Genomic DNA, 576,716 nt, shown 5'->3' with positions numbered 1-576,716 from the left:
TTAAAAAAAAAAGATTTGTTCCCTAACCCCTCATTTAAACTTTCACCGCTTCATGTCTGTAACATCTTGGTGAATACAAGATCTTTGATTACGGAGATCACGTTAATGACGTAATGCATGTGTGCATGTTACGCGCCAGTTGAATAAAGATGGACACTCGGAATGTCACAAGTAGTCCGCTTCATCTGTTTATGTAGACACTTATATGTCCATAGAACAGAATATTACATGGTGTCAGAATTAGTTCAGTTATCATCGACCTGACGACGGAAGATGGAGAACACAGGCGTTCCAACACCACGAATGGACTGGGACTCGTCTAATCTGCCGGACGCATGGAGAAAATTTCGGCAGCATGTGCAGCTAATGTTTTCAGGCCCGCTACATGCTAAAGACGAGGAGGAAAAATGTAGCTATCTACTCCTATGGATTGGGGAAAAAGGCAGAGACGTCTTTAACACATGGACTCTCACAGAAGACCAGAGTAAGGTACTAAAAACGTACTATGACGGTTATGAAGCTTATGTAACTCCGAAAGCAAATCCCATATTTGCACGCTATAAATTTCATGAAAAAATCCAAGGAGACAGTGAGAGTTTCGACCAGTTTGTAACGGAGCTAAAATTGCTAAGTAAAGACTGCAACTACCCAAACAGTGAGGAAATGATTAGAGACAGGATTGTCTTTGCTACAAACTCACAAAGAGTGCGTGAAAAACTGCTATGTCACGGTCCAGACTTGACGCTAGAGAAAGCCATTGACATTGCACGTTCACATGAGCTATCACAGCAGCAGCTAAAGACAATGCTAACCCCCGCTGCTAGCCACGACAGTCGCTCTGCTCACGCAGTTAGCAGAAAACCTTTTAGAGCAGACCAAGCATCCCGTGGGCACAAGACGACATGGAATGATCGTAACAGCGCCGTGAGGAGCAAGGAATGTGGAGCATGCGGGAGGGAGCACAGTCGCACTGAGGAATGTCCAGCAAAGGGTCGCCAATGCAGCAAATGCAATAAACCCAACCACTTTGCTAAAGTGTGTAGGTCACAAACACAGCAGCCACAGACGAGATATAATCCCAGAAAATTGCATACCATCTCAAACAGTGCCGAACAGTCACTAGAAGAACCAGAACTCTATATTGATGCTATCATAAAAGAGCATGAAAACACAGATAGAGAACAGGCATATGCAGAAGTAGAAATAGGAAAAGCGAGGCACAAACTGAAGTTTAAAATGGACACTGGTGCTCAGACTAGTATTATACCAGCAGACACATTCCGCGAGATATATGGAAGTGTAATACTAGGCCCCCCATCAAGCAAACTCTCAGATTATGGTGGGCACAGGATAAAAGCAGAAGGAACATGTAGACTGACATGTAAACACGGTGAGAAAACAGCCATGATAGGTTTTGACATAGTCCATACAAATGCTCCACCTCTGTTAGGCTTAAGAGCATGTCTAGATTTAAACCTAGTCAAAATGATACATGTAGTTGATGCAAAGCCGATAACACACACAACCATGATGGAAGAGTTTGCTGATGTGTTTGAAGGCATCGGACTGTTTCCTGGAGAATGCAGTTTCCAACTCAAACCCTCTGTACCACCAGTGGTATGTCCACCTCGTCGCATCCCATATGCTCTGCGTGACCGGCTCAAGAATGAGTTGGACGACATGGAAAAACTGGACGTTATCCAAAAAGTCACAGAGCCAACTGAATGGGTTAATGCACTAGTAGTGTTGGAAAAGCCGAAAACAAATAGGCTGAGAATATGCCTAGACCCCCGCGCCCTGAACAAAGCCATCCAAAGACCCCACTATCCACTCCCTACTCTAGATGACGTCACACCAAAACTGGCTGGAGCACAGTATTTCAGTGTACTAGACGCCAGATCTGGATACTGGAATATAAAACTCACACACGACTCATCTATGCTAACCACGTTCAACACGATCTACGGCAGGTACCGTTTCAAGAGACTGCCTTTTGGAATCATATCTGCACAGGATGAGTTCCAGAGGAGAGTGGATGAGGCCTATGAGGGGCTTCCAGGCGTTGCCGCCATCGTAGATGACATCATAGTCTACGGCCGCACCAAAGAGGAGCACGACGCTAGCCTGCGTGCCATGCTGGAGAGAACCAGAGAAAAAGGCATAAAGCTGAATCAGGACAAGTGCAAAATCTGTGTGCCTGAGGTAAGCTATTTTGGGCACAAGCTGACACGAGAAGGCATCCGCCCTGACCCGAACAAGATTAAGGCCATCAAAGAAATGCCTAACCCACAAAGTAAGGCAGAGTTGGAGACCATACTGGGCATGGTCACTTACCTTTCCAGGTTCGCCCCGAGAATGTCAGAGGCAACAGCTCCACTCCGGCAACTGATAAAGGAAAACAGTGAGTTTGTGTGGGACTCAAATCATGATGCAGCCTTCCAACGAGTAAAAGACATCCTAACACAGGAGCCTGGCCCAGTACTCACCTACTTCGATCACACAAAGGATATGAAGTTACAAGTCGATGCTTCCAAACACGGCTTAGGAGCTGTCCTGCTCCAGGAAGAGAAACCAGTCGCATACGCATCAAAGACACTGACTGAAACTGAAGAGAACTATGCTCAAATCGAAAAGGAGCTATACGCAGTGCTCTTTGGATGTAGGCGGTTTCATCAATACCTGTATGGACGACAGGTGATCGTCGAGTCAGATCATAAGCCACTTGAGTCAATCATGCGTAAGCCCTTAGCAGCTGCACCACCGCGTCTGCAACGCATGATACTGCAGCTACAGAGATATGACATCACTATCGAGCACAAACCAGGAAAACAAATCCCCGTCGCAGACACTCTGTCCAGAAAGCCACTTGAGTGTTACGACCGCTCCATGAGTGAGGGCATGGACTACCAAATACACACTGTGATCAGCAACGCTCCGGTAAGCGACCGCAAAATGGCAGAGATCAGAGCCGCTACAGCCAAAGATGAGCAGCTCTCAGTGCTGAGACAGGTGATCCAAGCAGGGTGGCCCGAGAAAAACAAAAAATGTCCACCTGCAGTCTCAGAGTATTGGAATCATAGGGATGAGATATCAGAGACAGATGGCATCCTACTGAAAGGAGAGAAAATCATCGTGCCGCACTCACTCAGGGCTGAAATGCTTTCACGCATTCACACTGGACACTTAGGGATGGAAAAGTGCAAACAACGTGCAAGAGATGTGCTGTTCTGGCCAAGGATGGGTAAGCAGATAGAGACATTAGTAGGGACCTGCAGTACCTGCCTTGAGCGACGCAGCTCACTCCCAAAAGAGCCTATGATGTCACACCCAATCCCAGAACAACCTTGGCAAGTAATAGCCACTGATCTGTTCACATGGAACAGTACTGACTATGTAGTTGTAGTTGACTATTATAGTAGGTTCTTTGAGGTAGAAAAAATCACCAGCCTCACCTCCTCAGTAGTCATCCAAAAGCTGAAGGCCATGTTCGCTCGATTTGGAATACCGCAGACACTAGTCAGCGATAATGGACCTTGCTACAGTTCACAAGAGTTTAAAACTGTTGCTCATGCATGGGACTTCAAGCATGTCACAAGCAGTCCTCTGTATCCACAGAGCAACGGGCTAGCAGAAAAAACAGTTCAGACTGCCAAAGCTCTCATGGACAAAGCACACGCTCAGAGAACTGACCTGTACCTCAGCTTGTTGGAGTATAGAAACACACCAGTGGATGGTTTGAAATCGCCAGCGCAGCTACTCATGAGCAAGCGTCTGCGTTCCATCCTTCCCACCACTGAAAAGCATCTACAACCAGAGCTTGCCTGTCACAGCACCGTTCACAGCAGGAGAAAACAGTGTCAAACACGACAAAAACAATATTATGACAGGAATGCCAGATCACTGCCTGCACTACCAGTGGGAGCCACGATCCGCTTCCAGCTTCCAACAGGGACATGGAAACCTGCAACAGTAGTCGAGCCAGCAGGTACCCAGAGATCCTACAACATCTGCACGGACGGAGGTCACAAGTTTCGGCGCAACAGGCGTCACCTTCTACAAACGTGTGAGAGTGACACAGATCAGGAGACTCCATCAGATGAGCAGTTGGAGCCTGAGAACACTGAGACTTTGCAGCAGGACACTGAGAAACAAACAGGCCCCAGAGAGCAATCACACATTGTTTACAATAAAATCACAAGATCAGGCCGCATAGTGAAGCCAAGAGATGTGTTAGACCTATGAAAAAAGAAAGGAGAGGGAAATGCAATACTGACAGTGCACTTTGAGTGAATCTGTTTATAATGCAACACTGACAATGCACTGTGATTTTTGTTTGTTTAGAAATTTAAAAACAGTTTTGTTTCAGAAGCAGTACGACATGCTCTATTAGAATTATTTCTGGGCAACTGTTCAAAAAAAGATAAGTTAAAACTGCAGAAGTGTTTACTAAATGTTGATGTACCAGCCTTATAATATTCCCTCAGTGATAGAGTAATCACTATTAGTAGATATAGTGCCTTAAGACGCACATTCATTTTAAATGCTTTAAATGCATATGGTTATAATTTGTTATGGCAGCTATACTGTTCTTTTCTAAAGAAGGGGGATGTAACATCTTGGTGAATACAAGATCTTTGATTACGGAGATCACGTTAATGACGTAATGCATGTGTGCATGTTACGCGCCAGTTGAATAAAGATGGACACTCGGAATGTCACAAGTAGTCCGCTTCATCTGTTTATGTAGACACTTATATGTCCATAGAACAGAATATTACAATGTCTAGAAAAGAAAATGCCCCTAATGCTAACCTCAATACATTTTGCACAAAACCATGAGTATCAGCATCATAGCGACGCTAAAGAAAAGTCAAGGATAATTACATCATTAGAATACATCGTCTAGGGAACATGCCTGTATGTACCAAATGTTGTGATAATCCATGTTGTATAGGCTGAGATATGACTGGATAATTTCGATCTGCTGGTGGCGCTTGATATATTATTAGACTTGGGAATCAACAAAACTATTAAGAGTTATCTTCTGGACACCATTAAAATAAGTTCTAAATGTCATGGCAGTTCATCCAATGGCTGTTAAGTATATATATATCAGCGACGTGCAGTCAGGGGAGGCAGGGGAGGCAGAGCCTCACCTGTCATACTCCAATGTAACGGAAAAACAACTAAAGAAAAACGAAATAGTAATAATAATAAAATGTCTCCACTGATCTGTGTTGTAAGTGTGATTTATGTATGATTCCAATTGCTTTTTATAGTCAAAATCAGCCAATTTGCCGAGCTCCGCTACAACTACGGGGAGCGATGAGAAGTGAGGCAGGGACGTGCACGTGCTCTGCCTCTCGTAAGCCCACAGTAACTTGCTGGAGCACGGGCACTAATTTAGCGCGGGCACTTATTTTGTGAGCGCGCTCAAGCCAGTTACTGTGGGGTGAGGTGAGGCACAGATGAGCTCTGCCTCACCTCAGAATGCGTCACCCCACAGAAACTGGCTGGAAAGCGGGCACTAAGCGCATGCCTGTTACCATCTCACTGTAGGTCACCAATGTAATGTTTGTAGTAGATCCCTTTATTACATGTGTCCTCGCCATCCATAGTCTCTAAATAACTTATTTCACATAGATATGATATTTAGGCTCGCTGGTCTCATCATACAACGGCAATGAAAAAAGCACCAGGGGAGGCAGCCATAACCTCTGCCGCACTGAAGGGGGCGCACGTGAGCCCACAGGTTCTTGTTGCTACTGTTATTCTACGCAGAGACGCAAACAACAAACTAGACTTTTGAAACTACAGGACGATAAGGAGGACTTTTACAAAAAAGTAATAGAGATTGTTGTCCAGAAGGATAGCATGGACTTCATCTTCAAGTCAAGGTAAGACCACAATTGTAATGAAAATGGGATCTTACTAAGAAAGAACAATCCAATATTTAGATTTTGGGTATCCTTTTGTTGAACGGTCTGTTTAAAATGAATCGAAGCATCAGACTAAAAAAGCTTTTGAAAATAACCGACTATTTCGATTAAGGTCAAAATATAATATTTGTAAATCTGACTCTGAAAGAGTCAGTGCCTCACCAGCCATGAACCTCACCGCACGTCACTGATATATATATATGTATTTGAGTCTATACCAAGTGGTACACTTACGACAAACACATGAACAGTTTCAACACTTCGCAACAGCTGAAAACTCAGCTAAAGAGCTAACGTGCTAACATCATTAGTACAGTGTAACAGTTTGGTGCTCTGTTTGGTGAATGAAAATATGTGACATCACCTTTTCCCTACTGAGCCCCGCCCACTTTAAACCAGAAATGTTGGACATTAGGATTCTTTCATGTGGAATAACAACAGGTGTTCTTTGTGACACTCCATTGCTCATACTAAGAAGCTTATTGAAGTTCCTTTAATATTCTTAACATTTTCCCATATGCCTTACAATCAAGAGTACAACTAGCAACACGTTCTCCAAATATGGCGCCACTTATTTAGGACACAAACATTACCTTGAACCATTCCAGTCGCCCTTGAACCACTTGAATTCTTATTTATAGACTTGGGAAGCATAAACTAAAGGCTAGTAAAATTAGAAATATTTATAAACACACAAATAAACATACATATTTACACAGTCGGCCTCTAGAAGGCATGGTGAACCAAAGGTCAGTTGTTTATAAAAACCTAGGAACTTATAACCATCTTTATTTTATTAATGAGAACATTTATGTTTTTTAAAAGCTATGTGGATGTACCACTAACTCAAGAAGATTAATGACTTAGGGGTTAGCTGGAATTTTCTTGAAATAGCCTACAAAAATGGAAAGCTTCTTAACGTGGTCGCTTGTAAGGACACTTGAATGTCAAATGTAATGGGGAAACTCTCAAGAGTGGTTAACACAGGTCAAATTGTAGGTAAACAACAGATGCAGCAAAGCAGCAGACATGTCTTGAACACCAAAAAGAAAGCTCTTGACATAACAAGGGACCTGAGGCCTGTACTACGAAGCCGGAGTTTCGCTTAGCCGGCTGACTTCAGGGAAAACTCGGGCTTTCCGGTCCTACGACGCTGGTTCTCTTTTTAGCGGGCTAGATCTCCATGGTAACTTATGCTGAGCGGCTAACCTCCTCGGGAGGAGGTTAGGTTGCAGGCTAAGAGATCAACTCAGTGAAAGCACCGCCTGCTGACCAATCAGAGCTCCGTGTGCGGAGTTTAAAGCAATCAAGTCATATTACAGGATAGAGGAAATACAGAAAAACTGCCTATGCAGGAAAGACGGCCGGCAAAAATCAACTGACTGTGTGAACGTGAAAATTAATAGAATATCCCCTCCCATCTTCAGACCAATCTGACTATTATAACATTAGCGTTAAGAAAGCTTACTTAAATATCTGCCACGACATAAGTAACCGGATCAGAGTAACATTAAGTACAGTCCGCGGCACTGTGAGTGCAGACGTCGATGTGTCCCATTATCATTCATATCATATCACATCATAATGTATCATATATTTCCTTATTTGAGTCAGCTTCTTGAGCCGTATCTGGCCGTGCAACACTCACAGTGTCACATACTGTATGCAGAAGTATTATTTTAAGCAACACATTAAGTTGACGAAACACTCGAGTCAAATGTAATTAAAGTCAGATCCACTCGTGTCTTGGACGGGGCAGTGATATCATAAACCTGTTAATGTACGCATTCAAACGCTTTTTCTTTTACCAGCTGTATTCACCTTGCAGGTGCAGCTATGTGGCTTTTATCCTGGATAAAGTGTTTAAGTCATGGATGTTTAAAGTTTAACTTCTTCATATTTGACTAATATTAAAGTTCACTTTTCATTCTGGAAGTATGACGCTGCGCTGTCAGTACGCTTGTCCATGTTTGAGATTGGTCGAATGCTCCAAATACCACCCCTTTCATGTGAACGCGCACCTAACTAGATAGGACACGGCTGGCTTGAGCGATCCACTTGATAACCAGCGTCGTAGTACAGCTTAGCGAGAGCGCGTATGTTTTGGATTGGGCCAACCGGCTAACTCAAACATATCCAGGTTAGGTTGAACCAGCTTCGTAGTACAGGCCTCTGGTCTATCCATTGTACCCATGTAATTGCTTGATTTAGGAAGGCACTTTAGACTGACCACCAATGCCCGACTACAGTTGGATTATTAAATAAATAGTAAACTGTATAGGGAACTGTACAGAATTTGCAAATTGTTCCTTTAATATAATAGGCCTACAGAACTGTATTTGATTGCGTATGATTGAAATGAAGTTCTTATGACTTGTTTACTCAGAGTTATTATCCTACTTGTAATCCATATTGTTTTTGGTCAGGTCAACAACAATTACCCCCCATTGCGGACAATAAAGTTTCTTACTCAGTAACTTAATTGGAGATCCTGGGTTGTAGAAATAGTTTAGGATAAGAGGACATCTTTAGAACAGTTCTTTAGCTGGTGCTGCATTATGTAGGTTGGATACAGGTTGTTTATATATCATTTACATTGAAAATTGTCACGACCTTAACACAAACTGGAGAACCCAAATGCACGACCCAGAGACAGTCTTGAATGTAGCAAAAAATGTATTTTTAATTTCAAGAAAACAGAAAATCCCTCTTAACAGAGTAGGTACTGGATTTAACAAAAAGCGCTCACAAGGAGGAAAAAACAAGCGTAACAAAAAGAGAATTTAAGATTAACTTAAAGTGGACCTATCATGCTATATTTAAATGATATATTGTAGGGCCATACCTATATAAGGTATATTTATACGTTTCTGTTTTCAAAATACCAAACAGATCATGCATTTTAGCCATGCCTCATTTCGCTCTATGTGCTGTTTGCTGTCTACGGGTCTGATTCTGCTGACCACGCCCCCCTGCAGGAGAGGTGAGCCGTGCTCTGATCAGCTGTTGGGCTGTCAGAAGAGGGGGAGAAAAGAGATCTCCGTCCTCCGTGTTTTATTATATAGAGTCGTTATTCATTTCGTTTTAAAGCTCAATAAATAACAAAGAAGACCTTTGACCGGCACTTTTCTAATTTTGTCCGGAAGATTTAAACTTTAACGGACATCTTGACCGGCGAAAGAAACTGAAACAGCCGCACGGTCCCCTCGTTCCTTGGAAGAGGCGGAGAGGTGGGTGTTTGTCATCTGCTGGTGGACTAACCGGAGAGAATTACAGTGCTTGCCTCGACGGGGAGGGATTGCATTGAATTAAAGCAGCGGGAGCAAACGCTTGCCTCGGGGAGGGAGAAAAAAAGCCACAGCGGAGAATAAACAGAAGGGTAACCATGGTAACTATGGGCGGGAAGTCTTCTTCGCTGCTTTTGTGGCAGACTACAGCGCCACTTACAGGCCTGGCATATGTACTACAGCGTCTCCAGCGCTTTCGAGCGGCAATGGCCGGCCGTGGCCCAACCCCACATTCCCCTGATAGGTGGAGAGTTGGCCCAATAGCCGTAGCGCCACTTCTGTGACGACATAGAAGTGTTCAAATCTGGATCAGTCTGTATCAGATCCGTTGCAGCCCCTTTTTTAGAGATTTGGGTATGGAGGAAAATAGAGAGGGTTGTGTTTTCTGACACTTGATGAGTTCCCTGGAACACCGGGGACACATATTCATGTATAAAAGACGTACAAAAGTGCATTTTGCATGATAGGTCCCCTTTAAGTTTACAAAAATAACAAAATAACAAAACCTGACTAGACTGGAAATTATCCTCTCTTTGTTGAAGCCTGGCACGACCATCCATTGAAACAAACAAGATGAACTGACACAGGACAGGGGGAGACAGGACTATTTAAACATGAGGTGAGTGGGAACAGGTGGAAACAATCAGGGGCGGGGCAGGCGCTGACGAGGGCGGGAAAACCAAGCCCCCAGGAAGTGCGCCGGACTCAGATGAAAATATTCGTGCTGGCCAAACGGCGGTACTACACTTCCTTTTGGTTGCCAGGCCCGGAAACACTTTTTCCCATTGACTTACATGGGGAAAGAGTGGTCTGTAAATCGTTGGATAATTTTTTTTAAACTAAATAAACTACCCAGTATGAACACTTGTATAGCCCTTATTAAAAACATTCGTTCCTCAAGTTGTAAAAATGTGCTAATAACGTTATTCTGAGAGTTATTTCCCTCTGCATTATGAACGCGCATCTAACCCACGGGACCGCGCCGCCCGGCACGTTCATGTTACGTGTTCAGCAGATCTTTACCCATGGATGTACAATAAGAACGGACCCATATCACCTTACTGCCAGCCCACGGAGCTGTAATAATGGATATATTGCACATGTTTGCTGTAATTCATCATTTGTAAAATATTATACTACATGGGCTGTATGATTAAATCTTGTACCGTAAATGTTGTATTAAATAAAGTTAATATTACCAACGTAGATTAACGTCCCTGTAGCTTCTTATTGCACTAAGAAGCTTATTGCACTGTATATATATACATATATATATATATATATATATATATATATATATATATATATATATATATACAGTGCAATAATTCTTTCATGCTAAATGAAGCTCTGTTGCTTGGATATCACTAGATCCTGTTACAGCGTAATATAAAAGTACATAACGATTGATGTGTAAATTAGCATAATTACTAGCTAACCGCTAGCTGCTAACTGCCGCCTCGTTAATATCAAATCTATCATAATAACAAACCATTACCATGCTGTCATGAACGTGCGGTGCTGTTACGTGTACGCAAATTGAAGTGCTTGATGTGAACGAGAATTTTGGGGGGCATGGATAAAGTTGCGCATGCGCTATGAGCGCACATACGGGTACTTCTCAGGCATGCCGTGTAATCTGTGACGTTTCGCTCTCTCAAAAGTTGGGCCATTTTATCATCATGCGCGAATGAGCAACTCTCATAGGAATGAATGAGGCCCCGCCTCCCACGCTGTATCCAGTTCTTATTATACATCCATGGGGAAAACACACAAAGGGAAGAAGTAACAGGGCCTGAAATGAGAGACAAGAGGTAAGTACAAAATAAAACAGGAAATGGAAAACGAGACACACGGGGGACTTGACTAGAGATGGAATGACATAAATAGACAGACCTGACATAACGTGAAATAACATGAAAAGACAGACATAACACATAAACATAACTAACACATGTGACGAGACACAACAAAAATAGTTAAATGTGGTGGTTCTGCTAGTGGTTTTTGTGACCTGGTTAAAGTTTTCCAATATTCTGACTGGTCATGAAATATACAGAAAAGCTGCCAAAATGTAAATGAGTTGCAAGTCAACCCAGGGCAACTTGGGTGTATTATTGATTTTAGATGTGTGTGTGTTGTGTGCTAGCATGTTTTTATACACAGGGGCAGTGATTCCGTGGCACCAGTTGTCTCTCACAGGGCCTGAATGAAAGTGAAATCACACATAATTATTTTCTAAAGCAAGTCAGTTGCTTCACTTTGAGACAGGGGCAATTCCCTTGTCATTCATCTCAGTGGGTGTGAGCCCAGAGAATATGACCTTGTTAATGCTCTAATGATATCATCTCTGAGCATAATGAACTAATGTGCCAAGGGTATGTCTGTCCTATCTGCCAATCTGCTTTCATCAAGTGAAGTGGTTGGTAGGTGGTATGTTGGTTATCTTTATAGCTATCTTTATAGCTCCCATAATTCCCCTGTTACACTTCTTTTCACAGCGATTCCAAACATGCTGACAGCAGCAGTCGGCTGCTGAGTAGCAACTGGTGTACTCATTATTTCACAATCAGGAGTCTTTTATTTACCTCCGTCTCCACTCACAGTCTCCATGGGAGCTAATGGAGACGTTTTTCTTATTAAAATGAGACAAGGGGAGTATGAGCTGCCCAGCAGTAAGCTCACCACATGTTGGGACCATTGGCTAACCACACATATAACATAACCCTGCATTGGTTAAACATACACAAAATGCCACTCTGTTTCGCCGTTGGGAAGTGACATTTGTGCAAAAAACACATTTCATTCTTTTTAAATGTATGCTTATGTTTCAATTATTTTTATATTTTACATTGACTATTGTCTTAACAACTATTTCATAGAAGTATGGAAGTGCATTCCTCTAATTAATTAACAGTGTTGGAAGCATTGTTAGTTTTAAAATATAATTGTGTAAAATGAGTTCCTTATTAGACTTATTCTATGACATTTCTAATGTCTTATTACTTATTCTATGTGTGGAACATGCTATATCTGGTAACTTGCATTATCCATCTATTAGATGTGATTTGAGCTTTACTTAAAGTCACATTTTGTAGAAGTTTTACAAGATTAGAATATATTACAAATTAGTCTGATGGCAAATTCAGCATATACTTTTCACTAATGGAAGTGTTGGCAACCTCCGATAGTGCCAGCTCAGTTGAAAAGTAGAAAGAAGAAATCAATGAAGAAAAAAATAAAGGAATAATGATCGCCCTTCAGCCTCATGTGTGCAAAATGCTTTTACTCTGTTGTAGAAATATTTTTCTGGATGAAAAACAAATACATTTAGAAAAGTGCCGGGGGTTTTGAAAACAAATATTTAATATTAAACCATACGCATGCGAAACAGAGTGAAAAAAAAAATTAAATTAAGAAACATCTGAGAAAAAGAATGAAACATGGACTTGAATTTGAATCAGTCAGATCAAATCAACACAGATTATTGCATCAGTTAAAAAATAACTATGAAAAGAAAACCTGTTTAAAATATTTAAAGAGTTTCTGAACCAATTTCGTTATCCATGCAGATCCATAACAGCAAAAATCCCCCCTCACATGACTCAGAGTTTGATCTACTCAACATTTTTTAAAGGGATCATTTGCAGCCTACTTTTTTTTAACAAACCTGGAAGAATAAAAGATGGCTTCTTCGATGAATAATACGTGCAACCTAAAAAAGAAACCTGTACAATCCTGGCAAGAAAAATAGGTCCTTGTAACATTTAATTATCTGGAAATTGCTGAGTAGAAAAGTTTTGTAATAATAGCCCTTCAGAGGAATACATAAGCATTTATCCTGTAAGGGATAAGGCCTGAGGTTGTTTGCTTTCTAATTAAGGACGCCACAGCTCCTGCAGCTCCGCCTCCTCCTCCTCTCCTCTCCTCTTGTCGGCAGCAGCGCTCAGTGTAATCTCTGCTCCTAATAAACACACGCACACATGCAGATACATGCGTGCACACACGCTCCCTGACACACACATTTTCTGTGTGAAATCCCTTTAGCTGGAAGAGCATGGCGTCTTAGCGTTGCAGGCCTTCACCACGCGCAGCAGCGTCTATATATAGAAGTCATCATAGTCGGCTTTCAGGCCCCCTCATCTATTTTCTCTCTCTTCTTCTTTTCTGTATTAACCGCACCAGTGGTTTTCTTTTCCTAAAGTGCTTTCCAGCCGGACGGCCCATCCTCACTGCTGTCCTTGAAAAGGTTACGCACATGTTTCATTCTTCTCCATTTTGTCTGTGTCCTGCAGAGAGGATGGAGGGGAGGGGGGAGAGAGGAAGAGAGAGAGAGAGAGAAACAATCCCTCCTGATTGAGAATGATTAAAAGCAGCGGGTTGTCACACCCTGCTGGTACTGATGACACGACAAAATTACAGCGTGTTAAAGACAGTAGGCGAAGGGGGAGGAAGGGAGACAACACAGGGTAAGGAATTGTAATCCAAAACCTGTTTCGACAAAATGATGTTGAGTAGAGCCTGAAATCCCTCGTGTCTTGCTGCCCCCCTCCACCCCACATCAGTTGCCTCATTATACACCGAATGACCTCATTATTTCCTAGAGAAACAGGCGTTTCCCTGTCCGACCATCATCCTTGATATGTAGGGCCCCTAGGATCCCATTAAAGCGACGCTCTGGTTGAAGACCACTCAGAGAGCCACAGTGCTTCTACTGATCCACGCCTGGTAATGTACCAACTGTTGTAGCGCAGTAGCTGCTTGCAGGGATGTTGGTAAAGCAACATTTTATTATAGGCCATTTCCTTAGATCTATATCTCCAGGTGTTAAAGATCATTTGAGGTGTTATCCAGTTTTTCCACCTAGGTGAGAATGTTAAAAAAGGGTAATTACTTTCAAACACATGAACAGATTGAAATGTGAAATCACTTTAACTCTAATTAAAAAAGAGGGGCAACACAATGATTAAAACGTTTTAGATGTGCAGGACAAGGTGCAAACCATAAGTGACATTTCCGTTTAAAGTTAAAAACTTTAATTTGTTGCAAAAGTGCTCTTTTTCCCAGCAAAGATGTAATACATCTCATACAACCAGAAGGGTACCTAAGTGAAAAATATTTTGTGTATTCGCCCTGTGATTTCGCATCTGCTCCCGAATATAATCGGTTCCTTATAGGCCCGTGCTTTACCAACCACCAAGTTTCATGAAAATTGGGCTGGTAATTTTTTCCTTAATCATGCTGACAAACACACTTAAAAACCACATTTGACAAAACCTTGGCGGAGGTAATTATAACCACATTAAAAACATTCCTACAAAGTCAACACCTCAAATGTCCCTCTTAATGAAACAGCTCATGACTTCAGTACCACATGATAAAAATGTGGAGCATTTGCAGCTAAATAGTGATTTTGCTCAGAAGTCGGTGGAGACCAAAATAGAGCTAAAATGAATATTTGACTTTTATTTATCATGGGACACAAAAATTATTCAAAATGAATGCTAAACCTTTATAACTGTTGGATGTGCAAGCATGCAATGTGTACAGTTTGCAATGTAATATTAACCTTATAGGGTGATTATATGTATATATCATAGTGCAGGTTTACAAACCTTATGTTGATACAAACCAATCAGAACTTATTTTCTGTGGAAATTAAAAGTCCAGTGGTTTTTTCAGAGAATATTTTAGTTGGGTTTGTTTGTGATCTATGTAGGCTCATTGCCATTGGCTTATTTGTGTACATCCTGCATCCTGCAAGGGTGTTTCTTTTAATTACCACAATCCTTTGATTTTTAATTATGATTACTCAAACAATCTTGCCAGACGTCATTTCAATTCTCTATTAGTGTACATGGGCAGAAAAACCATGCATGATAGACAATAGGAATCTTATTCAAAGCCCATGGGGAGGAATGGGTTTTTCTGTTTAAGAGATGCCATGTTTACTTTCGTATCCTGCCAGTGCTACCGGTTCCATGTTAACATTTAAATTGCTACCTCGCTGCGGGCCTAGAGATGAGCAGAAATGTCACTGTGTGATGACAAACAAACAATGCCTCTACCCTATCTTGATTCTTCTCTTTATTGGACAAAAAAGTAGAAAGGTCCATTTGCATTTTAGAAAAAAAAACGTGGGCTTGAAAACCTCCGGCACACATAAAGAACTGCTGGTTTGACGCTTGAAAATGTGACATCGTGCCACGAAATAAAAGTCAATCCCTCAAAGGCTACACACTTTTTCGCTCTCTGTGAACAGTCTCGCGCACACACACACACACACACACACACACACACACACACACACACACACACACACAAGCCCAGCGGCCATTCGTTGTTTGAGCAGCATGTACCCATCAAATCCTACCTTCCCTTCCATACCCACAACTCTCTCTGTGCGAGTGTATATCACAGTGCTGACAGACAGCGCTGGGGCCACATTGCTCCCTCAGCTGTGGAGGTCTGCTCTAGTGAGTAATACTGATCTGTGTGCCATCAGCCACCGTGGGCTTCACTTCCACGCTGTCTTGAATGAAACCCGTTTTACTTCAAAGGTCGAGAAACAATTTCTTTCCTACCCTTTGAAACACCAAAGCTAGCACAGAATAAAGCTAGCTGACCCAATGATACACATCTGTGAGAGTTTCACATAACACCACAGGAAATGTTTTTTCTAGGTTTTAATCCAGTTAAAATTGCCTTTGGACAAATCAAGCAGACTGTTACAGTAAAGCCAACAACATCTCATATAACTTCATTATAGGTAACTACTATTCCAAGACTCTTACTTTTTCATTCTTTTTGTTTCACAAAACAACAGCGATCAGATGCAAAACTGTGAGGCATATGTAGAAAAGCTAATCCAGGAATGTTTATTAGTTTAGCAATTGTACTTTTATGAGCTTTTAACAGCACCCATAACTACACTACTGCATCCACTGCTCTCTACGCAGGACTGGTCCTAAATGTGCGCTGTCTGAATTGCAGCGATTCATTTAGCGTGTCTGGGAAGATAATGTTTAATCTGTAAAAGAAAAGATGTTAATCTGTTATTTATGTTGATGGCTGGCAGTCCCAGCTGGATCTGCTTTGCTATTCATAGAGTTGAGACTGAGTCTCCTCGCCTCAGCCGGTTCCACAGGCCGTTAAGGGAGTGATTTACATTCACAAGCCATTGGACTGCGCAGATACAGAGTGTGTGTGTGAGTCTGTGCGGGCATGCATGTCGATGTATCGGAGAAAGCGAGGTTGTGTGCATGACTAGAAGCTCTTTATGTGTCTAGTGTGGAGGTGGCTTTCATCACATAGGGATATGCTTTCTTCACACAAAGATTCAACATTTTCCATTTTCACCTGAACCACTGGGGCCTGATTCATAAATATGTCTTAGTATAAAGAGTTGCTCCAAGTAATGAACTTCTAAGAAAATGCTCAGATTCATGATGTTTTCTAAGAATTTCCCCTGACAGTTAACACTATACCCTGATCCAGTTAAGAGTTATTCACAAAGCAGCCCTAAGGAAATCCTCAGGTGAAAAACAGGTTGAAATAAGATGGAGGATTTTTAGTAGGCTTTAGAGTTTCTTAGGCAGAACGGAGAATGGGGAAAGGACAAAAAAGTCAATTTAGCTAAACATTGTTTATCCATCTAGGCTATTTCGCCAATCCATTATTCAAACTAAGCGTATTGATTCAACAAATCTAATACGACTACATTTAATATGTTTGTAAGCACAAGACCTTACAGTGGCAGATGTATTTCTGTACATATCATGGTGTTACTCTGGCACCAGCAGGAAAAGGACTCAAATGCACGACCCAGGGCAGGCAGCTGTCATCCTGGAGTTCAATGTGTGGAGTGCAAACAGACTGAGGACGGGGTGATAGGTGACCCTGACGAGTGTGTGCTGGACTGTCTCGATAGCAGAGAGAGAACCGGTGATGAGTCTGCAGTGATTTTCGGTCTGAGGCAGTGCTGTTGACTTACCAGACTGTAATGCATTTGAGAGGATGCTCTCAATGGTGCAGCGGTTGAAGTTCACCAGAATGTTAGGAGACACAGGGGCTTTCCTCAGTCTCCTGAGGAAGAAGAGACGCTGGGGAGCCTTCTTACCAGGGTTCCTGCAGGTTTCGCCAACTCAAATTTAAGACTTTTTAAGACCTTTTTAAGACCACTTTGAATAGAATTTAAGACCTATTTCACGGCAAGAAAGTATGAAGGAAAATTGCTATGAAAGAAGAAATACGTCCCATAAATGTATTCATGTTCAACATAAGAACAATGACTGAACATAACAGCATAACAGTACAGAACTGTGTTAGCGTGTTAGACAAAAAGTGTGTATGTGTGTGTGTCTCTGTGTGCTTGTGTGTGTGTGTGTGTGTGTGGGCTGTGCAATTAATCATATTTTAATCGCAATTACGAAACAACATAATCGATTATTTTGCTTTGCTAGGTTGTGACAGTGCACTACAACATATTTGATTAATTAATTTTAGTCTAATTTATTTTTATTTATCATATGTGTGGAAGTGCGCTCCAAAATATTTGTTGATCTTGTTTATTGGTATTTATTATTTTTGATATTATTTATTTAAATGTATAATTTATTTAATTTATTTTTTCAGTTGAATTATACGTTCAGGGTAATCAACAGTTAAAAAGATACTGTCCAAATTATTATTTGTTTTAAAGTTCAATAAATGGATGTTTTCAAAGTCAATTAATAATTGTATTTAATAATTGTGATATCAATTATTGACCAAAATAATCGTGATTATGATGTTTGCCATAATCGAGCAGCCCTAGTGTGTGTGTGTGTGTGTGTGTGTGTGTGTGTGTGTGTGTGTGTGTGTGTGTGTGTGTGTGTGTGTGTGTGTGTGTGTGTGTGTGTGTGAGAGAGAGAGTGACAAGAGCTATATTCAGAGATCTGCTGCCTTGGCTACAATCTTTCATCGTTGCTGTTGTATGATTGGTGTTTAACTACGGTATTTAGCGTCTACAGCACCTCCGCTTTTAGGGTTGACGTAGACCCAAACGTTGCCCGGAGGTCCCAATGTGTTGTTGCGGGAGCTGCTGCACTAGCTAACGCTGCACTAGCTAACGCTACATTAGCCAAACAAACGCTAATTTATTTTGCAAAAGGTGCAGCGGGCTTTAAACACGTTCCCCTCCCCTGGTTTCAACCAAGCACTAAATTCGATGTTTTCCAACCAATAACGGTTGAACTTACACTTCCCCATATTTATTCGAAGATACATGAGTTTCTGTCTGCCGCTAGCTGAAGCTTGGTTGCTAGGTTACTAGCTGGGTGTTCTCCAATAAGGGGCCGGCGGAAACAAAGTTAGTGATTACTGGTTCCATGTTGATTTATTTCAATACAAATTGTTGGGGGGAACTGAAAGGCTATTACCGTACTGGTTACGTTGCAGCCCGGACATTTCCCCCAAAACACATTTAGACGCTATCGCAACACAGAAGTACCTTTCAAATCCGATCATTTTTAAGACCTTCTAAATCATATTTAAGACCTTTCTTATTTTTTTGGCCATATTTAAGACCTTTTTAAGGCCTTAAATTCATATTATCAAATTTAAGACTTTTTAAGACTTTTTAAGACCCCGCGGGAACCCTGTCTTACCCGGGACCGAAGTGCAGTAGCGTGGCGTGGGGAAAAAATTAGGGGAAGCCAATAATACGTCCTTTTTTTGGGGTCGGGGGGGGGGGGGGTTACAGCGCCCGGTATCATTTTACACACATTTGTATGTATTTTGCCGGACTTACACACGCCTGCTTTCTAACCGACAGGTCCGCACGCACTCTCCAGCCGAAACTCTAATAAGCATTCATTCACAAACTAAATTAGGAGACCTAACGTTTTACGTCCGATTCGCTCCTTTTTTCCTCGCTGTACACAGCTCCAGTTTGGGCATTGGCCTGTCATCAGATTTAATTTTAATTGCTGCTGTAGCGGAAGTTTAGTACAATTATTTTTGATTAAATACTCCAAATCTCCATCCTCCATAATTGCACTTGTTTCAGTTGCTTGCTACTTTCTAACGGCGGTGAGAGTGGTGCAGTGACGCTATCTAGTATCTATCGATTAGATTTATGATTCGAAAATTATAAAAGTAGAGTAGACATGTGGATATTATCCGGCTGAACAAAACGTGCATTTATCTAACAGGTTCGTTTTCCACAGACCTTATTTCCAGCTCTTTTCCAAAATCCTATGGAGAAATCCCATTGCTTTTTTGTCGAGGGAACGCGAGCGCAGCTTACTTCCGGGTTTTAGGACGCGCCACTGCACCACTAAGTTGATGCGATTTGATTGGATTGTGAGGCAAGGGCCTGGCTCTGACTAATCACAGGTTGGCAGGGGCATGACGTGAGCCTTGTCTGATTGGTCAATCCCTCCATTTTTTTTCACCAAGGGAAGCCAATTTCGGCTGGCCTCCTCTCGCAACAGAGAGTGCAATCTACTGTTTCACCATAACATCTAGAGGGGCGCTGTTTCACTCTTTGTAAAATACTCAATGAGAATGGGGGTGAGATGAGCCGGCAGCAACACACAGCAAAGAAGAATTTCCGAAACTAAACTAAGTGTTTTTATTTATTTATTAAAATTATAACTACAATCCGAAAAAACAGGTGAAGCCTGGCTTCCCTTGGCCTCCAGGAGAAAACGCCACTGCCGAAGTGTTGAGCGCCCAAGAGAGGTCCTAGGTGATACCCAGAAACTTAAAGCCAGAAGAACATACTGAACCTCTGTCATGTTAAAGCTCCCATGTCATGCTTTTCCGGTTATTACCCGTCCCCTTGTGTGTTATGAAGGTTTTTATGCATGTAAACGGTGTGCAGAGTCAAAACCCTCAAAGTACACCCTGTAGCGAGTAAAACTCTAACACAGAAAATACCTCCCCAAAACGCCTCGTTGGAGATACGTCACTGCCCATTTGAGTCTTCCATTTAGTTCCGGGTACCGCCTGATGTCATGCGGTACCCGGAACGAAATGGACCAATCCCGAAGAGCTATGGCCACACCAGCAGCAGCGTGTTCCTCCTCCAGAGGTTTGAAGAACCGGCATTTCACAGACGAAAGCTTCCAAAACATTGCCCAGTTTGAGGCCGGATATGCACAGCTTGTTTGGACCGTTTGGAGCAGGGGAAGATCTGGGTATACAACCTGTAAGTTTGCATTGTTATTTGTGTATTTATCAAACAAGACTGTTTAAATGTGTAAACTGTGTTGGACTGCTAAGCCATTGACACAGTGCTAACTGTGCTAACTAAGTTGCTAGAGTTTCCATATATCAACTCTAATATCAGCAGATGGCCTTGCATACATGTATCTCATAGCAGGAGAATGTCTGCATTCACACACAAAATACCTATTGACAGTATACTCCGGGTGATTTGCCGGTCAGTCGCGAAACTTAATTACATTATAGCTGGCGTAGCGATCTAACACACGGAGCTAGAGCTAGTTTTGGTCAGAAAAACATTTTTGTGATGCTACGTTGCTAGCGTTTAAATATATCAACTACAATGTCAGCAGATGGCCTTACATGTTTGTCATGGCAGGAGAATGTCTGCAGTCACACACACGGAATACTCATACAGTATACTGTACTGTGATTTACCGTACATTGTGACCGTACATATACTGCATGTAGCTAACGAGGCTAGCTGTATGCTAGCGCAAAACAATGTATTCATGCAAGTTACATTGTATGGTAGCAGAATACCCGTATACGATTGCAATTATAAACACGTTATTGCTAGCCTAATATGAACCACTAGCTTTTGTTCATAGTAGTTTTATTACACTGCATTATAGTTGCCTTTCCTCCAAGCTAACGTTCATATCGTGTTAGCTACCAAGGTAAACAAAGCTAGGTTAGCATATTAGCAGGCAAGCTGTTCATTACACAACTACTACTAACGAATCTAAAACAACTAAGTTTCTCTAATATTTTGTGATTTGCATTTGATTTCGTCCAGCCAGATCCTGGCGGACAATCCATGACGGGGAAGGGACTTCGACTACTACTGAGGGCTCGTGCTAAAAGGCACCGCACCGACTGTGCGTGGGCAAGATGCGAGGAGGAGGAATGAATGATATACCGTGTGTATATATGTATATTTATGTTCATTTTGTACATTTCTAAAAATAAAGTTTAATGGAAATACTTAGTAGGCCTATCCTTTCTTCCCTGAATTCATATATAGCAAACCATGATTTGATTTCTCATCAAACAGTAGTAGTTTATAACGGGTAAAAATAACTTACTCTTTGTTATGAGCCACAACGGAAAGACAAGGAGACATACACGAGTTTACAAAACCACGGCACATTTATTGTGGTAAATGCAGAGATAGGTGGTTGAGAGGATCGCAGAGTTAGTCTTCCTGCAGCCGCTTTGGAGAGAGACTGTGTCCGGAGGTGTCCGTGATCGTGCTGATTAGCCTCTTCAGCTCCACCCCATCGTAAGACAAAGGCCCTGGGGCCGTCACACTCTTCTATAACAACAGTTAAAAATATATATGTATATAAAATATACCGCTGTACCGACGCCATGATAAGACTGATGTTACGCTGAGAGCAGCCGGGAAAAGCACTGACATGGGCGCAGCCTCTCTGGTGGTTGACTAATCAGAACGAGTGGCCGAGCTGACCAATCGGAGCACACTAGGCTCACAGGGAGGGGGGGGCAAGAGCTCCAACGAGTCGTTTAGTGGAGAAAGTGAATACTGCTGAATACACATGCTTGACAGAGATGCTGTATGCGAAACCAATGTGAGTTTGGAAAATTGCACAGTATAAATCTATTTTAGTATACCTCAACAATGTAATTATGATCAGTGGAAATGGCCATGACATGGGCCCTTTAATGCTGATGGGTGTGTGTTTGCTGCCTTTTGACCTTCTGAAGCAGGCATGGGCAAACTAAGGCCATATACGGCCCGTTGGGCTTTTGAATCCGGCCCGCCGAATATTGGTACAAAATTGTCCAAATTATAGTAAAGACCGCATTCATTTTGCCTTTTTCCTGCAATACCCGGCATTTCAGTTGATCCCACTAGATGGCGCACTCTAGACACAATTTACCTTTGCTGGAGTCTGGTCTATTCTCTCAGCTGGCCCCACTCGGCAACCTGGCAAGATCAGAGAACCAAATACGTCACGCTTACATTGGAGGGGGTCGAGATTAACCTGAGCAATAACAGTTCATGGCGAGTACAGCGAATACACGTTGTAACAAGCAGTAGCGCTGAGCAAAGTGACTAGAACGCGACCACACACTTATAAAAAACACTTATATAAAGTCAGGCAACACTAACCAGGCTTAGTGTGATTCTGTTTATTTTACCTTACTTTAATGACCATCCGTTCACTGTTATTGACCATTGTGAAGAGGCCGACGTTTTCCTTTTGTTTTATATTATTGCATCTATCGGATGGAATCAATACATGGGCTACATGTGGCCATCACAAGTAAAATCATAACGAAAACTACGCCGGTAAAATATGCGTGTAGAAAACGACTTGTGCCCCAATATGATAGCAACAAGTAGTCAAGATAGTCTGATTAGCTTCGGTTGCTATGCTAACATCACCTGTAGAATGCCAGAGAAACTTTCATAACAGCGTTGTGATGCCAAACAGCGTTCAGACTAAAACACATTCACTGATGGGGATGGGGGATATTTATCAGCTGCTTTTGTGACAGTCAGACAGTGAATACTTTACAGCGGCCGCTGCCGCAAGTTAACGGGAGAATAAACTCCGGTAGACGAGCAGCACTGCAGCAGGCAGTAATGCAGCTGAACCACATTAATAAACAATGCTCCACGGCACTCTGGAGAATGGTACAAGGTTGGAGAAGTAGTTCTTGAATTTAATCTGGCTTCGTATGATTAAAAACTACCCGACGCAGTCCTCTATTGATGTTGTTGTGAGCGGTGTTGCGGAGAAAATCAGCGACGTAAAACGCTGTGTGGGTCATAAGAAGGCACGTAAATGTTTACGTCATGACGCAAACGATGACGCAATGACGCAATAATTCACCTTTGAACCCGCATCTGTAACAATGAGTGGACCAAAGAAAAGAAAAGTCAACATTGAGTGCCGAGTGTATAATGAGGAGTGGACAGCTAAATATTTTTTTATCGATCTGCTTACTGGCCCGGCCCGTCTGTCAAATTTAAAACTCATCGTGGCCCCCGAGCCAAAAAGTTTGCCCACCCCTGTTCTGAAGTCTACAATCTGCTCCTTAGTCTTCTTGGTGTTGCAGTCCAGTCAGCGCACCAGGCCACCAGGTGCTGGACCAACTCCCTGCAGTCCTACTCGATGTTGATGGTGATGAGGCCAACCACCGTTGTATCATCTGCAAACTGTACAATTATGGTATTCGAGCCATGCACAGGAGTGCAGTCATGTGTGAAGGGCAATTATAGGATGGGACTCAGCACACAGCCCTGTGGGACACCGGTGTTCAGGATGAGTGTTGAAGAGGTGGGGTTGAAACATTAGGCGCGTTCACACCAAGTACTTTGCCGTATTTAGTGCCGGCACTTAGTGCCCCGGCACTTATTACCCCAGGGCATTTAGTACAGATCGCGTTCACACCGGAATAAATTCCCTGAGGGAAGATTACGCAAATGAGCCTCTGACGTCACTTCGTCTTCTTCTGCTTTGGGTTTACTGGCAGGCCGCAAACAACTTCACGGCGTATACTGCCATCCGGAGTCCCCGGCCGGAAGTCCCCGGAGTTGGGGACTGGCTTCAGTAGAAGCTGCTGGGACTCCCAGCAGCTTCTACTGAAGCCTTCAGAGTAAATCGGCAGAACGCCGACACCTCCTCATCTCCACCGCTCCCATGTTTTATTTTGTGTTGCCATAAGTTAGTCTCTCTGCGTTTGTGCGCTGGGCGAATGCTAATGCTAATAATGCTAATGCGAGGATAATAAAATGGCGGCTCTACAAAACATTTCAGAGTTGTACGGGGCGTGGTTTGCAATTCGCCCAGCCAATCAGAACTGGGGCACTTTTTTCCCCCAGGAAAGTACCATCTCTCAGCAGGCACTAAAAATGGGGGTAAAAGTTCCCGAGATTAAGTGCTCTTTTTGGTGTGAACGCGACATAAGGGGTACTAACGGAACTAAACGCGAAAAGTACGGTGAAAAGTACTCCGGTGTGAACGCGGCTATTGACCATGACGAAAACATTTCAGTAACATAAAAAAACCCTTGTCATCTCTATGCTCACAGGGTCTTGTTTTCTCAGGGTCCTCATTGTAAAAAATTGGTAAGGGCTATTTTTCGCATTACTATCTTAAAGAACAGTTTGAATGGTTAAAATCCACATAGCCTATATCAGTGTCTAAAGTCAATAACAAATCTTCTCTGCACATATTAGGCCATATGTTTGGAGGAGTAAAAAACAGTATGTTGTAGACTGAAGTAGTGCGACCGAGAGAAACATATGTTGTTTATGAACTAGAGAAAAAAACCATATAAAGCTCTTTGAAGGTCTTGTTTATGTGTCTTATTAAGAGGATATTGAGAGGGAAATATGACCCTGAGAAGATACAAACCTGGGGACATACACTCCCTGTACATGCAGGCATAAGCATCAACAGACTCAATTATCTAGGGAATGCTCACACACACACACACACACACACACACACACACACACACACACACACACACACACACACACACACACACACACACACAGGTCATATATAGTCGGTTATCGTACATAAAAAGCATCTATTTCATGCTTTACCTGGAAACCTTCTTCCCACTGGGCAATGATGGAAGATTTCCTGATATTTCACCAGGTCCTGCGCTAACTTGGAAAAAACCATTAAAAAATAGCCCGACCATGTATAGCAGGGGTATTCAACTAAAATTCAACGAGGTCCAGTTAGAGAAAATCTCCCCATGCAAAGATCCGGAACATCAAAATGTCTAACTTGCTTTATGAATTAGTGTGATATATATTGAAGTAACTGTAGCTTTATCAACGTCTGCATGTAATCAACAACTGACTGCCAATCAAATAAAGAAAGTACAATTAAAAAAACAACAATATTTATTGTCAATTAACATTGAACTATACAGATATACAGTAAATACTGTGGATATGTGTAATGTTCCTCTCGGGGCTGCATTTAAAAATAAAATAGAGAAAATAAATAAAATAGCTTTTGAAAATGTGTGCATCTTAAAAGTGCTTAATTTTAGATAAATAAAATAAAGTGTAGCAGCAGCTTGCGTTTCCCTTTTTCTTTGTTAACCGTTTCACATCATGACTTAACAGTTTCAGCCGATTATAGAACAATATCAGTCTTTACACATCATAACAATTGAACAGTTTTAAAGTTTCTCTTTCTTTCACTCTTATATTGCAGTCCCTCACTCACTTTTTATTAATTCAGTGCGAGAATTGAGCTTGAGCTTGTCCTGCCAGGAGTTTAAATCTGGGCTGAAATGGTGTCAGGGCCATTCTCATACACACATGCAGGTGCTCATTGGTTAGCCTCGGTTAGCCTGCCCTGGAACGATATTTAGTTTTAATTTTTATCCTGGTGGACTGATCATATTGGGCTCTGAGACTGCTTATTTTTTGTGACCTCAGTCCTGACTTGAGAGGGAATGTTTGGTCAAACACTTTGTGTTTTGTCTCATAGTGGCGTTTTGGCACTTTTAATGAGCGCCACGGTCTCTGAACAAATGAGACACACTGGCTCTGTGCTCCCAGTGGGCAGGATGAACATGAATGAGTCTACTCAGGGTTAAAAGCTCTGTTCTCACTTTCCTCTTCTTGGAGAGCGCCATGTGTAATTATTTGTCTCTCCCTGTCTGCCGCTAACACGCCTGTTCACTCTCCTCTCCGTCTTCTCTCCCTGTATTCATTTCATTTCAAACCTTTATTTATCCAGGTTGTATCCCATTGAGATCATTGATCTCTTTTTCAAGGGAGACCTGCTCTGTATCGCTAATTATTCTCTTCACTCACTTTCCTCTCCGCTTCTCTCTGCCGCGCTCTCATCTCTTCTTCTGTGTTTCTCTCCCTGTATCGCTCACTCGTCTCTTTCGCCCCCTTGTCGGCGGCAGTTAAAATAGAATCGCCACGTCAAAATTGAAATCCCCTATTAATGTATTGATTATAGGTCCGGGTCCGTATAGGTCGGCGTCTGGGTCCGGATCCGGACCGCGGTCCGCCTGTTGCCGACCCCTGATGTATAGGATAAATAGTATGAGAGAAGGAAGCTTAAATGGTTCCCTGCTTAGGCTAACTGGATATGAATTCCAACCCGATACCTGCTGATCTCTCGACATGACAATATAATTTAAATGTATTATTTTTTGCTCTGAAGATAATAATCAATTTCACAGAACTCATGCATTCACTTTTATATTATGCCTGAGAAGTCTGTCAGATTTACTTATTACCTCCAGATAGCAGGTAATGTAAGGCTCAGTTTGTGTGCGACACTGTCTGTCCCTATATCTTATCCGTACATCCGACCGTTAGTCCTTAAATTCATTTATTTGATCAACTGATGGTGGTAAATTGTGTTTTTACCGTTCAAAATTAAAGGGGCCCTATTATGCTCATTTTCAGGTTTCCTAATTATATTTTGATATCTCTAAGGCAGTGGTTCTCAAACTTTTTCTGTCATTCCCCACTTTGAACAGGTGGGCCTTTTCAAGCCCCACCTGTTCCTCATCGCTCCAATCAAATGGTAGGCCAAGCTTGAAATTGTCAAATTTAATTAGTTGCACAAGCCAAAAAAACTTTATGACATCACAAAGTGGCCAAAATCTGATCAGCTCATTTTCAGACAGGTTTTTATATAAATGGATCAGGACAAAAAGAGAGTGAATATTTTTTCCTGAAACGTTCAGAATCTCTTTACACAGAGGGGTAAGACATAAAAGACATGAAAAAGTGGATTTTGCATAATAGGTGACCTTTAATGTCCTGTGCTGCAGCACCTCTTTTCACCCTCTGTCTGAAACCAGAGCCCAGTCTGCTCTGATTGGTTAGCTGGTTGGCTCTGTTGTGAATGTCGTTTAGAGATGTCCCGCCCTTTAACCTATCACGTACAAAGTGTTGGAGCGCAAGCCAATAGAAGCGTGAGAGTTATATAGTGATGTCACACACATAAAGCTTGAAACTTTTTTACTTACAAAATAATGTATTCATGTTTTCAGTTTTAACAACTTCCCTGTATAATTACACTAATTAACAATGAACTGCACTTTGTATGAGCTGAATGTTAGCGAGTTCTCATTACCAGAACACCAATCTGAGTGAGAGAATACCCGACTGCTCGTGTTGAGTTCAATACACCTACTGTACGTTGATTAATCACCTTATATACAATTTACAGCTGTACACTGAACCGCACACACGCAGACGAACACACAGCATTCATTAAGTGGTGTGTCGGATATCCAGCCATGAAATCAACCGCTGAATATGGAGTGCTTCCGTTCGGGGAAAGAGAGATCCATTGATCGCTGTCTCCCGACATAAAAGAGAGTATTGATGCCTTACCCCACCAGGATTGGTGTTAGACGTGTAGATGGAGAGGAATCGCACTATGCAGAGGAATCTGACCCCGGTGACATGCTTTTAACTCCATTGGGGGGGGCGTTGATTTTTCTCCCCATGTCAAACTTCACGGTACAATTGAGTTCCCTGGGATGGCCGTCGCTCATTTCTTCCCCAAAGTCTAACAAAAGAAAGATGTTAATAGGCTTCCTAAAAACAATACATCACATCATCCATCATATTTTTACATCCAGTACCTCCCCTGTCCCATATCCAATAGAACATTCTTCATACTTTGTTTCTTCTTTCTGCTAAGGGACAAGAAACCTGAACTGAATGAACCGCGTTAGTGATTATAAGCAGTATGATAATGGCCATGCTCAACTCTGACCGTTAGCTCCTCATTCACATTCCGTGTGATGATGAGATTGAATTCCTTCCAGCCCTGGACCTGGAAAATGAGTGAATACCCACGGTCATTAACGCAGCCCTGATACAGTGGAGACCCATGAGAAAAAGGACCTATTTTAGTCAGAAGTAATAACCTCAAAAGAACCCCAGTGTCAAATTATTATGCTATATGATCAAAAATATTTTATCCATCAGCTGACATGCTGTAGATTCCTTACATGTTCTTGTTCTAAGTAGGTAACCCAAATCTATTTTTAATACACCTACAATGTGGGCTTCTAACCTGAATTTGTTAGTGTGGCGTCGGAAAAAAATGACTTGCTAAATATTTTGCCCGCAAGCAAAGGATGTGACTCAGTTTTCATGTTACACGTCCCCAGTGGAATATTGGTTTATAGTGCTCCTCCATAAAATGTCTGCTGTTTTGCCGTTTTGGCTGCCCCAGGGCAAAAACTGGAGCTGGGTAGTTTGATCTCCTCAGATATTTACATTTTTGTTTTGTAAGACAGGAAAAGTTCCCTGTGAAATATGTTTAAATGAGGCGTATAAGCATGAATCATCTAACTAACTTGGTAACTCTTCGGTTGGCTGGTTTCTTTGATATTTCTGCTTTAGATTTAAAGTCAGATTTAACAGCTTGTCCACTTTGAAACTACCACCGCAACATATGTTCTTTAACATATTCGGACACTTTCAAGCAGACAAGCTGTGATGGCAGCAGAAGCACCGTTGTTTTTTAAATGTTTTATCCGAATACTGCCATATTTTGTGACAATTTTACACACACAGACGTCTTGTGTTACTTCACGAAGTGGGTGCTAGATAGCTGTCCTTCTGTCTGCCTGTGTGAACGCACATCAAAGCCTCCTGTCAGAGAACTTATGATGGAGTTGGAACAGTGACATATTTCAAAGCTATAATCAGTCACCATATGACAGATTAATTACCACCTTCCCTCAAGAGCAATCAGTCAGCTCCACAGCCAATCAGCTCATCTGGCGCTCACACAAATAGACGTGTCAAACGAAAAAACCTACCCTGTAACACAACAAGCTTTAAGTAACAACTGAGGATGCTTAAGACGTCAAATCCTTCAGCAAAACATCTGCGCTTGCCTCATAAGTGCACACACTCATCAGTAGCATTATTAACTTCTCCCATTTGAATCCATATGATTTGTTGAATAACTTTAACTGTCCACAAGCCATATATTTTCACGGTTTATCTCGCTGAATACAGCCGGCCGGTCGCTCCCAGTCAGTGTTAAATGATCATGTTCCAGTCTCATGGTCTGACTGAGATGTATAACCAAGATGCCCGAAGAGACGAGGCTCCATTTGAGCAGAAAGATAAGAAGGCCTCCTACTGGTGTGCCATTGCTAGGGGAGCGCAGCAGGGGTGGGAGAGGTTGAGGACGGAGATTTAGGGTTGGATGCAGGAGGCGGAGTGTGCGAGGGGGGATGTTTTCTGCCGCTTCCTCTGTTATCTGACCAAAGCAAGGAGAGGGAATGCAAGGTGAGGCGAGGTGAGTATTTGTAAAGTGAATGTGTCACACTGGCAGGCCCCTGGGAAGACCCTGTAAACACTGCTCAGACACAGCTCTGATTACAGAGGCAGAGAGGGAGGGGGGGAGGGATGGAAACACTGCGAGGATGAGGGTGTGACAACAGGGGAGTATATGGGATGAAAACAAGAGTACTGAAATGGACATGGAAAAGAATAGCGGGGGGGGGGGGGGGGTTGCTAAGTGGTAGGAACACGACCTTGAAATGGCTGATGAAAGAGCCGATAACGGAGGAAGAAATACACTTTGGAAGTCTTATTTTTGTTTGGATTGCTTTTTTTCCCACAGACTGAAGTTCCTGCTTCAATTGGAAATCATCCAGTCGAGAAGCTTTGTGCTGCTGTGTTCTCAATCAGAAAGTCAAGACATGGATTAGCCTTCGAGAGTCAATACTGCAGCTACACTGAACTCAATTCCATTTGCATTGCGTCACCGCCAGGCTGCGCGCTCCCCTCTGTGCTATTGATCTATATAGCCTTTGCAAAATGAGGATTTGAAATGATGGAGAAGATATAATTTTCATCTGAGCAGTGACACCTAATTATGTGCTTACGAAGAGGCAGGAAATTACCCCTGCTTTCTGCATTAATCAGTGTTCCTTGATACAGAGCTATGAAATTGGAAATACTAATTATTTTTCACATTATAGATTATTACAGTCACTGATGATAAGCACAAAGAATGAGCATCACGACAGAGAATGGACCGAAAAAAAGGGGAGAAACACATTGGGCCAATCAGGAGGCCATACACACTCTGTGTCGGAGTAAAGCCAAAGAGACGCACAGTGAGGGAGATTGAGACTGAGTAATGAGAATCAGTGTTCCTCTGTCTTTGGACTCAAGGTTGTTTCTGGTCCTGATAGCCATCTGCATTCAGTGACGTAGGACAGATGGATTAGTTTAATATTGAATTAGAGCTGTCTTTTTAGAATGCCTCTCCATGTTTGCAGTTAGCTTGTAAAATGGCTCATGTCATTCATCTGGAGCGGCCTTCCCCTTAGCTTCTTCAAGGCAGAAAGACAAGGAGAGTGGAGAGGCAAGTTAGGTACGTGCAGACCTTTATTTTCATATACTGTAGTACAGGAATATGGAAGTCCACTGCAGCCAATATTAAAATATGAATACATTAAAGAAGACATATTATGCTCATTTTCAGGTGCATATTTGTATTTTGTGCCTCTACCGTGACAGGTTTACATGATTTGTGCTGCAACACCTCTTTTCAAACTCTGAACCAGGAGCCCAGTCTGCTCTGATTGGTTAGCTCGCCGGGTCTGTAGTGATTTGTCAACCGAAAAGAGATGTTCCTTCCCTTAGCATATCACGTACGATGTGTTGGAGCGCTTGCCAATAGAAGCTTGAGTGTGATGTCACTGAAATAAACAAAAAATGCCAATGGAGCGTTTTCAGGCACTAAGAGACACCTTCTCGAGGAAACTTTAACCTCAAGTTAACCTCTTCAGACCATTTACTTGGACACAAAAGCCTCTATAACTCACTAATGGCGCGTTTCCACTACAGCGCGGAGCACGGTTTAAGAGGGCTGTGACGTCAGCGGCCCGTCTTTGGTTGCGTTTCCCCTCGGCCTAGTACCGGCCGGCGGGTCCTAATTCACAGTTTTTCTGGCCTCATAAAATCGCGGGTCTAGGGCCAGAGACAACGAGGCTGAGTCGGGCTGAGTATGCTAAACTAGAGAGAGCATCGCTGGCAAGGGGGCTACAACTACAACAAGATGGACATATTTGACCGTGATTTAATTGTAATACACGTTTCAAAATGATGCCGAAGTAACAACATACTGATACCGGTTAGTAAAAACCATGAATTAATGCTTTGTCAAGTCTGCAGACAGACGGCAGGCGAAAAACCTTTTAAAATGCGTGTTTTCTGAATGGAGATCGGCTAAGCTAACGCAGTATATGCTCCGACCGTCCACACTCACAACAACGGCCTATACAGACATAAATAAAGCAGCGACTGTATTCGCCATGACACAGGCAGTCTGTGGTTTGTACTTGTTTAACTTTTGTCTAGTTTCTGAACATATATGAGGAGCTGTGAGCTCTGAGTGCTAACAGCTAACGGCTGTGTTGTTTTTCTGGGGTTCTCATTGAAGATGACGTCACGGCTCCGCCTACACTGCGTTACTATAGATACTACCCCAGTTCCTAAACTGTAATGGAAATGCGCCATAAAGTGAGCCAGTCCTAACGAGGCCTAGCCATACCGAGCGAGGCCGAGCGAGGCCGTGTAGTGGAAACGCGCCATTAGGGAACCCCCCCCCCAAAAAAAGCCTAATAGGGCCCCTTTTAATCAAATGTGTGTGATCAAGATATATCATATTGGTTATTTCGAGAAAAGTATAGTATATGAATGTATATGGATATATGTATCAATATTTCTTACATTGAGTACACATACAATATATACTGTATCTCCGTCTGTATCAAGTAACCTCTCTGCGGAACTTCATTCCAGCATGTCCACATTTGGAATAGTTGCTTAATATCTAGGAAGTTCGAAAACATGATAAGATACCAGCTGCAAAAAGCAAAACAGTTAAGTTATAACCTTTGTTCAACTTCTGAGAAATTAGAGGACACATTGTTTAAGGAGTCGATAAGAGTTATGCTTTATCTGTGTCTTTTTGAAGTTTTAGGAAATGTGTTATTCTGGTTTTAATGCAAACACGTTGTAAACACGTTGATCTCAGAAACTCTTGTTTGCAGTGTTCTTAAGTTGTCCAGAATTCAACATCAGAAGACACAACAAAAGCAAATACAGCATTGCTCATAGATACCTTCTGATTAGTTACTTTTAACCATTCAGATGGTATTATATCCAACCCAGTGGTTTTGAGGGTTGACTGACAAAGAGAGATGCCTACACTCTAAAAACAAATGCTTTGGCTCAACAAAGAAAATCAACGAAACAGTTTGCATCAATGTTTATTGAGTTGAGACAACTTCTAATGAAAATGTGTTAAACCAACAAACTTATTTGAGTTATGGGAGAAGGCTTTTCCTCTACAATCAGAGGTGTTTTTAATTGCCACTTACTTAATAATTGGTAGCATAAACACAAGTTTTTAAGTTGATTACTCCAAAAATTAAGTTGTTCCAACTAGTTTTACCACATTATTTAAAAGGAATTTTAAGTGCCATCATTGTGAACACAATGATGGTACTTAGCTTTTTCATGTTTTTGCCTTTAAAGAAAGACATTAATTAATTCCACAACAAAAATTAGGCAATTCACTTTTTTATTTTGAACTGCAATTGTTTATTTTTGAACACATGATATTTCAATCAGGAGAGACTTCATTTTGTTTGAACATTTATTGACACATGCCATATGATAAATGTTAAATCTAGATCTAGGTCTAGACACTGGTGATGATGCTGAAGATCTGGATTTGATGAGGAGATGGGATGAAGAGGGGATGTGATGAGGTCTTTGGATTAGCTCTCCATGGCACTGGATATGATGAAAGGAGGTGGATGGGGAGGAGGCGGGCGGCAGCATGAAAACCTGAAATCACAGCTGACTGCAGGAGAGAGGAGAACCATTTTAAAGTTTGGCTGCAGCACAGTGATTGGCTGCTGGAGAATAAGGTGAAATGTAATAGGTTAAAGAGAACGCCTGTGATGAGCTGATTATATGCAGCTGCGGAGTGAATGTATATACACCCAGTCTTCCTGAAAGAAGTTGCGCTGAGCTTCATTTAAATCTTGAGAAAAAAAAGATAAATAACACAAAATTAAATTGCCCCACAAATAATAAATAAACACATTAGCCATATTACCATGGGAAATGGGGACACAGCAAATACATGCTGCCATCACATCGAAGTTAGAGGCCTTTGCATATTTAAAACCAGTGCCAAATATGTAAAATCTGTAAAGTTTTTTTAAAACTACAGTAACAAATTTCAATGGCCACCAATCTGCAGATCACACACATCAATTTTACAAAAGATGTAACAAAGATGTTTACACTGCCGACAGTCATTATTTTAAACAGTATGAACAAATTTAACGCAGAATGCTTGCTCATTCATTTGTTTCCCTCGACCACGATGGTTGCCATCGTATGGTCAGATCCTGGGGTGGACCGGTCACTGATGATGGCGATATTCATGTCCTTTTGAAGCACATTAAATAATAGGTTAGCGCATAAGAGATAATGAATTAGGTAATTGCATACTTTTTAAACTGTCACTCTTAGCGAATTCAGAGCCATTATAACCAGCTGCTAAAGCAACGCTGGTATTGTTTTCACCTATTGAGTCTGCATGTGTGTGTCATCATGGCAATGTGGTCCTGAAGACACACAGAGGTGGTTTTGAGTACTTTGCCTAGTGTTTAAATGCATGTGGACAGATTTTGTCAATCACAACCGTGCAAGTTTTAGTGTACCTTCTCATCTTTTTTGCAGGTTCCATACAATATTTGAACTGGTTAAGTGAAGAGCAGAAGCCACTTTTCAAATTTTACACAATCCTTTTCATTGCTGTCAACATCTATGCTGAACGTTGCTAAGATATTATTGATTGGGGTGTGGCCAAAAGTACAATATGTTTCAAAATGTAACTGACAGAGAGCAGTGCTTTTGTCCTGTGTCCACTGGATTTTATTTTATTTCAAGATTTTTAATTACTTCGCTAAACTCCTTGAAAAGGTCCTCTTCCTTTTCTCCAAGGTACACGACAAGGCAGCGGATGGCTATAGTTCTCTGCGTACTTCAATTGTATTGTGCTCTTTTTGAAAAAGGAAAAAAAGAGAAATTACCTAAATTAATATATTCTGAATGGTAACCAAAGTATTTTTACACTCACAGTAGCCTCTACTACTTTGTACCCTCTGACAACTATTCACAGTTCAAAGGCTGCTAATTTTGGTCAAACAGCAATTTGCCTATACAGTGCTACTACAAGGCTATCTGCTGTATTTGAATGACAAAAGATGACACTCACCTTAAAAATGTCCTTTGTATAGTATTTCTATTTATCTTAACTGTCGTAACTTGTCCAGGCATGTTAAGTGGGAGTGGACTTGAAATCCTTAACTCAAGGTGTAGAACAATTAAGTTATCAAGCCAATTGTATTACTTACTACAACTTGAATTTAGTTTTAAGTCAATTAACGCAGAAATCCGAGTTTAAATTACACACAATATTAAGTTGATGTAACAACTTATAAATTAATGTTTGCAACTTAAAATGTTTATCTAAATCAATTCATTCAAATGTGTATCTTGCAACCATGCATTTAATTAAGTGGTGGTAAAAGGTCCCCATAATGACTTTTTAGAGTGTAGAAGAAACTACCCTGACATGCCAGAAGGAGTCTTTTTTTTCTCCCAACCTGCTCCACCTTAATACTTTTCCACTCACCCTGCCTCCACCCCACCCACCGGTCACCCAATCCACCTCATCAGCTCACCTTGGCTCCAATCTCTTCTCCAATCAAGCCAGTAATTAAGCGTCTCATGCTCAGCCACTCATAGCTAGATTTTTCTTCGCCACATTCAAGACTCTCTAGCACTTTGTTCCAGACGGATTTCCTGTTGTCAATGCCGCCTGCCTCTGACCTGCCTTCCTTGTCTGATACCTGGTAAGCCCCCCAGCCTACTGCTCCCCACCTTGAGATCTGCTTCTGCCTTCTTGGTTCCTGGTTAACTTTGGCTTTTTGGTGTTTCCATTCAACGACCAAGCACCTACCCACTGACTTCCTGATCCTCTGCCTAACCTTGGCCTACCTTCTGTTGGTCCATATGGTTTATCAGCTTGGATTGAGTACTTACTTGTGTTGAGCACCTGCCTTGCCCTGTACCTGCTGAGTGTTGGCTTTGAACGTTATTGGCAACTGTTCCTGGTTTCATGTGTGCATTTGGGGTCAAACTCAACTTGAGGTTTGTTACACTGAACCATCTGAATAGCCATCATTGAAAACAGTTCGGAAAAAGGGGAGGCAAAAAAAGAGTTGGTGGGGGATTGGATGACCCATCTGACTCTGACCATCTATCACACACTAACTTTATCCAGTCAGTTCAATGGCTATAGATATATGCCATTATTCCTTGCTCATAGAAAGCTGTTTGGACTGATCCAGTGGCGGACTGGTGGGCTGGTACCGAAGTGGGCCGGTCGGATAAGGCACTAGCACCCCCACCCCCCGTTGACAATTTACTAGCGGTACCGAAGTGGGCCGGTCGGATAAGTCACTGTCACTAGCAACCCCCCCCCCCCCCCCCCCCCCCCCCCCCCCGTTGACAATTTACTAGTGGTACCGAAGTGGGCCGGTCGAGTTGCCCGGGCGGATTTTTTGTCCCAGTCCGCCCCTGGTCTGATCCACTGGTGGTTCGGACACAAGCGCTTGAGGTATATGAGAATCCTGCCATCATGACCAAATGACCATAAAAAAGCAATTTCCTGTTCTATTTATTAAGATTAAGGTAATACCAGGACATTAATCCAGATTGTAATTTTAATATCAAGATAATGTTGCTCATTGTCTGCCAAACAGTTTAAATCGAATGACATTATAACGTTGGCAGTGGGAGGCTTTGGGGTGCGCTGAACATTGTATCCTTAATTATGCTTCATTTGAAAAGAGTTGGCAACAATGGACTGGGTTTTCTTGATTTATAATTTTCAAAATCTAGCATTTGCAGGGTTCTAAAATGTAATTTACCTATTTTTTTATATTTGCATCATTTGGTGTTTCATACAGATTGTCCTTTGTTTATCAGATTTCTCTTGACTTTCTGACTTAATTCACATGCATTAATTGTGCCATATCGACTTATTGGACTGATAGTGATTTCCTTTACCTACTGTTTGTGCAGGTTTTTGATGCAAATGTCATGCAAATAAATCTCTAACAAACTACAAGTTAAAAGAGAGCGATACCTTGTCTCTCCACAGAAGCAAATAGACAGCCACACACATCAAACAAAAGAATAAGTGAAAAGCTGAAAAGTGGATCATATAAAAACAAACTGGATTGCAAGAGCTAGAGAGGGCACTATTGCTGGGGATCAACACTTTCCATACACTGAACAAACACTCTCTCAGTCCCTCATTGGATTTCAAAATGAAATGACCTCAGTCAAATCCAGTTAACTAAAGCAACAAACTGCAGTGTCCTTGCAACATAATTAAAATATACTGAAAAACGTCCCTATAGATGGGCAAAGAATATTAAAAAAACTTTCCTCGAAAAGCAATCAAATGCTTCAAGTCTATGTCACACCCCCACAACAGGGAAAGCTTTAAACAAACTGTGTTGGAAATGTAAAAATATGAAAAGCTGCTGCGTCATGGCCCAAATAAGTCAGTCAATGAAAAATAGTTTGATGCAGACGGCAGATGTTTGAGAAAACTTCTAAGAATTTTATTAATTCAAAACATAGGCAACCTCTGTCTCTCTCCGTGCATCTTCACACACACACACACACACGCACGCACGCACGCACACACACACACACACACACACACGCACGCACGCACGCACGCACGCACGCATGCACACACACACACACCTTTTACATTTCCATCATTCCGTATTCCCTGCTCTGACTCTACTAGAATGACAGACTGGATGATTCCTCCTGTCAGGCTGCCTTAAGTGGGCATTGCCACACCATAGCTGTCTCTCTTTCTCTCCCTCCACCTCAGCACTCCCCCCCTCTGATCTTGCCCTCAACTTCAATGTAGCAGACTCTCTCCTGAAACCTCCTCCTCCTCCTCCTTACATCTTCATCTATCCTTCCTGCAGACACATTTGGTCTCAAATCAAACCCTAACTTTTTTTCTTTACTCTACCCTCCAACACAAAATCCAGATGAGAGATGGGAGTATAATAATTGGCATTCAGGAGAAGCTCATGCACCCATGGTCGATCTGCAGGGGTAGCTGTTGTGCACATGCTAGTTTCGCCAAGTCAGCAGTGGCCTCAGGTCAGTTTTTCAGTGTTCTCCACATCTGACAACCAGAGAGTTAAATAATTGTAGCAGTTAAAGTGACCCATAGAATAAGAAGTGTCTGTGACTATCACACAGGACACTGCAGGGACGGTTTGTAGAACATAACTTAGGTTTGAACTCCTTAAATGTCAGGATGGGGCCTGAGAATAGTCGAAGTGGGACATGCCGGTTGTAAATGCAGCATATAACTGCAATAGGCTGTGAGTAAGCATGTCCTGAAACTTTTATTTGTAATCCTTCATATTCTGTTAAAATGTTCAACATTGCCATTAAGGCTGCCATGTGTATTATTTTCAAACAAGAAAGCATACTTTCTTTAAATTGCAGGGCAAAATACACTGTTAAAAGTTTAAATATCTTCAAATATATGCTATTTGAGACATAGTTGCAGTTGCAGTTTAAAGGGGACCTATCATGCAAAATGCACTTTTGTACGTCTTTTATACATGAATATGTGTCCCCGGTGTTCCAGGGAACTCACCAAGTGTCAGAAAACACAACCCTCTCTATTTTCCTCCATACCCAAATCTCTAAAAAAGGGGCTGCAACGGATCTGATAAAAACTGATCCAGATTTGAACACTGTCCTGACGTCAGGACGGTGGCACTACGGCTATTGGGCCAACTCCACCAATCAGGAGGAGACAGCCACGGCCATTGCCGTTCGAAAGCGCTGGAGACGCTGTAGTACATATGCCAGGCCTGTAGGTGGTGCTGTTCTCACAGAATCTGCCCTTGCTAAAACAGGGGTAAAAAAGTACAAATTGAGCGAAATGAGGCATGGCTGAAATGCATGATCTGTTTGGTATTTAAAAAAAAAAAAAAGTATAAATATGCCTTATATAGGTATGGTCCTACACTATATTATTCAAATATAGCATGATAGGTCCACTTTAAGTTAAATGCAGTTGCATAGTTTTAGTGACAGTAGAGTTAAGGCTCAAATTGTAGTTAATTAATTAGAAGAAGTTTAACAAGAAAGAGATGAAAGCTTGCAACATTTTCAGTGGCACCACATTGGATTCATGTTAGATGTTAGGCAGTAGTCTTCATTGCTGTCTTCTACAGTGTCTTTTTGATATTATTACTGGGGGTGAAAGTCGGAAAATGTTTATTTAACTGTTTTGCATTGGATTTGAGCGTGGGAATTTCCAATTGACTTCAATATAGTTTCTTTGAGATATAATTTAGTGGCCAGTTAAGGGCCTGCATACATACTTACCCATTAGATTAACAGTATTCACATTTAAACCACAGTATGTTTGGGCATTTCAGACATCCCCCAAACACCTGCATTTGAACCAATTACTTATTCTTCGTCTTTACAGCTAGTGGTTTCATTAAAGCTCAGACAACCACGAACCAATGACCAAACAATATTTTGTACACGTGTACATATGTTGAACTAAACACAGCTAATCTATGTCACATCCCGTTCCCGTGTCTAACTGCTTCCCTTTCTGTCTAAGTGTTTCCTACCTCTGTGATTACCGGCCTCATCCTGATTCATTTCACCTTTCCCTAATCACCCCCTTTCTCCCTTGTATATTTAGTCTGCCCTGCATCCTTTGTGTTTGCCAGTTTGTCTTGTCTGTTCACAGTAAGCCTCCTTTGTATTCCCAGTGGTATTCTCTAGTGTTTGCAAAGTGCTTTGCCCCTACAACTTTGTTAGGCGAGTGTTTGTTTTGACACTTGGTTCTGTCTGCTTTTTTGGCAGTTGACTGTAAACATTATAACTAAAGCCTGTGTCTGTAAACGTTTTGTCTGTGGTGTTGCATTTGAGGCCATTTCCTGTTGGGGTAACACCGTGATAATATAGACCTCATGAAGGATCACCAATGTTGACCGGCATGTTAAGGTGGCCCCAGGACCGTTTTTTCACTCTTTACCACACCTAAATTCAAAAGCAGCTTTCACAGTGTTCACGTCAGAGGGAAAGCTTGTTCATTTTCTCAAGATCCATAATTTTCACAATCATGTTACAGACATTTCTGCTATCTTTTCGCATAACATAACATAAACATAACATCTAACTTAAAGACACACTTCTTACAGAACCTCTTACTCCGTCTAGATTATGAAACACCAGTATTTAAGGACATATTATTCAGTTTTCTCTTGGGACTGAATCAATATCACTGGCGTCAAACATTTCTAAACTATAATTTGTTTGATGGCTTGTATGCAAGCAGGTGACACAGGCAAATGTTGTGCAACAACAGCCAGAATGATGGGCAGATATAAAGAAATTAGAAACAAGAGAGCAGAGAAGATAAAGAATGGGACAAATTGTTTTGCAGCAGTGGAGATGCCTGCAATCATAATGAGACAGACAGCCGGATAGATGTGGGGAAAACCACAGCTAGCACTCTAACCGGATTCCGATCCCTTACTGGAAATGTTTTCGAGAACCTGGGCAATTGTGGCTGCTTGATACAGAAGCGGTGGTTCTCTTTTTTTTAATCTGAAAAGTTAGAAACCAACAAAGAAATAGAACACACACAGAGAAATGAATACAGCCTTATAGCTTGCGGATTTTTCCGCAAAGTGACAACACTAAACTAAAAGACTTTCGGGAGGTTTCCTTTTGATTCAGTGCAGCGCCAGGGTAAGAAAGTGTCACAGCACTCTATAGGGCCTTAATATCCACTTCCAGTTGTAAGGAAGACAGAGACTATGGCTATTCATCCTTATCGCAGCCGTTTTTATCAATTTGTCATATCATCGATCGGAGAGGGAAGCTGAGGCTCTGCAGTACACGAGCAGAGGTGAAAGTCGAATAGAGATGGTACCTCTGGAGTTTGACTGTCACACCACATAGGTCAGGACTGCTGTGTGTGTGTGTGTGTGTGTGTGTGTGTGTGTGTGTGTGTGTGTGTGTGTGTGTGTGTGGTGTGTGTGTGTGTGTGTGTGTGTGTGTGTGTGTGTGTGTGTGTGTGTGTGTGTGTGTGTGTGTGTGTGTGTGTGTGTGTGTGTGTGTGTGTGTGTGTCCGATATGTATGGCTGAGCACTTTTGTGGTTAGCCCCTGATACACCCACGGTATACCAGAAGAGATGGATGGGGCACAACAACAATAAAGCCTCTGACCCGGATACTAATGGATCTTCCCCGGCTTGCTTTCACTTGGGGCTCATGCACATACACACATACATTCATTGATACACACACAGGGATGTCTGTAAAGCATCAAGTATTTATTACACAGTGTACAAGTTTGTAAGAAGAAAAAGTGAGCAGTACTGAAAATGAAAGAAGTTGTCATGTAGTTCTTTTCCTTTTGAACGTATACACCAAAGCCTTCTTCCAGGACATTGTTTTTCTTCCCTTGCACAGCACCTCGAAACATACGCCTTGGTGCTCACATTACCTCGTGTTGTTGTCAGAGTAGGTGTTCGCACATCTATTTGTCTGCATGTGTTGACAGGCACTCGCAGAGAGACTATGTTTGCCATTATTAAAAATTAAAAGTGGGAGTGTTTGCTTTGTCTGATAGACCAGCTACTGCTAATGGCACTGTGCGAGAGTGTGTGTATCAGTCGTGAAATCAGGCACTTAAAGGCAGGAGCTGCTTCTCAACTTCTCTATGCAGGGAAAGCGACATTCAGTATTTCAGCCAGGGTGTCTTACCTCTGAATTATCTGGCTTGACTCGGCCTGTAGGCTGTCTCAGCGCTTCAGCTATCTGTCTTTCTGCTCAGGTCTTTTTTAGGATTCACTGCCTGCACCGAGGCATCACTGGGAGGGTTTAGTGAATTAATTCCCAGAAGTACTTGGGAAGGTATGATTGAATATGAATTTGAGTTTGGACTATATCTGTATGCCCAGCAGTATGTTGTGTATATGCTCATATCCACCACTGACCTGTCTTAACAATGGGTTGGTTAATTACTTTGTTATATGATTGGGTACACTGAGAATCATCTGACTCTGCGGTCCCATTAGCTCATGTAATTTCTTTGTATTTTGAGAGCCCTTAACTTTACTTTCTTTTTTGTTTAGTCCAGAAGTGTCCAAACAAATTTCACTGAGGGCCACATACAGTACTAGAGGTGAGGTATTTTTTCCTCATAAATTAAGTGATACGTTAGCAAAATCAATCAAATCTAGGTACATATTGAAAATCCGCCTTCATCGCAGCTTTCCATAGGGTTTCATTTATTTTGTGACAAAAAGTGTTGGCAGCTCATTCCTTAGAACAGAAGCCTCAGATTGCTTAGAATAAGGAGAAATAAGAAGGGTATATTCCAAGCTTGTTATGCAAATAAGTTATTTTTTCATCAACTTTAACTGACTGAATCTATTTGAATAGTAGGATTATAAACACATGAATACTGTTGATATATTTATAGACATATACATTTAAGAAGTGCAATATAAGACAAGCACAAGTTTCATGTGTGGGCCATATTCCAATATAGTTTTAGAATTTGCTGTGGGCCAACTCAAAATGGACCACAGGCTGCAGTTTGTACACCCCTGGTTTAGTCTTACCCCTCTCAATAACCCTAATTCTGCATCAGTAAGCAGTTTTAATAAGAAATGAAAGCTCTGATAAACCTAACTTTGGCTAAAAATACTTTGTTTAGCAGTAGTTCATGGTTAGGTTGCTCTTCTAGACGGCATTCAATATAAAACGTTTACAGGGAACAAAGACAGCCTCGGGATGTAAGTGCAATACTAACTGTAAAATAATTTGTGTAAGTATGTTAAACCCCATCCCCCCGCCACCGGGGGGAAAAACGCGCCATCTGCAGGAAACAGCGTCTGAGGGCATCTTAATATTTAATAAACTATGAATGTTTTATATCCATGTAACGGGAAGAAACTCAGCTAACTGATGATATGAACCATTTTTAGCAAAAAAAACCTCAAGACTAACGCTGAGCCTCTGAATCGGCCCTGAGCGAAAAAATCTTAATGCCGTTATTACAGAACTCTAGCTATACCGATCGTTATACTTATTGGATCTGCACAAACAAGCTTAGATAACATCCTGAGATTGCAGATTATAGAAATATAAGGATCATCACTGAGTGATCAGAACTTGTGACAGGGGAAGCAAATACAGACAACACACGATGTAGCTTTAGGTAGCAAAACACGGAGATATGCTCACCTTAGCTATTCTGATCAAAAGTCGTGTTCAATGGCATTAAAACGAGAAAAAACGCGGCTGAACGTTAATCCATAGGTTAATACTATGTGTCTGTCACTTTGAAAAAATTATTGATAATCCATAATTCAATTTGTATGCAAAAATCGGAGAATAAAAATTAGCTGCTAATGGTAGCCACCAGAGGTTAGCGCAGCTTCCAGTTTTTCTACGCGTCACTCTCACTCCTTATTTGGTAACCTGTGTGTGTATGTGGAACTTTCCCTCAATTCCATTGGCTCTGACGGTTAGAAAGTGATGTTAATCATCAAAATCGACCAAGGGGGGCCAGAGATATGGAAAATCCACCCAAATGACCCCAGAAGTGTTTTTTTTTGTTGCTAAACCTCTCTTAAAAGGTCAAATGTCACTTGTTTTGCATCAATCTTGATACAGGGTACTTATTATATGTTGTACTTTGGATTCCTAAAACTTTTAGTCTACCATCCCATCATTCAAGGGTGGTTTTCACTATAAGTAAAAAAGAATTTTTGGACGGACACTATAATTTACAGTTTTTTACTATGTTCAATCTGAATGTTCTTTAAAATAAAAAAACATCTATATTGATTCTGACTTTTCTACATCCAACTCACAGGTTTATCATTACTTTGAGAAAAAAGATGATTAATTTTCCCCTTTTAGAAGTGTAGTTATGGTCATCGAGCCTGAGACCTGAAAAACAGGGATGGGGTTTAACAGGTTTTAAGTTGCTCTTTGCCTGTTGGATAAGTAAATAAATAACTGTCTGCCAATGTGTCAATGTTGTGGTAAGAAAGACAAAATAAGACTTTTCCAGTTGACATATTCGTTCTTTCATTCAGCCCAGCGCTTGCATAAAGGACAAGTTCACCATGTCAAGTACATCTAAATGGATGGTTTCCATTGCCATCCTTGAAAAACCCATTGGGTTCAGGTGCTTTGCACACAGGTATCCAAAGCAGAGAAGAGCATTGGCAGCATTGCTAGCTCAGTAGCACCTGCAACCATTGTTGATTGTTGAATTGAGTTTAGGATTAAGGTTACACCACGGAGGATGGCGACTGTCAGTCTGATGACAAATGTGAAAATGAGTATTGCTAATGAAAACGTCACTGTCTTGTTAGGACCTACAATTCCAAGACAAAGCTTATACTGCATCTCAAGTTCCTTTCATACAGTACCTTCTGTGACCACATCCATTGTACTTTCTTTCTAGACTGCTGCCTATTAAATCATTATTTCACTCTATCTGCATCAGTCTGCGTCACACGCCATAACCTAGGGAAAACTTTTATAGATTTACTAGGAATTAGATCACAGCCTTGCATGGGAGTAGGGCCTCTTCTAAACATATACATTATGGTTTCACTAATAATATGGACCTTGTTTTTTGTTGTTGTAGATCACAGGCGGAAAGGATCGTGTCTTGGGAACTGAGTTTAAAGCCTTGATGCTTGCAAAACAATGATGTGTTCCCATCTCTGCATTAAAGTGTTGTTTAGTACAACTGAAAGCTAAGAATACTTCTTGCCAGACCAAAATGTGACAGTTGACTTCTTTGAACTGAGGTTCTAAGAAGAAAGCAAGACAGAAACAAGTTCAAGGCTATTTAAATGTTCACAGTGCAATAGATAAGCAATGCTAAGCCTCTATCCTGATGGTCAGGTTGCTTTTTCATCGACTTATTCATCACAAGGTGGCCTCGCCCAGAAGAATACCCTGCTTTTGGTCTATTTTACTCCAAAAGGGACCATCTTTTCATTATGCTTTAATGAAAAAGACGTAAAACTAGCGATTCAGACCATAAACTTGTCAGTAAAACGTTTACTGAGGTAATAAATCAAGTGACAAGTAGGGCTCCTTGGTCTAGGGGGAAGTTTTGTCAAACCACATAGAGCAGTAGCTGTTGAAAGGACTGCTCATCTCCTACAAGGGAAGGACAAGAGGGACAATCCAGTGGTGACATTTAGCTGAGGAGCAGTGCCCTTTAACAAAAGTCAATTTAACAGGAACACAGAAAGGTCAGTGTGTTTAGGCGGGGCTTTCACAATGAGCTACAGCATTAACTGCAGCACTTCGGTGACACACTGACAACATCCAGTTGTACAGCATTGGTTTTCTCACACCTTTCACTTACTGTTACTCTGCCTTGCCAACAACAGCATACATGTCCTTCCATGTCACAATAAAAGCTTCAATAAAAAACTAAATGATTCGCATTATATGTTTTATTCATTTCATAAGCCAAAGCAAAAGCAATTCATCAAGTGGTAAGAATTCATTTAATTTTGATCAAGTTTGAATGTTCAAAGCATTTCCCAACAGACTGCTACAATGAGTAGGCATGGATCACTTATCCACTTATCAACCCTACATTATGCTCTTGCAAAATATCATGTTTCAAACAGCATTAAAATACATTTCAGAGGCAAATTGCTGTCAAACTGTTGTTTCGTCTTCAGCTTTTTTTAAGCAAGTTTGTCTTCATTTTAACCCTTGTTTCCACTGCATGGTACAACATAACTTAACTCAACTCAAGTCACTTTTTTTTGCATTTTCATTAGCATAAATTGTTATAGCACCTGGTACCTTTTGGAATCAAATCAGTCGAATTATCGAGCAAAGCCAATACTAGAGGAGTGAGTTAAAACACTGCAGACCAGTGATTTGTAATAGAGAAATCCAAACCTGCCATTTTAGAAAAGCTGCCGTCATTCGCAATGGCACAAAAAACTACCAAGGTTCCTCACTTTGGTTGTTGATGAGAGGACTCATCAGTTACAGATGTTTCACAACCGTTTTATGCATCAATCCACCTACACTGAGTGAGTACTCTCTGCAGTGGAAAACAAGCTAAAGAAAAAGCACCTGGTATGAAAAGTAGGTTAAGTCAAACCAAACCATAGAGTGGAAGTGAAGCTTAAAGCTACTGTCAATGCTCACTATCTTTCTGTAAAGGGACCAGAAGGTCGAGGCTGTATAACTGCTCATTTATTATTTTGCATGAATAATCAACATTGATTAGATCTTCAATTCTATAGGCAAATGTGCTGATCTGATTGGTTCTAACCTCTAGCACATTGTGCACTTCTTACAAAGACAGTGCATTGTCAACATCTGCAGTGAAAAGAAAGCCCCATTGTCTTCCACTGCCGGATTCTACCTGAGGAGAGACAGGCGAATCCAAGACAGTTAAACCACTGTGAATCAGGAGAATAGACTTCAAAGATAAGCTGATTTATACACAACTTTCACCTCAGGAATGCTGATATGGGGATGTTAGCATTCGGTGAGACAGGAATGTTGAAGCCAGCTCAGCTCTCTGTGATGTACTGCACAGAGGGGCCGTGTATTGTTTCATCTGTCTCCAAGCTTTCTATCTTCTCTGCTCTCTCATGTCGTTTTCAAGGGAAGGGTTTTATGTTGTATTCACTGCTCCTTTTTCAAATACTGATAAACATGATTTGAGTGAGCATACATTAAACAAACAGACAGACACAGCAGAGAGAAATGTAATCTGTGCAGTAGTTGAGCTTTTGAGAGCGGTTTTAATTAACCCCGTATTACATTCACACACTCGTATTGATGAGGGAACTGGCATATTCGAGAAAATGTAATCTAAATGTAAAGTTTGTTAGAATTAATTAATTCAATACTGTAGGATATTCATAAATTGGAAATAGCGGGCAGTTTTGTCATCAATTTCCAATATGAAAACATACATTTCTTTAAAATAACGTGATACCTCAGAAGTGTTATTATTTTATCTTCTGGGCATTATATATCTAAGTTCAAACATAACTTAAATGGAAAAATAACTAGTTCTATTGTGAAAAGCAAATTGAACATCAGATAAAAGCACAACTTTTATTGCATAAAGAAATGTGCTTTTCATTCCCACAGAGAAAGACATCAAAGATTCATCAAATGAGAATTTTTCAAAGATGTCTTGAGGTGCTTAACAGTCAAACAAGACGGTATTTCCAAGTACGCAAGTAGAATAAGAGTCGAGACCTCAGGTAAATGTAAATAATGCCTGTACTTCAATAGGATAGATTTTCACCTTTTATTCCTCCGGCCCTGGATACACCTTCCCCAGTGGTATTCATTATCACCCTCCACACCATGCAAGCCTCTGTGGATTTCAAAAGTTCGACTCAGTCCCTGTGTTTTCTTAGCCTCTGCTCACCTCTATCATCCGACTCCCACCCCCTTCCCTCCCCTCCGCCCCATCTCTCCCCAGTCTTCCTTTTCATATTTCTCCTCTTCTTGCCATTCTTGCTGGTGATGAGAAGCATTATTTCTCAGAGCTTTTTACACCCGGGAGGCCACTGCCTGGCTTTTGGCAGACGTTGATAAGGGATGATGCTGCGGTTGCCAAGCCATACAAATTATTTCAGGAATAAAGAGATCAATAGCATCTTTTAGCAAATCCTCCTTTCCCAGACCACCGTTCATTTCGAGTTTATTTTTCACTGGCACAATAAAAGTTAGGGGAAACAAAGAAAAATCTGAGAGAGGCAGGTTTTGAACTGTGTTGTGCACCAGAGGTCATTCATAAGAAACACGGAAACACAAATGTCAGCTTTTCTGTTTGCTGAAGTTGTCATTTTCCAGATCAAAGCTACAACTATCCTTTGTGCGTTTGTGTATGTATGTGTCTGTGAGACTAATGTGAGTGACTGTGCGAAATGCATTTTCACCCCGCGTCTTGCTTTTAAACTTTAAATGACCATTTTGATTTGTTTTATTTGTTTTCTTACCAAGTAGCAGGGACCTAGCAGTGAGGCAATAGGGACACAGAAATTGTTTATAAAAACTGACCGACATATGTGGGAACAATATATGGTGGCTTGGCCAAACAAAATGACAGACAAGGGGAAACTTCTTCTTCTTCTTCTTTGGTTTATTGGTGGTTGTCAACAACGATTAAGTCCATTAGCACTACTGGACTGGAGCGTGGAGCCGCAGATTGGCAGAAAATAGAATACTTTTTTTTTTATCAAATCAACATTCATTAAACAAAAAACAAACCTAATTCTACTAGAGAATTCTCCTCCTTCAAAAACAAGGGCGCCGTTTACACGAGGGCGCCGTTTACACGAGGACAAAACAGCTTGTATCTGCATAGTTTCGCGTGCGTATAGCCCTATTATTTACACGAGGCCGATAGAAACGGACCCCACAAACGATAACGGGTCCCAAGGTGGATAGATTTGCAAACGAAACGCTCTGGGGGGTCAAACGAGTCCGTGTAATCACCTCTATACGAATATTTCCTGAAAAAATAACGATAGCCCCACCTCTCCCCACCTCTCCTGCTCACTGCTATCTGTAACGATCAACTATCAAAAATAGCTGTGTTAATTAAACGCACAAGGGGTTCTTGAATGAAATAATATTATAAAAGGCAAACCAGAATTGTTGACGCCCAATATACTCCTTAAACAAAATAAACAGAGTCAGATTTCATGCATTGATCCATTATATTGACAATTTTCACAAACACAAACAAAATTAAACAGTCCGCTCTGCGATACACCAAAATTGTCTTTACTGCCTAATCCAGGCCATTATTGTTCACGAGGACCGGCGTGTCCCAGAGGAGCGATCTCACCCGGTGTTTGTAGAGAATATCTCTCTTTCTGAGCGCGTCCTCTCCACGGAGACGTGCTTCTTGGTCGGTCGATGCAATATCCACAGATTCGGTTTCTTTCAGTTAACTTCCCCGTTGCATTTATCCATATATTTACATGCTGAGGAAATGACTATATCCCGCTGAATACCAGCAATCGCCACACACACTTCCTCCTGTCAGTAGCTACTGCTAGTGCTACTGCTACTGACCATGCTACAGATATTAGTGCAAAAATCTACAGCTCCTCTACCACAACCATCAGCAACAAGTGGAAATGGAGAATTACATGAACTACATGTTGCTAAATCCACCGCGGGGCATAAACAGAAGGGTAGTCATGGCAACATTGCTGCGGGGCTGCTTCGGAGTCTTCTTCGCTGCTTTTGGTGTATTTTGTGGCGGAAGTTACAGCGCCACTTACAGTCCCGGCATATGTACTACAGCGTTTCCAGCGGTCTCGTTTGAACAGACACGTTAAATGAAACGAATGCATGTGAACGGAAGACTTTTTTGAATACGCATACTGTGCATAAACGCAAACGTTCCCGTGTGCACAACGCCTAAGATGGATGCACAATACAAAGCAAACTGACTAAGCATAAATCCCCCATTGTCATGGAAGCACATGGTTTGGCCCAATAGACTCAACCCTAAGCCACCCCAACAACCATGGTAACCCAAAAATAAAGAACTAATTATTAATATAATGTCAGGTTAAAAGCAAATGAACAGTTCACAATATAAAACAACTGAGTGGTGTGGTTATTGGTGGGGTGACAGTAACAGAAATGAATCTGTGTAGGTAGAAACTAATGTAGGCGTGTGTGCATTGTGACAACGTTACCATGTGTGGCTGCAGCCATCACACCAAGTGAGATGAGATGTTTTGAAATAAAACTATGTCCTGTCTATTGCTTAAGTAGATATCTGAAGCTAGGACAAAGTTAGCTTAGTTTAGCGTAAAGACTTGAAGCAGGGCTAACAGCTAGCTTAGCTCTGTCCAAAGTGATAAAATAGGCCTACAAACTACACCTAAACTCCAATTATCACATGTTTATCCCAACACAGTCTCACGGCCATACTTGCCAACCTTGAGACCTCAGAAAACTGGAGCATTTCCAAAACCACCACGCGGGGGGGGGGGGGGGGGGGGGGGTGCTAGTGGATCGCCGGAGCTGTATTAGATTAACATTAACATGCTTATTGTAGTTGTAAGTGCACTGCCTTGCGGCCTGTAGCACCATATGTGTGGGCTGGTACAGGAAAGGAGTGAGCAGGGGGTAGAATTGTCGATTCTTGTTCTGTTTGCTGTGACTATCTTCCTCACCCTCCCAAACAATGGTGTAGCTGTATTAAAGTCCGAGTGGAAACAGTCCTGGGTAAATCTGATTTTGTCAGAAATCGGGAGAAATGCGGGAGAAATATGACCCCGGGAGGAAACCGGGAGAGGGCAATGAAATCGGGAGTCTCCCGCGGAAATCGGGATGGTTGACATGTATGCTCACGGCATTTCGTGTTATAGTCACGAAATGAATCTATTGATTCGTGTTCACCAACACGATTTCGCCATTTTTTTCGTGTCACACAGAACGATTTTAAAAGCAATGTAAATAATAACAAATTAGAAGGAAAAAGACATTTAAAAAAATGCAGATTTAAGTATTCTGACACAGAACGATTTTAGAAGCAATGTATTTATATTGGTAGTATGTTTCGTGCCTGCACCAAATAATAACAAATTAGAAGGAAAAAAAGATGACATAAAATACAGATGTCAGTATTCTGAGGCTCTGAGCCATTTCTTTTCCTCACTGACGGCAAAAAAACTCAGACATTATACAATTTAAAATAAAAGGGATAGGGTTAGGCTTAGGGTAAGATATTGAGTAAGAACATGTTTTTATGAACCACACAGCTTCTGGTCTTCCAAGACCCGATCGGACAAAAAGACGTGTTGCAGGCACGAAACATACTACCAATAGAAATACATTGCATTTAAAATCGTTCTGTGTGACACGAAAAAAATGTGAAAATCGTGTTGGTGAACACGAATCAATAGATTAAATTAATTTCGTGACTATAACACGAAATGCCGTGAGACTGGGTTGGTTTATCCATACCCAAACATGTCGAAATTGTACAAGTAGTAGTTTTACAGGAAGGTTTAGCTATTTAGCAGCTAACAGCAAGGAGCAGTCTAAAAGTTCTGTCATCAAAACAGACATGCTATCATGTAACAGCTTCAAAAGCATCACAGTAATTAATAACCTTAATTGCTGAATTCCCTTCAGGTGTGTCTGCTGCTGGCTCTGTGTGGGTAGCTCACTGCCTGAGACACTTCAATGGACAATTCAGCAGAACCATGTTACTAGGTAGCCTATGCTAGCTCGGCTATTTTTGCTATTTAATGTCAAACAAATACGTGTTTTTAAATATCCTGTTTTCTTTCTTGTTTTTAAGCCAGTTTGCTGTTTGGAATAAGCCACAGAGACTCTTTTGAACAAGGTAAGACAAGTGTGTGTGTGTGTGTGTGTGTGTGTGTGTGTGTGTGTGTGTGTGTGTGTGTGTGTGTGTGTGTGTGTGTGTGTGTGTGTGTGTGTGTGTGTGTGTGTGTGTGTGTGTTCTCCAATTTGTTACTATTGAAAATGTGTTGTACTTAAGTATTTCTTAATGAGTTTTACTAAGCAGTGAATGGTTTTATAGGACCTTGGTGGGAGCTGCATTAAAATGTAACATGACTATACAGCTTTTTCTTATTTCAAATTCATAATAAGCCGAACAGAGTAAATTCTATATCCTACAGAGGTTTTACATGATTATTTTTACACCATGTACTGTACTGTGCTCAATAATAGAACAATCTTATACTTCTGATAGATTTAACATGTGAACGTGAATTTTCAAAACATTAGCTTTATAATAAGCCAACATGCTGTTTCTAATGAGAAAAACATAGGTTGTTTTACAAAAGAATATCTCATAAAATGTAATTGGCTCTTACAGGTTTTTTTCCCCCTTTTCTGCAAAACACAGAAAACAGAAGATTTCATCCAGCTCTTCCTTACGGTTTATTAAGTCATTGCAATACGAGTGTCTGGTCAGTAGCACAATATCTCCAGATATACCCTGCTTATGCTGCGTGCATAATGATCTACAGTATCTGCCATAGATCTGTTAGTGTAGATGAAAGGAGCGGCTGGACATAATGGGGTTTCTGCAGACCCAAATGAGACGTGGATATGAATGATGGAGCATTACAATGGTAGTCTTTGTCATTTCGGCCATGCTGCAGCTTCATATCAATGTGCTGAATGGCCCATTACTCATCATTGGAGATCAGTGCATGTGTGCGTATGTAAACTGCAAGTATGTGCATACAGGGAGATTGAGAGGCAAAGAGAAGGATAGTTCCTCGTCTTCTGCGTGTCTGTGTGTATAGGCAGGCCTTTTGTTAGGAAATACTGTATGTGAACTCATCACATCAACCCACTGCCGTTATTTAGACTGTGGTTATATCTTTTTTAAGGTAATAGAGGGGTCACAGCAGACAGATCTCAACATGGTTTTTCTAATAAAAATAGACCTTTTAAGATCAGTGAAATTAAAAATACGTCTAACCTCTTTCTTTCTTCTTACTTTGAGTCAGTTGTCACAACACATTTTATATCCATGTCTGCTTGGCAGTTGTGCTAATGTCTACGTTATTATCTGCAATTATGTTGCAGCCCAAAAGAGCAGCTTCTGTCAAGATGTCCTTGAAAATGGCAATTAACCCCTGAGTGCTTCAGTGGAGCTGCTCAGTGTGCACTGCGCCTGCACAGAGCTGCCACTGTAGGAGTGAAGTGTTTGTGAAAAAGATGAAGTCGGACCTGGAATACCTAGAGGTTAGGGAATGTGACTGAAGGGTTGCCAGTTTGGGTTGAGAAAATAAATGAAAATGGCTCACTGCTCCCTCTGCAACTGCTACTGAGTTGTCCTTGAGCCGGGAGGAAAACCCTAGAGGAACTGCTCAGCTAATGGTAGAAGATTAGTGAGTTTAGTTGGCTTCCAGATGTGTATTTAACTGTGTTTGTGTGTGTGTTGTGTGCAAAAACTGCAAGCTAAATTAAATTCTTAACGTATTCAAGCAGCTGATGTAGGCTACTTGAATGCTATCATCATTAAAAACGACTAGATCCTACAGTAGATCATCAATAATCGTTAAACAGCATTATGTTGATTCAATTCAAGATTCAAAGGCTTTATTGTCATATGCATATCTACAGTTTTGATATGGCAATACAAAACTTAAGTCCCATCAAGTTGAAGAACTTTAAGACAGTAAATGTCTATCTAATTTTCCTAAAATAGCCTTTCTTAAAAGAAAATTAAGCATACTACCAAATTAAAAACTAAAGAACCAGATGTGATGAGGTAAGGCAGTGAGATTTATTTATTTTTTGCTTATTAGCCTAGCTTAGCATTACATCTGTCAAATCTAAATTCAAAATATGTTTCTACACTTCTGTTTTTATGTTTAACAATGGAGATATAATGTGGTAGTGTTGGTTTTCTTTAGACAATTTAGTTCCATTCTTTGGACAGAGCTAGGCTGTGTTCAACCAGTTTCCATTTGTTATGCTAAGCTAAGCTAAATGGCGACTAGATACAACTAGTTATAAATATGTTTATTCTTCACTATCGGGTCACTCATTACTGGATCAGCGAGCTGCTTGAGATACTGACGGGCTGTCAGGAGAGAGAGAGAGGGAGAGAGAGGGGGAGAGAGGAAAAGAGAGCGCTTCCGCTCATTTCTCCCGTGTTATTATCCAAAGTTAATGAAAACTTGAATAATGTACTTCATTTGAATGTAATAATTATGTTGGTTGTTGTTTGTGGAAGCGCCAGTGAATGAGCCCCATTAACTGAGTTTTAAACATCACTTTAAATGGAAGGTCCCCATAGCCCCCACCCACTCGATCGGATCGGCAATCGGTATCGGCGATCGCCCCCAAAATTGGCGATCGGAGCATCCCTAACGTTAACCATTGCAGAGCAAAACGTTACCTTTTTCCATCATTTGAGGCGTAAAGCCTACTTGTCAGAGTAGATGAACCTGTGACCTTTTGTATGATTGAAACCAGTCGTGGTATGGCACATCATATTATTTGATGTCCTCGCCTTGATCGGTACAATCAGTCAAGCATTAAACGTCTACTTTATAGCTTTTCTGAATGTCATTCTCTCTCCTTCATCTCTTTAAAAAAGGAATGTCTTTCGCTTTGAGTGAGCAAAACCGCTATGCTCTGCACATCTCAATCACACCTGTTCAATACAATCTTTCAGAACAAGCAGAGCCATTAATAGTAGACTATAACTCACCTAAAGTTTTCATAAAGAGGACAAAACACTTTGCATAACGCATAAGAGGAGCTATATTTAGTTCAAAGTCTATCCTTGTTACACAAAGGTTATTTTTGTCTTTGAAGCATTGTCACCCATTTTGTAGTGTCAGCCCAAATCTTTGCTGTTTCTTAACTTTTGACTTCTGCCAAATCAAAAGAGGTTTAGTGGCCCTTTTTTATTAAATGTATTCTTCACGAGATGTCCAGATGTTGATATCATGAAATGGCTAATGCTGGGAACTTTAAAGCGGGTCTCACAGAAAGGAATGCTTTATAAACAGGGATAAAGTACATTAAAAGACAGTATCAAGCTTTGTCATCAAGGTCATCAGAGAGATAAAGTGCCTCTATCGTGTTGGACAACAAGCCAAGAAGGTAGTAAGAGCCAGGACATAGGCACACAAAGGATGTTGATACTGTCTAGCCAGAGCAGAACAAAAAACAGCACAGTGCAAACACACGGACTACTTTATATACAGAGAAGCACCTTCAAGTCACATTTGGCATTCATTGGTAGCTTGTGTAAAGCAGACAGGATAAGTACCTTTTTTTCACAACTGTGACAGCAGCATTTTAGATGCCCTTAAGACATGTAGTTTGGAGAGGAGGACGAAGCAGAAATAAAACACGACCATATTGGTTTTGGATGTTTTTAAATCTCTTGCCTTAAATTGCGTATACTTGCAGTATGTAGCCATTCTCATAGCCCTGTTTTGGGGGAAATATGCAGTTTTATGGGCATACATTTAGCTTGCATTCATGTTGGCCACAAACACAACTCCAATTTATTGCTAGAGTTGTTCCCTGTCCAGTGAGAGTGTAATTGTATGCTAAAAGGTTAACCATATCAACGTATAAGACATGTTATATGGGGATACATTAAGATATGTCGCTATTTAGAATTGTGTTGTCAATACATTTCACTTTCTCTGTTGCCAAGTCACAGTTGACTTAGATAATGGGCTGCGCACACCTTTTCCAAATCTTTCAAACCTACAATTTCTAATAAGTGAACATTTGAGACATTGGTAACTTGTATTCTGCCAGGGAAAAGCGTACAAATCTAAGTGCTGTGACTCAACTTGTTACTGTCAAAACTCAGGGACCAAAAACCCAAATCGCATGAAAAAGTCCTTACTTACAAAAAAGGTACAAGGACACAACCATCCAGGAAAGCAAACAACGTAGTAAAGGCTTGAAAAAATAAGAAATACAAAGGTCCAAACACGGGATGAAGGTATGTACTGGCTGGCTATGGTTTAAAGCTTGAAAGCTAAACTGGTGGAAGCGAAATGGTAATTATACTGGGGAGCTGATAATGGAATGGGGATCAAAAAAAGAAGACGATAAGAACAATTATTATAAACAGGCAACTCAAAAGAATGCTTTGTTTTCTAGACGGTAAAATCTGTTTTTTTGCAGGAATCTTAAACACTTCAAGGTTACAACCCTATACTGAATATTAATGAACTTTTCCACTGTAGCTTATGCAAATGTAGAACAACAGGTCTGCAGTACATGAAGCGTTTTTGTTTATTTTATCGACAGACTAACACCTACTCTATGTCCATCTGGCAAACCATAATACTTATTATTCCTTCTTTACAGCTAAACCATGGTAACTATAATGATCATGTTAAGGACACAGCTGTTGCAGGGCAAAATGAGCTCAATGCCTGAACTGATGCTGCCTCAAACCTCTTTGTGGGCAGAGAGTAGGTGGTTACAATGATCGCTTATTCACCCACTGAAACCCTAATTATAACAATAGCTGACACCAATGTTCTCCTCTAAACTGGTCTTTGAACTTGCACACACCTGCTGCGATGAATTAGGTTTGAAAGAGCAATTAGAAGTGTGAAGTTGACTCGCGCCAAATTTTCACTCTTAATTTGCTTTTGTTTTTCATCATCTTTCTCATTTACTGACATCTGTGCACTTTAATTGGCCTCTCTCTGAACTTCATTCATGCATTTCCACTCAAAGGAAACTGAGAGCGGGTTAGAGTGAGACAGAAAGGCGCAGAGAGAAATGGCGTAAGAAAAAGCCACGGTGAGAAAAGAAATAGTGAGAAAGCAGAAGGGTAGGAAGTGTTGTTTAGCTTCAGAAGCAGCAGAATCTTTCAGCTTCAGTGATTGATGTTGATAGAGGAACAGGAACAGCCGGGCTCCCCTACAGAGAAAGGGACCAGCACAGCGAGATGAAATGGCTCTTTCAAAACGCCCTGATCACGCATTACAGCAAATTGCTTCCCATCACACAGAAAAAAGAAATAATAAATAAAAGAAATCAGTGTGCATTTTCAGTGAACCATGGAACTACAGTCTGTGTGGATGCGCACAGCCTGCCATGATTTGTACTATACAAATGAGATCCGGAAAATGTTAGTAATTATAAAGTAAAACTGCATCCATGAACATTTTTAGACGGGGATTCAAATAAAAGTTGTATTTAATAGATGCATCTAGTGCTCTTACATCTCGAGATACACTTCATGTATTCATTAGGCCTGATCCATATAGCTAATTAACTTCCCCTGTGCGGGTCTTATCTTAAATTGCCTGGCACAGATGTTCAAGAAGCCTCTTTAAAAAAAACTCTGGCTCTTCTAATAAACTGAATCCCTGTTAAAACACATCCTGCCTCAGGGACTTATTTTAAACGTCATGCGGTGACTTACATGAAAAGTTGGATGAAAGCAGTGAATGTCAACAGCTCTGAAGTTATGAGTGGGAATTATGTTTGCGTCAACACCTCTGTGAGTGGCAATTCAGGAAGCCCAAACAGGAAGACAGAATATACATCTGCTTGTTACGTTCCCCCTATAGTGCTCAGCCCTTGGTTTAGCCGTATATAGCAGAATAGTGTTTTTACTTAAAGTGGACCTATCATGCTATATTTGAATAATATAGTGTAGGACCATACCTAAGGCATATTTATACTTTTTTTTTTTCAAAATACCAAACAGATCATGCATTTTAGCCATGCCTCATTTTGCTCAATTTGACATTTTTTAGCTCTGTTTTTGTAAGGGCAGATTATGTGAGAACAGCACCATCTACAGGCCTGGCATATGTACTACAGCGTCTCCAGCGCTTTCGAACGGCAATGGCCGTGGCTGTCTCCTCCTGATTGGTGGAGTTGGCCCAATAGCCGTAGCGCCACTGTCCTGACGTCAGGACAGTGTTCAAATCTGGATCAGTTTTTATCAGATCCGTTGCAGCCCCTTTTTTAGAGATTTGGGTATGGAGGAAAATAGAGAGGGTTGTGTTTTCTGACACTTGGTGAGTTCCCTGGAACACCGGGGACACATATTCATGTATAAAAGACGTACAAAAGTGCATTTTGCATGATAGGTCCCCTTTAATATAGGTGTTACATGGAGCAACAATGAGGAAGAGTTCACGTAAGTAACGTCCTTCTCTATGTTTTGTTCTAGAACCAACATGACAAAAAACTCCAAATCCTTTGAGTACGTCAAAGGGAAACTGGTGCATGCCGGAAGAAACATGCATTAATTGCAAATTTGGAAAGTCTGGGTGTAGGAGAGGAGGTAAAGGTTGGATATCTTCATTTAGATTGCAATATTAATTTCAGTGCCCAAAGCCCAACTTAGAGTAGATTTGGAACTTTAAAGAATTGTATTGTTATTATATGGTTTAGCAATATGTTTGGTACTACATTGAAGGCTGCTAACATTGTTCAGTACATTTACATACAAATCTTTATCAACAAATAACTGTTACGGTTAAGGGGCTGATTCATAGCACTGTATCTACGTTTTCCTTGGAGTTAACTGTTTAAATGAAAAATAAACTCACCCGAATGATCATAAACAGCCCCAAACCGGTTCTACCTGCATGTTATGTTAAATAAATATTAGCCCGAATAGGTAACAAAGAGCAGCTGTCTCATATGAATGGATCCAATGCGGGTGAAATGCACCTGATTATGTGCTATGAAATATCAGAGTTATGTAACGAGGACATCATTCCTTAATATCAAAACGTTTTTCATAACATCGATCCTTCATGCTCCGATAAAAGCACAAACTCTTCCCTTGAGAGCCTTCATGGTTGGAAAAACAGCTTTGAGGTGACAGTGAGGAAAGTAGCTTTTTCGTTGTTGTTTTTCACATTAGCTGATTCAGACTGTATCTATTGAAAGCATGAATGTGTAAATATGGATGTATAGCATTTTAATAAGAAACTCGGTTATTAAAGCTCTTCTAATGTTTAAATGTATGCTATGGTAAAATGACTTGCATGTGAGACTCCTGTCAAGCAGGTTAATGTCATCCCGAAGGGAAAGGCCCACTGCAAATACCAATTGATTTCCGAGCATTGACACATGACCTTTTCCGAATGCAAAACAGCATCTATCAAACCTCGATTAGGCCTTGCCTGCACTTAGCTCTGCAAATCTCCTCCAGTCACTGTGAGTTCTTCTGAAGGCGAACTGTTGGATCCCAAGAGACTGACCTCGAGGCTCTACAAACCTTAACGTTAGCACTTCACACTATACACAGCTTCTTTTAAGGTGTTTGTTCCTGCTGAAGTGAGAACACTTTAAACCAGCAAGGCAAAACAGATGGCTGCAACAGATTTGAGCCAGCAGCTGGGCATCACATGCCATTAGCTTTAAGCTGCCCTCTCTTGCCAAAGCACTGATCATATTGTCTCACCCCATCTTGTACATGCAGCTGTCTTCCTACTTTACCGAGAACACGTAGACTCTGGGTTTATCTTCTGCTCGTGTTTATAGCACGGCTTGTTGCTATTGTGCTGTCTTGCTAACATCTATGTGTGTGTTCCTATGTGCACATCTGATCTGCATGCACCCACATGGCTGATGATTAATGGTTGCAGTTTAGGCTCAACAAGCCTGTGTTACACGTACAATGCTTTGTCTTCAAACACTCTTGTGGCACCAGCTCCTCTGCCGGAGAACATATATTGTCTTGCTGCCAGAAATTGCTGTAGTGGGGCTCAACAGTACAACAAAAGAATCAGAATGTGAGCCGGACACTGTTTTTTTACTTGTATTTCATTTAGTCCTAACACTTCCTGTTCATTAAATGAACAGATTGCTATTGTGCGCACAAGCTGGTGGCCAAAATACAAAATGTATCAAATCAAATCAAATCAGGTTTTATTTATAAAGCACATTTTAAAAGCGATTTTTGGTCGAGCCAAAGTGCTGTACATGTAATAAAAAACACATTACTACAAAACACAATAAACAACAATAAATTACAACAGATATAACTATAACAGATATAAAACACACGGAAAAGTCAGGAGTCATGCTCCGCTCTAATTAGAAGGCCAGAGAGAAGAAGTGTGTTTTTAATGTGGATTTAAAAACCCCTAGGGTCTGGGCCGACCTCACATGGAGGGGCAAAGTGTTCAAGAGCCTGGGGCCAGCTGCTGCGAAGGCTCGGTGCCCTCGGGTTTTTAGCCTGGTCTTGGGCACTACCAGCAGCAGCTGGTCAGCAGACCTTAAAGCTCTGGCTGGGGTGTAGCGCTGGAGCAGTTCAGTTATATAGGCCGGAGCCAGCCCATTTAGGGCTTTAATGTACCCTCCTACTGTAAAATGTACCCTCAAACACAAACTTTTTAGAGACAACATTAAAACATTTTCTAAAATACTTTCTGTATTTTAACTTTTTGCCACCTTGGGACCTCACCAACATAATGCATTGTAAAAAATGTATGTGCATCATTAGGGAAATATGCCAACTTTTTCTAAACCCAGACTCCCTTTTTAACAAAAGACAGAAAAAAAAAGATTTGGCATCTATATTAGACCCATGGGGATTTCGTTATTCTGAGACTGTAGGAACATTTTATTCTAATAAGGGACTTGGGGTCACATAATGGGAGTTGGGATAGACATCAGCCCTGGAAGAAGTGGAGTACTGTATATGTAAAGCAGCACCTCATGGAGGAATGCATTTGAAAGCTATCTTGTGTTCTGGCAAATCCATCTACTTGTCTGACAAAAAGCCAAAAGATACAAGTCAGTGTACACCTAAAAGAGGGGGTTGTCCGGTTCACTAGATGCTCCTCAAAGATGAATAAAACCGGGGACAAACAGTCCGGTATTTCTAAAAGTGATTACTGGAAAAAACAACATTAAGAGGAATAACATGGCAAACTCAATTTGTGTGCTAATCTAAACTCAATCTGAATAGAAACTTCTCTCGCAAATACAATCTGGTATAAAAACTAAATTCAAAAATGAGATTGTGAGATTCAACATTTTAAATAAAAAGTCAAATTATGAAGACTTTATGAAATTTAAGAGACAATATGAGAAAAATAGCGAGTCATGGATGATAACATTGAAAATATGGTAAAACAGTATAAGAATATTATGAGGGACTAATAAGATTATATCATCGTAAATCTGAAATATAAGAAACTCTATCATGGCCATGTCCACTCTTTTTAACACCTGTAACTTATCAACATTTTTCCCCTTTTTAAATAAAATAAATGGGCTAAAAAAGAGTCTTTGGACCCTGAGAATACATTGGGTTGATGAAGCTGTGGTTATCCCAGGTCTGTAGTTACAAACTACAGCATTGTCTACATTATTCATGCTCTATCACATAGGAAATAGCCCTATATTAAGATGTTTTTGGGTAGTTTAGCTTCACATGGAGAACTATGCATTCGGAATGAATGGTTCTGATCGTCCAGCTCATGTATCTGAGTACTTGCTGCTCCAGGGAACTTTATTTCCAGCATCTGCAGACAGTCAACATAGTGGATGAATTCCCCTGTCTCATATTATTTGTCAGGACCTCCTCCTTCTGAAATGTGTCACCTTTTTAAATTGATTTGTTATGCGTTGTGATAACATTGCCCGCAGCCCAAATTTTAACTTTTGCATATTTAAAATTCCATCAGTTCTCATTTAACATTCCTTTAATATTTCATTCCATCATGCTTTGTTCTTAGGATGAGATGAAGTCCAATCCAAATGTTTTGCTAGCATGAAACCAGTCTAAAAGAAAACTGCTTTTGAATAAGTATTACAAATGCTGTTTTATATTTGCTGCTCTTGCATCGTTACCAGTCTTTCCAATTTTTTATTGGGCATGTATGAAGAAAGACAATTTGATACACTGCACATAAACTTGCATTGACATTGCATTGCTCTGAACTTTACAAACAGTTACTGTCAAAACAGAACTGTGGTTTGAACACTTGAGACATTCTGGAGGAAAAAGCAAAGGAAAGCGAGGCGAGGCACCACCATCGATTGATCCGCCGTTGTGTTGCTATCAGGAACGCTGCAGGGACATGAAGGCTCCGAGATAGTGCAGATCTAGGATCCCATTAGGACACACACAGTCTAGTTTCCCAACATCGCTCCCTCAGATCTGCTGTTTCAGACCATCACAACAATATCGGGCCCCCTCGGCCGTCTCTCTCTCTCTCCGCCCCACCTCACCCCTCCCTGTGATCCATCACTAAAGCAACCTGCCTCCGGGTCCCTGCTGGCTCTCTGATCAGGTTAGCCACCTCACTAAGGCTGTGAGACTGAAGGAATTTCTTACCTTCATTCTTTAAAAAAACATATATTCAGGTGGGTACATTGTCACATTTTGCCCTACGGACTTTGCTAACGGCTCTGAGTTTCCTGGAATTTAAAGATCTGTAAAAAACCTTTATTAAGTCTGTAGCATATCGACAACGGACACAAAAACACACATCCAGACACACACGTTTCGACAACTGGCGAACTCTACAATACTATATTTCGAGCAGTGAGGTTGAAGATGGCCCACCCTAATGTAATGTAAAAACATAACCCCCTCCTCAGACCCAGTGTTTGTTTTGTCCGTTCGAGGCTAATCTAGAAACATGTTGGCTCTTTCAATGTTGGTTTGAAGCTAACATTCTAAGCTAACGAAAACACAACAATTGATAGTTTACCGTGATTATACACTAATTAAAACATTTTAATCAAAATTATATTATTCTTCTGCAAATAGATCCCCCCTCTTTTAATTAGAAAGCTAGCTACAGCTAATAAATCCTTCCAATTACGATCGTCATTCATGCTGCAGAATATACAGCTGCTGGCTAGAAGTGTCAACCTTGCTTCTGCATACTTCGTCTGCAATCAAACACCTATTGTTTACAAAATGTATTTTGAGCGGTATATCTGCCACTCACATTATTGTAAACAGTGCTGTGAGAGAATGAAAACACAGACAAGCTTTGCAACAGTAATAAGGTCGGGGGAAGCTTAACTAACAGTCAATTATGAACTTACACTTCCGACTAAAACTCTTCCACGGACTTCTTGGTAGGCTGCACATCACTCGTAAACGTTCTAGTTTGAATTTAGAATAATGGGCTGCACTTTGTGTTTAGATAACTCTGAAGTTGCAGCACGGGGTGCAGGAGACAATTAGAGTTCAAGAACTCATTGTTCCACTTGACTGAGGACAAACAGACTGCAACCAAACACCATGCAAATGAGTCCAATTAACTGCAATATCAGCGCACAGGGTCTGTCTCTCAAGCAATCAAGTAAGCAGGGTGTTTAATGGGCTTTGAGCTCTTATGAAAGCAGTATGAAACAAGGCACTTTATTTTTGCTATTATTTACGACCACACAAGAGGACTCCTAGGTATCGACATTGTTTCCTTGCATTGCTACTGTGGTCATGGGAAATGTCGTTCTCTACCTGGAATAGTTCTTACTGTTGTTCTTGCAAAACCTGTTTTGTTTGCCAGCGCTCTCGACAGCACAAGGTAATAGCTCTCTATTTCTGAAGTAAAGGGGAGGAGAAATAAACAATGGGGAACGCAGGGAGCGAATATCAAGACTAGTAATGCTATGTGACGCAAGTGAAAAGGTGAGAAAGGATGCCAAGGGTGAGAAAAAGGAAAAGTTGGCGGGGTGCAAAATAGTTCTGAGAGGGGATATACATAGAAGTGTGTGTACTGCTGGCTTTTGAAGTGGGTTATGAAAGTAGGCCTTGAGTCCCTTGGAGTGTGTTCTTATACTACTGAACTTAACAATAGGGGGGCTCAACACCTCTCCTGCCAGGGAAAACACACTCTGAGGTGCTTCAGAACATCATAAACTACAACTTAAACACTTTTGTGTGAGAGTTTGTCTCGGTTTGCCTTTGGCAGTGTGTACAAGTGTGCGTACATTTCTGTTTGTGTGCGTTTCCATCAATATCCGTCTGCTTCGCTGTCTTTTGACTTTCGAACGTCCTTGTTTTTCAGCTTGATTGCACTATGCGTGTGAGAGAATTCGCATCGAGCCTCAAACTCAAAGCGTCAAACATAAACGCTTAAATGAGCTTTTCCGAAAAGTAAGGTAAAGAGACAAAACGTCCATCTTTGCAGTGCCAAAACTGTTTTTCTCTAATCCTCAAACTGTCATCCAAGAATAACTACAATTCTTTGGGTTTATTTTTTCACTCCACGTGGGAATACTTCACCGTATGTGTCAGCATTTTTTACTTAACGCCCTGCCAGCCAACGGATACTTGCGTGTAATTATCCCCAAATTCTGTGGGAAAAAGCTTCTCTGTGTTGCGGTTTGTTTCCCAAAAGCCCATTGGATCGACTTGCCAAGCTGGCTGAACTACACAATAACACTAAATCAAACTGTATTTAGCTGGGAAACTTTCCAAATCGCTCTCCACCCACCTTTTGTCTCTCACACCTATTTTCCACGATTTCCTTTGTTCATTTTTATGCAATCTGTCTGCATCTTTCCTGGTCATGGTCTTTTTTCCCCATCCATATCCCTTCCATTTATATTCACTTCCCCCATAGCTTTCTCTGTGTGTGTGTGTGTGTGTGTGTGTGTGTGTGTGTGTGTGTGTGTGTGTGTGTGTGTGTGTGTGTGTGTGTGTGTGTGTGTGTGTGTGTGTGTGTGTGTGTGTGTGTGTGTGTGTGTGTGTGTGTGTGTGTGTGTGTGTGTGTGTGTGTGTGTGTGTGTGTGTGTGTGTGTGTGTGTGTGTGTGTGTGTGTGTGTGTGTGTGTGTGTGTGTGTGTGTGTGTGTGTGTGTGTGTGTGTGTGTGTACCTTATGTATGAATCTCATTCTCGCTTAATTATATTCTCTCCCTTTTCATTATTCTTTACAGTTTCTTCCCACAGGCTGTTAAGATAAGGAACTTGTTATTGTTCACTTATTCTAATTTCTTCAGGGAAGTGTCTTTTTTTCGATGGCTTATGGATTCATTGTTGAGCTCCAAATTGATTCCTCTTCCTTGACTACATGTACGGTTCTGTCAAGTTATAAACTATATCTCTTTGCTTTAACCATGCAAACATTAACATGTACCCTGCACCTTCACATATTCTTTAGTTTAGATACTTCCCACTCGTTTAGGAAGAACTATCTGTTCACCACACTTACACATCCTCTTTCTATCTTACTGTATGATAACTTATCATTATTTTACCTTTCATTTTTCCAAAGACTGGTTTAACTCTGATAGGTTTTCTAACCTTGGTTTAGGTGTTTGAGACGACACGATGAGATCTAGCTAATTTAAAACAAAATTGGCGGCGCCTAAAGAGGTTAGCTTAGATAGCCTCTGTTATATCAGATTTGAAAATGATTCCTTCACTGAAAGAAGAGCAAAAAACAGCAGTTATTATATCATTTTGTGTTACAAATCATCTGGCATGTCTTTAAGCAATGTTCTTTACTTTTACCAGTCCAAATACTATAACCAACACTGTTACCAGGCAACATGCTAATAAATAACACTGGACAAATAGCTGTTGTTGGTTTATTCTAATCAAAAATGTAATAGATGTATTGACCATTAGTGCCTTGTAATTGGAAACACTTATAGTAGCCAGACATCTGCTTATGCTCACAATAAAGGCTTTTGGTTCCAGGTCATACACACATCCTATCTTTGTTTTGTTTTTTTAAATTCAAAACTGTTTCATTTGCATTCAAAACCAATTTTTAAGACGGTATTTTATCTTTTTTTCAATATACTTATCACCTCTCTAAATTAAATTAAATTACAGCTACTTGTACATTTTAATATCGATTTTATAGCACATTTGGGGTCTGCCCCAGATCATTTCACTTAGTAACCCATTGCAGCCTGAGATCCTCCAACAGAGATCTGTTAATAATTCTTATTGTAGGCGAAAAAACAAGATGCCAAGTTTTGAGTAAAAGCCCAATAACTATGGAATAACCTGCTGGAGGAGATCAGGTAGCTTTGTTTCCTCAGAACTGCTTTCTTTGAGGAAGTTGCCCTTGTATGATGACATCATCTTAACATGTGAATATCAACTTCTTTCTTGGTCACATTTTTTGAAATATAATCTTTTTTTGTGAAAATGTCTGAAGCAATAGGTCAATACCCTGCCTCACCACATGTATTAACTCCTCTCCCTAAGTGTCATTAACAACACGTTCCTTAATTTGCTGTGCACACATACATTTGCTGTTAGCCCCATGTTTGACAGCAGTTTCATTTTGTCTCCGATATATTGAAACCTTAAGGCACTAATAAACAAACTCTCACACACTTAATCATATTAATACAACACACACATCACTGATGAGTGTAAATTGCTTTGCGGCTCATGTCATCAGAGATGAATTATAGTGGCATCAGCTGCCTGAGGCGAATACCTTTTGATACATGAAAACCTGTATGTGTGTGAGCAAGGGGTGGTAAGTGTGTGTGTGTGTGTGTGTGTGTGTGTGTGTGTGTGTGTGTGTGTGTGTGTGTGTGTGTGTGTGTGTGTGTGTGTGTGTGTGTGTGTGTGTGTGTGTGTGTGTGTGTGTGTGTGTGTGTGTGTGTGTGTGTGTGTGTGTGTGTGTGTGTGTGTGTGTGTGTGTGTGTGTGTGTGTGTGTGTGTGTGTGTGTGTGTGTGTGTGTGTTTAACTTGTGTTCACTGTGTCGGCCACACAATGGTACACCATAGCAACCGAGCTAAATACTTACCCCCTCCCATCTTGTCACCCTCCCCATCCTCCCCATTCAGACGTTCACCTCCTCAGTCTCTCACCCAAAAAGTCCTAAATTAGCTCTGACATTTTAATGAAAAGAGGAAACAACACAGTGACTTATTACGGTTGCGGGGCTGTAAGCCTGTGAAATAGCATGCTGTTATTTACCAGCCCCCCAGTGGCAATTTTGAGGCGCACCCTGGAAGGCTTTCCACCGCCTCTCCAGATAGCAGGTGGTCCTTTTAGATACAATTGACACACATGACAATGAAGTAAACAACCGCTATTCAGCAGCTCGTGCACTGATGTAAATGGCACCGGCAGTGCTCAGAACGATAAGAACATGGTGGTGGGAGGGAGGGAGGGAGGGGGGGTTTATTTCACTTCCTGTGCTGATAAGGATTCCTAATATACGTAACCGTTTTAGAAACACATTTATAGAACATGTTTATTGTTCTGACACAGGATTTTAAAGGATTCTTAAGTATTGGTGTTCTGTGCAATTACACCAATAAAAGCTGGACCTATAAGACAATCAGTAAAGTCATTTAGCAAGCCTGATGCCAATTTCATTTTTGGTTACGGCTTCACAAATGTGAGGACATTTCGTTCTGTCTGTTTGGACGTAATTATGCAAAATATATTTATGTTTCAGTTGGTTGAACAAAACAAGCAATTTTAAATCATCACCATTAGGAAAACCAAATGAAGGCATTTCATTATCATACAAATAGTTAGAGGCCAATTATTTTTGATCCAACTGGACCAATCAGCGTTTCTGGTGTGATGTACATGTGTAAGACCACCCATACATTCAATTACATAACATTTTATTAAGCTAACACTTTTGTCCAAAGGGACTAACAATAAGTGCATTGATTCAGCCATGAAGAATCAAACTTTAAAAAAGCAAGAATCTTGCAAGTACATTAATAAGTCAAACCATTGTAATTGTATTGATAGGGATGTGCCTAAGGGAAGGGACATCACTGACCAGCGAACCAATCAGAGCAGACTGTGCTCTGGTTTCAGACAGGCACATTAAGCACTTTTTGAACATTAAAACATGTAAACATGTCACAGTAGAGGCACAAAATACAGATATGAACATTAGCATAATAGGGCGCCCTTAAAACTAAATCCTGTTTTGTATAGACCTACAGATCGAAAAATCTGCTGCTTTGTTTGAATTGTGTTGAGTCATAATGAAATTACAAATGACAATCATGGACTTTGACATCCATTTTCACTTGCTTTTTCATAAATCTTATTGAGTCAGTTATTGAATTCAGTGTGTTTTAGATCAACCCAATTAAATGGGACTTGAACTTGTTTGTTTTCACCCGTCTCATGTTCACATAAACGCTGGGCTTTAGTCATTGTTGTGAACTGACTCCTTGCTCTTTCCCAGCCTTGGTGCCCTTTCTCTGCTCGCACATACTTAACCGCCTCCTCTTGCAAATTCTCAGAGGCCTCTTTGACGAGCACTTCCAACACTACTCACGTGGTCCTGGTCAATACTGAAGAGAGTTTTGATCATTTTAATTGCCCTTTGACTGTTCTTGATGGTACTCTTGCTTTGAAGAACAAAAGCCCTGCCACTTAAAGACACTCCAGCGAGTCTTGCTCACTTGTCTCCTGCAAAATAAAAGCCTGTCTTCCAGCTGTTACGTTATTCAAGGTTTTTGAAAGGATTTGATATATGGTTTATAAGTGAAAATCAATGTTGGGAAGTCTTACATTCTCTCACAGCCCTTGACAGCACAAAAACTACTCTCCCTAGATTTACCAAGGACCTTTCATGAGCAGCAGGTCCCATTTGAGGATCTCACGGCCGCTCTTGGCAATGTAGACTTTACTAAAAGAAATTGCTCGGAAACAGATTTCGTCTCAGGGCCATGGAAATAGCTCCACGGTTTGCAGCAGATTATTCTAAGTTGTAATAAAAAACTCCAAGCAGACATTACACATGGGGTCCTGTGTGTGAATTTAGGCCTTATAATTTATTTACATTGTTTTTTTACTCCACAGTTATGCAGCAGATCCAGCTATCTACTGCAGTGGCTCCAGAAAGAACCCACTTTGTGTTTGGCAAAGAATCCCCAGTGGGCCGAATGAATAAATAATAGCACCGGTGTCCGCAGGGTTGACAATTCCTCAAATTGAATTGAGAAAGAGTTCTACACCTTTACCCTCTGTCCCTTTTATTTCTCTGTAGATGACTGTATGCACATTTATCATTATCTCTATGATTGATAAGACCAACTGCAAGAAAATATTGCAGCTGTACCTCAGTGCATATTGTGGTATGATTCTCTAAATTGACTTTTGATTGGTTACCTGCTCCTCACCTCTGCCTGCAACATGGAAATAGTTTATTATTTGTCTATTGGGTCCAACATATTACTGCATTGCTACGAAAATGTTGTATATATCCTCTTTCAAACAAAGTGCGGGTGCTAGTGGAGCCTCGCAGATGGGGGTGCTGCAGCCCCCTCAGCACCCCCACCTTCCCGCGTCCATTCGCGATGTCTCGCTATCTCGCTGTCTCGCAGCAAGCAGGAAATGACACCAGTAACCCAGCTCACACTGTCCGCTCCTCACAGCAGCGAGCCACGCAACGTCCCGCCAACATGGCACCCAGACCCCGTGCAGCATTCTCATCTGTTTGTCATTACTGGTGTCATTTTCTGGTTGCTAACGCCATTGTAACACATAATCACTGATGTTCCCCTGTAACGGTGGTGGACTCATCAAAACAAGCGAGCTGACCAATCAGAGCACAGTGGGCTCATAGGGAGGAGGGGCAGGAGCTCCAACAAGGCGTTTAGGACAGAGAGTGAATACACATGCTATACAGAGATGCTGTATGAGAAACCAATGTGAGTTTGGAACATTGCACAATATAAATCTATTCTAGTAGACCTCAACAATGGGCGGCTGTGGCTCAGTGAATAGAGTGCTGGACTTCGAATCAGGGGGTAGCAAGTTCGAGTCCCACTGCAGTCAGCATGTCGTTGTGTCCCTGGGCAAGACACTTCACCCCAAATTGCTCCTGTGTGGATTGTCCACAGTACTGAATGTATGTAAGTCGCTTTGGATAAAAGCGTCTAACAAATGACATGTAATGTAATGTAATATTTGTAATAACAATGGAATCATGATCAGTAGAAATGGCCATGACATGGGACCTTTAATGTTTCCTGCTATTATTACTCTGGGTTTTACCACAGATTTTTCCAGCATTTTTAGTTGAAACTGTTATTTATTTTTTAACCTATCAAATACAATCTTATTATCTTATAAAGCTGTTAAGAAAATTAACATCATAGGCAGGGTTGGGAAACAAAAAATATCTGAAAAAAAGACATAAAATATGTGAAACGCCTTTAATCCCTACAATCAAAGCCAGTTCCTTTTTCTCCTAGTTTATCTGTAAAGCACAACGTACATAGTGTCAATCCTAAAACAAATGTCCTATTCTACTGTAGTTTTTCTCTCCAATTGCAATCAGAAAGTTATTTTTAACTAAAAAAGTTTTCTGTCAGCCTACAAGTACATCTCTCAAATGCATACAATAAACATTATTATAGAATTCCTATTTTAAAAACGAGTGGACTACGGCGGTCCTTGCATTTCATAGACTGGAAATAGGAAGTGGAGAGATTGCCTATTACTATGGAATCCACATTGAGTTTTTCCCCTCTGGCAATATCTGTCTCTATCAAAGGCAATATTGTTCATCTGAATTGCTTCCAAGCGGTTACAGTGAACCGCATGAAGGGAAGTGTCCTTGCTGCTCAACTTTATGGAGGTTATATAGCCATTTCAGGTAATGTAATGCCACACCAACACCATGACCTCTCGACCCATACCGCAGGGAATTTGTCCTTTTATTGGTAAAGGCTCATTCCCAGGGGTTGGAGAGAAGCCTCACTGACCTATCAGATGATTCAGCCCTGTAGTGATTGAGCCAAGCGAGAATATGCCAGAGCAAACAAAATGAATACATTTCACCCCAATATATCTTTTTTTTCTCCATCTCCCTTATCACTAATTTAGATCGCCTACTAGCTGAAAATACAGAGGGGTTTTCTAACCTCCAGAGCCGACAATATTACAATGTGAAGAACTGCTGGCAAGACCAAAAGACTAGCGTGGTAGTAGGGACCATAATGTTCCTGAACATGTGCCGAGCCCACACATAAGACAAGAAGCGATTTCTTGAAAAATTGGTAATTGATTAATTTAAAATCGGACAAAAGCAGAACATCGCCATTTCTTCTCCATTGTAAAGCCATTCAAAGTGGGTATTAATTGAATTCTAAGGTGGTTTGATTACTTATAACCCCAAGTTCAAACTAGGCAGCTTCAGAGACAGAGCCTTTTCTGTTCCCAAGCTCCAGAATTCCCTCCCCCAAGATCTCCGCGATTCCGAGTCCCTCACACTATTCAAGTCCCACCTTAAACTCATCTCTTCTTCTCTGTCTCCTCATAACCCCCCCCCCCCCCCCCCTCAATCAATGCCCGTTGATTGTCGTTCTTTGTCCTAAACCCTCTACCCCAACCCTCCCTTTATATTGTAAAGCAACTTTGAGCCCTTGAAATGCGCTATAAAAATATAATTTATAATGATTACTTCTGTTATTATAATGAAAATATAAAATATCCTTACAGTATGTCTCTATGTAGAGCTTGTCGATGTGCTTGTTCAGAGAAGCCCCTGATTCATGCACACTGCTGGCAGATGTGTCGAATCCCGAAGCTATTCATGTTCTTTCCTTTGTCAAACATTTTTTCTGTACATCGTCCAGGCAGAGACCACAAAGTAAAGGATTGCATTTTCTTTGTACTTACACATGCAATTGTTTGATGCGCAACTTATTTTGCATAATGGATATTGCCCAAACACAGTTTCACGGCATTTCGTGTTATAGTCACGAAATTAATCTATTGATTCGTGTTCACCAACACGATTTCGCCATTTTTTTTCGTGTCACACAGAACGATTTTAAAAGCAATGTAAATAATAACAAATTAGAAGGAAAAAGACATTAAAAAAAATACAGATTTAAGTATTCTGACACAGAACGATTTTAGAAGCAATGTATTTATATTGGTAGTATGTTTCGTGCCTGCACCAAATAATAACAAATTAGAAGGAAAAAAAGATGACATAAAATACAGATTTCAGTATTCTGAGGCTCTGAGCCATTTATTTTCCTCACTGACGGCAAAAAAAACTCAGACATTATACAATTTAAAATAAAAGGGATAGGGTTAGGCTTAGGGTAAGATATTGAGTAAGAACATGTTTTTATGAACCACACAGCTTCTGGTCTTCCAAGACCCGACCGGACAAAAAGACGTGTTGCAGGCACGAAACATACTACCAATAGAAATACATTGCATTTAAAATCGTTCTGTGTGACACGAAGAAAAGGTGAAAATCGTGTTGGTGAACACGAATCAATAGATTAAATTAATTTCGTGACTAATAACACGAAATGCCGTGAGACTGGGTTGTATTGCCAGCAAAATCGTTTTATGACTTGAGTCTATGGTCAGACAAAAAAAGGTATCCGTATTGAAACCAGACTAATCACAATTTAATATAGTTTTAATCCCTTGGTGACATAAGAAAGTGGCGCTGTGAGTTTCATGTGTTGGTAATTAAGGTGGTTCTAGGAGCTCGTTGACACGGGTAAGTCTTGCATGGCTGGTTAGTCAAATGTTGGCTAGTGAGCTAACTGCTAACACACTAGCCACCTGATGATATGCGAGCTCTACTTTGGCAATAACACCTTCAGCTTCTTTCTCTCTTCTCTTTATTAAGACGTGATTACTCAATGGCAATTTGATCTCTAAATTGTACACCGTCAAATTATTATAAGAGTAATAGGACAACGTGGTCAGAACCAGCAGGTTAGCTATGTAATTAGCAAGCTTTTTGAGCTAATTTGCAAAGGCTATTTGTAATGTGTATTTAAAGTTTTCTCTATTTTATTCTTGTGCCAGCATCTGCAACTGAAAGTGTGCATTAAGGGTTACTGAGATGTTGTTCACATCCTGGTTATTAATTATTCATGACAGTTTGGCTGAGCTTTAAAAGGCCAAACCATGCACAGTATAGCATTTGTCAATGTTTATGGGTCACTAAGCCAAGTTTCTTCAGCCTGTTGCCTTTAAATCTCAAGTCGAGTCTCACGGGAGATGAGTCCTTGTTGAGTCACATATCCTCATGTTTGAGTCTGGATTTCTGCCAAGTATTAAGTCTGTTCTGCAGTTTATGCTTTGGCCGAGAAGGGTAAACTGTGGAATTGCTAAATAGCTAATTTGCTTCCTCCATTTTGGACTCAACTGACTTTGTTCGCTCAAAGTTCAGTACTGTCATGTCTTGTAGTAGTTGAACAGCTCAAACAATATAATTAAAAATGGACTAGAAAAATCCACTGATATGAGATTAATTAGCATCCAACAGCGTATGATCACCACACAGTAGATGTATTGTCTCCAACTGCCTACTGGAGCGCTCACTGGAACGCAGTGACATCCATCTGCCTGACGGCTTGTTTTTAATCTCCTCAGGCAGCGAGAGAGTCAGGGAAGTGGCAGCTCTCACAGCATGGTGGTTCAGCTTCATACAACAGGAGAGACAATGTGGAGGGAGCCATGCATCTAGTGTCAGGCTGTGAATCACAAACTTCCAACAAGCGAAAGTTCCTTTTTCCATCCATTATTGAGTCTAATTTAAGCAATATGATATGGCTTTAGCAATCTTGGATTTAATTATTCGTTTCCTCTTTTCTTTGAATTACCTTTCCTTTCCTGTTTTGCATTGAAGCAACCAATTAGCATTGTGAGTGAATGCATGCCATGCTATGCAGGCTGGTATACCATCCTTCAGGTTTGACATATCCCTGCCAACTGACAGGCGAGCTTCTCTCCCAGGATAGGAGTTATGAGTCGTCCTAAGGTTGATTTATGTGTTAGCTAGTTTTATATAATTGAATAACTGCACCTGTGTGTATCACTTTTGAGATAATACAGTTCGTGCAGGTGTATTTTTAAGAAGAATAGCTCCCTAATTTTCATTAGTGGTTGTATCATGTTCTTCACCTGCATTAAGAATTCAGTTGGACTTTCTTACTACAGTAAATGTCCGTAATTGTACCATTAAACTGGTTTCAGACTGGCCTGAATTCCAATAAACAGTGTCTATCGTCCAAATTATGTAAAATTGTAAACAATGGCAACAAACAAAAAATTATATTTTTGTTTCACTCTTCAAAATGCTGGACAGCTAACCCATTGTTGAATTTGAGCTTCATTGTTTAGTTCAGATTTAATGTGCAGGAATGTTAAACCGGAAGATTAAAAGGTCCTGCAGCGTCACTGTTCTGCACATTTAGAAATAAAATATGAGTTAACCCATTAAGATTTGGACAGTGTTTTAGAACAGACAAGTCTGCACATACATGTATTTACTTGTGCTGTTTGTGCTGTCTGACATTGACAGACAGCTTGCTCGCTAGCGTTAGCTACCCAGCAGGGAAGAACAGACTGAACAGAGTAGAAACTGCGTACAGTCAGCTCCTGTGGCGTTACTTCTTGTAACCAGAGATGATACCTTGTCAACAAACACAAAACGAGGTCGCGGGTGTGTTGTGTGGAGAAACCAAGAGTCACATCAGTCCTGAAACATCAACAGTTCCTCAAATACAGCAGCATGACTCAGATAACGTGACTCAAATTATATTTTAAGCCAGTTATTATCTATGCTTCTTATTGACTAAATGTAACTATTTTGTGAACATTATAATACCTTTTCACAATGCTGACCTTTTTCCCACTGGTTAATTTCTACAATTGGATTTCTGCATATGAATCGAGCATCTGTATAGGCATCAAAACGCGACAGTATCCGAAGCGTTTGTAGTCTGAGTAATATTGACCGGTCATGTTTTAGCGGGTTTTGGTTGCATGTAGGTATAAATACTGTGAAGAGCACTAGAGTTTGAGCACTTTTGCAGGAAATGCAATATTGGAGCCAACTGGCAACAGCTAACGATGTAGCTCTCTGTTAGCTTTTAGGCTTCTTAAAATGTTTGTACAGATTAGCCTTAATGTCATCTGAACTGCACTGTAAGCAACTGCCGTACAGGAAATACATGTTTGGCCTTTGCCCCTCGAGTCCAAATTGGTTCTAAAATGGCTGTGTGTGTGTGTGTGTGTGTGTGTGGGTGTGTGTGTGTGTGTGTGTGTGTGTGTGTGTGTGTGTGTGTGTGTGTGTGTGTGTGTGTGTGTGTGTGTGTGTGTGTGTGTGTGTGTGTGTGTGTGTGTGTGTGTGTGTGTGTGTGTGTGTGTGTGTGTGTGTGTGTGTGTGTGTGTGTGTGTGTGTGTGTGTGTGTGTGTGTGTGGGATTCTTTTGGAGCAAAGGTAATTGGCTACGAAGGGAATATTCCCTGAACTTGTTACTTTGTAAGACTACATTTACATCCACTTTACAGGCTCTAATGGCGGTCTAGTGCACTTGGCATCAATTTGTTGTAAAACGTTCTCTGCACTGTAAATTCCAATCTATGCAAAACATATTTAAGCTTAATTTGCTTGTATTATGCTGCACAGAAACACACAAGGTATGAGTATAAAAAATGAACACACCTGCAAAAACTACTGGCTGACATGCGTGCCACTACCCATCACCCTACGTCCCCGATATTACATACCAACACTACATTTTCAAGCAAACAAATGCATCTACTTAATATGCAAAGTATGTACTGCAGTGAAACACTGGGTTGAGCTAATCAAATGGTAATGATTTTTCTGCAGCACAACTAATTATGAATTCCTAAACTCCAGTCATTCAATAACACAGCCATTAAATCATAATAGCAGAGGCAGAGTCATATTGATATTGTCCTCACATAAGAAGCAACATGTTCTCGTGCAAAAGATGAAGCTTTGAAGCTGGTCTTTGAGGTCGGACTTCAAAGAAGGGACACAGAATAAATGATGAAGGTGTTGAGCACATACACAGTAGGACACTGATACAAACATGCTTGGAACAAAAAACACTCATGTATCTTATATACAGTACAAATAGATAAAGTGCACAACACAGGCATTCAAGTACTTTGTTATTCACCGACAAAAAGGCAACAAAATTAATTATTTCATACATTTCTAGTGCTGTTAATCAGCTACCATTTAATATTTGCACGGTAGAAGCAATGTGCAGTTTAACCATGTACGTATTTTAAACTTATATGCCAAGTAAATGCAATTAAAGTCATCCACTTCATTGAGTCACTGCATATTGTTTTATATGGGATTTCTATTATGTAAAAGAATAAAAGGAATGAGAAAAATAAACAGGGCCTATGGAGAGTTTGTTTTCACAGTGAATTCAACAGAAGCATTTTTATATATGTATATTTTAAAGCAGGAGTGATTCCATGTATGCACTCCTTCGCAATTCTTTTCAACTGGAAATAATGAACAGTCTAGTTAATTGTAACACATCCCCAAAATGCAATACTTGGCATCTTTTTGAGTTTTTGAAGAGATTTTTAACAATGTACTTATGATGAAAAGGCATAATGCTGTGTCAGACAGCACATCAAATACTTTTCTGCTAATACTATATTTGTTGTTTAGTACTTTCTTTAAATATGTCTATAGTCAAATATAAACGACAAGAGTCCCGGAACTTTCTCAAAACACATTTACACCTTCCCAAATGAACTGTAAACTGTCCCAAAATCAAGATTGTACTTAATCATCTAGAGTTGTTCGTTATAGTTGCATATGAAAAAAATAAATGCAGTTTATAAAAAAATGTTGTATCTAATACTAAAGATAAAAGGTCACACTAGGATACATTTTATAATAACCCTGATTCCAGATTAAGCAAAGCACAACCCTTCATTTCGAAACTACACGAATGCAGCACAAATGCTCAGCTCAAGATCTTGCAATTTCAACAAAGGTGAAGCAACATTTCTTCCTGAACCATGATTCTGATTTGCTCCAAAATATATTGTCTTCTTCTCTGGCCTTTGCTTCAACCTTCCACCAAATGTAATTAAAATCAGGCCAGTAGTTATTTCATTATCCTGCTGATAGAAAGTAGAACACTACAAACTGAACCCAAAACATGGCAGAGGTAATTACAGAGGAGGTAAAAACAAGGTAACAAATCTATGTTGGACAAAGCTAAAAATTGCACTTTATGGATTAAATTGCCCACATTTTATTCACTGGTTTGGTATTGACCTTTGAAATAGTAATTTATTTTCTATGTTAATCAAAACCACAGCTCTGAACACCAGAGACTGTACCGCAAATACAGAATCTCCCTTGGGTTAAAAAATGCTTTGCTTACTGTTTGCTTACCAGAGCTCTCCAAAGTCGTCAATTTATACATGAAGCTGAGAGAAAAAGCAGAGGGTATGTAATAGAGGGGGGGGGGAGTGGCTGGGGGACAGCTCACCATTGGTGCCTTTTGAGGAGGAAACTTGAATGAGATACTTATGTTGCTCTTCCAAACACCCCTTCCCACTTGGTTTCACACCAATTCGCCCCTTGATTCATGTGCTTCTTACAACTACCGATGCACTCCCAGTGTGATATCATGGTGTGAAAAACCCATAGAGATCTTGCCAGGGACTCCCAGCATGGTAGAAGAAAGTCTGTATTGCAAGAGATGCAATATACTACCAAAATCCAGTGGAACATTTTAATAAATTGGCTGAAGCTAGAAAGACAGCTGTTTTGACATTGTACCAGTTGCGTCAAGAGACATTTTCATTTCAGTGTGTTCAATTGATGGTCTGCTATAGAGTTTGATCACAAGAAAGACACGTGGGGGGGGGGGGGGGGGGGGGGGGGATAGACCTATTCTAAGATCTATCTCAATCATCAACTGGAGTTTGAAGTGGTACTGGAGTTGAATACATGTATTGCGGCAGTAATATTCCAAACAAAGTTCCGCGAGGGACTAAACAAGTGAAAAACATTGTGGACGCGCAAAAACTCAGTCTTTCCACCAGTATGCGTTTGACCTTTTATTTCCAAAGCAAACATTCAATAGTCCATATCCATATGCGTATATTCTTTTATGCGTGCATGCGTGCGGTCAACAAAAATGGTCCTTCTCCAGCTCACTTCCCCTCCATCTATCACAAAGTGCGCAGGTAAAAGCAACCGGATATAACCGCAAACGTCACCACACAAATCCAAAGACACGCCCACCACCTATAGTGACTCAAAAAACATCTAACGTAACAAACACAGAAAGATACTTCATATGTGGCTCCTACAACATGGATGTGTATGTTGATGTCATTGAAGTACGTTTATCTATGTAGCCTCATCTATGATCAACAGGTAAATAAGATTATGTTCAAACAAAAGAAAATATGGCATCCAGAAAAAGTCAATTTTAATATTCCAAACTTATTTTTTCAGCCATACTTAAACCAATAATGAAGATAATAGTCATTTATCTGTACAGATGGAGTTTAAGCACAATTTTTGCTAAATCATGCAATCAACCCATGAATGTGTTTGTGTCTTTATTGAACAATGGCCTCTCAAAGAGAGAAAAGATGCTATATGCTGGATTCTAGTTTAAAGCACATTTTCCAGTACTGGCCTAATCCAAATAAAGGGGGCATTTTATTAAAATCAGCATCAGGGGTAAAAATTGCCCATTTGAATCTTTGTAATGATGTAGCATTTAGGGGCTTTTGTTGGGGACGCCTCAGTGTCCAAAAAGCATATCAGAATGGTTTTCCTTTCTTTCTTAAGGGTAGGGTAGGTAAGTTTGAGAAACCGGCTCGAGATCGCTAGAATTTGAAAATACACAACCGGAGAAAATCTGCCACTTCCTTATAGAGCCCCTCCTCCAACACACACGAACGCGCACATGACCAATGAGGGCACGAGATAAGTTTGTGCACAGATGGAAGGCTGACAGGCAGGTAGGCCATCCAATCATTTTAGCCGGGCCGGCTAAAATGATTGGTCGTGCTTTTTACAGTACTACGGCTTCCACAGATGACATTTTTTAATGGATTTTTTGTCAAAGCACTTAAGATATTCATTGCTATCGGGATGTTAAGAGCATTCCATGGAATATAACAAAAAGTGTATCTCGAGCCGGTTTCTCAAACTTACCTACCCCACCTTTAAGCATAGCCTGCTGCAATGAAGAACTGTAATCATGTTGAAGCAAAAGATGATTGCTGTTATATTTTCTTTTAGTGAACATTTAGCATTTTGACAAACAAACCTGTGGAAAAAATGACACATTCTTCACACAAGTTTACTGTTTTTTAAGTTTTTTTTATGTTAACTTCCATTGTTAGCACAGGCACATTGCCTACGTATGTATGCAATTTCAAGCATTGCAAATGAGCCAATCTTCTCATTCTTTAAAAACCCATAACTAGCTTACGATAAGTGTTCCATTATCATCTAAATGGCACCCTTCATCTGATCTATTCTGATCATGTCAGGCAATGAAAAGTGTCCTGTTTATTTCCACACATTAACTTGCATGTCACAGCCGAACAGCCATTCATTGTTCTCGTCTCTGTGCAGTCTAACACACCACTTGACCTTATAAGATCAAGCATTGTTCGAGGGAAGATGTAGCAATCATCTCTCCTTATCCTCATAGCTTGTTTCTTGCTGATGTCTTGAGTTTCCGAGGTGTTATTTCCCTCCTCCGAACGAAGAAATCAATGCGTGTACCGGCCTCCATAATGCTATCGAAACCATTTAAATTGGTCTCAAGCAGATAGGGATGGTTAAACACGTTTCTCTGGGGTATCCATGGGTTTTCATTCTTATTTTTCATTGGTTCCTTTCCTCCTTTCCTCGACGGTTTGTATTTGCATCCTGGATGAATTTATTCTCACCCAGTGCCATTTGTATGTGTGTTCTTGATTCCTACTTCGCGCATTTGTGTAATTTCACAGTCGGTGCTTCCCCGAGCCTAGTTTGCACCTCACGCCCCCACAGCTTCTCGCTGCTCACCTGCTTTTCACACATTTTAGCTTGGCCTTGTGAACCTGTTGGGTCTGTTTAATATAACTAGTGCATGACAGCAGCACGATCCAGTGCCAAAAACAGAAATATCAAGAGAAAAAAGCCGGTTGAGGCTGGAATAAATACATCACAAGCAAGCCTACAGGGTTTTTACTCACAGCACCTGCAGTCTGTCACTATACAATATAAGCTTCGACAGTAGCTGGACTTGAAAAGAACTGTGCAAGCAAAGTCAAAGTACAACAAAAAAATCCATCTGGTTTTCCTCCAGTTGAGCTTGATTGCATGAATACACAATTGGAAGTCAAGGCTCCTTTGCCATCTGTACCGCGGCACACTAAGAAAATAATCAATTTAATTTCCCTAGTGACCGCAGGTGATATCATTTATCTCATCCAGAGAGAACTCTAAAGTAGATAAACGCACTTCTTAGAATGAGATATATCTGCCTTACCATATGTGCCCCGCCGCGCTGCCTTATGGGAAAGAGAGGGGGATTTGGTGGTTGTGTTTCCTCCGCTATTTAATACTGTTTGCCCAACCAAATTTCATTTGAACAGTTTCAGATGGAGAGTGTTACCTGCATGCGAGTTTAGAAGTCTTTCCCTTGCACAGAGTAACAAAATAAATAGAAAACAGTGTAGTACTGTGATATGTTTGAAAGAACATCACATCATGTTAATGTTTTACAGCTATATTTGTTCTCAAGGCGCTAATAACCGTATACGTAGTCCATCTACACGATGCAAATGAAGCACTGCACAGCTAACGCAACTTGACAACTTCCTGCATGTGTGTTCGTGCAAATATGTTTGCATGTGTGTGATTCAGCAGCAATCCTGCCCTGCGCTGTGTGCACACCCCCTGGTGTTTCTCCCGCACAGAGTTGCCATTTTAATCCATGCTTGCGTGACTATACTTAGGACTCTGTCTGTTAGCGCCTCATCGTCGTTTGTTTCTCTTCTGTTTACTCCTTCTTGATTCCTCCCTTTTTCACCACTCCTCACTCGGATATCCTGTTTCCCACTCCTCCCACGAGGACTCACATACGCATGCGGCCTACATCTATCTGTAACATTATCTACCTGGACTTGATGCTCTGTGACCTCTAACCCCTGGGGACTTGGACACACTGTATAACCAATCAAGAGCCTCGTTGGGTGGCCACAGATGCTGAGGACAGTTCTAGCCTACAAGCCGGAGCAGAATATGAGCCTCTGCATAATTCATTGAGTCAAGTCATATGGCCTTGAGCGATGCTGCTGAGAAAGTTAAGTGTATAAAGCAGCCGAGCAGGAGGAGGTCTGTGTGCGGCTGCCAGCGCAACAGTTTGCTCGTCATAAGATTTGATCGGGGAGCTAATTGAAGTTGATGTGAGCCGAGAAAAAAAGTGCATCATGGTGTGCACTGAGAAGCAGCAGGGATACTCTGAGTTTAAAAAGACCTGCTCTAAGGGATCTCTGGAAGGGTCTCCAGGTGTGTGTCTGGAACTAGATTTGGCGGTCAAGCATATCAGAGTCTGACATATATATTGTTTTAATTGTTTAATCAAATGATTTGTATATTGGTTATCAATATTCAAATGCAATAATAACCCCTCTTTAAGTTTAGCTAATTATCCTCTTATCTTCCTCTCTTCTAATGTTCGTTTAACTTGGCACAGCGTAACAATGTGCCTGAAAATAAATCATTGGACAATTGGAAGATGGTCAATTCTTATTGGCTGTTTTGTCTCCAATGAGATCTCTGGTACACATATAGTATCTACAGCAGGGCTATTCAATTGGCGGCCCGCGGGCCAAATCCGGCCCCGGGGTGATATTTACTGGCCCTTTGAGTATAATGTTAAAAAGTAATCAATTTTTTTTTTTTAAGATTTTTTTTTTTTTTTTTTTTTTGTGCCATAATGCCTTTATTCCAGAGAGGGTGTTACATTGAGAGATAGAGGGGTAGACAATGCCTGAAAACTTCGACGGGCTCGGGTTTCGAACCCACCTACTATACTGTAGTGACAACTCCTGTCATTGATTGCATCTCTGCGTGAATGATTAGATCATTTCACCTAAATGAAATCAAATGAAACATGTAGGCCTACTGAGTTCTGAACTTGCCATTTAGATCTATAAAGGCCTTGGGGCTATGTTGTTTGATTGAATTAAACACAATATATGCACTCCACTATGCTGTTGTAGTATTTACTGTATCTGAAGCTCTTAAATATGATTGCTCATATTTCAAGCCATCTTTTTCCCGGCCCCTTGCTTTGGATCATTTTCATCAACCGGCCCCCATTCCAAACTAATTGAATAGCCCTGATCTACAGTATCCCAGGATCATAAAAAAAAAACGATAATTCAAGTTATTTGGACAATAACTACATTCAAAATACATTTCTTTATGTTTGACTTATCAAAACCATTTTCACCATTTGAGTTCCATCTCCCGCGGCTAGAAACCCAAAATCCCCTTCGTCTTCTATGTCCAACACATGCAGATAGCACAGCTGTGCTTTTGACCCAAACCTATGGTCAACACAATGTGAAAAATATTGTAAAAAATCCAAGGACCAGAAATAGGTTGTGCAAAATGTGGAAATAAAAATAATAATAATAGTACAATAAATAATTGGATGGAGTGAGCTCCAGCCATGGTGCCATGCTTTTGTACATCTCAGAAACCAGTGGGCAGAAGTAGTGGGGTGAGAAGGAGAAGAAATTATTAAAATGCTCCACGGCCACAAAGTGCTCTTGGAGTAATTAAGTCGACAGCAGTTTGGCTCCAGCAGCTCCATTTTGAGTGTGTAATGTATTTCAATAATGACAGTGCGCGGCAGCAAACTGGCTTGTTGTCACGCTCTCTCCCCCGGCTAATCCTGTTACTGCTGACCACTCTGACGGGGCGTGAGGCCAGCCCTGCCTGCCTGCCTGCCACTTTTCTGGGGAACAAGGCATGGACAGAGAGAAAACAACTGAGAGAATATCCTGTCCGTTTTCCTGTGTATCTTCCTCCATGTTTGCGTGTATAGTGCGTTACATACTCCTATTACTTTATCCTCAGATTAAGTCTGAAATTGTTCTTCTCTAACTATTAAGAGGACGCTTTATTAATCCCTGTTATTATATACATGGTACATATACACCCGTGCACAGAACCTAAACGCATTAGGTCTGAATCAGCATTTCCGGACAAATGGGAAATATTGCGTTCAAATATTATCTGTATTAATTATTCAACTAGATCACAATTGATAAAAAGGGATTCATCAAGAAGGACATCAAGGCATGTAGATGTATATGTATATTGACATTTTAGTTGAGAAATGCAAGCCTGTATAACCGCGGAGCGCTGTTAGCAGTGTAGTGCAATTTGTACGGAAGTGCACCTGTGACGCACAGACTGTGGCTCGCTTTGAAGGAGATTTTACCGCTGTCAATTCACACCCTCCAGCCAGAACCGGCACAACAGGAAAGCTGGAAAACGTCCAGTCACTAGGGCGCATCGACTTGTTTTGAAGTGCAATCGCTATTGTAAAGTTAAACTATGTGACCATGTCCGAGAGATAAACAGTTAATATTCATAAAATACTGTAAATTCTGTAAATTTAAAGTTTTTCTCCAAACCAATATCCTTAATTTGATTGACACAACAGTAACATTTTGATGTTAAATCATCCTTCATCTGTCATTGTGGTGATCAGTTTCATCTCAGTATCCGGGTCAAGAGGCTGTCAGGTTTTCAGGAGTTTGGTGCCTTGCTCAAAGACACCCCGAAGGTGAACTGGCACCTCTCTGGCTACCATTCCATACTCTGTATATTTGGTCAGATTGGGACTTGAAACTGACTGAGCTACTGCCGCCCCTAAAGTACAAAGACATTCAACATAACATTACTATCACTGAAGACAATATACTCTTTCACTTTGTATTTAATTTGAGGATTTACTGACAAAATAGTGCTTCAATCTAACATTATAGAAACGTAGGTAACAATTCATTTTTGCTGTTCAGAACATGGTTAGAGTCAGAAACAATTTTGTTGAGCAGCCTTATAATATCATGGTAGGCTGATTCTTAGAGTGCATGCATACATACAGTGTTGATTTCAAGTGCTTGCCTGTGTGGTTAGCCCGGCCTTCGGGTGCATATCTACCGTAAATGTTTATTCAGTCAGCAGTGAATACACTCCAGCCCCTTCCTGCTTACTGAGGGGTTTTTTTCAGCTCCATCTCAGGCTCTGAGCCCATCCACTCTGCTCCGCCACAATGGCTAATCCTGACACAGGCAGCAGCGGCGAGCAATCAGCACTCACAGCCCAGAACATAATGGAAGCCTGCCTGTCTGTCTGGCCGACTGTCTGTTTGGATGACTGGCAGGCCGGCATCTCATCTGGATGCTTTCCCTTTGTGTCTCTGTGGCTGATTTGATGGCACGGGAGACAGCGTGTGTTAGGCCGCAGGTTATGTAAAGTGTATCTGAAGTAAAAGCGGAAAACGGAAGGGAGCTGCTGTTCACGGACTCTAAGAAAGACAGAAAAGAGGGGAAGGCATGGGCTGAAACCATGTCTAATGAACTTGTTTAATACAAAATTATCTTAACTTCTTACATTTTTTCTTTTTCCTTATGTAGGCTATGTTTTTCTGGTGCCTGCTTACTGTGAGTGTCTGCAGGACCGAACTGCTGATGCAGGAAAACCGGTCAGTATTCTTAGTTAGTTCAGCATCCCTAGAGATAATTCATGCTTATACTCTCTTTAAGGGAAAAGACCATGTTGTAACAGATTATTAAAGTCTGGATATATTTTCTTACACTTAATAGTTTTTAAAGGCATGCTAGCAAGGTAAAACAAGGGATAGGTATTTTCTTCAGATTACGACCATAGTTAACACGTAGGTAATGTTGTAAATAGAAAGAACAAAACGGAATTGTACTTGGTTGGGGTTATTTAAATTAAGGGTTAGTTAAAAATCAGTTAAAGTAATTTGTTTGTTGGGTTTTAGTTTCACACAAGACATGAACACACTTAATTTCTGCGGACTTTCACTAGAATGTGTAAATGGTATTTATAAAATCTCTTATTTCTTACAGTTGTTCTAACAATGACTTCTGTTATTGTCTTGTATGTATAATTGAGTAAAACACTAGGAATGCTTTCAGGGAAAGATTGTCCTCTTATTGTTCGGAACAACTAAAACTCTATTGCTGTCAAGAACAAAATGCCTGCTGTGAAAAAGCTGTTATGTGGCTTTGTAGTTATTTTATGACAACATTTGTTTTTCTTCTGTAGTCTCCATCTAATCAAGGACCATTCCAGTGACAGACTTTTTCTTCACTGACCTCTGTACCCGAGGCATATTGTTCACAGTCAGTTTGTTGACAGGCAATTTTACCTCCCAGAACCAAACACATTCGGTATGTGTAACCAACACATAACCCTTTTTATTTCAAACACAAAATCCCAAGTTATATTGCCATTAACTTGTGTTTAGTCTCAAACACTGTGAATTTCGTTTGACCAGAAAGCTGAGCTGTATTACAGTATATGTTGTTCCTGCAGTACCTTTCAAACATTGTATCACAGCAAATAGTCTTTAATGGGAGGAAATAGGTCTGTCCCTGGGGCTTGTTGCACAGAGGCAGCCCCCGTGCCTCAGACCTCTCCCTTTCTTGCTCATTCACTTCCTCTCATTTCCCCCCTCTCTCCATTATGATGCTGTTTGATGCTTACACTCCACTACAGTTTGTGAGCATGCACCAATGTGCACGCTAAAGCTTTCCCATAATGAGGCCAGAGGTTGTCGGAGGGAGGGGCCGGGTGTGGATGTGATAAATGGAAAGATGTGAGATATTCCGGAAGAGGTGGATGAAAGGCAGGAGAGCAACAGCAGTGTCGGGGGAGGGAAGAGATTTGCTGCATGTCCAAGGTCTGCTGTCACTGCTTGGCTACAGGCCAAGGCAGTGGTCATTGTGGTAGAACACACAGGGCACTAGCTTACACCTGGTACAAAGAGACTCACTTTTGCTTATTTTATACCAGCGCTCTTTTCATTTCATATGCCAGCACTCGCGTTGTGTAAGCACCTGCATCCATCTGTTTGCCATGGGAGTGTTGGTCATAGAATGAGGTGTGGTCAGGTGCATTGTTGTTGCATTGCTAGCTTAAGGCAAAAGAAAGCCACTGCGCCATTGACCAACAAACAATTGATCCAAAGTCAATGGCGCTGTATTTCAATGCTTTTTATTATACGGCTTAAGTGTACTTAAGTACTCGATTCTGATTGGTCAATTTGGACATTGCAGATGTTTTCTAATTCTCTCTAATGGCGCAGTTCCACTGCAGCGCGGAGCTCGCTTTAAGCGTGCCGTGTCGTGCCGTCCCCTTTTTTGGTTGTGCTTCCACTAGGCCAATTACCGGCGCGGCACGGCGCGGGGCCACTTTTTCACCTCTTTTCTGGCCCTAGAAAATTGTGGTTCTATCGGGGCCAACAAACAGGGCTGAGTCGGGCTGAGTATGCTAAACTAGAGAGAGGAGCGCTGGCAAGAGGGCTAGAACTACAACAAGATGGACATATTTGACCGTGATTTAATTGTAATACACGTTTCAAAATGATGCCGAAGTAACAACATACTGATACCGGTTAGTAAAAACCATGAATTAATGCTTTGTCAAGTCTGCAGACAGACGGCAGGCGAAAAACCTTTTAAAATTCGTGTTTTTCTAGATGGAGATTGGCTAAGCTAACGCAGTATATGCCCCGACCGTCCACACTCACAACAACGGCCTATACAGACATAAATAAAGCAGCGACTGTATTCACCATGACACAGGCAGTCTGTGGTGTGTACTTGTTTAACTTTTGTCTAGTTTCTGAACATATATAAGGAGCTGTGAGCTCTGAGTGCTAACAGCTAACGGCTGTGTTGTGTTTCTGGAGTTCTCATTGAAGATGACGTCACGGCTCCGCCTACACTGCGTTACTATAGTAACTACCCCAGTTCCTAAACTGTAATGGAAGCGCAGCATGAAGTGAGTCGGTCCTGTTAAGGCCCAACGCGGCCAAGCCGTACCGAGCCGTACCGAGCGTGGCCGAGGCCGACCGTGTAGTGGAAATGCGGCATAACAGACTGCTGCTGAAGAGAATCAAGGGTCTATAAGCAGTCATATCATATCAAGGACAGTCGTGGACAACAACCATCAGAAAACACTGTGGAATATTTCTTGGAATATTAATTGTTGTATTTGTGGTGAAACTTTGGATTCATGATGGATAAACTTTCCCCAGTAAAAAAAACTAAAACAGTGCAGGAGAAGGGAAGAACGCTTGATGTCAGATACATCGATATAAGAAGACAGGAAATACAGGAACACGGTATTGGTTTTGGCAGTGTTTAAAGACTGGTTAATGGAAAATAAAATGGGAACAGACATGGACAGCTCTGCTTCAGGATGTCTGAGCCCATCATTTTTCATTATGTATCAATACATGTCTATCATAAATTATGTTTGGTATAAAATAATGAATTGAGAGGACAGGAAGCACAAAAGCTCATTTGGACCCGATGAGCGTCCCTGGCCAAGGCCACAAATATCTGTTTTATCCTATTTGCCAGATCCGGCCTATGAAAAGCAATGCAGGCACACCTGGCTTTTAAAGGCAATAGGAAATGGCAATCTGAAACACATCTAGGATTAATGAAGAGAGTAAATGCACCCCCATTGCCCTTTGAGCCCAAATTGTGCACCCAGCACAAGTGGAGTTGGACACACCCTTAATGCACTTGCGCCATGCACTTTAGCTTTGGATCATTTCAAAGGAGCCCTTAGAGGTCACCAAATCCTATTACCTTGTGTCAAACAGAAAGTGACATACAGTTCAAGGTTTGCACTGTGACATCCACATTCTAAGGGAATGAAGACGGTTGTGTAACTTCAAACATGAGGCCTGTAAACAACAAAGCCCAGGGACAGAAGCCTTCTTGCCCGAGCCACAAACAAAGATAAAGTCCTTTCATGCCAATGATCTCTATTTCTGTCTTTTTTCGCTCAAAGGTTTGTGAGAGAGATATTTTGCATAATCCAGTCACATCCGTGCGGAGAGCAGCCAGAGATAAAGAGTGAGTAAACAGGATTCCCTCCAGATGCTGCTTTCACCTGCTCACGGTGGACTGAAGAACCAAGGCCACGTTTGTACAGCCAAAGGCTTTTCATGCGAAGGACGGCGTTCAGATGAAAAACATTACAGGGCCAATGAATTAAATATGACTGGATGAAGACCATTTCACTCTTTGTGCAAAGGCTGCAAAATATTTATGAAGGGAAAAAATGCAATCATCACACTTTTTAGTTAATTTAAAGTGGACCTATCATGCTATATTTGAATAATATAGTGTAGGACCATACCTATATAAGGCATATTTATACTTTTTTTTTTTCAAAATACCAAACAGATCATGCATTTTAGCCATGCCTCATTTCGCTCAATTTGAAAAATGTTAGCTCTGTTTTTGCAAGGGCAGATTCTGTGAGAACAGCACCATCTACAGGCCTGGCATATGTACTACAACGTCTCCAGCACTTTCGAACGGCAATGCCGTGGTTGTCTCCTCCTGATTGGTGGAGTTGGCCCAATAGCCGTAGCGCCACCGTCCTGACGTCAGGACAGTGTTCAAATCTGGATCAGTTTTTATCAGATCCGTTGCAGCCCCTTTTTTAGAGATTTGGGTATGGAGGAAAATAGAGAGGGTTGTGTTTTCTGACACTTGGTGAGTTCCCTGGAACACCGGGGACACATATTCATGTATAAAAGACGTACAAAAGTGCATTTTGCATGATAGGTCTCCTTAAAGGACTTTCAGTCAGTTGGGCTTGATGTGGATGGGTTGATTCTGATTCCTGTCAGACAATGTGTGCAACAGCTTATTTTGTGGATTTGAAATGATGGCTTGCACTTGTTGTTTCTCTGTTAATTAATGCATTCATTGATGAACCTTCTCTGTAACTGTCTTATCCACCCATGAAACTTGTTCTTGAAACCGTGTCTAATCTATTCTTCCCAACGCGCTGTCTTCAATTATTTATAGGCAATATGTGCACAGTTTGGACATTCAGTGATTTTGTCTTCTTTTCTTCAGCTCAGTTTATTCATGTATTTACACCCTAGCAAGCTCTTTTTCTCCAGCTGACCACCTCTCATCTATACCAATCTGCAACAAAAGGCCATCTACAGCACCCAGAGGGCTTCAACATGCAATATTGAAGATTTCCATTAGTGCTGAATTGTTTAGGGGATCCGTGAAGAGTGTTTGTGCATCAGGAAACAGACACGAACCAACATCATCACAGCAAAGAAAAGACTAGGAGCCGAGAGTAGAAGGGGGGGGAATGCGAGGGAGGGGATAAGAGAAAACAGATCAAAACAGAATAAAACAGAATTCAATATAAAGGTACATGGAGTTATCAGCATGTGTTGCTCCCGCTTCACGTTTCCTGTCAGGTCTGAAGCAACTCGACTTCCCATGAGAGTGTTACAGAGGGAATTTCCTGCACAGCCGGAACTCGACTCATCCTCTGTATATTTCAATAACACACAAAGAATCAAACACAAAGACATAGCCTTGATTGATCTACACTCCATATCTAAGTTTGTACAGCAAACTGGTTACTGTATGTACATAATGTTTCTCTGTTCATGCTTTTGGTAACTACAGCTCTACTCTCTTTTTGGGACAAAAACAGCATGTTTACTGTTGTTGCCACATGTGTGCAGAGAATAAGCTCTAGCCACAACATTGGCATAAAATCACCTTAAAACATTGTTAGCCAACAGCTGCTCATTTACACATCCATTAGATAAGGAGCAAGATGATCATTTATTTGTCTGACCACCCCAAGTCTAATACTCACTTTATTTCTAAGTCGTTTTTGTCTCTTGAGGGTAATCTGGCTTTTTAGCAGCTAAATGCTAACAAAACCAGCTAATTGCTCACAGTTTCTGCCAGTTGGTGCTGGGTAGTTACGTACAGTCTGTTTATCAAAGCTTTTGTGGCTGCTGCGGATTTAATTTAGGTTGTGAAGCCATAAGAACTAAACAAAATAATGCTAGGGTTTTAGCTCAAATGTATAAAAGCTCATTTATAACAAGAGGTAAAGATGGATGGGGAGGTCAATGTATATGTAGATGCAAACACAGTTTTTTTGATGAAAAGAAACGGCAGGCAACTCTATTGGCCTAAGCTCTTACATGGAATCTAATTGTACAAACAAAAAAAGAGTACAGTGTAGAGACAACACCTACGACAAGTTAAAAGTTTAACACTGTTTTTCACACTTGATCTCAACATTTCAGATGCAGAGTGGGCTGAAAGATGGTTCTTGCAGAACTTATTCCATCAAAGGCTCTGGACTCAGTTATCTTAGAAAATCAGCAATTAACTGCAAAGAAGCAGAGACAATTCAGTGAATAAAGCAACCTAATTAACTTTCGCCATGTGAATGTTTTTCTGGGAAAACACTTCCGATAGCAGAGCAGACACTTTTAGACTGTGTGTGTGCCGTGGAGGTATACGCGGTGGTTTGTGTGTTCACTGTTTTTCTATTTTCACACATAAGAGCTCTCTGCCGTCCTCTGCCCAGCTGTGAAAATAGAAGCTTACAGCCTCCAGGTACATCGATGCACCGTTAATTCTGTGGCTTAATGCTCCATTTCAGCTAGTAGGTACTAGCATTACGAGCTCTGGAGAGCGGCTTTCCATCAGTGTCTCCGGTAAAGTGGGGCTTTGCGTTTAGTTTGTAACTGGCACACTTGCCTGGCTGTACCCATGGATAATCTCGTACGTTTATGATTCCGTGCAATTAATGTGATGATGACACAGAAGAGAAATGTCCGTAGGTCACAGAGTATTGATCACCAGTCGGCTCACGCAGTTCTCTTTGCTTACATTCACACACACTTCACAGTAGTCCCACCTTTTGCTCTGGCCCATGAGGAGGAGACCCATCTCAGCAGGTGACAGCTATCAATCCAGCCCCAGGGTCGATGGAGGGATGGAAGAAAACCCCTTTCATCTTCCCGCTGACTTTCACTCAATCTCTGTCTCTCGCTGTGCACACTCCCCCTTCTTCTTATTTTTTCAACTGCACCTTCCCGTGTCTACAAAATTCTCTCACTCTTGTCCGAGACAGTTCTTCAAGCCCTGTTTTTACAGCCTACACACTGGCACATCTTTTGTTTCCCACTCCCTCACAACTTTTCTCCCGTCACCTTTCATTCACGCGGATCAGTGTGAATGCGCTGTATTACACCGCTGGGCGAGGGAGTTAATCGACAGCACAAGATGGACTTAGGCCTGAGAGGGGCGCAGGTTTTGGCACCTTGCTCTCTGGAACAAATTTCACGACAACTCTCCAGTGATGCTAATTCTCCTCCTACGAGTACTTGTTGAATGTTTTGGCTGCGAACATAAGCAATCACACAAAGCCACTTTCAGCTGGGGCTTAGCTGGAGTCTATTTATGGTTGGCCTGCCCAGAAAATAATTCAGTTAAAAGGGATATTTCAAGTATTCTTGTGGGCGGTCTGTCCAATCAATATTTGGAAACATGAGCAAGTCTATCTCAAATCTTAAAATGAGATAGCTTCAAGCACATGGTTTTATGTCAGATTTCATTTGTACTGTCTTTTACACATTTAGAGGAAGTTTCAGATATTGTTAAAGCAAAAAGAAGTGCTTCACATCAACATGATTTCCATCCATCTCTCATCACCCGGACGACGTAACTATCAAAGTGTTTTTTTCCTCTCTCAAGCCCCCTGGGGATCTACTCCCCCCCCCCCCCCCCCCCCTCCACTCCATCACCTCATCATCATCCATCTGGGAGGTAGGATAAGCACTGCACGGGACATTAGGCCCATTACCCAATCACGACAAGCTACCAGCCCCAGCCCACTGACTCTCCCCTTGCTCTCACGCCGCGCTCCAATTTACTGGAAAGGACACTGTTAACACATGTTGCAAAGGGAGCGTTGGGCTGTATCGATCTTCCATGGGTCCCGCTGGTGACACTGAATTGTGTTGAATATTACCGCAAAGTCAGATACATTTTCCACCTCCTCTCTTCAAGCCATCATACCCTTACAGATATGGAGTTATGTTCTGTCTTTTGTGTATTTCAATTTGTAATGGTTAGCTAGACTGTGAGTGAAGGTTCGGGTGGAGGGTGGAGGGTGAGGAGAAAGGAGACGATGAGAAGGGGGGGGGGGGGGGGGTTGTGGGGTCAGCTGGTAGTAGAGATTTGGGGATAAAGGATAAGGATTGCCTTGAAATTAAGAAGGAAGGGATTTGGGGGTAGAACCACTTTTATAAGGTTTAAAGCTGATTTCTTTTTTTTCCAAAGAAAGAGCCTTTTAAAATAATTTTAAATACACTTGATGGTTACATATGTGATACTCTGCAAAAGGATAGAAGATACAGACACTACAGCCCTTACCTTTTAAATAAACAGCAACAAATGATTAAAATGTTGTTTAACGCTATACACCTGCTTTGTTAGCTTTACAGACCTGTCATGCTTAGATACGGTTGCTACCTATAATTCGACAATTACTGTTCAAGGATTTAGCAGTCAGTTGAAAAAGACAATTTAGGTTGATATGCAATTGCTCATTTCAAGTGATTGTATCCAGCTCAAACCTTTGACGCAAATCCTTCTTTATAACTAAACATGTACAAAAAATGGTGTAAAACATTGACATTTCCGCTTTTATTATACTCCTACTAACGTAATCTCTTACACAATCCTGTTAGCATTCTCACTTTTGTGGTTTCAGAATGAGCCTTAACTTCAACATTGATTTCATAACCAAGGACTTGACATTCGTCAGACACCATTCTTCCACCATTAAAACCATATTGTGCAGATGTCATTCAAATGGACATACAGATAGAGACCTGACATTAATCAGACATAATACCTATAATACATCCTGCATTCAGACCTTGGCTGAGGTTAGTGAACAGAACACCTATCTGAGGCTCGAAGAGGACTGTTTTCCTCATTATCTCATTGAAATGATCTTCCTCACACAGCTCAAAATACTACATTTGATTTTGTAGAAACAAATATTTGGTATTAAAACCTTACTGTATGGAAGAAAAAAATAGTACTTGAGTTCTTGTTTCTTGATGTGTGTGTGTTGCTCTCAATATTTTCCTGTGTGTGTTTGAGGGGGTGGGGATCTGAGTGCCACTCTTCGGGAGTGTAGCCTGGATCTAGCAGGGATTTATTGGTTTTGATCCACAGTGTGAGTGACCATCGGGCACACAGGCAGGACACAGGGTCTATCCAGCCTCAAACCCCCAACTAATCTACTCACAGATCCATCTCCTGCTAAAGGAGCTTACTGAGCCAATGTGTACCCCAAGGGGTACCGCAGATGTACAGTACCCTCCACACACACATATATGGACAAACACAGTGATGTATTTTACTCTTGAAATTGTATATCATAATATCAGTTCCCAACTTGACAAAAAAATATGTTTTTTAAGGGCAACAACTACAAAACTATTTTGCAGTACAACATTAGATTTTATTCCCTGTCCCAGAAAAGAACAAAACCTGACATGAAGCACCATGGGAAATCTCCAGAAGTTCCGCTTATCCTCTGTAAATGCATTATCTCATGGAGATATTGTAAAGTTATTCCAACAATCCCTCTGCCTCTTACATCCAACCCTCTCCCCAGTGTTGGATATCTAATACATTGTAGACAGTTGATCCCTAAATAAATATGCTGCCCCACTTTGCATGCTGGGATGGTGGTAATGCAATAAGCCTGTGTAAGCAGAGGCCACACCAACAGAGTACTGATCCCTGTTGTGATTGTAGAGTATGTTAACAGGCTGGCCAGCTCGGGCTAAAAGACCACGGACAGGCATGAATAAAAATTCAATCTAAATGTTTTGTCTCACTGATAATTAATAATATTCTCTGTCATTAGTCATGACACGGTCTAGTGATGACGGTGTTGGTTTGTCAATCCACCGCTTTGCTCAAATCTGCAATACCTCAACAATATTTTGATGGCTTGCCATTAACAGTTTCTACAGATATTCGTGTTCCCACGTGAGTTTCCTCTTTGTTTTTAGCATTTAGCTCAAAGCAACCCTGTGCATATGTTCAGCCTCACAGATCAAAAATAATGATTGGATTACCTTCAAAGGAAGTTTTTTTCATAAAGTGATTACAACATTTTTCATTCAGTATTCTTTTGCTGAGGATTTCCGTCAGAAATTGTAGTTAAAAATACCCCCAATGAGATCAAATTGCAAGAATTGAAACAAAGCAGGTGACTTTTACATGAAGTAAGTCAAACAGCCTTACATAGTGCATTCAATCAACCAAACCACACTAATGATTGGACCCATTATTTAGGACAATTCATACTTCCCAAAATGAGTACAATTATGTTGGTGCTCCCATAACTTCTTTCATGGCACCATCATCAAATAAAACATTTTCAGCTTTAGTTTACGACTTTGTAAGGAGGAGACCACAATGAAGGTTAGTATTGCTGTAAGCATCCTCTTGTTAGCATTTAGCTCAAAGCACCGCTGTGTGTAAGTGCAGCCCCACAGAGTGGCTAGCATGAGGTTGCTATCTTAGAAAGCATCTTATTGTTCTTTGTACATTACCCACCCACTGGTGCTAAATGATTCACTGTGGCATCCACAACTTGTCTTAGATTTTGAGCAAAATCTTTTCTGACTGCCTTCTCCTCTCCCTTTGATACATGATTCATTATTATTTAATTTCAATTTCGTGTACATGTCATATTTTGAAGGGAAAAGCCGTCTTTCTGCCCAAAATCATAAAAACCGTCTAAAAACAGGAATTTCTCTGACAACCCACCCCCAAAACCTAAATAAATTAAAATTGGCAACCTTACAGTTTCATTACTATGAAATGTGCATCTGTTGTTGTGTTTTCTAACTGGCATCCTGTGCCGGTGTCCTGCTGTTTTCACACTCTGACTCAACCAACAGGCCAAGGTTTTGATAGGAGCCTCGTTGACGTATGAAAGCATAAGGAGATGAGAGCACGTGGGAGGCTTTTAGATCCAACATGAGCTGTTTATGGGTGTTTTCTGGCTTTTTTCGCTGAGTCTTCACTCCCACCCTTTTGAGGTGAGAGCCAATAATTGGGAGAGAAATAAAGAGAGAAGAAGAAGCCAGGCGGGGATGACTCTCTTACATAACGTCTGCTGCTGCTGCTGCTGCATGACACGTTTGGTCACGCTCCCAATCACTACTCCTCAGTCCACCACGAGAGGTGTGTTTGAGTGCGAAAAATAGAGAGAGATGGTGCCTTAGAGGGTGGTCTGCAGTCCTGCCCACAGGCGGGCAGGGGGGGATTTGATTGATTGAGCAACTGTCGCTTTTAATTATCTCTCCATCCGATCAATGCAAAAGGCGGCAGGAGCCAGAGTGACATTTCTCTACTTCGATTACTCATGTTTGCTCTATGGCTCAACTGTCCTTTGCTTTCACCCATCTGCATTCATGTTGCATCAAATCTCCTTCCCAGTCTGAACATATGGATGGATTCATTTAGGGAAGCACAATGGCACAGTGGATGTTCCAATACTTTTATCCTTTGGAAACAAAGTTTAGTCAGATGCAAAGATTTACATGTATCATTCACTTTCTTTATAGACATGATAGATGACTGGTACTGATTTGGACTGGCATTGAACTAACCCTGAATCATCAGTGAAAAACTTGTACAACTGTGTCAGAAAAGATCTAATTCTTTGATAGAAAGTCAAAGGTACTGTATAAGCTTGCGGAAATAAAAGAGACGAGTTAATCACAATTCTTTAAAGTCTATTTTTTATTTTTTAGTGAGCATCAAAACCCTAACCCTAAGCCTAACCAAAAGCAAGTCAGTTCACTTTCTTAGTCTAGGCCAAAGTTAAAATCCTTTGGATGTAAAGTAAAATGTGAATATGTATTTTACGTTCTCAAGGTAACTTTGAGTGCCATATGGTTCGAAGCCGTTATTGGAGACAGTTTGGAAGAAGGACAGGCCCTTTCAGAAAATACTTGGCAGGTGATTGGATGATCCATCTGTCAATTCAATTCAATGGATAGTGGCGGTCCTGGCACAAACTCTGTACTGACTTATATACTTTCTGATTTACGCCAGCAATGAGTCAGAATTCAACGATGGAAACTGTACTGAACACTCTACACATACTGTAGGTCTTTCTGCAAACTTCTTTTGTCATTTTGAAACCTGTCAAATAAAGAGTTATCAAGTTTTCAAATCGAAAATACTTTGGACCAGCAACTACCCCCCCCCCCCCACTTTGCAGCTCTTTTAGATCAATGCCTTTGTGGTGCTTCTTTCTTGAGTAAGGCTGCCTAGACAATGTTTAATTTATATATAACTAAATCAACTCTGATCAGCATTATAGGAAACATCCGTGTGAATGGACAGAACCTTGTCTGCTACAGTCATTGACTTTGTACAAGTCGAGCTCATTCTATACTCCATCTCTCACTGTCTGCTGTGTAAGCAGTGAGCAGACTGTACTCCAAGTTTGCTGGAATCAATTTGTGCATGCACAAACAGAAGGCCTGTCAAGGTAATCTCTACGGAAGAATCAGGGCTTAATGTGTGTATGTAGATACTGTGTCCTCTGAATGGCAGAATGAAATGTACCCCTGCAAGCTAGAACACATTTAACGAAGGAGGATTCGCAGTGGCAGTATGTTTGTAATTGTGACTTTCAATGTTTACCCTATTAAAATTGAACGCTGTGCTAAATCAAATGTTCCTGTGAATAATAAAGCTGGGGACTGATGAAGTGGGCACTGCTGAATTAAGCAGGCAGTAATTGAGGTTGTGGTGGGTCTGAGCTAACAATGGAAACAGTACGATGCACTACAGTCCATCAAGATTAATGGCATCTCTTGTTGATTCATTCCAGGTCAAAGAATAACACGAGCAAAGCTCTGTGCTCAACAAAAAGGTATTTCATTCTCAATCTCTTTTCATTTCTATTTCATATACTCCTTTTTACATTCCATCCCTCCAAGTTGATCTCCCTTCCTTTCTATTCTCTGAGTGATTGAGGTTTAGAGGTACCGAGTTTGAAATACATAATTGGATCCTTGAATTCTTTATGGGAACAGCATTTGCCTCTGACTCAGTGCATTTCCACATTACCTCTGCACAATTTCGAAGAGCTTTAATATATGCGCTTTTTAATTCCCACAATGGTTAAAACGCATCACAGCTGTTGGCATCCCAAGTGGTTTCATTACCTTTCCTGGCAATATACATTTGCAGTCCAATTTATCACTCAAGGTATAGTCCAAATTAGCGGAAGCAGTCCTCTGTGTACAAACAGGATAGACATCTTGTCGAGCAAGTCTAAAACACACTTCTTAGCACAAAGTATCCCATTGAGCAAGGCAATTCCATTTGTCTTCTTTAATACAGTGAAAAACAAGCTGGTGAGTGATCCAGCTACATATTTAAACATGAGGAACTGTGAGAAGAGCCCTATTCCCAGTGTAACCATTTTGTTCTTTGGGATCACACCAGGACAATCATGGCTTACTGACCTTCATCCGTTTCCATGGGGACAGAAAAGCCATTTCTGCCATTACTGAGATTATAGTCTTATCTGCTTTTGTTCTATTTTAGAATAGCTCACACAGACTATCTGGAGGCCTGCTGCTACTACTCCCAACAGCTGTTATCACAATATCTTCCTCCCATATCACAACCTATAAAACTAATGTTAAACAGTGCTGCTTCACATTGTGCCAGTGCTTTGTCTGGAGGTTGGCTTCTAGACTGCAACACCAAGTTAGTTTTGCCAGTGTTCAAGTGTTGCTCCAAAGAATATTAAATATGAAGTATAGTCCAGCTTTATCTTACCCACTGTTGTGTGGGGAGTCTGCATTTCAATTTGTCACTTCTCATGGGTGGAGAAGTGACCACAATTACATTTTGGCAACACTACACTAAGGCTGAAACCAACACTACAAATCCATTCTGAAAACCAATTTTCCACATCAGTATCTTTGGTGAGTGCATTCCTCCAGTGCATATGTGCTTTTAATTTAAAGCCCATACCAGCGGAATATGAAGTGTTTTGATTGAAGGTCACATTGTAATATTTTACATCAAGACTACAAATATTGTTTCCTCTCTGCAGAGAGAAATGGAAAACTATGAAGTGCATATTCAATTCTCATTGTAGAATTGGAACACTGGTACTGAAAGAAACAAATGTAGGGAGGTGAACTCTGTTTTCAAAGACAGAATAAGATGATCAGCGGTGTCAACAAGTTTGTTGGACCGAGTTGTCCATGTGGTGGTTACAGGATTGTTTACGTTTTCTTTTTATTGTCCAAAGATTGGGAATTGGAACTTGCCCTTAGATGTGAATGTGTTGGTCAATGTGATATACTAGCTACCTGTTCAGGGTGACCCTGCTAATCGCCCAATTTGTTCTGGGCCCCAGTTACCTTGACCAGGATAAGTTGGTGTAAAGATCATATCACAACAATCCTATCACCAGTGGAGTGTTAGCCCTTTAGAGGTGAAGTATTTGTTTGTGTCAAATAATATCTGTGTTTGGATTTAGGTTAGTCTCATCAGAAATGGTCTAGATTGCTTGAACTTCTGTATGAATTGTCTACTGAAGTTAACTGTATACTTCTCATACATATATGTGTAACTCCTTACAAAATATAAAATAAATAACATTGTATTTTAACCATGTACCTAAAACAATCAAATAAGGATGTGTTTGTATCTCAACCCCAGCTTCATAAAGAAAACTAAAGTTAGAAGAAGTTGATTCGGTGGAAATGAAAAGAACAGAATCTTATAACAGTGGGGAAATAGATGAAATAGTCAGAATTACTTCAGTCCTTGCTGCATATATGTTTTTAAAATAAACAAAAGTGGAGTAGATCCAGAGGAATATAAAGTTGCTCTGAATTGTCCACAATGAATATTTCAGCAAAATTGTCAATGCAGTTTGAATCAAATAATGGGTATAAAAGAAATAGTATATTTGCTAACATCCGCTGCCTCGAACAGGGGTGACATCTTTAGGAAGGCCAATCAGATTTCAGGTCCGTGTCAAGCGGCCACCTTAGGTCCAGAATAAACATCTGTTTCCAATCGAAAATGTAACTCAAGGGTCGCATTCAGGATTTACTATTTGTATTATCACAACTAATGCCATAATGTAAAGCTGCTGGTCTACTCAACCTCTTTTGGAAGACTCCTAAAAAACGTTTTCTGATCATCTGTTGGTTTGCTACTTAAATCAGATGACGAGTCCTCTACAAACATTCATGATCTTCCCTTCTTTGACAGAACTGGCCCACTCTAACCACAACCACACACCCAAGTTAGATTATAGCTCATGTTGTATGGATAGTACAGGCTCAACTGAGGTCAAAAAATGGATCTACACTGACGCTATGAATGTATACTTCACTTAAAAACCCTTACTGTATAATATGATCAAGACATCAAGCAATCCGATTACTTTGCACCACTACGGTAAAAGCATGTACAGCCTGGTGTTTGCTTTCTCTTCCTCAACAGTAAGTGTGGGTCTGCAGTATTGGCAATATCTTATTTCCGTGCTCCATTATCCACCGTGGCAGCCTAAACATGTGTTTTAGTAAAAGAAAAGGGCTTGTTTATCAAACCAGCAGGACATCTAATGATCGCCATTCATGGAAATGTGACATATGGGTAAGAGTTGAATGTGTGTAATTAAGAATTCTATAAATGGGTGTTCTAGTTGGTCATGTGCTGCCCTATTTTAATACCCATTGTCCTACTAAAACAGCTCAAAATGACCTCCTCCTCACTCCTCTCTGCTTCCTCCTTCCCGTGCTTTGTAGACCGAGCCCCCACAATCCCCCAGGGGAACCAGGAGAGAGTCTGCGTGCTCCGTGTGATGATCAGCGAGTCTTGGAGAGATCCTGACAGCCAATCATCTGTCTTCTAATGGCGTCCTGCATGGCTTCACATTTCAGGAGGGTGCCATTCCTTATATTCCTGCCCGGAGAGCTGTTTCATGTTAGGAATGGACTGGTGGTTTCTCTTTGCCTTGACACGTTGCTGCGGAAAAGTGACTCTGATAGATCTGTGCTGCATTTATTAGGACGGAAATCTGCACAGCTTTGTTTCCCGACATCTAGCAACCCTCAAGTGTGCACAACACGTCACCCTGCTTCCAAAATCAGCCCAGATTAGTTACAGACTAAAAAGCATTTTCTCGTGCCTTCCCCCCGTCTCCTTCACCAGTCTTAAAAGGGAAAAGTTTCTTATTAAAAATGTTCCCAGACCCGGCTCGGTTAGTGTGGAGAAAATACATGAGGGTAGTTAATGTGATTTTGGCTGAGCAGATTAGAAATGTCTTTCATGGTCACATTCCAATATTAGTCCAGAGCTAAGCCGTAATATGTGTTTCTTTTGTGCTTAACCTCATAATGTCAAGAGACCCATAGTCACTTCTGGCGTGGATATTCTCCTCCGCTGCGGAGTTAGCTGCTCCGCTCATCTAAAGCCGTGTGGAAAAGGAGGGGTTCGGGGAGTAACATTTAGCGAGGAAGAACACTATTGTGCAAACGGACATTGGATGGACATTTTGCACACTTGGAAGAGTCTTTTCCGCTCTGTTTGACCCAAGCATATGGTGCGAAAAACCACCAGTGATGGAATTGTCACAGAGCCAACGTGTGTACAAACAGACTGCAATCGATGGCATCACTGATGATCTGACCAAACAGACTGGGAGTGCTGGCTGTCAGCGGGAGCCAAATCCTCAGAGTAAACATGAGCACAGACTGATCCACATTCAATTTAAATGACCTCCGCGCTGCCGCCGGGTCTCATATGGGGGGATTCAAATGCCTCAATCACCCTGCACTCTCTCTCTAACTCAATCCGGGAGGGATTAAGCAACCAAATCAATTAGGAGCCGCTGCTAAGAAGCAGAAGTCTCCAGCTATATCTTCCTCCCCTTCTCACTTCCTCTTTCTGTCCACAAAACAAGAGGTTCTGATAAAGTCATAAAGTAGGAGTGGTCTCTGGCTTGTAATTAGATCTAATAACAGCTAGATAATTGGAACCACTTTGCTGCTATTTTTGCTCTTCAAATGAAGCACATGTGACGCACAACCAAAGGTGTATTTCATTCTAAAAGCATCACATTAAACTCCGAGGTAGACAGTATGGCAGACGCTCTAATCCCTGACTTTATACCCTTTCTCTTCATCCCCGTTTCCCCTCTTTCTCCACTAAATCTTCATCTATATGCAGAGGATGCTCTTGCCTCTCCTTACGCCTTACCCCCTCCTCCTTGCGTTCACCACATCTCTCCGGCCCTGGGAAGAATACATAAGTTCTCAGGGAAACAAGTGTGCTCCAGAGGCAGGATGAGAGAATCCTCCCTTTTCCCTCTCTCACAGTCTGTCTCTATGTCTGTCTCCTCCTAGTCCGAGAGAATCAAAGGAGATCAGCTGCCTTACAGCCCTGTCTTAGAAGGGTTTGACTACAGAGGAAGGAGAGTGAGGAAGTGTGGGGGGGATACTCATCTGATAGAAGTAACTCAGAGGGCAACACGGAAAACACCAGATGAATAATGAAACATTTTCGTATAGAAACCCAATGTATAGGAAGTTATATTGTATGAGTAAAAAGGTTTATTGTACCAGGAGTTCATTTGAAATCTACTGAAAATAAAGCAGCCTCCTCCTGACTTCATTGACTCAAGATACAGATTCATTCTTGTCTAAGTACATTGAAGTTAGGAAAAATCATCTTATTCCGCACTGTCTGACAGAATAATACAAATATATATATGCTGTATCTATATATTGAAGTTATAAGATGTTTACAAGGAGTGAAATACTCACATTTCAGACTTTCTTTACAGTTGCGCAGTTCAATCGAAGGGAAATATTCTAGATGTCTAGTCCTTTCCAAACATATTTGGAACTCTTTGAAACTTGGAGATCTCCACCAGAATTTAAACTAAAGTCCTGTGGGTTTGAACAAAGTTTAGCAGCTCAGCGGGAGTTGTTTTGGCTGACCTGCCATCGGGGCAAAGATGATTTCTTGTGTCTAAGATAGTCATCTTGTACACCACTGCTTGTTACACTTGTTACACTGCTTGTACACCACACAACTTACAGCCTCGAGCTACAATGGCAATTTGGTGAGGCTGCACCTGAGTTAAATGCTAACAGTAGCTAGCTAATATGCTCAAATGACAATGCTAACATAGCAACATTAAAGGTGGGGTATGTCATTTATTTCAGAAACACTTTTTGTTATATTCCATGGAATGCTCTTAACATCCCGATAGCAATGAATATATGAAATGCTTTGACAATCAATACATTAAAAAAATTCATCTGTGGAAGCCGTAGTACTGTAAAAAGCACGCCCGGCCCGGCTAAAATAACTGGATGGCCTACCTGCCTGTCAGCCTTCCATCTGTGCACAAACTTATCTCGTGCCTTCATTGGTCATGTGCGCGTTCGTGTGTGTTGGAGGAGGGGCTCTGTAAGGAAGTGGCAGATTTTTTCCGGTTGTGTATTTTCAAATTCTAGCGATCTCGAGCTGGTTTCTCCAAAATTACCTACCCCACCTTTAATCAGAAAAAGTATAATGTTTAGTTTACTTAAATACAATTTCATTTCTTTACCAATTGTTGTTTTTAGTTACTAGGTGAATTATCTTGTTAATTGTTTATAATCTGTTTTAGTTATCATATTAATACACAGATAGCTATTTCATTGTCGTGTTGCTGGAATAGTGTGGGTCTGCATCATTACCATTGTAAAATGGAAATTAGAACAGACAAAAAGCAAATGCGCGCACACTGATGCACACACACTATGCTGCAGTCATTAATAAATAATCATATTCAATGAAACTAAGTTATGTATGTTCTGCCTGATGTGCTTATCAGAGAGACGTGCTACTCACTACCGTCAAATGGTCAAAATAAAAGGTCAAAACAATTTTTGCTGTGGCCCTTTTTTTAACAGCCAAGGAAAATCCACTCAATACTTTAATTTAAATGATGATTACAAAATAAAAAGGCATCGTACCGTTTTATAATAAAGAAAATAATTCTGCCTATTTTAAAGGGGACCTATCATGCAAAATGCACTTTTGTATGTCTTTTATACATGAATATGTGTCCCCGGTGTTCCAGGGAACTCACCAAGTGTCAGAAAACACAACCCTCTCTATTTTCCTCCATACCCAAATCTCTAAAAAAGGGGCTGCAACGGATCTGATAAAAACTGATCCAGATTTGAACACTGTCCTGACGTCAGGACGGTGGCGCTACGGCTATTGGGCCAACTCCACCAATCAGGAGGAGACAGCTACGGCCATTGCCGTTCGAAAGCGCTGGAGACGCTGTAGTACATATGCCAGGCCTGTAGATAGTGCTGTTCTCACAGAATCAGCCCTTGCAAAAACAGGGCTAAAAAAGTGCAACTTGAGCGAAATTAGGCATGGCTAAAATGCATGATCTGTTTGGTATTTTGAAAAAAAAAAAGTAAATATGCCTTATATACTGTAGGTATGGTCCTACACTATATTATTAAAATATAGCATGATAGGTCCACTTTAAGTATTTCTTTGAATATGTTTCCATTCATCAGCTACATCTTCATTGACAGATTTTGTATTGTCAATGAATGCAACTCCAATGACAAAAAGGTCAAATACAGTGCTCTTTTTTACACATTTGGCCATTAATGCAATATTGTAGTTGAGAATAGGAGTTTAATCATGTTATATTTACTGAAAGGAGTAATCTCAGTCAACATTTGAATAAGATTTTCCTCTGATTGTTCCATCGTTTATACATATGCATTGACTCACACTGACTGTATGTTTATTCCTCTCTTTGTCACTGTTTGGGTCCATCTGTCTGTCCATCTGCCTGCATGAGTAATCAATAGTTTCTTCATTAGACAAATGGAAGGAGATGGGAGGAAGCTACATCAGAAAGCCAATCAGATAGCATAAGTGGGAGGGAAGGACATTTCAGATCCAAATCAGTTGCAATGAATCACAAGGACACAGCTGAATCATAGGGCACAGCTTGATTTAGGGCTAATAGGTGTGATTCAACAACAAACTGGCTGCACCAAATTGCACCTCGGTTTTATAACTGAGCCATGCCAGTGCCTCTGACATTTACTAATGGCTACCAACTTCAGTGTTATTCACGTTATCACGCTTTCATCGCACATGGGACCACACATACTCACGTGTACTTTCTCAGAGTACATGTCTGACATGTACTGACTCCCACTTGCATCAAAGTCTTTCCAAATTGTGAACTAATACTGCTTACTAATACCATTTCAACTTACTATCTGATCTCTACTTTACCGTTTTAGATTTGTATGCATGGCTTTTGAATATATACTTCGAAATCTACAGCAATCTACTTTCTTGCGTTTGACAACACGATTGACCACTATCATATCAATATGAAAAATGAAGCTAAGAGAGGGTTAGCTTAGCTTGGCTTAGCTAACCATAACGAAGGTAAACAGCTAGCCAACTCTTACATTACCTATTGCCTTATTGTGTTGCTGTTAGACTATGCATTTACTTTAAGCTACTGTACTGGTCTGATAATCTTAATGATAACATCCTTTGTCTTTTCCTTACCACTTTTCCTTGACCTTGATTAAAAAACGTATTAGTTCAAGTAAGGATCTTAAGGTAAAGACAATCCAACTGCACTTAAACGAGGTGATGTGATTAGGCATTATTGATCCTATTTACGTGGGTCTGCCATTACTTTAAATGTTGCTGCTGCAAGGAATTGTGGGCCTCCATTATCTCCTTTCCTTTCTTAATGGATTGTCAAGTTTATCCAATGCTAAAGAAGTTAAGAAAGGAAGCACATTTTCTTAGCTAGTGTAGAATTCAACCAACTTGTATCATGGCTATCTTAGATACTTCCAGGTTATCTCATTTAATGAGGAAGCTTCCTTCGCAAAAAAAGATTGAAACAGCTTTAAAGCAGGTATTTAGAGTTGTTTTTTTTAAATACTACTTATACAGTTCTTGCATCTCCTATGTACGTTTTGGTAAACACCCACTTACCTTTTTGTTTGCCAAGAGTTAAATGGTCTGATTTCCACAACTCTATTTTATACCTTTCTGTTCAATATGAAAAATTCAGCCAAGAGATGGTTAGCCTAGCATTATCTTAGCATAAAGACTAAGTCAATCAATCAATGTTTATTTATATAGCCCAATATCACAAATGTTACATTTGTCTCAGTGGACTTCACAGTTTGTACAGAATATCAGTATGACAATACGACACCCTCTGTCCTTAGACCCTCACATCGTACAAGGAAAAACGTCCCAAAAAAAAACACAGTTTAAAGGGGAACATGGGAGAAACCTCAGGGAGAGCAACAGAGGAGGGATCCCTCTCCCAGGACGGACAGACGTGCAATAGATGCCGTGTGTAAATCGAAGAGATAATACATTTACAACATAGGTAGACCAAATGTTTGGAAATGCATGTGTCTATAATAAGAAGATGAATCCTCGAGGATGTCAACAATCCTGTGGGAGTCATCAGGGAAGTAGTATGATGAGAGTCAGGCAGGACCACAGTGACAGGTTCAGCCACGACTCGAAGTCCAGGGCTCAGATCCAGAACTCAGGACCACAGCAACAGGATCAGCCACGACTCAGTATCCAGGCGTAGATATAGACACCAAAAAGAAATTTGGGGGAAGCTGGGTTATTCGGAACATGAGAGTACACAGGTACAGACAGACAGAAGGAAGAAGTAAGGTGTCCCCCGACAGTCTAAGCCTATAGCAGCTAAACGAACGTCTCTATATACATGCACTCCTTTAGGATAGATTGAGGGAAAGGGGTAGCAAGTAAGAAGTAAGGAACAGAGGTGGAGAGGCACAACGTGTCTACGTACATGCACTCCCTTAGGATTGCATATCTGAAGGAAACTAAGTCAGTTTACTCTTGTGTTGCCGTTAGACTATGTATTTAGTTTAGACAATTTAATTGAATATATAATATATATAATATATAATAGACTTAAATAATCTAAGTCATATATAATCTTTTTTTCTCACCACTTTTACCTCAATAGAAAAACAAGAAATATCTGAAGGAAACGACAATCCAACTGCATCAACATTAGGATATGTAATTAGGCATTAGTGATCTAATTTAGTTAGGAAGCTTCCTAAGCAAACAAATATTTGACCTCAGCCCAGCTTTAAAGGAGATATTCAGCGTTTTGTTTCTTGCCCCCCATATGTACATTGGAATAGTGTTTGTTCCCTGTAGTCACTCCTCCTGACCATATTGGCCCTGAAAGAATTCCTTTGTAGAAAATCTCAAGCCTTCATTTTGTGCAATAATGTATTTGAAAGTCGGCTTCTGGGCCATGGCAGTTATGTAGGTTTATTGCCGGTGCTGTGTTCGAGCAATGACTACTGGGAAATATCCCTTTACTGCAGCAGCACCAATGTCACAGGAAACAACAAAAAGGACGTTCTTTTGTTCTAGAAACATGTCTTGATTGCATTGCAAGGCGTATAACAATTTGTATTTATCCCCCATCTTCAAAAATGCAGTACAATAGGTAGATCCTGCCTCATGGCAAGTTCATTCAGAAAGGAGGAATGATAAGAGTGGCGAATAACTCTTTAACATAAACAGGGCGTCTGAGAAATGTATACAAAGAAAGTCATAAATCATAACTCTTTAATTCATTTTCTCAGGATAACAAAACCATATTTCTTTCTATCTTCTGTCTCCTTTTCATTTAAATGCTTATGAGTCAGCAAGCGTTACTGAATAAGAGAGATCACGGCACATCAAATACCAAAGGAGGTGAACCCTAAGCCCTTGTTGGGGCAGTTATACACGGTCTATGAAAAATGGCTGCCTTGCAGACTACATCACTTGTTCTCACTGCAGTCTCCGTGGCTTACTGAAGCGCTTCATTCTGAACAGTTCCATTTTGAAAGTCACTGCCTGGTTCCATATTCATAACCACTCCTGTACGAATGTCCAATTCCATTTCAGCCCATTGACGAATCACCTGCTTGTACCCAGAACGCTAACCCTGTTCTCTTTGCATTGATTGATCTGTCTCCTATCTCCCCGCAGCAGCTTTATTTCAAATCTGAAAGCAAACATTAGCAGCCTGAACATTACCCTTCTCCCTTATATTCTATCTCTTTCTCTCTCTAAACATTACGTCTCTCTCGCTCCCCCTCTTGCTATCGTATCCAGGAATCATCCGTCAACGCAATGAGGGAATAATGGGAGCTCCCTCTCGCTAGGTCGAAAGTGACTGCTGTACCTTCCATTACGAGTGAGACATGAGTGATTGCCTTGTAGATGCAAGGTAGGGAATATGAAGGAACTGATATTAGTGAGACAGAGGGCTGGGGGTTTTGGTTTTAATGGTAGTACGCCTTTGTTTAAGACTGGGAGCAGTGGGATTCCTACCTCGCCGATGCAGTAAACCTCCAAGAAAGAGCTCCTATTTCCTATTTGATACAAGACATGTCTCTCCTACTGTAATACACATTGGCTTCATCCTCCAAAACTTAAATGAAAGGGTTTGAGTAGCTATAGGGTTAGGGTTAGGGTCCTTTTTATGTTCTCCTTCTCTTGGATAGCATCAAAGCTCTTTTCCAAGGCCCCCTTAAAACAAATGAAAGCATATGGCAGTGGTGCGTGTGTGTTGAAAATAAAGACATGTCCACATGATTAATGCGCCATATGATTTCCAGTACAATTGCAGGAAGAAGAGGAATAATGACTTCAGCGTTGCATTGTACATTGCTTTGATAAGCAAGGCGTTCTCCCTGCCAAATGAAAGAAATGTGTCATCTTTCCTCAAACATTCTCCACGCTTCCATCACTTTGTTTGTCCCTCTGTGACGGCTTTTGTTTCTCCCACTGCTTCTGAAGTCGTTTTTTCAAGGCAGAGGGCTTCATTGTATCTTTCTGTGTCTTTATTTATTTGTTAAATTCCTAATCAATCAATCAATCAATGTTTATTTATATAGCCCAATATCACAAATGTTACATTTGTCTCAGTGGACTTCACAGTTTGTACAGAATATCAGTATGACAATACGACACCCTCTGTCCTTAGACCCTCACATCGTACAAGGAAAAACTTCCAGAGAAAAACCCCACAGTTTAAAGGGGAACATGGGAGAAACCTCAGGGAGAGCAACAGAGGAGGGATCCCTCTCCCAGGACGGACAGACGTGCAATAGATGCTGTGTGTAAATTGAAAAGATAATACATTTACAACATAGGTAAACCAAATGTTTGGAAATGCGTGTGTCTATAATAAGAAGATGAATCCACGAGGATATCCATCCAGGACTCATGATCCAGGACCACAGCAGCAGGCACAGCCACGACTCAAGATCCAGGGCTCGCGATCCAGGACTCAGGACCACAGCAACAGGATCAGCCACGACTCAGGGTCCCGGCGTAGATAGACACCAAAAAGACATTTGGGGGAAGCTGGGTTATTCTGAACATGAGAGTACAGACAGAGAGAAGGAAGAAGTAAGGTGTCCCCCGACAATCTAAGCCTATAGCAGCTAAACTAGGGGCTGAATCTAATCAGCCCTAACTATAAGCTTTATCAAAAAGGAAGGTCTTAAGCGCACTCTTAATACTCCTAATCTTACTGGAGCTTGGCCTCTGTCTCCCTTCCTACACAAGAAGTTTGAGTAACCAATACAAACCATTATTCTTTCTACAAGCTTCTCTACAAGAAGGTAGGTAGAGGAAATATGGGTTGGTCACATCTACTGTAACCTTTTCTGGGCTTGAGCCTCGTTCCAGTACCGACATATATCAAAGTTATAGTGTAGTTAGGAAGCTCGGTATATTTTATTGACAATGATATATATGGGAAGCTAGTAAATATAAAAAATCTATACCTCATGAAACCTTTATAGTTTAATACATTATCTTCCCCTATACATTACATTTCAAGCTGACAAATATTCAACGTCATGTCTATGTTAGAAGTCTGTCACACTTCACAGCGCATGCAGGAACTCGAGCACCGTCCATTTGTATGCATGTGTTTGAGACTGTAGATCTGCACTGCATCTGGCTTCCATCAATTATTTGTGCGAGGCAACTGTATGCCAACCCGCATGTGTCTGCAAGTACGCGATTGTCTACGGGTGTGATCTCTCTTCTCGCAACCATCTGGCCGTAGTCTGAAACATTTAGCTATCACACAGCCGGCCCTGCCAGGTGTCGGGGTGTCCGGATGCCCAGGTGGCGGGTGTGTCTTGCCAAGACCTTTGCCCGTCTGCATCCGAAGCGTCTGCTCTTAAAGCAACATTTCCCTTTGATATAAAGGTTCGCCTTGCCATGACTAGATGAACAGTCGACCTTTGCCATTGACAGGTCGTGCATGTTTGTAGCCTTTTGAAAGGGGTCCACTTTAAACGTGCACATCATGAAAAAGCATGCTTGCTCATTCACCGTCCCTTGCTTTATTCAGAAACAGAAGATGAATGACAGACATGAGATAAAGGAGATTTGCTGGTCATTTTTAGAAGCCATTTTCAAATCATCTGATCTACTTCACACTTGGTGGATGTATTGCTCAAAACCCAAGGAAGCGTTGTGTGAAATTGGATGAGTTCTCAAGAAAGCTGCAATTGCATATGGCATAATGTCCTACAACACCACATGGTTACTGTCATCTTATAAGAGAGTTCACAAGTCAAAGCTATCCATTTGAGTAATCATACTTATTTCTGATCTTTTTCTCGGTTCTTTTTGGATTCTTTTTGGCCTTTCAGCAATATAACTGGCTCCGGAGATAGCAGACAGGAAATAGGACCTGCAAGGAAATGGATTCAAGACAATTGATAGCATTACAGAAGCTATAATCATTTCAGCATAGTTGATCTATCTCTCTCTCGTTTTTTAAATGCTACTAAAGTCTGTTGTCGGGATGATAAAAATCAGTCTGCCAGGAGTCTTAGAGTCTGAAAACATTGATTTCCTGTGAGTGTGTAAGCAGCAGTATATTTCAGGGTCAACTCCAGGGTCTCATTTTGTTTCACAGATGTACTGTAGTGACATTAACAGATGTCATAAAACATGTTTCAAAAGGTATTTGACCACAGCAGCTTATTTGTTTAGCATACTTCAACACATATCCTCATACAATGTTTTGTATGATAGCTTGTGAAGGGTATTCTGCGTTTTTTTATGAATACCCAGAAACGATACGTGCACCAGCTTTAGCCCAGGTGCAGAATCTGTTTAGGACAACAAAAGTACTTTTTAAGATTTAGGAAAAAGATTGTGTTTAGTGTAAACAATTACATTTGTTATATATGTACAATTAGTTAAGTACGTAATGAAAGTATGACATTTGGTTTGAAATGGGGCATTATCAGAACGGTCCCTTCTTTTTTGGATCGATCCATCCGTCCATCAACCCACCTTTGCTCTTTTTACTACATCACATGATTTCCTTAGATGTAAACCTGTATGGCTCAAAGTTACGTTGCATTTATATACTAATATAAGAGGAAAAATGGTAAAGAAAGTTGTAGCGGCCTGTGGTCTGAGGTTAATGGGCATGTATGTGATTTCACAGCTGGGTAACTCAGATGACAGGCTGCAAGGAAGGTTGTGAAAGTGGTTACTGAGAGAGGGAGACACCTATAGAACAGTAGCAATCAACAGTTTAACATTCACTGGGGTCATCCACCCTACAAATATACCACTCAAAAGTCCTACAAATAAAACTCACATCAAGTGCTTTTGAATGAAAGCACTCGCCAAAGGGGAAATACCCTGTGTTATGTGTTCTAATGCGTGTCATGTGTGGCGTATTCCTAACCTGCGCACTTGGTAGAGTGATGGATCTCATCTCCGAGCGGCAGTTTTTCCTGGTGAAGGTGGTGATTGATGCAGTGTTACTGGCGCAGGCACCTCTCTGCCAATTGTCTATTCAAGCTCCGAGGTATGTGGTTACAAAAGAAAATGCAGGTACCCTGCAGTGCAGTGAGTGTGCTCTACGTCTCCGTGCCTCTCTTTCTCCCGTCAGATATATGTAGGTGTTAGGACTAGAGTCCATGTGTCAAGATAAGCAAGCCTGACAGGTGCTTCTACTCATTATTCAAATAGATTCTTGCCAGTGTGAGAGCAATAGAAGAAGTTCCTTTATGTGTCATACTCTATAGGTTGCTGCATGTACAGTATACATCCTCATATAGTGTGTATGCACAGTCCCTCACCCTGGGCATTGATGGTTACATTACACTGACATTTACTATGAAATATCACCCCCTTATCATCCGTATACCATCACATTTTTCCCCATAAGCCGGACCTATTGATCTAAATATCACATCCATCCTGCTAAGCACCAAAGCTGCGGACTTCGCACGCAACAGCTCACAAACACCAGGAGATAAATGAAGGTCCATTAGGGAGGTTAGCTGGGCCCAACCTGGCCAAATTGGATTCTAATAGATGTCCTTGATAGTGTAATCACTTTGACCCACTAACGGCCTCTTCAGTGATTCAGGCAGCTGGGATCTGAGGTAAAATAAGTACAATTAGGATCAATCTGCGTCATCGTGTGTGTGTGTGTGTGTGTGTGTGTGTGTGTGTGTGTGTGCGTGCGTGCGTGCGTGCGTGCATGCGTGCGTGCGTGCGTGCGTGCGTGCGTGCGTGCGTGCGTGCGTGCGTGCGTGTGTGGAGGTGGTAAACCATGATACAGCATTATTAGGACCCTCATGGATTATTGATAACACCGCAGCAGGTGGTGCCCGCTGGCAGCAGGCTGGTTGAAATGTAGTGTTTGGGCATACAGGAGTGAGAATCACACACACATTTATCAAATCATTCTCACCCTTGGGGGAGTTGGAGGGGGGGAGTTCTAGCATTCTATAATTTGGGGCCACCAAAATGGAAGTCAGGCTGCCCTTAGCATGATCATTTGACTTTAACTTAAAACACTGTAAATCTGTTATATTTTAAAAACTGTGAAGTATAGAGCTACAGCAAGATGATGGTAACCTAAGTTTAGCATACACGTTGAAAGCAGGAGAAAAACGCTAGCTTAGCATTCCACAAAGATACAACAAATTAGCCTTCCAACATGTACAAATATATAACGTGTAAATGAGCAAGCTTAGTTTATAAGAGGGCAACATGTACTACCTTTATACACTCATAGCTGACACCCTGCTTCCAGTCCTTGTGCTAAGCTAGGCTAGGCTAAGCTAACGGTCTCCTGGCTTTACTTTTTATTTAACTTTCTAATAAGGCATTTTGAATTGAATAGCCATGAATATCCTTGCAACTGTTTTCTTCATTATTTCTATACTGCTCCATATTTGTACATCTCTGTATGATTCATAAGCGACCCACTACCCTATTCATATCACAGTACACTCAGTATGTATGGCTTCATCATCATAAACTCACAGCGGCTGCAAGATGGATCTGTTTGAACTTGCAAAGCCATATTGGATCAACTTGGCCTATGTCAATAATGTATCCTATTTTGCCAGCGTCAACATTATTATCAGTGGATTTGACTTCATGCCTGCTCTACCAGGTAACAGGGATCTGCTTGGAACATGGAAAACAGCCATTTCCTATTTTTGCACCCTAGTCATGAAAAAACAATCTGTCGCTTATTGAACTTCCCTTTGAGAGCAGGTTCAAAGACTTAATCAAAAGATGTAACTGAAAAGAAAAATGGCTTCTGATAGGCTTTATTTTTGTATTTTGTGTGTGTCCGCTGTATTTTGTGTGTGTCCTCAAGACTGCATCTCTCACAAAAACATTATGATGAGCCACTGTGATTAATTGAGTGATAATGGAGACAATCAGAGGAGATAATTGACATTTGCAGTACACATAGTAAGCAAACACATGTATGGACGATGGTGTCATCTATCTGTGCTTTAGTATAAGCCTTGTTCAAACTGTAGGCTTATACATGTATGTGAGAAGCTCATTTGCTCTGTCTGTGCTAAGTGGAGGCTTAGCACACACCTTTGTAAAGGACTGCAGTTAGTATCATGCAGAGAAGAGAGTCAGCTACAGATCAAACTCCTCTCCGAACCACTCTCTATCTGGGCAGACAGGGGAGCCACGAGGCCACTGATCTTTCAAAAAGTGTTGGACAGTAAAAGCCCTTTACCTGAAGAGTCCACGCTTTCTTTAGAAATGAGTGAGTGTGGGTGAATGTGTTGGAGGAGTGGATCTTCAAAATGAACTAAGGAGAGAGTAAAGCAATTGCTAAGGGAAAAAAAGAGGGCAGGTTCACAGAAAGGTGGAGTAACCCGTCAACTTACTAAGCCTTAAGCTCTATGTTCTTGGACAGCACACATTCAGTTGACTTCAGTTGAAACCTTGGGTAAAATGACAACTGTTGGTGGAATAGTTAATCAGCTGCCGCTTGCTAGCTTAATAAAATGACATTAGCTTCTTGAATTGTAGATTATTTGCTGCGAGTAGCCACTTTTAAAATGTGACACTAATAACAAACTTTTCTTTTTTTCTTTGTCTATTTGTTAGTAGAAATATATCGCTCATAGAAACATGAAAAAGGGAAAGGATAAGCTAGACAATTTGATTCTAACCTTACCCTGTTTATCTGCTTCGCATACTTACAAAATGTACTTACTGGAATGTTAACCCCAACTTCTGAACAGAGCGGCTAAAGTTGGCACTGATAGCATTCATGGATAGTGCCAATGGAGGAAATGAGGCTTTTTGAAGATACAACCACAACTCCACAAGGCAATATTCTCAGTTATTGACATTGGCCTTGGCCTTAGTAGTAAACTTAGCAACAAGAAAGCCAGGAAAACTACTTTTTAATCCATTCTCTATGTTTGGTCTTGTATTTTGAATAAAAGATAACTCCAAAGTCTTTTAATTGCCAATAATCATTCCACTTTCACATGTAGCAATGGTTGAGAAGTTGTAATTTGATTGCTGTCAGAAGGACTTAGCAATTTGTAAGTCTGCAAACCGAGAAAAAGGATGTGACAACTAAGTATACAGAGGATATAAAGAAATGATTATACAAAGAAATCATGAGCAGGGAAAAAGTCATACTGTGATGGAGAGGAAGAACCCAGTGAGAGCTCAAACCAAAGAGCAAGAGAAGTCATTTCACTAGTGAGAAACCCCGGCTGGACTGCATGGTCGACCTGTCAGGTCTCGGATGTTAGAGCGCACTCACATGTCACAACGCTGTACCACACAACCGCTGCACACAATTGCTCAGCATGATGACTCGGAACGGTATGAATCCACTCTCCGTGAAATAAGAATATGATTCATACATGATTCATACATCTTTTTCAACATGGCGTAAAAAATACATTGTAAATATTACAGCAGTTGTTGTGGCAGCTGGATATTCATTTACATCGTTACGGAACAAGTAGCTGGGGCGTTATTAAAGTCAACCAGAAGCTTGTGTGGAATTCAGTTTGAAGACGTTATCAAAGGGAAATTATTCATTCATTATGCCTTTTAGTAGAGAGGAAAGGAGGGTATTGTGTGAGAAAGGGAGCGTGCTTGAGGCATCATTGTCTTTGACTTAGAGTAAGTGATCTATTTGTAGAAGCAATCCTCTTGTTTGTCATGGTGTGTATGCACGTTTGTCAGGGTTGTTGAGGTCAAACATACTTTGTTAAGTGGGTTATGCATGTTTGTTTGCATGTTTTAAAAAAAATATCTCTAGAGATGGAGCTGTCCCACTCTTCCTGTATACCGTCTGTCTCTATGTGCCATTGCTCATTAGAGAGCTGCTGATCTTCTCATCACACTTGTGTTTAATTAGCTCCTAAGACCTTGTTCAAATGTCACTGGATTAGCTTGAATATCAAACACATGCATGGGCCAGATGAGGCGTTGATAAATAGTCAGCGTGAAACATACACAATAGTTTGAAACTGCCATCAAAAACATGGTTCATGTTGTTCAGGTAATAGGCAGTACAACTCATAGTAGAGCTTTAATGTATAGCACTTTTATAAACAATATTTTTTGAGGCACACATTAACCTCATTGATAGAGTAATCTGACTCGACAAACAAAAAAAGTAGACAGACAAGATGATATTTGCATCAATATAATGTTCATATCAGCTATGGGAGCTTCTGTAGTACCACATGGCCATGTTTTAGGCCCATCCCATTTGTTCTCTCTGCATATTTGTGGGTTTTGAGTCACATATGTTTTTATTTAGCTGAATGATAAGACCTCAGGGGAGATAAGGATGTCCATTGCATAGGATTGAATCAATACAATATGCATACAAATAGGTCACACTAAACTGCTCGCATAGATATTTTTTAATTGGGGGAGGAAAGTCTGGATTTGATCTACGTTCTAACAGTTTTGCATGTTATTTGACATTTCCGTCACACTTGTAAATAACCCTTTTTTGTTTCTGCTTTACCACCATAATTCTCCAGATCTCAGCTGTCTGTTCATGTTTTATTCCTCACAGAACACGAGCAGGTCATTGATGCTTCTCTTCTCATCTCCCTCCGGTCCTGTCTCAGTCAAAAGTCACTCTCGCCTCGAGGTATTTATCAATGCATCAGCTAGGATTTTGAATTTGTGCCAAAGAAAAAGTCAGTGTATCTCCAGAATTAGCAACAAGCCGTATGTTTCAAGCACTTATGATGTTTAAACGTGGTCTGATGCCCAGATTTATGAAGACCTATTGGGTCAACATAAGTTGGAGATCAGGTCAATACCCTCAGGCATAACCCTACTTACTGACCTTAAGTCAAGTCCCAGACTAAGTTCCATAGCACTCATTTAATACACTGGCTGTAGTGCTTAGTTATGGGTTTTTGTTATGATGTTTTTAATCCTGAGATTTCTCAACCCACTTGTTTTCACACTATTGTATTTTTACCAATCTATTTATTCTGCTGATTATTCTTTCTCCTGCCTTTTATCTTCTCATTATGCATGAGGTTTTTCTTGTTATGTATTTTCTTTTTGTAGCACTTTGTGAAAACTGTATTTTGATTAGTGTTATGCAACAGCAAGAACACTTATCCTCAGTGGCGGCAGAAGGATACCTGTAGAAGAAGTGGTGGGATACAAATAACGCCATGTGATGGACAATGATATAGAGTTGGCATGAAAGAGGACACATATCAGCTAATGCAAAAACATTCATGTTAATGTGTGCTACAACCCAGTATCAACATGATCATATAAGCCTTTGTTCAGTTGTTGATATACAGAAATGAAACAACCTATAACAGGAAATGTCACAGAACAGTTTCAAGTGTCATGGTACTATGTAGGGAACAGCACAGCACATATTCCTCTCCTCTCTACATACAATCCTCCTGGCCTCTTTCACGCCTGACAGGGTTCAGCACCTTGGACAGCTCCCTGACATTCGAACTTCAGGGGGAACATGTAAAATACCCGGATGGTGTCCAAGGTGCTGAACCCTGGACAGAGCTTGAACCCTGGCATGTGCCCCAAAAATCGAAGTAACTGTCCAGGGTGCTGATCTACTGATGCCTGCTCAAAGCGGACATATGGGGGACTAAAACAACACATATTCACACTGTTTTCCTCATTTTGGGTTCATACTGTTCTAAAATAACATTGTTTAACATTTCAGCGATACAAAATTGTCTATTGTATGACAATTAAATATATACATGCTCTGTCATGCAGTTTGTGAGCATGTGATCAACATTTACTACGAATAAACAGTATATTTACCGCATACTTCATATAAAAGCCTGTCTAAGAATAGAGAATAAACAATTTGAACTAGTGGTAATTTGTCCACTGCAGCCGCTATTTTCTTCTTTCTCTCTCTCACATGTGAATACCTCGTTCCCCACCGTGCAGAGCACTGTTTGGAAGGCGGGTCAGCGCGTCAGTGTGGGAGAAATCCAGGGGCCCATCATCAGTTGCGCGAGTCGAGCTGAGAGATGCGCGTTCACTGAGCCAGTGGAAGGAGGACCGCTGCCTTTCCCTCCACCGCGCCTCACTTATAATAACCTCATCATCACCAGCGTCAGCATCTCACCGACACGACTATCATTTAGAAATACTCCGGCTTCTGGGTGGAATTTCCCTTTGGATGGTTATTATTTACTATTTTTATCCATAGATTTCATCCGTCCGGAATCATTTCTCTGCGCTAAAAGGTAAGAGCAGATTAAACTAAGGTATTCGATAGTTTGTCTTTATATCCATCATACATTAGGTGATCTGTGAAGGTAGGCTACTTGAGTTGTTTGATTCAGAAGTTTTTCATCAAAAATATTCCTTTTATGTGAATCAGATGATGAGTTTGGGCTGAAATGTGGATTTACGCGCAATGGGATGGTGTCGGTGATTAGTTTTAAAGCTCGCAACCGCAGTTTAACCACATGACAGCGGGGTTATTTGTAAGGAAACCACATCTCAAGAGACCACGACTTATCGGTGCTGAAATGGTGACAAATATATTTGTGGTGAAAGAGCGTTGAGACGGAAAGTTTCAGGTCGCTGAATTGCGTCTCTCAGTGGGGACAGCTGCGTGTATTAAACCTTAAACACGAACGCATAAACTGCCAGAACTTCTTTAAGATTCATAAATGATTTCATGGCAATATTAAACAGACTCCTGATCAAATTCTGCTTAGTAATTTTTGGAGTAAGGGTTTATAAACCCCTGAGCAACAGTCAGACTGCCACCGTGCGAGGATCAGAGGGAAAGCTGGAAAATGTTGTCCGCTGTTTAATTCATCCGTGCAGGGCTGCGGCTCGGATTTCTACTCGGTTTGAGCGCTTTACTCTTAGATCAAGATTATAAATAATCCACAAACTGGTCAACATGATGATTAGTGCTATCCCAACATTGGTTATTGCACTCATTTTGTGAAAACATAAATATTTGGGGTTGACAGATCCGACGAGGCTCTCAATAGAAACTATAACATCACTATAATTTAATATTCCGGCAGAACTTCTGTCCTTCTGCTTACTGCAGAGTTGAAAGTGACTTCGTGCCCAGTTTAATGTGTATTTAACGATTGCTGCTATATTAAGAAGAACGTTTATGGCATCATTTCGCTGGCTATATTGCTCATTTATAACGTTAGGTTAAATGCCTGTTTCTTTAGTAGTAAAATGTTGATGCTCATTAGGTGACAGAAAGAAAAGAACGATTCTCACGTATCAATTCATTCTATGACGACGAAGAGCCGGTGTCGTGCAGCTTGGGTGTAGTTAAAATTACCTTGAAAGAACTATCAATCATGCGTAGAACCCCACCCCAAATTAGTTTCATTCATCCCTTGTAACCATCTGATTTCGATTTGGTAGTTAAATGTATTAATGATGACATATATTGACATAACAAGTGATAAATAAGCACACCCTGAAAATAAAGTTTTATTGGCTAGTAAATTGTTCACTTTTTGCTTGCTGACCGCTTGGTGCCCTCATAAAGACCCCCAGGTGGTCCCTGAACCTCACTTTGTAACCAGCAGGTCTGAACACACTCCCTAATGCAGGATCTTGTCTGCTGTGACTGATGTCGGATTAAATCGGTCCTCCGGGCTGAAGCTTGTGATGGACAGGGAGCAGAGTTGGGGACAGGGGGGTCCAGTGCGTGATGGGGGCTAGTTTATTACAAAACATGTCAATAACTCTTCAACACTGAGCCTGAATGCATCATTTATGGCCAAGCAGTGACGGTATCCCGTGCAGGTCATCTCATATCCTGCTCTGTTTAATAATTCAACGCATATTTATATCCGGGAAATATGCTTATTGTAGCATAGGCTACTTATTGTCTATCAAGAACATGAGCTAGCTAACGTTGCTGCTGAGGGTCCAGGACGCCGAGGTAGATATGCCTTTCCACTCTCAAATGCTTGGCCTTTTTTTTTAACCACTAGAGAAAAACAAGTGTATGGTAATTAAACACAAATGTTACCAACAGTAGCCAAAAATAGCTTCTTCATTAGCCTTTTTAGCCCTCCAGAGTGTGGACTGCTAAAGGTGCTATCAAGCGTGGGTTAGCTAAAGGGCATGTTTCATAACTAGCCTGTGTGAAATTTCACTTTTAGTTTTTACCAGATTAGCTGCATTTAGTTTAGCCTGCAGGCCAGCTAGCTGGTGGACAGTTTTGACAGGAGGCTAAGTTGGAGGGTAAGGTCATTAACAGGGTTTTCAGCTTGTCCAAAGTCTTGTCAAGTTAATGAATATAAAACAGCGCTATTTTTTAATTAATATGTTGTTTTACGGTAAATTACGTGACGTGTTTATCACTCTTACACTGTAGGAAAGAAGTCCTCTTGAGTGCTTTAGTTAACTAATCGAGAACATGTTAGCATTGTTAGCATTCTCTGTCACATGAATGGCTCACAGGGACACCTGATGCCCCAGTTAGGCAATACACACAATAACTCGTGTTAATTGAATAGAGGCCAGGGCCAATGTTCATACGACACTGGAGTCTCGGGTTACACGGGCAGATCAAGCTTTGCTTATTGAAGGGGCACACACACAAGACACATCTCTATTTGGTGAGTTGATTGACACAGCTGAGTTCAGGGTTATTTCCACCACACAGAACCTTTTAACCTCTCTGCTGTCTCACTGAGTCACTTTTAAGACAAAGACAATTATCCAGCCAGGCAACCCTGTGTTGTCAGAGAGACACACATGCACACTCCTGCACAGGGACACACATGCGTGCACACACAGTTTATTAGCATAGGTATCAGTTACTAGAATTCAATAGCTCGCCTGCTGCAGCAAGATTAACTATTCAGGGCAGGTGGTTAAAGGCCCTATTGTGTTGCATGGTTCTGTGCTACTGTCATGATTGGACAATGCATTTGTCTGGTGGGCAGCCCGCTGCCAAAACAATTGCAAGGGCAAAGGCTTGGAAGAGTACACACACATATAAGGTTTCGCCATGTGAATCATTTCTAGCTCTGCTGAGCAAATTTAAACAGAACTGAGTGAGAACAGGTGTAGCAAGCAAGGGCCAGAGAGCTAGTTAATATTCCATACCAGTGTCATCCCTGTTTCAATAATTTGAATTCACTGGAAGAACCTTTTAAAAATGTTAATAGTGATAGCATGTGAAGCGGTAAGATCCTAACATCTTTTTCAATAGCTGTTTATGATTGTAATACCCCAAAGACATGCAAATGAGAGAGAAAGTGGCGGTGGATAATTAGTCATATTTATCAGGATCCCAGCAGACCTTTACTGATAGCAGGCTAACGTTTGGGGGAGGCTTAACACATGTTCTGGCTCACCTCAATGGATTTTCACTCCTCACAGTTGACTTTCTTTCCTCTGCTAAATTTGTGTGTTGTGCTACCACTTATATGATCATTTAATTGGTATAAATAGACCCCTGCTTTAAATGCTCGTAATACTTTAATTGGGGTTATTGGTGGTTATTTTGTTGTATTTATGGCCACATGGAGAGCCAAATCTACATTGAGTGGTGTTCTCAATACCCTCTTAGTGATGATGTGCACTCACAGTCATGATTTTGCCCATCTGTAAAGCACTACTGTATGTTTTAATTACTAGCATAATACTGATTTCTCTTAATTTAAAGAGCATATTTAATTGGTACTGACTTAATTTCACTCAAATATCCTAATATTATGTAAGAAAAATACAAAATGCTGCCTAAGTATGACAATTTGTTTGCATAGCTACAGTACTGTAATAAATAGCATTATATCGATTTGGGATTGATTTGTAAGCAAACCACATATTTAGTTTAGCTGCTGGTGGCACCTTTTCATGCCAACTGACATTGATTGCTTAAAGGGGACCTATCATGCAAAATGCACTCTTTGATGTCTTTTATACATAAAGTGTCCCCGGTGCGTCGGGGAACTCACGCAACGTCAGAAAATAAAACCCTTTCTCTTTTCCTCCGTACCCAAATCTTTTAAAAAACGGGGGTACAACGAGCTGATACAGATTTGCTGCCGATATGACGTCAAATCGGCGGTGGACCCACAGAAAGTTGCTATCAGAAACAATGCCTGACGTGTTTTGGACGTAATCTCGTCTTTGTTTACATTAGCAAGCCTTGCTAACACTCAGAGCTAACCTGTACTGTAGAGCACATGTGTTTAAAAAGCAGGAACTCACCTTGTAAAAGAGAAAAAGCATTTGAGCTCCATACTGTTTCAGAAATAATCCTTGATGTGGTTTAGAACAGGATGGCGTTTTATCACAGCAGAATTTAACTTTATCTCCGGTAGAATTCTGGTCAGGCATTAGCTCCGCCTCCTCTTTTTTTTTTTCAAGCTAAGGACCCAAAATCTGCGTTTCTGTAACAGGCCTGCAAAAGAGGGGTATAAGCAGTATGAGGCATGGCTACAATGGGTGAACTGTTTGGTATTTTAAGCTAAAAACTTCACATACATGTTTTGTATAGGTATGGCCCTACAATATATTTTTCCAATATATCATAATAGGTCCACTTTAAATAATTCTTTTGTTTGTTTGAATGTTTTTCATTTTTGTAAAGCACTTGCACTTGCCTTGTCTTACCTTAAATTGATCTGTCTTTTTCTGCATTTTTGTCAAAGGTGTCTCCGAAGCTGGAGGTCAAACCATGGGGCACGGAACCGGACCAACGATGAAGGTCATGTGCTTCAATCCAGGTAGTCGCCTGAAAGAAAAATCCCAAGATGCAGCTCTGAATCACTGACAAAGCTCCTTAAGGATCACCTTCATCCTTGCACTTTCACCTGTCCACTTTGTGTGGAAATTGGATATATTTCCAAATCTCTGAATCGACTTGGCTGAGAAAATTACATTCCGTCCATTATCAACCTTAGATCTGCCTCATAAATTAAAAAAAAAACGGATATTGCATTTCTCCGCTTAACTGTAAAATTATCTATGTGGAATATAACATTCAGCGGATAAACCCTGGAGCTCAGCCAGATGTTATTATCACTTTGAGGATCTATCCCCAGTTTAAACGTCTTAAATCCTGTTACTCTCTACGATGAATCCCAACAGCCTGCCTGGTCATGTCCTCCTGCTGCTAAGTACCGTGCTGGGCCTGAGTGTAGGCTTGGAGTTTACTGGCTCTGAAGGTCAGTGGGCTCGCTACCTGCGCTGGGACGCCAGCTCCAGAAGTGACCTGACATTTCAGTTCAAGACTTCCGAACCAGAAGGCCTCATGATGTACTTCGACGACGGCGGCTACTGCGACTTCCTAGTTCTCGCCGTATCCGAGGGTAAGCTACAGCTTGGTATCAGCATTGACTGCGCGGAGACCACCATCACCTCGGACAAGATGGTCAACGACAGCCGCTGGCACTTCGCCGCCATCAACAGGCACAATTTGAGGACTGGCTTGGCCGTGGATGGCCACAGCAAGACGGAAGACGTGCGGCCCCAGAGACGCTTCATGAAGATCGTTAGCGACCTCTTCCTGGGAGGGCTACCAGCGGACATCCGCACATCTGCCATCACCCTGCCCTCTGTCCGTGAGCTGCCACCGTTCAAGGGAATTATCACAGACCTTGTTTATGGAAGTAAGCTGCCAACGCTCATCAATAGTCAGAAAGTACGCTTGGAGATGATGGGCCTTTGCACGGAGAACCCCTGCGAGAATGGCGGGATCTGCTCTCTGGCAGATGGAGAAACCTACTGTGACTGCTCCAGAACGGGATATGTGGGTCGATACTGCACAGAAGGTAAGAGGGGCTGGCTCCAGAGCTTTCTGTGTCAAGCGCTGAATATGGATTTCCATCTGTAAAAAAGAATTCACAGGGGTTCCTTACAAATATAAAACTGACCCGATGGCAGGTTTTGACGAATGCCTCCAGGTAAAGACGTACAAAATATATTTTAACACCTCATATTTGCTTTTTTCACTAGATGTTAAAAGGTAAAAATAATAATTTTAAACTTTAAACATAATGTTTTTTGCTCCATCAGAAATCTCAAAACAGATTGCTGAATGAGATTTCCAAACTTTATTTATGAAACGCTTGCAAAACGTGCGTCGATTGCTATGTAGCATTTACTCACGTTTACATGAAGCACAGGCAGCTATACTCACATGTATTTGAATGTTGTCATGCCACATACACAGGATATATAATCTGTATAGGCTGTTGCTCTCACAGCTTCTTTTGGAAAGTATTTCATGCAGGAGTTAAATTGGCGTTGATGTGCTCAGCGTTTCCTCTGCCTTCACAGTTATTACTTTTGATGAGAATACGGTGGATTAGCTGATATGACTAAAATTACAGCACTCGGTTCTCTTTTTCTCCATCAAATGTATTCAGCTCCTTCAAGGTGGTGCAGGGACCTGAAGGTACACACAGTGTTTGGATGAGAAATAACTTCATCTATTTTTCCTCTGTTTCTGTGCCAAGGTCATCTCTTTTTTTGGGGAGTGCAGCTCTTTCGACAATGTTCCTTTCTTCTCCACACCTTTAAAGACATAGGGATGCTAGTTTTTTAAGCTAATATGTATGTATACTAAGAGGGACATTATGCAGAGTAAAAGTTTAATTTGCTTCCTTACTGTACATCTCCAGGAAATACATTGTTTTCCAAATACTTTTTTTTTTTGCTGCTGGTCAAGGCCTACTTAATTTGAAAGCCTACATCTTTCAGAACATGCCATTGCTTATAGCCTTGGGCTTGATTTGACCAAGAGAATAACCCCAGTACTGCTTCTAGAAAACCAAAGAATACCCATTTTCACTTTGATCTTACACGCCTTTTCTTCATGTGTTTGGACTGTACAGAATAACCTTTTGTGTGAACAGACCCATGTCAAATTTCCTCCACTGCTGACCCACTTCCTGCCAAGTACACTGACATGGCTAAGGGATGACTCCATTTTGCCAAAGATCAGGGGAATGCTCACTGAATCCTATAGCGCTGTTTGCGAGCTATTTTAAACTGTGTCTGATACCCTTACGTGCTATGATATATCATGCATTTAGAAATAAGCATCTTCAGATTTCCATGCAGCGGTTTTGCTCTATTTAGTATCGTAACGTGCCTCATGATTTGCTGCTCAAACGAAGCTGTTTGGAGCTTAAATCCCATGCTAGCCTGTGGCATTGTTCAGGACAGCACGCGATGTGCTGGTTGCAGAGCAGTCAAGCGGACGGACTGGACATGCCCCCTTTTCGCTTCATCCCTTTTGCTCATTGCCTCTGTCGATGAAGGAGGAGGAGGAGGAGGAGGAGGAGGAGGAGGAGGAGGAGGAGGAGGAGGAGGAGGGGGAGGAGGAGGTCTATTTGTCTCAGAGCTTCCTGAGAGCTGACAGGGGAGCTATGACATCCTCGTGTTAAAACAACCACGATTCTAGGAGTGCCATTGCTACTCAGCCAGACAGCTTGGACAGTGCAAGACACGGTCTCATCTCAGCCTGGGGCAAAGCAAGTGTGACGAGTGCCTTCACCACAGGCCTGTTGTAACCTTAATTTGTACCCAGGAGGAAGAACCGACCCCCTGCCCACCTCCTTTCCCTCTCACACACACATCTATAGAGTGGTGCAGGAATGAGTCATAAAACCCAGAAATGAGTTTGCATTTTAGCACGATCCTTTCAAATTCAGTGTTTTTTAAAAGTGCTTTTGGTCAGACACTTGAAATAAAGTCAGTGGATAACCAAGCTGAAGAAATGTTTTTGTTCTAAGAACTTGTGAATTTCTAAAGTTTCTATCTTACTTAAAATGGCGGTTGCTAACACAAACTAAATGAGAATACTAAATGTCATCACCGCAAACACAAGTGCAACTGTGATGTATGTTCATAGGCTAACGTTAGCTTTTTACTTCTGGCAATAGCATTTACACTTAAAAATACAGTGGTGCTAATATGTGGAGTTTATTCTGCTGAAACAAACGTTATCATAAACGAGTTTGCCACAGATTAGATTTTCTGCAATATTTAAAAATCCAATGGAAAAATCCCATAGCTTTTTGTCGAGGAGCGCTTTTGATGCTAACTTCAGGGTTGGCCTACAGAAATAAGTCATCACCGCACCACTCTATCTGCACATCCATTTTCTTCTGTTCGCAAGCTATAAAAGAGCATCCCAGGAAGTCATATTAGCTTCCCAGCTGATCAGTCTGCTCTTCTCTGCCTCCCCATTAACTGATGTGGCTGATGTTGATTATGCCACAGAGACACTGAACCATAATTAGGAGGATAATGAGAGCAGAGATGGCTCATTTGCCCAGAAAACGCCTGCACAAACAGTACTGAGACTGTCTATCGGCAAACTATCGCAGTTTCCTTTTTTAATTGTTATGTCCACATGTCTGCAAGTGTCATAATACTTGTTGTTCAAGCGACCCTCTAGCACTTAATGTTTTCAGGGGATGTTCTCAATGATCTCTATTTGGTTGCAGTTAGGCGAACAGTTGCTCAGCACACCTGTGTTGTCGGCATACTGTAGATAAAGAGGTTTATTAATGAGCAATGAAAGCGATCCGTCAAACCTGTGAATATTCATACGTTACATTATCGTGTTGCATGGCCGCAGCAGCACATGCACACTAACATTTAGAGACACACACACACAGACACAGAGCAACAAGCCCCGGAGCTGCTCGTTAAAACGGGCAGATGGCTGACTGACTGAGTGGACTGGGCCTTGGAAGCATTTCGCCAGCCGTGTTGCTAATGGTAGCCTGCTAGCCTACTGGCCTAGAAGGGAAATATGAGGAGTCGGCAGAATGAACATGTGAGATGAGGAAATGGGATGTGGATGCAGGCTGGAGCATGTTTGTGCTAAAGGACATCCATCCCTACACTGGTTGCACATTTATATTGTGTATGTGTTACATCACGGCATAGCTAGTTGCTGTGACATCATCAATTCAGTCCTGTCCCTCTTTTTCTAACCGTTATTTTTATACATTTACCACATAGATACACAAAAATTCAACAAAAAACGTACATGACAAAATTGTGAAAGCAAATAATTAAATACAAAATACAAAGACATACACATCATAGAAATAATAATTAAAAAAATGAATATATTAAAGAATATAGTGACAATAATAATAATAATAATAAATAATAATATCAAATACAAAAATATGTTCACAAAAATAAAGGGTACTTCTTTTGTTATTCATTGCTTCAGACATATCATCAATAATAATTTTCTTTTAGAATATATATGATTTTCTCCAAAGACAGGCAGGGAGTCATTTCCCTGAGCCAATGGCCCGAGCTCGGCCTCATTACATGTTTTCCAACAAGACGCTTAGCATGCGGAGGCACATTGGACGATAGGCAGAGTTGCATACATTCCTAATATAAACAATTTAGGTTGTAGTGGTAGTTTTATGCCTATCATCCTGTCGACTCTCCAGTCCTGTCTCTTTAAGAGCCTCTTCCCAAACCCTCCATCTCGGATAGCAGCTTATAGCACCACAAACAGTCGGCCATAAAACACATGTTCAGCCTCCCCTCCCTGGTGGATCAGGATGTATCAGTGTGACTAACTGTGTCAGGGCAATGAGCTGAAATTAGACACCACTCACCACTCGCTCTCCACACGTGTCCGCCATAGCAGGCAAACTGTTAAACTATACGTCTTTCTGCGGAGTCATCTTTATTATCAACTTGATTCGGACCCTGTTATTAACTGTGCAAATATCAGTTTATTTTATGGTAATGATCTGGATACCCTCATTCGATTCAATTAAATGAACTGGGGTGACATTATGAAGTCTCCCGAATACCTTTGGGTTTTCTACTTACAATGAGTTATGCATAAGGTCAAGGTTATTAAGAGGATTGTTTAATGAATATGTAAAAGAATCTCCCGTTTCCACATCCTGCATTCCTAATGAACACTTGAAGGCCCCATCTGCTAAAAACATATTCACTGGTTTGATGGAAGGCTAGTAATTGAAGGCTAGGGCAAGCAAACTGTTAAGCAAGTGCTAAAATGGTGCCTTCAGGCTTAGCTTTGGGGATTAATAAACAGACATGGAAAAAAATGACAGTTACAATAATCTTACTATAAAAAGTAGGTCAGGGGGAAAAAAAATGGAAAAAAATGGTGCAGGGACTTGCCTGATTCCAGTGCAGAGGGCATGTGTGTCAAGTGCCCAAGCTGAAGATGATGTTTGGATTTGAGTGGTGAAGCTGCTGGTAAAATAGAGCAGGGGATTACGCTCGGACCACATGTCCACAGCGGCACATTGGCTTGTTCTGGGCGCTGCCGCATCAAGGGAAAGGGCTTTATCTACATGGGGAAACTGAGCGTTTAACACGCAGACAGGCACACTTATAGAGCATTTGCACAGTCAGAAAAAAACACTTGATCATTAGAGGGCATACATTGAGGGGTACTCATGCGTTCTCGAGTGCTGGAGCTGCGCCGCTGTCCATCAGCTGGCTACTACGTCCCCTTCCCCCCCCTCTTCCATGCTTCGTCCTTCCCTTGCCTCTCCCAATGTCATCCTATTCTTATGGGAGAAGTAGCAGCCATTTTAGACTCCCCAAAGGAGACCTTGCCTCTCCTTCACCGACTCCTTCTGCAGTATTGTCTCGCCTCCTCTCAAATGATATTTATGTCCTCGGTTGAGTTAATCCTAAAATGTTCCAAAAGACTAAATGCTTTTGGAGAGGAAAACCATTCATATCCAGTGGTGGAATACAGGCCAAGCCTCTTTGAAGCCTGCAGAGATCAAAACAGTCCAATAATATCAGATATTCTGTATTAAAACAGACAATTGAATGATCTAACGTAGTCCATATTGATTAAGATATCTTTTTTAAATGTGTCGGTCCTCAATGTTTTAGAGTAAAAATATTATTATTTGTTAAATATTGTGGTATAGCCTACAACCTGTATTCTAAAGACTGAAAACCTTAAAAAAATAATTAAATAAATCCTTGTTTTGAACAGATGCTCTTCCCACCAAGCATCCCACCGTGATCATTTTTAACATATTCATAACAAATAATGTGAATATTGTTTCCAAAAAATATCATTCCCTCATACAACACTGCAAATCAAAAAGCAATATATTTAATACAACTGGAAAGTCATTTTTTTGCAAAATCGTGAAGCCCTAGCCTCTATTAAATCACAATATATTAATATTCATTTCAGGCTACAGCGCCAGGTTTGAAACTAAGGCAGGATGCTGGGTAAAAACTCCTAACTACCACTGAGTCAGAGTGCACACAGTGATCTTTGATGTGTGCCTAAATCAGACATGTTTGATAACCACAAGGTGTCATCCACGGGTGAGATCCTGCTGAGCATGTTTGCCGCGAGGGATGAAATGTAATGTGTGGCTTATTTTATTTTTTCACACTATGGCCATTTTTGTGTTGCCACGCCATACTGTGATCTGCAGAAATCCAACAGTGAGCATTCCCCTGAGAAACCCCATGTGGAATTTGGGTCAGCAGTGCAAAAAAGATGGAGGAGAAGGATATGGGTCTGTTTGAAGGAGCATCCACAAACCTCACAACACCATAAATCCTCCTGGATTCATGTCTTCCTTTTTAATGTGTGTGAGGCACTCTGTGTGATACAAGTAGCAGAATATTATGTCAATAACAATATTCGAAAATGTGAAAGAGTGGAATATGTCAATCTGATTCCCTGAGAGGACGGGACAGATGCAATTTGTACGTGTTTCTCTCCACAGGGATTAAGTGGTTGTCTCTGATCAGGCATGTCAAGGGGCACCTCTTTGGTCCTTACATGTAGCACAATGCTTAGAAGTGTGTTTTGCATGATAGATCCACATGCAAACGAAGCTGGTGTGTGTTGCTAATTTAGGACTTTTTCTCTTCTTTCTCTCTTTTCCTGATTCACAGCAGTCCAGAGAAAACCAGGTGAGTCTCAAGAAAGAGTAGTGATGTGAAATGGTACCAAATGTTGTTCATTTCTTTTATAAGTGTCATCTAAAATATATTTATGCATTAAAGGCAGGCAGAAATGTACAAGTAATCCAGTTGTGTAATTTCTAATTGACATGTATTCAGTTAACAACCTGCAGAGCTACTTGATATTCACATACTGTGCTGCTCTCTTTATTAGTCATTTGTCTGTTTCTAGAGAAAGCTTTTTACATGCACTTGGGAAAGCTTTGACTTTTAGTGTGATGATTTAGCCATGGTTTGCCATTACAGCAAAGCATGCATAATGACAATACAACTGCAGTATTGGTGTGTTATTCTGAACATTTTCTCTCTGTGCCTCTCTGAAATTCTCTCCTCAAGGCCTCGCACACCTGAAGGCAGAGCAAGGTATTCTGTCCTTATGGTTGTTTTTGTTTTTGTTGACTCGCTGCCTGGCTTGGTCTTGTGGCTTTATTTGACGCTATGTGCCTTCGCTACCTGTCCGTGTGCATTTGTGTGTTGCAATACTCCCATTGTTGCTGCAGAGAAGTGGGAGGGTTTGTGTGCGTTGCATGGCATGTTCCTCACCTCACCTTCGTCTCTCTTTAGGCGTCTCCTCACCCTCGTTTCACCCAGGTTTCTGTGTATTACATAATTTTGTACTGTTCCACAGCTAACATGCAGTGACACACTCCACTGTTCCAGCTCGACCTCTGCAGCGACAGAGTAGGGGAGGGGGGGGGAGGATGAGAAGCAGGAGGGAGGATAAGGAAATCACTGCAATGAGGGGAGACAGCTTAGAGGAAGAATAATGGGAGATATAGAGGAACAAAAAGTGTCACAGTACGGTAAGGTATATGTGGACAGCTTAGTATCCCTAGGAGTTATATCATATTGGGCAATATTTACACCCTGTGCCAACATACACAAGCAGTGTTGTAAAGGATGAAGTAGGGCTGCTTGATTATGGCACAAATCATAATCTCGATTATTTGGGTCAATAATTGATATCACGATTATTAAAAACAATTATCCATTTACTTTGAAAACATCCATTTATTGAAAAAAGAAATTTGAACAGTATGTTTTTAACAGTTGATTACCCTGAACTTTTAGTGTAATTCAACTGAAAAACCAATAAAAAAAATAATAAAAAAAAATAATAATAAAAGAAAAAAGAAAATAAATAAATAATCGTTTTATTTCGATTACGTTGTTTTCGTAATCGTTGCAAGCCAAAATCGTAATTGAGATCAAAATACGATTAATTGAGCAGCCCTAGGATGAAGGCATTTAGAAGGTTTGAGGGATTGATGCAAGCCCCCAAGAAGTGATGTTGGGCCTAAAAAGACCCTCCTATTGAGTAACATTAGGTAGGCGACGTCTGTAAGCCAGCCTATCAACTTCATATTACAAACACTTGCCTTTATTAAAAAAATTCTAAAAGTGATCAAATGTGCTAGAAGCCAAATCTAGAGATCACTGGCTTTGACAGAGCAAATTGGAGGCGGGGCTTAAGGAAAATGCAAGAACTCATGCTCTATTGGCCAAGATTTTTTGTACGCAAAACTGAGCAACTTTCATTGGAATGAACCCGGGCCCCCCCTCCACCTCTGGATGCACTTATATTTATTAATCCAGGTATAGATAGACACAACAGCATTTATTTTATATCGTTACCATTTTGCCCGGTAATTGTTCAATTTGTTTAATTTTCGAACTTGACTAACCTTAAACCGTCTTGACAGTGCTGACCTCTTGATTAGGGTTCCACATTTTAGAAAGCTATTTTATTAGCTTTGGTTTAAACCTTTTTCCTCATGACCTTATATTGCCTCCTCTGAATACCAAGCAAGGTCAAATGAGCCTTTCTCTTAGTGCCAACAAAACTAGCCACGACCAATAGTGGCCTCACTTTCAAAGACTCACCAAGCATCACATCCCTCTCCTCTTAAAGGTGGTGCTTTGCCTCTTTCTGGTGTGACCTTAGATAAAGATGAGGAAATGAGCTGTAAACTGTCAATTGTAAGTTGTGTGCTGCTTGCTTACTCTTCTTCCATTTCTCTACCATTTGCATGATTGTCAACATTTTGCATGAAAGTGTCATTTAGCAGTGTCTGGTAGTATAACAATAGCTTATCCCCACTTTTTGCTGTCTTTCTCTTGGTGCTCTGCGCGGGATGACACTTCCCTCTTTTACCCTCCTCGGATCCTTTCACCTCTCCGAAAACCTGTAGGTAGAAACAAAGGTACAGCAATCCCTATTTCCCCCTTTCTGTTCTCTTACCTGCGCTGCAGGAGCAGTGTGTGTGTGTGTATGTGTGTTAAACTTGCGCTTGTGCTGCCACTGGTTAATCATTCATTATGTGTGTTCATTAAATGTGTGCATATGCTCGTCTGCGTGTTCGAGAGGGAAAGCTGAAATGAGGGGGACTCGGGTGCTTTCCAGCTAGCGCCCACACGTACTGTTGCATGAAGGATGAGCGATTGAGCGGAGATGAAAAATAAATACGGTGTCATAGCTGGAGACTAAGTGATTATCGCTTGATTATCAGTGTTATTTGTTTAACACAAAGAAATGAGAGTGAAGTGGATAGATTATTCATCGTCTCTGCAAACTGTGAATATGAATGTGAAGATACATGGTGTTGTGTGTACACATACAAGCATATGTGTGTGTGTGTGTGTCCAAGTGCTTAATTGGATGTGACGGTTCTGTGTCTGCTGAAAAGGAGCTGATTGGTGAATTTGACCCGACATTTGGCTTCATTTGAATGAGGTCATAGCAGTGGCCTTTGTGTATTGCAATCGTGCAGAGAATGGCCTCATTATTCATTTATCAAAGCCATGCGATACAGTGTGTAGTAGTTGTGTGTGTGGTCATGCTGGTTGTATGTGTGTCAGCTGGATGGAGGAAAAATGTGAATTATGATCACCCGTTTTGATTGGTATCAGTTTAATTGACTGAAACGTGAACACAATGTGACTTGGTGTGTGTGTGTGTGTGTGTGTGTTGCCTGCGTTAACTGATGGGACTGTTTTCTTAGCCCCGCCCCCTTCGTTAATGTTCTATGTAAAAAATAATGCTGTTTTCAATGACAAGAAGGCAGATTTACTACTCAAAATTGTAGGAGGTTTTGTTTTTGGTTCGGGTATTTGTTGTCTCACTATTTTGGAAAACGACTGGCTTGATTTTATGAAATTTGGCGTTAGACTCTAGCATGGTGCAAAAAATAACCCATTATATATTGGAGCGGTCAGAATCACAGGGCGCATACACATATTATTTGTTGTGATAGGGCATTTGGCGTTGTCAGGAGGTTTCTGCTCTCTTAGTGCCCTTCTGGTTTTAAATAAGCAATCGTTCATTTTACTCTCTGAAATGACAACTGTTCTTGGCAGATTTTATCAGCGCAAGTTAATTAAGCATTAAACATTAGCTGCTGCATATGAGTGAAAAACTGTCTCTGGCTCAGATTTTTATGTTTGCAAATGACTAGTCCTTTTTCAAATGAGTCGTGTAACTGGGGACTTAATTATGTACTTGATGGCTTCATACATGGTATGACTGAAGAGAAAGCTGTTTCAGACACAAACTGACGTAGTTTCATGTGATCCATTCACTTGGAAGTCATTCTGGGTTACCATGGTAGGTTGTAAGATAGTAAGCCGGACATGCTAACGTGCCCTCCAAATCATCCCTCATGAACCCCAACTCTTCACGTGAGGAAACCCAAAGCTTGACAGGTTTGCCTTATTGAGGTTTCTGAAACTGTTATTGGACAATTTCTCAGCGACTTTTGACTTAAATGTGATGTGAGTTACCTGTCTTCAATACTCTGAACAATTGGCTCTGTAAAAGACCTTGCACTGTATAAAGCATGTGAATGGGGTTAAATCAAAAACAGAATCCCCTTGCTCTTCATCTGCATATGAGGTAGTAGGCCGATCAGTGTGTAGTCAGCAGTCCCAGGGTGACGCCATAGAGTGGTGCAGTGACGAGTCCTAAAACCCGGAAGTGAGTTAGCATTTTACCACTACCAGTTCCCTCGTCTCAGAGTCGATGGGATTTCTCCATAGGATTTTGGAAAATAGCTGGAAATAAGGTCTGTGGTTGACACTAATTTAAGAGACAGATCACGTTTTGTTCTACGACATTAAATACATCAGCAGTGACCCCACTGGTGATTTTTGAAGAGTTTACGTGTCTGAAAAACGATGGTTGTTAACAAGTGGCTGAATAGGACTACAGAAGTTGTCGAGGCCGTTGTACGTCATTACACCGAACACGTAAACACTCCTGCTAAGTTTCCCCTGTTCTGCTTGAAAGCAAGTACCTGCACTCTTGCAAACTGTTAAAACAAAAGTTGGGTAGACGTGACAAAACGTGCTTTTATCAAACAGCTTCGTTTTCCACAGACCTTATTTCGAGCTATTTTCCAAAATCCTATGGAGAAATCCAATTGCTTTTTTGTCGAGGGAACCCATACACAGCTTACTTCCGGGTAAATACGTCATCCCTGCACCACTCTATTGTTTGCACTGTTGCATAAGCACAGCTCTGTCCTTTTTTGTGTAGAGTCCATTGGGGTTTCCTCTGGGTGTTCCAGTTTCCTCTAACTGTCCAAGGACAAGCAAATCAGAGGACTGGGGACACCTATGGGGAATACCCATTAGTGTAAGTGTGAATGATTGTCTCTATACCTGTATTAAAACACGACGATCATCCCTGAGAAGGGACAATTGCTTTATTGCTGAGCTACAGCCAGCCTTATTGGCTGTGGCTCAACAATAAAGCAATTAACAGTCTTTTACCAATATTATAAATTCTCGTCGGGTCAGTGGTTCGATCTTCAGCCACTAGCATCACCTTGGTCAAGATACTGAACTCCCAAAGACATGTCCAGTTAAAGAGTGATTCTAAAAGACAAATTCATGTAACCACTAAGGCAATATTCAGGTTTCATACATTTGAACATGACTTTTGTATTGAGGAACACTTTCAATCATGATGTTTCAAATAAGATTGCCTTCAGCAGGTCCCTTTGCTATTAGATTCATGTCTGTGTCTATTTTCTGTAAATGGCACGGTGGTCAGAGGGCACAGGAAGTGGAACAGACTTGAGAATAGACCTGAGAAGAGAGACTGAATAGAGTTGAGGACGGGGCTGAAGGCAAAATAGAGAGAGACAGGCAGAAGAAGAAGGATACATTGCTGCAGATGTAGGGTTACTGTTGCGAGGTCATGTATATCTGATGAGAAATATGGAGCACATTGTCACTCCTGTACTCAAATCTGGGGCTGATGCCCGCACGAGCCCACAGGCATTAGTCGAGAAAGTTTCAGTCCCTCGCAGTCGGCCAGGCCCCCCGATTGTTCTTGGCTCAGAGAGGCTACTTTTTTTGATGCATAGCTTTGATGAAAAGTAGCAAACTTTTTATACACCATGGCAGTGGACCGAGGACTGTGGTCTAGATAGCAACATTGCTCCAGTTGGAAACTTTCTACATCTAAACCTGCAGATATGTACAGTTTATTAGACCCTTTTATTAGACGTATTTTCGTGATAACTTGTTCAGATAGTTGCAAATTGAGCAATTTTATTAACTGAATATTGCCTATTCTTTGCTTTGGGGAAGAATAATACAGCAACAGATGACAAGGCAGTCTTTATGTGAAGTAAATGTAGTGAGACAATACAAAAAAAAAACATTTACAGATGACAATGTGATCATCTGTGTAATCCTGATAATTAGATCTGATCACAGAGGCTTGTAATTATGTGTACTATCATTGTGTTAAGAATTGATGTACGCATATAGTTCCGTGAAAGCAGTGGAAGACATGAGCTGTTGAATGAACCCCATCCAGACGTGATGTATTGTGTGGATCATATTCCAGGTTTCCAGTATCACGTTGAAAACAAGGCTCATTTTCTTCTCTGCGTTGAACTATGCAATATAAACACATTCCCAGTATTCCCTTGTTGGTACAGTAAGTGTGGTAGTGTGGGTGGTTATTAGCATATTCAAAATTACCTTTGTACAAATATTTTATTCAAAGCAATTAACTAAGCTTTCCACGACTACGACTGTCTTCCACAGCAATTCCATTTGTTGTTAGCGTTGGTCAAACAAAGAAGTAAAACAATGTCTTACCACGATGCACAAATCATAAAAAGCCCATGTTGCTCACTGACTGTGACATCATTACTTTCTCCCAAATGTCCAATCATTGATGTGCTTCCCTTGGACAGCTGGATCAGGGAAGGACAATTTAGCCCAAGGTCAAAGATGATCGTTTCAATCTACAGCCTCTGGGTCTTGCTGCCAGCATCACCAAGTAGCTTTAATCTGAGCACACAAACATCCAAGACAAAGAGTCGACATATTGGTTGTACCATGTCCAATAATGAAAGTCAGTACCATACAAGAATGCTTCCGTCCCTATATTAGCACGTTACCCTAGGTACCCAAAGTGTTTCTCTATTCTAACGAAACAGCTTGGACTCCGGGGTTGACAGAGAAACAGAAATGCAGTTACTTTGGACATAACTTGGCATTGGGGGGTGAGTCCACTTTAGAGAGCAGTTAGAGTGTGAGGGAGGGAGGACATGAGGGAGGGGAGTGAGGAGTTCTGCCTGAGTCTAATCCCCCCTGCATGAAGGCTTAGGACTGAGAACTTACTCTCTACTTCTGGAGTCACTCTCCCTAATTATCCCCTCAAAGTGCTGCAGCAAAGTTCACAGAGAGAATTTGTGTTGCTTTCTGCCTCGGTCACACTCTTTCTGTCCCCCCCCCCCCCCCCCCCCCCCCCCCCTTTCTCTCACTATATATACACTGTATATTCTCCCCTATTCTCTCTCAGTGGCCCGTCCTGCCTTTGTCGAACCCTATTCATCTCTGTCTGCCTCAGTATTCCAGTTTTTCTTACTTTCTCCCCATTTCTCTTTCTTGTGTTTCTTCAGTTCTGTGGACATCGTGAGCCTCACATCACAGTCAGGCTCATGCTGGTGCTTACTGCCTGTCCACAGATACTGCCAGGCTTCAGCGGGATTTATGTGCAGCTTCGTCCATCCTCCTCTGAGTCTTTCCCTTAGATCGCTGGACATTGCCAGTACTAAAGAAGAGTTATTGCAATGACTTTTTAGCACTTTTCATTGTGTTTACACAAGTTGAAGACTGTTGTCTCCTCTCTGTAATAGTGATTGCTCATATATTATTTAGACTTAATAACAGAAAGTTTTATTCGCAAGAAAGATACAAGTTCCAACAGAACAAATACACCGCAGTTTGTTTTTAAGAGCGTAAAGTAGTGACACATTATTTGGGGAGCAATTTAATTAAACTGGCTCCTTTCAATAGAGCTGTTATGTGTCAAAAGTTGGAAATCAGCTAATGGCATATAATGATGAGTTCCAACCCCTTATGACGCCTGTTTTGAAGAAAGTCTGAATTGCACTTTGGTGACTCATTGAATCATTTGCATTCTTTTGATGACTGTTTGAACAAAAGAAGATTGCAATTATTGCTATTTGTCATTTATTTGACTCAGTGGTGCATGTGCAACAACGAAAGTGAACACCACCAATTGTATTCATCAACGTCTGCTAATAGGTCTTTGGGGCGTATAACTGACATTTGAAAACACTTTTTGATTAAGTCTGATGAATGTCCTCAAATGAGATACATAGGGTCATTGCTTGCTGGAGAGGAAGACAATAAGTCTGTCGTTTTGGAGAAAGACGAAAGCTAAGAAGACCACTGACTCATCTTGGATTTAGGCTACCAGATGAATGCTAGGTTAGCCCCTGCTAGCATAAGAAACCCAACATCTATAACCAATCTGTTATTGGTCTAGTTGCATGGTGGGTAACGAAGAGTGCAGGTTTTGAATAGAGAGAGGAGAATGCATTGAATACAAAATATTTGTCTCTGTAGCATCGGTCTTTAATTAATTGTTCCCACATAGTCTTAGGTCGCATTCACACCAGCCTTTTATAGTCCGGTTGAATCGAACCCTGGTGCGTTTAGCCGCTTGGTGCGGTTCGTTTGGGTCGGTGTGAACACAGTCCGAGACCTCTTAAAGTGGACCTATCATGCTATATTTGAATAATATAGTGTAGGACCATAACTATATAAGGCATATTTATACTTTAAAAAAAAAAAATACCAAACAGATCATGCATTTTAGCCATGCCTCATTTTGCTCAATTTGACATTTTTTAGCTCTGTTTTTGTAAGGGCAGATTCAGTGAGAACAGCACCACCTACAGGCCTGGCATATGTACTACAGCGTCTCCAGCGCTTTCGAACGGCAATGGCCGTGGCTGTCTCCTCCTGATTGGTGGAGTTGGCCCAATAGCCGTAGCGCCACTTTCCTGACGTCAGGACAGTGTTCAAATCTGGATCAGTTTTTATCAGATCCGTTGCAGCCCCTTTTTTAGAGATTTGGGTATGGAGGAAAATAGAGAGGGTTGTGTTTTCTGACACTTGGTGAGTTCCCTGGAACACCGGGGACACATATTCATGTATAAAAGACGTACAAAAAGTGCATTTTGCATGATAGGTCCCCTTTAAGTGAACTAAACAACCGGACTCTGGTCCGCTAAAATAGGTGGTCTCGGACCGCTGGCTAGTGAACTCTGGAGCGGTTCATCGCTGGTGTTTAAAGTTTATAGTCTGTTTGAATTTTGCCTGTGAACGCAAACCGAACCTTCTGAAAAATGAAACAATGTAACAAACTGTGGTCTGGTGCGCACCAGAGAAGCGGACTATTAGGTGTGAATGCACCCTTACTATCCAAGTGCCCTACATATTTATTTTTAGCTTATCAATTCTGTCCAGATTTAGCTTTTTACAAGAAAATAAATGTTCTCCACCTGGTAGAGTATTTCAATTTCAATCAGCCCACATTCATTGTAATAGCTATATTCCATAGTCTATTGCTGACAGTTGTAAAGAATATTGATGCTAATGGGAACACTTCTGGGGGTATCCCAAAATGTTTTTTTTGTCTACATAAGTGAATTGTTTTCTGACAAAATTCACAGTTAATGTACTTCGCAAAAGAATAGAATAATACTCAAATGTCTCACCATCACTTCAAGCATCTCCAGTATGTAGTTATTACCCTACTGACCCATGACTGCATGTTGCGAAATGAAGCATTTGTCCTTCATTATCTTTTTTTGTAAAGCATGCCATAGGGCCAGGCAGTGGGTGTCATCAGGGGTTAGGATTGTTTTTTCTCGATGCGTTGTTACAGGGAGGGGAATGGGGGATGGAAACGGGTTTTCCTGTTACGCCTCAGACATTGGATTTCAGAGCACCAGCTGGCACTTTCTGGCCTTGGCACGCGTCGGTGGTGTTGTTGATAAACGACTATTAATGGCCAGACGCTCACCCTGGAATCGAGTTTAACTTTGCCTCTCCTCATTACTCCGTCTGAAACTACAACACAATGCTGGAGGTGGATTTCAAAGTTGCTAAAAGATTGAGGTCAAATTGAATTCGGCCGTGACCGGCTGCTACACAAGCAGGCAGAGCTGTGAATACCTCACCTGTGGGGTTCCCAATTGTTTCTGAAAGTATGCTCATTGGCTGGGGTAACAAAGAAATCTATGGCTGCCAGGGCCTAAATTGTTCAGAATTGTAACAAGCAATTGTGCCTGTGGTTCAAAGCTGAATTATTATTAAGGAATGAAGTAGATTTTGCCTTTGGTTTATTGAGTCCGAGGGAGGTATCGATTGTTTCTTCTCTATTCATTTCTGTAGCATGTTGATTTCTCTGCTTGGATCTATCTCTTTGCTGTGTCATTTCCTCCATTTAGATCACATAATTGACTGTCATGATACATTCTGCTCTACCTTCCTCCGATGGGCTGAGATTTACACAGCATTGTTGGCTACAATTCTCAATTCTCACACAAACAAACCGATGCCAACCTGCTTGTTGCTTATCTTTTCCTTCTTCTCTCTCTCTCTCTTGGCCTTGTGCTCTCCTCTCCCTCTGCTCTCTCTATCTCTCTGCCGCTGACCTCTGGGATCAACCGAGCAAAACTGATTCCCACTTTTTCACGGATCATGAGTGCGTCAGCGGTTACGCAACAGGGAGAGGGAAGGAGAGAGAGGGAGGGAACATGTGAATATGTAACCGGCATATTTGTCCATCTTTATTTGCATTGCTGCTGATGACCAAAAGTAAAACGCATTCAGTCATGCCATTTCCTCGACAAAATACTTATTATGTTTGCATGAAATATTCATCAAATTATCTTTATTGGATTTGTTGCAGAAAGGGATGCAAACTTAAACATTCCTACCTCCACGCTTTGTTGGAATTAAATGTGAATCATTTTATGGCTAACGAGTCAGGACACCTGCCGCAAATGAGCCCCATTTCAAGTAGAATCAGTCAAAATTAGACATCACAATCCAATCAGATGATTCACACGAGGAGTAGTATACTGAGAGACCACAGAAGGCTGAAAACTCAGGAACGCCGTGTATTGTTTGCGGAGTGCCTGAGACCTTATGAGTAGGATTTATGCAAAGAACTAGGTTAAGATGTGGCTTGAAGGGCTGTATTGTGAGAGTCTAAGTATGAGCGCAAGAAGGCTTAGGAATAAGTGGGAGTGTCTGTGTTTGTGTGTGTGTGTGTGTGTGTGTGTGTGTGTGTGTGTGTGTGTGTGTGTGTGTTTTTGCAGAGGGGTGACATGTGTAGATGTGATGGCTGCAGCCATGCAGAGATGTTCACACCAGGGAGAGAGTAAACAAACATGGCAGCAGAATGGTAAGAAATGCAGCCAGCACTGTTGGAGCACACTCTCTTGGCCTTTCTCTCTCCTAGTTTCTCCCTCCATTTGTTACCTCTGTCATTGAGATTCATTTTTTTAAGTTCTGTTTTTTTGCCTGTGGTCTGGTAGAACATTTTTCTCCAGTAAGACATATGAGAATACCGCTACATTGTTTTTGATGTCAGCTTTTAACTGCAAAGTACAGACGCACTTTTGGTTTCCTTTGATCCTTTCATTTATCCTCCTTGATCTAATAGCTACAACGGTGAAGTGATACAAATGTTTTTAAGGCCGACCCAGGATTTAGCATTGCTTCCTCAACAAAAAGCAATGGGATTTTTTTGTCTGTGGATTTCAGAGAATTGCAAAAAATAAGATCTTTAACAAACAAGCATTTATGATTCTAACATGTTTTGTTCAACATTTCCACATTTGTGCGTTTTCTTTCAGCGTAACTAAAATCGCCAAAAATAACAAGCTAACCTAAGGCTATAAACAAACTGTCACGGTCACATCAACGTTGCTAAGCTAAAGGTGGCTTATGTTTGGCGACGTTAATAAGATTAATTTAGTCATTGTTAACAACCTCTGATTTTATGAAGAAACAATATTATTTAAGGCATTTAAACAAAAATAGATAAATACAAATGTGACTTCTAGATGAGAAAACTGGTAAAAGTGGTAAAATGTTAACTCACTTCTGGGTTTTTGTATTCATTCCTTCACCTGTGTAGGCCATGGTTGCCAAAAATGTTCTCTTTACTATCATATTATGTCCTTGAAATGTCTTTTTAAATTGTTATTTTTCACTTTAAATTTCCCTGCAAATGTTCGCACAATCCCTTGAGGTGTGTCAATAGTGTGGTGTTATACATTCACAAAAAGACCATCCCCTGCCGAGGCAATTTATCCCTGATGTCGTTTTTGCTCCTTTGCTCGTATAAGCCAAACAAAATGAAAACAAGCTTAAAACGTATTAGTATTTTGTTCAAATGGTTTGTGGTTGCTATGTTATGAAAATCTTTTTGAACATTTGACATATGGTTGTGGCTTTTACATTTCTAAATTCTAGTAAGTAGTTTCTACAGCTCTTTTCTAGTCTTAGCGACCACTCAAAGTGCTTTACTACTCAATCCAGCAATCTGCCAAATGTACAAACACATTCACACACAGGTGGCAGAAGATAAAAGGTGCCACCTGCTCCTGAGTAGTGATAAACATTCACACTCACACTAATGCCTTTTTCCGCCCCCCCATCAATGGCATGGAAACCTTTAAAAAGCTTTCACATCCATGGAGTCCGACATCACTTAGCAACATATATTCCAGCATTATTTCCACCTTGTGAACACTTATGTGTTTAGTAGTATGACAACTACTCCAACATTCGGTCGCAAAAAGGTATTTCATCTTAGTTCTTTCCCCTGTGAACTATGATGAAGGCAGAGAGTACTTATGAACACAAAATAATCCGAGTTTATGGAAAATGGCCATGACTTCTGAGTTATAGAGTAAGTGATATAAAATGTTCAAAAAGGTGAAAGTAAGAGTCATTCTTCAAACACTTTTGTGAGGTGAGAATGAAAACCTTTCAGGGCGCCCCATTTGAGGGAAATAAATATTCTAGGAGCCTTGATAATAATACATGGCTTTTCATCCTGAGAACGGGAAGAAATATAAGTATGGTGAGGACCTTTTGTCTTTTTAATGCGAGTTAGAACAATACATATTGATCATTTCCTAATCAGATCTTATTTGGGTTCATCTTGGATTTTTCCTCATATTTATACAAGTTTTTTAACCAAATATCCCCAGGCGTTGCGTAAAAGAGGAACGTAGTGGATGCTAAAATAGAAATATTCAGGCAATTAGCATTCCCTGTGCAAACATCCATGTTCGTACTTTAATTTGCCGCAGAAAGGACTATAATTGGGAGTATCAGCGAGGTAACTCCAGTGATGTGCACAAAAGAGACATCGTGCCCTCAATTAACCAGCGAGTTGAGATGTCTAACGCAGTCACGTGACTTAAAGGAGACCCGGCATATGGTTAGTTCTAATCAAAATGAAAGAGAGTCTCTGACCCTGACCCCTGCGCCTCACAGTGAGACATGGTTGGAGCTACGTAGCAGGCGAACGCCCTTGCTTTGGCTCAGCCATTATGCAGATGATATGCTAATGAAGTCATCCGCTTTGGTTCTGCTCAGGGTGCGCTGCACTGAGGGAAGATAATCAAGCGCTGATCAGCACCCACTGCTACACTCGCTGTGTGTGTGTGTGTGTGTTTGTGTGTGTTGCACATATCCAGCCATGTGTGCAATCGTGTGCTGGTTGGCTTCCGGAAAGAGAATGTTTAGCTGCACATGGATGTTCATGTGGCGGTCTGTAATTATGTTTGGTTATTTTATGCGCTTGACTAGGGCTGCACAGTGAATAGACGTTTTAACAAAATGAGTTTGGTACAGATACTCTTAGATAATCATTTTAATATGTTGTTCAATGATCAATCCCTTGAACATCGTGAATCACATCGCAATTGCAAAATCAGTCAAAAAGAATTGCAATTTGTTTTTACCAGATGGATTAAAAGGAGGATTAGAATGAGCAATGGAACCAAGGACTTAAATTTTTTCAAATATTGTTCTTTTTTATTTATACATGATGTGCTCATGCAGTCAAACTTGACAACTAGATAAACAGTTTGTGACTAAATCAAACTATACCATACTAATCCTGTCTCTTATATTCCTATATTATATCTTATAATCTGCTAAATGTATAACATTCCTAATAGCCGTAGCCTTTTAGTGCTAATTATCAAGCTAACATGCTAACATGCTGAAAAAGGACTGTTAACATTTTCATTTTGAGTGTGTCAGCATGCTCTCGTTAGCATTTAGCTTGAAGTTAAATTGTTTTTAAAGTCACAGAGCTTAATATATCTCGCAGCAATGTTTTCCATTATAGCTTCCTGAGAGAACCAATAACACGTTTTACAGCATCAGGACATTAAGATATATAGGACTGAATCATACTATACTACTCATGTCTCTTTTATGTTAGCTAGCAGTGACTTTCATTATTCTAATGATTTCTGTACTTCCTGATGTAGCTTTCTTCTGTTTCTCCTTCCTCTGCTAGCATCACCTTTACATTTCTCCCCATCTGTCCTCTCTTTCATCCCCCTGTCCTTTGTGTCCCGCTCATTCTCTTGTCCCTCCTCACCCTTACCAATTAGTCACACGGTTACCTCCCCCGTTAGCCTTTATTATTTGGATTTGATCAGACAGTCATCAGTTCGCTTTGAGCCTCCCCATCCTTCCCTCCCTCCCTCCCTCTCTCCATCTTTTGTAGATGTAATGTAAATCATGATTAAATCATCTGTCCCTCCTTTTTTCACTCTCTTTCTTGATCTCCTACTCCCACTTTCAATTCCCCCCCAGTTCAGTTGAAGTTCAGAGCTGTTTAGTAACACTCCTCCCCCGCCCTCCATATGCACTACCTGTCCTTTTCCCAATCCAATGTAGTCCTAGCCCTGACCCTGCCTCAAGCCCTAGGTAAACAAAACAGAATTTCCGTCTTTTATCTCTTTTTTTATTTGATATCTAAATTCAAACGTATCAGAGCAGATTATTGAATGAACTTTCCTCTCAAAGCATCGCAGCACATCCATTAACCCCCCTTGCCTCCGCGCCTGACTTGGGATCCTCTGAGAAACTCACAGAAGCATTTCAAAGTGTTTGATCCTCTTCTTACCATTCATTGTGTGTTGCTCAAATGAACACATGCCCCGCTCTTGCACACTCTGACAGGTCTGCATGCGACAATAATTAGTCGTGTAATTGGCTGATCATTTGCCTGGGAAATATGCTGAGCTATCCCCGTTTTTTTAGTAGATCCTGACAGGTGCAAAGTCTTTGTGTGCGTCTTTTCATTTCCAAAGATGACACGCTGTGGGAATTCTCAGTGATTACAAACTTAATGTCTGATCACAGACCATTAGATTCATTAAAGCACACTTGGAGGGATTGATTCAATTTAAATCCGTAATTATTTTTGCCTCTTTGCAAGAAGGTTGCATGTTACAATTACAGCTGCGTGGTTTTCTTTTCCTGATCAAGAGTGAGCTGTGTCGTTATTGTATGTGTTTGCTGGTGTGTTTTTTGCTCGAGGATAAGAACAAAAATTAAAGTGGTTTCAGAACCCTCTTATCCACCAAATATCGATTTTCATACTCGTCATGGGGTAAAATGCCTAGCACCACTTGAGTTCTAATTGAAGAAGGTAAACAATTGTTCTAGCAATATCCCTTAAAATGAAGATCTGGGGAGTTTGTCAGATTTTTCTATCTTGAGCACCACCTTGAGATTTATATTTTTGGATGGAGTGCAATATCCTATCAGCCAAAACACAACATTAGCATTAGCCACCTGCCAAGTGCTGGTGCAATGTGCAAGTGGTACATTTCACTCAGCAGCCAGAAAAGGATAATAATCTTCTATTGAATGGCTGGTTAAAAACAATTAGCAATCACTAGCCGTAAGGCTGGCGCAGTAAAAACTTAATTTTGCACTTTTGTTGACAGATATTAGATTGATTATAACGACTTTCGATACACTATCTTTCACCTTTTATGATGAATTAAATTCACTTTGTTAATCCCTTAACACACATTGGAGTGCCATATTCAGATATCATTTTGAAAGCTGTTTATGACCAAATACCCACAAAACTAATAACATTCCCATAAGCATCAGTTTGCTTAATGCAAGTGTTAGCATGCTTAATGCTAAATTAAGATTGTAAACATGGTCAATCTGCAAAATTTGACCAGTTGGACAGTTTTGTTGTGAGGATCGTAGCATACTCGCGTTAGCATTTACCTCAAAGTTCCCTCGTTCTTTAAATCACAGTGCTTAACATTCCCATCTGCATCGGCAGCACTTTGCTTAATGCTAATAAGCAAATGTTAGCATGCTAACATGCTAAATTACAATGGTAAACATGGTCAGTCTGCTAACTAGCTGCAATTTCACAGTTTCGTTGTGAGGGTCTTAACATGTTGTGTTAGCATTAAGCTCAAAGCTGCATCATTTTTAAATCCACAGCACTAACCTTCTTTAACAGCAATGTTTTCCACTATTACTCCCCTTTAAACACAGCCAATAAAGCCATGACTCTTATTACTGTTGTCACCTCTAGCTGGTACAGATTCCTTCTCTACCCTCCTGAATGGTTCACTGCCCATACATGCAACATTGACCATTTAGAGGTCTTACGTATATGAGTGTAAACCACAGCCACTGAGGGCTCATTCTTTTGAGTAATCAATATCTCCTTCAAGCATGACACCACCACTATGCACCCAAGCATCAAGTGGGGCAGTGGAGAGGGATGATGGCCGCCGCGGGCTTGTGATTTTGTAAAGAGGGTAAGCCGCGTGTGTCCGGAGAAAAATGAGAGGCTAAAAGTAGTCGATGGAGTCGTGCAGGGAATACTTTCCTCTTGCAGCCCCCACTGGTTGAAACATTTGAGAGCGGTTCTGACCTTCTGCCGACCTGCGCCGCGCTACCAGCTAATGACGCATCCGTGCGCGCAGGCGTGTGGACTTGTCAAAGTACGATCACCCGTGTCCTTGAACATGTTTGGCAGGGCGACGTATTTCTCTGCGCATGTCCCTGTGTGATTGAGTGAATGCCTTCCTGAATTATAGAGCATGTTTGCTTTTGAACAGATCAGCAGAAGAGGTGATGCCACAGTCAATGTCACAGCCTTCATGCATAATTGCTCCACTTTGTCATTGCCAAAGGCTGGGGAGAGCCACATCTGATTGCGTCCCCCATCTTTCTCCCCGTCCTCCGCTGTCTTTTCCTCACTCCCCCCTTTCAGTCTTTATTCTCATTAGACTCATTAACTTATCCCGCGGAGACAGATAGAGCGAGACAGACGAAGAGAGAGCATATTGAATGTACTGGAGGCAAATGGAGCGGTGAAACGAAGATTTGTGTTAGAGCTTTTTCCCACATTGATGAGCCTCGGATAGAGATATATCTCAGTGTAAAACCAAGAGTAGATTCTTCAAGCTTAACATGGCTTCCCGTAAAGGGTCACGTCTGACACCATATCTGGAAAACAGACCTGTCGTATAACTGCACCACTATTTGGATGCCCTACCTGTTGATGTGTGTGTGAGTGTGACTGATGGAGGAAAGAAGACACTGAGCAGTAGACAGCTTACCCTATCCGTGTTGCAGAGAGGTCAGTCCGTTAGCCGCTGACTCACCGTCGGAGGCTGGTTAAAAATTCATTGGAAAATACAGTTTGGAGAGCAGTGCAACTTTTTGGACAGAAATTGGAATGACGTTTTTTGGCAGGTGCTTCTATTTGTAGCTATATATATAATTTTGCTCACATCAAGTATAACTTATCTCAGAATATTATTTTTGTATTGACTAAACGTTGAGCATTTCATCTTATATTTGTGATTTTGCTGATGCAAAACCAACCCAATATGACCCAATGGTCATTTGAGCAGTTGGTTACTACTATAACTATTTATGCTGCTACTATTTCAGCAGTATTTTCAGTTGACAAATTACATTAACAACATCTGCAGTAATTATTTTTCACCATGCACTAATTCTCACTTTCCTGTTGATCTTAAATTAAATGTGGGCTTGTGTGTGTGCGCAGCTTTATTGGTTGTGTGCCTGCTGCCCCGGTGCTGAAAGGCCGACAGTGAGTGAAGTTGCGGTGTCTCATGGTTAAATGATGGGCCTTTTTCGGGCACTCGGAGGGCTTTGAAACACTAAGTAATTGGTTTTCCTGGCAGAATGGGGCCACGGCTGTAGCTCAGGGCCAGAGTGAGCTCTTCTGTAGCTCAGGTCTTGTCAGGGACACTAGCTTGCTAAACCTTGGGTAGAGGCTTTCAAACTATAGGCATAGGAAATGGAAATGTTCTGCACACATATTACTCTTGAATATTTGGACAAATCTGTTTAATGAGAAGTACTGAATGCTTGCATGTTTTTATTTAAACCAATGTGGGCATAATGGCTTTGAATCACATTTGACATCTACAGTTTTACCTTCCAATAGAACTTAAGCATCAAGATCAGTTACCAAACTCCAATTCAACTTTACAATCAAGACAATCATGTTTGTCCTTCTCACTTTTAAAGTTTCATTTTGATTCAAATATCTCAAAATAGTGTAATATGCGTGTCCAGCATCCAACGGAATATTGATGTATACAACTTGGTCAGCTAGAGGAATATCTATTAAAAACAATCAAATGAACTAAGGAAGTTCCACCAAGTTTATTGAGACCTTTTGCCCCAGGTTTTTGCCTCTCAGTCAAAAAGATAGTTGGGCCCATTACAATACCCTTCATTTGATGACCTTGTGCCCAAAAGTACTTTTTCCCTTTGACTTACGTCAGGAAAGAGGCATCTGTAAATCAGCGGATAATTGTACATCAACTTCCCAGAAGGAACACTTCAAGTCATTGTTTGAATCGCTATATCCTAAAAGTGGTCAAATCCATTAAAAGCCATATTCAGAGTGATATCCCTTGAAGACTCCTCATCCCAATGGATGGGAAAGATTTGGGTAATTTAAACCTGGCACTCAAACTATTGTGCTTTTTTCTCCTCTGAGCAACTTTCAAACTAACTAACGGGGGGCCCTGCTTCCAACACTGAATCCACTATTCTATTTTTACTTAAACTCCACATGCGACCTGAAATGACATAACTAGAAAATCCAACAAATCCATTGGATCACAATTGTCGCTTTAGCTTGTCTAGAAGTGCTCTAAATAAGATGCTTCAAAGTAAGGCTGTTTTCTGAAACGCTGGATTGCGCAACCCCAAATGAACTTTACTGTATTCAAAATGCTGTCGCCAACACATTTCTTAACATAGTGTATATGATATTCAACTGTAAATCAGACGAATCCATTGATATTGATCTCAAGATAGCTTGCCTGGAAGAAAAAAAAAAGTTGATTAAAAGGAAATGGAAAATCCAACAAATCAGTTGCTTCACAAATTGTCCCCCTAGCTCGTCTAGAACCTGCAGACACCTCTCAGGGCTTAAGGAAAATAAGAACACCTCATTTGCATGTTAATTGGTTTAAAGGAAATAATATATTATTTGTATCCAAAAGAAGCTTTGGTTGAATATTTTTACATTTTTCATTGTAAACTAAATTAAAGTGCTTTTATTTATTTCAACATGTATTTTTAAGCTTGATTAAATCATTAAATCATGATCTCTTATGTTACATGTAAAATCAGTCAGTGCACTATGGGCCTTAGTATAGCAAGGGAATTACACAGTAACGTCATAAATGTGATTGTGTGTGTGTGTGTGGAGAATATCATTTATGTGCAGGGAACATGAATTCCCACGCATGTACACAGTCTGCCCATTCACTCATTGTTTGGCCCTGAAAAGTCTCCGTCCAGCTTTCTCCTCTATATTTCACTGTAATAAACACACACTGTACTCACACAGGTCTCTTGGCATATCAATAACCCCATATTTGTGTGTGTGTGTACACATGCATGTTATATGTGCTTGTTTTTGTTCGGCCACAGAGGAACTGGCTGGTTGCTGCCAATGTTCTGCTGGCCTCAGGCTCAGGAAGGCTTTATATATGTTGGCCTACATGCCACTTACTCTTCTGGGAGACTGTCGAGAGCTCATTTTTAAGATGTGGCTGTGACTGGGGAATAAACTGTATCACTTCTCATTCCTTGAATATAATCATCTTGATTGTTTTTCCTGTCCTTATGTCTCCTCTCCTCCCACATCTCTGCTTTTCCTTTTTTGTAATGAATCCCCTCTCATTTCTTTTAGCCATACTCAATAGTCATATTGTGCATGAGGTCTCCATAATCCACCAAATGTGCTGCAAAACGCGCTCTCGTGTTTTATTTCTGAACAAAAGTTCACTGTTCACTATAAAATATAATATGTGAGGTTGTTGTTTCCAAGCAGTTTCATTTGACATTTGAAATTGATAAAACTCAGGCATCACACAAACAATTCAAACAAAATACCAAAAGTTCCAAATAACTAAATATTGTTGTGAATGTGTTAAAGGGGCCCAGTTTTGCTAATTTCAGGTTCATATTTGTATTTTGTGGCATGTAATGTTCAAAAAGCTCTTTCTTTTTCTCATACTGCCTGTGCTGCAGCACGTCTTTTCACCCTCTGTCTGAAACCTGAGCCCAGTCTGCTCTGATTGGTTAGCTGGCCAGCTCTGTTGTGATTGGTCAACCGCTTAGAGATATACCGCCCCTTAGCCCCAAGGACAATGGGTGTTTCTCAATGTCGAGGAAGGCTGCTCCAAAGCCACTATTTCAAGGATACTACGTCATCGAGTGCCGCCGAAGGACTGTTCCAATGTCCAGCATACTTGCAATTCTACCGAGCCCGGCGTACTTCGTTGCGGGAAATTTCGAGGCTGCACATGTGTTGCGCACGGACCAATTTCCAAAATGTTTGGTGGAAAATGTAAGGCGGGGCCTCTCATATGGCGCACACCTGCACACTTGCTAGCCTGTTCCATTCTTCGTTTTCCGAGGCTAGGAGGTATTCTTGCCTCGCTTCTTAAGGAACTCACTCGGAGGTACGAGCAAGCCTCCTCGACATTGAGAAACACCCAATGTGTTGGAGTGCTAGCCAATCGAAGTGCAAGTCTTTCTAATGCGGCTTTCACACCAGCGCTTTTCCCTTTCTAGCTCCTAGCGAGAGCTTTTCTGGTTGAGCTCCGGTTTCCCTTTTCAGCTCCCGCTCTGTTCACACTGCCCAGAGCTGCCGCTGCTGCGTCATGACGTCACAGTTTACGTCGCTGATTTTCTCCCACAACAACAACGGGCCGGGGACTGCGTCGGGTCGATGATCGTGTTGCTTTTAATCATACGAAGCCAGATTAAATTAAATAACGACTTCTCCAACCTTATACTTTTCTCCAGAGTGCCGTGGTTCATTGTTTATTAATGTGTTTCAGCGGCATTTACCGACCGCTGCAGTGCTGCCTGCTCTTCCACGGGAGTTTATTCTCCCGTTAGCTCCGGGTTAGCTCACACGGCTCTAAAGTATTCACTGTCTGACTGTCACACAAGCAGCTGATACATATCCCCAGTTCCCCTTAAGTGAATGTGTGTCAGTCTGAATTGACGCTGTTTGGCATCACAACGCTGTTATGAAAGTTTCTCTGGTATAACATGGGTGATGTTAGCATAGCAACCGAAGCTAAACTGACTACTTGCTAAGCCGTTTTCTACAGGCCCATTTTACCGGCGTATTTTTCATTATGATTCTACTTGTGATAGTCGGACATGACAACCTGTACAGCCCATGTATCTCCACAATGATCAATAACAGCGAACGGATGGTCAAAGTAAGGTTTCCTGCACGCCTCGACGTAAGAGACGTAAGCGACGCTGCGTCATAGCTCCGAAGCTCTTGCCTCTGGACCGACAATTTTTTGGAGCTGGAAGTGAACCGCATTCCGGAGCTATGACGCGCCGCCGCTGCGGTGTGAACAGGAAAAACCGGCGCTTTTCCAGCTCCAGCTCCGAGCAGGAGCTGGAGCTGGAAAAGCGCCGGTGTGAAAGGGGCAATAGTGATCTCACTATGTTACGGAAGTAAACAAGGGAGTTTCAGGCATGCAGGGAGTGTGTGGGAGAGAAACTCCCTCTGGAGGGAACTTTGGGATGTTAGCCTTTGCAGACCACAAAAACCTACAGGAGAGGGAAAACCCCAAAAAGCATAATAAGGCCTCTTTAACTATTCAAAAGATATCAATAGTTCAATAATTTATGAACACATTGCAGGGATTATAATGTCTTAGAAAATAACAGACTATTTTACAGTTAAGAATGAATATAATTAAAGTAGTCCGGATCCAAAAGAGTATAGTTTTATCGTGATTTAAATACACAATGTGATTTGGCACACTAGTCCCTTGAGACAGATGATTGCTGTGCATTTACCATCAATGTGTGGCAAAAAGGTTCCTAATGAAGCTGAATATTCAATAACGTTGACATTAATTCATGTTCTATATATTAATTCAGCAGACATATTTCATATATTTACTTAGTGGGCCAGATTTCAGAGTAGAATTGAACAGAAAGGAAGTCCTCCTGTTGCTGCAAGTCACCTTCAAATCTGTGACAGAGCGGCGAGCCGTGAGGACTGACCTCCGTGACCTCGGTTACCTCTGGCACACAAAACTAGATGTGACTACTTTCTCAACCAAGTGTTTGTGTATTCTCCTCCAGAACTTAAAAAAAAAGTTTCTTTGATCGGTTTAAGGGCTTGTGTGCTGATGGGATCGCTGTGAGGATGCCTGTTGATGCAGCCTTTTGCATCAGTGAAAGGACTTGCAGAAATCGCATGGGATCAGAAAGCTAGAGATTCTTAGTACTGAGTGTCATTTAAGTACTTTATTACATGACATATTCTCTTCATTTTCACTGTTAGTGTCTAGTTTTAAGGTTTCAAAACGTGCATTCCAACTTGTCTATGAAGGAGTGTTGATATATGTTTAAGGCATTGGCGGGGGACATACTGAGAATGCATAACAGGATATAAATGATGACGAGAATCTGCAGTATGAACTGGTCCAAGGCAGTTTAGAGCTTTACATTTACAGTGCATCCGGAAAGTATTCATACCCCTTCACTTTTCCACATTTTGTTATGTTACAGCCATATTTCAAAATTGATTAAATGAATTTGTTTTCTCAACATTCTAGACACAATACCCCATAATGAAATGTGCATTTTTTTTAAAATAATTTTTGCAACTGAATTAAAGCTCACATATCACATGTGCATAAGTATTCACACCCTTTACTCAATACATTGTTGAAGCACCTTTGGCAGCAATTACAGCCTCAAGTCTTCTGAGTATGATGCTACACTCTTGGCACACCTATCTTTGGGCAGTTTCTCCCATTCTTCTTTGCAGATCGTCTCAAGCTCCATCAGGTTGGATGGGGAGCGTCGGTGCACAGCCATTTTCAGATCTCTCCAGAGATGTTCAATCGGGGTCAAGTCTGGGCTCTGGCTGGGCCACTCAAGGACATTCACAGACTTGTCCTAAAACCACTCCTTTGTTATCGTGGCTGTGTGCTTAGGGTCGTTGTCCTGTTGAAAGGTGAACCTTCGCCCCAGTCTGAGGTCCAGAGCGCTCTGGAGCAGGTTTTCATCACAGATCTCCCTGTACATTGCTGCATTCATCTTTCCCTTTATCCTGACTAGTCTCCCAGTTCCTGCCGCTGAAAAACCTCTCCACAGCATGATGCTGCACCACCATGCTTCACTGTAGGGATGGTGTTGGCCAGGTCTGGTTTCCTCCAGACATGATGCTTGGCATTCAGGCCAAAGAGATCTATTTTGGTTTCATCAGACCAGACTATTTGTTTTTCTCATGGTCTGAGAGTCCTCTAGGTGCTCCATGTGGGCTTTCATGTGCCTTTTACTGAGGAGTGGCTTCCTTCTGGCCACTCTACCATAAAGGCCTGATTGGTGGAGTGCTGCAGAGATGGTTGTCCTTCTGGAAGGTTCTCCCATCTCCACAGAGGAACACTGGAGCTCTATCAGAGTGACCATCGGGTTCTTGGTCAACTCTCTGACTAAGGCCCTTCTCCCCCGATGCACAGTTTGGTTTGGGCGGCTAGCTCTAGAAAGAGCCCTGGTGGTTTCAAACATCTTCCATTTGCAAATGATGGAGACCACTGTGCTCGTTGGGACCTTCAATGCTGCAGACATTTTTCTGTACCCTTCCCCAGATCTCTGCCTTGATACAATCCTGCCTCTGAGGTCTACAGTCAACTCCTTGGACCTCATGACTTGGTTTGTGCTCTGATATGCACTGTCAACTGTGTGACCTCATATAGACAGGTGTGTTCCTTTCCAAGTCATGTCCAATCTATTTAATTTACCACAGGTGGACTCCAGTCAAGTTATAGAAACATTTCAAGGATGATCAGTGGAAACAGGATGCACTTGAGCTCAATGTTCAGTGTCATAGCAAAGGGTGTTAATGCTTATGTGATATTTCATTTGACTATTTTTAACACCTTTGCAAATAATTCTTTAAAAACGTTGTCATTATGGGGTATTGTGTGTGGAATATTGAGAAACAAAATGAATTTAATCAATTTTGAAATAAGGCTGTAACATAACAAAATGTGAAAAAAGTGAAGGGGTATGAATACTTTGCATATACGGATGCACTGTATATGAAGGCATGTGAATAATGTATCACAGTAGTCTGTTTGATATAAACTAGGTCCCTGCGTCGTTCCGGGTCAGTATATGTTTCTTAAATGGAAGCAAAACCAAAGGGTTTCCTCATGAGCTCGACATACTTCAGTTTTTCTTCAAAGTGCAACATAACATGCTTTCAAGTACAATTCTGCTGAAATGTGTCCTGCATTGCCAAGCATTGATGTCATGAATCTGTTTGACCACAGATCAACAGCCAATTCAATTTCCCGAGCACTTTGATACTGCCTCCCGGGATGATTTTGTGGAGTTTGCTGGGACAGGGCTTGGGACATCTTCTATTTGGAGTGTTCAGTAGCTCTCTGCCAGGCTCTGGATTTTGTGAAACTTTTCACAGTGGAAAGAGAAATAGGAGGCCCCTGGCGATGTATGGGACCATGCTGTCAGTTTAGCTTGACGCCTGTCAGATGGCACACATTTAGAGGACAGTGTGGTGGGTGGAGTTTCTACCAAAAGCTGCCTGCTTTACTCCTGACCATAAACCAAACAGCCATTTCAATACCAATGCATACATACTGTATTAGCCGGAACAGAAATTCTAATTAAATTCAAAGTGGCTATTTGCAATATGCATCATAATGTGTCTGTGTGCCTTTAAATTCCCATGGGACAGCTAGTGTCAAAGTAATAGATACAATCTATGATTACAAAATAAATAAAACGTTTAAATAAATATCAAAAATAAATTCTAAGAAAATGGTACCATGTTCATTTGTTTAAGATTTTTGAAATACTTAATGGAAGCCTTAAATATAATGCATGTAAAGTCATATTGACTTGTTTGTTGACATATTAATTATATTATATATGCATATGATTGTATAATTAGCTGTTTTAATACAATTCAACTCTTTTCCCCAGTATTTGTTATTCAAATTAAAATAATGACTTCCAAAAAGTTATTTATGTTTATTAATTGAAAAAAAGGCAAAAATGCCTATTAAAAATAATGCATTTAAAGTGTTTTTGGATTTTGAAATGTGTTTTGACGTATTTACTTCGTTTAACATCAGAGGACATTTGTTTTCCCATTTGAATGCAGGTCAAAAATGTAATTGTTATTTTGTGGCCTTCATTTCAAAGCTGAATTGAGCACGATCCAATAACGTTGTTTGCAGGTTATTCTCAGCGGTGCAGCACAGCATGTACATAATCAAATGTTGCCGTTTTACAAATGCTAAATTTGTATTTTTCTTTATACCCTTCCAATTTCTCTCTGTCTGGTTTTCCCTCCATACCTACCCTTTTTATTTCCAGTTCCCCACTGTGTGCCTGGTTGTAATTGAGTCATTTTCTCTGTGTTGGCGCACTGTCTCCGGCAGGCAGCTGTATCAAGGTGACCTCACGCTATTGTCTGGGCCTCTGTGTTTTGTCTCGCTAGCTCGCCAACATAATCACTGCCTTTCAAGCTATGTAATGGGTCATCTGTGGCAGTGAGACATCATTTCTGACCCTGGTTACCTTACTTCACAGTTGGAAATGTGAGCGAAAAAGGCATGAAGGGACGGCAACAAATGTAGCGATGTAATACTGCAATACCTTTCCCTTTCTGACCTTTCTTCATTCTTACATCCCTCTCCCTCAGCGCTCACTCTGTCTGATACTGGATTGTTTCTGCTGTTCATTTCCCTCCTGGAAAAACAGCCGAATGGGGGGGGGGGATTTGGAGGTCCATTGGGAGTTGGATATCCTCTCCTTTCTTTTCTCTCTTTGGAGCGTGGTCTCCAAAAGGAATGACTTCTCTGTCGATTTAAAACATGAATCCATCCGTCAATTCCTGTCTATTCAACGTAGCATTAGTGTCTTGTTGGCAGGCTGAATAATTGCATTGATTTCACTGCTTTTTAATGTTTTATTTAGCCACTCTAGAACACATTTTCAATGAAAAAATGTCACGTTTTAAATGGACTGGACTGAACGGGAGTTATGATGCTTTTAGAGCTTTCATTTTGACATAAACAGCAGTGACTAAGTATTCCTAGGCTACTCATCCCCAATGTCAAACCAGTCTTTCTTGGTAGCAAAAACGTGTCAAGACTAAAGAGAAACCTATTGACTATTGTAAGGTTGCAGATTAGGAGGGGGCTTGTGAGAGGGACGGATGTTTATCCTTTAAATCCTGAGAGATCTAGTTGATAAAGTGTCAATCACTACGATCTTAAGAAGCTTGGAGATCAAGCTGTGACAGCTGACATGTCAAACCAAAGGGGAAGAGGGACAGGATCTTGTGTTACACTCTTTACAGTGTACATGATACAGTGTCACTCATGTGAGCTTGTTGTGATTAAGTCAGAATCTTTTAGTTTGTCATCGTATCAAACACAACTTTGATACTGTTTATAACACATGTGTCAAACTCAAGGCCCGGGGGCCAAATCAGGCCCTTGGTGGATTTAATTTCGGCCCGCAGGATAATTTTTAATTACTATTAGATCTGGCCCGCCGGTATATAGCACGCGCACCTTCACTCAATCCTGAGGATTTCCTCAGCTCAGAGCCTGAGCCCAAACATTGATGATCTTGCACCCAAGATGAGATGCCAAGTATCTGGCTTGAACTAGCATCACAGAGCAGCACACTGAGTTTCAATGGATGTTTCCTTTTTGCACTTTTTTTCTTGCGACAACAGGGCATGTTTGTTTTTTCTTTGAAGCTGTTGTTGGCCTGTGGAAAAATGTAATCATAAGAAATGACTCGGGAAAAGCTGCAGATAGAGCCATAAGAAATGAATGCAACTGATTATTTAATGTTTAATGTTGTTTTTATAGGCAATCATTTAAGCTTTGTTAGTTCCAGGTTTAATATGTGCAATAAGTTCATTTCAATAAGTTTTGCAATAAACATTGAACCAGTCCGGCCCTCGACTAGTACCCATTTTTTTATTTTGGCCCACTGTGTATTTGAGTTTGACACTCCTGGTTTATAAGATGGCATTTATTCTCCAAAAAAAATGAGATGATTTGTTTTTCCCAAAGACTCAAAACATTGTAGAATGTTCCTTTTTAAATGTTTTCTTCATTATGTTTAAAATTTGAATGTTACTTGAAAAGCGCAGACCTCTGCCAAGTTCAATGGTTTATCCGCTTGTTCCTCAAATAGTCCCATTTCCTAAGTTGAAAAGTCGTATTCGGACTTTAATGTGTTCATGAGCTTCAAGTTGTATTGGAAAACCTAGAAGAAACAGATAATATGTGTTGTGTTTAAACAACATGGGTTTTTCTGTTTTTAAAGTTCTTGATACGACTTGATGGGGCATTCATTTTCCACTAGAACTAGTTTTCAGTTATTGCGATACTACAAGAATGTACACACAACACCTTGCAATGTTGACAAAAGTGAAACATAGTTGTATATCTTGCCCTTGATTTTGATCCTCTTCTTTTAATTGAATCTTCATTGGCGAATTTTAGAACCTCCTACCAAGTTTTATGAACATCGGGCCAGTAGTATTTACCGTTAACCTGCTGACAAACAAACAGAGGCAATGTTAGCTTTAGTATTATCTTGTGTTTTGCTAGTAGTTTGCATTGTTAATGAAGTACACCATTCCCGCCCATGATTCCAATGGCGTTCTCAGACATATTGAAAAGCAAACATATTATAAAAATAGGTAGAGCTACAGTGATTGTACTCATTCATTATGCCTGATTAACTGTTACTGATTCAAAATTCAGGGATTTATTGTTAAGATGTTATTAATATAACTAGCAGTAACTTGATTTCGCCAAATGAGCCAGAACTAATCATAATAAGGGTAGAAACTCAGAAATTGGTAGTTTCTGCACCTGACCTTTCCCATAGCAACATTATTTTCAAAAAGTTTCATAGCCAGTTTAATAAGGCTCTTTTCTGTGTTCCAATTCCTAAAGTCACGCTAAATTGACCCCAATTCTGCCTAAGTGCTGGAAGCCTCCGAATAGTGCGGTAATCATTTTACATAACTGAAGCTTGTTTAAAGCTTGGCCTACGTGATTAATTGGTCGGCAGATCATTTGTATGCACATAATTGCACTTTGTGTTGGATATGAACAGTCCCAGCAGGCCTGACCTGCAGTATGGGTTTGCGCTCTGATCAGAAATGACACAACCTCCATTTTTCTGTCTCAGAGCTGTCGGCGACATCAAATTAGCTTCAATAAAACAATCTGTTGGGATCGCAGAGAGAGCACACACAACGACCCCCTGGCTATGAATGCATGGTTTTGTCCTGGAAAGTCATTCTTAGCTCTTGGCTTTGAAAAGAGCTTTCAGGTTAAGAGACAGAGTAAGCAGTGGAGTATATGTGTATATACAGTGTATGTATATATATATGGTTCTCACATGGCATATGTGTCACTCACTGTTGACAAAACACATGACTTGTAGTGTGACAGAGAGGAAGACGTGCATGTGTGTCCCAGTTGTAATGGTACACTATTTATCATGACATCGCACAATATCATAGATTGGTGCAGTGATGATGTTTCTTTGTAGGCCAGTCCAGATGTCAGCATTGCAAGTACTCCCTAGACAAAAAGCAATGTGGTTTTTCCATTGGATTTTGGAATATAGTAGAAAATAAGATCTGCGACAAACACACGTTTATCATACTGTAATGACATGTTTTGCTCAGCAGGATAATCTCCACATGTACACCAACTTAATGATTTTCACACTCACATACAATGACCAGAAGAAAATAACTGAGAAGAAGAAGAATAAGCTAGTTTGGCATTGAACAAACAACATCATGGTTGCATGGCCGATCGTCAGCACCGCTAAGCTAAAGGCGGCTAATGTTGGGCTTGATAAACTTTAGTGCTAATTGTTTCACTTGTTAGCAACAGCTGTTTATATGACACATAGAAACTTCAGACAACTTCGGAGTAACCAAAAACTCATTATTTGACTTTGAGACGAGGGGGAACCCGGAGGAGCTAAACTGCTAACTAATTCCCCGGTTTTATGACTCATTCCTGCACCACTCTATTAACCAAGGACCCAAACCAAGATGCTTGTATAACATTAAAAACAACTATGTTGTAAACAAAGTGAGTGACTTGTTGGTTTCAAACAAGTACGTTTTTTCTTCAATCGGAGACTACGAGACGCATCTCATAGAAAGGGGCTTCAACGTGATGACGTTTAGTAATGTCATTTACTGACTGGTTAACATCCACAGTTTTTATGACATAGAGAATCTTTGGACATTTGGAATAGGGTATTTACTGACTTATGAGACTACGAGATGTTTTTCATAGCAAGGTGAGCAAAAGTCAGGTGTCATTGGAAAGAGTTTGAGGGATGCATTGCGAGTGAAGCCGAGCTGCGGGTGGCTGTAAGAGCGGCGTTTACGGGCTTTAAGGATGAGAGGCACTTGTCTCATTCCGTCAATGCTTCCATTTCTATTCCTCCCCTCTCTCCCCTCTTTCTCGGGCTCGTGACTGATTTGGCTCATTAAGATCGGGAGAAGGAGAATAAATTATTGTCATTAAATGAAGCACGCTGCCCCCCCCTTCTCCCCAGCACTCCAGCGGCAGGGCAGTGAAGTGTGGGCAGCGGGTGAGGGAAGGAGGATGGAAGAGAGGGTTGGGGGAAAGGAAATGAGGGGTAGAAATATGTGGCAAGGTGGAAAGATGTAACATAGGGTTAAAGGAATGGTAGGAATTGAGGAACACAGAGGATTTAAGACCATACCAAGACAAGATGAAATAGATGGATGCCTTTTAGATAAAGAGAAAATGAAAAGTGACCCGAAAAGCAGACCCGAAAGTGTGAGATGGAGGGAGGAAAAAGAGAGGGAAAAGGGCGGGCACACAGAGAGGAGGGGCATGAGCTGGATTTCAGTTTTTTGGTAGGGCTACATGCTAATACGCTGGAGCGTATTGTTCAGCTCAGGGAGCTGAAAGAATGTATAATCCAGGTCAGAGGGATGGAGAAAGGGGGGAGGGGGGAGAGGGACAGAGTGGGAGAAAGGGATGAAGGCAGAGCACACACAAAAAAGAAGAGGTCAGGGATTGAGGCATTAAGAGACTGCAGGCAGGAGAAAAAGCAAGAACATCATCACCTCCATAATTATTCACATCACCATGGCTACAGTGTCTGCTTTGCTGTGTATACATTAAAATATCAAAAAATGAACAAAATAGGAGAGGTCGGTTTCTTGCTCGCGTATTACCTATTTTTTACACATGTAGCCTGCAGTGGCTAGTGCACCGCCTGTGTGTGTGTGTGTGTGTGTGTGTGTGTGTGTGTGTGTGTGTGTGTGTGTGTGTGTGTGTGTGTGTGTGTGTGTGTGTGTGTGTGTGTGTGTGTGTGTGTGTGTGTGTGTGTGTGTGTGTGTGTGTGTGTGTGTGTGTGTGTGTGTGTGTGTGTGTGTGTGTGTGTGTGTGTGTGTGTGTGGTTGTGTGTGTGTGTGTGTGTGTGTGTGTGTGTGTGTGTGTGTGTGTGTGTGTTTTAGAATGAATATTATTGACTGTTGAGGAGGAAGCTTGACTGCACAAGGCCTAAGGGCAAAGCCACTCAAGAATACCCCGTGCAAATTCAAGTGACCTGCTTTTCTGACGCCAGCTCTTTCCCATTACCCAGAGTGGCATTTTAATTTGGCGTCCGTCATTCATCTTACTTTCTCAAGATGGGATTGAGACCTTGTGTTGCTGACACACCTCGTCCCTCTGTTGTCTTCTATTCCGATGTCACTTATTTTTTGCTTTAGTGTTGTAAGTTGTTACTTCCCAAAAGAAAAGTATTGCTATGGGCGCGCATATGCTGTCAAATGTGTTATGCCAGCGACTGTGCACCTACGAGGGAGTGATATTTGAGGTTGGGTTCCATTGAATGCTGCAGTTAATATGACTCAGCTGACAAATATCCCTAAGCGCTGAGCTCGGCTGCCCTTAAAACTGTTTGTGCTTCAGGACCAACTGATGTTGACAGACATACATTCAGACAGCTTATTTGGTTGAAACACTTGCTGTGACAGAATGTTTTGTCTTTGTTTTTTGCTGTGCTCTGCCTGAGCCACACACTGGTGAGATAGTACAAAGCGTTTAAAATGTAAAGCACTACATCAGTGGAGAGAAGCTTTGCTGTTTTTTAGATAAATAACGAGATAACAAGGTGATGTCATTGAATTCGAGCCAGCATCATCGGATTACACACCCGCAGTGCCAGCAGTTCAGAACTGGAAATGGAGACATGCTAATATATGCTACAGCTACAGTATACTGTATACAGACATGCAAAGTTAAAGCGATTTTGACACTACTGCCACCTGAAGGCAAACATACTTACATGGTAGATTTTACTTGTACAGTAGTTAGCTGTTAGCTGTTGTTTGATTGGGAGGCCAATTTCTTACTTTGTTAAAGACTGACTGATTCTTTACAGATGATAGTGGCGCCTAGCAGTGAATCCTATTAACTTGAGTGATCCCCGACTTTTCTGCTAGTGCTACCAGCAGATAAACATTTTACTTTGTCCAATATTTTGATGTGCGACTACATTTCAGCTAAATTAATGAAATTCCTATCAACTTCGGCTATATGTTCTGTTAGCCAATGCCAGTATTGCTATAGTGCAGGGGTGGGGAACCTTTTTCCTCTCAAGGGCCATTTCAATTTTTACAACATCCTCGGAGGGCCGTACAAATTATTGAACTCAACCTCTGCAAAAAAAAACTACAATCACAGCCCATTAATTTCCCCTTTCTTTCATGCTGTGCAAAGAAGGACCAAAATGCAGACACTCACTATGACTCGCGCATGCATGCAAAACAGAAAGATATGGACACAAGATGTGTGCAAATGTATTTAGTATCCTATCTATGTGAACATGATATAAGTGGGGGGTGGACCTAACCTCCTCTAGGGGGGTCCGGGGGGCATGCTCCCCCGGGAAGATATATATTTTGTAATATTGAAGTTAAAACCATCAATCTGGTACAAAAGAGAGCAAAATGAAGAGATCTGGATAAATCTCTCAACATCCATATGAAACAGAACTGTAAACAGATTTTCTTTTTTTTATGGATATTTTACAAATCACTCCCTTTTTAAACTGTAATCTTGTTTATTAATAACAACTTTATTTTACTGTCATATAGTATGTTATACCTGTTTTTCATCTATTCTCTTATTTTTTTATAACTATAATGATCATAAAGGTGTGCCTTTACCTCACTGAGCTGAGGTTATTTGAGCCTCTCAGTCTGTCAGGAGAGAGCTCTCTTCCGCCTGGTTGTAGAAAAAGCTCCTTATATTTGTTAGCATAGCTAGCTAACCAGATGCTAATAACAACAATCCCTGGTACGGTACCGCTCTCTCTCTCTCTCTCTCTCTCGCTCACACAAAATGCGCTCGTGCCACACACACAGAGCCGAGCTTGAGTGACACACAAAGACCCAGAAGTAGTTGTACTGTAATGTAGCATATTATTTTTGATGGCGTATGATCAGTATGTCAAATGAAAAGATCGCCACTGGGCTTATAACTAAAGACAAAGCTACGCAAAAACTGCGGCATGTGTACCGCTCCTTATGTGTACTGCAATTATTGAAGTGCTGGAGCGGCGTTCCGGTGCGTTCCGGCAGCACTACACCATGTGATGACACGTTACGCTCGTCTTGTGTTCAAGGAACCTGTCCTTGGCCAGGAAAAACAGGCAGTCGCGTGTTTATTTCTATTGCGGTCTAGATTTCTTTAATTTTCATTTCATTTTTGCGTGTGTTTGTAAATTACCTCGAGGTCCGTATGAAATGATCCCGCGGACCATATACGGCCCGGAGGCCGGAGGTTCCCCACCCCTGCTATAGAGCTACACTAAAACGATTATTATGGCAACCATTACATAATTAGCATTACCATGCCAACAGTGTAATCACTGTTAGCCTCGCCATGGTTCCCAACAAAAGAGCCACTGGGATTTTAATCCATTTGATTTTTAATTATTGCAGAAATAAGCTTTTTGGGTGAATAAAAGTTTATGATACTAAGATGTTTGTCCAGAAAGATCATCTTCACAAATAAACAACATTTTTTACAATGTATGACTTGTTAATGCAGTCACCAGAAGTGAAAGGCTAATGTTAAGCTGTTAACAAAGTAAACCACTGTCTGATTAGTGTTCTTATATCGTTTGATGTTCCTACTACCTCTGTTGTCTTATTCAGCCTTTTTAAGGAAACATATTAAAGCTTTAACATTCACTAAGGTGGTATTTATGTATTTAGTTTCATAGTAAAACATCTCTTAGGCTTGGGTTAACCACACAGATCTTTAATATAATATACTAATTTCCCATTTCCAGGATTTAGGAGTCTTTTACCTTTTTGGATTAAGTCTTCTAGATAGCTTCTCTGTCTGTATTGGTATTAACCTATGGCAAGCCATTTGAGTATTTATTCCATATCCTTGATATCAGACAGCAGCTGCCTACACTAGTTGGCTCTTTGATTTCACTTGCTAGATATATGGTCACACTAGTTTGTCACTCTGCTTTACTAGTTCAATAAAACATTGTACTACTCACTCTTTTTAAGCAACTAGTGGCACTTTTGTCCGACTAGTTACCACATAAGCCTTACTAGTGACGCCAGGAGCAAAGTACCAACATGTAAGCTTTTTGATGAACTAGTGGCCCTCTGACCGTACTAGTGACACTAAAAGTCTTACAAGTTAACTAGTGCGCTGCAAAAGCTCTGACATGTTAATTAGTTACAAAAAATAAGCAGAACTAGTTAACTAGTGGCATACATATTTCTGCACTAGTTAACTGGTAGCACCCAGAATCACTCACTAGTTAACTAGTAAAGGCAAAATGTTCACTAGTTAACTAGTTGACGCCTCTTTTTACCTTACTAGTTAACTAGTGGGGCTCAACATGTCTACACGTTAACTAGTGAACCCTTTACTAATGAACTAGTGAGATACATTGACATTCAACTAGTGAACTAGTGAGGCTTAAAATGTTCACTAGTAGTACTAGTGGGTCCTAAATGCACACTAGTCACACTAGTTGCACAGAATGCTAATGAGGAGGAGGGGAAAGAATGCATCGAGGTCTCCTATTGGCCCTAAGCTAGAGCGCCACCCAGCCCAAATACTTTATTTAAGAGCTTAAATACATTGTGTTTTAAAATACAGTCATATGACCATATTTACTTCCATAAATATTAGTCTAAGGCACATATGGATAGGTTGTTTATCTTCATAGGATCTATCGTTACCCTGATTATAAGATCTGTCTAGTGTTTCAGCTTTATTCATTTCATGAGCACCGCTGATAAAATGTCCCACGATCATATCCGCTGCTTTTGTGTCTCGAGTGCCGGTGTTCTCACACACAAGCATACGCACATTCGCACCAACAAAAACACATACACAAAGCGGAACAAAGCAGAAACAGAAACATGTATTTTTCTAGTCAAAACACACACTGTCTGACTTCCCACGGACAATATGTTAACAGGAGGCACTAAATACCCGACTGATGCACCTCACGTCTTCGAGACGTTGCTAAAAACATTGCTAAGGCTCTCCCTCACAGAGCTGAACTGACCAATCAGAATCTGGGTCCCGCCTGCTTCATTTGCATATGGCTCACTAGTGAACGTGTAGGCCATATGAACTCCAACTAATTAACTAGTGGATACATATTAAAGCTTACACGTTAACTAGTGAAGGCAAAATGTTCACTAGTTAACTAGTTGCCGCCTCTTTTGACCTTACTAGTTAACTAGTGAGGCTCAAAATGTCTACACGTTAACTAGTGAGGTCCAAAGTGTCCACTAGATACACTAGTACAATTGTTTTTACCTTACTAGTTAACTAGTTACACACACTTTATCTCACTAGTTAACACTAGAACCGCCAGAGGTTTTTGTATACCTAAAACCGCCACCTGGGTCAAATTGACCCGCGATTAGAATGCATTGATTTTCAAGGTAAAATGTTCTTTTATTGAACAATGAGTTTTGACCTGTACTTTAACCTGTACTGGGGATACAGGAAGTGTGTGTGGATATTATCCAAGCATCTATGCAGGGCAGTGCTTACTACTATACTAAGTATTTCACCCATGCTTCGACACAAACTGTAGTTCTGCTGCTGCACAAAGCTAAAACAAACTTCATACACTTTTAACTGTCGGGCTCTTAGAAAGTGTAACTTATTATGCAGCTTGCTTAATGTTTGCGTTTTAGGCTGTATAGATTTTGTGACTAATGGAAGAAATAAAAGTATAGGGAGGTTTTTCTTTTTCTTTTTTTTGCCGAGAGGAGGTGACTCTAGAGCTATAAAGATATATGAAAACATCAGCAGCTGGGCTGAACATATACAGCGTGCAATTCTTTCCATACCTATTATTCCAAATCATCATTGTGTAGAAGAAATATCAACAGTTTCCACACCATTACACCGCAATAAACCATAACCATCTTATTTCCTTTCAATGGCGAGCCATTAATGTTTTATATGTTGTGTATTCATCTGAAATATCACAGTCAAACATCTTCTCATCCCTCATTAGTAGTCCTCTCAGCCATTATTCTGTGCAGTCGATACACGCTTTCTGGCACAACTTCCTTCAAACTTCAAACATTGACTCATCATTGAACAGTAACAAAAGTCAATATTTAGTTCTCGCTTTCAGGCTCCCCCTCCGCTCCACTCCTATCTATCTTCCTGTCGCCCTTTTCTTTTTAGTTATTTAAAAACGGCAGCACTTTTACCGCGTGGCTTTTTGCAACACAGTCACCGCAGGTGTCTCTTGAACCAGGGCAGAGGAACAAGATGGATTTAGAGGAAGTCAGCTAGAAAGGGAAAGTAAGACCGAAACAGCAAATTGACGGAAGCATTGAGCGGGAAAAATATTAACGGGAAGCGTAAGAGTGAAAGCAAACAGGGGGAGTGAAGATCAAGAGAAAAGAAGCATGGCAGGGAGCTAGAGAGAAGATATGAGTTGCATTTTAGTAGCTCCGGGTCTTTGTTTGCTTTGTAGATGCTCATATACAGTACAAAGGTGCGTTCAAAGTCATGCTAATAAACGGAGTGTATAAGGAGGAAACCGGGGGATAAGAAACACTCGTAGCTTCGGATAAACATATGCCAACATCTGTGAGAGAGGCGGATATGAATTCAAATCACCTCTGAAGAGGATGCCGAGTTGTCTGAAGTGTCACGAGATTGTGTTTCTTTTGAGGGCAGAATATCATGATAGAAGGACACACACTTTCCGGCAGCAACACACATCCTACCTATCAGCACGACATCTCTTCCCCTTTCCTCCACATATACATGAACAGATAAAATAACTGTTTCCCCCACCACACACACACACTCCGGGGTGGAACTTAATGGAGTGTGATGTGGTCTGACATCTCGGCGTCGCGCCCCTCATCTGCATTCAGGCAGTATTTACCAGCAGTCCACGGCTCATAATAATAATAAATCCAGACTGAGGAATGGGCACACCTAATCTGACAGGCCTTTATGGATACTCTCATTCATGTAGGACCGGCGCCACACTGTATTATAGTCCCCTAACTCTCTCATAAACCCTGCACGTCGGCCATTGTTACAAAAAGAAGATTAATGATTTGAGGGAACGTTATATTTCTCTGCGATTGTATAAATCATCTTTGACACGTACAGATCACACGGTGAGATAGGGGGCAGGAGGGGACACAAAATGGGGAGAAAATGGGACACAGGGACCAAGAGAAAATGAAGAATTGATGAGAACATTATTCGATCAAACTAAATCCCAAGAAAGGGTGGCATTGTATTTTACTTTACACAATGATGTTCAACATAGGAGGAATTTGAATGAAGACAGAAGTCTGTGTGAACGGGAAAATTACACTTTTGAATTGAATTTATAAACGCCCTAACTGCAAGGGCACTTAGCAGGAATCTGCATTTCTTAAAGATATTGAGCTCTCTGCTAAGTAATCCAATTTATCTTTAAATATTTATTTATAAGAATACATTAAGAGCAAATGATGTCTGGGCTGAAGCATTAGAGCTGGTTTTAAATGAAGAAACACTCAGCAGTTAACATCATTTAGTATTTCCGCTGCTTCAATTTTCTTCTAGTATTAATTTAAATGAAATGTGTTTATACTTTTAAGTCATTATTTTACAGTACATTCAGATTCTTGGGCTTTTCCAACATGATTTTCAGATAACTGCATCCATGCGATCATTACAATTGACAACTGTGTTCAAACACCCTGTTAATCCTCTTGTTTACTCCACAACTGCTTTCTGTTATCAATTTGTCTTTAAATCCAAGCAGGAGATTACACTGATGACATCACTGGGACATAATCCCAGTTAATGTGTGAGACTTGACATGTATTCATTGAATACTCTATTCTGATTGGTCAATTTGGACATTCCAAAAGGTTTTTGTATTTCGTTAACCATCCGCTGCTAAGGAGAACAGACTGTTGTTAAGGAGAATCAGGGGACTATGTGCAGTCAATCCGCAGAAAGTAGTCCGGTCAATGTGACGTCAGCTGTGGACAACACACATTATTTTTTCCCTCAGAAAACATCACGGAATAATGTTTGAATATTCATTTTTATATTTGTTTAGATCAGGGGTCACCAACCTTTTTTAGGATGAGAGCTACTTTTAAAAAATAAAACAAGTCGTGAGCTACTTTTACTCCTCTTTTTTTATTTTTGTGCAGTGTATATATTTAGCACATTTTAACATTATGATATGCTGACCTTTAACCTTTGTGTGCTGTTTGGGTCTGTGGGACCCGTTTTCAGTGTTTACTAAAAGAACATGTATGCAATTTAATTATTTTAACCTGCTTTATTTGGGGGTGGACGGGCCTCACCTCCTCTAGGGGGGTCCTCACCTCCTCTAGGGGGGACATCACATACTCTAGGGGGGTCGGGGGGTATGCACCCCCGGGAAGATTGTTTTTAAATGTTGAAGTTAAATGCATCAATCTGGAGCACTTTGAGCACAACATGAATTGATGGATACAGCTCTCAACACTCATGAAAGGGAGCTGTATACTTTTCAATAATCCAAACATCTTTATATATGATCTATGATCACAACCAATAACAAATCATTTAAACTTGTTTATTCTTATCTTATGTTACCTAGTTAGCATTCTTTCTTTTTATGTATGCTTATTTTACTAATCACTCCCCTTTTAAACCGTTTTTTGTTTTTTTTACTGTCCTATACACATTGGAATGATTTCTTACTTTATCTATATTAAAGGGGACCTATCATGCAAAATGCACTTTTGTACGTCTTTTATACATGAATATGTGTCCCCGGTGTTCCAGGGAACTCACCAAGTGTCAGAAAACACAACCCTCTCTAAAAAAAAAGTATAAATATGCCTTATATAGGTATGGTCCTACACTATATTATTCAAATATAGCATGATAGGTCCACTTTAAATAGATAAAGGTATGCTCTCTCGCTCTCTCTCTCCCCCTCTCTCTCCCCCTCTCCCTCCCTCCCTAGCTCTCTCGCTCGCTCTCTCTCTCTCCCTCTGTCTCGCTCGCTCACAGAGGCTGTGTGCTCCTCCGTGGCGATCGACGGCTTGCGTTAAAAAAAAATAATAAACATATTTGTAAAGTGGGGGGACACAAACGGGATTTCGAAAAGAGCGGGGGACATTTCCCCCCTGTCCCAGGTGGAAATTACGCCATGCGTGTGTGTGCGTCAAGTGCAATAAATATATATGCAAGTTGCAACACACACAGAGTAAAACTCTGTCCCTCATGTGTTGTATAGGCTGGCATGATAGGCTGTTCAATGGGGCTGATGTGTTGTGTAGATTCTGCCAGAAGGAAAATCAGCGGGGAGGTGCCACATTGCTTTTCTTCCCGACTGCAACGCTGGTTCCGCAAATCAAGCAAGAACGTGATTGGTCGATATTCATTGTGGGGGTGGGGGGAGGAGGGGTGTTAGATAGATATAGAGTTGTAGTAAGTAGATAGAGTTCGCTATGATTTAGGTTTCGTTTATGCATAGGGTAGATTCTTTTAATTACCTTAAATTTCCTTTTTTGTTTTGTGTATTTTATACATTTTGGATTTGCTTGGCGAGCTATTTTTAGAACATGCCCCGCGGGCGACTCACGTTTCCCCTGCGGGCGACCAAGTGCCCGCGGGCACCGTGTTGGCTACCCCTGGTTTAGATCATGAAACGTTGGATTCATGTAGCTAAACTGTAAAGAAAAGAAAAATGGCAAGAGAAGGAAAGCGCCCTCTTTTTTTGTCGGGTCCTGATTGGTTACTTTTCTCATTAATGACCGCCTCCCTTCACATTATCCCTTACTCACCAACACAACACAGGAAGTCAAAAGTGTTCCAAATGTGTGCTTCTTTTGTCATAACCTCACAAATCTCTCTTCCATAATATATGTTCATGGCAATATATCCAACATGTCTGACATTGCCATCCCTCGGGGTCATGCTGCGATGGCTAAAACCATTAATCATGCTTTAGGTAAGCGGATATTGTTGTGCGAGAGTGGAGGGGAAATACATTAAATATGGTTAGCAGATAGTCATTAAAAACCATTATCAACAATTACTCATTGTGTTATTCTAAAAAACAGCTAAATTAGCAGTGCGTAGCATCATTTATTGGGGCTTTTCCCACTCCTTAATATTAATATTATATGTGACAAGTACAGTAAGCTTTAATGTAACACCTGGATGCTGCCGTGTTGGATACTAGTATGTATGGGTAATGATATATGAAACATCTTTCTATATGTATGCCTTGTCGCAGCGCTCGCTTAGTTTCCTTTTTAGTTTCTGGCCATTGACTCGATATGATCATGTTCTGTTGAGATATACGCAGTGTAAAGCAATAAAAGAATATGAGCGTCGGCCATCATCTATCATCGTTGTCCCTGTCGTCTTCATCATTATCAATCCCGCTCCCTTTTTTAAAAACCCTGGGGACGAGCTGTGACCTTGGAGCCATCTCCACTCGCTCTGTTTGATTTCATAAGGAAGTGTCTCCGCAACAGGCCCGGCGCTTAATGAACTTCCCCCAGATGTTAGGGGGAGTCGCAGCCTCCCAGCAGCCAACACTCCCTCTCCAATCTCATCTCCCATTCTTCGTTTGAAGCTGTCTTCGCTTCCTCGATCTCTTTCAGTCTGGATCTGGTTGTCATTTTGATTATAAATGATGTCCATTAACCCTTCTCCCTTTTTCCTCATAAATGGTGCTCTTTCTTCGTGTGTGAAAGGGACGAGATGCCTCCTGCATGTATCCATATGTGCGTTGTCATCGTGCTTTAATGAGGACCTCAGCATATGTTTGTATTTTAGGGGGGTTGCGGGTAAAACATTAAAAGGATTTTGTAGTGCCTCGAGCGTGTAAAGAACAAAGCCATTTATCTCTCCCCATCTTCGCAATCACCACCAGCAGCCAAACATCAATGCGTTTGCACTTGCCTCGTCTCCCCCCCCCCCACTCCCCTTAGCAAAAAATAGCTTAGCTGCCGTGAAGAGGGGAGGGCTGTAAAACGTTTGTTGTTGGAATTTTTCCCACACACTAAAGCAGAAAATGGATTCATCTTCTCTTTAGCACAGAGGAGCAAGACGGGGGGGAAAAAAAGCAAATAAACAAACAGACACGCCAGAGAGGGCCAACTAAAAAAAAAAAAAAAAAACAGGATGACAAATGGCTCTTCTGAAAGCTGCATAATTCTCCCGTCCCTCTTTGCCTGGGAGCTATTATGTCACTCATATAAAACATCTTCCAGCACCTTGACCCTTGTGCATAATGGACTCTAAATGCCCATGGCGACATCAATAATGGAGAAATGGTGATGGCCTGGAGTTTAGGAGAAGGTGTAGGTACATTTTCTCTTTGTGTACAACCTGCTTTTTCTCTGAGCTGACATGTACACATTATAGTCATTAACTCATTTGTCAGAGGCGAAATGCGCAACCTTCAAGAAAACATCATTGCCTCAAGGTCATGTAATTGTGACTCAAATCTTGTGTGAGTGAGTCACAATTCCAAAGCCTGTAATGGCATTTCCAACGCGACTCTTTGACTTATTAAACGCGGCATGCACTTTAGCACTTTATTTCCAATCTGTTGAAGCGATCTGACTTCTACGAGGCCAAATCGTGTGTTTATTTGTACTGACCTCATCCAACACCCGCCAAATCCGTTCCCCTTTTAACGCACGTGACTGCTCTCGTGCTGTGCTAATTAATATCCTCCTGCTCTCTTGCTGTTTTGGATATGCAGGAGAGTGTATCTGCTGAGAAACATTGCCAGGGACATGAAGTGTTGGCTTATTGAAAAAGGGAATCGGAGAGCCTCTCTGGTGTCCTATTTGTATTCCAGTGTTTATCTCAGTTTCTTTGTGACTTTTTGGCTGTGTACATACATGCAGTACATGTGAGTACACAGGCATGTCCCCGCACCTCCCCTGTGTACAGATCTGTAGGTACAGGCACAGATGGACCTGGAATGCACCATCCATTCCGTTCCAGGGTGTTAGCGTGGCGCCCGCCCACCGCAGATGGCCTTGATCATCGGCCATTTTGAGCGTGACGCGGCATTCAGAGGGTAGTTTCTGGGGAAATCAACGAGCGCAGCCACATGGGGATGGCACCAATGATTTGAGTTTCGAAGATACACGTGAAGATTGTTAAAAAAACGGAAAGATTCTTCGTCGTTCCCACTATTAAAAATGCCGTTTACCCTGTTTTATATATGTTCAAGGGCAGTCAGGTTAGCAAGTGGAGTGGGATCAGAGCGTTTACATAATTGACCATTGAGCCAGGAATGCTTCATCGTTGGCAGGCCTTCAGAGAGAAGATGAGACCTTCTCTCTGGGGGCAGTCCGCCAGCACTCACCTCTTTAGACCACACACACTGGCTGCCAGGGAAAAGAAAACGTTGTCTGTACTGTATGACATAAGTACATACGTATGTGCAGATACATTTATCCTCTTGCTTTAAGGCTCACTTTTTGCCCCCTTTATCTACAAGCTTTTAGTCATTGCAAGGCTTATATTGTTGCAAGTAGGGCTATTCACCTCTTACTACATATTCTAGGATTTCTTTCATGAACATAATATAAGCTTGCTGCAAATTCTTGAACATGAATGATTGTTTTATGCTTATTTTCTTGGTACTCTCTGGTAGTTGGTTAGGTTGGCAAACATGGTTTATGGCACTATGGACGGAAATGTTGGTTTCGTCCACCACAAAATATCTCAAACCTTATTTGATGGATTGTGATTGAGGACATTCATGGTCCCCAGAGGATGAAGCCTACTAATGCTGGGGATTCATTGATTTGTTCTCTAGCACCATTGGTGCTTTTGATTATAATGTCTCAAAAACGATGCAAGTAGTTGATACATTTGATTAACTTAGGTGATCTCCATCAAACGCCATCTGCAGGTTAAATTGTTATGGTCGATTATGCAGATCTATGATCAGATAACTACAACAATAATGGCATTCTCCTCAGCCTTAGCTTTCATTTGTGCCAATGGCATACGATAACATTTGAACAAGACTTGAATAAGTCCTAAATGGTCCAGGAACAGGCTGATGGAGGACCTGTCCATGGTGCTGAAAGTCTTGACAGAGCTCAGTGAGAGAGCATTAAAGGGCCGGTACACTCTGTTAGAAGTGCATTCTATATTATACAACATACTGGGATGCTAAACAACAGGTTACAATCCAAATATCTGAATATATCGAATCCAAATGACTTTGCTAATGTTTGGTTTGATTTAGAAAGAAAAAAAACGAAAAAAGTAAGACCTAAAGTAACGAAAAACCTTTTCAACTAGAAACTAGAAGGAAAGAAAGACAACAATTAAATGAAATCATTGCACAGCAGGAGACTCATATCAATATTATTTATTTTTTAGAGATGCAGTTTATTTTTTATTAATGACAGATTTTGTAAATGTTTCAAGTTGGCCATATTGTAGTAATGATCACTGATACATTTTTGAAATGTTGTTTTAAAGGTGGCCTATTTGTCTCTTGCTGTTCACAGCAGCTCAGAGTATGTTAACATATGTCTCTTACCGTGGGAAATGTGCTGGTGGGAAAAACAGGAATGAAACAAATCAAAGAACATGTCACATTCTGTCACAAGCAACAAGCAGCAGCGCGGAAGGTACACATCATGTAAACTGTAAAAGCAGCTTTGATCCTTTCAGATTTTTCACTTTGCGTTAATGTAAAACGTACATACATTTTACTGCGGGCTAATAATCATGCTGGTGAAAATCAAATGTCAGACGGAAGCCTTCAGCTCTCCTGAGGTACTGTTCAGCGTTAGCTAACATTTCTAGGACGTATAGCGCTTCATTCCCCCCCCCCCCCCCCGCCCCCCACACACAAACGCTTATGTCTGTCCCCAGTGCTTGTTTTTGCAACTTACATACAGTACACAGCCTTTGCCCTCCCGTCTAGAAATCCCCTCACAGCTTTCCGCCACAATCGCCCTTTACAATTTATCTTGACACACTCTCATCGCCCTTTCTTGTAGAATCCCCTGCACTTAATGTAAACTGTCTCTTCTGTCCATTCCCTCTCCGCAGTAGTTTACTATGTGGAGTAAAAGAGGCAGATAGACCGTGGGCCCTTAAATGATCCCTGCTCCACATTGCCTCTGTAGCAGTGTGGGTGGACTGATTTTATGAGTGCGATGATGGTTTGACGTGCCGTAATCCTCTTTCACTGATCTCCCCTCGTCCATCTGCTCCATCTACATCCCTCTCTTGCCGCTGTATCCCAGCCATCCACACACACACACACACACACACACACACACACACACACACACACACACACACACACACACACACACACACACACACACACACACACACACACACACACACACACACACACACACACACACACACACAAATAAATGCATGTTACAAAAGCACACGGAAATATACAGAAACACACGTACTGTACATATGCGCAGCAGATTAGGTTTAAATGTTTGCTGCGGTGGCGCGCGGGTCAGCAGCAGATTTTCATCCCCTCCATCATGGCCCCCTGTATCTTCACGTCTCCCCTATTTCTATTTTCAAATGTGTCTCAGTTTTTTTTTTAAACATCTGCACAGCTATTGTATCACTTTGCCTTTTTCTTTTTTGGGGGCATAATCCTACCCACTGCTGAACAACACAAGAGTTCTCAGAAAAAGACCAGTACAGCGGGAACATGTAATCTGTCTGACAAGTGGAACACACTGGTGGTGTGGCAGCGACTTGTTCTTAATAAAAAGCAGAGCAGCTCCAGTTTTACCCCGCTTAGAATGGACCCAAGATGCCTTACATGTATGTCAACTAAGCACCACGTGGCCCGAGATTATTCTTTTATAGCTCAAAGTTATTTTTCAGTACCGCAATTGATAACATTTGTACAAAATCTGAATATAGACTAATGCGATATCCAAATTGCAGTGATTGTGCAATATTTAGTAAAGGATAATATGTGCAAATATCCAAATTAAGTATAATATTGCTTCAGAGAAGTTCCGGCCTGCGACATGTCCAAAAAAGGTCTTCATTTCTCTCATGCTGCCTGTGCTGCAGCACGTATGTTCACTCTGTGTCTGGTCTGCTCTGATTGGTTAGCTGCCCGTCGTCTCCATTGTGATTGGTCAACCGCTTGGACAAAAATGTGCGGTATTTAATAGAAGGGTGATTGTTACATAGTGATGTCACTATGTTAAGGAAGTGAACACAGGAGTACAATGAAGGTTTTTCAGGCAGGGGGGGGGGGGGGGGGGGGGAGTGTGGGAGATAAACTCCATCTGGAGGTAACTTTGGGATTTTTGCTTCTGCAGACCATTGACATGCAAACAAACCTATATAACAAACTACAGAAAAGGGTGAATCCCAAATACATGAAAGGGCCCCTTCAATAAAGAAATCATTTTTGATCACATTTCTCCTAATAAATCACACCATGATCAGTTTAATATATTTGTCAATAGAATATTCAGTCATGTTCCAAAAATGATAATTCCCTCTAATATCAGGAGTCGCATCACAATATCAGTCAAAGTCATTGCAATTAGACATATTTTTATAATTTCATATTATTCTTCTGTTATCACAGACGTATCTACATTGATGACACTAAGCATTCCATGCACCTTCAGTCTTCTGATTTCTCCTTGCATTTGAAATGACACAAGTACATTTGTGTCAGATGCTTTGAACTCACCCGACTTTGCTCCCCTGCTCTCTTTTTCACACACTTGCTCACCTTTGATGGCTCCTTTCGCAATTGTCCCCCCTTTGTCTCTCATCTCATCCTTTCTCCTAATCTTTTTTCCTTTCCTCATCGCTTTTATCTTGGCTCTGTTTCTCTTCATCTTTCTTTCTCTTAGCCTCCCTTCTCAACATTTCCACTCCGCACTCTCCCCTCCTCTCCCCCCTCTCCCTCTCTCTCTTGCCATAGCAGTGGGTGTACTAAGCAGGGATTAGGCGTGATTGAAGTGCTGACGTGAGAGTTCTTCCGCCGGGGCCTCTTATCCTCTGCAGTCCCCCAGAGAGACCTCTCAATGCTGGGCTTCACTAGCAGGTTGGGCCTGGCCTCTCCAAAGGCTCCCTGTGGAAATAGCCTCTCTTCATGCCTCCATGCCTTATCCCCAATAGCCTTAGTGCCTTTCGCTGATAGAAGTGTGGCTTGGCTCTGATAGAGCTCTCTGCCTGCCAGACTAAAGCCTGGACTTTTTTTTATATATTTTTCATTATCGTTTTTTTTTTTTTAAGAGAGAGGTCCTTCCTGCTACTGTATATCAAAGCCTGGGCTCTTTCCGAGAGTTCTTGGTCTCTTTCTCCATCTTTCCTTCCCTCTCCCAGGTGTCACCTGCTTTACTTTATGATTCTGTTGGGACCCTGCCCTCAGCCCACAGAGTTATAGAGTGGTGCAGGAATGAGTCTTAAGCAGGGAAATGAATTAGCATTTCCGTCTATGTGTTTTTAGTTAGATACCTGAAATAAGGTCAGTAGTTTCACAAACTTTCAAATTTCATTTTTTTTCAATTACATATAATACAGTAAACACCCCACTGCTGAACATCTGAAGCTTTTACCTGTCTTAACAAACGATTGCTAACAAAATTGCTAAATGAGACTAGTTAAAGTGGACCTATCATGCTATATTTGAATAATATAGTGTAGGACCATACCTATATAAGGCATATTTATACTTTTTTTTTTTCAAAATACCAAACAGATCATGCATTTTAGCCATGCCTCATTTCGCTCAATTTGACATTTTTTAGATCTGTTTTAGCAAGGGCAGATTCAGTGAGAACAGCACCACCTACAGGCCTGGCATATGTACTACAGCGTCTCCAGCGCTTTCGAACAGCAATGGCCGTGGCTGTCTCCTCCTGATTGGTGGAGTTGGCCCAATAGCCGTAGCGCCACCGTCCTGACGTCAGGACAAGGTTCAAATCTGGATCAGTTTTTATCAGATCCGTTGCAGCCCCTTTTTTAGAGATTTGGGTATGGAGGAAAATAGAGAGGGTTGTGTTTTCTGACACTTGGTGAGTTCCCTGGAACACCGGGGACACATATTCATGTATAAAAGACGTACAAAAGTGCATTTTGCATGATAGGTCCCCTTTAACGTCATTCGTCCCAATACAAGTTAGCCGTTAGCTTAGTGGTGTTGACTGGAAGTCATGCGACCATCATGTAGTTTGTTTATTGCCTAACATTAGCCATTCAACTATCATCAGAGTGGTGGTTATATGTAGAGATGATCCTTCTGAACAAAACCTGCAGTAATTTGTTTACAACGTATAGTTTGTAATGTTAGCTGTTTTCTTACATTTAGGCTTCCACACAAGTGGTGTTAATATGTAGAGATTATCCTGTGTCATAAATGTAGCCACAGATCTTATTTCCTGTAATATTCCAAAAGCCTATGAAAAAATCCCATTGGTTTTTAGTACAAGGGAGCCTGTGCCATGCTAACTTCCTGTTGGGCCTAGAACAATACATCATCACCGCACCGCTCTGTTCCTCAGGGGGTTTCAAAGAATCACAAGTTGAGTCTTCAGGGAGGTGCCCAGTTCATCGCCATCATCACATTTCATGATTGAGTATGAAAGGTCAGAACGTTATCTTTTCATGTGTGCCCTCTAACATTCCGCGATAGTAGCAGAAGCGAATACAAATTAAGGAGCAAGCAGATGTCAAGGAGTCTTGGGTGGGTGTGTGTGTGTGTGTGTGTGGGGGGGGTGTGCTAGTCATTTCCCACAACCTAAATCTTCATTCCATTTTTCGTTCGTCTTCACTCCGCTGCTGTGATGATTAACACATAAAAGAGTGAGAGATGTGTGATATGGCACTCACTCAGCATATTGTGTGCTTTATTCCCTCCCTCCCTCCCCTCCTCCTCTTCACCTGACTTGTATTGTGCGAGAGAGGTAGCCTTTGAAGTCAAGCTGTAGAAAAAAGGGGGAGGGAGAGGGAAAAAAAAAAAGAGTACAATATGCAGAATGTAGCGGTGCCCTCGGGGACTCGCGGGGAATATTCATGACACCACTTGTTTCAAGTTTGTTGGTTTAGCCACTATTTGATTTCTCCTCGTAGCTTTTCTTATTCTCGTGTTTGCTCAGGAAAATGCTGTGATTACCTCTTTAGCCCCTCGAATAAGACCCTCATTGTGGCGCCGTGCAGGAATCAGTGCAAATTACATAGCACTTTTTTTGTACATTTACAGCAGCAGCCATTTTACCTCTGATCCTTGCTGTTGCCCGGTAATCTTTCTGTGAGAACAGATGTTAATGGTGTGTTCTGACAATAAAAGAAAGGGCATTCTTTCCTTTGAGTGGGATACCACCGATTCATGATGAAAAAGTCTCACACACACACACACAAATGTTTAACTCATGTTTACACACACATATAAACGCATAATCCTCTCTCCAGATTGCATGCCGATGCTCCTATGCATGCGTGTGCCGGCAATATCCTCCACAGCATATACTGTATTTGTCATACCTGGTATATTTCACTGTACCAAAGAGATGAACAACAGGCTGGTTCTGATGTGCTTTAAATGTTAATGTGCTCCAGGATTTCAGCTACTACAGGTTCACTGCCTGACTTTGGATTGCTGCTCCTATAATCCGTCAAATGCAATGAAATTAGGAAGGAATAAAGAAAACATACTCTGCTCTTGGATCCAGGTTTAAGTTAGAATTTAGACTGATTTAACACTCCTTTTTTTGGCATTTCAGCATACTGCAAATGCATGCATGTGCTCAGCCAATCAGAAAACGCTCAACCCAAACCTAAAGTGGTAATCCCTATAAGAAAAACAGCTGACTCACTGCATACAAAATGTTTTCATAAAAACTCTCCCAGACATGTATAGTACTATACTAACTCTAATACAATTTGAAGGAATGGCTACCACTCCACCTTCTGCTATTTTGTTATATCTCACTGGTGGACATGTGCACCTTTTTTCAAGGCTGCAAAACACATTTGATCTCTCATCAATGTAGCTGTGTTTTGGTTTTGAAAATTCTGCTCACTGTGCTTCTGAATCATCCTGATGACAGAAACTAATTATAAGAGAACATGTCTAAGAACTGTCAGACAGCTACCTTCTCTACTTAAGTGTAAAACAAGTGGATTGGGTTGTTATCTAGAAGCTCTAAAACAGTGACAGGCAGGCTGCAGTGAGGCTGCTGACTGGGACCAATCCTGCAGACTATCTGGGTGGCGGGTGTGGGTTGAATTCAGTCCCCTCCTAAAGGACAGCTTCCCTTGAAGTCCCACTGATGGGCGAGTAAGAGGTGAGATCATGGACACTGCAGGAAGGGCTCTTTGGGTGAGCCCTTCCCTGCAGTGAAGCTACAGCTAACAAGTCACCCTGCTGCCTATAAGCCACTGAAGCTCGATGCTCCACCTTTGCGCCAACCTTTTTTTGTAAAAGAATAATAAAAAGGAAATGGACTGCATTTAAATGGCGCTTATCCAGTCTTTTGTGGCTCCTTAGCCACCTAGGCTAACATTCCCTCACTCCCATGCCACCATGAGCAATTTGGGGTATAGTATTTTGCAGTGAAGTTATGGACAAGTTAACAACGAATGCAGCAAGGGTCATCATGTTTCTAGAAACAATTTAGGTACTAAAGGTAGCTCATATCCATACTGAACTTTAACGACAATGAACATGTTCAAGTTTACAAACAAGAGCATTTTTCGTTTTAGTTTAACATAACTATTAGGCTGCATTTACACCAAATGTGGAATTGTGGATGCCATGCTACTGCACAAAGATGAATGTGTTGATACCCACTTATAAAAGGATTGTCGAATTCTGGAAAGGTTATTGCGCTGGTGATCAATCCTTCTTCAATTAACATGTTGACTGCATGGGCTGGGAATCAAACCACCAACCTTCCATTTGGAGGACATACTTCCTGAGCACAAGCCACCAATGATCTCCATGTTTGAATCCCCTCGCTGCAAGTGGGCGGTTGGAACCAGATGAAACCCACTTCTTGGCTGCATTAAACAGATGCATGTTTCATACATAGCAAGATCATACATGACGCAATCCAGAGGGGGAGGGTTGACCATTATGCCATCCCAATGTGACTGCTGGATGAACCCCTCTTGGCCATACTTCTGTGGGTGTCTGCTAAATGCCACATCAGAGACCGTGACCGTTCTAATCGGCACATGGTGTGGCCGACTTCTAAATGCCCTTTCCCGTCTCCTTCGCACTCCCTTTGCTGTTGATTCACAGGGAAGGAGGGAGCGTATGGCACTTATTACTAGATAATGGATCATACATTGAAACTGAAATTTCATATATCCATTCATACTGTATGCACATGCACTGGCAAACACACTCATGTCGTAGATTTCTTCCAAAGCTCCCGACCTCGGTATTCCTCATTCGTTATGCCCAGCTGTCGCCTGGTTTGAGGTCATCTTTTATGAATTGCTGGACTAAATGTACGGCCTAATAAGCGTTTATGTGGTGTTCCGCTCTGCATGTCCTCCACTGTGAAGTGCAAAAATAGGAATCAACCTCTGGAGCTCTTTCTTAATGGATTGCTGCTTTCCGCCAGTTTCTTTCTCTGCTGGTGAGGTCATCCTCGGTGCGGTTTGTGAGAGTTTATCTTCAGGGAATATGTGTCTTTGTTAGTGTGTGAATGATTTATTCCATCTTTTTGTACCCAAACCTCCAGAGATAGTTGAAAGCACGGAGCCTGAGCACACTTCGTCACATCCCCATTTTGGGGCTGCATCCTTTAGAGTTGAAGATTTTGTTATGTGCGATGTTCTCAGTAGTTTGCAGATCGTTTATCTCTGCAGTAAATGAAAAGCTGAAGTAGAGATAACCAGCCTGCCAGAATCTATTGTGGAGCCACTGACTCCCGATTCCAGTGCCACATCAGATTCAATGTGTAACCATGAATAATTACAAATCCACCATGTTCTTTGTGGCAGTTTAGTTCCCCTCTTGTCATCCCACCACATTGCTCATTAAAGTTTCAGATGCAGCACAGTGTTCGTCTGAACTCCAAAGAACACACGGATACACAAACGTGCAATAAACACTCATCACAAAGCTCAGTGTTCCCTCTAATGGCGATTTCATGAGCTCATTGTAATACTCTAGAAAGCCCCTCTGAGGTTTAGCAGCAGCACTTTATGGTTTTGTCTCTTTTTTCTTCCTGTTATATTTCGTTTTTGTCCTCATCCTTGGCCAGTATCCTCAGTGTAAATGAGCTCCTCTTCCCTGGCTCCTTCTCAAAATTCCACAGGGACACTTAAATAAACCGGTGCAATCATCATCGCCGTCATCATCATCGACCATTACGGAGATAATGAAACGATGGACCTGTGCGTGGTTATGTACTCAGAGTTCCATCATCACATGGTCTTTGTGGCATGGCAGCAAATTAAAAATGTGTGAAGTGAGGGAGAAGTTGAGGTAGAATGCCGCAAAGGTCACCGTGTTTCTAGAAACAATTAAGTTACTGAACTGGACTGGACTATATGAGGAACATATTACAGATTAGATACAATAAAGCTGTTCATTCTTGTACAGCCTAAATGTTATGTAGCATTTAGAAAGTCATGCAAAACATCTTTTTACCCCTCATTGAAGGATTGTACTGGAAAGTTAATCAAGGTGGCAATCAGTCCTTCAACGCACGCGCGCACACACACACACACACACACACACACACACACACACACACACACACACACACACACACACACACACACACACACACACACACACACACACACACACACACACACACACACACACACACACACACACACACACACACACACACACACACACACACACACACACACACACACACACACACACACACACACACACACACACACACACACACACACACACCTCTCTTAATCGACCCACCTGGGCTTCAGCCCATCGTCCATATGGAGCCGCCTCTGGTGTAGTGCAACAGTGGCACTCCACACCAGCTTTAAGTGGTCATACCCATATGGACACTCGCGCACTCACACTTATCCAGACTCCAGAAATAGACATTTGGAGTGATAGCCTGCAGTGTGGAGCTGACCACTCTACCATACAAGCGGCTGTCATACGGTAATTACGTAGATTGGACCACACAGACACACACGGTTGTTGCGTTCTAAAAATGTTATTGCTTTCTTTTGGTCTTGGTTCAAACTTTCTCTGTGCCTACGATCACACATCATCTATTTTTGCCAATTTCCACATTTTTACAAATGCTTCTAAAAACAATGTTTTAGCTTTAGGGCTCTGGCTACTTACTGGAGTATTCAAGCTCAGAGGCTCATCATCAAGCATACAACACTCTATTTCTAATTTAACTAATAACCATCAAAGTACTTTTTATCGACCATTGTCACTGAAAGACGTCCATTTCAGCATTTAGCCCCGATTGTGTTGTTGTATAAGTTTCTATTCCAACTGGAAAGTGGAAGCTAGGCTAACTTGATAAAGTTGGCAATGACTCCCACTAGGTGTTACTTTTCCTTCATGGTATTTCAAAACCTGCTGAGTCCTTGGCAGCTCCCACACATGTTGTGATGTATTTCCCTTCAGAAGGCAGGGGGTTTAGCTAGTGTAAGCTGTTTCTCTTTAGTGGGCTGGTTGTGGGGAGGGCAAAACCAGACTGTCAAAACTCAACATAGTCCTTTGCACAGGCTAACAGCCAGCTGGAAATGTGCCAGCGCTGCTCGCCGGTTGAAACTGAGGTGATATAACAAACTATTTTTAGTGCCCGCCCACACAGCTATGGCATCATTCTAATTACCAGTAATGACATCATGCGTTGGCACCAAAATGCTCTCTTAAGAACGTATGAGGGCTCTATCACTGCAAAAAAAAGGCAACCTTTATTGGTTTACAATTTGGACACATTGACAAATCATTTCTTCCCACAATACATTTTCATTTAATATCCACTTTTTTTAGCTGGGACCTAAAAACTATTTTGATACAAAAACTTGAAAACAATTTCAATTGTGGTTAATTACCACAAACGGCAACAATAACAGTTTTATCTCTAGGATTTCTAGGGCCAGCAAATGTGTTGATGTAACGTCCTTCGCACAATGCAAATAGGGCACATACGTCAGTGAGGTGTTCACTTATCCAACTAGCAGAACGCCTTCTGGCATTTGTTCCTCTCTTCTTGTATCTGTAAGGGTCGCAGTGGAGACAGAGCAAGGGGAAGTGGAGAGGGGAGTTAGAGGAGGGGGAGAAAAGCAACAAAGGGGATGCTTTTAGAGTACCAGACCAAATAAAGGCCCCTTTTCTCTATTTGATAAAGGAAAAGAGAGTGAGATGGAGAGTGAGTGTGACAGGGAAAGAGAATGGAGGGGAGAAAAAGAGAGACTCAGGGGTACAGCGTTCACAAAGAGTTAGATTTGTGAAGCTGAACATCAGTCCAGACTTGTCTTCACATCATCTGTACTTGGAGAAAAAATAGAAAGTCATTCCACCACGACTAAAGTGTCTCTACATCTGAGTCTGTGCCGAGTGTGTATTTTCCTCTCTTTGTGATTCCTATTCTCATTCCCATTCACTCTCAGTCCTCCTCACACACTCATCCTCTCAGAGTGATGATTTATCCCTTCATCTCCAGAGTGTCATTGAAGAGGGCCGTTTGGCTCTCCAGACTAATAACTGTCGCCAAGATGGAGAGGGGATAATGTTATTGACTTCCAAGGAAGACGGCAGCGTGCCAGTGTGTGAGGTTTTGCACTTTCAGTTGCATATACCTGTGTTGATTTTCATTTGAAATGTTGTGTGGAAGTATCTCAGTCCTACAGCAATCTGTTTGTATCTTTTCACCTTAGGGATGTTCTTCCATCCATTCGCCCCCTTTCTTTCTGATTAAGTCATTCATTTCTTGCTAATTACATCTTTTGCCTGGTGGATAGGGCTGCACAGTTTGGAAAAAATAATAATTACGATTATTTTTTAAGATACTTCAATTATGTTATTGTTCACTATTTTGGAGGGATTGATCATTTTTGCATAATTTGACTGATATAATTGAAAGGTACTTTAAATGATCCATAGAATACAATTGATATGCCGGGATCTTTGCAACACCACAATTCCTAATCCTTAATTCAAAGTCATATTTACACATATTTTGACAGTAATAAATATTGTGCATTTTAATAGTACTGTAGCCCATATTGTTTTTTCAATTACATTTCGATTAATTGTGCCCCAGTGTTGGATGCTTACAATTTCATAATGTTTGTCCTAGTCACCTACATGCTTTTTCACATACAGACCAGACTGTCAAACAGTGTGTGGTGCTGCCTGGATTAGCATAGTTAAAGTAACAGTGGGCAGACCTCGGTCCACAAATGGTAAATACCACTTTCCTCAATGGCGGTTTTTCTCTGTATTCACCTCGAATGTCAGAATCAGTTGATTTGGTTGCAGACTAACAGGATTTTGAAAGCAGCTGGCGTAAATTGTTCTTAAACACAAACAACACATTATTTTCTCAGTGCACATGCATGATCTTGGCATGTATAGTGGCTCAGTACGTGCAGGAAAAAGCTTACACACATACAGGGCTGCATGAGTTAGTGAAAAAGTTGTATTGCCATCATTATGGACGTAATAAACAATTGTAATATGTGAGTATAGTGGCTTGGTTATGGAAAGAAAACAAATCACATATTACTGATCATTTTGAAATGTGTATTTCTCAATTCTAACAACCAAACTTAAAGTATCTTGAAATCACAAAAGACAAACATTTATATAAATATACCTTTTTTTATATTTGGCAAAATGAAATGAATAAAAACGAAAAATATCTTATTTAAAAATAATAAGATTTCTTTTTTTTTCAACAGCGGAACACTAATTATCATCCGTTTTCTTAATTTGATAAGACACTGTTTGAAGTGTTTGTCTTTCTTTAACATTATATTTATATTTTCTTAATAAAATCAACTACATAACTTTGCATGTGTAGAGAATAAAGTATTAAACTGTTACACATACAGCCAAATCTATTCAACTCACAAATGATGAAGGCCCAGTGCACTATGATCCCAGTGCACGTGACAAATGGCAGACTGAACACAAACAAATGACGTTTTCATGTTCGCAAATTCCTTTTTTATTGAATTAAACTGCAGCCTTTTGCGGTTATATAATTGCACAGGTTGACATCGTGATTGCCTTAAGATGAATCTTGCAGCACTACACACATCCCAAAAACATGCTCGAAATGTAACTCAGGTGATTCCATAAATCAGTCTGTTGGACCCTGCTTCTCCCGGGGGAAGCTGTGGATCCTCTGCTAATTTTAGAATGCTTCCTGGCTGCTGGGGGAATGCTGGAGCTGCTGAGTGTGGTTCAACCATGCCAAGCTTGGGAAGCGAGGAAGAGGGCTTAAACCATTCCTATCCCCTGGAGCTGCGCAGACCCTCTTCAAGAAAACGTAGAAGTGGAGGAAGGGACAGAATGAAGGAGTGGGATGGGAAGAGAGGGATTGAAAACGTAAGGGGGGGGAAAAAAGCATCCAGGCATGCGGAGGCCACGTGACGGAGGATGTGCTGTGTGATTAGTGTGGCTGTATGTCGCCAGCATATGCCAAGATGACTGTTTGTGTATCCTATTATATATACATTTCCGCTCTGTACACTGCATCTGAGACACAGTGTCACGTGCAACGTTTGCAGTAAGCCCTGCAGTTAAAGGTTCAAATGGAGAAAGCTAGAGAAAGGTGAGAGTAATCCATCGTTACTCTTATCTCTTAGAGGAGAACAGCGTTGTAAATGCCCGCACACACTTTAACACGCGCACATAGTGTTACACACGCATAGTGAGAGTCACATTGTTGTGGCTACAGGCTACGACTGGTTCCAGCTGGATTTAAAGCAACAGCAGTGGGTTTTTCTTCTTCATTTTCACTAAGCTCTGTGTTGAATTAACCCTGACATGTCGGCAGTTTGATCCCAAACTCTTGTCTTGTATTATTGTACCAAATGTATACATGATGTTAAAACGTAATTGTAAGTGTAAGGCTTTATTAGAAAATTAGTAGACTTCAGTACAAAGTTTACAAAAATATAAATGTGCAAATAGGAAACATACAGGTCAATATCACCTTGCTATTGGTAGCTGAACTGTCAATACTCCAAAACATATTCTTAGATATAAATACCTAATTTTGAGTTATTTAGACACAATTAACACTTATAGTTTCATGTCTTGTTACATAAGTATAGATCATATTTGTTAAATGTTATTATGGGAGAATTACTATTCTTGTGGCACTACTGCCTTATTAGGCCCATATTGAGCAGAGCATATTAAGACCAAAACTCATGTACAACAACTTCCTTACTTGCAATAAATAAGCACTAATTAGAGGGTTATTAAGGAAAAACTCAACTAATGGCTTATTACTTGTAGAATATGGTCATGTAGAATAAGGCATTAATAAGTGTTTTATAATGACTAATAAAGAGCCAATATACTGCTAATATGCATGTTAATTAACAACTAGTTGATGGTTAATTTGTGTACCTTAATATAAAGTGTTACCCAACATTTTATTAGTGTATAAGTGGACAATAATGTAACCAAATTGCCTATCACCTCATCACAAAAATTGCCCTTGATGCGATTGGTTGTTGATACGAGGTCAAAGGATCAACCCCGTTGTTAATCAGCTTTGGCACCATGCTCTTCACCCGCCAGCTATATGATATTTGCTTTAAGGGCTCTTTCACGGCGAATCATGTTTATTTCATTGTCCCTTTTATGGCACCGCGGCTCCCCTTTTAACCCCTGGTCATCCTGCACGCAGCTCAATGTTTTGGCAGCACACAGGAGAGTCAGTTATAGAGGCAATAAATATGAAATGGCCTCGGCTTCGGCTAGGTATATGCGCTAATCTGTCTCAAGTGCAAGCGAGGGACTCTCTTCTTCTCTCATTAGATTAGAATTTCTGCCCGGAGTCGCGTCACATTCAGTAAAAACACGGACACAATGTAATTGCTGTGTTCTGGTTTAAATATCTAAATAAAGGCGACATTTCAAAAAATGTGGCAGGGAACTTTGAGATTGTAACCTTTGCAGAACATTTACCTGCACAGAAACCTATATAACACCTACAGGAAAGGTACAAAAGAGCCTCTTTAATGGCAACAGAAATAACATCTATCTACAACAAAAGGCTTGAAACCTGTGTGTATTGTGGTATCCGGTTTGTTATTAAGCATTTAGTTTGTACATTTATCTTAACAACATATACTTTAGTATATTTTATGTTCTGTTTGCAGGAACTGATGTAAAACCTTCACATCAACCTCACAGTGGTAATTGCAAATATGTTTTATTTTGGCTCTCATATCTCTCATGTGGCATTACACATTTAGATACTGTGTCAACACAAGTAATAAACCTTCCGGGAAAAAAAAAAAAAATTCAAATTGAATAATTATAATAAAAAAGCAAACTCAAGAAAATGTGTGATCACAATGTGTTAAAAGGAGGTGTTAATTATTTACTTTGCTTATATGGGTGGAGATCGGTCATAAAGCACACTGACGCTACGTCACCTTAACAGTTAGCTAGGTCATTATTGGACACAACAGTTGTTGAACCATTTTTGGTTTTGTGGGCCTTACTTTAATCAAATTAAAATGTTTTTTTCCCAGCCCTAGACCAAGTGGTGACTTTGGTTTCTGGAGACTTGGGCTGAAACAGCATATGTCAGTAAAAGTAATGATAACATGCAGCTTCATGCTCTACGGCTCTATCCACAGGCGGCGTGTGAACTGACAGAGACTGATGTGGAGAGGTGGAGGCACGGCCGCGCTTCTGACAGGAGAGATAATAGCCAATAAGGCGACGCCAATCTGGATGATTGACAGGCTCAGGGGACGACCCTGGAGCAGGCCTGCACTCAAATACAAACAATACAGCGTGCGCATGAGTATGCATGCTACTGACGGGTTGTTTACTACTCAATGAACACTCGCAGGAAACAATTGCATCCATCTCTGTAGCTGAAGTAATTAAAAGATCTGAATCAGAAGCGGAAATGTTCTTTTTATGCTAAAACATATAATGTGTCCTGACACATTATATGTTTTAGCATAAAAAGAGCTATGCTAAAACATAGCTCTTTATAAACCAGACTGAGGAACCAGAACCTCATATCACTTGCAGAGTGATGCAAGGCTTTAAAGACACCATTCAGCAGAACAGTGAAGAATATGAAACTTAAAAAACGCTTGCATCCGTCTCTTCTTATTTATGCTCAAGATGGCAGCTTTCGGAATGATGCAATAGTTTGAATTCAGGAGACGTATCGTCAAAGATCTTTTGATTGTTGATGGAAGCAATACATGCAGAGGATGACTTCATAATATTGTAATACTATTCAACAGCCATTTTAAAAAGGGGAAACCACTCAAGGATTCAAGAAGGCTGGGCCTGCGTGTACGTTAATTCAGTCAATGCGCGTTAAACAGACAGCTAGAGAATCATTGACGTCAGCAACATGTCAAAACCCGTGCTGTGTCAGGACGTTTAGCCCTATCGCTAGTACGGAATTTAAAGGCGTATATGCCGATGGTCATGCCTCAGATCTCAGAAGTGCTGACGGGTTATGCCTTTGGACTTCACGTACACAGCTAGAAAAACAAGTTTCCTTTCTAACTTAATTATTCTTTTTGACCATCTACCCCCTGCTGCCTGCAATCCAAATGATTTGAATGAATGAATAATGTGAACTTGATCTTTTCTTGACTCTCCCATAAGGCAGACTAAAGTGGACCCTTAGCTGGCAAAATAAGGAGAGCACATCTGATAGAATGCGGTTGAATCCATGTCTTGTTAACTCAGGTTTCCCCACAATTCCCATGGGCAGCTTTGGCTCAGGAGGTAGAGCCGGTATTCATGCACTGAGCCCCAAATTAAATTAAACTGTCGATTGTTACTAAACAACCGGTATTCAAATAACAAAAAAATAAATAAAGTTGCTAGGTAATGAAAAAAAGGAGGGTAATGGGATTACCTTTAGCTAACTATAACTCATATTTAATTTCAGTATTAAAGAACCCATGTCATGGCCTGATCATAATTCCATTGTTGAGGTATACTAAGATAGATTTATATTGTGCAATTTTCCAAACTCACATTGGTTTCTCAAACAGCATCTCTGTATAGTATGTGTATTCACCGGTATTCACTCTCTGTCCTAAACGGCTTGTTGGAGCTCCTGCCCCCCCTCCCAGTGAGCCCAGTGTGCTCTGATTGGTTGCGAAGCTGAGAGGCTCGTTGCTGCTCGCAGCTCCTTGCAGCTGTGTGAGCTGCTGCAGGAGCAGACAGGCTTTCCGTGTCGGCGTCTCGGCGATACAGCGAGAACAAGCGAAACTCATCCTGAGCACACACAAACACTCACAGCCGAAGTAAAAACAATAAGTGTGGCTTGATATTGAGTAAGAAAAAGGTTTATAACGCTGTGAGCATGGGTCTGCGGAGAGCATTTCTCCGCGATCCCAACGTAGTAGCCCGAAAAACGTTTACCCATTTAAACAGTCGTGGTAGATACCTTGTTTGTTTTAAACATCATAAATACACAAACAACAATGAATACTTACAGGTTGTGTACCCGAATCTCCCGCTGGCCCAAACAAAGTAGGAACAGCATCGTTCTTCAGTGCCCTCTGCTGTACATATCCGCCATGAATCGCTGAAAGGTTTGGGAAGCTTTGTTTCGTGAAAGTCTGGCAGAGGGTGCGGCCATAGCTCTGGGCGTGGCTACTGGGTATCCCTACGTAGCGATACCCAGGAAGTAAACATTGGAAAATGAGAAATCTCCAACGAGGCGTTTTGGGGAGGTATTTTCTGTGTTAGAGTTTTACTCACTACAGGGTGTACTTTGAGGGTTTTTGACTCTGCACACCGTTTACATGCATAAAAACCTTCATAACACACAAGGGGACAGGTAATAACCGGAAAAGCATGACATGGGACCTTTAAGCATATTTCCATCAGTGCAACATATGTCTACTGCTTTGAGTTTTTGTCAGCATAATTCTTTTTGTAATTTCTCTTATTAATTCCAGTTGTTTCTCCTTTGCCGTACATTACATCCTTAATTTGAATCATTTCATTAGCTCGGCGATCTTCGACAAATCCCATCACTAAACTGCACCGTTTAAGCCGTGCCTCGCTCACAGAGTACATGTAGACAGCAGCCCCAGCCACTGATTGCATAATTAGCTCACGCCTTCGTAAATCAGATGCTAATTTCATGCAGATTGCAGGAGCAAATGGAATGCTTTCGTTCTCATGGACAGAAATCTGGCCAAAAAGGTACTCAGTGATGGATTACATCACATCTCAAACTGTGTTCATTTGGGCACCTGATTTTCAAACAACAAAACCTCTTGACTATAATTTATTGATTTCATTATCAATTCCCAATAATTGTTGGGTGGAAATTGAGTTCATGCATGCAAGGCTTTGTATTTGCGTTTGAATTTCTTGTCATATATGCTGGTTATTTGCGTAAGAGGTAGAAAAGCATTAAAAGGGAAGTCAATAGTCACTGAAACATGGGATTTCGTGGAATCTAAGTACAAGTTTCTTAATTCCCATTTAAGTAAAATTGTAGTCATTTTTATAAGATATTCTTGTTTTTGTAAACGTAAGACAGTGCAGTCTCCTTTTTGTCATTCTTGTCTATAGCGAGGCTGTTTGAAAAGGCACCATTGACTTATTTACACTCAATTTGTTGTAAAACGTTCTCCTCAGTAAAAGCTATTGGCATTTCAACTCTGGCGGTTTGAACCCAACCTCTCACTTTCTTCCATTGATGGGAATAAAAACCCATTTTAAGCTTAAGTTTCTACTCTCTTCATCAGCCTTTCCTACCGTATTGAAATAAATGTGGCTGTAGACTTGGAAATAGATCCCTAATATTGTGTAAATATAAAAAAAATTCTAGACATGCTCTTCTAACTTGAAAAAGCAATAAGGAGACTATCAGTCTATGTCCTCCATTAGTCCATGCCTCACTGCTGTGATTCCAAATCTCTTCTCCTCTTAATAGTTTAGTATTTGTAATGGGAGTGCAGTCTCCACATCTCTATCCTTCTCCTTCTCTCTCCTTTGCAAACTCATCCTCGACCCCCACCTCCTCACTCCAGTATTCGCTCCGCACAATTGCCTCAGTTGATGGGATTGGACCTCAGGCGCCTGCCCCCATTCTTCAGACACCCTCCATCCCTCCATCGTTCACCACCGCCATTCACACCACCCCCCCTGTTGTCACTCCAAACCTCATCACTCACTCCATGAAAGCTCCACCATCAGCGGCCAATAAGGAGATTCAGACACACATATATACACACAGAAAAACATATAGCAGCGGATGGAGACCAGCTTATCACAGCCTTTAAACAAAGGAAGCCTTGGGCTAAACCATAACAATTCATATTCATTTGAGAATAACATTTACCAGATCATCTCAGTTAAGTAATGTGATCATCATTTTAGGTCATGTACCTATCGATCTGTTCCAAATTGTAATGTGTTCTTTCTTGGCCCATGCTAAAGTCTTTCACGTTTCATAAAAATCGGGGTTGTTAGAGTTCATCCTCTGAGGACCATAATTATCAATTCTGTTGATATCCACCTTGTACTTTATTAACCAGATCCTTCTCACATACAAATCTTGCATAAAATTAAGTAATGCGATCAAATTGTGTACTTATCCATCTTCTCGAAATTGTATTGTATTGGTTTCTTCCTGGGCCCATGCTCCTCAGATGGCCATATTATCTATAATGGCTGATGTCAAACAAAAAAGAATGTCTTGAAAATATTACAAAATAAATAATAAGAAAGTATTTCAAGGGCGCATAGCCGTTGCAATAGGCCAATAGCTTCCGTTATTTATTTTGGTCTCTCGGTTTTCATGTCTATTGGCTTCTTAAAAACAGCGGGGATAAGCTGTTGAACTGCTGTTGTCTTTTGCCGGGCTCCGGTGATTGGTAAATCTGGCTGATGCCTTCTGATATGATTTAGCATGTTTGACGTGTGTTACCATTAGCATACCGCACCGCTGTCGAACAACGCCGACACACCGTCCTCGTCCGATCCACCACACGTACTCCATCGTTATTGTAGTCCACAGGGAACCCGACATTTTCCCACACAGCTGATTTAAAAGAAGGAAGCAGGTGGGTCTTCTAGCTCCTGTGTGTTATCTGAAATCGCCATACTAACTTTTCTTCTTCTTGTATTTTGTTCGTTTTGTTGGGTTTTCTTCTTGTTCTTCATTTGTTGTTTAAGGGGGGCTGGCAAACAGCTTTGAGGCGCAATACCGCCCCCTGGATTATATATAGTGTAATGGATACTGCCCTGAGTGACAGACTTTTTTCCCACTCATAAAGAAAGGTGTATTCGTCGTGTGACTGCATGTACGGATACTGTTACACCCCTAGGCTGAGACAAACATTAATTTGATTAGGGTTCATCCTCTGTAGACCATGATACTCAATAGCAGAATAGGGCTGTGCAATTAATCGTATTTTAATCGCAATTACGATTTTGGCCTGCCACAATTACGAAAACAACATAATCGAAAAAAACGATTATTTTGCTTTGCTAGGTTGTGACAGTGCACTGCAACATATTTGATCAAATGTATTTGTATTTATCATATTTATATATGTTTAGTAGCTTGTTGAAGTGCGCTCCAAAATATTTGTTGATCTTGTTTATTGGTATTTATTATTTTGATATTATTTATTTAAATGTAGATATAAATGTATCATTTATTTTATTTATTTTTGTATTGGTTTTTCAGTTGAATTATACGCTCAGGGAAATCAACAGTTAAAAAGATACTGTTCAAATTATTATTTGTATTTAAAAGTGCTATAAATGGATGTTTTCAAAGTCAATGAATAATCATATTTAATAATCGTGATATAAATTATTGACCAAAATAATCGTGATTATGATTTTTGCCATAATCGCACAGCCCTAGCAGATTCCATGAACTTCCACCTAATGCTTTTCACAGTATTTCATCAAGAGCTAAAAAAGATTGAGAACAATGGAAATAGTTTCATCAGTATTTCAGCATGAGCAGAACAAGAGGAAAAGCCATTATTATTGGAAACCATCCTCCCCACAATTATAGGAATTCCAAGGTATACAGGAAACACATGACATTACTCAAAACATACTGACATCACCTTAGTCTTCTCTGATTTCACTGAGTTTATTCTACACAAAGCCAGTGAGATGCCTGAAACACAACATCAACTCTTTATCCTGCTCTCCAAATAATAAAATGACCAGTCCACTGAGGATAATCACTGTGATGTTGCCTGTGTCTCATGAAGGGGTTGACCACCCTTCTCCATGTACAGCACCATAATGAGTCATCTCTGTCTCATTAAAGATGCCGCATTCTTCTAAGTCTGCCTCATTTCTCGCTGCAGCAGTTTCAAATACATAACATATTTCTCAAACTAAGAAGGGTTTACTTTATTTATGTGCTTTGTAAATATTGCAGTAAGATGAGCATTCATGATGGTTTCTGATCTCTAAATTCAATGCTTCTTTCAGCAGGAGGTCTTTCAAGAATCTTAAAAATCACACATTTTGAATACAAATTTAAAAAGCTTTCCATTTGGGAATAAGGCAAAAAAAAGTGTTGGATTTGTGGTGGTATGTGTGTGCTTTGAGGGGAGTAAAGGGGGAGAAATAGAGAGTGGGATTTGTGTTATCGGGTGCAGTAATAAGGTTTATCAAAGCTTGAATCACAAGGCAGGGACAGCTCTTCACTGCTAGTCTTAACACAAAGTGTCACCTCGTTTCTCTGGAGAGCCATTGGAAGTACCTCCGTCTTTCATTCCCTCCATCTGCCACTCTTATTCTCCTCTTCCTGCTCAGTCTCCCAAACTCTCTCAGATGTTTTTCCCCCTTTCTCTTTTCTTTCCTTAGCTTGCATCTCTCGCTTCCTTCTTTTCTAGACTTTTTTTGCTTCCTCATGTGTCACTTCTGTTTACATGTTTTCCTCTCTTTTGTCTCTCTCTTTGTCACTCTTCCCTGCTCAGTCTGTGCGTGCAGACGTAAAAGACAGTCTCAGACAGGTTGTCCGCCGCGGCTTCACAAGGTTACCCGATACATGAGATGAGAAAAGAAGTGACAGGGTGACAATTCACTTGAACTTCTTAGATATGCCATGTGACATCTAGAAACGTTGTCATGGAAAGTCAAATTCAGGGCTTGTTGTGTATAGTTTTTGACTGAAGAAATAAACCTTACATAGACAACTGTCTTATGTTTTACTCATGTTTCCTGAAACCTAACCCTAATCGGGGCTGCAGTACATTTCTAGTACAGTAAGTGGCAAGTTCTTAAATATACCATGTGACATCTTGAATGTTGTCATGGAAGAACAATTCCAGGGCTTGTTTTATATCGTTTTTGACTGGAAAATAAAACTTACAAAGATTACTTTCTTAGGTTTTTACTCTTGTACCCCGAAATCTGACCCTAACCCTAATTTGTGTTGCAGAACATTCATAGTAATCAGCAAGTTGTTAGATATGCCCTGTAACATCTTGAACGTTGTCATGAAAAGGACAAATTCAATGCCTTACATAGACAACTCTCTTGTGTTTTTACTCTTGTATCTTGAATTGGAACCCTAACCCTAACCCTAATTGGGGCCGCAGTACACGTGTAGTTATTGGCCAGAAACATATACACATCTCCTTCTAATAAAAACAATTCTGATAGTGAAGAGAGACATCACCCATGATGCTCCGCATTTATTTGACATGCTGGCTCACCATCGAGCTTAAAGCCGCAAAGTTGCATGTTAGCGTTAGCCTCGTGTTGGGAGGCAGTGAAGCCCATTGTTCATGTTTGGCTGTGTCAGGCTAACCACACTGCTTTAACTCTTATTAGCAAAATAAGCTAATTTCTTCCTTTAGGGGTGTAGGAAGAGAGAATAGAAATGACATATCGTGAGAGGGTGAGAAGAGGCTTTTCAGATGTTGTCAAAGCATTGTGTGGTGGTGACACCGCAACCTTGAACAACAGACAACAATAGCTAAAAGCTGAACTAAGCTTTCTATGTTTAGGTCTGGAACTGCGGGCTTGTTTGTCTGCAAATGTAGTGCAAACATGCATTTGATGTGCTGGATGTCAGCACAGATTGAGTTCACTTCACCAGAGATAAAGTCTCCCCGGGACTAGCACTAGTGTTGGTTGCCCACATAGCCTCTGTGTGCAGTGAGCTAATGGGCTTGGCAGAATGACTGCTGTAGCATCTCCAGCTAAAGTCAGTGCTACAATAATCACAAGGCGTCCTGTCTCTAATCCTATCATTAAACTCATCTTATTCCCCTCCACATGCTTTTAAGTCTCTCGCCTCCCACAGTGATTAAGTACAGTATGATATCCTGATCTTAAAGGAGGTTGAAGGTCGTGGTGCGGTCACTGTAAGGTGACGGCGCTCCCTGCTCCACGGCCCATGGGGTCAGACTGGAGAGCGAGCTCGGGCTGCATGGGTGTGTCTAGGGGGGGAAGAGAATGGAAGATGGTAATGAAGGAGCTAATTGCTTCCAGTGGATTTTTGAAATCGAAGGCAGCATGCAAATGGAATATTGATGACTAAGGGGAAAATAAGGGAAAATGAGCCCGCTATATGATCGATTTGAAAGCCATGGATCTGTGCAGAACATGTCTCAACGGGCAATACATTTCCCCTGTTTTTTATGGATCCGTATACACTTACCAGGTTTAATATTGCTGAGGTGCACAACTATTGCATTATATCAATTTGCTTCCTCTCTCTCTATTATTCATAGCAACAATGGTTTATTGATAGTCTTTACAGCTTCACAGCCACTTTTAAATTACATCGTTATAATTAATACACAAACAGCATTGGAAAGCAAACATGCCTTTTACTTTATTATCAATATTTTATGCCATATAAAATATAGGCTAATTAGGGCTGCAACCACAACTATTTGCATTTAATACATTCTAAATTAATCGATAGATAATACAAAAAAAAGGTTAAGAATGTTCTAGTTTCTCAAGTCCAAGGTGATCTATCAAAGTTATTTTATTTGTGTCCAAAAAACAAATATATGAAGTTTAATATAACATGAAACGGAAATGTCAATTTAAATATCGTACATTGCGAGTCATCCAATAAACATTGAAGCTCCTTCTTTCTAAAATGTAAATGCAGTATTATAAGGTCAAGAATACTGATCAAATAGACCATGTTCATCATCATAGCATTAGCATTTGCCACAGCGAACTTAGAAACAAAGAAAAGCTTAGGACAATTTGAGTACAAAACAGTATGAATGTATAAATGAAAATGTTGACCAGACATTGCAGCAAGGTTCAAAGTTAAAGGATCTCGAAGATTGTCATAAATTGTTTACGAAATACTTTTTCCATGGAAAGGATAGGAGCATGAATATCCGTACGAAATGGAAATCGCCTTCCATAGTTCGACTGAATAATCGACTGGCATTGCCATCACTAGAGCTGTGCTGCTATCATATCATAAACCTTTGCACCGTCAAATCCCCAATTACACTGGTCAATAGGTCATTGCTCTTTAACTCTGGCTCCAGCATTTACCACACCAAGCATTGGTAATTAGCCGCTAATGGTCACATTTCGTTTTTTTTGTGTCTTTTAATAATAATGTCACCTGGAATCCCTGTGAAGGCCTTAAGCCTGTGTTGCAATCTGAGTAGCATATCCTCATATAAACAACCTAATTAGAGTATGCCAGGTAGATGAGGGAAGTTGCCATGACAATAACCTTTCTATCTTAGGTCAGGAGGGAGCAGACAGGATCATGTGTCTGGCGGAGATCTGAATGATCACCATGCTGCACACCTACAGAGAAAGCTTAGCAAACTAGACAGAGGATAAAGTCTTACAGAATCAGTTTTCAAAAGTGAAATGACTCCAAAGATGCAGAGAAAAGTCAAATAAGTATATCTCCTAAACCATCAGTCCTTCTCAAACAGGTACTATTTCACCCATCCAGTATTTAGGGCCCTCCCGGCAATATGTCAAAGAAGGCTACCCAGTGTCTAGGGTCGTAACTGTCTCAAGGACTCTCTCTGAGTAAGGGGCCCCAGAGGTTTTACCCCCATACACCAAATGTGCATTAAAGCCAATTGGAGTAGGCAGCTTGCATTTTATTATGTACATTGGTGAACATTGCATATTTATATTTAAATATCTACGAATAAATGAATGACTTTCCGCTTAATGTGTTCTTTGGTATTCACTGCACTATCATTTTGTTTTGACAACTTTGCAGGAGCAATATTATAGGGATAACAAATATCCAGGCTTCTTATGCAGTGAAAGCCTGTGCACATTCTTAGATTAGATGCATGAAATCGGTGAAGATGGAGTTTTTTTTTCTTCTATTCTGCTGCCTTTCTGTGTTGCGCTGTCTCAGTGGTAATAATGGGTTTCTATTTATTCCCCTGGCACATGGATGAGGGCTTTTCACAGGGCCTTTTGTTGCCTCCCATACTATTTCCCCTTGTCTCCGTGCTGCGCAGAGACATGAGTTTGACGCCGTGGGGATCATTTCTCCATGACCGGAATCAACACCCCATCATCCCGCAGCCCCTCTTCACTTCTCCTTTTGTTTCTCTCTCAATATTCCAATGTTCCTCCGCTCCTTCTGTATCTTTCTGCCAGCTCCACAACACTGCTCCCTCATGTTTACATATAGCCGGATCCGAAACAGCTAACTGAAGCTTTACAGCCTGCAGCCCCAATGCTTTTCTCTCTTTTGCTTTCTTATCTCTCTGCCTTTTTTCTTCTTCTTTCTGCTCTTGACTTTTCAGTGAGCAGACAAAATAAAATAAATACAAATGAATTATGCCAGGTAATGGCATAGTTACTGTTACCAAGTATCACAGCAGTGCTTGGTCCGGGCTTATTTTTCAGACGGTTTCAATTTCTGCCTTGAACACCGTGTTCTTAGAGGTCGGAACCTTCTAACCCTCCTCTTGAGTTGTTAAGACATTTCAAACCTAATGTATAACAATTGACATCAACTTCTTGACCTTGAGCGTGTCAAACCACCTTTTAAGAGGCATCATGAGAGGTGTCAATTATTCCATCACGGATCGCAAAGGAAACACTACTCCTGTGATTCACTTTCTTTCTTGTGTAGTCTTTTCTTTCCCCCAGCCCAGCAATTTTATTTTTGCCCTCGCAGTCGCCCATCCATCGCCTCGCTTTCTGTCTGGAGTTGTCTCACCTTACTACCGTGTCAGACCAAAAAAGATGCGCCCAGGAAGTCACTTTGCAACAGCGGTGTGATATAAAACTGTAAAAACCGGGCTAAGTTTGATTTATGCGCACCATTAGCGGGGAATAGTGTTCCATCATAAGTAGTCTGTCTGTCTAGGGGCTGTACGTGAAACCTAAATCCACGGTCATACAGATAGGACTTTATGATCTGAACTGAATGAGGGGATTATCATAGCTGTGATTATAGCGAGCTGTGCATTGTGTGTGTGTGTGTGAGTGTGTTTGCTTCTCTGCGGTATACAGTGGCTCTCATATTTACCGAGACTGCTTCATGATTGATGTGGGGCCCGGCACCGGTGTTTGGCTCGTTTCACGTTTTAAAAGGTCCAGAGTGTAGCAATTAGGGGGATTTATTGGCAGACATGGAATATAATATTCATTACTATGTTTTGTAATACTGTATAATCACCTGAAAGGAAGACTCTTGTTTTTTTTTAAGATTAAAATTAACCCATAATATCTTCATAGGTCCTCTTTCACGGAGTTTGCCATGTTGCACCACCATGTTTCTACAGTCCCCAAAGGTTCACAATCGCAATACAGACTAGTGCAATATCTAAATCGCAAGGCATATTTATGTGAAATATAAGTTTGAATTAAGTATTGTGTTGTTTAAGAGAAGTACCATGCTAAAAACGTGTTCTACAAAGTAACTGAGAAAGGATTGTGTGGTACATATCCTCTTAAAAAAATCACACCCTATCTTTTCAACATATTTTTCAACGACAGAATGAATCACTTTAAAAAATATTTCATTCGTTATAGTATTGGCATCATTTCTCAAAGGCTTTTAAAGGTCACCTAGTATACAAAATCCACTTTTTCATGTCTTTTAGAAACATGTGTCCCCTCTGTGTAAAGAGATTCTGAAAGTTCCAGGAAAAAAAGGTTTGCTCTCTTTCTCTCCTGATCCATTATTCCATATTAAAACCTGTCTGAAAATGAGCTGATCAGATTTTGGCCACTTTTTTTGGCTTGTGTAACCATTAGCCAATCACTAACCAAGGTAACACCCTCCACCTTATCACCTGAATCTCTTCCTAGAGCACCATTGTGTTCTTTTTAACCAAATATCTCTCAGAGGGGCGTGGGGAGTGGCTCCTTATGTTCATCTAAAGTAACAGACAGAGAATCAGCACTTTTGAAACAGGGCTGAAACAGAGGGGTTTATGGGATGCTGCAATGATCTGTTTGATGTTTGGAGCCAAACACTTCAGAGACATGTTTTGTATATATCTGAGACCTATAATATATTGATGAAAAACAGTAGGGAACCGTTAAAGCTTTTTTTTACGTAACCTGAAGGCCACCATAGTATTCTCTATGAGCTTGGAAAGGGAAGGGTTTTCAGTTGATTGCAATTTGCGGTCTCACCACAAGATTGCAATATATATTGCACATTTGAAGTAAATGTGATAAAGATTGTCATAATTGACTGTTTGGGGGTATTAGTATGCTGCATTTGACTCGTGACATTTTTTTTGCGTAAACATAGCAAGTACAGCAAGCTTAGTTGGTGAATGCTAGTGCTGAAACAAAGGGCTTACTTCTGATCGTCATTCAAAAGTATTCGACTCCTAAAAGTAACATTTCATTTCTACCCTTGTCGTTTCAGCGAGGGAGGAGAACGTGGCCACCTTCCGCGGCTCGGAGTACTTCTGCTACGACCTGTCCCAGAACCCCATCCAGAGCAGCAGCGACGAGATCACGTTGTCCTTCAAGACCTGGCAACGCAACGGCCTGCTCCTCCACACGGGGAAATCCGCAGACTATGTCAACCTGGCGCTAAAAGATGGCGCCGTCTCCCTCGTCATCAATCTGGGCTCCGGGGCCTTTGAGGCCATCGTGGAGCCGGTCAACGGAAAATTCAATGACAACGGCTGGCACGACATCAAAGTGACACGCAACCTGAGACAGGTAATCCGGGGTAACAGTGATGGACGGAGGTTGGAGACAGGTGGATTCTTTTTTTCCCCGCTTTAGATCACCTGCTTCCAGGAGCTTTAAGAGAGAGCTGGCGTTTAAGAATGTCACCTTCTTCTGATTGGTTGCCATTCCATTGCCACAGTTCAGATACATTATTGAGATAGATGTGTCATTATACTTTTGGTTTTTACAATTACATTCTATTTAATTTAATTCCATTGATCAACTTCTTCTCCACAAATGAACAGTTTGAAAACAGGGCAAAGCAGTTGTTCCGCATGTGATTGATAGCTTAGTCGAGGTTCCATTATTCTAGGTGTTTTCTCCTCGCCTGTTTATCGGCTTATTGAACGTGAGTTCCCTCTGTCCTATAATTAAAGTTATCTGATGATTCTATTTTGCTTCACTCTCCCTTAAGCTGACACTTCCATCAGGCGCTGTCGCTATCTTTTCTGCTTTCAGAAACTGTTCTTATGCTTGTGGAGAATATAGACTCTCACTTTAAAGCCTTCAGAGAGTGTTTGCCTTTGAGCCGTCCATTAATGAAGTATTTATAGCTCGGATGAAGCTTTTTAAAGATGGAAATACATTTCCAGCAAAGATGTACATCTGTCGTACATGAACGGAATCTGTTACTTGACAGATATTGTTTACTGAGTGTGATTTTAAAATGAGCTTGTACTGCAGTCGGGTGAAGAAATCAGTACTAGAAAGTAGAAAGAGAGGATAATGAGAGCCAGGGCTGTATGGAGGTCTGGACGTGTCTCGGTTCCGACCTTTAGTTTGTTTGCAAGGTGAGACAACATTTAGCGTTGCTCTCAGAGCAGCACAACAAGTAAGTGCTGATTTTCCTGACCCTCCCTGACAGTAGGCTTTTGCCTCTCAGGTTAGTAAATAGGTAGCTGCACATTCCAACAGGATAACACACACTTTTTAGAAGCTAAGAAGCAAAGGGCTGCTTTCTCTCTCTTTCCCTCTACCGATCTGTCTCTCTCTATCTTTGTTAGACTAAGGGTGAATAAAACACTACAAGTTTTGTCGGGGTTTAAGCCATCCTACACACATTTTTACCTTCACATCTTTCCGAACCCCTCTACATTTTCTTCCCGCAGGACTCTGGTGTAGAAAATGTGGCTAGGATGGCAAGCTGGCACTTTATTACAGCAAATCTCTGACAAGCCATGTAGTGTTTTTTCACCGAAACACTAACTCATCCATGATAAAAGTCATTTTTTTACTACTAACAAATATCTAACCAACTAATGTACTAACTAACATCCTAATTCTTCATCATTGCTTTTGGTTTTAGTTTTCTGTCCATCCTTATTAACAACCTTTTTTGTTCACTATTCTTTTGATTTCCTTTCTTCCCCTTTTTCTGGAAAGCAATCAGGCATTGGACACGCTATGGTAAACAAACTACATTGTCTGGTAGATATCATTCTTATTGTCTTTTTTTTGGGTTTGCCGTGTGTCCCCTCCCCCTCTCTTCTTTTATTCGTTCTCTTTGAGTTTCATCCTAGACACTCTTATCAAAAAATGAGGAGATGGGTTTGTATTACCAGGCAATTCTTTCTTCGCTTCTTCTCAATTTCCTCCCTGACCTGCCAACAGCCTTCTTCTTTACCCCACAATCCCCCATTATGTTTTTTTTCACTTTGGCTTTTACTTTTTTTTCTCTGTTTCTTCCACATTACTGCAGATTTCCAACAAGTAAAACAAAATTGAATTTCTTTGCCTTAGTCAAGGCGACTAACTTTTTATCAAATTTTTTTTGCACAAAAAGTCCCCATTTTTTGTGAGGACTGTCGTCCAGAACTGACAGAAGCTTGCCACAATCCCAATGATGGGACCTCGACACCGAGCCCTAAAAGAGACCAAAAAATGGCAACCCTTTACCTTCATTGCGGGAGCTCTGACAGTTGTTTCCAACTCACTATGGCGCATGGCATGCCCACAATTCATTTACCCTTCACCTCCCAAATTCATTTAACCTCAACCCTGTCATCCAAATAACCACTAACACTCTAATTCACTCACCTTCCACCTATCACTCAACCCCCCCCACATCCCCTGTGTGTGTTTTGTAGCATGCTAGTGAAAGTGGTGTTGTTGTGTTGTAGCTAACCTTGATCCCCCGTTACCCCTGGGTCCATACTCATAACATTTCTAAGAATAAGCATACTGATCTAGGATTATTGGTCTGCTCCTGTGACATTGAAAACACAGCCATGACACCTGAGCTAAACCTGATCCCAGATCAGCGTCAGCTATTCTGAGAGTGTGTTTGAATATGGGCTCTGGTCTTGATTGCGCATGAGTCTCGGAGTCTGTGTGGCCTGCCCCCAGCTTTGCCTGGCACCATTGATCCACTTACTCCCTTACATGTCCAATTAAATGTGGTTAATTTGCCTTCTAACGGTGATGACCTTGGTTTGCACATTGATGGTGTGAAAAGCCTCCCTTCGTTTGCATGTGCGTGGATATATAGATGTAGATGTTTGCGAGAGATTGGCGAAAGTGAGACGGATGGTGTGAGAGTGAAAGTGTGTACGTATGAGTGTGTGCCCACCTATGTGTGTACAGTATACATGTGTGTCTGCATTTAGCAGATAAACCCCGAAACCTAAGACAAGTGTAGTCAATTTGTCCTTGGTTTGAACATTGTACTAACCCTCCCCCCAACCTAAAGTTTCCGAACCAAACCTACAATCCATTCTCTTACCCCCATCAAAGATAAAGAAAATATGCCTGGGCCATATTTTCTTTATCTGTCCTGTGAATCCTATGACAAAAATTCCATTAACAAAATCCAAACACTGTCTGGTCCAAAACAATCGCTGAAAGGTACCAAAGGATTCCGTAAAAAAACTAAAAAACAGTTCAATGAGAAAGCAACCAACAGTGTGGGACCTAAAGAAACTATTTCGAATGCAGACCAAGGAAGGTGGTTTGTTTTATACACATCACAAGATCGAATACCAGAGTGTAATGGCATGGCTTTGGCTATGTGTTGCCCCTCAACAGGTGACTATCTCCGTGGATGGCATCCTCACAACCACTGGCTACACCCAGGAAGACTACACCATGCTGGGCTCCGATGATTTCTTCTACGTGGGGGGGAGCCCCAGCACTGCGGATCTGCCCGGATCTCCTGTTAGCAACAACTTCATGGGCTGCCTCAAAGAGGTAGGAGAGACGCGTTTCATTACATGACTAGTATACACTGTGGGTTGTCGCATTGCATTATTATACCTGCATTTTTCAAACTGTTGTCATGCATACATGTGCCGCCACCCACATACATTTTCTTAGTATTCACTCAGCAAGTGCAGCTGTTTGTGATACGGCATAACAAAAAATGATCAGCACACTTTTCCTGAAAAAGAAGGCAATTGAGAGTAAAATAAAATTGCATTATCAATTAAAGCTGCTGAGTTGGCAGCGGAAGTATCCGACTTTCAATATTCCCCCGCTTAATCTAATTCATAACACTTACTGCACTTTGCGTGTGAAGAAAATATCCCAAAATTGCTTCTGTCACATGTAATTTGCAGCATAAGGCTTGAGTGTGCCGCTGAAACGCCTCCCGATGGGCCGCATTCTGGAAGAAATATTTGCTTATGATGAAATAGGAATAAGCGTTGTTGTTTCGGGACATTTATAATGCATTCGCTGGCCCTTCGAGCTTGTCAGTAGAGCCAGAAAAAGTATTAAGTACCCCGTTATTTACTATTTTGCTCGCCATTACTTATTCTGCAGCAAGTCAGGGTAATAAAGGGAGAACGGATGGCCCTTTGGTGCTGTAAAACAACTTACATGTATTCCTGCAGTTTAGCAGCAGGCTCAGAAATGGCATTAGGTTTTTCCCAAACTGGGGGCAGGTGTGTGTCTTAGTGTAGTAGCTGCAGTATGGACAAGAGGAAAGAACACATCATTTTGTCACCATAAGAGATTCTACCTTGGTGTTTTAAAATCCTTTTGGAGAGTATTGTGGTCCTCAGTACCTACCTGCAGTTTGTTTTCACATCAGTTTTATCTTGAAAGCTGTGTTGCAGTGTTAACAGGAAGGTCAGTTCTGTTGTTATTAATGTGCCTTAGATGATTGGAACACTGCCAGAAAATAATACGCATCATATAACATGTTGAAATCTAACTCTGTGGACACTAATTGATTGTGCGTGTTTTATCCTGTGAAGGAACTGATAGACGTGTCTAGCTTTGCTCAGATATCAACCAATGAATTACTTGTATTTCAATCGACAAAACAATCTCATTATACACATTAATAAGTGACTTCCGTGTTAAAAACTAAAGATCCACAGTAATGACCACAATGATAAACTGTGTCCCCAATACCAGTTTACTTTTTAAAGCGTGTTTTATTAGTTCTTTAATGTCAAATAGTATCGTCCATGTTTCATGCTGTCTGGACAAAAAGACACATGAATGCAATGATTGCTAGTTACATTTTTCAGTAGTGGTTCGGCAAAAAAACCAAACTTGTTTTCGACAAATTCAAAAACTACCTTAACACAACATAAAACTTTATTATGGATTTAAGGAAATTGTGTCCAATTCTGATGTTTACATACAGTACAGCTTTACTAATGTGATTCTTCATATGCGCATACAAATACATCTATGGAAACATATTAGTATATATTAGTAACGTATATATATTAGTCATTCTACTAATTTCCATTTCTAACACTATGAATAAGTTTCAATTCAATTTCACAATCCAAATCATTTTGTATAACCTGATGATTTCAACCCAGGCAATCACAGACATTGGTATCTGAGGTATCTCAACAATAACAATATGCCTACATTTTCTCAAACCTGCCTTTCTTCATCCCTCTGGCTGTTTTTCTCCTTCCATCACAACCTTCTCAATTTTGTCAAAAGCCAGTAAGTCTTTTGATGTGCCGCCATGCTCAGATGAGCACCTTCAAACATGCATTTCATTTCCATCGGACCACTATATACACTCTCTTACTTCCTCTTGCTTTGAGGGTACGCACACACACAGAAGCACACAAGCAAGCCTGTTAGAGAAAGTCACCTTGTCTGCATTGTTTTATGTTACCACTGCTGTTCCTCCAGTCATTACCAGATTGGCTAATGCATCTCTAGACCACGCTCAAACTGCTCCGACACTTTCTCTCACACACACAAATACAGTGCATACATTAGAAGCACCGACCCAGCCATGCCTTTACTGTTGCTTGCGGCTGTGTGAATAAATAGATATGCACAACCAGAGCTTTGACTTCTTTCAAATGTACCTGTCATCATTAACATCTTAGTGTTTCTTAGGCTAGGTTTTCTTTCAGTCTGTGGTTGCCAGTAAACACACCACAAGCACAAAGAGTCTCATTAACATATCCGTATTGTTCATTTATGTCAAGCTATTCATGTTTTCTTTTTGCAATGTGAAAAGATGTGTTTGTACTCAGTTCTCGACTGCAACAGAATTATTGAAGCTTTTCGCCGGAGCTAGTAGTTGCATCAGAGTAATGATTAAATATGAATGTGTGAACACAGAGTTATAAGAACTGTACACATACTGTATTTGCCAGGCCTACTTGTTTGTTTTTGACTCTCTACCTGGTGGTGTAGTCCATACCAAGTAGCAGGGGGAAGAAAGTAGTTTGAACACATTCATCTTCTGAATTTGTATGCACATAGTGATGTGGTAAATTCCACTAGAACCAATCCCTGCCTGAGCCTCCTCACCCATCCACCAATGGCACTTCCAATTGAATTATAAGGAGAAAATATCATATGTATTGTACAGCTTTTGTACACACTTCCTGTTAGGCAAGGCAAGTTTATTTATATAGCAGCTTTCAGCACACGGCAATTCAAAGTGCTTTACAAAAATTAATTAAAAGACATTTACGAAGAAATACATTACATTACATGTCACTTGTTAGACGCTTTTATCCAAAGCGACTTTCACACTCAATACTGTGGGCAATCCCCACAGGAGCAATTTGGGGTGAAGTGTCTTGCCCAGGGACACAAGGACATGCTGACTGCAGTGGGGTTTGAACCTGTGACCCCCTGATCCAAACACCAACGCACAACCCACTGCACCACACGCCTCCCTAAATACAGCAGACACACATTATAAAATGGCATTTAAAAACAGGCATTAAAAAGCAAAGATAATAAAATAAACACAACAGGTATAGAATACATGAATAAAAGCCATACTGCAGCTCAATCAAAAGCAGCGGACAAAATATGAGTTTTCAGTCTGGATTTGAAAGTAGTAAGAGTTGACCAAATGAGTGCTAATGTAAGACCATCACTAACTGTACGCTAACCAATAGATAATGCTTTGAATTCATGAAAGCAAGGGTTAGGGTTAGCCAAAATCTCAAGCCCTTTTGCCTTGTACATTATCTTCCTGTCTACACCATGGTAACTACAGTTAGTAAAGTAGTTCAGGGTATCTAACAACAGCCTCTACAGACAGCCCACATTTCAGTTCATCTGATTGGACTAGGGGGAAAAACGTTGGGTTCTTTTCCACTCTGAGTTTATTTTTTTTACAACTGGAGGTGTTCAGGGCCATCCAGCAAAAACTGAAGAGTCTCAGCAATGCAAAAGCAACTAGCATGAGGTTTCACACATATTTACAAAAAGGGTGTTAAAAAAATCTGTCTGATCGTAACAACCCTTTCCTCATCCAACAGTACAGTAGTCTTTTGAAAGATGTCTCATGTTAAAATATTTATAAGTGCAGCTTTAAGGAGGCTAATACATCAATGCAGGCATATTTCATCACAGGCCACATTGCAGAGGCATTGGTATCCTCCATTTGTTTCCATTATTATCCCAAGAAGCGTGACTCAACATGAGCTGGCCCTTGAGAGGGAGCGTTTGGTGGACAGAACCTTCTAGGTGATTCACCATGTGGTATCGGGTAGTGGTAGTATTGTGCGATCCTCAACTGTTCATCATCCGTTGCTCCATTAAGCAGGCATGATGCCAGCTGCTACCCAGGAGTAAGCAAACTGCTCACGACCGGCTGTTTCATCCTTCTATTCATTCACAATAAAACCCAACTCTTTCATCGACAAGCAGTCCCTATGCATCATCCTTTTGTCTCTCTCGCTCTTTCTTGTTCTCCTACACCATATTTATTCTTTCCTGCCCCCTCCACCTCTTCCTTTAGATCCAATATCCCCCAGATAATGAGGGAATGATTCAGTGGTGTTTGGCCCATTGCTCAGATCCGAGTGCGTCAGTATTTCTGTCTGACGCTGAGTAACGCCTGGCCAGGGTGCTTCAAACGCTACAGAAGAAAGAATGTCGGTGAATATTGGATTCTATATTTAAAAGAAAAACACACTTAAAGCTGATGAATAAACCGATGCAGGCATGTGTTGCAACAACGAGCGGCTTTCTTTTCTCTTCTGTCCGACCAACAAAAGAGCCGCTGCCATCACAAGCCCTCTCTCGTTCAGCCTCCACTGCACTCATCTGCCGCCGTAGGCTTTATGGGATGTCATCCATACACAACACACACACACGTCCCGCCTCTGCGCGTGTTTGTGGGCCGCAGCGCGTCACGTGACTCAATGGCCATTGGGGCTCACTCTCCGGTCAGCCTGATGTTTGCAGTGCCTTATGCAACTCCCCCTCCTCCCCTCCCCCGCCTCCTTCTCTCACGCCATCCAGCCCCTCCTTCCGGTGTCACAGGGCACCCGTGGCGGCACTGGAGCTGGCAACTTGTGTCAGACTGCGGGGGCAGCTGGGGCATGCACCGGCATGTCTGCAGACGGAGGAGGAGCCGGAGAGAGGAACTGATGAGTAATATCAGAGAAGTATGTCAGGGTAGAAGGTGGAGTGTTGAAGAAATGAAAGGCCAGGACAATGAGGTGGATGTCAGCAGGTGGGAGACACAAGCAGAACATACCGATATTGACGGAGATCGAGAGAATGATGAGTAAGTGAGAGGAAGAGGAGCGAGGGCAAGAGACCAATATTTGGCATTTGAGGGGAACATCGTCGTCATCAGTTTTGTGTTAGTCACCGCAGTATGTTCAGGCAACGCTTGTTTTCCTCTCCAATACTTATGCAAATGTCATCCTGTCCTTTTTAATTATTTCTTTAATATCCCCTTAGAGGGCCAAACAGTGATGGATGAGTACCATCTTCAGATTTCTATGGAATTATTTCACCTTTCACCCTTGTACAGTCTCAACTAAGTTTCATCCTGCACTTATTTATATCCGGAACTCTTGGTTACTTTAAACCCGGTGTTATAATATTACAACAATAAATGTGCTGAAAAGATATTTTTAAATTGTGGAGTCAGTATCCCAGGGAGCACAATACACCTATGATAACTGATAGCATTTGAGAAGAATGGTTTTTATTGTTGACAAAATCTCTTTTTCGAAAGTCATGCTCTTTTGAAAGAGTGCAGCTAACAAAACGTGATAACTATTCCCTTTTTTTAAAACATTTTGTATCTGTTGTGTAACCTTTACTTATCACAGATGAAATGTAATTGCAGGAAATAAGTTTTAATTTCCTTGCTTCAGACTGAATGGCGACCTCATAGCAGGCACCCTCTTTTTTATATATACTATGCAGCTTATTGAATGATCTAACACACACTTTTCTCCAGGAAGTTGAACAGATACTGTTTTAAGGCTTAGACCCTCCCACACAACGTTGACTTTATGATATATTTTACTGCACCTACCAGAAACTCATGGATTTTTGCAGCAACGCTGGCTTGCTCTCAATGAGTAGCATTTCCCTGTGATGTAAAAAAAGACAAGTTGGCTACATTTCTTTCCTTTAAAGGAAACGTTTTTTACTGTAGGAAATAATAATGTTTTGCATTCTTCAAGAGTTAGATGAGAAAATATAACTTTCTCGAATGAAGCTACAACCAGGAAATGGTTAGCTTAGCTTATATTTTAGCTTTTGCAGACCATTTACATGCACACAAACCTACGTGACACACTTCTAGATAGGGAAAGTCCCAACATATTATAATGGGGCCCCTTTAATGTTACAGGCACCCTATTGTACAGCATAGCTCAGTATTATGCAAACAGATGTCGTTTGTTATACATGCAGTATTGATGCTCAAAAGTCCCATAACAAAGTCAGTCTGATAAGATAAAAGCATTCGAGAGATCAGTACTTGTTTAAAGATTACAATTAAATCCACATTTTTGGTGTAAACTCTGGCCCCGACTGAGCTGATTTGGATTTAGTATTGTTATAAACCATAGGAGGGATGACGTTTTATGAACTTAAATAGGACATCTAGTCAGGTTCATATTTTTAATATATGCCTCTACTGTGACATGTTAACATGCTTTAATGTTGGGAAGTGATATTGGGATGTCAGCCTTTGCAGACCATTTACATGCACCAAAACTATAACCCTCAACAGGAAAGGGAAAACGCCAAAAAGCACAATAGGGCCCCTTTCAAGACTATCTCTGTTTTAAAGGGGATAAGGAGTGTTGTGTATTTTACAGAAAAATATATGTATGGTCTAAGAAAAGGAGAACATTAAGTAATTGATTTCAGAATAAAACTCACCCTTAAGTTTGAAATGCATGGATCTGAAGTTGTGAATTGTATATTAGACTTTGGTGCAAATGATGCCTTGTTAAGCTTTCCATTTCAGTCTGGAACGTATTTGTTTGAGAAAATATGGCTATTTATATATTGTATGGATATATTTATTTACTTACTTATTTCTCATTCCCTGCAATGTGTTCATCTTAACTTGTAGAATGAAACAGAAGGAAGTGACGCATTCTCTCCCCAGCTGGAACCCTATCAGACACATACTGTAGCTGTGATGGCGGTGAAGGTGGTGCTGTAGCAATAGAGCTCGAGGTTGGTGTTTGGAGCAGAGCTGCAGCAGCATTCGCAGGAAGGGTTGGAGAAAGTTCATGTGACAGATTGAATGGAACGCCTCATTGTGTGTGACAGGGTATGTGTCGCAGTGAATGGTGTCTCAAGGGGCCCGGCTGAAGCAGACTGCCTGAGAGAGGTTTGCAGCATTCTTTTTTGCCGCATAAAGGTACATTTCACCCAAATCACAAAATATACTAGCAACCAACATTTTGAATATCCCCCACTGAAACTGTTGCTACCAAATATGGAACTTGCTTAAAACTTTATTTTTTACTTTTTTAATAAGCCAGTAAAGACTTCAAACCCAAACATTTTTTTTAATTATTTAAATCTTTAGCTTAATAGAACTACTTAAATAAATAGTGATAAGATATACTGATATTTAGATGGACTAAATGTGGAATATGTTCAAGCCCAAACTTGCATCCAAATCATACCATACATTTCCATGTCAATATTTATGAAACAAAATATCCAAATGATATGAAAACATGAAGTGCATGCTGGGCAAAACCTTGATTGATATTTGTGCACTCAAAGCACAAGCTGAGACGGTTGAAACACAACGAATATTCCAACACATCTATTATGTCATAGGTTAAATGTCAGGTATATCTTAAACTGTCCACTTAAAAACAACCATATCTACAATCCAAATTAGGAAGATATTTTGTATTTCATTTTCATTTCATTTAATCGTTTATTTGAATCGGGACAGTGCACATTGATGAACACTTTGAAATGAGCCGGATTTTAGCTTTGAGCTCATTTCCATCCGTAGTCCCGTCACATACAACATATAAGAACATCACATTTATATACATAGCAAAAATAAATACATGAAAGAAAGAGCATGAGCAGCATACAAGCATTTACCACATGGCAGTGCAGCAGCTACGACATATAAAGTGCAGGAGGAGATAAAAGGGCTACATAAAGTGCAAGAGGAGATACCCCTGTATTAAAGTGCATTTAGCGGTGATTGCACGTCTGTTTGTTGCTCAACCATTCTTTAAGTTGTCCTTTAAAACTATTGAGAGTGGGACAATCCTGTATCTCAGTTGGGAGGCTATTCCAGAAAGAACTGCCTTTAATGGAGAGGACATTTTGTCCAAAAGTGGTCCTTCTACGATGGACTTCACAGTCTCCTCTGGTTTCTGACCTAGTGCAGCGTCCAGTGTGTTTTTTGTGGATGAATTCCCCTAAGGGAGGGGGGGGGGCAGTCCATGTAAACATTTATAAAAAAAACACATTTGGGTGAGCTAACCCTTTAATACTGGTGCACTGTCACGTCCCAGTCCCTGTACCATGGCAGTCAGACTCGTATTGATCCCCAGTAATTGCTACTGAATATTCTATCTCTTGTTTCCTCAGTGCTGTCACTCATTCCGTTTTCATCAATATTTACCCACAATCGCTTCACCGATCTGCACTTACTGTCGTAAATACTGCATTGTATTGTATATCTGTGCAGTTGCATTTGTGGATTTGCACACACACCCAATTGACTTTTTTGTTTGTGTGTGTGTATCTTCACTCCACTTCAATGGAATTACCTCGCTTCTTCATTAACACTGGGGCTAAATCATGAGCTGACAGCTGCTGTGGCCGGGGCCGAGAGGACATGAGCACTGATCTGAAGTAGATTAGGGAGGAGAGAGAGAGAGTGTGTGTGTGTGTGTGTGTGTGTGTGTGTGTGTGTGTGTGTGTGTGTGTGTGTCACGCTTCCACCCACCTGCCCTTCCCTCACCCTTACCAGGGCCCGATCAATACACCATCCAGGAGCAAGAGACAGAGAATCCCGGCTTTATGGAGTCGTTACAGTCCCCTGTGCTTGCATTATGAATGGGCCCCATAAGGCCGTTGATGGGCTAAAGGAAAGCGTAGCAAAGCACAGCCATAACAAAGGATAAGATGAGGTACAAATCGCCGCAGCAGTCAGTTCCTCTTTTATGGCATCATTTTGATTAGCTTATTGATCGGACTGCTGCACAACAGACAAAATCATAATCCCAAAACATATCAGGAGCTGGCTGATGTGAAGATTAGTACGCACCAGAAAGAGACTTTGCAGAGAGACTTTGTAAAAAAGGTTCCTCCGGCAAGAATAGGGATGCCACGATAATTCATACTCTGGTACCAAGTTGAATCCAATATACTGAAAACGTTACAAACCTTTGGGTTACTAGGGTCAGGGTAAGGGAGACTAACGGCTTTCCGCCATCCTGAGGACGATATAAAAGGTGTTTGAAACATAATAAAGTCACTATTGACATGCAGGAGCCATACATTTCTTAGCTGATGATGCTTCAATGTTAGCAATTGTCTCGTAACTGACATGAGAGCTAGTTAACGTTAGCTATTAGCTCTTAGCAGCCAGTGAACGCAAGTTCCATGGATTTGCATTTTGGAGCATTCATGCACCTTTCAGTAAAAATGACTACCCGTCAACAATTTCCTAATGTGTGTGTAAAAAAGACAACCGGTAATTGAAGTTCGTACACTGCCCGTCCAAAGAACAAGTCACCAACTTGATTTAACTAAGCCAATCTGTAAGAGCCTTCCATTGGATAATTCCTGCAGTGATTATTATGTTTCAGCTGGCAACAAGTTATTTAACCCTAGCTGATGCAGTGAATAGCTTCTCATTTCTTAAACAACCATGTCAGAAGACATATCCTGTGGTCGTGGAATAGATGTTAATCAGGGGTCTAATTATTGGCCTGCATCAAGCAAAGAAACATCTAAGGAGATACATGAAATCCGGTGAAGAACTGTCCAACGCATTATTAAAACCAAATCAATGAATCTTGATTTACCCTGTTCCAGAGGGATGGGCGCATCAGGGAAAGAATAGAGGCGGATGAAGTGATGCACCCATCATGCCTAGTGCCTACCGTGCAAGCCTGTGGGGGCAGTGGTATGATCTGGGATTGCTGCAGTTGGTCAGGTCTACATTCAGCAATGTTATGTTCCCAAAGAAGGAGGTCAGCTGACTACCTGAATATAGTGAATGACCAGGTCTTTCCATCAATGGTATTCCCTGATGGCATGGGCATGTTCCAAGATGACAATGCCAGGATTCAGTGGGCTCACATTGTGAATGAGTGGTTCAGGAAGCTTGAGACATCCTTTTCACACATGGATCGGCCACCACCGAGTCCAGACCTCAGCCCCATTGAGAATCTTTGGGATGTGCTGAAGATGGGTAGTGTTTTCATAATCATGAAGGATGGGTCATGAAACACATAAATTGGTTTTCACTTGAGGGTGGCTGGCACTTCCCTTAGGGATAAGGTGAGAAGTTCAGTCATCCAAGATAGAGCAGCTGCTCTTTCGCGTAGCTAGGAGCCAGAGGTTGTTAGGGCGCCTGGTAAGGACGCTACCTGGCCGCCTCCCCAGGGTGGGGTTCCAGGCACGTCAAACCTGGAGGAGACCGAGGGGCAGACTGAGGACCAGGTGAAGGGAATATATCTCCACGCTGGCCTGGGAGCCCCTTTGAATGCCCAGTCAGAGCTGATTGATGTGGTCAGGGAAAGGGCAGTCTTGGGGACCTCTTCTGGAACTGCTCGTTCTGCGACCCAACTGCAGATAAGCTGTGGAACATGGGTGTATGGATGGACCATGGTATCAAATTGCTATTGAGAATTGTGGAATTTCACCGGTATTGTTATTAAATAATATATCTCCGGTACCATGACTCTTCCAGTGAAGAAAACACTTAAGACAGCAAGTGTTTTACGAGTTGAGTAGACGATTACAGTTTATTTTTTGTACAATAGCAACCAGTTGTGGCTCTGGCGTCCTTGTGTTTGCTGCCATATCTAAAAGTTCTAATTAATACGTCTCAAAGACAGACAGACTGCTTTTGAACTTTTGTGAGATTTAAATCTAAGAACCATCGCTGCAGTGTTTACAAAGAAGTTGTAAATTCCAAATGAGGTACATTAAAGCCTCTTTTTCTCCTTGCTTTCTCTTTTCATGTAATATTCCGATTTCTCTCATATCCAGAGGTTAGCTGATAATCACATGCAGACAAACAGACAGAACAAACAGAGACCATCCCTCGGGCCATGAGTCATACAGTATTAGCACGCTTAGATGATATTCAAACACTGCACCAGCATCACAGTGGGTCTTTCAAACTGGTTTGAACCCTATGATGTCCTTGTTTTACTGCAATAGGTCCGTACAATCAATTGGTCATTCTACAGAAATCCATTGGCAAATATTTTGATAAGCTATTAATCATTTATGTGATTTTTACTCTAGTTTCTACATTTTAAGCATCTTCTGCTTTTATTTTATTCCTGTGTAGGGATAGGACGATATAAGGTTTTATTTTGCATTAGTGAATTTTATAATTATTATAAATAACACATGAAAAAGCTGTCACGGTAGAACATAGAAAAATAGAGCCTGATTTGACAGACTTATTTTCGACAGTCGACTTTAGAATTTTAAATAACCTTTTTTAGGATTGTTTGAAATTGGCTCCTTCTGTGTGGATTATGACAGAGCATTTGAAGATGTCACTTTGGGCTTTTATGTTAATTATAATATACATTTCAATTATTTTTTTACGTTTTTTAGACAAAGTCTTTGCTGCTGAGGCACCTTTTTTAGACCCATGTATACCTTTTGTAAAGGATATCAAGTTCCAAGAACTGCGTCAGATTGATGCTGTAACATTTACATGTTTGAAATAGTCATATAATGCTATATATATATTTAATCTTAAAAACATTTCCAACTCAAATGTGCCCAATGAGGTAACTAGGAAAAAGAAAGTTTGCTGACAGAAGACTGACGGATAAAGATAGAGCAACAATTCCTCTTCAACAGTCAAATCTATTTCTGATTTTCTATATTAAACTAATCATTTATTTTGCACACAATGTGAGAAACTATAGAGCTTTATGATATTAATCATACGATAATTCCTGCTGGGTTTAATTACTCATTAATTAGTCGGTCAGACAGCTGTGGTATGTAAATGTTATCCCCCCCCGAAGGCTGTGTCATATTTCATTTCAGACTAGTGCTTTGAGACTGAATAACTTCCACATTCACACAGACTCCCCTCGCCGGTCAGAGCAGGCGACTGCTGACCGTGATTATCTTCAACATGTATGATTCCATTGTCAGTGTGTTCACTTCACACTAACAGCATTCATATCTTTTATTTATACTGATAAAACACTGCAGATATTGTATCATATACATTTATTTTATAGTTTTGACTTTTTATTCAACTAATTCAATTTGAACTGCTGTTTAAAAAATGTTATGGAAATATTTTGATTGACTTTTTTTGCACATTCTTTTCATTATAACGTCTTATGTTTTGTGAAATATTAAAAGCTTTGTCTTAAATGGAGCAACATTTAAAAACCCAATTTCCCCCCTGGATAAATAAAGTATTTTGATTCTGCTTGAGAGCGTAACATGGATTTATAACTGAAAAAAACAAAACAAAGAATGTGCAGTTCATCAGTAATAAAAATAACATTCCTTTTCCTATGCATCTCCTTATCTTTAATACATACATATACTTTGATGCAAGTTCCCTAAAGTTACCAAAATATACTGTACCTATTTATACCTAGTCGATCAGGTGCTTGACAAAGGTTGTGCTAAGCTAAGTCTTATCTTGTGTGTCATGTTCAGGAGATTAAGGGTGGTCATTAACCTATTGACAGCTCCATCACTGTGTTTGTACTGTACGTGCACACCCAAAAACACACGCAATCACATTTTGAAATCCAGTGGCACGGACTGGCCTTACAGCGTTTAATCCTCCAGATCTCTCCCTCTTTTCCTCTCTATTTGCCTCCCGACATATTTCCTTTCTCATGTTGCCGTCTCTTTCCGTGCTTATTCCCAGCAGCCTCGTCTCTCTCCTCTCTCCTCTCTCTCTCTCTCTCTCTCCTCTCTCTCTCTTCAGTCCTCCTCGGCGCTCGGGTCACCTGTGTTGATCTACTGTCAAATCTTCCAGGATTATCGGTAATCCCACAGCAGTAAAATCTGTTTGCTGACAGCTGTGCTCCGTCTAACAGTGTTGCTGTTTCTCGCGCACACAATACCCAATATACCAGAAAAAAGCCTATCTTTCTCCCCAGAAAGGAAATAAAAGAAACATTAATTTTCCACCTCGATGGATTCCAATCGACAATATTCGCCTCTCCTTTTCAGTAGTGTTTTCTTCTGTTTGACTATAATAGGGGGCTTCTTTCTACTTTGGATTAGGGGTTTTGAGCAATTTCACTGTGGGTAAATAAGTATAATAATGGGTATATTCTCACCGGGTCACAAATACAAGACTGCTGTTCTTGAACATTACACGGAATGACTCTCTAATAATTCAGCCATGGCTGCTCACGCTTCACTCTCAGTCGGCAGGTGTTCAATCTGATGACAATACAGTGACACCTTGGTGTACAATCTCCTGTTCATCTTGGATAAATTGGACTTGAAATAGAAGATGACTGAGAAACAAATTGGACGACACACGCCTTAGACCATATTAGTTTTATTGATCCAGCTCTTCTCAAATCGGCAATATGGTATACTGATGCTATGGTGTTACACATTGCAATCAAGTGCAATCTATTCACGTGGAAATACAGATTTCTCAAACATTATTGTGCTTGCAAACTATCCCCGTACTGATGGGAAAATAAATGAAGAAGAAATCCCTTGAAGACACAACTCACACTGAGGTATACTCACCATCTTCACACTAAAATGGCATGTATTTTCTAAAGCATACGTCAATAAGAACCCAAGTTCTCCTACACTACACCTTTACTCCCCTCCCTTCACTTCCTACCAGTGACTGCAAGAATCCCTTTGTAAGACACTGGTATTCTACTATTGTACTGTGAATGGATCAGCTCATTGCTTTATCATGGACACAAATAACAGCCAGTTAAGTTTCATATATATGGTCACCTCCAATGCTAGCTTGCGCCGCTCCATACAGCTTTCATCTGAATGGTTGCGCGTTGGATGGTGAGTAGTAAACGATATTTAAGTTGAAATAATTGGACAATTTCGAGGGGTGCATAATGACTAGGGAAAGGCGGAGCCGTTTTACCACACATTTAATGTGAATGAAGCTTTACAATCGACATCACCTAGTTGGCTTGCTACTCCCGGACTGCGAGTTGGACCCAGGTACCCCTCCCATCAAAAAACACAGCTCTCAATTATCTTTGATTCAAAATCAAAACCCACCTGTTTCAATTGCGGCCATTTAACCGAACCTAAATGCACCTTACAATGGTACAATATACTGTACCTTGTTTGAATCTTTGTGGTTTATTGTACTTATTGTATTATCCTTTTGTTAAAATAGCTAAATGTCATGTCATATATTTCTTTCCAGGTGGTGTACAAGAACAACGATATCCGTCTGGAGCTTTCCCGCCTCGCCCGCATCGTGGACCCCAAGATGAAACTCCAGGGCGACGTGGTCTTCAAGTGTGAAAACGTCCCCACCCTCGACCCCATCAACTTCGAGACGCCCGACTCCTACCTGGCGTTGCCCAAATGGAACACCAAGCGCGTCGGCTCCATCTCGTTTGACTTCCGCACCTCCGAACCCAACGGCTTGATACTCTTCACCCACGGGAAGGCCCAGGACCGGCGGGACGCTAAGGGCCAGAAGAACAACAAGGTGGACTTCTTTGCGGTGGAGCTGCTGGACGGAGGGCTGTTTCTGCTGCTGGACATGGGGTCCGGCACCATCAAGGTCAAAGCCACGCAGGCCAAGGTCAACGACGGCGCCTGGCACCACGTGGACATCCAGAGGGACGGACGCTCAGGTAAGGAAGGAGGGGAAATAGAAATAACTGAAACATTTCCTCCATCAGAACTCACTTTTCTGATCTTACTTCTAGTCACGCAGTTTATTTATAGCAGAATTAATTTCTGTGTTACATCATTCTGACAGGGTGTTAACCTGCACTTGCACTTGGGACTCGTTATGTCAGTTGTTTTTATTTCTCACAATGGCTTCAATCAGGAAACTGAATTATTTGCTCAATTAAAAATATGTTGCCTTTGGCATTTGATATGAATTCATGGGCACAGCCACCAAGGCAAATATCAAACTGCTAGACACAAGAATCAATAGAAATAAAGGGAGGCTTCTGTACAATATATCCTGACACTGAAGAATGACTAGTGTTTCCTGCAGTATCGCTGCGCTGACTTCACAATATTTTATTTAGGAAACTGTATATTGTATAATACATTTAAATCTTGAAAGTCTCCAAAATAATAACGGAAACCTACTTCACAGGCATGTTACTACTCAAAGCCACAGTGCTGTTTGAAAATGTTTTCCGTGTTAAAAGTAACCAAATCCAAAGATATTAAATCGACAATATGAAACAGCAAAAAGGAGTTTGTATTTGCGCCCATGCTATCGTCAACTGCTTTACACAAAAATATTAAGAAGCATAATGACAAAGAAACACAAAATAAAAGGGTATTTTAATACAATGAATGTGACATTGCAGTGTACTAAAGTATTGCATGCACTGAAACCCAACATTGTCCCTTTGATGAGGCTAGCATGCTAATGTTAGCATTTAACACACCACTATGCATCCTCAAAGATCTGGCATGTCTGTCTTCCAGTTACAAATTCAGAAGAAATGTCAAAATGACCATTTATTGATTTTCTAATTAATTAATTGTTAACCTAACCTGACCCTAAATTATGTTTGTTTTACAAAAAATTGAAATAAGAAATGTGAAACTTGCTCTTTGCACTAATTAACAAAGCTTTCCTTCCTCCAGACTCTAACCATTCCTCAACATTAATAATTATGATTAAATGTAATGGAAATTGTATTCATTTAAAGAGAAAAACCGTAAGAATATCTTTGAATCGCTGTATCTGTCACTGAGGATCTCCCCTAGCTGTAAGCACCAAACTTGTAATCATGTTACTTCTTATGTTATCTTTGTTTCCTGCCTCACAACCACAGGATGACGCCAACTTCCACAATATATTAATTCCAGCGATGATTTATCACCGCCGATAAAGCCATAAATTCTCTTTAGATAGCTTCTGACTCTCGCTTCCTTCCATGTGTATGTCCTCTGACCTCCAAACATGGCCAAATACACAGAAAGTATTAGAAAAAGATTGTATTAGAGAAAGGGGTTAGAAACTTCTGTTGCCTTGAGCTCCGAAACCCAACACAATCTCTGCATTAGGTACGATCCTCCAGAGAAACCAGGGTGTGTTAGTCGGCGCTACAGCCGGTGTTATATATCAGGTTAGAGCAGCCAATTTAGCCGTGTGTCACAGCCCGCTGCTTTGATTAATCACCGGCACAGCCCCTAGTGCGATAGCAGAGGAGAAAGTCGCATTTTCACGGGGAAAAAGAGGAATGAGACAGATATATGGATACCAGACTGAGGGATGGTTAAGAACAGGCATAATCACACCGGTGGCTTGAGGGAAATGTTAATAGGGAGTTGCAAGTGAATGAAATGTCCTGTCCCCGAAGATCTCCAGCCAGAATCTATCTGTCGGTCTGTCTGGCTGGGAGGTGAATAAGTAGTCAAATGTGAGGACTCGTATTTTGCAAAGAAGTGACATTTTCATCTTTTTGCAACGTTAAAACTAGATATCAGTGAGGGCTGACAGAGCGGTAATATAATAAAAGCAGACAGTTAAATTAAACCAAATCGAGGTACATGCATATTTAAATGATTCTCTTTTTTTGTTTTTGTTTGTCATCTCAATTTAACCTTAACCCTTTCCCACTGTTTTCACTTATTAAGATAACTCCTTAAGAGCAGTTCAATGTATTTAACGTTTTGTAAAAGAGACACGCCTCACAGCAGATCCCTTTCCTGCTTAAATTATTATACTTTATTTTTTATTTTTTATAATTGTATTTTGACTTTAGTACTTAGTTTACTTTACATTAAGCATTTCAACATGATAGAAAGGAATGAAATGAAAAACATAACATACAAATAATGTAAAGAATATTGAATTATTAAATGAACAAAACATACGTTTAATGTCTTTACAAGATACAAAAAAAAGTTATTTTGATCACGTTCAATGCGCAAGTGTTACATTGTGATGTCACTATGTTACGGAAGTAAACAAAGGAGTCCAATAGAGTGCCACAGTGACGCGTCCTAAACCCCGGAAGAAAGCTGCGCATGGGTTCCTTCGACTTCTACCCTACTTTTATAATTTTCAAATCATAAATCTAATCGATAGATTTATGATCGATAGGTTTATGATTAGAACATTATAAAAGTAGGGTAGACATGTGGAGATGATCCGACTGAACAAAACGTGATCCGTCTCTTAAATGTGTTTCAACCACAGACCTTATTTCCAGCTATTTTCCTAAATCCTATAGAGAAATTGCATTGCTTTTTTGTCGAAGGAACCCATGCGCAGCTTACTTCCGGGCTTTAGGACGCGTCACTGTGGCACCCTATTGAGGCGTTTCAGGCAAGGGGAAGAGATTCGTAACTTTGGGATTTTAGCCTTTGCAGACCATTGACATTCAACAAATCCTATATAACACACTACAGGAGAGGTCAAAACCCCAAAGAACATAATAGGGCCCCTGCATTTGAACTATGTGATCCCTGCATAGATTGTAGATTTATTCGGATTTCGATTTTATAATATAAAAATATATAAAATGGCCTCCTGGAAAACACCCTGAAAACAGTATAATTATTATTGACTGTGTAGTCTTGGGGCTCTTTGTGTCGGTAGATCACAGAGGAGTGCTTATTTTGTTGGATGCTAGCTTATTTTTTCCCTCACTGATTTTTATATCCCTGTCCCCTATCCAGTCAGTGATCAGTGCCACCCCCACCCCCCCCCCCACCTTCTCAGACCACAGCTTAGCACCTTTCATGAACAAACAGGTTTCTGTCAGTCTCACATTCAGTTTGAGAACCTATTTGTATTCAGTCTAAAAATATCATTTCAGCAGAAGAGCCACATCTTGTGATTTGAGGGCGATAAATGTCACTTTGTTTTTCAGAGGAGTTCCTGTTATTTCACAAACTTGCCTTGTATAGTGATGTTTTCCGGCAGAGAGCAAAATATGACAGATCACTTAACTGGTAGAACATGACACTCGATATAAAAATATCAACAAGAAACAAGTGAGATTATCTCACTCCTCCAGCAGTCTTTAGGACTTGTTATAAGACATGTAAGCTTTTGCAGTGTTTTTGTATTAAGTGATCTTTTTGTAAGTATGTAGCCTACTCAAACATTTATCTGCATTTAAAAAAAAAAAAAACTACTTTGCACACATTTGTGTTAAAGTAAATAGGACCGCTTTTTATTTATATAGAGTATTCTAACTTAATCTATCTATATTATTTTTTTGTATTTAGGTACTCTATTCATATAGCAGAAAAAGAAAGATGAATACAAAACTAATAAAAACTGATTAACATACACTTATAGGATATAGTTAACAAATAATGGATGAATTGTTAATACTCATACCTTTTTATATTTTTATTTTTAATCTATATATATATTGCTACTACTACTGTTGTGATGTATGTATTTTCTATTGATTAGTATTCATTATTACATTGTTTCTCAGCCTGTTGCCATGCTGTGGTGACAAGAATAATCCTAATTTGGCATAAATAAAGGATATCTAATCTGACTTAATAATGGGTTTCCCTTCCTCCTCCAGGCATCATCTCAGTGAACAGCCGCCGCACACCTTTCACAGCCAGCGGGGAGAACGAGATCCTGGACCTGGAGGGGGACCTGTACCTGGGGGGTCTCCCTGACAGCCGGATGGGCCTGGTGCTGCCCACCGAGCTGTGGACCGCCATGCTCAACTACGGCTACGTGGGCTGCATCCGCGACCTGTTCATCGACGGGCGCAGCAAGGACATCCGGCAGATCGCTCAGAACCAGAACATGACGGGCATCAGGTCCTCGTGCAGCAAGGTGACGGGGAAACAGTGCGACAGCAGCCCCTGCAAGAACAACGGAGCGTGTAAGGAGGGCTGGAACCGCTTCGTATGCGACTGCACGGGAACGGGATTCTGGGACAGCACCTGCGAGAGAGGTAAGGCTTCTTTCAAATCATTCCTCTCCGGCTAGAGACTGCGTACTCTCTTAAAGTGATCATTTTAAAGTCTTATTGGGTTTGTCAGAGGGCTTATTGATTTCTTTTTTTAGTCGAGGACTTTTTAAAGAGGGGGCAGCAGCTGTCCTCCTTTTTATTTGCAAAGAAGAAATCCATTTGGTCAGTGTGCTCCTGCAAAAGTCTGCTTTTACTTTGAATCAATACGTGTGTGGAGGTGCTAAACGTTGACAGGGGTTATAAAGTTGTTGGAATATATTTTCTGGTATCCCAAGTGTTGGTCTTGAAGCAGTGGTAGACTAATTATTTGGGCCTATTATTTACATTTTAAAATACCTTTGCACTCATGAATCCAGTATTTATTTGTTTATCTATTTATTAATAAATGATAGAGTTATTTTTTCTGAGACAACAACATTGAAGCTAACCACACAAAATGGTGTTTAGTTTACACATTTCATTTTTTCGAAGGAAAAGGTTGATGCTGCTATCTGCTGATAAATGTTATTGTTATATCTACCTAAACTTATTTTTCATTGATATGTTGTTCATTTATTTAAACTCTCTGGACATTAATTACAATCTTGTTTTGTTCTTCTACTTAAGCAAACGAAGACACTGCAGAGAAGTTTTAAATAAGTGTCCTTTTAAATTCGGCAAAGTTTTTGAAATATTTAATCCGATGCAATATGAGAAAGCAATGATTAATCAGCAGTTAGCTTCACTGCTCTCTAAGTTCCAGCAACAGTTATTGAAAAACCCATATTGGTCCAACACTGGTGTGAAGTGGCAGTAACTTAGCCGCTATCTGCTAACAAAAGCTTTTCACAGCAAAGTGGACAGGCCGAAGTGTGACTTGGAACACTTCTCTCACAATATTTATAGCTTTGCTGAAAGATTTAATAGGATTCCACTTTCTGCCAAGTGGTTTTGGAAAAGCGAATCCTTGTTTTCCCTTTTCCTTGTGTGGATTTTAAGAGCTTCGACGCATTAAGCTTTTATGAGATGGCGGAGATAGGATCACTCCGAACTGTGCGAGTATGTTATCGGACTATTGTTCGGATTGTCCTTCACTTTTTCATCATTTTACCAAGCTTTTCTGGCTTCAGAACAGTGTTAATTTTGGCAGCTGTTTTTGATTTAGTCTTAGTCTTAGTCTTTAGACGAAAATGGTAATTAGTTTTAGTCACATTTTAGTCATTTCTATCCTTCATAGTTTTAGTCTAGTTTTAGTCGACGAAAACTCAAAACGTTTTAGTCTAGTTTTAGTCGATGAAAAATTACATTTTAGTCAACTTTTAGTCAAAATGTTTTCTCTTTAAACCAATTCAGTTAGGCAAATACAGGTTTCTGACATTGTAATCAAGGTGACAGCATCAAGTGTTGAAATTCGTAAAGCAAGATTTCACTCTCTTAACACTTTACTTGTGTAATATGGGTATCGTTAAGGTTTTCTACGGTATAGTCTTATCAATACTGCTTATCGATCCGGTACTTTAACGGTATTCTTGTATTTACTTTTTGTTATTTTTTAAAGGAAAAAACTAACAAATTGTTAACCGATTTAATTGCTTTATTTAAAATGTGAAATAAATTAAATATATATAATTATGTTAAAATATTGTACTGTACTTGAGTAAAATGTTAAGGTACTTGTACTTTACTGGAGTATTTAAATGTTTTGCTACTGTGTACTTCTACTCCACTACAGTTCATAGTTAAATGGTGTACTTCTACTCCACTACATGTATTGAATACCTTGAGTTACTTTACAGATGTGGATGAATGATGTGAAATATAATCAAGTGTTAACTCAGACTTTAGTAAATTAACAAGCTACCCTGCAGTATACAGATATATAATATATCATTCAAACTAGCTGCACCTTTACCAGCTTTGAGAACACTTTCATGATCAATCATTATAAAACATATCATATATATTATTCTGAAATGGACCAATCTGCACAATGACTACTTTTACTGTCGCTACTTTAAATATATTTTTGATGATCATACTTTGACTTGAGGAACTCTTCCTACACTATGGTATTTTTTTACTTAGCGACAAGATCTGAGTACTTCTCCCACCTCTGCACACCTGATGTGATAACGTTACTCGTAATTGGGGCAACAGAGCTACGAGTTAAGGAAGTCGAAAATTGTGCATTTCTCCGACTGAATATGTCGCCTTTTGGCCGGCTGTTTGGACAGACTACTCTACTCGTGTCAACGCGCTAACGCGAAAACATGGCAAACGAGCTTTGTCCACATCGAGCCTTGTAGTGTCTCTATACTCTCTGAACGCTCTGTCCCCGGCAGATCTCTGTGTGCCGCTGCAGCGTGTCTGTTAGGCCCCGCCCCCCGCACACAGAGAGGAGATCGCTCTTCTGGAGTGAAGAGAGCGGAAATAATGATATTGCAAGTTAGAAATGTAAGATGCATTTTGACAGACAAGACGGGCAATTGGGGGGAAATATGCTGCATTTTGAATGTCCGATAGTCCACCATTAACACCTTAGTCCCGTCTCGTCTCGTCAACGAAAACTAAATATACATTTCGTCAAATTTTCGTTATCAAGAATCTATTTTTAGCTCGTCATCGTCTCGTCTTAGTCATGTAAAAAAGGTCGTTGACGAACATTTTTCGTCATAGTTTTCGTTGACGAAATTAACACTGCTTCAGAAGAGGACTTTTAGTACTTTCCAAAGAACTTGAGGTGTGTAAAGAAATGTACTTGGAGGAGGAATAATGAGTGTCTGGTGAGTCGGTTGGTACAACCATCAGCAAGTGTGTTTAGATGAGGCTGGCAGGATGCTAACACGTTGTTAATCATTTAAGTTGAATAAGGATCAACGTTTACCTTCTGTTTGGAACGGTCTGAGCTATAAATACCAAGAAATGTCCTTCCTGTGAACCTCCTTTAATAATGAAACTCATGTGGAATGTATGTAACATAGAGTACATGTCTGTTCCTGTGGAAGAGCTGAACTTCCATTGGGAGCCCAGTTACGAGGCTGGTTCTGTCTCATCCGGTTAACCTTGTCTTAGCCGGACTCTTTCTATCTATATTTGATCAGCACAAAGGGGAAAAGGTCAGCGTTCTGTCTAAAGAACCCGCATGAAGAAAAATGAATTCTTATGTCCCTAATGCTCAATACTCTTCTTCCTCTGTTCTGTTTCTGTCCTCCCACATATTGGCCTCCGATCGGCCGTACCTCTGCATTCAGTGAGTGATGTAGCCGCTGGGTGATAACCTGTAGAACAAAGCTTCAGTCTGGGCAGATCCGGATTCTTTTACTTTACAAAATGAGATTTGAGGAGTGGTGAAATGTGCCGATGTTGCTCAAGCTGTCATGAATACATTCCTCTGCCTTGTTCATAGACTAGCTGATTCCTCCTTGTTTAGTTGTTATATTGCTACAAATTGAGTCAGTGCTAGAAATCGTTCCAACACACAGTAGTCCATAACCAAAAATGTGTGAATATCAATTGAACTGAGGAGTACAGTGCAATAGTGGAACTCAGATCCCTTAATCATGAACCAGAACAACAGCTTCAAAATACTTAATTTCTAGTACAAGTCCTTCATTCCAAATTCTACGGAGATAACAGTACAGACGCATTACCAAACGTTAAGGTTGTCTATCGAGGGATCACCCTGTGGCCAAAAGATCTCTATCTAGGGATCGCCCTACGTCACTATGGTTCTCTATCTAGAGATTGGGACCCTCCAAATGGTAAAATAACTACTGAAGTAACTTGCAAGTACATTCAAGTTGTACTTAGGCTTTAGATTGCATTTTGGTTACTTTTCTTACATTCTATAGTTTCAATGATTTAAAGAAAAGGTAATCAATCTGTTTTCCAATCCAGCATTGGCAGCTGTTAGCCCAAACGACTATCATTTATTTGATATTGAAGTTTTAAACCACAATAGTATTACCTGTATCATATCTAAGGTCATTTTCCGCCCCTTCACAGTTTTTCAGAGCATCCTTTTTGGCCTTATCTTCTTTAGGACAGGGCAGCCTATATGTCCCTCCCCTAGCTCTTACTGTGGAGCAGTGATCAGTGTGTTCTGGCTCTGAAGCTACAGTTACTGTCAGTGCAGAAGCTCAGCAGCTTGATACTGGAGCCCCCTCGGTTTGCTGCACGGCTCTCTTTCTCACGTAGAGCAAGACTGGCCATCCCGTGGAGGAATCTCATCTCGGGCCGCCGCTTGTGTCAGCGATCTTTCTTTCCTGGTCACTGCCCAAAGCGTATACCACAGGTAAAGAAAAGTGAGCGGTAAATTGAGAGCTTTTATTCCGAGCGCCCTCTTCCACCACCACTGTGAAAACAGCCTTCAGTAACATTTCCCTTCCGCTGTTATAAAACGCTTTATCCCAGCAGCGACTTCCCACAGCATTCCACCTTTCCCTGCCCTCATTCTGACCCTCAGCTGCAGTCGTGCACATGGGAGTTCACAGTCTGATTAAACGGGGGCGACAACATCATCTGCAAATAGCGCAAGGTCTGGATGTGGGCAAACTAATTTGACAAATTAGTCTGATTCCATTAGCTTCTAATGATTGCTCATATTGCAGTTCAGAGTAGAATATTGTTGAAGCTAATTATTGTCTGCTTCAGAAGGGAATGCACTTGAGAGGAAGACATTGATTTCATTAGAAATGTTGGGCTTGAAACAATGTGGTATTTTATTTGTATTTTCAAAATGAATGCGCAACAATTTGGAACAAATGGAATTATATTACTCATGCTTGTAGAATAGTTTGTTTTTCCTCTCCTCCATGCTTTTAATCGGCCCCTGGAGCTCCGTAGGGACTATATCAAACAACCGCTGAGATGTATCCACACATGCCGCTTGCTATTGATCCTCAGCATGCTATACGGTACAACAGACGGTTGTACTTGTACGACGAGATCAGGGGTGAAATGATAGAGATCAACGCTCTCCCTGAGTGAGTGACAAAGGTCATACATTTACATTACAATGATTGGCCTTTGCGCTTGACTTGACTTCATGCTGGAATGTAAATAAGCTCTTTTGGTGGTATTTGATCAAAACAGTTTGTTGAAGTCAGCCTACACTTTCTTTGATGATCTTATTTCATTCAAATGGATTCCATTGCAACATATTGCAAGTAGTGTAGATAATTCATACATATTTTGTTCAAGACCTTTAGAATGAAATAGGACATTAACACTAGCCTTGTCAGCTAAGATGTTCAAAATAAATCATGTAGTCTAACTTTAGACCTACTTTTGCTCTGAAGAAAACACATTATCTTGGCACATTAAGCCATCATTGCTGTTTTAGTTCCCAAGACCAATTTTCACAGTGGTTTGGAAATCATGAAAACATTTTTTGAGAAAGCAATGAGCTACTCTACGATACATGTTTGATTTAGGCTTTTTAAGTTGTATACGCTTACCAGTACTAGTGTTCATTTCGTTGACTAAAACTATGACGAAATATGTTCGTCAACGACCTTTTTTTCCATGACTAAAACGAGACGATGACGAGACGGCACCGACGGCAGTAAACAATAACTGTAACGAAATCAACATGCAACATCGTTGACGAAAAGTGACGAGACGAAAATGTAGTTTACTAAATAAAAACTATGCCAAAATCTCTCTTTACTTTCGTTGACGAAAAATTATGAGACTAAATATTATCAAAGACAACGTTACATCTCTGATAGTCAGTTTTTCTCCCAGCAGTTCCATTTCCGGTGCTGCGGCTGGGCAGCAGCTGTGTGTCTGTGCTGCGCGCGGCGGTACATTTGAATTACACCGGGCCAGCGGCACACTGTGAACTGTCAGGAAGACTCGGGTCTAACTCATGGTCTAACTCACCTTATTTAACAGAAAATAAAATGGCACCAACAGGGCTTGGGAGCAGTGGTCGCGTTAACCGAATACGTTCTTAAATGACTAATTACTCTTTGAGGGTATTTAATCAGCTTATTCCGATACACAATTACACAACATATGTACATTTGATAACTTTGAAAGGCAACAAAATAGGCATTTAAATGTAAGGGTTTTCCCACTGCAATCTTTCTCCTGGCTTTGTGTGGAAGACCTTGAACATTATCTATACCTACATGTTGGGGAACACCATATGCAGAAACTAGAGACAAATAATTGAATTACATAAATAATCTAAGTAATAATAAAGTGTTTTGACTGGGAGACACTACCTTATCTCCTGAGATTCTTAATGAGTGCTAACATAATCTAATCTTAAGATATTTGTTTTGTTGTGCCTTATGACTTATAGGAAAACAAATGTACGGACATATTTTGAGTCTCACTTAAAAAAATTATATAATAAAGTAAGATTTAACAGCCAACAACATTTATTTGTAGACATTACCGTCACTGGTTTACTAATAGCATATGTTGCCCTGTGGAATTGTATTCTCTACTTTACCAACAGTGCAAAAATTCCTCCGCCTGTGCCGTTGTTGATTTGTATAACATTAGAAAACCCAGGCGTTTCAGCGCATTTTGCACTAATGATATTTTTGGAATGCAAATAATGGCATCATCAGAAGTGAAATACTCAAGATCATTTTCTGCATATTTATATTGAACAGAGCACATTGCTCTGTGTCATTTCTTATGTTCCACTGGGAGCTAAAGAAGCGAGCAATTTTCCTGCTCTGTTTACTGGAACGAAAATACAACGTGACATGATATTTGAGACTGTTTGAGGAGATCAAAGATCGCACCAGGCGACAACTAACAGACAACAGCGCTCCTGTCTTCTCCGTTTCCTACAGTACCTGCTATCTGTGCCAACTTTAGTATACAGATGATTTCTGTCTCTTATCTTTTTTCTTCTGTTACTGCTCTTTTATTCGGTGCCTTGAGATCTCTCTTTCTATTTGACCTTCTGCATCTCTGGTTTTCTCTCTCACACACACACACACACACACACACACACACACACACACACACACACACACACACACACACACACACATTCCTCTCTGTTTGGCATGTCTTCTTTACTCCAGCCCATGAGGAACGACAACACCTGTGATCAGAGGTCTGCCGCGGTATCACACAAACAGATGTAGTGTCAGCATGGTAGCCAGACACCGTGTGTGTGTCTTATTGGAGTTCAAATACTGAATATGATGTTAAAAAAGCAATGAATAACATCATTCGCTGGTTTTGTGCGACTACATTTCCGCGTCTGCTACCTCTTTTTGGCTCCATCTTTTTCACAGGATTGAGGATGTTTTTTTATGAACGCCAACGCTTGTGTGTGTGTGTGTGTGTGTGTGTGTGTGTGTGTGTGTGTGTGTGTGTGTGTGTGTGTGTGTGTGTGTGTGTGTGTGTGTGTGTGTGTGTGTGTGTGTGTGTGTGTGTGTGTGTGTGTGTGTGTGTGTGTGTGTGTGTGTGTGTGTGTGTGTGTGTGTGTGTGTGTGTGTGTGTGTGTGTGTGTGCTAGCCAGGCAGGCAGAGCCAATGCCCCCTTGCAGGTGTGCCCTGGCCCTGATAGACCCCTCTAGTCTGTGTTGTGACCGCGAGCGTAGCCCTGCCAAAAAGCTGTGATCTGAATTTGAATGGAACAGCCTGGCCTCCCCGACAGGCGCTCGTGGGGAAGAAAAGACAGAAGCTGTTTCTTAAAATACAACACTGTGCACATGTATTAACATGGTTGGAGGCATCGTTTTTGCCCTTACTCACCCTTCAGATGATGATGCTTGTAGAGTTGATATGAACTATCTTTATTTATTGTCTCCTGCTGAGCCTGCTTTAATCATTCGCCAAAGTGCGGAAAAGGTAACTTAACGCTCCATCTGCGCGGGATATGTCTAATTGGGTTGAATCAGGCATACAGGTTTAGTTAGGTCGTAATACCTTAAAAAGTGCTGGAGAAAATATGATTTCTTCCTCTAATAGCCTGGAGTCAGATCCACAGAAAGCAAAGAGAAAGGAAATCATTACCCTCCTGTAATGGTAATGTTTCAAGATGGGCTTTGTCCTTTCTCGTTTTTGAGGAGGTAGCTTGAGGCTTTATACCTTTTTGATTGTTACATTCCATTACAATGAAAAGCTAACCCAAATGTTAATCCCCAAAAGGAAAACTGAAGTGTAACAGATTATTCAGGTCCAACTTGCAAAAGAGGACATTATTTCAAGTCTACTGGGAGGTATATAAGAGATGGAATTCGTGCTTGTGGCTTGATATTCGGTTCCAACAGTCCGTCAGTAAGTCGAGCTTTGTGTTTGTGGGTCTATTTGTGAGGGGGTGGGAGGGGAGCTTTTTAGGAAGCCGGGGTGTTGCTGACAGTCGCGTATTGCAGAGTGCTGTGCAGCTGATAAAGTAGCCCAGTCAATCAGGTAAATAGGCCTGTAATGAAGTGTGTTTGTCTGACGATGTGCCAGCCCAGCGCCGGGGCGATCCCACTGAGACTCTCCTCTTTCTGTCTGTCTGCTGCAACTGCACACACGCAGATACAAAGTGAGGACCACGCACACCCACCAACACCAATCCACTGGGGACAGATTGGATTTTTGTCTAATGCATATTGTATTTTTTACCGACAAGATGCCACCGCCCAAATACAGTAAGTGCCTGTGTTTTCCCAGCTGTCAATGGGAAGGAGTAGTAATGGTTCCGGGCTTGAGCTGATGGCTGGAAGTTTATCCACCGCAGATAAGGAGGACATCACTAATTATAATACTTAATGTTTTTACTGGAAACAATGCACTTCTTAAACTACTATTAGTTTTTTAATTTGTAATCGTTTTAAGACACACTTATTTCCGTGATTAATTGATTGATCACATGGATTTTGAAATGGCTCAGGCTTCTCGTGTCAGCAATTACCCAAGTCTTTTCCAATATATAATTCTAGCCTGAACTCTTACACATCTTAATCACATCAATCAAGTCGGTCCTCACAAAGCTAGAAAACCCGGGAACACACACACCATGCAATTACCTGCTCATTTTGCTCGATGTTCATTCGCGATGGCAGCGAAATAATAGGTTGCCACATGGCTTTTACAGTTTAATCATAGGTAGTAATAGCAGAACAGAGATTGGATGACATTGACGCTCGCCTCGTTTTCACACAGTATCTTGTAACCCATAATAATACTCTCCTCTATCTTTGAGTTGCCTTTGAAAAGCGAGAAAATGTATTGCTTTCTCAAATCATTGTTTTGCACATGGTTTTCTAAACATCTGTTGTGGCAGATATAATGTTCCTACTGCAAAACGGTCTAGAAACAAATACATACACTTAAGTCTCACAATACCACAGCTTTAGAAAAGGGGTTGCCAGAAGTCCTTCAATAATACATGCTATATTCTCCCATTTACATGCAGAGTCTATGATTAACTCGTAATATAGCTCCCATCATTATTGTAGATTGTGTATTGCACAATGGCCTATTATGATTGGAAATAATGAAGGCTTTATGAGAATAAGGACAGAGGTTTAGAACATATGTATTTCTAAATGTATGGGATCTCCAACTGTACCATGTCTGCACCCACTTCCATAATCTATTAACATTTTTCCAAACCCATTGGTATTCAGATGAGGCCGGTTCCTGCGATATGTGTAGAGTGGCACAATTCCAATGGTTGTCGAAATGGTATTTCTACCTGTCGGGGTTGACTTGAAAGTATCCGTAAATCCTATAATAAGCATTGCATAGCTGCGGGGCATATTTTGTGCAAATAATTTTCTTAATGTCAGGTAGCAATTACTGCCACATATGTCTTTGATTCCATGTGTAAAACCGCAACATGTGTGCTATAATCAGGGGTGCACATAACTGGTACGCAGGTACGCATGCGCGGCAACAATCTGAAATGCGTACCGTCACTTGTGTCACAAAGCGCATTTGTGTACCGACGTACTTGTGAAGCTTTTCCAGAAGGCGGTTAGATCACCGGACGACAGAGTCGGTCTCCGTGTGCACAGACAGGGCTGCTGTTAACGTCGGTCCGTACAGCAGCCCTGCGCTAAAACAGCTGATCACAACGTTCACACGCTCCGCAGTCATGAAGCTCTGCACTCCACTACCACCCCCCCCCCCCCCCCCCCCCCCCCCCCGTTGACAATCGCCAGAAGTTGTACCAAACACTGACTCCAGGTACTCATCTGAGTACCTCACTGAGAAAGTTGTGTGCACCCCTGGCTATAATGTATTTGGTACACTCATGTTGCAGTTGTACACCTACATTGCCATCAAAGTTTCTCCATATTTCAAATGTCAACATTTTTTTATTTGTCAAGCTTCAATGAACAATTACAATTTACATGAGGAAACCTAGCAACAATTCCTAGATGGGTGTAAAACATTTTTTTGCATTATTTATTATATACCGTAGTGTTGAGTATAGACTATAAACAGCACGACTTTAATCCTCCCTGGGTAGAGTGGTTTAGCATTTTAATATTACATTTTTATTTTACTCTATATACTTATGATCTCTCAGTTTAGTTGTTTTAAAACTTAGAGACATCATCAAGAATACTAGGAACTACATTTAAATAACACAACTGAACTAGGGCCAGGGCTCTCGACTAACTTTTTTCACCATCCTCCCGGAACCGTCCCGAAATACAATCTAAGCCGTCCCGAAATTAATGTGGATCATCCCGAATTTAAAATATTTGTTTTTCTACATTATCATTAGTTAAAATCATTCAAAGTGACCTTTAACATAAATAAAACATCATACAAATCATTAGATGATAATTCATCAACCTTTTTATTTGAGTAAATCAGTCAAACACATAAACAAAGGCCAAATATATTTAAAAAAAAACACACAAGCGAGAAAGTTACTCTAATATTGAATCCAATCAAGTCCCATCCGATTAACAAAAAAATCCAACACTCTGTCCTGAAGACAGAAGACAGAACCCAGAGTAACCACTAACCAGGATGACAGTCTGTAACACAGTCAGGAGACCTTTACAAACTGCCCCGCCCCCTCGCACACAGGAGAGAGCTCTCTCGTCTGGATTGGAAAGATCGAAAATACATCATAGACGCATTTTGTAGTCTTATTGCATATTAGAAACGGAGTTGGCGAAACTAAAACTGCAATATAATGTTCATGTAGCAATAATACATATGACATATGTTTTAAATGTCTCCAGTACCGATAAAAAGACCACTGTTGGTACCACTGTCTTTAATAATTCCGGCCCGCGGCCCGTTTAATGCCGGGGCTCGGTACCCATCCCTACATGGGGAGAGGCGAAGCATATTGCTAAGGACTAAATACGATGGAGAGTTCTCATCTCAGCTGCAATGACATGTCTGGAAACCCCCTCTAGGGTGCCCCATGCATAGCGCGCCGTCAAAAGCTGCTTCATAAGTTACGTTTTGTTTCTCCGCACCGCTCCGGGGTAAAAAAAATGGTAGTTACATCACAGCTGTGCGGCTGGCTGACAGCTGTAGCTACGTACTGTGTGTGTGTGTGTGTGTGTGTGTGTTTCGCGGGTTGCTAAATGCTTTGTGTGTGTTTATGTTGACAAGGAGGTTTAATAACTGTGTACTACACAAAACGTGCAGTCAGTTTCATTTTCATCGCCGTTCGTAGTAGAGTTAGCAGGGTATTTTTATTTTAACTCTCGTCCCAAATTCGTCCCAAAATTCATTTGTATCCTCCCCGACCCGATTTTTTTCGGCCCCGGGACGACGGGAGGTCCTTAAGCTCGAGCCCTGACTAGGGCATGTATGTAACTTGAGTCAGTCTGATTTCCAATATATTAATACAACGTGTTTCTTATTCTCAAATATATAAGGCTTATTGAAACTTAGATTAAACTGTAGTATTCACTCTAAGCTATTTCTGTACAATTTTGGCTGTATTGCGATGTGATGAAACTTGAACATGTTCTATGTTAGGTGCTAGTACAGTTCCAATAATTCAGCTTGACTTTGTATTTCATTAGACCCTCTCTGTCTTCTAAACACACATCTTTCAAACTCCACATCTTTAGTTTGTGTAACACAGGCTTTCTATTCTAAATATATTCTAGCCAATCCAGAAAGTCCAAAATCATATTGTTTTTTTTTTTAATGGCGCTACCTATACCAAATAAAGTAAACTACATGTACAATTGATGGAGTTCCCCTTTAAAGTGTTTTCAAACTGTGTGACAGCCCAATTATATATTTTTCAACAATATCGTTTAAAGATTGTCAATCATTTCTAACATAGGGGCAGTTGCTTTTCCTTGTAAAATAATTCTCAAAAGTATATCCTTAATTAAAGTTTCTTTGTTTTGTTTCTTTCCATTTTATTAACACTAGAACCGCCAGAGGTCGCTGTATACCTAAAACCGCCAACGCGTCAAATTTGATTTTCAAGGTACAATGTTCTTTTATTTATCATGTAGAACAGTGAGTTTTGATCGCACAGGGATGACACTTATACTGTACCAATAGAATCTGTGGACTCTCAGCTTTTCATATGATATAGTTTGTGCAGATAGCATGAAGTATAAAATATCGCTAACAGTGCTGATTTAAACGCTTGGTGTTAAACTTGTGTTTTGTTTAGGTATAAATCTCTCTATCTCTCTCTCTATCTATCTATAACTATCTATCGATCTATCTATCTATAACTATCTATCGATCTATCTCTCTATCTATAAGGAACCGCAGTAGACAAAAGGCGTTGCTATAGCAACACGTCATGTTTAAGCTGCATTTTCTATAAGGTAAACATTACCCGCTGGCGGATATAGGTATAAATGGCATTTTTTTGGGCGATTTTTTCAATCTGACTTCATATTGACCATTTTTAACAACAGAGGGTGCTACATAACACACTTTCAGGAAAAGTCACAGACTGGGAGACCTGAATATTTTATTGAAAAAAAGTTACATACAATCAAATAACAGCTGCGGGTAAAATTGACCCGTTGGCGGTTCTAGTGTTAAGTCTGGCTGTTGGCATTTGGAGAAAGCCATTGTTGCCGAGTGAAATAGAATAAGATGTACAACTCACACCTTACAGATACTCCTCCTGTGTTATCATAAAGTAGATATCCACTCAGAGAAAGAAAGAGTTTGGACGTTTAAAGAAGCTAAGGACTCATGGTTAAGAAAATGCCGATGCCCTTAACTCTGTCACTATAAGACAGCTACATTTGTTGAAAACAACCATTGTGTGTTTAATGTTTCTGACTCTAGTTCCCTTTCTTTTTTCTGGTTTGTAAATAACACTTCTCTTCCTCCCCTTACCCCCTACACTGTAACTCCCTCTCACCTTGGCCTCCCTCTTGCCCTTGCTGTTTCCCAGCCCCACATCTCGCCGTAAACGGGTGATAAGCACCGTTTTTCCAAGACATTTATCTCTGCAGACGGAGAAAATGACACTTCAAGGTCAGCCCTGACTAACAGGCCAGTGCTCACATGCATACACAGGACTAAAGTGTTGGTGGGGGGGAGAGGGTAAAATGGAGGATGGGAAAGACGAGGAAAATGGAGAAAAGAGAATGAGGTTGAGAAAACAAAGGATGGGACTGTGAATGAACAATGGTGACAGACGAGGAAGAATAATTAGCTGAAGAAGAATGGCTAGTCAATCAGCCTTGTAAAGCAGGACAGCGGACTTCAAAGCATCAGATATAATGATAATTGACGGCAGGATGTTTCACCGTTTTTAAGTTTTGTCTTCATTTTTGTCTTTATCGAAAAATGTATGCAAGGGTGACCTAGACATTCTGATCTTTGCAGTAGATTAAATTGAAAGTAACACTCGTTTCTGCTACTTTCAAACAACATCCTAACAGAAGTCTGTGATTTTGTGGTGTTGAAGAAGTATGAGGGGCATCCTTGCCATCAATGCGTCTCTCGGTTAGCATTTCATTTGTGTTAATTGTTCAAAAGGTTTTGTACCGGGAGCCGAAATATCCGCCAAAGTCTCTTCCTCTCCAAAAGCAAACGACCTATCAATTATAATTGTTAGAAATGCTAAATAAAGCAATTTTACATAAAACATCTGTGTTTTCCTGGTAGACACAGGACAAAGTAGCTACAAGCTAATAGCTATCGTTTGCTCGGCTTGCTTCTTTGATAACATTAGATCCATACATACACCCAATAAATTAAAGCCTTCATAATGCGGTTACAATATGAAGTTTGAAACAACCCAGATCTAAAACATGCTATCACAATGTGGCTTAACCATGGATGAAAAGTGCATTTTTTAAAGCTTCTGGCAGGCGACTGAAAACAGTGTCATATGCAGAAAGGTCAAGGGCATTATTATTACCATTATTTAGCTTTTATCCGAAGCAACCTACATACTCTTCAATACTTTAGACATGCCTACGGGAGAAGTTTGGGTTAAGTATCTTGACTGAAGATACTGTTGGATCAAACAACTGACCCTTTCATTGGTCGAAACTAATAAAACTCCTCTGCCACAGTTGCCCAAATGTATTTCTTAAACGTTAAAACATTTAGAATGCTCGGAGTACACAACTTAACAACACATTTAATTTAATTGTATTTGTATTTGTTCCGCTCATGGTACGCAAAACCCAATGTACAATAATTGCCAACAAAACATGTCTCTACAAAAACACCATTGAACGAAAAGGAGCAGGGAGAAGAAACAAATCTTATATGACCTGCCCCTTTCTAAAAAAATTAAAATAAATAGAAATAGATGGTCTGCCCTTCATAATAATTTGTTTTGTTCACAGCCAAACATAACAGTATCTTAGGATACTAAGAGAAACACAAAAGATACTTATTTCCCACTTGACGGTTAACAGAAAGAAACAAAACAACAACTAAAAAGAACAACACCAAAACATCACATGTATAAGGAAAAGGAAAAGGAAAAGGAAAAGTGCAACACCCTCATCTGAGTCCTACTGGAGAAGAAGGTGGAAAGCGGCGCATAATAATAATAATAATAATAATAATAATAATAATAATAATAATAATAACAATAATAACAATAACAATAACAATAACAATGGGACCTGCAAATAAAGAACAGACATCACATCAAAGACATCAAAAATATGTAGCAATGCAGGACCAGAGTACATAGACTTATTCACATTCTGCTTCATATTGTCCCATTTTTCTTAATTTATACAATTTCTTTAACTGAAAAATACATATACAATTCTTTAGATCCTTCTGTTGAGAATTCCACAATTTTACAAACAACTGTTGTAAATATACTGGTAACATTCTGCTTTTTGCCCTGTGCATTACTAATAATGTCTGCAGCTCAGCTATCTCTTTGAGTTTCAAGAGTCCTGACTTAAAAAACAGTCTGTTGGTGTGTTCTCTTGAATCAGCTTTATGTATTATTCTTACTGCCCTTTTCTGTAATATTGACAATGGCTTTATGTTGCTCATATACGTGTTGCCCCACACTGCTATACAATAAATGAAAAATGGCAAAATTAGTGAACAGTACGACATCCTCAATGCCTTGTAATCTAGCAAATACTTTGCCTTGTTTAGAACAGAAATATTCCAAGACACACTTTCGTTTTAACATATGCTATTTGTGATTTCCATGTCAGGTTATCATGCAGTGTCACACCTAAAAATCGAAATTCAGAAACCCTTTCAATAAAAACTCCATCAATGGACAGTGAAATGTTTTCATCTTTTTTTCTATTAGCAAAAACCATAAACTTAAATCAAATCAAGTTTTATTTATATAGCACATTTTTAAAACGATTTTTGGTCGAGCCAAAGTGCTGTACATGCAATAAAAACACTTTACTACAATAGCAAACAGAAGACAATAACTTACAACAGCAAAAATAAAAAATCACACACAGGGAAATGTCAGGAGTCTTAAGTGTAGATTTAAAAACCCCTAGGGTCTGGGCCTCCTCACATGGAGGGGCAGACTATTCCAGAGCCTGGGGCCAGCTGCTGCGAAGGCTCGGTGCCCTCGGGTTTTGAGCCTGGTCTTGGGCACTACCAGCAGCAGCTGGTCAGCCGACCTTAAAGCTCTGGCTGGGGTGTAGCGATGGAGGAGTTCTGCTAAATAAGCCGGAGACTTAGTTTTATTCAAATGTAGGGTTAACTTATTTTCATCAAACCATCTTTTAAGTTTGACCATTTCATGTCCAATACACTTTGCTAAAATGTTTAAATTATCTCCTGAACAAAAAAAATTGGTGTCGTCTGCAAACAACACAAATTGCAATAATGTTGACATTTCACATATGTCATTGATGTACAAAATAAAAAGTGTAGGCCCTAAAACCGAGCCCTGTGGGACACCACATTCTATGTTCATACACTCCGATGTACTACCAGCAAATTGTACATATTGTTGTCTGTTATCTAAATAACGTTTTACCCAATCTAGAACTACTCCTCTCACACCATATCTATGTAATTTCGAAATTAATAGGTAATGGTCTATGGTGTCAAATGCCTTTTTTAAGTCAATAAATACACCTATTAAAGCTAAAGCTGTAGATCGATTTTTCCTAAATCCATACTGATTCTCACTCAATAACTCATTTCTTTCAATAAAATTATCACATTTTTGGACAAACAATTTTTCAAGGACCTTTGAAAATTGTGAAAGCAAGGACACTGGTCTGTAGTTAGTAAATTAAACATAAAACAAAGATCTAGTCGTTGTTAGATATTTTAGAGCAGAAATACTGCATGTTACTGTATATACTATGTTAGACTATTTCTTAGATTTTTGCCTTAAAAAGCTTATTATGTGTTTTTTTTTTACACGCACAGACTGCCAGTGAAGGCTGCCTGGCTCTGTACGGTTACTGCCTCGCATCATTTAGCACACGATGCCTCTGTGTGCCACTGCAGGTGGTCGATTTGAGGCATCCGCAGCAGCTGCACCTGCAGTTTACCATCACAGCTATATCATATTCAGTTCAAAGTGGCAATAATACATCCAGGACTATAAGTGAGCAGTGACACAATAACACTTTACATTTGATCTATTCACCGCCTGTGTAGCCTGTATTATACATCACCCGTCTTGTTTTCTTAACACAGGAAATGCTTGCTTCCTATTTTGCCGTGTAACTAACAAGCATACATTATGATTGACAGGCCTATAGAAACAAATACATTGGAATACGTGGCCATATATTAAGCTGAATAATGAATATAGTGGGTTTCTCAAAGGAAAAAAAACATTTACATCTTGAAAGCTGTCAGCAGCCTGTATCACGCAGGAAACTGTTTGACTAAGTTTAGAATAGACGTGTCAAGGTGCTGGAGTTTTTGTAACGGCTGAGCCTCTGACAACAATAGGTGTGTGTCACACATCAGATCCTTCCTGTGGATTCCGACATATATCTGGAAAGAAAATCCCCCCAATACAAAAGCAAGTGTCAAAATGATGCCTTGAACGCACCATTTCTCATATGGATTTGAGTATTTAATCAAACATATAGCAATAAAACACTGTGGTCTGTTAAGTGAATGTGTCCTGTTCAAACATTCTTGTTATTTTTCGGTTTAACAAAGTGAAGCTGCACAGATGCCTAACTGTTAAGATGTTGTGTGCCCGCATGTGTTTGACTTGTATTTGCAGTTTTTCGCAGCCAAGGGAAGCATGCTAAATTAATCCGATTTCATTTGAAGCTGAAATGTGCTTGCATTGTGTCGGTGTGAAAAAAAGAAATGCCTGCGCCTGCTTTTTTTTAAATATATTTCCCAGTACCAACAAAGCAAAACAGGCCTCCTTTTATTCACTCTTCTTTTTACAGATTTGTCTTTTAACTCTTATCTGCCTCCTGCTTTTGAATAGTAGTCGAATTGAGCAGGATGATGAGTTTGGTATCTTCAAAATGATCAAGCTTGTCGCATATTTTCTGAGCTAAGCACGGTTATGGACAAAAGGTAGCAGGGTAGTAGGTTTTTCTATTCCACTCTGAAATAAATTCAATCTTCCCCTCTCCACTTGCTGACATAATGGTTTCGCCGAGAGAAGCTTCTAAGTGATTGGAGGCCATGTAGATTGAATTTTAATTCTCGCAGATGCCAGCTGTGGTTAATTTCCCTGAACACACGCAGAAGAAATGCAGAGCGAAACGTCTTCTCCTCTTCTCCTCACCCACCGAGGAGATTTAAGTTGCCTTCCATTAAAGATGGTGTTTCCTGCCTCGGGGCGCCAGAAGACAGACTCATGCCGAGCTGACAGTCGTCCTCCTGTGCGGGAACACTATGCCAGTAGTGGCTGACGCAACCTCAGATCCACACAGTGCATTAAGACAGGGGAAAAAGCAGTCGTAGTAGTGTATAGATGGAGATGTAGAGGAGTAGGAATTGCTGAGAGGAAGTGGAAATACATTTGTGTAACTTTGTTTACCCGGGAGCAGATCACAATCCTCCTGCACTTTATAAACGATTTGTTCCTTTCTGTTTTTTTCGCTGCTTTGGAACATTATGCTGTCGTTCCCTAATCCCCGTTTGTAATTATATGTGTCCTTAGGAGCTGTGGCAGGGGTTATGTAAACCCTGACTCTCATTGTGACACACTATGCAGAATAAGGAGGCTGGGAACGCGCTCACTGCATCCATCTTCCTCCTGCTTTCCACGTCTCATTTCAATCTCTTCTTGCCAGAAACTCTCCTTATGCTTTCTGTGTGGTTCCCCCACTCACTCACTCACTCACTCACACACGGAGCGAGAGAGAGAGCGGACACTTAGAGGAAATCAAGCCTTCAGTGTTCGGCCATCTGAGAAATTGACAAGTCTCCAAGCCTCTCACGGCGGCGGGAGCAGGGTTCCCACAGAGAATTACTGACTTTTACGATCAAATATTGTACAAAAGAAAATACAGGAACTCTCTCTTATGTGTTGTATAAAAAAAAGCATGAATTTGCATATTTTTTTCTTATCCTTTTACGAGACACTCTTGTAAGTTTGCAACATTTTGGCACCTTTATGCATCCCCCTGTTTCTCTAGTTTTCCATCCCTAAATCCCACCCTTCTAATATCCACCCTGCTTCATCGCCCTTCAAGTCAAATAGGAGTAAACAGCAGCTGGCTCTCTTTGCCTCTGCTGCCCCCTGATGGTGCTGTGCTCGTGATTATGCATGCAGGTGTGAACACTGCAGTTTGAAGCATGTAACAGCTACACTGGTGCTTTTTATGCCGTCTAAGCACAAACACCCCATTGTGTTAGGTATCGGGATATTACAGCAGACATTTCCCCCCCTCCCCCCTCCTCTGGAGTCTTGTAAAAGCGGCTACTGTACATTTAAACACTGAACAGGAGGTACGGCTCAGTATACCAGATGTGGAGGAGTTTTACAGGTTTTTTTTTCTCGTTTGTTGAACATATTGCTAGAGTTGTCGGAAATGAGGCTGCTTGTAGACACCCACGGGAAAACAGTCATCTCTTCCCCCACATCTACATATATTTGAATTGTATACGTTTTATGGATACAGCAGTTTATGTACTGGCCTCGCACATACAGTCCTCAACAATCCACACTTTTTTGGACATGTTATGGCCTTTTTGCACTCTTCCAAACACACTAACATAAAACAAAGTTACATTTTGTTTATATCATTCCTCATCGATCATCCCCCTTATCTCCATACTATTGCTGTATAACAAAAATATAAAATCCTAAAAAAAATCCTAAAAACCAACAGTATCATAAGGTACATTTACTGAATGTACCCACTCTTGCCTCGAGATAGTAGAGAAACAATTGAATGCACGATCTACTTCCAAAGTTTCAGCAAGGGCAAATCCATAAATCAAACTTCCTTTATCAACAAATTCTCTTTCTGTGGAAATTGCAGAAAACATTTGCTATGGCTAGATTACAGAATGTTATCATAAAGGTTAGGAGGAGGGCACTATTAGCTTTGACTGTTCAAAAGTTCTGTTTTTGTTTTAAGTCTGACAAGTTTCACACAGATTTTGGCCAAAACATAATCAGCATCTGATCTTTCATCAGCATGAAATAACAAGCTCTAACCTAAAATATGAAGTCATTTAAGACTGTTAAAAACTATTTATGAAACAATTTAGGAGCATAAGGAATAGGAATGTGCAGAATGACTCATTTGTAAAACTATTCAAGAGCACAAAGGATACAAGCAAGTTCAGTTCTTCTATTACAACTCATTGTATGCCTCTGCGTCTGGACAGATGTTTTTTGTTTTGTTTCCCATTATCGTGTTTCAGATTTTCTCCAAATTTGTCACAAACGTCCTTATGAACTCAAGGAAGTCCTGATTCAATTTTGTCGGTCGAATGTCATAGTGGCATCAACTCCGTCCCATTATCGTGAAAAAGGAACTCGCTTAGGAATCCGATAAAGGCATTTTATTGCATCTGGCACCAACATCCACTTAGAATTAAGGATGAACTGATTTGAAATACATGTTCAAAGGTCAGTGAGACCTCGCAAAACATTTATTTTGAATGGTTTCACAAAAAAAAGATTCACACAATAGGGTTGGACAGACTGCCTTAATGGAGGCATTCAGCCATAAGGCGGTCATTTTAAACACGTCTTTAAGAATAGGGTTAGGGTTAGCTACGACATTTCAAAAAGACTTGGATGTTAACTGCAATGGTGGAGGCATACAGCCATAAGGTTTTTCTAGTTTAACAGCATATGTGTGTCATAATGAGACACTTGTGGACATTACAGCTTGGGGTGCTCCCCCTTATTACTCTTTGTAGCCTGAATGAGCCCTTTGGTCCCCAAAAGGCCCTTTCCTTTAACCCAAGTGACCTTTCGTCAATCTCAAGTGCCAGTAGAGTAGTACCTAAATTCATTAGAGGAGAATACATAAAAAACGACACCCTTTTATTTTCCAGTTCTGCATTTCTGAGGGTCAGCCGGTATCAAGGCTTAATAAATGGTTTTCAACAGCCTTCAGGTCAAAAATAGTTGATTAATCCAGCTTGGAAAGTCTTTTAAAGTATGCCATTCTATGACTTTTACCAACATTGGGGTTGAGCCAACAACACCATGGGAATGATTCATTATTCCTGGCCTAAAACACAGCAATACCGTATGATGGCCATTACACAATCTTACTTGAAATTGAATGTGCAAAGCCTTGTTTCAGATGATTCTATCTGTCACATGTTGATAAAGCCCCACGGATTTACCTCATCCCCGTGTAAAGCCTATTCAATATGTCTGATGCACAAAACCGCTTACTGTTTCATATTGAGGCGACATCAACCCTTGTGATTTTTTTGATATCTTGATAAATTAATCTCGCCCCGCTTAGGTTGAGCACGTCAGAATATTTGATAATCCCTGCCAGCGTGCTGACCCCTTCCTGAGTTTGACTGTCTGATCGGGACTGTATTCTTTAAAGGGGACCTATCATGCAAAATGCACTTTTTGATGTCTGTTATACATAAATATGTGTCCCCGGTGTGTCAGGGAACTCACGCAGCGTCAGAAAATAAAACCCTCTCTCTTTTCCTCCGTACCCAAATCTCTAAAAACGGGGGTACCATAGCCGCGGGAAGTAGGGGTGCTGGGGCTGCAGCACCCCCTAGAATCTGGAGAATCATAGAACGGCTCGGTTCGCTCATGGCCGGCACCGCCCTTAATGTGTTTTTAAATGGCATCATTGAAGTTGCGCTGACAGGCGACAGAGGTCCACCGTGTCCCCGCAGCAAGGCTACCCCCCCCCCCGGTTGACAGTTCACTAGCATACCCCCCCCCCCCCCCCCCTCGTTGACAATTCGCCACACCCCCTAAGTAAAATGACTTCCCGCGGCTATGGGGGGTACAACGGAGCTGATCCAGATTTGCGTCCGATATGACGTATTATCGGAAATGTGGACCCACGGCACTATCAGAAAGTTGCTATCAGAAACAATGCCCGACTGTTTTGGACGTAATATGGTCGGTGTTCACATTAGCATCGCTAACACTCAGAGCTAACCTGTACTGGTGAGCATGTGTGTGAAGAAGCAGGAAATAAAAAGGAACTCACCTTGTGGTATAACCTGCAAGAGAGAAAGCCTTTGAGCTCCATACTGTTTCAGAAATAATCCTTGATAATCCATGATATGGCGTTTCATCACGGCAGTATTTAGTTTAGACAGTAGCTGCTGGGTCCCGCATGAGCTCAGCCCCCTCCTTTTTTTTGTATTAATTCTTTTTTTTTTTTTAAAGCTTTATACCCCAAATCAGCACTTTTGAAACAGGAAGTGAAATAGAGGGATATGAGGCATGGCTAGAATGGGTGGTCTGTTTGGTATTTTGAGCAAAACACTTCATAGACATGTCTTTTATATATTTTTATATATCTGAGACCTATGCTATTGCCTAAAAATAGCATGATAGGTCACCTTTAAAGTCCTCAGTGTGGACTATCGTGGAAAAGCTTGGTTGAGGCTGAGCGTTGTGTTTTACATTTTAGGGTTTCTCTACAGAAAATGAAAAGTGGGAGGAGGGAAAAGCCAGTTTGAAAAAAACTGCAAGTTAACGGCAACATTAGAAAGAAAAAAAAACAGACTTTGTTATCAAACCACATGGGTGCTACAATGATATCAAAGGTCTATACATTGTTTAACTTGCCTCAGTTGTCAGAATAATAAATCATTTGAAAACCAAAAATGGAAATGCAGTGCTTCTCATAGCACAAAATTCACAGAATTCGTTTAGCTAGTTTTGGCTGGCACATTCTGTTATTATCAACCCTTCTCCTGCAGCAGTCAGCCATCTTCAGCTACAGTGTCCTCATGGATACCAAAACAGACACAAAAGGAAATAGATTTTTGGATTTACATCAACAGGTGGCAAGAGACACGACTGCAAAGGAATTTTAATGTTGCTCCGCATCTGCTGGATGTGCAAATGTGCAACACTTTAGCCAAAACATTTACAAGGACTGTGTTTTTAGCTTCTTGTGGCAGAACAATCTAATTCATGCAGCCTGATGTAGGGGTCTCTTAAAAAACACTTTAAGAAAGTGCCCTGCCTTGTGCATCGATTTTAAGTGACTGTATTCCCGTACAGTTACATAAAAATAAGACGTAATCAGATTACTGGTACATTTCTATAAATGTGGGATTTCTAGCAGGATAACAATGTTACTGAAAAACTAAAAAGAGCACATAGTATTTGTTGTAAATGGAGTCGATTTAATTGGGTCTTTGCAAGCTGTACTGTTCTGTAGGCTAATATAAGTGTGAGTGTATAACCTATACGTTCATAAAGTAGGGTGTGTGAGTTTAACTGTATTAAACTAACTAAGGTGCTTTTTTTGTCAGCTCAGATTTTATTTCTGCTTTTTTAAACTGTAGTATGTGTTCATGTGTTCTATTGTCGGTGTATAGGCAACTGCCTCTAATGCTTAATATATGGCAGGATTTGGCCTCCATATAGCCCAGGTTCAAATTCGGCATGGGACCACTTAAGTAAAAACATCTTATTGAAGTTATTTTTCTCTCATATTTATTTGCATTGCATTTGATTAATTAGTAATTAGGTTACATTACTTTCATACTCAGATTACAGATCACATTTCCTTGCAGTTAACTAGTAATTGTAACCAATATTTATTTTAAGTAACCCTGCATTTTCCTAATTTGCAGTGCATTGTACCCTCAGGGTCACCGTAGAAATGCCATGGGAAGCTTGCATTTCGGCATTGAATACAACCTTTTATTAATGTCAGCAGGAAGTTAAGTAAACATTGACTCAGCAGTACTTTATAACCCTCTGTGATATTTTAAGGTCATGTTATGCTTTTGGGACGTACTAATATTGGCATGCTTAAAGAGTAAACAGAGCCCTCTGCTCAGATAGATTTGACCACCTACTGTTGTGGTTTGAATACTAATATTATCTCTCTTATGTATACACTATTACATGACTTCACTATTGCTATGTGTCTTGTTTAAATGGGTTTTCCTTCACAGGGGGTTTGGATCATTTAACTGGAGTACGCCTTTAAAAGAACAAGTCTTGTACTTGAAGTCTTTTGGGATATTTTTGGTGGTTCTGATGTTGTAGAAGAATTTTGTGTGTGTGTGTGTGTGTGTGTGTGTGTGTGTGTGTGTGTGTGTGTGTGTGTGTGTGTGTGTGTGTGTGTGTGTGTGTGTGTGTGTGTGTGTGTGTGTGTGTGTGTGTGTGTGTGTGTGTGTGTGTGTGTGTGTGTGTGTGTGTGTGTGTGTGTGTGTGTGTGTGTGTGTGTGTGTGTGTGTGTGTCTCCGTCTCCGGAGTGAATCACGTGGAGAGGATTACGGTGGATAACGTCCACAGCCAAGAGCCTCTTCTGTTAAGTGCAGGCATTTCCTACTGCCTCAGTGTGTATTCACACAAATACACACACCGTATGCATATATATATATATATATATATATATATATACACACACAGAAAAGGCACACTTAGGGCCTCTGAGATTCTTTTATCGATGTCCTTATCCTTGCTGTCAGGATGAGGATGTGATTTTTGATCTTTAAATACTGTTGACAGCAGGCTCTCAAATGTGTGCATGTGTGTCTGTGTGTGTGTGTGTGTGTGTGTGTGCGTGTGTGTGTGTGTGTGTGTGTGTGTGTGTGTGTACGGGAGACGAGTTGAAAGGCGAAAACAAAGACTTGTCACTCTGTTAGGGGGAAACAAAAGATTAGATAATCCTACAGAGTTACCACCAAGGGCAGTTTATAATGGGGAAAAGAAACATATTTTGCTACTTTGAATAGGACGAAAGTGTGTGTCTGTGCTTGTTTGTGTGTGTATTCACACGATTTGTCTAGCACACTACTCCCACCCCTCCCATCTCTCTATACCCTGAATATTTCTGAAGCCTCTCACTTAATAGCTTTCCTCCTCCTCCATCTTCTGCTTCAATTGGACTGCTAATTATGCAAAGTGCTGAGCTTGTGCTGGAAAACACACACACACACACACACACACACACACACACACACACACACACACACACACACACACACACACGCAGAGTGACAAGTAGCAGCTTAATTACCATGTGAACTGACATCCTCATCGCTGCTGATATCTTTCTTAAGAATTAGCATGTGGCGGAGCATGCTGTAGTTGCATGCACACACACTTCCACACACAGGTTGTGCAATCACCTGCAGGATGGAGCCTGTTATTACCTTTACATTGCGTGTGAATGACTATAATCACAGCTGTAGTCTTCTCTTATATGCACAGGATGTTTACTTCTCTACAAATGTAAAGTGGTGTTTGGTTCAGCTGCCTGCTTTCACTTCTTTACAGCCCTGACATGCGCTTAAGCTTTACAGAATAACTTCCTCTAAGGAACTGTGATAGACAAATAAACAGCTGGAACCTTGAAATACTCCAGGCAAGCTTAAAGAGACATTTCTGCGTCATGGAACCTGAGTCTTAGTTTCCTAGTTTCGACCGTCATTGCCACTGCCAAGGAGGTAATGTTTTTGGTTTGTTAGCTTGATTAAAGAAAAACGACTTGCCCTATTTCCATGAAACTTGGTGGAAGGGTGTAACATTAGCTAAGGAAGAAGCCTTTGAATTAGAGCTAAATCAAAGGGCACATACACACATTTCTTCATACTGTTTCAAACGCCCTGGAGCCGGTGTCCATTTTAATGCTATAGTAGGATTGCAAATTGCCATGGTGATGATGAGAGGTCCAAAAAGGCAAATAGTACAATTATTAACTAAACTGTCCACTATCCTTCTGGTTCAACCTTGACCTGCTCTACGTATTGTCTAGTTGTGTATCCAGGTTTGTTTTGTACATTACATCTGCTTTTTGGGTAGTTCCCTTTTCCTGCTGTGTGGTATATAGGTTTTTGTGTTCACGCAATGTTCGTGAAAGGCTACAATTTCAACGTTTCTCTCCCACACACTCCACTAGACTCCTTTGTTTAATTCCGTTACATAGTGACAACACATTAAACGTGATGTGCGGGACATTTCCGACACATCTCTAAGCGATTGACTAATCACAACAGAGCCGGCCAGCCAACCAATCAGAGCAGACTGGGCTCTGGTTTCAGACAGAGGGTGAAAAGAGGTGCTGCAGCACAGGCAGTATGAGAATGTAAATGACTATTTGAACATATAAGCGTGAAACATGTCACTGTAGAAGAAAGCCAAGTTAAGTGAAGCAAAGGCAAGTGCAAATATGTCAGTTTGAACGTCTCTTGTAAGGTTAATCAGTACTGTAAAGCTGTTGAGGGGTGAAACTATAGATCTGGTTCCAATTTGAATTATTGGTAGTTAGTATCCTTAACTAAATCAATAATCAAAAATGGCCATTTATGGTGGCCAAAGAATAGGATCAAATTGTGTAAAAATCTGTTTTTTGTGTAAGTTTTCTTCTTTGTGTTTTTTCTTTTTTTAGATATATTTGTAACTGTAGGGAATACTGTGAGGCAGATTACTCGGCTTCGTGGTCAGTTATCCCAGGAGCTTGAATTAAAAAAAAAATGTATTCTCTAAACTCCCCTCAATGCCTCCAAATGAACCATGTCCACATCCTCAAAATAAACTCAAGCCTTTCCACTGTTTTGGTTTACTGCCACTCAAAGCGGAGCGAAGCATGCAGTGGGAATACAATAAACTGAACTGCAGTGAACCAAAAACGTCCCTTTCCTCTCTCCGACAATACAAAGCCATTTGACTACAACACAGCCAATCCCAGCTGAGATTGATCGATGACATCCAGACATGATGGGGGACTGCTTTGCCCCCAAAAAGGGTGCAGTGCACAAAAACAGACCTTTAAAACTTAAATGCTATTATTTTGGTGCTTGTTTAAAAAGCCATTGAACAGTGCATTAGAATCGAGCATGGTGGGAACTGGTGAGGAGGGTATCTATGCAGGTCGGAAGCCTTTTGAATCACTTAAAAACTGTTTAAAGGGGACGATAAATCCCACAACAGACATTTCTAATTGTGTTTGCATGGACAATTCTATCAAGACTTGTGTATGTTAACAGTTGAAGAGTAAGAACCTAATGATGGAACCATTACCACAGCAACAGTGGCGGTTCTAGACCCATTTTACTAAAGGGGGGCCATGCTGGGGCCAGTTATTGTATGAGAGAACACATTAATGCGGGACAAAAGAGACAAAAACAGTGTTCAAGATTTGTAATGTTTTTAGTTCTGTATAAAGTCATAGCGCACAAAAAAACATAAAATACAATGATGATTTAAATAGAACCACCAATGTATAGCAAAGACAATTATTAAGAGTTAAGCTTAGAATAAAAAAAAATTCTTAGCCATGCTAGCAATTTGTTCAATAAATTGCAATGTTGGTTTTAAGGAGCAGTTACACCCCTTAGGTCCAAATGGAAAGATCTCAACTGTTATTGTATGGATTGCCTGAAAATGACTTACCAATATTCATGGTGCCCAGAGGATGAATTCAAATGACTTTCAAATGACTTTCAGGACCCCCTGGCCTTTTCTTTAGCGCAACCAGGAGGTAGACAATTGTAGTTTTGGCAACCACTGGTTGGATCATTGCATACCTCCGCCCATTGGTTCAGTCCCCAAGCTGCGATTGGACAGATGATCTTTTGACAGATGAGTGTACAGTATGATGCCTTTCCATCTCAATAGAGAATGCGCTCGTTTGCCCTTCAATATAAAAAAAACCAGTGATGGCACTGTTTCGTTAGCATTGGCAGGTCTTTGTTAGCCAACATTGTTGTGTAATATTTTTTTTTTTCACTGTACTTACTGTGTTGTGATACGATTTTCTGGGTGACATGGGAAATTCATGTCACAATAAACAATTGTAGTTTCAATTTTATTCAAATAACCAAATAATTCAGGTTTTAATCAAAGCTTTTTCATTAAATTATGACACATCAATTGCATGCATAAAGAAAACAGCCTTCTTCTAGAGTTTTTCCAGACACACTTCTTAGGGTTACCTTCATATCTTCCATTATTCTCAGGCTGTCGTAACCATATCCTAATTACTCCACTACAACAGGGCAGAGGTGGGAGTAAGTCCTACATGTGCAAGTCATGAGCAAGTCTCAAGTCTTGACCTACAAGTATCAAGCAAGTCCCAAGTCACTGTGGTGAGAGTCAAGCAAGTCAAGTCAAGTCATTGCTCAGGTCAAGTCAAGTCAAGTCAAGTCATACGAAATTCTGATGAATAAGCCCAGTTTCCGCATTTAAATCAGTTAAAAGACAGTGGTTATGAAAATGGATTCAACCCACACTATGATCTTCATTACATACACAGTTAATCATTTGAAATCTAATTTAGACCGATGACAATCATATTAGATTCATATTAACCTTAGAACTGCAGACAATATAGCTAGGATTTAAAACTCAGTTAATTGGGTTAATTTAGAAATTGCTTCAGTTTATCATCATAACAGATCAAAAAGTTCAGATTCATTTTACAATAAATCAAGGAATGATGCACTTCTACAAACAAAAACAACATAATTAAAAGATTTAAACAAACTACTAAAAGTAGATGAACTACATTATTCAAACGTTTACAGTAACTTCTGATAATAACACAGGGGAAATAAACGAGGCATCTCTTTTCCTCTCTCTCTCTCCCTCTCCTGACAGCCCGTCAGTATCAGGGTTAGTACAAATGAATCCCTTGGAGGTTCTAGTGTTAATTTACCGTTTTGTCTTCTCTTTGTAATGCTTAATCGATTTGAAACCAAGTCTAACGTAGCTTAAACTTAACGTTAGCTTTCTAGCTAACACAACACATTCACGCACCTTTCTCTGTGGGTTTTTTTGTAGTGACGAATGAAGTTGGACGTTGTGGTGGTCGTGTCACTGATATTTATGCTGCAGACCCTGCATACCGCTGTTCTCTTCTTATTAGCGTCATCGACAACATAATCCTTGAATCCAAACTTCACTATTTTTGGAGTAACGCTAGCCGCTGCCATGTTAACTGACACTCCTGCGGTCTAGTGGGTTGCCAGGTTTGCGCGCACGGCGCTATAATCACCCAATCACATTTTTCGAAAAAACTAAACGTAATATCTCTACAAAAACAAACGCAAATATTTAATTTTAAACAGTCAAGTCCTTTCAAGTCATCTGTCTCAAGCTTAAGTCAAGTCTCAAGTCATGAATACCAAGTCAAAGTCAAGTCAAGTCTTTTATCAATGTTAGTCAAGCAAGTCTCAAGTCAAAAAATATGCGACTCGAGTCTGACTCGAGTCAAGTCATGTGACTCGAGTCCCCACCTCTGCAACAGGGCCGAGACAAAGCTCTTGAAAGACACTTTAAAGATTTGTTCTATCCCTATGTCCAATCTCGTAGCTACAAACATCTGAACCTATTTTAAAAGATAGTTTTACCCAAGGTGCTTTTCGTCTGCTCAAACTCCAGAGTGGACCTCACAGTTTTGTTTTCCATGGTTCTACACACATCCATCCTTTGTCTGTTTGTGTTTTTCTGAGCTGCAGATTGACTCTCAGCAGGTTTTCTTTCTCCTTCTAGTGTAGGCCTGGGACCTGACCGGGCTCACAAATCAATACATGCCTCCTCCAGTTAGGGGATCCGTCCGTGAACTGCCCAGCATGTGTGAAAGTGTTAGGTTGTTTTTGTTGCAAAGGAGACACACAGGGAGAGATTCCATGCAATTTATAATAGAGTAGAATATGGTGAGCCAAGGTTTCATTATCCTCCAGGCTACCGTAGTCACACAGTCGACAGCTTGTTCAGGGAATGGATTTTACAACGAGCCCTAAAAGCAACGCAGACAAATGTGATTTTTTACAGCATTGCACTGCTAGGCGAGACAAATTGTCCAGTGCTTACATGTGAAATTTGCAACATATCCTATACATTTCAACGAAGCTAATCCAACTTATCATGCATTACTGTTTGCATGGGTTAGCATTTCCCCAGAAAAAAGCATACGTTTTGTGACATGTGACAAACCCCTCCCTCGTGAGATGCTGCAAAACCTCTCACCTACGGCCTCAGCATTTCCCAGCCAAATGGTGGTGCACTCCTGAGGCCAGAGGGCTGATTTTCTTTTCCTCACGAAAGCTGGGGTGTCAAAACAGGTATGTCACAGTCGGATGCCTTTTTTAATCTGCGTCTCTCTCCCCACGAGGCTTCCAGTCCTGCTGACAGTCTTCCCTATTTCTTCGCCGCGCTCACTCAGGGCTTCTGCTTCTTTTGGAACTCATGAAAAAGGAACCAAATAGTGTGGCCAACCTACCTTCAAACTGACATGATCTATTTGTTCCTATTGTCTCTGTTGCTTTGGTAGTTATCGTGTGAACAATTTAGGCTTGGAGGATTTGGCAAATATAAGTAATTGCATTAGGTTGACTGATATTGCCATTGCGGTTTGATGAAAGAGGCCCTATGATGATTTGTGGGGTTTTCCCTTTCCTGTAGTGTGTTATATAGGTTTTGTGCATGTAAATGGTCTGCAAAGGATAACATCACTAAGTTCCCTCCAGAGGGAGTTACTCTCGCACACACTCCCCCCCGCCTGAAACGCCTCCATTGGGCTCCTTTGTTTACTTCCAGTACATGGTGACATATCTACTTAACACTTGTGCTTCTATTGGCTAGTGCTACAACCCATTGTACTTGATAGGCTAAGGGGCATCTCTAGGCAGTTGACCAATCACAACAGAGCAGGCCAGCTAACCAATCAGAGCAGCCTGGGCTCTGGTTTCAGACAGAGGGTGAAAAGAGGTGCTGCAGCACAGGCAGTATGAGAAAAGAGCTTTTTGAACATTAAAGCATGGAGACATGTCACAGTGGAGGGACACATTACCAATATGAACCTGAAATGAGCATAATAAGGCCCCTTTAACCAAATTAAACAGATTGATTATTTTGTATTTTGATAGTTGCTTTATTTTTAATTTTTTAAAAGGTCTGGATCTGTACCAAACAAATATGTCTATTTAAGTTTGTATAATATGATTAGTAGCCAGGGATATCTTTGCAGCTCCACAATACTTCATTAAAAAACTATTGTTAGAATTCATAATTCACTTCAGAGTAACCAATGTCTGTAAAGGGACATTTCCAGGGAAAGGATGAAGTAGCAAGATGATTTAATTCAGTGCACTAAGCAGTGTGTGTGTGCCTCAGCCTGTCACTCGTGGATGATGAAAACATCTGCAAACGTGCATTTGAGACGTGTGTGTGTGTGTGTGTGTGTGTGTTTGTTTCTCGTTGATGAAAACAACATGCTGACTGCAGTGGGGTTCGAACCTGTGCTCCCCTGATCCGAACACCAACACACTAGTCCACTGCGCCACACGCAGGGACATGCATGCATCCGACTTTAACGTTTTTCAAACCGCATATGTGTCTTTGGTCTCTTTCACACACATTGACACATCCTCCCCTTTCCGCTCATTACTGTTGTTGGCACTACGTTTATTAATGGGACATTTTCTTTTCTTTTCCTGTCTCGCAGAGTCTTCCATCCTGTCGTTCGACGGCAGCATGTACATGAAGGTGGTCATCCCTAACGTGATGCACACAGAGGCGGAGGACGTCTCCCTGCGCTTCATGTCTCAGCGCGCGTTCGGGCTGCTGATGGCCGCCACGTCCCGCGAGTCAGCGGACACTCTGAGGCTGGAGCTGGACAGCGGGAAAGTCAAACTGACGGTCAACTTAGGTATCGTATAAACCGTCCCCTTAACCCCCCCTCCAGTCCAAGAGGAGGCCTTACTGTCTTTGTGTTTTTCTTTTCTTTTTGGGTCCAGACCTAACACACACTAAACCAGTTTTCTCGTAGTTTGTCTTTGTAGTTGCATGTCTTGTTTTGCCTGGACTGTACGTTTTTTCTGCCTTGATGCTTTAGACGTCTTTGTAGATTTTTATATCCATTAATCTTACAAGAAACACAGCTGTCCATGCTCTGTAGCACATCTTTTGAACACCTCATTCTTTTTTGTGTACAAATACATTTCACTTTTTGGGAAATTCCTCCACATGCATTCATTCTGACAACATGTAAGCTAATATCCTACCATCTACTTAGAGTAACAGATTATTGTTGTACATCCAAGTGCTCTAATAGTATGCATTCTTATGTGGGTCTGTTCCAGTAGTCTTTCTTTTATCTATTTGTATATGATTTCTCCCATGATAGCAGGTCCATGTCTCTCTCCGTCCATTAGTAACCCTGGCATCTCCCATGCCTTGTTCAAAGATGGCACTCACCCCTTCAAAGGCCCCGAAGCCTGCGGCCCGTCTGGCAAACAGCCCGATGCCACCGCACCCAGCGCGCTGCAGTAGAGGAGAAAATCCCCACAAAAACACATGTGAACATACAAAATATCTCATATATCTTTCTATAAAAGGCATTTTAATTGGTAACCACGGCTACCGGAACACCTTTACTCAACTTTTAAACGTTTTTTTGCCAAAGATTAAAAAAGACCTGTAGAAATGCAAATGATATTCCAACTACACATACACAGGACCCTCTTTGAGAAGGTTTTTTATGCATCTGTACGTGTTGGTGCTGCGTGGCTCGAGGCTGTTTGTTCCCACTTTTCTGTTGCGGTTGACGGCACATGACCAGCCTGGTCACATGGATTTCAACATGCACCTGGCAAACACAAGTTCAATAGATGGAGAAACAATTCATGTTAAAAAAAACATTTTTTAATTTTTTTTTATTTGCTGGGTTGCAAAATCGATGTGGCCATTGAGTTGCAAGCGACTATTTAAACAATTAAACTACATACAAAAAGAATACTTTTATGATGCTATTAGCGTATCTAATTGGCCATCTAATATCAGCCATTATTGGTGCAATATTATTGACTTCAGCTTTTAGAGTAATCAATTGGATTGGGATTCAATTGGATTTCCAGTATCAGTATAAGGAGTAGGTGAGAATTGGCCGCCAGGGTCATGTGACCGTCCCCGGAAGGTGGCTTTTCTTGCTCTTGGTTGTCTGCAGCTGTAACCTTGAAGGATGCGATTTCATCTGTCACTTATTCTCCCCCCTCCCCATCTAGACTGTGTCAGGATAAACTGTAACACCAGTAAGTCAACACTCTTCTTCTGCAGCCTTCTTCTTCCTACACTGTGTGGTTTTATAGCCTGTGTGCTAGATGTAAGGGCAGGAATGTGTGAATGCCGGGGACTGATAAGAGGATTTCTCAGATAAGAGGGTGGGGAAAAGTAATAGCCAGAGATTAAAGTTATGCAAATCTGACTTAATGTACTCTATATATTTTAATAGCACACTTCTTAAATTGATTCAGGCACCTAGTTTCTAATCTGTCCCTGTATGCTCATAGCTGCTAGCTTTTAGACTCTACGGGCTATCTTATATGTTTTCCCAATTATACACTAATATATTGCTGTTTCTCACTCGCTTTGTTTTCCTGCCCTAATTATACATACTGCAGTATATAGGCTTCTAATGTGATATACTATATATAAGGTGTCAGGAGACATGCTGTTACTCATGAAAGGGACTCTTATTTTGTATTATGTTCAAAGGTGCCCACAAGGCTTTTAGAGAGAATTATAAAGCTGGACACAGGCTTAAAAGTAAGTCCAAGTATGTGTTAGATTCGTTTTTTTTTCTTTCATAATAATACAAATAATAATAATACAGAACAGTTGAATAGACATATGCTTCAGAATTCTAGGAAAGGGAATTGTTTAGAATTTAATTTATTTCCCTTTAAATGTATATATATATTCATTTCAATGTAAATGTCTTTTTTTGTTATAGTTTATAATTTGAGTTAGTCTTTTTTATTCAGAAAGACTACATTTTTATCACAGCATTTAACAGAAGCTTGGATACAAATTACAATATGCCAAAAATGAATCTTCACAATATCATTTAATAGTTCAATCGTAGATTTAGACTTGAGTAACAAAGAGGATGCTTCTCTGTATACTGGAGTTTGCACTACACTTGTATTTTTCTATAGGCCTAGAATAACAATTTACGAGTTTAGTCACTAATTAAAAATCCTAATTCTAGTCTCCAAACCACTTCAAGTGACCACTGATGAACACTGCTGGTTTAGATTGCAACCTTGTGTTAAACGTCATCCAGCAGATTCAGGATTCTGACTCCATGGGGCGGGGCTGCCCTCTAGTGGTTTGTTTTAGGAATTACTTACACAATATCTGTAGGCCTCTTGTCGTACAACTAGAATACAAAACTAGAAAATACAAATTAAGAGAATATAAGCAACGGAAAGAGAAACTGTTATATTACATGTATGTCAAATAGTCATCAGGGCTGCACTATTTGAATAATTCTGATCATTTTTGACTGATGTGCAATAACAATATAGGAGTAATTGATCAACACATTTCTCATAATTATTGCCAAATATATCAATTTTATCGTGCCGTGACTTTTTAAAGATGATCTGTAACAAACATATATGTAATAGTCACATCTTTTGAGTCCTCGTATGAGTAACAGCAAATGTTTTCTTTAATTTAGTTGTCAGTTGTGATTTATTGTATTTGTTGTTAAATACAAACAAAAAGGTAAATGTAGCACTGCTTAATCTGCAAATGATACTTTTTTATTTTTTATTATGACTACACATTAGTTCCAATTAAAAAAAAAAAATAATAATTCCTGGTTTATTTTTCAACTGTCTGTTTAATCAGTTGTGAAAACAGATTTTGTTGGTGCTTTGTCCCCCCCCCCCCTGACTAACTAACCCTCCTCTTCAGGCAAAGGTCCTGAGGTTCTTTATGCCGGACAAAAGCTCAACGACAATGAGTGGCACTCAGTGAGAGTGGTCCGGCGCGGTAAACACTTCAAACTCACTGTGGATGACGACATGGCTGAAGGTATTACTCCCGTGAATAAAATCCATAATGTGCATGATCATGTCGTTTAATTGTTCTTATTTATTTGTTTGGCGGGCAGTTGTAATCCTTATATCTGGTGTTTTAGTCTTTGTGTTTTGCCAATTTTTAAGGCGCAGACATATACTCATGTATCTCTTCCTTTGGTTTCACTTTTTGTTGGAAAACTATTTCTTTCATGGTTTTGTTGCCTTAACTTGACTGTCGGTGGTAGAGTTATTGCATCAGCCTGACACAAAGTGAAACTGGGCTGTTGCTGGTTTGAAGGTTAGGTTGCAGTATCCTCCCTCCTCCTCTTCCACCCCTTCATCCCTCCGCTTCTTCTCCTTTCTCTTCCCTCCATCTCAGGTCAGATGGCGGGCGACCACACCCGCCTGGAGTTCAACAACGTGGAGACGGGCATCTTGACCGAGAGACGCTTTGTCTCCTCTGCTCCCTCCTCCTTCATCGGGCACCTTCAGGTAAAAAGTGCAATACATCACAACGCTACAGAAAAATCATTTCAACAAATGTTAGACACTGATTCAGTCATGTTCCAAAGAGGAGGGGACGTAAATCACAATTACTTATAATCTCAATTAATACTCAAAGACACTTTATATTTTATCTTCAGATGTCACTAATATTATTTACTAGAAATGTCACTTTTCAGTCAGTATTAAAGGAATGGAATATCTATTATTTTAAGGATAATCCTCTGGGCTTTGAAATACATTTCTTTCCTTTGATTGGGTTTACTCAAACACAATGTGTGGCAACTTCTCTTACAATGTTACCATGGCAATCTTGATTCAATTAAGTTCAAGTGTGCTGTCGGGCTGCTTGAAATGAGGAAACTGTGCAATTACTTAGTTTCATATTGCTACCACGAAATGACCTAATAGTTTAATGAAAGATAATTACACAGATATTAAAGTGTACTTGGTTCAGCCTTGCTGCTGCTTCCAGTGTATTGCCAGACAAAATAAATGATTTCCAAAATGATTTTATTAAATATTCAATTTAACACCATCTTAAAGTGCAGTTTTCTACTTATGCGATTTTTAACATGATTAAAGAAGTCGCTGAGTGCCATATCGCATTTTTCCACAATGCGTTTACTAGGTAAAATCAAGATGACGTTTAAAAAAACAATAGACTGTGCTACAAAGTGTTCTTTCTCATTTATGTACACCATGTACACACCCTTCTCTCCCCACAGAGCCTTAAATTCAACGGCATGCAGTACATCGACATGTGCAAGAACGGCGACATCGACTTCTGCGAGCTGAACGCACGCTTCGGGATGCGCTTCATCATCGCCGACCCCATCACCTTCAAGACCAAGGGCAGCTACCTGGGCCTGGCCACTCTGCAGGCATATACCACAATGCACCTCTTCTTTCAGTTCAAAACCACCTCGCCTGACGGATTCCTCATCTTCAACAGCGGAGACGGGAACGACTTTATCGCCGTAGAGCTGGTCAAAGGGTGAGGATGAGAGGATGTGCAAAGGATGTTTATTCCATTGCTCTAGTCAAGAGATGATTATTAAAATAGCCATTATTCATTTACTCAAATCCAAATCTCTGATGCACCTTTTACAAGCTTCTCAAATCAAAATGATTGCCATACTGCAGGTACAGTTATTTGTCTTCATCAGTTGAAATCCCATTAGTATCAGAGTAGCATGCTAATTATGAAGTGTTACAACAGCAAAGGTACAGTGCACATAAAAGGCAAACGACTTACATATTAAATAAATAGGCAAGCACACGTAAATGGTAGCATTTAAAAAAAGTTTATATTAATAGCACATCTTAAATTGGAGAGAAATGAAGTAGTATACGGAAACATTACAAGCAGAAAAATACCCAAGAACAAATCTAAATGAATCTAACCCCTAACTTTAATGGTCCCAAAAAAAAATGTGTACACATTGGTTACAATAGGTAAGATATAATAATCACAGACGCATAACAGAGAAAGCCAATGGTATAAAATAAGTGCATTTCAGATTAAAGTCAACTTGTTTAGAAGTCCGAGACTATTTAGTGTATTTAGGACTGGACATATTTGACAGTTTTGCAGTTTTTTCCAGAAGATAAAAAGCACACATACAGCAAACACACGCGCATATCTTCACTAACAAAGTTCCTCTCCTGCAGGTTTATCCACTACGTGTTCGACCTGGGGAACGGGCCCAGTCTGCTGAAGGGGAACAGCGAAAACCAGCTGAACGACAACCAGTGGCACAACGTGGTCATCACCAGAGACGCCGCCAACACACACACGCTCAAGGTGGACTCAAAGTCCGTCACGCAGAATGTCAACGGAGCCAAGAACCTCGACCTCAAAGGTACCACAGCCTCGCTTTTTCAGAAGTTTGAATAAACCACTTCATGAATGTCAGAGATTATAATACAACCCTACAAGACTTGATTCGATAAAGTCTTTTTGGAAAAAGTCAAGACTCTACTCCATCCCTTGGTCTTTCATATTATTGACCTTGTCGCACCCGATAAAATGTGTGACATTGTAAAACACACCGATTTGGTCCAATGGATTGTGTGGAAAGAATTAAGATAAATTGTACCAATCAAGTAATCTAGCCTGAAAACATAATCAGTATATTTGTCATCAATATTAAACACTCAACTGGACCTGATGGTTAAGTTATAATATTCATCACAAAAACAGACCCTATATGTGACCGTAGTATTTATTCAAATCACTTATTACTCTCTTCTTGTCCCTCTACAGGTGACCTGTTTATCGGGGGTCTGGGGCCCAACATGTACCAGAACCTCCCGAAGCTGGTGGTCTCTCGGGAAGGCTTCCAGGGCTGCTTGGCCTCGGTGGATCTCAACGGCCGCCTGCCAGATCTCATCAACGACGCCCTGTTCCGCAGCGGGCAGATTGAGCGTGGCTGTGAAGGTACAGACGGCCCTGAGCGAATAAGAGTCATGAAGCCGTCTGAGATTTATTAGTCTAATTAGAAGGCTCCTCTGAAGCCCCTTAAAGCCACTCGCTGGCATTGTTAATCCCACCTTTTTTTCTTTTCCTGCGCCAGGCGTAACAAGAAACTACTTTTTTTTTGGCTTGTTAACTTTTTATGTTGCATTAATATTTTTTAAGTTAAGCAGGGGTACTCAAACCTGAACATAATATTAGGAAATATGTGTATTCACAATATGAACTCAAATGAAAGTTACAGAAGCTAAGGTGTTTTTTTTAAATGGTAGATTTAGAAACACCCAAATATTTACTCACCTGGCTTTTTTCCTTCTTTCTACAATTTGCATTTTAATACACCATTTTGAATGATGTGACATTTGTACAGCAATACAATAATTCATGTTATATCTGATGTTGTTAATATAATTACAAGTCAATATGCTTTGGCTCAAAACTGTTTAGGGCTGCACGATATGGAAAAAATATAACAAATGTAGAATTTATTTACAATTGCAATATCATTCATGATATTAGAGGGATTGATCATTTAGCATTATTATTCTCATTATCATTGAGAAACATTTAAAATGATCATGTTGATATATTTTTAAGAGGATCTGTACCAAACAAAGATATTTGATTAACTCAGTAGAATGCAATGCGTACAGCTCCACTATATTTCAATCAACATATATTTACAAATATTTGGGATTCAAAAATATTGTGCTTTCTGCAATTCCAATATTGCGATTAAATGTAGATTAATGTGCAGAACTACTCTCTATATAAGATATTGTTTATTCTTACTCTTCTAATTTAAATGATATTGTGTCTAAATACATGATGTCTCCTGTGCACTGTGCAGACTTCTGCCTGTGACCTCTAGAGGGCAGCAGACGTTTGTAATAAGTTGTGCAGAGTGGCAGTGCTTTTCAAAGCTACTTTAATACCAAAGAAAACACCACTGGGTGAGATATTTTCCAACCCTCACTAACAAACCAATAACTCTCCCAAGTGTTGCCAAGGTGACAAACTTTGTGAAACTTTTTCTTTACGAACGCTAACAATGCTGCTCCCTCACTAACCTTTACTCTTGTTTTTCGCTCTGCTCTGTTCTGTTATTTTCTTTCTGCGCTAACAAAGTTGGTTTCACCAAAGCCGACCTGCAAGGTAGAGGGTCAATCTCAGCCTCTCTGAGGCCTGCTCGCCTGAAAGTCTGCTGTGTGCAATGCATTGTGGGTGTCACTGTGGCAGTAATGTTCTCTGGGTGCCGCGGAGGAGGTTACCTGCTCTCTGAAAACAGAAAAGTTGATACTAAAGAAAGAGAAAGACAGACTAATGGAAAAAACATCTGTTATTTGTTCCACAATGAGGCAATTTACATTGTTACGGCAAAAACAACGTATTTAGTAACCAGAAGTTACATTTGTTTAAGTCGGGTAACTGCACTCTGATACTATGGCCCGATTCCAAACCAACCCCTAAGCACTCCCGCTCAAGCTTTGGGACAAACTCCCATCCCTCCGACAGAAACAAGAACTTTCATAAATATTCGTAACGTAATGCTTCCACATCTGCATCTTTCGGACAAAAATGTATAAAGATAAATTACAATAAAACTCCCAAAAACTGTAATGGCATTTATTTATTTTTGTAATCCGCTTTTTTCTTTTTTTATCGGATGTTTATGAGCTGCAGTCCCTGTGAATATATAACATTTTACAATCAAATTAACAATTCTACTCGTTTGACTAGACCAGCATATAATAAAAATATAATGTTACCTTCAAGTTAACATCTGTATGACAATATTAAATGTCTTATTTTGCGCTTTTTACTGGTAAATGTTTGCGCGGAACTATGTGTTTCTTGAAATACACAAGCACCGTTGCACCTTGTCATTCTAGTAGGCCTATAGCATTGCTGCTGTGTTAATATAGCCATACATATGTTTGTTTACATATGATGCTAGCACTTTTACCTGTAAATAAGAGTCGGATAAATGTTCTTATCGAATATTGTCCTCCCTGCTAACCTCGAGGCTAAGTGTTTCCATATTTGATAAAGTTGCAAAGAGTACACAGTATATTTAAAGAGAGTACACAGATTAGATAAGTGATGTTCATACCGTCTACTGCAGTCTGAAAGCACATCTGAAAGCAGTGGCAGGTAATTTGTGGGAGTGCTGTGTTCTTCTGTGAAATGCCACATTAGAGGCTGTCACTGCACATCTCAGCACCATCAGCACCCTCTTTCTGTCTCTCTCATGTAATCAAAAAAAAAATTACATTTGCTGCTTTACCCAGCTGAGAGTGTTTTTCAGAGTGCGAATGACCTCCTGCTGAACACTCGGCGAAATCCGCCAATCCCTTTCGCTGACAAACAAGCACAGAGGCACGAATACCAACACGAGATTCACAACTATGCGAAAGTGTGGAAGACGCCTGGTCGACTCCCAACGCCGTGCATTGCACAGTAAACGCACCTTCAGCTGGCAAACCCGCTCTGTTCTAATGTCTTCTCTTCACATTGTCTCGCACCAGACAATTGACACTTGCATTCGTCCGCCATTTTGATTTATTTTAATTTACTTTGGTTTGTTTACTACGTGGTTATCAGAGGGGGTTTCTGTCCCCTCCCCCCCCCCCCCCCCCCCCCCCCCACACCTCACGTGTCCGTCTAGACTCCTACATGGGAATTGTTTATCTTGTTATCTATGCTTGTCTTTATCTGCATTCCCTCACGGTATAAGTATTCAAAGGTACCAAAGAGCTATGTGTGGTGTAGAGGAATAGCAAACACACATCCAAGTTTGACTTTGAATACCCTCCTCTACTCCTTTCTGACTGAAGTGCATACACGGGGATATGCGCTACGTGTCCTCTTTTTGTTTCTTTTCTGCTCTTCATGAATTCTGTCTGTCTAGTGTTCAGCGTGTATACTCACAATGAGAACATGTTTGGAAAGATAATTTCTAGGGTTAGGATTAAAAGCTATTATATTTAAAAGGGGTATAGTTTAATAGAGTTAGTATCCATGAGTTAGGGTTAGGTTTAGGATTAAAAACTATTATATTTAAAGGGGTTTAGTTTAATGTAGTTAGTATCTATGAGCTAGGATTAGGGTTAGGGTTAGAAGCTAACATTTTTAAACGAGCTATAGTTCAATTGAGTTAGTATCAATGAGTTAGGGTTCGGGTAAAAAGCTATAACTTTTAAATGGGTTATAGTTTAATTGAGTTTGTATCCACGAGTTAGGGTTAAACGCTATTATATGTAAAAGGTGTATATTTTAATTGAGTTAGTATCCATGAGTCATTTGTTAAAAGGTTTTATGTTCATGTCTCGTCTTGCTTGTCCACAGAGGGAATGCAGCGTGCTAAGTTTTACTCTGATAAAACTTTATAAACTACTTGTTGGAATGATATATATTGCATGCATGTCCACCTGCACACACACTTAAAAAAATAAGGAAATGAAGCGATGTTAACAGTGTCATCACATCGGCCCAAATGTGGTACAATTCGCTGTAGCATGTCTTTAAACGCAGATTAGAACCGAACTAGCATAGCATCCTTTACAGCGGAGCTAATGCCGCTGCTCCCGCTGCTTGAGAAGCATGCTGTTGATCCTGTGAAAACCTAGACGCCTCTGCTTCGGGCTTGCCACTGCGTTTGCCGCTTTACTCAGCATGAAACAGGATTCCCCAGACAGTTTTTTTGACATGAGTTGTACTCCAGGTCGGGCTTCCTGTGGTGGCACTGTTTACTCCTTGTTGTTTCTTCTAGGCCCACATGCTGTATATCTATCTCTAGAGTGCATTTCTTTCTGCATGGGTACTGCATTGTTTAGTCTCAGCAGTAGCTCTTATTGGTTCTTGACTTTGTTCCCGTTGTATCTCTCCCGCCTCCATTCCCCCCACCCCTCCCTACTTACTGCCTTTTTCCAGGCCCCAGTACGACGTGCCAGGAGGACTCGTGCGCCAACATGGGCGTGTGTATCCAGCAGTGGGAGAACTTCACCTGTGACTGCTCCATGACGTCTTACTCAGGGACTCACTGCAATGATCGTGAGTACAATTGAACATTTACCTGTTCTTGGCTTGTATGTGCGTTAAAGGAACAGTCGTATATCTTCTATGTGTCCTGTGGCTCTGAAAGGAGCTTTATAAAGTTTGAGAAAATGACTCAAGCGGCATCTCTTGAGCAATATTGGGTTCAATTTGGGCAAAGAATGGCATACACTTTAAAAACTCAAGCTGCATTTTAGTTGTAAGTAACGGATCAAATCTTACTTAACCGGTGATGGATGATATACTCAGATCTTTACTTAAAAGTAAAAGTAGAAAATAACACATACATATTTTTCTTAAGTATAAGCATCAGCATATACCTAAAGTAAACGGTACAATATACTTCTGGGTAACTAAATATTTCACCAAGGGATCAATACAATTTGATCCTTACAGTACCTTTAGTATTACATAACACAATATTTGCTGATTATATTTGGTATTATTCATCTGAATCTGAATATTCTAAGTAACTAAAGTTAGTATGAAGTGGGAACCCTTAAGTACCTCACCTCACAAACTCAGTTTTTGTCCACCACTGAATACAAACCATATTAAGAAGTAAAAGTCACAACATCTCAGAAAAATTGATATCTAATACTAAAGTGTTGAAGTGCTCCTTTAACATGTCCGTTGAGTCAGCCCCCCCCCCCCACACCAGCACACACACAAACACTGTACCCAACCCATATTTAGCTATTAAAACATAACCATCATCTGCATAAAGGGTGTACATAGAAACCACCCATAACCAAGATAACGTGTAGTCATTTCACCCTCATAAAAACTACAATCACACACAGACATAAATTGGATGCACCTATGGAGCCGCTGCCATCCTGCATTAAACAGTGAGTACTACATCCTCGGCTCAAGGACTCCAAGTCTGCTTCCCTCATGTGCTTAATAAGCCTCTGTCGAATTCGCTGTGTGAAAGTGGTGCTGAAAGCTTCATGTGATCTTTAAATGAAACAACTGAGAGATGCTGACAATTGTTTGAGGTGCTTTTTGCTGCAATGCAGGCAATTTATCGTAATAAGTGCTTGATGTTCCGAGCTTTTTCCGGGCTCGGGAGTGACTGCTGATGTGTGTAAAACATTCACTTCTGCCTCAATCGCCTTTTCATCACGCCCTACAAATAGCTATCATATAAGTGTGAGTTTGTGTGTGGGTGGTATCTCTTATCCCCATGACGACAGGGGACTTCCCCTCAGTAATCACGCTTGGCGGTCTTTCATTTAGCGGTTAATAGTCGGGGCATACCGCTGCTGGGCCAGACTAATGAGGTGATGGAGGCTGTTAGGAGAACATGCGCTGGCATCCCCTAATCATCCGGACCTTTCTGATGTTAGACCCCGGCCGCTGTGTATGACTTCATACCTCGCAAATGTTCACCTTTCCTCTGTCTGTATTGTCCTCCCACCTGACGCAATCGTTTCCACGCCCCGGCGATCAATCGTCTCCGGCTCTCACTCGGTGATGGGAGCTGTGTGTTTATGTGTTAATTAGTGATGAGAAGCCAGCATTAATTTACTTCCTGGTACTGCACGTGATGGAGTGTGTGATGCATGGAGGTTTCATTGATTTCCAATTGACGTGGAAATATATCTTAGGATCTTGGATAGTAACTTATTTTACCTCTCATGACAGGTTTAAGTCAGTTCTCCTTTTGTTTCGGAGATACATAATCACGTATATTAACTTAGCTGTGAATAATAGTATCCTTAAAAAAAGCATTATTGCCTTCAATTTTGACTTTTTGGTACTTTTCTTCTCATTTCCTGTGCTAAAAATCACACTCAACATCTAGTTACTCCTCTTGGAATGACCCAATATTCTGATGACAGCATGTGTCTGTGTGAGGTTCCATCAGTGCAGTCCCAGACCACCAGGTGGCAGTAAACCCCCGAGCAGGACCGCACACTGTCCCTCCACACAGGGAGAAAATGAGATGCAATCCCCCGAGCATGAAATCAGCTTTCCTGTTATTTTCCTCTCCTGCTTTCCCCTCTTGTGTTTCTCACTCTCTCTGTCTTTATCTATTCTCTATTACAAACACACAACCCATCCAATTTCTGTAGTTATGGATCATACAGAGAATATTGTTCGATTGTACCAACAATGCAAAATACAATCGTACTGCCAGCAGTTTTATTGTCCAATTGAAGCGATAGAAACACTGTCTTGCGTGTGTGTTTTTGTACGACTGTCTTTCTATCTGTCGAGCCAAGAGAGAGTTTTTAATTAACAATGTGGGAGTGGAGCTTCTCCCTCTATTTCCCTCCATCTCTCTGATAGCTGGCAGCAAATATCAGTAATTGTCTGCTTCTCTGACTCCGTCTCTAGCCACTGTCCAAATGAAGAAACTTGAGCAAAGTAAAGTGAACATTTCTGCCAGTGAAGCCTCCTCCTCGCGGTCTCATCATTGTTAGCGTCGAGCTTCCCGTAACCCTCTCTGCACTCCGCTCATTGTAGCCAACAGGGCTGTAGGTGGCGAGGAGAAGAGAAGAAAAGAAAAACCTTAGCAGGGGGGAAAAAAAAAAATATCTACACTCCTTCCATTTATTCTTGTGTACCCCAGCAGCCAGCACTTTGTCACTGCACACCTTTACTTATGGGAACAAGACACAACGGAGGCCACATTAAGAGCCATTCGGAAAATCTGGAGGTACATATCGTGCCCGTTTAAAAAAAGAAAGAAAAGGGGGTGTGTCTTTTTATAGCATTTTCATCCTGCTTGGTTCTGGCTCACTGCTTTTGTCATGCTCATCTCCATCTCCCTGTCGTCTCGTATCCATCCCCTTTTTCCTCTCTTCGCCTCCTCTTTCTCCTTCTCTCCGCTCGGTTTTCTTCTGAGCGGACCTCTCCCTGTCAGCTTCTATGAATACAGCATATTTTCATTTAAATCCAAGGACATGGGAGCTGTGGGCCAAGCAGGAGGAGCAGCGGACACTCCTCTTCCACATCCAGAGCAATTACTCAACTTACGTAATAGAATTATCTCCGCTAAAGGTCGCCGCATTGTTCCAGAGTCAGGAACATGTTAAACAAACAGAGAGAAATAGTGGAGACGGGTGAAATAAGACGCGCAACAGAACACTGTTTGTCAGTTTGATGCTAGCATCGGTAATTGCTTGGATAGATTTAGTGATGAATTTATCTGCCAGTGTATTGATCCCAGCCTACCCTCTGCTGCTACTCAACCCAATGTCCTTAATTCACTTTTCAAGGCATACTCAGAGGGCTGTAACCATATCTGGCTAACTGCTTACATAAATGACACTGCAGCAGCATTGCTTCCTTCACTAACATAAAGGAAAATAATCATGGCATTCGCCTCTTAGTCCTTTTTTCCCCCTGCGCTCTTCGGGGAGAGAAGCGAATAGAGGAAAAATCAAGTACAAAAGAGGTTTTGGGGTTGAGGAACAAGCTGTGTTTGCTCTAGTCCACAATGTTCTTCTGAGGAGAAAATCAACAATAATAACAGCGTTTTCCCCTATTGACTGATGTGTCTGCTCGACAGTAATAAACCCAGAGGGGGGGAAGATAAGGTAGCCACATAATGGCGCTATTCAATTTGACATGACGTCAATGATGAGTGAAGGTTTAAGAAGAAATAAGGAAAAAGGCACATAAACATGTGCACACGCTGCTGGTATCTATAGACCTCTTCATGAATACTAAAGGAGCTTTCATTGGAGCGTTGAATAATTTAACCTCCTGTCTCTGTAAATGGGATTAAGTAGCTCGAGCTGGCTACGCTAGCCAACAGGTGTTGGGCAGAGGTTAGTTGGCTTTGAAGCATACTCCAGGAACTATGGTGCTTGGCATCGTTTCAGATGGGCACAGATGTAGTGCTGGCAACTTTAGATGATACATGGATAGCTTTTTCAGCCGGTGAAGGCAATCGATATTAAGATTAATCAGGGAAAGGATGGCAGGGACAAATAGACCTTTTCCCTTCTTCTTTCAAAGGCTTATAGAAAGTTATTTTAGAGTATGTGAAAGTACCTTTTGGCAAAAGAGGGCTTATAAGTGGAGCAAAGAAATATGGGAACATTTGCCTATAAATACCACAGGTAGTTCAGAAATGGGCCAAAAGAGTTCCATAGAGAGTGATTTATTTCTTCAGGGCACAATCCATCCTAAAAGCACACATTAGAATGATCTCACTTTTTTTGTTGTTGTCGAACAATTCGTCTAGAGACGACTGAGGCATCCCATGATCAGGTGGCTTGAACAGCCACTTACCAGCTGCCTGCGGAGTCATCACAAAGGGATGTGTTTTGGATGATGGAGGTTATCTGCTTTGAGGAAACTGCTCCTGTTGTTGTGTATCTGTGGCTGGAGGAGAAGTGTAATTGCCCAACATGAAGCCAGTGGATTTTCCCGAAACGCATAAATACACAAGAGTGCACAAACATAAAGTTGTCCCTTCAAGGATTATTATCTCTCTATCACTTTATCACTCCTTCCCCTTGTTTTATGATATCTGAATTAGAGCGGGAGCTGCATGTCCAGCCCTTGGGGGGTCTAACTAGCCGCCCTGCTATTGGCTGATCAGGCTAATAATGCTTGCCCAGCACTGCATCATGTCACTGTGATAAGAGTGGATGTCGCTTGTGTCAATCGATGTGTCACCGCCGTGCTCAGAGCCGCGGTATAATTGGATATACGCAGCGCTGTGGAGCCTAAATGCCCCGGGGCCAGAAGAAAAAGGGAATGTAAAACTGGTAAAAATATGAAGAAGGAAGAGAGAGGGAGATGTTACTCCTCATGAGTGTCAATAAATGGCAGTGTTGAAGAAATGTACAGTTTTCAATATTCTCTGATCATTTTTTTTATTCTCATGTGTGAATATATTTCTGTATTTCTAAGCCATAAGTCTGAATGTGGGGTTATTCGCTGGTAGTTGACATAAAGCTGCATTTCTAATATTTCTGTATAAATAATGGATCAAATGATTCATTTAGCTTTAACACCTTTTAGTTGTTCTGGTTTACAACTCTGTTCTTATTAAAGAAGCCCTGTAGTATTTACCTAATAACATAGAAGTGTGTTTCCCTTACCAATACCAAATACTAAACTGTATATTTGAAGTCTAACGACGTGTCGAGCACATTTCGTATAAAACGATGTCTTTTAACCTCTTAAGGACGACGGTCCCCCCAGTGGACCCCCCCCCATCGTTTTTTTTCGAGACTGTGTCTCAGGGCTTCTTAACATTTATGAAACTATTAATGTGTAGCACCAGATTAACGGGAAGAATCTCAGCTAACTGAAGATATGAACCATTTTTACCAAAACAAAACACAAGGGTAATACCAAGCCTCTGAATTAGCACTAAGCAAAAAAATGCTAACGCACTTTAGCACAGAACTCAAGATAAAGATACCCTTATTACTTATCGTAGCTGCATATACAATATATCCGATTAAAGCTGAGACTTCACAGATTATCTAGGTATAGTATCATCACTGAGCGATCCGAACTCGCGACAGGGGACGCAAACACAGACATCACAACACGTACCTTTACGGAGCTTTTACGGGAGATCGTCTCACCGTAGCTGTCAATTAGGTCAAAAGACGTGTTCAATGGCATTAAAACGAAAAAAGAAAAGGCTACAACTGTTGATCCATAGGTTGATAATGTACCTGTGGCTTTGAAAAAATTATTTATAATCCATAATTCCATTTTTATGTAAAAATCGGAGAGAAAAAGTTAGCTGCTAATGGTAGCCACCAGAGTGTATGCAGCTTCCGGTTTTGGTCACGCGTCACTCTCACTCCTTATTTGTTAACGTGTTGGTGTGTATAGAACTTTCCCTCGATTCCATTGGCTCTAGCGGTTATAAAGAGATTTCATTCATCAAAATCGAGCAAGGGGGGCCAGAGATAGGTCAAATCCACCCAAATGACCCCAGAAGTGTTTTTTTTTTGCTAAATCTCTCTAAAAAGGTCAAATGTCACTTGTTTTGCATCAATCTTGATGCAGGGTACTTATATGTTGTACTTTGGATTCCTAAAGCTTTTAGTCTACTAACCCATCATCCAAGGGTAGTTTTCACTATAAGTAAAAAATAATATTTGGACGGACACTATAATTTACAGTTTTTTACTATGTTCAATCTGAATTTTCTTTAAAAAAAAAAACATCTATATTGATTCTGACTTTTCTACATCCAACTCACAGGTTTATCATTACTTTGAGAAAAAAGATTATTAATGTAACCCTTTTAGAAGGGAAGATATGGTCATTTGTTCTGGGAATGTCATTTTCGAGCCTGAGACCTGAAAAACAGGCTCAGGGCTTAAGAGGTTAAAACATATTTTATGTTTTTCTATCCAAATGTACTATCTATTTTCAATCATTCGTGGTCCATTATAGTCACCGACTCTATAAGCATAATAGTGCGAAACCAACGGCAGAATGTGAATGGAGAACTGTTTTCGTGGCTCCTCGGTACTATTCGCTGTCAAAACATTATAGGCTATCTTTAACTTGATTTACAGCGAAGGCAAGCAGATATTCTGAACTCAAAACCTTTAGTAATCCCACTTTACACCACCTGCTTAGCACTAAATTGAAGACAGACAAAGTTGGGAGCTAGCTAAGGAATATAGTGGAGTATTTAGCAACTGAGGTTGGAGGTTGTTTGAGAACAAAACTAAACTAATTATCAATTCTTGTCAGGACAGAAACAGGCAATTGTTTGACAAAACGCTAGCTTAAAGCAACATTATATCTATATGAATCCAATCCTTGTTCGGTTTTTAGTTTGTTTTGCTTTGCCCAAATAGGCAAAGGAAATCCCTTCATGCAATTGTAATGTAATAGTTAAAACATTGAATCAGTTACTTGCTTGGTTTCTGAGAATGAGTTGAGTTAAGTATCCATGTCATGTATGTGCATTAAGTACAGATAATAGGTCTGGTGGGATGTACTGTAGCTTTAGAATAAACACTGTTGGCAGGGTAAAACCTCTCCAGCACCTAATCCCCCATAAAACCTGACATTGTCACTACATTGTCAAGGCAGTGTGTTATTTATAAAGATGTTAGTGTAGATACTTTAATGACTTCACCTTGAACATACTTATTACACAGGCAGTACATCACAATACATGTCTGGTTCCCAATCTGAAAGAAAAGCAAAACAAATTGACCATTCCATTAGTATACACCAAAAACATAAAAGCTACCATAATGTTGTTGTTGTTGTTGCACCAAGGAAATTATGGAAATTGTACTGATGTGATAAAAAAAAAGGTCCTGACTTCCAATACTGTCTCTAGTTACAACTCCTCTCAGACTTTCCTCAAACTGCCTCTGTGAGCGAATACAAGAGATGTTGTATGGCGGGAAAGCAATGATTGAGTTGAACACATTACAGACATTTACGATGAGGGGCATCCATCTGTTTGGGTGCCAGGCGGGTAACCTTGAGGCTGCCGGAGCGTTCCCAGCACCCAGCCTGCCCCTCACAGACAGAGAGCCAGGCTACAGACACATCCATCAACACATGTTCCTAGACACATTTCAGGAGCAGCGGCAACACATACAAATCACCCAATCAATACCTCCAACGCCTTGCCTGAAGTTCAGGGTTTTGGGCAGGAAAATGTCTTGAGTAAGAGCAGACCAAGCACATGTTTTTGTTTGCCGCCGTGATATTTATTTTGGCTCTGGTCCTTCATTCGTACTTGTCTCTTTCAACATCTTCCTCACCTGTCTGTGTTTTTGATCTAATGTTCCAGTAAAGAAGATGAAATGATCTTTGCTGGTAACCGTTTGTTATCACTGTTTGAGAACAACCACACATTGTCAGGAGAATGTGGTTAAACCCATCCTGTGGTTTTGAAAAGGCCAAACAAATAGAAGTAATCTGTCACTGGCAGACAGCATCCTCCACACTCAATTGCACCATCGAGTACATACAACACAATTTAGATGTGCATGGATCAAAAATAAAGGTGAGTTGGTCTCTTCTATCGGTCTATTGTTCTTGTAGCCCTCCCCCTGTCTGTCTCCTTTTTCTCTTTTGTCTCGCAGCAGTAAGGCTGATAGTCAGTCATCACCGGTAGGGAGCTGAAAAACACTCAAAGCAGACTACAAAGAATAACGCTCTTCTTTGTACAGCCCTTATAGGAGGGTACTCTACCAGCCCGTTTGTATTCATCTCAAATCAGAATTCGATCCAACTGTGTTACTGACTGCATTTCAACAAGGCCACGGCTTAGATGTCTATTGACACCTTTCAACACTCCTACCTTAAAGGCAGGCTTTTACATGTTGTCAGACTGACCCTTATCGGGTATTTGACAGACTCTGGTCTGACAATTAGAAGGTATAGGTGTAACCACGGGGTAGTCATGCCATTCACTGAGTTCAGTTGCCATAGTGAGGTCACTAATCAGAAGGTTGTGGGTTGAAACGCTTCAGCCCTTCGAGCTAGAAATGAAAATTGCACCGTGTGATAGCCTACAGCCATTCATTGTTACCAAGGTCTTTCAGCACAGAACCAAGTGTTGCTTCTGAAGGGCACTCATATAAGGAATGTGCTCCCATGCAGGGGGCCAAGGCGTTCACCGTCTCCATCAGATGAAACTGATGGTTTTCATCAGGTGAAGACATTTCAAAGGCAATTACTTCTGACATTTGTATTTCCAAAGAGAACTGGCAATCGACTTGCACTTGGTATACTGAGACGCAACTGGGTTCAGAGGTGTCCAACTCAGAGGGAGATGAAAATCATTCTCAGCACTTAAACTGCTTCTCGTCCATGCTGGCTTGAAAGTTGGGATTTTAAGTCCATAATTGACCTTGGGAACAGTAGTTGAGAAAACAACCTTATCGCCACCCACCTTATGGGTTTCAAGTGTTCAAGAAGTCTTTGAAATGATTAGCCAAAGTCCTCTAGCTCTTTGGTATATGGGTGCAACGTTTGCTGGAGAAAGTAGATATCTAACGTAGCATTTTAAGAAATAGTATACTCAAGTTTTGGAGTAAAGCCCAGACACATTGATACAAGCTGTGCTTTTTGATTGTTGATAGTTGTCTTTTATCCGTTGAAAAGCTTATTTAAAGTTGGCTAGATATTCAGGACTTAGCACGAAATTTCCATTCATTGTCAACCTTTACATTTCCTGGTTTATCCTGTTCTTATGTCAAAGTGTTCTTAAAAAAACACAATGTACCTCGTAATTGCTGGGCTAATGTCTTTAATAGCAGCTCTTCCATCTTCGATACATGTGAATAGGAGGGAAATTGTTAAAGCCTCTGTCGGCTATAAGGAGGAAAAGCGGTATATCAGTACAGTTCATTTACCATTTCAATGCACTGGGTTGGACCCATGGGTGTATTACCAGAGCTGAACACAATGTTCCCAGATGGCAACCTATTCATTCCAATATAAGTGTCTAATTTAGACTGTACATGTGTCTTTCGTGGGATTCCAGTGCTTTGTGCAATATAGTCCAAATAGTTTATCACACACAAATGATCACATCCGGAAATAATTTGTTGAGCATATTGACAGTTATATCGGCATTCCTATAGAAAGTATATATTTTTCTTTAACACCCACAAAGTATCCTTTTATCATAAACAACTCAGGGATAAAGTAAAAGGACATGGGTGGGATTAGACAGTTAAATCCCCCATCCTTCAGGGTGTATTACTGCTTTCTCTTAGTCCTGCCACCAGAAATAGGATAAAGCAACCAGAGAGAGTCTTCTATATTGGAATGTTTACAAATCACTTTGACATGAGTGTACAGTTATTGCATCATTTCCTGGTACTCGGGGTGTTTCTCAGTAGCTCAAACAACACACACAAAAACATAGCATGACGCACATTGTGATACTGTCCAACACTGTATAAGATCAGCGTTGAAAGCTGAGAACGGCCAACTACTCAGTGCGTAATGCTCTCCTGGTAATTATCAACCTCTGACTCAAAGTTTCTGCGCCTTTCTTCCTCTCTGTCCGCTTTGTCTCTCTGCCACTTTGCTTCACACTGCTTTTTTGATTCCTTTTTCTCAGCCTCATTGCTAAAACGCCTGCAATTATGGTGCCAGCAGCTTCCTAGTTCATCACTTAGCCCCCCACAGATGGTACTCGCAGACTTTCACGGTAGATTGTACTAACTTGCTCTCTAAGTTTGCAGCCATAGCCTACAGATGTCCCAACTGTCTCTATAGGAGCCATCATGGCAACCACTTTGATTTCGTTTACTGCTGTCTGAAGTGCAGACAGGTGCAACGTATCATAAACAACCTAGAGTGTTTGATCTTTATTGACTACAGATCACAGGTGGAGACATTTCATTGTGTTGGCAGGCTGTTTTATTCTTAATGACGGTTCTACTCTATACTGCCGAGGATGACTTAGCTTTTAACCCTCAATTGAACCAGAAACACTAAATATCTATCTGTAATTATTTGTTTCAATCCTATTAACTACTTCTATCATTTTCAACAGGCCTGATTATATTAGATTAGATTAGTTTAGATAAGTGCATTCATTATGCAATATAGCCTCTGTAAAGCTCCACCTCACTTTCCTATAAGATAAACTGACATTGCCTTGGTTTCATATAATAATCCTTTTTCCACCAAAGTGGCTAATTTGCAGCCCATTTGAAGGAACATGACGAGAGAAAAGGTCATCATTCATATTCATTATACAATGGGCTAGGTGAATGTGTAATTCTGATTTGCTCAAGGGTTGTTGATTAATTTAACAGCACTCTTTCTGTAGTAAGTACTTATCCTTCTTACTCTCTGTACTTGTTCATGACCTTTTTCCGACATTCTCTTGAAAGATAATATCATGTACGTAGGCGCCAGTCAGGAGATGGATGTTGCAAATAGAAAAGGATATTTGGGCCCAAGCTAATATTGGTGGGTTTCAGCACTGATGAAGCAGGAATGTTGCCAGTGATTACCATTATTTTGTTCATGTAAACCACCAACTTTTTGTATTTTCTGACTTGTTGATTGCTTTTAACACCAAGACCAAAACAAGAATACACACTGTTTTACACCACCACCACAGGATGTTTAGCTAACGACTATTTGCTTAAAATGACAGTGATGAATGCGTGAGTTTAAGAAACAGAAACTCATTTATTACTTGCACTGAATTTAAAATGCCTTAAGTTACTTCTCACCACCTCTTGGTACTCTAGGTCATATTCAACTTTCCTTGCATGTAACTAAATAATAATGGCGCCCAGCAGTATATATTGTATAATTGATCTTCCCAAGTAAACATTCGGTGAAGAAAAAAAAAAATGTGTCCCCGATAAATTGCCCAGACCTCTATACTTGCCTCTGAGAGACTGAAGGACACACTTTTAACCAGAATACGTGGTTATTTGTCGTATTCACAGACAAAATGTTTCAATGTAGCCCTTTGACAGCCCTACACACACTTTACAAGCTCCCACTAACACTATCCCAAAGTTAACACACCTTTTTTTGCTTTCCACAGTCCTCCCCTTCTGTGTCACCCTGACACACACAAAGTAGGACACTGATGCCATTTAGATTAGTATCCCAAGTGACCAATGCTGACATGAATTTGCCGGGTGACAAGGGACCCAATTACAGCAGAGGGCTGATTTTCCACGGACCCACCGTTTCAAATTGTCTCCCAAGTGTCAAGCAGGGAACAGAAAAATGTGTATAGCGTGTGTATTTTTATGTCTGTGTATGCCGCTGTAACTGTGTCACTGTGTGTACACGTCTGCGAGGGAACACTAGGATAAACAGCGGGTTCAAACACGTCACTGTTACTGTAATCGTAATGCAAAGTGACTGCTGTCAGTCTCGAGATCCCCGATATAAATCATAAGCTGACACAAGCGCAAATGCAAAGACTTTAGGTGGTAATGTGGTGCCAGCGTGCTTCTTCAGCCTTGGTTAGTGTCTTAGCAACAAGAAAAAAGGGTTCAAGAACTCGTCTTACCGTATATTTGTCTTTTAGTTTTAAATTGTAGCTTGTAGCTAAAAAGAACCTCCTCAATATAATGGAAGGAATTCAAAAGGTCACGAAGATGCAGTGTAGAGTGAACAAGAAGTGAATCAGACACCGCAGAGGTCTTGTGTGTATATCATTTTATATATCATCTCCCTCGCTGTAAGTCTCTCCCATGCTTGACAGCTATCTTAACTAAATCAAGCTCAGTGGATTGATCTGCAGGCCTTAAAAGGGGAGACGTATAAAGACTTAGCACTTCCTGTGGTGACATAATCAATTATAATCAATCTTCCACGGCTGAAACGCTCAAGCTCATTAAGATTCAGTTTGGGCAAGCAAGCGTGTGTTGTGCGTGTATTTATACATGCATCTGTGTTTGTGCATGTTTTTCCTTTTTGCCCAATGTCGTGTGCCTTTTCTTTTTTGCAGCAGCAGCCGTGCTGTCTCTGTTTTATCCCAGGCTATTTTCAAACATTGTTCTCCTCAACACGCACTCTCTCCCCCTGCCCCACTTCTTGAAATGTCTGCTCGGCAACGTGAACCCCACACTCGGCAAGTACCGTTTGTTTGCCCTCGCTTTGGTGAACCGAACCTCCTTCTCGCTGAAACGTCCGCCGCAATAAAAGTATCTCCCGTCTGCGGGGTAATGCTTTCGGATGGCTTCGCGTGCATATTTGAGGCCGGCTTGGGGAACACACTGGGATGTCAAATGTGCCGTCCTGGCATGAGACAGAATGGCTGCGAGTGCCAGAAAATCCCCCCAAACTCCCTTCACTTTACTGTAGTTTCATACTGAGCTGATTCACCTGAGTATTGGTGTCTCCAGAATAAATATGTAACAAAAATGGTGCGGGTGATACACTTTTGGCTGGTTACATTTTGCTCAGTGAGTGGTCGACAGTGATGGTGGTGCCTTCCTATTTCATTATTCACCATGTAGTGTGTGGAGAATGTGTGTGTGTGTGTGTGTGTGTGTGTGTGTGTGTGTGTGTGTGTGTGTGTGTGTGTGTGTGTGTGTGTGTGTGGTGTGTGTGTGTGTGTGTGTGTGTGTGTGTGTGTGTGTGTGTGTGTGTGTGTGTGTGTGTGTGTGTGTGTGTGTGTGTGTGTGTGTGTGTGTGTGTGTCAGTGAGACGGGCCCCGGGCCTTTGCCAGCCCATTTCTCCCTCGCTGTTTTGCGTGTGTGTGCGCGAGTGGACTGTGTGTTCAGGCCTTACTGATTGTTTCTCCATCGTAGGGACCCTCATTACTGCCCCCACACTGTCACAAGCATCTGCTTCCCTCCCTCCCTCCTTCTCCCCCCCCACCTCCCCTGCCATGCACTGCAGTCAGCTCCAAGAATGCAACACTGGTCCGAAAGAAAAGGAATCAGGAAACACAAAGAAACGAGACAAATTAACCTTATTTTTATGGCACTTGTCATACTCCAAAAGAAACACAGAGTTCTTCACAAACCAAAAACCAAAATCTAAATAATACTCCAAAAGTATGGACATTTTATGCCACTCTCAGGTGTTCTGGGAGGCAGTTCCTCAATTGTAGGCTTTGATAAATAAAAAGACGCCTCATCATAGGTTTTAACCCTTGGCAAAATGGAAAAGGATCCTAAAGGGATCGAACTGTAGCTCAAAAGCAAATCCGATAAATAGGACCAAGACTATTAAAGGTGGGGTAGGTAATTTTGGAGAAACCAGCTCGAGTGCGCTAGAATTTGAAAATACACAACCGGAGAAAATCTGCCACTTCCTTACAGAGCCCCTCCTCCAACACACACGAACCACATGTGGTCATCACACATGACCAATGAGGGCACGAGATAAGTTTGTGCACAGATGGAAGGCTGACAGGCAGGTAGGCCATCCAGTTATTTTAGCCGGGCCGGCTAAAATAACTGGTCGTGCTACCCCACCTTTAAGCGGTTAAAAAACTATTCTGAAGCTCATATCTAGCCAGTGCAGCTAATTTCAATGTGGCGTGGTGAGGGGGTAAAGAGGAAGAGTCTTTATTTGTATCTTTATTTTAGATTTCTGGTATAAATAAACGGCCAGTCCCAGAAGACCGGGAGGTTCTAGAGAGTTCGTAGGTTAAAAGAACATTTGATAAATAGCTAGGACAAAGACTATCAAGCTATCAAGTATTTTAAAATCAATTCTGAGGCTCAAAGCTATCCAGTGCAGAGACTCTAACATGTTCGTGACGAGGGAGTAAAGAGACTAACTCAGATTTGAAAGGTGGGAACAAGTAAAACTCTTGCCAGTCTCCGCGGGCTCCCGATGGAAAGCAGACATCTGATCAGTCACAGTGTTAGCAAACTTTGGACAAGTCTGTGGCCATGATCCGACCCCTTGCCCAGCAGGGCCTTAACCCCCGGGTCCCCCCAGAGAGAGAGGCAGCTTTTACAGTGATGTATTGCCCAGTGTGCAGCAGCAAGGGAAGGTTAGGGTTTAAAGAGAGAGATAGCCTGTGTGATGGAGTCAGAAAGAGAGAAGGCATAATGAGCGTGTCAAAATTAGCCTGGCTCACCCAGAGAAAAACAGCAGTGTGTTACTAATGATTTGTTCCAGTGAAAGGGAAAGGGCACAAAAGGCGGAACATGGAGAAAAGTATGGAAATGGACACTTTTCTAACAGCAAAATTGAAAACATAGTCTCTGTTTTTAGGGATTACAGAAACAGGCACACTCTAAAGGCTCCGTTTTGTTAGCCCTTAAAGATCCCAGATGAAGATAAGTAATACCCATATGACATCAAATATCGATTTAGGTATTAAGTACATCATCAGCTACGTATTACTCTAATAGGATTACAAATCATTTCCATATAATCCTTAAAGTTATTCCTTTACTTAGACACTCAAAAAATATAGTTTACTCTACTTTAACAGTTCGACACAAACAAACCTGAATAATAGATCTAGCTCACATACAGATCCAATTATGTACATATTTGAAAAGAATACTACTTCAGAGTCAGCTCTATAGGCGCAGCCGTACACTGGAGTGATGGAGCGTCCTCTATCTTAAACATGAGCTCTTAAACCTACGACAAGATAATTATTTAATGACCTCAAGGTGAAAGCCATCCATTATCGTATCTCCAGCTCGGCTTCACTTCTCCATCGCCTTCGCGGTGTCTTTGCTCTGTTTAACTTGGTATTGTTCTTAAGAGATGGAAAATGAAAGTGATTAGACTTCCCCAGACACATCCTTTCCTTTTTTCTTTTTTTTTGCTTCCTTTGTTTGCAAAGATATAGACCCTGCAGCTGTTTAGCACCCTTTAAATGTGAGAAAGAATAATTGCGATTGAGGGTAGCTGTTACATCACAGTGTGTTGTAGCTGTAACTGTGCATTAGCTCATTAACACATGCTATACTGTAGGTGCCAGGTTGGCGGTGTTTTTTCACAAAAACCTATTTTCTCGTGAACTTTAATTAGCACAAAAACTGTTTTAAGTTTGAGTTCATGTCACTTTATCCATGTTTTATCACCTGTATATTATTAGCCCTTTCGCTATTAGTACCCTGATGCATGTTTTGGGTAATTGTATTTGTCAGAGTTGCATTGATTGGTGCGTCTCAGGCTCTTAAGAGGATGGAGGGTGATGGCAACCATTAGCTGTGGCTCCCTAAATAATGGGAAAAGTAAGAAATCAAAAAGCAGGGCCGATTTTTTTATGAGGGTTAATGCGTAACAGGTCAGACAAAATGGCAACATGGCGTCGTCATTGCTCTATGAGTAACCTTAGAAATGATCAAATATTGAACATTTATGATTTGTTAAATGACCTTAATCATAGTTGTCTGCATGCTGTACCGACTGCGGGAATAGAAAAGGATTTGTAGGGCTATATATCCAGTAAAAAGCGTAACTTTTTAATAAATGTGATAGCTACAGTGTCTCTGATGCACTTAACGTGGCAGCATGTGTTTTTCATTCTGCTCTTGTTAGGCTAAAGATCATTTTCTTGGAAACCTCACATCTCTTTTTCTATTTATGATTAAAAAAAAACATAATTCCTGCTTATATGCAACTAATGTCCTTGCAGGATTTTTTGCTCTTTAAATATGTACCTTCTTGGTTGATTGCACTTATTGTAAGTCTCTTTGAATAAAAGCCTCAGCCAAATGATATGTGATGTAATATAATTTATGTAAAATGCTACATTTAAAGTTCCAAAAGTGTTGAGAGATTTGATTTGAATTCATAGCAACATCTTGAAGATTGGCCTGGCAATTACACACCTCTGCCTTCCTGGAGAAAAAAAAAACCGACCTCCTCGGCTAAAGTGTTTTGTCCTTCCACCTTGTAAACTAATGGATTCCTTCTCTCCTATCTGCCTTTCATCTGACACATTCAAAGCCAGTTAGCATAATCAGCAATAACTGGCGCACTAAATCTGATTTGTGGATAGTACAATGAAAATAATGAGACCAGTTTTTTAAGTCCTGATTCCCACTGGGTTGACAGTTCTAAAAGTATATTCCTACATTGTTCTGTAAGTCCCCTTTGAAAGAATTCCTCCAGTGAGAAGCATACAAAGTGATGATTTGGTACCTCCAGTGGGCAGTGCTGCCATCTAATCCTCTCTCATCACAGAGGACGTCCCGTGCTGTTGGAACATTCAAGCGATTCCTTCATCTCCATCTCTGTGATCCTATGGTTAGAGCAAACAATCCTCAGAACACGTGAAGAAACCAGCACAACGTTTTCTCAATGCATGTTGAGTGAGGTCTTTTCTTTGTTAACTTTCTCCCCCTTCCCCTGCAACTTTAAAAAAAATGTTACCGTCTGTTTTCCCTTTTTAATTTTCACCTCACAATGGGTCTAACACCGGAGACTGCACTGCATATATTTATCCTCCCACTTGTGTCACATGAGCCAGTTTGAGATAAGCATATGATTATCACTTTGCCTGTAAACGCCAACAATTGCACAATAACTGACAATTTGTTGATAACGATTGGTTTATTATTTCAACAAAAGGTCTTGTAGGAGCTTTAGCCTAATCTAAAGCTTCCATGTGGTGGTTTAACTTCCAGGGATGACATGGCTGACGCGCTTTACAGTGTTTATAGATACCGTTTGTGTTGTTGTTTTTCAATGATGAATCGTTAGGCTTGTTATCAAATGTGGAATAGTACATTCCATTTATTGACCAGTTTGTGTGCATCGTGAAAGAGAAGTCCGTTCAATATATAATTCCATAACAAACAATATTTTCGGTATACCCACTCGCGGTACCATTTGCCCTTCCGGGGTCAGACACACCCAATCCTGTGACAACACACACATTAAAGGTCACCTATTATGCAAAATCCACTTTTTCATGTCTTTTCTACATCACCTACATGTCCCCTCTGTGTAAAGAGATTCTGAACGTTTCAGGAAAAAATATTCGCTCACTTTTTGTCCTGATCCATTTATATAAAAACCTGTCTGAAAATGAGCTGATCAGATTTTGGCCACTTTATGATGTCATAACGATGTTTTGGGTTGTGTAACCATTAGCCAATCACCAACCAAGGTAATCCCCCCCCCACCTTATCACCTGAATCTCCTCCTAGAGCACCTTTGTGTTCTTTTTAACCAAATATCTCTCAGAGGGGCGTGGGGAGTGGCTCCTTATTTTCATCTAAAGTAACAGACCCAGAATCAGCACTTTTGAAATAGGGCTGAAACAGAGGGGATTATGGGATGCTACAATGGGTGATCTGTTTGGTATTTCGAGCCAAACACTTCAGAGATATGTTTTGTATATATCTGAGACCTTTAATATATGGATGAAAAACAGTATAATAGGGGACCTTTAAATACCTGTGCCATATGGTGAATAACACCCAATCATGAACTCATTTAAATGGCTCTTACAGGTCTTTTTTTAAAGGCTTAAGCTTGTAATATACAGTATGAGTGTTGGCAGTTGGCGTCAGCAGTATGGGGAGAAATATTTAAGCTTGCTGCTGATGTAAAGGTAAACTAATAGAAGTTAAACACTTGTATTCCTTCCCTATGTTGGTGCCGTGGTGTCACATCGCTTACATCATGACGCTGACCCTCTGCTCACTGCCCCACTGTACAGTACAATTGGGGACATCATTTGTGGGACGCTCAACAGAGTCAATATGCTCTTTTTCTGCTTCATTTCTGCTCGCCTCCTCTGTGAATCATCGGCGTCGTTATATAAATGACTTAAAAACACATTGCGACACCATCAAGAGAAATTACGCACGATTCCTGAGTCACGCCTCATTAAATGGGCCGGCGGATTTTGTTTGGGCTCAGCAGTTGCCATCCTTCGCATGTTCCGGGGTCCCTAGGAGGCGGGAGCCAATCACGGGACGGCTGTGTTTGTGTGTGTGTGTGTGTGTATTCTAGAGAGACAAGCTTCATGTGTGTCAGCACAAGCATCCAAGTGGAGAATGGAAATCGTTGTATGAGGATTAAGTGGTTGAGGGGGATGCCGTGAATTATTGCTAAATTTCACCACCCAAAGGTTAAGTCTATCCGACTGCTTCAGGATGGCTTAATTTATATTAGTGAATACTTCTGGCCTATTTACCCAAGAATAAATATTGATGTGCAGCTTTGCTAACAAGGAATTTCAGCAAGTGAAAAGGTTCAATCCCTTATGGAGATTTCATGGAGATAAAAATGAATCGAATGAAACTATTGGGGTGTAAAAGTTCAACTCAATAAGATGGGAATGTGTTTGCTATTTTTCCTACTGGTTAATGGAATGTAACATCCTCTGTTGCTTAATCTCTACAGGCATTGAAATAGAAGAACCCCTCTATTTCTGGTTGAAAATATGTTTAGACAATAACAATCTTCACTTGTAACTCTGATATGAAAATATGATGTAAAAATATAGAAGGTTACTTTGGAGTGCTGAGACTCATCCAAGAGTGTATTGAGTGTGAAGAAGCCAGGGGATAGATAACGGTGTGGATGAGATTGTTCTTTGATAGCAGCTGATATGTCACATAAAGTGGGCCGTTTGTGCGTACACAAGCAGTTTGTGGGATAATCATCGGAAAAAGCAAAAGCAGTAATATACTGGAGCACATATTTTTCTACACAATTTGAAGTAAATAAATCCACTATGGAAATACAGTTATGCTTGAAATATGAGATTGGTGATGTCACCTCACTTGTTTCGCTAGCAGTACAGTTGCTACAAGTTCTAATGGCGGTCCATCCAACTGTTTTTCAGTTGGAGTATCAGTAATTGTCTCTATTATACGGCCAATATCCCAACAAATATGGATGGACGACCACCATACAATGAAATACAAACGAGGCCCCCCAGTAATGTTATTAATTGAAGTGCCCCATACTGCCTTTTTCTCTCTATGCTATGACAAATTACAGCAAAACATATTTAAAAATAAACAGATATTCAGCTTCGAAATGAGGAGATATAAATATCTCATGTCACAACCTTTTTAGCCAAAAATGATATCACAACGATACTGTTGACTATTGGTGCTTCCCAAAATATGATCACAATGGGATTTTTCATATATAATTATCAGTAATGCAGATAGTCTTTGAAAGTAAAGGCAGCAGTCTGGTAAGTACAGAAAATTACATAATTGTAATCTAATTTAACCAACCCTAATACACCCTTCAAAACCCTTAAAAGGCAACAATGAATTCCAAAATGTAGTGTAGGATGATTTATCATATCCTGATAACGATATGTTTTCAATATATTACCTAGCCCTCTACCCAGATGATGAATCCCAATTACTTGGTTTTGATATAGCGCAATTAATAGAATATATTTTTGGTTCTGTAGGCTGGACTTTAATTCCAATTTGTTGGTAGAAGCATTAACGTTCCCCACAAGATTGTAATAAAGGGATCCCCTGATAGTGCCACCATCTCGTCAAATTGTCTAAAACTAATGACATCAGCCTGAGAAGTCTCCAGAACTGACCGTAGACTCTTGTTATACAATACATGGTCAGGACTGAGATGAAGGTTGAGGTGTTTTAGATGGTGAATGTATTCAGTGTTTCCCACAGAATTTGATTCTATTTCCCCCCCGGCAAGAAAAGCAAAAGGCCCCTTAACCTATTCGGGTGGTCCACGCATCCACCCCCCCTCAAATAAGATAATACGTGCGAGTAAAAAAATAAATAATAATAATTAAAAAATGAGATCCATTTGTGGCGGACGATATTTAATTGTGGCGGCCCGCCACAAATAAATCAATGTATGGGAAACACTGTGTATTTGTTATGTCTTTCCAACAGAGAAGATGTACAACTAGCTCCTGATTTGAACTGAAGTTACTTTTGAGATATCAATAAGGATTCAGTGGAGAAAAACTCAATGAAACATTTCAAACGCCAGCCTCCCTATTAATTTGAGCTACACCATGTTCCTCCTCCTATCTTTTCAGCCATCCTACATCTTCTACAGCACGCTCCCCCTCACTGGGATCTGTTGTGATATCAGATGAAAGATACAATTCCCTTTTTGATTTTCTCCTCTCATGTTTGATGCTTCTTTGGAAGCCTCTCAGCATCATGTCGTTTTTCTGGTGTAACCATATCCTATTTCATTTGTGTGTGTGTTTGGGGGATGCTTGTGCATGTGTGAGTACAGCATTCCAGCAACACACTCATGAAAACTCCAGCCGTGAAGATTGACAGCTGAGATAGATAATCGCACAGGGATGCAAGTCGGAGAGGGGCCATAAGGAGGGAAATGATATGTTTAATACATGGTGATTTGACGGATCCAAAGCGCGGCGACACATTATCTGCCAGCTCTTATCTCGCTGCATAACGATGCTGGTTGAATATGTTATAATCTCGCAACGTATAGCTGCTGTTTGCCTTTCCGTAATTTAAATGGATTGTCCTGACATTAACACGGTGTACCATCATATTAGTCACAATACATTTACTTCAGAATGGCTTCCTGTAAACCACGACACTAATATTTCTCGGTAATGATTTATATTGTGAAAAAATGTGCTTCCAGATCATTTTCATCCGCTGTGCAATGAGTGGCAAACCATGCTCCCTGGGAAGGACTCTAAGATTGATAACTCTTCTCGTAAACAACATTCCAAAATTACATTTAACAATGTAGAACTTTTTCATACTTAACAATTCCATGAGTTACGACGCCAGCTTACACATTGCATTATGACGCATATTCTAGTTTGCTATTCTGGTAGGAAGCAAGGTGGGTGCTTTTTCCCAAAGTATATACTTCTCTCTGTTGAAACAGAACATCTGCTGTGATCTTTATCCAAACCCAGAGTTATGCTGATTGTGCCCGAACCGGGTGTAATGAGGTTGTTAGTATCTGGTGGAGCGGCACACTTCAATCAGGAGGGCAAACCTGTAATTCTAACTTCTGACTTCTGAGGACTTTGGTGCGTTCGGAACAATTCAGTGTTCGTTTGTGTGTTTGTGCGAGGGCACCTAAGTGGTGGTTATTACCCGCCGTTCACTGTCAGGGCAGAGGGGCGTCTACCGTCTTATTTTGGTCAGCACCCCAATCAAACCGCTCAGGCCATCTCCTGCAGAGTTAGCTTCACAGGAAGGTGCTTGAAAACCGCCAATGTGCGACTTTATGTTTGTATGTCTGACCTCTACATCAACCCCCCTCCACTTTCCTCCTCTCTTTCAGTATCACACACCTCCACGGAACACATTGCCAATCTGGGCGACCATTCATCATTTCCATATTGAGGCCTTGATGAGAACGGGTTTAATAATACATGTGCGAGGAGATAAAATCAGGGGAGAGAAAATTAATATTCTCTGGGCTTGTCAGGCTCATTTAAGCAAGCCCTGTGTTTCGTTGTGTGGCCTCTGACACAGATGATTGCGTGGGCAGCTATGCAGTTTTTCCTCATAATTACTTTTTGCCATGCCGCTCTTGTCCATTGTCATCCTCAATAAGGTAGAGGTCTCTGAAATAGAGAAAGCGACACAGGGGCAGATATGTAGCCTATGGTGCATGGCTTTTCTTTTTTTTTTGGCCCCTTAACCCTAGAACGATACACAATCCTCCTCTAAAGATATCTCACCGTGCTTCACTTTCCCTGCTACAAATCCTTGCGCCACAGTGGGACCCAGTAATATGTCCAATGGCAATAACTGAGGCTTAATCTGCTGAAAGATTCATGAAACTAATTACCACCGTTCAGATGTACGGAACTAATTAAGTACGTAGTGTCAACATATCGAGATCAGGTTACTCCAAGAACTGCGCCATAACTTATCAGAGTTTTCACACGGTTTTGCTTTTTCTTAGCAGGAAAACAAAATACCATCATTTGACTTTTTCTGTTGGAGTCGTTTGCTTACAGCCTCATGCATACTGATGCAGCAGGTTTTCCACATTGCATGGCAGTGGACCAATTCTTTGTTTCCAAGGTGTTCATACACAGACACAGGCTCTGCCACAAGCATACATCAATGCATACACTCAGAAATATACTGTACACAAGTGTATACATACCCTATGCAATATTTACGTGCCTGGCCGCTGCTCCTCCACACTCTTCAAGCTTTAGCTCATGCACTGCAAATCCAGCCTACGAATAATAGGATGCTAATTTACTTGCTAACGTGACAAACGCCCTCTTTTCCGAGCTTATCTATTTCACTTCATCTCAGTCTTTCTCCGCAACAGACTTTAGGCCAAATAAATAGGTCTAGGAAGCATATCTGTGCACAAGCCAGAGTCATTTTAATTGAGCGTGCTGAGCGATGGGAATGCTTGGAGGTGCTTTAATTTGCAGGGATGGCTAAACAGATGTAGCATCATAAAGTAATGTAATGGATTACCCCCCCCCCCCCCCAACCCCCTGGCACCGAGGCATGCGAATAAGCCCGGTTAAGTGATGGGAAACCAGGAGAATGAATGGGAAAGAGGATTTTTCGTAAAGTAGGATCAGTATATTTTGGGATGAATCAGTTGGTAAATACTAAAAGCTGAAAAAGTGATGATTGGCAGAGTTTATAGTGGTAAGAAGATATTCAGTGTGTGATTGCAAATATGACTGTAAGTCAATGGGACCCTGTGCGTTGCAAGAAAACCAGATTTCCAAGGAGCAATTTATGGTTGTTTGGTCTCTTTTTGGTGTTGTTTTTTTGTTTATTTGTACTCACTTTAAATCTTTGTGTAATTGTTTTGTGTGACTTTGTAGCCATGTTGTGTCCCTTTTGAAGTCTCTTTGTGTGTGTTTTTAGTCTTTGCGGTCATTGTGTGTCTCCTTGTTGTCATTTTGTTTGGTTGGTAGTCGTTTCATATCTCTTTGTAGTCATGCTGTGTTTTCTTTTTGTCATTTTCTTTGTATATGTAGCCTTTTTATATGGCTTTGCAGTCGTTTTGTATCTCTTTGTAGTCATCGTTATTAATTTTTAATGAATTTGAACCTGCCCATGATGGTTGTGTGTATCTAAGTGACATTTTGTAGGTTCAGTTAAGGGGGGTGCTGCCTGTCACTGTAGGCCCCTGGGCCTGTGCCCGGTGGACCCCTACAGTAATCCACCCATGTATGCATGACACATCTGTGTGCAACATAGTGTGAAATGTATTCTTTTTGAAGTGCGTTTTCATGTATTTTTCTCTACAGGGGTCTCAGAACTGTGCAGGGGTAGCTTTGAAGTGCGGCGACATAAACTGCATGTGCCTGTTTGTATGTGTGTGTATACGTGTGTTTCGGAGCTTGTGGGGTAGGCAGTGGGCTAGATAAATCCAAGGTTAACTGTTGTCAAACCAGCCTTCAGGCCATGGCAGTGTAGTTGGCACAGGAGCCATGAAGTGCTCCCCTAAGAGAGGCAGCTGAAGCCAACTCCAGCTGTCGAGCTGCAAAGACGCACCCCCACCCCACATTCCCGACAACACAGACATATGTCACACTCCCTGTCCGAGCCACGTTGGGGAGCTGTGGCACGGAGGCAGTGGCATGCTTACGCCCGGCCAACAACACTCAGCCGGCAGAGTGCAAGAGGCCATGTTTCACAGTAGTGTTGTTACAGGGATTTCACAGCATGCAAAAAGAAACATGCGCACGGGGTAAGGTCGAACGTGATCCCCCCCGAACGAGAGCTGGCAAGGTGAATGCTGCATGTCTCTGCATTGGCTTGCCAATGACAGATGGAGCCCAGGTGCCATTAGGCAGACAAACGACGGCTTCATTAGGACGTGCCACTGGCAAGTGATGAATGCTGCCCTCTCCAAGCCATATTTGGAACGTGATAAAACCTGGAAAAGAGTATGCTATGTAGGTTGTTCAGAAGGCAGCTTCACTTTCGTTTCATGTCTCTGCTTTGAGGCCACGTTAAAAAAGGAGATCAACATTGAAAGTGTATAAAATATACCGTGGTAAATGATATCAAATAGTTGAGAGAAAGTCAAAAATTGGCAATCAACCTCAGTGAGGATGATTTTTCTTTGTTACTTCTTTTAATGTATTTTCTGCTCCAAATAACAACATTGTGAGCCAAAAGCAACGTGCAAGCGTAAATAACGTTTTTCTTTTCCTTTTTAATAAACTGTTTTTCAAGGTTGCCACTTATGTGAATTCAAATGTATTGCCTCAGCACAAAATGCCAGTAACCTACATTAATGAATGGTGTTGACAAAGTAACCATATGGCGGAGAACGTTCGCGTTATAGGCGAGCTGCTTCCTCACTCTCCATTCCCATGCAACTTCATGGTGTCTCAAACACATCAAGAGCATATCATCATCATCATCTTCAGTACACCTCACAGCGTCTCCCGCCTTACTCACTCACGAGAGGAAGTAAGACAGAGGGGGTATGGGGGGGTAGAAAGGAGGGCACGGAGGAGTTAAAGGGGAAGGGAGGACAGGGACTGAGATTGAGAGAGATCGCGAGAGACAGAAGCGTGGGGAGGGAGGGGGAGGGAGGTGTGCCACGGGCCACAACGGCTCTGCCTCCCCACTCACATCCATGTGTCACCTCACCGTGTTGCAAATTAGGCTACACATGCTCCCTGGAGATGTCAGAACATATATTTTGATGGTTGGCTTGAATTTGCATAGGTGCACTGTAGTCCTTTTTTAAATCAAGATTTGTCTCAATTCCATTTATAAATGGATCTTAAATTGTTTTAAGTAAATAAATGACTTAGGAATCAATGAATGGCCTATGTTGCAAGGCTGCTAGTTTAACCACCTTTCCCAGTCGCAGTTGTGCAGCGTAGATTTTGAGTAGCAAGCTATTTTTCTTGTAGGGTAGCATGACCAATTGCTGCATCACAGTCTTTTTTTCTTTCTTGAAGATGAAAAAGCTCAGAAATGATTGAAATGGTGCTCCACCACCTGCTCAGATTCTGCACAGGCACCGGCCTGTCTTACATTTCAGGGGAGAATCCGGCTGTGGGCTCGTTTGATGGTACAGACCAGAAAGAGAGACTGACAGTTGACCTGTCCCGAAACAGGCAGCCGTTGGCGGGTCAAGTCGGGTTACTGAACCAAAAAATTGCCATACTAAAAAAATGGGGACTATTATGCTTATTTCCAAATGTTATACTTAAATTTGTCTGCCAGAACATTTTCACATGCTTTACATGAAAACAAATGATCTTTCTGATTTCACTTGTATTTTCTTCTTTGTCTGAAATGCTCCATTTAGCACCTGTTTCTTTAAGTCCCACAAAAACCCAGTCCATTCGAATTGGCCTTGAAGAAAAATATGGCGCAAGGTAGTTCTCAAGGGGTGGGTGGGGATACTAATATGTGGGGTTGTATTTTTAACATTTCTCGACATCTTAAGGAAAAGACTGGAGACAGGAGATTATGATGTCAGGCGTTTACTTGCAAGAAGGCATCAGACATCCAATACAATCTATTTATATACTCACAAATACACCACTCAATACAAGATATAGACATCATAAACTTGGTATACTAATGATCCTGCATGTGACATAGAAAGCCTAATCTGAATATCTTATAAAATCATGTCCTCTTTTATTGAGCTCCATGTTAAGTAAACGTACTGACACTAGGACAGTGCTTTCAGTTATCAGTGAAGAGTATTGATGCAAACTAGAGTCACTGAGTGTGATTACATCCGCACAAGTATCCCTGTTTACCGGTATAGGCACATTTAAAAACGACCTCCTGTTTTACAAACCTAGATACGACTTGATCCCAGTTTTTGAGAAGCCAATGGGAAAGGCTTTAGTATCTGATAGGAACCAGGGCGCTACGGCAGGTATCATGACAACACCTTATCGGGGTTTCTGATAAGCCAGACACTAAAATGTATTTATTCTCAGGAATAAACTGGAGGCATGTTGAGGAATCACCTGTAAAAACATTAAAAATAGTCAAAATCGAGATACTCATGTGCATGTAAACGTACTCTTCGACAACGTTTTCATGAATAATTTGCTAGTTATTATGATACTTTGTTCTGTTAATGATATTACCTATGAGTAGTAGCTTGAAGGCAAATGTTAAAAGCCACCTTTTAACATTACTTTTATCCTAAATTAAATCCCTAAAACAAGTTCTTAAAGTTATGAAGGAGAAGTAAGTAGTGCTCTTTAGATCATAATAGTCCTATAATATGATTTTAAGAGCTTTCTTGGAAAATAACTGCCATTAGTGATAAACACATCCCTCAATCACCGGCTCCTGTTACTTCTGTAATAAATGATGTTTCAGTCACAGTTTTCCCTTGGAAACCCCACTGTAATTTGACTTCATTAAATCTGTAATGTTCTGAGAGACTGGGAACCAGAGAGCTGAGTCTGCCTTGTGATTTCACCCTCCTGCTGCTCCAGAGAAAATGTGCTCTTTGATGTGCTTGAAAGAGGCAGGATTCCACATTGTCTTTTCAAAAAATTCTTCCATTTGTTATCTATCTGGCTTTAACCATTTGAAACTAAAGTCACCTCGATCTGCACTCTGGGATGACAAGCGTGTGATTTAGGATTTATAATTGTTTGTTTCTCTCTCAGCCCTCCTCCTGCCTCTATCATCCTGGGAGGCAGGTGCTCGGGTTATGGTTAGCGTTCTGCATTGTGGGCTCTGATGGGACTGCCGATGCATTATATTGTGAGCCAGATATTGCCGTCCCCTGGCTGCAGTCGGACGGGCAAATGGAAACTGCCTGTGCTACCCTGCCTAGGGATAAAGAGAAAAGATTTTACCTGACAGTTAACACCTGAAACCAACTAAAGTCCTGTAAATGTGGTTTAAAAATAGTAATTATTATGAAAATCAAACAAGATTGTCTGAGTATTAAAGGTCCCCTATTATACTGTTTTTCATCAATATATTATAGGTCTCAGATATATACAAAACATGTCTCTGAAGTGTTTGGCTCGAAACACCAAAACAGATCATTGTAGCATCCCATAATTTTTCAAAATACCAAACAGATCATGCATTTTAGCCATGCCTCATTTCGCTCAATTTGCACTTTTTTAGCCCTGTTTTTGCAAGGGCTGATTCTGTGAGAACAGCACCACCTACAGGCCTGGCATATGTACTACAGCGTCTCCAGCGCTTTCGAACGGCAATGGCCGTGGCTGTCTCCTCCTGATTGGTGGAGTTGGCCCAATAGCCGTAGCGCCACCGTCCTGACGTCAGGACAGTGTTCAAATCTGGATCAGTTTTTATCAGATCCGTTGCAGCCCCTTTTTTAGAGATTTGGGTATGGAGGAAAATAGAGAGGGTTGTGTTTTCTGACACTTGGTGAGTTCCCTGGAACACCGGGGACACATATTCATGTATAAAAGACGTACAAAAGTGCATTTTGCATGATAGGTCCCCTTTAATATCAGGAATTTAGATTTTTCAGTTTTTTTAATCTCTTTTTGTATTCTTCTCTGTTTTTATTCTCTGTCAAAGCGTCTTTGAGTTTTTAGAAAAGCGCTATATAAGTGTCATGTATTATTATTATTATTACATAATGGTATTTACTTTAAATGTACTCCTAAATCAGCTTCCTTTCCTGGAAAAAGTAGCCATTGGAACCCCTGCGTTTAAGCTTAGCCTTAGCTGCCGAAAATCATTCGCATTGGATGTAAAAAAAAAAACGTTTTTCTTCTTTGAGTTTATTCCATGCTTTTGTGGAAATGTCCAATATTCTTGTCTAGGAATTGTCGAGGAGTTGTAAAAATAATAGACTTTTAAGAAGAATTGTAAGAATATTTCCGCAAAATGTAAAACATTTTAAAGAAAATCTGAGTATCTTTCAGAAACGTTTTGAATATATTAATGATTAAACATTCCCAGTTTCCCCATGGAAACAGAGATATATATTGCCAGAATGTAGTCATTTTAAAATCCCATTAATATGTTTCTACTGCGGTCCAAGACCTCCACTGTGAATAAGAATATTCATCACTGACATATATAATGAGCATTAGGAATTCTTCAAGTTGTTACATTACCCTCCTTCTCCCCTGGCGGCAATGGTACATCTAAATTGTGTTCAAAGTAACAGCGAGGGAAATGTTCAATCATTCAACCGCTGATCTGTACGACTTATATCTGTCCTACTTTTTCTTGCAGTTCGACAGGATGTAATTGCACTGCCAGTCGCCAACCGTTTTCATCTGGTGTCTTATTCTTCTCCAGTTTTATAGAGATCAGAGCCATGCAAAACCTGCTTTGGTCTGCTTTGGCTTTCTTTGACAATCATAACCCTTTCAGCCAGCACATCATTGACAGTGAGATTACAAAGCCAAAGGCTGCCATTGCTGGCTTATACCGGTATGTGTATTTGTCTGTGTGCTTGCGAGTGTGTACATGTGGCTTTCCAAAGGAAGCACCCATGCAGTGTCTAGGCTGGCCAGGTGTTGTGGGGTGACGATGGACCTATTTTCCAGCTGGCTGCACTTGTTAGAAGTGTGCCGGGCACACAAATCGCAGGGATTGATTTTGCTCAAACTCAGTGAAAAGGAGGGCTGTGATTACAATGCAAGCTTCAGCCAAACTTTAACTGCTTTCAAAGTCGCCACTACTCCATTCTGTCCTCCTCTGTCATCCTCTCTACCCTGCCCTAAAATGTTTTAATAAGAAGAAGATAAACAATTGTTTTCCTGCAGCAAGATAAATGTGCAAGAGGCAGAATTTGTGCATGTTTTTGTCATTGTTGTTGAAGCTAATACAAGTCATTCATGCAACTACAGTAGTATGCAATGGGACTGATTTGCATTATTGTCTAACCTATTGGTAAGGCACCATTAATGGTGAAAAAAGTCCCCAGATGTTATAGTTAAGTATAAATAAGCAGTACAACATTTTAAAATGACTCTATTCCAAGTCCTGCATTCAAAATCTTACTTGAGTAAAAGTACAAAAGTATTGGCATCAAAGTATATTTAAGTTCTTAATATGTGAAATGGCCCACTCCTGAGACACATGTAATAATTAATGGAATCACAGCTAGTAAAGCTTATTTTAATTACTTTGAGTAATATTACTTTGATTCAGATTATCTTAATATGGACCTATACATTAACTAGTAACTAAAGCTGTCAGTTAATGAACTGGAGTAAAACGTACAATATAGGCATTTAGAATACAATGATATTTCCTCAGGGTAAAGTACAAGTACCAGGCAATTATACTTAAAGGGGACCTATCATGCAAAATGCACTTTTGTACGTCTTTTATACATGAATATGTGTCCCCGGTGTTCCAGGGAACTCACCAAGTGTCAGAAAACACAACCCTCTCTATTTTCCTCCATACCCAAATCTCTAAAAAAGGGGCTGCAACGGATCTGATCAAAACTGATCCAGATTTGAACACTGTCCTGACGTCAGGACGGTGGCGCTACGGCTATTGGGCCAACTCTCCACCTATCAGGGGAATGTGGGATTGGGCCACGGCCGGCCATTGCCGCTCGAAAGCGCTGGAGACGCTGTAGTACATATGCCAGGCCTGTAAGTGGCGCTGTAGTCTGCCACAAAAGCAGCGAAGAAGACTTCCCGTGCATATGGTAACCATGGTTACCCTTCTGTTTATTCTCCACTGTGGCTTTTTTTCTCCCTCCCCGAGGCAAGCGTTTGCTCCCGCTGCTTTAATTCAATGCAATCCCTCCCCGTCGAGGCAAGCACTGTAATTCTCTCCGGTTAGTCCATCAGCAGATGACAAACACCCACCTCTCCGCCTCTTCCAAGGAACGAGGGGACCGTGCGGCAGAGTTTCAGTTTCAGTTTCTTTCGCCGGTCAAGATGTCCGTTAAAGTTTAAATCTTCCGGACAAAATTAGAAAAGTGCCGGTCAAAGGTCTTCTTTGTTATTTATTGAGCTTTAAAACAAATGAATAACGACTCTATAGGCCTATAATAATATAATAAAACCATAGACTGTATATATAAATAAAACACGGAGGACGGAGATCTTTTTTTCTCCCCCTCTTGACTTGATCAGAGCACGGCTACCCTCTCCTGCAGGGGGGCGTGGTCTCACAGAATCAGACCCGTAGACAGCAAACAGCACATAGAGCGAAATGAGGCATGGCTAAAATGCATGATCTGTTTGGTATTTTGAAAACAGAAATGTATAAATATACCTTATATAGGTATGGCCCTACAATATATCATTTAAATATAGCATGATAGGTCCACTTTAAGTACATTATTTGAGCAGATGCACTTCACTACACTAGGCACTATGGATAAAATGGCACATTGTAAAATATACTACTGTTGCGGTTGCCACTGCATGTCAGGGCTCTTTCAAGCTGTCTGTTTACTGCAAACACAATCAATTTAGGCTTCCTCTCAAAGGCTGTCGAACTGATGTCTAATACGGCTCAGCGAGCAACATGTCAGTACACTCGATGCAACTGGAGGTCTGTTCATTAATGACATCCACACCAGATGGAGCTTGCGAGTTGCTGTTGAAGGAGATGCAGTCAAAGACAGCTCCCTGGAGACAAACACACAACTCTCTTATCTTTGTTTACAAAAGAAAAGTCAAGCAATGTGTTTTTTCCAGGAAAATATCTTTGACATGATACTTGAAACATGCAGCCTAGAGGGCTATGTGAGTATTTATGCATGTATGTCTGTCCTTTATTTTTCCTGACAACCTTTCATCCCATCTACTTCACACTGGTGTGTTGCGAAGGACTCAAGGAAGTGCAGTGTTGAATGCGAGCTCATGAGATCTACAGGACTTATTTATAAGTTAGTGTGTTGTGTAGACAGTGTGTAGTGTATTGAGAGGGGACTCGTATTAACTCTCACACTGCCGGTATGATGGGTAATCCCTGTCTCCAACAAAACTACATTCACTTGTAAATTGAAACAAAACAAACACTTAACACAACTACTTGGTTATGTTTCAGTAAAGATCATGGTTTGGCCTGAAATAATTACTTTTGTTGTATGTGAACCAAAATATGTCCCTATTGACTTTGGGTCTCAGAAAGGACACGAACATCAGTCCTGTGAATACACATGCTGTCGTTGTTTGACCAACCCATTCGCCCGATTCCTTCCCAACAGACACACTTTATAAAGAAACGCATTTGTAATACATAGTAAAAAATAATCATAGAGGAAAATATTTTTCCTTTCAAAATTGGTTGAGAAGGTGGTTTTGTAGTATGGCAATGCACCTTTTAGGATTAGGTTTATACCTATTGGAGTATGATTAGGGTTATATCTATTGGAGTAGGGTTAGGGTTATACTTATCGGAGTAGGGTTAGGGTTATACCGGAGTTGGTACATATGGGTCATCGCTAGGGGGATGCACCTATGACTATGGAAGCACAGTCTAAAGTTAAATCCTTGCATGAACGTTTTCCAAGAAACCCGAGGCCAAGCAATTTTAACTTTCTGGGCACTATACTAGTGTATACAAAAAACTAAAATAAGGATATCATAAAGTTGACCAAGCTTCACTGGTTGAAGTGTATCAGAGAGCAATGCATTGTGCCATGCAAAAATATTTTGAGACAACCTTTACTTTGGTTGCCAACGCTTCATTCGGCCTGTGCCATCATGCCAGATTTGGACATTTCAGCCGCACCCACTGTAAGTTAACCACCTTTCACTGATAGTTTCCACTACAAAACCCCCTGATGCCTCTCAGGACAGATGAAAACGCTTCACCTGGAGTGCCAGTCATTGAACATAGCGCCTGTACAGCTGCCTTCCTGAGTGGCACTTTACACACAGGGGCTCATTTGCAACAGCATTTGGTTCTAATCCTCCTGGCAGTTTGGACAACTTGATTTCTTCCTGGAAGAAGTGAGGGGAAATGCACCTTCTTGATGTTGGTCCCACAGTATGACTGGTGCTTGGCTATCACAAAATCATTAAGAAGATATTTGCATGGGATTTCCATTTTAGAGGAAGAAAACGGTCTCCTGATAGTACAACGTTTTCACCTTCCTGGGGGCAGTGCAGCTTCTCTTTTCTGCTTGTAGTGGCGCTACACAAGGCGGTACCTTCTCACGCTCAAACAGCATGTATCCATTCGGCCTTCTGCAAAGCCCTGTTATTTAGTCTTCAAAGCAAGCCAGCGTTGGTGTTGAAATAACTGTTATCAATATGCCAGGGACATCTGTGTCTACATTTAAGTTTTTTTTATCTTTCTCTACATGTTTTCCATCCTTTTGTGCGTGTGCCTACACCTCAGCAGTGTAGCAACAGAGCAGCAACTCGTAATTAATCCAGTACATATAATTGCTTTTCAATCCATCTGGGTGCTCTCATGATGCCTTGATTCTCCTGTACCAGATGGGTCTATTCCATCACAGCCTAATAAGGCCAATGCAACCTGAAGATGTCAACAATGAATAATAAAAACGGAGGCTAAGTAGAAGGGGATTGAGAACCAATTTCAGCCACTAAAAGGTTGTTTGGATACAAAAATGAACTCACAAAATATGTATCCACTCAGCAGGCAATCATCAGATGAGATGTTTTTGATGTGTTGCCATTTGAACCTGGTGTTCCTCACTTTGACACACATTTACACATGTACTAACAGTCCAAGCTTTCCACACCTTGACTCCATTAAACTGTACCGCGACCACCCGCCTCTTAACACCTCGTATAACCGCGAGGTGAAGAGAGGGCTGAGGGGCTTAACAGAGCACGAATTGGAGAAAGAGAGTCAGGGTGAGGAAGAAGAGCGAGTAGATGTAGAGGTTCGAGGTTCACTCAGGGTAGCACTTTATCAGCCGAGTGCAGCTTCCCCTCAACAAGATTTGGCCTTGTGTGTTTACGTGCAGAAACCGGGGACTATCTCAGGGCTACAGCTCGAGCTCAGGAGAACTCCTCCTGCCCGCCCATCGTATGCGCCCACTCAGCATGGAGTTGAAGAGTTCACTCTGAGCCAGTAATATATAGAGTCGACCCCAGGCAGGCCTACTGAGAGCTCAGCTAAGAACAGTGCTGAGCCTAGCTCCCCGTGCAACACTGCCTAGCGTCCCCCCATCTGCTCCCTGCGACACACAAACGCACATGTATAATAAAGATATCTTGCACTCTGTTTACTCCTTTACTCTGCGCTCCAGAGGTGAAAAAAGTTTAGCCATAACATTTGTGGAGATGAGTATGTGGCGGGGGTTAATTATTTATGCTAATGAATTTGAAGGTTTGTTTGATGAAAGATTATCTTTTGACTGTTCCTAATATTAGTTTACACACACTTAGGCAGTCTTTGTAGCATGGTTTTTCAAGTTATAACGATTGATTGCCTTAATGAATGTTCAAAGAAGGAGAAGTCTGGCCTAAATGGAGGGAAAATATGCTCTTCATCTCTGGTCGCCTCTGGCAATGTTTTGGCATTATTGTCCCTAAGTGCCCAGAGCATGGTGTGAATGAAAGGGAACAGGCAGGAGAGACATAGAGATCTGACTCCATGGAAAACCGTAGGAGGGGTAGACAGAGAGGCTGAGGAGTGAGTAAGAGGGTACACATTGTTTGAGGAATAATATTAATAAACGGTAATGGTGGGAGACCCAGACAGTGCAGAGGAGGGATGGATGGTAACACACTCGGCTGCCTTGTCACTTGTGTGTCTGTGTGTTTATGCGCACAGACATAACACCGCGCCGATTGTAATTACGGAACAAACATGTTCATCGCTTGAACTTTCCACACTGTACAAGCCTGTAATGTCAGCGCTATCAATGTTTCATGTGAAGTATTCTCTTGTGTGTTTCTGCTGCTGCTGCTGTTTGTATGTTTCCCCTGCACCATTAGTATCTGCCTGAGGATTGGGGAGATTTTTAATATGTGGTTCTCGCTAATGCTTCTTCTGTAGTCTAATGGTGATTGCACTCCTTTGCCCATTCCTTTCATTCCGACTGGAGGACCTGGCCTCATCAATGATTGAGCGCGGGCTTGCACAGAAAGACAAGCAGCGAGCTGACAGCCTGGGAATGCAGGGCCCGAAAGCTGGTTTATTTGAGTGTGTGTGGGTGGAATAGAGGCCATTTTCCAGCTGAAGAGACACTAGTTTAAGTTTTGACCATGAGAGACTGGGCAGAAAAGAGGGTAAACACAAATGGAAGCTTCTCAGTTGAGCCCCGCTGTCATCCGGTACAAAATACCGCACGCTCCCAAAGGTGTTTGTCTGCCTCCATTAGCTTGTGTGTCGACTCACATGCTACTGCTATCTTTATGACCTCATCATGGCGAGACAGGCGGTATTGAAGGGCTCCGGCGATGAAGCGTTATGGGCTCTCCTGGCTCTGATGAGCCCTGTGTGGCCTTGCCAGGAGGGATGCGTGTGTCGATGGATGCAGATGGCCTTATAATGAGAGACAGGGGAGGATGGATACAGTCATTGGTCTTAATGGAGCCTCGCCTTTATTTATTAGACAATAGACTGTGGTTTCCTAACAAAAGAGGGGCAGGGATAATGTCATCACTGTCAGTGTTATATCCTCCCCTACGAAGTGTGCCGTAACTCGTACTGTCAACAGCGCTGGGATATTGGGCGAGCAAACGGAAGGGTGTTCACTGACGGCATAAGTGTTTGTGGTGAGAGAAGCGCTAGAATGTAACGTGAAGCAATGTGGGGCTTTGTGTGTGCACACTCAACAGGAGCCACTTTATTGGCCCTGTTGGCCTTTTTTCATTTCATGGATGGGAAATCTTTAATTTCAACCCAGCTTCCCCTCCGCCATCACTTTGCTCCACGGAGCTTCACACACGGAAATCGATGGCCGATTGGCTACTCTGGGTGGCAACCTCAACGTGGCACATTGTGTCTTAATCTGTTGCTCTGGTCCACTGTTATGACTCATGGCCCATAGTCATGAAATAATGAGATCACCTTACCTGCAAGAGGAATAGAGTAAGACAAGAGATAACGCACAAACAATTGTTTTTCTTTTGAGCAGTCGGTACATTTTTCTGTAATTCTTTGCCTGTGAATTATTTCAAAGGACACAATCTAGGTCCTTAGGTTAGAAAACATAGGCTTAAGCCATTTAGATTTGGTTCCTCTTTTTATGTCACATGTAGGCTCATTTTGTGAAAAACCATACGCTCAAGGCGAACCTATCCTTTTTCCTGCCAGCCAATCAAAGCAGACTGAGGCAGACAATGAATACAAGTATATTCAGACAGACAGAATTAAAAAAATAATGTGTTTTTCAAATATTAAAGCATGAAAACATGTTCTAATAGAGAGCCAAAATACAAATATGAGCATGAAAATGTGCCTTATATGTCTTCTTTATATATTTGGCATTTGGTCACATTTGGTATTTATTTCATAGTAAATGCAGTTTTTTATATTTCATTGCAGATTAGCCAGTACAGTCCCTGGCACACTCCTGGCAGCATCTGCTTAACTAGTTATCAGCCCCCTTCACATTTGTTTTCTTTCTCTGGCGAGATTAAAAGCCCATCTGAGAGAGGGCGAGGCAGAGATTCACAGAGAGAGAGACACTGCGAACGAGTGAAGCAGAGAGCAGGAGAGTTCAAGGAGGCTGACCTCACTCGATACGCTATTGATTTGCTCGTTTGGGTTCACAGCAAGTGTCTGACACTGGAACTTAACAGCTGAAGGCTCCATCTTGAGGAGCAGATGTGAATAAGATCAACTGCAATAACCTGATTTTCTCTGCCATGTTCCAGAAGGGAGAATAAATTGCATGTTGTCGAGCTGTTAGCATGTTGCAGTAAAACATATCACTACTGCTTCGATCTGATTGTACCCATGCCAACGTTTGCTGATGTTTGTTTATCCTGTACATTATTTATTTACTGTGTAGCTGTTCTATCTCTGGATGAGGATGCGTGCGGTGCATTTGAGCATGAACCGCCTTTTATGAATGTTTTTCTTGAATCCATCTGTATTGTTTTAAAAAAAAAAAACGTTTCACCCCGCTGACGTTTTATTTTAAGTGACTGGTTTGCTAAGGCACTATTCCTCGTAATCCTTCCCCTTCTTTTTCTCCGTCTCTTTTCTCCATGTCATTTCAAGTGTGGGAACGGAATATTCAACATTTATGGTTTACAGAGGATGTCATGTATAATTCAGGCGTGATAACTTCTCTGATGAATTGACCTTGGGGCGGACCGAGGCTTTTGATTACACTTCAGTAGCCTGATTCTACAGCTGCTCGAAGGTATAGCGGGGGCTATTTAGCCACTGTTGGTTTGTGTTTGTGCTGATGTGTGCTATCCAGCGGAGATGTGCACTCGTGTGTGTATGAGCACATGCATGTAGTCACTTACCCCAAGGAGAATTATATGCTATGGAGGTTTCGGATTCATTCAATTTAAACCAACTCAAGTGGCAGCTAGTAATGCAGATTATAAACAGTTATAATCCAGAAGAATCCAAGCCACAAAATTACCTTGGAAAACACTGGAAAACCATTTTGAATAGAGGAGCTGGGATTGGTGAAGAGCCAGCTAACTGCTGTTGACAGCGCTGTGTTCCCCATAGTTTGCAGCCGTACTTTGAAGACAGATTAATGTGGATTAATACAGTCGGCAGATTTAAAATCTGTGATGGTGCCCTTGACAAAAAGTGGGCAAAAAGCACTTGAGATGAAGTGGCTGTATGACAAGCCACACTGATTATACCGGAGACATTTTGAAACCGAGTTCGATTTAAACAGCAATATCTGGAATTAAAACGTGTTATGAGATGCATTTTATATTTTCTTGTATTTTCTAAATTAATGTACATCTTCCAAGGAATATATCATAAAATGGTTGGAAAGTTTCTGTATCTTCATTATTGTATACAGTATATTTTATGAGTAGCAGAAATACAATCATTTTAAAATGAGGATTCAATGTGGTAAATGATGTTCTCCAACATGATACTTGTCAACTATACTATTTTCTCAGAATTTCAATTTTAAAGGACCCCTATTAGGTAAATATTAATATTCTGTGCTTCTACCGCAAGGGTGGGGAACCTCCGGCCTCCGGGCCGTATACGGACCGCGAGACCATTTGATACGGCCCTCGAGGTAATTTATAAACACACGCAAAAAAAAAAATTAAAGAAATCTAGACCGCAAAAAGATTAACCTGTTTCACGCCTTCCCCCCGGTACCGGGCGGATAAACGCGTCATTTGCAGGAAACAACGTCTAAGGAATCTTAATATTGAATAAAACTATGAATGTGTTATATCCATGTAACGGGAAGAAACTCAGCTAACTGATCTTTTAATTTTTTTTTTCAAAAAAAACCCACAATGCTAGCACTCAGCCTCTGAATTAGCCTCGATCGAAAAAACGGGACCGACAAAGGCACATAAACTCACTCAGAACTCCCTTATTACTTATCCTAGATGCACAACCAAACACTATTTTTTGGTGTCCTGGAGACACTGAATCTAACGGTGCCCACCTCAACACTCAGTGATAAACATTCGCGACGCTATCAACGAAAGCGTACATCATCACATGTGGAGCCAAGAAGCTAAACATGTAAATATGGCTTACCTTGGTCAAAAGTGGTCTTCAATGGCATTAAAACGATAAAAAAACGATGCTGCAGTTAATCCATAGGTTCATCCTATGTGTCTGTGCCTTCTTTGAAATTATTTCTGATAATCCATAAGCAATACAACTGCGTTTTAGTTTCCAAACTCCAGAAGGAGACATTCCTCCAGTTTAGTTTCGCTTTCCACACGCGAAGCGGCAACATTTTTTCTTTACAATGTGTGTCTATGTGAGTATCCTCCTTCGATTCTATTGGCTCTAACGGTCACAAGGGTATGTCAACCAACCAGATCGAGCAAGGGGGGCCAGAGATAGGTCAAATCCACCCAAATGACCCCAGATGGCCCAGTTTTTGGCTAAATCTCTCTAAAAAGGTCAAATTTCACTTGTTTTGCATCAATCTTGATACAGGGTACTTATTATATGTTGTACTTTGGATTCCTAAAGCTTTTAGTCTACTAACCCATCATCCAAGGGTAGTTTTCACTATCTGTAAAAAATAATTTTTGGACGGACACTATAATTTACAGTTATTTACTATGTAAAATCTGAATTTTCTTTAAAATAAAAAACATTTATATTGATTCTGACACTTCTACATCCAACTCACAGGTTTATCATTACTTTGAGAAAAGATTATTAATTTAACCCTTTTAGAAGGGAAGATATGGTCATTTGTTCTGGGAATGTCATTTTCGAGCCTGAGACCTGAAAAACAGGCTCAGAGTGGAACAGGTTAAACAAGCGAGTGCCTGTTTTTCCTGGCCAAGGTCAGGGTCCTTGAACACAACACGAGCCTAACGTGTCATCATGTGGTATATGTCTCGTCTGCAGTGGTGACTGGTCATTAGGGGCAGGTGGGGCACAGCCCCACCTAGTGTCAGCAGAAAGTATTACAAATAATGATTACAAAAAATGCAAAAAAAATATATATATATATAAAATATATTTTAAGATCATGTTTAATCATCTGATTCGTCTGTACATTGCTGTTTTAGTCTGTGTTCTTCTAATTAGTGTCTACAGTGTGTGCATATTGAGCTGTTTAGAGCCATGTGGGACAAAACCTGATCATGCCCCTCCCTCTCACTGTCTAAGTGAACGGTGACTGTAAAAACTACACTGCGCATGCAGTATTTTCCTATTTAATGTGTGTGGCAAAAAAAATAATGACCATAGGGGCACTGAGCTGCCATCCCCACCATACGTCATCTCACATAATTCAGAGCTGATTGGCTGTAAGTACGTGTGCCGCGAAAAGTGTGGTGTGTGAAGAGGAGACGAGAGAGCTGCAGTGACGCGTCCTAAAATCCGGAAGTAAGCTGCGCATGGCTTCCCTCGACAAAAAAGCAATGAGGTTTCTCCATAGGATTTTAGAAAATAGCTCGAAATAAGATCTGTGGGAAACTTACCTGTTAGATAAATGCACGTTTTGTTCAGCCGGATAATATCCACATGTCTACCCTACTTTGAATAGGGCTGTGATTGGAGTTTTTTTTAGCAGAGGTTGAGTTCAATATTTTGTACGGCCCTCGGAGGATGTTGTAAAAATTGAAATGGCCCTTGAGAGGAAAAAGGTTCCCCACCCCTGCTCTACCGTGACGTGTTTACTTGTATTATTGTTCAGTAAAGTGCTTTTCCTTTCTCATAGTGCCTGTGCTGCAGAATCTCTTTTAAAGGATGCCTTTGCAAATCATTAACACAACCCACTACAGCAAAGGGAAAACCTAAGCATAATAGGGCCTCTACAAAAGTATTGTATTGCAAGGGAAATTATGGTCTCCAACATGAAACCTAGTTTCTCCGAAGGTCTACTGTATATTAGGACTAGACTGGCTATAATTGTTCATGAATTTATGAGCAGGTAAAACCTCATGGCAACTTTCTACAGGGGATCAATGCCCATAGGTTTGCTTGAAAAGTCTTAATAATGTTAAATGTAACTGTTAAGCTGACGTCTGACTTAACTTCAGCTGCTGTATGTATTTTTGGTTGCGCACACAGATTAACTTGTCAGAGTTGGAGTGATGATTCCCACTTAATAGTGATTTCTGAGTTCCATTGCATCTGTTGTTCAGTCTGCTGATCCTAGAAAATCCATTTACTCCAATTTGCACACCAATGGGAAACCACATGTTGCAAAGCCCGGAGCACCACTTAGAATTACAACACATCTTCTGTCATTAGCATGCATAGCACCTTCAGTTACTGCGTATTGTATCCAATCATATGTAGATAACACAGGAGATCACAGGTAACAATGACTTAACAGCATGTGATTGTGACTTATAAGAGGGTTCAATTGATGCGTTAATTTTGTCAAGGCTCAAAATAATTCAAGATTCAATAATTCATTGCCAAACAAACTGCTGTTAATTTGGAAAACAAAAAAAGCTAATTTGCCTCCTTGAAGAGAAAAACAATGGTAAAGAATAAAAAGCTGTGTTAAAATACGGGGAACAAAGAATTCAGCTGTGCCATTGGAAGGGTTATTTTTTTCTCATTAGTTAAACTAATGTGTGTTCTAACCATTACTATAGATACTATGCATTACTAACTATAATATCCATTATTATATGATGACTAAATGCGTAACATTAATGCAGAGCCTCAGCCCATGTTGCAGAATTTGAACAAATCTTAACTGGCAGATGTTCCTGAAATGTTAGTCTGAATTGACAACCCTGGTTGGGAATATTATGAGTATATCATTAACAGACTTTCAAATAGATAATCACTCAATAAGCCCCTTTACGATTTGCGCCCAGGCTTCAAATGCCATGTGATTACTCCTCACGGCTCCTACAGCACACAGCAGATTTAGACGGGAGGCAGTAACGGCGTATCAAGTGCTGTGTGGTAGTTTGTTACGCCTGCTGCACATGTGCAAACATCTGCATATCATCGCCGCAGCTCCATTTATTCTCGCAACATTAAATCCATTTACCTCTTGCATGCCATGAGTCTAAATCTGGGGCCGAGTAATTAAATGCCATTCTCTTCCTCCATTAGAGAGATAATTAAGTAGGAAACCGGCGCTCGTCTCATTGCTCTTTTATACGGAAGTAAATGGGGGCTGGGATTGTGTAAAATAGATGCTACCTTTCCTGAAAATCCCCTGATTAGTCGAGCAATTTGTAATTGTGTCAGTATGTATATCTGTCTTTCTCACCATGGCTTCTTCAGTTATCTTTTTCTCATTGCTTTTGTGCAACAAGCTCATCAGGTGTGAATAAAATGGCAAATTATTGCATTACAGGTTAAAAGGTTTGAGGGTTTTTTACATTTGTGGAAACAAATAGCTTCAGGTGTGACATTAGGTGCCTGTAAATGCTTATATACAATTGTTCTAGAATGAAGAAATGCTAATTTGTTAATCTTAGGGTTAGGGTTTTCACAAGCAGTGTGTGCAATATGCTTCGTCTGTTCCCTTTGTCTCGTTGCTTTTGTGCTAACAAGCTCATCAGGTATGAATGATATAGCTAAATCCTGCAATACCTGCATTTGTGGAAACAAATAGCTTCAGGTGTGGCTTTAAGTTGCTGTAAATGCTAAAATACCATTTGTTCTAGAAGAAGAAATGTCAATTTGGTAATCTTAGGGTTAGGTTTGGGGTTAGGGTTTTCACAGTTACAATTCACAATTAGTCACAATGGCTGCCAGGGTTTCCATTTCAGAGGTGGTTGGAAATCAGTATTGGAAATAAGGGTAACATGAAAATACATTTGGGAAAATCTTGCAATTGCTGTGAAATCCAAATAAACCCTCTTATTTCAGTGCCATTCCATTGGGGATTATTGGAGATGATGAAACCAGCCTCAACATTCAGTGGAATCCTGTTAGCTATCTAAAGAGGCATGAAGGTAGTGTTAGATGAGATGAGATCAAGCGATATCATATTCCAAGATAAATATTCTTTGAACATGCATCCAGCTTGAAAAAAAATCTATTCCAGAGATAACTTCGGAATTTAGGTTAATGAAAGAAATTCATGTTGCGGGACTTTTTTCAAGGCATTTATTTTGTTCTTACAGGGCATGTGTTGATTTACTTTGACTTTTAATAATGCATGCCATTTTCTCTTTAACAAAATGGATTTTTTTTTCTCTAAATGCTTAGCCTTTGATGAGTACATGCTGTGCTGATTTGCCAGATACGAATGATAATTTAAACAATTTACTGAAAATAAAAAAATAAGGAAAAGTCCCAGTTTAAAGAAACTTTTGAACTCTCAGACATGGCGAATAGAGTCCTTGTTCCCCTAATGGGTTTTCAAAAATATACCTACATTTACATAAAGGCTTCCTATTCCTCTGAAAGGCCAAAGGACACTTCATAACTTAGGCGTGAGGAAGGTTACATGCGAGTGTGTGGCAGCCAGTGTCTTTTTAAAAGCCTAAAGCTGTCGTCAGCATGCACAATGTTCAGAGACATTCAGGCAGATGTTCCTGCTCAGGCTTGATTGCCTTCGCCAAGCCCCATCAGGGATTGCACTTAGCCTGGCTCGAGCCGGCAGGAAAAAGACACAGAGGCCCGAGTTATTTTAGCAAAGCTCAGTTCCTCCATTAGGTGCAGCTGAAATATTGACGCTGCTTGCTTTCTTCCGTGTATCTCGCATACCTAGGGTCAAGAATTAGTCGGACTAGATTTCCGTGTTAGCCAATAATAGCTTTGTTCTTCCTCTGCTCCATCATGAATTTGGCATTGCTTGAATGAATCCTATGCTTTTTGTGTCTATTCCCAGAAGATATATATGTTCATTTTCACATTTAGTTTAACCTTAGCGCATTCACACTTTGGCTGGTCCGTCATTAAAAACTCATGTGGGCCTTTTACATCTCCAAAGATCGCTAGAATTCTTCTTCATAATGGTGGCAATATAAAAATAGTGGCTTGCATTTCATATTTCACTTATTATAAGTGTTGGATTAGATGAAGCACTAAAGGAGATGGTACAGATCATTAAGATAATATTATGTGTGTGTGCTTAAAGTGGACCTATCATGCTATATTTAAATGATATATTGTAGGGCCATACCTATATAAGGTATATTTATACGTTTCTGTTTTCAAAATACCAAACAGATCATGCATTTTAGCCATGCCTCATTTCGCTCTATGTGCTGTTTGCTGTCTACGGGTCTGATTCTGCTGACCACGCCCCCCTGCAGGAGAGGGGAGACGTGCTCTGATCAGCTGCTGGGCTGTCAGAAGAGGGGGAGAAAAAGAGATCTCCGTCCTCCGTGTTTTATTATATAGAGTCGTTATTCATTTGTTTTAAAGCTCAATAAATAACAAAGAAGACGTTTGACCGGCACTTTTCTAATTTTAACGGACATCTTGACCGGCGAAAGAAACTGAAACTGAAACTCTGCCGCACGGTCCCCTCGTTCCTTGGAAGAGGCGGAGAGGTGGGTGTTTGTCATCTGCTGGTGGACTAACCGGAGAGAATTACAGTGCTTGCCTCGACGGGGAGGGATTGCATTGCAGCGGGAGCAAACGGAATAAACAGAAGGGTAACCATGGTAACTATGGGCGGGAAGTCTTCTTCACTGCTTTTGTGGCAGACTACAGCGCCACTTACAGGCCTGGCATATGTACTACAGCGTCTCCAGCGCTTTCGAACGGCAATGCCATGGTTGTCTCCTCCTGATTGGTGGAGTTGGCCCAATAGCCGTAGCGCCACCGTCCTGACATCAGGACAGTGTTCAAATCTGGATCAGTTTTTATCAGATCCGTTGCAGCCCCTTTTTTAGAGATTTGGGTATGGAGGAAAATAGAGAGGGTTGTGTTTTCTGACACTTGGTGAGTTCCCTGGAACACCGGGGACACATATTCATGTATAAAAGACGTACAAAATGCATTTTGCATGATAGGTCCCCTTTAAATGTGGCTCAAATATTGAAATCAAAAGGTAAATCTGCTTAACCTTATTCTCATTCAAGTTATACTAAAACTCCTTTTCTTTCCGTTGAGATCCACTGGGAAATTATTTTATAATTTGGTGTTTGAACACTGTCAAAAGTCACGTAGAATGCTTATTTATAAAGGATTAGCAATACTCACAAGAGATTTAAAGGAAAACATAATGCATTGCCTCTCGAATAACAACATATGGAAAGTACCTGATCTGACGATTAGAGCTTCAGACTCAAACGTGATGCAGGAACATTTTATCTTTGTGCGAACAGCAACTCCTGCGAGGGGGAAAAAACAGTGGGTTGAACTTGTTCAGAATCATTTCCCTACGTTAGATGATTCTGCCCGAGGTGTTTGTGTGCATGTGTATTTGCTCATATCTCGTTTATCTGCCCATCAACAAAGACGGGTGAACACATCGTTTCATCTGATTATATCACACGCCTAGTCACCTGCCTTCTGGGAAGCTAACATGCGGCACGCCTAAAAGGCTAAGATCGAGAAAACGACGGCCTTATCTTTATATTTCAGATGTTAAAACGTAGTAATACATGTCAACATCTAACAGGTGTACCCTACATGGGAGAAATGGTATACATGTATGATACTTGATCTCAGTTGGACAAAAGCCCAGAGCCAAAACCCCATTTTCTGATTCTCTTGTATTTCTAACACTTGTATTTCTTAGCTCAAAAGCATTTAGGCCTTTCATATAAACACGTTTTATATGAAAGGCATACCTTTATTTGATTCCCTGTTTGATAGGATAAGGGTTATTTGCTATGTTTAAACCCTTACCCTTTATTTGATCTGCTCACATTTACATTTGGTCTTAACCCTTCTGTGTGTTTGCTGTCAGATTGATATTCATTTAATGATATAGCAATCATGCTATACACACCATTGTTTCACACTTTCCTAACAGAAATACTCTCCTTTACCGCAAGTACTTCCAAACAGCGCTTGTTAACTACGTTTCCTCTCTATGTTGAGGTAGTTTGAATTAAACGTCCTGCAGAGATGCTTCACTTGAAAAGCCTTCCAGCAGCTCAAATTGCCGAACCATTGTCTTTCCTGAGGGGCTTTTCATGTGAAACTTCTGCAGGAGGTGTTGCTTTAAACCAGGGGTTCTTTACTAAAAGAAAATGTATGCAATTTAATTACTTTAACCTGCTTTATTTGGGGGTGGACCTCACCTCCTCTAGGGGGGTCCGGGGGCATGCACACCCGGGAAGATTATTTTTTAATGTTGAAGTGAAAAGCATCAATCTGGAGCACTTTGAGCACAACATGAATTGATGGATACAGCTCTCAACACTCAGATGAAAGGGAGCTGTATACTTTTCAATAATCCAAACATCTTTAGAATATGATCACAACCAATAACAAATCATTTAAACTTGTTTATTCTTATCTTATGTTACCTAGTTCTTTCTTTCTATTTATGCATATTTTACTAATCACTCCCCTTTTAAACAGTTTTTTTTACTGTCCTATACACATTGGAATGATTTCTTACTTTATCTATATTAAATATATAAAGGTGTGCTCTCCCTAGCTCGCTCTCTCTCTGTCTCACTCACACAGACTGTGTGCTCCTCCGTGGCGATGACGGCTTGCGTTAAAAAATAATAATAAACATATTTGTAAAGTGGGGGGACACAAACGGGATTTCGAAAAGTGGGGTGGACATGTCCCCCCTGTCCCCCCTGTCCCCAGTGGAAATGATGCCATGCGTGTGTGTGTGCGTACAATAAATATATATGCAAGTTGCAACACACACAGAGTAAAGCTCTGCCCCTCATGTGTTGTATAGGCTGGCACGACTAGGCTGTTCAATGGGGCTGATGTGTTGTGTAGATTCTGCCAGAAGGAAAATCACGGTCACACTAACCGGCGACTAAGTGCCCGCGGACACCGTGTTGGCTACCCCTGCGTTAAACAGCAACCTAACTTCCAACAAATGCAGTTTCCTACAGCTTTTGAACAAATACAGTACAGTTGCTGCCCAAGTAACTGCCTATTCTTGCGCCTATTTATACAAAATAAGCCTCAACAGAGCAGCATTTGGTCATACACAGATTCCTGTCTGATCCTATTAAAATGGAACAAACATCTTACTCCTCTGGCGAGTTAATACTTACTTTCCATATCCATCGCACATACACTTTGCGAGCAGTGTGTCATACCAAGTCTCCGATGTACCTGCCTGCCTGCTGCCATATCATTCACCTCCTGAAAGTGACCTAGAATGTGTGCATCCACACGTGGGAAAAGAAAAGACTGCTTTACAACCATAATTACTCTACTCCATATTCACGAGAGAGAGAGAGAGAGAGAGAGAGAGAGAGAGAGAGAGAGAGGAAGGAAAAGAGAGCGCCCAGTCTGAACGGCAGTGTTTCCCACCATGCTTTGTCCTATGCTGAGCCAACTCTAATTGGACCGGCACAGGTAGCCTAAGCTGAGGGGAAGATGGAAGCTAGCCTGGATAGTGGTCAAAGGGGCCTGTGGTTGAATTGTATCACCCAAGTGCAGTATCAGCACAGAGCCTCACCAGGGCAGGATGGCCAATATTCAGCTACCCTGGGGTAATTATAAATGTCCTCCATTTAATTTACACCCGCCTGGTGGAGCATGATATCATTATTGGAATGCATTATAATTCAAGGTTATTATGGGTCTGCTGTGTTTTTTAGAACAGGCAATTGTACGATGGTGGAAGCTTTTTAGAATGCTGTGGTACCAAACACTGGTTTATTCCAGCGAGAAAGAAAAGGTGCGGCAGTCCACCGCGCATTATGTCATCCTTTATCCCCCCCCCCCCCCCCCCCCTGGGATGTGACCCGAAACATCTCTACACATCATAAGTTCTGGTGCGCTGATCATTTTTGCAGTGGCAGCAGTGTTGTGGAGCCACACCTGGCGTAGAGCTTTGCTTACCTGCTGTACACTAGCATCTGTTCTACGGGCCGATTAAGTGTGTTTTGATGCAAAAGAACTGCACGTACACACACACACACACACACACACACACACACACACACACACACACACACACACAGATAGCTCGGCAGCTGAGTTTGTCCCTTTAGCAACTGAAGTGATGTAGGGAAAGAAAGACAGGAGAGGGATAAGGTATTTGTACATGCGTGTGTGTGCAAGTATGCGCTAGGTGATTGTCTATTGTTCTACAAATTCAACAGTCAACCTCCAGCTGGCCTGTGGGTGACACATGTGGGCTGAGTGGCAGGCGCCAGTGATTCGAGGGCTTTGTAGCCGTTCTCTGTTGCTTTTGTCAAAAAAACAAGCAAAATTGAGCTTCTGAACGATTGCAGAGGCGTTGGGGTTGCTTTTGAATAGTCACTCAGCGCTGCTCTTGAGCTCACAATGATGCTGTTTTGGAAATACACTGCTCTGAATTGTTGATCGCTTGCAAAGTAGAGTTGAGCATGTGCTGACTCTTGGACAACAACATGTTGGCTTTCAGCGGAAGTGTTGAATGGAATTTCTGAATCTTCCTCGTTGAGTTACATGCAGCCTTATGGCTTTCTTTATTCTCTTTCTATCGTGTTATTTCAACCAATAAACTGTTTGAATGCGTTGCTCAAAGGGCGATTTTTGTATGGAAAAAATCTAGAATGAGTTTGGGGAAGTACTTTTCATGGTCATCTGTTATGTTTTGCACCTGCCAATCACATACTGAATAACTTGCAGCATGTGCCTTGTAGCTTTGTTTTAAGGCAACTGCTTATGTTGCTTACCAGTGCTTTGGTATGTTATTGGTCATTTAAATAAAGTTTATGGTTGGTATTTCATCATCTCAAAGGTATGTATTTTGTACTTTATATTAGGGCTGCTCAATTAATCATATTTTAATCGCAATTCCGATTTTGGCTTGCAACGATTATGAAAACAACATAATCGAAATAAAACGATTAATTATTATTTCTTTTTCTTTTTTTTTTATTGGTTTTTCAGTTGAATTATACTTAAAGTTCAGGGTAATCAACTGTTAAAAACATACTGTTCAATTTTTTTTTTTCAATAAATGGATGTTTTCAAAGTAAATGGATAACCATTTTTAATAATCGTGATGTCAATTATTGACCCAAATAATCGAGATTATGATTTTTGCCATAATCGAGCAGCCCTACTTTAAATACCATAAAAATAATAAAATGTGTTTTAGTGGTTAACCACTTTCTAAAAATATATTTACACTGTTTTGATAAGCTGCCTTTTGTGGCCAGGGAATTCAAGTCCAAGTTGCAAATATTGTAGTATTATGTTGTTATACGACAGCAAAACAACAGGAGACGTCTTCCTATTCCCACAGTTGATATGTTTTAACCATGAACATGTTGTTAACTTAACCACAGTAGTGTTCAGTTGCTTTCCTAAGCCTTAGTCTATTTGGTTAAACATAGAAAATCAACAATCTTGGAGAAAGAATTGAGTAAAGTGATTTGATATTGTGTACGTTCTCTTCGAATAAGATGTCAGGCAAACATCAGACCTGTGTCCATCCCAACAAATTCCTCTCAAGGAAGCTCATAATAACATTGGAGTTCATTACTGATTATGTGCTCACTGCAATCAAACGTCACTAGGTCGTAGGCATCCATTAAAGCGATCCAAATATTGGCTTGTTAGAACGCCTTCAGTTACCTAGACTTAACCAGACTCTTACCAAAGAGGCGGCAGATCAGGAAAAGGCTTACTTGAAATCTGTTCTGCAAAATCATACTCTTTATTTTGAAGGTACTGACAGATGACACGTGTATGCTATCAATGCTCGAGCATGGGATTGCGCAGATGAGCACAAGCAACATGAAAATATTACTGTTGTGATAGTTTCTCATTCCTACACCATCCCATAAGCAATCATTTCTGTCTCGACCCACTCAGCCGTCACATGTATCACACACACAGCACAAAAATCCCAGGGTACTTTGTCCCTCAACGAGGTATGATCCATATTTCATATATTGCCTGTAAATCGCTTGGCCAGAACTGTTTTTGACGAAGCCCTGGAAGTGGCAGGGGGCAGATTGCCTGTGCACTCTTACTGTACCTGGAATACAAACAAGCCTTGCACACAAAATGCTGTATATGAGTATTTTTAGTGTCAGTTTTCAAGGTTGAAGTGCTCTCTATTACCATTTCTTAGCAATCTAGTCCGGTTGTGCAAGTTTATCGTCGCCCTGGCGAACCAGTGTGTATTCATTGGAACCAATTTGCCAGAGTGCATTAAGATGGGGATTAAAATGTTGAGAAATTGGAAAAGGCATCATCAGGTTGCGTAAAAATAGAGCTATCAAACTTCCATTCTGCTCTAAAGTTGTGCCAATTCCACAAACCCCCTCCTTCCTCTGTCTTACATTAAACAACGCAGCATTTGTGAGGAAGAGGATTTAAAAAGTGAGAATGTGTGAAGTATAATACATTCACAAAAAACATATTAAATGAAAAGCCATTGTATCAAGTCACCTAAGCTCCCCATCCTCATAGTTGGTGTCAAAATTGATCACTTCTTCTTAGACGGAGGCTCACGACCCTGATTCTGGTATTTGTGAGCATACAGTATACGACCCTTTTCTCTTTGTGATGATCCTTTGATCCCGGATCACCTTGAGGACAGTTGGTAATTCAATGCCATTTGGAAGACAAACGAAATGTGTACTCTACCCTGTAATGCCTGAGAGGTACTTGAAAAGTTGATTCCCATCTATGTGTCCATTCAATATGTAGCTGGAGCCAGCCAACCATTACCCTAATCCACCAAGCCTAGCATTAGTTGAACAAATAGAAGGAAAAAGCCAGCCACAAACTATGCAAACATTTCAAAAGCCTGAAGAAAATATCTAGCACATAACCCTCCGGGAAACTATGAATTGTCATTTTTACCCCACCAAATGTTGTACATCTTAGATACAGGATATTCATTTACAAAAGCTGCTTTACACCCACATTTCCATTATTTTCGCTAAGCTATCTTGCTAGAGTTCAAGAAAAATATCCAATATGTTTTCTTATTGAGAGTTGGTGAAAAGTGGATACCAATCTATATGTCAATTCAATATGTTGCTGGAGCCAGCTAATCCTAATGCTAACCCACTTAGCTAAGCATTCTTTCTTTACGCTAAGCTAGCTTGGCTCTAGCTACATTATACCAGGGTTGCCAACTTTGGGTACCTGGCTGGAGTGAGATTTTGATATCATGGGTTTAATTACACATATGCGCACTAAATGACTGCTATCGTGTCAGCAGCGGAACCTTAGCATATATATAGGATATATACAAATACACAATAATGGACACAGACTATAAAGGGCACAAAGTTTCATTCACTAATGAAAGTCAAACACATGTTTGTTTCCACTGTTTATTGTGTGCCTGTCGCGATAAGCAATTAATTGACTTATCGTACGATAAATAAAAATGAACTAATTACACACTGAGAATTAATTCCCATTTACATAAGGATGTGACAAACAGTTTGAAAGGATGTACTTGAATTATTATTATATATTATCATTATGTCAGTGGTCTAAAATGGTCATACAACGGTGCCGACAATATTATCGTTTATCGCAATAATTTCCGGGAAAATGTATCCAACAAAATTAATTATCGTGAGAGGCCTATACATGAAACACACACACACAAACAAATCTACAGACTTACTCCAAACTGCCAAATATATTAATTAACACACTCTCACTCTCATATACTCTTTGACTCTATTTTGGCCTAGTAGAACAATAAGCAGCAGACTTTTACTTTTTATCATTTCTACTGGATCTTAGATCTGCGCATACGCAATACGGGTCGGGGATTGACCAACCGGCTCCCACTGCTCTGCTGTCTGTTAACGTTGTTAAGAGTGGTGGGGGCGGGGAGGGAGCGGATCGACAGCTTGAGCAGCTGTCAACTCAACATTGTAAATAACCAACCAAAAACGATCGCCGGTTCATCTTTTTTTTGGCGTGAGAATAGTTTGGGCAGCGTGAGAGCGTGAGATTGAGAGTGAAAGCGTGTGTCACACGCCAGATGCGTGAGAGTTGGCAACCCTGCATTATACAGTATATGAGTTATTCAAACCCCCAATATAAAAACCTGCCAACACCGAATACTGTATATTGTAATGCTTTCAAAGACAAATAATACTGCAATAAACAGTACCTGGGTGGATGTTTTAGTATAAAATGTTTGTGTCAGAGGGTTGATTCAACTCTCATAAGGCCACGATTTGTAGAGATGTGCTGACTCTCTTGTTTGCAGCGCCTGAATGTTTTTTCTCAGTCTATATTTATCTCAGGGACCTTTAGTGGGTTTACTTCAGAGAAATCACATCACACAAAATAGCACATGATAATATCAGTTTGTCACTTATCTCTGTGTTTGGTAAATGCATGACAGAGTGTAGATGCAGGGTGTGATATCATGAGATTGGTGTTTGCTAGTGGAATGACTACAGAGCCAACAATATTTTTGAAGAATATTATTTCTTTCAGCTTTAAACCGGCCACATGATCATTTTAAAACAATCAAATTAACTGTTTTGTTGCAATACTACAGCAAATGATGAGAGAAAAGCAATCTTTCTTTGCTGCATTGGGCCGAATGGGTGCACCCCATTGGTAATAGCTGTATATTCTTTAGGGGGCTTTGTTTACACAAGGGCACACTTACGGAGCGTCCACACAGCAGCGTTAAAAAAATCTTGGAGGTGGGCGTATCTGAAGCTTGGGGATTTTTTGCGACCAACAACCAATCACATGAATCTCCCGCCCCCGACATACAAAGCAAAAAAGCCCGAAGTAAACTGGATATAAACTCCCCAAACAGGCGAAAACCTACCACTGTCTCTGCCACCTCCCTCCATGCCTGGCTCCTCTGGTTTGTATCCCGGTAGGTAAATAGGGACTGGTCATAAAGCACCGGGTGATTCCCTACCGCTATAATTAATTTCTCCTCCATTTTTTGGAATATGAGGAAATTACCTGCGGTATGTCTCTCCCAGCATACACACGGTTTGATTGGCTAGCGCTTGAACTGTCAGATTTGCATAAACGGGATTTGATTGGCTGACGCTTCCACCTCAGCTTCAAAAGTTGAACATTGCTCAACTTTTGAAGCTTGAGATGCCTGGAAATCTCCGCTTTGCTTCCCACAATGCAGTTCGGCGAAAAGTGAGGCAAAGTGACGTCACCCCATTCAAAGTGAATGGGCAGAAGCGTTGGAAGATTTTTTTAACGCTGCTGTGTGGACGGGCCGTTACAGTCGAGCTATGTTTGATAGCTTTGATGCACAAAAATGAGTCCTTTTGATGTTGTTTATTCATTTTTTTCCAAGTTAGATCAAATCAATTTACATCTGCAATATTTCCAAGTTATATCCATAGGCAAGGCTATGCAAGATTGACTGTGTTGAAACAAAAGAAAGCCGTGATGGAAGCTAATATCAGAAGAACATCCCATGGTAGGATTCATAAAGCCCCCTGTATAGCTGTGGCAGTCAGTATTACTTTCTGTGTGGCTGGCAGATGTCGCATGCTGCTGATCCTGGAGGCTGCAGCTGTTTCCCACCAAGAAAGGATTTTGTGTGAGTGGTTAGTTCATCGGTCCCTGTGGGGTATATCTGTTTTTACTTTCTCCCATCCGGCGAGGAAAGCTTTCCCAAGGCCAGTAAAGATTCTGAATCTTAATTTCTCAAGGATACTTCCGCAATGTTTGGTGCTTTCTAACACATGGGTTAAATAAAGGTTACACATTGGAAGATCCAGCCAAGCCATGTACTGTATTGTTAAAACGTTGGTTTCCAAAGACTTCTGAAATGGCTGAAAGTATAGGTTATGCTTTATATACTGTAAATGCTTTTTGTTAGTCATTAAGGAATCCATGACATCAACCATCATTCATATAGGAAGATATATATTCATTGCCTTCATTTATTCTCAATGACTTGTATGTATCTGAATCCCGTCTTCAGAGGCACACATCAAATGTTGGCTGTAACTTCAATACCTGATGAATGTTCCCACGCAGATCTCATTTCCAATAAAAGCCTAATCCCATACACAGTTCTTTTGACAAAAAGTGAGACACAAATCTGGATGTGCAAACTCATTGTCTGTTCTGTAGAAACTAGGTCTTTGGGGATTGCATTGTTCCCAGTGGCGCACCCAAGGGAACACCGTGATACGGATCTCATCTTGATTCAAACCTTGTATGAAAACAAAAATAGAGAAGAGATGTACTTTAGTCATTTAATTGTAATAGATTCCTGCATCTTTTGTGAAAAATTGGATGTTGGGAAGTTGAACACTCTTTATGTCCATTTATAGCGTTTCAATTGTGTGTGTTTTAACGCGTTAATTCCATTTTGTTCATATGTGTCTTTTGGTTTGCTGTGTCTGACTTCAGCTAACCCCGAGCTGTTGCCCTCCAATTTAGATTTCAGGCTTCATTCATAAGTTATATGGGTCTTACTGCATTTTTAATCTTTCAAACAAACGACCACGTTTCAATTGCTCCTTGTCAGTTTTGATTTTATGATTCATTCATTATTAAGCGTGTTCGGCTGCAGTGCAGTGCAACGGATGGATTACTGCACTTTAGCCATGGGCAGGGTATGAGTCTACAGTATGTGTATGTGGGAGGAGAGGACAGATGTGTTCTGGCACATATGTGTCCGTGTTTGCGTTTCGCTATGGATGGCTTTCAAGTTTGCCTTCGTCATGTCACAGCAGACGTGAGTTGACTCGAAACAAAAACAGTACAAGTCCGACAACAGCAAATGTAGCATTTACATTGTCAGTTGGATTTATCTATCTTTTGTCACCTCTGTTTAGGCGATTGAAGCACCAAAGATTTCCCAACCATAGCTTTAATTTAAAGGAAACATTGCTTTTTATCATTGCAATGTAATGGGAAATGACGCGTCATCTTGCCGACTTTTGTCGATTGGTGAACAGTCAGCTCTGGGAACGCTAACATGGAGGGACGCCAAACATCATTCATTTGCTCGCACAACTCACAACGGTACTGTTTCCCTTTAACTGCAGATCCATTTACCTGAGTTCTTCCAGACATTTGTTGTGTCTTCTTTACACATCAAGCAGTTACGGAGCTTCATTTTCCAGTCGTCCTTTTGGTCCTATGTTTACTTTTTTAAAGCTGTGTTTTGCTCTCTTCCAACTCCTGAGGGAAATATCTGTCTCTTTAGCTTTTGAATGCCCCATTATTTTAACCAACTAGTAGCTAACTGTGTCAGTATGCTGTTGCAGTTGTTGTGGAGTGTGTTTTAAAGAGCTTTTTTACCAGCAACAGCTGCCTGAAAGCTGCACTATGAGAGCATTGAGAGGGAATCAAAACGGTTACGACGAAAAACAGTTACCTGAAACTCGCAATAAACCTCCATGAAGCTGAGGGTACAGCAGATGTAGGATGACAAGAACGACAAGCAACCCCTTTAACATAATTACACTGTATTCACATTATCATTTGAGACATTGTTATATATTATAGAAATAGTAATTATAACCACTGTAACCTTTCCATGACATGACAAATAGGTCAATCTCTACTTTTTGTATACCATTATTTAAAAATGGTAAGAAGATACTTTTGACCCAATGACTTTCCTCTTGCTCCATTCTCAGTACAAATCTAACATATTTTGTCCCACTACTCAATACTGAAGCTTTAAGAGAAGCATGTATTGTTGTTTGCTCCAACCAATACTAGTGTTATATGGGTTGTAACAAACATTGCAAATCACAACCCATGTGATTTGCCTAGAACCAGATGAAACAACTCTTCTCCAAATACAAAAGATAAACAAACACAACTGCGTACGTAGTTTGGAGACGTTTGAAAGTCTGTGTTCAAATGATGTTTGCTGTATTTCTGTCAATATTGTTTTCTCCGTCATTTTTCACCTGGCACTGCGTCACGCGTCTCCAGTTCCAGACTCTGATGCTCCAAATACCCTGCAACGCTCTTTGTCCTCTGCCAACCCCCCTTTAAAGCCAGTCACTTCTAACAGTTTGGAGCTGTTTGCATGGCGCTGCATGGATGTTGAAACATCACCATCCAGCAGTTATTTTTAGACTGGAGTGAACTGACGGAACAAACCGGCAAAACATCGCATTAGCCTTGGAAGCAACTCTCTTGAAAATCATATTTCAGGTACCACAAATATAAAAAAAAGCTTTTGTCTTGCTTTCATACGGAAGCAAGTCACATTTTATTTTAACCAACATGTATTCTTAGTTTAATAAGGATATATAATCTTACTTTGCAAAACTGTAACTATACAATATCGCAAATATATGATTATTTGTTCCTAAATGCTAATCATTTAACTTTATTTACAGACAGAGAATTAAACAGCTGACTAATTAGGGTAAAAAGAATGCCAAATATTTTCCCACCCAAACTTATATTGTACAAGGATTACATTTTTTATACATACATTAATTGTGTTTTTGAACCATTGGTTACCAAACAGCCAATTAGGAGGGATTTTTTTTGATTGAGTCAGTTAATAATTGATAAATTGCCTGTGTACTCTTACTTAATTAAAAATTAAAAAACTCTTTGTGGCAACCCTACCAACAATCTGTACATGGTGTTGCATTCAGCACTGCCATCAATGTATCACGTGAGGGTTGCCATTCATTATTTAAAAAAAGGTGAATATCTTGGTTTGAGCTGATAGTTTTTAGCTACGAGTTGAGGTTAATCGAGTTACCAATTTGTTTCCCCAATCATCTCTGGCATTAAGATGTTGTGCGCTCCATTCGCCCTTGTGCAGGGCATGCAGAACAGACTTCATTTGTCACAGGGAGATACCACAGAGAAATCAGAATGTAAAACACTAATTAGCCCTGATCCTGATGCGGCTTCATTACTGAGTCAGCACGAGACTCCGCACTCCCAAGGTTCTCATTGGTCCACTAGTTTAAAGGGAAAAGATGCAGCGTTACAGGCTTTTGGCGTTGCACTGGAATACCGGGGTTGTTCCATGTGTGTACTGTACAGGTGGCTGTTTTTGCTTATGCATGAGTGTAGGAATGCAAATGATGGAGAAGAAGCCCGGTTGGTGGCTGGGCGCGCGTGAGCCTCCATCTGCAGCATGATTCCCTGTTGAAAGGCCAACAAGATTGTGGATGAAATGCACACTCTTTTGTACGCCACTATAAAGAGAGAAACGACTTTCTGCACGGTCCACTTTAGCTGTAGGGGGAGGGAGGATAATGATCAAGGTGACATGTGTAGTATTTAGTATAACGCAATCTGGGAATGTATTTTTTTCCCTTGATATTTAATCCATTTTCTTTTGGAGTATGCTTGCTATACCTTGTGAGGCATTCTCTGCTGATGCATGAGTATATTCTCTTCTGTAGAGGAATAGCAATGTGATTCTTCTAGACATAAGTAGTGCAGCTTTTTTCCCAGCATTAAGCCCGAAGGGTGTTTGGAAAATGAACCTATGAGGGCAATACTAAGCGGGAGACACAAATTAAATAGATAAATCATGCCATCATTTTACTGAGATGAAGCGTTTACGAGATCAAGTTGCAATTAAACTTTAACAGTATTATAATTTTAGTAGTGTGTTGTTTGTAATTTGTAGATTTCATTGAAACTTGGAGAGGAATATTTGCATATGTTTCCAAATGGACTAAATCTCAGTTGTTCATGAAGGTGTTAGTTATTTGTTAACACGCTCTGCCAAATATATCTGTTGGATATTTGTTTCTCCAATAAGAAAAAGATGAAATGTTTCAGGATCTTTCATCACACCTCTGAAAAAAGGATTGACATGAGCAGATAATGATGGCATGTCAGAGATGATGTATTTTTTTTCCTTTCTTGGCTTGTCAGCTTCTGTTATGTTCTCCTCATGAAGATCAGAGTCTCAGCATGAGAATGACAGTCAGCCTGCCCTGGGATCAGACATGCAAACAGAACTGCAGCAGAGATTTAACCCGGGCAGCGTCTTCAGAGCAACCATAAAAAGATTGTTCTCCCCCCCCCAAAAGTAGCAAGTTGATGACCCGAGGTACAATTACTCTCAAATTCAATTTTCAGCATGATGATTCATTTAGTCCAGACAGTGCTCTCGTGGTGATATACAGTATTTAACAATGCTTGTTGAATCTCAATCTGCTCTGCACCAGTAGCTCACAACCACAAGTACAACTCAAGAAGAATATCGCTGTGATAACTAAAGATGCATGAGAAAAATACACAACATAGATTTCAAGAGACCGTTAACGTAACATAATGATTTGTCACATTATTGATAGGGTAGAACAGTTTTGCTTGTTTCATATTAGAGGTTTTTCGTAATGATGCTTTTCTCATCAGTGGGCGGGGCTTAATTTGTGAAAAATGACCTACCATAGTTCCCTCACCAATCAGTATGTAGCAACATTTTAATTACAAAGTAAGGACTTAACCCCTGATCAGGCATATTACAGTAGTTATTTCAATGTTAGACTTTTCATCAATAATAAATAGTTTTGAACTTTGAATGTTGCATATTATTTAGTCATATATATTTCCTCTTAAAAGGGAAATACTTTTTTATTATGTCTTCTAATATGAAATTTGGCACTTTTAAATCTTTAACACCAAGAAAACACAGATAGGTATAACAGTTTAGATATTTCCCCCCATATAGTTACATGAAATAATAAATCCATAAAAGTAAAACACAAAGCTTGATATAGGAAACTTAAAAATAAAAACATTGGCACATAGCTAGTTTGTTCCTATAGTGGAATTACTACTTGCTAAATAAATGGTCCCTATCAAAATTATTGAATGCAAGATATGTGTATCCCCCCCAGAAATAGCTTGGAGAAAGGCAAACCCTAACCCCACCCCCTTAAATACTTAGTTTAGTTCATTCCCGGATGCCAACATTATCACAATTGTGTTATTTGACTCCATAAGCATCCATAACTGGGTGACTTCAGTCAAAATGTATACCTCAGAAAATCAGACACATTTAGACTATTCTATGTGATCATCGTTGGATACCTTATGTAATAACTGATGTCATATTTTCCATTCACTGAGCCTCCATGAAACGGTTATAAGCCCCCCTGGGGTGGCCGGTCTCAGCGGTTCTCAAACCTCTGATCTAGAGAACATGGAACACTGTTTCTGTTGAATATGAAATGTTTCAACACAAACAAATTCTTATTTTGGGTGCATAACCTTGAAAGATAACATTTAAATGATATGCATGTCTCGAGGAACAATCATTGTTTTTGTGTGAACTGACCCTTTTTTAAATCTTAATGTTATTTTTTAGTAGTATGAGGACATAACAAAGATAAGTACTTCTTATTTTGTTCATGCTATTTATTTTATCTCATGAATACACTGAGATCCTAACTGCTGCCTTGCTGGTTGTCAGAATATCCTCTCTTCTCTGTCGTTCATTTGCCCATGAAACATTATCTCTGTGTTCTGTGCTCACAACAAGCGGAGCAATAATTGCGCCCCCGGGTGTCTGAGATAAGGACTCGTCCTAAATGAAAAATAGGAAGGGACATCTTGACAAACGCATAATAAATGGGAGCAAAGCTGGAGCTTTGTAGTTGCACAGTGGCTCTTCAAAAGCCAACAATGAGTCATACATTTGAGAAGTTTTGCCTCACTTACAACACAATTGCGTTACTACAACTCCTCGTACATGAATTCCTCTTGTCGTTTTGGAGTAAATCAGTGCTGATCCATAAGGTCAGCATCCAAATACTGCACACTGGTGTCGGATTGAATTAGGTCGTTGAGAGGCAATGCGATTAAACTGCAATTTGACTTTGAGTGTTTACTTCTCCCAAGGCTCTCCCAAAGAGTGACAGAACAGGGACTGGAAGCCTTTCTTCTGTCTTTTCTATCAGAGCGGAGAGAGACTTCCCCCTTTTCAAAGTCTGTTGCCGTGTGAATAATGCATTTATTCGTGTTTTTAGTTCAGTGGTTTGGCTTCAATAGGCTTTCAGAACCATCAAAACATAGCGGGAGAGGAGGTCACTTGCTGTTGCAGGGAAAGTGACACCACGTTACCCCCGAGCTGGTTCCCTAAATGTTACTCCAGGAACACCCGGCGCTGTTGCAGCACTGCTATTATCCATCCCAATGTTTTACCCTCACCCTTTTTAGTTTTCCTCCCCCGTACTTCTTCTTCTCCGTTCATTCCCTCACCCTTTCCTCGCCTCACATCTCTCCTCCCTGTGACTAAAGGCAGCCCACTCCTCTGCAGTGGCTGCCTCCCTCCCTGATTTGCTCGCTGCTCAGGGAGGATTTGCATAGGCTGGCCCACTTGCCCCTCCTCCCCTCCCCCCCCTCCTCTGCCTCCCTTCCTCCGTCCCATCATCTTCGCTTAGTTTCACCTGAGCCCGCTCTCATCCTCTCCTCTTTCTCTCTCTATCTCTCCTCCGTTCTCTCCTCTCCTCGCTCACGCTCCCCTCCACCCCTCCGTCTCGGTCCCTCCCAGCAGTGTCTCCTTTCTTCTTTCTTTCTTCTTTCTTTATCTGTCTGCAAATCCGTCTCTTTTTCTTTTTCTCCTGTGGAGTAATACAAAGAGCTATCAGACTTGGGGCTCCCTGGGTTAACAAGACAGACCACTTCACTTCTCCAGGGAGGTAAAAAAGAAGAAAAAAGTCTGTCAAATATTGGATCGAAACTTAAAGACGGAGATAAAGCACGAGTGGAGATCTTCTCCCTGCGTTGAGATTCTGAACTGTGAGGGAGAAGGGAGGAACAGACAGTTTGTGCGTGCCGGAGAGTGTGGAGCTCTCCGTCTCTCTGTCATTCCCTCCCTCCGTCTCTCCCTCCTCCTCACTCTCATAGCCCAGGCTGTGTATTATCTGAGGCTTGACAGAGCGGTGCTGCGCAGAGCAGAACCAAGCGGAGCGACCGGGGCAGGAGGAAGCTGCGCAGGTTGTCCCCCGTCCTGTCACTCACTCTGCGCCTGCAGGTGGAAGAGGGCGCACAGGAACACATTCCAGGTGCCGAAGCACAGCGCGCACCATCTCCACGGTTTGCACTCCACGCACACGCAGGCGAGCTACGTGGTCATCAAAGGAGCAGCCACAGGGCGATCCTGCCGAGAACAGAAAGTAAAGACATATTGGATTCTGGTTCAAAGAGCCAGCCAGCAAACGGAGAACAGAGGGAGACCTGCTGCCTTCGTGACGACTGGAGTCCAAGCCCGATCCGTTTGGAGGGAACCTACATTATAAAAAAAGGAGCTTGATTTCTCTCTGCTATGGAGTTTGCCGCTGCATCCTGGCTACGGGAAGGTCACTTTTTCTGAGATCCTCGCGTATCGGCTTTACTCGCTTTTAAATATCCAGTAGGGTGGGGGGGGCGTGAGCCATGCTCCCCAAAGGAAAGCCCCATGAGGGCCAGCTGTTCTGGGTGTTGCTTCTGTCAGTGGGATGCACGGTGGTGGGCTCTGCCTGGGGCTCGTCGTCAGACCTCCACCTCCTGTCCCCTACACCTGGAGCCCCTGTGCCCCCTGCCCTGGCCCGACCCGAGCACCGTCAGGGGCCCAGGCACCACCAGCCACCTGTGTCCATATACCGCTCCCCGGCCTCACTACGAGGGGGCCACGGTGAGTCCCGTCCCAACCCCTTTTTGTGTTTTCTCACCCTCCTCACTCCTGTCCATTTATCATCACGAATGTTGACATCTGTTGCCAACTCTCTATCATTCTCCTGACATCCCTCCCTCCCTCTGTCCCTCTGCCTCTCTTCCTCGCCCTCACTCTGTCTCCCACCACAGCAGGAAGACATAACCACAGTTGACAGCAGCTCCGCATCATGGAGCTGTGTATCGTTTATGTGATTATAGGTTTAATTGTCAGTGAAAGGCACTGACAAGCCAAAACACCCACAGTGACTGTATCAGCTGAGGAGCAAGCAGCGACTCTGAATTACCTTTATCCCACTCACTTTAATGCTCTTGTAATTAATGATTGATGGAGAGTGAAGGACCGGACAATGGTTTCCTTTGTCCCTTAATAAGTGTGGTTCCTAATCCTCACTTTCATCAAGCTGTTTGTCCTCGTACGTGTTCTCTGTAAGACGTCCACTCCTGCTTTTTTTAAAATGTATTTTAACAACCCTGTTTAAATGTCCAAGAAGGATTGAATGCATCCGTTATCGCTTCTCACAGCAGCACACGCGTTTCCTCTCATCAGCTGAATGTACGAATCCAAGAGGAGGGGAATTAGCACTGCTGGTCAAATACTGTAGCAATATTGACTTTTGTTTTATAGGTACTTAATGTGATCTATTTGCTCCATTATCTACACAGACATCAGGAGAGGGATCTTTCATTTCTCTAACAGTACAGTGGAGATGCTTTTCACAGCTTTACACGTATATCACCTTGGCATAATTAAGTGCCTGTTATCTTAAGAATGTATACATGGTATAGGGTTTGTTTTATTATTCACATCTGCTGCTGGGCCTCTGTTATTACTTGTCCTTCAGTGAATGGGTATAAATAGAGAGCAGACAGTTCTCATACATGTAGAAGCATGCAGGATGAGTTCCAACTTGTTGACCTCTTTTATTAATATCAACTCAATTCATATGTTTTAAGTGACACTAACTTGATTCACTGAGTCTACATGCTACTTATGTAATGCCTTTATAACAAAAAAGGGACAGCAAACTCTATATAGAGGAACATTGACATTTTCTTCATTTAAAGATTGAATTAGACTTCATATGACGGACAGTTTTACTATTTTCTGACCTTATTTTGTTGCTTAATGGGGAAGATTATTCTATATTGAGTTAGTGGCATCCCTTGTTGTAACATTACTGGGTTAACATTTTTAAATATAAAAAACACTGAATATTTTTGAAGAGCTTTTGCATTATACTGCATATGCAGCAGTTGTGCCCATCCAGCCTTTGTGTCACTTCCAGATCAATCAGTCCCTGCGGAGGGATCTATTCTGTTTGAAAAATACATTTGAGCCCGGTCTTTGCTTGACTCCTTTTAACATATCGAGGGCTCATTTTTATCACGTTGGGGGCTATTGGAGCAGATGAGCCTGACAGGCAGAGAGGGAGACGAAGAGAGAGGATCTGCATTACTAATGTGGAATGTGCAAACCATACAAAGTGCCAGAGTCTGGGCAGGGACTGGGTGGCAGCCATTTCAAAAGCTGTAGGTATGATGCACACTCCTGCGTATCAGAAAGCAATGTTGACATATGCAGGTTCATTTTCGTGTCATATACTCTCCAAATAGTGGTGCGGAGATGACGTATTTGTGTAGGCCGACCCGGAAGTAAGCATTGCAAGGACTCCCTCGACAAAAATCGATGGGATTTTTCCATTTCATTTTTAGAATATAGCAGAAAATAAGATCTGTGGCAAACACACATATATGAAACTACCACATGTAACGTTTAAATGCTATACATGAACTCAATTCACCATCGCTAAGCTAAAGGCTTCCAATGTTCCACAAAATTACGTATCTCATTTAGTATCAACCGCCATTTTAAAGAAATATACTGTAGAAGCTTCGGACACTCACAAGTCACAGATCTTATATTTGGTAACTTACCGGAAAAAAAAGAAAGCAAACTTTAAAACCAAAAGTGGTCAAATGCGAACAAATTTCTGGGTTTTTCTCAGAACTATTTCTTTAAATGTGTCTTTTAAACTAACTCTGGTTGGTTTATTTAGAATGTTCTTTACACCACACTTTATTTGATCCACAAACTAAAAGCACTAGAAGCTTCTATGCTATATGCAACATTCCTCTATGCCTCATAAGTCAGAGTTTTCTTGCTGTGAATTAGTTAGGGGAGATTGGCTCTGGTAGACGTTTGTGTACATTTGCATTCAGAATGCGGTGACTCAGTACATAGCGAGATAAGAGTAAGGATAAAATCAGGAGATTAGATGGCTTGTTATTGTGTGTGTGTGTGTGTGTGTGTGTGTGTGTGTGTGTGTGTGTGTGTGTGTGTGTGTGTGTGTGTGTGTGTGTGTGTGTGTGTGTGTGTGTGTGTGTGTGTGTGTGTGTGTGTGTGTGTGTGTGTGTGTGTGTGTGTGTGTGTGTGTGTGTGTGTGTGTTTCCTATTAACAATTCAGCAGCAACAGACTGACCCTGAGTTTGTTGGCCTGAGTGTAATTACAGATTCAGAGGAGACCTTGGGAGAAAAACCTACAGACACAACAGATACATGCTAATGCTTCTACAGTATGTGCACACATACGTCAACACATTGAGGCTTGATACATGTGGACATACTATATGTACACATTCACACACCTTCACCCACACACACACACACACAGGGGACTTACACCCTCTGTGTGTGTAAACTCTTAATTCGTGGCAGTGCCTAGGAATGATCCTCTCTGTTAGGGCAAAACAGAGCGGAGGTATTCATAAATAAGGGAATTTGTTCATGGCGCCATGGGCATGCATATCCAACAACAATTTATTTCTGTAATACTTATTTAATTATTTATCACCCAATAGAAGAAAACACTTTTCTCGGTTGGTGGTACTTAACGAGTTGTTCTAAGAAAGGTGCAAAGAAAAAAATGACCTCGCTTAATGACTTTTATTTCATTTGACTTTTTCTATAATTCTCTAGATGATTGAAGGTTGTTTTTTCTTTGCTGAGATTTGACACTGTTGCCCCAAATTCTCTGGTGATTTCACCATTTCATCAAAACAGTCGGCATCAGTGCATATGCTTAGGGGTGTGTGTTTTCAGTTGTGTGTTTACGACTTGAACTGAATTGACACAAACAATATTCAGCATGTTGCATTTTCCCTGTAGCAGCTTGAAGTAAAGTAATGACGCGCACAATTGAGCTATTACATCAATTATTCAGTATTTAAGTTCAACAAAAATGTCTCTGCTTCCACTGTGTATTGCCAGTAATGACCATGCTGTGTACGTGGAATCATTTATAGAGGAGTATTTCCTTAATATATCACAAATATATAGAAATGAATCATGTGTAGTATGCTTCATGTGTGAGAATGCATGGAATATATACACAGATGGTGCACAACATGATTGTAAATTGAGTAGACATTGTTTAAAAGTGAATGTGAGTCAACTGAATAGCAACTGCGAGAGTGGTTTGACCTGCTTTGAAGCGTTGCCCTAAGCACTTAAGGAGAATAAAAGACTGTGACTGTGCCGTTGACGTATGTGTGTGTGTGGCGGCTGTTTGATGCGAATTCACCTTAAATAGAGTGTCTTTAGCAACACCATCTTCCATATAGAATGGACCCTCGCTGTACTGTACGTCTCGGGATGGTTCAAATGGAGGTAGGAAGAGAGTCAAAAGATGCGGTGCTATTTGTCTCCAAGGTACGCTTTCGGCTCTGCGATTTGAATACTGGCTGCATCAAATCCCCCTTTTCTCTCCTAAATTATAAAAGGATTGACATTTTTGGAGTTTGAGTCTGCTGTTTTTTCTTCCTCGGGCCCTTGACAGAGTGTGAAGGAAGAGTGGCAGCGCTTAGTTTAACTGAAGAATGGCTTCTTCTCACCGCTGGAAGAATAATTGAAAAGAAAGCGAAAAAATTTGAATACCAAAAGAAAATCGATTGAAGCGTGAGGATCAAAGTGTATTCAAAGACTGTGGTGTAACTATAAATATATGATGTGCTCACTTCAGGTATCTTATGCTAAATGGGAGCACTACTCCACCATCAGTAATGTGCACTGGAAACATGTTGACTTATTTATGATGTAGCCATATTCTCCGTCACATTAGTTTAGCCATGCTAGCGGAATGGCTGTATGGCTACGGAGGTCTGTCAGTCAGTCCAGCACGCTAGCCCAGACTGAAATATCTCAAATGCCATCAGATGGATTGTCATGAATTAATTTGTATCTCCGTCAGCATGAAGTGTAATTAACTGAAACTAACTACAGTACAGCAATCATCAGGTCAACATGTCAATTCATCCAATACTTTTCCTTATGACTAAATTAGCACGTTAGCAATCTAACATGCTAAACGTGAACATGGTACACATTATACATTGTAATTGTGGCTGTTTTGTAAGGATACTAGAATGCTGGCATTAGCATTCAGCTCAAGGCACAAGGGGTCCCTAGGTAAACTCTTACTGAACTGTTAGCATGGCTGTAGACTCTTAGGAGTCGCAACATCAAACATCAATTTTACTGATATTGAAATGCAAGTTTTCTGTCTGTGTGGTTTTGATGCCCAGTGCAATACGCACAATTGAAAGGTAGGTTGGTTGAGAACATGTAACAGAAACACCTCTTGTTCTTTATTGACGAATAAATGATTACAATTGGCTTCCAAATAAAATAAGCCATTGTTTTTGTATGTTATAGTTACTTTCTTTCTTGCCTACTTGCCCCTATCCTAAGGCACCTCTAGCATCCTAAATCCTTGATTTCAAAATCAACACATAGTTTCTGACCCAGTACAGCACTTTACATTTGTTACCAGATTCTTCATTTGCTATTGTCGTCATGTGCCACTGTGATTGGCTCAGCAGTTTCAGAGCAATGTAACCAATAATGTGTTTATTGATACTCTTTTGCACTTTGCGCCACTGCACATACATGAACCAAACTAGCTTAGATAACTCCACAAAGTTTGTTAACCCAAGATCTACCAATCTGCGCTTCTGGATTTAAAGTAGGGTTCTTAGTGTTGTAACAGTTATGTTAAACAACATGACATTTCAATTAATCATTTACAACGTGTTTCCTCTCCATGCATTTGTCTACTAAATTGGACATATTCCCTTTGAAACCAAAGGGAAAAAAAAGTAATAGTAATTACAATAAATCATTTTGGCTACCGGTGGAACCCGTTTCCAATGAAATATTCTAATCTGTCACTAGTACCCCAGAGCATCCAAATGAAGCAAGGGCAACGAAATAAATGCACATGGAAAAAGTATTAGTTTCCTTCTCAGTGGGTTGTTGAGATAGCACGGCAACATACTGGAACGGGTGGCGTTGTCACAGCTGAAGTTATGAAAAATGCATTTGACCCCTCATTCTCCTGTAAAATGTATCGGTCCAGGTGCGGTTCCTGCATAATAAATTGTCCCACGTGTAGCTCATACATGAATTATTCCAATGAAGCAGGAGCCATTGTCCTCTTTGTATCGCTGTCTACCTTGATGAGGTTTGTGTTCCGGCATTATACAGCACACTGGTGGACTTAAATGATATCGCCCTCTGGCTATTCATAATGGGCGCAGAATTGAAGGAAGAAAATAGAGCAATGGTGAGGGAATAAAGACGGTGGAGCGATAGAGGGGTGTTTTTCTCCGCGTCTCAGAAGACGGCGAGCTAGGTTTCTCATGTGAAAACATTTCCCCTCTCGTCTTTCTTTTACTCTTCATCCTGTTTCTCCTCGCTCGGCCGCCTTCTACTTATCTTGCTGCTCCCTGTTTATGCTCTGGACAGCAAATCAATAGGAAGATCTGTTTTGGAGGCTTAATTATGTGGTTATCTTTTGCCCTGACAAGTTAAGGCGGTTTTTTCTCTTGAAGAGATGTTTTCCAGCTGCCACAGGGGCAAGGAAATGGGGTGAGGAAGTAGTACGAGAGGAAAGGTGACGAGAAGGGAAGCAGAGAGAGGGAACGAAATATAACAAAAGTGAACAGTTGAAAACGTTAATGAGGTGACAGTGACATTGCGATGCCTCCTCGCCTCCTTTTCTCTCCCACCCTGACCTTTATCTCTCATTTATGCTTGCTCAGCTAACAGCACTTTTTATCTTCCTCTCCTAACTTTTTGCTCATATTTCTTTCACAACCTATAGACAAACATTTTTTTTTTCATCGCTTCACTGCATTTTCTTTTCTTTCTCCCTAAATCTGCTTACTCTGCAAATGAACCAGGAAAGTCTGTCCTCGCAAACATATCCTCCGACAACTCAGCGCTTTTCCCCCCCCCTACTCGGTCACTCATTAATTATGCTCTATAGCTCTCGTAATTATGGCTTTGGCTCCAACAGGAAGTGGTTGAGCACATGTCATAATTATCCATCAAATGATTATTCATTTGAACAAACCCCCACTGATCATAGCCCTATCCTTCATGAAAATGAATAATACAATGAGCAAGAAAGAAATTGATATTTCAATACTTTTTTGTGCCATTACTTCACCAAGTACCTTTGTTCTAGTGTTGATCCCACAGCCAATTAGTCTGTCTCCATGGAGACAGTGACAGAAAGGATATTTCCCACGGAGGGCATGAATCGTGTTAGCTGCGACCTACGTTGACATCATAAGGTTAAGTGGTGGGGTCGCTGACTGGCGCTTGCCCACCTTTTAGTGACTTCACTCCAAGCTCATTATGGTCTCCATCACAACAGGTGCGGAGACGTGAGAAAACCTCTCAAGCGCTTCGTTTTCTCAATCAGATCTGCCACTCGCCACGTGCCAATCATCCACCTCATTTAAGGGATTTTATAAGAAATGCTTTAGCTGTGACCTTGAGGACACCAGCTGAATGATTTATATACATAATGTAAAGCGCCGCCCCCCCCTCACCCTCAAGCATCTCCATCTACGATGCGTCTCATGGCTGTTATGAGCACTTCGGTGATTGATTCTTGACTCTCAATTGGCGCCAAGATGGAGCACTTTTATGGACAATTATTCGTAATGTCAGCTATTTTGATATTCACCTTAGGGTTAATGGGCTGTCTTAATAGTTTATTGGCATGGTTTGCCATTGTAACAAATGAATTATTTTGAAATAAATTAATGATTTCATCTCAATGCAAGCGTAGTTATTAACCTGCTTGTATGGGTAAAGCATTAGATGGTATGAAAGCATTTTGAGCGGTTGCGAGTTTGGATGGCGCCGTGTCAAAGGTGATTTGTGTTATTGCTCAGCACTCCCTAGCTGGGGCCGAGCGTCTAGACAAACATGTTTTTGCAGACACATACATGACCAACGGATCATTCATCCCCTGGTAAATATGTTTACAGCCAAGCAAATATAATATTTGTAATCCCCTCCATCTCGCCCGGCAAGGTTTGGATAAATATCTCTCTTGCTCTGCCAGGTTTCCAATGCAGTATTTCTCTTTCACTGTGGTTTATCACAGGAGAAAGGAGAGAGAAAATTGCAATGGGAGAGCGAAGCAAGGGGGATGTAAAGAGTGAATAAGCAAGAGATGGATAGAGGGCTGTGTGGAGAGGAAGAGAGATAGCAGAGAGGTGGCAGATAAAGTGTGAAAAAGATGGAGGGAGCAGACATGTGAGGGAAAGAGAGGTGCAGACAGAGAAAGAAAGATTGGGATATCCTCCTCAACCCACTCTAGACCAGGCTAAAGTAGCTAATGGGCTTGCCAAGACGCTCTGAGTGGATATTGCGTTGGGACTTCCTGCAGTCCCTTAGCAAACAGACAGTCAGGGTTGGCTGAGAGGCTCGCTGGCCAGCCGGAAACATGATGTCATCTTGCTAGCGCGGCTAATGTGGACACAGAAAAGACAGACAGACCAGCAGGCAAGCCGAGCCAGCGTGAACCTTATTTTGAGAAAGTCCATGAAGGACCACCTGTAGGGAGAATGTATTGACCGGGGTGGCGGGTCAATGAAGGCGGTCCGTCATGCACAGCGTGAGTCCAACTTGTTGGAGGACTGGCGTGTGTCTGAGGAATGGCAAACACGTGTAGAATAGCAAAAAAACATTACGCAAAATATATTCAAAAGATGCTGTTTTTCCACCTGTTTTAGAATGTGTGCTACATAACTGTGGTGGGAAGCATAAGGTGAATGGTCATTGAGACAGAGAAAAGACAATCCTCAGAATTACTAAGGTTTTAACTGCAGTGGAAACTCATCCTTAAGAATCGCTTAATCGTTTTTGCAAATGGAAAGAACACCTTGACATTGGAATACATGCCTCTGCTGCTTCTTCTGTGGGGTTCCAGTGGTGCTGCCACTCCACCAGATCACATCTTAAAGGTTAAAGAATAAAAAGAGGCGAAGGTGTGTGCGCACACCTGTTTTGAGGACAAATGGGGACCCTTGTGGCATGTCACCCCAATTTAATCAGGACGCTGGCTGATTGAAAACACCAGTTGCTGACATTCAATTCATTATGTAACCTTTTATAAATTAGCTTAAAATTTGCAAATAAATGCGTAACACTGACATCTCCAGAGAGGACGCCTTGACACATGCTATCAATCTTTGCCACCCAAGCGCACTTCCAAGAACACTGTGCTCCACACTGCACAGCATTAGCACTCCCTCGGGATGCGTTTGCACTCTCTGAAGGGCACTACTGGGCCACGGTCGGTCACAGGTTTATCAGCCAGGTCAGGGGGGCATGACCGTGTTGTCTGCCTGCTCCGTGACATCTTGTTTTTCATCCAGAGAAGTGCCTTTCTTTGAACAGGCTGCTTTTCTCTAACTATGCTCCCATCTACGAATTATTAGCAATGTGCAATTGACTTTCAGAGTAAGCAATATGTATTTGCATGTGTGTAAAATGTTCATGAGAAGATATGAGCAGAAGAGATAGAAGAAGATCCTTGGGCAAGAAAGTTAACCCCAAATTGCTCCCGAAGACAGGAAGTGTATATAAGTCACTTCGAATGGTGTCAGCTAAAATGACATGTAAAAAAAACGTCTTCTTCTTCCTCTTATGTAACTGGTCAAGACATGTTAAGGCTTTGAAGCAAGCCTTAACATGTGATTCATCGTTTTTTACGGGGCACTTAGTGGTTATGGATAATTCATATGGATCCCAAAAGCCCCCCAGAGCACTGTAGATGTAAACAATATATGTCCCATATTTGTCAGAAAGAAGAGTGCAAGGGGTAATTCAGCCTTGCACTGTGATACTGCAGCCGCCCAGCCTGGGTAAGATTGATTAGCTGCTCATTACTCCATGCATGCCTGCATCTGTGCATGTGTGGGCGTTTCCTTCAATTGATTTATCAAGTGCTCAAAAGCAGGGCCGAAGGATTAATCACCACAATGATACCATGCCAAGCTATTATCTGCAATGCTGATCAGAAGATGCTGACTGTGTGTGACTCTATATCTGCTGTTTTTGGATTGCAGAGATTGTTGCATTCCATGTGTTTTCGATGTGAAGTGCAAATATATGTATGTCATCTACTTACGAGATGCAGTTTGAAGTGTGCAGCCAAGAAAAAAACATCTTTTGTAAGGTCCACGCAATGTATGCAAACACACTGCTGTATCCGCGGCACAATATGACTCACTCCCTCTCCCACCTTCCACCTCTCTTGTCCATCACTCACATAAAATCACTCAACTCTGCACTCGATGCTGTGAACTTGATGATACTATCACACGCACATGGAAACCCCCCTCCCCCCTTCTCTGTCCCTCTAATTGATTGTTTTCCCTTCCTATGTCTGTCCTCTAACAACCACATTGGATCCTTATTCTGCTCTTACCTCTGCCTGCCCTTATCAGTGCTGACTGTAAGTAAGCCAGAGCACATTTTGTTTTCCGACTCTGTTCCCTTTCTTTCAGCATTACAAAATCAATCCATCTGTTTTTTGTATCTCCATCTAGCCATTTAGCAGTCTCTCTAACCATCCATATCCTGGAAATACCCAAAACAAAAAGCATGGCTGAGTCTCTAATAATATTGGCTGGCACAAACAATTCAAGCTAATAGATGGCAGGTTACACTATTGATGGGATGTGGAAAGGGCTGGGCAATATGAAGGAAATGAAATCTCACGATATTTTGGACAAAATACCTCAATGGATATTTTGGCGATATTATAAGGTTGCTTTTGAAAATATCTACACAATGAAAATTGACTAGCAATAGTTAGCAAACAATAGTAAAACTACAAGTCTGGTATTTTCAGAAAACCCCATCGCTACTGTAATGGAGCGTTTAAAACCAGGAAAAGTCCAAACCTAATATTTTCAAAGTTTAAGAAAATATCTAGTCTAATATCATGATATCGAATTTATATCAATTATTGCCCAGCCTTAGATGTTGGAACACCTGTACTTTAACCGCTTATGGTAAATTGGTCATTCAATTGAAACCAAAGGCAATCTTAAAGCAGGGATCTTACTATAATAACACAGTTGACACATAAAGCAGGTCAAATTCTTCAATATATAACTTTCTATCAAACTGATAGTCTGGTTGCCTGCAATTGAGGATTTTATGAATATATATAATTCATGATAATCCATGCTTTATTACTGAAATGTGTTGATAATGCACAACCACAACAACATGTACATTCTGCAGACCATTATTTGAGATGTTATGATTCCAAATGTAGATATAGATGTCTATAGCTGCCTGGCTGTCTGCAACCTAGCAACCTAAATCTCACTAATAATCCCCACCTAGCTAGCGAGGGATATTACTGCATTGTGTCTGTAATCTGTAATTCAAGAAAAGGGAGCAGTTTATTTAACTTCTTTCTCCTCCATTGAAGTACAGTAAAAGCACCTGGCCTTAGAATCAGCAGTGCTGTATACGGTACAGATGACATCTCTGAATGCAGCAGGCAGTGAGAGAAAGGTTTATCCTGATACAGTGTCACTCTCCCAGGATCCATAGGCATGCGGCCATGTGTCGCCTGAATGGAATTTAACACTGGCGCCCACGCACGATTTGTCACCGTTAATTCCACAAACCAACATCCCAAGCCATTCATTTTCATAAATAGCCCCTCTTTTGTTTTTGTATCTCCATCCCTTGTCTATTCATCGTGTTGTTTTCCCTCCTTTTATCTCTTGTCTAATTCTCTCTCTTATCTCAGCTTTTCTCTCTATCTAGCCCTCCTTCCTCCTTCCCTCCCTCGCTCCTTTTTACCCTCATGCCAAGTTGCAGGCTCGGGCTTCGTTGAGCCGTATTCGTGACAGCGTCTGAGCGAATTAACGCAGTGCTGCCACTGTGTGCAGACATCTAGGACACTCAGCAGAGAAAAAAAAAACTCAGCCCCCGTTCTGTCTATCTGGCCAAGCCGGAGAAGAGCTTATCGGGCTCTACTAGAGGAGAGGAAAGAGAAGCGGATATTCACCCCACTGCAATACCATAGTGTACATATCAGAGCCAGTCCAGGCAAAACAGTTGCGGTTTTCAAATGTCAAATGCTTCTGTTTGTGTACGAGTTTAAAGCTCGAATAACTTATACTGTAGTAGTGAATTAATGTTTCAGCTGACCTTAATGTTCACATTGTAGAATGCCGCTGTGCTTCACTAGCTTACAGACCTTACAGAATGAAAAATACGTCTTCTTTAATGCCAGGACAAACTATCGGAAACATTGTTGCCTCCAACACAATTACCGATTGTGATATATGGTCTGTACGCCACTCCTTTGAAGCGGTATTACTCTCTGACAGGACATTTTCACCTTTTTCCAAATGCGCACTCTAACACGCCACACATCATTGTTTTTTGCCATAGCCCATCAGAATGAGTTTGAAAGCTTCCATCACAGGATGAAGACATTATTAGATCACTGCATGCCTTAACGTCATTATCATTCTTTGAGATCCATTTAGTAATTGTCACTGGTCGTGCACAGTACATCTTAGTGAAGAAACAGCATCTTATCTAACCTTTAGCAGTGGAACAGACATAATTGACGAGTGTACAAAGGTGACCATTGGAGTTGGCATTGACCACAGGATGCAGAATCAATACAGAAGTGCTGTAATGATCCTTATGGCGGTAGTTGATGAAGTGAGGAGGCTGGTCTGCCAATCGGGAGATTACCGCATAGATGATTCAGTGAGTGGGTGGGTTCTTATTGAGGGGTTAAGACTGTTGTCTAATGGGCTTTGTAAAAGTTCAGACCTTTGGTGGCTCAATATTATGACCCTGGTATAATGGTATTGACCAGTGTGTGTGCATGTACTGTTAGGACTTCTTGTGGTATGACTCTTGTTCTCTAAACACCTTATGAATCACAATCAATATTCTTTCTTGTAGGAGCTTCTCACAAATCGGAAACATCTGATTTGCTATTTCTGCAGATAATGAAACAGGCCTATAATGTCAGTACAGGTGTATAATATATTTGGTCAAACCAGGTAGATTTGCATATGCCAGCTGAATAAAAAAACAAACATGTGTGTTTCCGGCGAGTCTGGTTAGCTCTGGTTTATTGGATGCTACAGACTAGATAGGAGTTGGCAGGTATGGTGCTTTGCAGCCCACTCTCCTGTCTAATAGAATACTATCGCTCCTTTGTCTCACACTGCCTCCAACTGTGTGTGTCCACGTGTTACTGTATGTGTGTTTCCTACGTGTGTTTGTTTTCACTGTGCTGCCTCGCTGTGGTCTAGCCAGGAGCAATCTTCCTGCCAATGCGGAATGCGCCCCAGCATGGATCCACTTCAAAGCCTCTCCACATACACATCCACACAGACTCAGGCAGTATGGGGGAAAGGAAAACTTTTACGCAAAGCGACATATCCATATGCACCCCTCCCCTGGCACACAGGACACGTTGAACACACGCAACATGCACAAGGAGAAAGTAAGACCTTTGTGTTTTCAGTATAATTGAGACAATACTACAAATGAACCTGAGTAAAGCAAAGTGGAGGTCTTCACCCATATCTCTGTGGTGACGTTGATTTGGAGAAATAGAGCAAATACATGTCATGAGGTCGATTGTGGAGTGCGTATTTTTCAGCAGAACAAGCCTGTATGCACTGACAGCCAGGGCAAGAGGGCACTTATTTAATCTGATCTTGCAGAGGATTCATCGGAAACCACAACATCACAGGCAAATAGAAATAGATAGGAAAGAGAGATAGGAGGCTAATGGTTAGTCATTCAGCTCTCAAGAAAACAGCAAATGATACAGTTTGTTTACATGTTATACACTGGACACTTCCCACACTTATAGAAGCATGCTTTACTAATCAGCTATGAGGAGACGGTACCAAGCAGCCTGCCACTTTGATGCTACACACAGCTGAAGTGCGTGGGTGGATCATTTGATGAGTATATATGTGCGGGGAGGTACTGTACGTGATTTCACCTCAAGCTGAAGGATACATCAAAGCCAAATCCATTAGCCAGCCAACCCCCTTTGGTTTCCAACTGTGACAACCAACCTAGAGTTGTGCAATATGATGTAGTTTTTGCACCAGGAAGATACTTCCGCATCATTGTTGCCGAGTTAGTAGAAAACGGTAGTAGAGAGCAACGTGACTTCCGACAGTTTGTAGCTTTTACCCTCTTGGGCTTTTGATAAGGACACATGGAGAAGGGAGACAGCTAAATAGGAACTTACAAAACACAACAACGTGTTTGGCTCTGTGTAGGACTGGCAAAGTGCACCATTCTTAAAGCCACCAGGACATCCCCGTTTCTCTGGGTTTTTTTCTTTTCCTGTTGGCAGTGTTGCATCTTCCGAAATGTTTGGATGAGATATGAGCCAGACAGAAAGAGGAAAGGTTTCCTGCCAAAATCATCAGACAGAAATCTCAAAGGAGCCTTTTCACTCTCAGTGCTCTTCCGTGTACCAGTGTCCACACGTCAATGTGAGCAAGTGTCACCACGCTTCAGACAATCACCCATGTCATTGGCATTCACATTCAACATGATTTTAATTTCCTACGAATACGACGCAGAGCACTGGCCATTAAAGTGTCTCAAGTTGTCTGGTTGGAGCTCTATGAACAGCAAGCAAAAGAGCCTATCACTTTGCCCTTTTATCTTGCTTCACCTCTCAAATGGAGTGGAGACATTCAATTTAAAGTCTAAGGTCTGGTAGAAGCCAGTGGCTTCCATTAACTCCGTCCCTGTGAAGTAGTTGGGGAGGTAGAGCATCAAAGAACTTTAATTATCCTGCCCTGCAGTGAGAGAGACACAGTGGTTGAACCGAGGCAGAAAAATGTATACAGCAAAAGAGACAGAAAGACGAGAATGGATGGGGAAAAAAGAAGTGCAAGGTGTATGGATTATCTGCCATAATACTGGCTGATCTGCTTGAGTCACTGCCTTTTTGCTTTCCAAAGACCCTGAAGGTTTTAAATTGCTTCCTTGCTTTCATTATCTGCAGTTTGATTGGATTGTGGAGCCCTGCTGAGGTATGCCATCAGGATGTAATAGGCAGATCTAGTTGTATTAATATTTTAGGATTTGGTCTTCCCTCTTGATAGAAATTCACCTTCAAAAATGGTCCAATCCAGTTGTTTTGTTGCTTTGATCACGGCAAAGAATTTGGTTGACTATAGCCAAAGTATGTATGAATAAGTGTGCGTAGATGCAACAGATAATTCGCATATAGAAAGATTCAGGAAAAGAGAAGGCAAAGAAGAATGCTTTCCTATCAAAATGAAAAAGGAAACGAGCTCCCTCCTCAATTCTTTTTAGTGGACCGGCGAAGAGCGATAGTGGGACAGACATTCAGACATAGTGTTGGAGTGGAGGGCGGTCTATTGGGAGATGGGCGGTAAAGGTCAGGGACGAGGAGATGGCTCTAGCACAAGGATATAATTGGCTAGGCAGAGAGCCAATCCAACACACACAAAGGTAGGAGATAGTGGCCTGTTGCAGCTGGAGGGGGAATCAGAGCCTACTGGAGGGAATTGGAGAAACTGGAGAGAAATTGTATAAAAGTCTTCACAACGATTATTCGGTTCTTCATCTGTCAACCTTGTTTTTCCTGTTATTTCTACTCCTCTGCAACTCCTAGAAATCCCTTCCGCCAGTGTTGTGGTATCACTCTCTTCTTTTATGTCTCCGTCTCCTCCTACCTGTACGTTTTTGATATCCGAATACATTTTTTAAGGTTCCTATCTCAGTAATTTTCACTTTTGTCAATCGCAACTGTAATGCATTTGACTCTTCTCCCTTTCTCTTTCTCTCGCGCCTCCTTATCCCTGGAGTGGCTGCAGACATCCAGAAAGCCAGTTCCAACAGAATACCAATGCTCTCAAAATGGTGCAATAACCACCAGGCAAAAACCTTCATCTGCAGTAGGCCTATGTGTACACTTTTATACAGAGTCGAAAAAGTGCTCCAAAGAAAGGGGGTAATTCATCATTAACGGAATTATTCTTTTTCATACATTACATAATTGTTTTATCAAGGGCTTGCAGGAATGTGTTGGCGCCTGCTGTCGCTTCTGGCGCTGCTCAGGTGGTATTGATAGCTTTAGCCGTGCTCATTTGCATTGACAATGAGCAGTAATAAAAGCTGGATAGGGAGTTATGCGACCAAAACCATGACTACCAACCACCGCCAGCGCACTCCTGATCTCAGGTGTATTGCCAGATAATGGCTTTTGTGGCTTCAGGGTCATACGCGTACTCTTCCGCTCCAATAACATTAACATACATAGAAATGCTCACATAGAAAGACACTACTACAGCCCCTCATCATGTTTTGCATAATAAAGAGTGCCTCAATGCCACAGCAAAGAGAAAAGAAGGAGGTAGAGTAAGAGAGAGATTAGGTTAAGGGCTCTGTGTTAGATGCCTATCATCAAAGAGAATTAAAATCGTGTATTACAAGTAAAAAGCACCCTTAAGGCAGTTAGGAGTAGAAGTAGAAGGCAAGCAAAAGAGAAAGTGCTCTGGAAATCAGAGAGCAGCTTTGCTTTGGGAGGGAGGGAAGCTTGGCCCAATCAAACTATCCACAGGCATTGATTCAATGTGACGGCTGTAAGTGGTTGTAAGTGAGGAAATAGTCAAACTCCCATTGGCCAGGAGATGAAGATAGCTCTCTTAGGCTTGCAGAAGTTGATACACTGTCAACACTCGTGCTCAGCACAGGTTCATTTCCGCACCCAAGGGTGCATTAGTGGGTCCTTCTTTCTTCCTTGTTTTGATGTATCCTGGATACAGCATAGAGAGCTTTTTCCTCTAGGTCCGACAAGTCTTCGCTCACTGTTCAGCATTCGATCAACCACTCAGGATTTTAATTGGTCCCTACAATGCTTTGCTTATCTGAGTGTAACAGATTATTTCAAACTTTAGTTGAGATGAAATCTTCCATCATCTAGACAGAACAAAGCCTTGAAAAGTCAAACGTCTCTCCTCCTTTCATGTCTTTATTCTGTCCTATCCCGTCAGACGCTTCTTTTCCTGGTGATAAAGAACGTTGAAAAAGGCAAATAAGCGCAGCAAGACAGCATTGTTGGCAAGCCACCTTTCTCATGGGAACTCATTTTGCATCAGCGTAATGCTTTATTGATTTATTGGCAGCGTGAGAATGATCCATTTATCCCTGTCTCTGAGAGAAATATGAATGGTGTTGACGCGTTCTGGCTGAATAATCCTGGTATTAATCGAAGCCAAGGACTGTCAAGATGAGGGGATTGGGCTGTGTGAGGTCTCTAGTAGATGTGGCGTCCGAATTAGGCCACTCTGCGTAAGGGCGGGCCGGTGACACATTGATTCATCCTTTGGGAGCACAGTAAAAATACAGTTTCTTTAACCTATTAACACAGGCCTCACATGGATTCAAGTGATTTAAAGGGATTTATCCATTCGCTTTGCAAACATTGAAAAAAATAAAATCATGTTTTGGCCTTGGGGTTGCATCACCCCCCTGTGGCGCCATGTTGGAAGATGAGCTAAATGTGGCATTTCAAGGAGCCCTAAGTGAAATCTAATATGGCGTTTGTTTAATTAAAACCCAAGCAGTGTTTTGGGGGCAGCAGATTAGCGCTAAAAGATCCAATTAAAGTGTTTGGTGATAAAGGAGCCGCGGAGCCTGTTGGGCTTCCTCGCTGATAAGTGAAATACCTTGCAGGCAAACTTGATAGCGCTGATAGCATATAATGAGAAAGGCCCTCTTAGCCCCTTAGTGCTACACAGGGCTACAGCCAGACACTCACGCTCCTGCTGCTGACTCTCTCAACCTTTCCCTCCCCCCTAGAAACCAGAAACGCTTACTTTACTGCCATCTGATAGCATAATCAGCATGTCTGAGAGAGGAAGAGAAATATTTGGAAGCACTGATGCGTCCCTCATTTTCACTGAACCCTGACTACCAATACATTCTGTGCAAAGATGCTAAAAAGAAAAAACAATATTAAGGGAGAGAAGAGTTTTCTTTGGGGTTTGTTTGTTTTTCCTATCTTGCTTGGTTTTTCAAGCTTAGATAACTGTCTAAATCTTGTATTAGAAGACGCTCGAACAACCGCAATGTTGATGAAATAAAATTTGAATCTTTAGCATTCAACTGAGGGTTTTTTACGAACCAGTTATGTCTGTGCAAATGACTATAATTATGAGAAGTAGTGCCTTTTTATCCATTTAAACATACAAACGCAGCTGGCTGGAATGAGCAGGGCAGTTAGTCATAGGAGGCCTGTGCGGGGTGCATTTGTGTGAGCGGATATTGCGATGGGTAATGGGATGTGAGGCTTCATATATTCCCATTTCTCAGGGGTTTTTTCCCCCTGTCGGCCAAGCACATTAACAGTTTATTTCCAAACACTACCCCTCTCACTCCTGCCACCCTTAGTTACTATGCTGGAACCCGTATCTCGCCTCACCGGCCACTTCATCTCGCCACAATAGAGCACTCCGCACCAACCATTAGTGAAGCAATCAGCATACTGTATTGTAAATATTTGGCCGAGGCTATTTTCTAAGGACCCACAGCCAACTGAATAAGTATGAGATGTTCCGGATGAAATGTATACTTGCAGCGTGCATATGCAAACGTGCACCTACCTGCATACACACAACTGCTCCTGTATATCCATGCACGGCCAGGCACTCGCCCAGTCAAGCCTTTTTTCTTTTTCTTTCTCAACAAGGTTTCCCTTTTTTTCGTAAACACTGAATGCCTCCGTGCCTCGATAGAATTGCCATCAGCGTGAATAACTTCCATTGTACTTGCTGGCAGGGTGCTTGTGGTACTCTTGACAGAACAAAATACAAGTTTAAATTGATCAAGGTAATGTGGAATTTGACGGAGAAAAATGTTCTCCCAGAGAGAGCTTTGATGTTTTCACTTTCTTTCAATGTGTGATGTCAGGATTGCTCGTTGATTAGATGTATACATGCTCCGTTATGGCAGAAAGATACCTTCCAGTCCTTTCTTTCATCCCTGCATACTTGTTTGACACCGCTTTAATTTACAATTCAGTTATTGTCACATGCTGGTTTTTCGAGCAGAAAACGCAATCCATGTGTTGCATGGGTGTTTTGAAGTGAGTTGAAATGGTATATGGCAGCAGTCAGTATATTCCAAAAGCTGCTCAGAGCTTCAAATGCCTGCTTTTTTCATATCATGCTCTTACTTCCACAACCAAAAATAAACCCATTCAATTACAAATCACACAAAAGTAGAACAAAGCCGCACCAATGGTCCCCTTCCACGTGGGTATTCCTGCCATGGCTGCACAAGTGACCCCTTTGCCTGTCCTATAAATGGCTGGCCTGACCAAAGTGCCTAACCTTGAACACCCTATCACAGACTGGTCGCTTTCCAGTTGGGTATTCCTTCCATAGCTGCCTTGGTGACCTCTTTGTTTACCCTCTCCACCACTGGCCTGACCACTATGCCTAACCTTGAACATCCTATCATAATCACCTCAGACTGCTTTTATGCCATTCAATCTATCATATCCAGCATCAGCGTCAGACCTCTCACAGGAGCTCTACCACCTCCTTGATGGAGCTTAGGGTCAAGTGCGGCAATAGAATCGGGGGTAGCCAGTTTGTGCGCAAGATAAGAAAAGGCTTTGATAAGAGGCAAAATGCGAACAAGAATGCAGGCGGTAAAGCTGTAGAGTGAGATTTTCAAGAAGAGGGGATTCATGTTTCATATCTTACTGTGTTGGTACGAGGTGCTCTGGGTTCCAGCGGGGACAAATGATAGACTTGAAAAGCCTGCAGTTTAGTTCTTCTTCTGTATTTTGAAGAAACGGTTAGGTTGCAGATCACATTCTATGTGTTATTATTCTACTCCAGCAACCTGCTGTGTTACCTCAAGGTTAGCCTTTCCACTGTACGTAATATGGAACATATGCCTTTTGCCCATTACACCATTACAACTATTACTGTTCTGCCTCGGTCATCTATAAACAAAGCAATACAGGTAAATGTGTATTTACATACATAAAGCTTCAGTATGAAAGTAAATGTATTGTTCTTCTTGCATAGCCTTTGCTGCTTTTTATGCCTCCCACATGGCACAGTCAAACACATCCCCATCAGTATTCATATGTAACGCCGCGGTAAAATGAAGTCAGATCCTGATAGGCTCTGTGTGACTGTGGCACCTGTTGCCCTATTGGCTCAGCCCGCGGATTGATGTCTTCCCTTTGATGAAACAATAGCTCATGTCTAGACTATACAATGGGCCCTGTCACCTTGCCTTTCTACCGCAACATATTTAGAGTATGCTGGTTGCCAATCAGCTACATTTGTTTGATCAGAAATGGATTGTGCACCTATAGGTAGGTCTCCATATGGCAGGAGCACTGATATGTTTTAATGAGCTTGAATCCACAGGGTAGAGGAATACATTTCTCAATTTATTGTCCCTGGGCAAGGAGAGAAACAAACCTGTTGACTAAAGACATGCCCAAGTGTATTTAAATTATGCATTTTTTGTTCCTGTTTTGTCAAATGTAGCTCAGGGGTTCTGCGAGCTGAGACTTTCTTTGTCTTTCCAGTGCTTTTGCTCATTTTCATGCGTGCCATATGAGCCAAGACGTGTGCGAGCCTGTGCTGAAGGATTGAAGTAAGCTTTGTACAGAGGTTTTGCCTATAGTCCCCCGTCCCTGCTACCCATGCCACTGCAACAATTCCCCCATCCATTTGACTCACACAGAGTGGCAGATTTATTTTGCCTTTCATGAGCTGTTGAAAGCTGCCGTCGCTCGCTTTAAATTTCTCGTCAGTTCGGCTAAGTACATCTTCAAAGGCAGCAACTCGGGCCGCCTGGCATGGGTGGGGTTGAGGTATATGTACGAGAGATTGAATGAAGAGGAAAAAGAGAGAGGGTAGAAAAAAGGAAAGAAAGATACTCTTGGAAGCTTAGCTTCAAGGTATACACCTACTCACTTCTTGAAATATGCACACCAGCAAAAGGTAAGCCCATGAACACATACACAGAGCAGAGTTGATCTGTTTTAAGGGTAGTGTCCCCAACTGTGGTCAATTGATAAGAGTTTATGATCAAGAAACTTCTAGAACTGAGACGTTGTATATATATATATATTTATTGGAAGAAGTACATTTGAAAAAGGTATTGTGGATGCTGAAGCTTCAACTACTGTATGCAAGTCTTGTTCGATTTTATAAAGGAATGCACATTCCTTGGAAATATGACAATTTACTATAAATAAAGCTCAAAAAGGAACTTGATTTCCTCCAAAACATTTAGTTATGCCAACTCATTCTTGTCCCCCTCCCAAGGCATGATATGTCTTTATTCAATTTGATGCGTTCTAGAAAACAAATTCACATGACAATTGAATTACTCTCTTATCTGGCATGATGAGGGTTTGTACAGACATATAAATTGGGAACATACGAGAACGGGACAATTTGCTATAGGCTATTGAGGAACAGAGAAAAGTGTAAGCAAAGGTTTTCAAACAAACGTTCTGTTTCAGCACATCCACAAACAAACGTTCTGTTTCAGCACATCCACAAACAAAAAAACCGGAGCGACAGCAACACAGAGAGCTTTTTGGCTTAGTCTTTAATTAGGCCGACGTTGAGAGGCCAGCATGTTCCATCCCGCTGCCCTCCAAGCTCCGATGAGCCCTCTCAACCTCACCTCAGGCAGATTCAGCTAAGCCTTGGCTGCTGATCAGCATACACATCCGCATGCACTTTCACACAAGCTCACTTCATACTCCCAGGCTCCCATGCAGATGTGCGCATAGCTCCTCGAACAAGTGCTCACTTGGTGTCTTGTCTTGCCCTCAGTGTGAGTGGCATTCGCCCTCCTGCCGATCGCCAATCCATAACTCCCTCTTAAGTATTCCTTTAATTACAGCTTTAAAGAAGTACCCTTTTCCACATGTCTGTCCTTTCCTTCCCCCTTTAATCGATTGCAACTTCCTTGTTTATTCGTAGATAGCCTGCATGGCAGTGGCCTTCTTGAGAATCTATCTATTTGCCCCCTCCCCTCCTCCTCCACCTCCTAAGCCCATTCTCCTCCTTTGATAAAGGATTGGAAACAGATAACAGAGGAGGTGGTGCAGGACCGACCTCTCCACGGCTTTGTGGCTAAATGACTGAAAGGAGATGGATTGTGGTCCCGCCGCCAATTTTTCCTCCCGTGGCTTGAGTCACTGCTGTTTTTTTGTCTCAGGCTCAATGTCCTTGGAGCAGGGGAAACAACTACCAGCTAGACTCGGTCAAGGTATATGCAATGGTGGGGGAAGAGGAGAAGAATAGAGAGGAGAATTGAAGAGAGAGAGGGCATTAATTATAAGGTTGACACATTCAATAGAGGGCTGAAGTCAAACCACCTGCCGGAGGGAATTGGAAAACAGCAACTACAGAGCACCATTGCAATATCGAAGCCCAGTTGCAGTGATAAAGACTGTCTGAGTCAAGAGAGTGTGTAATCTAAGTGGAAGTGTGTGTGCCTTTGAGAACAAGAGAAGCTGTGAAAGAACAAGGTTATTGTGCATTGCATCTTAAATGGCATTCCGGCATTCAAGGTATATAGAGATTTAAAGGAAAAAACAAACTAGACGTATCATTCCACATGAAGAACCTCCACCCAAAAACAGCTGATTGTTCACCTAATGCCATTGGATTGAACTACCAAAACAAAATGGTTGACAGCCTGATTTTAGCTGACTCTTGATACACTTGCATTAATGACATAAAAACGTACAGTTAATGCGACCAAATTGCAAATGGAGACTTAGATCCAATCATGATTAACATATCAATAAGCAAAAAAATGCAATCTTTCGACTTAACCAAACTCCAAACTTCAATCGATGCTCCCATCTCCGACTTCTGATTGTAGGTTGTTCTTCTGGTCCAATTTCAAGAGATATTACTTCTGGTCTAACCCTAACCCATTAACGTGTTAGTGTTTGGAACTCTGCTTGAGGCGTTAGCTTAAACAAAGTGACACAATGCTTTATTTCTCACTGCCATTGCTTTGACAATTTTCTCCTAAACATATTCACTCATTTGGCAATTAAATGATGTTGTGCAAATCTCTTTTGGACTAACTTACTTACTTAACTTGGTGCAAAGTTTGGTTAAAGGTAGGGTAGGTAAGTTTGAGAAACCGGCTCGAGATCGCTAGAATTTGAAAATACACAACCGGAGAAAATCTGCCACTTCCTTATAGAGCCCCTCCTCCAACACACACAAACGCGCACATGACCAATGAGGGCACGAGATAAGTTTGTGCACAGATGGAAGGCTGACAGGCAGGTAGGCCATCCAGTTATTTTAGCCGGGCCGGGTAAAATGATTGGTCGTGCTTTTTACAGTACTACGGCTTCCACAGATGAAATTTTTTTATATATTTATTGTCAAAGCACTTAAGATACTTGCTATCGGGATGTTAAGAGCATTCCATGGAATATAACAAAAAGTGTATCTCGAGCCGGTTTCTCAAACTTACCTACCCTACCTTTAAGATCTGGTACTTGCATAGACCAAAGGATATATTTGAGATATTTTCATATCTGATGCCTTTTGTCCTGTTCGGGACATATGGCATTCATTCTACTCCTAACCTCACTTATTCAGTTTTACACAATAATTTGTCACAAAGCCGTCTGTTCTGTAGGTACAGTATGCTCAAATAATGATACTATATATTACAAATACCTATCCACAACTTATGGAACTTGTAAAGCTCTTATAAGTTCTAAGTGATTTCTTATGTCTCACCTATTGTAACCTCGACCAAACCACAGCTCAGCTCACTTTAGTCAACTTGTCAAGACCTTTCCATGAACACTCTCACCTCCCACTGGCTGAAATAAGCAGCAGGAGCTCCATCAAGGTAAGCAAGGCGCTCTGTACCATTGGGACCCCACAAAGAATGGCACACTTAAATGTGAACTTTATATATGTTACAGGTTGCACACTGAGATAAGTGTTGCCTTGTCCAAACCAATCACTTCATCAAGGTTGCCTTTGATGGCAGGCATCAGTTTGAATAGAGAGCTGTTTAGAGGGAAAAGCAGGGCCAAAGTGAGCGCTGCCTTAAATGTTTCTGTATAATTGAAGTCCTTGGCTCAGAGGGAGGCAACTTAGAAAACTTTGTAAAGTATAAACTTGATTGAATTTTGTTTTTCTGTCTCACACTTCAGCCTGTATGTGTGTGGTTTAACTGTTTTAGTGCAAAGGAGAGAGTGCAGGAGCTTGAGAGTTGAACAGTGCAATGTGAAGGTGTTTGATGTATGAAGGGTTGGACACAAACTCATGTTGGTGGCTGGGATGCGAGGTTGCTATGCCAACCGCAGGCACAGCTGGTCTAGCTTCGGAAAAGACAATGAAGCTGTGTATTAGCGGGCAATCATCAAATTCAAACAAAGAAAAGGCACAGAGCAAAACAAAAAAAGGTCACAAGGCATGTTTGTTCACAGTTTGGTTTTGATCTCAAAAATAGACATCAGTATTGTCAGCTTGATTGCATTGTTTGTTTACCTCCGCGAGGGAGAGCCATTACTGTGTATAGCACATAAGGTTCAAGTACTTTTTCTATTTGATGTTGTCAATATCAAAGGCAATATTAACCCTGCTTCATACAAGATGCTGATTCCTTTTAGCATCCGTCCGTCCAGCTCTCTAATCCAAATTCTTCAGAAGCAGGGGGCTCTCAAGTTGATTTATAAATAGAGTCTACCTGTAATTGAAATACACGGACGGCATGTCAGAAGAAAGAATGATTTGACAGGGCCGGCATGGAAAAGCAAGGCTTGCTTTCTCCGTCAGCTTGTAAGATTCTGTTTGTAGCTGTCAGCCTCCATTTAAAATTGCAATTTCTGTATGTGAGGGAGGACTGAATGCAGAGGTGCCGCCTTAATTATCACTTCCCGCTTTTGCAGACTTTCTGTCGAAGGAGAAAAAGAGGCGAAAAAGTTACACAGCTGTCTCAATCATCAGTGCTCTGAATTAACACCACCTATCTACCAGAAGCAAATATTGGAGCTGGTTGTCGGCGTGAAAGGTGGCAGCCACGATGACAGATAGTCAATCCATCTTGACTTATTACATTCTATACACAACTAGTCTGAGGCAAACAAACCGAACTAGCAAAATCCATTTGCTGCTGCGGTTTGTTGACATCTTGTGAAAAATAACCTTGCAGTATTATCTGCCTCACTGGGAGGGCATGTTCTTTATTCAGCCAAAACATTTCAGCACCTTTATCATTCTGTAAAATGGAGGGGAAAAACTGCCTATATGTACTGGTTCACTACAAGATGGCTGACTCTACAATTATCCAATGGTCAGCTTTTAAAGAATACTTTATTATAATACATTTTCCAATGGAAAGTACTATAGAAAATACAACAGTAGAAGCAGGAGTTTTCTTGTGAAATGTATACACCTAACATTTTGTTGTATCCACAAGGTCAAATTGAGCCCAAAACGTAACTGATTGAATCCCATAATTGTTACATCTGTGTTTGCTTGCTTCCAGTATGAGCTACCATCCAATGTTAGGTTTGAACTTAGTTTGCCAACTGTTGATACCCATCCCAGGAATGTGTATTGTGTTGTCGACACCCGTGTGATAGATACCAACAAATCTGGGAATCGCTCAGAAATATATTACTCCTTAAAGGGGACCTATCATGCAAAATGCACTTTTGTACGTCTTTTATACATGAATATGTGTCCCCGGTGTTCCAGGGAACTCACCAAGTGTCAGAAAACACAACCCTCTCTATTTTCCTCCATACCCAAATCTCTAAAAAAGGGGCTGCAACGGATCTGATAAAAACTGATCCAGATTTGAACACTGTCCTGACGTCAGGACGGTGGTGCTACGGCTATTGGGCCAACTCCACCAATCAGGAGGAGACAGCCACGGCCATTGCCGTTCGAAAGCGCTGGAGACGCTGTAGTACATATGCCAGGCCTGTAGATAGTGCTGTTCTCACTGAATCTGCCCTTGCAAAAACAGAGCTAAAAAATGTAAAATTGAGCAAAATGAGGCATGGCTAAAATGCATGATCTGTTTGGTATTTTGAAAAAAAAAAGTATAAATATGCCTTATATAGGTATGGTCCTACACTATATTATTCAAATATAGCATGATAGGTCCACTTTAATGCAACTACTGTTCAAAAACTCCACAAGATACCTTTTAAAACGATCATAATAAAGTGAAAAAAATCCCAAAGTATTTTTTATTAAATATCTAGGAAATAATAAACCTTCTAGGATTCAAGCTGCTTATAAATCTGTAAAGGTTATTTGACAAGTTAATATGGGGGGCACACACATTTTGTGACAAACATGTGAGCGAAGTGGGTGTTTTCAGGAATATCTTTCCTTTTAATGGATCTATGACTGTTCTAAAATCATATATTCTGGTTTATTATACCCACAGTTGGGATATTAAGGTCTGTGGTGGCTTAGCAGTTGGTGCAGGTTTGACGACATCTCCATTTATAAAGAACAAACCAAACCAAAGTTTCAAAGCAGTGTTTTTCAATCTAAACTTTCCCCATCGCTTGGACCAACAAAGGCAAAGTTTGTAAAAAAGTTCACAATGAGTGAACGTGACCAACTGGGGTTTGAGACACAAAGGCCCTTGGGATAAGATCAGTGGCTGAGGTTTCTTTGTTGCATGTGTGTGTGTGAGAGAGACAGAGACAGACTGGGAGAGAGTGAGGAGGAGTTCTGGGCTCTCCTCGAAGCCTTGGCAAACGCAGACAGGCTGCACTATCCTCCGGGGAAGATTCAATTATAAATGATGCTTCCTCTCGGACCCTTCTTGGAATCCCTTATTCTTTAGGAGATCTTCACCTAATCCTCAGCAGGGTTTGGCGTGGCCTGCCTCTAAAGTGATATGCCCCTCACGCATTGGTGTGTCATGCATTATGAATGATGCGAAGGAGACACTCGTGTCCTAATTTCGCTGAGAGCGGTGTGAACACCAACACTTGAGCTGACAGAATGCTAATTTCCGCTCATAGAAAGGAACAGGATTGAGTTAGGTTTTACAGAGCTTAAAGTGTCCCAAATAGTTGTTTGTGTTTACACCACCTTAAGCTGACTTGTCCCCACCTTAGCTGCCCATCTTTGTCTGTCTGCCTCTTCCTCTTTTAACCTGCATCCTTCTTCATCTCCCCCACCTCGCACCGTCTTCCCTTTCATCTCTGTTGCGATGTCTCCCTTTTCACCTTTCTAGAAATCCCACTGGTGGCAGCGTGCAGCATTAAAGCCAGCAGACAGGTCTTCTTTGTAGCCTAGAGTGCTGCGTGGATCTCAGCTGCAACCCTCTCCTTCCTCCTCCCCCCCCCCCCAGCCTCTGAAATCCTCTTCAGACCCCTTTCCCTCATCCTCTTCCTTTCCCAACCAGAGAGAAAAGGAGCTGACATCTCCAGAGAGCCGAGAAAAAGAAAATCATTTAAAGCCCCTTCCTTTCTGTCCGCTTGCCGCTACAACGGGGGAAGAGTGTCAGTAATGCAGCAGGAGGGAAGACAGAGAGAGTTGGGAGGGAGAGAAGGGGGAGTCTGGCTATCCGAGCTTCGCAGTAATGAGGGGAGAGTTGTTATGGCTCACCTTCTGCTGCTCTAGTCTGTGTGTGCATTTTCACTTGTGTACTTGGTTTGCGCCTCTGCAGTGTAACACGGAGCTGAAGTGAGGAGACATGACTGCTTCGTTAATGGGTGTCTCGTGAGTCGATCGTCTTGTTCTTCTGTAGAGATGTGAGGTTGATTTGACATGCCTGTGAGTAAAGAACTTACTTGTTTCCCAGAGAGTGGGGGCTGAACATATCAGGATCACATCTACGCCTCTCGACTATCTCTCCATCTGTGTTCCTTTCTTCTCCATGTCTGTCCTCCATATTCCCGCAAAAAAAGTGACTCTTCCACCTCTTTCCCCCTGCCATCCCTCTTCCACATCTCTACACTTCTGCCTCAGCGCCGTGATACAGATGGCAAATCGAGCTGTTCGGCGTGGAAATATGTGGCCCCCCCCTCCAGTGAAAGGGGACAAAAAGAGCTGTCTCAAGTGTTTTCAAGCACAATGTTTTACACACTAATTACAGGGAATAATTGTTGTGACAGAAGTGCAATAGATCTGCATTCTAATGGTCAGCAGTTTGGATTGTATAGAAGTCTATGAGAACATGACCCTACTTCTTCACCTGATTTATTACCTCAGTAAACATTTCCCTGACAAGTTCATGGTCTCAATTCTTAGCTTCAAGTCCTTTTGAATACAGCATGAAGTTCAATTTGGAAATGATGGTCCAATTTACAGAGAAATAGACACAAATAATTGGGGTATGCTTTAAAACATTGCTACCTTTTGTGAGACCAGTTGCAGAAACAAGTCAGATTGTACATGAAAAAGTGACCCTACTTCTTCACTTGATTTATTACAACATCCCACTTACGAGTTTCTAAATTCTTAGTTTGAAGTCTTTGTTAATACAGCATGAAGTTCAATTTGTAAATGATGGTCCACTTGAGAGGAAAATAGGCGATCAATCCGGGAGTGACATTGCTACCTTGTGATAGACCAGTTCAAGTTCATAGAAGTTCATTTGAACATGTGTGGTTGCCTAAAGTGCTCGGTTGTACTTAGCTCCAACCATTTGTGTCACTTCTGCTGCCAAAACCCAAGATGGCAAAACCCAAGATCTTTTTCACGTGGGAAAGTCATAAGAAAATCACCTTGGAAATGTATCTCTATTTTACTTTTCACATAATCTTCCCTCAATTTGGTGGTTAATTGTTTAATTAGAAGATGAATGGATGATGTAAACAGTTGTTGGTTGCAGCCCTATAGAGCAGCACAAAATGTTCCTGTGCTGACTGTTGACATGGTGTTTTCCTGTCACCTGCATTCCCTCTGCACCGACACTAACAACACACTCCAACAAAACACCCAGCACTAAATCTCACTGCAGCAGAGAGCCTTTGCTTCTCTTGGCAGTGGTGGGCAACTATAGCACAAATTCAACCACTGTAGTATTTGACTGCTCAATTCTAGCGAGTACAGCTGCTGCCCAGCGGCTCAGACTTTATCATCCTGGCTACTGGTGCTGCAGCAGCAGAAGAAGAAGAAGAAGAAGAAGCTGCCTGAGCGTCTGCCACGCTTCGGTGCATTTGCTATCTGGCTCATAAAGTTAGAATATGACCCTGACAAAAGGCCACAAAATGTAAAATATACAATGAGTAATCCATATGTGTAAACACGTCAAGATAAGCTATAATCTTTTCTGCCACATCTTGACATTCATTCAAGTTTACACATGAGCGATCCTTACCAGTGATCATACTCGATATAAGATAATTACGTACATATGTTTAATTAGGCTGAACATTTAATTTAAATTAAAATATCAATTTTGCTTAGGGCGAATATCTTGGTAAAAACCCATAAACAAAATCCTCTTAATCGCAATTCTGTATGTGTTTCACAGCGTGTTGCCTGCACATATATCATAATACAGCTCTTTCACTTTCCCCTGTGCACGCCCCGTCCATTCTGTCTGTGTTTTTCCTCCTCTTCTATTACCCCTGCTTTTTGGCGCGTGAATCCATGTAGTGCGGTAATGCTCCAGCTTATTATAACGGGGAAACAGACAGTGTAAATCATTCAAGGCTGGCTGTTTTCTGTACATAGCCATTCTTCACAACACGCTGCCCTTCATCAATCATATTCTGCATTTTGTTCAGTGGCGCTGATGAGTGATGGGACACGTGGCCACCGTATTTTGACAGTCGAGATATACACACATACAAAGTGAATTTTGTGAGTATATGCTGCAAAAGAAAACACTCATATAGACATACTGTGTATAGGGTTTTAGCCATTTGCTCTGAACTTGCTGAGATAGGGGGGAGAGGGAGGGGGGGATCTATCATCTGTCTCGTCCCTCACTCTATCCCGGAGGGGAGAGGCAACAGTTGGAAATATGAATTATGAAATGATAGGAGGTTGTAAAATGGAGATAAATCCCGATGATTACACAGCTCAGTATCTCACAATTCGATTCCTTCGTCAATGATTCTTTATTGTAGCCGTGTGAAGGACAGCAGGCCTAATAATTCCCCATGTATGAAGCATGGCAGGGGAAAGAATTGCTATGATAGAGTTCTTTTGAACGTGATTGAGGAGGCAATTACATTTTGCATCTCACTTTCAGGATTTGTTTTTTTTTTAGATTTTTTTCTTTTCAAGGCTCCTCTCTTCTCCTCATTCTCCGATGGCAGAGAATTCGACCACATCAAACCGTGTTTGTCTTCTCCTTCCATCCCCTGGGGTGCCAGAGCTGCAGAAAGCCCCAGAGATAATAAGGAAAAGACATAAAAGCACATAAACAACACACACCGAGGAGAAAGGAGTGTGTGTGTGCTTGCAGATGTGTGTGTTCAGACTATTAGATGTCTATGGAGATGTCTTTCAGCATGTGTGTGTGTGTGTGTGTGTGTGTGTGTGTGTGTGTGTGTGTGTGTGTGTGTGTGTGTGTGTGTGTGCATACTGTACTTAGACAGAACATTTACCCACTGCAGTTTGTGCCTCGTTCGGAAGCTGGCAGAGGCTCCTTCTTCTTTCTGGCTGCCCATACACTCATGCACATACAGGTGCACACATCCAACTCCTCTCACCCTCCACCTCCCTGCAGGCTGTGCAGTTGAACAGACTGTAACACTCTTTTACTCTAGGTCTCCGACCAGATGCCTCTAAACAGAGGGTTTTATCCCAGCATGGTGTGAAGCCTGAATACAACCAATTACCCAGTTACAACAGACATGCGCCGTGGCAGCTGCTCTGCTCTTTTCGCTCTTTTATAGATAGCATTGTTGCCTAGTGCGGTTTCAATGTGTGAGTGAAAGATGAGGGAGAAGAGCGTGCAAACATGCCTGGAATGGGGTTTGCTCAGGTCCCAAAAATGCCTTTATAGTGTAAAAGTGTCAAATGTAAGCCTTAAATAGGATTCTGACAGCTCTAAGAATTTGATTGGATTATGATGTTAATGTTATTTTTATAAAGTTGTATGAATCTCAATCACTTTATGCGTTTCTTGGAAACAATTCCCCCCAAAAATGGCTTTCTTTAGAGTGTTCGTATGAAAACAAATAATATAATCAGCAAAAAAAAAGCATTGAAAACAGAGGCAAGCTGTTTCCAAGCATGCGCCCAGATCGTTCATTTACTTTGAAAGTAATTCTGGAACGCAGATTTTCCTTTATATCCTTTGTACTTTTTGCCAGTTTTGGCATGAAATAGGTCTCAATTTGCATTCATTATAGTCTTTTAAAGTCTTACAGTTACCCTTGTTGAAACCAGCAGAAACGTTGTTATAGTGTACGTAAAATCACCGCACATTGGGGGCTCCACAGGCAATCTTTTTTACCCCACTACGACTATTTCCCCCCGCTGGTCAAGTCTATTGAAACTGGTGACCTACCATCATTTCAGCCTCTGTGCGAAAATACCATCCTCTTCTTTTTAGAGAAAAAACCCCCCCTCTATCCTCTAGTTGGGTAATGTCACGTGGGGTGGGCCTGAAGGACAGCACATAGTTCTGTTCTGCAGACAGGTGTCCTGACCTTCTGTCTGCACTCCCACGCCTCGGGGGACCTCTGCGAAATAGAGGCCAAGGCTCTGACCTAGTCTCTCATCTACAGTTTGTCTCTGAACGGAGGTCCACAGCCAAGGCAATGAATCACAACAGTGGAGAGCAATGCATTAGCACAAAGCCTTTATTTCAAAACTAACACCGGAGCTTTAAAGGTCCATATTGGAGTATTTCCTTGTATTTGTAACAAAGAGTGTTGTTTATATCTCTTTCACTCACAATCAATAGAGCACCCATATGTTTAGATTTCAAATGGCCTCCCTCCAATACCCACTAGCCATTGCAAGATTGCATTATTCAAATATGGAGATGAAAGTCCCCCTCTGATCCACCAAAAATAACATATTGTGGAGTAATCTGTTTGTAGATTTGATTCCTTTGATGATATTATCCCCCTGGGGTTGGCTTTACACCGGGGCATCGTAGCTTTGAAGGCCATGTATGTTGAACAATTCATGTCTGCTGTTTAAGTTGTCAGCGTCCATCTCTGGGAGATTGCCAAGAATGACCACGAGAGCACATGAAAAGTCTGCACAAGAATACAAACCTTGAAGAGGATTTCAACATTACCATTAAAGAACATTTGTACTGCTTTAAGTATAACTTTTAACCTGTTTGGATTTGATTCGATAAAAATGTTAGCTGTTGTATCAAATTCTTTGTTAAACCCAAGCAGATAATGGTAAACAATAGGGGTGTAACGGTTCACAGAATTCACGGTTCTGTATGTACCTCGGTTTGGGGGTCACGGTTCGGTACGGGTTCGGTACAACAAGAAAAAGAAAAGAAAAGTCCCAAATGCATAATTCCAGGTTTGTTTTTTATTTATTTTTGAACAGTAGTGCAAGTTTCAGTAAAAAAATAAGGAACTTTAACATTTTGAATAATTAACTGTATTACACAGTTCAAAACAAACCACAAACAGTACCACAGACACTCAGATGGCTGTATTATCTATAATGGCTGATGTCAAACAAAAAGGTTCAATAAGCTGTAAAACTAAAAAGAATGTCTTGAAAATATTACAAAATAAATAATAAGATAGTGTTTCAATCACTTTCAATCACAATCAATAAAAGCCGGGGTCCTCCACTATTGCATAAGGGCGCATAGCCGTTGAAATATACATGCCAATAGCTTCCGTTATTTCTTTTGGTCTCTCGGCTTTCATGTCTATTGGCTTCTTAAAAACAGCGGGGATAAGCTGTTGAACTGCTGTTGTCTTTTGCCGGGCTCCGGTGATTGGCATACTGGGTGATGCCTTCTGATATGATTTAGCATGTTTGGCGTGTGTTACCATTAGCATACCGCACCGTAAAAAAAGGCGTATTCATCGTGTGACTGCATGCACCAAACCGTGACGTCCGAACCGTGACGGTACGGGATGAATACGGATACCGTTACACCCCTAGTAAACAAAAAAGCACAAAACCCATTACGTTGGAACACTGATATCCTCCTACATTATGGTTCGTTTTAGTAATGAAGCAAGTTATTTTCCAGACAATGAATGACATTCTTTTTTGCAGCCCCCTTGTGTTTTGTTTTTAATTACATGTGCATTTTAAAACGTTTTTGCTAATGTGAGATCATCTTACTAATGTAGAGTACAAACATCTTCAAAACAGCTGAACTTGTTGGTTCATTTTATTTTAATGAAGAACAGGCTTTTTGCATTTAGATTTATTTTGAATGCGCAAACCTTGAAAAGACTATTGTTTGTTCGCCGTTACTGGCCAGGTTAATACCCAAGGAGGTGTACAGTAAGTGAAAGTATTTGAGAGTATGCATGCTAAAACATTCCATTGCTTATCCACTTTCATCCAATTATTTTCAACTTCCACTAAGAGTGGAAAAATCTCCCTCGCATGGAAAAGCCCTTTTGTCTCTTAAAGTGGACCTATCATGCTATATTTGAATAATATATTGTAGGGCCATACCTACAGTATATAAGGTATATTTATACGTTTCTGTTTTCAAAATACCAAACAGATCATGCATTTTAGCCATGCCTCATTTCGCTCTATGTGCTGTTTGCTGTCTACGGGTCTGATTCTGCTGACCACGCCCCCCTGCAGGAGAGGGGAGACGTGCTCTGATCAGCTGCTGGGCTGTCAGAAGAGGGGGAGAAAAAGAGATCTCCGTCCTCCGTGTTTTATTATATAGAGTCGTTATTCATTTGTTTTAAAGCTCAATAAATAACAAAGAAGACCTTTGACCGGCACTTTTCTAATTTTGTCCAGAAGATTTAAACTTTAACGGACATCTTGACCGGCGAAAGAAACTGAAACTGAAACTCTGCCGCACGGTCCCCTCGTTCCTTGGAAGAGGCGGAGAGGTGGGTGTTTGTCATCTGCTGGTGGACTAACCAGAGAGAATTACAGTGCTTGCCTCGACGGGGAGGGATTGCATTGAATTAAAGCAGCAGGAGCAAACGCTTGCCTCGGGGAGGGAGAAAAAAAGCCACAGCGGAGAATAAACAGAAGGGTAACCATGGTAACTATGGGCGGGAAGTCTTCTTCGCTGCTTTTGTGGCAGACTACTTACAGGCCTGGCATATGCACTACAGCGTCTCCAGCGCTTTCGAGCGGCAATGGCCGGCCGTGGCCCAACCCCACATTCCCCTGATAGGTGGAGAGTTGGCCCAATAGCCATAGCGCCACTTCTGTGACGACATAGAAGTGTTCAAATCTGGATCAGTTTTTATCAGATCCGTTGCAGCCCCTTTTTTTAGAGATTTGGGTATGGAGGAAAATAGAGAGGGTTGTGTTTTCTGACACTTGGTGAGTTCCCTGGAACACCGGGGACACATATTCATGTATAAAAGACGTACAAAAGTGCATTTTGCATGATAGGTCCCCTTTAAGTGAACTTATTCAAATGAAACTCTTGACCATGAGAGTTAAGCCTTGCTAACCATCCATTCACTTGTTTTTCTCCATTCACATCAGATGAGTATCGGCAATGATGCCACACTTTGCTTCACACAATTGAGTTAATTGATATGCAGTGGACTTCCTCGCTGTGTGAAAATACAGGATGTGCAGTCTGGGCCGAGCAGGTTTTCATGGATACTTGCAACATTTCGGCGTTCTCGGGTTCTCTCTCTTCTCTGTACTCTGTAATAATCACCCACTTGTGTGATCTATGCGAGAAGGCAGCAAGTGTTTGAGTCTGCACACGTGTTTGCACACTTATATACTTCACAATGTGCCTCCATCAGCCCACCGGTGTGTGTGTGTGTGCGTCTGCCGATGTGCGTGTGGCCGTCTGTGTGCGTTTCATGCTGAACATTGTCTTCTTGAAACACTGAGCAAATTTCTTCAACGTGATAATTGGCTCCCCGGGGTGCTTGTATCTTTGCTGCTCATGATCGTCATCCCCTCCAGAAAAAAAGAGAGTGTGTGTTAGATGAGATAGGCGAAGTTTGCTCGTTTGCCGGGGAAGCTGATCCCAAGTCTGCCTGAACTCTTTTGGCAAGAAGAAACTTTGAGGCAATGAGACAGCAGGGCTAGATCCGGTGCAACCTGGCTGCAGGCTGCTCTCTCAGCGCCTTGCTTTCCATGGAAGAAATGAGCTATTTGAGGCAGGTGATACATGACGCAAACATCAGCTGCAATGTCATTGAGAGCAATGAAGGGATTTTATTGTTCCTCTCCGAGAAAAAAAAGGAATTCTCAAAGGGGAGGCGTCCGTGGTAAACCAGCCATGTAGGGTTATTAGTTACAAGAAGCCAGGCAATTGTTCGAGGCTCGGGATGCTTCACTTATTCAGGTATTCATCCCGTAACATCGACGACCTTAGTTGGTGGATTGCATTTGCTGGCACCTGCGGTGTGTAAAATGCAGACCTGTTTGTGTGCCCGGAGGCAAATAAAGACACTCTTCTGGTCGATAGACTCCCTCCCTCCCTTCTCTCTCCTTCTCATCCATATGTTCCTTCGGTCTCCAGGGTATTATGGACCACAGAGCAGATTGTTGGCTGCTATGTAGGGGGAAACAGTGAGACAGCTGGGCACCCATCACAAGGCCAAACAGATGTTCAGGTGACTTAGAGAGGAAGTGAATGAAAACATAGGAATGACAGGGAGGGGAGACAGAGGGAGAGAGGCGATGTGGAAGAAAGGATTGCAGAGGCATGGTGTAGAAAAATGAATTCATACGTTGACTTCATTAGGAACCGTCGTCAGCTTCTGAGGTGGGCCAAATGCTTTCCAGTACCTCTAGGCCACAGGAGTCTGTTTCCTCTCCCATATTGATTCACCAACCAGTCTTTCTGCTGTGGGTCTACTGCCTTTGATCTCTTGATTATCTTTGCCTAAATGTGGACAAGATGGCTAAGCTGCTCAAGGATTCAGCGCTTTAATTCTGATGCTCCTTGGGGAACATTCAGAAGTTGGAATTGAATCCCGCCCTGCAACCAAAGAATGAAACGTTTCCCTTTTTTATCTCCGTCCACGTGATGATAGAGAGAAAAAGGACAACTTTCGCAGACTTTCGCAGTATTTTCCGTGTCTCAGGGCCAAGCTTTTTCCAATCAGAGCCTATAATATGATGCAAATCTGCACAGTGACTGTCACAACAAAAATCTTTATCCTAGTGAGTTTCTCTTGGCTGTGGACCTTTTTTTTCTAAACTGCATTTGTCAAATAAGCTCGACGAAGGTCTTCGATTTTTTTCCTTTCCCACCCCTTCTCTTCTTTCCTCTGCCAGCCTTTGTTCTTTGGTTGCAGGTCTCATATATAATACATGAGGATTGGGAGACTTATCCAGTTCTGGCCATACTGGCTGTTATTCCCTGGGAAGGGGCTATATTTAAGAGCTGGATAGGTCATAGATGGCGCCAGGGGAACTGCTGACTTCTACCCAAAAGGTGGCGGTGCCTGAATACCATTAGAAAACTAAAATAGAACTGGACACAATTGCATTGGAGCAGTGGCAAACTAGCTGTAAAGGAATTACGGCGGATTTAATGGAGGTTTGGATCTAGTTTTGTCAGACAAGTGCTTTGTAGGCGACAACACTCTGCTCCCTTGTTGCTTTTTACAGAATGTGTGTACTTCCCTGTATTGGATTTGAGCCTGGTATCTGTATCTCTTTGCCCTAGAATAAATTCAATTCCTGACCTTTTTTTCCTTCTTGTGTTATACAGCTGGCACCACCTATATCTTCGGTAAAGGAGGGGGTCTGATCACATACACGTGGCCCAACAATGAGAGGCCAAGCACGCGGACGGACCGACTGGCGGTGGGCTTCAGCACGACCATCAAAGACGGGATCCTCGTCCGCATCGACAGCGCCCCACGTCTGGGTGACTACATCATGCTCCACATCGTAAGTACATCTTTTTGTATTATGTTTCTGGAAACATTTACACATACTTCGAGCACAGTCACTACTACCGTACCGACACAAATACTTTCAAATGACTAGGGTTTGCTATTGTAGATTCCATATTACAGAAGGGACTACTCTGAACTAAACTAGTTGCCATATTTTAATAAATTCCTCTAGATTGTCATGTGAAGCTCAACTAGGTGAGCTTTCCACAGGGAGTGTTCTCCATATACCAATTGACGGTTTACGGCAGGGTTTACAAAACACCTTAATAGACTGTTAATATTTCCGAATTCCGGCCATATAGAAAACCTAACGGACAAGTGATCTATAAGAGCTTAAGTGTTTGCACATTTCCCCTGAAAAATATGTGGACCAATTTCTGGATCTCTTACCAACATACAGTATCACTCTACTTAGGTGATTTATTAAATTAGATTTAGGCCAAACATATGGCTCAAACTAATTATCAACAGTTTTATATGCATTGTATCTCCTATAAATTACAATGAATGATCCAGAAGCACTCACACTCTCCAGCATTCAATCATTCCTCAAGGTTTATGTATTGCAGTATTCTGGCCAGACTCAGCCCATAATGCTCAAACTGAATTATACAAACGGTGCAGATCCATAATAGAAAAAAAAAAAAATGTGATAACTTACTCCCCCTGCTATAAGCCTCTGCTCACCATCCTCTTCTGGAAAAAAACCCTTCTTCTTCACCACATTCGAACTGACTCCCAGCATGAATAATGAATGCGGCTCTCCATACATATGCAGCGTGTTCCCACATGTTGGAGAAACATGATAGAAAACTGGGGGGGGGGGGGGGGGGGGGAGACTTCGAGTTGGAATTCTTGGCCAGTCGACCGTGTATCCGTGCAGCATCTTAATAATCTCACTCGGCGACCTTGTGTTTGACTTGTTTACATAAGCATTAAGTATTTAAATAATCATCAACAGTAGCTAGATGAATGCAGAGCGGGCAAATCAGTGCCGTTGGGGGGGAATGAAGTGGTTGGGGGGGGTTAAGAGTTGCTGCTGACGCCATGCGGAAAAAAAAAATGTGATGATGAGGAGGAGCTACAGTTGCTAAAGCAGATTGCAAGTATTTTTCTTGTTAAAGAGCTCCCCTCATCTCCTGAGTGCTGGCCATGTGGTGCAGAAAGCAGCCATCTGCTCTGCAAAGATGAGGGCCAACAACAAGCAGTTTGGAGCTGCCTTTACACTATAGAGAGGTAAAGTGAAAGTGTGTGTGTGTGCATAGGTGATAGAGGGTGTTGGATAGAGAATGATGAAGATGTAGCAATGTGGGAAACGCCCCTCTACGTCTCAAACCGAGTGAGTAATTGCAGGAATTCCTAAAGGAAGGAAAAGGTATTTTTAATTCAAGCTTTTTTTAAGATATCCCGGGCACAGCTACCCAAGCAGGGTATATTTTATAATTTGGCTGCGAGTCGTAGGAATGTCTTCATTCCTCCGGTCTCATGGAGTTAAGGAAATTATTATTAGAAAAAAGCAACTGGAGTTTTTGCCAATTCATTCAGAGTAACAGCATGTTCTGAACACAGTGGGGTTTTCTTTGGTTAACATAGCACTGCTAATATTTCAAATGATTTATTGGGAGCCAAGGGTGTACAAACAAAGTGAGTTTCATTTATTATTACCAGTTATTGTACCCTTAAACTGTAGAATAGTTGGCTGCATTTTCCCCACAATTACCCCACTATCAAACAGGAACCAAATGAGGAAAATTGGACTGTTTTTGCCACAGGTGAACGGTACATATTTATTAGACCTTGAGTGAATATTTAGCCGTGAGACTGTTGGATTTGGTTACATCTGAAGGAAAATAAACCACTGCTTGACCTCACTTCCAATGTTTTTTATTATGTTTTCTCTCCAGTTCTGTGGACGTGGGTATATTGAATCTCTTGGAAGTTTAACACAGTATTGGTATTGTATTCGCAATTAAAACAACTTTGTAGTGTGTGCAACTTTCTAGAGTGTTATAAAATGAGCAGATGTCCCAGGCGTCGCTGAAATGTCATCAGATAATAACTCCTAACGACAGGCGTCAGGTCTTCGCTGTCAGGGTTTTGCGTTTCGTAATGAATCTGGGAGAAAAGGTTAAAAGCGTTACGCCTGTCCATTCTGGATATATGTCTACCCAAAGGTCTCATCAGGCTCAGGGCCATTACCTTAGCCTTTGTAATTATTAGGTTACTACTTTAAAATTGCCACATTAAAGTCTAGATATCGGAAAACTATAGTATTTTGATAGTTGAGTAAATGGCCTCTTAGAGACAACACAAAATAAGCTTTATACACATTTTTAAGTTGCATTCTGGCCTTTTTTATAACATTTCACAGGGAGATTATGAATGTCTTTCACTGACCTTGACTTAGTCTTAAGTATCTCATGCTTACAGTGTATTCTGACGGATAAAAAAAGACCGTAGAAAGCATTTTCTTAAACACGAGGCAACACATTAAGACCTAATCACTGCCTCCCTTCTTATTCTGCCTCTCTTTTTTTTCTGTTGCTTTCTTCATTATCTTCTTTCCCTCCTCTCCGTGATTAGCTCACGGCTTGTTTGGCAATCATGAATTAAAATGCTGATTGTAGTGTTTACATTTTAACTGCAAAAGAACAACTGCGTGCTTGGTTGGAAATCCGAGGGGTAATTTGGGGTAATTTGCGGAGGTGAGCGCGACATTTCGCTGCTATTTTATCTCGGAGCTCATTGCGTTTCTCCTCAGTTTTAATGCGGAGCGTACAAAGAAAGGACGGGGACATTGCTTGTGTTTCATGTTGCATATAGTGAAAGAAAATCTGAATGTAATGCTAAAATAACAACCTAAAGCTGCGTGGAGAACAAAATATCAAAGATGTTTGTATCACAGGTGACTTGAGGGGTTGTTGCAATAGAACAGTGATTGTGTGTGGTGTGTGTGTGTGTGTGTGTGTGTGTGTGTGTGTGTGTGTGTGTGTGTGTGTGTGTGTGTGTGTGTGTGTGTGTGTGTGTGTGTGTGTGTGTGTGTGTGGTGTGTGTGTGTGTGTGTGTGTGTGTGTGTGTGTGTGTGTGTGTGTGTGTGTGTGTGTGTGTGTGCGTGCGTGGAGGGGGGTATTTTCATTTGAAAGTGTGTGTATGTGTGTAAGCTTAAATCCATGACAGAAAGACTCTTAAGCCGTGGGCTAGATGTGCCGGTGGTGACTCACAGACTCTCTCACTAGGGACTGCAGATGACTGCAGGTGAAGATTACCCAAGACACACACAAACACACACTTACACACAGAGAGAAATCCTTATGAATCTCATCTCGACAACATCATGAAAAACTCTTTTAAAGACACTTTACTGCTTGAAAGACATTAACGATAGTGAATTTTATCGAAGAGGCTCTTTTAGTAGTTTTGGGGTTTGACATCACTATGTTACACTCTACTTCTATTGGCTAGCACTCCAACACTGGTACGTGATAGGCTAACGGACCGTCCACACAGCAGCGTTAAAAAATCTTGGAACGCTTCTGCCCATTCACTTTGAATGGGGTGACGTCACTTTGCCTCACTTTTCGCTGAACTGCATTGTGGGCAGCAGAGCGGAGATTTTCAGGATTTTCAGGATTCAAAGTTGAGCAATGTTCAACTTTTAAAGCTGAGGTGGAAGCGTCAGCCAATCAAATCCCGTGTATGCAAATCTGACAGTTCAAGCGCTAGCCAATCAAACCGCGTGTATGCTGGGAGAGACATACCGCAGGTCATTTCCTCATATTCCAAAAAATGGAGGAGAAATTAGCGGTAGCAAATCACCCGGTGCTTTATGACCAGTCCCTATTTACCTACCGGGATACAAACCGGAGGAGCCAGGCATGGAGGGAGGTGGCAGAGACAGTAGTATGTTTTCGCCTGTTTGGGGAGTTTATATCCAGTTTACTTCGGGCTTTTTTGCTTCGTATGTCGGGGGCGGGAGATTCATGTGATTGGTTGTTGGTGCCTTGCTCGCAAAAAATCCCCAAGCTTCAGATACGCCCACCTCCAAGATTTTTTTAACGCTGCTGTGTGGACGGGCCGTAAGGGTCGGGACATCTCTAAGCAGATGACCAATCACAACACAGCTGGCCAGCTAGCCCTCCTATGAGAAACAGTTGAAAAAGAAAGCACTTTTACATTAAAGCATGTCCCAGTAGAGGCAGAAAATAACAATATGGACCAGAAAAGGAGCATAATATGTTCTCTTTAAGGTTGATTTGTCATGACTGACACAGTGTTTTCAGGAGAAACAGATCAGACCCTGCAATTTCTTTAAAGACACAACCTTGTGACTAGGGTATCATCCATTTTATCCACCAGTGTGTTGGAAAGTCCCGGTCTATGTTTGATTACATGAAACAACACTACGTGCCTCCGCCTCCAGAAAGACCCTATCTTCTCTCTCTGACATTGTTTGAACACTTCAGTAGAGTGGTAACGTTTGCAGTGATCCCAGACAAACTCACTCCTGTGAAAGACGCCGTAGGTGACAAGTTGCAAGTGAGGCAGAGCTGAAAGTGCGAATGCTCCGTCAGGTTTCACGTCTGGCAGCTCTTTTGGTTTCTAATTAAGGGAGAAAATAACTGCGAGACACCTCACAAAATATAAAACTCTGCAAGTTTTGCAATCAAAAATAGAAGAAGTCAGATTATTACTTTAAAATTCAAATACCGTGTAAAAATGTATAAGAAGTAAAAGCCCCGCATTTAAACTAGTAGACAGTACAATTATCAAAATGTACTAGACTAAAGTATGACAAGTAATACAAGTCCTTATGCAGAATGGCTCTTTTCAAAGTACTATATTAGTATCATATTATTCAATTGTTTTCCAAGTACTTTATTTAGGAATACATTTGAGGTACTTACTTAGCATTTTCTGCTACTTTATACCCCTATATTCCATTATACTGTAGATACTTTGTTAACTACTGATTAGTAGTAGAGTACTGACTATCATGTGCCCTTCAAATGTAACACTCATTTAGTGGTTAGTACTTTTACTTTGGTACTATAATCATCATATTTGTGTTAAGGAAGTTGGAAATTGGACTTTTACTATTAACAGAATATTTTAGCTACTTCTCTTAAGTATAAAATCGTACTTATTCCAGCACTGAAAGTCATTCTAATGAAAACGCGCCTTGCTAGTTTATGAATAACATGACATTTAAGCTCTTCGAAACAGAGCTGCTTTTGTTTGAACTCTACCCTTTTCCTCGTTGTAGTGTCTTGTTTATTACTCGGTTGCTTTGAACATTTCAAGTTGAACAGAGATTATTCAAATGAAGTTCACTTAGAAAGATGTTAAAGCGCTTGAAATGTCCCTCTGAAAATCCCATCAGCAGTCAAAATGTTATAGTTGTGTTTAAGATCCGAATAAAAGCCCTTTTCTTGGTGATAATAGTCTTCATAAAACTTCCCCCAAAGGGTGCTCCAGATACCCTCTCCTGCTAACACACGTATCCACACTTCCGTCTCCATCCCCTGGAGATCTGATTGACAACCAATCAGGCTCTTATTTTGTAATGGAGCGATGGCACACGGAATTCCATTACCCACTTGAGTTTCCCCCTCATGCTAATTCACCGGCAGGGAAGGGAAAAAAAAGGTGCGGCTCCTGGATAATTGAAAAGCCGAGTGCAGACACTCAGACACAAGATGAGATGAATGGATGGTTCTAGCTGCATTGCACAGACTATCTATTTTTTTCCATCACTTCTACATACGTTACATGCATACAAAATCTAAAGCATGTATATTTTAATGTATTAATGGCGATGTATAATTCATCTAGTTCTTCACTCAATCCTGTCTGGTCCCATCCATCCATCAGCTTCTTCTCTGTCTGAATGTGTTTATGTCGAACATTGTCTTGTTTCTACATCTCCCTCCCCCCCCTCCCTCCCTCCCTCCCTTCCTTCTCCCTCTCCCTCTGACAGACTTAATATAAGATGTTTGATGTGTACCTGTGTGCATCAGCGCGTATATGGCCGACAATGTATTGCCTCTATCGAGTTACCCTACCTCGGCAGGGAAAGATAGATATTATCGCGGTTATGGCTCATGGCCTCTGATAACATTACAGCTTCTTATTTGAGTTTGTATTTCCTTACCTCCCGACTCTGATTCCCCCCACGGAAATAAAGGGCTGGGATAAAATACACCTCGCAGCTGTATTCACAACTAGTTGCATGCAGTACACGCATTCAGCATTATTGTGACTTTGTTGATAAATAAGAATTCCTCTGAAGCCGAACGGCACAGTCATTTTCATCCCTACGGCTTTATTATTCCAATCTTCCAGGTGATAAAACAGACTTTATTATTCCACTATACGGCGGTAATTCAAACTAATAACTACTTTGTGATTATCATGCCAACAGTATGATTGACTCAGGTTTCTTCTTATGAGGTCAATATATAATACCAGATTATATAACCTTTTCTGGAGGTGACTCAGTTGACATAATGACTTTTCACAGCTAGCTGAGCTTAACCGGCATACTAGCAGCCAGATGGTGAGTCAATGTGTGTGTGGGGGGGGGTTAACCTTTACATGCTACAGTAAGACACTTATATGAAAGCTGTGAAACATAACATAGTGCTTTTATAATGGGATTTTAACGTTGTGAAAGTGGTTCAAGAATCAGAACAATTAGATCTGAAGGACCAGACAGAATTGGCTAAGCTGTTCTTTTATAAAATTCTGTACAAATGAATGCAAACCTATTTCTTTATTTGTTTTTTCTGCTAATCTTAAGGTCGTTGCAAATTTGGCAATATAATACAAATGTAATGGATTTTTCTTTGGCCCATGTTGTTGAAAATCTAAACTGCGGTTTCCTGTAATCCTACAGCCAATAAAAAACATAGCCTCAGATGCGCAGGTAACTAAATGATCTTGTAATCAGTGTAAGTCAAATATTTGTGTAGTCATTGCCGGATTAACCTGTGAGGGGTTTGCTGTTTTGATATCCCATTATTATTATATTTTTACTTTACTACATTTATTTTACAGCTTCAGTTAATTCTGTTTTTTCCACACAGACCCTATTAAAAACGTTTAAATTAGGATGTTTTATGCGGCAAAACATAAACATAAAATACACTTAAAACAATGAGTGCGTTGACGGAACATTAACTGACAGCCAATTTGCTATTTACCAGCATTTCAAATATTAAGATTTCCGCACTATTCTCGTAGTATCTTAAATAATTGTACTTTAGTACCATTCTCACTGCAGTATTTTACTTGTCATTAAGTGTTTGGACAATCTATTTATTTTTAAGTTTACTTAAATACAAATGTAATTCCACCACTGCAGCAGAGTATATTATTTACATCCTCCGAACAGTACTCGTGTTTTACTATCACAATAAATATTCAATTACCTTAACTCTAGGTTTCAATACCCAGTAGCAATCCAATTTAAATCTGTAGCTCACTCACGATAAGCCTTTTTTTTTTTACACAAGACTGTTTTTTTTGTCATGTCTCAGTAGGAATAGCAGAGGTGCATATAATTAAAATTAACAAGGCTAAATTAAATGTGGGCCACATTTTAAGGGTCATAGTATTCTGCATGCTGGCTCACTGTCACACTGTCATGGCTTACTGTGACACTTACACAGAGCCATCGTTAATTTTATTAGTAACACCTGTCCTCTCACACTAAGACACGCCAAGGTGTCTTTTTTTAAAGAATATTTTTTTGGCCACCAGTGCCTTAATTATAGAGGCAGATTTGAAAGGGGGAGACCGAAGGGATGACACGCGTAAATGGTCCTGAGGTCGGAATCAAAGGGGGACGCCACAGCGGGGATTGAGCGTGAACAAATATAAAATTCAATGGAACCATATTTTTGTAAGCTAAAATGAATTGAACTGGTTATTATAAACACTGATTTGTATTATGAATTTGAAATCTGACCAATACACCAATGTGCTTAATAGTGTTATTATTGGCAGTGATACCAATCAGGCCTATCTGATAGGTCCATCCCATCTACTATAATCGGATATGGCTACCTAGCCACAATTATCTTGTGTGTCAGTTAGTAAGAGAATTTCAATATCCCTATTTTTTTCAAGGAGCGTGCACCTGTGTCAACACAGAGCAAACGATAATAATAGCAAAAGTATTTTAGGTAGATTCTGACACAGTGCCCCTCAAAAAGTTATGGCCACAGGATCAAATGATGCAGCATCCTCAATAAATTGGCAATTATTTAATAACTACAACAAATGGACATGCACTGAACCGGGGGCTTGAATGGTCTCACAGAGTTTGAGGCCTAGGGCAGTTGTCTGATTTGCCTGGTTGTATTTTAGACTTGTGTGAAATGCATAATGCATATTATTAGTCAAATCTCTGTTCTCACAAAATAAGTGACATCACACTTTGTAGCCGAAGGGTAATTGTTGGGGAATAATTTTCCCTGCATGTCCTCCTTCGCCCTCTGACGCAGCTGACCTTGAGCAGCCGTTATCTCCCATAAGGAGGGGCTGCCCTAGCATATTGTTGATGTTGCTAGTTTATGACCGGGCAACTCTCGGTCAGAGATAGTTATTGTTGTGGGACACCTGGAACACATCCTTCTCGGGGTGTAGATGACCCCGAGCCATAAGCGACAACAAGTGTGATTCAGTGTCCTCAGCTGTTTAGTCTATCTATTGAAGAATGTTGATTATTACACTCTGAACTAGTTAAAACCTCGAGCCACAGGAGGGTTCTTCAGAATTGATTGTGGCATCTCTACCGTGTGGTCAGCCCGTGGCCCGTGACATGTCGTGTGAATTCTCCGGCCGAAGCTCCAAATAAACCGTCAGTGTTTGCCATGAAAGCTCCAGCTCTCCTCGTGTCTCTCTGAGTCCTGACTCCAATTGCTTCAGAAGTTTCCCCCACAGTAATGAACGTGAGAGGTAATAATAAGCATGTTACTTTGTTAAAGTATTGTCACTGATGTTCGTGAGGTAACACGGAATAATCAGAAGGGAGGTTCAGAGTTTTCTGCCTGTGATGATTAATAATTAACAACTTCGACAAGCACCTACGCCTCAGCTGAAAACACAGAAAAAGATCCGCAGACACACTTAAATGCACATTACAGGGAAATCCTCTTTGTGTCTTGTATTGTCTCAATTAGCGCTTGCATGGATACACAGAAACATATGTACCGCAAGCGCTCACGCTCTTTAGTTTTCCCTCCATTGTTGTACACACCTGCCCACATTCACTTTTTTTCTCTCTCCAGTATGGCCATATAACATGTATGAAGTATGAACACACAGATAAAACACACACGCACTTCCACAGGCTCCTTCAACAAATGCTCACACCCCGGCACACTGACACTGACACTACAAACCTGATACCAGGGCTCTTCAGGGATGTCCGCCTGTCAGTCATCCCTGTCAACAAAAGACACTTTGGGGGAGGGGCGGGGGGGGTGCAGTTTATTCAGCAGACCCTCTGACACACACACATTTCGACAGAGCAACAGGAAGTAATAACGGCTCGAGTAGGACAAACACAGCAACATTATTGCAGTGTACCCATGTGGTCCTTGGCCTTAGCCCCAGCCTCGGCAATGTATATTTCATGGATTAAGATGAAAAATTCAATGAGGTACAACAAACAGTGCGCCTGCCTCTCTACTTTGCTCTCTGACAGCCCCCCCCCTGGGGGATGCTGGTGTTTTCACAGCTTCATGGTAGGACATGAATCCCATTCTAACAGTGATGAAGAGACAAAAGGGGGAGATGAAAGACACAGACACTGGAGCATCGTGTACATCCAAAAGTAGAACAAATAGGCGGAATCGAAAAGAAGGGGGGGGAGAAAAAAGAATTGGAAGAGGTGGGAGGAAAAGAGTTGAGGGGGAGAAAGGAAGATGTGGATATTTTAGAATTCAGAGCAGGATCAGAGACAAACTTGGCTCAGATAGGTCTCAGTACATTGGCTGTGAATTCAAAATTATGTGTTGCCTTTCTGTTTCACTCTGATGCCACCCCCCCTCCCAATTCTCCAGCTACCAGCTTCCCCCCCTGCTTATCTCTCACTCCTTCTTATCTCTCTCTCTGCTACACTGCCTCAGCACTATTGTTTTCATACTAACTGCTGGATTGGGCGCAGATCGGTCAGTCGGTTTGATTTTCAGCTGCAGTGCGAAAAAACATTTTGTACAAAAGCTTCTGATGGAGGCCAAGGTTATACTCGGATAGAATGTGGCCATTTTAGTGGCAGCCATTTTACATTTGGGACAGTCACTGTACATTGTATTGTCATCAGACACTGAGGACAGTAGTCCTAATCAGTGCTGGACAAATTGGAAAAATGTAATAAATTAAAACATTTATTATCCCACATTAGATTTTGACTATAATGACTAAACAGCAGAAATAATTAATTAGGCCTAAATTACTGTTACTTTCAAAGCTACAACACACAACTGGCGCAGCGTCTGTACTCAACACATGTAGTATCAGCAAATAACACATTTTATGGATATCTGATACTGATCTACTTATTCTAGATGTAAGTTTACCAGGGGGTTAGCTAGCTAGATTGTGATACTCCTGAATTACTGGAAAGCTAATATGGAGAAGCAATTCATCTATTCTAACTAAAATGATTTGGAAAAATGCCATTATAGGATAGTATTTGGGATATTGTGGTATGGAAGTAATCTATTCTAGGGGAACAAACTGGAGAAAGTCCATGGCAGCTGTTGTTTCAGATGCTTACAAATGAATTACAGTATAGTTTAAGGCAGCGGTTTTCAAAGTGTGAGGCGCGTCTCCCCAGGGGGGCACCAGAGAGCTTCAGGGGAGGCGCAGCGGGAGAAAAAAATAACGAGAAACAGTGAAATCTAGCTAGTTAACTTCAGCTAACTTTATGCGAGCAGCAACATGGACCGATTTTTAGTGAAGTTACCTAAAGTGAGAGAGGAGACAGCGTCTGGCAGAAAACGGAGGAAGTATGACCACGATTATTTGAAGATAGGATTTTCATGGACCGGTCCTGGCATGGGCGGACTGGCCATCTGTGTGTTCTGGAGAATCACAGAACGGTCAGTCGTCAGCGGGCCGTTGACGGCCGGCTCGGTTCGCTGACGGCCGGCACCGCCCTTTATTTTTATTTTAGTAAGTATCGGTCAAGGCTGCAGCCAGAGAATGATCTGCGTTTATTCCTGTCTACATTGCATCCCCGCATCATCCGCCTGTGTGCATCAAATACGCAGACTCATTGTTCCCACTAAAGTAGGGGTGAGTGTAATAAGGAGAAAAAAAGTTCCTTGATATCGTTTTGTCGCCCATGTCGCTACCCGACGAATTTCGAGTCGTTCGGATAAAGTCCCTAGGAGGAGTTCGTTAAAGTGCGGAGGATGAAAAACGCGATAAATTGCGTTTTTCCGACGCCAAATTCAAAATGGCCGACTTGCTGTACGTTATTTTATACCCCTCCAAGAGGCTTTTTGGTTTGTCTCCGCACCCTAGATATACGTAGCGCGTTTCGTTCGTTTACGTGAAAGTTAAAGTTTGGGGAGTTACGTTAAAAACGGAAGTGGGCGTGGCCTACGCAATTTTTGACGTAAAGTTCCGGAACCAATTAAACATTGCAATTTTCACCACTTCTGACGCGCGTGCAAAATGTGGTGAGTATTCACATATGTTGCGGGGGTCAAAAGTGCGCGCAATGTTCTAAAATAATAATCATAATAATAATAATAATCGGACCGATCAATAATGTTCGCGCGGACTATCTGCCGTCATGATTTCCGAACCTTTTCTGTGCTTTTGCCGGGCGTTTTCCCTGTTTTGAGTGAGTTTCGCAGGTTTATCGCTCGCTGTGCGAGCGATTGCAATAGAGTCTTCGCCGACCTCTGGTCTCAGACCCTAATAATAATTGGGAGGGGGGGCGCGGCTGTTCTTATGTTCTCTGAGGGGAGGCTCACCTTCCCACACTTTGAAAACCCCTGGTTTAAGGGAATATACTGATGAAAAAATGTGAAAAGACATGTCGGTCACCTGTTAGTCACCTGTTAGCCAGTTAGCTTAGCTTAGCATTAAGACTTGAGACACGGGGAACTCCTGGTTCTGTGAAAGAGTACAAAATCTACGAGTCATAGCACCACTAAAATGCTTATTAAGTTATTTAATTTAATTTGGTCATTACTACTCGGACTAAAAACGGTAACCAGAATGCTTCCAATACAAATATATTTTCCCTTTGCCTACAGATCCTGCATTTATTTGCATATATATGTTTATTGATTGGGAGGATTACATGTTGGGCTATTTCTATCAGCAGCTCTCCAGTTCATTGAGTTTGTGGGGAGGGAGTACTGCCCAACACTGTTCCCAACAAACCATAATAATAAGTCTTTAAGTAGCTGCATTTTCTTAGATGGCGACAGATGCTCTCTCAGATCAAAGCCCCTCACTCCAGTCAGCAGCAGCAGCAGCATTTTTTAAAATAATTTCCCAGCTCCAGATGCTATGCTGTGAGTGCTTGAGTGATGAGCGGGACAGCTTGTGAAGAGCACCTAATGAAGGATCAGAGGGATTTGGAATCGATCGAGTTGTGTCTCACACACAAGGCTAGGTGCCATCTTGGCTCCAGAGACACTCCTAAATCCTCCCGCAAGGCTTGGCGTTACCTTTTGCAGCCACTCTGTGCTCCTCTCTCAGTCAGATGGGAAGACAGAAATGTGAGAGAGATGCGAGGGGGGGAGTTAAACCAGATAAAAGAAAGAGATTCACATTTTAGCAAATTGACTCCCTTTTCAGATTATCGACACGAAGGGGAGGGAGGGGGGTGATGAATTGCGGGCCTGCTCAAGTGATAAACGTCAACATTAGAAAATAAATCTAGCAGAAAGAAGGCGGAAAAAAAGATTCTGCCTTTAATAACGGTGTGGCAGATTGACTCCCCAACACACACGTACGTATGCACACTGCAAATGTATTCATGGAGGATTAAGAGACGGCAAGAATTTGTTTTTTCTCTCTCCCTCTCTTGCTGATAAAACTGAGGGGGATCAAATTTGAGTGCAAAGCTCCTTCACAGATGGAGTGAAAATGTGAAAGTGAGTACCTGTGCATTTTACCGAGTGCGAGTTTGTATTTATTTAATCCTCCCTTTATTGACTCTCACCATGACAAAGCTCTATTGACAAGGAGACAAAGAAGACTATATCAGTTTTTATGATGCTGGGATCATCAGAAAACCTATCTATAGGGATGGGAGTTATTTCCTACTGGATGGCTCTTATGTATAGAATTATTATAAGCAGTGAATCACTGAAGGTTATATGGGGTATATCTTGGAGTTTTATTGATCCTCAAACGTTCTGGGCAGGGAGCGGGACAGCCAAGTCTTCCATCTCAACATCTTTTGTTCTGCTTCTCGTTGCCCCTCAGCCATTTCCTCTGTCTCTCTAGTGTGGAAACGAAACAACACATTTTCTATTTTTAGTGGGAGCTCCAGTTCTGTAAAGCTCTCCTTCTGTGCCCCAACAAAGACTCAGCACACTTCCTGTCAGGTCTGACCTAGCTCCTGTAGAGGCCACAACCTCCAATAGAATCCCCTCTGATTGGGAGCCTGGGTCCACCAATGGGGTTATGACCTTTTTCTCCTGATGGCATGACGGTTATACCTGGAGTCAAGTTTATTCTGTCTAGTTCATGACATTTGAAAAGGGTCATTTTGAGGTTAGGGATCATGAGTTCAAGCAAAGGAAAATCGAAGGAAAGATCTACTCCTATACTTTCATATTCAATCAGTGTGTGATCCTGTGTGGTCAGAGAGTTCCTCTGTGTTTTCTGCTGTTTCTGCACTGGAGCTTCCAAAAGTTCCATCGTTATAATGTCCTTAGAATTAGATAGTAACTTATATGTAACTGTCATTTTATCATGCAAAAATGTGCTATATATGCAAAATTGCCTTCAAGCTTCAAATTCAATAAATATGTGATGGAACTATTGGACGTTGTGCTCCACTATATGTAGGCCCTTTAATAACTTAAGGTGATTTGCAGATTTAGATTATTGATACAGAATATAATCAACAAATAGTTTATTTCATAGTGATATCGCCAAGGATAAATCAAATGAATTGCAGACATTTGATGTAAGAACTGGAGTTGTCCAGTATTAATTGGCGTTTACCAGGCAGTATTAACCTCTTAAGCCCTGAGCCTGTTTTTCAGGTCTCAGGCTCGAAAATGACATTCTCAGAACAAATGACCATATCTTCCCTTCTAAAAGGGTTAAATTAATAATCTTTATTCTCAAAGTAATGATAAACCTGTGAGTTGGATGTAGAAAAGTCAGAATCAATATAGATGTTTTTTATTTTAAAGAAAATTCAGATTTTACATAGTAAAAAACTGTAAATTATAGTGTCCGTCCAAATATTATTTTTTACTTATAGTGAAAACTACCCTTGGATGATGGGTTAGTAGACTAAAAGCTTTAGGAATCCAAAGTACAACATATAATAAGTACCCTGTATCAAGATTGATGCAAAACAAGTGATATTTGACCTTTTTAGAGAGATTTAGCCAAAAAACCCCACTTCTGGGGTCATTTGGGTGGATTTGACCTATCTCTGGCCCCCCTTGCTCGATGTTGATGAATGAAATCTCTTTATAACCGCTAGAGCCAATGGAATCGAGGGAAAGTTATATACACACCAAAACGTTAACAAATAAGGAGTGAGAGTGACGCGTTACCAAAACCGGAAGCTGCATACACTCTGGTGGCTACCAGAGCTAACTTTTCCGCTCCGATTTTTACATAAAAAATGGAATTATGGATTATAAATAATTTTTTTAAAGGCACAGGTACATTATCAACCTATGGATCAACAGTTGTAGTTTTTTTTTTTTTTCGTTTTAATGCCATTGAACACGTCTTTTGACCTAATTGACAGCTACGGTGAGACGATCTGCCGTAAAAGCTCCGTAAAGGTACGTGTTGTGATGTCTGTGTTTGCTTCCCCTGTCGCAAGTTCGGATCGCTCAGTGATGATACTATACGTAAATAATCAGTGGAGTCTCAGCTTTAATCGGATATATTGTATGTGCAGCTACGATAAGTAATAAGGGTATCTTTATCTTGAATTGTGTGCCGCAGTGCGGTCATTTAGACCCTTCTTATGAGACTTGTGTTTTGTTTTGGTAAAAATGGTTCATATCTTCAGTTAGCTGAGATTCTTCCCGTTAATCTGGTGCTACACATTAATAGTTTCATAAATGTTAAGAAGCCCTGAGACATTATCTCGAAAACAAAACGGTGGGAGGGGTCCAATGGGGGGACCGCCGTGCTTAAGAGGTTAACTGTCAATTTCCACTGTTCCTTTCTTAATCTAACTGAACACAACTACAATACTAAATGGCCAGCATGCTGGAGCACATCACCAAACAATATGAATCCCTTTGAGGTTGAAAAATGGTCTATGTCTTATATATGCAGATAAGGGGTGAGATTGAGGTCAAGGCTCATCAAGTAAAGTCGTCGTAAAATTGTTCCTGCCTTATAACCACCCCTTCATCCTGCCCTCTGGAAGATCTAAGCCCACAGCCATAACAGTATGAGTCAGCACAAAGGTGACAGATGTTAAGACAATGGACATGGGTGAAAGCACCGCTTCTTTGACCTGCCGGAACCCGCCCTCCATTCCTGCCTGTGAAATTCACAAGACCCCTTTGATTAAGTTGGTTTTGAAGGCATGGTTAATTCATTCTTCCCACATTATCTTTAATGTATTCTCATCTTGCTGGAACATGCCAGACTGACCAAAGAAGAGATGGACAAGACAGACTTCCTTCCCCATGCAGATTTACTGGAAATACATCATATCTTCACTCTCTTTCAAATAAGACCTGCGTGTTCTTTGATAAACGACCAGGCTTGACATAGACATGATGCAATTGCACAGAAAAAAATAGCTTTTTATGCAGTGTTGAATTGCCCTAACCTGCGCATGTGTTGGCCGTTTTTCAGCAGGCTTCTGCCTGGACAGCGGTTCTTGACATTTGGAGCGAAGAGGGACCTCATGACTCATTACGTATGCCTTTTGCTCGGAAAAGCCGCTAAGGGCCCTTTTCCTCTCGTGTGCCAATACTGCCACTCTGGGGATGGCATAAGTTGGATAACACTCTAATTATAAAATGTACTATGCAAAAATGTCTTCTGCAGAGCTGGCAGGGATGAGATTAAACATTGTTTTGGTTTTTAGTTTATTTGAGCTTCTTGTGCCCACAGACTCTTTGGTAACTGTACGGTTACTGTGAGGTTTTGTGCAATTATTGTGACACTGCCTGTAGTGTACGTTTCATGAATGGCTATTTATTAGCAAAGCTGTTGCAGAGGAGTGCTATTAGCCGTAAGCTAAAAACCAAAGTCATGCCAGCAGCTGAGGAGAAAGTGATTGTTTTTTTCTTTGACAGTGACATGCCGTGTATTCTCCACACCATACGAAGCATCATCTGACATTATTCCGCTAGCTTAGCTGTCAGAAGAAAAGGCCAGATTGAGATACATGGTGCATTTTTATGCTATGACCTGTGTGTCAACAGTCTTCGAACGGACAAGGAGGCCCATCTGTACCTCGCATGACTGACCCTGGTGCACCCCCCCCCCCTCGACTACTGTAACCTGTTCACAGTCCTGGCTCAGTGGAGCGAAGCCTGGCAAATAGCGGGCGTTAAGGGGCAGGGAGAGGTGGGGAGAATGAGACAGAGACAGTGACAGCTAGAAAGGGAATGTTGATGGGAAGTGCTGAAGATATGGAGAGAGAAAGGAAACCCATGGAAAGATAGAGGTAGAGAGTTAGCGCAGTGTGGCTAATCCCCCCCCCCAGGGGCGATAGTGTAAGGACGCTTTCCATGACAGATAAACTCCCCCCAAAATGACTGACAACTACCTGAAGTGGAAATAAATGAGGTACATTAGGATTAAGTAAATCCATGGTATGATACATTATACTTGGTAAAAGATGTGCCAGAGTCTCCGCAGGCAGAGGATGAGGAGCAGCACCTAGTTTCCATACGGCTTTGGTGAGAGAAGAAGATGGAGGCGGTTTTGTTAGTGTGACAGGGGACCTGAAGGGTGAAAAGCAAAAAGAGTTAGTGGAGTAATGTTTGATCCACTGTGGTGAACACAGATGGAGAAGGCAGCAGCAGGAGGTGTTTTTCATTCTCCTTTTCCCAATCTCGCCTTCTTTCACTCTGTTGAAGATTGTTTAGGTCTTACAGGAGGGGCCATCTGAACTATTCGTCACGGGTTTGTTTTTTTGGCTTTTTCGTTGAGACTATGCGCACTAGAGTGAACAACCTTTCTATCTCGCCTAATTCCTCCAGAGTAGGGATTGCTCGCTCGACATTAGCGAGGGGAAATTGCCTTTGAAAGCTTCTGCAGTTATGTGTTTTTCATTCCTCTTTGTGTCTTATTCTTCAGCTTAGTCTTTATAGAAAAGGAAATATGTGAAGGCACGCTTCAAGGAAGACCTCAAGAAAATTGTGTTAAAAAATTATTCCGGATCTGGATAGCCTTTTCCCCTTTTTGAGTTCACCTTCCCTTACAAAAATCGTCTGTTCTTCAGACACCCTTTAATATGTCGATGCTGTTAAAAAGCTTCTGAGCATTCAAGGTGGCTGAGGCTTGCGTGTGTGTATGTCTATGTGTGTGTGACGCAGCAATGAGTCTCCTTGTTGAGTAGCAGCGACTCACGCTGACCCGAGATAGACCTTGAGAGTGGCTTTGACATTTAAAAACAACCTCCCACTGTCTCGCTAGATAGACAATATATTTGTCACTTTCTCCGGAGCGCTATTCCGCTGCCCTCTGTGAACCTCCACGTCGTTATCGCCGTATAGAGACAAAAAAGATAAAGATATATATGCCAACGCACCTTTCTAGGACCATATTTCACTTGTATACTGTTGGGGGGGAAATGCATGCTCAGGATTGGCAACTCATCACTCAAGTTTTTTCACACGCCATTCATTTTGTCGGCAACCATGACAATCTTCCCACCCGTGGAATTCTAAAGCTAGATAAAAGCACGACGATAAACGCATCAGCTTCTTTGATCGCGCACTCTGACATGCTTACAACAGGCGGCGCATATCAGCAATGCATGCACGCCGCCTAACATGCAAGAAGACATCGGCCTAGTCAGTCATCCGCAGCCTCTGATTAACATTAATGGCATTACTCTGAATTACATTGGCATCTCCTTGCATTCCAATCACCTAGATTTCATGCCTCCGCTCTGCAGGCAGCCATGTTGATGTGAGAGCGGCAATGAGTGCTATCTGCAGAGCCTTTGATATGCACTTATCTTTTTAGCAGTTTCATATTATGGGAAAAGAAAATTGCCTTTAAAAAAAAAATGGGCTTGTGCTTTATTAGTTTTGGGCCAATTAATTTAATGAAAGAATAATGCCTTTTTCAAAATTGCGAGAGAAAAATAATTATGCAGAATAATTGACAAGGAAGGATGTAAGAAGATTTGCTATTATGTGAATAGCAAAAACCATGAATAATACTACATGATGTTTTTTCACAAAAGGTTTGAAAATATCCACAAGTGTGGTATTCAGTTTGACGACAGTTTGCCCTGAAAGTGTCCAAAGAATTCAGGAAATGGGGCACTTTCCTTAGTATTCCTTGAAGAGGGAGAGAACCACCGACCTAGATTTCCTCCGGTTCTATTCAGCCATTTTAGGCGCTGGCAATTCATGTCTCCATTTCTGTGCGCCCTTTCCTCTGCCTCCATATTTGTGTTCCTAAACACGGCCACTTTAGTTTACTTTGTTTGTTCATTCTTGCCATATTTCCTTTCCCCCTGTGCCTTATATATCACCTCGACTCAAAACACACATGAAAGAAACTCTAAGCGGCAGTGACAGCTGCTGAGACGCCCCGTGCTTCCTAACAGCGAGGGGTCTGATAGCGTGACTTATCTGTAAAAACCCTGGTGTAACCCTTTCCCAAATGTAACTTTTCGCTGAAAAACAATCATCTTATCTCATTTATACAATACTCTATACTCCATCCCCTGCTGATAACTTCAATATCGCTCCATAACGCAGGGTAAAGCCAAATAATTGGTCAAACAAAAGCTTTAAAAACGTCTTTAATCAATCATCAGATCATCTTTTTATGCATTTCGGGGAGCTCAGCACGTTCTGGTTGATTTAACACAGCTGTAATGTGCCGGATGTGGTCATGAATTGGAAATGCAAAAGTGAGATTTGGAGTGCTGACCAGTATCAAGCTGACATGACAGTCATGCACACGGAGATGGCATATGTTGCCCAGTGTGGCTTCTGAGGCATCGCCGCAGGAGAGCTCTGAGGCGCTGCTACATTATGCCCATTCAGGTATTCATTCATACTTTACATTATATCTGCCCGAGGTCACCGCGCGGTAAGAGCTCTCCAGGCAACAGACCTGTGCTTGTCACTGGAAGAAGGGGCTGGAAGAATTGTTCAGATCCTTTACTTATGTAACAGTTCACTTTAGGTGTCCAAGTGAAAAGTATTATACACAAACAGAGATGGCAAAAGTACACACATCCTTTACTCAAGTAGAAGTACAGATACTCGTGTACTGTAACTTCTTTACACAAGTAAAAGTAAAGAAGTATGGGCATCGAAATGTACTTAAGTAAAAAGTACCCATAACTACCAACTGTTTTATAGAGTAACTGACCTCACTTTATATTAATAGAACAATAATGTCATTGTTAGCTAATGAATGTTTCCATGCTGAACAACGGCAACATGACAACGTTTTCAAGACCAGGAAAATGATGGATACACGGATCGTGTTAAAATCAATAGGCACACAATGACTCTAAATAATAATGATCACGCCACCAAACACAGATTAAAACTAAAGTAAAGAACCTGTTCTGAAAATGTAAGAAGTAGAAAGTACAGGTATTTGTGTTAAAAATGTAAGAAGTAAAAGTAAAAAGTCGTCAGAAAAATAAGTAGTGGAGTAAAGTACTGATACCAGAAAAATGTACTTAAAGGTGGGGTAGGTAAGTTTGAGAAACCGGCTCGAGATACACTTTTTGTTATATTCCATGGAATGCTCTTAACATCCCGATAGCAATGAATATCTGAAGTGCTTTGACAAAAAATTCATACAAAAATGTCATCTGTGGAAGCCGTAGTACTGTAAAAAGCACGACCAATCAGCCGGCCCGGCTAAAATAACTGGATGGCCTACCTGCCTGTCAGCCTTCCATCTGTGCACAAACTTATCTCGTGCCCTCATTGGTCATGTGCGCGTTCGTGTGTGTTGGAGGAGGGGCTCTGTAAGGAAGTGGAAGATTTTTTCCGGTTGTGTATTTTCAAATTCTAGCGCACTCGAGCTGGTTTCTCCAAAATTACCTACCCCACCTTTAAGTACAGTAACAAATTATTTGTACTCCACTATTTCCCACCTCTGTACACAAAATAGATCGAAAACATCAAAAGAAAACGTCCTGTTCGGCAGAATATTGTCGAATGTAACTTATATTGTTTTGGATGTTTATGTGAATGTATAATGAGAACCATTGTACTGTTGCAGCAGGCCAAGATGCAGCTAGTGTTAACTACTTTTTATACAGTAGTTCAATCCAGGGGTTCTTTAATGTAGCCTTAGAGGAACACACTCAAAGTGAATCTGGTGGATCATTATCGGATTAATGGCGCAGGAAGGGGCCACCGTAAAGCTCAGTCCCCATATGTAACTTCAATAATGGCACTTTCTGCCCAATTCTTTCAAAATAAATAAGTTTTGCCCAGGAAGGAAAAGAAAATATGTTTTGCTTAATGTGGTCTCTGATTTTCTTGGCAATCGATTAGTTGTTCGGGCTATAAAATGTGCGAAAATGGTACAAAAATAAATAAAGTTAGGAAAAAATAAACATTTAAGAAGCTGAAATCTGAGAGTTTTTTCTTAATTACTCAAACCAATGAATTCATTATCAAAACAATTGGTGATCAATTTAATGGATGGCAACTAAGCAATCAATCTTTGGAGCTCTAGTTCTCTAACACACATTTGTATTCATCCTTTAATATTTGATATTTGATGTGAAATACTAGTTTCACATCTTTGCCCCCTGGAACAGATGTTTAAATGAAACTCTCCTAATAAATAATAGACGTCTGAAACATACTACTTAATGTAGGGCGCTAAGTATACAGTTCTCTCGTCAAGGGCTGCAAACCAAAAAGGCAGTGTATTTAAAATCTTAATAAGAAAAGTATCTAGTTACAATATTTAAAATGTGGTGGAGTGAAAGTATAAAGTACCATAAAGTGGAAATACAAAATGAAAGCCACAAACCCATACCTAAGACAGGAAATGTACTTATTTACTTTCCATTACTGTTGAAAGATGAAAAATCAGTTTGTTTTAAGAGGCTGGTACAGTGAGTGTTCCGTACAAATTTCCCATTAAATTACCACCAGAATTTCCCAATATAACTCCATCATAACAGTGTTTATAAGAACTGGAGATTCACTTTATCGTCTTACAAAATCATTATCTCTCCTCGTTGAAGCAATTACGCCTCAAATGGTGCGATTTCAAACAGCATCAATCGGCAACTTCACTGCTCATTGGGAGGGAGCGACCTACGATGTTATATCATCACAGAGAGACTGGGTGGATTTGAAAGTAAATGGATCTCCAATCAAAATAAAATGAATCTCCTCTTGAGTAGAGAAATGGAAAGAAAGTAGAAAGAAAAAAAGAAGTGTGCACGGGACCGAGGTACCTAATGCACTCTATTCTCAGTTAATCATTTTTTTGCAGCTCCCTCTCACTCCTCATCACCTCAGAGCTACACGTCCAATTTCATCCTTTCATCTCTCTTATTTCAATCCTTTGCCTCTACCTTCATCCCTGAAACCTCAGCAGGCAAAGTGGAGGGTAGGCTCTTGATCCCAGGCAGGTTACCCTTAGCAACAGACCACCCACCCCTTCTGCTGCCGGCGTGTTTTTGGGCAATCCAACTAGCTTTGGCGCCATTGGGGCCTAACTTCCCCCCCTCGGTGAAGAGCAAAGGAAGCCTTTTTTCCTGCCTTGTCATCTTCTGTGATTGGGATACAACCTACCCTTCCCCTCTTTTAACCTTCCCAGCCTGTCATGGGTTGTCAAATGATAAGAACACTGTCGATGGCGGCCATTAGCAATCCAAATTAGCGTTAGCATCTTAACACCTGTTCTCGGGCATGTGGGTGTTACCACTTCTAATTTGAATGCAGCGTGCAGACATTATACAAACAAGGGCTGTGACAACATTTTTGAAAAAAGCCAACCGTCTGTGTGTGTATTCACAATTGTGTGTGTTTACATTTGTCAGCCTGTGTGTTTGCGTCTTGGAGTGCGTGCCCAGAATACTATGGGAACATAAACAGATGGAGGAGAAGCCTCTGTCTCTTTCTCCGTCTCTTTGTCTGTCTGTGTGTTCCTCACTCAATGCTCCTGCAGTCCAAAGACGTGTTTATGGCTAACACACACAAGATAAGAGGGCAACTTCGTCCAACACGTTTTATTAGAAAGAGTCTTCTTCTCCCCCTCCTCCGATTTTGAATAAGCATCTCTCCCTCCAATAATTACCATCCATTTTGTTAATTGGGACGATGATGTGCAGCTATCTGCTACTGTTGAATTTGGTATCCCTTTTCTCCCAGTGTGGGTTTGCTTTGCATATTGGCCCAGGCATGGCAAGGAGAGCGTGCAAAATACAGAGGGCAGCTCTTCAAACAAGCTGAAATGTTTTGTGTGTCTATTCAAATAATTTCACCCCGTGACTCTTTACCAAGCAGCTGCAGCGAAGCATGGCGTTGTGACTGAATTCTCAATGGAAAAACCCACCAAAAGGTCAACGATAAAGTCACTTTGTGATCTTTGTGTACACTCTTTTGCATTTATTTATACGTAAGCAGTGAATGCTGTGTGCAAATACAGACATTAGAAAGTAATTCATTCGAGGAAAAATTGAGAAAAGAGAAAACGTGGGATGAATTGTGTCCCCGCTTGATTTATTGTGCATTCTGGGTCTACCGAAAAGAAAAGTGCTCAAATTCAGCAGCACATTAAATTAAATATCTGCCGAACAGATTCTAATTTGATCACCAAGCTGTTTCAATTTCATTAGCCTAGTCCCTAATGGACTTTCACAGCATATTATTCCATCTAGCACAAATCCCATTCATTGGTTCTTTTTTTTCTCCACTAAATGAGACCCTTGGTGCGCAGGGACCATGTGGCCCAACACGGTGCAGTGTGAGGTCACACAAAAGCGGCTTTTTCTTTAATGGACCCTGGTGCAGAGGTAAATGAAATCACATCTGAATGCACACAGAGTAAATGCAATCAAACTAACACCTTATTAACAGCTGTTGCAAAACATCAGTCCTAGTACGGTATTGATACAATCAGGGCTCTCTGTGTGTGGGCGACCGAGGCTCTTTGCTTTGCAGAAGGTCTGATTACATGTTGTCGTTGGCTGGCTCAAAGGTGCAAATTAAGTCGTGTATCAGCAGGTCAGGCAGATGAAAATCCATGGCTGAAGTTTCACCACGCTTCTGTGATTTAGCAAGCTTGTAATTACGCAGTATGCATTATAATTACTGTGTAGTATTCTGACTATATACAGAAATTGAGTGTGATATTTAAATGGGTCTGTGCTTTAGAAATTGTGTTGCTTACCTTTTTTGTGTTTAGCAGTCTATAATACGATTTTGGAACATCTAGTAATACCATTTTTAAGGACGGAAGGTTACAGGTGCAAAATAGATACTGTTATTGGTTGAATTCTTGCGTCTTTGGGCCATATACAGTCTACTGTTTGGATTGATAAAATGCACAATTCCTTCATTTTAGTAAACCAAATGTGTGTCTTTTTTTTAAAGAGGACATATAATGTTAATTTTCAGGTTCATGTTTGTATTTTTTGCCTCTACTATTATATATTTCCATACTTTAATGTTCAAAAAGCTCTTTCTTTTTCTCATACTGCCTGAGCTGCAGCACCTCTTTTCACCCTCTGTCTGAAACCAGAGCCCAGTCTGCTCTGATTAGTCAATAGCTTAGAGATGTGTGGGAAATGTCCCGCCCCTGAGCCTGTCATGTACAATGTGTTGGATCACTAGGCAATATAAGCGCGAGTGTTACAAAGTGATGTCACTATGTTGGTGAAGCACACAAAAGAGTTCAATGGTTCACTGGTGTTTCAGGCAGGGGGGGGGGAGAGAAACTTTGGGATGTTAGCCTTTGCAGACCATTTACATGCACAAAAACGTATATAACACACTAAGGGAAACCCTAAAAAGCATAACAGGGGCTCTTTAATACAAAAAATATCCAATATTTATTTTTAGGTTTTAAATCAACAATGAAATGCTATTCTCTTGAGACTATGCTGGAAAGGGTAATGGGAAATAAATCACTTTAATTACAATTAGTTTAAAAAATGCATTGACAAGTAAATGCTATAAATATGTCAGAGAAGTAACAAAATGCCAAAGTACGTGAGTTGGCTCCAGATTCTTTAGTGTTTAAACGTTTAAACTGTGCTGTGGTAAGGTGAAGTACACAATATATTGTTATAGCAATGCTCTATAGTTCTTGAAATTAGCTTCAGATTCATTGGCTGTACAGAATGCAGCAAGCAAAGGTTATTTCAGGGACAGTGGCTCTTTCTAAGACAATGCAGCCAAGAAACATGCAGTAAAGTATAGTAGTGATGATAAGAATCAGTGCAGTGTCAGTACTGGAAGTTCCAAAAGCCTGAAAGTGATAGTATGGAGCTGGAGAGGCCTCTGCGGTAGCATTGATAAATGTTTTCACCGAGTCGTCCGCCATTAGTGTCAGGGCAAGTTACAGCCACAAGAGCGGACAAACAGGAAATAGAGAAAGAGCGGTTGTAAATAATTGATAAGGCTGACCCTGCGCGATTAATATTCTGCGGCAGAGGATCAAAGAGCGGAGCTCAGAGTTTGACATTGAGCCCGAACGCAGGAGTCAAAGCCATTACCTTCCCCGGCAACGCTTCTGCTGCTTGTGTTTGTATTAAAAATGCAATGACTCTTCCTCTTCAGTCTGGGATAACATTAGCTGGCACTTCTGCACATTAACCAACTGGCTAATGGACTTGCCACTATTACCCCTAACAATTACCTTCAATAGCACTAAGTAAAGCGAGATGGAAGCCATTTTGTTCCTGTCCATTCGATGAAGCCGTTGCTGGCTCTCTCAGGTGTGAAATATAGCCTGTGTTAGACCTCTGGGTTCTTTTAGGTGTGATCAATATTTCAGAGGCACCAGGCCTCCTCGCCTTGTACCCCCCCCCACATCGCCTCTCACAACAGCTCGGCAGCCGATTATGAATGTCTGAATGAACGTTTGAGCCAATTAATGATTAATGGAATTTCACAGTTTTCAGAGAAATGTTTATTTGAATAGTGCATTAAGTCTGTCACCGTGCAAAGCAAAACCCCAAACCCTGCAGCCTCTGTTTCTATTATGAGAAAGTAAAACCGTGTCTGCAGTGTTTTATTCAGTCCCTCTGCAGAGTATATATCTTCCCAAAAATGTGTGCCTTCTTCGGCTCCTGTCTGTCTGCAGCACTACGTATGCATCACTGCTCTGAGCAGCGGCATGTATTTAACATTCAGCTTTATTCATCACATTAAAATATGTATTTTCACCCCCTTCTTTCTTTTTCAATCCTTTACATCCCTTTCGTGACTTTGTATTTCCTTCAGGATGAGCCAAAGCCAATCATTGCCCGTATACCTGCTTCATAAGGCAGTTCATTCAAATTATACAATAAAAATACTCGTTGACATCTAGCCATGCAGAACGTTTTTAAATGATTCGTTTGAGCTTTGAGATTCTGCTGCCACACCAATGCAATGGATGAGAATAGAATGATGTTTGTTGTTGCTCACAACATTGAAAAATCCCATTTAAAAGTCACAACTTTTATTTTCAGAGTGGCTGGCCTTGTTACTCTGTGAAGCTTGTGTGTCATGTTTTCAAAGAAAATACTTTCTGTCAAAGCAACAGCCCCTATGAAACCTCCTGACAGTGCGTCCATTGGATTTGACAGAGTAACAAGGACACTTTTCAGTTAGACACATTGTTGTTACAGTTCTTATTTAATGCAGTGTTCAGCACACATTAAGGGTGAGGATGAATACTTTTCTTGTCGTTACCATATCCCAAAAGAAGGCCAAAATCATGTGTTAGTCCACGGACATTGACAGCGAAATAGTTTTTTCTGTATGCTCTCTTTGAAATATGGGTGACATATTCAAAGTTTCATATTAATATAAAGTTTAAGTGATTACAAAATGTAGCAAATGTTACCCAAAAAATTGTAAATACAGAATTTTTCCAGATTAATACAGATTCTTTTTTATTACTAAGAGTTCTCTTGAGCAGGACACAGTATGTTGGACTGATGCCCATGTTTATTGTACTTAAGAAATTCAGTTCAACAATGCAAAAATGATTATGGGTTTTTTACATTTTATAACAATAATGCAGCTCTGCATCACAGACAAAAATCGGTCTTTTGATACATCAAAACAATTGTTTGGTTTTGATCTTTCATTGGGGTTTGTTGACAATATTGCGGGACTTGTTGCAAACCAAACATTAAACCACTCAATATCAAAGCTACATTTCCAGTTCATGAGGACTCTTTACAATTTTCTCTCGTCTAAAGGTGTGATCGGGTTTGTTATAGCTTGTTTGGTTGTATATTTCCTTTGTGTGACTGATCCATTTATTCATTGTGGAAATAGAGAGACATTCTTCCTGTAATGAGGGCTTTCAATTCACCAATAGCCTTACACAATTTCAAGACCGCGACAAATATGCCGGGCTCTTGCCCAGCCTAGGGCCTGTCGAGTTGTCAGTACATTCTGTACATGAAGAAATGACTGCCTCTAAAGGCCAGCACACACACAAACCTCTCCTGAACAGCCTCTTACATCCTACCCTTTAGCACATTTCTGACTCCGGAGCCTGATGCGCACAAGAACAGACAGCTACAAATCACTTCGCCGTCCATGAGTTATCTCTGTCAATTACTGACGATAAATGGCTTTGGCAGTGTGAAGGCCAGGTGCATCAATCCGCTGAGTCTCACGTTGTCCTAGCTCCTCCACGCTATTGATTCTACTTCCAATGCTTCTATGATCTAGTTTTGATGGCCCCTGACCACAAAATCCAACTGAAGCGCTGATGTCAGATGAAAGGGTGGATATGTAACCCAAACTCCCCCCGTGGGACATTTTCACATTCCTGATATCAGATCTTCCTCCCTCCCAGCTGAGACTTAATATAGATCCACTGGAGTCGTCCCGCTACTACTCTGTGCCGGCACCAGATTTCAATCAAGGTTTGATTGCAATGTAATACCTTTTGTGGGTGGAAGAACTCCCACTTTAATAACATTATCTGACCTTAAAGTGCTTTCAATGCACATCTTCTTAAAAAAACAGCTGGCATATAACCGCATGTCTTTCTCTGTCTCCATAGATCTTTTGTCAGCCTTTTATTCTCCCTAGCTGAGCTAAATGTGCTTATTCCACCCATCTCACCTCCACAAAATGGCTTTCAGACGTCTATATCTGTCCAAAGCCTGTGGCTTAGCAGAATGACCATTCAGAGAGCTTGGGATGGGGTCTTTTGTGAGGGGCTTGTCCCCTGTACAGCAGCTGTCTTCTAAGGGGCTGTCTGTGATGGCGGTCTGCAGTATCGCCCACCACCGCTTTGACTGATCCTTTCTCCTTTCACTCTGCCCGGGGGGCTCTGCATGTGTTGGAGGCATTGATCGGCCCTGAATTGGATTGTGGCGAGCCTGATTACTGATGTCGGTGTGTGGCGGGTCACGTGGGACTGCTGGAGCGCCTCGTGCCAAGCCGGGGCCAGGAGGAGGGTTTGCTCGCTGGAATTACATTTATCAGTCTTATTTACACGGAGCGTGAACACAACATGCCCACACATACTGTAATGCTTAAGTGACGCACAAACAAACTGCCAACATAATCTCATTTTACTCCTATAGCGGCAAAGCGGTATGCATTCCTGATTGGCATTAAATAGAGAGTATGGGAGAGTGTTCGACTATAAAAGGGCATTAGCACATTACACCAGTAAATTACCACTTTCCCTACTGTAATGCCATATTTAAAGTGTTTAGAGAGCGACTGAGAATCTTTGGACACGGCTTTGTATTTCTTGCCTCATGATGCTACTGAATCAAAGCTCCTGTAGCGCAAGGTTACACTATATGACTTACTGTGTGTGTGTTTTGGCAATGGATAGTGCGTGTGTGAGTTTGAAAGTGATTTTCCGCGCATCATTTGTTTACGCCTGGAATAGTGGCCATCATCTTTTCCACTAAGAGAACAATAGCCATTTTTCCCCTTTGCTCGGGAGACAATGAAGTGCCTTCCCGCCTCGCGAGCGACAGGCCAATAAAAAACGTAATTGGATCTGTCAATCAAACATTGCTGCAGCGCGGGGGTGGGCTGGTTGGCAGGTGGGTGGCGGAAGGGTAGCCGGACAACAGGAGTAGTGCAGAAGAAGAAGAAAAGAAGAGAGGACCATTGTGAAGCATTAACACTCAGTGCCCCCTCTGCACACTGCCCGGAGGCACTCTGCAACAGTTACAGAGGTGTACAATTGTTGTGTTTTGCTGTTTGTTTGTACCAAGGCCAGGGGGTGACAATCCGTCTTTGTTTGTAGGTATTAGTGGGTCAGTGATGTGGCTTTGATGCGACTGCACAGGAGAGCCGGGGCTGCCACAGCCTCTGAAGGTCACCGTGGATGGACCAGAGCTGATGTGTCTGTCTGGGCTTTGTTTGTGCTCAGGCCATCAGACACAGTGTTTTTCCGTACCACAGAAAGGTCCTGTCATTAGTCAGGGGGATGCTTTCGTAGTATTTTTCACGGTCAACATATTCTTGTGTGTGCTTACCTCAGCCTTTAGGCGCATGGATTATTTGAATTTGCCCGTTCACACTTTTATAGTATGCATTTGCGTGTTGCTCTAAACTTTAATGATGACTGCTTAAATTAGGAGCCCATTTACAGCCTCTCTGACTGAGACGTTAAGTGCGATTTCAGATATTCGGTGCGTCGGGCTCCCACTCTCAACCCTACTTCGGCTTTTAGGAGATGGATTTCTCGTGTCTTTGGCGACATTCTTTTTCCATTATTAGTGGAGCAGGAGATTGTTACAGAGGAGAGATCCTCTGATGTTCCTTGCATGATGGTCTCAAGAACAATATCTCTTTTTATAAATAGAAAAAGGGTAATTCACTCAACAAGTGAGGCGTTAAATATTGTGTCTTGGACCGCCTCGACGGTTAAAAGAACCTGGAAACTGCACAGTCACCACAGGTTCATGCCCACAAAGTCATTTTACTGCAAGTTCCTTCTTCCTTTAAAACCTCCAAGAAAGCATCTGCTGTTCGCACTGTGCCTTAAATTAAGACAAGTATATTCTCCTGCGACTCTCGACACTTGCTGAGAAACAAAAACAGGATCCTAATTTAGAGTAATAAAAAGAGAGACGTCTGCTGTGACACACTTGATTTAAAAGTTAATATTTGTCCCTTATAGATCTCAAAGGTAGTCCTCTGTTATGAAAACAGCAAAAGTAAGTAAGGCTGAACTACTGTAACTCAGAAAAATGTTGAAGCCTGAGGTCATCTGGGCACCAATAAAATGACACGCTTCATTTATTAGTGTACACTGCAGCTTGGTATAATAATCCGGTGGTATTATAGTCATTCTCTCCTCTCCTATTGTATTAATAGCCTCTTACATTTAATAGAGATCACCAGGTTTATGCATTGCTTCATTTAAGTTATAGCAATCATGCAACGCTTCATTGCCTTCCAGGAATTTAAGCTCAACATTATCATGGCCTGGGTTGTAGCAGTTAGCCATGCAATGCCAGAGACTCAGCTGGCCACTTAACAATATGTCTGCCCCCTGTGCAAGTCTTCTTAATTTTGGTTTTGTTATGAGAAATGGTCCCTCTACTCCTGCCTTCTAACGTAGGTAATTACGTAGAGAGATTCCCTGTGGGGGATTAAAACAAATGACACAGAAAACACAGCCCTACTCCTTTGCCACTCACTCAACTCTGCTCTAAAAACCTTTTCCTTATAACGCCAACATGCCCGTGAATACGCAAGCAGCCACAATAAAACACACTGGCAGATCATGAAAACTAGTGGGGTCGAGCGGAGAGGAGTCAGGAATTGATGGGGATGAATCACGATTTATGGACACGGGGAAACTGGCTTAACATTAGGAGCTAAACAAAACATATGGTTTTCATACCGTTTGTAAGGACCGCAGCAGAAAAAGGCATCTGTCCTGCCAGTTTTGCAGTGACAGGCTGCAGGGAGCATTACTCATCATTACAATCTCTGCTGGCAGCCTATTTTCATCACATTACAGTGGTATAATGAAGCGTATCGCTGGCGTCCTCAGGTTCTCTGAGTAGTTCGCCATTAGCACCAGCCGAGGGCATTCATCCAAGTAGCTTTATTGAACTTTTTACAGTTAGTTTATTGTATAATTAATTTGTGACTGCACAACAATAGGTTGTATCTCGGCGCAGCACCAGTTCAAATTCTCTAATTTGTCTAGCTTGGAAACAAATGTGACTTATTGAGAAACATAGCTTTCTGCGAGTAATGCCAGTTGCTAGTTCAGAAAAAGTACTGTATTCAAATATGTGGATTAATCCAATGCTGGAATCAGATCCCTAACTTATTCTGTGTTTTTTTTCTTTGTGTCTTTTCCAGGATCAAGGCAAAATAAGTGTGACATTTAACATTGGGACGGTGGACATCAGTGTTAAGGAGACAACCACCGACATCGACGACGGAAAATACCATTTGGTCCGATTCACCAGGAACGGGGGTAACGCCACCTTGCAGGTGGACAACTGGCCCGTCAATGAACACTTTCCAACAGGTACTGCCTCTTTTTTAAATATTTGTCTGATAGATTTGTCTGAGTTTTCACCACTGGACATCACCTTTTTGCTTTAGCAAAGGGTTCCAACAAGAACAAATCTGGAATGGTACTTAGGGAAAGGCACCAAGACACATTTGGTCAGTGGGTAAGCAAGGAGAGGATAGAGGCAGAAACCAAGGGTGGCCGGTTGGCCAGATGAAGCCGCTGCCTGCCTATATCTCTCATTCCCAGCTCAGCAAAAGCAGCACAGCAGCAGAATACAAATGGGGTCATCAAACAGTGCTCGCTCAGGCACTTCCTTCATTTGGAACAGAGATGTGCCGATCAGCTAGCGAGGTGTGAGAGAGAGGAGGAAGGAAGGGGGGAAAAAACCCCTCTCCCGCTTCTACTTAACAGTCCATTAAATTGAGTTGGCTCTCCTGGTCTTTGATATCGGTGTCTACATTGCCAGCCAGCTTAGGAGAGGCCACAGTTGTTTCCTTGTTCCCTATTACCCACTCTTCAATTTCACTCAGTCAAACGGAGCAGGCGCACAGGGAAGCAACACGGGCACAAAGTGGCAGTTGAGGCGAAGAGAAGTTGGGATGACAAAAGATAATATGAAACTTCATTGATCTCTGAGGTAAGATTGTACCGCGGCAGCAAGACATAATTGGACGGAAACAGATGTAGGATAATGTTGAAGATTGAATAGTTACATTACCAGATGTGGAGGTAATGGGACCAGAACTGCGAATCCCTAGCTAAGACTTTTGAAAACAGAACAAAAATGCTGATGCTCCCCCGATGGTAAGGAGCAAATAAATAGGAGTTGATCCCTTTCACTTCTCAGCCCTATGTCTCAGCAGCCCTACAGCGCGCTCCTAGTTGCGTCATCATCGAGGACAGGGCAGCCTCCTCTCCTGCCGTGACCTGGCACGCTGTTTTGCTCTGGTTCAATGCCAGCGCAGGTGATGCTAATCTCTTCTGTCTCTGGCTTTCTTTTGCCATCGGCTGTCTTCCGCTTTTATTTTTTTTCGTGGACCAAATAAAGTAGGAAGGGTTTCGTAACTGCATTTCAGCCGCACTAATACTGGGGAATACTGAGAAACTCCAAAACATCTGGGACACGACATGTTCACGATTGACATCTCCATCCCGTAGGCATTTGCGGAGGTTGCGGTTGTTTTGTTTTTCAACCATTCTCCATATTTAAAGACCAGTACATCCAGCTGAGCACCTATCATTGTCATAGTTATGTGAAAATGCTTTCTCCATCAGCGTTCAATCGTTCTATCAATATGTCCGTCAATGTCTATGATCGAAAGCTAGCGTCCATTAAAAAATCACTGCTAGATGTCCGTTGGGTTTGTGTCTCAGTTTAACAGAAAGAGGTTTGATTTATTTGAGCTTTGTATTCATTCCTAGTTATTCTGTCGAAGTTTTGTTCCCTTTTTCTGTCCGCCTGCCATCGAGTTGAGGTCAGGGGATCGAATGCGTGGTAATTTATTTTTCTATTCTGCACAGGTAATTTGCAGGACACTCAGTGATAGCAATTCAACGATGATTGATTTTTTTTTGCCCGCCCTCTCTGCCTTGTAAAGGCGTTGTCATCTCATGAGTAATTACATGTTAGGGGTGCAGACTCATCGACTGCTTTCGCACACTCCTATGCTCAACTTGAAGAGAGCAGCCCGCCAAGACGGCTCTCAGGTCGTTCAATAAACTGTTACCGGATCCGGGTATGCCCTTTCGCCCTGTTGAGGAATAGGTGAGAACAAAGGTGTCGGTGGATTGCTTGTCATTCAAAGCCGCTTGCAAAATAGCCTTGGGCTTGTAAATTGGACATCTTAACAGCAGTGTTTACAAAGTTACACCACCAAAGTACAAAGGCCTTACTATCTGCTTTAAATGGCAGCAGGAGGTTTTTACAACGTGACCTAGATTAATGCTGGGTCTAATTTAAACACATTTCCATCTTTCTTGGGATAGACCTTCATTATATGATAAAACATTGTTATTGTATTATAGTTACTATCATAGTGGAATTTGGCGATATTGCTAAAGATAGGGAAATAGGCACGAGCAGCAAGACGAGCATGTTCTCTTTGAATAAAAGATTAACCAATAAATAAATACATTTTAATATGCAATACATTTTTATTATTGAGCTTGCAGTTTGCAGTCTTTTTAAACTGGACAGCATTATATTTGTAGGTAGTTCTGATATTTTGCCCACCCCTATGCAAACGTATATTTCAATACAGTGCATCCATCACAACACCACCACCACAACTTCAGTAATAAACAGAGTTCTCCTCTTTTGACGATTTGAAGTTTGAAGGTAGAATGTAAAATGTATTTTTTGCAAACTAATATTTTATCTAAACACAATTTCCAGGAAGCCCATGATTATAGTGATTATCACAAACAACAATAACAATATAATGATTGGGCATTTAAATGTGAGGGCTATTGAAGCATAACACACAGAATAACTTTTACACAACAATTCCTGATCCCAAACAGCTGCATTTCCATCAGCAGCTTACGTGAGTTTAGTGTTAGTGTGTGGGCGTTGAGTGTATGTGCGTGTAGACTGCCTTATTGTATCCCTCCCCCCCCCTTCAAACAATGCTTTGATGACTATGAGAATTGTCATCAATTCCTTTTTATTCCGCGTTTCCCCTCCTTTTTCCATTCGTCGTTCCTCTCTCCTACAATCGTGATTTTACTTTTGTGACAACCCACATTACTGCAGGGGCTTGCCTTTGTTTAGTGAGAGGGTTCCAATTTCCTTATATAACTCTCCGAATCCTTGCACTCTTTGATTTTGGATTACATGATCTTTTTCATGAGTTTGTATCTTTGAATGAGGGAATTATTAGACCGAGCCAGGCGGAAATCGTGCATCACGTTTTGCCGGAGCTGGCTGCGGTCCAGGCGTTGTCTCAGATGAATGACCATTGGCCTAACTACTCTCTGCTTGTCCCTGGGGTGATAGCGCGTCTGTGTCTGTGTGTGTGTGTGTGTGTGTGTGTGTGTGTGTGTGTGTGTGTGTGTGTGTGTGTGTGTGTGTGTGTGTGTGTGTGTGTGTGTGTGTGTGTGTGTGTGTGTGTGTGTGTGTGTGTGTGTGTTGTTCCATCATTTCTGGTCACAGGAGGGTTGGCCTTGTGTTCATTTTCAAACACACAAAGACCTTTATCCAGGCAGCAATGCACACAATGCTCCTGCAACCTGAAACAGGCACAATGAGTAGAACCGTTTTTCGAGATATCTGCCAATCTTTGTCTTGAAATTCAGACAAAACAATTCCTCGGGAACGAGATAAACCCCCGCGCGTCCCCGGGGCCAAACATGATTAGCCCTATCTGAGACACAATCTCTGTCGCTCTCAGAACCCCGACTAAGCTGAGCGTGGAAGCCGCCAGTCTAATTCATCCTTTCAACACCATACATTTCAGAGCGACCTGATAAATGATGAATTTACTCCGTGGCTTTGTCTGACGTCGGAGAGAGAAGGGAAAGAGGATAGAGGGAAAAGCAAAGCAGGAAGAAAAAAAACCCAGAGGAACGTGGGTGAATAGAGAAGAAATGCAGACAGTGAAAGAACACAGAGGCATTTAATGGAGTAGATGACTGGAATAAGTTGACAGAAGGTAGAAAGAGCTGACGTGTAGACAGATAGATGGGTAGAGAAGAAGAGAAAGGGAAAAAAGAGTCGATTAATGATACCAGAACATTCTGACTCTAGCTGAAGAGGTGTGAGTCAGCCGAGAAAAGCAAAGAGGGACGATTGTAATGCAGAGAGACGGAGGGGAAGAGAATAAAGGATAGTGAATAGAAAAACAGAATGAGTGACTAAAGAAGAAACACATGGATTTGGGAATGAGGTGGGCAGTGCAGGATACACATAACAAGGTGCTGAAACAGCTATGGGCCGGAACCGGGGATGATGCCTTTTTGGACAAGGCAGCAGTTTACCAAACGTACTCATCATCCCCAAATTGAGAAAATGCCAGGAGCCTGTCACAGCAGCCATTTTTCGCAGTTTTGATGCACTCTCAGGCCTGGCACGGCGATGGAACCCCGGTGAGATTAGTCTGGCAAGTAAACTGAATAGAACGAAGCGAACGACCAGCAGATGACTGTCGGCGTGCCAGTGTTTGTGTTGACTGAACGGCTGCCACCAAAGGGGAAACATTTACACTTTGTTTGGGCTGGGAGGAAAAAAGTGGGGGATGCATTCATTAGGGCTAAAAGAGACATGGAAACAGCAACAAATATGAAATATTAACAGTGTGAAAAAGGTTTGCATCAGCCAGTCAGAAGTGTGAGAGTAATGCTAAATATGCATGGTATGCACATGTGGAAATGTAAAAAAATAATACCAAAATGTTGTTAACACTGCATAGGAATTTAGTCCTACTACTACGTTAGCTGCTACTAATAATAATAATAATAATAATGATAATAATTGTAGTAATATTGCAACTACAGTACCAATAACAATACATATTCATACATACAATATGTTTATGCATTTTAGTACAAGTAAAAAAAACTAAGTATTGATGCACAAGAGGGAGAAATAATATATAAAAGACAAAGAAAATGCAACCAAAAAAACACAGAACACAAGCTCAGATTTAGAAATATAACACAAAGGTTACAATGATTATGTGTAGTAAGAATAATCAAGAAAATCCCTGCTACATGATGTCAGAGACACCAGGCTCAATATAATTTAAATTAAGGTGGCCCAGGATCCAGTTCCAAACACAATACGTTCTACTTATTAATTTATCACATTGGACAGATTCCCTTAGGTATTATTTATTAAGAATTGAATTGCTAAAATATTGTGTATACTAAGTGTTTATAATAAGAAAACAGAAATTAGGTTGTCTGTGCTGGAGATTTATAACCGAACAAGTTAACAAAGTGTAATCAAAGACTCAATCATTATTGCATAGTTGAAAGGTATATATGTGCAACCTAATAATAGATTTTTAGATGACACCGAAATATGAGAAATAATCAAACACATAATGTTGCTTAATTTCACTGTCCGCTTCATATACAAATAGTGAAATATGTGTCCACTCTGATTTGAAAAAAAGATTGATTTTTATAATAAACAATACTGCTTTTATTGGTAAGGTCATCCATTCTGGAGTCACCTTTAGAAATTGAATATCAAATTGACAAACTAGAGAGATTTTTCTCATTAGTTGGACAATTAGCTTGTGGTGTATTCATTACAGGGGTGGCTGTCACCTCATTAATCACCCAGAACAATGTAAGAGTTATACCTGAGACCAAGCCATTAGCAGTGCAGGCCAAGCTTACCCTGCATTCTCTCAGTTTCAGATGTGATTTCACTCCAGCTAAGTGAACATATTAGCAACGCTTTGTAGACGCTGCAGATCCTCCCCTCTGTGTTATTCCCGCCCCAATCCATCCCTCCACCTACTTCCACGAAAGTCCTCACCTTTCCGTCAGTCCTCTGGTTTCTGCAGCCATCATACCTCCCTATGTGGTCCTCGTCCAATGGAGAGTGTATTTGGCTGCCACCCGAAACCTCTCTGAGATCAAAGGAATAGGGCTGGAGCCCTGCGAGTAGCTGATTAACCTGCTGGCACGCTGCAGATACGGTCCTTTAGCTCCTGGAGATCCCTCACAGCCATATCCACACACATCCCGTCCAGCTGGCTTTAAGCTGAGAACTTGGCCAGTTTTTTTTTTTTCTTCTCCGACAGGTAGAAAGGACCGATAGAATAGAGGAGTGAGGAGAGGAAACTGATACGAGCATATGGGGTACCTAACTACTTTGCCGCATAAGTGGCTTAATGAACAGTTTAATGTAACTGTGGTGTGCTCCCTCCTTATGTGCAATTGTATTCAGCAGGTGGGAACAGTTGGTATTCAGATATGCAGGTAATAACTGAACCACGAAAGAACAAAAAGAAGACTGTGTAGAACAAAGACAGGCATGATATCTTACCCAGAAAACACACTTGGTCAGGTGGCTCGAAATTGGCAGCCTGGTCTCACTCCAAGGGCGTCAAATACAGACACACAAATCCCCCTTAAGTGTGTATGAGACGCACTGCAGGGCTTTTGGCTATTCCAATAGAGTGGCGAAGTCACGCCCACCTACTTCCGGGTAATGGGACCTTATTTCGGAAAAATTATGTATTGAAGTCAATGGGGAAAGAAAACGTATCTTTCGATCCCGTTTGAATTGTGCCATGAATTACACATATGATGTTTGTCAATCTTAAAAAATAATTTCCATGTCAAAAAAGTCACAGTTTGTCGTAAAACTGTTGAAATATAAGACTATGAAAAATACGTAACTAGAAAGACTACAAATCCCAGAGTCGCGTAAGTGATGTCACAATTGTTTTCCTCCACCATTCAGATACCTAAGATCAGCGCAATATAGATATAATCTATCTATATGGCGCTGGCTAAGATAAGATAACTTTAACAAGATGCCTGTGTGCTTAGTACCAGGTTGTTATTATACCAGCAATGGGTCTTGCTCGTTCTTTTGCTTCCCGTCTGATGAAAGGACCAGGAGTGGCTTGATCAAGTTAGCTACCTAGCTAGTAGCTAGCACATTAGTTAGCATTACAGCCTTGTCATTTTTATTAGCCTTAACATGAAGTAACATTAAGTAACCCAAAATGTTAAACAGTAAGAGTAGTAGTCATATTTCGTGAACCCTTTGAATAGTACTGTCACCGGTGTGATCATTCTATAATACACCATTTAAGCCCGGGGGAGAAATGCTAACACTAACGCTAGCGATCTTCTCTACTTCATGCTATCTGCACAAATGGTTGACATTAAACATTAAAACGACCAGGCAGTTCAGAGAGAATCAAAGGAAGGCAGGCAGGCAGCTTTGCATGACATTCTTCAGGACGTGTTTCATTGTGGTGATAGTGAGGATAGTCAATCGTTTTGTTGACAAGACAGTAGTGACGGCCATCTTGGTGACGTGTGTTGTTGACCAGAGATGTAGTTCATTGAGCGTTTCACACAAACAAATGTGTTACTTCACAGTTTTACGACACATTTTTTTTTTTTTTGACTTGCAAAATTATCTTTTAAATTGATAAACATCATATGTGTAATTCGTGGCACAATTCAAACGGGATCGAAAGATAATCTTTCTCTCTCCATTGACTTCAATACATAATTTTTCCGAAATAAGGTCCCATGGAGGTCCACCGGAAGGGGAGGGACTTCACCACTCTATGTAACGGGCAAACAAAAAAAAGGTCAAAAGTCCTCTGAGGGTTGAAGGGAGTTGTGTTGGATTGGTCTAACAAACACAGGGGATCGGCCTGTGTGTCCCGTGGTTTAAAAACCTAATAAGATAGATCTGTTGTTTACCCTAACAATAACAACGCTAAGGGTGCTTTAATATTGACTTGAATGTGGAAAGACTTTTGTTTTTACAGCGCCTTTTGAGTCTTCCGGCTCTGAGGGGTTCTGACACCTCATGCCAACATTTAATAGTTCACACACAGTCATACATCAATGGCCGAGCGGCTTCACAGGCTGCCAAAATGCTCATCATCTAGTCCAATGCTCATTCACACATACTCTCCACCAATGGCTGTGCCTTTGGGAGCAATTTGGGGTTCAGCATCTTGCCCAAGGACTGGATGAACCAGAGATCGAAACCACCGATCATTGGACAACCCACTGTACCTCCTGAGCCTCAGCCAAGCCATTATAGTAGAGGCTTCTGCCCAAGAGTGAAAATAGGGATGCACTCATGTTGCCTTGAGTATGTGTGTGTATAATGTAGTCAGTAGATAAATCACCTGAGAGACTCCAAGCAGCATTTCCAGAAAGCCTTTTCTCACAATTGTAAAGCCTTGCCCTTTCATTTGTGTTATAAATCATGGAATACTGATGCCCTTTTTTCCTCCAAATATCTTCCCATCTGGTTACTGAGTGACATCATGGTGTCATTATTCTTTAAAGGCTTCACAGTCTTTTGTCATACCCCAAAATATTTGAAGTTGAATGTCCCAATCGTATTGTCGGTGTCTTTTAGGGAATGCCTCAAAATATTGCAACCTGGAAAATACACAATGGAACATGCCAGAAAAAACACTAAGCACACACTTAACATTCAATGTAAAAGGTGGCCTATTAGCCGCAGCTGGGGTTCAGCTCTTTTTTCTCAAAAAGACCTCCCACCATGTCGGTAATGATATCATTTGTATGCATTGTCCTCCTCGAATCTGTGTCGCTGTGGGACTTCCCTCCCCATACAGTAGGTCTGCAGTACTTCATATTACCACTTCCTCCTCCATCGTTGCCCCCTTACAAACTACACAGCTCTTTCCTTTCAAATACGCTTCCAACCCAATCATTTCTTGGCCCTTGAAATATTAAAGCAGGTGGTGTCCAGTGGGAGAACAAGTGCATATTAATTATCTCCAATTGGCTACACAGAAAGGCAGTTAATGCATGTTCTAGCTGTTTAACCATGTGATGCCTATTGTCTTTGTTATGCAATATAATGATTGTATTATGTAGACTGGTTGTATTTCCTGTGTTTTTACCTTTTCTTGCAGGTTGTTTAAAAAGTGTCTTTTCCTTGAGTGCTATGAAAATGTGCTTTTAGTCTATGGATACTTTGTTAAATATTGGTGTGGAGTGTGCTGTATAAATATACATTTAAAACATATAAACTAAAGCTACTTGAAAGAAAAACTCATCATAAAGCTTTTATAAATTCTTCTAAACAAAGATAAACATCGTTATAAACCACTGTATAAATGTTTGATGTCTGTTGCTGTTGCCGACTGTTTCAAGCTGTTTGTTAAACTCTCAAACTTTAAAGGCAACAGCGACATTGAGCGCTATCAAATGGCAAATAAGAAAATCCCGTTCAAATATACCCGGCCAGTAGAAGATTGGCTTCAGGAGAAAGGTAAATCTCTATCGACCTTCTAGAATGTTTCTCTTTTTATTTTTCTGTCATTTCATCGGCTTGTTCCCTTTCAACCTCTGAGAATGAAAAACCACCCCTTAAACCCTTTTAAAAAATCAAGTTTAAAAAAAAGAGTTCTCTCCTTTGGTTTGTATTTTTAATTTCTTCCCCCTTTTTGTCATTGTCATCCTTTAAAATTGTGTTGAATCATGATGTCCAGTTAAAGGGACTGGGAAGAGCTTTTAAAACCATGCAAAGATAAGTACTGTGTGCAAAATTGTCTAAAGGGACAGCATGCAACAGTAGGCTTGGCTCAAATCCTCTGCAATGTTTGAGAACAAACTAATCAGTGGGCATACCCCCCTGAAAACCTTCCAAACAGCAGGTGTTTCTCCCTGCTGTAATTCATCTGATTGTAGTTAGACCCATCGCACACCATCAAATCCTCACTTGTTTGGTGATGGAGAGCTAATTGGAGCCTTTTTGACAGCAAAGCCTGCCAACGTGCCCTGATAGACTTTTCAATCACTGAAATCAACCTCGTTTATGTTTAAAACATTTGCGAGGATTCAAAGAAATCTACTCCTGCCTCTCTTACTCCACATAATATCATCATAAACTGCTTTTTAAAGTCCATTGCACATAAAGATCTTAACCTGATTATAAAGTCCCTTTAACAACTGCTAAAACTCAGGTGTGAAAAACCCCATTACTGCTGCCTGCATGACTCCACACGTGCTATTTCATTTTTCGCTTCTGTGACATGTACGTCCTCTCCCTGTCATTCCTTGTGTATTGTAATTGTGCAAATAAGACAGGCATGCAGTGCTTTCTGTATGTAAATTATACAAATGAGATTTTCAATTATGATTCTAGTATTGTAAAAGTTTGGTACATTTTCATTTCATAATTAATGCATGAGCTCTGTGTTTTGACAAGGATATTTAGACGTCTCCTAATGAAATTCCCCATGACATGTAGTGAGTGTGTATTGCTCATACTTTATCATAATATGCCAAACCCTGTATCCATATTTATTAATCATCCTACCGCATGAGTCCACTGTTTTGTCCAGAGAATATTAAGCGTGCCTGTGGAACTTATTCTAGCTCATTTTTACAAAAAAGAAATGTCTACACCTGCATGTGTTACGATAAAGCTGCTATAGCTGAATGATTTGTGTTGTTTTCAGCATTAGCTCTTTCAGGGGGCTTTTTCTTGTGTTGTCCAAGAGAAAAAGCCTTCCTATTGTAGATAACAGTGCAGGCTTTTAGAGTGAACAGAACAGGTGGGGTTGTTGAGAACTGATACTGGAGTTTTTTCAGCATGTTTCATCACTTTTAACCATTTTACATCCATCCTCACTCATTTAATCAAGCAGTAAATCCATAGTGGTAACTGACATAGTATTTTTCCGTTAATGCTTTTTACCCGCAATAAAAAAGTAGTTCCTCCGCTTTTAGATCACAAGCGTATAAATACTATCGTCCCTCCCTCCGCGCCAGGCCGGCAGCTGACAATCTTCAACACCCAGGCCACGATCTCCATCGGCGGAAACGACCGGAAGCGACCCTACCAGGGCCAGCTCTCCGGCCTCTATTACAACGGCCTCAAAGTCCTCAACATGGCCGCCGTGGGCCACGCCAGCATCAAGGTGAACGGCAGTGTGCGGCTGGTGGGCGATGTGCCGGTGAGCCGGGGCGCCGCACGCACCACCACCTCGGTGCCGCCGGAGATGTCCACCACCTTTATTGAGACCACCACCACGCTCTCCACTACGACCACGCGCAAACAGCGTTCACCACCCACCATTCAGGTAAGGCAGGCAACATGTGTGCTTCAGTATGTATGTGTGCGGTGAGTGACGTTAGTTCCAATTCAAAGATGGTTCTGTGTGTGTTCCAATCAGGACAGCCAATTGTGGCCAAAAGATTTCACGACAAGGAAATAATCACAATATCTAAAGAGAATTTGGAGGAATAATTATAAAATTGTCAAAATCCGATTTTTACTGAAGGAGTATTGTAGCCAAAACAGAATTCACGATAAAGATATTATCATATTATTATTTATTTTTTCAAATAATTAATTTGCAAAAGAAGAACACTCCAAAAACGAGTAATGCTTTTTTTATGTAATCCATATAGTAAGTGCCTTTTCAGGCCCAGTTTGTAGAACGATTTGAGTCAACAATGCAAATAATATCCTGAACTTATCTTCAAGGAATAGTTCAATATTTTGGGGGATACGCTTATTAACTTCCTTATCCAGAGTTGGATGAGGAAATTGATTCCCCTCGTATATATGTCTGATGAATATGAATCCAAGAGCCAACAGCTGGTTATCTTAGATTAGCACAAAGACTAGAAACGGGGAAAACAGCTAGACTGACTGTCTGAAGATAACTGATAAGATAGCTGTCTTTATGCTAAGCTAAACTAACCGGCTGCTGGCTCCAGCTTCATGTTAACTGTACACTGTATCAACTGTTGTATCTTATTCTGGACAGGAAAGGAAATGATTGCTTTTCCAAAAATGTCAAACTCCTTCCATAAACCCATTGGTTAGTGTCCAAAGTGTTGGTAAAGTTGCATTCAATTGCATTGTTCCTTGAGAAACTTGAGTGTGTGAGCTGAATGTTTTGTCCCCTAATTATCAGCTTTAAAAATGTGATAAAGTGAAATGCCAAAAATGCAAAAGCCCTCCCCTCTGTTTGATGTGTTTTTGTGACTTTTCTGTGAGTGGGTGGATTGGAGCGGCGCTGCTTTTTTTCTCCCTATTTTGATCAGCCAAGGTCAGAATACTGTATTTCTCAATCTAAGAGGATTGCATGCTGCTGCTCGTCGAGGTGTGCAAAGCCGGCCTTGCCTCTCTCTCTGTCTTCTTTTCTCCGTCCATCTGTATCTGTCATTCACCCACTCCGGCCTAACAGAGGCCTTTCTCCAATACGTCCTGACTCGAAGCCAATGAATGTCACCGCCGTGCCAAGAAAGTAATCACGCCGAGCAGTCCTTTGACACCCAGAGGACAAATTGAACCAATCGTTGTTCATATTAAAGCAATAACTCTCCCTCAGGGGGGGTGAGACAGGGTTGTTGGTGGACGACAGACAGGAGCCGCTGTTATCAGCCTCTTCACCTCAACGACAGATTGCCCGGCGTGCAGTGATGGCCCTTGACACTTGTATGTCTCTATCAGAGTGCAACCGTGTGGGAGTCAGAGCCATAGCCCAGTGTCAAGCTCTCATAAGTGCGGTTTTGAAGTTCCGGAGCAAGAGCAGAGCAATCCATATTCTCTTCCGTCTACGCGTAGCATGAGTAATGCGCGATGATGATGACTGAACTGAGATACATTACACCAGCATCTGTCTCCGGCACCATCAGCAAGGTCACATCGGATCAAAGAATAACGTGGCATCGCTGGGAAAATGGCATTTTGTGTCATAGGCTATTAATATCAAAGGAAGTCAATAAGTTTCCTGCGTTATGTGAAAGATCTTTTATACACAGCATTCTCCCTTTCAAGGTGAAATGATGAAGCTATATCACTTTTGTCAATACCCAAGATGCGGCTGTTTGATGCCAAATTATCTTTGGTAACTACTTTTTTTTTTGCCCTCCCTAACTTTTCCCGTTACTTCCGAGAGCGTGCTCCGTTCATTCTTCTTCCACAACCTTCCATAGCACTTTGATTCACACCGCTGTGTCGCGGAATTTCATTTGCCAAGGCCTTTAATTTTACTGTTCCCAAGTCGGCTGTCAAACACGGTGGTGTGAGAGGTAAAGAGAGGACCTGTACCAGTTTGGCAGATGTCTCCACCCCTCAGGGTAGTATAGGGCCGTAGAGGGAGTGGAGCTATCATTAGTGATGTACCGCAGTGCTGGAAGAGAGCAATAGGAATCTGACACCGAGCCGGAGTCCAGTGTGTGTGCAGCTGTTTTAGTTGAGGGTGTGTGTAGACTTTAAATGTGTGTGTTTTGATATCTTCACATCTATTATTGGTCCACTTCACCAGCACTAGCTGTTTCCTTTTCCGAGGTGAGAAGTGACGAATCCCCTGACATCTCAGGATCAACAAAATGAGAGACAGGGGTGGGAAGTGGAGAGAACCAATCTCACGCTTAATTAATGATGGCTCCGCCGGGACGCACCGACAGACACCATTCATTTTCTTTTACTCTCTCTTGCTCTCTGTCTGTCAGCGTGTTACTTGGACACTGTGTGACCTCAACGGGGGTCTAAAGACTAGTGTGGACAGGAAAGAGACCGTTGTGGTTTAGAAGATTTAACTTCAGCTGTTTTAAGTATGTTTTACAACCTTAAGTTACAGTCATTCACTAAATAAGTAATGCTTTACTTACTTTAATGGAACAGCAGTTCATTTCCCACATTTGTCTTTCCATTTATATATTTTTAAAGTTGTAAGAAGACAAATGAGGAAACTTGTTTGCTGTAAACATCTTCTTGCAACACTGAACTTCTGAATAAATTGTAAAAATGAAATGAAAATGATTCCCTTTCCTAGTGTTGCCAAGCTTATGAAACATTCCCTAATTGAATGTTTAAACGCACAAAGAGAAAACATGGAACTTGTAAACCTTGAAGTTAGACGTAAGTATTTAAATTAACAAGAAACACATAAAACTAAATTCAAAAAGAAGGTTTATATGCAACATAAGTTTCCCAATTCTGATAATAATTCTCCAAGTTCTATCTTCAAAATTCCACTTATAGACAAAATAAATTGTAATACAATGTAATGTTGGCCATAATCAGTTATTTGTAAGTCTTATTTTGTATTGAGAGCGTTGGGTAATAAGCAATATCTTCTTGCATCACAACAACCTTTGGATAGATGTGGTAAATCGGTCAAATAATATCCGTTCCTTGTGTTGTGGAGCTTTGAAACACTCGCTAATTGTATGTTTGCACGCACAAGAGGACAACATAGCTCCTGTAAACCGCAACAATCTGTTTCTATAAAATGTAGTCCAATGATGTCTGAGCGTTAGGCTAGAAATCTATTTTTTTGGCCATGTCATACCTCTTTGTGGATATGATATAGGGCCTTAGACCTGGCATTACATATGTCAACAGACTGGCACATTCTGAAGAAGAGCGCCCACGCCCGCCCACTGTCCCGCTCCCGAAGCCTGCCTAACTTCTAAAGACTCAACCCGAGTCATCATTCTGTGTTTCATCCGTTTAACATTTGGAACATCTCTTTGATCATGTGCCTCAGTGGAGGGTGACTAATGCTAACCATGTTAGCTTTACCTCCCTGCCATAGACTCTTAACATAACGCTGTGTAAAGCCGTGGTGACACAGAAATGCTAACATGATGCGAAGATAATGCTGCGTGTGACATATGCACATTAAGCAGCTGCTCTTTGTAATGCAGAATGAACAGAGAGGTTCCCTGTGAGAAATCCTGACACTCAAACAGCCCTTTATTTTTCTCCATCCCAATAAATATTAATCAGTTCTTTATTGACTTGGCAAGACAAGTAAATAAGGTTGAGAAAGAGCGATACAACAGTCAATAAATATAAACAAGAATAATGGAATAAATATTGTGCTCTTACAAACCTGTTTACTTTAAGCTTTGTTTTAGCCTCAAACTGCTTTTAATATGGCAACTTGTTCTCCCCAAAGGAATAAACCGTTTGACATGAGCTCTGTTGGCTGTCTGAGCTCAGTGTTCATACAGTAAGTGGTTGGTGTTGAAGTTTAAATGGCATGTCACTTCTTCTGGAAGTTAAACAATACTGATTAAAATGATACTTGTAGCTTATATAATGGAAAGAACTAGTATGAACGACGGGAGATGATTTCCCATTAAAGGAAACCCACACCAATTGTACACATCAAAGTGTTGAGATGCACTACTATGTATGTGAAGAAAGGGGTACAAAGCCTTTTGAAGCTCAACAGGGACCTGCGCCATATTTTATACATTACTTCAAGTGATGTCGCTTAAGGCAATAAGGATATACGTTGAAAAGAAAAGAAAAAGAAAGGGACGTTTTGGGCACTCCTTATATTTGCTTTAAGCTATTGGCTCAATGCTACATTAGCTGCTACTAGTATACCAGACTCCCCGACAGAACTGTTTTCTATCATGGTGCATTGTGGGTGATGTAGTCTCCAGCTTTCCCAGAGGAGAAGACTGAGTGAAATAAATAAGGCGTTATCTCTGGTTCTGTATATTGTTTGTACAAGAGAGAGGAAGGAACATTTTCGTGTTGCGTAGCTATGTTTTATCATCTTTTCTTTTTTTGCTTCGTTCAAAAGGTTAACCTAGTTTGGAACCACAATTAAAACAATTTTAAGTTTTGAGGCAACATTTGAAACTGGGTTTGAAATAAACCTGTGTATTCATTTCCCATTCAAGATAAAAGGGAAACTAGAAGTGCATCCGGTTAACAAAAGTGAAAAATATGCCTGGGAATAGTCTATCCAAAATGTACTGGGTTCTTCCTTGGCCCATGCTAGATCCCTCCATCAAGTTTCATGAAAATGTGGCCAAATTGTTCTTATAATTTATGCTTTTTTCTCCAACAATGCTGCTCTATACCTGTGACTAAGAGTGTTGATGTTGTCAGAAGTTCTTCACTGCAAATGCAATCGTCAATCCCATATTGATCTTCTGTTGTGTTGGTTATCCGTCAGCGTGACACACAGGTGGATGAAATGTCAGTATTACATTTAATTAAGCCTCTCTAAAACAGGTATAGCTTGTTAAGCACCTACCTAAGCTTTAACCAGCTCTACAGAGTACTGGTTGAAACCAAAGAATAGATTTCTCGCTCTCTGGTTTGATGTGGATAGTCAGTGTGGGAATACTCATTTATGCGAGTCTGTCTATCAGGGGAGATCGACGTCTCTCGTTCTCAATGAACTCGCACTGCTGGCTTGAGATGTTTGGGGACAATTAGTACAGGAGGCTGCAATCTAGCGTACCGTGGGGGAACACGGCTGAGGGAGAGACACTGAAAGTGATTTGCATGCTTGCCGTGTTAAAGAAATTGCTCGCGTCCATCATCTTCAACTGGCCCGGTGCTCAGGAGACGGGAAAATGAGAGGTAAATTGTGTGTGGTTTAATTGGCCTTTTTTCTGCTGAAAAGCGCATTGGATACACGTTTCATAATGACTGCATTGAATGGACTCTTCTTTGGCACCTAGATCTGTATTTTCAGATGTTCTCCAAGGTGTTTTGATAGATGGCATGAGGTGCAGGGTTGCAGGAAGTGTAGGGAGACTTGGGGAATCACGTAGCAGAGGTCATGAACCAGAATCAACTCACACTGTTGCGAGATTAGATTTTGCACTCTTAAACTACCATGATAGCCTACTTTTTTTTCCATCACTGTTTTCCCCGACTCGCCTTTTTCTGTCTAAAGTACATCGGGGATGATGCTTAACGCCTGGGGATATATGATAATCACTGATTTATTCTCTCTTCAAGAGCTAGTGAGGAAGGCGCTGTGCCGCGCACCGCGAGTCTCTACGTGGAAGTCTGCTCCATGATGTTTGATGAGTGTGTTCACCTGCTTGTGTATGCTAGGGCGGATCCACCAGTCCTTTTTTATTTTCAGTTAGTTAGTCTCTGTGATCACCCTCCTTTTAAAACCATCGCCCACACCTGCCAGTAATTGCATAGAGGTCAAACTAGTAGGCAGGTTTTCACAGGGATGCATTCTTTATATATTTTTTCCCTTTATTTGTCTTTTTCTTTTGTAGCCCTGCTAGGCCCCCTTTCCTCCCAGTGAATTCTGGGAGATGAATGCTGGAGGTCCACTCGTTGCTCACTAGGTCCAATTAGGAGACAGCAGAGCGATGGGGACCCCGCTGCTGTGTGTGGCTCATTAAAGGAATAGAAACACACACACACATGCATGCAGTTTCTACAAGGATCTCTTAATCTTTTTCTCACGCATCATGCACACATCCACAAGGAAATTAAGTTACTTTCATACTTAAGAGTCTGTCAGCTCTGTTGCATCCACTTACAAAGTTCCCCCCCAATCATCAACATGACAAACGCATTCCAGCACTGTCATGATTTGTGTTCCTTTCACCGTTGACGGAGTGTGTGCAACACTCCATTACGACTTTCTCTATGAATGTTTCATGCAAGACAATATGTACAAAGAGCTACTTCCATTAGACTTCTCTGCGTGAACTTGTTTGTAGATGTTTGCAATTTCATGTCTGTAGGTCATGTGTGTTTGCGAGTGTGTGTTTGTGTGCGTTTGTGTGCGTTCAGGGGCAGTTTGTGTCTCAGTGTGTGAGAGCCGGCAGCTAGCTCCAGGGGGTTTTCAACCACAGGGGGTTTTGTAATAGATGTCCCCTATGCCTCACAATACAGCTCATAGAGATCCTCCGGGAATGCTTGTATATGTGTGTGTGTGTAAACCTGCTGTCTTGTCAGCCTCTGCTGTCACGGCGGGGGCACTCAGACACCAAGGGGCAAGCAAACGGCACACATCCGTTACACACACAAACAAACAGATGCGCACAGGGCAGCAGTTTGTTTGTGAGCTGACCAGCAGGACGTCACAGAGGTTCGAGGTGGTACAGCCTCGCCTCCTGCTGAGCTGCCTCCAGAGATGGCTGACTGGTTATAAGGAGACACATGTCCAACTGAGAGCTCAAACTTACATCTGAAGTGACAAAAGTGACACGACCTGGGCCCCAGTTCTTCTCAACAAGGAAGATCTTCAAAACACTTCATTTTGTAGGAGGAAGTGGACGCGCTTCATTTATCTATATGTAGAATCTATAATCTTTTCTTTTTTCACAGTGGATAACAAAAGTATTCACAAAACAAAACTTAAGTAATACTTACGTCATAAAAGGGCGAAAAAGGAATAGAAAAGGGACGAAGAAGAAAGTATATTGTGCAATCTATAATCTTAGGTCAGAACACAATTTACTCACAGAGCACACTTATGCATATTTGGGGGCCAAAATACCTCTGGGAAATATTTGATTAATGTGTTTTCTTCAATTGTGAAGTGTAATATTAGGAAAGAATATTATTAAAATGAAATCCTTATATGTTCTCCTTATTATTTTCATTGTTTTATGGAGACTTAAGGTCTTATTAAAAATATCCATTACAATAACACTTCAAATCAGATAAGTCACAGCATCCCATTTGTCTTTTTTATATTATTAATATCATCGGCAATAAATATGAAGCTCACCCCTGCAGTAGAGCTTCCACTTCAGAAGATATTTTAAGGTTGGAAGTCGGGTTCTCCGCCTTAAAGGGGCCCTATTGTGCTTATTGGGGTTTTCCCATTCCTTTAGTTTGTTATGTTATGCAGTTGTGCATGTAAAAGGCTGAAATCCAAAAGTTCCCTCGACAGTGAGTTTCTCTCCCACACACTCCTGAAACGCCTCCATTGGTCTCCCTTGTTTACTTTCTTAACATAGTGACATCACTTTGTAACAATCACACTTCTATTGGCTAGCGCTCCAACACATTTTAAGTGATAGGCTAAGGGGCGAGACATCTCTAAGCGGTTGACCAATCACAACAGAGCCGGCCAACTAACCAATCAGAGCAGACTGAGCTCTGGTTTCAGACAGAGGGTGAAAATAGGTGCTGCAGCACAGGCAGTATGAGAAAAATAACACAGTAGAAGCACAAAAAACATATATGAACCTGCAAATGAACATAATAAGGCCTCCTTTAATTATCCCAATGTTCACCCTTAATATCTATGCTATGACTTTTAAGGCGATTGGCCTGGAGTTTACCTGCTAATCATGATACTGGCATGTAGTCAGTTTACAAGGACAATGGGATTCATCATTAACCAAAATCCCAGGTACAATAAGTGCTGCAGTTTCATGAATCGACTTAGACTCTCCTGAGGATTTTTCTCAGCAACAAATTAACGAAAAAACGAAATAGGTGATGAGGCTGATTGATAGTGCTAATGAATGCCAGTTCCAGCTAAATGCAAATGTTTAAATGCAATTAACTTTTAGCCAATCACTTCAGTCAAGATCATTTACTTCTAATTATAGAGCGTATCTTTGAGTTCAACATTACAATTGTGATTTTTTTTTTTCTTTTTAAGCATTCCAGATGTTATTAATGGCGTACTCAAATCCAGATTATTATAATTATTATTTTAGTGAAGATGTAATCTATCCTGAGCAGATGCCAGTAGTCTTGCATGGATTATCAAAGTGGAACAGTTGGTACTAAATCCCGTGCCAAGACATTTTAAAACGTTGAGAGGTTGCTGTGAGATTCCACACTCTTCGTGGTGTTTAATTAACTTTTTTCCAGCACAACGGTTCTGGGAACAAAACTATTATAAAAGTCAAAGTTCTTTTGCCAGCACTTTTTTAAGTTACTCTATATCAGGCTCAGAAAGTTACAGCTTTTCCCTCTTCAAAAAAAACCTGTCACTTATTCGCTTCTGCATCACTCTCTTTTGGCCCACAGGATTATTTTTAACTCGTGTTCCTTGTTGTCTTGCTTTAAATGTATCTTCTAACCATTTGGAATATGTCGTGATTAAGGATTCATGAGAAGATAAATATTACATTCCCTGCTTACAGCATCTCAGAAGTCCCCTCCTTGTTAAGTGGCTCGCCTCATATACTTTTTAAGTTCAAATAAAACCCAGCCGACTCCACTGGTCATTAGCACGATAGTTTACAAGACACAACCTCACACACTAAAAGTAGCTTTAAGTACATTTTTTTGCTTTCTTTTGCTTTTGCACCCTCTGATCTTTGAGCAAAGGCTAAAAAATGTCACAGAGATATATTTTATACACACACAGACATGAATGATACCATTTCATAAGATTCTCACAGACAGAAAATAATCCTAATTTTGAAGTATTAACACTACACCCCATCAAATGAAGCTGTATGTTATACTGAATCATCAGGGCTCATGCACCTGGTGAGTTTCCCACTGTGCTGGTAATGAATCTATGTAGTTGTGAACGTATCTTTTTATGTGAGTAAAAAGCACAGCGAGATAGCATCTTTGCGCGAATATTCACAGATCTATACATGCATTCCTGTCTCCGTGTGCCAGAATGCACCATGTGTCTATTCAATAGAATGTCATTAAAGAGGACATATTGTGCATTTTCAGGTACAATTTTGTGTACAAAATGTCTCCATGCTTTAATGTTCAAAAAGTTCTCTATTTTTCTCATAATGCCTGTGCTGCAGCACATCTTTTCACCCTCTGTCTGAAACCAGAGCCCAGTCTGCTCTGATTGGTTAGCTGGCCGGCTCTGTTGTGATTAGATCAAGTGTCAGAAAGGTCCCGCCCCTTGTCATTTCCCTGGAAGCGTTTCAGGCATTTTCAAGAGTGTTGGAGAGAAACTCCCTCTGGAGATGACTTTGGGATTTTAGCCTTTGCAGACCATTTACATGCACAAAAACCCCATAACAGGAAAGGGAAAGGCTCAAAAACATAATAGGGCCTCTTTAATTAAAAATGTATCTCAGAGAGAACCTTTGATGTTCCATGGCAGTAATTTCTTCTGTTTCGTTGCTCGGCTAGGCTGTTAACAAAGCGCGCTAATGTTTCTCCTCCGTGCCCGCAGAGAGTTGCTGCACACTACAATAGAACCTGTTGCTCCTATCAGTGACGGGTAAAGGATAATTGTATGGATCCATGTGTCTGCGTGCATGCAATTACTGTTAGTCCTCGTTACATGTGTGTGAGTACTGTGGGAGGGCTCAGACGTACAGCATATTTGAAATCATTTCTCCACTGGTTAGTGATTACGTTTCAACTTTCATCCTCTTAAGGGACACTAAAACGAATGCTTAATTTGGTTTGCGCTCATTAGGAATTGGACCCGATGGGACCCGCCGGCTAATTTTGGAGATGTGAAGCTGCCAGCATCAGCCATTACATAACGCCTACATCGATTTGGCTTTACAGCCTTGAAGTCATAATAGCCTTTGACTGTGAGAAATACATCAAGATTGAAGAGGGAGCTCAAAATGTAGTCTACGGGGATAAAAGTGAATTGTCCAATTTATTTCAGACTTAACACATTCTCCATAGAAAGTCAATAGCTTTCCATATTGAACCTTACTTATTGATTGTATTGTTGTATTTAGTGAGGTAAACTCAGTTTATTGATAGAGTTGTTAAGTCACGAACAACAGTTCAAACACAAGTCCTCCTAGATGTCGCCAATCAACAGCTATTCACAATGTGGATAACACATAATTACACCAGAAAAAACATTAGAACACATTGTTTAAGACGTATTAAGTTACTGAACCCATTGGGGTTTTCCATTGGAGCAAATTCATTGCAAAAAATTGAATTAAAGTGGACCTATCATGCTATATTTAAATGATATATTATAGGGCCATACCTATATAAGGTATATTTATACGTTTCTGTTTTCAAAATACCAAACAGATCATGCATTTTAGCCATGCCTCATTTCGCATGTGCTGTTTGCTGTCTACGGGTCTGATTCTGCTGACCACGCCCCCCTGCAGGAGAGGGGAGACGTGCTCTGATCAGCTGCTGGGCTGTCAGAAGAGGGGGAGAAAAAGAGATCTCCGTCCTCCGTGTTTTATTATATAGAGTCGTTATTCATTTGTTTTAAAGCTCAATAAATAACAAAGAAGACCTTTGACCGGCACTTTTCTAATTTTGTCCGGAAGATTTAAACTTTAACGGACATCTTGACCGGCGAAAGAAACTGAAACTGAAACTCTGCCGCACGGTCCCCTCGTTCCTTGGAAGAGGCGGAGAGGTGGGTGTTTGTCATCTGCTGGTGGACTAACTGGAGAGAATTACAGTGCTTGATTCGACGGGGAGGGATTGCATTGAATTAAAGCAGTGGGAGCAACCGCTTGCCTCGGGGAGGGAGAAAAAAAGCCACAGCGGAGAATAAACAGAAGGGTAACCATGGTAACTATGGGCGGGAAGTCTTCTTCGCTGCTTTTGTGGCAGACTACAGCGCCACTTACAGGCCTGGCATATGTACTACAGCGTCTCCAGCGCTTTCGAGCGGCAATGGCCGGCCGTGGCCCAACCCCACATTCCCCTGATAGGTGGAGAGTTGGCCCAATAGCCGTAGCGCCACTTCTGTGACGACATAGAAGTGTTCAAATCTGGATCAGTTTTGATCAGATCCGTTGCAGCCCCTTTTTTAGAGATTTGGGTATGGAGGAAAATAGAGAGGGTTGTGTTTTCTGACACTTGGTGAGTTCCCTGGAACACCGGGGACACATATTCATGTATAAAAGACGTACAAAAGTGCATTTTGCATGATAGGTCCCCTTTAAGTGAGCCTAACAAAGCAGAATGAAATTGTTTTATGAATCGGTCTCAGACCTAATATGATCAGAATAATTCAAGCTCTGTTCAAATGTGCACGACTTCATAACAGAGATCTCAAGAGGACAACAAGTGAGGATCTGCATCAATTCGCAATGAAGATAAAGATGTTATGGGATGTCTGTGTTGTTCACAGCCACAGGGCAGCAAACATTACAATGTATATGAAGTATGAAATAATAAAGGGGAACAGCACAATAAACAAATAAAACATTTTAAAGCACAACAAAAAAAGCATAAAATTGGACATATGTATTTTTCTGCTTGCTTTAGCTTGTTGCAAAGTTCTCTTGTAATCACATCTTGGATGCAAGCCCAGAATGAGAATGTTCTTGGTATTTGGTTTAAACATCAAACAATCTTTATATCACTGGACTTAGCCTTACAGTATGTATATTTACTGTCTACTTTAATCAATCAATCATACGAAATAAAAAAATAATGAATAGTTGCAGCTTAAAAAGTTAAACTGCATGTGTAAAATGCAGTATTAAATAAGATCCTAAATTAACAATGTACTCATGATCCTGCTATTTTAGAAATGCAGCCCAATTTACTCAGGATGTCCTTGTTTAACTGTTCATTTTGCTTCATGAATCATTCCTTTAACAGTCTCTAAGTCAGACAAATGTGTACTGTTTTGTTTAGAGTACCAGTCTCTGCAATATCTTGTAATCCTCAGTGAAATGGAGCCCTTTCCATTCCTGTCCTGTCCTGACTCCCCCACCCCCCAGGCTCTCATCTTCTCTCTGCCTCTTCTTTCGTCACGGCTTTCAGCTTCTCTCACCACCACATCCACGTGAATTCCTGACTCCCTCTTTGAAGGGGAGAACCACAAACCATAACTCTGAGCTATAATCTCTGCTCCAATTTCACGTGCAGGATGGCATGCACAGAACTGTCCTTCATTCTTTTTGCTCACCTCACATGTGTCTCTCACCCACCACCCTCAGTCGTTCTGCTATGCTGCCTAGTGTGTGTGTACATGAGTGTGTGTTTGTCACAGGGCTTCCCTGATGACCTTGTACACTGCGGCAGGGGGGTGATTAAGGATCAGGGCCAAAGACCATTTCCTTTTCCATGGGAAGATGAATGACCCTGTTTGAAAGTGGCTGCCGATGGCCTCGGGGCAATTAGAGTTGGTGTGAGCCAGCAACCCTCGCTGCTCTGTGTACAAAAGCAGGTCCTTGAGAAAGGGAGAAATACTCAGGCACATAACCCATTCTGCTGAAACCAACACACAGCGGTGAGGGTGGACAAATTAAATGCATTTTCTTTTTTTTTCACCCCCCGTCCAAGCTGTTTTCCTTCCTGCTCCACCTCTCACGCTCACCTATTTTTATTTCCCCATAAACCTGGAAAGACCCAGACAAATGTGCTGACTACAGGAGGCCGCTAAGAAAGGCCCACCGAGGGTGCTCATTCGAAATATCAATATTTGATCTAGGAAATCATTTAGCGTGTGGCTTTGGCCCTACACGATGTTTCTGGAGCTCATTCCGTTGTAATTTATCTGCTTAGTCGCTGACGAAGGTTAACAGCGGGACTTCTTAGCACTCCTTTTGTTTGCTTTCATCATCTTACAATGTTGTTACTAATGAAGAACAAACATCGCAATCAAATGTTTTATTAGAAGAGTTATTTTGAACCTACTTCTGTGCTGCCAGTTCCTTCCCCATCTCCCTTCATCATTTGTTTCTCGGATAAATCATCTTATCTGTCCCAGAGTGTCCAAAAAGAGTTGTGGCAGCCTATTGATAGGGATATGGCCTAGTGCCATTGATTCCCCTTGTAATACAAGCCTCTCCCTTGTCGGCCTGTCAAAGCTCAGATCGGACATGATAACGCGCGCTTCAGACAGCCGTCAATAGAAAGGCGAAGCTTCCGCCATGGAGATGACTATCTCTTTCTGATAGGACGGCTGGTGGAGTGGGAGCTACAGTGAGATAGAGAGAAAGAGGAGCCAGGAACGGGAGCTCTGACCTCTGATTTCTGTCACTTTTCTGGGCCATTTCTGAAAATAGTCCGCTGTACGTTGCCTCATCTATAACATGTGGGAAAATATATATGTCCAAGGTGACGAAGGAGCACCTCAGGGAAGAAGAAGTTGCTTTGAATCGAGTCTTTGATTTGCCCTTGCCTCGCCGCCGCCGTCGTCACTTTGATCTCTGAACATGCAACCACATTGGATATCCATGGCAACTGGCTGCCAGCATGAGTCGCTCGAGGAAAATGGATTTGTTTGGGGTTTATTCCCATCAGGACACACACCAAAAAAATCCGCCATTGGGCATCCTGGCATTGTAAATAAAGCAAATTGGGTTTGATAGCGGGGCTTTATAATGGGGATCTATAATGTTGTGTCTCAAAAGGCTTTGTTTCTCAGTGATCCCCTCAGCCTCCGGGCGCAGAAACATGTGAAGGTCATTAGTTGTGATAAGTCCGTGGTGCGTTCAGGAGCAACCTCCCGCGCCCTCCCTGCTATGACTCACTGTACTGTACTTATGTACTCATGTGTGTTTAGATTCCCCTCTCCCCTCCAACGCGCAGCACTGTTCATATTTCATGTCACGTGTGTAACCTAGGCGGCGTTTTAGACCTGACTCTGCTTTTTCTGACCCCGGGGGAAAACTATAGACAGTCGTCGAGCACATCACGTCTTTCTTCTTCTCACCCTACTGAGCACAAGCCACTGCTTTGATGTGACCGATCCAATCACCGTCATGCTCAGCAGAATATTCCTCCACAGACGCAGCAGATGTTCCCTGTTACCGGCCGTGCATTTGAAGACTTTTATTCCAAGTTCTATGTTTGATTGAACCTCAGACGATCAGAGATGGCAAAAGTACACGCATCCTTTACTCAAGTAGAAGTACAGATACTCGTGTTTAAAAATACTCTGGTAAAAGTAGAAGTACTGACTAAACTTCTTTACTCAAGTAAAAGTAAAGAGGGCTTCGAAATGTACTTAAGTAAAAAGTACCCATAACTACCAGCTGTTTTAAAGAGTACCTGACCTCCCTTTATATTAATAGAACAATAATGTCATTGTTAGCTAATGAATGTTTCCATGCTGAACAACGGCAACATGACAACGTTTTCATTGGTCCCTCTTCTTTAGAGAAGACCAGGAAATGATGGATACACGGATCGTGTTCAAATCAATAGGCACGCAATGACTCTAACTAATAATGATCACGCCACTCATTCAAACTAAAGTAACCAGCCTGTTTGGAAAATGTAAGAAGTAGAAAGTACAGGTATTTGTGTTCAAAATGTAACTTACATTTTGAACACAAATACCTGTACTTTTCTACTTCTGTAAGAAGTAAAAGTAAAAAGTAGTCAGAAAAATAAGTAGTGGAGTAAAGTACTGGTACCAGAAAAATGTACTTAAGTACAGAAACGAAGTATTGGTACTCCACTACTTCCCACTTCTGCAGACGATGAATGTAAACACACAATCTAATGAGTTATTTCAAGAATTAGCTGGGGAAAAAGCACTTTTTCTGTATTTGAAGTATGGCATAGTCTTAGAAAGTCTCAGTTTGCTATGAGGTGAATACAATTTCACCATCTGTGGAACACAAGTGATACTGCGTCATATCTTGTTTAAATGTAACTGTAAAGTCAGCGGGGGTTCAGCCACGCCATTTTATCATCCGCAGGTGTGAAGAGAGGGTGTGAGTGCACCTGCATGCTCATTATTATATGGAAAGCCTCAGTAGTTAAGCACATTGAAAACCATTTGAAATAATGAACACAAGTGATAGAAACTAAATAAATCATGCCTTTTTTTCCTGGCTCTCAGTTTTATGCTTCAAACCAGGTGGAATATTGGATTTTATTTGTTCCTGGAAGAAATCTGTCCCACACCGGTTGCATTTATCTGCTTGATGTAGCAGAACGTGGCAGCCTGCAGTGAAACCGCTGCTCCTCTAATATGGCTGAAAGGGTGAAAAGCCTCGATGTTCTTGTTGTCACTGATAGTTTTTAAGGACACATCTCTTGCCCAAATATTACACATATGTTGAAATGAAAGGATACACTCACATATTGTCAAGTCTAGCTTAATACAACACAATATGTACACTTATAATAGTTGTTCTGCCTTACCCTGCCCCTGTAGCTATCCACTCCTTATGCTCTTTCAATAAAGTAAGAGAGAGCATCCAAAGCCCTCGGTCTGTTTACAAATTGATTTCAGCTTTAGCTTGTATAATCCTTTCGAGGTAAACTCTTCTTTTTTTTAAAGAAATTACCTTTTTGTGGGTTTAATTCCTGAGCAATAGAGAAAATGTCAATACATAAGAATTGTGTTTGTTTATTTTACTGTTATACATTTTCATTTATTTTTCAGTTTACCCAATTCTAATATATATATGTTTTAATTGTTTTTACCTTTTTATTTCCTGTTTATTATGTATTTGTTTTTTTACTGGGAATAGGTTGTAAAATAAAAGAAATATTTATATATGAATTAAAAAAAAAGAATAAGAGGGATTTAAGCGATGAAAAGAAAAACAATTGAAGCGAAAAAAGTACTCAGAACTTGCTCAGAATACATATTGCATGGGTTGTTTGAAGATAGACTTGAAAAAATATATGAACTCACTTTAATTAACATTTTACATTAATAGCCAAAGCAGTCCTTCCACACAACGTGCCTTTGTAATATAAAATACATAATCATTGCTGAAAGGCACAGTGGTCTTTTTTGGTAAAGTGTTGGTTTCCCAAGCTTCCAGTTTATTGTGAATCAATCCTGCAGCCTCTTTGTTCATTCTGAGGTCAGGCCTGACTGGTGATGAAGCGTGCATCCATTCAGCAGCTGAGGTAATTGCAGCTCCGCTTGTTAATGGTATCTGCATTGCTGCTGGCTGATTCACGGCCCAGAATTCCTGACGAAACATCCCAGAAGCTTTGTCGAAACAGAAGCACCCAGCATCTTTGCGCCTTCTCTGCTTTGTCAGTGTCTTCGCCATCACTTGTGAAACTAAAAGCTGAGTGTTCTGAGACCGCTCTCCCACGAAGGCTGTCTATCCCCATCGACCGCCGGCGTGATCCTTTTAGTTGATGTGCTGAAGTGGTCAGAGGTAAATGCTGTTTTAATGAAGTCTGCCTATTGATTTGGCCGTGGCGTTTGCTTGTGGCGTTAGGAATTTGCGCATCGCTCGAAGGCAGGGTAATCAGGATAATCAGGCACAACGCACATGAGCCTCTGAGTTTTTATGTTCTGGAATGATCCCGTATTATAGACACAGGAAGTAGAAGGCATGTGTATATTAGAGCTTCCCACACACACACACAGAACAACTGCCTGTAAATCCCGCCACCCAGACTCTTAAAAATGACGTTTGTTGAGAATAATTACAGCGAAAATGAAATCACTTTGCTGCCAAAATATATCCCACTCTATGTTATGGAGATTTACAGAGAGAATTGGATTTCCCCAGCTGTGAAATCAGTTTTTGTTGTCCCGCTGGCCAACCGCATCATTGTTGCTATACCCCGCTGTAGGCTCCCATCGCTGCACACTTATGCATCTTTTCCGCTCCATGAGCTCCCTTTGCATTTACAGTATCATGCTATACGTTATCATAGACGTCTCCGGTGGACTGGGAGAAGAGTGTGAGCTGCGTGTCACTTCATTGGTTAAGCATTAGCACCGAATGCGGGAGAAATAGCACCCTAAGCCCTTCATCAGCAGTGTGAACTGTTGTGACACTTAGAGATACATCGTGTGTTTATGAAAATGGATCAGCCGCTTTATCTAGTGGATCTACAAATGTCTAACCTGGCACTTCAAAAGCCCTCTTGAATTTATTCGAGTGGTATCGTAGTCGTTTTGATTAGAGGGTCTCTTACTACGATGGTTTTCAGTCAAATGCAAAGTGAACACATTGACTCTTGAGTGTGTCCTTTCTGCCAATGAAATGTGACCTTTACAATACATCTGTCCTCCTCTTATCTGTGAATTGGCTTGACGATGAAGTCCATAATGATTGTTCAGCTGCAGCAGGGCTTTGGCCAGACAAGTCAAGAGAGCGGAGAGATTATCAACAGTTTCCGGGAGGCTTACCTCTGGGTTAAAAGCTGTGCCATTTGACATCACATTGATTGGCCATCCTAATCAACACCTTCTTCAACAGTCATAGCAATGTCAGTCCTTGTAGAAATGTTACATGGAACGAGTCCCATTTGTCTGCTAAGTTTTTCCAAAATGCTCCATTTCATCTCTCAACTCAATGATAGTTGAATAATATCGCGTGATCACAATTATCTCCATGGCCTATCAGTCACTGGTCTAATATCAACTCTGTTTTCCCCATAATACACTGATTCGAGGGGGAAGTGTACCCCAGGGGGTAATACTGCAAATTGTCAGGGGCTACACTCGGAGATTGTCACTAAACTCATTTGATGGGGAAATAACGATAATATTTTTTCAAATATATTAAACGTTTTAGACTTCAATATTCAATATTCCTTCTGCAAATATCTTATTATGAATATTTATTTGTCAATTTCTCTAAATCCTAATTTCTCTTATTGTTTTTATACACTATATGCACCATTATGTGTGCACGTACTTGCACTAAAACGTATTCTGATTCTGATACATAAACGTATGTAAATGTTCATAGCACAAGTTGAGTGTGTAGTTCAGGTACTGCAGGTATTTTCATGAATTTCCACATATACTCCAATGTTCTGTGTAACATCTACGGTATAGAAGCGAAAATGTTTAGCTATGTTACAAAACCTGATAGACTACTTGTAGGCTGACTGTTTAAAAAATGTTTACCATTTTTGGCTGTTTTTAAGCCTTGATTATGATGTGCAGACTGCAGGAAATGACGAACAGAAAGATGCCACAAGGGTCCCTGGCCAGTTTGAACCAGGGGGGACTGCGGTCCATAAGTGATCCCCAAAGCTGCAGAGGAGCCTTAAAAAAGATCAATATGAAATTACATCTATTTTAAATGTAAAAGAATACTTCTGTGTGATGATTAAGGGGCACTTCAGCTAAATTGATGGTTCTGAGGTGGTTCTTCAGAAAAAGAACCTTGGGAGCCACTGCTCTAATAAATGTGTTTTTAATGAAATCATGCTGCTTTTATATATCCTACAGTCAAAGTGAAATCTGTCTCATGTCTCAGCCTTTCTGCTCACATGTTGGGATGTGCTGCATGAATACTATAAGCAGCATTTAGGGAGTCTGATGATCATAGCAGTTTTTTTCCAACACATTTCTTCCTACTTCACCCCGCACCACAGGGTGAACACCGTATGTAATATGAATGAATGCAAATTTCTACAGAATTATGTGACATGAGAAGAGTCTCTACAACTTAAATATCTCATTAGAGAATGTTATGGTTTATTCAACGGATTTTATTTTCTGTATGCATGAGAAATGGTAGACATTACAAATGTATAACGGTGCTACTTAAGAAGATGTCTTTATATCTCTCTCTCTCACTGTATTGCCATGTGTTGCTGCAGCCTTCATATCAATCATGCAGAAACTACATGAGTCGAGATTTCTCCCTTACAGACACCCAGTTCCTTGTTAACATAATGTGTAGAAATTCACTTCCTTGGAGAAATGTAACCTTGTTATATATGTGCATAAAAACATCATTCAGATTTGACCCGTGTTTGACTGGACATATTGGAAGTTTTGTTCAAATTGCCTTAACAACAGTTACAAACAAATGTCCTTAGATTCGAATCAATTAAATCCGATTTGATTCCATCAGATAAAATACTTCATTTATTACAAATTGAAAATGTTTTAGTCACAGCAGCATGTAAAGAAAATGAAGAAAATATACATATTAATAATCGAACGATATATATCTATAGAGCGCACGTAGAAAAACGTAATATCCTAACCTATTACCAAATGAACTATAAACATCGGATAGATTAAACTTTGAATTTTATTTAGACAGGACAATACTGTTAAAGGGGACATATTGTGCTAGTTTTCAGTGTTACAAAGTGACAATAAAGGATGGAGGCAATGTGTGTGGAAAAGAAACTCCCTCTGGAGGGAACTTGGGGATTTTAGCCTTTGTAGACCATTTACATGCACTAAACCTATATAACACACTACAAGGAAGAGCATAAAATGGCGCCTTTAAATTAACATAATGAAGTGCGTGTCTGCAGGTTGTATTTACCAAATAAGCAAGCTAGCTAGAATGATAATAACAGATTGTCTATTCAGCTAAATGTCGCATTTAAAACATGTAGATTGGTGTGTAGGACTCTGCTAAGCCGCTGCATCCAAGGCAGTGGAAATATCTGCTCTGAGAGGCTGCCGGCATCAGCTGCAGAGAGACGCTGCATGAATGGGCCGGAGAAAGGCAGTGTGTTCGGCTGATGCTCGGCTGTGGGGAGATCAGGCTGAAATTGCTGGAACAGACTTTGAAGTGGCTCTGCTTTTTCATCTCTTCTCTGTCTGTGTCCCTGCCTCCCACATCTGCCGCTATCATAATAACAAGCAATAACCCTCTTTCAACGATAACCAAGACTTTTACGCCTCTAATATTGCTTCAATAAATAGTCATGTTTACCAAGGGGCCATATTTTACAGCAATTTAGTCTAGAGCCTCCCCTGCTTCATTTCTTTCCTCCTCATGTTGGAGTACAGTACATAATGTGGTGCATTATGCATACAAGCAACACACATGCATTAGTGCATTCTCAAATGTAGTGATACAGAGAATGGCACAGTCCATCATCACACATAATCACAGCACGCATTAGGTGTGTGTGTGTGTGTGTGTGTGTGTGTGTGTGTGTGTGTGTGTGTGTGTGTGTGTGTGTGTGTGTGTGTGTGTGTGTGTGTGTGTGTGTGTGTGTGTGTGTGTGTGTGTGTGTGTGGTGTGTGTGTGTGTGTGTGTGTGTGTGTGTGTGTGTGTGTGTGTGTGTGTGTGTGTGTGTGTGTGTGTGTGTGTGTGTGTGTGTGTGTGTGTGTGTGTGTGTGTGTGTGTGTGTGTGTGTGTGTGTGTGTGTGTGTGTGTGTGTGTGTGTGTGTGTGTGTGTGTGTGTGTGTGTGTGTGTGTGTGTGTGTGTGTGTGTGTGTGTGTGTGTGTGTGTGTGCATATGGTAGAGGCGGACAGCTTTCCCCGGGCCCCGGTTGAAAGCAGCAGCTCAAGCATGGGGGCGCGTTTCATTAGTCTGTCAAACTCAATGATATTTAGAGCCCCACACCCTCGGCCAGGACTGGAAAACTCAATCAGCGCTCTGATTTCATAACCCTGCTTGGTGACAGGGCTTATTTTATCACCCCGCTGATTCATTCTAATAAACGCTGGGTGCCCAGCGCACCTCAGCTGAAATACTACCCCTCCCCACCCCCCTCTGTCCTCCATGGGTCGACCCGAAAAGACGGGGGGGAAAGGGAGGGGGGCGGGATAAATCAGAATTGTGGGAACTGGAGTGTGCAGATAATCCATCGGCTGGTCCGGGGTGTAGCTAGCAAAGCCATCCGCCCTCTCCCTCCCTCCTGCTGCACCCTTTAGCACAAATCAGAAGCCGGGACATTGTTGATCTGCGAGGGCCTGCTGGGGCCATTGATTGTGGACGACAGAGGAGGAGAGGGCCGATAAATAATCCGGGGCAGAGTGCGGAGGGTGAAGGAAAACAATTATCTGCGGAGGTGGAAAGCACATAAAGTGAAGAATGATAAACACTGTGAAATATGATTGACTCCAAGTGATATATGGAAGCCGAAGGACAGACGAGAGGTCTGTGTGTGCAGAGATATCCTTGGCTGTGTGAAATGAGGACTCAGTGTGCTGCCCCAGAGGCCTAACCACGTTTCCCTGTGCATGTGTGTCTTCTTCCACAGACGACTGATGACATTGTCTCGTCGGCGGAGTGCTCCAGCGACGACGAGGACCTGGAGGAGTGCGACTCCGGACATGCAGGTGGGATGGGTGTGTCAACTTGTGCTTGCTCTCAACCTGGTCTATTTCTCCTTATCTTTCTTTGATTTGCTATCCGAGGAGCCTCTCCTCTGAGCATCATGTCCCATGGGAGCTTCAAGTGTAACTTTGAAAAAAAAAAAAAAAGAAACCCTCCGAAAAGTAGCCACTGTGAGAAATATACACTAGTGTGAGGGGTTCTCAGTGTATATCCAAAGTTTAAAGAACTCTTTGGAGATGGATGAAAGCAGTAAAGAACTCCTATATCCTTAGCATGCTCTCTGTAGGAAGTTACCTGTAAAGCTTACATCTATAGTCAGTAGTCAAAGCTCACACCTTCCATCTCTGGAACAAGTTACACTTAGCTATGGGGCACTGGTTGCAGACATGAAGAAGCGTTGATACTAATTTTGTGTTCTCAGCATTCGGTGGAGAGCAAAACTTTACTCAACAAAGTACGAAATTAGTATCAAGCGTCATGTCGCCCGCACTGATGCTTCAAAATGTATCTGTCCTGTACTGGTTGATTTCCTCTTGCTGTGCGTGTGTGTGCGTCTCTCTTGACAGAGGATACATTTTGAGATTCTTTCGAGAACAAAGATGCTTTCAGCATAGATACTGTGATATGTAGCAGACTAACTGCAACAGAGCCTCTTCCTACCTTTTCCTTCCTCCTTCTTCTTCTTCTACTTCTTCTTTTACTCGTTTGTACCTCTGTTTCCTTCGTCGGAGGCTTGCCTTACCTGAAACATTCTAATAGAGAACAGATATCCTCGAATTTCTGTGCGCATCGTCTCTCTTCCCCTCCTCCCTTCACACACACACATACACAAACACATACACACAGATCACTTTGTAATTGCATCAAAGTGATAAACTCAGTGGATTTTGAAATATAAAATCACAGCTAGAATTTAAACAGTAGATTTTAAAAAGGTGGTTATTTTGAGGAAACTTGGGTTTGGTCGACTTTTAAACAACAGCTGTCAATCACACTTGTGCCCAGGGGTGTCTGGCACATATACTTATAGTAAGAAGAGAGCCAGGAGAGTGAGCACTATTAAAACTGGCTCAGTATGTGAAAAGTGTCTCCCCGTAGGCGCTCTGGAAATCATTAACAGCTCAAGCTATTTGATTGCTTCACTGTCCTTCAAAACGCCATCACAGTGGACTAATTGATGCCACGTTAATCTCCCTAAATACGGCTCATCCCAGCACCGAGCACATGTCCACTTTACACTGCTAATAATAATAATAAGTCTAAATTGAAACAATGCGTTGCCCTTTCGCTTTGTTATCTCTGCTCGGAGAACATAACAGATAATCGCCCGTTTATTTGTCTTTCTCGGAAATTAGGTTTTTTTCCCGCGTAAGTAATTTTGCCTTTTTTCTTCCAATCTGTGGGAGAAAGTCATTTACTTTGAAGCCTTATCACGCCATTTGTTTCCTTGAAATGATGACCACATTTAGGTCCTTCGCGCTCGTGGCTTTTAATGTGAGGAGAAAGCCATTTTCTCCGCGTCTCCGTGCAAGAATTGAGGTCCTTTATCTCCAAGCATGAGTTGCTCTCTTAAGTCAGAGATTACCTGAAATTGAATGGACACATTTCTGCAGCTCATGTGTTTTGTCATTTTCATTAGACTATAAAAAAAATCCCAAACCCAAGTATTCTCAAAAGTGGAAGTGCAACAAAGCGTAATGTAAGTTCACTAGAGAGAACATGGTACCCTCCCCTCATATAGTGGCAACATATGTAGTCATAAACACTCATACATACTGTACATTTCACCATGTGGACACAGAAATTCATATCCTCATTCCTTGCCCTGCTTTCAGTCGTATGAACAGTTGCATGACATGTTTGTTTCTTTTTCCGTTGCATTTTGGTTTGGATTTTCTCCTGTGATGCACATGTGAACATCTCTCCTCTGTATCGATTTGGACCCAGCTGTTGGGTTGCTTAGCTTTCTTTTTGGTTGTTTTTCTTTTTGGGGGGGCGGGTCAAGTGGGGTGATTTTTATTTTTTATTTTCTTGTGGTCGTTTGTTTTTATTTCTTTGGTGTCCTCCTCATCATCCGTCGTCCATCCTCCAAGCAAGGATAAAGCCCCTCCTCCCGTTTTTGCCTCATCTTGTGCCGCATGAACTTTTGGTGGTTGGAAAATTGCAAAGTTCTCCTCATCAAGTTTGTGTTGTTTATCATTTCTTTCGTGCCACATGGCTTCTAGAGAAACATCCCCCCCCCCCCCCCCCCCCCCCCATTTTCGATACAACATAGGGAAATGAACGGCAACAAAATCTTTTCTTGCCATCATCCTTTTTTGGGCCTTGTGCAGGCAACCCCATTCTGTCTCAAGAAAGTTGTGTGTGAAAGAATGACTCCCTGTCTCCCCCTTCCGAGCGCTAACCCCTCCCCCCCCTCCATCCCCGACTCACCCCTACCCCCCCCCTCCTCACTCTTTCTTTTAGCCTTTCTGCATATACATGTCTGTTTGAATGCAGATGGCATAAAAAGACTTTTATTGCCACAAAGTATATCTGTTTTTCTATTCTATCTGTTGCTCCAAGTAGAAGGCATTTGTGGCATGCACACTGTACTGGACTGTACCGTAGCTCTAGAGACTAACTTATAATCTCCCCCAAAGCTCCCCTGGCTTCTGCATGGATATGATTGGCATCCATTTTGTATGCTGCTTCCTCTCCACCCATAAGTGTCAGGCTAACCCCCCCCCCCCCAGCTGGCTTCTACTACATGTCGGTGTGTTCGGGGCCACAGTGGGGGTCCCGCGCCCCCGCCGTGGCCCCGTTCAGCTCCTGTGTTTGTGCCTGCTGTGTGTCAGTGCTCCGTCTGCCAGCCTGTCTGTGTCTGCTGTCTGTGGTCGTCTCGTGTTGTCTGTGTTATTAAAAGAAACTGTTAAACCTTTCCTTCTCCCCTTTTATCCCACGTGAGTTCCACAAGAGGGCAAATAAGCAGTGTGCCGTCACCGTGACAGTCCTCTGAATAACAAACATCAACATCGCTTTGAGTCCAGCTCATGATAAAAGTACTCCCACTGATGGAAAATATGTTCAGTTGCATTCAGAAACAGCAAGATACCAATTTATGATTTAATTTCACAGTGATTAACAGTGTTGCAGCTTCTCATTACCGTGTAATCTGAGCCATTTCTGTGATTAATGTGTAATTATCTTTTATTAATTGATGCAAATTATTTTTTGAAGTGCAAAATCGAAATCTTTGATTTGTACATACCGTCCCTACAAGTTGCTTCAAATCCTTTAATCCATAGTGTTAGTCAGATCAGATGATACATTTCAATTAGAATAATATAATAAAAATGCCTAACTTGTACTTAAAATAAGTAATGCTAAAAATGGACAAATGCAGAGCAGACATTATATACAATAATTGTTATGAGAAAAAACATGGATGTTATAAACAGCATTAATAATGGCTTTGCTCCATCATCCCTTGTGGACTAGTCCATATCAATGGAATGGAGCCAGCATCGGTAACACCTGTTTGTCCAGCTACAGCAATGCAATATGTCGGCCACGAGAAAGGTACATCGCATTGGTTGCACTGTACCATTTCCGGTTATATTTAATAACAATTGAAAAGATGGGTTGTTCTCAAATTACACAAAAGACTAGTTTCTTGGCTGCAATCCTCTACGTTTAAGGTTAGGTTGATTCAATAAAAAAAAGCGTTTTAGGCTCTTTCAGCTCATTCTTTTGGTTTTATGGCCGGCAACTTTAGCCTAGTTTTCAACAAAGGTGTTGTTAACAATGTGTTGCACTGGGCCTAAAATGCCCCAAAATCAGGCTTAGGAATAAGAGAAGATCGTCATCATAGTGAAAGAAAATCTATGTTGACTGTTGGAAGACAGACTCCTGTAAATGCATCACCCTAGCCTCCACACTGTGACTTTTTGCTGCACTATAATAATGTTGCTACAGAGTGTAGATATACAGGTAGGTGTTTCAAATCTGTTTGATTTAACACAACATTGTCATTCCTCTAGAGTAGACAGCCTCCAATAAATCTCTGCAAACAGGGTAACTGTAGCACTCCCTGTGACAGTCAATGGATTGTTTAAAGATTGTGTGTTTAATAAAAGGGCCGTGAATGGTCCTGCGTGCGCCATTACCCTATCAGCCTTTGATGAAGTGGAGCACAGATCAAACAGGTCTAACATCTTATACATCTCTCTTCATCTCTTTGGCCTTGGTAAAGTTGCCAGTCTGGGGCTCAAATTGATGTTGGACTGCATGTTGTGAGATTTCTTCATTGCAGTATATTAAGAGCCCCGACACGTGCGGAGGTACAGAATAAAGTATGATAGGGATGGATCACTGAGCTTCCTCGTGGCGTCAGCTATGGCTTTCATCAAGCCCCATCGGGCTATCTGTCACTTCAACACAGTTCTCAGATCAGTTTAAAGGTTATTCAGCTGACACATGTCCACCGAGTGCAGAGGTGCAGCCTAACGGCTGTACAGCAAATCGACCGTCTGACAGGGGCAGTCGCCACGCCGGCTGGAGACGCCAATTTAATCCGCCAGACTGCACCCAGCCCCATGATGACAGATTAAGAGCTATCTGCCATGCACCGTGGCTCCAGGACCCTCCTCCTGCAGCCTGAGGGTGGTCATGTATCCTTACAGGGCAGACCTCTCTCTGGCTGGAGGTGTAAACGGAACACTTTTAGAATGGAAATGAATTGTCCATCAGTGGGAAATAGGACCTCTCTTGGCCGGGGTGTGCATTGGCAAGATAAAGTCATTATCAGGGTAAAGTGCACAGCTTCTTAAGATACATGTTGCTCTGCCTTTGCACAGGGCACCAACATAATCCCTGGCATGTCCCTAAAAATGTGTCCACACTGAGAATCTGTGTTTTGCTGGCTCACTGATAATCACCTCCCTACCTGTGTTGGTGGAGACGAATGAATCTGCTACAGCAGGTGTCTGTGCACAATGCGCGCAGCCACAATGAGATTTCAGGGCCCAAAACCACTGACTCACCCACAATTTGCAGCGTTGAAATCCCATTGACTCAGTTCATCCATGGCTGGTGCTGGTGCACCGGCTTTCCTCTTTTATGGTGGAGCGTAGTGAAATCCCTGACACACCGTTGGGATTCATCTCCATTCGGAAGCCTCAGCAAACGCTGGATGGACACGGGGATCAGGTCAGGAGAGAGAAGAGAGAGGGAAGAGAGAGAAAGTGCTGAGATTTCTGCATCTGTAGCTTTCAAGCTGTTTAGCTAGTCATTCAATCAGCCGCCTAAATAACTACATTTACTTAATTCCTCTTCAAAAGTGAGCTTGCAGCAGATAGTCTTTTTTAGAATGATGAAAAGCAGAATGGTTGGAATTCAGTTTGTTTCTAATGCTCTCGTTTCTGTGGTTTAAAAAGATAGTATCAGGTTTTCTCATTGATTCGAAGGCTATTCAGTGAGCACTAGCGCATAAGCGACATTTATTCATCTAAAGTCCTGACTTCCTTTGCTTGAAAAGGCATACAATCTGAGAATTCAGCTGCAGATCTAGCGGAGAGGGGGAATTATTTGCAAGGGAGGCAGAGGCTTAGAATAAAATCCCATCCATCTTGACGAGTGCGGAAAACAAACGCACTCTGGTTAAGCAAACCCATTAGAAAGCACAGTGTTTGTCTGCTTCAGAAAGGCAGCAAGATGTGCAACGCTTGTGCAAGAGCTTACACAGGATTAAAGTGTTTACCAAAACATCAAGGTCCTCTGCACTGACTTGACTGGAGACCCTCGACTGCAGCGGTTCCCCTCCCAAACAAGTGTTTTGTTGATATAGCGCAAAGCTAACAGTTGCCGAAAGCCGTTAGCCGAGAATGCAGCGAAAGGATGCAAACAAGGCCAAGACAGCAAGGGCAGAGTTGGATAAATAAAGCCTCGGATGAAATCACTTACTGTGTGCTGTTATTGTTTATTTAACAAGGCGGGGAGTAGAATAATATCACAGCTATGTGACGCGCTACATTCGTACAGTAGAGAGCCAAGTAAGAGCATGTCAGAAATTCAAGCAGGAAATGCACATTTAAGACGTCAGGATTGATAATAAATAATCAATACAGTGTGTATTATTATTATTATTATTATTATAAACCTAGTTATGCGTAATAGATGAGGTAACCAGTTTGCAGAAGACTAACAAAAAACTTGAAATCTGAAGAAAAAAAGAGCCTCACATCTATTTGAAGTCACCAAAGGTACTAAATAACAACTATATTGTTCAAAAATAAAGCAAATAATAATAGTTTAATAATAATAATAAAAACTCCCCATCCTGAGCCCTCTTGTGGAACTCCCTTTCCAACATGTTTATCTGTCGGACGAAGGCTGTTGGTTATGCACATAACAAAAAGCACCCAAACATTGAGTCTAAAAGGAGCTCATTCATTATAACTCTACTTCCCCTCGTGATGAATTAGCGAATGCAGTGCGCCTAAATGCCACATAATGTTGGTTATACATCAACCGTGATGAACCCTTCCCCTGCTGATGAATGGTTTCTTTGCCTGACGACATATCCCACAGCCCTTTGGTGGCAGTGACCTCTAACTGACCCCCTTCTTAAGCCCCTCCCCCCCCCCCACCTGTCCCATGGCTTGCTGTATTGTTATTGTATATTACTCTCCCTAAATGCAACTTACTTAAGCATGCATTAACCCAACTTCTTATAGTGGAACTCAAATCCAAAATAAAAACCATGTCTGATTGACCTCTCTTTCTCTGACGTACATCCAGATTGCACGCCCTGTCCCGTGTTTTAAAAAATACTAACAAGAGAAATGTATAAGTAACTAATAATAAAGTATTTTATTATTAGTTAAGCGAAGGTGGTGACACTTTGCCTATAAACTGTCCCCCCTCCTCTTTGTCTGCCTCAGTGTGTGCTTTCTGGTTGTTCATCTTTGATAGTGTGATAAATTTAATGCCTTTCTTTCTTGCTTGCCAATCTCTTTTATTTTGTCTTTTTGTACATATATGTTCAAAAACACATATATGTGTATCTATGTTTCTTTTTCTGAAAATGTTCAAATTTGTAATATTTGCTAGGAATTACCAATGTAATGATGATTTCCTCCCTAATTAGAATGATGCTTCCTCTTTTCTCTATGAGTTATTACTATTTTGTAAACAGGAGGTTTATTTGAAAGATTTGGCGTCAAAAGGACACAGCTGCTTTGGGTTTCCAAATTCACATCCTCCATAGAGAAACGAGAGAAGATACCTTCCAAAGTACACCCTCACCACTATCTGTGAAAAGTCTTCCAAACTGTTTTTTATGCTGATTTCTAATATTTCCTGTTATATGATAGCTACTTTTTGATTGAAATTTGGATTGAATTAGTGGATGACTTTTGTGCATGGCAAAGAAGTTGCAGCTTAGGGTTTGTAAAACTGTCAGTGTTGAGAGTGCTGTTCTCTTTTGTAGATGGGCATGTATATGCTCATTGTTTGTATATCCCCATCCCTTCCTTACAGCCAAAAGCTCTAATGCCGCCCGACCGCTTCGTGCCGCCTTTACATGGACATGGCAACTGATGTACACGTTCACCCCCATCTATGTCATTTCCTTCCTAGTATGTTCATAGGTCCCACCCCCCCCGTCCCCGTCCCCGTCACACTCCCTCCTCCCGATCCCTTTACGTAGAGATTCTAAGATATGTACAGTCATCCATTTGTTCATTAATGAAGTTCAAAGTCGAGCAAAAAAAGAAAAAAAAGAGTCATCTAATCCGGCTGTAGATATTTACGAAGACACTTATATATCAAAGCAAGAATTATAGATATACAGTTTTCTTTTTATACAAAACATGTAATGATTATCAAAAAAAGAAGAGATCCTGAACAGAATGGTGAAGATTATTTTTCATGTCATGATGTGTGGATGTATGTGTTGTTGCCTCCCTGTGCCATCCTGTCTAAACAGAGAAATATATACTACTTAATCAGAAACTGCTCAAAAAGAAACTAACCTAACTTGTCCAAAGGCATTCTTACACAACTTTCTTTTGTAAACATTTTTTCTTCCTGCCAAAATCATGCGGGCAATTTGTTGATGTAAGTTGAAAAAACTGATGGTATGCTTTCTTCCTTTGAAAATGTTTTCTTTTCTTTCTTGGTAGGCTTTATGATTTACGAGCTGACTTTGTTTTTACCTGTTGTTTCTACTTACGTATTACTAATCCCTTTCTGGATAGCTCTATCTGTGGCTTTACTTTGTGAATGTCTTTTTACAATGTTTGCTCTAACTCTAAACTCTTTTTGCAATGCCTTAATTATGATTTGAATTTTCCTTCATTTCTTGTGTTCTTTTTCTTTTATTGTTCCTAAAGGTTTGCATCTCTTTATAGTGCCCTGTTTGTGAGCCAATGTACAAACAAGCCACTTTGGCAAGAGGATAAGCAGCTTCAATAGACATCTGAATGTTTCAAAGTCTTTGTAGTCGCCCAACAATAGGCTTAACCAATAAAGCGTGTGGTATCTAGCATTCCCAAATTGATTTATTAGAATGAGTGAATGTGGGAATGTTCTTTAAGCACATAATATCAGTACTACATGGTAAACACAGTCTGTTACAAGCAGGATTTTCTCACTAAAGAGTACATATTGGCAAACATTCAGGTGTGATTGAACTGCCCGGTGACTTTGTGCCATCGTGGTAACTGTAGGGGTCAAAAGGCAAGAGGCTAGGGCAAACAGGGGAGCCCACTAAATGCTGTACCTGATATTCTTTATGACATGTGAGTGGGGACTTTTTGCTGGGGACAGTTTGCTTTTGTAGATCAGTGTGGGACCCTCCAACCCTATCTCCTGGAATTTCGTTTTTCTTTTGGTCAACCTTTCAGACACTTTGGTGTTCTGCATTAAAACTACACAAAATCCAACCAAACGACGTACTTAGTTCGAGCAGAAGATCTTGGTTTGGCTTAAACTAATATAAAAGTGTAATTAAGCCAACATCAAGTTTTGTGTTTCACATCAGACGCAAACACAGGCCTCATGAGAGGTGTACTATGAAGCCAGATGAATGGGTTCTGTATGTTGAGCCTAAAGCCAGAGCTTTCCATACAACGAAGGTGGCTCTCTTAACGTGGCACCAAGTGAAGCCCAGCGGTTACAGTAGAGCCTTCTGTATGCATGGCATTGGGCCTACATTTGTTTCTCCGCTGCATGTTTTTATTGCCAAGTACTTTTTTTATATATTGCAACTAATAAAACGCTGGTTAGCAAATGGCCTAAGGAGGAAAGTCTGGGTTCACAAAGACGGTTGATAAGCACCTCTGTCGTACCCGTTACCTCTGAGTAGGGTAGGTTTGTGTTTTGTCAAGCCAGCGATTCAAAGAAGCCCTGTCTCTGTTGAACTTCGTAGTATACCCCCCAGGAAGAAATCACTTTGTTTGTTTGACCATCTATCCACCCCAAATGTCTGCACTACGTCGACTTGAGCAGACTTGAAAAAATGGATTTGTCATAAGTCAAAAACAAACAAAATCCAAGAGAAAATATGTTTCCCTTGAATTGACAATGCAGCCTTGTGTTTGTGTCTTTGATTAAAAAGCCAGTCACATCTTTAAGAGGCTCAAGGCCTTTTTCTCTTTTAGTTTAGTTTTCCAGTTGTTAGTATATGTTCTTGTGCATAAGTCAACGGGGTTAAAAAGCGCATCTCTCAGCAGCTTAATAAAACACCTTCAAGAGACACTTTTTCATTTCAGACTTAGTTAACTTGCTCTCGGGTCCACTGACTTGCACTTCAATTGCAAACAAATGCTAATACCCTCTGCTCCTTTTTATCCACAGAGCGCATCTTTCAGTGCTCAGTTTTTGAACGGACTAAAAAGGATTTACACTTGAAGATAAATGAATCACGCCTCTTAAAAGCCGCAACTAGTCATTTATGTGGAGAAATATGCAGCGTTTTAGCATGGAACTAAATATAACCCATACTCTACTATTCTGGTGCACCATCATAGAACATATGGTAACCATGAGTAGTTTAGAGAGAAGGAGAAAGGCAGCTGATCTGAGAACATGCAGGAGATGTAGGACTTAGTTTGTGGAGTCCATTTATTGTGGCTCACCCCTGTGCATCCCTCAAAGCCTTTTGATGCGATGTATACTTGATGTATGGCTGTTGTTTTCCTTTCAGTTTGCCTCTTGTTTGACTTTCTTTGTTTTTGCACTGGTACAGTATTTTCCGTTCTTTCTTTCTTTCTTTATCTTCAGTTCATTTCTTCCCTTTGTTGAGCTTTGCTTTTTACGTTCTTTGGTTTCCGGTTCTTTTGGTGTTCGGCTGCTTCTTGCTCTGCTGATAGAAGACCTTCTGCCTTCTGACTTGTGTCTGTTTCTCTCTTTCGCTTTCCAGGAGGGGAACTAGTTATCCCCATACTAGTCGAGGACCCCATAGACATCCCTTCTGTATCCACCCGTTCTCCATTCATCCCCCTCCCCCCAACCCTTCGCCCCGTCCTCACCATTATTGAGACCACCAAAGAATCCTTGGCCATGGCCACTGAGGCGGGGGTACCTTGCTTGTCGGACCGAGGCAGCGATGATTGTGATGATGGTGATGGTGGTGATGATGATGATGATGATGATGGCATGGTGATTTCGGGGTTTGGCTCTGGAGAAGCTTTCGACTCTAGCCTGCCCCCGACTGACGATGAAGATTTTTACACCACCTTCTCCCTGGTAACAGATAAGATCTTGACCACATCGGCCTATGAAGGCGGCTACAAAGCTCTCGCGCCCAAGTGGGAGGCCAAGGACTTGAGGCCTAGCAAAGCCTCTGAGGCAGGTAGGACTACCCCCACCGCGCCTCTGCCCGACCTCCGGGGCACGCCGGCGGTCCCCTCGGACACGCCACCCAAGCTGCCCGCCGGGAAAATGAACAACCGCGAGGTAAAACCCCTGCAGCCGGACATTGTCCTGCTGCCCCTGCCCACGTCCTTCGATCTGGACGGCACCAAGCCGCGGGGACCCTTCATCACCTCGCCCATGCTGCGCACGGTGCCCGCCGCCTTGCCCACGGTGCCCGGCGTGGTGCGGCGGGTGCCCCCGGGGGCCTCAGAGGTGATCCGGGAATCCAGCAGTACCACGGGCATGGTGGTGGGCATTGTCTCAGCAGCCGCCCTCTGCATCCTCATCCTCCTCTACGCCATGTACAAGTACAGGAACAGGGACGAGGGTTCCTACCAGGTGGACGAGACGCGCAACTACATCAGCAACTCGGCGCAAACCAATGGCGCTGTGGTGAAGGATAAAGCACCCAGTGGCAGCGCCAAAGGTAGCGCTGGTAGCAAGAGACCGAAAGACAAGGACAAGGAATATTATGTATAGAACTCAAGTCATTTCCCAACACATAGAAAAATAAACTGTTTGGAACACAGTAATAAACATTTTGACAGTACCATATTGGCAACTGTGATTTAAAAAGGATAAAAATATCTTAAGAACTCAAGGCTTACTGAGTCACTGAAACATTTACAAAAGAACTTTAGCTTACGGAAGCACACTTACTATTGTAAGCTTTACAGAGAGACAATGCAGTACAACTTCAACGGGACTCAGCGTGGATCTTTTTAAGGAGTCCCTGCTGGAGACATTTGGCAGTGTGAATAACATCGCTCAAACATCCACGCGACCCTAAGTGACTGTCAAGAGGTGTGTGATCCTTGGAGTTCTAACGACCTTGCCCATTGTAACCCTGTAAAATACGATCACTGTCATTTCGGCCATTCTGAGCATGCATGTGAGGTGTATGTGACGTGGTGCTGGCATCTGTGTAAGTGAGGGACCTCAAGAAACTATGATTGTCGGGAAAGTTGGAAGTCAAAAAATGATTTCACATTACAAACGGTTTCATTAAATGTAGCTTTCATGGATGCGATAATGAGCTAAAGTATATGTGTAATGAAAGCTGTTGTTTCGTTTCTACTTTTTTGTTTGTTTTTATTTATTCATTTAGTAAGTAATTTATTAATTTATTGAATTTAGGTCCTTTTTTTGAAGGATGATGACCAGTCAGGGTTGACTCGGCAGTGCATAGTTACCGCTCTGCAAGATGTGATACAGTAATGTATCTCAATATTTCTCTCCCCCCCACGTCTCAGCTAAGGATTGGACTGCTACGCATGGCAACCAAATTCTAGATGGTGTTCAAGCGTGTAAGAGTGGATCCACCAGGGAAATGCACATCACACTGATATTTCTCTGAATTTTAAATCTCTGAAAGCATTTTTTCTTTTCTTTAAAGTCTTTTTTTGTCCAGTTTTCTATACATTTCCTGAAATGTTTGAGATTTGTGGATTTAACTATTGCAATCTTTAAAAAAAAAGAGAAAAAAACCCAGGCTAAAGACTCCAGTGTGAACCAGTGTGATTCTATCTGTTGTCACAGACGACTGTGTCAAAACAGCAAATATGTTTACATATTTTAATACATCATAGCCGTTGTGCTTTGCAGGTCAATATTGTACAGAAAATTCAAGTTTCTGTTGATTTTTTAAAAAAGTTCTCTTGTATAGACAGACCATTTGATTTGATTGCACTGCTGTAACAACGCGACAAAGAAGTCATTTTATTATTTTTACCCAGGGATGCCTGGAGATAAAAAATGATGTGCACAGGAACATTTGTTTAGGCGGGGAGCAAATGTTGTTAGATTAGACGTCTAGTCTCTCTGGATGGTGTTTCTCTTCAGTCGCATGAATATTTCACCATCAGAAGCTGTCAGTCAAATAGAAAACACCTCCCTCAGATCTTGTATTAGGAACTCCTCCTTATTCTGAACTTACTTTGATCATGTTATTTATTTTTTTATTGGAAATTTAAAAAACAGAACAAGAGAATAAAGACAGAATATGATGGATTTGGAAATCTATTGCTAGCACCTTACTGACTTACAGGTGTTTCATTTTTGTTTCCTTTTTTTAACTGACGTCAATGTTCTCGTCTGCTCAACTCGTCTTTTTGCATTTGTTTTTATTCTGTTCATCGTGTAGCTTCATTTCATTTCTCATTTTTATGAATTTCTCTTCCAGCAATATGTTGTTTTTTATGTCATTATTTATTGCTGAAGGTTTTTGTTCTCATTTTCATGCGAAATCAGTCGGTGTGTATGTTCACTTTGATTTTTTGTGTTGGTACTTGGCTTTTTTCAACCAGTTAATTATTATTGTCTTATGCTCCTTTGACTCCAAACAATTCCCACGAATAAAAAAATGTTGTTCCCAAACTCTTTTCGATGTGAGGTTGCTGTCCCTCACTCATCCATGTTGTGGTGTACATGCAGAAGACCCTGCAAAGAGATGGAGATAGATACCATCTACAGCGACACCATTTCTCATCCATTTTGCTATCGCTTCAACAATTTCCTTTCATACCGAAAAGTGGTGTAATTTCCATTCAAATGAAGTCCAGAGCAGAGCGCCGCAACACTATCATTTACCTATAGATGATTATGCAAATTCATACAGTGTTCATCGTTGCAACAAGAGCGAAAAAGGACGGCTGTAGAAAATGGTTATTAGAGGGTCCAAAGACTTCACAACAGCAGAGAAATGGCTTTGGCTTTTCTTTAGAGTCAGGCCTTTGTGGGAGTGCACAGCCAAATGAGATTCTCCACAACCATATGGCCGGGTTATGAGCTACACACTGTCCATATTTCGCGCAAATGGGCCTTCACAGAGCTGGTCATTAACTTGCAATAGCCCATTGATGTAGGATATCAGAGCGGCATGTGTGAGTATATCCAGATCGCACAATGACTACATATGAAGTCATTCGTCCTGCCACAGGCAACGGGAACACCAAGGCCAGCAGGGACTTGTTCCACTGAGAGACTTCTCTATACAGTCTAAGGCAGACCCACATTTCAAGATTCATTTGTTTTCTTTATCGAAATTGTGTGGAAATGTGTTCTGTATAAGTCAACACAATAAAAAAGTAAATGTGAAACAAAACAACATTCATTTTAGCGAGCAATGATATTCAATACACATTTCATCCTGCTGTAGAATCCTGCCGTACGAAGGAGCAATGAAACTGAGAAATGCAGGTTTAAAGCGGCTGTGATCAATACTTTTATATTAACAAACTGAAACATGATTACTGTGTGAAAGGGGTCGACAGTAATGACACATTTACAAAGAATTATCACCCTCAGTTCCTCTCAGCTCTACAAAGCATTTCAGCTTCTTTAATTTAATTTCAGACACAGTACACAGCTATTTTCCAGGAGAAGAAAGCTCTACATTCCTCAGTAGCATCAAAGGGCTTTGTGGGTTTGTGCTTACAATTTGCCTCTGTTGCTCCCAAACAATCCGTTTATGCAGGTTGGTTAGTAAGCAGTCATGCCTAACAGAAAGACAAGGTATAATGACTTTATTTTACACCTTTTCAATTACTATATCTTTATTTATGCAACTCTGCCTTTGGATAAGCTACTATTCACAGAATGCAAAAAAAGTGGTGTTTCAGCTTTCTTGTGCATTTTTTAAGGCCTCTTCACACGTCAGAACCAAGGTTTGGTTTTAATTATATTGTTTACATTTGATCTGGTTCGTTGTGGTTTCACAATTGCAATAATGCCGCCACTCTAAAGAAGTAAACATAACATACCTACCACACCTGTAATTACTTCAGTGCTTCTTCTCCCTTTATTAGTTTTCTGAGAAAAAAAAGTGTGCTGTCAATGGGTCATGTATTGATTAATTAATTCAAACTATTACTGTTTGAATGAATAGAGAAATGTACTGATTTTCTTTTGTTTAATGCTTATATCATTTTTGAAAAATAACCTCCAGATTTGTTCTGTTTTTTTCCAACTGACTCTTTTTTAGTTATTGTACCAATTGGCACTTAAACGTTTGGTTTGCACTTTTTCCGACTTTTCCAATGTAATTGGTCCAAAACGATAAAAACAATGAAACAAAAATGAGAAAGAAACAAAAAAATGTATTGACAGTAAAAAACAACGAAACCATAGATTTATTTGATTTTGTCCAAGAACCTTTTTCTTTCGTCAGACCAAAGCTTGGCTGTTTGTGACAAGTCTTTATAAACTGCAACTATTCATATTTATATTAAAATCTAATCAACTGTAGTAAAAGCAGAGAATGCAGCTAACAGTTGCTTTGCTAGCTAACATTACCATTAAGCTAGCAGCAATGTAGCAGTGTATATTTTTCTCTTCCTCGTTGTATTTAGCTACTGCAGTTCATCAATGTTCACATTTTTTCATTTAGAGATAACAGCTAGCAAAACATTAGCACATGGATATAGTTTAAGCTTCAGCTGAGCCTAGCCCTGGCTAGCTCACAACAACGTTAGCATTTTTGCCCTGAGGTGTTTAGTTTGCTCTCTGGCTGTGTATGCCTCAGTTTTCTCTGTTATCTTGTTTAACTGTTTGAAAAGAATTACAAATATCCTTGGGACAATATTTATTTTAGTAACACACATGTCAAAGAGTCAAATTCAGGTGTTGATCAAATATGTACAGTAGTTTATGTGTTTTGCCTTTGTACAGCAGAATACAGATGCCATGCTATTTCAGTTCAGATATTTTAGAGTTGTAAGGCATGTGAAGCTGATTGCCATCCCTGATTAGTTTCTTTCTAAGCTCTTTTTGAAATCACTCAATCTGGTCTTTTGTAAATGGAGCCTGGAGCTGCAGTGCACTGTGCACCGCGCTACCTCTCCTCCTTTATCTGTCATCTGTTGGAGCTGATGTGTGATCAGGAGCATCTGCCAGAGATAATGAGATCACACTTGAATATGAATCTCAGTCTAATTGTGAGACTGTAGGTAAAGCAAGGAAGCTGGTCAGACACAGGCAAAAACCCAACACCTAGAATCTCCAGCATATTTTTTGCATAAAATTGTGAAATATAAAAGGGGCATAGATTAAATAAAAAGCTATTTATATAAGTAATTTACCACAACAATGACATCAAGAGAACACAGAAGACAAAAACATGTACCGGGGAAGGCAATTGCAGCACAAACCTGAAAATACATAAAAATAACTGTATACAAATAAACTATTAATATTATAATTGTGATGTATTCAGATCCCCAAAAGGAACTGTATTAATGCTGGAAATGCTCTTGTAAACCCTACCGGCACAAACCCTGAAACAGTGTTCTCACAACCATTAGTCACTTTCATGTTTACACCAGCAGGGTGCCAGCAGAGGAAACGTATCCATTTGATATTAACAACCTGTTTGCTTACACAGTTGTTGGCTGACAAAGTTTATTGATTGCATTTTATGTGTGGCAACTACTTTTCCTTTTAGTCAAATTAGTAGAAGGTAGATTACATCAATTCTGCCGATGTCGACTGGATAATTCATATCTTAATTGACAGAAAAACCATTTACATTTGCTAATGGCTTTTCCAAATGGGTTTCTGTGTGTGTTGGAGTGCCTGTGCCCTGTATAGACTCTCTGGAAGGACAACAAGGGAGCAGTTCAGCTCCCATTCATGCATTTAAAGGCTGACTGTTGACCTGTCATGAAATGTTACTTCAGCTAATGAATTGGTTAATTCCACGTAAACGCTTTATGGCATTTATTTCTTCCGTTTGAATAAACAGCGGCTTTATAGGAGCCATGCAGCAGCTGTGTCAGAGATTACACATGAAATCTGTTATTGTTGCTTCCCACACACCACACAGGCAGGATGCTGTAAAACACCTTGAGCGCTGGGTATGTCTGCAGCTGTAGCATTTAATGGCTCCCCATGTATAGATTTGAGACAAGTCGCTTTTTTTTTATCCCGGTAAAGATTCAGGAGAGATGCTGCATCCTCCACAGACTGAAGCAAAGCAGCTGTGAAGGTGATGGTGATCAATCCTGACAAGTAAAATATGAGCCCGCTGACCTTAACTCAAGCATTATGAAGGGCACACACACACACACAAATGTGCACACCTCAAATAGTGTTTGTGTATGCGTTGGGCATGCCAAGTTCACACACAGAGAAAGAAATGTCTCAGTGGTTGCAGTGGGTTAAGCATTCATATTCATATGTCACAGAGGGCGCACACAGCGATACATTAGCAGAATAGGCAGGTGTATATGTGCACTTAATTCACTTTTGTGTCCGCCTGCAGGGAGCACACCTCCTCTCTTATTCTTCCGCTCCATCACTCAGTAGCCAGGGCTTTCAGTTAGCTCCTCAGCCCTAATTAACTGCCAAGATATGAATGCGCTAATCTGGGCTCTAAATCTTCAGTTCCACTGACAAAAGCTTTTACAGGCTGTCACAGCTGCATGACAAACAGCCGGGCTGCTCCCCCGCCTGGTGGACACAGTGCCATCTAGGGAGCAGGTCTGGCAGCTCAGGACTTTTTTGACTTAAGGGGATTTTATTACCATGCATACATAATGCATTATAGTGATGATTGGTAAAAGTCTCATGAAAAAAACCAACAAAGTCTATTGTCAGTTTGAGCAATTTGGGATCTACTAGTTGTTATTTTACTGACATTAGAGCAGGGGTGTCCAATCTTTTTTCACAGAGGGCCACATACAGAAAAGTATTCGAAGGGCCGGGCCGCTCACTAGAGGTGAGGTATACTGCCTCATAAGTTAAGTTATAAGTTAGCAAAATCAATCAAAAGTAGGTCAATTATGCTTAATACTTGAATCTGCCACATGAGTTTCATTTCATTTGTTAGCAGCTCATCCCTTACAACAGGAGCCCCAGATTGATTATCATAAGAGGAAATAGGAAGGGTATATTTCAAGTTTTATATAAATTATTGGGCTTTTTTCTTATCGACTTAGATTCGTTAGAACACATTTTCAAATGTAATTGACTGAATGTATTGTAAATTGGGCTTATTAACACATGAACACTACTGTGTAATATATGTTTACAGATATATTTAATAAGTACAATACAAGAAAAGCTCAAGTTTCATTTGTGGGCCGTATTCCATTATACTTTTTGAATTGGCTGAGGGCAGATTCAAAATGTCCCGCGGGCCACATTTGGCGCCCGGGCCATAGTTTGGACACCCCTGCATTAGAGTAACATTAATAGAGTAAGATTACCATAACTTAGAGAGGATTATCACTGAAGTGGAACAATATTTTAAAATCAAAGAGCTTAGTTTCCAAACATGGGACAGCAGTGAATGAGAGCTGCACACCAAAACACTGTTTTACTGGGACCTCAGTCAAGAATATCAACATGCATGTGAGCGCGAGAGTGCTGAGTACGTGGGTGCACATTTACACCGTTTGTTTTCATCTCCATCCATGTGTCAGTGAGTGATGTTCAAAACTCTGAGTGAGTGCGTGAGTGTTGTATCCACTACCCAGGGAGACAGGCCTTCTATCCAAGCCTGACAGTGTGATTGGATCCAGTGAGAATCCCAATGAAGCAATGAGTATCTCAGCTGCAGCTCCACTCCCCCGGGCCCCCCCCCCCCCCACACAGCCCCAGCCCTGCCTGTTAAGACCAGATGGAAAAGTGAAGCGGGATGGGCAGAAAAAGGCGAGTGAACTTCAAACCGATTCAGCTGCTGTGAAGGTTACTGCGACAAAACCAGCTGTAGAAAATGATCTGATCATAAGTGAAGGTGGCAGGTAATTGTTGAGGCTGTCTGACTGGGTTGTGTGCTGCTCCAGTCACATGTGCTGGGTTGGAATTAGTAAAGTCCTGGATTTAAGAGGGTGTGTAGACATTAACTGACAAAAACAGAACGTTACTGCAATATCAAGTGACACATTTGTATCTGTCGAAAAATATTTTGTCTGCAAAAGATAAGTGTTGCTCTTAAATGTAACTCTGCTCCTGATAGCACAAATTTAATGATGAATTTCATGTAAGATTAAGTTCAAAGACGAAATATCTGTTTTAATTGAGTTGCCTGGTAAGCCTCTATAAAACATGTTTAGTATATTATGTTGTAAAATAAGTAATTGTAAAGTGTGCTATAAAATCTCCAAAAAGTTATAAAAAATACCTCAGAATTTATAGTATAGTATTTTTTTTTTAACTAGAACAATTTAATAAAAAAACGACATAGTATAGTATGTCGAATATATCAAAATATGTCGTTTTTTCAATATTTTCGACATACAGACTATGTTGCTTTCTAAAAAAAAATTACTGAGAGAAAAATGTTAGACAGAGAAGCCAACAGTGTGCAAAGCTGTCATCAAGGCAAAAGGGGCTACTTTGAAGAATCTAAAATCATATTCTGGATTTTTAACACTTTTTTAGTTTACTAGATAATTCCATATGTGTTCTTTCATAGTTTTGATGTATTCAGTATTAATCTACAAAGTAGAAAACATTTTTAAAAACAAAAACCATTGAATGAGAAGGTGTGTCCAAACTTTTGACTGGTACTGTATATACAGTAGTATTGTATGAAATATAGTTAAAAGCACTCTAAATATCAAATGAAAGTATCGTAAATCAAAAATTGAGACACACAAGTTATATACCTTTATTCATGCTTTTTTTTACATATATTACAGCACCTGCTAGAGAAGTTTTCCATCTATTTATTTTGTGGATTCAACCAAACCAGTTTCAAATGCAGTCAGTGCAGAATGTAGTAAAAGTATGATAAGCAATTAGGAAACATTCACAGGAGGATAACAGAAATACATTTGGGCTAGATCTAATCTAATAGACTAATCACATATTCATGTGATGCAGTGAGTGATAATAAACTGATCCAGGACTATTACAGCCACGTCACTCAAGTCCATTCACAGCCGGGTCGTAGCCCCGTCTGGCTGATGCGAGGCCCGCTGCTCCGTGGTTTCAGCTCAGGTCCTCACCACTGATGACACTCGAGCGTGGCATAAACGCTGTGAAGAGCCTCCTGCTCGCAGCGCCAGGAGGTCATTCTGGCTCCACCACTGGCCCCCCACACCTGTCCGCCATCAAACATGGAGATCACCCCTCTCACCCAGAACTGTTGCATATTCCATGAGCCAACACAGTGTACAGCACTTCATCTTTTTCCAAAATGGGTTATAAATACAAATTGTTGCACAACAATTGCACGAAAAAACATGTTTTTTTCCCCTCTAAGCCCAGAAGAAAATAAGGTTGATACGGCGACTCAGCTGCAATAACCCATTCACTTATTGAGCAGCAGCGGCTGGATACTCTCTCAGCCTGCGGGCTTAAACGAAAAGGCAGAGCATGGCTGCCTGATTGAATGGGTTTGTAATGCAAGCCAAATAGGTTTGTTCTAATGGGAATCAGCCTCGGTGGCTGCTGCAGAGGATTACGCCAGCAATATAACAGCAGTGAGCAGCGGGGGCAAACACCCCTCGCTGTGATTGGCTGTGAGAGGCAGGAGCAACACTGAGGGTGCTGTGTGTCCTAATGGCAGCTTTAGTGAGGTAATATTAAATGAGCCTTGACTGTAGGAATCACTGTATTTGTGAGGGAAGGGATTACAGTGTATCTGTTGCATGTGTACTGTGTCACTGTAGGCTCTACTGGCTCAGGTCTTTTTTATAACTTCATCAAATCCAAAGCATCCCTGTATTCTGAATACTATGGGCACCTTTTGAATAACTGTGACTGTCATACTGAAATGAATTCTGATAAATTCAGATGTGTGCTACGGTTCTCATGCATGTGCAAATGCGAATTACCAAAACATTTTTTTATGTTTTCCTTAGAAGCAGTATTCTCCTCTGTGAGAGAATTGCTCAGTAGATGGCTACAATTGTCTTTAATGATATTGAATCCAAATCGGGATGTAGAGATGTGACACTTAAAAGCAAAGTAGGCTACTTCTGTAGAGCTCCATTTAATGTAAGTTACATTAAAACCTTTTATTTTTACTTCACCCTTTGGGAATCTATTGACATATACCCAAGGTTTTGCATATCACTCAATACAAAGGGGGACATTGGATTTTTTGTGCGGTGCTATCAGCATTGAAACTTTCCATTTATGTCATTAAACAACAGAGCATTTTTTTTTTAATGTCCCCATTAAAATGAAATATATAATCCTCCACTCCTAGTCCTTTTTAGTTATTATTTATTAAATATGTAATTGGATGGAGTTGCATAGTTGTCATGGGGATGCACACAAGTAAGAAATTAACATGATTTGATTAATATAAGAGATTTCATTTGTGTGTGCATGCAGGTCTTTTAAGAGGCCCTATAATGCTTTTGGGGGTTTTCCCTTTCATGTAGTGTGTTATATAGGTTTATGTGCAATTTAAATGGTCTGCAAAAGCTATCTTTGCAAATGTTATGCATGAAACGAATCCCTTTCTTTCCTTCAGTAACATAATGACATCATTATGTAACACTTGTGCTTCTATTGGCTAGTGCGACAACACATCTTTAGGCGGTTGACCAATCACAACAGAGCTGACCAGCTAACCAATCAGAGCAGACTGGGCTCTGGTTTCAGACAGAGGGTGAAAAGAGGTGCTGCAGCACAGGCAGTATGAGAACAATGAAGAGATTTTTGAACATTAAAGCATGGAGACATGTCACAGTAGAGACATTACATACAAATACGAACCTGAAATAAGCACAATAAATACTGTTTATTATGGAATCTGTATAAATAGATTGGGGGGCCAGAGCTGATGCATCATGGGAGCTGTATGATGATGAGCTACTGATGCCACACACCTGTGAGGGACGGCACTGAGGGCACAAAAAAGAAAAAGGTCGAACAAATCTTAGAGCTGTAAAACATTATGTCGAGAACTGGGAAACAATGTCATCGTGTCTGAATGTGTTTCTTTGGACGTTTCTGTATGCTGATGTTCAGATCTGAACATGCATCACCTGGCCAATTACCAGATTTCACTTTTTCTACATTTATACAGACACATAATGAAGCCTTCTGAGTAGATCTACTGGTGCATTTTAAATAACTTCGACTGTCATACTGCAATTTATTCTGACAAGCACAAAGAGAGATGTGTGCTACGTTTCCCATGCATTCTCAAACGCTGATGACAAACTTATTAGATTTTTTACGTAGAAGCAGTTTTTCCCTCTGTGGGAAAACACAAATAAACCCAAACCAGTGGAAAGCTCTGAATTTATTCATTACCATCCCTCAGCCTGACAAAGTGGAGTAAAGCTGGACTAATGATGGGGCAGAATGCAAATGGGGAAACTGGTCCGCTGAGAGCAGCGCGACTGATCTACGAGTTTGCATGTGTGTTGCCAGCTAATATAGCTTAGATAAGCAGACACTTTCCTGGGGACGGAGCTACAGTATAATGCAGAAGATTAGGGAGCCACGGTTTGTCTGTGAGTGTGACTGAACTTGCCAAATGTGATTTATCGAGATAAATGTGAAGATACCAATACTATGATGAATGAGGAGGGAGAAAAAGCAAAACTCTGAGATTGCTCATTATCTTTAAATATAAGCTCCAGCGCAAGTTTGGACCCTTATGGGGAACGGATATTATTGCAAAAACTCACAGCTTAACAAAGCAAAACATTCCTAAACTTTCAATTATTCTCCAGGTATTTGAAAGACTTTCTGGACTCACCATTAGACTGTGTTTAAAGCTAAGTCAATAGATAAATGCAACATTTGCAGTCAATCTGTGCTGGAATATTTGCTCAGAGAATTGTTCAATATTTTCTCTGGACCTCAGCTTTCCAATTGTACTTAGAAGTTAAAAGGGGAAACAGGGATTGAGCGGAGGCTTAGTACGGCCTCGCAGCTCATTTTTCCCTCTAAGCTTGGCTGAGCTGTGCTTTCCTCTGGATGCTGCTTCATAAGACACAGACACATTTAGTCATACTGGACATGTAATCGCCTGGACTGTGTAAAACATGTCTTTAAAGTCTTGCTTCTTCTGAATACAAAACATTTGTTCTCCTTTTGAAAACGATGTTAACGAGATACCAGTGCTGTTTCTTCAGAGGATGAGGCAGGAAATTAGAACTGAAACACATTCAAAAAAATGCCAAAACTCACATAAGCTTTGATTTTCATTAGGAGAAAAACGACTTAGCTGTCAATTAAGTGTTTTTTCATTCTCTTTGAATACAGGCTGCTGTACAAAAGACAGCTTTTTAAAGGATTTATGTTGTGCAGCTGGCACACGCAAAGCTCCAGAAACCCCACAAGCTTGGATTTAGTAAAGGTGCATGAATCATTTTTTTTTCTTTTGGGAAATGTAGCCTCAAAAATTCTCACTTGTATGTCTTGTTACAGATTTTAAGTACTATGCTTCTCAAGAGGAACATGATTGCAATGAGAATCACTGAGATTATAACCAAGCGCTGTAATTAATTATACTTTGTGGGTGAGTAATCAACCAGCAGCATGACAATTAAATCACTATATAAAAAGAGTAATGAAACTGTATTTCCTAATGCTGATTTGATAATGAGATGGGTGTGTCCATGCATATACAAAGCAGTGATTGGTCAAGGGGGAATAATACCTTACAATTTGTCAATCTGTAAGTTACTGCCAACTAAATTAATGATTAAGTGCGCAAGTTACTGAAGTAAACGTGTGAGCTCCCACGCTTTTCTCTGTACCTCTTAATGCCACTCGCCATCATTAGTCATTTGCTTATCTTATCTGACATTTAAATATTGAAATGTCTGCCTCAAGGCTGGCATTTGTCGGTCTGAAGAGCCAAAGTGCATTTAAGGGCAGTTTAATATGTTCAGTAAGATTACTGCTGATACTCTGAATTAAGGCCTATCTAGTGGAAATAGAGCATAGGGGAGAAGGGGGTAAGTTGAGCCAGTGGGTAAATTGAACCACCCCCTGTAACCAGGCAACGCCTTATAGTTGTAATCACGTGACCAGAAATTATGCAAGCTCCTCCCATTTCTCATTGCCTGTGAAAGAGAGATGCTCGTTGTGGTCTGGTAAGTAAACATTTTTACAAAAAAACGTTTTTTGCTTGTCAAAGTACATTTTCTAGATGTCAGCTATATCGGCTGTCATGTCAAAAAAAATGTATCCAGGTTTAAACAAATATATTGTTGATGTGTTGGCAGCGTATTAAACCATGTGAGTCATTAAGCTAAAGATGACTGAATTGTAATGCTAGGCTATTTTTTCTAAAATGGTGGCTATGGGGTAAAGTGAACCATGGGCCTTGGGGTAAGTTGAGCCAGTTTTTCAATGGAGAAATTAATGAAAGTAGGCCAAGTTGATAATAAGAGCTTCTACATTTAAAGTTGAATTTACCCTGTGTTTGATTGGTAAGATGTATGAAATTGTATCACCATTTGTATGATTACTTTTCCTTTTATTAACATGTTAAAAAAAAAATCAATCAATTCAATCAAAATGTATATTAAAAATATTTGAAAAACTAAACTTGTATTTGGTTTGTTATTTATTGTTTAAAGTTACCTTTAAGATTTTTTGTAGGTATGCCCAGGTTTGAACAGGTATGCCCAAGTTTGAACAGTGGTTCAATTTACCCCCTGACCTGGATCAATTTACCCCTAACCCGGGACAAGTTGAGCCACAAGACTTCTTTTTTTTTTTTAGAAGTAATATTTTCACTGCCCTTGATCAAATATTAATTCTTATCATTGCCATTGATAGGAGACATCCTGAATTATAGGTGTGTGCTTTCATTTTTACTATGTGTAATTTCTCCTTGCTTAGAGGACAGCATAACTAAAAAATGGCTCAATTTACCCCACTCTCCCCTACACAAAATCCACATGCAGTTGGAACACACTAGGCTACGTAGTATGCAATTATAAGCATGTTACGTCTAGCTAGCCTAACTGAAAAAAACGGTGGCTAGAGACACAGTGGCTTTTTAGCCTCTTACTCTTACTGCCAAACTATTTATCTTAAAACTTCTAAGTAGCATAAGCTAGCTAGCCTGCTACCTACAATTATGTTGCTACTGTTACAAGAGCTTAATACAATGATGCTAGTGCAGTATGCAGTAGAGTTTAGAAATGACTAACATGATGTGTACTGAAGTTTGTATTAGCAAGGTATCTCGGTTAACTGAAAAGGATTGTGCTCCATGTCTTTAGCCATTGTTTGAGCCAAGCTAGCTAGCCACGCAGTCCCTTGATTGCCCTGCTGATGTGACAAACATAAATCCTGGACAATCACAATGGGTTTCCATGGATACCACATCTAATTATCATTAAAAAGGGTATATTAGAGAGGAAGGGGAAATGGTGCTTTGAAAAGAAACGGGAAATGCATAAATCCTGTGTGCCAAAAACTAAAATAATAAATAAATGTAAAATGCGATGCGAAAAATGCCTTTTTCTTACATACCGATAGAAACCTCAAAGTACAAAGCTTGATACTTATTTACACTACATTTAAGTATTGTTATATTTTGATGTCATCAGTTATTTTTCACATGTCTGATAACCTTCAACTAGATTTTTGGGCTTAATATCTGCCAGCTTGGCCAGGTTTATAGTAAACACCCACGTACAGTACCTTTCAAAAACACTGCACAAATGTTCTGGAAACATGCGTCGCCAACAAGATTATGTACACTTTTGAGAAATGTTTGCACAGCAGGTACTGTGTTTACATCTTTGAAGTTAAGCAGTGAATTGAAAGAAGAAGTTTCCCTCTCTTGTGGCTCTCTCCAATATAGGATTTGAGCAAAAAGCTAAAGATTTACCCGTTGGAATGGCTCTGCTGCTGAAAAGCAAACACTTGACTCTGTAATGAAGGGGACATCAAGTGGGCTTATAAAAACAGACATTTGGCTGCATGGAGATTTATTCATAGTGCATATATTGGCTTCACATTTCATGAAAAATAGACATATTTGTGCTTTTTTTTTAAAAAACTATATACTGCATAAAACAAAAAGGAGAAAGTCATCAATAGGGCAATACATAAAGAGATGTCACATTGTCATGATGAAGACAACAACAAAAAGCAAAACTACTTTGAAAAGGCACCAGTTTTCCATTTGAGTGTTTTAGCACAGTTTGCATGATAATAAGAATTTGGTCATAAAGCGAACAGTATTTAAAAAAGAAACTTAGTAGTAAAAATGTAACAATGGCAAGAAATGTAACAGTGGAACCATTTTGGTTTTAGTATTCTTCATATCCATCAAATACATTCAATTTGGGTTCTTATAAATAACATTTAGCACTTTACAGTATATCCCCATTTACAGTGTCCAAACTTATAGCTCCTCCGAAGTGCTTCTCAAAGTTTGCAGTGAAATCTCTCAGTCTTGCCCTCTGCTCCTGAGCACCTTCAGTGATGGTTGAGGTAGTGGAGGAGGATTAGTGTTGAGTGCAAAGGCCTCCTCGTACAGTCAAGTAGTTTCTTTGTTCTGGATGAGCAGCAGGCCGGTAGAATCAGCTGTAAGCACCGTATGTTCGGCTTTGTAGAGATTTCGATAAAAAAAGGTTCACTTGAGGTTGAGCTAACCTGTGCGGGGTTTGTCCCCGTGCACTGGGGACTCATCTAGGTCTGAACTGGTCAGGCGTCTGTGAGGCGCTGCGGCAGAGGGAAGGAGGAGAAAAAACATGATATACTCCTGTCAGTCTATCACCCAGTCTCAGACCCAAATGTACTATATTCCCTTTCACTGTTAAAGGGATTTTGTATGGTTAGACTGTATGAGGTACTTATGTTGGGGTATTACCTACAGTGGATGGCAGTTGGCACACCCATTGTTTGGTGAATTCAACAAGAGTTACCGTACAGAAGCTATACAATGTACTACTGTGGTTTAGATGATAAGTGCAACCTACATTTTGAATATGTTTAACCACTTTACCATTCTGTAAGACAGCCCTTACCGACAGTGAATAAAAACATAGCTATGCTTTCGCTAGAGCCACCAGACTCAAGGCACAACAACTGTAATTTTCTTTTGCGAAACACAGGAGATGTGTTCTAAGGAAAGATCCAGAGAGCCACGGTTTCTTTGCTTCGAAGGTCGACAAAACAACAAACCCTAATCAAAGATAACTGGTACCTCAAAGGTAGATATCAATTGCCTGTCAACCCAGGCTTTCCTCCTCAGGCTCTCATATAAGTGTGTTGACTCTTCTACCTTATCAATGGATTGACTGCCACAAATCCTGCCTTAAAATAATAGGTTTTTATATAAATGAAAACCTATTCTTTCTCAGATGAGAATCTGTTCTGCTCGTAGATTTAGTATATACTATAAAGTGACGCTATTTTAAGAGAAACCAGCAGAGGATGGACACATGTTTAGCTGATTTGAAGCCTAAACTCTGGGCATAAGACCAAGTTGTCATAGCAGTTAAGCCAGGTTCAAATAAAGCCACCTTCGTAATACGGACCAATCTGGTTCAAGGCTCAACATACCTCGCTTACCCACTCATCTTGTTTAGTAGTACACCCCTCTGGTCTATTGCTGCCTAAATCAGTTAGTAAGTTTGTTAGTAAATCTGAAATAACCAAAATCACACAACCAGCAACTTCTATGTTCTGCAGACTAAAATAATATTGTTTTCCAATGGAGTCTGTTAACTTTGAAGAACAAATAGAAAAAACATTTAATTCCCGATAAAAATACATGTTTGATGGCAAAGGTAAAATGGTAAAGAAAAAAGGTAAAAATGGCGTTTAGGTGGCTAAATCTATACACTGACTATGGATAAGTACTCCATACAATTGGAACTGTGCTTTTATTGGATCTAGTCCATTGCGAGGAGTCCCTACAGTATATGATAACGCCCTACCCGTTACTGCCAGAGTAGGTATGAATATCTGTGATCATTTTATATGAACACCAGTGTCATATATCCGTAGGTTCTGGCTGCCATAATTCTTGGAGGTAAAACCGACACAAAGCCACAGAAAGCTCGCTTCTCTCACTCCAAATATCTGTAAGCCGCTTAGGAGAGTGCTACAAGTGATTCTGGCTGTGAGCCACTGGCAGTGAAACACACAGACACACACCAGAGCCCTGACGGAAAGTTTCAGCTCTGTGTGCCATGTAGAAATACTTAATAGAGAAGTGACAGTGCCTTGAGACTGCCACAGTGAAATGCATCACATATACCAGCCCTATAGGATCTATCGTGCTGTGGAATTCAGCAGTTTTATTTTATTTATTCAGAAGTAAAAAAAACATTTAAAACACTGGGATATAAGTTCAAACGACTCAAGGACGCACGGATGCAGAAAAACAGGCAATAGATAAGCTGTCAGAGCACAGGTTGAGTAGCTTCAGAGTATAAATACTCACAGGGTGTGTCAGATCTCAGCGTGCTGCTAAGGAAGGTGCTGGGCCCTTTGATAGAGGAAGAAAGAGCCGCCAGTCTCAGGCTCCTGGAGGTCGCGTCCAGCTTCTCCTCCTGCAGGACAACAGGACAGCAACAACACTGAAGCTGTAGAGCACCTTCAACACGACAATGTGGAAAATACACCCTATTATATGTAAAAACTGTTTAGTTTTAGTAGGTAAAGCCTACTTTGGTTATTGAAGACTTTAAATGGCACTTTTAAATGGACTTACACGTACTTGCCTAGACTAAAACATCTTGACAATTATTGCCATGCAATCTTGAACATTCATGGTCCCCAGAGGATGAAGCCTAATTGCTTTGGAGATCTTCTAACTTCATTTGGAGCCCTTATTCATCAAATAAAATATCTCTAGGTCTACTCGATAAATGGAACACAATTGTGTACAGACATCATGTTGGCTAGCATAATGACTTTGGAGATCCCCTGACTTTTCCTCTGGGACCACCAGGAGTTTCACATCTGCGATTCTTTCTGAAATGTCTCAACAACCATTGGGCTGGATTATAATGAAGCTTGGGAAACGCATTCATGCCCACCTCAGTATGAACTTAAAGAACTATGGTGATCCCTTAACCTTGTATCTAGCGCCACCATCAAGTGTTTTTTTTAATTACTAATGTTACGAAAACGTTATGACCATATACCTGCAAGACAAATAACATTCCCAAAGCATGCTCAACATATATTTGCTAATTAATGTTAGCATTGTCATTGTCTCCAGATGCTGTTGTTAGCATTTAACTCAAAGCACCATAGCACAGCAGTGTCTAGTTACAGCCTCGCAGAGCTGCTAGCATAGCGTGATGTTGGTCAAAACATGTAAACTACTTCTTAGTAATATTGGAAATTGCCATCTTGGCTGCTGTAATAGCATTTAACCCAGGATGTGATGCTAAAAAGATTTAAAAAGTGGAATAAAAACAAACATTAGTGAGTTTAAAAACCATCCATCAATGATTGATGAAAAGCTGACTGTTGATCCTAAATGTTAGTGACAGACCAACTGAGGATGAAGCCACAGCTCTACGGCTATGGGCACATTTCAAAGTAAAATGAACAGAACAACCAGTAGTGTGAAGAGCTCTGTATAATGTATGCATAGTATTACACTTTGCAGAGCACAGGCTACACACAATTACATTTCAAAGTACCTTAAAATGAGGGTTGTGTGCCAGATTTGTCTGCCCAAAAAAGAGCTTTACAGAATTATAAAATATTCGGTTTTGGAATTGAGTGACTTGCGTCCTCCCATGTTTAATCAAATCAGATTTTACTGACACATTTTGCCTGCAAACATTAACGTCCGAGCATGAATAAGACATCTTTCAATATTTAGTTATTCTCTTGCAATGCCCGCCAAGTTGCTGCTGCCTCTTGAAAATGTGACACTTATTACAGATTTATTTGTATCCTGTATTTATAGAGCATTACCATTACAGATGTCATTTAATGGCAGGACAAGCACTGAGGCAGAACATAATTCTGTCTAAATGGAGCTTTACAAGCTGGTGTTTACAGCAGACAGACACTCTTACATGCAGTAGAAGCTGTTTGTGTTGCTGGCATTGATGATTGTGATCAACATCGAACTCTTGTGAAGACATCCCACCCATCCTTTTTCCTTAAACAAACCCCGGGTGGGCAGCGGCTATTAAACTAATGCGATCGCCACTTATCACTAAACACGGAAGTCATTTGGCAAACCAACGGGGTAATCTGGCAGATTAAAAGCATTTAGAAAGTGACTGTATGGCTGTTTAGGGGAGATTGCAAACTGCTGATGGCCATCAGCTGTCAACAGTGATGTCTTGATGTCTCCCTATAGCACAGAAGATGACTGTAGCAATTAACGGAGACTGGTAAAATGTACTTTGAGTGAACATGTGTGCCACTGCTTGAGCTTGTCCCACTCCGTCCATCCATGATGCATTACCAGCATGTGGAATTATTCATTTATTCATACAAGTTGCAAATTAGGTGCAGTGCACACACTGGCAGTGGTGTGGGCGAGCTAGCTTCATAAATGACTCTCAAAGTCAGACTACCCTTATCCTAACGGCTGCTGTTTGAACAAAGCACCGCAATTACCGACAGAAATAGAAAAAGAGTGGGTTGTTGTTTTGGCAGTGCGGACTCTAGTAAGGCATTATAAAGCTCGTTTTTCCAGAGTACAGTATTGCACCTGTCCGTGTGTGTGAGTGTGTCATACTCTGTACTCCTGGATTCTGCATTTGGACTCGTCCAGCTGGTGCTGCAGGTCCCACACGATCTCTTTGTACTTGCTGTAGCGCTGCTCCACCATCTCCCTCTGCCGCTGGGACTCCTGTTGGCACAAAATGGAGGTTGTGTCATTATAGCCTACCAGAAAAAAACATGTCTTTAATAAGTCCAAAGGGACAGAAAATGGAGCATCCAAAAGTCTTAAGCCTCGTTTATAGCAGCAGAGAGACACTGACATGAACATGTGGATGAATGTGATGAGGCATGTGCATGTGTCTAAAATGTTTGTCTCCAAGGTTGGTCATTTGAGGGAAATAAAACGAAGAACATCCTAACCGCTGTATTTAATTAAAAAGAAAATGATTCTACCTCCAAATCTTTGAAGTTCTCCATCAGACATTGTTTCTCTGGGAATGACTCCAAGTGGTCCAGGGCTGCTCTTGTGTTCTGTAAAGCACACACACAGAAAATCAGTTAGTTTACATCTAAATGTAAGTTTCCTGGTTGGTGTGACATATTAAAGGGGCCCTATTATGCTCATGTCAGGTTCATGTTTGTATTTTGTGTCTCTACTCTGACAAAAAGCTCTCTATTTTTCTCATACTGCCTGTGCTGCAGCAGTTCTTTTCACCCTCTGTCTGAAACCAGAGCCCAGTCTGCTTTGAATGGTTAGCTGGCCGGATTAGCTGTTGTGATTGGTCGACGGTTTAGAGATGTCCCACCATTAGCCTATAACGTACAATGTTTTGGAGTTCTAGCCAATAGAAGCGTGAGTGTTACATAGTGATGTCACGGAAGTTACTGAAGTAAACAAACTCTCTCTGGAGAGAACTTTGAGATTTTAGCCTTTGAAGACCATTTTCATCAGGTGTGCCCAAACTGCGGCCCGTGGTCCAATTTTAATTGGCCCGCAGCAAATTCTAAAAGTATAATGGAATATGGCCCATGCATGGAGCTTGGGCTTTTCTTATATTGTACTTCTTAAATATATGTCAAGATATATTAAAAAGTATTCATTGTTGTTGTTATGTCAGTAATATAGGCAGTTTTCTTTCCTAAAGCATATTCAATTATCCAAAATAATTTGCCTAATTGATTTTGCTAACTTATAATTTAACTTATGAGGCAATATAAGTCACCTCTTGTGAGGGGCCCAGCCCTTCGTATATCTTTCTGTATGTGGCCCTTAGTGAAAAAAAGTTTGGACACCCCTGATTTCCATGCACAGAAATCTATATAACACAACACGAAAATGTCTAACTGTAAATAGGTTTAACTGAGATCAATACCTGTCAGTACAAATGATCATAATCATTCAATCAAAAATATTGCTGATGTAATGTATCTGGAAGTATCTGAATGAGAAGTAAACAAAAACAACTTCTAAGGATAGGCATGATGATGTTATTCTGCTATAGCTTAAGAAAATAAAGTAAAGACTCCCAAAATCGTAAATGACCATGTAAGGGACAAGCGAAAACAACTACATAGCGAATATAAAAAACTGGGTCCACATTCTAATTAAATGGCTCCCACTTTTCCTCGTTCCTAAGCACTTCTCACTAATGGCCGAGGAAAAGATGAAAGAGAGTAGCGATGAGGGAATAATCCATGAAACAAACAGTTAGTGAGAGGAGATGTCATTCCCAGTCAAAAGTCACGATGCTGACGGCTGCTTTGGATCAGCTGTCCGTGGGCTCTAACTGCTCTGTGGTGGATACTGATGCCTTTGTGTTAACATGATGGGTACCCAAACAACAATGGTGCACAGCTGATGCTGTAACCACTGTTATATATTCTGTATGTCCTCCCACATGACAAAACTAAATGTGAAATAATACCATTAATTGGCACACATATACTATAAACCTGAATTTAGACAGATTAAGTGCATTTGTAAACCTATTACTTCCTTTGCTAAGACACTTTATTTATAATCATTTTCAAAATGCCATGATTTTCCTGACACCCACAGACACTCAGATCTTAATACTGCAAATGCATCAGCTTTATCACTGGGCCAGAGCCTCAGTAACCATTGTCTTATCTCACTGACGGATAACTCACTTTACGTAACTCAAGAAAGTGATTTAACAGTCATTTATTTCAGAGTTTATCTTATAAACAAATTAACAAATTATTTTTTTAAAACAAAGGAAACTAACGTAATTGTTAGAAAAAAATGCAAAAAATATTAAAATAACTTTTGTTTATAATGAAACTCCACAGGCCACCTTTAATACAACACTTGTGTGTCAGGCAATAGCCTCTTCCTAGCTCTAAGCTTTGCCATATGGAGAATATTAAAGGTGGGGTAGGTCATTCACTTCAGAAACACTTTTTGTTATATTCCATGGAATGCTCTTAACATCCCGATAGCAATCAATATATGAAATGCTTTAACAATAAATACATAAAAAAATGTCATCTGTGGAAGCCGTGGCGCTGTAAAAAGCACGACCAATCATCTGAGCCGGCCCGGCTAAAATAACTGGATGGCCTACCTGCCTGTCAGCCTTCCATCTCGTGCAAAAACCTATCTCGTGCCCTCATTGGTCATGTGCGCGTTCGTGTGTGTTGGAGGAGGGGCTCTGTAAGGAAGTCTGAAGGAAGGGGCAGATTTTTTTCGGCTGCATACTTTCAAATTCTAGCGCACTCAAGCTGGTTTCTTCATTCTTACCTACCCTACCTTTAAGTGACTAAACTAAGGATATAGATAACATTTCTAAAAGTTGAGAAAAATGTAGAGGTATGATCGGCTTCAACCACTTGGCTACCAGGACCTGAAAAATTGATATTTTTGAGGCAATATTGGTGCTTTCCTCCTGCTATTGCTTATACATTTTCCTATTTAAGCCTTCAAGCTAACAGACATTATGTCATAGAGCTGGACCAATTCAAAAGCTAATTGAGGACTTTTGTTACAACACACTCAGCCTAATCTGTGATTAAGTAACCACACTCCAGTCTATTCATCCCACTCCTGTATGTTTCAATAGCCCTCCTATTCAGATGGAGCATGTAAGCCTGGTTGTCACAAGGCGTCATGCTGATGCTACACTGAATAGCACACTGAGATACAAGTGGTCCCCCCCACCCAAGTTGATCCCCACCACTATGGCCGAACAAAGGGTGGGTCGATCATCCTGCCGCTGTGACGTTGCGGTAAGCAGAAAATGATTTGTCCGAGGTACTTCACGACAGCTAATTGAAGGTTAAGAAGGTTAAGGTGGTCAAGGGTGTCACATAATTGTGATTGATGGACAGCGTGTGTCAGATACTTTTATTTATGTATTCTGTATATGTGAGCTCGGGTCAATAGAAGCGTTCTGTGGTGCTAAGTTATTCTGGGTAATAGCTTATTATGGATGTTTGGTGAACGTTAGCAGCTTAGATGGTGAGGTCAATACTGTATTGTCAGTACAGATTGGTTATTAACCCCATCAGCGTGACTCGGGATGATTAACGGAGCGCCGGGCCTTGACTGAGTCAGTTCTCACCCTGTGTTAGCCTCTATGGGTTGCTAAACAAACACAGCCTTACATTAACCTGCCTACACAGCTGCATCGAGTCATGCTGAGTCAACATGACTTCTAATTTAACACCTGGAGCTTTCTAAACCTTAATATACACACTGACTTTTTCTTAACTGCATACATTACTTTGATAAAATACATAGAACCTTACCATCTCCAGATCCAATACACCTTCCTGTAAAGACACAAGCACAGCAATATTACTTCATATGCATATATAAAATTAAGTAGGGACACTCTTCCATGTCTTTAATGCATTATGTACATACTTATAGTCGGGTTAAGTATCTTGCCCCTTGGCACTGCGACATGTGGACTGCAGGGGTGGAGATCAAATTACTGACCATCTGATTGGTAGACGACCATTTAACCCTGAGCCACAGCCTCCCCTTTAAATATATAATGTGTTATAAGCCCTCATAAATGTTTATGATGTTTCAGAACAATTTAGAACAAAATTATTTATAACTATCATTTAACCTGTTTCTGGTCACTCACTGAATTTCTTTTTTGCAGAAGAAGTAGAAGGGAAGTTTCTTTTTTGTAAACATCTTCTTGTTTTAATTTATGAATTGATAGGTTTTAGCAACAGTCACTGTAAATGCACAAAACTTTACAAATAAAGTCTAGTGTTTCCTAGACTGGATACAGGTTTCTGATACTAAGTAAAGAAAATAAAAATACAATGTACAATGTTTTTTTTACCAGTTTACCAGTACACCTAAAAGTATTCATAATGAGTCATGTATGACATGATTTATAGTGTGTTATTAATCTTTTTTTAAAGCACTATGATTATGTATGAGATGAAATTACTCTACATTAGTTTTACAAAAGGACAGGAGGAAAAGAAAACAAATTGTATCACAATATATTTTAATATATATCTCGATAACAATATTCGGAGGATATTGTAGGGTTGACCATTGATGCTTAAAAAAATATTAACACAAAGAGAATTTGGATAAATAATCAACAGTAATGTGAATTTAATGAATAAGTAGGCAAAGGTAAATATTAGTCATAACAGTCTGCTAAGTTCAGAGAATGAATTCACTTTACTGTATTGCACCTTTTAAAAACAGAAAAACACATAGCATATGGAAAATCTGAGGCCATATTACATGTTACTTGTTAGACGCTTTTCTATCTAGACTCATATCACAATATCCATATATTGACCAGTCCTTTTATACAGTGGTATACAGTAAGCAGACTATTACCCAATATAAGTATGTTTATAATGCATTATAGAACTGTTGTGTAACCATGAAAACCAATAGCAAATTACGCTTAGAACTAACTAAATAAGCCATATGGTGAGTGTTTCTCTAAATGGTAAACTAGCAGAGAAAAACCTAGTGTGGGTGTGGGTGTGGGTGTGGGTGTGTGTGTGGGTGTGGGTGTGGGTGTGTGTGTGTGTGAGTAGAGGCAGAGGAGAGGAATATAGTGTTGCAACAAATAGGTAACAAGGGAAGGAAATGAAGGCGCTGGGGAGTGTGTAGCTCACAACAGGCTTCTTATCACACACACAAAGACAAGGCGCTCCCGCCGCTCATCCCGCTCCTGACTGATGTTCCCTCACTAACGATGCATAAGTGATGCTATGCCTCTTATCTGCCACTCAAACGCACACCTGCTCTTCCCCCTCAGCCGGCTGCCTCTAATGTGTTGATGCTTTTCTATGAAGAGTACTTTAAAAAAAAAAAGTCAGCCCACCCTCCTTTTTCCCTCACTCGTTTACATTCCTCAGTCACTCTGCCTTCCCTCTCTACACGTCTCTCTCCTCATCCGTCATAATTAAAAGCTCGGCCGGGTTTGAGAAGGCTGATTAATTGCATGCGAGCTCTGGCAGGTCCCATCATGCAGCCGCAGATGGGACCGTGAATGCAACACGGAGGTACAGACAGACGTTGGGAAGGAACGAATGCTAAGCAGACATTTCAGTGTGTGTGAGAGTATTGTGTTTTGACACTGTTGCATATCATTATTTGAATACAGCTTTAGCTTTTTACTTCCGGGATTGCAGTTACGATTTTGAAAATAATACAAATGTTGTAATATGTGGAGATTATCCTGCTGAACAAAAACACGTCACTATGATAGATGTGTTTGTCACAGATCTTATTTTCTTCAATATTCCAAAATCCAATGTTAAATCCCATTGCTTTTTGTCGAGGGTGCGCTTGCTACGCTATTCCAGGTTGGCTTACAAAAATACGTCATCTCCACGCCACTGTATCACACCTTGTAGCTCAATTCGCATGTTTCGCTCCTTTCCTGGAAGTGACGATCAGCGCTGTTAACCAGCTAGATCGCTAGCAACAATTTGATCGCAGTAGCAAGACATAACAGACTGCTCAATTAACCCAATCAAATGAATGGGGGCTTGTTTTCAACACCAGTATACTGGTACGTTCAATAAATACTGAAAGAAACGCTTGCTTAACTTTTATTTTTATAGTGCTGTGATCACAGGAGCAAACACACTTCCATTTCGCAGCCAAGGCGGTGATTGTTGAGTGAGATTAGTGTCCAGCTTTTCCAATTTTTTACCATACAGATTCTGCATGGGCAATACCTCCCATTGGGATGCACTTAAAATCGCAAATGTTAGTACAGAGGTATGAGAATTGAGACGCAGCATATGTGTTTTGTAGTTTAACGGTGAGCAAAGGGTCGATGAGGCACTGGGGGCTTGTGTGATGCAGACGAGGTGAGTTGGTGGCACGCCAAGTGAAGATGCTGCGGTGTTGAAAGACAGAGACAAGGCCTCTGGTGGCTTTTAAACTCCAAGGCCTGGTGTCTGCAGTAATTAGCTACTTGTCCAAGCACGGCTGCGAGCAGTCTCTCAAGCGCACGGCTGTTTGTACTAATGTTTGGAGCACTGCATCACAGGACTCAGCCCAGCAGTTACTCAGAAACACCCCCCAAAAGATATGCAAAACACAATTTGAAGGCAATGTGGTGTATAAATAAAAATAGTACCAGCTGTCTCTTTTTGGCAGCGCAGTAGAAATGAGGCCAGCTGGATATTTAAAATCTGTTTAGGGTGCAGATTTACAGACACAAACAAATAGGGATTAATAAAGACCAGGAAAGCGAACCTGAAGGCTCCGCATGTCTTCCTCCTTCCTGCGACTCCTGTCCAACAGCTCTGAAAGAAACAAGAGTCAAGTTTATTTCCTGTCCAAGTATTGACATAGGATTCAATAAAGGTGCATGATTGATTTTATTCAGCAGCAGCCGGCCAGCTAACCAAACAGGGCTCTGGTTTCAGACAGAGGGTGAAAAGAGGTGCTGCAGCAGAGACAGTATGAGACAAATAAAGACCTTTTGGAGCATTAAAGCATGGAGACATGTCACAGCAGAGGAAGAAAAAACAATTATGAACCTGAAAGTGAGCTAAACATGGCCCCTTTAAATGACATGGGTGAGGATCAGGATAGAACAACTTGATAGGAACATCCCAAAATGATCAGTTTTACCAATTTCTATCAATGTGGTAGGAAAAAAAGATTTATAAATCAGAATCATCAGAATGCTTTATTCATCAATTGGGTTTTGTGATAGTAATTACAATTTAGAAAAAAATGGAATACAAATATTTATATGAACATAAGAGGTTCAAGTAAGTGGAATAACATTTAAATATTTATATAAATATAAACAAATATGTTATTGCCTTGTAAATTATTTATATACATTTATTTTAATTCACTTAACATTACAGCATACCATAAAAAGAATAGCAGTGCCTTGGTCATGTAATGAATGCTACACATCCCATTATGTTACAATGCAAACACAGTTTGCTTCTAGTGGATTCTATTTGCCTGAACAGGTGGAGAGAAACTCTGCCTGTGTTTGTTGTTGATTGCAACAACAAATTGTTTTTAATGACAATCACTGGCTGTTTGCTTAATGAGTGTTGAATCAAAGGAATAATTCTCATTTCAGTTAGCAGTAGAGTCTTACTTAGCAAATGTCACAATATTTACTCATGTTTTCTCTGATCCACATTATTCCTGTCGAGCTTTTTGCTTTTTTTTTTTTTTTATTATTGTGTTTTAATAAAAAGATGGCAACTTATTATGGACCTAAGAAAAAAAGAAAGAAAATGTTCAAAAACCTTTTGATGTGTATGAATCATTGTCAAATATAATCATAGAGAATTATTCTCCCAATAAAGAATACTTATTGTGCCAACTTCTGTTTTGATTTTGGATTAGTGTTTTGCTTAAAATAACGGATGCTGCAGTCAATGCCGGCTTTAAACATGGCTGAAAAGAAAACAGAATCAGAAATAAATATTTCCTCATGCGATAGCTCTCTACTAACACATGCAAAATAAGATAATGATGTTTTAGAAGTAGCCCTACAATGCACTTAGCCATGTGACCGTGACGCAGTTTTTCTTTGGCTAACGATAGCTTTTTACTTCTGCCGATTCCATTTACTCTCCAAAATTCAAACGTGGTGTTAATATGGCGGGATTATCCAAGTATTACAAACATGCGTTTTCCACATCAAATCCCATTGCTTTTTGTCGAGGGAGCCCTTGCTAGCTTCTAGGTTGGACTACAAAAATGTGTCACGCTTCACCACTCTATAACGTCCTATTGAATTATGAACGTAGATATCTATTAATGTGGGTTTGCCTAAGATCTTATTTTCTGCAGTACTCCCAAATCCAATTTAAAAATGTCATTGCTTTTTTTCCAGGGAGCCCTTGCTCTGCTAACTTCTGGATTGGCCTACAAAAAGACTCATCACTGCACCACTCTATAAACACAAGAGAAACACTGAGCAACTACTACTGAGAAGCTAGTCCAAGCACACATTTATATCAAATAACCAGATATTTTAGCTGTTGTGGGCCTAACTCTTATGTCTTATAACTAAAGAGAGTCCTGGCAGTGAACTGTGTTTCCTAAGGGGTGTATCAACGTATGGATAATCTAAATGGTTCAATGCTACCACAATAGCCCAACAAATAAAATAAATACAGGCGAGTTCTACTAGACTAGCACATTCTGCCATCTTCCTCTCCATGTCTCACTACCCCTCTCTGTAGTCTCACCGGGTCTTTCAACTCTCTCTTTTCCTCTGTTAATGGAACACAAATTAGACCCATTTCACTGCATTGTTCAAATGAAGCGCTAAAAACAAGTTGTTCTTCCTCTGGCAGTTGCAGCTCATTAGGAGAAACTCAGTGAAAGAAATTGGGAGTGGGGAGGTGGAAAACAAGTACATTTTCTCCAGAAGTCGGAAAGTTCACACACATTAAGATGCTTCCTAAAACATTTGTCATCATAAACAGACATGCCAGTGTGCATGATACTGAAAAAAACCAATGCATCAGATACAGAGCAACAGCCATTTTAACAAGCATCCGTAAGCACACAACACACAGCAACGACTTGGTGACAAGAAGCCTTCAGTAATATGCAGGCAGTTAATCAGTAATTGCTTTAATGAGGTTGTCATTTAATGAAAATAGAAAAACAGTTGTTTAGTTTCAATCAAATTGACTGTCAAAGAGTCAAGGAAGACTATCCTTAAGCGCTATGCTAAGTATTTACGCCTTTCCAGAGGTGGGAGTAAGTCCTACATGTGCAAGTCTCAAGTCTTGACCTACAAGTCTCAAGCAAGTCCCAAGTCACTGTGGTGAGAGTCAAGCAAGTCAAGTCAAGTCATTGCTCAGGTCAAGCAAGTCACAAGTCAAGTCATACGAAATTCTGATGAATAACCCCAGTTTCCGCATTTAAATCAGTTAAAATATTGTGGTTATGAAAAGTTTAGTTTGATTTTCAACATAAACAGCAATGGAGAGTGGGGCGCTGAAATGATAACCCTATAAGTTCTAAAAGGGCTCTAAAGTGATAACAGGAGTACAACACAAATATTTTACATCAACGTGTGAAGCCTCCTGCCCTGGCTCCCCTTCAGCAGGGTCACAGCATTCCTCCTGTCTAAGGTGCTCCCATGTGACACTGTCTCTTTGTTTTCCTAACTGTGTCTGTGCACAAAGAAATATTGCATCAGTGTTTTTGTGTGCAGACAGTGCGACATTAAGATTAAACACATTTCTTTCATTTGGGAACACCGACATTTACATATGGAGTTGGCCAGATGTGTGTAAATTACTGTTCATGGTAATTTGAAAACAAATGCCGTTGTCGGACACACACAAACACACACACACAGAGCAGAGCTGAGCAGAGCACAAACACACACACATCATGCGCCTTAGTGAGCGGACATCTCCTTCATAAAACGAGTAATAGGGGGATTAATCGGGCAGTTCGATGTGTGTAGAGGTGTGTGTGTGTGTGTGTGTGTGTGTGTGTGTGTGTGTGTGTGTGTGTGTGTGTGTGTGTAGAGGTGTGTGTGGTTAAACGTAGCAGCCTGCGGTCGCTCTTCAGCTGTTCTAATGAAAGTAAACACAGTGAAGGCGTTGCGTAAAAGGCACAGCTCTTTGCGCGCTGGTGCTGCACTTCTCAGAGGCGGAGTTACACGTCCCGCTGCCTCCTGGTGCTGTAGCGATTTCATGAAGTGAATGAGAGTCCGAGTTCGAAATATATCTAAAATAATGTATGCACTGCCACTTCCCAACATAAACATTACAGTCTGCAATGAAACGGCTGTCTCCTGTGTGCTCCACTTCCTACTTGGCGCTCTGGTAACTTTCTTGTGCGAACGAGATACAGTATCTTTTTTTTTTTCATTGCCCTTTAGGGGCTCTGTACAATACAAAAACAAATGCAAATATTTAATTTTAAAAAGTAAAGTCCTTTCGAGTCATCTGTCTCAAGTCAAGTCAAGTCTCAAGTCATGAATACCAAGTCAAAGTCAAGTCAAGTCTTTTATCAATGTTAGTCAAGCAAGTCTCAAGTCCAAAAATCGAGTTTGACTCGAGTCAAGTCATGTGACTCGAGTCAAGTCATGTGACTCGAGTCCCCCACCTCTGCGCCTTTCACCACCATACATAGGCAAACTAAAGGATTTCTCGTCCAAGGCCTTTTTTAATCACGTATTAGCTGCTTATATGATGCTGTTGTATAGCTTGGCTCCGCATTGAAGATGATCTTGCACTGCATTCCTAAGTGAAATCAACATGGTGTTTTTCTAATTAAATGCTGTCTATGTACCTCTCTTTTCAGTGTCGAGGGAGTGCAGCAGCTTCTCCTGTTGATCGAGGCGCTGCAGGAGAGCCGTCTGCTCAGAGTCCCGGCTCTGCCTCAGGGCCTTTAACTGATCCCTGGTCTGTTGTTGCTGCTTCCTCAGGCGCTGTTCTCTTGTGTTGCACTCCCGCACCTCCTCACACAGCCAGCGTACCTTGGTCTGGTTGGTGAAATACATTTAGAATCAATGGACTGGAGTGAGATGGGTATCAAGGGTTCTTGTAAGTTTAATCAAAACTTAAGGGCATTATGAAGGGGCATTAACCAATATAGATATGTTTTCTATCATTGTTCAGTGTTTCACTATGGTACTATTTACAGTTAAACAATCTTACTCTGTTATCAAAGAACCAAAGTACCGTTAAGTAACCCAACATTTTTAAAGACTAAGGCCTTAGTTCCTGCCTGTCTGGTGTTCTTTAACCCATAATGACCGCCTCGCTGCACATTATCCCTTACGTAAATCATACCTTGATTTTACTAACATAGAAAGTGCTAACAAGGGAGTTAATTATCCCTCTTGTTCTGTGGTTTTTTATTCTTCTGAAAGGATTTCTGACAGGAGGTATACATTATGGTGATAAACACCATGAATTGTGAAAACACATTTTAACAAAGTATCATGCATCACCGCCGCAGCCATAATTACATGTTTCATTTGTACAGAACGTCGTTGCAATACTAAAGAGGAGATGATTTGTGTTGGAAAGAAGTCAAGTGGCAATTTTACTGCAAAAGACAGGAAGACACAATAAAAGAAAAACTGCATCTTAGAATTTCATCAACTACAAAAGCAAAACATCATGTTGAACATAATGCTGGCTTAGAGGAATGATAGCCAGAGAAAAACTGTACTATGATTGAACTTCTAAGGATATTGCAAATTCCAATTTTCCTTGTGCTCATAATTATTATGGAGAACAATTCTGTCATAACTTCAGTTTCATTATGATCACTGATGACTCTGCTACACATCAGTGCTCAGCTGTGGTTGCTTCTTCTGGTTTCCTCTATAATAAATCATCTTTTCATAGGGGTATGCTTTTGTAAATGTTTTAAAAACACACAAAAACATATGTACTTAAATCATTATTTGTTCACAAGGACCAAATAACACTGGTTACATAGATTTGTTGCGATTGTCTTTCATTAATCTTCTATAAAGTGTAGGCCTGGGAATGAGCATGGTGTTCAAGGTCGTGCCAAGTACTTCATCTTGCATTTTCTCAATTATATATTTGATTATTTAGACAAATCCCTTGTAAGGAAAAACAGCACTGCGTGTAATAATCATACCTTTGTCTCAGCGAGCCAGCGGTGGGGGTCTTTCACTAATCCAGGTTTCTGGGAGATGGCCTGTGAAAACAGAACAGAGATTACTGCAAATGTAAGCTGCCTTTGTTAGCATGCGTTACAAAACATTCAGTAAATTACTGCTTTATTTTATTGCTATTTAACTATATTTCATTACGGTGTCCTTAAAGGCAAGGCAAGGCAAGGCAAGTTTATTTATATAGCACCTTTCAACACAAGGTAATTCAAAGTGCTTTACAAAAATGGAAGACATTTTAAAAATGGCATTTAAAATCAGTCATTAAAAAGGAAAGATAATAAAATAAACATTAAAAGAAAAAATACATGGATAAAAGTTAAAAGTTACAGTGCAGTTTAAGATGTGAATAGTTCAATTAAAAGCAGCGGCAAAAAGAAAAGTCTTCAGCCTGGATTTAAAAGTAGTAAGAGTTGCAGCGGACCTGCAGGTTTCTGGGAGTTTGTTCCAGATATTCGGAGCATAATAACTGAATGCTGCTTTACCATGTTTAGTTCTGACTCTGGGGACAGAAAGCTGACCAGTCCCTGAAGACCTGAGGGTTCTGGATGGTTCATAATTTAGCAGTAGGTCAGACATGTATTTTGGGCCTAAACCATTCAAAGCTTTATAAACCAGCAACAATATTTTGAAATCTATTCTTTGACACACAGGAAGCCAGTGTAAAGACTTCAGAACAGGAGTGATGTGATCCACTTTCTTAGTGTTAGTGAGGACTCGAGCAGCGGCGTTCTGAATTAGCTGCAGCTTTCTAATAGATTTTTTAGTGAGGCCTGTAAAGACACCATTGCAGTAGTCGAGTCTACTGAAGATAAAAGCATGGACAAGTTTTTCCAAATCCTGCTGTGACATTAGTCCTTTAATCCTAGATATGTTCTTTAGGTGATAGTAGGCTGATTTAGTAACTGTTTTAATGTGACTGTTGAAACTCAGGTCAGAGTCCATGACTACACCTAGATTTCTGGCTTTATCTGTTGTTTTGAACATTGCAGACTGAAGCTCAGCGCTAACTTTTATACGTTCTGCCTTGGCTCCAAAAACCATTACCTCAGTTTTATCTTTGTTTAATTGGAGAAAGTTCTGACACATCCAGTCATTGATTTGTTCAATGCACTTACTCAGTGTTTGAATTGGAGCATAATCTCCTGGTGAAATTGTTACGTAAATTTGTGTGTCTTCCGCATAGCTATGGTAACTTATTTTGTTGTTTTTCATTATCTGAGCCAGTGGTAGCATGTAGATGTTAAAGAGAAGAGGCCCCAAGATGGAGCCTTGAGGTACCCCACATGTCATATTTGTCAACTCAGATGTGTATTTACCTATAGAAATAAAGTTTTTTCTGTCCTTTAAGTAGGACTCAAACCAATTTAGAACTGTTGCCTTAAGTCCCACCCAGTTTTCTAGTCGGTCTAGTAATATGTTGTGGTCAACAGTGTCAAATGCAGCACTGAGATCTAATAATACTAACACTGAAGTTCTGCCACTGTCTGTGTTTAAGTGGATGTCATTGAAGACCTTTACAAGAGCAGTCTCAGTGCTGTGGTTTGGACGAAATCCTGACTGGAACACATCCAAACAGTTATTTAAATGCAAGAAGTTACTCAACTGTTGAAATACTACTTTTTCAATGATTTTACCTAGAAATGGCAGGTTTGATATTGGCCTGTAATTGTTCATTACTGAGACATCTAGATTATTCTTTTTTAAGAGCGGTTTAATGACTGCAGTTTTCAGGGCCTCTGGAAAAATACCTGAGTGAAGAGATGTGTTTACTATATGAAGTAGATCTGAGGCCATGCAAGGAAAAACATCTTTGAAAAATCCTGTTGGAATAATATCAAGGCAGCAGGAGGAGGATTTCAGAAGTTGAATAATGTCCTCTAAGTTTTTACCATTAATCTGATGGAATTGTGTCATGGTGTTTGAATTGATATTAGGTGGACATAGGGACAAAACATTTGCTGTACCTGATGTAGAGGCACTGACTGCTTGTCTAATTTTCTGAATTTTGTCAGTGAAGAAGGAGGCAAAATCATTGCACGCCCTGGTGGATAGAAATTCAGAGGCTACTGACACTGGGGGGTTAGTTAGTCTGTCGACGGTAGCAAACAAGGCACGTGCGTTGTTTTTGTTTTTGGTAATGATGTCAGAGAAGAAAGACTGTCGTGCGTTTTTCAATTCCAAATTATAAAGGCCAAGTCTCTCTTTATAGATTTCAAAGTGAACCTGGAGATTTGTTTTTCGCCACCTACGTTCAGCTTTTCGACACTCTCTTTTTTCTGTTCTCACGGTCATGGCCTTTCTCCATGGAGATATTTTCTTGCTAATCACTTCCTTTACCTTAGTTGGAGCAATGGTATCTATAACATTTTTAATTTTTGAATTAAAATGATCTACTAGCTCATTTACTGAGATGTTAGCAGGGGCAAGTGTGGATGAGAAATTATGAGTAAACATTTCCCTAGTATTTTCAGTTAAATATCGCTTTGTGGTTACCTCTTTTTGAACATTTTTGTGAACAGAAATAGAGCTCTCAAAGAAAACACAGGAATGATCAGAGAGTGCAACATCAGTCACCACAACCTTTGAGATATTCAGACCCTTTGAGATAATTAAGTCCAGAGTGTGCCCCTTATTGTGCGTGGGCTCCGCCACATGCTGAGTCAGTCCATAGTTATCAAGAACACAAAACAGTTCTTTAGCCCCTCTGTCCTGGGGGTTGTCAACATGGATGTTAAAATCACCAACAATGACTAAACGGTCAAAGTCAATACACACTATAGACAGCAGTTCAGGAAAGTCATCAAAAAAGCTTGCACAGTATTTGGGTGGTCTATAGATATTTAGGAACAGAGCTCGAGAGGAGCATTTCAGCTGAAGGGCCACATATTCAAAAGAAGCAAAGTCCCCATAAGATGTCTTCCTGCATTGAATGGAATCATTGAACAAAATAGCAACTCCACCCCCTTTCTTATGCATTCTTTCCTGACTCATAAAACTAAAGTTGGGAGGGGTTGATTCGATAAGAACAGCTGCACTGTTATTTTGTTCAATCCAAGTTTCCGTTAAAAACATAAAATCGAGATTGTGCTCAGTGATAAAATCATTGATTAAAAATGTTTTTCCTGCCAAAGACCTGACATTTAATAAAGCTAGTTTAAGTTTGTTAAATACACTATCAGTAAAACATTTTGTGACAAGCTGTGGCTGACATGGAATCACTGCTAAATTTCATAACCTCACACAAACGTTTGAGCACTTCCTGTTTCTAAGCTGATTTACCGCTCTTAATCTATTACCTATCAACACAGATATCGGCAAAGCTACTGGCAGGCAGGGCCCCGGCATGTGCTGGAAAGAGTTGAGAGTGCCATATGCCCTTGAGCCTGGACCCAGCACATATCAGTAAAAGTTTGTTGCGTTTTGTACACACACATCCTTATCAGGCTTCGGAGACTGCAGATGCTTTCTTGAAGGGATGGGAGGTGGTTGACATAGGCACAGTGATGAAGACGGGGGAGATGGTGCGCGTCTCTGCTTCGGTGATTTTGGTGGGCGTCGTTGAGGGGCGGGGGTAAAGGACATGCTGCCAACCCTGCATCTCGCCTTCATGCGGTCATCGAACTCCAGGGGGGAGGGCGAGGGTGAAAGGGTGAGCGGAGAGTAGAGAGAGCTGGGAGATGAATGAAGAGTATCCTCCAAGGCGTTGACAGGGGGGGTGACGGGCAGTGGAGACTCCTCCATTTGTGTCATAGGTCTCCCATAATCAGAACATTCCTCAGGCGGGTGCAGTGATACTTCTTCAGGGTTTTCTGCGCAATGTGTTGTGTCTTTCTCCTGTTTTGATTCCTCTTGCCGCTTGTCCTTGGCAGAGGGAACAGATTGCTGACGCAGGCAGTTGAATATGTTAGAGATAAACAATTTCACTCCTGACTTGTTCAGGCAAACTCCATCTGCCTTAAAAAGATGTCTGCGATCCCAGAAAAAGTTAAAATTGTCAATAAAATGGACAGAATGGTCAGTGCAGGCAGCTGAAAGCCACATGTTCAATGCAAACAGTCTGCTGAATCTCTCCACTCCTCTTCTGACTGGCGGTAGAGGGCCACTGATGAACACCTCCGCATTTAGAGAGCTGACAGTTTCCAACAGACATTTAAAGTCTTCTTTCAGCGCTTCTGACTGTTGTTTCACAACATCATTTGTTCCAATATGTAGTACCACATTCTTCACAGTCGGATGTTCAGCCCCAATATGCAGGATCTTCTCAGCCAAGTCGGAGACCATATCCTTGGGAAAACAGAGTACTTTGGTGTTGTTCTTACTACACAGACCTTTTACATCTCTTACAGCAGAATCACCCACAATCAGAGTTTCAGGCCCAGCCGTTAGCTTTCCCTCTAGCCTTTTACTTTTGGAGTAGCTATTGGTCCTTACCCTGCTGTGTGAAGAGGACGGGTTATCCAGGTCATCAGAAAGAGATCTCCGGTTCTCGGTCAGCGGAGCGTATCTGTTCTGGATTGGCACACTTGGTGGTTTAGGAGGATTGTTTGTAGTTCTCCCTTTAGCAGCTGTCCACGGCTGTTTCCTAGTATGAATAGGGGTTGAAGAGGCACTCTTCCTGGGTGATAACAATGCAGGCCAGCCGGTCGCATCACAGATTTCAGAGCGCTGGGCTCTGCCTGTTATTCGTCCTCCCAAATCCCATGGAAATGATTTACTCTTAGGCTTTGCACCCAGAGAGTTCCAGGGAGGACTACCACTTGTAGATTTATTACCCAGTACACAGCCCTCCTGTTCCTTGGAAACCTTGTAGCTGCTAACTAGCTGTGAGTTAGCATACCCTTTTCCATTATCTTGCAACACTGGTAAAGTGGTGTTATTCCCACAACATAGTCCATTCACTTCCACGTTAACTTCCAACCGTTGCATTTTCATTTCCAACACAGCCATCTTCTGTTGAAGTTTGTGGAAGTCATCTGTAGAGAACGAAGGCATTTTGCTACCAACTAGCTTAAGCTAAATAGCATGCAGTAGCCTACCAGGCTTTAGCTGTTGCTAGGCCACGCTACTGTAAGACTGAGGTCGTCGTAAAAATGTTGAAATATGGCTGAAACCCTCCGTCTATTTACGATGAATAACTGTCCCAGTGATAAGTTAATGTCCAGGAGCCGCTGCTCGAAGTTTTCAGAGAATAAGAATAGGAAAATCAGCATAAAAAGTAAGCAGAGGCAAGAGCAAGCAGAAAAGCGTCTGCACTGTAAGAAAGATAAAAGATAACAGTTAAAGATTTTTTGTTTTATATTAGACTTCTTGTTTTATATTTTATGTCTGCACCATGACATCAAGTTAAATTCCTCGTATGTGTGAACCTACCTGGCAATAAACCTGTTTCTGATTCTGATTTCTGATTCTGATCTATAAATATAAGTAGATCTGAAAACAGTGCACATCCTAGAGATTTTGCAGTTAGGATTAGGGATGCATGATTTGGATAAAATAACTCATTGCACACTTTGACTGATTTTTGCAATTGAATATTATTTGTGATGTTGTATTAAAATGATCATGGCGTGATTTTTTAAGAGGATCTGTACCAAAGAAAGATTTTTCCGTAAACACTGTTAGTTGATGTGCAACACCACAATACTTCATTCAGGTATTCCAATTGGGTTTACTGCAATTTGGATATTCAACTGGTCGATATTACAACTTCCAAAGAGTTTGTTTAATTATGCTTTTTGGGGTTTTTCTTTTCCTGAAGTGTGATATTTAGGTTTTTGTGCATGTTAATGTGTTGCAAAGGCCAAAATCCCACGGTTCCTTCCAGAAGGAGTTTCTCTCCCACACCCCCAACGGCCTGAAACGCCTCCATTGGACTCCTTTCTTTTTTTCAGTGACATCCCTATGCAACACTTGCGCTTCTATTGGCTAGTGCTCCAACCCATTGTATCTGATAGACTATGGGGCGGGACATCTCTAAGCAGTTGACCAATCACAACAGAGGAGCCAGCTAACCAATCAGAGCAGACTGGGCTCTGGTTTCAGACAGAGGGTGGAAAGAGGTGCTGCAGCACAGGCAGTATGAGACAAATAAAGAGCTTTTTGAATATTAAAGCATGTAAACATGTCAGAGTAGAGGCACAAAATCCAATTATGAATCCTGAAAATGAGCATAATAGGGTCCTTTTAAATTGTCTTAAAGCTCCCATGTCATGCTTTTCCGGTTATTACCCGTCCCCTTGTGTGTTATGAAGGTTTTTATGCATGTAAACGGTGTGCAGAGTCAAAACCCTCAAAGTACACCCTGTAGCGAGTAAAACTCTAACACAGAAAATACCTCCCCAAAACGCCTCGTTGGAGATACGTCACTGCCCATTTGATTCTTCCGGGTACCGCCTGATGTCATGCGGTACCCAGAACAAAATGGACCAATCCCGAAGAGCCGTTACGTTACGTCCGCGGAGCCGTTACGTTAAGCCCCCGCTGATTGGTCCAAATTGACCGATCCACAGACTTCCTCACACACACATCTGTGTGCAGGGAGCAGGCAGCTCAGCTGATTTCTCCTCCCTGGCTGCAGGCTGATAACAGACAGTTGGGAAATTCTCTCTGCAGACCCATTCTCACAGCGTTTATCAACCTTTTTCTTACTCAATATCAAGCCACACTTATTGTTTTTACTTCGGATGTGAGTTTGTGTGTGCTCAGGATGAGTTTGGCTGTGTTTCGCTATGTATCCTAAACAAGGAAGCAACACCTCCACGGAGCTCAGCGCGATTCACAACGTCCCGACCAATCAGAGCACACTGTGCTCACAGGGAGGGTGGGGGCTGGAGCTTTGGGAGCTACAACGAGCCGTTAAAGGCAGAGAGTGAAATTCAGTGAATACAAGTAGTTTACAGAGATGCTGTATGAGAAACCAATGTGAGTTTGGAAAAATGCACAATATAAATCTATTTTAGTATACCTCAACAATGGAATTATGATCAGTGGAAATGGCCATGACACCTCTCCTTTAACAGACTCAAGAAAATAGACAGTTATACAATGTAAAAAACTAAAAAGCAGAAGTAGTATTGTGAATGTGGATGGAATAACAACAGGACACAAATGAGAAGAACAGCTTCTTCTCACACCCTTAACTTCTGTGAAGAACGGCTTCTGCCAACTTAAATTGCTGTGCGTGTGCGTTTAACAGTGTATGACACTACACTTGCGCATGCACATACGCCTACACAGAGGTTGTGTGTGTGTGTCCTAAAAATGAGCTCAGGGAGTGTGTTCCATCCTTCCCAGACAAGCTTGTCAGCATCAACAATACAAAATGACCTTCTGCAAACTCCTAATGACACACACACACACACACACACACACACACACACACACACACACACACACACACACACACACACACACACACACACACACACACACACACACACACACACACACACACACACACACACACACACACACACACACACACACACACACACACACACACACACACACACACACACACACACACACACACACACACACACACACACACACACACACACACACACACACACACACACACACACACACACACACACACACACACACACACACACACACACACACACACACACACACACACACACTTCGTTCAGAGCACAACACACTATGCTACATTTAAAATGTTTAGGGTTAACAAATAGTACACTCTATTCGAATCGAATAAGAAATCCCTATTTGTCCCGATGCTGGGATATTTGCCTTGTTAAAAGAAATGGAAAGTGCCGATAAAAAGGCAATGAAGAGGCATCGACACAAATAAGATCAAATATGTACAAAACCGTGGTAAAACAACCCAAAAAACCCTGTTTGTGTTACATGAGGAGATGAACACATGTGCATGCATGCCAATATCTGAAATGGAATATTTATAATCCAATCGTACTTTTAGGCTTTGTAGTTTATTAGCGTAACCCCATGTACAAAATCAGGTCTGTTCAGGTGTCCTTATGGTTGCACTTTAACCAATGCACCAACCGAAGGAGCAGGTCATCGTTACTATATATTAATAATGTCGAAACAGAAACAAACATGGGTTACCATGGGATATGACAAGAAAATACATTGCGGTTAGATGATATGTGTATTTACCGATGGACTTCCAGGTCATCCTAAAGTGGCAGCTTTATCTGAAACTGAAAAAAACGTTCTGATGTTCCACTTCTCCAATTTCGTCAGTAATGGAAGGTTTATTATGTCCAATGTTTACCGATGGCTCAAAAAAGACTAATTTTGTGTTCATAAAACAGCCCTGCTTTATTTCAAAGAAATGGGCTGCATTGGTGAGGTTTATATTTCTTGAGGTACCGAAGAGAAATAAAACAGGTTCCAGGAAGTTCAGTTTGAGAAAGAGATCATCAAACTAAAATAAAAAAATAAAATAATTGATCTTTGCCCAATGACAAACCTTTAGTTTCAAATACATTTGCAAGGAGACTTCCTGCCACCCTGCTAACATACAAAGAGACAAGAGCAAACGCATAACTCCCATGCTACTACATAAAGGTAAACAGCTCCAACAAACACACATTCCCATGTACTAAATCACACACAGTCAACAAAAAGTACAACAGTTTGTATTATTTCCCCAGGTACACGCTTATGGCAAGGTGTTTACGCGGGATCAACACACATGGAAAGCACACAGCAGGATTTCTTTGAGTCACTGCAGAGGTGTCAGGCAACTTTTTCATGCTGTCATTCAAAACCAAGATCCAAGCAAAATGAATTTCCCAAGTTGTTGCCACGGCAGAGTGCTGCTGTGCTGAGGCCCCCCATCTTAGGGAGTGTACAACGGCATGGCAGAGCGTGTGAATGTGTCGGAGGATAAAACATGAGTCTATGCTTCTCGCTATTTATTTTCTACTGTTTTCACCAACCATCAAAGGCAGCTGCGCTCAGTGGCAGACAAAAAGGCGGAGAAACTGTTGGAAAACTAAACAAGTAGGCTGGGAGTTTAAAGTGCTGTCTGTGGGGTTGAAGAGAGAAATTCCACTTTTTTCTCAGCAGCACCGCCGTGAAATCCAAATGTCTGCCACTGCTCATTTAAATGTATGACTGTGTGGTGTATATGTCTATTTCAGAGTGCGACTACTACTGTGTGTCTTTGATTACAGTTTGTTTGCTTCACCTACTGCTGAGAAAATGGCAAAGATGGCAAAGTTTAGAGAGAAGCAAAAAGTGGAGATGTTTTGGAGACAAAAGCTGGATTCACACCGAATCAAGGGTGGCGGCAAAGAAATGCCCAGTTCTCACATTCATTTCAATGTGGGTAGCGGTGGTGGAGAGAGCAGGGGAGGCCGAACAGTTGGAAAAGAAATGCAACCTGACGTCTCACTAAAATCATTACATTTATAAAAGAATCCATGGTAATATATACTGTTAACGTGATATAATGTTACCTATATTATGAGATATGTATATATTTGACGAAGACTTTGGCCATTCACCCAAGCCTTTATGACAGCGTACTACCCTATTAAGTATTAACTTCACTACACTGTCTTACAACTTCTTGCATTAGTGCCTCTTAAGAGAAGGAAGATAGGTATCATGAGGTAACTGAAACCTAATATACCCCTTAACTGTTAATGATTCCCCTCATTAGGCCAATCACTCGTGAGTTTGACTTCTTCCCAACATGACAGATTACAGATGAGGCGAGGCATTGGCTGGCAGCTCTGGCTGCAGCACTGCTGGCCAGATAGTGAAATCTATACGAGCAGATAAGAGCAGGCTGGGTTCATTAGCTTGGGGCAGCAGAGTAGAACTAGCTGCAAGTTTGTAGGGAGGAGAGAGTGTGAACCATGTGTCTATTAGTGTGTGGGTATTTCCTGAAGGCAATATGTGTCAAATATTAGCGTTTGTCAGAAGTATGTAGAAACTCTACTGTGCATAATTGGCTTTGATGTGTCATTTATATTATCTCACATCTAATTAATCTGCAAAATACAATAACAATCGGATAAGAATACTTTTTTACATGGCTTTTTGCCCTATTAAAGGGGCCCTTTTATGGTCATTTTCAGGTTCATATTTGTATTTTTACCCTCTACTGTGACATGTTTACATGCTTTAATGTTCAAAAGGTACATTATGTTTCTCATGCCTGTGCTGCTGCACCTCTTTTCACCCTCTGTCTGAAACCAGAGCCCACTCTGCTCTGATTGGTTAGCTGGCCGGCTCTGTTGAGATTGGTCAACCGCTTAGAGATGTCCCGCCCCTTAGCCTATCACGTACAACCTGTTGGAGCCAATAGACCAATAGACCAATAGAAGCTTGGTGTTATTTAGGCCCCGCTCACACGGGAACGTTTGCGTTTATGCACAGTATGCGTATTCAAAAAAGTCTTCCGTTCACATGCATTCGTTTCATTTAACGTGTCTGTTCAAACGAGGCCGCTGGAAACGCTGTAGTACATATGCCGGGACTGTAAGTGGCGCTGTAACTTCCGCCAAAATACACCAAAAGCAACGAAGAAGAGCAGCCCCGCAACAATGTTGCCATGGCTACCCTTCTGTTTATGCCCCGCGGTGTATTTAGCAACATGTAGTTCATGTAATTCTCCATGTCCACTTGTTGCTGATGGTTGTGGTAGAGGAGCTGTAGATTTTGCACTAATATCTGTAGCATGGTCAGTAGCAGTAGCACTAGCAGTAGCTACTGACAGGAGGAAGTGTGTGTGGCGATTGCTGGTATTCAGCGGGATATAGTCATTTCCTCAGCATATGGATAAATGCAACGGGGAAGTTAACTGAAAGAAACCGAATCTGTGGATATTGCATCGACCGACCAAGAAGCACGTCTCTGTGGAGAGGACGGCTCAGAAAGAGAGATATTCTCTACAAACACCGGGTGAGATCCTCCTTTGTCAATATAATGGATCAATGCATGAAATCTGACTCTGTTTATTTTGTTTAAGGAGTATATTGGGCGTTAACAATTCTGGTTTGCCTTTTATAATATTATTTCATTCAAGAACCCCTTGTGCGTTTAATTAACACAGCTATTTTTGATAGTTGCTACAGCAGTGAGCAGGAGAGGTGGGGCTATCGCTATTTGTTCAGGAAATATTCGTATAGAGGTGATTACACGGACTCTGTTGACCCCCCAGAGCGTTTCGTTTGCAAATCTATCCACCTTGGGACCCGTTATCGTTTGTGGGGTCAGTTTCTATCGGCCTCGTGTAAATAATAGGGCTATACGCACGCAAAACTATGCAGATACAAGCAGTTTTCTCCTCGTGTAAACGGCGCCTTAGTCACAATGTGAAGTTAGTAAACAATGGAGGTGTTTCAGGAGGGGTGGGTGGTAGAGAAACTCCCTCTTGAGGGAACTTTACAATTTTAGCCTTTGCAGACCATTACACAGAACCTATATTATGCACTACAGGAAAGGGAAAACCCCAAAAAAGCATTTAAGGAGCCACTGAAAGCACAGGGGGAGGAAAACATACCTTACCCTGTGATTAGAATATATATATCTGTAATTGATTGGTCGATTCAACTTGAAGAAATAGCATAACCTTTCTTACATTGGATAGCAAATGCTATGGTGCACTTTGTCCAGTTCACGCAGAAACATAAAAAACACACTCATACATAAATCATCTCACAAAAACCCTTCACCTAGAGATGCACTGATGCACAGTTAATGGACTGCACTTATATAGACATACATACATATACAGCATTCTCCCATTCACACACATTCTTATGATGGCAGGGACTCTAATACAAGGTTCTAAGGGCAACTAACATACACTCACATACCGTTGGCCCTTGCCACCGAGGGCTTTTTGGGCTGAAATGTGTTGCCCCAAGGACCACAGACCTTCGGATTGGTTGACAACAGAGCCACCTCCTGAGCCACAGCGGCCAATCAGTCTTGTACAGTATATCCAATGTTTTACCGTCAAATGTACCTACAGTACCTGATGGTTTTATGTAACGCACAATGCAACACAGACCGTACCTTAAAGCCACACACACAGAAAATAGACTGTGGAGGATTAACCTTAGGGAGAACAAGGTACTGTCCCTTTTTAATATGAAGAAAAAATGTGAACTTAATTTTGCATGAAAGGAAATGTATAACAAAGTTTGTGTATACTGTCAATTAGAGTATTCAGAAAGAAAAAAAACTGCATAAGCATGCTATGTTTTTTTAATGCTAAAAACATTGTAATCAGACATGAAAATTGCAATCAGTGCACCTCTACTCTATCTGATTCTAACATATTCACCCTATTAAAGGAACAAACATCTTTCAATCAATAAGAGATGGAAGAATTTCAGATTGAATGCAAGCCACCATACAGCCTTCATCACAGTATGTACAGTTTGTGCAAGATAAGTGGGCCTTGATGGGGTAGGGTGTATGCATCATATAGTCATATAGAGCTGATGAGATTAGATGATTGAATAATCGTATTCAGATTGATTATCATAATATTCCATAAAAAAGTATTCAAATGTGATCGTTCTCATAAATAATTTGCTATATTTTATTTTCTTACATTGTGGGACATTCAATTAATTTAATGTTGGGGTTTTGATTGCCCAAAACAAGACATTTAAAGTTACTTTTCTTTGATGTTTAATAGACCAAATGATACATTCAAAATATACACTGCAAATTAATAATAATGACGTACATTTGAAGGGATATGTTTTTAACTTTAACTCTTAAATCAAAATATGGCTGTGTGTGCTGAACATACAAATACCATTTTTTTTTTTTACAACTACACACCTGACAACGTACTTTAGACTGTTATCTCTTTTGTCTATTATCTTTGCTTCATCTTATTCATCTCAAACTGTCCACATGAATTGAAATGCCATATGACACTAGATATTGACTTTAACATTGTATCAAATGTAAAAGTGTTGCAAATAGTACGAAACTGCAGCACCTTTACCACACTGTCCTGCTTCTCCAGCCACACAGGTACTGAATACAAATGAACTGGCGTAGCATGACCGGACAAATAATGAAGTAAGCACCTGAGTTTTCTCATGAGTTTGTGGACTATTGGAGCTAAACGGCAAGTCAATATTGTACTTTTGAAGCCCCTGCAGTGGCTAAAATTGCTGAATGCAGCTTTAAACATACCCAAGGTAATTAAATACAATGTAATCAAATAAATGACCTGTAGTTTGTCTTCACCGTTCCTAGCCAGGCTGCGACAGGCTGCATCCAGTTCCTCACCCATGGAGGTAAGGACTGCCTCTTGCTCTGCTTCCATCAGCAACACCTTCTCCTCCAGCCTAACACGCTCCGACTCTGAAGTGCGCCTCCGCTCACCCGACCTGACCTGTGAAGGACGAGAGAGAGCCGAGTGGGGTATTGTGGGTGAAAATGTGCAACCGCCGTCAGGAGTTATGTCATTTGAATCTTACAAGACAGAAGTATTGCAGTTGATTTTTTTGAAGATGACTTGGAAAAATCCAGGTTTGATTATTAGAAGATCAATTCCAGTAGATGTAAGATTAAAGGATTAAAAGGATGGTGCAGGAATGAGTCATATACCCAGAAAATAGTTAGCATTTAAGCACTTCCTGATTCCTTAGTCTCAATGTCAATGTTTTTTTGAATGAGTTGTTCCACTCCACTGGTGACTGTCTGAAGCTTTTAGGTGCTTATAAAAAAGGGCCGGTGGCCGGTGGCTAACAAGTGACTAAATGAGAATTCTAAACGTCATCACGCCAAATGATGAACCGCCTTTAGCTTAGCGGTAGTGACATGAAGTCATGAAACCGTGATGTAGTTCTGTGCTACCCTAACGTTAGCTTATTATTACTGGCAATTGCATTTACTCTTCAACTATTATAAAAGTGGTGTTAATACCTGGAGATTATCCTGCTCACTTTCATAAACATTTGTTTGCCACAAATGTCTACTCTTTTAATTTGTTATTATGTGCAATGCCTTGTTTTGTTTTATGTTGCTGCAACAAAAAAATCCCAATTTGGGATTCATAAAGTACATCTTATCTTATTTTCTGCAATTATTCCAAAATCCAATGGAAAAATGACATTGCTTTTTATTGAGCGAGCCCTTACAATGCTAACTTCTGGGACAGCCTACAAAAATGTGTTTTCACTTCACCACTATATACACAGATAGAAACAGATAAACCTTGGGCCTCAGAGAGCCATTCAGTGTACTCCTTCACAAACAAACCTAGTTAACTTTCCTTCCCTGGCCTGCGCTGTCAATAGTTTCCCACCAGGACACAGCGATCGATAAGTCTGAGGCACAGGAACCAACTGATCAGTGCTACCCGGGGACCGTGGATCATTATCCTGTCTCTGGGATAATAAACCGCCTATGTTATATTAATAAGAGCTGCTTTTTCTTCATTCACCCGATTTACAATCAATACATGGATCCCCGAAGAGCCCCATACAACTTATCAGGGGCCTGTCAGAGAAGTGAATAGGGGTTCAATACTCCATCTGCGGTTGTAAAACACCTGAGGACGTATTGATAAATCCCCTTTAAAAATAGTGCTGATCTGGCAGCACTTAACCTTTTGAACCATACTTAAGTCTGTATGATCACGTGGCCTAAGCAGATATAATAGATCTTAATGCAGAGAAGGAAGGTAGGAAAGCTATGTCCTTGATGGTAGACATTCATAAATATATTAAAAAAGAACGTGGTTAATTCTATTGCACTATCTTTAAAAAAAGTCTGAGTGCGCTTGGAAGGGATATCAAAAAAGGTAACAATGTGCACTCTATTAGAGCAGGTCACATCAGTGTCTGCACATTCTCTCCATGCACCTATAAACGCATATCTATAAGCTTGTGTTGTATGTATATTAATTATTAAAAAAATACGAAATGAATCATACTTTATCATTCAAAAATGTAAATTAAAATGATGGGTATTAACAGATTATGATGAAATTTCTACGAACATGTCCGTCAAAATGATTGACAGCACTATAACCGCTGCGGATGACTCACGTCTGTACAATTTGCCGAACCATTTAGATGTCTTTCATTTCAACGTCCTTGGACTTCAGCTGCCACGAGTAATTAGAATCAGCACAAATACTTCAAACTTTCTGATACTCACTTATTGGAAGTTTCACGTCATCTGATATATAAAAAGACCAGGAGGCGGGGCTTACTTTGTCGTCCAGATCCTGTTTGAGTAGCTGGTACTTTCTGCGGACAAGTGCATGTGCCTCGTCTTTTGTGCTCAGCTGTGCTGCCAGCTTATCACACTCATCCTTCATCCTGTCCAGCTTGATGCGCAGAGCCGCACACAGCTCCTTGTCTGACGCTGCATCTGCCTAGAGGAGAAGTGGGGGTGTTTAAGGCATGATACACAGGCAATACTTTGAGATAATGAGGACTGATGTTTATCTGCTGCGAATATATCTACATAAAGCAGGCTGCCGTTTGTATTTCTGTGATATTCAAGCCTTGAGATATACTGGTATATGATTATAAAGTGTAAATAGGTTTTCCAAGTTGCATTAGCATTGATATCAATTCTGCCAAATTAGTTAAAATCCTACCTTGAAACTTTTCTACATATATATATTTAATAAATATATATATATATTTTTTTTTAAATTGTATTTATATGTTTTCTATACGATCTATTTTCTTAAAGGTATCCTATTATGCTATTTTTAGGCATATATTATGGGTCTCAGATATATACATATAAAAAACATGGTGTGTTTTGCTCAAAATACCAAACAGATCATGCATTTCAGACATCCCTCATATCCCTCTATTTCAACCCTGTTAGAGAACTGCTGATTCTGGGTCAGTAGCTGCTGGCCCCGCCCCCTTTGGAGCATGCAGAAATTCCCTCTGGAGGGAACTTTGGGATTTTAGCCTTTGCAAACCATTTAGACACACAAAAACCTATATAAACACACTACAGGGAATGGAAAACCCCAAAAAGCACAAAAGGGCCTCTTTATTATGTGGAGTTTATTATATAAAATATTTCTATCTTTATTTCTAAATGTTATGAAACATGTCTTTTATAAAGTTTGTAGTTACTAGGCCATTATCTTTGAGGTCCTTGACATAGAAATTGGATGACTTACAGGAGGGCTTTTTCCTCAATAGCTATGCTTTCTGCCCTCCCGCTTCAACTAATGTGGTTTTCTTGTACCATGTCTGTATCAATTGTCAGTATTACAATTTACATAGTTAATACAAAAAAGATATCTAAAGTCACGTATTGCAGGTACAGGGTGAAACATCCAAAAAGTCTGACATAGCATTATTATTGTTTGTTGGGTCAAGAGAATGAGTAAATGACATCCCCAAGACTATCAAAATCATGGTCTAAGTCCTTAATATTTTTCTCAGTCGGGCTTATGCTTGTAGAAGAAAATCCAGCCTCAGCTCAGACATAAGCTTTCTATCTAGAGTGATCACTTTATCACACAGGGCTGAAGATATAGTAAAGTGGAATGAACAAATGGATAGACTGCGAGAGACAGCAATGACTAGGAAAAAAAGAAAAAAAACTGGAAGTGAGAAGAGAGGAAAAACAGATGGAAAAAGCTACATTTTTAAGAGGGGGATTAAGACAGAGCGAGTGGAGGAGAAATCAAGAGTGAAAGGACAAGTATTAGAAAATAAGAATATTTAAAGCTTTCTTCTGACAGTTGACTGTATCAAAATCGTAATGCAGGCCTCTGGTGATGTGACTATGGGTGGGCTTCTTAGGGACATCTGCAGCACCCGTGGGCTAGTACTTTAAAACATTCTAGCAAACGCCCTTGTCCTTACAGTGCTCAGAAATGACACCATTACAATGAGCTATGTCAGATATTAATGTCATTCTGCACCGCTAATGGGCTAAACTCAACCATATCAGGGAGGACCATGCCCCTTAAGAAACAATGTACCCATGAGGGCTCATCATTGGAGATATCGAAAGGCAGGGAGGCGCGTAGGGCACTGGGGGAGTATGCCAAAGTGGAGTCCCCTATCTGCAGCGCTGCCTTGATGAGACTTCTGAGGTCTTATATCGGGTTTTTAAATATTCACGCTTTGGGCTTTGGAATAGCCGTGAGGATCCAGGGGGCTCCACACACCATTAAGAACTCAGCTATCCTCGATTCACCCGTACTCAGAGGACAGAGGCCCGACCAATGAAGGAAATTACCCCAAATGAGGATTTTGTCTGTGTCTCGCTGAGTCGGAAATGTGCCAGATGTTTAGTGGCTGAGGCATGTTACCCCGCGCTGAATTTAAAAGTGCGTGCCAATGAGACTCTAAATGTCAATTAGAGTGCGGCGCTCTGTGATCCATGCCCAGGTGCACAGAAAAAGATATTATTTTGGGGTTATTTTGACCTTGACATCTCAAAAGATTTATGATTTATGTATTTTTGTCACTTCTGTTGCACAATCCAGGGATCAGCACTGCATTTTAAATGGGTACCGTTAAAGGTCAAAGGAATAGTACAAAATGTTTGGAAATACATCTTTTTGCAAAGCGTTTAGTTGATACCCCTCTCATTTCTGTGTCATAAATACCTAGCTAAAGCTTGAAACAGTTGATTAGCTCACTATAGAGGATACAAACAGCTGGCATGGCTCTATAGAAAGATACAAATATCCAAGTGTTTGAACAACTGTGTAGATGTGATGTTTTTTGCATCACGGTGATACAAATATATAACACATTTAGATAAAGCTCAAAGGATGGCTTATTTCATTGCAATAAATCAATAATTATGCCAATCATTGACAGCAGTAAGAGGGGAAAGAGAACCTATTTTAACCAATCCCAGACACTAATATGAAATATTACAAAGAAAAATAAACTCCTTAAGTGTTGAAACATTTCGGCCTGCTTCAATATAACAAATGGGTACCACTTTACAATAAGACTACCCTTATAAAGGATTCATAACGGGTTCATAATGAAGTTATTAATTAGGTTGTAAACACTTTATTAATCATTAAGAACCATTTATTAACCAGTTCTAACATAGTTTTCATACATCAACACAGGCTCACTCTTTGGCAAGATGACTAAGCCTTATATTGGCTACCTAACTTACTTCGTCTTCTTCATCAGCCAGCATCCTTGGTATCTGTTGCTCACTGAGTTGATTTCCCCCATCCATCTTGATGTTTTTTGGCATCTCTTTATGACCATTTATTTATGAGTTACTAACATTTATAACTGCCAAAAGGGAGCCTTGTAAAGTGTAAAACACATTCCCATTTATTAATGAGTTACAACCAATTATAATTTGTTTAAGTTATATTAAGCCTTAAAGTTATGCATAAATTAGGGCGTGCTTACATTGAGTGACAGGTCTGTCCAGTGACTGCTGCTGTTAGCTCTCTGCTCTGCTAGCAGCTCCGTAATGCTACAGGGACTCAGCCTGCTCATCCGGGGAACATAACTTGAACTCTGCCGTGTTTGTTGTGCTGGTGCCTTGTTGACGGACTATTGTGACTCGCTCCGCGCTTAAAACAGACGGTGCATGAATGCGGTTTTGCGGTAAGTGAAATTCGAGTACTTTATTTATGTGTTGCTTATGTTTTTAGTCAGCTAACGTTAATGAATGTTAAGGCTTGGGTGAGCATGTAGTAAGCAAGTGGTAGCTACATCTGTGCTAACGATGCTAATAGTAGCCTCCAAGTTAAAACGAAATAGAGAAGTGTTAAGCATTAAAGGTGGGGTATGTAATTTTGGAGAAACCAGCTCGAGATCGCTAGAATTTGAAAATACACAACCGGAAAAGATCTGCCACTTCCTTACAGAGCCCCTCCTCCAACACACACGAACGCACATATGACCAATGAGGGCACGAGATAAGTTTGTGCACACATGGAAGGCTGACAGGCAGGTAGGCCATCCAGTTATTTTAGCCGGGCCGGCTAAAATGATTGGTCGTGCTTTTTACAGTTCTACGGCTTCCACAGATGACATTTTTTTTATGGATTATTTGTCAAAGCACTTAAGATATTCATTGCTATCGGGATGTTAAGAGCATTCCATGGAATATAACAAAAAGTGTATCTCGAGCCGGTTTTTCAAACTTACCTACCCCACCTTTAAGTGGGATAATACTGTAGAACAAACGGCTTCTGTTTGAGGTTGGTAAAATAAGGTCATCCTTGTAAGTTAGAGATATTTTATTAGGTAGGTAACTTTATGCATCGATAAGGTACATTTAAATTTGCTATGATCGATTATGTAGACAAGCTAACGTCAAAGTAGTGTTGAAGAGCGGAGTAGTGTATGTGAAATCAAGCTCACAATAAGATGTGTGTATATTACAAATATTAATGTCATATTTCAAGATGATTACTTAGATATATTACAATATGGTTGGTTGAGCTGGAGTTCATTATTGAGGTTACACGTTAACGTCACAGTCATATCTGAAGAACGAACCCAAACCTTGTTGTTTTTATTTATTGTATTACCAAATTGGTATCAAATAAATAGTAAGCATTGGTAATACCAATGCTGATAAAGTAAACTATTTTATTTGAGTATTTGTGTCTGGGAGAAGGTACTGTACCCAGTTCCTATGTTCGGCTGTTATAGACTGGGCTTTCTTGTACAAGAGAATAAAAAAAATAAAGAAAAATCAATATGGACCATTACTGTATAATTATCCTTAAATTATGTTATACAATGATGTTATAAACAAGTATGGCATTTTGAAACATGATGTGCAACCATTTTTATTGTAATTTGTGTGCATTTTGTTGTTAACTAAGATGATGTTATGATTTATTTGTTGTTAGTATGCACATGGACGCTTTGGACATACCTGGAGAAGGAAGAAATGGGTCTTCGGAAAGATGGGAGTTAAAGACAAAAGGCGGAGACTAGTGTTGAAACTAGTGGAGAAAGGATCAAGATGCCACCTTGTCCCTCTGATTAGACGGCATGTTAAGTCAGGAAGTAGCATTATTAGTGATGAGTGGAGGGCATACAGGAGAGTGCTGAGTAACATGGGGTACAACCTCTACACCATAAACCACAGCAGGTGGTTTGTGAACCCCCAGACTGGCAGTCATACCCAACATAATGAAAGAGCTTGGTCGACCGTCAAAGGACATGTCCGTAGACTGAGAGGAGACCGTACAGAGAGTTTGTTGGAGGAACACCTCAAGGTTCTTGAATGGTCATCTTGGCTTGGCTCTGCTCTCCCTGATGGACTGCTTGGACGCTTGTTCAAGGATATACACAAAGCCTTTCCAGAGTGCCATTACTGTATGTCTTATCAAGTCTTTCATTTATGTCTGAGAAAAGCTGTTATGTTTAAATATGTGTATCAGTCATACTAAACAGTCATTACTTTGAGTCCTAATTTTCTTCATGTGTGAATAAAATGTTTTGCTTGGCTCTTTTGCATCTTACTTTGCATTTCATGTGAAAAATGTGTATTAGGTCAGCGTGAATGTTATAACTCATTCATAAATGGACATGTGTATTAAACTTAAAAACAACACACCCTTTCAGTAGTTATAAATGTTAGTGACTCATCAATAAATGGTGATGTGTTTCACAATTTACAATAAGGCTCCCTTTTACCAATTATGGAAGGGGGGGAATCAACTCAGTGAACAACAGATACCAAGGATGCTGGCTGAGGAAGAAGACGAAGTAAGCTAGCTAGCCAATATAAGGCTTAGCAGTACAGATAAATGTGGGCTCACTATTTGGCAAGCAACCGGTCACAGGTGCCCTGTTTATCTCATGTCTTATAAAAGCTTATTAATGATTTATAAAGTGTTCACAACCTAATTCATAAATGAAATACAAACTATTCGTAAACCCTTTATAAGGGTAGTCTTATTGTAAAGTGGTACCAACAAAGGTATAACTTTGGCGGGAAAATCGCTTTAAGAGTTTCTTAGATTAACTCACCACCATGACTGATGGTTGATTGATACTCAATAATTATGCATAGTCATGCATTTACAAAAGTAAGACAACCGCAGCCCATGATATATAAAATAACTAGACATGTCCACATCAATCATGGGACACAAGATAAAGTAATCTGCATTGAGCAGAGTTTCGAACACACACTAAAAATGACTGATGGCATCGATTGTATTTAGATATTATGTATTTGTTATAGCATTAGAAATAATGATGGTTATTTCTCAGTTATTAGAGACAAACCAACCCAATCTCAAAATGTGTTGCTAGTGGAGTGGCTCAAGCATCATTTGGTGGACCACTCCACTGTAATCTGTACACCGCAATTTCCGCTTACCCACCTCTCTGAAGCTTATCAATAAACAATTAATTAAGTTATATATTGTTTGTTCAATATATGGGAAAACTGAAATGACTATGTAGCATTATTCGAGTCAAGCTGGCTGTTTCCAGGCTTAATTTTAAGCTAAGAGAGTGGTATCATCCAACTGTGCAAAAAGATAAATATGTGAATTTCCCAAAATGACACTTTTTTTTGTACTTTCTATGTCCTTTAAAAAACACATACTTTGAGATATTTATAGAAAGGGCTTACCTTAACCTCCTCCAGGTGTGCCTGTATTTCCTCCCGCTCTTGACGGCAGCGCGTGAGATTGTCCTGCACTTCACGATACTTCTTGGTCCTGGTGTCCTCCATCATGGCCCTCGTATTGTCCAGTTCTGTCTGATGCACCTCTCTCTCCAGCTGCAGCTGCTGCCCCAGTGCGGCCCGCTCCTCCTGCACGGCTGTCAGCTTGGCCTGGAGCTCCAACAAGCCTTTCTGGAGCGCCTTCTTGGAGCTCTCCTCCTCGGCCAATAGCTGGACTAGCCGAGAATGGGCCGAAGTCATCTGCTTTATTGAGGCCTGGAGCTCGGCCTGCGTGTCCTGGTCTCTCTGACAACGACGGGCTAGGCTGTCAGCTTTTTCTTCCAGACTCTGGTTCTCTTCCTTCAGCCGTGTCTGGACAGCAGCCAGACGCTGAGTCTCCTCCTGCAGGGCGGCTGAGGCCTCCCGCACCTAGGGTTAGGATCTGTTAGAATCTGATCAAAGCTCTTTAAATGACTCTTTAGCTGAGCTTTAATACTTTTTTACTTACAGCACCTCAAACTAAACATGACATGACAAATTGGTCTGCCAAATAAATTTAAATCAAAGTTTAAGCTGCGTCTGAGGCCAGAGCGGGATTTGCCTAAACAAACAGAATCATTTCAAAGTATTTCAGAAAATAATTGATATATGTCAACTTTGGCACGACTTCAATATTTGCTGACAGCTAAAAGGTGTTACCATTGCATTACATCTAAAAAGCATACTTCAAAGTTTGATTCAACCTTTAGGCTTTTGAAACTAGTCACATATCAATAAATTAGACTTGTAACCTGCTAAAGTCAACATTTAAAGGGGACATATGATGCTCATTTATGGGTTCATATTTGTAAATGGTTTTCTTTCTAGAACACGTTTAAATGCCTTAATGTTCAAACACACTTTATTTGTCCTCTTCTGTCTGTTTGAATATATTTGTATTAACTGTCTGTATGAAATGCTCGGTTTAAGCACTGTCTCTTTAAGGCCGACTCCTAAAGAGCAATGTCTTGCGGTATATTCTAATGAGCCTTAATGTGATTTAGTTAGGGGATCCCGAATGTGATTGGCTTGTTGAATCCCATGTTTTTTGATAGATGTAGCCACAAAAAGCAACAGGGTTGTGTTATTTCATAGTTTGAGGGTCGAACGGCTGAAAGATCTCACTTTTAATAATATACTGGATTCACATCCCTGAACAGTGAATATAAATTCTTACCGTGAAATCGGAGATTCAGGGTCACACGATTTAATAAGGTTAGACTGAAGCACTCAACGAAAACATTTCCCAATTCGGGATCAATAAAGTATATCTTATCTTTATCTTATCTTTTGTGCACCAGTCAATCTTAAACTAAAATATGGAGTTCAATCCCAAATGAAGTGATTGAATGTAAAGTAAAAGGACTTTAATATGTGTCCTTGTTGGTGTTATAAATGGAGCTGCTCAGACAAATAGTATCATATTGCTGAAGGTCCTATAGTTAAATTAAAAATGTATAATTTTTGGTCACTAGTGAGTTGGATAGGTGTTTTGGATTTCCAGGTGTTCAGCCTAGTACCTCCCGGTTGTCCTGCTCCAGGGACAGCTGGCGCTGGCGGGCCTCAGACAGCTCCACGTCCTTGCGGTGGAGCTCTTCCTCGCGCTGAGCCAAGCGGCCTAGGATTTCGGCGAGCTCCCTGCTGGCTGCCTCAGTCTGCTGGCTCAGCGCCTTCAGCTGAGCCTGAGAGCTCTCTTTTTCCCTGGCTGCCTGGAGGGAGAAAGAGGGAGAGGGGGTGGGAGAAGAGACGGTAAATGAAGAATGACAAATGAAGAGGAGGCGGAATATGGTGTACAAAAAGGAGCTCTGACAATAACGATGAGAGCGAGAGAAAGAGTGACAGAGAGACAGAGGCAGAGAAACATATGCCGTACCAGCTTTTTGCGCTGATAGGAAAATGCTAGCACTCAGCTCTCTGATAAGGGACAATGGTCAGGTCTGTTCAAGGCAGATTGCTTCTAATACTCCGGCTTTGACTGGAATTTGCAAAGACTTTGCTAAAGCTCAGAACCTAATCATTTAATTGAGCACTTGATTCTCTCCCCTAATTCATTAAGGGGGTAGAGATGATTTTGTAATGAATTCGCGTCACGTCGAGTATGCCAGGTGGGAGTGTGTCAGTCTGTCTGTCATGTCGGTGAAGCTGCTGACTGGGAGTTTGGAGGTGACTCACTCAGTTCAAATGGAATGGAAATAACTAGGAGGTGACTTTCAAGACGATAATAATTGTCAGCCGGTAATTATTCAACTAAGCACAGCTGCTTAAACACACCTTAGAAAAGGTACTACTTCATTTTATATTTTGTTATATTCTCATTAAATTAATTCAGAATACATTATTCAAGAAAATTAATCTGACCTTTGATATAAAACCCTCTATGCTTTACAGATAAAACAAAGTACAAAATGAACAGAGAAAGGCCTGCATATGTATTCAATCACTTTGCTTTGTTTGGGTTGAATTGCGCCATTAATGAAAAGCTCCAGGATATTCCACATCATTTACAATGGTCTGCCTTATTCTGTTTTGAGTAGTTCTAAAAAGCACACCATAGTTTCCTTTCAAACTGAGACCTTCTTTTCATGGATGAATATGGATTGCAGCAATAAATGTGTTTTTATCTCCTGCTCTTGAAGATGATTTTATTTAACCTCTTAAGCACGGCGGTCCCCCCATTGGACCTCTCCCACCGTTTTGTTTTCGAGACAATGTCTCAGGGCTTCTTAACATTTATGAAACTATTAATGTGTAGCACCAGATTAACGGGAAGAATCTCAGCTAACTGAAGATATGAACCATTTTTACCAAAACAAAACACAAGTCTCATAAGAAGCGTCTGAATGACCCCTGAGCGAAAAAATGCAAACTGACTTTGGCACACAATTCAAGATAAAGATACCCTTATTACTTATCGTAGCTGCACATACAATATATCCGATTAAAGCTTAGACTCCACAGATTATTTAGGTATAGTATCATCACTGAGCGATCCGAACTTGCGACAGGGGAAGCAAACACAGACATCACAACACGTACCTTTACGGAGCTTTTACGGCAGATCGTCTCACCATAGCTGTCAATTAGGTCAAAAGACGTGTTCAATGGCATTAAAACGAAAAAAGAAAATGCTACAACTGTTGATCCATAGGTTGATAATGTACATCTGCCTTTGAAAAAATTATTTATAATCCATAATTCAATTTTTATGTAAAAAACGGAGCGGAAAAGTTAGCTGCTAATGGTAGCCACCAGAGTGTATGCAGCTTCCGGTTTTGGTAACGCGTCACTCTCACTCCTTATTTGTTAACGTTTTGGTGTGTATATAACTTTCCCTCGATTCCATTGGCTCTAGCGGTTATAAAGAGATTTCATTCATCAAAATCGAGCAAGGGGGGCCAGAGATAGGTCAAATCCACCCAAATGACCCCAGAAGTGTTTTTTTTTTGCTAAATCTCTCTAAAAAGGTCAAATTTCACTTGTTTTGCATCAATCTTGATGCAGGGTACTTATATGTTGTACTTTGGATTCCTAAAGCTTTTAGTCTACTAACCCATCATCCAAGGGTAGTTTTCACTATAAGTAAAAAATAATTTTTGGACGGACACTATAATTTACAGTTTTTTACTATGTAAAATCTGAATTTTCTTTAAAATAAAAAACATCTATATTGATTCTGACTTTTCTACATCCAACTCACAGGTTTATCATTACTTTGAGAACAAAGATTATTAATTTAACCCTTTTAGAAGGGAAGATATGGTCATTTGTTCTGGGAATGTCCTTTTCGAGCCTGAGACCTGAAAAACAGGCTGAGGGCTTAAGAGGTTAAAGGGGCCTCATAATGCTCATTTACAGGTTCATGTTTGTATTTAGTGTCTCTACTGTTTCCACGTCTTAAGGTTCAAAAAGGTATATATTCTTCTGCTACTGCCTGTGCTGCAGCACCTCTTTTCACCCTCTGTCTGAAACCAGAGCCCAGTCTGCTCTGATTGGCTAGCTGGCCGGCTCTGTTGTGATTGGTCAACCGCTTAGGGATGTCCAGCCCCTTAGCCTATCATGTACAATGAGTGCTAGCCAATAGAAGTTCAAGGGTCGGGGTGTGGGAGAGAAACTCCCTAAGGAGGGAACACGGGGTTTGTATTCTTTGCAGACCATTAACATGCACAAAAACCTATATAAAACACTACAAGAAAGGAAAAAAACAAAAAAAAGCATAATAGAAGTACAGAAGGTGCTGCGGTCAATTTCTATACTATGAAAGAACTTGATGGAAATGGACCTAAATATTATACTTTTGAAGAATTTCCCCCCATGATAGGAAGGTGTTGATGTATTTTCTCAAAAACAGTGATATAATATGCAACAAAGGAAGGAGAACCATTGCCTAAAACACAAAGTTGCTAAGAAATATTGCAAATAACACATCAGAGTAACACAATCCATAATGTTTGCCCTTATTCTAAAATGATTGTGTATCCCTGGAGCTAGTTGTAGTGCTCTAAGTTTGCTTCCACTGATGTATTCTGACGTCAGTGCAGAACTACAGAGTTGGGCTGAGATGAGGTTTGTTTTATGCTGTTTGCCTGGAGCGTCACTACAAATCTGTCTACAACTGGAGTAGGGAAATGCATTTCAGTACATTTTTGATCACTTTTTAGAACACAAAAAGGCAAAGAAGGTATGCATGAGCCACTGCTCAGAAAACGTAACACAGAAGAAGAGTCAGTTGTTGTTGACAGTGCCAACAGATGGCTGGCTAGCTACAAGCTCAGCCAGCAGCAGCAGCAGAATTATCCGGAACATTTGATACACTACTGCTGGGAGCCCATGAGTAAAGTTGACGTATATGAACTGCAGTTGCCCACCAGCACAAACTGATACCTGGTCAATAAAACAGTGACAGTTACTACGGTCCGGCAAACTTTTGCTGGATTCTGTGCAACCACTGTGAGTTTCTACTTAGTTCAAAGATAAACTAAAAGGAACAAATATTGCCAACAGGGACAGAAAAGCAGCTGATAACTTGGCGATGTTAAATGCTTTTCTGACTATAGTGGTTCCAAACAAAGTGCTAGTTTAACAATAATAGTTGTTTTTGCCCGCAGTGCCATAACTTTGTTTATTGTATCTACAAAGTATACTGTACAGTGTTCCTGCAGCTTCCTTAGAGGCTTTACCATCATAGAAGAATAAGCTTATCTGCACTGTAGGACAACGTTTCTTAACAGAAGAATGGCAATTTCTTTGTCTATAATATGAATGGTGCTAAATTGGTTTTGGTTTTAAAAAAGGCCTGAAATGGTAAATGGTCTGCAAAGGCTAAAATCTCTAAGTTCCCTCCAGAAGGACTTTCTTTCCCACACACCCCCCGCCCCCAGCTAACCAACCAGAGCAGACTGGGCTCTGGTTTCAGAGAGATGGTGAAAAGAGGTGACGCAGCACAGGCAGTATGAGAAAAATAAAGCACTTTTTGAACATTGAAGCATGTAAACATGTCGGAAGAAGCGCAATATACAGATATGAAACTTTTAAAAAGTGCACATGTACTCTTTAACTTTAATATGTCCTTTTTTTTTGTCAACCTAATTTGTACACAGACTGGACATCAAAATAATCTGATGCAAAATTGTGCTTTAGAGAGACAATTCTTATTACTGCACTACCTAAAATGTAGGGGATTTAATGGTCAAAATGGAAGCAGTGAACACTGAGATATGTCCCTAGTATCATTCAAAGTCCAAAAACCCTACATTTCCCATAATGCAACTAAAAAGCTCCTTTTATTATATCTCCCCTGCTTCCAAGATGCCCACTTATTTCAAACCCTGCATCTTGAGTGTAACTTTTATATATTTGTTTTAATTACTCTCAAGGCTAAGCTGAGATAACCATGTTGACATCATCAGGGTTATTTATGAAAGCTCCGAGCAAAACCACAGAAGACTTAATCTAATTCTAGGTAAAATCATTGAAAAAGTAGTATTTCAACAGTTGAGTAACTTCTTGCATTTAAATAACTGTTTGGATGTGTTCCAGTCAGGATTTCGTCCAAACCACAGCACTGAGACTGCTCTTGTAAAGGTCTTCAATGACATCCACTTAAACACAGACAGTGGCAGAACTTCAGTGTTAGTATTATTAGATCTCAGTGCTGCATTTGACACTGTTGACCACAACATATTACTAGACCGACTAGAAAACTGGGTGGGACTTTCGGCAACAGTTCTAAATTGGTTTGAGTCCTACTTAAAGGACAGAAAAAACTTTGTTTCTATAGGTAAATACACATCTGAGTTGACAAATATGACATGTGGGGTACCTCAAGGCTCCATCTTGGGGCCTCTTCTCTTTAACATCTACATGCTACCACTGGCTCAGATAATGAAAAACAACAAAATAAGTTACCATAGCTATGCGGATGACACACAAATTACGTAACAATTTCACCAGGAGATTATGCTCCAATTCAAACACTGAGTAAGTGCATTGAACAAATCAATGACTGGATGTGTCAGAACTTTCTCCAATTAAACAAAGATAAAACTGAGGTAATGGTTTTTGGAGCCAAGGCAGAACGTATAAAAGTTAGCGCTGAGCTTCAGTCTGCAATGTTCAAAACAACAGATAAAGCCAGAAATCTAGGTGTAGTCATGGACTCTGACCTGAGTTTCAACAGTCACATTAAAACAGTTACTAAATCAGCCTACTATCACCTAAAGAACATATCTAGGATTAAAGGACTAATGTCACAGCAGGATTTGGAAAAACTTGTCCATGCTTTTATCTTCAGTAGACTCGACTACTGCAATGGTGTCTTTACAGGCCTCACTAAAAAATCTATTAGAAAGCTGCAGCTAATTCAGAACGCCGCTGCTCGAGTCCTCACTAACACTAAGAAAGTGGATCACATCACTCCTGTTCTGAAGTCTTTACACTGGCTTCCTGTGTGTCAAAGAATAGATTTCAAAATATTGTTGCTGGTTTATAAAGCTTTGAATGGTTTAGGCCCAAAATACATGTCTGACCTACTGCTAAATTATGAACCATCCAGAACCCTCAGGTCTTCAGGGACTGGTCAGCTTTCGGTCCCCAGAGTCAGAACTAAACATGGTAAAGCAGCATTCAGTTATTATGCTCCGAATATCTGGAACAAACTCCCAGAAACCTGCAGGTCCGCTGCAACTCTTACTACTTTTAAATCCAGGCTGAAGACTTTTCTTTTTGCCGCTGCTTTTAATTGAACTATTCACATCTTAAACTGCACTGTAACTTTTAACTTTTATCCATGTATTTTTTCTTTTAATGTTTATTTTATTATCTTTCCTTTTTAATGACTGATTTTAAATGCCATTTTTAAAATGTCTTCCATTTTTGTAAAGCACTTTGAATTACCTTGTGTTGAAAGGTGCTATATAAATAAACTTGCCTTGCCTTGCCTTGCCTAACAGTCTTCACAGGCTCTCCTTGGGACGGTAAAGTCATTTTCATGTGTAAAAATTGTGGATTGTCCCTTATAAGCGTATGAAAATGAATTTGTCAATTCCCCTAAAGCACTAGCAATGTCTGAAAAATAGGGCAGATGAGTTGACTAGAACGAAATATGTTTTTTATTTCAATGTGGAAATACATACTTCTATAGACCAGCAGTTACTTAGCCACAGCTGCTACAGGAGACGGTGGTGTCAAAAGTCGTGTAATGAATGCGTCTGCCTGAACTGACCTGCGAGGCCTTGTCGGTGTGAAATTGAGCCTGGGAGCTCGCCTCCTCCAGTTCCTTCTGCAGTCTCCTGCACTTTGCCCTCCACTGGCGCACAGCCTCCTGGGCCCTGCTCTTTAATTCCTCTCTGCTCCTCGTGCTCTCCTGGAGTAGAGCCTCCGTCTCCCTCCTCTCTGCCTGTCCTCGGCTCTGAAAGGATGAAGACATGTACAAAAAAACATGTCAATTCATTTCAAACATTTTAAATATGTGTATTGGGCTGATCTTCAAATGTCTCAGACATTTACATTTTGATAGTGAAATCAACTACACACAAATTGCTTCCAATGTAATGTGCCACTAGGAATTGATTTTAATTATCAGGTGAGAGGCATTAATCAACAAAAATAATTACCTGCGTTTCTTTTAACTGATCCAGCATTCGGAGCTGCTGTTGTTCCCGCCGCGCCAGCTCTGATGACAATTCCTGGTATAAAGGAAATAAATAGAAAGGTCAAGGACGTGCGTGCGTGCGTGCGTGCGTGCGTGCAACTACTCCTGCTGCTAATGGGAGGAAAAAGAAACCGAGAGGCGAGAGAAAGAGAGACATTGGGCTGTGGAGCAATGGGTTTAAATTCTGGAAATATTCAAGTTGAAACTTAAATGGTAATAACGAGTAGTAGCGACAAAGAATAATATTTAAATATGGGGGTCATTTTTCTCAAGCTGTATTATACCAAGTCATATGAGAACAGAAACAAACCTTTACTATATCGTGAACAGATATACCCCGTTAAATTGACGAATACAAGTTAAATGTGCCATGTGTGTAGAAGCTTGCCAACATATGTATCTGTGTATTGGGGTTTGTTTATAATAATTCAATATATTGCAAAACTATAAGCCAGGCATTATATTGAGATAGTATAAAAAAAACACACTACTGATCTGAATCTTACATTTTAAGAATATGTACAATCAGTGTGGAATCTGAATTTGCATTTATCACAGCCTGTGTAATATTTAACATCATAGTGCTTTTTTCTTTTTACAATCACCGTCTGACACATGTCATATCCCTGCATGTAAACTAATGATTAAAAGTAGATGAGTGTCACAAAACATAATACCACAATATTCAAGTGTACAGATGTTCTTTTACATCCATATACACAGTACTTTAAATAGTCGAGCTAACGGTATGGGATGTGTGCAAACTTTTAAAGCGAACACATTTTGGAACATTTATATTTTCAATAAAGAATTAACATTACACTTGAATTGAATGGGCATGCTTTAACCATATGCCATTAGAACCTCCGCCTTTTTTTTGTATTTCAAAATAAACTCAAAAAGGTAACATTTGATATTAAAATGTCTGGAATGTAACAACCCCTTGAAAGATTGAAAGAGAGAAAAGACAAAAAGAGAATTCATGTTGTAAAAAGGAAGGACAAAATAAAAAAGGTTTGAGAGATCTTTAGAAAATATCAACAGCAAAGGTCGGGTGTATAGCCGGCTAAGAAGATGGCAAAGGGCGAAGACAAAAAGGTCAAAGAAGGTGGAGACAGTGTTTACATTCTGCCTACAAATGGATTATCTGCAAGGCTGGTCTGAGGGAAGTCTGAAAGGAGAGTTGATTAACTTCGTATCCAGCAGAAAATCACAATCACTTTGAGGTTTGATTGAAGTCGTGCAGGGCAAGTAAGGTTTAAGGTATTGATACAGAGTAAGACTGCCAGTCAGGAGTCATTAGTCATAGGCCTAATGACTGTCTATATATTCAGTCACTGAGAAATTGAATCTTCTGCTGTATTCTCCTCATTATACTTAATTTTTCCTCATTTACCGATTAAATAAAAAAACATCCAACGTCTGTTTTGATCTAGACATGAAAACCATACGAGACGCCCCAGGTGATACATGCAAACACCCACTTCATCTTTTAACACCTACTCTGCGATAGGGGAAACGTGGGAGTTTAAACACATTTTCAGTTAGGGAAGCATTCGAGATCAGAGGAATGTGCCAATGCTTAAAGAGCAGCTATTGCTTCTAACATGTTATTGATACCCCGCACAGCCCCGAATACCCACTGCTAAGCAAGTTCATTTTATTTATAGATTATTTTTTTTGTATGTGTTTTTACAGTGATGGAAGTGACACATTGCATGGGTTTGTGAAGGATAAATGACTGCTGGCTGACTGCTTCTGATCTGCTATTCCGACTGTCATGTGGCGATTTTAAGAGGATCAAGTGGCGCAGAGCTGGCGGAGGGTGTGACCACGGATGAGAGGAAACCGACAAACTGATATAACCCTGCACAGGGGTCGGGGCGCCGACACGGGCTAAGACAAAAGCTTCTGCTGTGTTTTAAAGAGTCCCTTTTATGCTTTTAGGGGTTTTCACTTTTTGGGCTTTCCCTTTCCTGTAGTGCGTTATGTTTGGTGCATGTAAATGGTGAGATTTTCTCTCCCCCCCCTCCCCCAATGTTCTATTACTAACAAAGTCACACCACAGCTCAAAAATTATTAGCATGAATGAAAATGAAAATAAATAAAAATGTAAAGAGTTTGTTGCTTACAAACTCTCCTACTCTAAACTACAGAACATGAAAAGAAAAAGATAACAAATGAAGAATGTTGTGAGTTATGCACTTAAATTTAATCTATTATCTTTCTTCACTTTGGTTTTAAACTGCTGTGGTGTTGAGATGTATCAGATCAGTGGATCTGCTGCAGCATCCAATCAGTAACTGATACACAGTAAGCAGGCGTGTTGGCTGTAAAGGATTTCACAAAGGAGGTTCCTCGCTCCTTGATCCCCGCTCCTCCGGGCACAAATCAAAGTTTTGGAACAGTTTTCAAGTTGTCTATATATAATAACATATCCATTACCCTTTGTAACACTGATACACACCTCCACCTGTATGCTGAGGTGGAGCCTCTCCTTCTCCTTGCGGTCCAGAGTCCTTTTCAGTTCCTCCACCTCACCGCGAACAGAGGCCGTGCGCAGCTGGGTCCGCAGCTCCACCACTTCTTTCTCCAGGCTCAAATAATCTACACACAAGCACATAATTAGTGTTAGAGTTAATTTCTACATGTGAAGACAAGACATGTAGAACACAGTGACAAGGAACCTGAGGTGGCAGATGGATTGGAGAAAACAGGAAATACACTGTATGTTAGCAGTGGAATAGTACATTTACTCAAGTACTGTACTTAATACAATTTGAGGTACTTGTACATTATTCTTTGTTATTTTCTACTTCTTCTCCACAACATTCTGTAATTTCTACTCCCTTACATTTATCCGACAGCTTTAGCTACTCGTTTAATATGCGAGTAGAATATTGGCAGTATGCCCGTATGATGGCAACACGTTTTTTACAGTGTAAACGTGTCTTGGAATTTTATAACCGTGTTTTAGTTATAACTTTTATAGGTAACACTTTATATTAAGGTACACGAATTAACCATCAACTAGTTGTTAATTAACATGCATATTAGCAGTATATTGGTTCTTTATTAGCCATTATAAAACACTTATTAATGCCTTATTCTACATGACCATATTCTACAAGTAATAAGCCATTAGTTGAGAGTTTTTCCTCAATAACCCTCTAATTAGTGCTTATTTATTGCAAGTAAGGAAGGTGTTGTTCATGTCTTGTTACATAAGAATAGATCATATTTGTTAAATGTTATTATGGGAGAATTACTATTCTTGTGGCACTACTGCCTTATTAGGCCCATATTGAGCAGAGCATATTAAGACCAAAACTCATCTACAACAACTTCCTTACAATAAATAAGCACTAATTAGAGGGTTATTGAGGAAAAACTCTCAACTAATGGCTTATTACTTGTAGAATATGGTCATGCAGAATAAGGCATTAATAAGTATTTTATAATGACTAATAAAGAGCCAATATACTGCTAATATGCATGTTAATTAACAACTAGTTGATGGTTAATTTATGTACTTTAATATAAAGTATTACCCTTTTATAGTGTATTAGACCATTTTCAATGGTTTTAAAGACTTTTGGGCCTTCCTTTCTCCTAAAGTGTGTATTATAGGATTTAATGGTCAACAAAAGCTCATATCCCTGTGTTCCCTGAAGAGGGAGTTTCTCTCCCACACACTCCCCCCATACATTTAACACCTCTATTTGACTGTTTTGTTTACTTCCACAACATATAGATATCACAGGAGAGAATGAGAAGTGTTCAAATCAAAAAGAAACCCAACCCTTCCCATTAGGCATAATGACAGCTATTACTATGGTTAAATAGTGTGCATAGAAATCCCTTAACCCCCACATTGAACCTCTCTCTCTTCCTGCTTATGCTACTTCTCGTCTCTGGACTTTTTTACATTACATTACATTTCATTTCACTTGTTAGACGCTTTTATCCAAAGCGACTTACATACATTCAGTACTGTGAGCAATCCCCACAGGAGCAATTTGGGGTGAAGTGTCTTGCCCAGGGACACAACATGCTGACTGCAGTGGGACTCGAACTTGCTATCCTCTGCTTCGAAGATCAGCACACTAACCCACTGAGTCACAGCCTCCCTGTAAGCTCAGTACCTGCTGGCCCTCGCTCCCTGTCAGCATGTGTGCCATGTGGCGGAGCGACGGGCTGAAAAGTCTCCAGCCGGGCCCTCTGAAGCTCAGTCTTCTCCTTCTTCGTCCTCAGCAGCTCACCACGCATGTCCTCCACCTGAGGGATCATCGGCCATGTGAGCAGACACAGAGAAAAAATACATCTGGCTGTTTGACAACGGGCAAAGCTACACTGACATTTTCCAATAAGACGCTGCACTCTTCATTGTTTTGGCCGCTGAGATTGACTGTACATATACAATCAGGTACAGCACACAAACAAACCTGTTGAGAGAGGGACTCTTTGCTATCCTCAGACTGATCAAGTAGTCTTCTAGCTCTTTCCAGCTCCTGCTCCATCTGAGGAGAGCACAACAATAACAATGTCAGGACGATATATAATGAAGAAGTGTGGTGGAAATCGATGTGTTCGAAGGTTCGGAATGAGCATCGCCTACAGTATATCAATGCAGGGTCAGGGTTAGAGCATTTAGAAGATACACTTTGAGTTAAAGCAGAACAAATACAGAGTTCAAAAGGAGCTTTATGTCATTTTCCAGAAAAATATTTAATATACTAACTGTCTAGGTAAAAATAAAAATCTTTACATGTTGCCATTAGAGTGGTGCAGAGATAACTTATTTTTGTAGGCAAATCCGGAAGGGCTCCATAGACAAAAAGCAATTGGATTGTCCAAAAATAAATAAATAAGCTCTTTGGCAAACAAATGTTTATGACACTAATGATCTCCACATATTAACACCACTTTTACAACAGTAAGGAAAAAAACTAACAATAGGCTATAAATGAACTACATGTCACATCACAACTGCTAAGCTAAAGGATGCTAATGTTTGGCAGGATGACTTTCAGTAGTCTCGTTTAGTTACTCGTTAGCAATTGCTGTTTTTAAGAAGCTTCAGACATTGTTGATTATTTATTGAGGTATTTAGTGTCGTAGAACAAGTGGGGGAATGACTGAGTAGCTTTACTCGAGTACTGTACTTAAAGGTGGGGTAGGTACGTTTGAGAAACCGGCTCGAGATACACTTTTTGTTATATTCCATGGAATGCTCTTAACATCCCGATAGCAATGAATATCTTAAGTGCTTTGACAAAAAATCCATACAAATGTCATCTGTGGAAGCCGTAATACTGTAAAAAGCACGACCAATCATTTTAGCCGGCCCGGCTAAAGTAACTGGATGGCCTACCTGCCTGTCAGCCTTCCATCTGTGCACAAACTTATCTCGTGCCCTCATTGGTCATGTGTTCGTGTGTGTTGGAGGAGGGGCTCTGTAAGGAAGTGGCAGATTGTTTCCGGCTGTGTATTTTCAAATTCTAGCGATCTCGAGCTGGTTTCTCCAAAATTACATACCCCACCTTTAAGTAAAAATGTGAGGTTCTTGAACTTGAATTGAGTATTTTCACATTATGTCACTTCCTACTCTTAGCCCATAATTTTTCCGTTGATTGCCTAGCTGTCTTTTATTTAATTGATTCAAGGTTTTAGGACTCATTCCTGCACCTCTCTAAACAGTAAAATGATGCAGGGAAAAACATTGTTGGGGACGTTTGTGCCCTAGAACTAAACATAAAATCTTGTATGCTAACCACAAACCTTGGTATTTTTCAGACGGAGGAACCTGGAAGTGCTAAATGCTAACTCATTTCTGCACCACTTGTTTATTGTCTAGCTGTTTTTTATGTCAAAGAACAACATTTAAAAAAATGTTAATCTTGTGTTAACAACAGACCTTATTTCAAGAATCTAACCAAAAATGTTTAGGACTCATTCCTGCACCACTCTATACAGTAAAATGATACAGGCAACACATTGGTGGGGACTTTTATTTGGCAAACTCTCATAGGTCAAATTTGTTTGACTTTTTTTAACAAAACATTCCTTTGAGAGTAAACATAATTACCTTAGATTTCTCTGCCTTCAGTAGCCTGGCTGCAACAGCCTCCTCTCTCTCATGGCCCTGAACTTTGTGTCTCCCTGAAGTCTACAAAACACAATACGCAGGCCACAGCATGTTTCAATACAAGAGCACACATTTAAGAGAAGTGTCAAGATGCAGCTAGATTGCATCATAGCAACCCCTCCGTGTCGTCTTCTCGGAAACAAGACCCTGGCATGGTGGTGGATTTGTACCAGCGCTTTAGATCCCACTCCATCCCACTCGTTGTGAGCGGGCTGTGATGATGAATTACCGGCTGCTAGCAATAACATCTACCCAAGTGACTCATCATCTATTTGATTCACATCACAGCGGGCCCATCGGTGGGGAATAAATGTGCCCTGTGCTCTCCCTCCTCTCCTGCTCTTTAGTAGTAAAAGAGATGATTTTCCTCTTCATGTCCTCGTGCTCTGTTTATTTACCCTTAATTTTTTGGACAAATGCATTATTTCCCACCGCCCTGGGCCCTGCTGGTGTCCCATTAGGGCACTACGGAGAAGAGAGATGCAAATGAATTGGTAGCTACTATCATTACACAGTGGGTTGCAAAGTCTGGCTCACAAGAAGTTTGCAGGGTGAATACAGCTACACAGTGCCTCTCCGTGGTCTACTAGTGAACTGCAGTAGGCGTCAAAACGTCTCAAAAAGGGTTGAAACTGATTAGCTTCTACAAAACGCTGTCCTCAAAACAACAAGAAAAGAAGAACAAAATTGTTATAACCAACAGAATTACCATTCAAACTATTATGCTAATTATGTATATGGATGAGTGCAACGCAGCAATGTAAAAGAGCATTAATACAAGATAATGTGCTATTTTACTGCGACTGTGGGCATTGAGTGCATCTAGCTGTGAGTCACTAAAGTACACCTAATGACAGAGCTCTCAGCTATTAATGCTTCCAGACAATTGCATGCCAAAAAAAAAAAAGATTGGCGTGATATACGGGAAAGTGGCAATTGCTTGCTTAGCGACCATTTGTACTGCATCAAAGTAATTGCCTAGGTGTGCTTTATAGTGTCATAAAGCAGACAAAGAGGGTGAGGTGACACAGCAGGAATGCTGCTCTAACAAACAAGGGAGGACTGCAGTGCATTAGAGGAAGGTGAACCCAGCCAACGCAGAGACATTTGGAGATCTGGCAAAGCAGCTACATCTAATTGTGTGGACTAATCACAGCGACATATTTTGTGGCTCTGGTTGATTTATTTTCTGATGACTTGTTTGTAAAGGTCAAGCGTAATCACTTAGCAGACATCAATGGAGTTTTGGCTTCCATTTTCTAACACATTAAGCTTGTTTTTTAACCTTTTCTTACCAGATTTTTTTTAATTGAGCATTCAAAAATGTTTAAATGTTAGTTGTCTGTTTTATTACTCAGGGAATAACCAACAGGCATTTACTGCTGATGCTGCTTTTCCTACGTGGGTAGAAAGTCTTTCTGATGGCGTACTTTTTACGGTACAGTCAAATAATGAAGTAATTGCCTCACTAGCTGGTGTAGATATAAGCGTTTGATATAGTTTACAATCACGGAACTCTAGGTAGAAAATGACTGCATGAGACCAGCAAGGATATTTAAATGTAGCCATCACATGGCTTACATATATGATGGTGTATCAAGGCCATTGTAGGTATACAAAAACATATTAAGGAGCAGGGGGAGGGGGACACAACTCAGAGTGTCAGCTATTAAGGCGGTCAATGAATCAGAAGAAACCCTTTTCTCTTAAAACTGTTTGAGGGAAAGACACTTTTGCGGATATTAAAGTCACAAATTCATAAGAAAAATGTTAACACTTGCCGGTTATTATGCCTGAATTGGATGACCTAGCATGGAGACTTTGAAGATAAATTACGTTAAGAAGGATATCCCCCGTGTTTTCATGTTCCCCTGTTTACCGTATTTAGTTTTGAACAAATCTACAATGTACATCATCGAATGAACACACTGATTGTGCCAACAATATATCTGATATATATTATCTAATATTTGATGACTCATTTTGCTTTGTTTGCATCCTTTATTCTATGCAATATGCGTGTGTAAATTGTCATAGGTTTGTTTGGTTATATGTTCTTTCAAGGTTCACTTGTATTCATGCTGCATCTTACATTCTTTTTTCTTTTCTTTGCCTTTGTATGACTTGTTTCTATATTATAGCATGAACCTGTTCAGGGAAATCTATATCCAAACAGCCTATTGGATTTTCATGTTAATTAATGTGTCCACATTGTATTTTGTGAATTCATGTCATCTCTGGATTGTTTTTCAGCGTTCTCGTTGAATGTGAGAGAACACGAGAGTGTCAACGGGGAGGTGTTAGAAGGAAACTTAACAGCAGATGAGTGATGAGAAGTGTCACCTCATGCAGCTCGTCAGACACGGCCACCCGCTGCTCGGGCCTTCTCTCTCGCTCCACGCCGCCTTGCCCAGAATGCATCTCTCTCTCCAGCTCCTGCAGACGCCGCTCCACACGAGACGACACCTGCAGACAGTGAGACAGGGGACGGGGACACATGAGGTCACACAAACATCCCCCGGTGCAGGGATGGCAGCAGGATTTGATGAATGAGACAACAGGAAATTAAAATTGTGGGTGACAAAAGAATATATTTCAGAAACGCAGTGGAAGTAGGACATGCAAGAAACTCCCTGCATAATAAGGAAGCTTCACATCCACCTGTAAAAGACTGGTAATACCTTTATCTGTCTGTGGACGTGACAAGATCAAAAAGATGTGGGCTGTCATTTGGAGCAGTTTATTTGTCACAGTAGTGATGGTGCGGTGAGGAGCCATGTGCCTGGAGATTATAATGAAATATCTGCAAAAGTAAGACTTCACTTGAGATAGATTTGAAAAGAAGAGGAAACCATTTGTCCGTAGCCCTTTTCTGTTAAAGCAAAAGTAAAAAATGCATATATTTCCATTTTCCCTGCTTTATACATGTGTTTTCATTAGAAAATGTGATGTGATGCCAAAGTCAGTGTATACCTACAATACATAATTCGCCCCTGCACCTATCATATCACCCCTGTTCTTATTTCATTGCATTGGCTCCCGATTCAAATAAGATCAGACTTCAAGATCTTACTGTTAACCTTTCAAATCTTACATGGACTGGCATCTCCCTATTTATCATAATTAATTACCCCGTGCATATCTACCAGGCTCCCACGATCCCATAATGCCAGTCTCCTTTCCATCCCTTGAATTCACAAATCATCAGTAGGTGGCAGAGCCTTTTCCTTCCGAGCACTTTCCTTTGGAATCCTCTTCCCATTCAGATCAAAGAAGCTAATTCAAGCAAACTCAAAACACATATCTTTGCATCCGTCTTCCTTGTCACCTAGTTTCCATCACATAGTTTCCATCTTCATTGGCATCACTTCTGTCCTGTTTTACATACACATGCTTTTATCATTCATCATGGCAGTATTTATGTTGTTGTTCATAATGTTTTTATCATTTTTGCGCCATGATATTTGCATTTAGTTTTTGTCTTTGCTTTTGTTTGCTTTGTAGAGCCCTTTGAGGCATTCTTTGTGATTTGGGGCTATAATACATTTTGATTTGATTAGTGCAAAGCCTTTTTTTTTTTTACTTACACCACAGTTTTAAAGGCCTATATTGGAGTTGTTATATTATTAACAAAGATTGTTGGTCGTTATTTCTTTCTCTAGTGGAGAAGCAGACAGACGTTATGGTGCAGAAGCGAAGCTGCTGCTGTGGACGGGTGCTGCAGCAAATCACATAATAGCCACCTAAAAAAGACCAACCGACACAAATATCAATATTAGTTGAACTGTAAGCTACCTTTTCAATATTTTCTCCACCACCCTATCATCAGACAGCTCTTTAAGATGGAGAATTAAGCCTTTATATTTGCTTTCTTAAAAGCTACCAGACTCCATTGACAAAAACACAGATTTGTCCATCCGCTGCCTTGATAGTAGGGCTGTGCAATTAATCATATTTTAATCACAATTACGATTTTGGCCTGCCACAATTACGAAAACAACATAATCGAAAAAAACGATTATTTTGCTTTGCTAGGTTGTGACGGTGCACTGCAACATATTTGATCAAATGTATTTGTATTTATCATATTTATATATGTTTAGTAGCTTGTTGAAGTGCGCTCCAAAATATTTGTTGATCTTGTTTATTGGTATTTATTATTTTGATATTATTTATTTAAATGTAGATATAAATGTATCATTTATTTTTTTTTTTTTTTTATTGGTTTTTCAGTTGAATTATACGTTCAGGGTAATCAACAGTTAAAAAGATACTGTTCAAATTATTATTTGTATTTAAAAGTTCAATAAATGGATGTTTTCAAAGTCAATGAATAATCGTATTTAATAATCGTGATATCAATTATTGACCAAAATAATCGTGATTATGATTTTTGCCAGAATCGCACAGCCCTACTTGATAGGTTAGTAAGTGTGTGTTATCGTGTACCTTTGGTGAACCATAGTCACACAATAACACATAATAGCTGATCCACGCATCTGAAAACAAAGCAAAACCCTGTATTCTGTCGATTAAAATGACTGTTTTTGCCAAAAGGACTCTGTAGGCATTTGAAAGGAGCATAAATAACAGCTTTAGTTTTGTGTCAGAAAAGGGTTATCATTATGGTAAAGGAAAAATAATCTTAAAATAGTGTACACTTTAAATACAATTGATTTGGTAAATGGACTGCATTTATATAGCGCTTTTCTAGTTAGCGACCACTCAAGGCGCTTTGCAACCGAGCGAGCATTAACCGTTTCACACACATATCCAGTGTATTCACTTGCTCATAAGCTAGTGATAAACATTCACACTGGAAACACAACAGGAGCAGATGGGGTTCAGGGTCCTCAGCCCCTACATGTATACTCGTATAGCCATGTGCCTGGATATTATAATGAAATATTGATAAAGATAGACTTTACTGTTGTTGCTTTTAGAAAAAATTGAAAGGAACATTTGTCCTGCTTTATACATTTGTGTACATCAATAACTGTGATGTGATGTCCTTAAAGGGGTAGTTCAAACGTTTTGAAGTGGGGTTGTAGGAGGTACTTAGCCATAGCCAGTGTATATCTACAATAGATATTCTATTCTAAACATATTTTAGTCACCTAAAAAGGGTAACCTAAACTTACAAAAATATCAATATTAGCTTAACTGTAAGCCACCTTTTTAATATTTCCTCAAACGTACCTTGCTGTCAGACAGCCTTTTCAAGCGGGAAATGAAAGACTTCATCTTTGCTTATTTCAAAGCTACCAGACTCATTTGACAAAACACAGGTTTCTCCTTACAGAAGTTGCTTGTCTTCCGCTGCCTTGATCAGTTAGTTAGTGTGTGTTATTGTACAACTCTGGTGAATCCATACTAAGCCTTTAAAACACACAATAAGGCAAACTAAGTGATCCAGGCAGCTGTAAACAAAGCAACACGCTCCGTTCTGTAAATGAAGATGACTGTTTTCGTCAAAGGAGTCTGGTGGATTTGAAGAGAGCATAGATAACAGCTTTAGTTTTCTGTTAGAAAAGGGCCCTCACTATGGTCAAGGAAGAAATATTCTCGAAATAGTATACACTTAAACTAATAGATTTTAAGTGTCTAAAGTACATTTTGCCTATAGATCAATCCATAGTAGTAAATCGGTAAATGGAGTAGATTTATATAGCGCTTTTTTTGTTTTAGCGACCAAAAGAAAAACAAACTGGGGGCTATTGATCGCCATCTACTGTACTTACCTCACGACAACGCATTTCAAAAAGTTTGAACTGTCCCTTTAAATTCAAGTCCAGAGAGCTGAAAAGCATAGTTGAAGTACTGGTGATGAAATACACAGCTACAACTCACCGAGGCCTGTCTCGGGGAAGCGGGTGTGTGCTCTGTGAGGCTCTCCATCGCTCGCCGGGTGTCAATATCAGCCCTATAAAAAAGCAGACAAATATTCACACATCAGGGCTCTCTGTCATTTTGAAAAATCCCTTCCCATGGCATCATTGATCAAAATGTGAATGCATAATGTGACGGCACTAAAAATAATATATATGCAGCTTCAGAAGTTGAATTATAGAGGTGGATCAATTTGGTCTGGTCAGCAGCACCGGGGAGGAGAGATTTTTTAATAATGTGAAAATGTCAAATTCTAATGCATGTTGAGAGAAAGATCTGCTGCCTTTTGACTTTACAGGCTTTTGACTCTTTACGTTTCCAATGATACTTTTATCACATTCTCATCAAGGAGATTTCAAAAACCTGAAAACCATGCAATTGTTTTTTAAGCTTAGTGGATATGAAAAAATAAAAATCAATATTCAGTCAGAGCAGTCAGGCCTAAATTAGAGTAGAAAATAAAGAAAGGACTGCATAAGAGTCCCATTGCACTCATTGTGGATTACTATATCAGAGTGTACAAAATTCAGTCATTTAAAATTACATTTGAATAAACTTTAAGAAACGTGCAGCCTTTAAACACTGATTTATCCAGTCAAAATGTTTTTTGTAGTTCAAATGTCTAGTTCTAATTAGTTGTCTTTTCTGAATGAACATTTCTACTGTGCATGTCCATGTCATCACTTATTATCATTTTCTTCGCTTTAAAAATCTGGCAAAATGTTGTTTTTTCTTTCTTTTTGTAGTTCAACAGATCATTTATTATTTGTGTTACTATAGCAGGTAACAAAACACTAAAAATCATCTTGTCTTGTAAAAAAAACAATAACTGGTGAATTCAGTTGTGTACGGCCAACCTGCTAAGTGGAGGCAAAAAAAACCTAAGAGTACTGTTTTGATATTCAGTCTTAAATACCTATTCCTCCGGAGGATTTCTCTATCCAGATCATCAGACAGTCTCAGCTGGCCACAGTGCAGATCCCTCAAGGATTGATGCAAAACGTGAATCTAATTAAAGATACATAAAAATACACAAAAATGATAACGCGAGCATGGTAAAAAGATAGTCATCATTTCCTTTATGGAGATGCAAATGTATTGCTACCACTGTGGTAAGTAGATTCAAAAATAAATAGCACTCCTAAACACACTATAGGCCAAAATACTAATATATACAATTATTCAATCATATAAATCTAACAAACCCATTCCTTAGATAAGCATTATAAAATCCATGTCATTGTTCCTGACTCGGTGCGACCCCTAGTGGAAACTCTCTGACACTACATTATAGTAGTAAGTAGCACTGATTGATATTGGGTGGTTTGTCTCTCACATCCTCTCCTGGCAGGCTAGCATCTTTGAAGCGAACACCGGCGGACTGAGACCTCCGCGTCCTGTCTGGAGTGCTTGTATAGTCCTTCAGTGGAGAAGTAGGGAAGAAACGCTGGTCATCTGAAAAAACATCGATATAAAAAAAAGGGTTAAAGCAAATGATTTTACGGTGTTCTTTTCACGTTTGTTGTTGTCATTTTGGTATGTTGTTTCCCTATTCATGTTACATCTTTAAGCAAATCATACAGAAGTAAGACGTAAATGAGAGAACAGCTGAGAGTAAATATCATTTATTTTACTCCATACCTGATCCTGAGCCAGCTTCCAGGTCACTTGTGTGCAGGGTGGAGGCTGAAGCTGAAGCACTCCGAGCTCCGATGGTCCTGCTCACCCTCTGGGTCTGCAGCTGGCTGATGGACTCCTCCAGGTTGTCCCTGATCTGGTGCAGGAAGGGAAAGAATCAGAGATAAAACAAAAAATAACATAGCATTAGGAAGCAAAAACAAGACTGGTGTAAATAATGAATGATGACATTAAGAGATAAGTAATCCAGAACATAATAAGACAAATCAAATCCCTTAAAAGATCTGGAGAAGAAGAAATAAAGGAATTTGTGTTTAAAATGTGCATCGAAATAGAATTAACAGTAGGATAAACTCAAATATATCTTTAGTAGTATACGATTGGTATCATATCGTCCTTAAAAATGTTATGATTATGCACTGAAGATGTTTTATCAATCAGCTGAACAGTACAATGTCTAGTGCATTCCCACAACTATTGAAACAAAGTTACATTTTGACAAATGCTTTCTTTATCTCATCTAAATGTATTTGAATAGCTAAAATAATGTGTTTAGGTCTTTTAACCACATGTACCTGAAATAATCTGACATCAAAACATGGCTGTATGTGCAATGGAAAGACAAGCACCTGCATCTTATTGTGAAATCAAAATGTAAAGAATAGGTGTCTCACCAGTGTCATGGCTTCAGCCTGATCATCTGTATGCTCCCTGTAATGGCCCAGCATCCGGTCTACTTTGGTCAAGTTTCTACTGGTATCCTGCCAGACAACAACAGCGTTAATTACCAATGAATGAAATAACTCTGGGTTTCAATGCATGTTATATATACACATAAAGGCTAGTGTTTAGCTTATGTGTTGAATGCTATTGAGCTCAGTACCTGTAAAGTGCTCGCCAGTGTGCTGATCTTCTCGGACATATCTGCGGGTCGAGGCTCACTCCCACCGGCTCTGCCCCTGTCCCGGTCCGGTCTGTGGTGGGCTTCACGCCCCCGACGCCGGTGCACTCTCGTCCTGTCGTATGACTCCGTTTCACTGGATGTATCCATAGTTTAGGGCAGGTTTACAGTGGAGGCGACGATAAACGGCTGATGATAGCCAGCACTAGCTTCTCCTGCAGAACACGCTAACCGTTACCTGCTACATTAATCAGATTAACGAACAAACTGGGCTGGTTATGAACTTTTTCTACAATATATATTGTTGTCATACTTAGCAGACGTGGGGGCTTTGTCATTGTTACCGTGACAACCCGTTGAGACAGAGAGCTATCTGACCAGCAGCACACTACAATTCAAACTGCCCCTATCAATCACTGTAGCAGGCATTGTTGTGATGCTCCTCCAGGCTAGCAACAAGTGGAAACTACTATGACCGTTAGCTAGCTGACCAAACGTTAGCCAACTTATAAAGTCCTGTGAGACTCCCGTGAACTCTGCGAAACACTGCGTATGTCCAGCAGCAACAGAGCAAATAAATGCTACCTCAAGAAATACGTTAAACCAAAGCCGTTGGTTTAGTTTTGCGAGTGATAGCGAACAGAGGAACAGCCTTGCTATGGCAACTTGAACTAGCCGCGTCTGAGCCGGAAACAACAACAGAAAACAGCGGCTGCAAAGGACGCTGGGAAATGTATGCTGCTGACTATGAAGCAGTGTAGGAATGTATTATTTGTGAACTACATTGTCCAAAGGAATGTGTTAGCACCAGTCTTGCCGCTTAGAAAAGAGAAGAAAAAAAAGAAGAAATAAATAAAACAAAGCAGAGGTTGTCATACATGAAAAAACGAAACTCTTAATAAAAAAATGTTTTAATAAAACAAAGACATTTATTGAAATTGAACGTAAAATATAAGTGGGATACCTGGCTTTAAAGAAAAGTAGACTACTTGTTGCTGTATATCAGAATAGGCTGCAATACAATGAACGTTTCAAGGGGGAAAAGAAAAACAAACTATTCTCGAGTCTGACACAAGAGTGCCTCAGAAGTCCACCCTCCCCTGAAGTAGAAGACCACCTCCAAACCCACCAGAGCTGAAGCTGTCCGTCCTACATCATCCCCACCTTCACAACCTCACAGAAACTCCTGGGCCCCCGTAAAGAGCATAACACTCCAGCCCAGTTCCACTGACTCTACCTGAGGATTACACACCAAAAACAGACACCCTTGACTATCCTGGCTTCTTTTTGTTTTAAGGTTTATATAAATGCTTGTTGTGGACATCAAGAGGACTGTCAAGAAGTTATTCTGAGCCGCCTGACAGCAAGCAGCCCTCCAGCATGCAGGTGATAACATGCGTGTTGTTTACGCTCGTCACTCTCCATGTGAGCACCGCGGCGGAGGCTGACTCCTGTCCTGCTGTCTGCGAGTGCACTGAGTGGAAAATGCACACAATCTCCTGCCGTGACATTGATATTCTCCCCAGGTTTCCAGCAGGCACGGAGACACTGTAAGTAGGCGTACAAAACGCATCTGTAAAAGTCATTTTGCTGCTTTTTCTTTCATGCATTTTGAATGTAAAGTGCTCTTAACCCCAAGGAAAAATCATTATAATATCATGAATAATCCTTCAAAGTGCTCCCGCAGGGACTTTGAGGCTGTCTGTGATGTTAAGTAGCTATTCCATTTTAAAGTATTATTTTTAGTCTATTATCTCTATGACTAACAAGATATGTTAAAGGTTCATGATTTACTTGAAGTAGCTGGAACACTAAACGTACAAATAATTGATAGGTGTAGTTTAAAAAAATACATTTTAATGACTGTAATGATTAATTTATTTGAACTCTTTTTATTACCTTGAATAGGAACTGAACCATTATTCCACCAGAATATAAAAAAATCATATAAAAAAACAAAGCAGGTATACAGGTAACTCAATAGGTATAAAAGACAACCTGAGTATCTCAAACATATTGTGGATTTTCTTTTTATTTGGGGTAGTCTTTAGTGTTTTCTTTATTTTGCATCCGTTCAATTATCATAGAACATGTACACAACATTAACTTATATCATGATCATCATATTATTAATTTCCAATGAATATTTTAATTACACATTTACTGTAGCCGTTAAAATATGAGGATGGATGGAGGGAGATTTGCAGAAGGCTCCAGGGTATTTAAAGTGTCTATTTTTTTTTGGTCAACCCTATTATGTGCAAATTATAGAAAAGATAACACCTTTGGAATGATGGGCTCATTCTATTCGACAGCTATCAGACTACACTTTACACTAAATAAAGTGAACTGGATCACACTATGCCCACTCCTCTTATTTAATAAATCTTTACAGTAACATCATTATCACAGCACGGTAATAATTTGTTGCCATTAGAGATGCAAGTTATATATATATAAGAATTGGGTATTGAACAAGTAATCGTTTCCATTAGACATTAATCTGTAAAATAGTTTTTAAAGAATAGTTTTGGTCGATAAATTGTCAGAAAATAGTAAAAATGTCCATCACAATTTATAAAAGTCCAAGTAGAGGTCTTTACATGTCTTGTTGTGTCAGTCCAAAACACACATTCTATTTATTCAGGTAAAAACTAACTAAAAGGAAATGTCCATATACAGCAGAGACATGCTTTGATGATTACTCTAACGATAAGTTGATTATCATAATAATTGGCACTTTTTGAGGATCAACTTATCAATTAGAATTAATGCTTAAACTATAAAATGTCCGAAAATTATGATAAGCATTGCAATCTGAGTGCAATATGGCATCTTTATATTGCATATTTTTATCCAATTCAAATCTGTGCAATTTACAGTGATATACGGTGTAAAGGGGAGAATAACAGAAAGTTGTGTTCAAGGCCTAACACCTTCTTTAACTCATGTACTAAAAAAAGAAATGACAAATCTTAAATAAAAAACCTTGTTATAACTACATTTTTTAGGATTCTGTTAGCAGTTGGCCAAAAAAACAACAGAATTGTAAAAAAAAAAAAAGTATAACCAACAGCTGTTAAGTCTGCAATCTGCCTTCTTGATACTTGAGACCCTAAACTAAAGAATGCGTCATAATTCCCTGGGAGCCGACATTATGTAATATGTCGGGGTCAAGTCTGAAAAGTGTAGCGGGGCTTCTACAAATCCTAAATTGCTCAAGTGCAAGACAAAGATGATGCAACAGAGAGCGAGCGGCCTTGAGTGATGGAAACACATGCCCTTTAGAGGGACTCAACTGCATGTGTGGAAACATAGAACTCAAGGAGGTAGAAGGGGGTATTTCCATTAAATAAAAATTGGGCTTTTTCTAGAATTTAAAATACTTTTCTCTTTGATTCTCTTACACAAACATTTCTCAGAATCACTCATGTGGGGCTCACAAATGTCCTGCGCTGTGTTATGATAATGATCATTCCTTTCTTACAGTTTATCAGAACACCCCTCCATCCACTTTGAATTGCCTCAAAAAGCACCCATCACATAAAATTATCTCCCGATCACTGACCCAATTCACTTGACCACATGCCCCGATGTCCCCTTAGACTTCCTCACATTCCTGCCCAGAGTTTACCCAGAGCCCTCCAGGAAGATAGATAGACATGAAAGCATGCCACCAAGCTAATGATAAAAAATACCTGCCAAATAAGCCCAAAATAGACTGTGTATTAAGCGGGATCTTCTAGCAAATGAGGCGTGAGGGAGATTTTGTTGTTCACACAATGAGGAATGAAGCCCAGTTCAGTTCCACTGATGCCAGCTAGGCCAGAATTAAAGTCTCTGAAGATTCCAGGTTTTGTTTTGGTGGGGTCAAACTTCAACTCAAAATGTGTGTGATATAGGAACCTTGTCTTTTGGTCAAAATGTTCAAGTCCAACTAAAAAGTAAAATGTGTAAAGTATGAAGCTACAACTGGAAGTTGGTTTGTTAAGCTGTGCTTAGCATAACGGCTGGAATCAAGAGTGCACAGTCAAGTACAGAAAGCATTGTAAAAGTGCCAATTTGTTGTTTTTAAACTTTGCTTACTATATGGATTAAGCACATTACATATTGAGTGCTGCAGGTTTTGAGTACGTATTTTTTATGGGATTTGGGGATTTTTGATTATTGCAGAAAAAACGTCTTGTGGCAAAACAAAGTTTGTGATACTTAAAAGTTTTGTCCAGAAAGATAATCTTCACAAATGAAAACAATATTGTAGGTTCTATAAAGTAAAAGCCATAGTTTTTCTATCAAACAAATTACATCGCAGGCGCATGACTTCAACGTCAATGTCATAGAACAAAACATTTTTGTTAACCTTAAACCTTTTTTCAGACATAGAAACCCAATCAAAAACCAATGACTTTCTGGACGTTAGCTAAAATCCTAACTAATGTATTGGTTTTAAGACTCATACCTGCCGCTCTCCATTATGTATTAATGTGCTACCTATCGATGTGTTAAAAGGCAAAATGACCTACCTCTGGACAAAGCTGGCTAGCTGTTACCACCTGTTTGCAGTCTGTGTACTAAGATAAGCTAAATGAAGCTGGTTGCTGGCTCTTTAACTATATTTAGTGTATAAATATTAGCATGCTATCTTCTCTGCTAACTGTCTGCCAGACAGCAAATACGCTTTATTCCCAAACGAATACCTTTTAAAACTTTATTTCAACATGGGTAGAGGTCAGTGCTCTCAAATTGCTTTAAAATTCCTACTCTATCAATACAATATTTTTGAAAATGTCCCATCGGCAAAGCATTTTATTAACATAAGAGTTTGGTTAAAATATTTTGTAAATATGAGACTATGTGTTGTATTCAAAAAACAAAATGCAAAGCAAGTATGTGAGTGGTGTGCATGTGTGGACACTTAAAGATTGGAGTCCTTTGTGTGCGTGTACTTGTGGAGGTTACTCCATGTGTCACTGGGAGTCAGAGAGGTAGAAAGGAAAGCACAGCCGCGCTTAAAAACCTGCGTAGCGTGACTCCCGACTGCGTCTGGTCGCTTTGGATAAAAGCGTCTAACAAGTGACATGTAATCTAACAAGTGACATGTAATGTCTGGACGATGCATTCAAATACAATATTTACCTTTTACAGCACATTTCTCAAACACCCGGAGAGCTCCATTTGAGAATAATTAAGAGGAAAAAAGACTTCAAGGGGAAAGACGGGAAAACACAGCAGCTCCAGTCTTTCAATAACCTCAGCATTTTTTAATTGGAGTTTAAACATGAGATAACTGGTTATTTTTGTCGTCCCTCGACCTCTCATCTATAAAACCGACCAAAGAGAGAAACCCCAATGCTGGTTCCTGAATGTTAACAGATGAGCACTGGGATTAATTGTAAAATAAGAAGTGGGACGTTGAACATGATGAGCTGGAGCTGAGATTACTGGAAATACTGACAGTTTCCCCACATATTCATTTGTACGATGATTTGGGTAATGGAAATCGTGACTGTAACTTCACATTCTGCTATAATTATCTTGCGTTTTTATAAAAATAACAAGTATAATCTTGAAAAAATGTAATTAAACTGTTTGATTTATATTGCATGTCCAATAATTCTCACTGAGAAGACATTAAAGCATTGCTACTTATATAAGTTTACATTGAATCACACTGCAGGTTCACTGTGCATCAGAATATGTAAATGACCCTCTCTTCCAGTCACCACAGACCTTTACACATCAAAAGCCCATAGTAAACACAGCTATGTTGTCAATCAAATGCTGGCCGTATCATGAATTATGTGGCTTCTCCCCACTTCAAACTCAATTCCCAACCTGTTTGTTTTCTCAGGTTTCAATCCAAAATGACAAATTGGGGGAGTAATTTTCTCCTCGAGCTCTCGAGATGGGCTTGTTGGTGTTCTCTCCGCGCTCCCTAGAGAAAATGCCTGCTGGTTATTTGGGTTTGTGCGCGGTGGTGAACCAGCGCAAATCTGACTGGGGTGTTTGGTGTCAGGGTCTGCTCTGTGTCACTCTGTTTGTTTGAGTTTGTCAGAATGCATTCAGGTTGCTGTGCTTCCATGTCTACTGACTAAAACCCCCCATGATTCAGTCTCATGGGCCAGATCTCAGCCTCTGAATTAGTCTATTGTTCCCCTGATCAACCAAAGGTGCCTAAAGACAGTCACGTATAGGCTGAGTCACCGTTACGAACCTGATTCCAAATAGATGTATACATGGAACAAGCTCTGAATGTATACTCTGCTGCGGGGTGGCCCTGGAGTTCAATATGACATCAACACATGTGGCCACCATCTTAATCTCTTTTCTCTATTACTCTGTTGTGATTCCCATATCCAACACAACAAAATATGTAGCTTGATCACAGGAAATAAATAACACGTTTTGACCAGCTTGGTAAAAATGCCAACAATTTTCTCAAAACATTTTGGGAGATACGCTTATTACTTCAGCCAAGGAACAGATTAGTGTGGGCCAAGGAATAACCAATTTAATCTTGAAGCAGATCTGCAACATTCTACAAATACACACATTATTTTTCACCATTGGAAACGACCATAGCAAAGGTCGTGTTCTATTCTAGTTTACTTTAGTTTATGGGAGGGGGAGGGGAGACCAGGTGCATGTAGCGAAAAAAGTATTGTTACAGTGGATGAAGGGGGTGGGGGTGGGGTGTCTAAAGTCAAAGATGAATCTTGATTGGACCAAATGTGACCCCGAGTCACCCACAACAATTCTGCTGGGTCTTCCCAGACCCGAACACCAAATTATACACTTTTCTTTTTAGAGACCTTCAGACTTGGCCAAAATCTGTCTTGTAGTGTTTATCTAGCTGTTGTGGAGGATATCATGAAGCCTTAGGCGCTTTCACACCGCAGAGCGTAGTTATTATATAATCTTAACTTGAAACGGGTCACGGGAGACCCGAACACAACATAAGGGTTCATTGGCAAAAGCTAGATTTGCCGTTTACCATGCTTTTACAGTAGCCTTTATGCTAAGCTAAATAAGCCAACAATCTTTTTTGTTATGTGGGTAGTATTTATCTTCTCATTTAGTTCTTATCAAGAAAGAGCCTATCTACAAAAAGGTTAAACTATTTATCTTTAAACATTTTTTTTAAATTCTTACAAAAATGTCTCCTCCATTCATTCAGAAACAGCAACAAGCTAACAGGTTTGACTTTTGTGTAAAATGCAGGACTATAGATCATGTTATAAAAAAAGATTCCCTTTTTCAGTGCGACTGTGGGACAACACTGTGGAGGTCCATTTGTATGACACGTTAAGGTCCCAACCTTCATTTCTGAAACATGGTCCTAAACAGACCCAGACATTGTTTGATTTGGCTGCCAGCGCAGGTCCAGTCAGATCCAAGGCTTTGTTTTTTCCCATGTTCCTAGAATAGGGGGTCTGTTTCACCATGTGCTTTGAATAAACCTTTGATCTGATTCTGAAATTGACCCTCTTTATCTGCCTTTCTCTTTTGCTCTTCTGTTACTTTTAGATTTATTTTTGTCTTGAATTATTGGACATTTGACAGACATTCTAAATGTTCAATTTACATTATGATAAGAAAATCACTTTAATTAAAAAAATATAATTTTGAGTAATGCCTAATTGAATTTCTAAGTAATGGATACCAATTATGTTGAATATGAAGCAACAACCAGGAGATGGTAAGCTTAAAGACTTGAAACAGGAGGGAAAAGTTAGCCTTGCTCTTTCCAATGATAACAAAATCCACCTAGCTGGACCGCTAGATCCACTTACATCAAGCTAAATCTAAATTTGTACAAAAACTGAGGTGTAAAAAAATCAACTACAGTATGGGGATGACTATTACTAGGCCATGAGCAATTGTAAGTCAACCAGTTGAGACTTCAGGAAGTGCTCCAGACCAGAAATAGCATGACACTTCCTTCTTTTAAAGATAAAACAAACACAATTTAACTTTTTTGAATTTTTATATATGAAGGTGCTGCTTAATATACCAATTCAAGCTGAACATGAAGCAACGACCAAGAGACGGTTAGCTTAGCATTAAGACTTAAAATGGGAGGAAGATGCTAGCCTTGCTCTTTCCAACAATAACAAAATCCACCTGTACTGCTAAACCCACATCCATAAAGCTAAATCTAATTTGTTATGTCCTTACAAAAACTGAGGTGTAAAAACACAAACTGGTCATTTGACGAGGAGTTATGGAGCTGACTATTACTTGGCCAAGAGCAATGCAAAGCAACCAGCAGAGACTCCAGGAAGTACTCGAGAAAATAGCCTGGCACATTGCAATTCGTAAAATAACTATATATTGTCATCACAGATCTAAAAAAATACAATTTAACTTGTTTTTGATAATTAATGTGCTGCTAAAGAAATGTTGTTACCTTTGGGAAAACTTTGGGCCGTTTTCAGTTTTTATGCTACGCTAAGTTAAGCTAATTGGCAGCTGGCTCTAGGTACACACAGATGTGAGAGTGGCTTTCTCATTTGCCACTCTGCAAGAAAGCTAATAAGCATATTTGGCAGCATGTCTATTACTTCTCTTTAAAAATGTCAAATATAACATCAGTGTAAAATGTGTTTGTGACAACTAAAAGGTCCGTCTTTATTTTCCAACCAGATGGCTTTTTGAGACCCGCCTGACATCAGTGCCAGCAGACGCCTTTGCCTACCTGGTCAACATCTCATGGATGTGAGTGGCAATTTATTCAGTGGCTTTATTACATTCAAGGCTGGTACACTTTTCATTAACTGCTATTCTAAAAAAAAAAACCTTCACGGTGGCTCTCATCCACCTGTTGCCTTTTCAACTGCTTTGCTTAAAAAATGGGAACCAATCCCAGCTCCAAACTGCCCACCCACTTTCCTTTCTGTCTCCCACCCAAGCAGCTGATATGCTCTCTGGTTAGTATTAGCGCTGGCTCTTAATCACAGCTGGAAGCGCTAATGCTTTCCTTCAATAGGAATGTTGGTCCTTCAACCACAGTAGAGGTGTAGTCTCTGTGTAAAGGTAAAATATACACTTGATCCCCAGCCGCTGAGTCCGTTGTCTGTGCCCAAGTCATGCATGAAGGGATAAAACATTTTCAGTAAGCCTTAAACAGCCACAAGTGTGCTAAGCCAGTTTCCATTTACTCGCGCTTTCACACCGGAGTACTTTTACCCGTACTTTTCCCGTTTAGTTCCGTTAGTGCCTGGAATTTTGCGTTCACACCGTAAAACTCTGAAAAGTTTTTTGAAGCCGCCATTGTATTTGCTGGCATTAGCATTATTAGCATTAGCATTAGCCCCGCGCACCAACGAAGAGAGAATAACTTATGGCAAAAAAAAAAAAAAAATGGGAGCGGTGGAGTGATGAGGATGTGTCGGCGTTCTGGCGATTTACTCGGAAGGCTTCAGAAGCCAGTCCCCAACTCCGGGGACTTCGGGTGGCAGTATACGCCGTGAAGTTGTTTGCGGCCTGCCAGTAAACCCAAAGCAGAAGAAGAAGAAGTGACGTCAGCGGCTTCATTTGCGTAATCTTCCCTCAGGGAACTTATTCCGGTGTGAACGCGATCGGCTCTTAGTTCCATGGAGGTACTGTGCTGGGAACTAAGTGCTGGGAACTAAGTAGGCCTACGGCAAAGTACTTGGTGTGAAAGCGGCTTTTGTTTGCTCTTCAGACAGACTGCATAGTATAAAATACAGCAAAATGGCTGCCAAATTCTCAAACACTATTTTTTTTCTGTTTAGTTTGCCAACATTTATTTTTTGTTAAGTGCCTGTAATACCTATAACTATAAACAGAATATTTGTTTTTTTTCTAGTCATTTCTAAGTTTCGTTGAGTGCTAAGTTCATGGTTTATTTAAAAGGCATACTTGTTACCAAGTAATAACAAATGGAAACAGAGTGACTGATGAATAGGTAATGTATATGTGAGGTGCATTCCTAAAAATTACCCATGAGGTTCGAGGCTTTAGGCACGTCGGGTTGATAATATATCCAGGAAAGAGTTGCAGGCTGTAGAATCAGAGCCACACACTCATTTATAAAAACATTATATTTCACCATGTAAGACAGATGGTTGAAAAAACATCATCATTTTGATATTACAACGCCATGTGTACTTAAGATTTGGTATAAGCTCTGTGTATTCCTTTCAGATATATATCGGTGGACGTGACGCTGCAGAGGTTGGAGAGGCACTCGTTTCACAGCCTGAAGAAAATCACCCACATGTGAGTAACTAAAGGAAAATGGCACACTTTTTATCGATCCTCATTGATTAAGCTGTTCCATTTGCTCTCAGGAAAGAAACAAATGCTTAATTTTGAACCTTGCCAGCAGCAAATGGAAGCAAAGAGGAAAAAGATTAGAAGCTTATTTCAGTGGCGTGTTCACTGAACTGCTCCTTATCAGAGCTGTTTAGACTCTCTCGCATTTCAAGAAATTGACGAAAACTGACCCTGTTGTGGCAATTGTTTCTCTGAATTAGATGCGAAACAATTCAATTTGATTTGATCTGCAGCATTATTACTGAGCTTGGTATAAACAGAGAAGTAGAGGCCGAACAAAAGCCAGTATTTGGATTCTCTCCTCGTCTTCCTCATGCTCCAGCTCTTGTTAAGGTAGCTCAGGGGAAAGAAAGGCGAGCAAGGTGCGCTTTATTCTCAATTATGGGATAGAGATTTATGGCTGAGTCTCCGGGTGGACCACACACTTTCCAGCAGAACACCTCCTAGCAGTTCATATATTATAAGACTTCCTGCCCATGAGAATGATTTGTTCCAAGTTACAGCAGTGTTTGTGTGTATGCTATTTGTTTCCACTCTTCAATTACAGCATCGAATGTGGACATGTATAGCAGTTTGACACGGTAGCTGGGATTAACAGCGACATAAATGTATTTGACATGCCTCTATGGGTGTGTGTGTATCATTTACCTGTCATTTTCATCTTAATTATCCTTCCTTTTAGTCTCTACTTATTAGGTGCCGAATTCCAGACAGCGAAATACAGACAGAAACAATAATTCAAGCTGCGAGCTGAGGGTTGTATCAGTGTTCTGGGGGTGTATTTTGGATCTCCGGGGCCTATTTGCCACTGATTGGTGTGGTGTAGTGCCATACATCAGATAATGGCATCTCTCTCAGGTTTCCTTCAGGGTCAGACACAAATTAATGCTCTGCTTCCTGTTGGAGGCTTGAGGCCGACAGCAGCTGTGGATCTAAAGACTGCAGTCTGAGCCCAGATATTCAGAGGGGGCTGGGTAAAGTTTGTATCATACCACCATCAAGTAAAACCGGCAGTGTCTGGAATTCCTGTTTTTTTACTAGAAAAATGTGAAGTTTTTTTATATAGTTAAATCTCAGTCTTGCTCATCTAATTGCAAATGATGTGAGTCCACTAATGATCAACCTATGCATAAACCAACAAGTCCTCCAACTCATACGACCAAAGGTCGATTGTTCAAGCCCTTATTACGATCAAATAGGTTGATTGTTCAAGCGCTTATTACGACCTATAATCACGTTTTAAAGTTTTCGACCTCGAGTGCTCCTGTTGACTGCAAACGCTCCGGAGGGTCGTATATTCACAAATAACCCTCTCTGGAAAATCCTAAATTGTAGGATAGTTTGGCCATCAAAATGCTTTTTGATTAGATTTCTAGCGAGAAGTGTATATTGTACTTTTAGAATCCATGTCCAGTGGATGTGTAGGATCTATAGTTTGATAGATATTACGAAGATGATTTGAGGTCTCACCAGGAGAACGTGTAACGGCAGCGTCCATGTAAAGTTAGCGTCAACCCTCTCGGGGTGAAAACAGTATTTCCGGTCTCGAAGTTTTCATAATAAAACCGTATTCCCCTCACTGTCAAATGATTTTAAAGCTATATCTGCAGTACTCATCCACTAAAAAACATCAGTTTATCCTTGTGAATTACACAACATTAATTGGTTTAAAATGTGTACAATGCTTTTGTGTTTTTCCCATAGCTTTTTCCCTTTCGATTCTGAGAGACACATTTCTTTTTTCAGAGGTTTTGATAGGCTAAAACATCGAACTACCCATAATCCTCAGCTATCGTTGAAGCTCGGTGATTGGATGTTTTAACCGTAATGCACGTTTACCGTTCTGTTTTAATTTCCGTTCTGTTTTAATTTCACAATAAAGTTAATAGTAATATTATGTTTGATATTATTATGTTTTATTAACTAGACCACTGGGTCATGTTTGGTGTTACAAATATCAAAACAATATATGTGTGGATAACAAAATAAATCCGTCATAAACTAAACTGGAAATTATACTGGAAAGTATAATTTATTGTGTTAACACTGTAAACTTGACAGTTTTTTAACCCGAACTACCTAGTGGTTAAAGCACGTTATTGCATTTTTTTAATAAGGCTTTTTTTAAACATTAAAGAATACTTTAAGTTAAGGTCTTCTTTTGAATAAGAAAAAAAAGTTGGGGGTATCAACAGATACATATTAAGCCTGACAAAGTACTTAACGTCTAATATATTGCATAGTTTATTTTGGCACTTGACAATCACCTTCCCTGAATTTTACTCAGGTGTAACTAAAGTCTGCTTTAAGGGTCGTTTATATTTCACATCATTAATCAGAATCTGCAAAATAACTAAAATAAATGTAGTGGAGTAAAAATACCAGGTTAACCTCTGAATTGTAGTGGAGTAGAACAAAGTTGCACATGCTGCTGTAACAAAAACATTTCCCAACTTGGGATCAATAAAGTATATCTTATCTTATCTTATCTTAAGATGATCGATGGCTACTGCCATATTTGCAAAATGTGCCTCTGAACCTTGACAAGTGCATGTTTCAGGCTTATCAATTAACAACAGGAGGGGTCACAGACATAAGACCAGCTGTTAAATAAAGCTCTTCTGACCTTAGCTGTCATGTGGGTATATAGTAATGCTGCCCATTATGGACACAAGCGATTTTCACCCATTTATGAATTATATGTTTTAAAGGTCCCATGTCATGCTTTTCTGGTTATTATTGTGAGTTATGTAGCTTTTTATGCATGTAAACGGTCTGCAGAGTCACAAACCCTCAAAGTACACCCTGTAGCGAGTAAAACTCTAATGCAGAAAATACCTGTCTATGCTGCCCCAGAACGCCTCGTTGGGGATTTCTCTTTTTCCATTGTTTACTTCTTGGGTATAGTGATGTATTTCGGGTATAGTGACGTAACATAACGTAACGTAAGCGGAGCCGTTACGTTTGGACCAATCCGCGGACTTCCTCACAAACACACACTCGGCAGGACGTTGCGAGGCTCGCTGCTGCGAGGAGCGAGACACTGTGAGCTGGCTCACTGGTATGGGGTCGGCGAGACAGCGAGACACCGCGGAACTCTGCCTGGGCACACACACAAACTCCCAGCCAGGCTGCGGGTGTGTGTGTGTTTCGGGCTAGGTTTCGCTGTGTCTCGCTGTCTCGCAGACGGCCACTGGGCTCACAGGAAGGGGGGGGACAGGAGCTCCAACAAGCCGTTTAAGACAGAGAGTGAATACACATACTATACAGAGATGCTGTATGAGAAACCAATGTGAGTTTGGAAAATTGCACAATTTAAATGTATTTTAGTATACCTAATTATGTTGTGATGTCCTTTTTGTTAATTATGTTGTGATGTCCTTTTTGTTTTCTGTTGTTTTTATGTGTAACCAATGTACCGCAGGTCTCCCTTAAAAAAGAGATCGTTGATCTCAATGGGATTTTTCACCTGGTTAAATAAAGGCTACAAACAAACAAACCTCAACAATGGAATTATGATCAGTAGAAATGGCCATGACATGGGACCTTTACATTTGATAACACCAATGTGTTTCGTATCCCCTAAACCTCCAGGGATGTACACAGTTTAATACTGGCAACTTCTAATTATGGGAAATACGAAAACGTCTTTTAAAACTACAATTCCCAGTAGAGACGTGCCATAGAACAAGTTGCGAAACACAATAGCCAGCATGTGTAGTTCTGGGGGGGTTCCCGTTCAAGTCCAGTTTTGGATAGTCTGCCGTGGATTCATTCCATTTCAAAGAGCTCGGCGTAACCTTGGTGCACTGCCACTCCAACATCCAATCACAGAGCTTGAGGACTAATCACGGGGTTTGTCAAGCAAAGCGGATGTTGTAGTCCCAAACGATAGCTGAGGATTATGGGTAGTGTAGTGTCTTCGGCCATCCTAAACTCCGAAAAAACTATTTGTTTCTCCGAATCGAAGGTTAAAAACACAAAAGCATTGTACACAATTTAAACCAATCAATGTTGTGTAATTAACAAGGATAAACTGATGTTTTTGAGTGGATGAGTAATGCAGATATCACTGTGTAATCATTTGACAGTGAGGGGAATACTTCCGGTTTTATTATGAAAACTTCGAGACCGGAAATACTGTTTTCACCCCGCGAGGGTTGACACCAACTTTACATGGACGCTGCGGAAAGACGTAGTATATTAACGTTCTCCTGACGAGACCACAAATCATCTTCGTAATATCTATCAAACTATAGATCCTACACATCCTCTGGACGTGGATTCTAAAAGTACAATATACACTTCTCGCTAGGAATCAAATCAAAAAGCATTTGAATGGCCAAACTATTCTACAATTTAGGATTTTCCGGAGAGGGTTATTTGTGAATATACGACCCTCCGGAGCGTTTGCAATCAACGGGAGCATATGCCGCAAATTGTTGTTTCTTACACGACCACTAGAGGTGCTAAACTTTAAAACGTGACTATAGGTCGTAATAAGCTGCTGAACAATCGACCTATTTGGTTGTTTTTTGGAGAAGGACAGGCTGGCATAAACAGTTTGAGAAGGTTTTTAAATCTTCGTTTATTTTTGAGGATCCCCTATCACAACGAAATGTATGTATTTGATCTTTACAGCAGCAAGAACAGCATGTTGTTTGTGTCAACTACTTGAAATAGAGTGGCAGTTAAAGCTGCTTTTATCAATATTTTTTAATTAACTGGATGGCAAATGGAAAAGTAGTCGCTTTGGCTACAAATCATTAGCAGACGCTGCAGTTTCCCTCAACTTTATGGAACTTTTGAGCGTCTTTAAGTTGATTGACCTGGCTTTACAGCCTGCAACCTAATCCCATAACTTTCATTTCCCACAAAAAAACTCAGATAAACACACTGTTTTCTACCTTTTCAGCACCAAACAGCAAACTAATTATGTTAGTGATTAGTGAACATAGCAGCCAGCCATTTAAAAGCCATATTGTGTTAAGGAGTTGGTGGAGACCAAACCGTAGTTTAAATTAGAGAGTATATTGTCTATTAGCCAGAAATATCATTCTTAATTAATGGTTAAGTTACCAGGTGTCTTTTGGAAGACTAAAAACGTTGAAGTGTTACAAAACAGAAATGCAAATTAGGTACCTACCATCAACTGGTTTGGAGAGAAGAGCAGTTTGCAGTGTAGGCTGCTCTTTAGGCAGTGCTGTAAGTTGGCAGTAAACAGAGTAGAAGTAGTAGAGTTTGCAAACCAAAAACAATTCACCTCGGCCATCAAACCCATCTACGAGACAAAAAAGCCGAAAGATCTACTTTGGTTACATTTCTATCACCAACCACAAACAGCTAATCAGCTATGTGAGTTCAATGTTCACCATGCCAGAAATATTTTGGCATAGGCGTTTCCATATCACATTGAACGCATCTAATATTTTCAGCCAAAACCACCTCAAACAAGCACACATGTATGTTTGCGTTATTGAGGACGTTTTATAGAATATGTCGTTTCCATTCCATTGCCGTTAGATCTTTTCTGACTGCTTAGTTAACGCCACCGACCAGTTACTATGGCTAATATTTACACAAACTTTATCAGTAGAAAATCCAAGTAAAAGAAAATCGAATTCTAAACCCCACCGTATGACCGACCCTCTTGGGTTCAAAGGGTTTCAACAACTCAGCCAACTAATGTTCTGCCACTCAGAGTTTTATAGTCTGCTTGACAGACTATGTCATTGGTCATTGGTTACATTGGCTGATAAAACTGCCTTCAACTCCTTCAGTGAAGCTTTAGTCTTTGTACAGCAGCCCTGGGAAGAAGAACCTCTCCCACTGAGTGACTTCCATTGACCTGACCACATCTGTTTGGTGGGCTGACTGTGGTTTGCCAGGTGTGTGAAGAAGGGCCAGAACACACGATCCAGAGCAGCGCATGCCATGGCCTCAGACAGCAGAGGGAGAGAGAGGTGTTCAGTCCAGTCCAGGGCGGACCAGAGTAAACACACTAATGAAACACTAATTGAACTCAACTTCCGGACCTGGCTGTCTGCGCCGAGTTTCCCTCCTCTCGCACACTGGCATGCACCTTGCCCTGTCCTGTCAGCAAGTTTTAAAGCAGTGTGTTTCCGAGTGTGTGTCCTAATGATTTCATAGTGTCTACCACACACACTTCTGTCATTTACTTTTTCTCTGAATGAGTTGTTTTATGTCTCTAAGTCCTTATTGAAGACTCTTTTGTTCTGTCTTGTCTCCAGACAAATACGTAATGCACAAATTCTGACCTACATTGACCCAGAAGCCTTTAAACATCTCCCAAATCTCAAATACCTGTGAGTATTTTTCATTGCATGCTTTAAAGAATGTCATTGAATTCCACATATGGACAGCATTATAGTAAAAGATGAGGGATCTATATTTAAAATGCTTGAGTCTGGAAATCATTTTAACATTGTGGTCTATTCATAGCTTTGTGTTTATCAGAATCAGCAAGAAAAGTGACTGCACACTCTGAACCTTTTTAGAAAATATTAAATGTAACTGGCCTGATTTCATTATTACTTATTATAAGTCCTTTAAGACTCCCTGGCTTGTAACCAGAGAAATGCCAGTAAATGAACAACCTTAAATACTATGTTCCGATAAAACAAAACTGCATTGTGAATTATGCTTTCAAAGGAGTATATTTCATCCCAAATGTAAGCTTTTGAAAACTTGTTTCTGGCGCCTTTTTAATCAAAGTAAATGGATTAATAGGCCAAACAAACAAGCGTTTTTTCACCCGGGAGATAATTGATTGTGTCATATGTGTAATGAAAAGTCACACTTGAGTTATTTTAACTTACATAAGTAATGTACCTGATTAAAGTATAATCTTAACTTACTTATGTTACTCAAGTTACAGACCAAACATACTTCTTTTCACCCAATCTATGATCGTTTACAACATCTACAAGTACTTTTGTTTCATTTTACAATGCTAACCACATGCTTAAAGCTGTAACATAATGGGAACATATTTTCTTTTAGGGAAATACATTGAGTAATTGACAGAGGTGGGAGAAGTACTCAGATATTGTACTTAAGTATAAAGTAGAATTACCAGCGTGTAGGAATACTCTTTTACAAGTAAAAGTCCTGCAAATGTTACTCAAATCGAAGTACAAAAGTATTAGCATCAAAATATACTTAAAGTACCAAAAGCAAGTAGTCATTCTGCAGATTGGTCCATTTCAGAATAATATATATATTAAATGTCTTGTAATGATTGATCATTAAAGTGTTCTCAAAGCAGGTAAAGGTGCAGCTAGTTGTAATGACTTTGTATACTGCAGGGTAGCTTGTGAATCTACTCCAGGTGGAACTAAAGTCTGATTTAAGAGTAAATTATATTTCACATCATTAATCCAGATCTGTAAAGTAACTAAAGGTTCAAATAAATGTAGTGAGGTAAAAGTACACCATTTACCTCAAAATTGTATCAAGTACAGTGCTTGAGTAAATCTACATAGTTACTTCCCACCTCTGGTAATCGAGACAGCTGTTTTTGTTTTATCGGAACTTAATTTCTTAGCAGACATAGTTAAAATGAATTGATGGATATTATAAAATATAGTGCGTACTAAACTTAAGGACTATTTTTGTAAAGGCAATACTCACTATGCTTTTGCATTACACTGTTGTCTGATTGAGTCCTAGAGGATTATTAATAAGAAAATAATATACCACTTTTCATTGCATCTTAAAATGACCTTGTGTAGTCTCTGTTGTGTCTACTATATGTCCTGACTGTTTCCATCCTCTTGCTATTCAGGGGAATTTTCAATACCGGCCTTACCTTCCTCCCTGACTTGAGCAACATCCACTCTAATGACATGAACTTCATGCTGTGAGTTGCTTTAGCTTTTAAACTAAGCAAACTAATCAATATTCATGCAAATTAAAAAGTGCTTTGTGTAGCATATTAAACACATTGCCACATTCATTCGAAGCCATTACTAATGTTACCATGAACCAACATGGCTTCTAAATACTGCTCAAGGAATGATAAAGAATGAAATCATCGACTATATGTAGACCATCGTTTGCATTACATTTAAGGACAGGCATGAAGCAAGATTGAAACACAACTTTGCACAGGGATTATGGGAAATGTGGTTTCAATGATGAGAAATTGCCACCACTAACAGACCACTTCCCTTCAGAAATGTGATTTTGTCTTTTTTTGAGTCAATAAACATCTGCCTTTACGTATAAAACCTTCTGCATGAAATGAACATCTACACATCTTTCTGTCAACACCCTCTCAACTCCCTCTAATTTAATTTTCCCACTGTGTCGTAATACTTGAGAATTCATCCATTACTTTATTTCTCCCTGTGCCACTTTCCAATGAAAGGTATTTATTTGCAACACCACTTCATTTCCTCCCTACTCGGTTTCTTCCTTTGCAGGGAAATTGCCGATCATCCCTACATCACTGAGATCCCGGCCAACTCATTCCGTGGCATCACCAGCGACGTGCTGACAGTGTAAGATATCTGCAAGAGCATCCATATGCGTTAATGTAGAGAAGAACTGCTTAAATGTATGTTTCTGTCATACACTTTTATAAAAATTCATAAGAGAAACGTGAACTTGATTTAAACTGTAGTTGTTAAATGTATTGTGAACATCCTAATCCAATCTAAACCCTAAAATAGCCACTAGAATTTGTGTGGATTGGCAAGAATTACACTTTTGAAAACATGTCCTCAGACTGAACTGACTTGAACCTCTCAAAGATAGCGCAAACAAGTACACCGACACTCAAAGACCACTGGCAATCACATACAAGTGGTTAGGTTTGGGAGCAAAGGAAGATGCATTGCAATTATAATCCACAAAACAGCATGTTATAGAAAATGTTGGATGAAAAATCACAAAACTGCGCAGAAAGATGAAACCTCAACATCGAAAGTGAAATAAGTAGCTCCTACTTATCTGTCCCAGAAACAGATAAGGCATAAGCCCATGGGAAAGTATGCTAATTCAAAGGATTGTTTGTTTGAAATAACTGTTTCGTTGTGTTGATGTTACTGTATGAACTTTTTTGTTTTGTTCCAGGGTGCTGTATGGAAACGGCTTGAGAGAAATCCATAATCATGCCTTCAATGGGACTAAACTGGATCAAGTGTAAGTATTTCACATTAACTCATTACTTATGGTTGCAAAAAAACAAAACAGTAACCATCCAAAAACCAATGGATGAACTCACAGTGGCCATGTCGACTTCCTCTAAACAGCTTATGGTTGTAGATATGCAATAGGTTACTATTTCATCTGTTATTTGTAATTATATTATTGATAAATCTTGCTAATCTTTGATCATGTAAGGCTAAGAACGCCAGTAGCTACTGGCTTTAGCTTAAAGGGGACCTATCATGCAAAATGCACTTTTGTACGTCTTTTATACATGAATATGTGTCCCCGGTGTTCCAGGGAACTCACCAAGTGTCAGAAAACACAACCCTCTCTATTTTCCTCCATACCCAAATCTCTAAAAAAGGGGCTGCAACGGATCTGATAAAAACTGATCCAGCGCTACGGCTATTGGGCCAACTCCACCAATCAGGAGGAGACAGCCACGGCCATTGCCGTTCGAAAGCGCTGGAGACGCTGTAGTACATATGCCAGGCCAATAGATGGTGCTGTTCTCACTGAATCTGCCCTTGCTAAAACAGAGCTAAAAAATGTCAAATTGAGCGAAATGAGGCATGGCTAAAATGCATGATCTGTTTGGTATTTTGAAAAAAAAAAAGTATAAATATGCCTTATATAGGTATGGTCCTACACTATATTATTCAAATATAGCATGATAGGTCCACTTTAATATAAACCACACAAAGATTAAAGTGGTCTTGTCTTATCATCTCACCTTTTAGCAAACAAACAAATAGGCTTACGAGTATTTCTTATAATGTCATTTTGTACCTTTTCCAGCAGCTTCAAACACAACCTAGTTAATACACACACTATCACACAGAATAATATAAAACGTGTAAGTGGTGTAGCTACTTGTGTATTAGGTTCAAGGGTAATTTTCTGTTTGCTTTGTTTTTACTCTTGTGTTTTCATAAAATGTAACTCTTTACTCCCATTTGTTTTTTCATCTGGTAAAAATATTTTTCACTGGAACACCAAAATCAGTCAATTTAGCGGTCTTCAATTTCTCACAAAATTATGTTGCTCAGTGTTTTTGACTGTAATAAACCATTTCTGACATCTGGCATGTGTATTTCCTTTCCCACAATTGCACTACAAAAGCAGTGGGATCACAGTTGGGTCTCTACAAGCCTTCTCATATGTTCTCAAAAAGGACAGAAGCCCAGCTCTTGATTAGTCAACTGGAGTTTTCATAGGAAAATATGATTTTGTAGAAGTTGGTATCAGGAAACAGTAACCTTCCCACATGCTCTCATAGACACTGGATGCTAGATCTGTGTCAAACCTGAAGAAATCAATGTCACACTTATATACTCAATAGCCTCAGTAGGATAAATGACAACAGTGGAGGTAACCATTGCTTCCTTTTCCTCTTTTTTTGCAACATGTTTTCCTTTTTTCTGTCAACCGCTGGCCCAGAATCCTGCATATTTAGGATATGAGGTTTTAATGTTATTAATTTAAGACCCCTCTCTTCTTTTACAACACCTACACACATCTCAGGTCCCTTTAAGAGGCTAATTAAGCCATTGGTCGTATACCAGAGAGTCTTCACACATGTGTATTTGTGTTGGAGCACGTTCTGCTCTGAGGGGAGAACTGATCCCAGCACTGCCTGACCAAGACAAATACACCCCTCAGAGGTCTATTATCCTTATTAGATTTAAGGGATTTGGGGAGATGTGTAGTGTGGGTGCTCAGTGTGTTTAAGGAAAACGCCATCACATCTTATACTGTCTAATTTGAATCAACAATGTGAGTGAGACCTTTTTCTGTCATGTTTCACTTCTGAAATGAGAGAAAATAAACAGAAATGTGCGGTGATGAGGCTTGGAAAAATATGCCATGCCTCACCTCTCACGGTCTGATTGAAATGTGAAGGATACCCTTTCTCCTAATAAACTTACATTTGTGCTTTCCTGTCCAGGGACCTTCGCAGGAATAAGTATCTTACCAAGATCGATGAAAGGGCTTTTGGGGGTACCATCAGCGGCCCCTTGCTTCTGTAAGTACCTGAAGGGATTTGGACATTTGAGCCGCTTGCAACTCTGTAATTAAACACAATCCTTACCTCACATATAGCACCTATACTTATTTAACTTAAGCATGTCTAAACTCAGTTACATCCATTTTTGTGTAATTTTGTAAGATCTCTGTCGATTCATCTGGATGCTGATGACGATGACCTAAACTTTTCTTTTCATAAACAATGTACGCTAGAGGGGGTAGGACCAGAAACGTTTTTAAGCATTTCCTTGCCCCTTTTGAACATGACGGAAACTATTTTCTTTTTTTTATACCTTGAATGTTTTTTTTATTTTGCTTCTCTTTGTTATAATTATTATTATTGTTTGTTTTGTTTCTAACATGTTCAATAAATTGACTAATAATCTTAGTGATACTTTTATCATGTACCTTTTTTAACATTCCCTCAACTATCGTTTAAATGTATTCTTTTAAATGGATCTTGAAACTAGTTGTAGTTGTGGTAACCTGTAGCCTAATATAAAGAAGTCTATGTAACTTTCAAAGGAAGAAAAAGCTGTCCAATACAATCAATGTTTTTTCTCCTCCAGCCTTACTTGGTCTGGTATGATGACCAATAGCTTAGGACCCAAGGGTAGCTAAAACTGAGATGAAATGGAAAATGCCTTTTTTACAGCTTTTCTATCACATTCCTGTTAAAAAAAAAAGTGCTTCTGGTCCAGTGAGTCATTTTTCTGACCATTGGGTTTGACTTTAAAACAATGGGCACTCTCCTGTCATGGTAGGAGTGATTCATACCCTCTTTAAAACTATTTTATAGACTGTTTAATCATTGACTTCTGACTCTGATCAACAGCTGCTTGGGTAGCAAAAGGAATTTATAATTTCACTATTTAAGATGGATAAATGTTATTTTTGGCGCCATCTTGACTGTAAGGCACAATTGAGTGAGATCAACTCACCTTAGGAGGTACACATGGATTTTCTGATTTATTCTTAAGGCTATAGCGACTCCTGTTGCATGACTTTAAAGGAATAGTTATGAGCATTTTGGGAAATACGGTTGCTTTTTCACTTTCTTGCAGAGTTAGATTATGATTGATATCAGGTTTTGTACGAACAAGATATGTTATAACTAGTGAGCTTCAGAGATGTTGGATAGTGGATTTTGATACATTGGACGGAGCCAGACAATGATTCATCTTCTTAAACCTTGGCAAAAAAGGAAAGCAGTACTGCTTCAATTATTTATTTCAAATGTACATATAGCATACAATTTGAAAAGTGTATTTATCAATCAACATGTTGGAAGTGTCCTTGGGCAAGAAACGTAACCCCAAATTGCTCCCGTAGTCATGACTACAGTATTGAAGTGTATGCAAGTCGCTTTGAATAAAATTGTAAGCCGAATACCATGTAATAGTAAATAGGCCTAGTTTGGTAATTTCATTATTCACACCATGTCAAGGTAGATTTGAACAATTTCCTCACGCATCATGTGCAGACTGGATGAGCTATGTCTGCGAAATGGATAGCATATCATCAAAGAGTATAAATCATTCCTCCACAGCTGTGTCTTTGACCAGGAAATCTGAAACGCATTGTGTGCAAGCGTGGGACGGAGTAACTTCCGACATCTCCCTGATACTGTCATCGTTTTTGCCATTCTCAAGGATTTTAAGGCTTAGTCTGCGTTTTATAAGGTGTTTGATTGTCAAAACCCGTTACCACGGCTATTCAGTTGCTGTTATGGCTCTGATCTTGTCGTTAAGTGTCTGCTAAGGTAAATGGGTTCGTGTGCAGGTCTTCATCCCCCGTTCCACTGGGGAACATGTCCTAAGTGAGGTCAGCTCCATGAGGTCATGAGCTAAACATCTGGGAATGACAAAATCAGACTGACACTCAGAGTCTGTGCTGCTTTTATTGAAGACTTTCACAATGTGCCCCATGAGAGGAAAAAGAGCAGAGGGCACAGAAGTGGGGAGAGCAAATGGGACTTAAAAAGAACAACGGGGCTCTTAGCAAATATTAAATGGTTTGGCTTTTGTTTCTTTTATTTAATCGAATTAATCAGCAGATACAATGACTTTTTAATGGGTTAGGAAACTAAAGAAAGCAAAAGAGAACTTGGACTCTACTTGGCCTTTGGAAGGGGCGAATGTCCAGTGCTGAAAAGTGGAATGTCCGGATAATGGAATCACATGGGATGTCGATAAGATTGTCAATCCCCTGCATGTCTTTGGCCCGATGAGGTTGAGCTGGCTTTGGCATGATGGCCAACCACGTGTAAAAAGATGATGAAGGAGTGAGCAGTTGAGTGTAGGAAACAGATGGAGGGTGTTGTTTAATCTAGATCTCTGGTCTAATCATGTATGCCTCTAGGTTTTCTGATAGTATGTTTTTTCAAGAGATGTGCTGGGTGGTAACTGCTGGTTCTTCTCTCAGTTAGTCAGATGAAAGAATAGCATTTAAACTTAGTTAATAGCATCCATGAAGTGCATTCTCACATGTGAGGGATGTGCAGAAAATGCCATGTTATCACTTGTATTGGGGATATAGCTTAACCCCATTTGTGACCTCAGGAGTAATACAATTTAAGGGCAAAGTCCAAACATTTAAAAAGGTACAGGGTATCCAAGAAATGTCTGCGTGGAAAGTTTTACAGGAGCAAAAACCAGAATTTAAATCCAATATTTGCACACTCTATATCCAACCACAGCAACATATTTTCCGGTAGAGAGGAAGAAGAGCAGAGCGGTGCAGTCTGTGGAAATATTGAATTTTATAGTTCTGTTAGTTTTGACCCCCAAGATTTTAATCATTCCTAGCCCAAAAAGTACCCTTGAAAAACTTAAAATAGGGCTTTGCCAAGAATGATCGCATGCATTGAAGTTAAGATCTATAATAAGGCATCTAATTCTTTCATTCCCTTGTTGTCTCAAAGAGACGTGTCCCTAACTGGGATCACCTCCCTGCCAGCCATAGGTATGGATTCTCTCCGGAAGCTGACGGCGCGCGATGCCTGGGCCCTCAAGAAACTGCCACCCATCGAAACCTTCAAGCACCTCACCGTCGCCAATCTCACCTACCCCAGCCACTGCTGCGGCTTCAAAAACTTCAAAAAGAAACGAGGGTGAGCTTTCGTCAATTATTCACTTTGTGTTCTTGAATGTACTTGTGAAAGTCAGAAAAGTGGAGGCATCTCAAGAAGATTGTCCTTGAAAGACCAACTGCATCCGATAGAATGTTTTTGTGTGTTTGGATGATCTACCACGGTGAGTAGGGCAGCTGCACTTGTATGGTGTGGACTTTGGCAGGGATTTAATCAACTCTGACGTGTTTACCTATAACTTCAAACAGTGCTGGCATAATTAGTGTCACTCATTGCTGTTATTGTAGGAAGAAGGTTGAGCCAGACTTTTCTTCAACTGGATATAATGTAATGAGTTCATTTGACACTTAGCGTGAGTGAGGGTTAAAGCCAGGTGTGTATCTGTCTAATACAGGACTAGAATATTACTTTATGGACTCAATCTGTTTGTGTTTTACAGCTTTTACGAGTACATTCTCTGTAACTTCACTGCTTTCTACGACCAACATCACAAGCGCTCTGTGGGGCCCCTCGGCATGCCTTCCCTCCAAGGGGATGATGTTGTGGAAACAATCCCAGACCAGGAGCCAAGTGACGGAAGCCACAGAGACTCCCAGCAGGACTGGAGGAGAGGTGACTTCCATGGAAGCCTCCACTACCACGCCTACTTTGGGGGTCAGCCAGATGATGATGTGGGTTTTGGAGAGACCCTCAAGAACCCCCAGGAGGACACCAGCCAAGACTTCGAAGGTCCTTACGATTATGTGATGTGTGAGGAGGGAGTGGAGGTGAAATGTGTACCAGAGCCCGATGAGTTCAATCCTTGTGAGGACATAATGGGTTTTGGCTTCCTGCGAGTGTCCGTGTGGTTTGTGAGTCTGCTGGCTGTTCTGGGAAATGTGGTGGTGCTCTTGGTTCTGCTCACCAGTCACTACAAGCTCTCGGTCTCTCGCTTCCTCATGTGTCACTTGGCCTTTGCAGATCTGTGTATGGGGATTTATTTGCTTCTTATTGCCTCTGTAGACCTCCACACGCAAGCAGAGTACTTTAACCACGCCATAGACTGGCAGACGGGCCCTGGTTGTGGACTTGCAGGGTTTTTTACGGTCTTCGCCAGCGAGTTGTCTGTCTACACCTTGACGGTGATCACTCTGGAGAGGTGGTACGCTATCACCTTTGCTATGCGTTTGGATCGTAAGCTGCGTCTGCACCACGCCGCAGCCGTGATGCTAGGCGGCTGGATCTTCTGCCTCCTTCTGGCCCTGCTCCCATTGGTCGGGGTGAGCAGTTACCAGAAGGTCAGTATTTGTCTCCCAATGGACACTCAGTCCACAGTGTCTCAGATCTTCATCTTGTCAGTGCTGGTCCTCAACATCCTCGCCTTCCTTGTCATTTGCGCATGCTATTTTAAGATCTACTGCGCAGTCCATAACCCTCACTACCGGTCTGGATCCAAGGATACCAACATTGCCAAGCGCATGGCTGTCCTCATCTTTACTGACTTCTTATGTATGGCTCCTATCTCTTTTTACGCCATGTCAGCCGTTCTGGATCGACCGCTTATCACAGTCTCCAACTCTAAGATTTTATTGGTGCTCTTCTACCCGCTCAATTCCTGTGCAAACCCATTCCTTTATGCCATCTTCACTAAGGCCTTCAGAGGGGACGTATTCATCCTCCTCAGTAAGGTGGGTCTTTGTCAGCAAAGGGCACAGCTTTTCAGAGGCCAGACGGTGTCGTCAAAGGGCAGCAGCGGGACGTCTCAGGTCCGTAGGGAGAAGGATAAGGTTAGGAAAGGTGGAAGCGGAGGCCAGGAAGAGGCGCCCATCCACCTGAAGAAGAGCTCCGGACATACCTGCCAGCAGACGAGCCCTGAAGAGAGCCAGAGCCTGAAGACGTGAGACAAACACCAGCTGGAGCGAGTAAAGCAAGACAGGTTCAGGTGGGAGAGGAGAGGCCTTGAAGTGTTTGTGGACAGATCTGTTTGGATATTTAACAGAAAGCTCTACTTTTCTATCTGCTTCAGTTTTCAGGCCAAGTTCAGCTGTTTTGACAATTTCGGCTGTGATGATTTTATGGTTCCAGTTGTTGGAGAATATCAAGTGTCACTGAAATGCGAGCCGGACTTCATCTCACTCAAAGTCCTTTGTATTTGGAGGGACGGGCTAGAGAAGGACAGCAATTATTCTAAGGAAAGATAGTATAGATATTGTATTTGACCATAAGATATAGTAATAGATAAATACTCAAACCTACATATATAACTATGAATTGAATCTGATTTTTCAGTATCTTTAATTTAGTTTAATTTCAATGATCTCTGCACTGTCTAGCATTGATATACAAGGGAATAAAACAGATTTTTTGAAACACTTCATTATCCTGCAATATGATGACCTTTCAGAGTCTTCTCAGTCTTTGTTATAGTCTTCAAGGACAGCCTGCTGGCTCAGTGCTGTTCCACAGTGGAAACTTTATCCTGAAAATGTAAAAACACAGTCTTTCTTATTGTATTATCCGTAATAATATGAGGTAATTAGACAATAGTGTTTGGGGATTTATGAATGAAAACGGGACCGGTGGTATTTCATCTGTAAACTGAAAAATGCATTCACAAAAGTATGGTTATGGTACCTGACTGTGATGTGGAAAAGCAGAAATAAGTGTTTTTATAGTCCAAGTAGACTTTGAAATTATACTTTTTTGTTGCCTATACCTGCACCAAATGTATGTATCACTTTCTTGAATTCATAAAATATTTGTGTACTTGTTGTAACTGTTACTGTTTGTTAATGTAACCAAATATTTTCACATTTTCACATTTATCCAGCAAAACAGTTTGCATAAAGAGGAAAGGTATGTCCTTAACCCAACCACAAGTGTTAAATCCAATTACAAAAGCAAACACAAGACATATTTGGATTATTAGACATTTTCTACAAATTACAGACAGGTATGATAATCACAAATGTATACTGTTAAAGCCTGCCTTTCCATTGGAATGCCATGGTTGTTTTTCTAGCATGATCGTGATATTTTTCCCTCCTCTTACGGAAACAAGTGACTTATACAATCAGCAGAGATAGCTTTGCCTTCGCCTGGAGAGCCTAAAGCAAATACAGCTGAGACACGTGTGAGCTGGGGCGCTGTAACTTGTGCGATATTGAGCCATTATGAGTTAAAGGACACCCTCTGCCAATGGCAGCTTAACATCTGGTTAGCATTTCATCTGCTATGTGACATTTTGTTCAAGGAGATATACAGATGAACAGGGGGGACTTTCCAAGAAAGAGGGATCATTTCAGTCCTTTATTAATTTGCTTGCAAAGTTGTTGGGTCATAGATATTTGACCAGGCTGAATGGTTTGTTTCAGTACGGAAAAATATATTGTACAATGTTTACAACTCTTTACTGCCGTCTTGAAGCATTAGTGAGGTTAAACCTTAAAAAGAAGAGTGGCATCTGCTCCCTTTGTTCTAGACTTCCTAACAGGCTAAAAGGACATCATTTTCATCTAAATGTTTTCCACAGCTTTGTGTCAATCTCCTCCAATCACCTATTAACAACAATCCACCCTTCAAATGCTAAGCACACAGAGCTGGAGCACGATGTGCCTGGCTGAATTTGTAAGGGGCCTCCTCATTCCACTGCCATCTAATGTTAACCCACATTTTATAGTTCTGTATAGTGTGCGCATGTCAAGTTTGATAAAAATCAAACCACTGCACATCTGTGTGGGTGACAGGGTGAACACGAAAAGACTGGGGGTGGCGACACACCTGTCCTTTGAAACTACACCTCCACTTAGGATTCATGAAGTGTTTTTTCAAAGCCATCTGGATTATTACAGAAAATATCTGACAAAACTGGCCGCACAAACCGATCGAGACTTGGACTGTATTTATTTATGACATTCTTCATGTAGCTGGTTCTCAGGCCTGCCTGATTATTCCTCTCCCGGTATTTCAAATAAACCAATCGCCCAGTGTTTCCTCAAATAAGCAGGGAACGACCCGGCGATGCACCTCGCTAACACCAGATTATGTTGCTCAAATCAAATACAGCGGGAAGAAATCATGAGAAGCACGGAACAGAGACACTGAGGTTTCTATCAGGAGGTTCAGAGAAGTATTGGTCACTCAGAGGTCAGAGTCTTTAACCATCCGGCACTTATAGCTGGGAACACAAAATCCCTGCATTTATGACGTTATATCTTGCGTTGTTCAATGGGCCAGTAAGCATGGACGGTCCTCTTGAAGAGTAAAGTTTCTTTCTTTTACAGAAAGCTCTTTAAAATTACTAGAGCGAACCACAGAGTGGAAGTCAGTGAAAACATTTGTCTCTGTTGTTCCAAGAGTAGTCAAACCATAACATTTAAGACAGACTTTATATTTTCACTGAACATTTCACTTTTACACAAGCCTACATTTGATCTGTGAACAATCTACTTGTATGCAAGGTTTTATCTGTTTGTGCAGATGCATGAGTCATCACAAACTCATTTGCATGGTGGAGTGCATTGCACGCAACCAAAATGATCAAATCAAAACGCCATATTGTTGATTACATTTGTACAGGAGGAACACCTGGCTAAAGGCCCTCGTCAAAAATAAGGTATTTCAATAACAAAAGCTATGTTGCAATTTGTTGGGCTAATTACATGCACGGATCATCTCAAAGGACTGTTCTTGCCACAACTTGTTTCATCACATTCTCCTATACTATAGTACCAAAAGATGAAAGGGCCTTTTGTAACCAAGGTCCAATAACTATGCAGATTATAACACATTATTTGAACATTTCACAGCTGTCCAAACATCATCTTTGTATCCACAGATGTGTTGACTCAAATCACATGACTCCAAATCATTGACTCTTTGAATCTGAAGACTTTAAGTAATTGGTATGGTGTGCCGTCCGATCATGGCAAAAGCCAAATGTGTATATAGCTAACCACACTCGAAAGACATTCAAGATGTGATTACACTTTCATCTTTCCACTAAGCCATTTGAAGTGTTGCAATTATTTGTACACACAAGAAGTGATAGAGGTTATTGAATAAACAAGATTTATAGAAAACAGTACTCACTCAATGCACCTGCTCAGTGATCCGTGAAGTGGAAATGCTTGTCTGATGTTCGAAAGGTTCTGGGAGGAGTCAGGCGTTGTTTCATCATCCAACAACCACTTCAGTTACAATAAATGCTATCTTTACTATCGATTGACAAAATCACAAAATACATTTATCAGAAGATAACTTCACCTGGAGTTCTTGCCTCTTTTTCTTTGATGAATTCATATTTTCCCAAGGCCCAAAGATGCACCTCTTAAGACGTTGAGCAATTCAGCGATCAGTAGCCAATTGGTCTTTTTCACAACAGCCATTTTGAGACCTCGTAGTAGGAGAAGCACAGGTGTTACTAATAACATTGACGATGGCTCTGTTCCATTCGTGTCCCTTAAGTCATGACAGTGTGACAGTGAGCCAGCACGCACAATCCCAGGACCATGAAACTGAAAAACCAGGAAAGGAGGTATGTCCATTAGAAACGGATAAAGGCTCTTTGTCCCAAAAAGCTTCACAGACTACAGTAAACTCAACATGCCACAGCCAATAGACCTGGCTACTACATTCCACTGAAGCGTACAAACTCCATTTTGCCATGCTTCTGATTGGCAGTCACTGTCAGTTAGGTGGTAAGCAGAGAAAGCTATAGAGTCTAAGCTAGACATCTCCTGGGCCTCATTATAAGCCTCATTCGCCAGCAGCACAGGCTCTTACATCTGAGTGCCCAGGAGAAGCAAGAGGGCCCACTTTGTCAGAAACAGCCAGGGATACATTCTTCCTCCACAAGGTTTGTTCAGGACTGAATAAGTCTTTGTGAAGCTTGATATATTGTAGATGTGACGGCATGCCACAAATCCATTTACAATCAAGGGCAGAAATCTCCATGTAGTTTCTGATTCAGCTCTAATCCCAGACAGCACCACACCTTCATCTCATAATTATCCAAAAGGAAATACACAGGGATTGTATCAATTTGGTTAGGATTTAGAGGAAAGGCAAGGAGAACGCCCATGCTGTGCATATCCTGAAAGGCATCCAGACACTGGATTACAGGTAATTTAAGACAAATTGAGGCATATTTAGGCCCACTTTTCTATGTAGCATCAGATGTAGTGATTTCAAACCAGAATTCCTGTTCCCCTACACCGGGGGCTTTTTTCAGATTATGTTGACAGATAAGAGAAACTCAACTACTAAAATAAATATAGAAGTATTATTACTAAGATTGGATTCGAGAATATAGACAATTTAATGCAGCTATAAGACTTGCATTATGTGAACAAACTGTTGAAATGGTAAACTAAAAGCAAAGTGGTTAAAAGTAGTTTGGTAACTTTAACTTTATGGATTATGTTTTACAATAATAAGCTTAAGTACATTTCAAGTGGATAAAGTACAAGTGCTAGCTAAATTGATTGACCAAATACAATAGCTAAAAGTAATGGATAAATTGTTACTTCGGTTAACTAAATGTAATGGATAATTTCTAACAAAAGTTAGCTAAAAGTAATGAAAAAATGTTCAATAGTTAGCCAAAAGTAAAAAGTGAGTTTTTACAAAATTAAGCTAAAAGTACTAGCTAAATTGCTTCAATGGTTAGCTCAAAGTCTTAGATAAATGGTTACAATATTAAGCTAAAACTACTAGCTCGATTGCTAGCTAAAAGTAATGAAGTGTTAAATAGTTAAGATGAATTTAATGGATAAGGTGTTCAATAGTTAGCTAAAAGTAAACAGTGAGTTGTCCCAACTCCCAACTGCACGCCACGGGACCCTGACCAAGCGTTGCTCCTGGACGTTTAGGGAGTGAGAGTGTGTTGGCCATTGGAGTGTTGCTTGTGGAAGACATTCTCAAGCAACCGTTTCGCTTCTCATGCACTGATTCGCTAGCTGAACAGCCAATCAGAGTGATTTCTTTGTCCGACTGCCTGTGGCCGACGCACGACCATGAAAGGCCAAATAAGGCGTGTCACGGCCGACGGTGCGGGACACACCAAATTGAGTTTGGGCGACAGGGCACGCTTCGTCGTCCGACTAACGAAAACGGCCGATTTCGGCCTGGTGTGTCAGGGCCTTTATATAGCATCCTAGTACTACAATTTTCCAGGAGCTTGCATGCTTGTGATCATCTTATTAAAGGTAGGGTAGGTACGTTTGAGAAACCGGCTCGAGATACACTTTTTGTTATATTCCATGGAATGCTCTTAACATCCCGATAGCAATGAATATCTTAAGTGCTTTGACAAAAAATCCATAAAAAAATGTCATCTGTGGAAGCCTTAGTACTGTAAAAAGCACGACCAATCATTTTAGCCGGCCCGGCTAAAATAACTGGATGGCCTACCTGCCTGTCAGCCTTCCATCTGTGCACAAACTTATCTCGTGCCCTCATTGGTCATGTGCGCGTTCGTGTGTGTTGGGTACTAGCTAAATTGCATCAATGGTTAGCTCATAGTATAAGTTAAATGGTTACAATGTTAAGCTAAAATTACTAGCTCAATTGCTACAATAGTTAGCTAATATTAGAGAAATGGTTAAAATATTCAGATCAATGTCCAGCCCCTGCCCCAAAATGGTAGCAGCAAAAACGCTAACTTTACTTTACTGTAGTTTAGAATTTCATTGTTAAAAAGATAAATAAATTGTGTAAAATAAATATCGATTTCTATGTGAACAACGCTGAAAAATATTATCTTTTAAATCAGTTTGAACAACACTAGGAAGATAGTGGGTGAATAAAGGGTGGAGTTCAAAGTGACGTGGGGGGTAAATCTGACAGAAGAATTAGAACCATGTAGCATGGTAACAAAGGGAGAGCCTGATGACTATTCGACTACCGATATGTTCACCTTATTTAGAAAATGGGCTAAAAGTTGATCATTTATTTTTACTGCGGAAAAAATTACATGACTGCATTCAAAACACAATCTTCTAAGTTTTGTTCCAAACAGGATTTCATTATAAAAATTGGTTTCAAAGAAAAGATCAACCATACATTTCCTTTATCGAAAGAACACACGACAAAACAATAAGAAAGCAGATATATAGATATCCTTTAGATTAGCTTATCTGTAATTTGTTATTATTGGAAGTATTAAATCAAGTTCAAAAAGGCAAATGATCCACCCATGAGAACAAAGAAAATACTAAGCAGATTAGTTGAATGTGACTAATCATTTATTTACTGTGTTAATGTTAATGATTTTTTCTTAAATGTTCTACGTACAATTAAATGGAAACCTCTTTATTGCAATACATTTTTTGTCCATGGGGTAACAGGTAAATAGAAAGTCGATTGTATTCCCATTATATCTCTGGAAAATGTGAAACTTCTACTTCTTCATGTGTCAGCGCTTAAAAACATTCTCTATAGAGCCAACCATCAACCATATCGACACAAAATTCAAAAAACAAGTACTTTATTTCAAATTGCTGCAACAGGGGCACTAAAAACAAACTGCAGAGAAACACACAGGCCCCCCGAGTTAAACTCACTTCGATAGAAAATATTCTCATTTAAAAGTCATGAATAAAATGAAAGCACAGGAGAACATGTGTCGGACGAAATGATTTGGATCATAGCGTTTATCAAGCTTTGTCCATCCAACAGCGAGAAAGAAAAGGAACACTTATTAGATTATAAGAGCACAGTTTGGTGCGGCTTGCCAAGCTTTAAAAAAAAAAAAAAAAAAAAAAAAAAAACATGAAAACATGAACTTTCAGGAATAAATAAAACAAATTATTAGGAAAGGATGTCACCATGTACCCACCGAAAGAAGTTAAATTAAAATCTATTTAACTGATCCAACAGAGACATTTTGAGATTATGGGGTGTGCGAGGAAAAAGCAGTGAGAACATACACATCAATCAACATACACACGCTCACTTTCTTTCACAGACCCGCACAAAGAGAGCACGCTGTGGCTATTGATTAACTCGACTAACTGGTTTGACAACACATTGATAAACTGACAGTGCACATTTTCAGACGGCTGCAGGGATCTAAAAATAAGAGCAAAGAAGATACACCAACAGGACAAACGTTATTTGTACAATTCTTAAATGAATTCAGTGTTGGATCTGTTCCTTTTTCTGTGTGAAGTTTTTTGGATAAAGATGGAATGAAGCTCCAGAGAAGCAGATGAGAAAAAAATGTTTGGGGGGGGGGATTGAGTGCTCAGATTAAAATAATGTCTTAAAATAATTTAATTTTTGTATTAATGTAATTCCTTGGCCTTAACCCTTCATGGAACACGTTTAAAAAAAAAAATAAGTTTAAAACAACAGGTCGTTACCTACATTAAAACACTCAGTTTTCATGATTTTAGGGAAGAACAACATTTTTTTGCCATAAGTGAAAGGCAGCAATCTTGACCGGTGGCACTAAGGTAGGACTGAATCCTTCAGTGCGTCATCCAGGTGTTTCTCATCTACAGGGGTTATATTGAATGGCCCTCCTGTGGTGGGGGCAGGTCACCCTGGTCCACTACACCTGTACGATGTGAAATGCTTACTCTCCAAAAGATGTAGAAGAAGCCAAAAAGATAAAGAATGCCGTGTGCGTAACCTTCCACTGTCGGTTTCTCTTTCCGCAAAGGCTAGTCGGGTGTGTTTCAAGACACCCCCGTTTTTTTTACAGTACCTCACAATCCTTTTGGTTTGTCAGAGTTCTCAAAGACTCCGAAGAAGTTTCCTGAAACCAATCCAGTCCCAGGATGTGGAAGGATATTGAAGTATCTGTTAACTGCAGAGAAGGAGGTACAGAGTTTCTGCTCCTGTTGCTTTGTCTTTCTCTCTTTTATTCTTCTTCTTTTACTTCACCATTCGGCGTCCCCAATGGCTTTGGAGAAGACATAGTCTCTCCCGTTCAGATTCATGATCCCGTCCTTCAGGTGGAATTTCCATTTGTTCTTACTTCTGTGTATCTGGGGAGTATGGAGACGGAAATTAATGTTGTAGGCGTCAAGGACAGATGTTTCATCTTACGGTGGACACAGTCTCTAATGTCTTTAGCGTGTGCACACAGGAGACTGGCCGGACACAAACTGTGTATTCACCAGTGTCATACTTATAAACAGGCACTCATCTAGAATTTAAGTTTTGTAATACAATTTCTGCATGTATGCTAGTAGTCATCAACCACTGCACTCAAGGAAGTGCATCAAACTGATACAGCGCTAATGTACCACAGAAATGGCTCAGACACATTTTTTGGGAAATATTTAGCACTTTTTCAAAAGATTTATATGATGTAGGCAAAAATATATTATCTTATATAACGCCAGAGTTTATTTGTTATATAAAACTGATATTACATTCATATTTTATCGAAGTCCTTCTTAGTAGTAGTAATGTTTTAAATCGTTAAAATGTTTTTTCATCGATTGACAAATGTAAATAACTGTGTTTTTGCGTTTAAGTGTTAACTTTAGCCAATATGTGTGTGAGTCCTAAAGTACAGTGATGAAGGAATGACTCCGAAAACCCGGAAATGAGTTAGTATTTGACCTCTTCTGGTTCCCCTGAGTCATGCTTGCTTAAGAAATGTTCATGTTTTGTGCTTTAAATAACCCACAGGAGTATGTTTTGTGAATGTGTCATGAAAACGGCAGTTTCTAACAAAAACTAAATGAGACTATAAATGTCATTTAGCGGTGGTGGTGGCATGAAGTCATGACAAGGAGATGTAGTTTGTTTATAGCCTAACCTTATCTTACAATTTTGGCGATTGCATTGATACTACTTAAATCACAAAGTGGTGTTAATATGTGAGATTATCACAAGTGTCTGTTCGCCACAGATCTTATTTTCTACAATAATCTAAAATCCAATAGAAAAATCCCATTGCATTTTGTCGAAGAAGCCCTTGCAATGCTAACTTCAGGGTTGCCCTACAAAAATACACCATCACTGCACCGCTCTATAGACTAGTGATCAGTGCAGGGATAGAGCGGTGATTAAGGGAAACTTAAAATATTTTCAACTGTATTTTTACATAAAGGCTGATAGAGTTATGTTTTACCATGTTTCCACTCCACAGATCATTTCTTACCTTGTCATACTGGCACACCACTACATTCTCTGTATCAAACAGCTCCTGGTCCTCCTCATCGCTGACATCATCACAACTGTTCAGCGGCTCCTGACCAGGGAACAAACCAACACAATATTAAATATTAAATCGACTTATGGTGAAGAAGCCCTTGGAAATTAATGTCTAGTCTTTACAGCAAGTCTTATTATTATCATTTATAGCGTTCAAAATATTTGACACTGCAGTGCCGCTGCGTTTAAACTACAGCATTTGTTCAGTTTCATTACAGAACCAGAGATACCTTATTTATCCAAGGGAAAATTGAGTTGTGTGAGAATTGTTTTGTCAAATTTGAAAGTAAAATGTCTAATACAAGATGTAAACCGTATAGTTTCCCACCTCTTCCACCTGGCCGTCCTCTCCCCCCTCCTTGTCCTTCTCCTCGTCCTCGTCTTCATCGTACTCCTCCTCCTCATCCTCGTCCTCTTCTGAGGAGGTGTCTCCGGCGCCGTCCACCTGCAGCATAATGGGAGGCTGCTGGGCCTGAGGCTGCTGCTGGGCCTGTGGTGCAGCTGCGCCCTGGGCCTGCTGCAGCTGCACCTGAGCGGCCTGAGCCGTCTGCTGCTGGGCCATCTGCGCCGACTGCATCACCTGACAGGAGGAAGAGAGAGGGGGTGGATGTCACAAGACTTATAACCTCCAGAATAGAGCCGGGTTAGGGATAATATGCAGCAAAATCAGTGATTAAGACCATCTCTGGATTTACACATGATTTCACTGATTTAAAAATTATCATATTGCTCCTGCTAAGAAAAAAGTCTGTTCTAGCATAGCAAAATGACGGCAGCACTGATCTAGGATTTCTTTAAATGTCCAAGTCTGTTCACAGTTCCTCTTCCAATCACCAGTCTTCAAACGCTGCCAGAGCCCTTCTTCTGCTGATTCCCCTCTCCTTCAGCTCGCATTTAACCTTTCACCTTCTCTTGCACGGTTTTCTTGTTAATAGAGACAATTCAGCCAAGTCTCGTGCTCTCCACAAATATAAAATAAGCGTATTCAGTAAGTATTTGATTAGATTGACACTAATGTCACAGCTAACCGGACTTCTTTCTGCGGATTGATTTGACTGCACACGGTCTCTCTATCAGAGCGTCTTTAGCAATGGTCTACTATCGAAAAATATCAGACCGCTGAAGGTCAACATTGACCAATCGGAATAGAGTATTCCTCTACGTCAGGGGTTTTCAAAGTGTGGGAAGGTGAGCCTCCCCCAGAGAACATAAGAACAGCCGCGCCCTCCCTCCCAATTATTATTATTATTGTTGTTGTTGTTGCTATAATGCAGGGGCATTCAATTCAAAGAGGTCCAGTAAGAGAACATGTCATTAAATGCTCTGTTTTCGCTGTCTACCTTTCTCTTTTCTGAGCACGCCATTTGAAATGACTCCGACTGTTTCTCTCTTCTTGTCTCGTCTCTGTGTTTGAATCTATCGTGCTGACTCACTGACTGCACCCATTTGATTGGCTGAGTAGCGCCACCTCCTTAAAACATTAAACAACAACTTTCTTAAACCTTTTTATCTTTATGTTTTAAACAATTCGCTTTGCTGCGTGGAAACGGTCCCGCTGAACGGACCTCTGTCGCCTGTCAGCGCAACTTAAATGATGCCGTTTAAAAACATAAAAGATAAAGGGCGCTGCCGGCCGTCAACGGCCCGTTCTGTGATTCTCCAGAACACACAGATGGCCCGTCCGCCCCTGGGTGGAGGTGAAGGGAATGAGCACTTTTACAACCTTTTTGGCGAGGTGGGGGAACTCGCTCTCCACAGACAGCCAAAAGTGTGCACTTTACTCATATTTTTCTCGTTATTTTTTTCTCACGCTGCGCCTCCCCAGAAGCTCTCGCACCCCCCCAGGGAGGCGCGCCTCACACTTTGAAAACCGCTGCTCTACGTCATGTAATAATAAATGGATAATAAAGTAGTGCTGACCTGTGTGTTGCCTTGGACTTTGTTTCCTGAAGCTAAGACGATCTGCTGCGGCTGGATGATGACTCCTGTTTGCTGGGGGATGCCTCCCTGCAGAGGAGCCAGGACCTGCACGCAGGAAACAGGAAACACTCACAATCTGCAAAAAACTATACAACAGTTTGGAGGGAGCTAGATCTTAAAATGCCAAAAGTTGAGTTTTTTTGTTGAGATGTTAGGGTCTGGCTGTTGTGATGCATTTTAATACTAATACTACTTGTTTAATTTGAAAAGTCACTGAAAGAAAGGTAACATTTAAGTAGTCATGGGTGTCCTGAATAAACAAATGTTATGTTATACGTTGCATTTTTCAATATACTCTACGCATCAAGGCTGTGTAGCCAAACAGCTTTCTTGTAATAGACTGTGTTTTTCATAACGATAATGTATGTAAAAATATACATACTGTGTATAATCAGTCTATTACAAGAAAGCTGTTTGGCTACATAGCCAGACAAATTGGATACATGCAGCCCTGTCGCCCTTACAGCCTTTGTTCTTAATCTTTAACGGTGTTGTTGACAAATCAAAGGTGCTCCTACCTGTCTAATGGGGCATACCTGCTGTATGACCGGTGCCTGCACCCCCCCGGGCTGCATCTGCTGCTGCAAGAGGATCTGCTGCTGCGGCTGCTGGATGATGTACTGAGCCCCGTTGGCAGCCCGGACCACCTGCAGGATCTGACCTGGGGGGGAAACAGAGGGGGGGGGGGGGGGGTTAGTCTGTGAGAGGGCAATGGCTAGAGTAGAGTACAGTGTTTTACAGCTTCTTCTATGTGAGATGTAGTAAGTTACACACCAAACAAGCACCAGGAGAAGTTGTCATGCTAATTTTTTAAACCGCAGTTTCTCAATATGGGGTTTCGCATCTCGTATGGCTCTTTGCGCGCGCGTGCGTGTGTGTGTGCAATGAGCACAGATGTGTATTTAAGGCAGAGTGTGTTTTTGTATCTGATGGGAAGCCATTAACGGGGAAAGAGCCTGGAGAGGGCGATAAAAGATAAAGCCGGAAAAAGAGTTGTGTTGAGGTCAGAGACGGTAATGGCAGACGCAGGCCTCCACTTCGGAAAAGACCTTCAAACTATCCTCCACATTTTCCAGGTACGTGTTTATACTAGGTATTACAGTAAGAGCGGATAAAAACTCAAAATCAAAGTAACTAAAACACTGCCTTCAAAACAAAAGCGCATTTTCTATGAAAGTCACATAAAGGTCAAATTAGTCAATACATTCATTAATCATTTTTATTACATTTCAATTTAAATTAAAATGACTGAGAAAATCTGGAATTTTAATTGTGTGAATAGCTATGAAAAAAATACAAATAACAATCTTATAGCACACTACCTTAGCAACTTCCTGTTTTTTTATCGTTATCATGACCAAGCTCCAACTATGTGAATTCATCTATTAATTAGGAAATTTGAATATTTCGTTTTTTCTTCACAATGTGCTGCACTGATGAACCTGTGAGCGTCTCACCTTGGCTGGTGATGAGCTGTTGGTACGGGGTGACCCCTGTGGGCAGGGCGAGGGTTGCTGCGGTCGCTGCTGCACTCTAGAGGACAAAAGGAGGAAACACACACATGGGAGTCAGGTACACACTCACATGATCAAACAAACATTCAATGAACTGTCAAAGATCTTGACACACAATTAAGCACACTTTAGGGGTTAAACTAATGTGGTTAATGCTGTGTCCTTGTGATACATGTTGTTTTATTGCTCTATTTTAAATTGACTTTTTATCTAATTTTCATATCTCTGTAAAGGGTCTTTGAGCACCTGATAAAGCACTTGATGACCGTTTTAGTTTTTAAGATCTTCAAGGTGTAAAAGCTCTGTAGGGGTGTTTTAAAGGGGCCCTGTTCTGCTCATGTTCAGGTTCATATCTGTATCTTGTGTCTCTACTGTGACATGTTTTCATGCTTTCAAGTTCAGAAAGGTCTTTATTTTTATCATACTGCAGCACCTCTTTTCACCCTCTGTCTGAAACCAGAGCCCAGTCTGCTCTGATTGGTAAACTGGCCGGCTCTGTTGTGATTGGTCAACCGCTTAGAGATTACCGCTCCTTAGTCTATCACGTACAAAGTGTTGGAGCGATAGCCACTAGAAAGGACGAGTGTTAAATAGTGATGTCACTACTCTACGGAAGTAAACATTGGAGTTCAATGGAGGTGTTTCAGGCAGGGGGGGGGGGGGGGGGGGAGAAACTCCTTCTGGAAGGAACACAGGGATTTTAGCCTTTGCAGGCCATTTACATGCACAAAAACTTTTAATACACACCAGGGAAACTTAATAGGGCCTCTTCAAATGCACACAAGGTAGTAATGAGTTTAGCTTTAAGTACATTTCTCTGAAGGGATTTGAATGCTTTAGTGGTAATATTGACATTCCCTTGGCTGTTGCCTTTACATATTTGCATTCATTCATTTTGCCTGCCAGGTTTGATGGTTAAAAGGTTGGAATATTTGCAAGTGAGGATTAAGGGTTTGAGAATTAAAGACAGTTTACTATTACAGCACAGGAGCAAGCCTTGACATCAACAGATGGCTCAAGTGTTGTTAAGAGAGAGAGAAGTACAAAAGGAAGGGAAGTGTTGCCGCTCCATTGTCGTAATCACAACTAGTTAAGGGAAAGTGTGTTTCAGTGTGTGTGAGACACAACGGGAGCATGTAAGAGGATGTATTATTGTCTGTATCTCCACTGTAATTCAGACACTACACTTCTCTCTGAACTTCCTTCCTCTCCTGCTTTCCATTTCTTTCTGCCCTTCCGTCTGTCTGCTCCAAAATAGTGGCTCTGCTCTGAGGAAAAGTCCTGCAGAGACACTTTATAATCCTCTTGTTTTGACTAAGAAACATTCCTTGCCGTCTCTTAATAAAAATATATTACACTAACAGAATGCTTCAGGCAGTCACTGTATATCTGTATTCAGTGGATATAAGCGATGTGCATTATCTACTTACCATGCCCGTTGCATTCATGTGCTGTAGGATCTTGGGATCCTGGACAATGACTTGCTGCTGGGGAGCTGTGGAGAGAGACATGATTAAATCACAACATAATAACATAAGCATCACGAGTCTCCATGATTCTATCCGATTTTTTTTTCTAGTCACAATTAGATCTAATCAGTTTTTCCAGCATCGACAGCTTTGCTATTGTTAGACTGGACGGTATCGATTCATAAAGATCAAAAGATAATTTGGTTTTATGCCGAGATAATTATTTGCATTTAAATAAATCTTATTTAAATTGATGGCTACAGTGTATTAAGTTAGTTATATAACCACACGTTTTTGTTTTTAGCAATGTAATACACACTTAGGCCATATGGGCGCATTTTAACAATTTATTTATAATTTAATATAAAATGTAGATGTAAGGATTTTCAATTTTCTTTTCAGCACTGTTTGTTTTTAGGGAGTCTTAATTTGTAAAAGATAAGAATGGCTTTATGCCATGAAAACTGTAATTTACTCAAACCCTTCTTTGACAAGACAGGCGAGGCTATTTGTTATCAAGTGTCATATAGCCACCATATTTACATCGCTCAGGTTTGAAAACATGTTTCCCAACCACTGAATTCCAGGGAGCAGAAGGCTTTTCCACTTTTGTTTTGTCCACTATCTCTAACTCTAACAATAGCTGTGGAGTCTTGAAAAGTGCAGCTGCAGGCTACCCGTAAACTATTTGGTTTCATCTGTGAAATTACCTTTTATTTCGGAAGCAAGTAGGTGGGGGAGGAGAGAAAAAAAAAAGGTTGAAATTAAAATCTCAATCAATAAGGAATTAAACTTGTGACACCATTGAAAACTTCTAATAATGGGGTACTGGATAGCTCAGCTGTTAGAGCTGGCTGCCCATATATGGTCCACGCTGCCTAGTAGTCTGGTTCCAATCCTGATACGACCGAACATTTCAGGCAATGTCCCCCCCCTCTCAAGTCTAACATCTCCAATAAAGGCCCTTTGACCCAAATACCTTTAGAACACGAAAACTTCTAATAACACCCTGAAACAAAAATGCTTCAACAGAGAAATAGGGATGTTAAAATACCAATTGTGTCAAGTCATTTAATCTACAACTGGCTCTTACAGTTTAAAGTTAAAATCATATGGTAGTTTTGTAAAATGATTTCACTTTCTGAATATCAATGTCAAAAACTTGTGTTTAGTAGGAAGGCTGAATACGACTTCTCCAAATGGACATGTTGTGGTGTGTAATGGACTTGACAGATGTTAGCAGTCTCTGTTGCATGCATTAGCATTAGTTGTTGTTAGTGACGGTGCTGACTGACCTTGCTGCTGCTGGATGACCTGCTGGGCCTGGGCTTGCTGCTGCACCTGCTGCACCTGTTGGACCTGCACCTGATGCTGCACCTGATGCTGCACCTGATGATGCTGTTGCTGTTGTTGTTGTTGTTGTTGCTGCTGCTGCTGCTGCTGCTGCTGCTGCTGCTGCTGTTGTTGTTGTTGTTGTTGCTGCTGCTGCTGCTGCTGCTGCTGCACCACGGCCTGCAGGGCTGCCTGCTCCTCCGTGTGGAAGCCCTCCACTGCCTTGGACTGCATCAGTTTGTTTTCCCATAGCTGAGGCATCGGGAAGAAGAAAAGCGCTGAGTCAGAGGTTTAACAAGATTGTGATGAAGCACCTACATTAACCCTTGTGTCTCACTACGGACATTTTGGCTTTTAAATAAATGTTTTGGCTATGTTAATGCACATGGCATACAGAGTGTGAGTTTTCTTTCTTTTTTAGGATAAGGAAGTTTAGCCTCTGCTACTCTAATGAGTCAATTATTAGGTTGGTAGCCAAAATATAGATAGTGAGACCCTTAAAGACAAAAATAAATATTAATTTAATCCAACTGCCATTACAGATAAAAATCACACAATATACGACTTTCAATCTACAGCCCTGACTTTAAAATAGTTTTTCAGTTTTCTATATTGAACATATTTATTACGCTTTCTCTACAGGGAAAATACATGGCATTTTCTTGGTTTCTTGCACAAATAAATAAAAACTCACCAAAAGTTGTTGCTATTTACATATCCCAGAAAACACTTAACTTCCTTCTAACATTCAGTTTAAATAAATAATTTCAAGTGTTATTTCTCCATAAACATTGGGATTCAAAGGGATAAAATTCAGAAAATTAATGAATAGTTGATTGTGCCGATCAGGACTGAAGTTGGTTAAATATTTAACTCTGGGAAAAATATTTTTTTAATGGCAGTTAAAGGTGGGGTAGGTAATTCACTTCAGAAACACTTTTTGTTATATTCCATGGAATGCTCTTAACATCCCGATAGCAATGAATACATGAAATGCATTGACAATAAATAACATAAAAAAGTGTCATCTGTGGAAGCCATGGCGCTGTAAAAAGCACGACCAGGCAGGTAGGCATGGCCTACCTGCCTGTCAGCCTTCCATCTCGTGCACAAACTTATCTCGTGCCCTCATTGGTCATGTGCGCGTTCGTGTGTGTTGGAGGAGGGGCTCTGTAAGGAAGTCTGAAGGATGGGGCAGATTTTTCTCGGCTGCGTACTTTCAAATTCTAGGGCACTCGAGCTGGTTTCTCCATTCTTACCTACCCTACCTTTAATGTATGTATTTTTGTCCTCTGAGCAACTTTTTTTATATATACTTTATTATTGTATTGGAAAGGTTCTCCAATGAGAGGCTGAAGTTTCCAATCATAATAAAAGATTGGGATCAGCTAGTTTCCTATATCCTCCAATGAACTCGAGGATGCATCACACCTCACAGCACTTCTGCACCAGTGACATTTCCCCTATAGTTGTTCTACATAGGAACAATGCTTCTGCAGGGGCCAGTTACCGTCTTCAGCTCCAGCAGCACTTGCTCATCCACTCCCTCATCCAGGAACAGCTCTCGCACCTCGTTGATCACATCCTCGATCACAGATTTATACAGCTTAGGCTATGGGGAAGTAAGCACCAGAAAAGGACATTAGTTGGTTGAAGAAGAAACAAAAAACCCACAAAAACAACATATCTGTTACACAAAATATCCACCACTTGGTGCTTACTTGCATGGAACATATGGTGCGTGGTTTTCAGAAATATGTTTAATAGGACACTTAGAAAGCTTCACAGCTGCAATAACAGCAGCTAGCCATTACATGTCCAACAGACCATGTTATATACATTAAAATGATCCTCAACAAGTAAGTAAACAGGTAATATTTGGTGTGAATATGTTGCAAACATGTAACTCAACTCTTAAAACTGGCCCAATGCGAAATAATCCTAGGGATTAGCTACAATGTGTGCACGTCACTGTGTGGAAGGTAATGCTAATCCATATAGCCCATGTCTAAATGTCCGTCTGTCACAAACAACACGACAGTATGTCACTAGGAATTCCGTGGCATACGTGGCGCATACAAACAGCGAATGTACAATGTGTTTATGTCAAATACTGTCGCATTTCAGCACCGGTAGAAAGCGGTACAATGTAAGCCTAAAAGCGCCAACGCACTGCACCGCTGTGTCCCCAATGTCCGCAGCACGGACCTCGATCCCTGTGCTTCCTCCCCCTCGGCCTGTCTGCTCCTCCACTATTTAAAGCTCAGACTGGTGTTTATATGTTAGAGCCGGTGACGTAGCGTCGAGTAGCACCTTCCCATCCCGGGCAGTCTATATTAGAGAGCCAATATGGCGGTATAAAACCAGCAGCAGCGAGGAGGAGGGCCAGAACCGGAACGAGGGCAGACGTGGAGGCCATTTTACGGAGCGGGGAACTGCGCGCTCGACAGCCCCGTACATTGAGCACTATGTGACGGAATGTGAAGGATATTTTCGGTGTTATATATTATGAGTGCTCAGCTTTGACTACGTAGTATGGCTTGGTCGGTGGGGAGCAGTTATTAGATTGTTATGAGGTGGGTAAAAGTGGTGGTTTGGGACGGCTATCCTGCCTGCTGCTCGTGGAATGGTGGACAATGATGACTGAGCGTAACAGATTTTTCGGCTAAGGAGACTTTAATTTTACACAAAAAAGCTGAATTATTCGCAGTGGATGGTGGCGAGGTGCTTTGCAAACATCTGCATCTTAAAAGCTATGCAAAATAAAAACTATTTAGCTTATCATGTTTGCTTTTATAACACTCATCTACCCAAGCAATGATCAGCACAAACATCAAAATCAGATATTAATTTAGCCATAAGTGTAGTTTCAAAAGACCAACATGAACCAACTCATGAAAGCTTCAACCTGACAAAAGAGCCCATTATTCGCAACTTCAAAATTGCATTTCATCACCAAACCTACAGTTCTACTTCATTTCACTTACTTTATGTACAGCTCCTCTTACGTTAGCCATTGCTCCTACCAGATGGCTTTATCTCAGAGAACAGTCTAGTTTCCAAAAATGATTAAAATGGCCGAATGACTGAATTAAGCCTTCATTTTATTAGATATAAAAGTGAAGTGTGTGTTACAGCAAATTAATTTCACTGAAATCAATAATAAGCAGCTCGTCGACAGCTTTCCATTATCTTTACCCCCATTTTTCCCCGCTGACAATCCTTAGAGATTGGTCCTTACCACTGGGTTCGAGTTAGCCGAGCTCGCCATTATACGCGTAGTGTAAAAACCACACGGAAATAGGCGAGAATAGAGCCAAAAATTACGAAAAACGACTTAAAACAACTGGGAACGGTATCTTAAAACAGCCGGCATTACTTTTGTAAATAAAACACAGTTTTTGCGGTCTTATTTACAATCCCGGACTGCGACTTCCCCAGCCGTCCTCCGTCCGTCGTTGTCCTGCTTTATATACTGAGCGATGGAGCTGCGAGTGCGCGAGACATAGGGCAGGGTCAAAATCGCACATCGCGCGAGACTTCGTGCGGATTTATGATCCAATAAATCCGCCTGCTGCTGGGATATGTAGTTTACAAGTGGGAAGCAGTAAACACATGTGCACAGATCACATTAGCTTCATAATGCCCATTGATCTTGTTTACTGAATTAGGCCAAATGTAAATATTGTATGAGGAATTAATCCCAATGCTCCAGTAGGCTACTTTCCAAACACTAGTAGATAATTGCAGGGCCGGACTGGGACAATAAATCAGGCCGGGAATTATACACCCAGCCAGGCCACTACCAGTTTTTTTTGGTGCCATTTTTGCTGGATTTATTTGTGAGTATTTACAGCGTTGCTGATTTTTTTTGGAGTTAAATGCATCAATCTGGTGCATTTTGAGGGGAAAATAAAGAGACTAGATCTATGGAAACACTTATATGAAACATAACTGTATACATTTAAATAATCATAAAATCATAAGAACATGGCCATAACCAATAACATACCATATCCAATATTAAAAAAAAATGAAAGTTGTTTATTTATTTATTTTTGGTTCATTTATAGTTGTGAGTGTGTCTGGGCTCCTGAACCAGCCTCCTGTCTCCCCCCTCTCCCCCCTGCTCCTGTTGGCAGCAGCAAAGACTAGTTTTAGCTCTCAACACGTTTTTAAAGTTTATCTTACCTTTTTTCACCTATTTAACATTTTATTCATGCATATTTTACTAATCACTCCCCCCTCAAATGGAAATATGTGTTTACATAAATGATGACCAAACCGTTTGAGACCCACAGAGATAAGTTAGACTAAAGTTAAAGGAAACCTATCATGCTATATTTAAATGATATATTGTAGGGCCATACCTATATAAGGTATATTTATACGTTTCTGTTTTCGAAATACCAAACAGATCATGCATTTTAGCCATGCCTCATTTTGCTCTATGTGTTGTTTGCTGTCTACGGGTCTGATTTTGTGAGCTGCAGCTGACCACGCCCCCCTGCAGGAGAGGGTAGCCGTGCTCTGATCAGCTGCTGGGCTGTCAGAAGAGGGGGAGAAAAAGAGATCTCAGTCCTCCGTGTTTTATTATATAGAGTCGTTATTCATTTGTTTTAAAGCTCAATAAATAACAAAAGCTGCGTTCACACCAAGTACTTTCCTGTACTTAGTTCCGGCACTAAGAGCCCCGGCGCTTTTAACCCCAGGGCACTTAGTACAGATCGCGTTCACACCGGAGTACTTTTCCCTGAGGGAAGATTACGCAAATGAGCCGCTGACGTCACTTCTTCTTCTTCTGCTTTGGCTTTACTGGCAGGCCACAAACCACTTCACGGCGAGTACAGTAGGTGGCGGTATGCACCTTAAAGTTGTTTGCAATCCGCTGCAAAACAAGAGAAGAAGAAGAAAAACTTCCCGCGTATACTGCGACGCCCACCCACTCGCTGTACATTAGGCGTCTGTTGTTTACCTTCCGACCTCAGACATGATGGAGATGGAGTCGACTGAAGTTGTGCTGTTTGTGCTCATGTTATACAGCTTTGTAACTGAGTTAATGCAGCCTGAGCAACTTGCGTACAATAACAAAACAAGCCGAGCACGAGTGGTGGTGGAGAACGCTTTTGGCAGACTGAAGGGCAGGTGGCGGTGCTTGATGAAAAGAAACGACTACAAGATCACAATCCAGGTGGCAGCATGTTGCATATTACATAACCTTTGTGAAAGTAATGAGTACAGGGACGAATGGACTGCCTTACCGGCGACCCATCTTTATGAGGCATCTGAACAGCGTGTAAATTGTAAACATTTTGACAATAAAGCTAATCTTTTGTACAGTGCTTTTGTTTCTCTTTTATTTTCCAGTCAAGACAGGCAACATTACAATAGTGTACAGTGTGGCAATATAATAACAATAAACTGTGCCAGGTGTGTTGTATGCACAGTAAATAGGCTCAGCAGCAAACCCACCGTTATTAGTATATATATATCTTCCTGAGACCCACTGCATTCGTCTGCCATAAACACTATGGAAACATAAATGTTAGTTTCGGCCCATAGTGGACTCCATTTTGTGTTGTGTAAAATGGGGGAGGGGGGGAATTAAAGGTTTGCAAATCCCCATGTCCTCCTCAGAGGACAATCATAAAAACATTTAGTTTTAGGTCAAATAATATTTAAAATGATATAAATTATCATATTTGTGTATGTGCCCCTGCCATTCCTCCACAAGGTTGCAACATTGATGATAAATAAATGACAAATAAAGCTTTGCCAGTTTATAACCGATGAAACATGATGGTATCAGAATAATCACTTACATGTGATGTATAGGATGCTACGGTCACTAAAGATAAAGTGTCAGGAGAAATAAGCAAGCTACAGGATCTGTTTAACAGTAAATAGAAGTTCACATTTTTAATGTAAATAAAATAGAAGTTGTACATGTAAATTAACATCATCAATATAAAATAAAGTGTCAGTTGTATCAAGACTATATAATAACAGTAATAACAATAATATAAAATGAACTGGTGAGCATCTTGTCCTCCGTTTCCTGGGCCTTGGTGAACAGCACCATCTGATCCCCGTGCATCGACTCTTTCACCACGGCACGCCGGTCCTCCAACGCCTGGACGGTGTCAAAGAAATTCGCATCCCGTGTCCGCTTTCCTAAGAGGGGAAAATAAGCAAGATACAAGATCTGTTTAGTCGCCATGTAGTTTTACAACATACTAGGAATGTGTTTTTTGTATTTTCACAAATAGAATTAAGGTTTCACAAATCTGAAACTGTGTTATAAAGAATATTTTGACTCTCTGAGATAATCCAGTCCAGATTTGATGAGTCTAGGTATAGTGGTTTTAGATCAGGACCTGGTCTAATGTGGTCTACATGTAAAAAAAGCACTGAAATCTCCCTTTTTTGTATTTTTACAAATAGAATTAAGGTTTCACAAATCTCAAACTGTGTTATAAAGAATGTTTAGCCTCTCTGGGATAATCCAGTCCAAATAAATCGGCTATGCAGCGATTTAAGAGGTTCAAACACGGAGGATTGTGCTTCATGTATGCTTGAATTTTGTTTAATGTTGTTGAGGCAAGTTTTCGTACCGGAAGTCATGTGACCTCTAGCCCGGATGTTTACAATGTTTGTGAGAGACATTTGTAAATGCCGGTCTGCGAATACGTTTTCACGCTGTTTCATAATTGTACCAAGAAGGAAATAAACATGATTGTGAACATCAGTTCGATGCGTAACGTTCTTTCAAGACAAAGTTACAGTGTGTGTACCTTTGCGTTTGGTTGCTGGTAAGGCGGACGAGCTAGCGCTGTGATCTAGAATGCAAAGCTCGCTTGTTTCCAATCCCTGAGAGTTGTCCATCCTCGCCTGAAACAGACGATTAGTGCCATGAGTTAGTGAAGCAAATTACAGAAACACTACACAGTTATGCACAAGTCAAAACGTTTTCATACGGCCGAGAATATCTAGCTAGCTAGATGTAGCTAGCTCGGGGCCGGTGTTAGCCTATTCAGCCTAGCATGGCTAGCTTGATCTACTGAGCAAATAAAAGTACATCTGAGACCATTATTGTGCAGATTAAAACCCCAGTGCATGTAGTTGATTTTACCTTCGTCGTGGTCGTCATCGTTGGCCACTGAATCCGCCGTTTGTAGTCCTGCCCGAGTTTCTTTATTTTTAGCCGGTGTGTGCCGTGGGGCTGTGCACGATTCCCAGGTCGAGTGAAAGCTACTGAACTGGCTTCAGTAGCATTCCCTGGGTCGCGTCCTCGGCGTAGATCTCCAGAAGCGCCGACACCTCCTCATCATTTCTTGCTACTTGCCATAACTGCTTTCAAAAACAAACCCAACGCTCCGTCGGTGCGTTGGGATTTTGTAGCGAAGGAAAACAATGGCGTCTCCACACAACATTTTTTCACAGTTGTACGGGCGTGGTTTGCAATTCGCCCAGCCAATCAGCACTGGGGCACTTTTTGGGGCACTTTTCACCCTCAGGAAAGTACGCTCTCTCAGCCGGCTCTAAAAATGGGGGTAAAAGTACCCGAGATTAAGTACGATTTTTGGTGTGAACGCGACATAAGGGGCACTAACGGAACTAAACGCGAAAAGTACGGTGAAAAGTACTCCGGTGTGAACGCGGCTAATGAAGACCTTTGACCGGCACTTTTCTAATTTTGTCCGGAAGATTTAAACTTTAACGGACATCTTGACCGGCGAAAGAAACTGAAACTGAAACTCTGCCGCATGGTCCCCTCGTTCCTTGGAAGAGGCGGAGAGGTGGGTGTTTGTCATCTGCTGGTGGACTAAGCGGAGAGAATTACAGTGCTTGCCTCGACGGGGAGGGATTGCATTGCAGCGGGAGCAAACGCTTGCCTCGGGGAGGGAGAAAAAAAGCCACAGCGGAGAATAAACAGAAGGGTAACCATGGTAACCAAGTCTTCTTCGCTGCTTTTGTGGCAGACTACAGCGCCACTTACAGGCCTGGCATATGTACTACAGCGTCTCCAGCGCTTTCGAACGGCAATGGCCGTGGCTGTCTCCTCCTGATTGGTGGAGTTGGCCCAATAGCCGTAGCGCCACTGTCCTGACGTCAGGACAGTGTTCAAATCTGGATCAGTTTTTATCAGATCCGTTGCAGCCCCTTTTTTAGAGATTTGGGTATGGAGGAAAATAGAGAGGGTTGTGTTTTCTGACACTTGGTGAGTTCCCTGGAACACCGGGGACACATATTCATGTATAAAAGACGTACAAAAGTGCATTTTGCATGATAGGTCCCCTTTAACTATCTAAACACTCAGAGAGTCCTTAACCCAGCGTTTCTCAAAGTGTGGGGCCCGCCCCACTGGTGGGGCACAGAGATGTGATAGGTGGGTGGCGAATGGACGCAATGAACGGGAGATTATTTTTTAATTTTTTAATAAACTTTTTGGACCTCAGGCCGGAATCGAACCTGGGTCCTCGCGGGCGGTAGTGGACTGTTTACAGCCGGAGACTCTCAACGGCGGTGGACTTTCACAGCGCCGCTGCGCCGGAGCCTCGCAACAGCGGGTGTTTGCGGTGGCGGATGCGGTACACTCAAAGAAATAACTCATTGGATTAACTCAATTTGATTGTTGGCAGGTTTTCCATCCAATAAATATATGTGGCACAAACTCAAACTAATGGCATCCATGCAGTATAATGTAAATGAGTTAGTCCAACTCAAATCTTTCAAATAGAGTTTAAGTAAAATGATAACATTACCTTTATGAATTTAAATAATGCTAGTCCACCTAAATCCTATTTAATTAATTGAAAATGAAATAATGAGGTTAAATATAATTTAACCCTCCTGTTGTCTTCGGGTCAAATCTGACCGATTTACTACTTTCATCAATCATAACTTTTTTGTTTTACATTCGATTGCATTAAGGCTTTATGATATCCTTCACAGTAGGCATTTGAACATATAGAATTGCTGATCACCACTTTCATTGAATTTTTGATGATTTAGTCAACTTTGTAACACCCATGGTGTTCCCGGTCACACACACACACACACACACACACACACACACACACACACACACACACATACACATACACATACACATACACACACACACACACACACACACACACACACACACACACACACACACACACACACACACACTTGACAATTTGATACATTTCCCGCTCTTATGTGCCCATCCCCCCACATGGATCACACCTGGCACACGCAATACATGTTCAGTGTCTATTATTTGTATATTTACTGCAGTTTTTCATGTATACCAGTAGTCTGATACAATATTTACAGTTTGAAAGGGTGTTAAATGGCATTTGGTGATGATTAATGGTTGTTGTGTTAATGTAATAGCAGTTAAAACAGGACCGGTCAAATTTGACCGAACACCAAAGTAAGGGGGGGGAAGACAATACGGAGGGTTAATAAAAATGTGTTACACATGATAGAAAACATGGTTTAGTTAATTTTATTTTGAAATTCACATTATTCAAAACAAACCTCCATTCCATTCAATACAGTGTTTTAAATATGAATGAATTCACACTGAAAGATGAAAAACATTTCTGAAAGATAATACACATTTTAAAATGGCAGAGCAATGGAACTCCTAGAATTAAAGGGCCCATGTCATGGCCATTTCCACTGATCATAATTACATTGTTGAGGTATACTAAAATAGATTTATACTGTGCAATTTTCCAAACTCACATTGGTTTCGCATACAGCATCTCTGTCAAGCATGTGTATTCAGCAGTATTCACTTTCTCCACTAAACGACTCGTTGGAGCTCTTGCCCCCCCCTCCCTGTGAGCCTAGTGTGCTCCGATTGGTCAGCTCGGCCACTCGTTCTGATTAGTCAACCACCAGAGAGGCTGCGCCCATGTCAGTGCTTTTCCCGGCTGCTCTCAGCGTAACATCAGTCTTATCATGGCGTCGGTACAGCGGTATATTTTATATACATATATATTTTTAACTGTTGTTATAGAAGAGTGTGACGGCCCCAGGGCCTTTGTCTTACGATGGGGTGGAGCTGAAGAAGCTAATCAGCACGATCACGGACACCTCCGGACACTACGGCCCCAGTCTCTCTCCAAAGCGGCTGCAGGAAGACTAACTCTGCGATCCTCTCAACCACCTATCTTTGCATTTACCACAATAAATGTGCCGTGGTTTTGTAAACTCGTGTATGTCTCCTTGTCTTTCCGTTGTGGCCTACGAGCTACTCTCATAACAAAGAGTAAGTTATTTTTACCCGTTATAAACTACTACTGTTTGATGAGAAATCAAATCATGGTTTGCTATATATGAATTCAGGGAAGAAAGGATAGGCCTACTAAGTATTTCCATTAAACTTTATTTTTAGAAATGTACAAAATGAACATAAATATACATATATACACGGTATATCATCCATTCCTCCTCCTCTTGCCTGCGCACAGCCGGTGCGGTGCGGTGCCTTTTAGCACGAGGCCTCAGTAGTAGTAGAATCCCTTCCCCGTCATGGATTGTCCGCCAGGATCTGGCTGGACGAAATCAAATGCAAATCACAAAATATTAGAGAAACTTAGTTGTTTTAGATTCGTTAGTAGTAGTTGTGTAATGAACAGCTTGCCTGCTAATATGCTAACCTAGCTTTGTTTACCTTGGTAGCTAACACGATATGAACGTTAGCTTGGAGGAAAGGCAACTATAATGCAGTGTAATAAAACTACTATGAACAAAAGCTAGTGGTTCATATTAGGCTAGCAATAACGTGTTTATAATTGCAATCGTATACGGGTATTCTGCTACCATACAATGTAACTTGCATGAATACATTGTTTTGCGCTAGCATACAGCTAGCCTCGTTAGCTACATGCAGTATATGTACGGTCACAATGTACGGTAAACCGGAGTATACTGTATGAGTATTCCGTGTGTGTGACTGCAGACATTCTCCTGCCATGACAAACATGTAAGGCCATCTGCTGACATTGTAGTTGATATATTTAAACGCTAGCAACGTAGCATCACAAAAATGTTTTTCTGACCAAAACTAGCTCAAGCTCCGTGTGTTAGATCGCTACGCCAGCTATAATGTAATTACGTTTCGCGACTGACCGGCAAATCACCCGCAGTATACTGTCAATAGGTATTTTGTGTGTGAATGCAGACATTCTCCTGCTATGAGATACATGTATGCAAGGCCATCTGCTGATATTAGAGTTGATATATGGAAACTCTAGCAACTTAGTTAGCACAGTTAGCACTGTGTCAATGGCTTAGCAGTCCAACACAGTTTACACATTTAAACAGTCTTGTTTGATAAATACACAAATAACAATGCAAACTTACAGGTTGTATACCCAGATCTTCCCCTGCTCCAAACGGTCCAAACAAGCTGTGCATATCCGGCCTCAAACTGGGCAATGTTTTTGGAAGCTTTCGTCTGTGAAATGCCGGTTCTTCGAACCTCTGGAGGAGGAACACGCCGCTGCTGGTGTGGCCATAGCTCTTCGGGATTGGTCCATTTCGTTCCGGGTACCGCATGACATCAGGCGGTACCCGGAACTAAATGGAAGACTCAAATGGGCAGTGACGTATCTCCAACGAGGCGTTTTGGGGAGGTATTTTCTGTGTTAGAGTTTTACTCGCTACAGGGTGTACTTTGAGGGTTTTGACTCTGCACACCGTTTACATGCATAAAAACCTTCATAACACACAAGGGGACGGGTAATAACCGGAAAAGCATGACATGGGAGCTTTAACTTAAAAATCTCCCTTTGCCAAATACAATGAATACAATATAACAGGGTATGAGTATGCACTGCTTTTCTAACAGGGAAATAACACATAACATAAAGAGTGCACTGCAAACACCAACATATGGAAATAGAGCGTCACAGTGTGTTGAAACAAATCACATTACATCAGCCCATCCACATCTCTTTGAAGTGTGTATATGCCCATGACTCTGGGTGTTTCTCAATGTCGAGGAGGCTTGCTTGGTAGGACATGTACCTCCGAGTCAGTTGCTTCAGAAGCGAGGCAAGAATCCCTCCTAGCCTAGGAAAACGAAGAATGGAACATGCTAGCAGGTGGGCAGGTGTGCGTCATATGAGAGGCCCTGCCTTACATTTTCCGCCAAAGATTTTGGAAATTGGTCTGTGTGCAAAGCATTGTGGGGATTTTAAGACCGCGGAGGATACACATGTGCAGCCTCGAAATTTCCCGCAACGAAGGACGCCGGCCTCGGTAGAATTCCAAGTATCCTGGACATTGGAACAGTCCTTCGGCGGGACTCTATGACGTAGTATGCTTGAAATAGTGGCTCTGGAGCAGCTTTCCTCAACATTGAGAAACACCCTGTGTTTGCCATGTCCCTCTTGGCATCTTCAGAGGCCTGAACAAAGACACAAGCATACAACACATGTGTAAACTAAAACCTGAATTCACCATAAAACATTTTCATTGCAACTGCATTTTATAGAAGCAGATTTATGTGGCTCTCCTAATTGATCAAAACAGTTTTAGACTAACCCTCTGGTATCACTCAAATGTACTACATATTTATTTATTATTTTATAGATGTATTTATATATAAATGTAAATATTTATTTCAGCATTCATTTATTATTTGTATTTATTTCCAGATGTATTTAGTCATGTTTTAGTTCACATTTGCTTTTATTTATGTCTGTATTTATCAATTGTATTCCTATGTTAATTTATAGATTTATTTATATCTGTATAAATGTATTAATTAACTTTTTTCTATATTTATTTTAACACTTGCTCGATGAAATTTCTTCTGTATCTATTTTTGTATCTATTTATTTCTGTATGTATTCATTCTTACATATATTCATTCCTATATTAATGTATAGATTTATTTGTGTAGTATTTATGGTATGTAATAACACATCTAGATGTAAGCAGGGTTATAACGGGTTGTGTGCCATAGAATTTTCTTATTATAAATGTAAGTAATGGTGGCTATAATAGAGTGCCACAGTGACGCGTCCTAAAACCCGGAAGTAAGTTAGCATTTTAACACTTTTTTATAGCCTATTTTTATAAAGCACTTTCGGTTTTTCTGTAGGCAAGCGGTGCGCTCTGCTCCGGAGAGCTGTCAGCATTACATCTGCCTCACGCAATGCTATCTTGTAGCGGTAATTAGTGGAAACATTTTACAAAACTCCTTGACAAAATACCAGTACTGCAGAAAAATATTGTGAATTCATGTTGTAGTATCAGGCATGATAGGTGGGTAGGAACCTTTATGATGTAACTGTTGTGCATCGGTGATTAATAAACGTGAGCAAGTCAACCTACACGTTGGTCCAATCCTTTGCTATACAAGAGCCTCTATATACGTTATAGTGGACACTTATAACAATAGAACACATGTGTTACTGTTTTTTTTTTTTTTTTAGCAATATTTTTTAATGGACCGAGCGGGCAATTGAAAAGTAGGCTACTGTACGTTCAGTTGGCCAGGAGTAGGCTATTTAAATTCCGGGCCAGCGGCCAATTCATAATGTCGAGCCCCTACAGTCAATGGTTTAAACTAGTCTACATGTCTGTTTCCAGCCGGTTTCAAGCAACTGATTATTAGTCAAACATATGGCCCCTTTCCTACCACCTTTTATTATAGATCCATGACTACCACCCGAACGCACCTTGTTACCACTCCCCCCTCTGTGTGTGACGTCAGGTGCAGTGCACAGGGAGGCTGTGGCTCAGTGAATAGTGTGCTGGACTTCGAATCAGGGAGTAGCAACTAGTTCGAGTCCCACTGCAGTCAGCATGTCGTTGTGTCCCTGGGCAAGACACTTCACCCCAAATTGCTCCTGTGGGGATTGTCCACAGTACTGAATGTATGTAAGTCGCTTTGGATAAAAGCGTCTAACAAATGACATGTAACCTAACAACGGTTGCACACAGCAGCAGGTGAATTCAGAGCACAAAGTTGGGATGTATTTACCTTTAACAAGTCGGCTATTCTTAGTCACTTAATTCCTACAAATAAAACATACCGCCTTCTTTTTTAAGCCATCTTTTTCGGCGGATGTCCTTTCATTGTTTTCCTCCATAATAAGGCCTTCAACATGGATCTTGGGGACTCTTATGCCGCGTTTCCACTACACGGCCTCGCTCGGCCTCGCTCGGCCTCGCTTGGCCGCGCTTGGCCTGGTTAGGACCAGCTCACTTTATGGCGCGTTTCCATTACAGTTTAGGAACTGGGGTAGTATCTATAGTAACGCAGTGTAGGCGGAGCGACGCTGCTTAAAACTGCCGTGACGTCATCTTCAATGCGACACAACACACAACAATGGAGGATGTGGAGATGTGGAAGCGATCGTTTGCTTGTTTCTTGCTGTGTGGTTTATTATCACAAGAAATAGGCAAGAGTTGTTTCGAAAGAGGCGACTTATAGCAAGACGAGGTATAGAAGAAGCTGACGCGAGAGTTCGGGCAGTCCTACGCCGCAGAGACTACAGGACGACTCGAATCACTACTACTACTACTTCTTCTAGACTACAATGCTACTTGGTAAGCTAACGTTCGCGAACTAGCAATGTGTTTAGGCTCACGCTCCCTATACGACCAAAGTATTTCAAGTATTTAATTAATTGTAGCTACCACTTTTACGTATTAAAATATGTATGCTTTTGTTTGTGTATTTCAGAAGTTACGTGTATTTCAGAAGTTACGTCGCCGCCTTAGACCATGTGTTTGGATGCTCGACCGAGCTACCGAGTGGTGGAATGTGATTGTTCCATCTTTCACACACACTCAGTGGGTGGAGAACTTCAGGATGTCTGAGGAAACCTACGTCTACCAGGGGTAGCAGTGGCTCAAGGTGCAGAGGAGGGCAGGGACATACGAGAGGGTCTGATGCGCTACCTGAATACCTAGAATGTATAATGTAATACCTAAATATTCATTGTATTGTATTGAACATAAATAAATCTTTTTTTTTTCACATACATGTGTTTGTCAAATTATTTAAACCAAAAAAATGTTATCAGAATTGACTATTTAGTAAATATTTGAATTTCAAGCACCAGTACTTACTGCCCCATAATAATAATAATCTAATAAATTAAGCAAATATCAAAGCAAACTATAAACATAAATACAAAAGTGTAAAACACAGCAGAACTATATTCATAAATGCAAGTGTAAAAAATTGTTAACATGGATGGAGGCTAAAGTATCCACAGCATAAAATAATATGATTATGATGGTTTGTCTGAAAGACACAGCCTCAAGGTTCAAGATTTTTTATTTTGTCATACGAACATAGCTACAGTGTAGTTATGACAATGAAAATCTTAGGTCACAGGCTCCTCCAACAGTGCAACACAATAACCCAGATAAACAGAAATATAGTGCAAGTAAATATTAAGCGCTGTGCACCGCTCTCTTTGTATAGGTGTTTTCTTTTGTTGTCTTCTCTTTGAAATATATAAGCAATGTGTTTGAGTCTAGCACAACGAGGGTATTACAATTGAGTAATTTTTACTACATGTATTCTTAATACCATTACAAAATATGTAATGTTATGTTTTAGAGGAGGACCTCAAGCTAGCAAACTCAATTTCAAACAGTATGCAGAGTTGTCCTGCTAAAGACTTAAAATGTATTATTTAACCAAGTATTTATTCTCTTATTCGCTTTAATTGCAACAGATGATAAAGGTTTCACTGTGATAAGTATTCTCTTAAATCCATAAACCCCTGTACAGTGCTTTGTGGACGATGATGGTGTTTATGATATTTCTGACTGCAGAGGGACGCCTAGATGATGCCATCTTTCTGTGTGATCGCTGTTGGGTGCAATTATTTATCAACAAGCAATAAGATAAGACAAAGAAGTACTTTATTTAACACAATTTGGTAAGTGTTTTCTTGCAGCAGCATAAAAAAGGCATGGCATTGTAACTTACAAATACAAAAATAAGAAATGTTGGTTGCAGCGCAGCAGCATAAAAAAGGCATGGCATTGTACAATACAAATACACGCAGCGGTGTCTGTGCTCGTGTTGGTGTCTGTGCTCGTGTTGGTGTCTGTGGTCGAGCTGGAGTTTGTGCTGTTGATGTGGAGGATGTCGATGCAGAGGACGTTGTTCGGAACTGTTCCTCCTCGCTAGTCCCAATGTAATCATCTAGAACAGAAACATGACTTGTTAATTCCACAAACTACTGCAGCACAATACTATGAATAGCAACAACAACTAAGAAAAGACAAACTGAACATAAACAATGGCATATATGGTGTTAGCAAACAATAGCTCTAGCTAATGCTATCTGCCTTAGCTAGCTAGCTAGCCTTCGGGGCTCCATAAAAGCATGGGTTGTTGAACATAAATGTAAGGATAAAATAGACTTATTTGTTAGAAGTGAGCTTTAGAACAGATAAGGACACAAAGCTTTCAAGCAAATAACAGAGCGTTAGCAAAAACTTACCATGCAGAGACTCCAGTAACGCCGTTGCAGAGTCCAGGCCTCCCTCCCTCCCAACGCTAGCCGGTCTATGGCCGTAAATGGTGTCCATTAGGTCAAACCACTTCCAGTTTTTCCTACTGGCACCACTCGCGTTGTTGTTGTCTTTTACCAAGCGATATTCACTCTTCATCTTTTTGAGTTTTTCCCTACACTGCACGACAGTCCTTGAGTAACCGCTTGTGGACATCAGTGTAGAGACCTCCTGAAAGACTTTGATATTGCGAGTTGTCCCGTCGAGCTCCCGCTGGACCTTATCATCTGCAATATAATGGAGGAACGTCGTCACTTCCTCGACCGACCATGGCGTGCTTTTCTTTTCTTTGCCTCTGTTAACAAAAATGCTGTTTATAAAAATGCTGCAAGCTTCGCTATATATATATATATATATATATATATATATATATATATATATATATATGCGACGCTAGGGATTATGTCGCGCGCCGATTGTGACGATTCTCTCCGACCAATCAGCAGTCGAGAGTGTTGACATCACACACTCAGCCTGGTTGTCCCTGGCCCTAGAACCACGATTTTATGAGGCCAGAAAAACTGAATTAGGACCCGCTAGCCGGTACTAGGCCAAGTGGAAACGCAACCAAAAACGGGCCGCTGACGTCACAGCCCTCTTAAACCGTGCTCCGCGCTGTAGTGGAAACGCGCCATTATTGTCAGGTTGGGGAAAATAGGACCCAAGTGCAGTTAAAAAAAATACAAAAAGGTTTGTCAACCTTTATTAAAAAAAGCCAAAGATATGAAAAAACAAGAAACTAATTAACCAAAACAAAACCGGGGAGCATGACAGACAGGAACAGACTTACAGACGGGAACAGGCAGGAGACATGGACAAGCATAGACGCGCATAGGCGAGGCAGGGAACATGGACACGAAGAGACGACAGGTAGCATGGACATGAAACGACGACGAACAGACATGGAGCACAGGGGAAGACAAGACTAAATACACAGAAGGGTAATCACAGGACAAGACACAGCTGGGCAGGGGAGGCAGAAACACAAGGGCAACAGGTGAACACAATCAGACAATCAGACACACCAGGGAAACTAACGACAGGAAGGCAAACACAGGAAGTAGGATCAGACAAGACACAAGGAGGAAAACATTTCAAAATAAAAGGTGGAAAATTAAAACATAAATCCAAAACCATGACAGAACCCCCCCCCTCAAGGGACGGGTTCCAGACGTCCCAACAAAACAAAAAAGTCCAAAACCTCTAGAAGGGTGGGTGGAGGGGGTCTGGAGTCAGCTGGATCGCCGGAGCACTGGGACCGAGAGCAGGAGCTGGTGGGACCCCTGGCGGGACAGGCGTAGGCGGGACCCTGGACGGAACATGGGCTGGTGTCAGTGGGACCCCCGACGGAGCAAGGGCCGGTGTCGGCAGGACCCCAAACAGGACAGGACAGTGTGTAATCTCGACCAGATAGGACTCACTGCTGATTCAGAAACCTGTGTAAGTTATATTTTTGTTTCTAGACCTCTCTGTTTCATTCATTCTACTCTGTATAACTGTTCTGTAGTTATTCTGCCTAAAATTGTGTTTTGAAAATCTCAGAACAGCTAAAATACCTGTTTTCAGGCAGAAATCTTAAAAACTGAAACATTTGCTTGTTAGGGTTCACTTTGATTAGGGTTCACTTTGATTAAAGCTCCCATGTCATGCTTTTCCGGTTATTACCCGTCCCCTTGTGTGTTATGAAGGTTTTTATGCATGTAAACGGTGTGCAGAGTCAAAACCCTCAAAGTACACCCTGTAGCGAGTAAAACTCTAACACAGAAAATACCTCCCCAAAACGCCTCGTTGGAGATACGTCACTGCCCATTTGAGTCTTCCATTTAGTTCCGGGTACCGCCTGATGTCATGCGGTACCCGGAACGAAATGGACCAATCCCGAAGAGCTATGGCCACACCAGCAGCGTCGTGTTCCTCCTCCAGAGGTTCGAAGAACCGGCATTTCACAGACGAAAGCTTCCAAAACATTGCCCAGTTTGAGGCCGGATATGCACAGCTTGTTTGGACCGTTTGGAGCAGGGGAAGATCTGGGTATACAACCTGTAAGTTTGCATTGTTATTTGTGTATTTATCAAACAAGACTGTTTAAATGTGTAAACTGTGTTGGACTGCTAAGCCATTGACACAGTGCTAACTGTGCTAACTAAGTTGCTAGAGTTTCCATATATCAACTCTAATATCAGCAGATGGCCTTGCATACATGTATCTCATAGCAGGAGAATGTCTGCATTCACACACAAAATACCTATTGACAGTATACTCCGGGTGATTTGCCGGTCAGTCGCGAAACGTAATTACATTATAGCTGGCGTAGCGATCTAACACACGGAGGTAGAGCTAGTTTTGGTCAGAAAAACATTTTTGTGATGCTACGTTGCTAGCGTTTAAATATATCAACTACAATGTCAGCAGATGGCCTTACATGTTTGTCATGGCAGGAGAATGTCTGCAGTCACACACACGGAATACTCATACAGTATACTGTACTGTGATTTACCGTACATTGTGACCGTACATATACTGCATGTAGCTAACGAGGCTAGCTGTATGCTAGCGCAAAACAATGTATTCATGCAAGTTACATTGTATGACCGAACGTAGCAGAATACCCGTATACGATTGCAATTATAAACACGTTATTGCTAGCCTAATATGAACCACTAGCTTTTGTTCATAGTAGTTTTATTACACTGCATTATAGTTGCCTTTCCTCCAAGCTAACGTTCATATCGTGTTAGCTACCAAGGTAAACAAAGCTAGGTTAGCATATTAGCAGGCAAGCTGTTCATTACACAACTACTACTAACGAATCTAAAACAACTAAGTTTCTCTAATATTTTGTGATTTGCATTTGATTTCGTCCAGCCAGATCCTGGCGGACAATCCATGACGGGGAAGGGATTCTACTACTACTGAGGGTGCTAAAAGGCACCGCACCGACTGTGCGCAGGCAAGATGCGAGGAGGAGGAATGGATGATATACCGTGTATATATGTATATTTATGTTCATTTTGTACATTTCTAAAAATAAAGTTTAATGGAAATACTTAGTAGGCCTATCCTTTCTTCCCTGAATTCATATATAGCAAACCATGATTTGATTTCTCATCAAACAGTAGTAGTTTATAACGGGTAAAAATAACTTACTCTTTGTTATGAGAGTAGCTCGTAGGCCACAACGGAAAGACAAGGAGACATACACGAGTTTACAAAACCACGGCACATTTATTGTGGTAAATGCAGAGACAGGTGGTCGAGGGGAGAGGGTCGCTCAGTTCGTCCTTCTGCAGCCGCTTTGGAGAGAGACTCCGGGCCGCTGGGATTAATAGCACCGGCTACGGAGGTGTCCGTGATCGCGCTGATTACCCTCTTCAGCTCCACCCCACCGTAAGACAAAGGCCCTGAGGCCGTCACACTCTTCTATAACAACAGTTAAAAATATATATGTATATAAAATATACCGCTGTACCGACGCCATGATAAGACTGATGTTACGCTGAGAGCAGCCGGGAAAAGCACTGACATGGGCGCAGCCTCTCTGGTGGTTGACTAATCAGAACGAGTGGCCGAGCTGACCAATCGGAGCACACTAGGCTCACAGGGAGGGGGGGGCAAGAGCTCCAACGAGTCGTTTAGTGGAGAAAGTGAATACTGCTGAATACACATGCTTGACAGAGATGCTGTATGCGAAACCAATGTGAGTTTGGAAAATTGCACAGTATAAATCTATTTTAGTATACCTCAACAATGTAATTATGATCAGTGGAAATGGCCATGACATGGGCCCTTTAAACAATTGTACAAATACTAAGTGCTTTAATAGGGGTAATTTTAGTAGGGTTAACTTAAAACCTCTGTAACAAGGGTTTAGTCTGACATTTGTCTGTAAAAAGTGCATTTCAATAGCCCTGAAGGCTATGCTGATTGTGTGAAGTGAGACAGTTTCAGCTGGTGCCCATCAGCTGCAGAGAGTTAACTAATTAAAGGGGCGTAGGCCCACAGCTGTGACAACTCAGCAATCAGGACTAGTGTCCATGTTAGGCAGCAATTTCCTGGAGCGTCAGACAGACGAAGACTGACAAAGACAATAGAGTCCTGCGGGAGTCCAAGACTGACAAAGACAATAGAGTCCTGCGGGAGTCCAAGACTGACAAAGACAATAGAGTCCTGTGGGAGTCCAAGACTGACAAAGACAATAGAGTCCTGCGGGAGTCACGAGGTAGGCAAAGAGGAGGCAAATCCTACTTTGATTGAGCTGATGTTTTTTAGCCCCTCATGCTAAAACATGTGTATATTCTCCATTCCTGTTCATGTGTCCTCTCGCAATTATTACTGGCCCCGTGCATCTCCTAATCGTTATAACCGGCCTGCTCTCGTCTATCCCACATGCTCCACTGAGATCCAACATCTAGTTACAGGTGGCCTGTGGAACTGCCAGTCAGCTGTTCCTAAGGCTGACTTCATTTCTGGCTACGCTTCCCTGCAGTCTCTGGATTTCCTTGCTCTCACTGAGACCTGGATTACTCCATCCAACACATCCACCCCAGCAGCTCTCTCCACCGCATATTCCTTCTCCCATATACACCCAGACCCACTGCCAGAGGAGGTGGCACTGGTCTCCTGCTCTCTCCCAAATGGAGCTTTTCCCTCTACCAACTGCCTAACTTCCCTCCTTCCGCCTTTGAATTCCATGCCGTTACTGTAACCCATCCTATACAATTAACCATTGTTGTTCTCTACCGTCCACCAGGCGCCTTGGGAGACTTCTTGGAGGAATTAGATAATCTCCTCTCACACATCCCTGAAACTGGCCCTCCCACTGTACTTCTCGGAGACTTCAACCTCCAGACAGAGAAGATATCTGAATTAATATTTATTCGAACCGCCTTTGCTTTCTCACTGTCTCCATCCCCACCAACTCATAAAGCTGGCAATGTCCTTGATCTCATATTCTCAAGGAACTGCACTACTTCTAACCTCTCTGTAAACTCGCTCCACACCTCGGATCACTTTTTCATATCATTCTCTCTACCCCTTTCCAAACATAACAAACTAATCTCTTCTACTTCTGCACCTGTCCGCCGTAACCTTCGTTCCCTCTCCCCCTCTACTCTTACCTCATCGTTGCTCTCAGCCCTCCCTTCGTCTGACTCGTTCCAACTCCTGCCTCCAAACTCTGCTGCAGAAACTCTCCTCTCCACTCTTTCATCCTCTCTGGACTCTCTCTGTCCTCTCACATCTCAGCAGGCTCGTCAGTCCCCTCCTGCTCCCTGGCTAAATGACGCACTGCGTGCTAATAGAACCATCCTTTGGGCAGCTGAGTGGAAATGGTGGAAATCCAAACACTCTGATAACCTCCTAACCTATCAGGCTCTCCTCTCCTCTTTCTCTTCTTCGATCTCTCAGGCAAAAAGCACTTTCTTTCAAGATAAGATCCATTCTTCCTATTCCAATCCCAAAAAACTATTTTCTATCTTCTCCACCCTCCTCGAACCCTCCAAAGCCCCTTCCCCCTCCTCCCTTCTACCAAGCGACTTTGTTAACTACTTTGAAATAAAGGTTGATGATATACGCTCTTCATTTTCCGACTCACCATTACTCACCACTGGGTCACCAGACCCACCGTTCACCCACACACTAACCTCCTTTTCCCCTCTCTCTCCAAGTGAGGTTCTTACCCTCATTACCTCTGCCCGTCCTACCACCTGTCCTCTGGACCCTATCCCCTCAAACCTCCTTCAGACTATCGCTCCTGATATTCTACCGTTTCTCTCCCATTTCATCAACACTTCTCTAACTTCTGGTCACCTTCCAAACAGTCTCAAGGAGGCAAAAGTAAACCCTCTCCTAAAGAAACCCACTCTCAACCCGTCCGATGTTATAAACTACAGGCCTGTCTCTCTCTTCCTGTCTAAAACACTTGAACGCGCTGTCTTTAAACAACTCTCCTGTTATCTCCATCAGAACAACCTTCTTGATCCGCACCAGTCTGGTTTCAAGGCAGGTCACTCCACAGAAACTGCTCTCCTCGCTGTCTCTGAGGAACTGCACACTGCTAAAGCAGCCTCCCTCTCCTCTGTCATCATCCTTTTGGACCTGTCTGCTGCATTCGACACAGTGAACCATCAGATCCTCCTTCGCACTCTCCAAGAACTTGGAGTTTCAGGCTCAGCACTTTCCCCCCTCACCTCATACCTCAAAGACCGCACCTACAGGGTAACTTGGAGAGGGTCCGAGTCCGACCCTTGTCAATTAACTACAGGGGTCCCTCAGGGCTCTGTCCTTGGTCCCCTCCTCTTCTCTCTGTACACAAACTCGCTCGGATTGGTCATTAGCCCGCATGGTTTTTCATACCACTGCTACGCTGACGACACCCAATTAATTCTGTCTTTTCCCCGCTCAGAGACCCAGGTCGTCGCACGCATCTTTGCTAGCAGACATCTCTCAGTGGATGTCTGCTCACCACCTCAAGCTCAACCTTGACAAGACTGAACTGCTTTTTCTTCCTGGAAAAGATTGTCCCACCCTTGACCTAACAATCAACATCGGCCCCTCTGTTGTTTCCCCGACTCAGACTGCAAGGAATCTGGGTGTGACCCTAGATAACAACCTGTCCTTCACTGCAAACATCGCTGCAACAACCCGCTGCTGCAGATACACTCTTTACAACATCAGGAGGATACGTCCCCTCCTGACCCAGAAAGCGAAGCAACTTCTGGTCCAGGCTCTCGTCATCTCACGCCTAGACTGCTGCAACTCCCTCCTGGCTGGTCTACCTGCATGTGCCATCCGACCTCTGCAGCTCATCCAGAATGCAGCGGCTCGTCTGGTCTTCAACCTTCCTACATTTTCCCACACCACACCGCTCCTCTGCTCCCTTCACTGGCTTCCAGTAACTGCTAGAATCCACTTCAAGACACTGGTACTTGCGTACCATGCTGTGAATGGATCTGGCCCTTCCTACATCCAGGACATGGTTAAACTGTACACCCCAGCACGTGCACTCCGCTCTGCATCAGCCAAACGGCTCGCTGCACCCGCACTGCGAGGGGGACCCAAGTTCCCATCAGCAAAAACACGTGGGTTTGCTATCCTGCCTCCAAAATGGTAGAATGAGCTCCCCATTGACATCAGGACAGCAGATAGCCTACACATCTTTTGGCGCAGACTAAAAAGTAATCTCTTTCGACTCCACTTCGAGCAATAAAATTACTAACAAAGCACTTATATACTAATAAAGGACTGGCTTATCTAAAGCCAGTTGAGTAGCACTTGAAATGTTTTGGCTCTATGAAACCTGATGTACTTATATGATTCTGTTTTCTTCAAGTTTGTATCTTCTTGGTCGAATACACTTATTGTAAGTCGATTTGGATAAAAGGGTCAGCTAAATGCAATGTAATGTAATGTAATGAAATGTAAAAATGTGACAGTCAAAAAGCATAGGTGTTTTAATGCCATATTCACTTAATAACGCATGAACAACTTTTACAAATATTTCTATATAGTCTGTGTTGGTAAATGTCATCTACGTTGCACATTTCCTGCTGAAATACATGCAAACCAAGTTACTGCGTGGCACTTTGAAATGGTTTTGATAAAACAGTGTAGTTCCACTATATAAACATTACATTCATAATCAAACGAGACAATCTGCAAGATAATTAGCTATTTTTTGTTATTCTTAATGCTTGTCATTCACACGTTAATAAAATTAAAATAAGTACCGATACATAGCAGAACAATTGTGGCGATGTTCAGCTTAATAAGCCATGTTCAACATAATTTCTTTAGCTAATACTACAGCGGGCTGCAAGCGAACCAAGTCCGCGTTTCGCTGCATTCCTTGATATCCAGTTATAACGCCGGACTCCGCTGTCGGGACGTCGGCCGGAGCTAGCCCCCTGCGGCTCCGTTAGCTCCGGCGGCCACCACTGGGATAATTGGGTCCCCTTTTAACATTTGCTCCCGTTTAGCATTATGGGCGTCATAGCCATAGACTATAAAAGTCTTACCCAAGGCTGAATCATAAACTAAACTGTGTATATATATATACATGTATAAAGGGTTACGTCCTTAGCTGGCTAATAAGCTATATAACAAGCTAAGCTAACAAGCACACAAACACCTGCTAACGGGGTTAACATGTATAATATTATCATTTTACTCACCGAAAAAAGCTGAGAGTAGACTTCTTGGAAGTTCTGTTAGTACATTCAACCGCACAGCACGACATTTTAATTGTCTGGTATTTGTTACAACATTCCCTAAAAGGCACAATCACCACGAACACGGCTAAAGGGTCAAGTACAGTAACTACAACTAGCTAACGTTGTAGCATAGCAGAGTGGACAAGTTGCTGTTAGCTGACAGTGAGGCACGTACCTGTCCATCAAAGTGACCACGCCCTAATTTATGCAAAAACTTTAAGACCTAATATAAATAAAAGGGTTGCGTTATAAAACAATTCACTCACCAATCCATAATCATGAAGGTGGAATCTAACAATATCCCAAATCATTTTTATTGCATCCAGGGTAGGGGTGCAACAACTAATCGACTTAATCGATTAAAATCGATGAACAAATTAGTTGCCAACTAATTCAGTCGTCGATTCGTTGGTGACGTCATCACGTGTGTTTTACGCGCCGTTAAGCTCCAACGTTATCGGTCTTTTTATCGGTACTGGAGACATTTAAAAAAGATATGTCATATGTATTATTGATACATAAACATTCGCAGTCTTAGTGTCGCCAACTCGTTTCTAATATGCAAAAAGACAAAAAAATGCGTCTATGGTGTATTTTCGATCTCTCTCCCCCGTCTGTGTGCGAGGGGGCGGGGCAGTTTACACACACGCGGCTGCTACATGCAGTGGCGTTTTTATATGTACAAAAGTGGTGGGGCACAAAAAACTTAGATGTCTATATATAAGCTTCTGCAGAGACGTGCAGTGAGGTTCATGGCTGGTGAGGCACTGGCACTGACTCTTCAGGTTTACAAATATTATATTTTGACCTAAACCAAAATATAATATTATTTTCAAAAGCTTTTTTTGTCTGATGCTTCGATTAATTTTAAACAGACAGTTCAACAAAAGGATACCCAAAAAATGTAATTTAT

The 576,716-nt window shown here is 40.9% G+C and overlaps 5 protein-coding genes across 10 annotated transcripts; 3 read left to right on the top strand and 2 right to left on the bottom strand.

Annotated features, from left to right (window-relative positions):
- The first annotated feature begins 72 nt into the window (after positions 1-72).
- On the top strand, positions 73-4,242 carry LOC117498613 (uncharacterized protein K02A2.6-like). The gene is made up of 2 exons (XM_034150809.1): positions 73-346; positions 707-4,242. The coding sequence occupies exons 1-2, from the start codon at positions 274-276 to the stop codon at positions 4,240-4,242; spliced, it is 3,609 nt and encodes a 1,202-aa protein (XP_034006700.1). The 5' UTR covers positions 73-273.
- A 116,890-nt stretch (positions 4,243-121,132) lies between these two features.
- LOC117498559 (neurexin-3b-like) lies at positions 121,133-436,041 on the top strand. Of its 2 annotated transcripts, none has more exons than XM_034150741.1 (24): positions 121,133-121,829; positions 127,963-127,980; positions 128,368-128,394; positions 130,224-130,235; positions 197,633-197,934; positions 199,330-199,374; positions 200,971-201,132; positions 215,246-215,684; positions 219,579-219,962; positions 251,389-251,592; positions 252,947-252,973; positions 254,646-254,765; positions 255,132-255,244; positions 255,985-256,253; positions 256,931-257,121; positions 257,526-257,699; positions 258,864-258,890; positions 261,669-261,788; positions 358,524-358,705; positions 389,622-389,793; positions 398,654-398,743; positions 400,249-400,559; positions 421,977-422,055; positions 432,459-436,041. In XM_034150741.1, exons 1-24 carry the CDS (start codon positions 121,133-121,135, stop codon positions 433,430-433,432), a joined length of 5,139 nt encoding a protein of 1,712 aa, XP_034006632.1. In that variant the 3' UTR covers positions 433,433-436,041. The 2 variants fall into 2 exon arrangements, with proteins under 2 accessions (XP_034006632.1, XP_034006633.1); XM_034150742.1 differs by having other exon boundaries at positions 199,330-199,353; positions 432,459-433,432.
- Positions 436,042-447,789: 11,748 nt separating this feature from the next.
- On the bottom strand, positions 447,790-509,765 carry LOC117498322 (centrosomal protein of 128 kDa-like). Its single transcript, XM_034150342.1, has 25 exons — positions 508,972-509,765; positions 508,763-508,849; positions 508,092-508,224; positions 507,787-507,905; positions 507,367-507,458; positions 506,412-506,484; positions 502,905-503,027; positions 500,502-500,582; positions 498,859-498,933; positions 498,559-498,691; positions 496,881-497,020; positions 494,376-494,447; positions 493,985-494,170; positions 487,785-487,973; positions 486,193-486,654; positions 479,828-479,992; positions 477,836-478,000; positions 464,589-464,648; positions 463,260-463,452; positions 459,213-459,262; positions 456,257-456,280; positions 452,939-453,016; positions 452,559-452,672; positions 450,288-450,396; positions 447,790-448,558 (listed from the first exon to the last, which is right to left on the bottom strand). Exons 1-25 carry the CDS (start codon positions 509,137-509,139, stop codon positions 448,485-448,487), a joined length of 3,165 nt encoding a protein of 1,054 aa, XP_034006233.1. The 5' UTR covers positions 509,140-509,765; the 3' UTR covers positions 447,790-448,484.
- A 604-nt stretch (positions 509,766-510,369) lies between these two features.
- Positions 510,370-535,467, top strand: tshr (thyroid stimulating hormone receptor). Its single transcript, XM_034150543.1, has 10 exons — positions 510,370-510,539; positions 517,636-517,707; positions 519,160-519,234; positions 525,543-525,617; positions 527,099-527,173; positions 527,739-527,816; positions 528,391-528,459; positions 530,417-530,494; positions 533,420-533,608; positions 534,027-535,467. Exons 1-10 carry the CDS (start codon positions 510,370-510,372, stop codon positions 535,465-535,467), a joined length of 2,322 nt encoding a protein of 773 aa, XP_034006434.1.
- Positions 535,468-542,037: 6,570 nt separating this feature from the next.
- Positions 542,038-554,496, bottom strand: gtf2a1 (general transcription factor IIA, 1). Of its 5 annotated transcripts, none has more exons than XM_034150484.1 (10): positions 554,024-554,496; positions 552,547-552,648; positions 551,000-551,288; positions 549,666-549,730; positions 548,179-548,254; positions 547,240-547,382; positions 546,662-546,766; positions 545,070-545,321; positions 544,689-544,778; positions 542,038-543,561 (listed from the first exon to the last, which is right to left on the bottom strand). In XM_034150484.1, exons 1-10 carry the CDS (start codon positions 554,051-554,053, stop codon positions 543,454-543,456), a joined length of 1,260 nt encoding a protein of 419 aa, XP_034006375.1. In that variant the 5' UTR covers positions 554,054-554,496; the 3' UTR covers positions 542,038-543,453. The 5 variants fall into 5 exon arrangements, with proteins under 5 accessions (XP_034006375.1, XP_034006377.1, XP_034006376.1 ...); XM_034150486.1 differs by having other exon boundaries at positions 547,258-547,382; XM_034150485.1 differs by having other exon boundaries at positions 554,278-554,496.
- Positions 554,497-576,716: the final 22,220 nt, after the last annotated feature.

This window comes from Trematomus bernacchii, unplaced genomic scaffold, assembly GCF_902827165.1.
Source record: "Trematomus bernacchii unplaced genomic scaffold, fTreBer1.1, whole genome shotgun sequence".
Taxonomy (NCBI): domain Eukaryota; kingdom Metazoa; phylum Chordata; class Actinopteri; order Perciformes; family Nototheniidae; genus Trematomus; species Trematomus bernacchii.
The sequence above is the reverse complement of the archived record's forward strand: the minus strand, read 5'-3'. Positions and strand labels throughout refer to the sequence as shown.

Excerpts from the sequence above, each read along its gene's own strand:
- LOC117498613 (XM_034150809.1), top strand. The coding sequence starts at position 274 with ATGGAGAACACAGGCGTTCCAACACCACGAATGGACTGGGACTCGTCT. Across the intron at positions 347-706 it reads GCCGGACGCATGGAGAAAAT|TGCGTGAAAAACTGCTATGT; the intron begins TTCGGCAGCATG and ends ACTCACAAAGAG.
- LOC117498559 (XM_034150741.1), top strand. The coding sequence starts at position 121,133 with ATGAATCCCAACAGCCTGCCTGGTCATGTCCTCCTGCTGCTAAGTACC. Across the intron at positions 255,245-255,984 it reads CCTTCATCGGGCACCTTCAG|AGCCTTAAATTCAACGGCAT; the intron begins GTAAAAAGTGCA and ends CTCTCCCCACAG. Across the intron at positions 257,700-258,863 it reads GATTGAGCGTGGCTGTGAAG|TTGGTTTCACCAAAGCCGAC; the intron begins GTACAGACGGCC and ends GCGCTAACAAAG.
- LOC117498322 (XM_034150342.1), bottom strand. The coding sequence starts at position 509,139 with ATGGATACATCCAGTGAAACGGAGTCATACGACAGGACGAGAGTGCAC. Across the intron at positions 459,263-463,259 it reads CCTCGACACTGAAAAGAGAG|AGCTGTTGGACAGGAGTCGC; the intron begins GTACATAGACAG and ends TGTTTCTTTCAG. Across the intron at positions 453,017-456,256 it reads GTGTATTGGATCTGGAGATG|AACACAAGAGCAGCCCTGGA; the intron begins GTAAGGTTCTAT and ends TGTGCTTTACAG.
- tshr (XM_034150543.1), top strand. The coding sequence starts at position 510,370 with ATGCAGGTGATAACATGCGTGTTGTTTACGCTCGTCACTCTCCATGTG. Across the intron at positions 525,618-527,098 it reads CTCCCAAATCTCAAATACCT|GGGAATTTTCAATACCGGCC; the intron begins GTGAGTATTTTT and ends CTTGCTATTCAG. Across the intron at positions 530,495-533,419 it reads ATCAGCGGCCCCTTGCTTCT|AGACGTGTCCCTAACTGGGA; the intron begins GTAAGTACCTGA and ends GTTGTCTCAAAG.
- gtf2a1 (XM_034150484.1), bottom strand. The coding sequence starts at position 554,053 with ATGGCTAACGTAAGAGGAGCTGTACATAAA. Across the intron at positions 544,779-545,069 it reads AGGACGGCCAGGTGGAAGAG|GAGCCGCTGAACAGTTGTGA; the intron begins GTGGGAAACTAT and ends TTCCCTGGTCAG. Across the intron at positions 543,562-544,688 it reads TGGTGTGCCAGTATGACAAG|ATACACAGAAGTAAGAACAA; the intron begins GTAAGAAATGAT and ends CATACTCCCCAG.